General features: G+C 60.4%; 33 protein-coding genes across 38 annotated transcripts; 14 read left to right on the forward strand and 19 right to left on the reverse strand.

The window, feature by feature from the left end:
- Nucleotides 1–73,246: 73,246 nt before the first annotated feature.
- On the forward strand, nucleotides 73,247–74,842 carry ANKRD34C (ankyrin repeat domain 34C; the record flags this gene model as incomplete). Its single annotated transcript, XM_082488687.1, has 1 exon — nucleotides 73,247–74,842. The coding sequence occupies one exon, from the start codon at nucleotides 73,247–73,249 to the stop codon at nucleotides 74,840–74,842; it is 1,596 nt and encodes a 531-aa protein (XP_082344813.1).
- A 2,422-nt stretch (nucleotides 74,843–77,264) lies between these two features.
- Nucleotides 77,265–79,204, forward strand: TMED3 (transmembrane p24 trafficking protein 3). Its single transcript, XM_082488710.1, has 3 exons — nucleotides 77,265–77,477; nucleotides 78,009–78,257; nucleotides 78,851–79,204. The coding sequence occupies exons 1-3, from the start codon at nucleotides 77,283–77,285 to the stop codon at nucleotides 79,085–79,087; spliced, it is 681 nt and encodes a 226-aa protein (XP_082344836.1). The 5' UTR covers nucleotides 77,265–77,282; the 3' UTR covers nucleotides 79,088–79,204.
- A 2,242-nt stretch (nucleotides 79,205–81,446) lies between these two features.
- On the reverse strand, nucleotides 81,447–83,721 carry LOC309676118 (gonadotropin-releasing hormone II receptor-like; the record flags this gene model as incomplete). Its single annotated transcript, XM_082488599.1, has 4 exons — nucleotides 81,447–81,883; nucleotides 82,075–82,279; nucleotides 82,707–83,260; nucleotides 83,679–83,721. The coding sequence occupies 4 exons, from the start codon at nucleotides 83,719–83,721 to the stop codon at nucleotides 81,447–81,449; spliced, it is 1,239 nt and encodes a 412-aa protein (XP_082344725.1).
- Nucleotides 83,722–85,680: 1,959 nt separating this feature from the next.
- Nucleotides 85,681–87,070, reverse strand: LOC309676262 (mesoderm posterior protein 1-like; the record flags this gene model as incomplete). Its single annotated transcript, XM_082488773.1, has 2 exons — nucleotides 85,681–85,743; nucleotides 86,159–87,070. The coding sequence occupies 2 exons, from the start codon at nucleotides 87,068–87,070 to the stop codon at nucleotides 85,681–85,683; spliced, it is 975 nt and encodes a 324-aa protein (XP_082344899.1).
- Nucleotides 87,071–93,492: 6,422 nt separating this feature from the next.
- ANPEP (alanyl aminopeptidase, membrane) lies at nucleotides 93,493–99,467 on the reverse strand. Its single transcript, XM_082488853.1, has 20 exons — nucleotides 98,699–99,467; nucleotides 98,315–98,460; nucleotides 98,092–98,228; nucleotides 97,882–98,008; nucleotides 97,609–97,763; nucleotides 97,416–97,529; nucleotides 97,155–97,298; nucleotides 96,972–97,037; nucleotides 96,763–96,828; nucleotides 96,382–96,554; nucleotides 96,216–96,292; nucleotides 95,931–96,061; nucleotides 95,789–95,844; nucleotides 95,516–95,663; nucleotides 95,269–95,360; nucleotides 94,979–95,089; nucleotides 94,720–94,887; nucleotides 94,498–94,638; nucleotides 94,279–94,360; nucleotides 93,493–94,039 (listed from the first exon to the last, which is right to left on the reverse strand). Exons 1-20 carry the CDS (start codon nucleotides 99,343–99,345, stop codon nucleotides 93,881–93,883), a joined length of 2,940 nt encoding a protein of 979 aa, XP_082344979.1. The 5' UTR covers nucleotides 99,346–99,467; the 3' UTR covers nucleotides 93,493–93,880.
- A 5,138-nt stretch (nucleotides 99,468–104,605) lies between these two features.
- Nucleotides 104,606–112,328, reverse strand: AP3S2 (adaptor related protein complex 3 subunit sigma 2). The gene is made up of 6 exons (XM_082488559.1): nucleotides 112,169–112,328; nucleotides 111,742–111,833; nucleotides 111,509–111,620; nucleotides 109,755–109,826; nucleotides 106,055–106,162; nucleotides 104,606–105,474 (listed from the first exon to the last, which is right to left on the reverse strand). Exons 1-6 carry the CDS (start codon nucleotides 112,235–112,237, stop codon nucleotides 105,346–105,348), a joined length of 582 nt encoding a protein of 193 aa, XP_082344685.1. The 5' UTR covers nucleotides 112,238–112,328; the 3' UTR covers nucleotides 104,606–105,345.
- A 36,628-nt stretch (nucleotides 112,329–148,956) lies between these two features.
- Nucleotides 148,957–153,357, reverse strand: IDH2 (isocitrate dehydrogenase (NADP(+)) 2). The gene is made up of 11 exons (XM_082488560.1): nucleotides 153,215–153,357; nucleotides 151,929–152,020; nucleotides 151,409–151,574; nucleotides 150,805–150,965; nucleotides 150,573–150,716; nucleotides 150,311–150,447; nucleotides 150,034–150,185; nucleotides 149,817–149,929; nucleotides 149,642–149,739; nucleotides 149,408–149,500; nucleotides 148,957–149,160 (listed from the first exon to the last, which is right to left on the reverse strand). Exons 1-11 carry the CDS (start codon nucleotides 153,303–153,305, stop codon nucleotides 149,073–149,075), a joined length of 1,335 nt encoding a protein of 444 aa, XP_082344686.1. The 5' UTR covers nucleotides 153,306–153,357; the 3' UTR covers nucleotides 148,957–149,072.
- Nucleotides 153,358–161,156: 7,799 nt separating this feature from the next.
- Nucleotides 161,157–169,283, forward strand: SEMA4B (semaphorin 4B). The gene is made up of 14 exons (XM_082488854.1): nucleotides 161,157–161,274; nucleotides 164,037–164,197; nucleotides 164,534–164,596; nucleotides 164,706–164,804; nucleotides 164,950–165,061; nucleotides 165,209–165,325; nucleotides 165,442–165,599; nucleotides 166,068–166,249; nucleotides 166,412–166,562; nucleotides 166,704–166,914; nucleotides 167,005–167,120; nucleotides 167,312–167,475; nucleotides 167,550–167,644; nucleotides 167,797–169,283. The coding sequence occupies exons 1-14, from the start codon at nucleotides 161,172–161,174 to the stop codon at nucleotides 168,573–168,575; spliced, it is 2,511 nt and encodes an 836-aa protein (XP_082344980.1). The 5' UTR covers nucleotides 161,157–161,171; the 3' UTR covers nucleotides 168,576–169,283.
- A 1,623-nt stretch (nucleotides 169,284–170,906) lies between these two features.
- CIB1 (calcium and integrin binding 1) lies at nucleotides 170,907–174,123 on the reverse strand. The gene is made up of 7 exons (XM_082488906.1): nucleotides 174,051–174,123; nucleotides 173,867–173,901; nucleotides 173,186–173,288; nucleotides 172,623–172,776; nucleotides 172,213–172,331; nucleotides 172,042–172,130; nucleotides 170,907–171,759 (listed from the first exon to the last, which is right to left on the reverse strand). Exons 1-7 carry the CDS (start codon nucleotides 174,099–174,101, stop codon nucleotides 171,738–171,740), a joined length of 573 nt encoding a protein of 190 aa, XP_082345032.1. The 5' UTR covers nucleotides 174,102–174,123; the 3' UTR covers nucleotides 170,907–171,737.
- A 71-nt stretch (nucleotides 174,124–174,194) lies between these two features.
- Nucleotides 174,195–175,429, forward strand: GDPGP1 (GDP-D-glucose phosphorylase 1; the record flags this gene model as incomplete). Its single annotated transcript, XM_082488996.1, has 1 exon — nucleotides 174,195–175,429. One exon carries the CDS (start codon nucleotides 174,195–174,197, stop codon nucleotides 175,284–175,286), a length of 1,092 nt encoding a protein of 363 aa, XP_082345122.1. The 3' UTR covers nucleotides 175,287–175,429.
- Nucleotides 175,430–175,463: 34 nt separating this feature from the next.
- Nucleotides 175,464–188,999, forward strand: TTLL13 (tubulin tyrosine ligase like 13; the record flags this gene model as incomplete). Its single annotated transcript, XM_082488600.1, has 18 exons — nucleotides 175,464–175,600; nucleotides 176,162–176,263; nucleotides 177,320–177,369; nucleotides 177,470–177,588; nucleotides 178,135–178,265; nucleotides 179,963–180,119; nucleotides 180,413–180,563; nucleotides 181,666–181,753; nucleotides 181,895–182,120; nucleotides 182,666–182,850; nucleotides 183,833–184,021; nucleotides 184,490–184,673; nucleotides 185,000–185,197; nucleotides 186,820–187,189; nucleotides 187,866–188,063; nucleotides 188,226–188,388; nucleotides 188,537–188,647; nucleotides 188,738–188,999. 18 exons carry the CDS (start codon nucleotides 175,464–175,466, stop codon nucleotides 188,997–188,999), a joined length of 3,021 nt encoding a protein of 1,006 aa, XP_082344726.1.
- On the forward strand, nucleotides 188,329–190,658 carry HDDC3 (HD domain containing 3). Its single transcript, XM_082488535.1, has 6 exons — nucleotides 188,329–188,467; nucleotides 188,537–188,647; nucleotides 188,738–189,161; nucleotides 189,582–189,637; nucleotides 189,739–189,979; nucleotides 190,438–190,658. The coding sequence occupies exons 3-6, from the start codon at nucleotides 189,050–189,052 to the stop codon at nucleotides 190,566–190,568; spliced, it is 540 nt and encodes a 179-aa protein (XP_082344661.1). The 5' UTR covers nucleotides 188,329–188,467; nucleotides 188,537–188,647; nucleotides 188,738–189,049; the 3' UTR covers nucleotides 190,569–190,658.
- Nucleotides 190,659–190,716: 58 nt separating this feature from the next.
- On the forward strand, nucleotides 190,717–198,285 carry VPS33B (VPS33B late endosome and lysosome associated). Of its 5 annotated transcripts, none has more exons than XM_082488711.1 (23): nucleotides 190,717–190,865; nucleotides 191,100–191,180; nucleotides 191,252–191,313; nucleotides 191,490–191,539; nucleotides 191,882–191,949; nucleotides 192,181–192,226; nucleotides 192,577–192,671; nucleotides 193,093–193,197; nucleotides 193,535–193,631; nucleotides 193,883–193,960; nucleotides 194,257–194,330; nucleotides 194,752–194,838; nucleotides 194,924–195,014; nucleotides 195,237–195,311; nucleotides 195,673–195,737; nucleotides 195,830–195,884; nucleotides 195,972–196,018; nucleotides 196,310–196,442; nucleotides 196,724–196,797; nucleotides 197,346–197,447; nucleotides 197,598–197,673; nucleotides 197,747–197,863; nucleotides 198,123–198,285. In XM_082488711.1, exons 1-23 carry the CDS (start codon nucleotides 190,770–190,772, stop codon nucleotides 198,200–198,202), a joined length of 1,854 nt encoding a protein of 617 aa, XP_082344837.1. In that variant the 5' UTR covers nucleotides 190,717–190,769; the 3' UTR covers nucleotides 198,203–198,285. The 5 variants fall into 5 exon arrangements, with proteins under 5 accessions (XP_082344837.1, XP_082344838.1, XP_082344839.1 ...); XM_082488712.1 differs by having other exon boundaries at nucleotides 191,255–191,313; XM_082488713.1 differs by lacking the exons at nucleotides 191,882–191,949; nucleotides 192,181–192,226 and having other exon boundaries at nucleotides 191,255–191,313.
- Nucleotides 198,286–198,741: 456 nt separating this feature from the next.
- On the forward strand, nucleotides 198,742–206,032 carry LOC309676263 (protein regulator of cytokinesis 1-like). The gene is made up of 14 exons (XM_082488774.1): nucleotides 198,742–198,787; nucleotides 198,962–199,094; nucleotides 199,453–199,575; nucleotides 199,939–200,172; nucleotides 200,256–200,426; nucleotides 200,696–200,845; nucleotides 201,127–201,274; nucleotides 201,415–201,551; nucleotides 201,843–201,938; nucleotides 202,094–202,240; nucleotides 202,672–202,782; nucleotides 203,114–203,224; nucleotides 203,673–203,858; nucleotides 205,332–206,032. The coding sequence occupies exons 1-14, from the start codon at nucleotides 198,756–198,758 to the stop codon at nucleotides 205,407–205,409; spliced, it is 1,857 nt and encodes a 618-aa protein (XP_082344900.1). The 5' UTR covers nucleotides 198,742–198,755; the 3' UTR covers nucleotides 205,410–206,032.
- A 152-nt stretch (nucleotides 206,033–206,184) lies between these two features.
- Nucleotides 206,185–208,823, reverse strand: LOC309676120 (RCC1 domain-containing protein 1-like; the record flags this gene model as incomplete). The annotated part of the gene is made up of 4 exons (XM_082488601.1): nucleotides 206,185–206,762; nucleotides 207,020–207,049; nucleotides 207,233–207,359; nucleotides 208,740–208,823. The coding sequence occupies 4 exons, from the start codon at nucleotides 208,821–208,823 to the stop codon at nucleotides 206,620–206,622; spliced, it is 384 nt and encodes a 127-aa protein (XP_082344727.1). The 3' UTR covers nucleotides 206,185–206,619.
- A 798-nt stretch (nucleotides 208,824–209,621) lies between these two features.
- Nucleotides 209,622–211,516, forward strand: LOC309676121 (vacuolar protein sorting-associated protein 33B-like; the record flags this gene model as incomplete). Its single annotated transcript, XM_082488602.1, has 6 exons — nucleotides 209,622–209,655; nucleotides 209,957–210,030; nucleotides 210,578–210,679; nucleotides 210,830–210,905; nucleotides 210,979–211,095; nucleotides 211,354–211,516. The coding sequence occupies 6 exons, from the start codon at nucleotides 209,622–209,624 to the stop codon at nucleotides 211,431–211,433; spliced, it is 483 nt and encodes a 160-aa protein (XP_082344728.1). The 3' UTR covers nucleotides 211,434–211,516.
- Nucleotides 211,517–211,988: 472 nt separating this feature from the next.
- On the forward strand, nucleotides 211,989–218,648 carry LOC309676498 (protein regulator of cytokinesis 1-like; the record flags this gene model as incomplete). Its single annotated transcript, XM_082489050.1, has 14 exons — nucleotides 211,989–212,034; nucleotides 212,221–212,353; nucleotides 212,698–212,820; nucleotides 213,184–213,417; nucleotides 213,501–213,671; nucleotides 213,941–214,090; nucleotides 214,378–214,525; nucleotides 214,666–214,802; nucleotides 215,094–215,189; nucleotides 215,345–215,491; nucleotides 215,923–216,033; nucleotides 216,364–216,474; nucleotides 216,923–217,108; nucleotides 218,571–218,648. The coding sequence occupies exons 1-14, from the start codon at nucleotides 212,003–212,005 to the stop codon at nucleotides 218,646–218,648; spliced, it is 1,857 nt and encodes a 618-aa protein (XP_082345176.1). The 5' UTR covers nucleotides 211,989–212,002.
- Nucleotides 218,649–219,890: 1,242 nt separating this feature from the next.
- LOC309676546 (RCC1 domain-containing protein 1-like) lies at nucleotides 219,891–229,617 on the reverse strand (the record flags this gene model as incomplete). The annotated part of the gene is made up of 7 exons (XM_082489108.1): nucleotides 219,891–220,468; nucleotides 220,726–220,755; nucleotides 220,939–221,091; nucleotides 221,189–221,287; nucleotides 221,535–221,656; nucleotides 228,426–228,783; nucleotides 229,461–229,617. 7 exons carry the CDS (start codon nucleotides 229,615–229,617, stop codon nucleotides 220,326–220,328), a joined length of 1,062 nt encoding a protein of 353 aa, XP_082345234.1. The 3' UTR covers nucleotides 219,891–220,325.
- A 106-nt stretch (nucleotides 229,618–229,723) lies between these two features.
- On the reverse strand, nucleotides 229,724–235,704 carry UNC45A (unc-45 myosin chaperone A). Its single transcript, XM_082489021.1, has 17 exons — nucleotides 235,425–235,704; nucleotides 235,223–235,315; nucleotides 234,783–234,950; nucleotides 234,372–234,540; nucleotides 233,938–234,108; nucleotides 233,638–233,809; nucleotides 233,106–233,406; nucleotides 232,818–232,912; nucleotides 232,597–232,738; nucleotides 232,302–232,442; nucleotides 231,980–232,107; nucleotides 231,725–231,791; nucleotides 231,423–231,536; nucleotides 230,992–231,107; nucleotides 230,748–230,865; nucleotides 230,501–230,656; nucleotides 229,724–230,274 (listed from the first exon to the last, which is right to left on the reverse strand). Exons 1-17 carry the CDS (start codon nucleotides 235,575–235,577, stop codon nucleotides 230,014–230,016), a joined length of 2,565 nt encoding a protein of 854 aa, XP_082345147.1. The 5' UTR covers nucleotides 235,578–235,704; the 3' UTR covers nucleotides 229,724–230,013.
- Nucleotides 235,705–237,144: 1,440 nt separating this feature from the next.
- LOC309676122 (protein shisa-like-1) lies at nucleotides 237,145–238,491 on the reverse strand (the record flags this gene model as incomplete). The annotated part of the gene is made up of 3 exons (XM_082488603.1): nucleotides 237,145–237,364; nucleotides 237,533–237,746; nucleotides 238,461–238,491. 3 exons carry the CDS (start codon nucleotides 238,489–238,491, stop codon nucleotides 237,145–237,147), a joined length of 465 nt encoding a protein of 154 aa, XP_082344729.1.
- A 1,699-nt stretch (nucleotides 238,492–240,190) lies between these two features.
- On the reverse strand, nucleotides 240,191–249,756 carry MAN2A2 (mannosidase alpha class 2A member 2). The gene is made up of 23 exons (XM_082488688.1): nucleotides 249,716–249,756; nucleotides 249,273–249,427; nucleotides 248,831–249,085; nucleotides 248,536–248,680; nucleotides 248,246–248,417; nucleotides 247,359–247,486; nucleotides 247,046–247,219; nucleotides 246,502–246,688; nucleotides 246,238–246,415; nucleotides 245,843–246,045; nucleotides 245,287–245,469; nucleotides 244,987–245,101; nucleotides 244,734–244,801; nucleotides 244,389–244,554; nucleotides 243,712–243,948; nucleotides 243,482–243,604; nucleotides 243,268–243,382; nucleotides 243,040–243,173; nucleotides 242,791–242,932; nucleotides 242,404–242,537; nucleotides 241,464–241,658; nucleotides 241,240–241,350; nucleotides 240,191–240,817 (listed from the first exon to the last, which is right to left on the reverse strand). The coding sequence occupies exons 2-23, from the start codon at nucleotides 249,402–249,404 to the stop codon at nucleotides 240,665–240,667; spliced, it is 3,450 nt and encodes a 1,149-aa protein (XP_082344814.1). The 5' UTR covers nucleotides 249,405–249,427; nucleotides 249,716–249,756; the 3' UTR covers nucleotides 240,191–240,664.
- Nucleotides 249,757–250,479: 723 nt separating this feature from the next.
- Nucleotides 250,480–257,158, reverse strand: FES (FES proto-oncogene, tyrosine kinase). Of its 2 annotated transcripts, XM_082488750.1 has the most exons (19): nucleotides 257,114–257,158; nucleotides 256,066–256,317; nucleotides 255,796–255,969; nucleotides 255,626–255,722; nucleotides 255,045–255,228; nucleotides 254,551–254,688; nucleotides 254,328–254,447; nucleotides 254,123–254,245; nucleotides 253,867–254,053; nucleotides 253,692–253,769; nucleotides 253,230–253,439; nucleotides 252,775–252,897; nucleotides 252,454–252,507; nucleotides 252,166–252,284; nucleotides 251,871–251,965; nucleotides 251,632–251,755; nucleotides 251,338–251,495; nucleotides 251,009–251,131; nucleotides 250,480–250,850 (listed from the first exon to the last, which is right to left on the reverse strand). In XM_082488750.1, the coding sequence occupies exons 2-19, from the start codon at nucleotides 256,288–256,290 to the stop codon at nucleotides 250,708–250,710; spliced, it is 2,475 nt and encodes an 824-aa protein (XP_082344876.1). In that variant the 5' UTR covers nucleotides 256,291–256,317; nucleotides 257,114–257,158; the 3' UTR covers nucleotides 250,480–250,707. The 2 variants fall into 2 exon arrangements, 1 of the variants encoding a protein (XP_082344876.1); XR_014269581.1 differs by lacking the exons at nucleotides 250,480–250,850; nucleotides 251,009–251,131 and having other exon boundaries at nucleotides 251,360–251,495; nucleotides 251,871–252,006.
- Nucleotides 257,159–260,166: 3,008 nt separating this feature from the next.
- FURIN (furin, paired basic amino acid cleaving enzyme) lies at nucleotides 260,167–277,074 on the reverse strand. The gene is made up of 16 exons (XM_082488801.1): nucleotides 276,975–277,074; nucleotides 274,279–274,663; nucleotides 268,758–268,856; nucleotides 267,915–268,010; nucleotides 267,206–267,334; nucleotides 266,889–266,965; nucleotides 266,635–266,723; nucleotides 266,220–266,392; nucleotides 265,008–265,220; nucleotides 264,574–264,674; nucleotides 264,337–264,440; nucleotides 264,016–264,133; nucleotides 262,881–263,060; nucleotides 262,663–262,787; nucleotides 262,131–262,247; nucleotides 260,167–262,046 (listed from the first exon to the last, which is right to left on the reverse strand). The coding sequence occupies exons 2-16, from the start codon at nucleotides 274,456–274,458 to the stop codon at nucleotides 261,478–261,480; spliced, it is 2,370 nt and encodes a 789-aa protein (XP_082344927.1). The 5' UTR covers nucleotides 274,459–274,663; nucleotides 276,975–277,074; the 3' UTR covers nucleotides 260,167–261,477.
- Nucleotides 277,075–283,665: 6,591 nt separating this feature from the next.
- MFAP1 (microfibril associated protein 1) lies at nucleotides 283,666–288,229 on the forward strand. The gene is made up of 9 exons (XM_082488907.1): nucleotides 283,666–283,818; nucleotides 283,917–284,136; nucleotides 284,785–284,914; nucleotides 285,224–285,411; nucleotides 285,852–285,960; nucleotides 286,039–286,199; nucleotides 286,441–286,600; nucleotides 287,290–287,379; nucleotides 287,534–288,229. Exons 1-9 carry the CDS (start codon nucleotides 283,740–283,742, stop codon nucleotides 287,714–287,716), a joined length of 1,320 nt encoding a protein of 439 aa, XP_082345033.1. The 5' UTR covers nucleotides 283,666–283,739; the 3' UTR covers nucleotides 287,717–288,229.
- A 422-nt stretch (nucleotides 288,230–288,651) lies between these two features.
- On the reverse strand, nucleotides 288,652–289,669 carry HYPK (huntingtin interacting protein K). The gene is made up of 4 exons (XM_082488997.1): nucleotides 289,469–289,669; nucleotides 289,189–289,244; nucleotides 289,041–289,092; nucleotides 288,652–288,840 (listed from the first exon to the last, which is right to left on the reverse strand). The coding sequence occupies exons 1-4, from the start codon at nucleotides 289,652–289,654 to the stop codon at nucleotides 288,745–288,747; spliced, it is 390 nt and encodes a 129-aa protein (XP_082345123.1). The 5' UTR covers nucleotides 289,655–289,669; the 3' UTR covers nucleotides 288,652–288,744.
- Nucleotides 289,670–292,713: 3,044 nt separating this feature from the next.
- On the forward strand, nucleotides 292,714–297,094 carry SERINC4 (serine incorporator 4; the record flags this gene model as incomplete). Its single annotated transcript, XM_082488604.1, has 12 exons — nucleotides 292,714–292,764; nucleotides 292,891–293,037; nucleotides 294,027–294,205; nucleotides 294,305–294,384; nucleotides 294,483–294,576; nucleotides 294,640–294,851; nucleotides 295,146–295,241; nucleotides 295,317–295,443; nucleotides 295,727–295,799; nucleotides 296,096–296,147; nucleotides 296,271–296,403; nucleotides 296,878–297,094. The coding sequence occupies 12 exons, from the start codon at nucleotides 292,714–292,716 to the stop codon at nucleotides 297,092–297,094; spliced, it is 1,461 nt and encodes a 486-aa protein (XP_082344730.1).
- Nucleotides 297,095–302,460: 5,366 nt separating this feature from the next.
- Nucleotides 302,461–303,172, reverse strand: SERF2 (small EDRK-rich factor 2). The gene is made up of 3 exons (XM_082488874.1): nucleotides 303,128–303,172; nucleotides 302,800–302,908; nucleotides 302,461–302,689 (listed from the first exon to the last, which is right to left on the reverse strand). Exons 1-3 carry the CDS (start codon nucleotides 303,132–303,134, stop codon nucleotides 302,626–302,628), a joined length of 180 nt encoding a protein of 59 aa, XP_082345000.1. The 5' UTR covers nucleotides 303,135–303,172; the 3' UTR covers nucleotides 302,461–302,625.
- A 138-nt stretch (nucleotides 303,173–303,310) lies between these two features.
- Nucleotides 303,311–305,559, reverse strand: LOC309676125 (peptidyl-prolyl cis-trans isomerase FKBP8-like; the record flags this gene model as incomplete). The annotated part of the gene is made up of 8 exons (XM_082488606.1): nucleotides 303,311–303,679; nucleotides 303,765–303,872; nucleotides 304,017–304,094; nucleotides 304,171–304,343; nucleotides 304,417–304,658; nucleotides 304,854–304,942; nucleotides 305,025–305,191; nucleotides 305,325–305,559. The coding sequence occupies 8 exons, from the start codon at nucleotides 305,557–305,559 to the stop codon at nucleotides 303,311–303,313; spliced, it is 1,461 nt and encodes a 486-aa protein (XP_082344732.1).
- A 7,199-nt stretch (nucleotides 305,560–312,758) lies between these two features.
- PDIA3 (protein disulfide isomerase family A member 3) lies at nucleotides 312,759–321,508 on the reverse strand. Its single transcript, XM_082488873.1, has 13 exons — nucleotides 321,325–321,508; nucleotides 321,086–321,164; nucleotides 320,033–320,150; nucleotides 319,485–319,592; nucleotides 318,433–318,562; nucleotides 317,847–317,963; nucleotides 317,233–317,358; nucleotides 316,482–316,664; nucleotides 315,840–315,948; nucleotides 314,850–314,978; nucleotides 314,030–314,109; nucleotides 313,460–313,517; nucleotides 312,759–313,163 (listed from the first exon to the last, which is right to left on the reverse strand). Exons 1-13 carry the CDS (start codon nucleotides 321,480–321,482, stop codon nucleotides 313,044–313,046), a joined length of 1,515 nt encoding a protein of 504 aa, XP_082344999.1. The 5' UTR covers nucleotides 321,483–321,508; the 3' UTR covers nucleotides 312,759–313,043.
- A 12,808-nt stretch (nucleotides 321,509–334,316) lies between these two features.
- STRC (stereocilin) lies at nucleotides 334,317–346,265 on the forward strand (the record flags this gene model as incomplete). Its single annotated transcript, XM_082488607.1, has 26 exons — nucleotides 334,317–334,454; nucleotides 335,625–335,700; nucleotides 336,578–336,602; nucleotides 336,898–338,161; nucleotides 338,507–338,569; nucleotides 338,702–338,882; nucleotides 339,143–339,314; nucleotides 339,576–339,762; nucleotides 340,008–340,123; nucleotides 340,281–340,413; nucleotides 340,707–340,889; nucleotides 341,053–341,091; nucleotides 341,482–341,585; nucleotides 341,913–342,033; nucleotides 342,112–342,203; nucleotides 342,586–342,721; nucleotides 342,799–342,990; nucleotides 343,095–343,151; nucleotides 343,583–343,793; nucleotides 344,110–344,279; nucleotides 344,556–344,735; nucleotides 344,798–344,940; nucleotides 345,068–345,216; nucleotides 345,311–345,408; nucleotides 345,616–345,763; nucleotides 346,192–346,265. The coding sequence occupies 26 exons, from the start codon at nucleotides 334,317–334,319 to the stop codon at nucleotides 346,263–346,265; spliced, it is 4,452 nt and encodes a 1,483-aa protein (XP_082344733.1).
- A 473-nt stretch (nucleotides 346,266–346,738) lies between these two features.
- CKMT1B (creatine kinase, mitochondrial 1B) lies at nucleotides 346,739–356,208 on the reverse strand (the record flags this gene model as incomplete). The annotated part of the gene is made up of 9 exons (XM_082489090.1): nucleotides 346,739–346,855; nucleotides 347,057–347,182; nucleotides 347,530–347,664; nucleotides 347,840–347,963; nucleotides 349,017–349,102; nucleotides 349,624–349,845; nucleotides 349,964–350,059; nucleotides 350,482–350,680; nucleotides 356,060–356,208. 9 exons carry the CDS (start codon nucleotides 356,206–356,208, stop codon nucleotides 346,739–346,741), a joined length of 1,254 nt encoding a protein of 417 aa, XP_082345216.1.
- A 6,185-nt stretch (nucleotides 356,209–362,393) lies between these two features.
- PPIP5K1 (diphosphoinositol pentakisphosphate kinase 1) lies at nucleotides 362,394–408,762 on the forward strand (the record flags this gene model as incomplete). Its single annotated transcript, XM_082488561.1, has 30 exons — nucleotides 362,394–362,540; nucleotides 364,125–364,320; nucleotides 364,407–364,497; nucleotides 365,478–365,563; nucleotides 365,786–365,940; nucleotides 366,918–367,019; nucleotides 367,294–367,455; nucleotides 368,290–368,411; nucleotides 368,739–368,840; nucleotides 370,116–370,202; nucleotides 370,655–370,730; nucleotides 371,254–371,363; nucleotides 372,870–372,955; nucleotides 373,459–373,587; nucleotides 376,818–376,939; nucleotides 377,679–377,861; nucleotides 378,747–378,888; nucleotides 379,520–379,743; nucleotides 380,753–380,880; nucleotides 381,383–381,497; nucleotides 382,883–382,990; nucleotides 384,264–384,380; nucleotides 384,688–384,852; nucleotides 385,918–386,008; nucleotides 391,101–391,223; nucleotides 395,152–395,214; nucleotides 397,732–397,911; nucleotides 405,063–405,200; nucleotides 405,632–405,745; nucleotides 406,978–408,762. The coding sequence occupies 30 exons, from the start codon at nucleotides 362,394–362,396 to the stop codon at nucleotides 407,667–407,669; spliced, it is 4,356 nt and encodes a 1,451-aa protein (XP_082344687.1). The 3' UTR covers nucleotides 407,670–408,762.
- A 7,496-nt stretch (nucleotides 408,763–416,258) lies between these two features.
- MAP1A (microtubule associated protein 1A) lies at nucleotides 416,259–428,579 on the reverse strand (the record flags this gene model as incomplete). Its single annotated transcript, XM_082488775.1, has 3 exons — nucleotides 419,861–428,579; nucleotides 417,345–417,577; nucleotides 416,259–416,414 (listed from the first exon to the last, which is right to left on the reverse strand). The coding sequence occupies exons 1-3, from the start codon at nucleotides 428,562–428,564 to the stop codon at nucleotides 416,259–416,261; spliced, it is 9,093 nt and encodes a 3,030-aa protein (XP_082344901.1). The 5' UTR covers nucleotides 428,565–428,579.
- Nucleotides 428,580–489,852: the final 61,273 nt, after the last annotated feature.

Genomic DNA, 489,852 nt, shown 5'->3' on the forward strand with positions numbered 1-489,852 from the left:
AGATGGGAGCCCTGGGTGAAGTGGGGCCCTGGGATGAAGGGGACCCTCAGTCCAGGAAGGACCTTGGGACAGATGGCACCCCCGGGCAGGGCAAGACTCCGGGGTGAAGCGGGACCCCCAGGCCAAGTGAGGACCCCCACTCTGAGATCAGCCCAGGGCCAGCACGAGCCCCGGTTGCCACGAGCCCCAGACTGAGCAGGACCCCCAGGCCAGGAGGGACCCCCAGGCCAGGAGGGACCCCCAGCCTGCGCTGGCTCTGCGTGGGGTTGTGCTCGGCTGGGCACCCGCCCTCTGCACCCACTCCAGCCTCGGGCGCCAACTCCCCCCCTATCCTGGGGAAGCACCCCCGTGTCCAGCCCCGTGCGTGTCGCGGACCGTGGGACAGCCCCACGGGTGGCATTCCCTTTGGCGAGTCCCACGCACAGCTGACCCGGTCCCTGCAGCGCTGCAATCCCTCACGCTACGGTCCCTCAAGCCGGGTGGTCCCTCCGCGTGCAGCAGTATCGGCACCCCTTCACGCCCTCCTCATCCTCCCACCCTCCACCTCTCATCAGGGCACCCCGCTGAGTGCGCAGCCGCTCGCGGATGTCATGTGTGGGAGAGAAGAGGACCCAGTTTCTCCATGTATTTTGGTTCACCTCACTCTTCAATCCCTCTCCTCCGTCTTGGCCCTGCGTGCTGTGCCCAGCAGGGCAAAACTGGGAAAACTGGGCACTGGCGGCAGCGGGAGCCTGCGCAGGGCAGGGAGGGCTCTGGTGCTCCCCATATCCTGGGGGCTCCCCGCAGCCGGGTGGGTCAGACACGACGGTGATGGGCACGCAGGAGACCGGGTTGGGCTGCGAAGGCGGCGCGTGGATCCTGCTGCTCACGGGCAGCTGCCTGCCCACGCCGGCCCTGGCCCCGGCCCCAAGCGTGACCGAGCCCCTGCAGACAGGGGTGGCATCAGGAAAACCGTGTTAATTAGCTTTGTTTCCGCTGAAAAGGCTGGCAGATCTCCAAGGAATTCAGTGAGGTCACAGGTTGCCATGGCAACAGGAGGGAACGGGCTGGAATTGGGAAGGGTGCTGGCGTTTCCAGGATGGAACTGCTTGGCCTGGGCACTCGCTGGGACGGGGACGTGTGCCCTTCACTGCCCCGGGGGGGCAGCCCGAGCCCCGACCGCGAGAGCGGGGCCGCACACTGCCCTGCGCACCCCGTGCCCGCCCGCCCCTCCGCCTGGCGCATGGGCTGCCATCCTCCCGGTCGGATGCATCTGCTGTTCCCCAAATTGCAAGCGGGTATTTGGCTCTAGGACTCTCCCCGCTGCCATGGCGCTCTCCTCCTCAGCCACCGCTCGCCCCCCTTCCGTTCTTCCAGCCTCATCGGTGCGGTCCCACATCCCGTATCACCACCGCAGCCTCTGCTTGGGGCAAAGGATGGGTGAAAGCACGCAGCTGAAGCTGCTCCCGGTGACTGGCCTGTCCCGCCAGCCGAGCGCTGAGCCACAATAACCCCCGGAGAAGAAGCGGAGACCTTCTCTGTCCCCTCCGTCTCTCCGCGGATTAGCCAGAGCCGAGCAGGCAGCGGCGGGCAGAGCTGGGGGGTGATGGCCGTGGCTGCGGGGCTGAGCCTTCCCACAGCTCCTCGTCACAGGGAGCGAGCTCTGGGCAGCGCTGCCCGCCTGTGCGGCAGGGACCGTCGGGCAGGACCTGCTGCCTGCGAAAGGGTGCAGTTGCTCAAGGGAAAATATCCTTCACAGAAGCCCGCAAAATCTGGGCTCAAATAATAACTTGGAAGCTAGCGCTGCCGGTAATTCCTATACTGGGTGAAAGCGATGGAAAGGAAAAAAGTACCCCGTGAAAATGCACGTGCAGCAGCCTGGCAGCAGGGCAGCGTGCGGAGCTGGGCGTCCACGCCAGCCCTGCCCGGCTCGGGAGGGACCATACCGCACCGCGCGCAGCTGATGCTCTGGGGCCGGCTCCTCTCCCTGTGCAGCCTGCTCCCGCTCTGGAAGATCTGGAGTGCGAAGCGGAGCAGGAGACAAAAAGCCGCCTCATGCCCTGGGAGCAGCTGAACCCCCAACTCGGCCGTGGGGCCGTGCCCAGGGACGCGGTGTGCCCGCTGCCCACGGGGCGAGGGTCCCCGCTGCCCTCCGCTGCCCACGGGGCGAGGGTCCCCGCTGCCCTCCGCTGCCCATGGGGGGGGGGGGGGGTCCCCGCTGCCCTCCGCTGCCCACGGGGCGAGGGTCCCCGCTGCCCTCCGGTGCCTTGCTGGTGAAAGCAGGCTGCCGCCAGGCCAGCAGCACTTGCGGCACTGGGGACGAGCGGCGTTTGCCTGTGGTGGAGTCCGTTCCAGGTGAGGCAGCTGGACTCTGGTCCCCAGATAAGCGTCGGTTTAGCTCGCACTCCCGAGGTGACATGGAGGGTAATGGAAAAAATAGCTGTCAGCTTGCGAGGCTCGAGCAAATATGGAAACTGTGATTTCTAAAACAAAGGGAGGTTTATTTTTTGCATGTGACGTTTGCTTTGATCGATTCTAAGGCATTTGCAGCGTGACCCTTCTGCTCTGGGGAGGCAGAGGTGAAGCCTTCGTCCCTTCTCCCGGGTGCCACCGCACAGGAGGGCCAGACCCGCTGCTGCCGGCTGCCCTCAGACAGGGAGCGTGCCCAGAGCACAGGTTGCCCAGGGGTTCCAAGGGTTTTAATTACAGTGGTTTCGTCTCTCTTCATTTGAATGTTTAATAAACTTCGAAGCAGGTCTGCGGGCATCCCGCGCAAAGCCGAGGCCTGAGCCCGAGCAGAACTGTGCGCAGCAGCAGCAGTTCCTGCAGCAGCACCCTGGGCACGGCGCCCGCTCGCAGGGCAGAGCCGGGGCGCTGGTGGTGCTGCTCGGGGGCAGCGGGCAGGGCAGGACCCCGGGGGACCGCGGGGGGCACACTGGGAGCGAGGGAGCTGCAGGAGTGGGACGGTCACCAGCAGAGAGGTGATGCTCCCACGCGGTGTCGGGGTCCGGGGGAGCAGGGCAGAGCATCCTCTGGGCAAGTGATAAGGCAGGGGAAGGACAGTGACGGCACCCATAGGTGCGATGGCTTGTTAGGGGCTCGGTGGGTGTCTGCGGGCGCAGCGGCAGGCTGAGCCCCGACCCGCCGGTGCGGCACAGGACGGGTCTCACGGCGCAGGAGGGGTCTCCGGCAGAGTGCCTGCTCATTGAGCACCGCGGCACTGGGATTCGCTTGTCCCCACGTCCTGCTCCTGTCACCCAGGCAGGTGCAAAGGCTGCTGCTGTGCACTGACTCCTCGTGAAACCCATCCTGTGATTTCCACGGCAAAACAATCAGCTGTGGAAAACACGGCCCCTGCTGCTCTCAGCCCGTGCCTGAACCTCTTGCCTTAGCGGGGCTCACGTTGACTCTGCTGGCGGCCGGCTCTTGGCACGCCGGCAGCCTCTCACCATGCCGTTCCATACGGTCTCCTCCCTCTTTCCCGCCTGGACGGAAGGCAGTTTGCCACTCTGTACGTCCAGCTCCGTGCGCAGACCGGGTGCCCCACGGCTCGCTGCCCGCGGCTCGCACCCTTGCTCAGACATTCCCCATCTCTGTGCCCAAAGTGGGGCTGGCTCCCGGCGCCCGCCGTACCCAGCTGGCAGGGATGGAACGCCCTTGGGAAGAGCCCCACAGGGCATTTCACCAGGGGCAGGGGGTTCCCCGCTCCCCGCTGCGTTGTGCGGCTCCTGTGATGGTCAGACTTGCTGCCCGTTGCATTCGTGTCTCCTCTTCCGTGGGGTCTGATGCTCGCCGGCCCCTCGGGCTGCCACGTGCGTCTCACTGGCGGACCACAGGCTGAGGACGCTGACACTAAACATGTGCACAGCAAAAAAAAAAAAAAAAACAACAAAAAAAACAACACCAAAAAGCCAACCCACAGCCTTCCCGGCTCCCCACATGCTGCTGGGCAATGTGGGCGCTGGTATTTATCGGCGGCTCCCCCAGCTCCCGCTCGGCCTCTCCGGTAGCGGCCGGGCTCGGCTGCCGCCCACGGGGGGCTGCCGGCAGCGGGGAGAGCCGGCAGGGGAAGGCAGAGCCGCGGCGCTGCTCGAGGAGCTCCCGGCACAGAGACCGACATCGGGAGGCTGCACTGTGGTGACAAACGCGTTTCTTTCACTTGGAGCAAAACGGGCATTTCTGTCCGGTGGGGCTCAGAGGTATCCACCCGGGGCTGAGGCATCGCCGGCGCCGACGTTTGTGTCATTAAAGCGTGTTTTCCCAGGACACGGCGTCGTCGCAGGCTGCGGGCGGCCGGGCACGCGCTTCCTTCCAGTGCTGAGTGTGGGTCCTCATTTCATGCCCCCCGAGAGCTCCTCTGCTCTGGGTGGGCGGTGTACCGCCCGCTCCCCGCTGCTACGGGGGCGCAAAGCGTCTTGGGCTCTGCCCAGACGGGCCTTTCCGAACCGAATCGGCACAACCTGCAGTCAAAATCAAGTCCATGCGCTCGGGCTCCCAGATCGCACCAGCAAGCTTGGAAGTCCCGTCCTTGGTTGAGCAAGTTAAATCTGTGCCCAAGGTGCAGCTGCAGCAGCTGCGTGGCGGCTGTGCCGTCCCTGCGCTCCGGCGCCGCTGGAGGGGGTTCCGGCAGGTCCCGCTCGCCGTGCCCGCGCCCCGGGGTGAGCGGGGACCAGCGGGGTCGGGAGCAGCCCCGTGGGCGCGAGGGCTCGGCTCTGGGGCGGCAGGGAGACAAACCCCAGCAGGCTCCAGCGCAAAAGGCCAAGTTTTTCCCTTCTTAGCAGCCAAGTTTGAAGGAGCGGGAGTAGGAACTTGGCGTTTACTTCCAAGGCTCCCGGCAGAGCGGACGGTGGACCGGATCGTCCGTGGACAGGACAAGGCAACCTGATTCGAAGGGCACCCTCACTCAGGGCGGCTCTCAAGTGCGCCCTTGATCTTTATCCAGTTCCCCAGCAGCGCTCCGGTGCTCCCTCCTTTGCGTCCTCAGAAATACCGCGAGGGCGCTGGCAGGACAGAGGGCAGATTTTCAGAGCGCAAGTAGGTGTCTGTTACCGTCACACCAAATGTCAGTGCTGCAGCCTGGTAAGCAACGCCCTCGCCGGCACACCAGCACCAGGGCACCGGGACTCAGCGCTTTATTGCACAGACCGTTCTCTGCTAATTGGCCCCAAACAGCGTTAGGTTTACAGAGACCAGGTTACGTCTTGAGAGACCGGGTTACATTGACAGAGAGCAGGTTCCCACCACTGCCGTCACACATAACCTCCCCCGACAGCGGAGTCTCCAGGGGACAGAGAAATCCCGGCTCCCGGGGACAATCCGCGAGCGCAAACCTGCAGCCAGCGGCCCCTCCGGCTGCGAGCGGGGGCGGCGCTGCGCCCTCCCCGGCACGTCAGCGCCTCCAGCCTTTGCCCTCTGCCCGGGGCAGCCCGGCTGCACGGCCCGGGGCTGCTCCGGAACCGGCGGTGCCGCCGCGGGTCGGTGCGGTTCCCTCTCCCCCAGACGCCGGCAGCAAAGCTGTGGTGCTGAGGGGCTGCGCCGCGCGGGTCCTCTGCTCTCGCTGCCCCTGCAAACCCGCACGAGAACCTGACCTGAGGCGGAGGGGCGGGAGCCCAGCGCCCACAACCCAAGCGCAGCAGCACCACAGTGTTGCCGGCGATGCGCTGGCCGCCGGGCGGGCTCCTGCCACCGGCTGCCGTCGCGGAGGGAAGGGCAGTACCGCGTCCCTGCGGCGCACGGTGCCTCTGGGTGCCGCTGGGACGGTGGCACGCTGCCGGAGGGGGGTCTCCAGCGCAGTTCCACCCCGTTCGCAGACGTAGAGACGAGCCACCATGGCTTCCTGGTGGCATCGATGTGCGGAGATCGGCGGCCGCCTCGCGAAGGGCTGGTTGGGAATACTTGTGGAAACACCAAACTGGAGCACCATTGTGCCGCAGCTCGTGCAGATGCCCCCCCCCTCCTTGCACACGCGCTTCCCTCCTGCTTTGGCACTGTGGTCGCTGTGTAACCCGCGGCACTGCCACGTTCCTTCAGGCGGTGGCCGCTGCCCAGGCGCCAGGACAGGGCACCGCCGGCACTGCCCCGTGCCGGTCCTCGGTCCGTAACGTGCACTGCGCCTGGGAATAAACAACGGGGGGAACGCAGATTTGCTGAGTGGTTTACGTGGGGAAAGGCATCTCCTCCGACCGTGTTATAAATCCCTCAGTAGTAACTGGTTTCACAGGCAGATGGGTCTGGCCACCTGCCAGGCGCTTCATCTATTTTGAATTTCACTAATTCAATGGCCGGTGAAGCCCGAAAACAAGCCCTGCAGAGAGACCTTCCCCACGAACACGGTGGGGTTCGAAGCAGCCTCCTCCCTCTTTTGCGAGGCAGCTCATAATATTATGTAAAAATGCAAATAACGTCCACGCGAAGCTGCAGAGCCGTAAGTGCCCGGAACAGAGCTCCAGCGAGGAATAACCCGTTGCTCCTGGATGTGTGAATCACAGGCACAAGCAGTTTGGTTTACAAGCGTTTGCGGCGCAATGTGTGCTCAGCGGCCGTAAAGGGCCCTTTACGCCGGGGCTGTGCTGCGCCGCGCTAACGAAGAGCGTGCCAGGAGGGCAATCCAGGCAGACCGCGGTAATTTCCCTCGCCGCTCCTGAGCACTTGGAGAGTTCGCAAAACTTAAACGCCGGTAAGAGCCGCCCATTGACTCCTCGGCTGAAGGAGCCCGGGAGGGATTTGGAAATCGTTACCCTCCTGGAGCGTGAGCGTGTATTAGTGCTTTGTGCGTGCCAGGCAGGAGAGGGACGGGGATGGGGACGGGGACGGGAGGGATGCCAGGGAGGTGGCACGCTCCCACAGCCTGGGGACAGCCCTGGGCAGGGCACGGTGCTGGTGCCGGTGGTGCGTGGGGCTCACCGGGGAGCAGAGACCCCTCTCCCAGACTGAGCCCCACTGGTCCCAGTTGCCCAAGGGAGTGGGGAGATGAGGGAAATGGACTCGGGGGATCTGTGATCCCAAAGCCTTCAGCCGTAACCTCTTCCTCCCTTTCCCAGGTTCCGCCTTCACGTTTCCCTGCCGCGCTCCCTGGCCGAACCCTGCCAGCCTGGAGCCCTCTCGCATCAAAGCGTGGCATATGGTGTCCTGGCACCGGGGCGGCTCCCCTGCCTTGGGGACACCACGCTGTCACCCTGGGAAGGTGCTGGGCACCAGGAGGGACAAGGTGCCCCACGCACCCTGTGGTAGACTGATGGTGGGAGCGGGAGCGTGGCCAGAAGCAGGAACGCCGGCGGCACTGCGGGGCTGGAGCCTGCGGCAGCGGTGGGGGACAGAGCTCTGCCCCAGCCCCACCGCCCCCCCGAGCCCTTCTCCGGCCACCTCCTGGGATGGGGACAGGCTGCCGCACAGGCACTGCCCTTCCCTGGCTACGCGCATGCTTCTCCCACATCACCACACACCGGAGACTTCCCTCCTGCCCACACCGGCGGTGGCTCCCGGTGCCAAGGACCCTCCTGTGGCCGGCGCCTGGGGCGGCATCGTCGTCTTGGAACCCGCTCAGCGACACGCACAGGACACGGGCTTTGTGTGCACGTGGCTCCGAGGGTGAAGGGCTTTCATCAGCCAGAGTCTGAAATAACTTGGGAATTCCAAGATGCTCCAAGAGACACTGTGGCTGGAGGAGCCGCGGCCCCACCGCAAAGCGTCCTCCCATCTCGTGGCTAAAATAAAAATCGTTGGTGCACCCGGGCAGGGTGAGGAGCTCTGGCTGGGGTGACCGGGCTGCATCCTCGCCGGGCAGCGGCCGTGCTGGGCAGGGAGAGTGCCACCGGCCCCACCACCGGCGTGGACGTCCCTTCTCATCTCGCCCCGCTTCCCCACCAGCACCCGGCCACCGGTGCTGGGGCTGAGCAGACGGAGGTGTGACATTTGCGTGAAGTGCTGGGGGGGCGGGGGGGGGAGAGATGTATAAATCAGGGCTCCTCACCAGCACGAAGATGCTGCGAGTTCATTAGGCTAATTTGTCGCTTGGAGCTAAACCCTGTGCGCTGGGTGTCAGGCAGGGGCTGGCTGCCTCCGACCCCCGGCTGCCAGCGAGTCAGCCGCCCCGCAGAAATCATGTATTTGTTGACATTTTTTAAATGGAAAGCTTAAGGACTGTTATTATGCTGCGCAAAATTATTTCAGCCGCCCTTTGAACCGCTAAGCTATTCTCTGGGAATCTCAGCGCCGGGGATGACAACGTGGTAATTTATGCCAGCAGCTCTCGCTCACTCGCGAGCGCACGGGGAGGGCTGCTGGCGCAGCTCCGCGCCCCTCGTCACGCCGTGCTTGGCTGCCAGCTTCTTCACCTGAGGGACGGGGGGGGGAAAGACTCGCCTTCCCACATTTCGTCAAGTCCTGGCTTGCTCGGGTCCTTCCCTTCCTGAAAGGGGTGCGGAGCAGCGCGAGGCGCGGCGGCGTTTTCGGTGTCAGAGACCCGCGTCTGCAAGGAGCGGCTCCGAGGCCACCAAACCCCGGCGGCCGCTCCAGCCCCGCAGCAGGCGAAGCAGCCCGCGAGGGGAACGGCACAGCCTGGGAAAGACATGCCAGCTTTCCGCGGGGGGAGGCTGCCGACTGCCTCGTCTCCCAGCGCAGGAGCTCGTGGATTTGCCTTCTCCACAAATGATTTCGCTGCTCTGGGGAGCTCCGGTCTCTTTCGGGTAACCACGAGCAGCCGGGCATGGTGCCAGCCAAAGCGTGGCGAGGTGATGCAGTGCTCACCGCGCTCGCCGGGGCCACCGTGACGTGGGGATGACCCCCGCCTGCCTGGGGGGATCTGCCGGCAGCCCTGGCCGCGATGGGCAGCTGCTGTTACGGTGGGGACAGCCCTGCTCCCCCCTGGGGACACCAGCCCCGTGGTGCATCCCACTGCTGTGGGTGCCGTGGGTCCCCGCTGGGTCTGCGTATCCCTGCCGGCCTCAGCCATCCCCGGCGCCTCCTTGCTCCGCTAGGACCACGGCAGGGGTCTGCCCAGCCCAGCAAGAGCACTGGGTACCTGGGCACAGCCAAAGTTGTCCCCATCCCACGGTGATGTCAGGCAGAAGGGAGAGGCACCGAGCACCCCGCTGTGCCGCCCCTTGGGCTGGGGGGGAACGTGCAGTGTGGGGCTCCCCGGGTCAGGAAGGAGAGGGAACTGCTGGAGAGGGCCCAGCAAAGGGCTGCGGAGATGAGGAGGGCACTGGAGCGTCTCTCTGCTGAGGAGGGGCTGAGGGCCGTGGGGCTGTTCAGTCTGGAGAGGAGAAGGCTGAGGGGGGTCTCACCAGCGCTTATCAGTCCTCCAAGGGGGGGTGCCGGGGGTGGGAACGGTCTGTTTCCAGCGGTGCCCAGTGACGGGACAGGAGGGAACGGGCACAAAGGTGACCATGGGCAGTCCCATCCCAACCTGAGGAGGGACTTCTCTCCTGTGGGGGCGGCAGAGCACTGGCACAGCTGCCCAGAGAGGGGGGGAGTCTCCCCCTCCGGAGCCATTCCAAACCCGCCTGGAGGTGTCCTGTGCCACTGCTGGAGGTGCCCCTGCTCTGGCGGGGGGTGGCACTGGGGGGGCTCCAGAGGGCCCTGCCGGCCCCCACCAGTCTGGGACGCTGTGCATCGCTGGCAGCCGGGCCCCGTGTTCAGCGCGTGCGATCACATAACGTGATTAATGTCTCCATGGAGAGCTCCCGGGGGAGCGCGCAGCCGCCGCCGCGGGGGCCGTGTCCTGCGTGGGGGCCGGGGCTGCCACACACACACGGCCGCTGCCGGCACCGTGTGCCGGGCGCCCGCGCGCAGGCGGGAGCCGCTGCGGGGACGGGAGCTGTGCCGCTGCTGGCAGTCGGTGTCGAGAGCAGCTCCGCGCTGCGCTCCCCCGGCTGCCGCAGGAAGGCTCACTTATTGCAGATACAGCAGTGATTTGGTAACCGAACGTTATTTTTAGGCATTCCTGAGACAAACTGGAGTGTTTTACAAGCCTCTCTGAACGTATTACAGCTAAAATGTATTTTATATATTTGCGCGATCCCGTACTTCGCAGGCCAGGGGTCCCTGCTGTTACATACAATATTTGCTGCATGACAGACACAACAACGCTGAAACCTCCCCTGAAAATCACAGCTGCAGACTTTTAAAAACATTTCCCATCCCTACGGGTACAAAGTATTCTCAGGTACAAACATCCCCGCTCACCCTGTGCCTGAATTTATTGCTCTGCCTTGGGCTGGCCATTCCCACGCTGCAGCTCACGGCACTGCCCGCCGACCGGCACCCCCAGCCCCACACCGGGGCCCTGGGCATCCCCAGGGAAGCACCCCGCATCCCTGGGGGAGCTGCCCACATCCCTAGGAAAGCGCCCGCCGTCCCTTGGAAAGCACCCCACATCCCAGGGGGAGAGCCCCGCGTCCCCAGGGGAGCACCCCATGTCCCAGGGGAGCACCCCGCATCCCACGGGAGCATCCCAGCACGTGGCAGCCCGGGGCGGCCGGGCAGGGAGCAGCCCTGGCCGTGGCTTCAGGGCCGGGAAGGAGGGACACGGGACCCTCTGGCACTGGGAATGAGCGGTGGGTGGTGGCGGCAGCTCTCGCAGGCAGCCCGTGCACCCAGGGCGCGCATGGCACAGGCTCACGCCGGGGCGGGAGAAGAGCATCGCACCGCCTCGTGCTGGAGCTCTTCTGCGCACTGCCATGGTGAGGAGCGCCGCGGTGCCAGCGGCTCAGCCCCCCCGGGGAAGGACGTGGTGCAGAGCAGGGCAACAAAGCGGGCAAACCTCAGCCCACCCCGGTTACGGCCAGGGAGGGGGATGCCTTGCAGTGACCTCCTCGCCGCTGTCCTCCCTCCCTTCCAGCCCATCCGGGTGCTGTTGGCAGCGCTGAGCCTCTGCTACACCTCCCGCAGGCAGAGGATTAGATATTAGAGAGTTGCATCATTTGCGGGCGTCTACGGGCTCCTTTGCCTATCAGAGCCCGTAAGGACCAGCTGGAGCGGCAGATGGGAGCTGGGAGGAGAACGGGCAGCCCTGAGCCATGGCTGAACCGGGCATCGTCCCAGGGTGGAGAACTGACAGAATAAATGGAAGAACTCAGTAACACTACAGGTTTCCTGGTCAGGGTTCTTTTTTTCCCTTCGCATATGTAGATACCATCAGTATTCGGGAGCAGTGAGGGCACGTTTGCCATCCGTTGTCGCTGCCACCCATGGGGCAGCGGCACCCCGGGCTGTCCCTTGGCCCCTGCAAGGGCTCCCCGGGTGCGCAGCCAAAACCGGGCTCCTCCTGGGCTGCTTTGCTTGTGCCACCAGTAGCGAAACACTCTCGTAGTGCTAAGCCAGGATGGAAAAAACCCCTAATAACCGGCCTGTTTGCCATGTCCCTGGCAGGACACTTGTGCTGGAGCCAAGGTTCCGCGTCCCGGAGGCACGCGGGTATGGGGGCTCAGGACCTGGGTTCTTGGGGACGCGACACCTCCGTGTGCTGGCTGAGCACGTCGGGGTGGGATGAGGGACAGCCTGTCCGGCGGCCCCGCTGTAAGGCTGGGACATGAGAGGTTGATGTTGGTGCTGCGGGCACGGCTCCATCCCAGAGCATCCCCAGCGGGCGGGGAGGGAGGGGGCTCCCGTGGGACCCACAGCCCTGCAGCCCGGGCAGCAGTGTCGGGCAACGCACCGTGTTTATTGGTTAAACCTCAGGGCGCGGAGGCGCTGGCGCAGGAGAGCTGACAAGTCAAACCCCACGTTCGGTCCGGCAGTAACGAACTGACCGCCACTGGCATGAACCACACAGAGTATCTCAAGTTGGAACGGAACCCGTAAGCATCGCCGGCTGCTGCGGGAGCAAATGCAGCCGTGCAGCTTCGCTGCCCCACCTCGTCCTCCGCGGGCAGCACAGAACCAGGGCACACGTGCGGCAGCGCGAGGAGCGGTGGAGCATCTTCCCCGGCTTCCAGTGCCGGCTCTGGGCTCCCCGGCAGCGACAGGACAGTTGCGAGCAGAAATCCCCATTTCTGGTTCTGTGGGATATTCAGAAAATCCGCGGGCAGTGCCGGCACAGCCAGCGAAGCGTTAGTCACTCCTGGGTACGTGCCATGAGCAGAAGGACTAAAATCACACTTTTGTATCTCAATTTTGTCAGCAGTGCGATGGAGCATTCTAGGTGCTCGGGCATTTGCTGCGGGAAAGGACAGCTCTTAGCAAAGCAGCAGACAATGCTCAAGTGATATCAGGCGCCTGCAAAAACCCGGAGCTGGGTCCCCTTCAAGGTGCCTGTGCACCTCCTTTGTGCCTGCCTGGCTGCTGCTGCTCTCGGCAGCGTGGGATCCCAGTGGGATTCCCCGTCTCCCCGTGGGGACACGCATGGCAGCTCTCGCCATCCTGCAGACTGAGGCTGAAGCTGCCCCTTTACCCACCCTGAGCACGTGGCACGGTGACATTTGCAGATGGAGTAGCTCTGCACATTTTCCCTTATTAGGCTTCAGAGTTAACACCACACTTGGTGGAAGGGCTCGTCCTACTCTGAGCTGCTGCCGCAGGGACACAAAATTACTTTCCCTGAGCTGAGATTTAAAGCGCAGCCACTCTCCCTGGTCCCCTGACTGGCAGCCGGGGATCCCCGTCCCGAGCATCTCCCACGCAGCGAGGCCGAGGCAGGAACACCGGGAATAAACCCAGCTTTAAACCCTTCCCCGAGCCCGGCTCTCCGAAGGAGGAGTGTGCTACTTTCTGTTCTCTAATTAAACTAATATTGCATCTTTCTAGTGAAAACCGAGTAAACAAACAATTAAAGACTTGATGAGGTGTTAAATGTGGCATGGGCAGGAACAGGGAAGGAGCCGCGTAAGAGGCAGGCTCTGCCTGTGGGGCAGGCGGTGGGGCAGCCCCGTGCGCTGCGCGTGTAGGAGGGGGGTGAGCGTGTGAACACGTGTACGTGCACACGTGTGGTGTGCGTGTGGAAAGCCCATGGCCTCACCTGACCTACCCTCGGAAAAGGTGGAGCTGCCCCAGGCGGGGAGGGGGTCTGTCACACCTCTGGCAAACAGCACCCTCCCAGTCCCAGCAGGCTCACACACATCCCCAAAATAAGACAGATAGATTTATATAAAAGGGCTTTTTTTCCCGACTCACTGCTTCCACAAAAGGCTGAAGAGGGCTCCAGTCCTTCCACCCGCCCCTCACGAGCACGCCAGACCTTTATTCAGCAGCACTAAAAGCAGATCTGGCAAAGTCTATTTTTGCCATCCCCCTGGACAATTTCAAAAACCCGTCTCTGCCCTCAGACAGAGCCGGGAGGGAAGAAAACGGCCATCTCTGCCTGCAGCCTGCCTGCACACCGGGCAGTCCCGACCCGGAGGACGCGGGCTGCTCCGAGGCGCTGCCGGCTCCGCTCCGCACGGGGATGAGGGGCAAAAGCAGAGCCCGCGCACCCTTCCCTGGGACGTGCCCAGAGGGACGCGCTCGAGCCGGGGCTGGGGGACCACCCTGGGCCGGCTGACAGACGCAGCCCCCGGCGCACGCGGAGGGGCAGCAGCCGGCACCGCGGTCCGGGCTCCTACCGAGCCCCGGGTTTGCAGCCTGAGCTGGGACAGGCAGTGTTTGGAGGCTGCTGTAAAACCTCTGGTGCAACCAATCTGGGGGGCGGCCCGGCACGCTCAGCGTAGCGAAACTGCTCGCGTTCAGACACCTGAAAATTAAGACCAGGGTTTTTCAGCCCCGTCCAAGCCAGGGACAGACAGGCTGCATTAATGCAGCAGATTTTGGCAGCCAGGTACCGGGGAGAAGCTTTGCGGACGGCAGCCGCCGAGCCAGGTCACGGCGAGCGCGGTGTGCGTGCGTGCGCGCTGGCGCAGGAGGTGCCGGGCAGCACGGCTGGATCACCTTGGACAATCCGTCCCGGGGCTGGACACACCGTGCCCGGGCACGTAATCCCCGGGGCCGCCGGGATTAGCCCAGGGAAGCAAGGCCAGCACGCTGCCGCAGGTGCTCCCGCAAACAGCCCGGCCTGGGGGAGCTGCTGGCTAATGTTGTCGCACGCTTCAGCCCGTCTCTAATTAAGAATTTAATAGCCGAGTCTCTGGAAGCAATTAATTACTCCTTGTCACGGAGAAACTGTTTCTCCCTCTCTTTCTCTCTCCCAGCAGATTTGGAAGACGACAAAGCACTCCTGCACCTGCTGAGAGGCGATGGTTTAAAGGGACGCGGGAGCCACAGGACTTGGTTTGAGTGGGTGAAACGAGCCCCGATAGCAGAAAATGCTATAAATACGCCAGACGACGCAGGCGGCTGCGGGCAGGACATGGGTGTCATTCACTAAACCAGTTAGTTCCCCACTTGCTGCGTGGCAAACACCCACCGATCGGCTCTGCGTTAGCTGCTTATGTGGGCGGGGGGGATTATCCGCACCAAGGGCACGGTGGGGATGCCCGCAGCCGCGGCATGCTCCTCCCGCATCCCTCGCAATGCCGCGCTGCAGCCGGGGCTCCGCCGGCAGGAACGACAGCCCGGCGAAGCTGTTTGTCCGCGCACATCTGCTGTTTGTCAGGCAGAGCGCCCCACTTCCACCAGCGCCGTGCCCGAGCAGCCGGCCGCGGTAATTACCCCGCTGCCTGATTAGTGCTGCAAGAGGGCAGGGCTTTCCCGCGGCACCCCGGCGCGCTCGGGGAGGGAAGCTGGGCGAGCTGCCGGCTGCCCAGGCAGGATGGAAAGACAGACCGTCCCCGAGAGCAGGATGCTGGTGCAGGGACACAAACGACCCCCGGATGGAGAAGGTCCAGCGGCCGGGGCTGGATTCCTTCCGGGCGCCTCATGCAGCCCTGGGGGGAGCAGCCGCTCTCCCGGCGCAGAGCAGCCGGTGGCAGGGGGAGATGCTGGGGGGCAGGGATCGCTCCCACCCCTGCGGGAGCTGCAGCTCCAGAGATGGAGGTCCAGGGCAGTGGGGGAAGCATCCCAGGATCAGGCAGCATCACCCCCATCGCCCACAGCACGCGGGAGCCCGGCAGGCTGTGGGAAGTCCCGCTCCCTCGAGCTGCAGGGATGGGGTAATTCGGCTTTCCCATGTGGGGCCATGCCCCTGCCCAGCCGGGATCCCCCGTGGCCGGTGGGGCCAAGCCCAGTGCCGCTCAGCCCCGGGGGCTGGGGGCAGCAGACCCCAGGGTGCCGCCCGTTCATCCCAAGCCCACAGCACCAGCTCCGCTCCCTGCAGCGCTTCCCTGAGCACGCGGTGCGGCAGCCACAGATGGCATGGCAAAAGGTGCCCACGTCCCCGGGCACCCGAGCCCCCCGGCCAGCTCCCCTCCTCCGGCCGGACAGCCCCCCGCGGGCGAGACGAGCCCCGCTGCCCTGCGCTGGCACTCGCCCGAGGCAGCGCGCTGCCGCCGGCCATGCCCATCTCCGCAATGCATGAGCGACACGCGGTGTCTGTTCCTCCGCGCCCAGCGGTGTGTGCAGGGATGGGCCCGTGAGCACAGCAGGCGCTGGCCCTGGCACCCACCGGGTCCCACTGCCCCGGCACAGGCAAGGACCGCTCCTGCTGCGGGGGTGCAGGGATTCACCGCTGCGCTGGGAAGAAGAATGTGAGTGTTTTCAGGAACTCAGCAGATTCCCAATGCAGGAATACATCATCCTCGCTCCAGCCCAGCTCGGGGGAGGGAGGGGACGCCACCTCCCAGCAGGCAGGACCCCCAAGGTCCCACCTCCGAAGGCATTGCGGCAGGGATGTGCATTCCCCCTGAACCGAGTCCTTTCACTGCTCCCGTTTCCCGGAATGGAAACAACCCCGGGAACATCTCCGTCCTCCAGGGGCTGTTACCCACTGGCTGGAGGGCAGAGACCCCCTCCGCACCGTAGTTCACCTTCCCGGGAAGAAAGCGCTGTGTCAGTCCTCCAGCCTCGTTAGCTGCCTGTCATTAGCAGAAGGACTTTGCCCTCACAGCACCCGGCAAAGTCCCACTGTTTCCCCACTCCCATCCCCGGCAATCCCCCCTCCCCCCCCCCAGCAGGCAGCGCCCCCGGGTGCAGGCAGGGCTCCGAGCCCACCCGCAGCAGCACCCCGGCCGCGGGGCCGTCCCGCGGAGACACCACGCACCTCTGTGCCTTCGCACCAGCGCCCACGTCCCCATCACCCCGCCCCGGGCTGCACCACCTTCCTCACACCCAAAGCCACCGCTCCTGGTCCCCCACCCTTGTTTCGGCAGGGGGAAAGTTTCACTTGCTGTTACAGTCCCTCAGCTACTCTGTTGGGGTTTTTTTTTGGCTGCTGGATGGAACTGGTCCACCTGCGGCCATGGGGGAACCCCTCTCATCTGTGCTGTGTTTGTAGGCACACGTAGATGCCCGTCCTCACCTTGCACTGAAGGTGCACAAAGGGCAGAGGGATTTGCCCAAGGTCCTACAGGGAGCCCAGGCAGAGCGAGGAGAGGGCCCTGGTCGCCTCGTCCTCGCCGGACGGTGTTTGCAGCTGTGTCCGTAAAGGGGTATCAATGTCTGCAGAGAACACTGAGCTGCCCCAAAAACGGCAGGAAAGGGACCCAAAACCTTCCCTGGAGCTCAACGAGGAGAAAGCGCCAAAGTTTGGCACAGGCTGCTCAGTTCCACATGACAATGGGATTTGCTGTAACAGATTCCCATCAGTCACAGAAGAGTGACAGATTTATTTTTAATCAGATTAAGCATCTGCTGCTGACAGAGCACATCTCCGCGCAGCCTGGGCAGGCTTGCCAGCCAGCAGTGCCCACGGGGGAAAACTTAACAGGAAAACACCCGGGAAGGCAGCGACCGAGCCCGGCTGGCTCGTAAATATGTTTTAAGAGCATTGTAAGCCAGATGTGAGAGTATCCCGTCAGGGCTCGGCGGACACTGGGCTCCCCCTGGTCCCGGTCCCGCTCGCTGCGGCACGCCGCGGTGCGCTGCAGGCAGGCTGCCGCGGGCTGGCACCGCCGCGGATGCAGATGCCGGGCTCTGTGGGATGTTTTCCTGTTGGTTATAAAAACAAGTAAAACAAAACATTTGCTAATGCAGGGAGATTCTTCTGGATAAGGCAAATTAATCAGATGTGATTCATTCTTGTGCTTCCCGTGCAGGACAGAGGCAGCTCGGGGCGTTAGCGAGCCGGACGGGAGCGCTGCGGCCGTGCGGATCTGAGCCACCCAAAGGCTCTCCCGCCTCAGGTCCGGCAGGAGCCGCCGGGCTGCAGCACTCGGGGCCGCTTCAGGTGTCACTGGCAGCAGAGAATCAGTTACGGGCTTGTTCAGTTGTCCTAATGGATCCAGAATTAACCAGGAAACACTCAGGAATCGGTTTGTTTAATTCCCGTTTCCAGGCACCGGCCCCCGCCTGTCCTCGCCGGCTCCGGCCAAGAGGTGCCCACTCTGAGCAGCTCAACCTGCACTCGCCTGTGGCAGTAAGTAGCTCTGAGCCTCCGCCTTCCGTCAAACCTCTTCTCCAAACTGTCTCTGAGTTTTCGATATCCTTCTCCACACCCAGACCCCAGAAGGAGTCTAACAGGGCGCCCAGTCTCCGTGGCATTGTGTGTTCTCCCGTCACACAGACAAAGGCCACCTCAGCTCTGCAGGACGCGGCAATGCCCTGGGCTCCCTTCTCTGCTGCTGTCCCCGGCGAGCCTCAGCTCCCCTCCGAGGCACCGGGGCCGGACCCAGCCCGGGCACGCTGCTCCGCTCTCTTCTCTGTCGGCAGATGCAGCAGCTGACATTTGCACCACCTGACTGCAAATGGTTTGCTCGAACCTACTTCTCCACTCCCTAAACCTGTGTCACGTCACCTGCAAACGCTCACAGTAACAATTTTCTATCTTCTTTCAGGTCGTTGGCAAAACACGTTTGACAATGTGAGCCCAAAGCCCCGTCCCCAAAGGCCCCACCGCCCCATTCCAGTGGGTTTCTCCGTTCCAGTCACACTTCAGGGCCGACCCACCAGTCACTTTAAGCCATTTAATGTACGCACTGGCGACAGCATCATCCCCGGTACCCAAATCGCCGACAGCCGTACCAGCGCCTACAGCAGCAGCGCTGTCCCCGTACCAGCTCAGGCTCCATCCCCACCACCACCATCGCCAGCCCCACCACATCCGGCTGCCAGAAGGGGAACTCCATTCACCTCAATCACCCTCTTAATTACTGATTAATGGAGTCTGGTAGGAGCTACTGCTGAGCTCTGGGCCAGGCCGGGGGCCCTGGGGGCAGCCCGGCCAGACTTGGCGTTTGCCACCACCGCTGTGCCGTGCACTGGTGCTGAGCGCTCCCCACCGCCGGTGCTGCCACGGCTCGGGGTGCCGCTCCCCAGGGGTCCCCCCATCCCTTTCCACGGGGCCGCCCTCCGGCACAGCCGGGGGTGCGGGGGGTGCTCCCAGCCCCGCTCCCCGCCTCTGCTCCCGCTGTGGCGACCCAAGGGGATGTCCTGCCGGAGGGATAAGCCAGGAAAAAAAAAAAAAACAACCAACCATAAAAAGCCGTTTCCCAGCAGGTCAGTCTGTCCTGCTGGAGTCGGAAGCGATGATGTGAGCCGGCCATCAGCACAGCGAGCGGGACCACATCGCTTCAGCAACCGAAATCCCAGTGAAAGGCACCACACAGGCGCCTCACACAAAATGAATCGCCTGTGTTTTTACATCCTTAAAAAAGGATGTAAAAAAAGGATCCTGCCAGCGCTAACCAGGGCGGCTCCTCACCCATAAAGACAAATGGATTAACGAACCACGCGAGAGCAGTGCCTTTCACTGCTTTTCCCAGCCCGAACAGCCTTGTCCACCCTCTGTCCTTTAAGATTAACGAGGCGTTTACCCCCCACGGGGGGGGGGGGGGGGGGGCTGACGCTGCCCCGCGTCCCCTCCTGCTGCCCCGGAGAGGCAGGGAACCTTTGGGGTTTCAGACAGACGGGTTTTATCTCTGGGCTGGCGCTCTCCGAGCTCACTGCCCAACCCCGCTGCGATGCCCGCCACTTGCCAAAGCCCCGTCTCCAGCGGCGCCGGGTGGCAGCACCACGGGGCACGCCAGGTCCCACGCCAACCTGGCGCCGGCCAGCACCAGCACAGCCCTCGTCTCTCTTAGCAAAGGTGGTGCCTAATTAATTTGAACACTTTTCTCCAATCAGTTATCCGAAGCCTCCACACATTTCATTCTCCCACCTCTTTTAACCCCCGCGGCCACTTTTACTTCTCCACCATAAGCACGTGGCAATATCCCCCTCCCCGGTCCCCGGCACACATCCCCGGCACCCCGCTCCCCGCGCGCCCAGAAACACCCGGGGACAGTGCCCGGCGGCCCCATAGCAACTTCTGAACCTCGCCAAAATTTTAACTCAAATACATACACTTGAAAAGTGCTTTTAGTGACATAATTTCCACCGTCTTGGGCCGAGGACGCTGGAACACCTGCCTGACTCCGATGCGCTTCGATAACCCAACGCTCTGTAAGGAACCGCCTGACACAGCCCGGCCGCGCCGCTGTCCCGGGTCTGTCCCTGCACAGCCGGGTCCCGCAGGGGCGCCGTGGCCCATCGCTGCCCTTGGTGGGGTGAGGACGCGCAGGGCCCAGCACGCACCCTCAGGGCTCACAGCCCCCTCCAACGCGCCCCGCGGCCCCGGACTGGCACACGCGCAGGCTCGGAGAGAAATAGAGCGTTTTCCCCGCGTTACTGCTGTATCCGTAGCTCACTAAAAATAAAGATCGCTTTTTTGCGGCGGGTGAAAACCGATGATAAAAATCCCCATGAATACTTCATCAGGCTGCCTGCTTTGCCATAGATTTTCTGTCGCCGGGAGAGCGTTTCCAGCAGCCGCTGGTGCCTGGAAACCAGGACCGTGGGGGAACCCAAATCAGTTGCATCTGAAAGAGGGAATTTTCTACTAAATCCTACTGCTCCCCGTGGCATCATCCACACGGGAGCTCTGGTGGCAGCTGGAGCGATGTTTTTTCCCAGGCCGCAGAGCGAGGGGGTCGGGGAGCCGGGCTGGTGCACCCCGCTGCGGCTCCCAGGCACCCGCGCCTCCCCGCCAGGTCAGCGCGCACGGGAGACACAGGGTGAGGACGAGCAGCAACGGGGTGAAAATACAGCAAGATAGATCCCGCTCTGACAGTACGGAAGGCAGTACGGACGGCTTTTGGAGCTGCAGGGACACCAGAGGCTTTGCGGACAGAGGGGTCGCTGGCCAAAGGCTTTTGGAGAGGTGACCCTGCCGCAGGGCTGAGGTCCCCTCTGGTCCAGCAGCTTATTCTAGCAGGGTCTTCGAATCACGGAAGGGTTTGGGTTGGGAGGGACCTTGAAGATCGTCGAGTTCCAACCCCCCTGCCTCCTCCGCTGAGCTGCTCAACGGAGCTCCCATCCCCCCCCTCGCCCTGCTGGCCACGCGGCTTCTGATGTGGCCCAGGGTACAGTTGACCTTCTGGGCTGCGATCGCCCGCTGCCGGCTCATGGTGAGCTTCTCATCCATCAGCACCCCCAGGGCCTCCTCTCTCCCCAGGGCCGCTCTCCAGCCATTAACGAAGGGTCCCAGGCCACCTTCTCCTCTCCCCGGCACGCCGAGCCGCCCGGCCCCTGGCAGGCCCAGGCTGGCCCCGGCTCAGGAGGAGCCGCCCGTCGCTGCCCCTCGCCAGCCCCGTGTCCCCCGGGGTTTGCGGGTCACTGCATCGCTCCCACGAGAGGAGAGACCCAGCGCCATGGAAGAGTTTTTCTCCCCAGGATGAGGCCTGAAGACCGGCCTCCTCATTACCTCGTGTCCGCCTGAGCAGACGTTGAATCATGCAGCAAGCTGGCATTTAAAATAGCCGAATTCCTCTTTTTAGCAAAAACATCGCTCAGCCCTAAGAGGAGAGGGCTGAAGGGGACCTGCTCGCTGCCTTCTCTGCGGCACAGGCGGGCACAACAAAGGCTCTTGGCGGAGGCCCGCAGCCGAGGAGGGACAGCGGGCACTGCAGGAGCAATCCCGACGGGCGGGCAGGGAGAAGTGCCGCCGCGGGGCGGTCAGGAGCCGGGCCAGGGACGGGGTGATGGGGGGCCGGGGGAGCTCCGTCCCACCCCGCGGGTGCTCAGGGCTCAGCTGCAGGGTTGAGGGTTTCAACCCGCTCGACCTGCCCTGAGCCTGGAGCTGGGTCTACCCCGGAGCTTCGGGCAGTGGCCGGGGATGGGCCAGCGACGGCTCCACGCTGGGTGACTCCCCCACCCAGGACCGCACCAGATGCCGTTTAACGAGGCGCGATACCGCACCGCCGGCTAGGCAAGAAGCCCAGAAGCCTCTGCTCAGGAGCGCTGCCGCAGTAACCGCTGCGGCATCCCGGACCCAGCCACGGGCTCAGGGCTGTTTGTCACCGTCCCGGCCCCCTGCGACCAAAGGCTCTGCCGGGGGTCCCCGGGGGTCCCCGTGTCGGGGCGAGCAGACGCCCCACCAGCTCTGCTGTGTGTGTGAGGTGAGCGGCTCACGTGGAGCGTTGCCCCCAGCACAGGCAGCCGCCCCCCACCCTCCGGCCCCTCTCTGCCACTGTCCTTTGGGATGGTCTGGCTCACGCGAGTCACCGGTCCCCTGCGCTTGGCACCAGCGGTGTGCCGATGGCTCACCGAGCCCTGCCGCGGGGACAGGTACGGCTCGTCCCGCATGTCCCAGTGGGCACCAACAGCAGCGAGATGTGGCTCTGGGAGACGAGCGAAGTCTGTCTCGCATCCAGCGGAGACGAGGCATCCCTCCCTCCCCGGGACCCGCTGCCAGCCCCACAGGATCCCAGGGTTCATCTCATGGAATCAGGGAATTTCCAGAGTTGGAAGGGACCTCTAGAGACCATCCAGCCCCACTCCCCTGCCAAAGCAGGAGTGCCTGGAGCACATCCCTCAGGACTGCATCCAGGAGGGTCTTGAAAACCTCCAGAGAAGGGGACTCCCCCCCTCCCTGGGCAGCCTGTGCCCGTGCTCTGCCACCCGAACCGTAAAGAAGTGTTTCCGTGTATTTGAACGGAACTTCCCATGTTCCAACTTGTGCCCATCGCCCCTCGTCCTGTCCCTGGGAACCACTGAAAAGAGCCTGGCTCCATCCTCCTTCAGCCCACCCTTTAGATACTTGTAAGCGTTAATAAGGTCTCCCCTCAGCCCTCTCTTCTCCAGGCTAAAGAGTCCCAGCGCTCTCAGCCTTTCCTCATACGGGAGATGCTCCGATCCCTCCATCATCTTAGTTGCCCTTCGCTGGACCCTCTCCAGCAGTTCCCTGTCCCTCTTGAACTGGGGAGCCCCGAACTGGACACAGTATTCCAGTGGTGGCCTCACCAGTGCAGAGCAGAGGGGGAGAACGATCTCCTGCTGCAGGAGGCAGCGGCACCAGTGCCTTCCCAGCCGGAGGGACTGGATCTGCTCCAGCAAACCGCTCCGCCTGCCCAAGCCGGGGGCTGGTTCCCAGTGCTGGGGCGAGATGCTTTCTGCCTTCTTCACGGCGCTGCAGAGCCCCCGGTGCCTGTCCCCAGCGCAGGACACGGGGACACCGCGCAGCTGCTGGCCCTGTGCTGGATCACTCAGGCTGAACCCTGGCTTGGGGCGGGGGGCGATTTCCGTGGGTCTGTCCCAAGCCCCGTCCTGCTCACAGCCACCCTTTCCCAGGCAGGGGCACACACAATCAGACCTGCTCTCCAGTAACAGCCCCAAGACCGACCCTCCCAGCCTTTTCCCCGGTGCCACCCGCTGCGCAGACAGGACTGCATTAGCTCTTATTGACCGCACGACCCAGAGTGACGCCGGCTCTGCCGTTCCCCGCGGCCCCCGGTCCCTGCGGGAGCTGCTTTCCGCACCAGCCCGCGGCGAGGCGGCCCTGCTCCCGGCTGCCCACCTCTGTACCCCTCCAAATCAAAACAGATGTTCAAACAAGCCCGGCTATGGCGCAGCCCGGCTCACCCCACCACCCTTTACATACCCTGCGAACCTCAGCAGCAACCATTTGTTTCCCTCGAAATTGCTCATAAAAAAAAAGAAAAAAAAAAAAAAGAAAAAGCAGTTGAACGTGGCTGCTCCCCGCAGCAGGCGCTGCCTCCGGCCGTCGCTCCCGGCTGGCACCGGCTGCAGCGGGTACCACATTTTAGCCTGCCCTAATGCGTCGCCCCCCCCCCCCCCCAGCACGAGCATCCTCTGCGGGCGCGTGCGGCACTGGGATCACCCGGCTCCGGCGAGGCTGCACCGGGAACAGAGACTGCCCCAGAGAGAAAGGCACTGTTTTACCTGTTCATCCTGCGTACGCAGCCGGAGATGGAGCTGCGGAGAGAGATTCCCACAGGGATCACCAGCCCTTGGCCTGGGTAGTCCCCGCACAGCCCCACACACGACACAGGGCCCCCAAAACCCCACTGGCACAAACTGAGCTGCCTTCCTTTTGTGTGGCTCAATGCACCTGGTAGTTAATTGCTAATGAGGGCTAATTAGCCTTCAGCTCCCACCTTGGCTTCCCGAGGAGCTGTTGGGAGCTGCTCCCCCCAACCCAGGTTTTTTTCCCAGTTTTTCCCGGTTTTACCCAGCCCTGGTTGCTCCCCGCGGGGAGCTGGACCCGCTGCCGGGGCGCCTGCGAGCATCCCTGGGGCTCCGGGCCCTTCCTAAGGATTGGGAGCTCCGTGGAAAGCTGGCTCAGCGCCGCTCCTGCTCCCTGGGCTCTTGGCTCATCACCGGCGCAAACTCATTAACCCGAAACTCTTCCTAGGGACGGGCAGGAGGGCAGGCAGCTGCCTCCCCCGCTGGCTTTGCCGTCGTTTTCAACAGCCCTGGCCGGGGACGGGCATCCCCCCGCTGGTGCACGTGAACGCAACCCGGGCCAAGAGCAGGCGTTCACGCGCCGATACGCGTCGACCCGGGTGGTCCCAGCAGGCAGGAGCCCGCCGGCAGCGCCGGGCAGGATGGCCGGGGGGGGGATCTGCCCCTGCTGGAGGTGCCCCTGCTCTGGCCGGGGGTGGCACTGGGGGAGCTCCAGAGGGCCCTTCTGGCCCCCACCAGTCTGGGACGCCGTGAAAGCAAAGCTCAGTTCCCTCAGGTGGGAGATTTTGGGTAACAGCAGTACACGAGTCCGTGAGCGTTTAAAGCACAGCTCCTTGTCGCGCCGGGGGAAAGGTTTTCCACGCATGCCTATGGCAGCGCTTCAGAGATTATTGTTTGGTACGTGAATTAATTCTAAAACGCCAAACATCAAACAGTCTTTTAAAATTTCGCATTTCGTGTGTTTTAGGTGTTCAGAACAGTGATACAATGACTGCACACACCCCCATCGCTGGTGAGTGCGGGTGAGGAACAAAGCAGGCGTGTGGGTATCCGAGAGCTCCCCCTGAGCCTGGAACCGCATGGACAAGCCAGATTTCTGCTATTTCAAAGCCAATTTTATTATTACGGCAGAGATTTATTTTTTTTTCCCCCCCCGAGCTGGTCTGTTTATAATGGTGTGAAATCAGAAAAAGTAGGAATTCCTGCACTGAGGAACAGCAGGAAAAATACAGTATAAAGGCATAAGGTTTTGCCTGGCAGTGAAATAAGTGAGTTTCAAATGTCAAACCTGCTGAGTTTTGCTGCATTCGAAGGAGCCCTTCCAAGCTGTCTGAGATGTCACAAACGTTGGATTTTGTCTCTCTGTTCCAACTGACTTCAGTAAATGGCAAAAAATGCCACTAAAATACAGCAATTGGCAGCACTGGCTGCACAAATAAATAAGCTTGTCATCATTTTAGGTTTTTTTCCATTTTCTAAGTTAAAAATCTTCTGGATGCCAAATGCCACCCGTTGGACCAATCTCTGTGTGTACACACAATTAGCAGGAACAACAGGACTGGAACAGAACTGGGGGAGGTGTAAATATGACCTCTGCATTTCTGCATCATGGCTAATTAAAATGCATTTGGGGGGGGGCAGGGGGGGGAACAACAAAAACCCACAAAACAACAACAAAAAAAACCCAAATCAAATGATTGGCCAAGAGTTGAGCAAAGAAAATACCTACTGGGAAAGCAGGTTTGGGACAAGGGCCAGCTGAGCAGTCGATTGCATTGCCAGCAAGCACGGGGCGAAAGGACCCCAAAACGTCCTGAATTTGCACGTGCCGTGTGGGGCAGACCCAGCGCCTGTGGGCAGAGGATGCTGCCGGGAGCCATTGGTGCCCCCAGGCTGCTGCGGCGGCGCTTGCGCGGATGCGCCGGGGGGCTGCCCGGCGCCCCTGGTCACCGCAGCGCCTTTGTGCTCCCACACCCCGAGGGAGAGACGCGGGGCTCGAAGGAGCTGCCCCGGGCAGCCAGACCCTGCCTGCCCCACAGCATCCTCGGGCGAGGGCCGTCGGGCCAGGGCGTTCTTCTTGGGGGGCGAGACCCCCTCTCGACACCCACACGGGCAGGACAGGGTCTGACCCGCCGGTGGATCTGCTCCGGGCTCAGCCCCGCTGCGCCGTACCGGGAGCGGGGACTTGGGGGGCTGAGCGGGGCACTGACGCGGCCTCGCCAGGGCACGTAGCACCGGCCCCTCCGAGCCACGGGGAGCTGCGGTCCGCGACACCCAGCCGTGCCGCAGCCGCCCCGGGAGGGAGCGGCGGGAACACGCAGGGACACGGCAACCCCGGGGATCCGGCAACCCCGGGGATCCGGTACGCGGCACGTCGGAGAGCACCGGGGATGGTGCAAACACACGGTGTCGCTTGCAAAGGCAGTAATAATATATTTAGCCTCTCTCCGCCACAAAAAGACTGCCATGGATCCAGCGCGGCGGTTTGGATTGCATTTACATTTGCTAATTTAGCAAAGGGCTGTCAGAGCCGTTTATCGCTGGCGGTTGACTGTTGGCGTGGAAGCTTGTTAGCAAGTTGTCAGAGCAGATATCGCTGGTGAATCTGAATAACAGATCAGGTGTCAATTGCTGCGGAGCTGTTTGTTTTGGGGACGGATTTAGAAATTCAGCTGAAAGAGAAGGAGCCGTGTCTGTAATAGGAATTGTATGATGTCGGCTCTCCGTGAGGTTTTTGTAATTACAGCACATAATTTGACAAAGCTGCTCCTGCTTCAGCAGTTATGCGAAATACCTTCATCATGGCAACGTTGCTCCGAACCGGCAGATTGCTCCTGCATCTCCGCTGGGGGCTCAGTTCGAAAAAAAGTGGAAAATCCGGGGGGGGTGGGGGGGTGGGGGGTGGGTGAAGGCTCTTCCCATCCGCACGGGGCACGGGATGCCGCGGTGCGGGAAGGGGGTGGCAGTGGCAACACGGACCACATCCGGGGACTGCTGCCTGCGGTGGGGCCGGGGGGGCTCTGACCCCCCCCCACAGTGAGCAAAGCTCAGCAAGACACCTCATCACAGCATCCCAGCATCCCAGACTGGTGGGGGCCGGCAGGGCCCTCCGGAGCCCCCCCCCCAGTGCCACCCCCCGCCAGAGCAGGGGCACCTCCAGCAGTGGCACAGGACACCTCCAGGCGGGTTTGGAATGGCTCCAGAGGGGGAGACTCCCCCCCTCTCTGGGCAGCTGTGCCAGTGCTCTGCCGCCCGCACAGGAGAGAAGTCCCTCCTCAGGTTGGGATGGGACTGCCCATGGTCACCTTTGTGCCCGTTCCCTCTTGTCCCGTCACTGGGCACCGCTGGAAACAGACCGTTCCCACCCCCAACACCCCCCCTTGGAGGACTGATAAGCGCTGGTGAGACCCCCCTCAGCCTTCTCCTCTCCAGACTGAACAGCCCCACGGCCCTCAGCCCCTCCTCAGCAGAGAGACGCTCCAGTGCCCTCCTCATCTCCGCAGCCCTTTGCTGGGCCCTCTCCAGCAGTTCCCTCTCCTTCCTGACCCGGGGAGCCCCGAACTGGACACAGCGCTCCAGATGTGGCCTCCCCGGGGCAGAGCAGAGGGGGGGATGACCCCCCTCCACCTGCTGGCCACGCTCTGCTTGATGCCCCCCAGGATGCCATTGGCCTTCTTGGCTACCATTGCTGGCTTGTGGGCGCCCTGTTGTCCCCCAGCACTCCCAGGTCCCTCTCCCCAGAGCTGCTCTCCAGCAGGTCAGCCCCCAGCCCGTACTGATGTGTGGGGTTGTTCCTCCCCAGACCAGGACCCTACGCTCGCCCTCGTTGAATTTCATTAGGCTCCTCTCTGCCCAACTCTCTTATGGTGCTCGGTTTTGGGCAGCGCACAAAGGCAGGGCTGGTTGCACGGAGAAGAAAATTCCCATGTTGCTTCCATGGAAGGCAGAAACCAAACCCCCAGCACAGGCACTGGGACGGGTGAGGACCACGTTACCACGAGGACTGGTGTTCCCCAGGGCAAGCACAGCACCCAGGAGCATCCCTGCTCCTCTCCGGGGCCGTGCAGCCTCCTGCTCTGACCTGCCACGAGCAGAGGCGCAGGGCAGACCCGGGGGGGGGGGGGGCAGGAGCCCCCCAGCCCCATCCCCTGCAGTCCCGACCCCCCACCTCAGACCCACACAGCCCCCCAGGGACCGATCCAGCCCCTGGGACAGATCCAGCCCCAACTCCTCTCTTCCCGAGGCGCAGCCCAGCCGTCGCGGGATTTGGCTCGAAGTCAGCCCGACATGATTCAGTGCGGTAACATTTCCCAGGGCCGCGCCGAGATTGGCAGGTGGGCGGGAGGGAGCTGGCGGCCGCCGGTACCGGGGGAGGAGGGCAGGGAGGTGAAGATGTGCTGACGGAGGAGAAAGGACCAGCCCAGTCCAGGTGGCTCCAGCTGGACCAGAAGCCCATCCCAGTCACTCGCGGTGGGATCTGCTGCCGGCTGGGCTGCGACCCCCCGCACAGCTCGGCACTGCCCGGGGCTACCGGTGCTGCTGGCACGGATCCCCGGCGTGGCCAGCTCGCAGGCTGCTCCCGCTCCTTGGAAGAGGGGACCTAAGATGGAGAAGAGCCCAAACCCAGCCTGTCCCCGAGGACCCAGCCCATCTGCCCGGGCTGGGGGGAGGCCACCGTCCCCTTCCCGCACCCGTGTCACCCCGAGGGAGAGCAGCCTCTGGCCACAGGGCTGGGACGGGTCCCTCCTCCCCTCCATGTGGCCATACGGGCTCTGCTGTGGCCCTCTGCAACCTCCGTAGATTATGTTGATAACAGAAAAATATGTAGCAAAACTGCACCCTCCGCTAGAGACCGACGGGGGGCAGACCCCTCCGGGCACACTCGTACCCCGCACCGCGGGCAGCGGCAAAGGGGGACAGCAGACGGGGCAATGCACAGGCTGGGTTCCCTGTGCCCCCTTGCAGCGCAAGATCATGGAATGGTCTGGGTTGGGAGGGACCTTAAAGCCCCCCCAGTGCCACCCCTGCCCCGGGCAGGGCCCCCTCCCCCCAGCCCAGGCTGCTCCCAGCCCCGTCCAACCCGGCCTTGAACCCCTCCAGGGATGGGGCAGCCACAGCTCCTCGGGGCACCCTGCGCCAGGGGCTCACCGCCCGCACGGGGACACATTTCTTCCTCACATCTCATCTCAATCTGCCCTCTTCCAGTGTAAAACCTTTCCCCCTCATCCCATGGCTCCCCTCCCTGATCCAGAGTTCCCCCCCCCCCCCCCCCCCGGCTCTCCTGGAGCCCCTTTAGGCACTGGAAGGGGCTCTGAGGTCTCCCCGGAGCCTTCTCTTCTCCGGGCTGACCCCCCCACCTCTCCCAGCCCGTCCTCCCAGCAGAGGGGCTCCAGCCCTCCCAGCAGCTCCGGGGCCTCCTCCGGCCCCGCTCCAACAGCTCCATGTCTCCTATGTTGGGGGCTCCAGAGCCGGAGGCGGCACTGCGGGGGGGTCTCCCCAGAGCAGAGCAGAGCGCAGCAGAGGGGCACAATCCCCCCTCGCCCTGCCGGCCACACTGCGGGGGAAGCAGCCCGGGGTGCCGGGGGCTCGCGGGGCTGCCAGCGCACAGTGCCGGCTCCTGGGGGGCTTCTCACCCCCCACCACCCCCAGGGCCTTCTCCGCAGGGCGGCTCTCGAGATCACAGGAGCCCACCCGTGTGCAACAAACCCGGGGGGTGTTACTCATGTCCCAAGCATATAGAAGCAGGAAAATTAAATTAAATTAAATTGCCGAGCTGCCTCGGTGCAGTGACAGCGGACGCAGCACCCGTGCGTGGGGCGGGTCTCCTCGGCAGCGCCGTGCCGAGGACGTGGAGCTGGGAACACCGGGAGCCTCTCCGGTATTCCACAGGCGAAACCCCACTGCCGCCTGGGAGAGACGCGAGCCAAGGAAGAGCACAGAACGTACCAAATCCTCCCTGCAGGCCCCGGGCAGGGGTCTCCTCCGGCAGCGGGGCCTGACCTGCCCAGGGCACCCGCGGCAACGGGGACCCGCAGACCCCGCGGGCCTGTAGCCAACATCCCGCAGCTCCCGGGAACATCTCTCCTCAGGTTAGAGACCCTCCGAGCGGCGGCCGCGGGGCCCTTCTCCGAAACGCCGGGCAGCGGAGGCGAGAGCTCGGCACGGCCCGCCGCGGTGCCATCGCTCCCCGGGCAGCGGCTGCGGTGCCGGGACGGGCAGCCCCGGCCCTGCGGTGCGACTGCTGCCGCCATCGCCACTGCTTTTTGCAGCTTTGTAATAGAAGTGGTGAATGTAAAAGAAAAAAAAAAAGGGAAAAAAATCACGATCTAATTAGCAGCCTTCAGCTACAGCACTGAATTAGCAAAAAAAAAAGTGAAAGTGGGTTTAATTAAAACTGTTGCTGGAAGAGAATTTTGATTAACTGATGTAATGCATTAAAATTGCAAATCCCAAAAGCTTAAGTGACAGATAAAATAGCGCAAATGGTTTACAAATTAATTTACTTTTTTTTGAAAACAAGCGTGCTGCATATTATTAAAAATTAATTAGTCAGCGAGGGAAGATCTCGCACAAAGGTTACAGCAGCACGGGCTGCCGGGATGATGTACGCGCCCGTGTGTGGCCGGTTGTTTACCGGAGCTGCAAACCCCAGACACGCGCTCGTGCGCAGGTGAAGCCGCGGGAGCCGGTGACCGTCCGGGGGAGCCGAGAGGCTGAGCAGCCCCGGGGGGGGCTTCGCTCCGCAGCGCTCCCGGGGGGCACGGAACACCCCGAGCAAGTCTGCAGCCAGCACCCAGCCGTGGGGAGCTGATGATGGGTGATTTGGGAGTGCAGCATCCCTGCCCCACTGAGTCCCCCCGCCCCAGGGCCGCGTCCCCGCGGTGGCGGTGGCAGCACGGGGACCCTTGGAGGGAGGGGGGGGGGCGACATGACACCCGGGAGCTGCATCCCCACCCAGGGGTCAGCACGGAGGACGCGCTGGGGTGTGGGGCAGGACTGACCCGCTGGTGGCCACGGGAACGCCGACACCTCTAAAACCCAAAAGTCTTTACAGTAAGTTTGCTGCCGGCGGAAGAGGCCGGGGCCGGGGGCGGCTCTGGCCCGGGGCCCCCCGGGAGCTGCAGGACAGGAGCCAGGCGCTGAGCGACGTGAGGATGCAGCCGAAGTGTTGTCAAGAGCAGCAACGTTAAACTAAAATGTTTATTGACACCAGACTGTATTTTTATATTTTTTTTAATTCCCCTGGTTTGACACATTTTGATGATGTTTCCGTACCCGGTTGCCACGGTAACACGTTTGCCTCCCAGCCGCTCTGTGAAGCCTTTTCTCCCCGAAGCCGGCGGTGGGTGCCGGTACCCGACGGCCGCAGCAGGGTCCGGCCGGGCACGGGGCCCCCAGCCCCCCGCTGCTGCCCACGCGGCTGCACCGCCCACCCCGGCCCCGGCACAGGGACACGCCACCAAACCTTCCCAGCAGTGACTCGGGTCCACGGGGACAGCCCTGTCACCTTCTCCAGTGCCGCCTTCGTCACTTGAAACCCCCCCGTTGTGCTCCTTCCCTGCCAGCCCCCCCCCGGTCCCAGCGCGGCGCCGGTGCGGACCACGCCGGGACCCCTCACACGATGCCTCCGAGGAACGGGGCTCAGCGGGGACACAGCCCCCTCGCGCCCCCTTCCCCGGGCTGCTTTCCTGCTCCCACCCGGGTGTCCCCCCCTCACCTTCATGGCCCACAAAGGCTCCGTCACACCCCTGCCAGCGACCCCCGGCAGCCCGGCGTGACAGGCGATGGTCTTCACCCTCCGGATGACCCCCCGCCTTTCTGCCCCCCGAGGCGCCGGCGCTCGGGGGAGCTTCCCTGCCCTGCCTGGCCCACCAAGAGCGCGGAGATGATTTGCTCTGGGTGACGTGTCCCCATCGCTCCCGAGCGCGCGCCGCAGCGCAGAGCAGACCCGTCGCTCCGTCGGCGCGGGCAGGAGCGGGCAGGAGCGGGCAGGGGGACGGGCAGGGGGTGGGCAGCCAGCAGCAGGCGGGAGGTGGGTCAGTGGAAACCCGCGAGACCGAGACGCCGCATTGTGCCCGACAGCGGAGCGAGGGTTCGCGTTCGCCATCCAGCCCGGCTCGTCAGGGACAGCGTGTCGCAGCCGGGTGCTCCGCAGCTGGAGGAGCGCTGGACCTTCAAATAATCCTCTTGGATTAAAAATAACTTGCAGCCACCGGGGCCGGCGCCCCTGGCTCACGGCACCAGCAGGCGATGGTGGCGATCCCCGCTCAGGCGCCGTCACTCCCACGCGTTCCGCTCCAACCTCCCCTCTCCCCAACGCCCCCGGGACAGGTACCACACGCCTCATGCAGGAAGGCCAGGTTTTCAGGAAAATGCCTTAAAAAAAACCAAACCACACCAAACCAAACCAAACCAAACCAAACCAAACCAAACCAAACCAAACCAAACCAAACCAAACCAAACCAAACCAAACCAAAAAACCCTCCCCAAAAAAACCAACAACCAACCTCAAATCCATAGTTGCTGCCTAAATCCGGGAGCCGCTTTCCAGCGCAGCCGGAAGCAGAGAGGAGGCTCTGTACTTCCATCGCAGAGCCCAACACGCAGACTTCCAGCCCCCGTTTTTGCAGGTGTGGGGAGCTACGGAGCCCCCTCCCCGTGCACCCCGTGTAACCGAAACGCACCGACAGCCTGGGGGGGACTGAGGCAAGAGCTTCCCCCTCCAGCCGGGGGGGCAGGACCCCACAGACCCCCCAGCACAGCCCCACTCCAGGGTGACACCCCGCGGGGGCGGTCGGGGCTGGGACCGCGTCTCCTAAGCCTGCCCTGGTCTGGCTCTTCCTTCGGCACCCGCTCCCAGCCCCCCGGAGACGGGACCCCCGCCGGGCCAGCCGGGCCAGACCAGCCCCCCCGGCGTGCCCGGGGTCCGCATCCCACCCCCAGAACCGGGGGCTGCGTGGGAGACCTGATGGCTCACACAAACCCACCGCGACGCAAGCCACGGGCTGGGAAACACTTGCTGCCTCGTGCTGAGCAGCACTTGAGGTATATTTTTGCGGCAGCCCCCGCGTGCCGGGGTACGTTATTGTGTTTCCAGCGCACGGTGGCACGGGCAGCGCGGGGGCAGCCTGTCTCAGGTGTACCTCCGGTGCTGTATTTTCCCCGGCTCATGAACGGGTTCAGAGGCGGCCTCGCAGCGTTCGAGCAGGCATTGCTTCTGCTGACAAAATTAGCGCTAACGAGGAGGACGTAAAACAGCATCCGCGGTAAATCTAGTACCTCCCTGTGCTGCAGGAGCCGCAGCTCAGACGGGGATTTAATTGTACCCTTTAGGCGGCAGATAAAGTTTTTAAAAGATACAGCAAAATATAAAGCGATGCAAATTTGCCAAAGCGCTGCATTTCCCACTGAACGCAGTAGGGGACGGGGAGGTAGAAAATGGAATATCCCTAAAGAAACCTGGTAACCCTTTGCGGGCTGCGCCGCTGCCGGTTTCTGCCGGACAGTGGGGTCTGCGCCTCCGGAGAGGAGGAGGAATCGGTCCGGGGGCCGCAGGAGCGGGGCTGGCTGCACCCCCACCCCCAGCCCAGCCCCGGCCACCCCCAGACCCTGCCAGCCCACGGCACCTGCAGTCTCCCCGTGGGGACACAGGCGGAGGCACTGCCGTCACGTGTGACACCTTTCCCTCGGAGAGCTGGCTAAGCCCCCACAGAACACGAAAGCAGGAAAATGCTCTTCAGGGACACAGGATACGGAGCAAACACCACTGAGAACACACCCGGGTCACCCCCCGCTGCCGGACTTCACAGAGACACCCCTCATACCAACATCCCTCCCGCCTCCGTGTTTTGGTTTTCTGCTCAGCCAAAATGGTCCCATCCCTCAAAACCACCCCACAAAACGCACGTGGCTGCAGAGCCGGGCCGTGAGCGGATCAGGGCTCCAGGGCCGCCTCCGTCCCCGACGCGACGGGATCACAGTGCCCAGCGCCGCTCGGGAGCGCTGCCGGACAGCACAGCCCCGCAGGCAGAGCCGGTCCCGCTGCCTGCCCCTCTGCCTGCCCCTCTGCCTGCCCCGCTGCCTCCCCGCTGCCTGCCCCGCTGCCTCCCCGCTGCCTCTCTCTCTGCCTGCCCCGCTGCCTCTCCCTCTGCCTGCCCCGCTGCCTGCCCCGCTGCCTGCCCGTCCCCCAGCAGCCCCGACACCCAGCACAGAAGCCGCCGGAGATGCTCTTGGTGCCGGAGATCGGGACCCCTGACCCAAACCCCCTGGGGGGACCCATCCGCTGCCGGGAGCCGGGCCCCCCGCAGCCAGCGGGGCAGGCAGGGCTCGCCGGGACCCCCCTGGGCTGGTCCCTGCGCAGTGGCCATGGGGGAGCCACGTGCCCAGGAGACCGTGAGACTCGTTTGCGCCGCGTGGGCTCAACCCTTCGCTCCTGGGCACAAACCAGCCCGCTTTCGCGGGTACAAGGGACCCGAAGGGAGGCAGACTCCAGCCCCACACACCACAGCTGCACCACCACGTCGAGATTTCGGAGCATGAAGCAGGGAGCGCTACCGGCCCCTTGCCCTCGGCCGCAGGGAGGGGAGGCACAGCGTCCTGCTCGCAGGTGGGACACCGGCGGCGCCCGACGCGTTCGCAGGGGGAAGCGGGGAGGAGTCGCCCGGCATGAGGAACGCGCTTTGATGCAGTGGCAGCGGAGTGGCAATTCCATCTGGCTGATCTCATTTTATTGCAGATTACAGAGATGTTCCCAGGAAGATGGGCTGTCACATCTAATCTCATTACGCATTCCTGGTGTGCGTTCCGCGCGCCCCGCCGCCGCCGCAGCCCCGGTTGGCCGCGCACACGGGGCGCCGGCACAGCCCGGCCTCAAGCGCTGCCCTGAAAGAGTTAATGCATTCCCAGCGCGGGGGGCACTGTCCCCAAAGGCCACCGCTGCTCACTCAGAGTCCCGGGGCTGGCTCCCTCCGGGGTACCTCCAGCCACCACCAATATATTTTGCCGGGAGACGCGGACATCACGGCCACTTGCAGCATCTCCAGGTGACGCTGAACCGCCGCCTCTGCAGCCAGCGGCCGTAACGCACTCCGCTTGCAGCACACCAGGCGCTTTCCCCCCCCCCAGATGCTTGAGCTGGAATCCCAGTCCCCGGCAGCCGGCACAGGAGAAGCCACGCAACAGCAGGGACCAGATGGTGACAGCCAGCACGGGCACACGGGGAGGTGATGAGGGGTTGGGGGCCGTATCTACCACTTCGAAGCTCAGCGCTCAGCACCATTGTCTGGGGGGAAAACTGGTCTTGGGAAGGAGAGGGGAGGAAATACAGCTCAGATGGTGGGGTGTTGCCTGGGTTGCAGGTACAGCACGTTATCTGCTGTAACAGACACCTCAGCAGACACGAACCGGCCTTTATTATCGCCTATTTTGAAAACGAGAAAGCCAGCCAGGCCAGAGCTGACACCGCTTCTTTAAACAGGCTGACCAGGAGCCGGTCACGCGGAGGCCGGCGGAGCAGGACGGACGGTGCCGAGATCCCACCGTGGCAGCGCCAACACACACCCCGGGAGCAGCTCACGCACTCCTGCGCCCTGCCAGGACACGGCTGCTTTCCAGAGCTCTGCATCAACCCCTGTGACAAGCTGCCTGTCCGCAGAGCGCCCGCAACCCGCTACCTGGAGGCGTTTGCTCTCTGCAACTCAGGCTGTGCTCCGGCTGTGGTGGTGTCTCGTTCCTGCCCACAGGAGTTTAATCCTCGGGCTGCGGTGAGGCTGTTATTCCTGTCACCACGCGGCTGGAAAGGGGCTGCTGGACACCGGTCGGCACCTTCCCCATCACATACCGACACGTTAACAAGTCCCAGTTAGAAAGTCTCCCACTCCCTTTTAAAAAATGCGAGGGTGGCTGCTGCTGGCGTGGCAGTGGGTGTCGTGTTTTGCGGCGTGGCCGATTCCCGCCGGCAGCATCAAGGCTGAACGGGCGCAGTTAGGAAAGGCGCGGGAACACGAGCACAGCCGGAGAGCCGGAGCTCGGACTGGGCTCTCCCCGGGAGCCATCGCAGAAAGCCACCGTACGCCACGGTGCACAAGTGCTCCAGGAGCCCCGAGACAGGGCTGCACATGTCCAGCGCGTCCCAGTTGGCCACTGGAAAAGCCTCTGCGCTTTCCAGGAAAGTGCTAATTAGCCCCTAACCAAAGCGGGCAGGGAGCAGCCAGGCCTGCGGACGCCCGGTCCCTGCCCGGTCCCTGCCCTGCCGCGAGGGTCGGGACCCGCAGTCACACCGGGGGGGAGTCCCCGTTCGCCTCCAGCACAACCCCTCAGTGAGGGCCCACGGAGCCCCCCCCGAGCCGTGGGGCTAAACCCGCCCCCGCTCCCCCTCGCCCGTGCTGAGTCCGGCTCGGACATGGCCCAGTGCTGACCCTGTTCGGGGGGGGAGAGGTGCCCCAGGTGCCTTTGGGGTGTGAGGTGCTGGTACCACAAGCAGCAGCATGTATTTTAATCCCATTAAAATTTTGCTAATTGCCATCAGCTGTTTTTCGGGCAGCACCAATGCCCTTTCACGCCTCCCGGCTCTGTAGGGCACTGCCAAGGATCCGTTCCGATGACACAGCTCCAACAGGCTCCACTCATCCCGGCTCACCTGCAGCTGCATCCGGCTGCCATGGCAACCGGGGCTGGGGACCACTGGCCGAGCACCGTCCCGGCGGGCGCCTCCAGCTCCCAGCGCTGCCGTGCGGGGAGGCACCGGTGCCCGTGGGGGGAGGCTCCGAGAGGAACAGCCTCTGCGGTGCGGCGCTGACGGGAGCTGCTTCGGCCGGCTGGGAACCAGGAGCAGGGTTTGTGGGGAATTGTGTGGGCAGAGCCGCCCCGACCCCATCCCTGCCTCGCTCCAGTGCTTCCTTGGGAGAAGAGCTCACTGGGGTGTAGGGGGGAGCAACACAACTCCTCTACAAACATTTTCTTGCCTAAAAAAACACTTCACTGCAGAGCTGCAAACCGAGAACTGCCTGTGCTGGGGCAACAGCCCCCCAGGTCCGCCCCACAGGGCAGGCGCAGAAGGGACACTGGGCAGTGAGGGAGCAAACCCCCAGACACGCGTTCCCCCAAAAGCAGCAGTCGGCAATACCTGCTGGGCAGCACGCTTCGTTGGCAGCGCCCGCAGACTCACCCGGCACCCAGCGGGGTCCAGGGCTGGCGGGGGTAGGCGGCAGGGGGTCCGGGACAGCCGGAGCGGCGGTGACCCCAATGGACACCTCTCCGCGGGAAAACCAACACGGAGAGCCCAAGCCCAACCACCAACTGCTTGAGAGGCAACACATCCTCAGGGAAGGCACAATTCACCACCCTGGCTGCACCCCAAAAGCCTCATGGCACCTTGTTGATGCCACAAAGAGCAGGGTGCAGCCAACGCCAATGCCGACCCCAACGCCAATGCCAACCCCAACGCCAACCCCAGCCCCAGCCCCAACCCCAGGAGCAGCCACCGCCTGCCCCAGCCCGGCTGCTACAAAGGCGGGGGGTCATTCGGGCTGAGCGGCAGCCCGTGGGGGTCTGCCCCGCTGGCTGTGCTCAGGCTGCGGATGCCCCACGCAGGGATGTGGTCGCTCTTCCCCTCAGCTCCAGGCATTCCTCCGAGGCACGGCCGGGTCTCTGGGCTCCCCCTCCGCCTGCCGCTCCGCTGGTGTTGGACCCCCCACCCTCCATCACCCTGGGGCTCTCGGCGCCCCGCAGATGGGCACAGCCGGCACGGGGAAGAGGGCTCCTTCTCCAACCGGCACCACGCGTCTTTGCGTTGGGAATCAACCCAAAACACTGTGCAGGGGCCAGGCTGCAGGAAGAGGTAGAGCAGGTGAAATGAGGCTGTACCAAAGCGTGTGTAGGGCGGGAAAGTCCCCTGCCGCGCTGCTGGAGCCATCTCCTCCCGTGCACCGGTGCCGGTGCCCTCTCGGCACGGGATGCTGAGCCGCCCCGCGCACAGCAGCGGAACCGGTTGGTGGGTGCTCCAGAAATTGCAGCTGTACAACCGCCTTTGAATCGGGCATTTCTGCCGGTGGGGGCCGGTCCTCTCCAGCTCCCCTGGGGCCGGGGCACCCGGCCGGGGCGGCTGCATGCCGGGCAAAGCCGAGGTGCCGGGGCTGGGGGGGTTGGGGCTCCCAGGGCCGGTGGGACGAGCGCGGTGCACAGCACCCACGGGAGGGAGCACCCGGCCGAGCTCCGCACATCCCCGTGGGTGCCGAAGGGGGGCTGGAGTGGGTGAAAGCTTCTCCGCATCAGGCTGTCTGCGGGCAAAATACTGCACTGAAAATGCGGAGCTGCGGCTCAGAGCACGTGCAGCCCCGACGCTGACTGACCGGGGGTGGCAGGGGGGACGCGGCGGTGCAGAGTCCGGCCGCGGTGGCTCAGAACACCCACACACAGGAACAGCCACCACCACCCCGCACCCCGACCCTCGCCGCGTGCACCCCGGGCTGCGCCGGGATTCGGGTTATGCCATCAGCCCCCGCGGACAGGACCGGGCGGCGTGGCGGTGCGCGCGTGCCCGGGCACAGCCCAGGGGGAGCAGCAGGAGGCGAGCCGCTTGCACGGCCATCCCGTCCTCCTCTCTTCACCCTCAGAGCTTTGCAGCTGCAAACCGAGGACCACCACAGGGGTCTGCGGCATCTTTCCTCCTTCGCCCAGACCAGAAAACACTGTCGTTTTACAAAAACAATTCCCTTGAACCGTCTAGAGTGGCTGAGCCTTCAACTAATAACTTTTGCATCTACCTGTTTGCAGGCTTCCCTGGCCACACGGGGATTCGTGCTACAACCGAAATCGCTGTCTGGTCCGAGCCCTCTCCTCCCCGGCCCTCACTCCGAGGAAACCCCTTCCCCCTCCCCAGCTCTGCGGGAGGGGACCTGTCCTCCCCGCGGAGGAGCCGCCCGTGCAGGCAAAGCAGGGAGACAAATGGATGTTCGACGCGCTGCGCTGCTCCCGCAGCGTTCGCAAAGAGCAATTGTTTCGTGGCCAGTTTCGCTCATGAATAAACACAACCACTAACGGCGCGGTTTACGTTGGCCCCCGGGGAAGCATTTTTGCAATTTCTTGCTAGAAACCCTCTAAATGCACCACTTCCCCGATCCCCCGTGGAGATGTTTCCATAAGCGGAAACCGCTGGGCTGCTGCATGGGAGTATAACCTACTGAATTTTTTAAAAATCCCATCTCGCCCACCTTTTCAAAGGGAGAGCTCAGCCCGTTTCGCCAAGGCGTCAGCTTTGCTGAAGCCTACAAAATCGTTCTGTCTCCCGTCTCTCCGTCCTGGGAGCAGATCTCTGCCTCAGACCGTGAAAGGAGCAGCAACGACAGGAAAAAGATGAGAAGACAAGCGGCATCGTTTCTGTGCTGTCGCTGGCGGGAAGTAAAGCCCAGCTTCTGAGATGCTGCTCCCGCCTCCCGTGGGCAGCACTCCGCTCCCCCGCGGTGGCATCCCTCAGGGCACCAGAAAGCATCGCCCACCTCCCCGGGCCAGCACCCCCAGCCACGCCAACCCCGGGGGCAGCGGGAACCCCCTCCCCACCCCGCTGTCCCCACACCTCGCCCCACCACCGCCGTGATGCGCTGGCTACGCCAGTGCAGACCAAATCCGGGCGGGAGAGCTTTGTCCCCATCCCCTCGGCCGGGACGGGCAGCCCGGCACACACGGCACACGTGGCACACGCGGCACACGTGGCACACGCGGCACATGCCACAGCCGCCCCGGCGTGGGGCTGCGGGGCGGGCTGCTCCCCGTCCCCGGGTGGGATGCGCTCAGGGACCCCCGTGCTTGGAAATCCCACTGCGGCGAGCGAGGGTGGTGCGGAGCCCCCGCGAACCCCCTTTTCTCGGGGCTCGGGGCTCGGGACCGGGGCACGGGGGGGTCGGGCCGGGCAGGCAGCGAGCACCCGCGGCGCCCTTCCCGCTTCCACAGCCGGCGTGTTCTCCTTGCCTTCGCCGCTCAAACCGGCTGCGCGCGAGCTTGGCCGCGGTGCGTTAAACAAGCAGCCTGAATTTGAAAATCACCAATCTGCCAGGCTCGTTCCCGAGCGTTTTTTGGAAAACCCTGCAGGCAGGTGCAGGTGCCACATCAATATGTCAGCGCTCGGATGACGAGTTCATAATATTTTCTGCTTGCGTTCCACTGTCTCCGCGTATTAGCAAACAGGCTGCTCCCAAGCGCTGCTCTCCAGAGCCAGGGGTTGCAGATTTAATAACAAAATCATCGTTGTAAATCATTAGTTGGTGATTCAGCGTGGAAATACCTCATTATCACTTAAGCATGTGCAGTATGCGACTTATGAAAACCTCTGAATTATGACTAATTAAGTGCAGGCCAAAAAACATCCCAGAGCAGAACTCTAGTCAGCCACCGTGGAGAATAAAAGGCGCGAGGCCAACAGCGCTGGCGCACACGGGGAGGTGCATACACCCCTACGAGGTTTGAATTGACCCGTCTGCGGAGAGCAGCAGCGTGCTGCTCGGAAAGCTTCTTCCGTCCCGAAGCATTGGGATACTTAGCAACATGAACCTCTAATTAACAGAATCTTTTTAATCTGCCACATGCTAATTAATTTCTGTATTAATCACGAGAACTTTGAACACCGGCAGGTTCAAAACCTCTTTGAAACAAATCTGTTTGGCGTTGCAACGGCCGACACCGAAGCAGCCGGTAACTCTGCGCCCGCGCGGCTCCTCCGGGTCTGTGGGACCGGAGCCACCAGCGCTGAGAAACCGGGGGTCCCACTGTGCCCCCCCCCGGGACACCGCAGCCCCGCGGCCCCGCGCCCGACGGCTCCCGGTGGGAATCCCAGGCTGGTCCCAGGCTGTCAGCGGGAAGCAGCGGGGACTGAAGCGCCACCGAAGGAGCCTCTCGCGCTAAGAAAGGGTCTAAAAATAAGCTTTTAATACACTCTCGCATCCTGTCAAGGCTTTAAATAGATGTTTGGAGTTCAAATTTTAAAAACTGTTGAGCTCAAATCATTTATGACAACTCGAGAGCCAAAAATAAATGGGAATGAGGGAAGAGGAGGAGCCCGTCCCCACCGTAGCTGCGGAGGAGAAGTGCCCGTGGGCTGAGCCCGCCCGGCAGCGGGTGCCTCTGGGGCCGAGGGGTGAGAGAGGGCTGTCGTCGGGGTCACCCCATGGGGGTCGGCCCCGCGGTCACCCCATCCATCGCCTGCCCGACCCCGTGCCTGTGCCCGGCGCCTCTGCATCGCCCCGTGCCAGCGAAGGCAGGCAGCCCGTGACCACCGGCACGGTGGACCCCCCCGGTGCGGGAGCACTCAGCGCCCTGCCGCGACCGGGCACCGCTCCTCCGGCAGCACATCAGCAGCGGGAGGGCAGCCTGGCTCTGCCGCGGGGATTTATCGGAAGAGATGCTTAACCCCCCCCTCGCCCGACACGCTGCAGTTGTTCACCCCGTGCATCCCATCCATCCCATCCCGGGTGGATTTTCCCCATCCTCCGGCAGCGGGAGGGCAGCCCGAGCTCCCCGCGGGGTGTCCCACACCGGGGGTACCCGCAGCCGGAGCAGCCGGGGGGGAGCAGCACCCTTCGCACACCGCCTGAAACGGCAGAGCCGCGGTTGGAGGGCCGGGCCGTGTTTACCCCGCGGGGCAGAAGGGTGGCGAGGGTGCTTCGGACCGGGAAATTAAGTCAAAATGACATGTGAGCCGAGGAAGAAATCTGTCTCTGAAATGCTGTCACCAGAGCGACCAGCCGACAGCGCCGGGTTCTCATAATTTTGATCCATTGAGAAGATGTTCTTTTACCCTAAAGAGCGTTAGACCACACTTTAAATCACTTTGTAATAAGAAAAGTGGAGGGAGCGCTTCCTCGTCTCCCTCTCCAGCGGGAGAGACCTGCAGAGCAGAATGCACATTTGCCCCGCGTTTTATAAATAGGAGGAGCTCTCGTGAAGGGATGGAAACGAACAGCCCGCTATATCCCAGTTTAAAATAGCAAATTCTCGTCTCACATCCTGAGAAGCCGCTTTGGCCCAGCCGGCTCTTTGGAAAACAGCCGTTCCCCTCCCGCCCCGTCCTCCCCCTCTGCCCCGCGCCGTCGTGGCTGAGCCCGGCTCTCGCAGCACTCCCAGGGCTGTCGTGCTCCGGAGAAGCGGCTCGGTGGGGGAACACCTCGCATCCATCCGTCACCTGGGAGCAGCCTGTTTTGAGCCGCCCTCGGCGAGGGCTGTCCCGAGGGAGCTGCTTCGGCCGCTGTGCGGGGTCTGAGCGCCTTTTCGGTAGCGGCTGCGGGGACACCTGCCACCCCGACCCCACTGCTGCTGCTGCGGCGGCGGCCCGGGAGCAGCTCCCGAGCTGGGGACGTGTCCCCATCTGCCGCGGGTCCCTCCTACGGACACCTCGGCCGGGGCGGGCTCTCACGGGGGTCTCGGGGCCGCTTCCCTACAGCTGTGAAAAACCGCCTCTCCGCCGCACAGCGATACCCAGACCCGTTATCGCATCTCGCTTCCTAAAAGACCATCCGAGGGCGGGGGCTATCCCTGCGGGATGCAGGTCTGCCCCCATAAGCGCCGCCGCCGGTGGGGTCGGGTCGCCCGCCGCCACGTGGGGCAGCCCCACGTCTCCCCTCCTTCTGCCCGTCGCGCTGCACCCAGGCAGCGCCGTCGCCCACGCTGTGCGCCGGGCTGTAAGCAATCGCTGCTCGCGGGCTTTCCAGAAATATTCCGCTCTCTTGTTCACTGAACTTTGATCTTTTATTCAATTTTCATTCTTCTGGAAAGCTAAGAGCCAAAAAGGATGCCCTGATGCTCTCCGTCAGGGAGGCGGCTGCAAGCGATGACGGTGCTGCCTGCCTGTAAAAAATAGCAACAGGGCCGCGCGGGGAGGGGGCTCGAGAGCACAGCGCCAATTCGCCCGTGCTTCCTGGGCTCGGCGGGAGCCGACCCCCCGGCAGCCGCCGCTCCCTGGCCGGGGAGGGAGCCAAGCGTCTCCCCTCAGCCGCCGGCCACGGCCGCGGCGGGCAGGCCGGGCTCACTGCGCGCTGGCGGCAGGGGGAGGAAGCGGCGAGCTGCAGCTCCGCGCTCTCCTCCTAAAACAGCTGAGTAGGAGGTGATGGAAAAAACATGTTTTCCCAAATCCCCGGCACTTTCCGCTGCAGCACTTGGCTCTGGCTCCACCTGCATCTCGCCGCGCAGCTCGGCGCGCTCCCCGCCGCCGGGGCCGGCCCAGCACGGGTTTGCTCTCTCACACGCGCGCGTTCCCGCGGTGGGAATACGGCTGCGGCGCAGGCTTCGTGCCCCGCTCCCTTGCATCACGCGTGGGGTTTTCGATCTTCTCCTCAAAGAGCCTTTGGGGGGGGGTCCCCGCGTGCCGCAGCGGCAGATTTCCCACGCTGCTCTCCGTGCCACTGCCGCTGCCCCCCCACCGCGGCACCGCCGGCCCAGGGCTGCCCGGGACCCGGCTAGCCGAAACCGCCGGCTCACGCTGCGCCACGGAAAATCCCCAGCTGTGTTTAATCAGCATTTTCCTTGGTGGTGTTGGAAACCTCTCAGGAGCGCAGCTTTGTTCCTGCTTATTTATGTTGAACTGTTTTTTGGGGGCTAATTCCCAAACAGATGCCCGCGCAGGTGCCCGCCGGCGGAGCGCGGGCTGTGCGGGCAGGGCTGGGTTTGTGCTCAGGGTACGGATGCGGCTGCTGCCTGCTCGAGGGGTGAGGGACGAGGGACCTGACGCTGGGAGACAGAACTGGCCTGAGCAAGCCAGTCGCTCATGGAAGCCAAGGAGAAGCAACGGTGCGCGCGTCCGCTGCCGGGGTTGCGTTAACTCTGCCCTGTGAGGCCGGTTGGCGTCCGGCTGGGGCGACACGTCCCTGGAGGTGTTCAGGGCCGGGTTGGAGGGGACTGGGAGCAGCCTGGGCTGGGGGGAGGGGGCCCTGCCCGGGGCAGGGGGGTGGAACTGGATAATCTTCAGGGTCCCTTCCAACCCAAACCATTCTATGGTTCTATGATTGCCAGGGCTGACACCCCCTCGGGTACGGGCAGGTCCGGCGGGATCCCTTTGGCAAAGCCCCCCGGCAGGCAAGCCCACCGCTTGCTTGTGTTACCTGCAGCTCACAGACGCAGCGGGACTCTGCAAGAAAGGAGGGATTGCGGTTCACACTGGCAGGAACGGGTCCTGGCAGACGGGGCTGGCAGAGCCGCAGCCCCTGAGGAACCTCCCGGCTACCGCAGGGAGCGAGAGGCAGCCGAGGCGGCTGGTGGCAACCGCAGGGACAACAGGGAAGTCCTTCCAGGCGGTGAGCCGGGACCTGCCCACCTCCCCCCTGGGTCAGGCAGCAGCCCAGCGTGGGGACTGATGTGCCACGCGGCCGAGATGGCTTTCCCGTGCGCCAGCCAGTGAGGGACACGCAGCCCCGGCCCCAGGTCCGGGCATCCAGCGCCCAGCGAGAAGGATGGGGGGGGGTGCAGGAGGGAAGAGTCCTGGGGGCAGGCGGGTGGCTGGGGCACCGGCTGCCGCAGTGGCCTCCCCCGAAAAGCATCAGTTCGTGGTCAGGCAGATGCCCCTGGCAGCGCTCGGCGGTGGGCTGCAGCTCGCCCCGCTGCCGCCCGTCAGTAGCGCCTGGGGAAACAAAGCGCTGATGCAGAACAAGGGCCAAACTTGCACCCTCCGCTTCCACTGCTGACGGGCGGGAGAGCAGACTCAGCGCCTGGAGGATCGGGCCCTTTCGCAGTGAACTGCGCCCTGCCCCCCAGCCTCTGGGTTCGGGTGCTTTACAAAAGCGGTTCGGTGCAGGAGCCACGCTGGAAACAGTTTTGCATGCAGCTCTTTCAATTACCAGTCTCAAATATTAAAAGGATGTATCCCACAACAGCAGAACAATGTGGATGTGAAAATGAAACTTAATAATGAATAATTTGCTCTCTAGGGGGAAAAAAATGCCAAATGGAAGTGTATTGTACTTGCAGTCGTGTCATTACAGATGTAGTAATTTTGTGGTTCTTACCAACCCCTCATGAAAATAGCGCTCCGGAGCAGCCGCCCCACCAGCGCCCGGGAAGGTTTCCCGAGCCCGGGGCAGCGCTCTGGGGACCGCAGCCCCGCTGCCCCAGGGCTGGCAGAGAGGGGTCGGGAATCCCGAACGGGACATCGAATGTAAACGTGTCAACAGGCGCAGAGAGGGAACAATGAGCGGGAGCGGCAGAGAGCAGCCAAGCCTCGGCAAGCCGAGCGTGGAGGTGTCAACGGCAGCGGGGAGGAAGCAGCAGCCTGGGCACGGCGCGGCAGAGCCGGGCTGGGGGGACGGGTAAGAGCTGAGCAAATCCTTAGCTTTTGCTTGCCTGGGTTTTTTCCTTTCCTGTCTTCCCCCCCCCCCATCCCTGCACAATGCTTATTGCAACTCACGGCGCGTCGCGGGGGGGGCACAGGCAGAGCAGGGGGCTCAGCTCTCAGCTCCCGCCCCCGGAGCTGCTCTGGGGGACCCCTGGGCCGGGCTGGCGCTCACGGGGGTCGCGGCGGGGCGGTCGGCGGCACTGGCAGCCCCAGGAGCAGGGGCTGTGCGAGCACGAGGCTGCTGCGGTGCAGGCGGGTGAGCGAGGTGGGTGTTTGCACACTGAAATAAGCACCTGCAGAGCGTAGCGCTGCACAGGGCTGAGCGGGGTCGGGAGCTCACAGACCTGTCTTCACGGAATCAGGGAATGGTTTGGGTTGGAAGGGACCTTGAAGACCACCCAGTCCCCCCCCTGCCCCGGGCAGGGCCCCCTCCCCCAGCCCAGGGTGCTCCCAGCCCCGTCCAACCCGGCCTTGAACCCCTCCAGGGATGGGGCAGCCACAGCTCCTCGGGGCACCCTGCGCCAGGGGCTCACCGCCCGCACGGGGACACATTTCTTCCTCACCTCTCATCTCAATCTGCCCTCTTCCAGTCTGAAGCCATTCCCCCTCATCCCATGGCTCCCCTCCCTGATCCAGAGTCCCTCCCCGGCTCTCCTGGAGCCCCTTTAGGCACTGGAAGGAACCTTCCAGTTCCTTGGACTCTTCTTTTTTAAGAAGAAGTCTTCTTGAGCTCTTCTTTTTTAAGGAGAAATGTTGGAATATTTGCGCCCACCCTCGAGGCCCCAGCACCCGCCTGCTGCTGCAGCCAAACCCAGACCCGTCCTGGCACATCCCCTACACGCCTGCCGGCCGCAGGGAGACAGGGGCCGTGGTGGAGGCTCTGGGCACTTTGTAGCACCACGTGCGGGTCTGGTGGTCTCTGTCCCGTACCACCTTCTCCCACCCTGCCCCTGCGCTCAGCAGTTTGCAGCTCCATCAGCGCGAGGCCCAGAGCCGGCCGGGGGTACAACGCTGGGCTAAGGGCTCAAGACCTGAGAGCGGTCTCCGCGCCCTCCTGCCAGCCCAGCCTGGCTCGCTGTGACTCTGCTCGCTGGGAAGTGGGGCGGAGGCAGAGGGACCCCGCGCTGCTGCGCACTGGAGCTGCTGGCTGGCATGCCCCGAAGAGCGGGTACCTGCTCACATCCCACACAGGGTCCTTCCACCCCCGAAACCACAGCTGAGGGGTGGGCGCAGACGGTGACACCCCCGCAGCAGCACCGCTCAGACCCCAACAGGGCCACTGCAGGGTGACGGGGTGGTGGCTCTGCCTGACGGGTTTGGTCTGTGCGAAGGTGACAGTTGGCATTGGGGTTTCCCGGTGTGGGCACCCCATGTGCTCCAGGGCGCTGGCGGTGCTGGCTGCGGTGAACGCGCTCGCCAGCATGGCCGCGCCGGGGCTCTGCCCAGGACGTTTATTCCCAGAGAAGGGTTTGCCTTCGCCGCGCAGCCCGCGGGCGCTGCAGGGGACGCGTCAGCCCCGGATGGATGCGGGGCAGCGCACGGGTCTGTCTGTGCCACACCAGCACCTGGGGGCGACCAGAGGAGGGGAGTGCTGGGGCCAGCGCTGGCGACACAACCACGGCTCTTTGGGGGTGTCCGGGAGGGCTGCGAGCGAGGACACCCGGGGCGGGCTGTGCTGCTTGTGCCCGTCGGAGCCGAGGGAGCTGCAAGGTGTCAGCCGGTGCCTCGCAGGAAAACGGGAGGGAGAGCCCGGAGCGTGGGAAAGCTGCGGTGCTGGAGGGGGCCGCTGCTCCCGGGACGGAGGGAAGGGGCACCTCTGCATTTGGCACCCACAGGCCGCCCTCGGGGGGCTGAGGTGCAGAGCAGCCGTGCAGAGCGCCCCGGGGCTGCGGTGTCTGGGCGGTGGGAAGTCCCCGCCTGCTGCTGCCGCACAGCGCGGGGCGGCGCGGGCAGCCCGGGGGTCACCGGGGGGAGACCCCACACTCCCGGCACTGCCAGGCAGAGGCGGGGGCTCAGGCAGGGCTGAGCAGGACAAGGCTGCCATCTACAGACCGCCGAGCTGGCGGAGGGGACCCTGGCAGGGACAGGGACGGGGACGGGGATGGGGACAGGGATGCTGGTGGTCCCCGGAGCCCCTGGCCGGCAGCGTGAGCGGCCGTGGCTGGCGGGAACCGGCCGGTGCCAAAATATTTGACTCTGCAGCGAGGGGTCCGGGGGGCAGCCAAAGCCCTGATGCGGCTCCCCGGGGTGCCCTGCAGCCGTCGCCGTCCCTTGCCGGGCTCCCACAGCACCCCGCGCTGCCCGCCGCCGAGCACGCTGCCCGCAGGGAGCACACGGGCAGCCGGGCGAGACAGGGCTCGGTTTATGCCACGTCATTTAAATTGATAAATCATGCTAATGAGATCTGTGTCCACCACAAATGTCTTCATTAGGCTTTGGTCATGCGTTAATGTTTAATAGGGCTCTCTCGCCTGGGGTGAGCTGGGGCAGCCCGTGGGCAGAATGGGGCTGGGGCAGCTCCAGGCAAAGAGCTGAGCAGAGAGATGTGTCACAGCAAAACCAGCCTGGCACATGCCATGGCAGCCATGGTCCCACCCTGGGCAAGGCTCAGCCCTCCCGGGGCCAGGACTGCGTGGGAAGGTGGAGCCCCTCTGCTGGGAGGACAGGCTGGGAGAGTTGGGGGGCGTCAGCCTGGAGAAGAGAAGGCTCCGGGGAGACCTCAGAGCCCCTTCCACTGCCTAAAGGGGCTCCAGGAGAGCCGGGGAGGGACTTTTTCCAAGGGCATGGAGTGATAGGACGAGGGGGAACGGCTTCAGACTGGAAGAGGGCAGATTGAGATGAGATGTGAGGGAGAAATGTGTCCCCGTGCGGGCGGTGAGCCCCTGGCGCAGGGTGCCCCGAGGAGCTGTGGCTGCCCCATCCCTGGAGGGGTTCAAGGCCGGGTTGGACGGGGCTGGGAGCAGCCTGGGCTGGGGGGAGGGGGCCCTGCCTGGGGCAGGGGTGGCACTGGGGGGACTTCAAGGTCCCTTCCAACCCAAACCGTGCTGTGATTCTATGAGGTCCCATGTATCACCCTCACCTCCCCACCTTGGTGGCACGGGGAAAGCTGTGTCCGCCTGCCAGCCCGCGGCTCCTCCAGCCCTGCCCAGAGCAGCCTGAGCGGCTCTGCTCCTCACCCTCGCCATGGCCAGGCCGTGCACGGCCAGCCGGGCAGGGAGCTGCGCCATGTGCCGCAGGCTGCAGGCGAGGGGCTGGCAGGTCCTGCGCTGGCGTGTTTGAATACTGCAGCGATTTTCCCAGTGAATAACCAGCACGCACTGTGCTGGCAGCACACTAGGCATAGGCTCCGGGATCTGGCTCTGCAATCATGTTTGAACATCTTGCCCAGGCTGCCTGTCCCCAGGACCGCCCTGGTGCTGGGACACATCAGGGGTGTCACACCGAGACCCTGGGTGCCCCCCTCCGGGGTACCACAGGACAATGGCTTTGGGCGTCCCAGCCCTGCACGCAGAGGTGTGGATGCGGCACGGGCGGATTTGCCGGCATTGGCTCCTCAGCTGGCACAAAAGCCCTTCTCCATGCCAGGCTGGTGGCGGTGCCGGTGCCCTGTGCCGGGGCAGAGCTGCTGGCAGCCTCCATGGCTCCCGCAGCCCGGGCCGTGCCAGGAGCCGTGCGGTGCCGGTCGCGCACAGTCCATATTGCAGGTGACATCCAGCGGCTGCGGGGAGGCAATGCAGCCCCACGGCCACCCCACACTCCGGCACCCGCACCCGGGCGTGCGGCCACTGGTCCTCAGTGGCTCCGAGCAAGCCTGGATGGCGCTGGGAGGGTCATGCGGACGCCGGACGAGCCGCAGGACTCGCTGGAGGGGAGCTGCCCGTCCCTCTGAGCACGGCGTCTGCCTCCCCGCAGCCTCGCGGTGTGTGGCTGAGCCCCGAGCCCTGCGCCACGCTGGGGCACGACGAGGGTGGGAGAGGGGCTGACCATGCCCCGACTGTGCCCTGCTGCTCCCAGTGAGCTCCCCCCGAGGTGCCGGCACCCCGCGCACCCCTCTCGGCAGGGCCGTACTCATGCTGGGATGCAGTAGCTGCCAGGAGAGCCCTTCCTCCACCGCCCCGCACCGCTTGCCAGACCCAGCAGCGCCTGGCAGAGCCGTGACACGGCTCCTGGGGAGCACGGGGACAAGGGACTCACATGGACCCAGCCCCGGAGGGACACTCTGGGTGCCTGGCCGTGCCTCCCGCTGCTCCTCAGGGACCTGGTGCTTGCGTGGGACACTGGGACCCCGCTGTGCACCAGTGGGTGTCTCTGATCCAGGGAAAGGTGGGATGTCCGTGCCAGGTCAGGATCAGGGAAAACCAGTTGGAAGACAGCTCTAAACTGGAGCTTCAGGACGTTTAGTCTGCTGCTGCTTCTGGCACATCCCCCCGAGGTACCCGCTGGGCGCGAGGCGGCCGCGGGCTGGAGGTGCCAGGGCACCCCCGACCCCAGGCAGCCAGCGGGACCTGCTGCGTGGGAGAAGGGTGCCGCGGGGAAGGGGCGGCATCAGGAGGTATTTGCAATTTCCTCCCACCCCGGAGGGATTTTCTCCCTCCTCTCCGGAGGGCAGCAGGAGAAAGCTCACTTTCCGTCTCCCTCCAAGAGCTACTTTAATAACAGAGGTATGCGGGGGGAGGCCGGTAAGCACAAATAAATCTGCAGACGGGAGCACCAGCGCAGGGAGCTCTGCTTGTACCCAGGGCCCTGCTGGGACCCCGGCCCTAGACCCCCGTGGCTCCCACACCTCGGCCCCACAGCAGCCTGGCCCCACTCCTGGCCAGCGTGTCCTGAGCTCTCCTGCCCCACTGGCAGCAGACATTGGCCAGCATCGAGTGCGACCTGGACGGGATACCCCAATCCTGCAGAGCCGGGACCTGATGGGACACCCCAGCCCTGCAGAGCCAGGATCTGATGGGACACCCCAATCCTGTAGAGCTGAGACCCAATGGGACACCCCCGCCCAGCAGATCTGGGACCCGAAGGGACACCCCAGCCCAGCACAGCTGAGACCCCAATGGGACACCCCAGCCCCACAAGCGGAGCAGCCTTTCGCTTGGCTGCTGGCAGCCGCGGGAACCGGCGTGTCAGCACTGGGCTGTCCGAATTCACCGATGTCTCAGCAAACACTGCCGGAGGCTGTGCTCCCCCAGGCACGTCCAGCTCGGCACGGCCGGGGGACAGCACGTCCCCTGGTGCCACCTCTCTCCCGGCGCTGCTCAGCACTGCAGCCCCGTTTCTGCCCCTCCTTTAAGGGCATCAGCCCCACCGCCATCACGTCGGCGTCCTGAATGAGCAGCTTCTGCAGAGAAACTCGTTCCGGGAGCGAGCCTTGTTTACTCTGAAACGAATGTTCACATCCCTCGGAGCTGCTCAGCTACATAATCATCAAAACCAACACGGGACCCGGGGCGGCTCTTTCTTTTTGTGCTTGTCCACTGGCCGCTCACAAAGATAAAAGCCTTGGCTCCGGCCAGCCGCAGCCAGTCCCGCGGGCTTTGTCTGCCGTGCTTTCCCACCGCGCCGGGGCGGTGGCACCCGGGCACGGCACGGCACGGCAGCGCCGGGACAGGTGGGAACGCCATGAGAGCCGCCGGTGCAGCCAGCGATAGCGATGCTGCAGGACTCTTGCACGGGGCTCAACCTCCTGCTAAGCCCAAACCACGAGGCTCTTCCGGAACAGTCCGACACCTCCCACGGCCGGGGAAATGCTGCGGGTCACACTGTGCCTTGGGCAGGGGGTGCTCGCAGGGCACAGGGCGCTTGCGCCCGTGGGATGCTCTTACAGCTCTGTGGTGTTTATCCTACCCCCTCTTCTTTCCCACCACCCAAAGCAGTGGAGACGTGATTGTCACTGTCACCGGGGAGATGTGGGCGGCTGTGGCGGGGGCACACCCCACGGCAGAGCCAGGTCCCGGCGCCGGGGGGACACGGGGAGCGCACAGCCCACGGCTGGTTCCAGGGGAGGGTTGGCATTGGGACAGCCCCTCACAAGCCCTCGTTTGTCCAGGAAACACCCCGGGGACACTGCGGGGACGGGGTGTCACCCCAGACGTTAGCGCTCACGGGCACAGACCCCCACCCCCCCCCACGGGTGCCTGTGGAGGTTGTGTTGATCCAGTTTAACCTGGTCCAGCCCAACCGGTCCTGCTCTGCGCCCCAACAGCCATCTCCACCTGTGCTGAGCCGCGACTGTCCTGTGGGACCCGGACAGCAGCGGGACACAATCGCCACTTGGACGTGTGCCTGACGAAGCGACGGGGGGGCACGGGCAGAGGGTGCTGCTCCCCGGCGCCCCGGGCAGCGTGCAGTGCCGCCCGCCTTAGTGCCGCGCAGGGGAACATCTGTCTCCTCTCTCTCGCAGATGTTTTAAGTGGGACAGTTTGTGCCTTCCAGCCAAGTCAGAGGCTGAACGCGGCCTCGTCCGACAGCCCGAAGCGCCGGCGCTGTGCGGCTCGGAGCCGGGGAGGCCACGGCACCTCTCGCTGCCGCCTGCCCGAGTCCCCGGGGCGCTGCGTGCTGCGGTGCGCTCCCGGCGCGCTCCCGGCTGGCAGCAAGGGTCTCCCCGTGCGCGTTACCTGCCCCTGGCAGGCTTTTGCTAACTCCCGTCAGCGGAAACGTTCCCCAGCCGTGTTTTCCGTGCAGAGGGAGGCCGGGACGCCGGGACAGGCTCCTGAGTCAGCGGGACGTGTGCGGGTTCCTGAGCGTGCCGGCGCTGGACGCTGAGAGCCTGCGGCAAGCGGCAGACGCAAAAGGGCTTAATGCGGCCCCGGGCGCTTCAGCAGATGCTGTTCCTGCGCCAGGCGAGCCCGAGCTCCCGCACCCTTCCGATGGCACAGCCACCGCTCCCCGAGGGACGGCCACTGCTCCCCGAGGTGACGGGTCCAGCCGAGCCCCCCCCCAAGCGCAGAGGGACGGAGGGGGCAGCAAGGGGCGGCACATCAAGCTTGCCGGTGCTGCCGCCGTCTCTTGCCATTACGGCAGCAAATAAACCCGGGCCGAGAAAAGAACGAGCTGAAAGCACCGCTGCCACGCGCTCAGCGCCATGGGGGAGCGCGGGCGCTGGGGTCCCTGCTGCGGGCGTCTGTGGGAGCTCCTCAGCTCATTGTCCTCCAACAGAGGAACCAGGTGAAAGTTTTAGTCTTGCAAAAAAGGCTGTTTCCATCTGAGAGGTCACCCTGGGGTCCCTCCGTGCTCGTACACGGCCCGGGACAGGGTGACAAGGCCCCCGGGAAAGCAGGAGGTGAGGGGGAAGGGAGAGGCCGTGGGGGTACGACAGTGACCCAAAGGGAGGACACAGGGCACGGCTACCGATGGCTGCTTTCTTGACGCCACCCTTCCCCGCAAACCTCCCTCATCGCTGCTTTCCAACCCAGTCTACGTGAGCCGTGCGGACGGCGAGGCCGGCGGCAGGAGCAGGGGACGTGCCAGCCCCGGGGCACCCCGCGAGGGCTCTGCCACCCACCCCCCGCCGTGGGCCTGGGCAGGGGACAGTGGGGGGGCCGTTAGGGTCAGCCCCTCATCCCCGCCCCAAAGTACCTGTGGTGACTCCCCACGACCCAGCCCAGCGCCGGGCGGCGGAGGGCCGCGGCCACTGCTGTCTGCTCGACCAGATTCACCAGCATACCATCACCGCTGGTACTGGTGATTGCCAGGGCCGGACCCGGCCATGCAGAGGGGTCCCCACCCTGGGGGGCATCACTCGCACCTCGGGGATCCCCAGAGAGGACCCCGACCGCGGGGCGGTTGAGCCAGGAGCACCCACTCGGCATCACCGCGCCGGTGCGGGGCAGTCCTGGGGGTTCGTTAGCCGCTGACTCGTGCCAGGAGAGGATCTCCAGTCTAACCCGCGCATCCCTCGTGCGCCCGGTGCAGGACCGTTCCCCGGGCACTTGCTGATGCCACACCAATGACTCGGCGGCTGGGACAAGCTCGCGCACGCCCGAGCCGGGGAGTGGAGATCCGGATTCCACGGCTCCAGCCTCGGCGGCACTGGAGCTGAAAGCGGGAGGGTTGGGGTGCTCCGGGGCGAAGGCGCCGGCAGGCAGGGCCGGTCACAGCCCCGCAGCCGCCCCGGCAGTGACCCGTGCTCGCCTCCCCCGTGCCTCCCGGTGCAGAGCGGGTGCGTGCCCACGGCCGGCTCACCCCACCGGGGTGGACCACGCTCGGCCGCTCTCCTCGGAGCATCGCCCTCGATCGTGCTGAGGGGGAGGAATCGCTCATGAGAGGAGAAGAGGAGGACAGCGCGGGGACACGGTGACATGGGGAGCTACCGTGGGGCTCGGGATGGGGCGGCACTGCGGGCAGCCAGTGCGGCGGGCAGGGACGGGGGTAGCGGACCTTTCCCAGCCGCCCGCAATGGGGTCTTCTCGCCTGTTGGTTGCGGGGCACCCCCAGCCCCGGTCCCCCCGGCACCGCCGCTGCGGCGGGTTGGGGAGGGCGGTGGCCGTCGGCACCTTTCTGCAGCGTCAGACAAATGCACCCGGCCGAAACCCCGTGATTTATACAGCTTAATCCGGCGGCGGGCAGGTCCCCACCCGCAGCGGCCGGGCCGGGGCGCTGGGCTGAGCCCTGGCGGGCGCGGGGCCGAGGGGGACGGTCCCACCCCGCAGGGAGGGGACTGAGGTTATGAAATTTGTGAATGGGGAGTGTCCGTGGGGCTGGGGCAGAGGGAGCCCGCGGGGCGCGGGGCACTCGCTGCGGGCGGCGCGGGCGGCACGGGGCTGCGGCGCAGGCAGAGGTGACGTGCGCCCCGAGGACCCCGCGCCGCACCTCCCGCCCGCGCCAGCACAAAACCCCCTCGCCTCTCCGCGCCCGACAGATGATGCTGACCGGAGGGAAGAGGCAACCGGTGATGTCCGAAACTTTATTCCACGCATTCCCGGTCTAGCTTGCTTTTTGCGGTTTATGTTCTATAAAGCTTTAAGGGGGAGGCGTCTCCTGAGGCCATTCTCATCTCCTTATCACTTTTCCAGCCCAGCTTCTTCACTGTAACTGTTGGACGGAGAACTGATAAGGGTATGCGAGTGACATGAGCGACTGTCTCGGCACGCCGCCCCCCGACTGTCCCGGGGCCGTCCCCGGCTGCGGCGCAGCGCGCGGGCTTGCTCGGCTGCAGATGTTGGCTCTAAGTAAAAGCGGCTGCAAAGCAAATGCAAGGGAGAAAGAAACGCGTTTGGGGGTTTTTTCACCAAGAGCTGTCAGGTTCTGCCGTTCCTGGCTTTTTCTCTTTCAGCATCTACAACAGGTCTCCCGCAGGAAAATGTGTTTGTTTTTTTTTTCCAAAAAGTCTTGAAATACTGTTTGCACGAGGGGTCCTGAAATGCTATTTTTACCTTTTGCTTGTGTTTCAGTGGAGTTGGCTTGAAATTCTTCGGAATCGGTATAAAGAGCAACTACAAAAGTAAGAAATAAGTGTTGGTAAGTGTAAATCTCCTATGCTTTCTATGGGTCTGGAATTGTTCACATTAAAAGTTATTTATTCCAAATGTTTATGTGATTTTAAAGGTGAGTGTTCGCCATACGGCTCGAACTGCAGCTGATGAAAGGAACTGCGTTGCCAGAAAAGCCGATACCCCCGTGAGTCAGAGGAACAAAGCCGGGATTTAGGGAAGCAAACCAAAGCGTGAGGTAAGGGGGCGTTTGCCCCTGTCCCCACCGAGCCGGTGACACCGGGGGTCCCACAGGGGCTGCCCCCCGTCTCACAACCCGCTGCTCTAAAGCACTGGGGATTTGTTTCACATTTCCAGCCTCTTTTTTTCCACCTTTCCAGCTATGCCGGCCCGTCAGACCTCCCCTCCCTGCCCTGAGAGGCGTTGCGCGCGCGGGGAAGGGCGACGCAGAGCCCGTGCCGGCACGCCGGCGTCCCCGGGCGCTCGCCCCGCGGCCGCAGACACCGGGGTGACACCGGGGGGGGGTTTCTTCTCCGGGGGGAGACAGCCTGGCCTGCCTGAAACCCGTCGGCTACACAGCCCTCGCCCCAGGCCCCCCCTCCCCCCCAGCCACGGACCACTGCGGTCCCACGGAGCTCCCGGAGACGCCGTCATTCCCCCGGGCCCAACCTGTCGGGGAAGGGGCGACGCCGGCACGGCAGCCCCTGTCCGCAACTGCTGCGTGTCCCTCAGCTCCACAGAGGCTCAAGGGGGGGTCTCGGAGCCGCCCAGGGGTGGGTGCCCCAAATCCCCTCCGTTTCCCGGCGCAGGCATCGGGGCAGGGACCGACACGGACGAGGCAGCTCCAAGCCAGGCACCGCAGTCGCCAGCTGGCCTGGGGAGGGGATGAACCCCCCCAAAACCGGGTGCTGCCTGCAGGCACCCTCCTGCCCACACCTTCCCTCTGCCACCCCCGGGCCCGATCCTGATCCTGCCCACCCCGGCCCTGGACAGTGAGTCGGAGGTGCAGCACCAGTGGGGGGGGGTTGGCCTGTGGCCAGGAGGGGCAACAGCCCCCTGCGCCCGCTGCCGCTGGTTGGGGAGCACCGGGCTGCACACCGGGTGCTCTGCCCCGACTGCAGGCAGCGCAACGGCAGCCCCCGCCGCAGCCGGGGGGGACGGGGCATCGCCGCTGGCGCGCACCCTGCCGCAGCCAGCCCTTCCCGTGGAATGCACGTGTCCCTCAGAGCAGAGAGGGCAGTACCAAGATTTGTGCCGGGCTCTGTCACCCCCTGCGTTTGGCTCTGCCCGCCGCAGCCACGCGGTGATAACCCCAGAGTGCGACACCCCCCCTCCACACTGACTCAGGACCTGGGCACAGGGTGGCAGGATCGGGCCCCTCGCCCACCCCGGCAGCACGGCTCTGCAGAGCAGGGGAGGGGTCTGTGGGGATGGCAGCGAGCAGACGTCCCAAGCGCGCTGGCACCATCAGGCACGGAGCACTGGGGGTCCCGGGGCGTCCCCTCAGCCCGCCCACCCGCCGGCCGGCAGGAGGGGGGCACGCTGCCCTACAAAGGGCCCCTCCGGCCTCTCCGTGGGGCAGGGCTGCCCCCGTCGCCCGGGCAGGTGGGGAGGTGGCAGTGAGCCCCAGAAGCGCAGTGGGAGGAGAGGAGGTTCCTGCTCAGCTTCCCCCCATCAGCCGCTCCGGGGGATCAAACGCAGGATGCTCCCGCCAGCCCCGGGCCTTGACTGGGTGGCCGGTGGTGCTGGGGTTTTCCCGGGGAAGCAGCGGTGAGGTGAGAGCCGAGAGGTGCCGGGAGCCACGCAGCAGCCGGGCGCGAGCGTCCGCATTCCCACGGCCACTTCTGCATGAGGGGTTCAGCGGCGGGACGGGACCTCATCTGATCCCTCTGCAAACAGAGCCGCCAGCGAATTGTCAGTGTGCATTTGGATTTCACCCCTGGCAGGTGGTGGGATTAGCCATGAAAAGCAGGCTTAGCGCGGGCTGGAAAACTACTGAGGCAGCTGAATTCCCTACACCGGCCCCAGCCCAGCCCCGGCGATGGGGAGCCGAGCGGGGGGACCCGCAGCCGGGGGGTGTCAGAGCAGAGGGAGAGAGATGGCTGAGCCAGCACCACCACTGCCGCTGTGCAGCCGCTTCCCTCCCAGGGCACGTAGCCCTTATATTAAATCCATAAATAGGAAATTCCACGTCTTCAGGAAAAACAGAGTCCGGATATTTCATAAGTGTCCCAGCGCACATGAAAGCCGAATCAGGAAATTTCACTCAGCAGAGATATTAAAATTGCCATGGACCTTCAGCCAGCCGTGGCAAAGCACCCGTGCCCAGCGCCCAGGGCCCGGCGCAGCGCGAGGGCTGGCTGCCGGGACACGCGTGCCACGGCTCCTTGACCGCGGCGGCTGCATGTTACACCGTCCCTCCCGCCCCTCCTGCCCCGGGCCCCAGCAGCCCACAGCCGCTATTTTCTCTGCAATAGGGGACCCCCGGTTTAGCAGAGCCGGGCTGCGTCCCGCGGGAAAGCTTCGCCTCCCACCCGTGGCATTCCCAGCTGCCAAAGCGAAGCTGCATCTTTTGCAGACACGGCCCCGGCAGAGCCGGTGCTGCCGGGCTGCCTGCACCGCGCCTGCTGTGGGCCGCACGGACCCTCCCCGCACGCCGCCGCCGGCATCGGCCGTGCGCGCTGCACTTCTGCGGCCCCTCTGAGCCCTCATCACGGAGGTAACGGGCTGCGAGGGCAGCGACCACAGTGGCCGAGAGGCTTTTCCCGGCAGAGCCTTGGGGAAGAGGGCAGAAATGCGGTGTGCCGCTGCGGCGCAGGATGATGGGGCAGGCAGAGGTGAGGCAGGGAGGTGCGCATTAGCCTGGACCGGAGAACACGCTGCCGGTCGCAGGTGCCGCTGGCGGGTGCGTGCAGCAGAGCCCCGTGCTGCCGGCGGAGCCCGGCGTGCCACCATGGCCGGGAAGGGAGAGCTCTGCCGCCGGCTGCTCTGCGATGCCCCACACCAGCCCCACATCTTCCCGGCGCTGTGGGACCACGCCGGCGCTGAGACAGGCAGAAGGGTCCTCCCCTGCGTGGCAGGAGCAGGGCCAGCGCTGGCGGTGCGCGGCTGCCCACGCCGTCCCCCGCAAGCCTCCCAGCGCAAAGCCTGCCGCCCCTCCCGTCCCGGGGCTGCGCGGGCAGGGGAGGCGGGTGGGGAGTTGTGACCATCGCTCACACTTTCCCACGTGGCGGCACATCCTCAGGCGGTCGTGGGAGCGGGGGGAGACGTGGCTCGGGAAGGTGGGCGGCTGCCCTGGCACTGCTGAGGCTGCGCTGCGGTGCCCGCGGGCAGTGGCTGTGGGGCCGGTGTTTGCACCCACCCAGAGCACGCGGTGCCGACAGCCCGTGGGACGCTCGGGAGGAGGCAGAGCCTCGTGGAGGTTGGTACCGGGGCTCCCCAGCGCTCCTTGTGCCCGGCACCCAGCCCACCTCCACCCTCCAGGCACAAAATGCCCCTTTGATGGCCAAGAGGCCAAGGACTCCCCCTTGGGAAAACCCCACCGGCTTGGGCAGGGCTGGGCCGGGGCCGTCCTCGAAGGAAGAAGACGTGGCAGCCAGGCAGGCACCAGCCCCGTGGCCGCAGCCGGGGCACGCGGGTGAGGGGCTCGGGGGGACCCTGTGGGCATGAAAAGCAAAAGCAGCAGCCGCCGAGCCTCCCCCTCCGCGACACGTGCCAGGACGGGGTCCCGCGGCTGGCTCTGCCCGGGCCATGGGGGGATGCCGCCCACGGGGACTGGTGAGGGGTCCCACGGGGATGGGGAACAGCGGTCAGACTGCAGCTGCCCGGGGCCGTGGTTGCTCCTCGGCGACCCGCTCCATGCCCGTGCCGGAGCCGTCCTGCCCTGCCGGCCACGCACCCCCCCGGCCCCGGCCCTGCCAACCCCGGCCCTGCCAACCGGCACCTCTGACAGCCCGCCCTGGCGCCCATCGGTGCTGGTGCGTGGCCAGGCTCAGCTGCACGCCGAGCGCGGCGCCCAACGCCGGGCCCCGAGAGCACCGCGCCGAGGGGGGAGGGCGCGCGCTGGCAGCAGCCACGTCCATCCCGGCAGCATGTGCAGCGCAGGAGCGCTCAACCCCTCGCTCTGCCGGGGAAAGAGCCGCCCCCACAGGCACCGCGCAGAGGTAATTGCAGGTTATTACACTGCTCTGTTGTTAAATACGGATCACTTCTCTTCCGACAAGCATTCTGTGTAATGCAAACTCAAATCATCTCCCTCCTCCGCAGAGCACCTCTCCTCACCTGCCAGGAGCCGCGGCAAGTCATGGCGCTGGCAGAGGATGCGATGTGCCTCGTGTCGCAGAGGTGGCAGAGGATGCAATAGCATCATGTCAAAGCCGTGGCAGAGGATGCGATGTGCATTGTGTCACAGCAGTGGCAGAGGAGGCAGAGGATGTGATGTGCATTGTGTTGTCGCGGTGGTGGCAGAGGATGCGATGCGCATCGTGTCACAGCCATGGCAGAGGATGCGATGTGCATCACGTCGCAGCAGTGGCAGAGGATGCGATGTGTGTTGGACACACCACGGACACGGACACCCCAAACCACAAAGTTGTTTTCCAGACCCAGAGTACATTTGTCCGTAGGATCAGCTTCTGGGTGAGCCTCAGGCCGGGGAAAGTTGCGCCTCTCCCACCGCGTACGCTCAGGGGGTAATCCAGCCTGCAGTCTTTACAAGGCTCTCCCTGCCCTATCGCCCCGGCTAAGCGACTAAATTGTCATTTTATTGCCTTCTTGCAGAACCCAGCCGCTCCCCATTTGAAGTTTACCCTGTGAAGTGCAGCGAGAAGGTGCTGCAGCAGCGCCATCCCTTCCCCAGGCGTCCACCCTCCGGTGCTGCTCGTGTCGCTGGCTGTGACGCCTTTCCTTACCGCTGCCCCGATAATTCTTTCATTTACGTGATTTTAAGAAAAAACTGGAAGTTAACCAGGCGCTGTGTTTACCCGCCGTGGCTCGGCCCCTGTTCCACCACAGCCCAGGCCAAAGCGGTTGTCCCTGTAATTACACGCACACACAGCAACGAGGGAAAAAGGTCGGAGTCTGGGAAAGCCGAGGCCAAGGACGAGTCCGTCTGTCCTGTCCCCCTCGCCGGGGGCTCCCCCGGGCCCCCACCCACCTGGCCGGGACGTGGTGCCACGGCTCTCTTTGTCATTTTGAGGCAACAAGAGAAAATTTCATCCCCGATGGCCTCAGCCGTGGCAGAGTCGGGATCCGACTGCCCGAATCCTGGGCTCTGCTGCCAAACCGAGCATGACTTACCGCCTGCAGCAGGTTGAGCTTGGCCGTCGGCTGCTCGCCCACGGGTACCTCCGCCCTCGGGTGGGCTTCAGACCCTCGGGAGGGAGCGACGCGCCATCAGCCCGGTCCCCTTCGGCAGAGCGGCGAGCCCCGTGCCGTCGAGGGCCGGTGCTGTGGCACCGCGTGTCCAGCGCTTGCCCCCGTCTCGGCCGCCGCTGCCCTGCCGGCTGTGGGGGCTGCGCCGCGCGCGACGTTCAGAGACCCCCGGAGCTTTCTGTTCCCAACTCGGCCGCACGTGTTGTCTGGGGAGAGGCGAGCAGCACCGGTGCCATCTGCTTTCAAGAGACAAGGACATGTGCTACAGGGAAGGGAAGTAGGAAGAAGAATCCCTACTAGTGACGCTTGCGTGGCGTGTGGCACACAAGACCCCAAAACCCTCCAAAACCTTTAACTTTGCCCTGTGAGACGCCTGCAGCCCCGGCACAGACGCAGCTGCTCTCGGTGGGCAGTGGATGACGGAGAGGTCCCGATCCGGCGAGCGACAGAGCCAGGGCAGGAGCACGGGACCGCCGGCTGCGCACCGCCCTGCCCCACCGCCCTGCCCATGGATGAAAGCTCTGACCCCCATCCCATCAGCTGCCCTTGTCCAGGAATCATGAGAATTAATGTTTCATCAGGCAGAATTGGTATGAGGGCAAAACAAAATTACTTTCTACATAAACGAGCTTAAATCAAGATGATTTTTAGATGAGAATCCGTTTGCCGTGATGGGTCTCAGCACCACACGCATAAGGCAGGAGTGCCGGCACGGCAGGCCCAGTATTTACCCAACCCACCTGGAGCACAAAAAATGTCTGGAATGGGAATTCGGCAGAGGTCACCGATGAAATGTGGACGGCAGCTCACGCCTCGGCTCCCCGCAGACCAGAAAGCACGAGCACAGCGAATCGGACGTGTGTGCTTCGCGTGGTCCTCGGGGCAGAGCAGCCCCGCCGTGCCGCCGGCTGCCCCTCCGAGAAATAGGAAATTGGTCTGGGGGAGAAAATCCCTCGGTATTTTGCGGTTAGTGTAACAGTAAGTTAAAACAAGCTGGTTTGTCTCCTTAACCCTTTGCTCTGGTGAGATAAGGTTTCTGGGTCAGGAGCGCAGAACCCCATCGCCGCCGGGCAGAGGAGCGCCGGGAGCAGCCGATGCCCGTCTGGCGGGCTCCGTCCCCGGCACGGCTCAGGCACGGCCGCCGCGGCACGCACGGGACCCTGCAATGCCTTACGCAGGCGCCGCTGCAATTCCCCCAGCAGCTCCTCTTCGCGGGGTCTCGAGGGGGCAGACGGGGCCGGGGGGGATGAGCTGCGTAGCGTGTGCTCCCCGTGGCAGGGCAGACAGCGAGCGGGGGTGCCAGGGAAGGGACACCCCCCCTTGGGGGGATGTCCAGAAGCACCCGTTCGTGGGGCCGGGGGGGCACCGACCCTCGGGGGGCCGGTGCGGGTGGGTGCCTGCAGACCCCACGGCAGCGTCTGCCGGCTCGGCTGCCGCCGGTGCTGCCCAGGGAGAGCCGGGCTGGGGGGAGACGCGGTCGGCAGCCAGCCCCGCACAGACCCCTGCACGGCCGCGGGGTCTTCTCATTTCTTGTCAGAGAGCGCTTTCCTGTGCCTCGCAGTAACTCACCTTTCGGTCCGAAGGCAGCGCCGAGGACGGGACGCTGACGTCGTGCTGCTGTCGTTCCCCGCGCTGTGACGTTGGGAGATCCTTACGGGGTTAGAAGTGAACCGCAGCCCAAAGAGCATCGTGGTGACTCCTCAAGAGGTAACGGGTTTCTAAAATCAAACCAGCAAAATGAGCGAATGGAATATTTCTGCACTGATTCCATCGCCACGAACATTTATAAAATGTAGTTTAATAATATTAAATAGAACAAAAAAAGAGCACTGGGCGAGAGCTCAGCCTGCATCTCTCTGTTCCCATCAAACTGCAAAGGACACGTGAGAAAACTCCGTAACGACCGCCACTGCTGAGCCTCAGCGGCTGCGCACACCCTGCAAGGGTCGGCGCCGCAGCACCAGTTCCAGCAGCTCAGAGCAGGGACCCACTGGGTGAGAAACAGGTAAAATCCCCAGAAAGACTCACAAAACCCCGTGGAGTTTATTGCCCGTCGTGACAGCTCGCTCCCCGGAGAGCCCCCGAGTGCCTGGTCAGCCCCGGCGTGGCCGCGCATCGCCGTGCAGGCGGCTCAGGCGGTGACCGGCGGGCTCGTGCCCTGCCTGACGCGGGCAGAGCGGGCAGCGGGAGATGGAGCCCATGGCCTGAGCCCCGGGCACCGCGACAGACGGGCCACGTCTCAGACACGGGGCGCCCGCGCCACCCGCCCCGTCTCTCCCCCTGCTCGCGTTCGCGCTCCCAGCCTCACCTCTGCCTTCTCAACCCCTGTCCTCAGACCGAGCGGCTTTCTTCCCCCGTCTCAGACACTGCCTGCGCTCATCTTAATTGGCAAATAATCGCTACAAATTGAATTGCCACTCAGCTCCTCCCACGCCTGCCTGTTAACTCCCGGAGTTAGCGGGTTCAAAAGCGCCCGTGTGAAACCGCTCTCCATCACAGGCTCCAGCCCGCTTCCACGCTCCAGCCCTGGGCTTGCCCACGTACACACAAACGCTGCTGCAGGGACCTGCCGGCCGCCCCGGCCCCAGGGGACCCCGGGGGAGGATGGCTTTGGGGAGCGGGTGGCATTGCTGTGACAGTCCGTGGCGTCGGATGGACGGAGGACACCGTTCACCGCAGTGAGATGGAGCAGTGCCCCTTCACTCAGCTGCAACGTGACTGTCCTCGTCTTCCACCACCGTCTCTCTGCCCCCGAGGTCCAGGGGGCTCCAGGAGAGCATTTCCCTGCCTGCAACCCAAAGGGCTTCTGTGCAGACCCTCTGGAGTACCGCCGAAGGGAAACCAGCCACAGCGTGGAGGTGCGACAATGTGTAGATGACAAAGGAAAAAGGATGAAAAAGTGCAAGGAGAGGGATGCGTTGCCGAGGCAACCACCAACCGTGGGGGGGAGCGCGGGGGAGGGAGGGGGAACGAGGAGAGGGGGCAGAGGGGAGCGGGGGCACCGGGGGCTGGCGGTGGCCCAGGGGAGCGGGACGAGACGCTGCGCCACGGCCGCGGCTCGCCGGAGGAGACGCAGTTCCCCAGCACACGGCTCCCTACGGACAGGAGCGAGTCCGCAAATGCTGCTCTCAAAATCCATTCCCACCCCACCCGTGGCCCACATGTGAGAGAAGAGGCAAAAGGAAGGTTTTTCCAGAGTGCCCCTCGGCCTCGGGAGCCCAGGGGGCCGGCGATGGAGACGATGGGTCTGGAAAGCCCAGGGGCGAGGACAGGAGGGAGACGGGCTGCCCCCAGCGCCTCTGCCCACCGGGGCAGCTTCCGTCCCCGCGCCGAGGGAGGGAGGAGAGCTCCCGGCGCGGCAGCAGCCCCTGAGCCCACCAGGCTGCGTCCCGCCTGGTCCCCCAGTCCCGCTCCCCACAGCGGTCAGCAGCCTCGGGATGGGAATCGCAGTTAGCGGAGAGCCGGCACATTGAGTTGATTGTGCAAAATGTCAACCGGTAATTAGAAAACGAGAAGCACTCGCTGCTCAGTGACACATAGCAGTGGCATTTCTATTTTCAGACCTTAACACAACTTATTGGAGTCAAAGTCTAATTAATGCACCACACTGCCGAGCAGAGGATGGAGAGTGACCCAGATCTCGCCCATCTCCAAACACTCCCTGCGTACAGGAAGGTTTTAAACCGTGTTCATGCTTCAGACACGGATCAGAAGGAGACAGGCACTGAAGTCCCCAGAGCAGGGCAAAGTGCCGGCGTTGTACAGGGACTCACTCCCAGGATTGTTCTCTCTCTGCACCGGTGCCGGTTTGTGCTTCATTTGCGAGCGGAAAACGAAGTAACGCCAGACTGACCCTGCCGGGAAGGAGCAGGCAGAGCCAGGCCCGGGGAGGCGCTGGCAGAGGGGAACGAGTGGATTTCCACGTGTCTCTGCAGCAGGGAGCGATGCCGTGAAGCTGCTGGCCCCGGCCGGGCTGTCCTCACGGCCACCGATGCCCCCGAGGTCCCCAGGTTTCGGTGCGATCCCTTGCAGAGGACGCCGCACCCCGTTGCCCAGCCCCGGTCCCGGTGAGCGTCGCTCCCGCCGCAGCACGGACGGGGGCCACTGATGGGGCGACCACAACCCCGGCGCACGTGGCAGCGTGCGGCACAGAAGGGAGTGGGTCTGTGCGGTCAGGACAGACCCTGCGCCTGCCACGCGTCCCCACCCCTGGGGGACAGCCCATGGAGGGTCCCCAAAGCGTGGGGTGTCCTGGGAAGAAGCATGGCCCACCCCTGCCTGAGGACAGCCCTGCCTCTGTCACTACACAGCACCGCTGGCACGGCCGCAGAGCCCGGGGCGCCTGTGCCCCCTGCGCACACCACGGGGGGGGAAATGGCCCCCCAAACCCGGGGCGAGCCCGAGCTGGCTTTGGCGCAGCTGAAGGTGCCCATCTCTGACACTCGGAGTCAGCACCTAAACCCCCCTGAGGCCCCTCCGGCTGGCCCCCAAAATCACTGCCCCAGGGGTCTCCCGTGGGATTTCGGCTGCTCCAGTGTTCACCCGGAGCTCCGACAGCCCCTGCAGGGGTGGGCAGCAAAGGCCCCCGCGCAGAGCCCGGAGGGGTCTGAGCCGCAGCAGAGAGCTGGGGCAGGGCTGTCCGCGCTACCGGGGCAGCCCCGGGCACGGGGACGGGGACAGCAGGACACAGCCACCCGCATGGTCCGTGGCGGCCAACGCAACCGCAGAGCTGCCGCTCCGGCGCGGGGAGGGCAGCCTTGAACCGAGCGGAACAACACGGCGGTGACCGTGCGCGCCTGCTCCGGGCACAGCAGATCCTTTTTGATCACCCAGGAGACCCCCGGCGCGCAAACACCCATCACCGTGCCTTCGGCCGGGAGCCGGGACCGGGATGGCGCTGCGGGGCCGAGGGGCCGGGCAGGGGGTGGGTGCAGGAGCAGCCCAAGGCTCCATGCTGCCACGCTCGCGTCCGGGGCCCCGCGTCCGGCTCCCTCCTCCCCTCGGCCGCCCCGGAGCCGCCCTGGCACAGCAGCAGCGCCGCCAGCTCCGCTCGCCCGGTGACCCCCTGCTCCCCCAAACGCCGCATCCCGGGAGCTTCTCCTCCCTGCCAGGCCCTGACAGCTCCGAAAAGCTGCTGCACTATTTTTACCCCGCGGTTGCTATAGAGACGTCAGACCCGCTCGCCGTGATGCAGCCTCTTCGGGAAGCGCTGCATCACCGCCTGCCTCCATCAGCGCGCGGGGCAGGAGGCCGCTGTTTCGGGCAGAGTCCCGCCGCAGCTGGAGATAAGGCAGCCGGGCCGGGGGAGGCTGAAAGGTCCAGCAGAGAGGGGAGATGCGGATGGGGGGAGGAGGACAGCAGCATTTCGGAGCCCCAGGAAGGAGGCTGCCCCCGCAGCCCATCACCCTGCCCTCCCCATCCAGCCCCGCTGCTCTGCATCCCCCGGGCAGGAGAGGCTTAGACCCGGGCTGCTTTTAAAAGCAAGAAGGGAAAACGCTGAGGTTGTCCAGCACAGGTTATGTCAGGAAGGGTTTGGGGCTCGGGAGTTCACAGAGCCGGAGATGCGAGAGCACACGCGCAACATTCATCCCCTCTGCCGGGCTGCGTCCGGCCCTGCAATACCCACAACGTTCAGGAATAAAGGGGCAGCAGCTGTGTGAAGATGCGAGAAAGGCTGTGCTGGAGCAGGAGTGGGCTGCAGGTCCCCCCTGCACACCCCCTCCAACCCCGGAGAGCTTTGTCCGCTGCCCCTGCCCGGCCCAGGGGCGACGCCGCAGGGCACGGGAGCAAACAGCCGCCTGCTCCATCGCTCCCAGTGCCCTCACGTCGAGGGCGAGCTGCTGCCGCCCCCCAGCCTGGCCGAGGCACAGCAGTGCCCGGGCCGTGTCCCTGTGCCGGGGCTGTCCTTCCCGGCACCGCAGCCAGCTCGACCCTCTGGCCAAAGACGGGGACAGGAGGGGACGCTGAGCCGGCTGTACGCAGCACGGGTGCAGCACTGCGTGGCCACACAGGCTGTTGGGGGCAGGGATGTCACTAGCAGGGGCCATCACAGGCATTAGCTAATTAATCTCCGTTACACCGTGGGAGCTGGTACTTACTTGCTTCATTTTCCCAGCAGAGAAATCGGGGTCAAGACTAAAGCAGATGCAAACCTGCCCCAGGCTATGGCCCTGCTCAGGTCCGCGGGGAAAAACTTCACGATGCCGCGGGAACGGCCGGTCCCCCCCCGCCCGGGAAGACCCCCACGAGGGGCATGGCTGGGCCCGGCCATGGCACGGCAGGGACCTGCTGGCCCCAGAGGCTGCACCTCCCCGGGCAGCGCGGGCAGGGCTGAGGGGCTGACCCCGAACTTCATAGACCCGTCACCACTCCTAATTAGCACCGCACACCTGCAGCACCCTCCGGGAGCAGCACCACGTGGGACAAACCCACCGCGGGGCCAAAGCACAGACCGCCACGAGTTACGAGCCCGCTGAAGGGCTGGGGCCCCCGGCTGCCCCGTGCCGGGCACGTGGACCCCCCATGCCCCGCGGGTCAGGCGACACGGGCCGTGCCCCCAGCGGGGCGCCGGGCGGCAGCAGCATTCACAGCAGAGCCGGTGGTCCCCTGCGAACCGCCAGCGCCTCCCCCCATCACCTGCGCTCACCCCCCCGGGGCAGCGTGTTTATAAAAAGAGGCCGTGCGTGGATGAGGTGGCAGAAATAGCTGTGCGCAGCCCTCGCCGCGCCGCGCAAGGGATGATCACCAGCTGTTCTGCAAAACACCCAAAATAGAACCAGCGCCGCGCGGCCCCCGGGGAGACGGTCCCTGTTTAGCTCAGGCAGCCAGAGCGGCGAGGCTGCGCTCGCATCCCACCGCCTCCGCGCCCCCCCCGCTGCTCCCGGGGGGGTCTTTGGGAGAAGCCCCTTCCCCAGCAGGCAGAGCGGGCTCTGGCAAGGCAGGGCTGAGCGGCTGCAGCTCCTCCCAGGGCTTGAGAGGCACAAGGAGCTGCGATTGCCCCTTGTCACCCCGGCCCCGAGCCTCACCCACGGCCTCGGCCCCCGCAGCATCACCGCAGCCCCCGCTCAGATGCCCCTGGGACGGCAGCCGCACCACGCACAGACCAGGCAGACCATCACGGTCCCAGCAAGCAGCCGGAAGCGGCTCCCTCCTCCTCTGGGCTGGGCCAGGCTCTAATTATAACTTCAGAAAGCTGCAATAAAGGGACGGGAGCTGCCCGACGGCTTGTCTGCGGTGAGATACCGCTGGAGTGGCCCAACAAAGCACTCAACATCTCTGCTATTCTCCTTGGTGTCACGGTTGTGCCCCCTCCGCCTCTCTCTGCCCTGCCCTGGAGGAAGGCACCGTGGGGCAGAAGGAGCCCCTCTGCCGGGGTGAGGGTTCTGGGTACCCGTATTCCCCGTGCCGCTGCTCCAGGCACACCAGCGGCCCCTCCGGGCGGGTGCTCAGCCCTCCGCAGCCTGCCGGGGCTGCTTGGGCCAGCGGAGCAGGGCCCGGAGCCGGCACGGGATGGCACCCCAGGCACCAGCAACACCACCTCCGTCCTAGTCTTGTTCCCAGCTGGCTGGGCCTGGACACCATCCCGCAGCCCCCGGGCACTGCTGCAGCACTGAGGATCACACCGAGGGCTCAGAGCCCCCGCACCGGAGCCGCAGCTTCTCCTCCCGCAGCCGTCCCTGCCAGTCCTGTTGCCATGGCATCCTCAGGGATGGCACGGATGCCGGTGAGGAAGATGAGGAGGATGAAGGTAGGTGGACACATTGGCTCTGCACAGCCAGGACGGGGCTGGGGCAGATCCAGAGGCCCTCCTGCAGCAGGCAGGAGCTGTTCCCACTCCCGTTCCCCTCCGCGGAGGGCCCAGCTCTCCGGGATAACTGGCTGCAGTGGTTCCCGGAGAGCCCTCTGCTCGCCGCCCCCCCCAGCAGCAGGAGGGCACGCGAGGTGCTGAGCTGGTCGCGACAGCACAGGCACGGCCCTGCCCTGCGCTCCCCCGCTGCCCTCCCCGTCCCTCGGCACACCGGCTGCGAGAGCTTCCCCGCTCCGCAGCTCTGGGAGGGAATCGGCACCTGCGGACACCTTGCACTGGGTTAGAAACAGCAAATGGGCTGCGGGCGGCTGCCCCCAGGTCCACCCCTCCTCCATCTCCATCACTCTCCTGCCCGATCGTTTGGGACCGGGGTGAGCCGCGCTGACACTGGTCCCGCAGCGGAGGTGACGCAGAGATGCTCAGTCCAGAAGGACAGCGGGGTTAAAGCTGAGACAACCCAGATGACATTTCCCGGGTGTCTCTGCACGTCCCTGGGTTCGGCGAAGCCCTCTTCATGTCCACTGCTCCTTGAGGAGCAGGGGAGGAGCAGGAATACTTATTTAGCCCAAATCTCCTATTTAATCCATCGCCCATTTAACCAAACTCTCCTATTTTAGGCATATCCCACCTCGTTTTCACAGCAACTGAACTTTGTACTCGGCGCCCGGCGAGCCGGCACTGGGCATGCCATGCTGGTACCCGGGCAGGGAGCGGGAACGGTTCCCCCAGATCCCACTGTGAATCGTCGGGGAGTAAACCGCAGCCCAAGGAGCAGCGCAGACATTACTCAGCAAATCGTTATGAATAACTAATAGCTCTGGAAAAAAAAAAAAATGCAACCTCTGATCATGTGCGAATAGGAAGGGGGGGGGGGGCATCTCCATTAATCACTCAGTACGAATTATTCAGCAAAAGATGAAGCAGAAGGCAAACACAGTGGCGATTTGTGTAGAAAGGGGGTGGGTTACCACCTCAGCCCCCTCCACGGCCGCCCCCGGGACGCGGTCCCGACAGCGCAGCCCTGACAGGGCTGTCCCCAGCGGCACACGGCAGCCCGCGCCCAGCCCTGCCGCGGGAGAGCCGCGTCCAGCCCTGCCGCGGGAGAGCCACGTCCAGCCCTGCCGCCGCAGCTCCTCTCCGCGCAGGCAGCCCGTGGGGAGATGGGGCCGGCGTCGCCGTGCTCACCCCTCCCCGCTGGGAGCAGAGCGGCCATCTCCCGCCCCACCGACGCCTGGAAGCCGGTGAGTTCGGGCTGGCGGAGCAGGAAAGCAAACTCGCCGGTCTGAACATCTGGAAGGAAAGGTTATTCCTGCTCTCCAGCCAGGACCAGCACCGCAGCCCCGCGGGCAGCGAGCGGGAGGGCCCGGCGCTGCGGCCAGGAGCCCAAGAAGGAAGCAGCTCCCCTTCACTTGCTGCCGACACTCTCCTAATCGAGAGGAGAGCTACAAGGAGGGGGAATCGGAGCCCAGAGAAGGTTGTGTGGGACTCATGGCGTCCCGGCAGCCCCCTGCGTCCAGCCACGGCGGTCTCTCCCCGTGCGGCAGCCCGTGCTGCAGGCTGGGAACGAGCAACCCCCCCATTCTGAAACAGCCCCGCCAGAGCTTTCGCCGAAGCCGTGGGCAGATCTGCTGCCCTCCGGGCCGTGGCCAGCCCAGGCGCTGCGGGGAGAGCCCACGGGTGGGAGATGGGGCCCCTGCGGCCCCCTGAGCACCCAAGCAAGGGGCTGGTTTCGACCTACCCGGGGTCATTCCCGCCATCTCCACCCGTACCGAGGCTGCAGCCTTTGTCCCCCATGACCCCGCTGCGAGCCCCGAGGCAAAGGCAGCCCGGAGCAGATCGACTGCTTTTTGGTATTTCCTAAGTCAATTATAAATTGCCAAGCATTTACCTAACCCCGCGTGACAAAGGTACATTGGTGAGAAGCCGCGAGCGGTGCGTGAGGCGGGAGCACCAGCTCCTCTCCAGAAGTACCCCCGGGCGGGCGCGAGTGGCCCTGCAGGGACGGCTGTCGGGTCCTGGCACCCACTCCTGACATCCCTCGTGCCGCAGGACCTTCCCTCTCCCCCCTCCCCCCCCACTCCTCCCCCCTTGTGGCTGTCCCTTTCCCGTCCCTCGGCTCCCCGCCTGCGCGAAGTCCCCCCTCGGCCGGGCACGAGGGCTCCCGCTCCACCCTGGGACGCTGCGGTGGCTTTCTCTGGCGCTGGAGAACAAACCCCCACTGCCGGGCGCTCACCCTGCCGAGGCAACTTCTCTGGGTCTAAATTTGGTTTTTTTAAGCAGAGCTTTTCTACAAATAATCTGGTGTACGTGCGTGCATCCGAGAATGAATGGAGAAAGACATTTCTCAGGGCTTCCATGGCCGGGTTAGCAAGCTACCGAGAAGCCTCCACGCTGCTGGAGTTAACAAAGCAGCGGCCATAAGGTTTTCCTAAACGTTTGTTAATGCAATAAGACCTACTTCATTTCTCTGCCAGCTCTGATCGTTACTGTTATTATCATCTCTCACCAAAGGCGGCTGCAATTTTAGATTATATTTTAGTAATCACAGGAGAAATTTCCCCTAATGTTAATCTAATCTACGCGAGTGCTATGATAAATACCGTCACAGGCAGCAGTAGTCCGGTAAATTACAGACCAATGTGTAACTGTGTTCATTGTGCATTTCTGCCCATTTCCCCACCTTCTGCCGGGACTGGTCCTAGAGCGCCAATCTTCTCAACAGCCGTGGAGTGAAATGGGCTGGACACTGCAGAAAAGCGGTTTTCTGCCCGGATGAGAGATTTGGGGGCCAGAGAGGTCTGCGCAGGGACAGCAGAGGAGCGCTGGTCCTTGTAACTTCCCACCGACGTCGAGGGGAGCTTCGTGCCCTGGAGAGCAGCAGGCAGGGACTGCGGCTGCCCCCTCACCGCACAGAGCACTCGGGTAGCCCAGACGCACACTGGGGCCACAGCATCATTGACACTGGAGGGGACCTCAGGGGGTCTCTAGTCCACCCCCCTGCTCCGGGCAGGGTCAGCTGTGGGCTCGTACCAGTTTGCTCACGGCCGGGTCCCACTGTGACTGGAAACCCTCCGCTGGTGGAGGCAGCACAGCCTCTCGGGGAGCCCACACCAGTGCCGGGGGGTCCTCGCACTGACACTGGGCACCGTAACACCCACGGGGCACACAGCTGTGCAGTGCGCACGGGGGCACCGGCAGCACACACGTACCGGCACACGTCCACCCTCAGTGCCTGGGCACACGCAGGCACCGGGAACACGTGTGGCACAGCTCCCCCCACACACACGTGGGCACACAGACCCACAGCGACACGGGCACCCCCCTGCACATGGACACATGCTTGTACGTGGGCAAACACGCAAAAAAAACACGTGCAAAACCATACAGACAGGGACACACACACACAGATGCCGCCCACGGAGGGACACGCACCCACAGCACACCCCCACAGACAGGCGCCCGGCACACCCCCCCGTGTACACACGGAGGCACAGGCACAGCGCTGTGCCCATCACCCACACGCACGGGAACACACTTTGCACACGCAGGTGCCCATCACCCACACGCACAGGGGGACAAACACCCCCCCCCTCACACACGGCATCACCTCGCACACGCGTGGGGACAAACACCCCCCACGCACATCCCCGGCACAGACACAGACACCTCCGACGTGTGCGCACACCCCCCCCCCCCGCCCCCGCACACGCAGACTCACCCCCACGGACCCACACCCCCGCACGGGCACACACCCCTCCCACCCCCGCACACGTGCACATACCCCACGCGCCCGGCCCGGCACGCACACGCCCCCCCGCACGCATGGTGTGTCCCCCCACCCCCCGCCCCCACCCGCGGGTGGGTGGACGCGCCGCCCCCCCCTCCCCGCGCAGCCCCGGTGCGGGCCGGGCAGCGGCGGCGGGTGACGCAGCCGCCCGGAGCGCACATAAGCGACGGTGCGGGCGGAGGGGTAACCCGGCACCGGGCGGTGGTCCGTCCGTCCGTCCGTCCCCCCCCAGCACTGCGGACAGACCCGCCCGGGGGGAGGGATAACTGCCCCGAGGGTCCCCTTCCCCCCCCCCCGTGTCTCCGCAGCGGACCCCCGGCGGCGCCGGGACCCTCCGGCGGCAGCGCGGACCGGGGGATGCGACCGGTGAGGAGGCGGAGGTGAGACCCGGGGGGGCACTGGGACCTGCGGGGTCCCCGAGGGGAAGGGGCCGCGGCAGCTCACTGAGGGGCTCCGGGGGGGCTTGCCACCGCTTGTGCCTTTGGGGGGGCTGTGGTGTGACGCCCCCGGTGTGAGCACCGCACTTACAGCGGGTCCCAGAGCTGCAGCGTCCCCGCGTCCTGCGGGGCACGGGGGGCTGAGGGGGAGACCCGGTGAGCACAGGCTGCCGGGACCCCCGGGGGGAGCCAGGCGGGCTCGGGGGGGTCCCTCGCAGGTGGGGACGCAGCAGGGAAGGGTTAGGAACGGTCTGAGGAGAGGAAGCTGCTGCTCCCAGACAGTCGGACAGCAACGGGCGATGAGAGCGAGGGGAAGCGGGCGGCAGGGCCCCCCCGCCACGCTGCCGGCAGGGCTGTTTCTGTGCCTCTGAGATGTTTCCATGGTGCTGGGCATCTCCTGGTCCCTCCAGCACACCTCTGAGCTGCTACCTCTGCCTTGTGCACGGAGCCCACCGGGTCTCAGAGCTGCAGGGGAGGGGTGGTGTTCCCCAAGGACACGGGCAGGAGGGACACGAGGCACTCGGGTTGCACGTCGTGGCCACGGAGCGCTGCACGGGGGCCTTACCTGGCTGAGGATCCCGTGGGCAGCCCGTGCCAGGCAGCGGCAGGGAAGCACTCGCCGGCAGAGACAATGCCTGTTGATCCTCCCGAGGGGGTCCTGCTCCGGAGACCGCTGTGAGTGGAAGCCACTCTTACAGCGCTCTCCTACACAAGTGGCTCACCCCAGCATTAGGCAGCGTGGGGTTACGGACAGCATGACTGCAGCTGCTTCGCGTTTCCTTCGGCAGTGAGGAAGCCAACATCGTGGCTCCGGACCAAGAATCCACGGGAGATGCTCACGCTGTCTCCAGTGGGCTCTGCCTTACAGCCCGGGAGACCTAGAAGACGTGGTGGAAACCATCTCAGCATGAGGACCATTCCGATTTCTCTGGCGCTTGGGGAAATCAGCCGCATCCAGGCAAATGTCAGCATGGCTCCCGGGGAAGCAGAGCCGGAAAAGAGCAAGGCAAGATGAACCGAGACATTACCAGGGAGCAGCAAGAGCAGAGCTGCTCCGCAAGGGGAGACGAGCCGTAAGCTGAGGGTGACCACCGCGCAGGCTGGGGGCGAGACGCCGTCAGCAGGGCAGGGATGAGCCCGTGACAGGTCCCATCAACAGCGACCATGGGGCCGAGGCGAGGCGGCGAGTCAGGTCCCAGGGCAACGAGGGAAGGCCAAGGGACAAGTCTGGTCTGACGGGGGCAGATGGAGCCTCAGGCACCTTCATGGCTCAAACCAGGACTGGGGGTCTGGGCCAGTGTTTAAATAGGGCCCCCAGCCCAGGGGCAGAGGGAGGAGGGGTAAGTGGGGTCTCAGCTGGGGCTGGTCAGGGCAATTAAGGGTGATTAGTGCACTCAGGGCTCTGGCAGCCAAGTCCTCTGGAATGTCTGGAACAGAGGGAGGGTAGAGGCTCCACAGCCGACAGAGATACAGTACACCCTGAAGATGAGATTATCAAGAGGGGGACAACGCTGTAAGGTGACTGCACGGTCCGGCTGTGGGAAGGCAGGGCTGAGGCGTCTCCCAGCCGGCAAAGATCAGCTCCTTCTCCCCTGGGGATCCCCGAGAAGAGAAAGCCTTTCCTCCCGCTGCCGCCCACCCGCCGGGCACCCCACGGGCAGCAGGAGACCCTGCGTGTGGGGGCCGTGGCGCTGCCCACGGGCAGCAGCGATGGCTTTGGGGGCTCCTAGTGCCCCAGGGTGGGGTGGACAGGGTCAGAGGGGCAGTGGGACGCGGAGCGGGGCCAAGAGCGTGACACCCCCAGGAGGGCAGGGCAGAGGTGGGAGCCCGGGCTGAGGAGCAATCCTCACCTCTCCTTCACGGTTCCTCCCACAGCTGCCGGCTGATGCTGTCTTCGCCCACCAGTAAGCGGTGGCCGGTGCCATGGATGAGGTGACGGAGCTGGAGATGGGGGGGAACTCCCTGCTGAAGGCGGTGTGGCTCGGCCGGCTCCGGCTGACCCGGCTGCTGCTGGAAGGGGGGGCTTACATCAACGAGAGCAACGAGAAAGGGGAGACGGCCCTGATGGTGGCCTGCATCACCAAGCACGTCGACCAGCAGAGCATTAACAAGGCCAAGATGGTGAAGTATCTGCTGGACAACAGAGCCGACCCCAACATCCAGGACAAGTCTGGGAAAACAGCCCTCATGCACGCCTGCATCCGCGGTGCCGGGGGGGACGTGGTGTCCCTGCTGCTGGAGAACGGGGCGGACCCCAGCCTGGAGGACCACTCGGGAGCATCAGCTCTGGTCCACGCCATCAACGCCGACGACAAGGACGTGCTGCAGCACCTCCTGAATGCCTGCAAAGCCAAAGGGAAGGAGGTGATCATTATCACCATGGACAAATCGGCCTCTGGCACCAAGACCGCCAAGCAGTACCTGAACGTTCCCCCCTCGCTGGAGTTCAAGGAGAGGGCCCCCCCCGAGGCGTGCACAGCACCTTCCAGTGCCCACCTGAAAAATCCCACCTCCACACCTTCCCCCGCTGAGAAGGAGAGCGGCATTTTCGGCTCACACCCCTCGCAGCCCGGGGACAGCCCCGCCGCCAGGGCTGCCGACGAGCCCCCCTCCCCGGGCCGGAGAGCCGGCGGGGCCAGGAGAGCCCGCCTGCCCCAGCTGAAGCGGCTGCGGTCAGAGCCGTGGGGTCTGGTGGCACCCTCGGTGCTGGCGGCCTCCGCGCACCAGGACGACACGCGGGTCAGCGCGGACGACGAGGTGATCATGGGCATCGGCGACCTCTCGCTCTCCAAAAAGGTTCCCCTCACCCGGAGCGGCAGCAGCAAGAGCAGGGACCCCTCTCTCTTCCCCCCGGTAGACGAGCAGGCTCTGAGGACACCGCCGGTGGCCGGGCCACTGGCGAGGAAAGCAGGCTACGAGAAGAGCCAGGCTGCCCACCAGCGCCTGCCCCGACGGAGCACGGTCCCCGAAGAGCCCGAGAGCGTTGGCTGCGCCGCCGCCGGCTCAGCCGCGGCCATGGACGCGCTGCACTGGCGGAGGCTGGGTGCCGAGCACTACGACTGCGACCCCCAGCTCTCCGGCACCCCCGGCCCGGCCGAGGCAGGGAAGGTGCCGTCGGAGAGGAGGAAGCTCAGCGGGTCCCACCTGGCCTTGCTGGACGGCTCACGGGAGTCCCTGGACGGCATCGCCGGCACATCGCCCGGGACTGTCCGGCGCCGACCGCCCGGCTTGCTGGAGAGGCGAGGGTCCGGGACCCTGCTGCTGGACCACATCTCCCACACAAGGCCGGGATATCTGCCCCCCCTGAACGTCAACCCCAACCCCCCCATCCCCGACATCGGCTCCAACAGCAAAACCTCCTCTCCTCTTGCCGCTGGCTTGAAGTCCCTGGTACCCATCGCTCCCAGCTCGCCCAGACGGGGCGACTTGAGAGCCAAAAGGAAGCTTCTCCGCAGACACTCCATGCAAGCGGAGCAGATGCGGCAGCTCTCCGATTTCGAGGAAATAGTGGCCCAGTAGCCACGTCACCGTTTGCTTCCCAGGGAGGTTGGCACACCAACACTGTCCCTGCAGAAACGTGACGGTTCCCGCAGGTCACTTGGCCCTGGGGAAGCGCTGGCGGCCGCGGGGGTCAGACCCGTGCCCAGGGAGTGAATCGGGAGGTTCCTGCTCCCACTTGCCGGAGCTGTGAAGAGAGCCCGGGGCATCCAGCCCCAACGGCTGAAGTCTCTCTTGTACTCTTCATTCACTTCTGGACCTTTCCCCAGGAGCGACTACCCGAGAGGTCAATCCCACACCACCCGAGATCGTCAAGCTTCGCACGAAGGCTCCTCCCTGAACTTCACTTATTCGGCACTATTTACAATTCACTTTTCTTCCATCCCGCTCGTTCTGACACAGAATGCCGTCTGGAGCCCTGCGCCAGGGAGCCGTGGGGCTGATGTGTTTGTGAAGTGCCTACCGGGAAGGAAAAGAGCTTAATGCTGCGCGAGGTTGGAAGAACAGAAATCCCCCTCCCTGGCGGGTGAATGCATTGGTACCCTCACTGTGCTGGAGAGGGAGACAATTCTCCACCTCAGAAATTCCCAAGCACTTTGAAACTCCAGAGGCTGAGTTAAACCCATTACTGCTGCAAGCCGGTGCCTTCAGCGGGCCCCGGATCGGGAGCGGGCTTGTCTCAGTCTCTGAAGCGAGGGAGGTTCAGGGGCATTTCCCACCACACCGAGCAACTCCAAGCACTGGATTCCTGAGCGGAGAGCGCTCCCAGCCTGTCTGCGTGGGAAGCTGCTGCCAAGGACGGGGGAGCAAGGATGCCGAGTCGCCAAGGATGGCACGTGGTGAGCGTCAGGGGTTTGTCCCGGCAGAGGAAAGCTGCAGGCGCAGCGCCGCAGCCAGTACACCTCTCTCCTGCTGACCCCGCTGCAACAACAGTGTGTTTTGGGGCTGAAGAAAAGCTGAGCTGCTCGCAGGTGGGGGGGAGGAGGGGGCAGCCGCAGGATGGGGCTGCATGGCGTTGGTGTCTGCACGGCACCGTCACGATGCAGCGCGAGCCCGAGCCAGCAAAGGCGTCTGCGTGGCTGGAGGTGGGGCTGCGACTGCGATTCCCTCCCAGTGCACCGGGACCCGGTGCCCAGTGCCGCAGACGGGGCCGTGCAGCATCCCGCTGCAGGACCGGGACTGGGCCCGCACCAGCAGCACGTGGCAGCTTTGCAGCACCAGGGCAGCAAGACGGTGCACCGCCAGACCCCCCCTCCCACCCCCACAGCCCCAACCAGGCACCGGCGGGCGGTGGGGATCACTCCTCACCCCACGCTGAGTTGGGGCGGTGGGATGGGTGAGTGCCGGGGCTGCCGTCAGCCTCATCCAAACCCACCGCCCAGAGCCGGCTGCGAAGAGAAAACAGCCCACCACGCCGTGCTGCTGACGCGGCAAGTGTTTCGGACATGCAGCCTGCCCCGACGCTGGGCCGCTCGTACGAGGCCGAGCGAGAGCAGCGCCCGCGGGTCCACTCAACAAAGTCTCGCGTGCCCTGGCGCCCGCTGTGCAGGCGGCGCGGCTTCGGCAGGCAAGTGGCAGCAGCGTCACCCCACTGGGGCTGGTGCCGGATACCCTCCCCCCCGCCTCAGTCAGCCCAGCACACGCTTCCTTCCCTCTGTCCGTCCGTCTGTCCCAAACCGCCGGCGATGAGCCGGTTCCTCGCCCGGGGCATTCGCCGCCTTTCTCCAGGCTGTCGCAGAACTTTGCACAGTTCCTGCACAAAGCAGTGTTGCGGTGTGGTTTTAACTGCACAGGAATGTTCTCTGAATGTGCATTTTAGATTTAAATACGCTATTTAGAGCAAAGGTGGGTTTATATTTTTACAACCTTAAAGTTTATACTTTCTGTAGGTCAAGTGTCTTATAGATTGAATTTCGGGCGTTATTTTCCCTGTAGCGGTGACGTGTGTCTGACATTTTAGAGTGTGGAATTTTAAATCCCGCGGTTCACCTCTTCCGTCCGTTTCTAAACATCCCCGTTTTTTCGCGTTTTGTCTTTTTTTTTTTTTTTTTTTTTAAGCACCGTTCGCCGCCAGCGGTGGGTGCCCGCAGAACGGGGGTCGCCCTCTTGGGAGCCGCCGGCGCCGCAGCGGGGGACGCGGCAGCGCTCCTCTGCGCGACTCTCTTAATGGGTTTATTTGGCTGCGCGCGCGCAGGCAGGTGTCGGGGGTGACGTCAGGGACCAGGATGGCGTTTCTCCGTCGGCGCTGCCTCACTGCGGAGCTCAGCGCGGGGCTCGCGCCGCCGCGCGGGGTTCCCCCCGGCTCCCGCCGCCCCGGGGGGGTCCGGCCCCGCCGCCGGGAGGAGGCGCCGCGCCCGGGGCCGCCCCCAGCGGAAGCGCCGCCGGTGCCGGTGCCGGGAGGGCGCCACGTCAGGCGGGGCGGGGCGGGAGCGGGAGCGGGAGCGGCGGGCTGCGGGGCGGGATGCGGAGCGGGATGCGGGGCGGGATGCGGGGCAGGATGCGGAGCGGGCCCGGGCTGCGGGCGCTGGTGCTGGCGGTGGTGCTGTGCGCGCCGCGGTCCGGCGGCACCGAGCTGACCTTCGAGCTGCCCGACAGCGACAAGCAGTGCTTCCACCAGGAGCTGGAGCGCGGCCTCAAGTTCACGCTGGACTACCAGGTACTGCCCTGCCCCCTCCGCTCCCCCTGCTCGTGCCCCTCGCCCCCTGCCCCTACCCCCATCCATGCCCCTGCCCGTCCCCCCCTGGCCCCGTGCCCCTGCCTGCATCCCCCCACCGGTGCCCCTGCCATGCTCCGCAGAGCCCCAGGCAGGACCACGGCCGCACCTCTCCCCTGTGCCCCCCATCTCCCCCCCGTGCTGTACCGGGAGACATTCCCAGCCCTCACCCCGTGCCCGCCTCAGAGACGGTACTGGGATGTGCCCACAGCAGCCGCCCCTGACCCAGCCATCAGGGCTGTCCCCCTCTCCAGGCGCTCCACCTGAGCTCCGGGTGCTCCACCTGAGCTCCGGGCACCGTGGGGCACAGCTTCCCCTGGGGCTCCCCCAGCCCGGGCCCCTGTCCCGTGGCGGGCAGCCATGGGCACGGTGCCCACTCGCTGCGGGCACGGCCGTGCACACAGGCGTGGGGCCGGGCAGAGGCGGGAGGGTGCCACGTAGTTTGGCAGGTGCCACCTGCGTCTCCGTGTGCAGGTCATCACCGGGGGACACTACGACGTGGACTGCTACGTGGAGGACCCCAATGGCAGGACGATCTACAAGGAGACCAAGAAGCAGTATGACAGCTTCCCGCACCGCACCGAAGTCGGGGGCGTCTACACCTTCTGCTTCAGCAACGAGTTCTCCACCTTCTCCCACAAAACCGTCTACTTCGACTTCCAGGTGGGCGACGAGCCCCCGATCCTGCCCGACATGAGCAACCGCGTCACCGCCCTGACACAGGTGGGTCACTGCACGCTGCCGCGGGAGGGAGGAAGGTCCTGCCGCAGCTCCCGCTTGCGGCCAAACGGCCCCACAGGACGGCGGTTGGGGGCTCACCCACCTTCCCCTCTGCCAAATGCAGAAGTGCCAACCGCCAGCCAACCGCCCCGCCGTGCGCAGGCCACCTCCTCTTCCCGGCGGGGCGGGCGGAGAGGGACGGGGGGGCTGCTCTGGGTCTGAACCTCCCTTGGCATGAGCACCCCGTTTCCATCCCACACAAGGGAAGAGCGGCAAAGCTTTTCCATCGCTTGGCGTGTGCCCGCGGGGATGGCTGCGCCCCGGGCTGGGACCCAGACCCTGCCCTTGGCCCCAGCGCCTGAGCTGGGCTCTCGGTTGTGCCCCGGGGCTCACAGCAGGCTCTCCCCACCAGCCGGGCTCCAGCGTTGCCCCTTTGAGCAGAACCGCTCTCGGGTCGGGGTGGCAGAGACGCAGCAGCACAGGGCGCTGCTGTCCTGCTCTCAGGTGCCCCAGCACAGCCCTCGGCACCCTCGGCCGCGAGCAGCGGGCCCGAGCTGTGCTGCGTCAGCAGCGATGGGGCGTGCTTGTCTTCCCAGATGGAGTCGGCCTGCGTCACCATCCACGAGGCTCTGAACACGGTGATTGACTCCCAGACTCACTACCGCCTGCGGGAAGCGCAGGACCGGAGCAGAGCCGAAGACCTCAACGGCCGGGTCTCATACTGGTCGGTCGGGGAAACCCTCATCCTCTTTGTGGTCAGCATTGGGCAAGTGATGCTGCTCAAAAGCTTCTTCACCGAGAAGAGACCCGGCAGCGGCGGGGCCGGCACCTAGAGCCGCAGCCGTCCTGTGCCCGGACTGCGGGGGGAAGGCGGGCGGGCAGCGTCTCCTGGGTCACGCTTTACCTCTGTTTTTGACGAGGCGCTGCCGTGCGGAGGCGGCTGGAGGGGAGCGGGGGATGATGTGGCACTGCTGAGCCAAGTGAAAAATGGTCAACCAAAGCATGGGCGTCCCCCGGCCAATAACCCCAGCGTCGCCTCCCGCGTTGCCTTCTCCTGCCTCGCGGCCCCGGCCCCTCACCCGGCCGGTCCCTCCCCGCTCGCCACCTCCCCCGGGAAGTGGCTCTCTGCGCTGGGGTTTGGCAGCCACGCTCCGGCCCCGTGCCGGATGCCCGGTGTACCTTTGGAGCCTGACGTGACTGCACGGCACAGCCCGGCGCCCAGCGGGGCAGGGAGCTCTGCCTGGGCTGCCGAGGGGAGCGAGGGGACGGGGCAGCGCTGACCCACGCAGCGCCCGCCTCCCCAGCGCCCCGGCACCCAGCCAAACGCTGTTAGCCGGAGGAGAGCCGCCCTGCAGGCTCTGTGCCTGCGGGCAGAGGAGGGGTGGGCACAGCCCCCCTTTTCCCCCCGGGGCCGGCAGGGCGCTCCCCGCGGCAGGGCCAAAGCCGGCAGCAGCGTCCCAGGAGCCACTGGCTCGAAAATGGAGGCAAGGTTTCAGTAAGGGCTTTTTGCTTGGAGATTTCCTTTGCTTTGCAAGGCCCCATCCTCACCGGGAAGCGTTTCCCAGGCGCTTCTCTGCCGCGGGAGCGAGCGGTAGGCCCCGTGCAAGATGGCAGTTCCACGCTGGCACGAGTCCGTGCCTAGGGCATCCCACCGTGCCCAGTGGGAGCGGGCGCAGCTCTGCTCAACCCGTGCTGAGGAAGCCCCGTCCCCACCCCAGCAGCAGCAGGGACCCCCCGCGCCCCTGGGACTGCAGCCCGGAGCCCCCCAAAACAGAGACACCCCTCCGAGAGCCCCAGGGAGAGCACCCCGTACGAGACCCCCAGGGAGGCCAGAGCCCCGGCTGCCGCCGCCAGCCCTCGAGCGGGCGCAGGGTCGCTCCCCCAGAGCCGCAGCAACACCGCCGGCCTTTTACTTTGCCACTTCGCAATAAACCCCTGCGCCCGTGGTTGGCGCTGCCGTCGTCGGGCACCACTCTGGGATGGACCACCCGGTGTGGCCACAGCCGTGGGCTGCTGCATGGGCTGCCCCTGCCTGTCCCTGCCTGCCCCTGCCTGTCCCTGCCTCATCGGGCACTCGGCCCCCAGCGCTCTGCAGACCGGCTCGGTGGGTGACGCCGGTTTCCCCCCCGGCCCTCGGCAGACCCCTGTCGAGAGGAGGTGATTTGGTGCAGCCGGTTACCGCAGCCCTCCCCTGCTGCCTGCCCGCAGCCCTGCCACGCACCGGCTACGCGTGCCGCCAGCACCGGACCCGATGCCAGAGCCAGGGAGACACCAGTGGCAGGAGCAGCTCTCCCGGTGGTCCCCTCGCCAATGTGGCAAGCTCAAGCATGCCACGCTGTCAGTGGGGGTTTTCCCGGGGCTACGGGCAAATCCCTAAGTCTGGGACTGAAGGGGGCGAGGGACCAGCGCCCCACCACAGCAAAGCTCAGGGCTGTCTGGAGTCGGCCCCTTGCTTCAGTCGTGGCTCCAGCAAACCCCAGCACCGCCGGTAACCCTTCCCCGTGGCCGGGGGGCTGCCAGCGCAGTTCCCGTGAGCCGCCCCTCTACTCCTGGCATTGCTCCTGGTGCCGCGGGGAGGGCTCAGACTGGCTGCACTGGGGCGCGGGGTGGGAGCGAGGGGTCCAGGCACCCGCAGCCCCCTCCCCACCTCCCCAGCCTCTCCCGGCACCGCCGATGCGCCAGCTCCCGCGGCAGCGCTGGCCTTGGGGCAGTTGCCACGCAGCCGGGAGCAGCCGTCTCCCCGTGCCTCGCAATGACCTTCGTCGGGAGCTGAGAGCTCCCGTTTCGCGCCGAGCTGCCAGTGGCGGGTGCAAGGCCACTGCCGGCGGCACGGCGCCCTGACACTGCTGCCGGCTCGGCTCCCACCCAGCCTGTCCCCAGCAGCCCTGGCTCCGGGGACCCCAGCCCAGCTCACGGCCGGGGACACAGGCAGGACAGGAGGTGGCTGCGAGACGCTTTATTGCTGTGCTGGGCTCTGCTCCCACGCCTGTGCGGGGGTTGGCAGGCACGGAGAGGGGAGAGGGGACCGGAGGGCACCCACGCCAGCCCCGCAGCAGCACTTTGGGGCATGTGAAGAGTGGCAGTGAGCTGGTCCCCACCAAGCCCGTCCTGCCCCCGGTCCCCTCACGCCCGCAGCCTTGCTGCCCACTGAGCACCCCGGGGCATCCCCCAGGGCACAGGGCTGTGCCCGGCTCACAGGGAGCTGCTCTGGCAGGAGTCGGCCCCGGTGAGCACCCGCTGCCCCCGCGCCCCCGGGACGCCCCGCTTGGGCGGCAGGGAGGAGGCCGAGCAGTGGAAGGAGCCGGTGGCCGGGGAGGGCGGCTGGGGCTCAGCGCCGTGCCCGCAGGGGCAGCCCCAGCCCCTCTGGAGGGGGATGGTGAAGAGCCCGTAGGTGATGGGGTCCAGGCAGGCGTTGAAGAGGCCGAAGATGAAGAGGATGTGGGTGAGGGCCGGTGAGACCCTCTTCTCCATGGCCCGTGGGCAGAACCAGTACCACAGCCCCAGCAGATAGTAAGGGGTCCAGCAGAGGATGAAGGAGGAGACGATGACCAGGCTCATCTTCAACATGCGCAGCCGTGCCCGCGGGATGTTGTTCCTGGAGCACCGCAGCGACACGTCCCGGGAGGAGACTGTGGGGGACACAGTCCATGAACGGGGGATGCTTAGCGGCCTGGCTGGGACAGGGACCCCATGCCCTGCAGGAGGGCTGGGGGGTCCCCGCACAGCCCCAGCCAGGGCCGCCCTCAGCTCCCTCCATCGCAGGGTCCCTGCAAAGCCCCCCGGGCATGGGGACATGGCAGCGCGGTGCCCGGGCACTCACAGAGGCTGGAGCCCATGCGCCGGGAGATCTCCAGCAGGATGCGTGCGTAGCAGCAGACCATGATGAGCAGCGGCAGCAGGAAGAGGCAGGCGAAGCCCAGCATGTTGTAGAGCGTCTCGTGCCAGGGCTGGGGGAAGCTGCCCCGCGTGGTGCACTGGGTGAAGTTGTGCGGGGGGCGGAGGGTGACCGTGCGGAAGAGGAACAGCTGGAGACAGAGCAGAGGTGGGACGGCGGCCCCCTCCCCAGGACCGCGGGGTGATGGGGGGCCCCGCGCCTCCCCAAGGCAGGTCCCGAGCCAGGGACCACCAGACCCACAGGGTCAGATGCTGCCCGCGGGAGTGGGACCCGCAGTCGCCCCTGCGCCAGCTCTGCTCCCCGGGGGTCCGGGGCACACAGCGGGGAGGGGGGCAGAGCGGGGTGGAGGGGGCACGCTGCCACTGCCCCTTCTGTGCTGCCCGGCTTGGTTGCCTCTCCGCCAAGCCCTCTCCATCCCCATCCCACAGGGCTCGTGGCAGCACCAGCCCGGGGAGCAATCCCAGCCGGAGCAGCCGGGCACCCGGGACCTGGCACAGGGGCCGGGTGGGCATCTGCCGTGGGGCACGGGGCTGGAGAGGAGCCCTGGGGACGGGTACCTGCGGCACCGAGAGCCCGGCACTGAGGAGCCAGGCGACGTAGAGCATGATGCGGTTCCTCCTCCGGGCACGGGCGATGGCCAGCGGGTGCAGGATGGCGGCCTGCCGGTCCAGGCTGATGACGACGGTGACGAAGGCAGAGGCGTACATGGCCAGCAGCCGGAGGTACATGAGGAGGCGGCAGGCCAGGTCGCCCGCCCGCCACTGCAGCGTGATGTTCCAGATGGCATCCAGCGGCATCACCGCCACCGTCACCAGCAGGTCGGCAGCGGCCAGGTGCAGCAGCAGCAGACGGATGTGGGAGCGCCGGCCGCCCCGCCGGCCCCCCGCCGCCCGCAGCACCGCCAGGTTGCAGCCGGCGGAGAGGGCGAAGAGGACGAAGGTGATGGCCACGCGGGCCTGGGCGGCGGGGGAGAAGGTGGGCAGCTGCAGGGGCTCCTCGCCGCCCTCAGCCTGGGGGCTCCAGGCGCAGCCCCGCTCGGGGGGGGACGGGCTGCCGGAGGGGTCTGCACTGGCGTTCCCCGCTGCAGGGTCTGGGTCCGGACGGCCCCTTCCTGCCACAACAGGCAGATGGGCCCTGGAGTGGGGGCTCCGGGGGGGACAGGTCACGCTGAGCATAGGAGGTCCCGTTCCCCGGAGCCCCGCTCCCTGCCCCGGGCCTGCACCACGACCCCTTCCCCACCTCGCTGCGTTCCCGTCTCTGCATCCCCGCTGCTCCTCCAGAGCCCCCAGCAGCATGCAGAGCCCCCCCCACCCCCCCCATAGGGCTACTAGGGTCTTTGGCACCAAGCAGGGCAGGAGGGAGGCAGTCCCAGCAGACCCCAACCCACCACCTCCCCCAGGCCATTCCTGCTGCCCGCCCGTGCCCCACCTCGGAGCATCCCTCGAGGTCCCGTGTGGGGACGAAGACCCTCCCAGCCCAGCGCCGGGACCCCCAGGGGACCTGGCACCCTGCTCCCCCTCCTGCCTCACCTCCGGCCAGGGCGTCCTGCCCAGCACTGCCCAGCCGGGCCATGCCAGGGCTGCTGCTCACACGCTGCCGGGTCTCCGTGCCGAGGGCTCCTGCATCCGAGCCGTGCCCAGTGGCAGCGAGCCGGCGGGGGCCAGGGAAAGACGGGGAGCGGGGCAGGTATTGCTGTCGCGCTGGTGCCTGTGGCCACCTCCGTGCCACACGGTGGGATGCCCTTGGTGGCTCGGGTTGCTCCTTGACGTAGCCAGCCCGCGTGGAGCAGCTTGGTCCTTCGCCCCGCGCCACCCCCACACCCCCACACCGACACGTAACATGCGCAGTGCTCACACACACACACGGCGACTGGGATGCACGCTCCCGTTGATGCATGCACAGATACACACGTGCATGTACATGTGCACACACAGCTCTGCCCCGAGACCCTCTGCCCCCCACCCATGGCAGGCAGCTCTGTCCCCCTCTGCCCTCTCCCGTGGCACTGGCTCACCCCAAACCCCATCCCAAGGGTGCGGGGCTGGTGCGGCCCCTGCTCGGGAAACCCACCGGGGTGAGCCCCCACCCGGGGCAGGGCAGGGGGTGCCCAGGGCAGTAGAGCCGGGGAGCTGGGCGAGGGGCTGGGCAGGGGGAGATGCCCCGCAGACGTGGGAGAGACCCCCCCCATGGGAGGGACCCCCCCAGCCTGAGCATGCCCCAGCCGGGGAGAAGGACCTGCCCCAGCCCCCCAGGCCTCCCCAGGGCCGGGGATCGGGGTGCAAGAGGCTCCTCGCTTTGGGGTGCATCATTTGGGGGGGGGCTCCCAGAGACCCCCAGGTCCCTTCTCCCAGCCCTGCCTCTGCCTGCTGCTCCCCCAGAGCGTGGCTGTCCCCACAGCCGGAGCACGTCCCCAGTGGCTGGCGTGTGTCCCCAAGTCCCTTGAGCCCTGGCTGGGGGGAGCTGCAGGCTGGGGGGGAGGGGGTGGGCAAGGGGGCTGCTTTGCATCTCAAAGGCTTCGCCCTCCCCCCGGCAGCGGGAATTAAGGTTATTAGCAAGGCGTTTCACAGGTAGGTGGGGCTCATTAGCCCCGAGCCCCCCTGCCCCAGGGCCCCCGCGGTGGGCAGAGAAGGGCCCCCCCGGCACATTAGCACCGGGCTGTCAGCCCCACCGTGGTCCCCGTAATGGAGTCTGCAGCCCCCGGTGGCCGCGGGCCCCCGCCCCCCGCAGGGAGCCGCCGAGGGGGCTGGGGGCAGCGGGGGCCATCTGCAGCCCCCCCCCGCTCCCAGCCGCCGAGGGGGCTCCAGCCCGATGGGGTCACCCCGGCCCCACACCTTTCCCTTCTGCTGGACCCCAAATACCCACATTTAACCCTGCGCTGTGGGGGGGTCTCACAGCATGGGGGGGGGGGGATGGCAGGCGATGCTCATCTCACACTGAGCCCTGGGGCTGGATCCGGAGGGCGCTGGTGGCCCCCACCCCTCACCGGCCGGGGGACAGGTCCCGGGGCAGGAGGTGTCTCTCCCAATACCTCCCTGCAACTGCTTTCCCAGATGCTGTCCAGCTGTGCCGCAGCTGTGCGCCGCCGTCCCCAGTCCCTGCAGCCCGGCGAGGCAGCGCTGGCCGCGTGCCGCAGCCCCTGCCCACGCCCGGCGGGATGCCCACGGCCTCCCCCGCTGCAGACCCGGCATTGCACCCTCAGCCATCCCCTCCCGGCCCCAAACCCGCTCCCAGAGCCAACGCGGTGGCCCGGGCACACTGCACCCCATCCTGTGCCCAGCTCCTGCCGCGGGAACCGCCACACGGTGACACACGGAGGGGCACAAGGGTTTATTTATGTACAGTCGCAGCCAGCCCAGCACAGCCAGCCCAGCCCAGCGGCGGGCTCACACAGGAGGCAGCTCTCGTCCCCCCCACCTCTCGGATGTCCAAGGGGGGACATGCGTTCCCGGAGCTGGAGGTGTCCGGACGGTGCGTCACGGGGCCGTGTGGCAGCGGGTGCTCCGGCACTGGGCAGCTGGAGGCTCGTCCGGGTCAGTCCTGGGGCTGTGGCGGGAGCAGAGCCTCCAAAAGAGAGAGCAGGTCCATGGAGGGGTCCTGGGGGGGAGCAGAGGGTGGGTGAGACAGTGACCGGCCAGGGCAGGGGGCCGGGGCCGGGCTGGGGGCTCAGGGAGCGCAGGAACGGGGGCTGGCAGCGCCCACCCGCCAGGAGGGCTCTGGCTCAGGGACAAGCAGGACGGTGGCCCAGCTGATGGGACACCGACAAACCCGAGGGAGGATGGCACCGGGGAGGATCGGAGCAGGCTGAGGGATCCACATGCACCCGCCGCAGGGAGGAGGGGGGACACCTCTCTATTCCCAACCCCAGACAAGGCTGTTGTTACCCCAAAACCAGTCCCCGCGCTCCCCCAAGCCCAGGGGGCTCTGAGCACGCCATGGGGCTGAGCCCTGCCCCATGCCCACCCCATGCTGGGGGCCACCGGGGCTCACCCCGACCCCTGCCAGCACGTACCTGGGTGACTGTCCCTGCATCCACGATCCCGGGCAGCGTCAGCCCCACGTCCAGGAGGGGGTCTCCGGGGAGGTCCGGGGGGGCCCCTGCCCCTGCGCAGTGAGGAGGGGACAGCCAGGAGGATGCGTTGGAGGTGACAGTCTCGTGTAGCTCCAGGGGGGTCCCCGCCACAGGGATGTAGGGGGGCGACCCCCAGGCCCCCATCCCCATGTCGGGAACCCCAAGCACCTCTGGGGGGGGCCCTGCAGCAGACCCACAGGGGGGTGACCCCCAGGACCCTGTCCCCATGCCGGGACCCCCGTGCAGCTCCGGGGTCATCCCCGCCGTGGGAGGTGACCCCCAGCCCACAGTGCCGGGGGGCGAAGCACCCCGCGGGGCCGGGGCCGGTGGGTGCAGGCGGGGGTCTGGGCTCTGGCAGCACCCCAGGCCCTGGGGGCAGAGGGGGCAGTGCCGGGGGGCCGCCCCCCGCCGCCGAGCCAGCGCCTCCTCGCTGAGCCCCAGCAGGGCCGAGAGGTGGGCGATGTAGCGGATGGCGAGGCGCAGGGTCTCGATCTTGGTCAGGCTCTGCCCCGTGGGCGCCAGCGCGGGCGGCAGGTAGTGCCGCAGCCGCAGCAGCGCCTGTGCCAGCCGCCGCATCCGCAGCTTCTCCCGCTCGCTGGCACTCTGCCGCGGGCCCCCCGGCCCAGAACCCCGGACCCCCTTCCTGCCCCCAGGGCCGCCCCGCAAGCGAGGGGCGGCGGGACCGCGGCAGGGTCCCCGGGCAGCGGCGGGGGACGAGAGGCCGCAGGAGTCGGGTGAGGCTGCGGGCGAGCTGCTGCTGTAGCCCTCATGGTCCGGGGGTCCGCGGCAGCCCCAGTCCTGCAGCAGGGCCGTGGCGGGGAGCGGGAGGCCGGGGGCTGCCGAGTGGGCCATGGCTGTGGGACCGTGTGCCGGTGTCCCCCAGCCGCCCTGGCTTTATGTGGGGCCAGAGGTGTGAAGTGGCACCTTCGTGGCCGGCATCAGCAGCACTTCAAAGGCCGGGGGGGGCCGAGGGCAGCCGGCTTTGAACAGGCGGGTGACGAATTTTACCCCAGCGGTGTGAGGCTGCTCTGTGCTGCCCACCCCCCGGCACCCCTCACCCCCCGGCACCGTCCTGAGGAGGGGTCTTGGGCCCCACACAGGGGCTGCAGTGGGGGCTGCAGTGAGGTTGGCAGTGGGGTTTGTAGCAGGGCCTTCATCGGGGTCTGCAGCAGGGTCCGCATAGGGGTCTGCTGTGGGGTCCGCTATGGGGTCTGCAGAGGGGTCTGCAGCAGGGTCTGTGTCGGGGTCTTTACTGGGGTCTGCACAGGGGTCTGCACAGGGGTCTGCAGTGGGGTCTGCTGTGGGGTCTGCACTGGGAGTCTGCACTGGGGTCTGCAGCGGGGTGTGAGCCGCAGCAGTGCCCCCTCTGGGTGCCCACGTCCCCCACCACGCAGCGCGGCCCCAGCCCGGCAGCCCCGGTGCCCAGCGTGGCTCTGGGGGGCACCGACCCCCGCGCCCGGTGCGGGGGGCGACACACGCCCCCCCCCCGCGGCAGGTTCCCCGCAGCCCCCGCTAATGGGGTTTCACACGCTGCCCCTAATGAGCGCGGCCGCCCGCTGAGCCCCGGCGCGGAGCCGCGGCCGCAGCCCGGGACCGGCGGGTGCTGCCGAGGGGCGGCCCGGGCGCGGTGACCCCCACGGGGGGGGGGGGGGTCCGGGGGGGTCCGGGGCGGGGGGCGGTGCTGGGAGGGGCCCCCCCGCCGCGTTCCCACGCCCCGCAGGTGTCGGTGCCGGCGGGTGCGAACGTTTCCACGGAAACCCCTCCGCGCCGCGGGAAGGAAAACCCATCAGCGAGCGGGAGGGGGGGCCGGAGCGCCCCCCCCGACACCGACACCGACACCGACACCGCCCCCCCCGGCAGCACGGCCCGTCCCGGCAGCGCGGCCCCGCGGTGCCCTGGGGTACGGGACCCCCTCCCCGGCGCTGCGCACCCCCCCGGGGGTACAGCGGTGGGTACGGGACCCCCACACCGGCCGTGCACGGCCCTGGGGATATGGCAGTGGGTACGGGACCCCCCAACACCAGCTGTGCGCAGACCTGGGGGTACGGTGGTGGGCACAGGACCCCCCACACACACCAGCCATGCACAGACCTGGGGGTACAGCGGTGGGTACGGGACCCCCCCATACTGGCCGTGTTCAGCCCCGGGGGTATGGCGGTGGGCACGGGACCCCCCATATCAGGTGTGCACAGCCCCCCTAATACCGGCTCTGCAGTCTTCCCCAATATGAGGTATCAGGCACAGGGGTGGGCACGGGGCCCAGGGAAGCGCTGGCGACAGGGCGGGTGACCCGGTGCCTCATGGCTCACCGCCTCCTGTTTCCCAGTGGTCACATGAAGCTTGTTCACTTTTCCCCGGTGGCGCCATGACGCAGAGGTGATGAGATAAATCCTGCTTATCGCTCACCACAGGCAAAGCGCTCCTGCCGTGCTCACCGCGCTCGCCAGAGCTGGGCACGCTGCTCCATGGCAGCCCCAGCCTTGCGGGGGGCCTGGGCAGGGGTACCCCCAGTGTTTCAAAGCCGCGTTGTGTGGCTGTTGCAGGGCTCTGGGCATCCAGTGGTGCAGGGGCTGTGGGGACCCGGTGCTCCCTTGCCACGGTCCCTTCCTGCCACCGAGCACGCCGTGGCACCCAGCGCTGTTGCGGCTTAGAGCCATGTGCACCCTGAGGCGTCACCCCTCATCCCGGCCGCGGCCGAGCCCTGCCTCAGGCACGTACACCTTGAGGCTATCAGCAGCGAACCAGCTGTTATCTCCCCGCAGACATTGCAGACACGGCACAAAAATGCCGGAGTTAATTGCTATTGATCCCTTCTGCCCTCTCTGGAGGAAGTGCTGTGCTGCTGCCCCGACCAAGGTCCAAGGGTGCCAGTGCCAACCTGGACCCACAGCACATCTCTGGGTGCACAGACATCTGACGCCGCCCCCGAGCCTGTCTCTGGGGCTGGGGGCTGCGGTGGGGGTCCCTCGGCAGCCCGGCCCCGGGAGCGCAGCGGGGTGCTCTGCGCCCTACAGCACAGCCTGGGGCACAGCCCCCTCCCCGCACGCCCCTCGGCGCTGCCCTGGCCCCGCTGTCCCCCATTCCCAGGCCCCCTCCTGGGTCTCATTAGCCGATGAGCTCCTGGGTAATGAGTTCTGCGGCCCCGCTGAGCGGCCGCTTCCCACCTCCCTCTGTGTTTAGACAAGTGCTGGAGCGCGGCTGGGCTGTGACGGTGCTGGCCGTGGGGTCAGAGCCCCCTCAGGGGAGAGCCCGCAGCCCCTCTCCCCTCGGGGAAGATGGGGTCCCCCCACACCCTTCCAGCCTGTACTGATGGTGTGCGGGCACAGGGCTGCGGGGCAGATGTGGAGAGGGCACTGGGGTGGAGCTGGGCCGCAGAGCCGCAGGGCTCCTGATGGTGCTGTCGGCCAAAGCCCTCCCCAGGCGGTCAGTGCCCGGCTCGGACCTGTGCCCCCAGGAGCGGAGCAGCCAGCCCTCCCACTGAGGGGGGTCCCACCGGGCACTGCTGGGGGCCCTCCCCAGGACACCTAACCGTCTGCCTCGGACCCACCATCCCTCCTCCAGCACCTCCTGGGGGTCAGGCGGCTGCAGGACTCCCAGCCCTGGCTGGGCACTCTTGCACCTCCGGCCGGGATGCGGACGGCTGGCAGGGATGGTGCCCGGAGGCTCTGCCCAGCCCGGGGGAGGGCGCCTCAAAAGCATCCCGGCAAACGGCCCTCTGCAGCCGGGAGCGCTGCCCGCCCCACAGCTGGGCAGGCAGCTACCTCCCCCCGATCCTACTGCGTCCCCCCTGCTCCTGCTGCCACCCCCAGCCCACGCGTGCTGACAGGGTCTCCTGCACTGCAGCATCCTACAGATGGCCTGCAGCATCCATTTCCCAAATCCAAATGGATTTGGGATGCCCTGCAGCATCCATTTCCCCCTCTACTCTGCCCTGGTGAGGCCGCATCTGGAGTACTGCGTCCAGTTCTGGGCTCCCCAGTTCAAGAAAGACAGGGATCTGCTGGAGAGGGTCCAGCAAAGGGCTATGAAGATGATGAGGGGATTAGAACATCTTTCATATGAGGAAAGGCTGAGGAACTTGGGTCTCTTTAGTCTAGAGAAAAGAAGACTGAGGGGGGATCTTATTAATGCTTTCAAATACTTAAAGGGAGGATGCCAGAGGGATGGGAGGAGTCTTTTTTCAGTGGTGCCCATTGATAGGACGAGGGGTAATGGGCACAAGCTTGAACATAGGAAGTTCCATCTTAACATGAGGAGGAACTTCTTCACTTCGAGGGTGGTGGAGCACTGGCACAGGCTGCCCAGAGAGGTTGTGGAGTCTCCCACTCTGGAGACGTTCAAAACCCGCCTGGACGCTGTCCTGTGCGACCTGTTGTAGGTGCCCCTGCTCTGGCAGGGGGGGTGGACTAGATGATCTCCAGAGGTCCCTTCCAACCCTGACTATTCTGTGATTCTGTAAAGGGCTTAGCACCCCAGCACAGTGCTGCCCGCTGCCTTGGGGACCCTGACGCGGGTTCTGGGCTTTGCAGCAGCTGGACAAGCAGCACAGGGAGCCCCAGCCCCACGCCGGGGGGAGCACAGCCCGGTGGGGCCCCACAAACACTCGGGCTGTGCCTCCTCCTTCTCCAGAGCTCGCCAGGGGCTGAGAGCCAGGGCTGCATCCCACAGGGACACGGCCAGGTGAAGGAACATCACCGGGGAAGGGAGCACACGGGTCCCACCACCCGCGCACCAGCCCGGCTGCGGCGTTCCTGCATCCCCCTGCCCCTCAGGGTGGCCGGTGGGAGCTGGGAGCACGCCCAGGACACGCAGCCCTGGGGCTGGGAGCTGCGCAGAGGGCAGGGGCGGTGGGGGGACACCGTTGGGTGTCAGGGCTGGCGGCTCAGGGTCCCAGCGCTGGAAGGTCAAGTCCCCGCTGTCCCCGGCAGCGCAGCCAGCCTGGCACAGCTGCCGCGCGCCCTGGCAGGGCTGGTGAGCGCGTTAGCATCTCTCACGGCCGTGTGAATTGGTCCCTGCACACTTCCCAGCGCCGAGCAGTGCCAATTAAGGGCCGGAGGAGTCAGAACTGACACCTCTGCAAATGGGTCCGGCATTCCCAGGCTCCCGGCCGGCCCCAGCCAGGCTCTGTAGGTTTTGACACCTCCAGGCAGTCACAAAGGTGTCACCTCACAGCCCGGCCCTGCATAAAGCTGGGGGCTGCCTGGGCACCCCCAGACGCAGGCGGCAGAGTGGACCCCAGCCATGGCTGGACCCCCAGCCCCACTCCTGCCCTGTGGCCTCCAGCCCCCAGTGGGCCATGCCCTGCTGCGGGACAAGGCTGGGGGTCTCGCCAACGCCACCTCCCCAACCCCTTCTGCAGAGCCCTCCAGCGCATCCCCGCGTCCCCCACGGGGCCGGCGGCTGGGAGTCTGGGGGCAGCAGGGCGGTGGGGGCGAGCCAGGGTGGCGCGGGGGGCCGGGGGGCCCGCGGCAGAGTGCCAGCGAGCGGGAGAAGCTGCGGATGCGGCGGCTGGCACAGGCGCTGCTGCGGCTGCGGCACTACCTGCCGCCCGCGCTGGCGCCCGCGGGGCAGAGCCTGACCAAGATCGAGACCCTGCGCCTCGCCATCCGCTACATCGCCCACCTCTCGGCCCTGCTGGGGCTCAGCGAGGAGGCGCTGGCCCGGCGGCAGGGGGCGGCCCCCCGGCACTGCCCCCTCTGCCCCCAGGGCCTGGGGTGCTGCCAGAGCCCGGACCCCCGCCTGCACCCACCGGCCCCGGCCCCGCGGGGTGCTTCGCCCCCCGGCACTGTGGGCTGGGGGTCACCTCCCACGGCGGGGACGACCCCGGAGCTGCATGGGGGTCCCGGCATGGGGACAGGGTCCTGGGGGTCACCCCCCTGTGGGTCTGCTGCAGGGCCCCCCCCAGAGGTGCTTGGGGTTCCCGACATGGGGATGGGGGCCTGGGGGTCGCCCCCCTACATCCCTGTGGCGGGGACCCCCCTGGAGCTGTACAGGACCCCTGGCTCCATCTGGGGGTCCTCATCATCACCGCCGTGCAGCCTCCGAGCAGTGACTCCGCTGGAGGCCCCCGAGAGACACGTCACAGCCATGGGCACCGGGACGGCTTCCTCCTGCTGCTTGGAGCCCGCAGCCCCTCCCCAGGCGCCCGGGGCAGGACCGACAGACACGGGGCCCCCTGGGACCCCCGCGCGTGACTCCCAGCTGCCCACGCACGACCAGGTACCCACAGCCCCCCCCCAACCCTGCTCCCGCACCCACCACCCTCGGGTGGTGTCTGCCTGGGCCGGGGGGCACAGCGTGATGCGTGCTGAGCTGGCGCGGGTGGGGGGTGCAGGGTGGGGGGCACAGTACCTCCCCACGGCCGCCCACCCGACACAGCTCTTTCTGTCTGCACAGCTCAGCAGCCCACCGGCCCCGGACAGCCTCATCTCTCCAGCCCCCGTCCTGCCCAGCGGCACCCCAGCACGGCACTGGGGGGGATGGAGCTGATCCTGCACCCCCGGCCATGGAGGCCCCGCGGGGGACGGCAGTGTGACCGTGCCACAGAGCCCCACCGGACGGAGGTCGGGGAAGTGCTCCTCATTAAAGCTGCCGTGCACTGCTGCCCCCCGACTCGTTACTGCGGCACCCCACCGGCTGCGCCCTGGGCACCCCCCTCCCCCTCCAGCCAGGCACTGCTTGGTGCCCCCTCCCAGCCCACCCGGCAGCGCAGAGATGTCCCCAGAGGTGATGGAGGGACACCCCCCACCCCCCCGGGGGGGCTTCCCCACCCCACTGACCGCTGGAGGGGCAGCTCCCCCCCACCCACCGGGTCCCGACCCATCCCTGTGCCCAATCCGTTCCCTTCGGGGACCTGAGTAGCCCATGGGGGACAGTCCCCTGGGACCCCCTCCTGTCGGGGCAGCCCAGGGAAGCCCCGGCTGCCTCCTGCCCCGACCCCACAGCGCCCACCCCGGGGGGGACCCAGGGCCACGGGCACCGGGCACGCCAAGCCCCCCGTGCGGGGCGGGGGGCCGGGGCCCAGCAGGAGAGCTCGCACCCAGCCGTCAGACGAAGGGGCCGGGGGGGCTGGCGTCGGCAAAGCCCCCAGAGCCACTTAGCACCAGGCTCCTAACGGCCCGGGGGGGCTCTGCATCCCCGGCCCCCCGCCCCGTGCCCAGCACAGGCTCCCAGGCGCTTCCTGCCCGGGCTCCGGCGCAGCCCCCCAAGCCGACATGTGCCCCCCGTGCCCCCCAGCATCCAGGGCCCCCCGCGAAAGCCGTCGTGCAAGCCTTTATTTACACCCCTCAGCCTTGCACGAGCCTCCAGAGCCCAGCGCCGCTCCGGGCAGCCGAGGGCAGCGGGACCCCCCACCAGCCCAAAGCCCCCCCATCCCACCCCACTGCCCATCATACAGGCGCCAGGCCCTGCCCGCGGGCATCGGCCCCCACCCCTCACCAGCAGCGAAGGACCCCGCTGGGCTGGGCCGGGGCGGATGCGGGGGGGCCACTGGGAGGGAGCGTGTGGGGCTGGGGGACGGAGGGGATGGAGTGAGCAGAGTGGGGAGTGGGTGAGGGTCCAGCCCGGCGCGGGGCGGTGGGGTCCACGAGCGTCAGTTCAGCCCCACCAGCTGGTCCCGCGGCCGGGTCGGGAGGAGGGGGCATGGCGGCCAGCGCCGCATGGTTAGACAGGGAGACCCTCACTCTGGAACCAGTTCAGCACCGTCTGCTGGTTCTCCTTCACCCAGTTGATGTTGGCGCGGGTCCTCTCCAGCGCCTGCTCCAGCGCCCGCGTGCCCGACCCGAAGCCGACGTCCTGGTTGTCCGCCTTGAACTGCTCCAGCTGCCAGGGAGGAGAGGGGCTGGAGCAGGTGTGGGGCACCCCGACAGCCCCCCCGGCAGCCCCCCGGCACCACCCCGGCTGCCCGGACCCCTGGGCACGTGAGGGGCAGGGGCAGGAGCTGACGGCAAAGGGCGAGTGAGTCGCAGGGCACCGGCAGCACAGAGCTGTGTCCCCACTCCTGCCAGGGCCGGGGGTCCCCGGTGCCCGGCGCCACGGACCCCGCCAGGGTCCGGCCTCACCTGCTTCAACTCAAACTCCGTGGAAAACCGCTGGGTCACCGATAAAATCAGCCGGGAGAAGGAGAAGGAGCCGCCCCCGTACCTGGGAGAGCAGAGGGACGGCTGAGCCAGGGACCCGGGGTTGAGCAGCACCGGGGCTCAAGGCTGCCCTGACCCCTCGGGGACCACCCGCCACCCCCCGCAGGGGCACAGGCAGGTGGGGGATGCTGCGCCGCTCACTGGCTGAAGAGGATCTTCCAGTTGCTGCGGATGAAGTCCCAGGCCAAGGGCTGCCCCACCACGTTGCTGGCGATGCTGTTGATGGTGGCGGTGGCATCCTGCTTCCGGATCTTCTTGGGGTCAAGTGTGTACTGCAGGTACCTGGGGGGGGACACGACACACCGCCAGGTGAGGGGCCGGCTGGGGCAGAGCCACGGCGCCCACCCGGGAACCGGCACCCACCGGTTGAGGATCCAGGGATGGGGGCTGCAGGAGAGGGCCGTGCGGAGCTTGTCAGCCTCGGACACGACAGTGGCCTCCTGGAACCTCTGCCAGATGAAGTCCCAGGCCTCCTCCCCACCCGTGGCCACGATGCTGCAGTAGATGGAGGAGCGCAGGTTCGGGGGGATCCTGCAGGAGAGAAGAGCCGTCTCAGCTGGGAGCCCCTCACTGCGCCCAGCCCGGCCATCTGCCGTGGCGCGGGGGCGCCCTGGGGACTCACGGGTTCCTGCCGATGTTTTTCTTCCACTGGAGGAAGTAATCGGTGGCCAGCTTCTGGCACTCGGCGATGCCGTAGGAGCAGGCTGTGCTGATGGCATTGATCTCGTTGTACCTGGGCAGAGAGGGGCCGCGTGGGGCTGGGGACCAGCACACGGCAGCCGGGCACCGATCTGCCAGCGCCGCACCGCAAGTGCGGCCGTGCCCTCTCCCCAGCACACACAGGGGTGACCGTCCCGGCACAGTTGGGGAGACCCCGGGGGTCCAGCCTGGCCCCGGGGCCGTGGCACTCACTGGTCCATCAGGCCACTGGGGATGTCGACCCAATTGTTGGTGATGTTCTTGTAGTGGTTGAAGAGGGGCGTCACCTGTTTCTGTATGTATTTCTGCGGGCAGGAGGACGGTCAGTGCCCGGTGGCCCCGGCAGCAGCCCCCCACCCAGCTCCGGGTGCAGACCCAGCCCCTCGCCCCCGTTCTCCCGGCACGGGGCTCTGCCAAGCGGCGGAACCGGCTGCGGGGCTGGGCGGGGGGCACTGCTCACCGTCATCACCCCGAAGACCTCGCTGCGGTCAAACATCAGCTGGAAGTAATGGAGGTTGTTGAGCGCCGCCTCCCAGGGCATGTACTCTGTCTCCTGGTGCAGGAACTGCGTGGTGCTCAAGGCCAAGGTCACGTTGACGTACCTGGCCCTGGGAGGGGTGGGCGAGGGCAGCGTCAGCCCTCCGAACCCACAGCCGCTGCCCCTTCCCAGGGCGCCCACCCCGCCGGCGCCCCTCACCCCAAGCGGGCAGGCGGGGCAGCCAGCACGGCTCACCTGGCCAGGTTAAAGGCGTCATCGATGATCTGGGCACGGTTGATGACGGGGATGGCCTGAGAGAGGGCAGAATCGGCATCTCAGGGCAGCCCTGAGTGGGGTGTGTGGGTGCGCGCCCCGGCCCCGGCTGTCCCCCGCGTACCTGGTGGCTGGTGGAGAGCTGTCTGAGGAGTTGGTCCCAGTTCTCCTGGTTGTAGTTGACGCGGAAGTACCCGCTGACGTTCAGGTTCAGCAGGAGCCAAGTGCCGCTCACCTTGAAGGCGTTGTTGGTTGCTGGGAGGGGGAGAGGAGGGTCTGCCGGAGCCGCCCCCTGCCCGCGAGGGAGGCCGGGCTCAGCCGCCCCCACCAGTGCCCCCCCAGCGGACCCCAACCTCCCCCAAGGAGGCGGCACGACGCCCCCTCCCAGCCCGGGCGGGACGCGCCGTACCTGAGGCGGTGGTCAGCCAGTACCTGTCCCCAGTGGTGTCGCGCGTCATCCAGGTGACGGGGACGGTCCAGGTGTAGCTGTGCCGGGGACAGACAGGCGGTGGGATCATCCCTTGCCCCTCCGGCCCCTTCGGCCCCCCGCCACTGTCAGCCCCCGCCCCACTCACTTGAAGATGGAGGGTCTGTCCACCACGGAGTTGGGGTCCAGCAGGAAGTGCTTCTGGTTGATGGTGCCAGTGAGGGTGTCGACGGACACCACGGGGAAGCCCATCTGCAGCGTCCAGGTGTCCATGATGTTGCTGATGGTGGTGGGCAGTGAGACATTGCTCCTCGTGACAGCCTGCGGGGAGGGCGGCGCCGCGGGTCACCGGTGCCGTGGGGTCCAGGCGGGATGCGGGGCTCAGCCGGCACTGCACCCCTCGCCCAGCGCGCAGCGGCGGCATGGCTGCGGCCCCATCCCACCCACCGGCAGCCGCCCAGAGCCCGGGCAGTGGTGGGGAAGGGGCTGGGTCGGGGGGAGCAGCTGGGAGCCGCCATCCCCCTCCTACCTCTTGCAAATGAAGCCAGAGGTCCGTGTAGATGGTGTTTCCATAGGCAAAGGTGTGGAGGTAGGACTGCGGGAGAGCACCAGGAGAGACGGGTGGGCAGGGGCAGGTCCGGGGTGCAGGACACCTGCAGAGCACCCGGGGAGACCCCTGCCACGGGCAGCCCACCCCGCACCGGGGCTCGGTGCCCCCCGGCACCAGCAGAGCCTCACCTGCAGCCCCTCCTTGAACACGTCCTCGGTGAGGAAGTCGGAGAGCATCCGCAGCACCGACGCGCCCTGTGGAGACAGCGAGTGAGAGACCCTGGGGGCACGGGGCACCCCGCAGCCCACCCACCCCCCCGCCCCGGCACCCCTGCGCCCCGTCCCCGTGCGCCCGGGGCTCCGCGCGCCCACCTTGCTGTAGGCGATGCTGTCGAAGACCTCGCTGATCTGCGCTGGGGTGTTGATCTCGTCCTCGCGGAAGGAGAGCGGGTGGGAGGTGCTCAGGGCGTCCGTCGCCATCACCGTGTACACCTCGTTCAGCACCATCAGGTCTTTCTGCAGGGGTGAGTGCCAGCAGCCGCCTCAGCCCTGCGTGCGCCCTCCTGGCAGCGGGGGAAGCCCCCGGGGGGGCGGGGGGTGCTGCACCCCCTGCCCGCTGGCCCCGGCACTCACAATGTTCCAGGAGGGCTCTGCCGAGTCGGCGCCCAGGTACTCCACGTAGGAGGCAAAGCCCTCGTTCAGCCACAGGTCGTTCCACCACCGCAGCGTCACCAGGTTCCCGAACCACTGCCGGGGGAGCACGGCACCCCGTCAGCCCGGCCCGACCCAGCCAGCCGGCGGGGCAGGCGGGGGGGCCGGCAGCTACCTGGTGGGCCAGCTCGTGGGCGATGACGGTCACCACCCGCTCCTTGTTGCCGATGGAGGAGTAGGCGTTGTCGAAGAGCAGCGAGTTCTCCCGGTAGGTCACCAGCCCCCAGTTTTCCATGGCGCCCGCATTGAAGTCAGGGAGGCCGACCTGGTCTAAGGGGACAGAGCGGGGTCCCGTTGGCGTGCTGCTGCCGGGGCGCCGGCATGCTCGTACCCCCCCCCCAACAGCTGGCGGCTCCTCCGGGAGACATGACCACCCCATGGCACCCACCGGACTTGGGCAGCGGGTACGACGTGTTGTAGTGCCTCTCGAAGAAGTTGAGGATGGGGCCAGTCACCTGGAGCGCGTAGTTGCCCTGGCCCTCAGCGATGGCCTTGGGGCGGCCCCAGATGCGGATCTGGAAGGGAGAGAGGTGGGGCTCAGGCGCCGGCCGGGCTCAGACCCCCGGGCAGGCAGCGGTGCCCCCCACCCCCGGCCTACCAGCACGTCCTCCGAGGTCTTGTGAACGTAGGTGAACTGGCTGACGATGAAGGCCAGCAGGTAGGTGGACATTTTGGGGGTGGTCTCAAACGTGGTGACATTCCAGTTCTCCCCGTCGATCACCTCCAGCCGGCTGCCTGCGGGGAGCGGAGGGGTTGGGGGTCACCGCGTGGCCCTGGCGGGCCCCTGGACCCCCCCGGCGGGGTCCCCCCGCCCCACTCACTTGTGGCAGGCATGTTGGAAATGGCACTGTGGTCGGAGGGGTGGATCAGCGTCACCGTGAAGTTGGCTTTCATGGCCGGCTCGTCAAAGCAGGGGAAGGCTTTCCGCGCGTCGGCCGCCTGCATCTGAGTGGTGGCCACCACCTTCCTGCAAGCAAACCCCGTCAGCGCCGGGGGGGCCTCTGCAGGGCCGGCACCCCCCGGGTCCCTCCGCTCGCCCCGCCTGCTCCCCCAGCCCCCTCCTCGCCGGGGCGGCGTGCGGACACAGCGGGCACAGGGGCTTCCCCGTAGCCCATCCCGCCATCCCAGTGGGAGAGACGCCCCAAACTCACCCCATCCCCAGGTCAGCCCCGTGCCCCCCCCCCGGCCCCCTGCCCTCCACCTACGTATTGCCCGACTCATCCACGTATTCGCTGCGGTAGAAACCGGCCAGGTCGTCGGCCAGCTCCCCCGTGAAGATGCTGAAGAGTCGGTAGCGCTGGTTCTCCTTCAGCTGGCTGTGCAGCTGCACCACCAGGTACTGGGTGGGGGTCTCCAGCCAGGTCTTCTTGATGAGAGGGGCGCTGGAGCCGTCCTCTGCCTGCAGGGAGGTGAGGAAGGACCCCTGCATGGTGTATGTCAGCTTGTTGCTGTGGATGAGGATGAGGTCGGTGGCTTGCGTGCAGACGAAGACCACGCTGCTGTTGCCCTTGAAGATGTACTTGTTGTTGGCATCGGGCCTCAGGAAGGGCTGCAGAGTCACTTCGTAGTACTCTGGCTTCAGCGTCGTCGGCAGCCTCCACCGGTTCCAGGGTTCGTTGGGGGCGGCGGTGGTGTTGGGGGCGGCGGTGGTGTTGGAGGCGGCCGTGGTATGGGGGGTGGCCGTGGTATGGGGGGCGGCCGTGGTGGTGGGGACGGTGGTGGCAGGATCTGTCGTCTTGTTCTTCTCCTGGGCATACACCACCGAGAGCGCGATGATGGTGGCCACGGCCCCCACGCCCAGCACGATGGCCACGATGCCCACGCTCTTGCTGATGAAGAAGCCGGCCGCCATGGTGGGGCTGCGGGAGCGGTGCTGGCGCAGGAGGCACTGCCTGGCTGGCACGGCTTTTAGCCTCTCTCTCCCACAAGGTTTATTAGTCCAAGTTAATTGGTGAAGTATTAAACGACCATGAGGCTCCCGGTGGTGACAGCGCCCAGGATGAGCTTTTCCACCCGCCCGCCCCCCGGCCTTGCGGGAGCACTAACACCCAGTGCCACTACAGCGGGAGGCAAACCCAGCAGCTGGGGATGGCACCATCGGGGATGGGCAGCGCAGGAGCGGGCGCGGGCTGCGGGCCAGGACTCCCGGGGTCCATCCCAAGCACCTGCCTGGCCCTGCAAAAGGAGGGACAGAGCGAGTGGTCACAGCCGGCGGCCACGTCCCCGCCTCGCCGCGGGGCAGGGCGGGCAGCCCCGGCACCCGAGCGCAGCCTCTGGTTCAGCGTCGCCCTGCTTGCCCTCGAGTATCGGGGTCTGCGCCGCTGCAGGGGGCTCCCGGCTGCCCCTCTGCCTGCGAGAGACCGCCCGAGGGGACAGCGGGTGGGGGCCATCGCCTGCAGCCGGGCAGGGGTACGCCTCGCCGGGCTGCCCACGCACCGGGAGAGGAGCGGGAGGGCGCACAGTGTGGGTCTGGGGGTCTGGGCGGTGTGGGACGGTGCTGGGGAGCCCACCCTGCCCGCGGCCCTCTCAAAGTCCAGGGTGGCATCGCTGGGCTTTCCCCCCGGGGGTCAAACTCCGGGGCCCGTGAACGCAGCCCAAGCAGGCACGTGCCCGCTTCCACCAGCCACGGGCCACCCAGCAGCCAGCACGTGCCACGGGCGAGCTGGGGGTCCCGACCGGCACAGCATGTGCCTGGGAGATGGGGGGTCCCATGGGCACAGCTTCGCCTGCGCCCCACGGCGCAGAGCCCCCCGTCTGGGGCCTGGACGGAGCCATGCAAATGCACCGGGGCGCGGGCGTGTGGGGTGGGGGCACACGCTCCTCCGTGAGAGCCGTGCCCTGGCCGGGGAGAGCAGCCCGAACCCCCAGGCCGTGCGGCTCAGCCCCGGGAGCTCTGCCAGCGGTTTCCCCGGGCTGGGGTGGCGGACGGGGCACAGCAGAAAGCCACAGCGCAAAGTCCCCGTGAGGGTCAGGGTGGGGAGGGGTGGCACTGCGTCTCGCCCTGGGAATAGAAACTTCCCTTCCCGAGATCTGATCTCTCCAGCGGGGTGACACGGGTACGTCCCGCTGGGACAGGCACCTCTGGGGCAAGGGGGAAGGCTGGGAAAAGGCTGAGCGGTGTCCTTGGGGAGCCGTGCCCTCTCTTCGACAGCACCCAGCTGCACCCGCCAGCGTCACCGTTCCTGGCAGAGCAGCCCCGGGATGCTGCGGCATTCCTGGGCAACCCCTGCCCTGCAGAGCCCCGCCATCCCCACGGCCTGCCCGGCCACCGCTGCGCGCGGGGCTGCAGCACAGGCACGCTCTGCCCCGGCCCCTGCCCTCGCTTGGGCCAAAGGCACAGGGTTTGGGGAACAGCCTGCGCCAAATCACGGCCAGCACAGCTCCCCCAGGACTGGGGGCCACAGCCAGCCGGGAAGGTGCCGGGCGCACCGCACACCCTCCGTCCTGCACCCAGCGCTGGCCCTCCCCACACAGACCCACACTCACCCCGGCTCGCCCCAGCACTGCCCCCCCCACGTCTCCCCCGTTAACCCCAGCTGGCCCCCGCGCCCCTCCGCGAGCCCCCTGCCCAGGCTGCCTGCACCACCCCACGTGCCCCATCTCCCCCAGCCCCAGCGCACGCAGCCCTCTGCTCCCCCCACTGCAAAGCCTCCCGCTCCGCGGAGCCCTTGCGGCCGGCACACGCGCGTGTCCCGTCTCCCACAGACCAACACCCACGGCACGGGCGTTGGGTGCCACCCGCATGGGCACATGAGGCTCTGGCCCCGCACGCCCCGTGCCCTCACATGCACACACATCCCGGGGCCCGCCGTAACCTCATGCGCCCCCATGGGCCGACACCCCAAGTCCCCCCCAATATGTGCTCTATAACCCCCGTGCACACGAACCCCGCAGCCCCGAACGTGCGAGCCCACCGCCCCACCACCTGCCCCACACCCCACAGCCCGGCCCGGCCCCTTCGCGCACCCCCCGCCAGCGATCCCCCAGGGTGGGGGACCCCCAGGACCCCCGGCTCGGGGTCTTCCCCACACACACCCCTCTCCAAAGGCAGCGGCGTCGCCCCCCACTCACCTTCCAGCGCTCAGCCGCGGGGAGCGAGGGGCAGCGGGGGTCCCGCCCGCCCCATCCCCATCGAGACACCCAAGACTGCGCCCTGCCTGCGCCCTGCCTGCTCCCCTGCCTGTGCCCTGCCTGCACCCTGCCTGCGCCCTGCCTGCGCCCGGCTCTCGGACGTCTGGGCTCTACTCGCTCAGCCGCCAGCGGGAGGAAACTTTCCTCCTAAAGCTCCAAGGGAAGTAACGCGAACCTCCTCGCCCCCTTAACCCCTGGGCTGCTGGCCGGCCCCGGGGGCTGGCGGGGCTCTGCCCGGGCCGGGGGGCAGCGGGGGCACAGCCCGGCCCGGGGGATCCCGGCGCCAGCACGGGCTCCCGCAGGCCCAGCGCAGGAACAGGGTGGGGGGGGGGTCTCTGCTGGGGAAGGTGCCCCCAGCCCTGGGCAGAGCCGGACACCCCCCACCCGGGGGATGCGGGACCCCCCGAGGCTGCGGGACCCCCCCAGTGCCCCAGCTGGGAGGTGTTGGTCGGGGATGTGCGCTGGAGGACATCTCCTTGGGGACCGCAGCACATCGCTGCTGGGGACGAACCACCCCGTCCCGCTCAGCCCCTACACCCCAGAGCCCCCCCGGGGTCCTGTGGGGTGTCCCCTCCCTCACAGTGGCCTTGGCCACCATGCTCATCCCCGGGGGTGGCAGGAAAGGGGACAAACCATCACCCAGCAGCAACCAAGCCGGGCTGTGCCACCTCCCCACGGCACCCGGAGCACCCAGGCACACCGGGATTGGTGTCCCTGCATGGGGGGGTGCCCCTCGCTCAACACCCCCAGCCCCACCTGGTACCCCCCGCCCCGGCTGCAGTGGGGTCAGAGATGTCCCGGTCCTTGTGGGCAGCCCGCGGGGCCGCGGTTGCAGCACAGAGGGGTTTGCGGGGTGCAGCGCCCCGAGACAGCCGGGCCCCAGGGTGTCCCCGCTCGGGGAGTGCCCCAGCGCAGCCTGGGCGCGGGGCCGGGGCTCGTCCGGCGCTTGGCAGGGCGAGGGTAAACATTTGTCCGCTGCACGGCAGGCACCTGCGCAGGGGCTGGGCGGGCGCCAGGCTCCATCGCCTGCTCCCCTCCGCCTCGCCGCAGGGGAGGGGGGCCTGGAGCCGGGGGATGCGCTCCGGCAAGCAAAAACTCAGCAAAATCCAGCACCCATCAGTGCCAAAGCACAGCCCGGCTGGGGACGGGCGATGGCAGCGGGAGACAGCCCCAAGACCCAGCGACGTCTCCCATCTACAGACCACGCAAGCAGCTCGGACAGGAGAGCAGTGAGCCCCCCAGGCAGCCCCTGCCCTCCACGTCCCCGCACACGCTGCGTCCCCCCAGCTCGCCTCGGGGTGCAGGAGGGGTGCGGTGACCCGGCCGCAGCCCCTTGGGGCACACAGGGTGATTGCCAGCGCTGAGTGCCTCCAGCCCTGCCCTGGGCAGGAACGCTGCTGACCGCAGCGGGAGCCAAATCTCGCCTTGAGCACCACCTCCTCCCTCCACTCCACCAGGTCACTTGGGGCTCCCCACCCTGGGCAGGCCCCCGGGCGCCCGGGCAGCCGAGGGGCCAGGGATCGCAGGGCCACCTCTGCCCCGGCCATGCCACAACCCCGTGGCCTCTGGGGTCAGGGCTGCAGCCCTCCTCGGGGGGGGAAATGGGGGTCCAGGGGGTTGGCCCCACTCATCCTGGGGTGAACCACCCCATCGCCTCTGCCCTCATCCACACAGGCGACAGGGAGCAGCCGGGAGCAGCAGAGGGACGCACCCTGCCCCAGCGTGGTCCTCGGCCCCCCGCAGCCCCACGGCTCCGGCAGGATGGGGGAAGGGGCAGCGAGGCCCGAGCCGTTACCAGAAGTGGCTGTGCACAAACATCTCCTCCTCGCAGAGGAAGCACGTGTGGCCGGATGCATCCTGCACCGCAGACCGCCGTGCCACAGCGCAGGGCTGGACGCCGGCATGCCCCATCGCAGCCAGGGCCACTTGCCCCATCCTGAGCCCCCCAGCACCCCCGTGTCCCAGGCCTGGAGCAGAGCGGGATGAGGGCACCGCGCCGGGTTCCTCACTGCGGGTCAAGCCGAGTTTTACATTCCAATTGTCCCAGTGCCTGTCGGACCCCGTGTCCCAGCCCCAGGACACAGCCCTGAGCACCGCTCACCTGCTCCCTCCACCATGCTGCTCCAGCAGCCAACAGGAGGAGGAGGAGGGCTGGTGGAGAAGAGGAAGCAGCAGGTTGCCCAGCTCCTTGACCTCCACAAGCCACTGGCGGTGGCTCATGGCCAGCTGGGGAAGGGTTAAGCTGCAGGGAGGGGAGACAAGACGAAGGCAGGAAAATTCCTTCCAGGCAGAGTCACGGTTTCCCTGCCAGGGGAAGTGGAGGCAGAGCCCTCGGGAGCGCAGCTGGACCAGCCGGAGGGGAAGCAGAGGAAGGGGCCCCCGAGCCAGCCCGGAGGCTGGTGGCCAGATGGAGCCGTAGCAGAGCCAGTGGCCCAGGGCACCCAGTCCGAGGAGCCCCGCTGCTCAGGGACCTCGCTGCCTTGCCTGTCCCCCGCAGCCATGCTCAGTCTGACCCCTGGGACCAGCCCCGCTCCCCCCGGGCCTCGGGGGGACGCTAGCCCCAGCCCCACAGCCCCTGCGAAGCTGTACGGGGCTGAGCTGCCCTGAGAGCAGGCGAGGGATGCTCTGCAGCAGAGAGCAGGCAGGAAAGCCGGCAGGAGGGCAGCGGGCACCGGCAGGTCGCAGGCTGCTGATCCTGCCTCCAAAGGCCCAGAGCAGGGGACACTACTGTTGCAGCCCACGCGGGGCCATCGTGCTCCCCCCTGCTTGCTCCAGAGAGCAACACCAGCCCTCCCCAGGTGGGGTCCAGGGTCCCCTTTCCCACCCCCACGCAGCAGCCTGGGCACCAGCCTCCCCACCAGCCGTGACCCCCCCGGGGCTGCAGCCGCCCTGCCAGAGCCGCGCAGAGGCCCCCGGCGCCCACAGCCCCCTCCCGGTGCTCCCCCCGGGGCAGGGCCAGCAGCACTCATGGCAAACACAGGTTCACACGGTGGTTTATTAGGACACAGGGACATGCTCCAGGAGGCCCCAGCCTGGCCTGGCCCCAACCCTGCAAGCCGGCAGCTCGTCTGCCCCGTGGCTCCCAGTGCAGCTTGCCCAGCCCAGGCAGAGGCAGCAGGCACCTCCCTTCCCTCTCCCGGTCCAGCAGGTACCACGCACAGTGGTCCCAGCTCCGGACCTCGCAGCTGGTCCCACCAGCAAACCCGAGCGGGCTGGTACCCATCCCAGCCAGACCCAGCGAGCAGGACCAGGGTGGGCACAGGGATGCCGGACAGGGGACAGCCCAGCCCGGGGAGGACAGAGGAGACAACAACTACGGCTCCCGTGGGAGCCATCAGCTACAGGTGCATTTTTACAACCAGGAATCCCAAGAAGTGCCGGGAGAGGCAGAAATCGGCTCTTCCCCAGCGAGGAGAGAGGCTGCGCGTCCACGGGGAGGGAGGGGAAGAAAGGACACCCTTCTTGTTGGGAAACCAGAGAGCAGAACCGAGCCCAGGCCCGGGGTGACCACCCCGTCCTCGCTGAGCCCCATCACCGCTCCCTCCCCTCTGCCAGCCAGCCCAGGCGCCCCGGCAGCACGCCGGGTCCACTGTGTGCCGCACGGGCAGAGACCCTGATGGGGCGGGGGCAGGGGGAGGCAGCGAAGCCAGCTCCTCTCCCCAGCCAGCCCAGGCCACAGGCCACAGCCCACGCGCGTGGGAGCCCCCCCACCGCGGGACGCTCACATGAACTGCGACAGGTTGGGCACTTTGATGTTGATGTCTCCGATGTTGATGTTGCGAGGGATCTCTGGCAGGTTGATGTTCTTCACAGCTGAGACGGCACGGGAAGGAGCGGCCGAGAGACCCCCCTGCCGACAGAAGGGACAGTAACCACCAGCCCCTTCCCCCCACAGCCCCCCGGCGAGGGGCTCCCAGCTCAGCCCTGCGCTTTGCAGCAGGAGCATCCCCGACCCGAGCCCTGCTCCGTGCTGCCCTGCCTCCCCCGAGCCCCAGGGCCCGGCCGCGTTCCCCCCGCACAGCTCGGCACGGGCGCAGCCCCCACGTCCGCCTCCCACCCTGCTGACGGACCCAGTCCTATTAAGAGCACAGGACTGGGAGCGGCAGGGGCAGGGCGGTGCTTCCCTGTGATGGGAGCAACGCTGCATCTCCACAATGACCGCACAAACAAGGGCAATAAACCTTTCACTACCTCAGATTATTACCCTTGATGGGAACAGCCGTTTCCGTGCTCGGGCTGCTCCCTACGCACGAAGCACAGCTGGGGAGGGATGGCCCCAGTGCTCCTCCCCCCGAGGACTCCGGCAGGCAGAGACTGGGCCTACTGGGGGTACCCCACCCACGTCAGCTCCAGACCCCACGGGCTGTCCCCCCTCGCAGCCTGCAGTACATCAGCCTCCCGCGGGGCAGAGCCGCAGCATCGCCACTCACCTCCGCCTTCTCCAGCTTGCTCTGGGCCTCCACCTGCGCCACGATCTCGTTCATGTTGGTCTCCAGCACCATGCCGCCTATCACCACCTCCTGCAAGATGTGGTGAACCTGCGAGGGAAGGCAGGGAAGGGAAGGCTGCGAGCCCAGCCCAGCGCGCAGGCCAGCCAGGAGCGGCAGCGGCCACAGTGCCTGCAGGCTGGTGTGGAAGCGCGTCGGGCGCTGGCATTTTCCCCGAGAGACGCAAATCCAGCCCCGTCCTCCCCTCAGCCCACACAGCCCCCGTTTACTGCTTGTACCTCTGCTCTGGAGGACACCTACCCAGGGGCCGGAGCAAACGTCGCCCGCTGGACCACCGGGCACAGGGCAGCCCCCGGAGAGCCCAGGTGGGACCCGGCGTGCTGGCTCACCCCGGCTGCCCCACCTCCGACGCCCCAACTGAAGCCTGATGCCTCCCTGGGCCGGGGTGACAAGGGGGAACCCTGCCTAGAAAGCACACTGGAGAGGAGCCCACAGGGCAGCAGCGGTGCCAGGACCTCCCGGAGCCATCGGGCAGGACGCTTCTTCCCAGAACCAGTTTCTTCTACCCAGAAAGCCAGGCCAGAGCCCACGTTCTTTGCTTTCCCTTACGAAAGATGGGACTGTGACACACGCGCAGAAACTGCTAAGAGAGTCTGCTGCCTCCCCCAGCGTCCGCCCGGGTCCAGGGATGAGCCAGAGCAGTCTCCAGGCAGTGAGCTGCTCCCTCCTGCCAGCCCCGGCCGGGGGAAACCGGCGATACCCCGCAGCCACAGCAGGAGAAAATGCTGCAACACACCTTGGCTCCACCGCCCCGCACAGCCCCGCTTTCCCTGCTAAGTCAGCAGCTCCTAACAACCACCCAGCACAGATAATGAATTTATGGGTCTCTGGTTACTTTCACGAAACAGGCTATTACTGGAAGATGGTTAAGTTGTTATATCGTTTTATGGCTTCAAGAGGGCAGGTTGCACCATGTGCTACTACTGCCAGGGCAATGCTGTGAAAAATAAAGCAAGCTAGAGAACCTGCTAGAAGGGGGAAACCCGGCTTTGTGCACGCGGCGAGCCTGATGCCCCGCAGGGCTCCCCACGGGTCCCGTCCTGCTCCGACAGCACCAGGAGCAGCAGGGTGTGCAGGATCAGCACTGCGCAGGGCGAACCACGGGCGACACAGCACCTTCCCAGGACATCCGCAGCACTGGAACCGCTGTCCCACAGCGCAGCCTCAGCTCAGCTCAGCCTGGCCCCGGCAAACACCGCACCGGACGGTGCTAGCGGCTCCCCACAACAGGAGAGCATCTGGGCTGCAGGAAATGTTGTTCCTTCAAGATCTGGCATCAACCCAAATTGGACCAAAACCAACAGGGCAGAAGTCCCAAGCAAGCTTTTGTTTTCCAAACTGAAACACAGCATTTCCTGAACAAACCGTGTCCTCTCCAGGACCTCGCAGTTGCTTAGCAAAACTCACGTTCTCCTCCAAGGTACGAAGCACAACCAGGGGCTGGGCAAGAGCCTGCTTTGCGCCTCCCCACAGCTTCGGGGCTCCAGCCTCCCCTTGCGAAAGAGGGAGCCCTGCGGCTCTGAGGTCACTGGTTCCAAAGCTGACAGCCTAAAAGCACTGGTGTCACTGATGCCCGAGAATCACAGACCCAACCACCCCATCCAGCTGCCCACTGCGAGACCAGGGACCTGAAACCCGCAGCAGCTCTCGTTTCACAGCCCCCGTGCTGCATACAGAGAGTATCTTAAGGCAGTAATAGAAAGTCACAGGACTCGGACAAGGCTGGACCCGAATCCCAGCCAGGACCTGATGGGTTGGGGATGTTCACAGCCGAAGTCTCCGCTCGACAAATCAGCGCTTTCCCGCTGACGCTTCTCCTGTTCCAGTCGGGCACTCAAACTCTGCGATCCATCTGCCAGAGCGGAGGGCAGCAGCGGGCCCTGCACGCCTTGTGACAAACTGAACTCCCGGCGGCAGGGCTCCGTGGGAGCGCTGGGGCAGCGTCGCAGCCGCAGAGAGCCCTGCCGGCCAGCCGAGGGGCAGGACCCGGGGCCGAGCAGGACGCACCGGCGTACTCCCAGCACCCCCGACGCCGCCCGGCTGCAACCAAGCTCTTGGAAAGCACCGGCACTCAACACGAACACATCTGAGAAATAAATAAATGCCAAATATATAAAGAGAGATGAGAGGACAAGCTGATAGCGGCCAAGGACTGAAATCAAGGCTGGGAAGCAGCGGGAGCACAGGATGGGAAGTAAACAAGCCCGACTGGTAGGACAGCCTCGCGGCGAGCGAGCCCGGGGCCTCTCCTATCAGAAACCCTCCCGACTCCTGTCTCCTTCGAACCCTTCGCTTGGCAGCGGAGTTCAGAGGAAGGGCAATCTGTGCTACCGCTGGCAAAACAGACAAACAGGGTAATCTCTTCTGCCTGTGGGCTGCGGATTGAGTGCACAGTTGCCAGGTCTTGGTCACGCCACAAAAATAAGTAACTGAGAGCACATCCTCCCCCAGATGTGGCCAGAGGTGATCTGGGTGGCTGCCATCCCTCCTCCCGCAGGTACGCCTCCTTCCTTCTGACTTCCTCCTTCCTCTCCTTTTGCTCACTTTGATAAGAACGCTTTTGCTGACAAGATAACCAACCTTGTAACATTTCTGAAGTTTACATTCGGGCAAATTATGAAACGAAAGTCTTACTTCCCCAGTTGCTGGTACATTCAGCTGCTCCAGACCGCCTTCTAAGAAGATTTGCTAACTCCAGTCCACTGCCAGAGTTCGTAAGTTGGAATCACCAACAGAAATGGAACATTTTACAGCCTTATTTTTTCCCACTCCCCTTTTTGTTGGCATGTTTTGTCTTCAGCAAAGCAAGAAAACCCTTATCAACAGCAACGCAAGTCCAGCACATGTCAGCTAAGTCTCTCTCTCCAAGTCCTGGCTATCTTCAGCCGCATCTATGAGGCGATCAAAGAGGACAGGTTTCCGCCCAGAAACTCTGTCCAGCTATAGAGGAAGCATTAAAGGCTGTGGCTCAAACCAAAGTTTACCAAACACTTTGTATTCCAAACACTCCCATTGTTCCTTCCCTTTTTTCCTGGGCAGCTCTAGTAAAACGTTAACAAGACTCCCCACGGGGCCCACAGTGCAGGAGAAGAGGCGAACCCTCCCTGCGCCAGGCCAGAGCCTGCCCAGCTCCACCAGCGCCGGCCCGGGCAGAAGGCCGAGAGCGAAGCCTCAGCGCAGATCCCCGTCACTTGACCGCACGGTTACCCACCACCGGTGGCATTCACCAGGACAGCCCCCGCAGCCCACCATGGCCGTGCCACAGCGGAGCGCGCAGCCCTGCAGCCGCAACGCACTGGGGCGAGCGCCGAGAGCCGAAAGCCGCTTACGCCTGGACTCGGAACAGAGCCCAGCAACTCCGATCTCTTGGAGGACGCAACGGGAGCAGCGTAGGAAGATCCCACGCTGACGACTTCCCCAGCCAGGATTTCAATCTCTCCCCAAAAAATGTACCACTGGCCTCTCCTGAAAGGCTCCAGAGCTCAGGGCCGGGGCGGCGCCTGCCCGTGAGAGCACAGGCTCTAGGGAGGACAGGGCTCCGGGGCAGCCAGGTGCTGGTGGCCCAGAGGAGCGGTGGCCCAGCAGTGGTGGCCCAGAGGAGCACACAGAGTCTACAACCCACCTTGTCCATGTGGAAGATGAGGTCTAGCTCACAGACGTTCTCAAAGCACTTGTCCAGCGTCTCCACAAACACCTGGGGCGGCAGAAAGTGAAGGTCAGTACAGAAGAGCACAGCACGGTCCTTCCCGCGCGCAGCCCCGGGGCCTGCAGGCACAACACGCCGCAGCCCCGACCAGAAACTGCGAGAGCACTCGCTGCACCCCAGGCTGGCACCCCGCACGGGGACAAAACCCCCTCAGCAACCCCGTCTCCCTTCGATGGCAGGGAAGTGCCCGTTCCCAGGGCAAGCACAGGCAGGTCCAGCCCGGGGGCTGACCGGGATCCCCCGCAGCGCGGCAGCAGCCGGGGGCAGCACGCGTCAGGGGATTGCCACGCAGGCACTGGTGCCAGTTCTTGCCACAGCACAGAAACCAGACGGAGAAGCGCAGACCTGCTTGAGGACAGAGGTTGTCTTGGGAAGGGGCTGCGGCTGGAGCGAGAGCGTGGCCCTGGCTGTGCCGGCTGCGAAGGGAGGGCATGGCGGGTCCCACCGGGGCAGCGCGGAGGGCTCCTCCTGCAGCCCCGGGGAGGCTCCCTCACAGCAGCGGTGTGTACCCGCTCGCTGCTGCCTTCAGGCACTGCCCGCACACCCGGAACCTCTCGTTGCAGGGATCTGATCAAGCCCCCGCTCAAGGGGCGCAGCACAAGGTCAAGGTCACTGCAACACGGGACTTGGCCGTTCTGGGCGGAATCCCAGGCGCCGACGTCCTAACCTGCCGCAGCGCTGGGACAACGGTTGGTCCCCGTGTCAGGGGCAGTGCTGCAGCCCACCAGAACGGCCTGAAAGGGGCCGAGTTATGGGAACTGCGTGGTCCCAGGGCGGGTGACCCCGGGAGGGCAGACGGCTCCTGCCAACTCCTGTGCCGACACTCTCCCGCCTGCCGCTAGCCGGATTTAGCAAAGGCCCCTTTACAAGTCCACAGCATTTGAACACAATTTTAAAAATGCACTCGTAGTTGTGGGCTCCTCATGACAAGACATTGAGGTGCTGGAGAGTGTCCGGAGAAGGGCAATGGAGCTGGTGAGGGGTCTGGAGCACACGTCTCACAAGGAGCGGCCGAGGGCCCTGGGGGTGTTCAGCCCGGAGAAGAGGAGGCTGAGGGGAGACCTTCTCGCTCTCTACAGCTCCCTGATGGGAGGGGGCAGAGAGGGGGGGTCGGGCTCTGCTCCCAAGGAACAGGCGATGGGACAAGAGGAAACAGCCTCAAGTTGCACCAGGGGAGGGTTAGGGTGGATATTGGGAAAAAAGTCTTCACTGAAAGGGCTGTCAAGCACTGGCACAGGCTGCCCAGGGCAGGGGAGGAGTCGCCATCCCTGGGGGTATTTAAAAGATGTGTAGATGCAGTGCTGAGGGACGTGGGTTAGTGGTGGACTTGGCAGTGCTGGGTTAACAGCTGGACTCGATGATCTTAAGGGTCCTTTCCAACCTAAATGGTTCTGTGATTCTACTTTTTAAAGCCATTCATTCAGATTGACCTCCCGCGCTGCTTCCAGGTGGAGGAGCTGTGTGTCGGCCAACGCGTGTGCAGCAAGCCCTCCCCGCGGCAGCCCCCCGAACCCCTTCTCGGGCGCTTCCAGAAGGCCCAGCGCAGAGGTGCCACAGACAAAGTGCACCTGAAAGGTGTCGTGGCTGGGCTGCCCGGTGGGGACTGCGCTCTGGGGGAAGGTGTCCGCCGGCCGCCCTCGGGCAGCGAACCCGACTGCAGAGAGACCGACCTGGATGAGGTCCAGGATGCCCAACTCGCTCTCCGAGGAGTCCACACAGAAGACGAAGTACAGCGTGGCGTAGTGGCGGTAGATCAGCTTGTAGTCCGAGCCGCCAAACAGGCTGGGGAGACACAAGGAGAGGTGAAGGAGGGCTTTGGGGGGGGACAGGCAGCCCAGGCACTGCCCCGGCCGCGGGGACAGCCCTGCACGGCCCCCCCCGCACAGGACGGGCAGCGGGTTACCTGCCACACTCCAGGAAATTGCAGATGTGGTCGTCCCGCTTCAGCACCAGGTGGAAAGTCTCTCGGATGATCTGCTGCTGGACCTCCTCCGCCTGCAAGGAGGCGAGGGCAAGCACCCATGGGTGCACGGCCTGGAAGACCCACGTCCCCCACTCTCCCCCGCCACCCCAGGGACGCCCTGAGCCGCAGCTCCGGGTGACAGGCAGGTCCCGGCTCCTCGCCGGCCCGGGCACCGCAGGCACAGCCGTGGGGGTGACCCGGCCATGGGGTGACCCGGCCATGGGGCATCACGAAGGACCACCCCCCAGCCATCCCCCCTGCAACCCGGGGCCGTCACAGCGGAGCCCCCCCGACAGCCCCAGCCCCACACCGGGCTCAGGTACCCGCCGCCACCAGCCCGTCCCCGTCCCTGGCCCCGTCCCCGCACCAGGTGCTGGTAGAAGCGGACGAGCCGCGGCTTGCCGTGGTTGTTGAACACCAAGATGGCGTTGATCATCCCGGCGGCTGGACGGGCCGGGCCGGGCCGGGCCGGGAGCGGAACCGGGGCCGCAGCGGCCGCAGTCTCCCCGCAGGAACCCCCCCACGCCCGCCCCGGAAACGGCGGCGGGGCAGCGGGGCGGCGCTCCGGCCCGGCCCCCGGTAGGCTGAGCGCGGGCGGCCCGGCGGGGACCCCGCGGCCCCGCAGCAGCCGGGGCCCGGCCGCGGCCCGACGCGCAGTGCCGGGGCTCGGGGACGGCCCGGGGCTCCGCGAGCGGCCTTAGCGGGGGCGCTCAGAGCCGCCTCTCCGGCGGTGCCCGGGCCGGGGCGCAGCCGCTCTCCCGCTGCCGAGGCCGGCGGCCCCCCGGGACCGGGCTACCGGACAGGGGCCTGCCCCAGCCCTCTCCGGGGCAAGCGACAGCCACCGGGACCACACCGGGGAGGAGGCGGCCGTCCCTCGCGACCTGCAGTGGGGCGGAGCAGGGCCAGGCCTACAGCCGGGCTGCCGCTGCCCGCGCCGCCACCGCGCTGCCGGGGGTCCGCACCGGCTCCGCCGCTGTCACCGCCCGCGCCGCCAGGGGGCGCCCCGGCCCCAGAGCGACGGCAGCCGCGCGGGGCCACGCCGCGGCGGCGCGAGCCGGTGGGGGGCGGAGCTGGAGGACAGGCTACGCCCTCTCTTAAAGGGCCAGCGCCCCCGCCTGCCGGGGGGATCGTGGGCGGGTTCCGGGGTCAGCGGGGTCCCCCTGCCTGCTGCCCCGGCAGCCCCGGCCCTGTCGGGGGGGAGAGACCCCCTCCGAATAACGGCGTGTGCTGCAGGCTGGTTTGGAAGGGGAGCGGGAGAAGGAACCACGTACAGCTGCGGCAGCGCCGGGTGCGCCGTAGGGAGCGGGAAATGCAACAGCGCGGGGCGAAGGGCTGGGGGGTCCCGGGGTAGCGCGAAGGAGTCACACGAGCAGGCAGGGTCCGCTCTGCCAACGCAGCGGGAGCCCGTCCCCTGCCGGGGGAGCGGTAGATGCCGCGTGCCTTCGGACCTGAAAAGTTAAAAGCTTTTGTCCCAAACCAACCAGCTGAGACTCCACAGAGGGAAGGGCGCGGAGCCGCTCTGCGGGAGGACCGGGAGGTGCGAAGGTCAGGTCTCCACCCGCAGCATGGCGGTCCCCGGTCTGCTGAGCACGGGGGGAGCCCCCCGGCAGCCGGTGCCCAGGCTGGGACCCTCCGCTTCATCGGGGACGGGCGCCATGCGGGGGGCACCCAGGAGGGAGCGAGAGTGACAAGAAGCCCAAGAACTTGGCCTGTAATGGAAGGAGAGGGGAAGCACTTCGGGTGTCCACAAAAAGACGTGGCAACGGTCTGCTGCTGCCCATGGGCGTTACTCGTCAGGAAATGGCCTTGGATGGCAGGAAGGAAACCTCCTGTTTTCAGCTGTTCTGGCCTCAGGCCCCAGTCTTCCCGGGGCAGAACCCCTCCGGCTGGAGGCTGCCCTGGACAGAGGGGGCCTCGGGCGGTCCCCTGCCCCGGGCCCTGCTCCACCAGCGTCCCCCCAGCGTCACACCTGCGGGGGGCTGCAGCGACGGAGACCCCCCACCGCTCCGGGCAGCCGCTCCCCGGGCTGGCGCTGTGGGGACATCCCACCCGGACGGCCTCCAGCAGGGCAGGAGGCACCGGCCTCCGCTGGGGGACACTGATTGGCTGGGCCTCTGCTCAGTGACACCGATTGGCTGAGCTTCACCTCTCCCAGTCCTCATTGGCTGAGACCTCCCCAGACACTGCGTGTTCCTCCGCTGCAAGAGGCTGTGGGTGCTCCTGGCCTGGCGTGCTGATTGGCTGAGGCAGCTGCAGCCTCAAGTCTCCTCATCCTGATTGGCTGACGCAGCTGCAGCCTCATGTCTCCTCATCCTGATTGGCTGATGCAGCTGCAGCCTCGCATCTCCCCATCCCGGTTGGCTGCGGCGGCCGCGGTGCAGCTCCCGGAGAGGCGGGTGGGCCGTGGGGCTGCTCCCCGCTCCGCCGCCCCCGCTCCCTCCGGCCGTGGCCGTGGCACCCGCCCAGCCCCATCCCACCGCGGGCGCTCAGGCCGCCCCGTGCCGACGCCTGGCGCTCACCACACGCCCCACTGCGCGTCCCACCACGTGTCCCACCGCTGCGGGCACACACGGCGGCCGGGGCATCCGCGGGAACATAAGGGGGAGAATCTCCTTCATCCACCTCTCTGACCCTTTAATATTTGCAAACATCGGCACGGGGCAGCCCGGTCCTCAGCTCCGCTCCGGGGTGAGGTGGGATCGCAGCGACGAGGGGAGAAGTGTCGGCTGAGGTGGACGTTCCCACCAGCCGGGTCGGGTCTGGCCTGGGCCGGTCAGACAGCGGCAGTAGCGTGACGGGGGGTGCGTGGCCGGCGCCCCGACGCGCGCAGTGGGTGCAGGAGGCCGTAAGCACAGGCACTGACGGTGTAAACGGAGCGGCGAGATCAATTTTTACCCAGGAATACAGAAAACCCACTGAAAACAAGAAGTGTGTCTGCCAGACAAAGGACTGCGTTTTTAGACAAACTCTTTGCGGCGATTAGTCTGTCCAGCTCCACCTGCTTCCATGGAGATGAGACTCTCCATCTCCCGACGCACCAGCTGAACCGCGGCTGCCTTCACGGACACCTTCTTCCCATGAGGAGGACACCCTCATCCTCCTCGCGATGGGGGCGAGAGCTCCTGTCCCCCATCCGCAGCTGTAAGACACTTGGCAGTGGCCAACCGCTCCCCGTACCACCCCGCGTTACGGCCCCCGTCCCTCCCTTTGGGGACCTGCCACCTCCTGCCACCACAGCCCCATCCTGCCACCCTGCCATGGTGGACCTTGGCTTCCACCGCTGCCTGTGGCTGCCCTGGTGGGGGGGTAAACAGCATCCCCACCCCCCCCAAGACCCCCAGATTTCTGGAACATCACAAATTCCACTCATCCCTTTATTTTTTGGGGGGGGAGAAGGGGGAGGCTTACCCTTCAGCCGGTAGGACATCACCCCTACAAGGTTGCTGGGGCGCAGATGATGATCATGGAGGGGAGCGATGCCCAGCTGCCAAACTGGGGTCCCATCCCTATGGCAGAGCGTATAATCCCCCTCCCCCCCCCCCCCGAGCACCCCTCTACAGGGCGATAAACCCCCCAAAATACCAAAGGATGCTCATCCCCAGCACAAAATAACCCTTGGGGTTGGGGGTTCTGGGTGGCCACCGTGGAGGAGATGCCGTGCGGGGCCGGTGCGGGCGCTGGGGTCGGGCTGGCCGCGACCAAAGGTCGCGGCCAGCCCGACCCCAGCGCCCGCACCGGCCCCGCACGGTGTGGAGGGTGGGTGGGGGGTCCCTATCGGACGCCCCCATCCCCGGTACCGTCAGACAAGCCGCGCCCCGCAGCTTTGTTCCCCGCAACCGGTACCCGGCGCGGCCCCGGCCCCGGGGGATGCGTGGGAACGGGAGGCGGGGGGTGGGAAAATCGCGGTTTTCGGGCAACTTGGTGTGTCGGGGAGGGGGGGACACGACAGGCGGGGGCACGGCGGGGGAGATAAAGGGCGGCCGCCGGCGGCCGAGTTAGGAGGAGCTGTTTTGCATCCCTTCACGTCAGCTCTGCCTCATTCCCTCCTTCTTCCTTCCTGCGCACCCAGCGCCGGGCCCGCCGCCGCCCCGCACCCCGCCGAGCCGCACGGTGAGTGTGTGTGTGTGTGTGTGTGTGTGTGTGTGTGTGTGTGTGTGTGTACCCCCCCATAACCCCCCCACACACCCCACCTTCCCCCCGACCATCGCTCCCTCCACCGGTCCGTCGCCGCCTTCTCCTTCGCTTCCACCTTCCCCCCCCGACGGAGACGGGAGCGATGGCGGCGGGAGGCACCGGGGCGGGGGGGGAAGGGGAGGGGGGGGTCTCTCCGCACGTGGGTCCGCCCCCCCCGTCGCTCCCCGCCAAGTTTTCCCCGTGGCCGCTCGCAAACTTTCCCGGCGGTGGCGGGGCCGGGGAAGTTACGGGGGAGGGCGGGCGGGGGCTGCCGCCCCGCGGGGTCGGTGGGTCGGTACCTGTTGAGGGAGGGGGCGGCCCCGGGGGATGCGGCGCCCCCGCACCGAGAGCGGCTTTGCGGGGGTTGGGGGGGGGGGGGGATGTGCCCGCGGAGGTAACGCGCGGGGGGGGGGGGGGGGGAATGCCCGTGGGGGGAGAGGGGGCGGAGGGGGGGGGGGGCGGTCGCCGAGCAGCACCCCGGGGTGCCCCGACCCGGTCCCCCTCCTCGGGGGGCGCCCGGGCCGGTGGGTTCGCAGCGCTGCTGGGGGGCGGGGGCGGGGGGGAGGGGGGACCGCGGGGCCGCGCCCGGAGTTTGGGGACAGTTTGGAGGCGCCGGGGAGCGTCCCGGCGGGGGGTGTCCCGGGGGCGCCCCCCCCCCCCCCCCATCCGCAGCGCCGGAGGGAAAGTGCCACGGGGCGGGAGGGGGCTGAAATGAGGTGGGCGGGTGACTCCGGGGGGGCCACGCCGCCCCGTCCCACACCAGGCAGGTTCCGCTGGCGCTTTCCCTCATGGAGGCACCCCGAGACTTTGTGGTGTCGGGACCCCCCGATGGCACCGCCGGAGGGTCCCGGTGTGGGGGCACCGCTGCTGCCGGGCCGGGGGCTGCTTTGTCTTCTGCTGCCCCACAGGGACAGCGGCTCGGCCCGGACTCCCTGTTTGCGCAGCTCCCTGTTAATCAACAGGATGCGGTGGTTAAATTAGTTATAATTAATTAATTAGTCAATCATTAGTAGTTTCTTTGTAAGCAGCCTGTGTGGGCAGCGGAGGGGGAGCCATGGGAGTGGAAGGCAGCATCCCGCAGCCTGACCTCCTGCCGGGTCCGAACCCGGCAGCACCACCAACTCCACCAGGCGGCCGTGTCCCCGCCGGGAGGGACCCACGCCACGCCGTGCCACACCACGCCGTGCCACGCTCCCGGCGTCATCGGCTTGGTGGCTTCTCACCGCGCTGGTTTAAACCAGCCTGACGAAGCCGTGTGTTCAGCGGTTCCGGCAGCCGCGGTCTCAGTGCGGTTTGTGCACAGCCTCAGCCGTTGTACGCGCGTGTCGCCGGTTGGAGGGACACCCCAGACCGTACCCGCGTGTCTGCAGTTGGAGGGACACCCCAGACCCACGGCTTTCCCAGGGATGCTCTGGAGAAGTCGCGACAGCGGCACTGGTCTCAGCACCCCCTTTGAGCCCCTGGGGTCCCCAGCTCCCGACAGTCGGTTGGGGAGCAGCGGCTTTGGCAGCAAACACCGTTGCAGCAGCAGGATGGCAGGGCTGCGACCGGTGCCCCCACTCCCACCCGAGTGACAGCGTCCCCACCCGTGGGAACCAGGACATCCTCCTCAGCCGGAGCCAGTGCGGGCAGAGCCCGCGTCGCCGCCCGGCCGGGCCGAGCTCCTCTTCAGCGAGCAGGCTTCCATTAGTGCCCTCCTTGAATAGCGATCGCGTTATATCCCTCTGAAATGGCAAATTAGATCGCAGTGACTGGAGCTCTGCTACACAGCGGAGACCATTCCCAGCCCAAACTTGGGAGGTGACTGGGAGGATCAGGTGTGGATACCCGCGGTGGAGGGAGCGGGAGCATCTTCCACAGCGCCCGAGTAGCATGTCTCCTCTGGTTCCTTTTGGCATCGGTGGGGTTTGGTTTGGTCTCTGGGAAAGTGTTTTTAGTTGGTTTTATTGGAGCACAATGCAAGGAAAGTTTTTAATTTATAAACTAGTTTAGGGAACAGAGCGTGGTGAGGGAGGAGCGCAGATGTCGTCCTGCTCTGCCGTGCGGCTGAAAACGTTAAGGAATAGGCAAACCAGCGGTTTCGTACCGCGGAGAACGTGCCAGCGTAAAGTCCTGTGAGTGAGGGTGTTGCCTGCGCTCCTTAACATTTGTGTTACGTCTATCCTTTGTTGAGAAGTCGGCTCCGATTCAGCATCTGCCTGAGCACGGTCACCTTAACGCCAGCTGAGCGGGCCAAGTCCTGGGTGTCCCGCCAGGCGGGGGCCGAGCAGAGGCCGGGGGGGCGAGCACTGAGCAGCAGGAGGTCCTGCCGGTTTTACTGCCGACGTTCCCCTTCCCTCCACTGCCCACCGCGGGTTTTGGTTTCCCTTCACCCGTTACGTCTCCTCCTGAGTCACAGTCCCCACTGAGGTCCCTCAGCCTTCCCGCAGGGCTGGACCTTGGGGACAGAGAACACTGTCCTTGGGGACAGTGATCCCTTGAGGAGGGTTTTCCCTTTGTGCCGTGGTCCCACATGTTCCTCCTCCAGCCCGTGCACGGCTCTCCTCCTCCCTCGCTCCTTCTGACGAGCGGTGGCACGTCGCGGCGGCGTTTGTGTTGGGAGAGGGACGCGGCTCAGCCCACCTGCGTCCAGCCGCGGCTTTCGCTAAAAACCCGGTTTCTGTCAAAAGCCCGGCGCGGTGGGGTGAAGCGCATGAAGTCCCTTAGGAAGGGTGCGTTTGCTGGAGGGAGCTGGGGGGGGTCTGTATTTGAAAATAACCTGGGAGGCGACCACGCTCCTTCGCCCTGGGCGCGACGGAGGAGCGGCGTGCGCTCCCGCTGAGAGAACGAGCGCCTACGCAGGTTCTTTCCCAAACTTTAAATCAAGGGGCAGGGGAATCATGAGCTTAAATTTTCCTGACGGTGGTCTTTACCCTTAACTGTCTGTCTGTCTGTCTGTCTTCTGAGGGACGGTAAAGTATTTCTGGTGGAAATGACCAGAAACAAGGTGGAAGCGCCCTGCGCAAAGAGCTCCGTGTGAGAGCGTGTGGCCTCCACCGTGCCCTTGTGCTGTCGCCGCCCTCCCGCTTCTCGGAACGTTTGTACAACGTTCCCCACAAAGTATCACAGGGTTTTTAGTAAAGGAGAAGTGACCCGGGGAGGGGGGGTGGGCAGAGAAGGCCTCGTGGTGTGTAGGTGCCACGTCTCCTGCATCGCTGTGAGCGTTCTCAAGGGGGAAGAAAAACCTCATCCCCCACCCACCCACCCACCCTTCCTCCCTCCTTCCTCCCTCCTTCCTCCCTCCTTCCTCCCTCCTTCCTCCCTCCTTCCTTCTCGGGCCACGTCTGATTTCACCGCAGGGAAACCGAGAGCGTCAGGCAGTGTCCGGATTGCCCTTTTGTGTAGGACAAGGAAAAACCTGTAGAAAGTTCACGTGAAAATTCGCAAGACTTGCTCCTGGGGTGAAAAGGAGCTCCCTGGGCGATGGGGAGCACCAGAGGCTGCGCGGGGGCAGGATGCTAAATTAGACGGAGGTGCACCCTGCAGCCCCGGGGTCTGTCCAGGGGTCTCGAGGGGCATGGAAGTTGCATAAAGGGAATTGAAAAGCCAAGGCACGCGATTAGTCGTTTGAAGCGGAGAATGCCCTGCATCAAGGCGGGGGGCTGGCAATGTTGCGCCGGGTTTGTGCGGGTGTGTGGGATAGGGGGTCGGGAGCCTGGGGGTCCCGCGCTCGCAGGTGGCGAGTTGGAGGCACCGGTGTATGTCCGGACCCGCTCACCAGTCACCGGGGGGGTCCCGAGCTGGCAGGACCCAGCCGAAACGGAGCGTGGTCCCCATCGCCGCACGGGATCTGCGCGATTTGTTGGCGAGGCGGTGGATGAAGGAGGATCGGGGCATCGTTTGCTCAGGCTGCAGAGGGCTTGGGGAGGTCCTGGTGCGGTGACGGCGAGGAGCCGCTCGGCGGGGGGCGGCCGGCTGCCAGCGCGGCACGGGGCGGCACCGGGGCTCGCCCGGCTCTGCGATACGCAGCTCACACGGCAAGGGATGAGTGGGAAATTAGTGAAATCCTTGTTTATCCCCAAAGGTGGTACTCGCTTTCCAGGAGTGGCGCAGAGGAGGGAAAGGGGCAGCGCACGGTGGCGGTGACGTTTCCTGTGGGTGGCTGAGTAGTAACCTGCAAAGGAGGAAAATTGGTAACTGTTCTTCACCTTAGAAGGTTAAAAGTTAGCTGAATGGACCGAGAATCGGACGTGAGCATTGCTGCCGGCAGCTCAGGCGAAGAGGTTTGGGATGCCGCTACGACTGGAAGTGCTGGCGGAGGGGATGCTGCTCCCTGGGGACAGCGGCGGACGGGCGGGTGGCGGAGCGGGAGCAACGGCCGGAGCGGGTCTGGTCTGCGCTGCCCGGACGGGAGCTCTGCCTCAGGTCGGAGCTGCCGGCGCCGGCACGGGGGTGGGCTTTCGGCACTCGGCAGTGGCGCCGGTGGGTTGAGGACCCCCCCAGCCAAGGCAGGCAGAGGGGCGGGGGGGCTGCGGGTGTCTGCCGGGGGACGGTGGGGGCAGCACCGAAACCCACCCTCAGAGCGGGGGGCTGGAAAGGGCCGGGAAAGGGTTATTGATGCCAAACACGCGGCACAGCTCTGGCCCGAAAATGGCCTAAATTGACACTGCTCAACAGTTCCCACTGCTGCACGCGTGTGCACGTGTGTTTGCACCTCGGAAGCACCCGCCGGACGGGGGTCTCGGTGGTGTGGGCACTGCCGTGGTGCGCGGTGGGTCCGTACCTGGCCGGGCACCGGAGCCGTCAATACTGCAGCGAGAAAAGCAACTTCCCGGGCAAGTGTGTTTTAAATGCATGCTGTGAGGCGGAGTGGTTGAAACGAGTGAATTTAGTTAAAATCAAAACTCCATTCTTCGTCTGCTTCCCCTCGCTCCTCAGCGCGTTCTGCGGGCCCCCGCGCCCTGACAAACAGCGCGCTTCCCTCTGCCACGCAAAACCCCGACTATCTCCAGCGCAGCCCGCGAACGGCAGACACAAAGAGGTTTTGACGAAGAAGGAAACATCAGTCAGTCCTTTAAAGGCTTTATCTCGGCTCGTCAGTTTGGGGAAGAATGTGTTTTAACTCGGAAGCAGCACGTGGACGCGTTCATTGTTTTACTTCCACGTCTTGTGTATGTGAAACCCCGTTTCTGCGTGGGCATCGCACGCCCAGATGCGCTTTGCTGGGCGGCGCGGGAGCTGCCGCAGCTAAAAAGGGGAATTTCGTGGGGATGGCAGGCTGAGCCACAAACGCTCGGGGCAGAAATGAAACCTCCGGGGCTCGCTGCTCTCTGTCCATCTGAAGCCTTTAACATCCTTCCCTGCGCGGCCTGGCGCGGCGCTGGGTTTGTCCCTGGGTATGGCCGGCACCGGCACCGCCGGGCTGGGGGGCGAGCCGGGCTTTGCCCCCGGCAGGCAGAAGCCGCCCCGGGCTGGAGCCCCTGTCCTGCCCTCGGTCAGGAGCGACCCGGCGAGGGAGAGGAGGGGGAGGAAGGACGGGGCAGAGCCGGAGGAAGAGCGCTCGCTGGCCGCCTCTAAATTTATCTTTCCTGTTTCTCGGTAGCGGCGTTGCCTCGTGTCCGTGCTCCGTGGTGCCGGGTCACTTCTCCCCCCTCTGCCCGTTCATCTCATCGCTCGGCCAGACTGTCCAGCTTTCAACAGGTTCTCTCTCCTTTCCCTGCTTTTTCTTTCAAATTTTTAATTCTCTAAGTGCTCCCTGGTTGGTTTTCCCTTCCTTCACCCCCAGTCTGTTCTCACACCCTCCGACCTGCCACCGCTTCGGCACTGTCCCCTTGCTGAGCTCCTCTCTCCCACCACACCTTGCCGTCACGCCGGCACCGCGCCCCCACCCCAGCTCTGCCGCTGCTCCCCTGGTGCCGACCATGGCTCTGGTGTTAATGCTCGGGACAGTCTGAGCGGAGATTTCGGCCGTAACGCGCCCAGCGGAGCGCGGCCGGCAGAGGAGGCAGGCAGGTGCCTGCCCACGGGCAGCTCGGCCGTGCTCCTCCCGGACCTTGCTCGGGAGATGCTGAGCGCGGCCCCATAGATCAGAGGTGTCCAGGACTGGCCCGGCTGGTGGCTGCTTTTGGGAAGCATTAGTTGTTGTTGTTAGTTGTTGTAAGGATGGGTATTCCGGGGAGCTGGCTCCCGTTCCCAGCCAGGACACGCGTCCACGGGGACTGTGGGACTCGCTCTCCTTAGAACAGCACGGTTTGGGTTGGGAGGGACCTTGAAGACCACCCAGTCCCCCCCCTGCCCCGGGCAGGGCCCCCTCCCCCCAGCCCAGGCTGCTCCCAGCCCCGTCCAACCTGGCCTTGAACCCCTCCAGGGATGGGGCAGCCACAGCTCCTCGGGGCACCCTGCGCCAGGGGCTCACCGCCCGCACGGGGACACATTTCTCCCTCACATCTCATCTCAATCTGCCCTCTTCCAGTCTGAAGCCGTTCCCCCTCGTCCCATCACTCCGTGCCCTTGGAAAAAGAAGGCATGCTCTTCCTCACAGAGGACTTTCCAGTCTCGGGTACTGACCCCTCAGCCACCTGAAGCGGTGGCACCATAAGATCTGAACTTTAAGATCTCCCTACTCTGTGCCAATTGCGATCTTTCTTTTTTTTTTTTTTTTTGAGCTGTCTGAGAGTTACCATTTTCCGGCGCTGATTGACCTGCCGTGTTTAACTTTGCTCCGGCGATGTCGGTATATATTTTCCATGGCCGTTTTGCGCTCCCGGTGCCGGAGTCTCACCCTTCAGCCCTCGCTCACGAGTCCCCGCGGCTGCTCTGGGCCGAGCCGCTCGTCGCAGGCGTCTGGCTGCGGACCCGGGTCTGTAGGCGCGGGTGTCCCGTCCCCCCCAGAAACACGACTTTCTAGAAGACAGAACCGTGGGCAGAACTGAAAGAGCCCTTTCCGTCGGTGGTGCCCAGCCTCTCTGCTGAGCTGCTTCTCGTCCTTCCCCGTTTCACGCCCCGGCCGCTCAGCACGCGCCTCTGAAGCCCGTCAGGGTAATTGCAGAACTCGTCTGCAGAGAGCAAGCCGTGATTTATGGGGGCTTGAGTGGTTTGGTTTCATTTTATGATTATCAACAAGGGACACATATAAGCAAATTATTTCGACAGCTGAATATTCTGTATATTTATAGGACTTTCTTGCTGTAAGAAGAAAGAGTGCAGAATACAGCAATTATGCAGATTGCGATGAGAATGGGGAGTGGGGTGGCTCAGGCAGACCCGAGCGTGAGCTTGTGCTGCCAAAGCAAAGGCAGAACTGTAGACAAGCCCAGCCCTGTAGATACGTTATAAAATATTTATTAAGATGAGTAAAAAGTACAAACATCCCCATATATATTTCCCCTGCATTCGAGGATGAGCTCTTTCCGAGGGCGTCACGCCGGGTGGGTGTTGCGTTCCCCCCAGCGCCCCCGGCAGGTCCCTGGGTGCCTCTGCCCGCCGTCGGCCCCGGTTTCGGGGTGAAACGGCCGCGGGGCCGCGGCATGGTGCGGGGCGAGCGCCAGGCGTGCGTGCGGGGCTGCGTCGGGCCGGCCGGCGCCGCACACTCCGGGCAGCGGTGCACAGCTCTGTCCTTCGAACGCCATTTAAAAAAATAAATAAATAAATATGCGGCTCTTGTGTGAAACTTCAGCCCCCGCCGGCAGTTAGGAGTGCTGGGTGAACTGGGTGAACTCTCACCGGGTGGTAACGTACACAAAAACCTGAGTGCAATAAGCGGAAATTCCTTTTTAACTTGGCCGTGTAAACTTTATAGAAGTACGTCGTTAAGGCAGCGTTCCTCCAGACGGGCAAGAGCCTCTGCCTTCCCCCGCGGGAAAAGCAGCCGTGGTCCCCCCTGGCTGCCACAGTGCCTGAAGACCTCTGCCGGGCAGAAAGGCCGGTGCCTTTATGGCTGTCCGCAGCCGCTGGCCGGCGCGTAAACGCAATCGCGCGGGCTGCGCACCCCGTCCTCGGGGAGAAGGTGCGGACAACTGCACCCAGGGACCCGCCGGCTGCACGCGGCTCCGGGAGCGCCGGGGGAGCAGAGACGTCACTGGGGACCGCTCTTCCCTCTGCTGCTCCCATCTGACGCGTTTCAGGACTCAGGTTTCAAAATCTTGAGTTTCCGCTCCCCTGGAGTCACCGGGAACATGAGGGACAGAGGATGGCGCGTCCTTTTATGCCGGGAGTCTTTCCGCAGAGACCACCCCGATGGGTCCTCACTGATGTGCCTGGAGCGGAATAAAAAGTAGCTCAACTTAAAGAAAACCCGAACTTCACTCTTTCATAGACTCTCAAATAGTCTGAACTGCCACACACCGCCTTCATTCGCTGAAGCACCCGTCCCGTGGCTGCCGTGCCTGCGCTGTCCTTCGTTAGGGCAGACGCGGAGCCTCCTGCCTTGAAGAGGCGCTTTCCCCATCAGTCCCTCTGACTCCACTGGTTTGAATTTCACCCGCCCCTGTCTCAGCCGCTTCATCTGTGGTACGGTGGGCTCCGTGCTGGAGGGCTTTGCCTTTTAAATGCCGAAGTTCAGTATTTTGGAACAGACCTTCTGTGTTCCCGCGGTGCTGCTGCTCGGGGCCGGGGGGTTTGGGACGAGGCGTGGGCGCCAGCGCCGGCCCCGGTCCCGGCAGGGCGTGCGGAGGGTGCGTGGGGGGGGGCGGTGTGTGCGCGCCGGTGCTTGGAAACCCGTTTGCTGAGCTCTGGGAAAATGAGAGCGACACGGGGCGTTTGCCGCATTCCCAGCGGAACCCCTGACGCGCGCCGGCGCAGTCAGGGGCAGAAACGGCCTCACCGCCGCCGGGGACGCGGCGGGAGAGCTCGTGCTGCCGGGAACCGGCGGGACGGAGCAGCGCAGCGCCGTCGGCTGCGGTGGCCTGGTTTGCCAGGACGAGGTTTCGGCTACCGAAGCCCTCCGCGCCGCTGGCCGTCAGGCAGCCGCGCTGTTTGCTTGTCACCGTGTGCTCCGTGGCTGCGGGAGAGCGTCGGGACCACGGGAGGAGAGCGGGCACGGCTGGCCTTGAAGCCTCGGGGAGAAAAGAGAAGGTTCTGCTGAGAAAAGGACCTGGAGCGTTTTTCACCGTGTGGATCTGAAAGTAGCGTGGGGTTTGCAGCTGAGCAGTCCGGTTTGGTCCTAAAAGGGTGCGGCGTGTCCAATAACGCTGTCGCCCGAGAAACCAGAAGTGGGACGGACGTTCCCAGGGGTCCCGTGTGCCCGTCCCCTGCCCGCCCGCTGGGGGAAAGCTGCCCTTCTCCCTCCTCCTGCCACCTCTGGGCCTCACAAAAGTGCACTGGATGTGTTTCCACCCCTGCGGCCGGTGTCACCTGTGGGTTCTGCAGGGGACGTTCCCTGTGTTGGAGGTGATCCCCTGAGACGCTGAGCCGGGAGGTCCTGCGTTGCTCCGCGCCTGAAAACCTGAAGTTCACGGAGGAGAGACAGAGCGAAATGCCTCTGTGCCGGCAGCGGGACCCGGCTCCGCTTCCCCCGAACAGAAGCTCTGACGAGTTTTACATGTGAAAGATTATCTGGTCGAGTATTAATTAACGCGCTCAAATTAGAACCCCTTGGCTATGATTACCGTCTTACTCGGCGCAGCGGAGGTGAGGGGGGATGCGGTGAGCACCGCGGTACGCGGCAGCCCCGGCTCCCCGGGTGACGTGGTGCGGCCACTGGCGCTGCTGCCCCGTCCGGCGTCCGGCCCTGTGCCGCGCGGTGGTGCGGCACCGGCGGCAGAGCTCAGCCGATGCCCGGCCGCGGTGGGCGCAGCGTCCCCGCGGGGAGCGGGCAGGGGAGGAGGTGCAGGGCTCCGGGACCCCCTTGTCTCCCACACCGGGAGCGGCTGTTTGAGCAGCGGAGGAGCGTTTTGGGTGACCATACTGGGGGTCGGCGTCGCAGCGCCGTCGGTCGCCCTCTCCCCTTTCCCGACGGGGAGAGGGGAAACGTCTGCCCGGCCGCGGGGGCGCGGGGGGGCGTTCTCCAGCACGTGGCAAGATCGAACTTGTCAGCGAAATCCCGTGCAGTCCGGCATGTTCGCCTCAACTCTCTGCTGGGAAATGTCCGGCTGCTGTGACGGGACCCGGGCAGTCCCTGGGACCCCATTTCCCCGTTCTCGCAGCCCGGCGCAGGAGGGACCCCGGTGCCGGGGGGGGTGGGGGGGGCCCGACGGCCGCCATCCTGTGGGCGGCACTGCCCGTGGGCACACTCTCCCCACAGGGAATACAAAAAATAGGTTAAAACTGTTCCTGAGGATAAGGGCTGCAATGCTCCTGAAAGTGAGACTGACTTCCCTCCGAGGAGGGCTCTTCCCTCGGTCCTCTCGCCCCGAGAGGCTGTTTCACGCCGCACCGGGCAACGCCGGCTCCCTTTGGGGTGGCACACGTCTCGCGCCCACAACATTTTGGTTGTTTTTCCCCTTTTGCATCCAGAGTTACCCACACAAGGGTGCCCGAGCTCCTGCTTGGGTATCGGCCCCTCTGACCTCCAGCCCCTTTTATCGCGCTGCTTTCGGGTCCCCGCAGCGGTTTGAGATTAACCCCGGCGGCGGGGGATAGCGATGCCGAGCGGCTGCTGCACGTCCTCTTCTGCCCACTCCGGACTCTCACCTGCAGCGCTGCGGCTCCCGCTCTGCCTGGCTGCCCGCAGCCCCCCGGGCTGCCCCTCGCCCCTCGCTGGCTTCCCCTCTGCCCCGGGGGGACCCTGCTGTCCCGGGGGGCTCCATCTTTACTGTTTCCTTCTCACGGCATTTTTCCCCTCCCTTTGTCCCGCGTTACAATGCCTCTCTGCATCCTGCGCTTCTCCGTTCGTCTTCACACGTGAGGGTCTGTCGACCCTCCCCCCCCCCGCCCCGCTGAGGGTGCTGAGCAGAGCGGGACGGTGCTGGGCTTTGCAGAGCGGGGTGAAAGCCCCGTCCGGCCTCTCCTGGCAGGGGCGTCTGCCGCCGCTTTCGTCTGCTGGGGGGCTCGGGGGGGCACTGGGCACCCGCCCACCCTTTGACCCCCCCCGGCACCCACAGCCCCTGGCCCAGAATCAGACCCCCCCCCCCCGGGTTTGGGACTGTCACAGCCGTCCCTCATCTTTCTGCGCAAGGTTTGGGGTTTGACCTAAATCTCGGTCGCTTTTCATGGCCGCGCTCGTTTCTGCAGCTCTGTGTCCGCCGGGGGTTCGCGCTGTGGTTTTTCCCGGGGACGGTGCGGTGGCTTTTCCTCCGGGGGACCTTCTGGGTGAGGACGGCCCTTCCCAGAGCCGCTCCCTGCGGGATTTCATTTACTTTTTTTTTTTTTTTTTTAACACTACTGCATGTGCGGTTGCGGGGAGAGGTGTTTTTAAAAGTAGCTCGGCGTCTCTTTCAGGGAGTTCGCAAAGAGCAGATTTATTTTCTGCTATGCTGAGAATTAACTCCCCTTTCTTCCTCTTCCCTCTGCCCCCGCTGGAAAGAGAGAGAATGCAGAAAAGAAGAAAGGATTTACATTGTGGTGGTGATTGGCACAGGCTGTGAATGAGAGGTCATTTCATCTGGCTGTTTCTTTTCAAGCGCTCTTTTTTTCATGCACACTGTATTCAGGCTGGGAGCATTCTTTCTTTTCAAAGCTTCTCTGTCTGTCTCTCTCTTCCCCCTCCTTTATTTTTCATCCCTTTTCTTTACTTTTGCTGTCTTTTCATTCTGTTTTTCTCCACCCCCTTGGGGCTCCGGTTTTTTCTTTCCTTTTTCCTCTATTCAGTTCCTTTTTTCTTCTCGCGTCTTTTTTGAATAGCTCTTCTATTTTCGGAGAGGAAAGGGAGTATGTCGAAGAGAAGTCGTTGCAGCAAGGGGGAACTTGAAAGTCTTTCTCTCCCTGTTTATTTCACTTAAAAGCAAAAATTGTTTTCCAAGGGAGAGCGAGGATTCTGCCCGGAGCCTTTGAAGCGGGGCTGGGACGGCGGCGGGGCTGGCCGGGGTGGGATTTCTGCCCGCGGCTCGCCACACCACCGACACCGTCGGTCCCAAAGTGCTGACAAACCCCCAGAGCCCCGTCAGGCACGGGGGGGCTCCGCGCGCCGGTGCTGTTTCGGTGGGGGTGGGGGTGCTCGTGCTGCGAGAGGGGGGTCTGGGCCGGAGCCACCCCTCACCCTCAGCCCTGGCCAGGCTCGCCCCGCACCTCCAGGCACCAGTTTACCAGTTTATGCTCCTGTGCGGGTGACCGGGAGCGTTTCAAGACACGGTGTGGCACCCAGCTCTGAAAGCAGGACCCCCAGAGCGCTGTGCCGCGGCGTGGGTCCCCGCGCGGCGCCGGGCGGGAGGCGGGTGGATGGGGATGGAGAGGCCACGTCGGCGTCATTTTGAAGGGGGAACGTCGTTCTTGCACAAGCGGCCCGCGGGAAAGCGTGGGCTGTGCCGGAGCGCTGCGCCAGGCAGCGGTGCCGGGTCCCGTCGGCCACGGAGAGCCACTGCACGGGGGTCTGATGGACACGGGGTGTGGGGTGCCGGGTTCCGTGGGATCGGGCCCTTCCACGGCAGAAGAGCGGGAAGGGTCTCATGCACATCCGTAAGACCCCATCGATTCCAGCCGGGTCTAAGGGAAGTGTCCTCGCTCAGCAGGACGAGGCCGGTCCCCGAGCCCCCGGTCCCCGGACGCAGTTGGGTGCCACCAGCGGCAGCCGGTCCTCAGAGCCCTCCTCGCAGCTCCGTCGCCCTGCTCCCAGAAGAGCTGCCCAGGCGGGAGGGCTGATGAATCGGGCTCAGAGTTGGTCAGTTCGGTCTTCTAGAGAAGAGGTGGTGTTGTGCTGAGAGGTGAAGCGACAGCGTCCCTCGAGGAAGGCAGCCGTGGGGGGCGAGGGGAACCCCCTCCCCATTCACCACCAGTGGGGTCTGGTGCGGCTTTGGCTGCCCCAGGAGCGACGGGTTCGCCACCCCTTGGCAGAACCGTTCTGCTTTGGCTCGGTCGGTCTGTGCACAGCGGTTTTCTAAGGAGACGTCCCCGGTGCCAGGAAAGCCGTTGTGGTAACGAACCTGCTCCGAGGGGCTCCGGGCTGTGCCGGGTACCACAAAGCGGGGGTCCCCTGGAAGTGACCCTGTGCTGCCAAGCCAGACCCAGACCTCCCCTGCTCCGTCCTGCCGTCCCCAGGCCCCCGAGGAGCCTGTCCTCCCCGGGCGGCGCTCGTCCTTCCATCGCCCCCATGGCCAAAATGATGCAATTAAGACTCTGATTTTCGGAAAGCATCTTTTCCCCATTCGTTTTAGTCCCCCCCAGTTGCTTTGAAGGAAAGCAGAAGTTGGGGGCTGATGTAAGACACGCGAAGAGGCGTTGGGCTGCGGCCACCGGCTTTCACGGGGGCTGTGGTGGAGAGGGGCTGGAGGACGGGGCTCGGGCCACTGGCGAGCCTTCGCGGGCAGCCACGTCCCGCTGTGGGGAGCGAGGCCAAGAGCGCAGCGTGTGCCCGGGGCTGCCCCTCTCCTGCGGCTCCCGGTGAAGAGCGTGTGCGGGGACACGGCGCCGCAGCCCCGACGGCGAAGCGCAGGCGGTGACCCCACCAGCAGCTCAGGAGGGGGACCGGGTCGCCCCATCCTGAACGTCTTCTGGCGTGAGAGGAGAATTCCGCTCCCGCTTTGCGTGAAGGGCTTTGGAGGGCGGTTGGACACCGCCAAAGCACGGTAACTTCCTCGTCCTCTGGCGGAGGGGCACGGCGGGCGCAGGCGTGGGCAGGGGTCCCGCGCCGCGCGGGTGGGCTGCGGGAGGAGCGGGAGTGGAGCCGGTGGCACGGCGGTTAATGAAGTAGATTATTTTTTTAAAGTGAGATTCAAATAATTGTAACCCTGAGACAGAGAAGACATCGGAGGAGATGAAAAGGGAGAGAGAAAGAAAAGAAGCAAAGGACGGAGGTTTGGAATAGAGAGGGAGATTAGGAGATAGATGAAAGAGAAAGGAGAAAGATAAGAGGGAGAGAGGGGACAGATCTCGGTGCGAGATGGGCGTTGCCAGGGAAACGGGAAGAATGAGGGAGCGATGGAGGGATGGAGGAGCGGAGGATGCTGGGGGCGGGGAGCGACGGAGGGATGGAGGCGCGGAGGGATGGAGGCTCCCTCTCGGGCGGAGGAGGGAAGCGGCTTCTCAGCAGAAAGGGAAGCAGGAGCGGGATGTCCCGGGCTGGCGTGGGTGCCAGTCTGCTGGGAAGGCAAGAGAGCGTTTGGGATGGCAGCTCCGTCCCCCCATGGTGAAGGGCTGCGGCATCCGCTGCGGCTCACAGGCTGACCCCTCTCGCCCTGAGTTTCCATCAGCTGGAACAGTTCTCGCCCGCCGCGGGGAGCCGGACACCACGGTGCCCCTGTGCCTACTCAACACACGGATCTTTTTCAGGAGGGCTGGCGGGAGGTGGGACAGCAGCGACCTGGGATGGGGAGCCCTTGCCTGTGCTTGGCCTCGATATTTATATTCTGCTTCCAGATGCAGCTGCTGCATTTCAAAGATAAAAAAAGGTAGTGTGTGGCGGAGAGGCCGAGAGGGCAGAGCGGCGACCTGCGAGGAGGGCAGGCACGAGGCACCGTGCACGCTGTGCCGGCAGCGAGGGCAGTGCCAGAGCTCAGCCGGTGCCGCCCACACCGGTGCCAGCCTGGCCGCCGCGTGCGCCTGCAGCGGGACGGTGTTCGGCGGGCAGGGGCGGCCGAGCATCCCCCCACCTCGGGGCGGCCGAGCATCCCCCCGCCTCGCCGGCGGCAGGACAGTGTCTTCCCAGCGCTGCCACCCTCCTCACGGCAGCGGAGCGGTGGGCGATTCCTGTCCCGTGGAGCAAAGGTTCCCGGCAGAAGCCGAGTGCCGGGTTGGGATAAATCCCAGGGTAGTTTATTGCAGTCGCAGGCAGCTCCCGAGACATTGTCATACAGCCCCAGAGTTGTCATTTTCCCCAACTTGTTTTTCCCCCTAATCTTACTAAAAAACATTATCTGTATCATGCTGCAAATTGTAGGTTGTGTCCTTTTTTTTTTTTTAAATTAAAGCCCCCAGAGCCGGTAGTTCCTCCACCCAGAACCGCTTCACGTGATACACGTGATATCATATACGTCTCTCCTTGTGAGAAAGCGCATCCGAGGCTGAAGGCGGCAGTTATGCTTTCTGAGCAACTTAAAATAAGTAGTTTTTTTCTTATTTCTAGAGAGGTCACTAACAAAAGTTTTCCTTAAGAAATGGAGTTAGGTCGTATCTAATGTGGAGACACTGATTGAATTCATTTAAAAATTGTTTTGATTTCTTTCAAAACGCGGAGTTGATTTGGTAGCGGCAGCCCGGCGCCGCGTGTCCTCCTTCCCGTTTCTCAGAACTTCGTCTCGTTAAGTCCCGTTTATCCGCGTCGGATCTCCGTTGCGAGGCGAGAAACGGTGTTTTCGGGTCTGCCGCAGGCTGAGGTGGCCGAGCCAGGGCCCGGCACCGATCCGGGGTCCGGCGCACATCCCCGGTGTCCCGCAGCCCTTGGCCTTGACCAGCCCCGGTGATGGGGCTCGTGCGGCAGCAGAGGCATCGGGTCGTGGGTGTAGGCGGTGTTGAGCCCGGCCGCAGCGTGCCCTGCCCGCACACAGCGCCCGGCGCGGGGCAGCGGCACGGGAGACCCCCCGCGTCCTTCCCTCGCTCAGCCCCGGCTCGGCGTGCAGTGAAACCGTGGAGAACTCGTAAATCCTCGGGGCCGGTACGGGACAAACGCTCTGGGTCGGTTGTGTGAATAACTTTAGTTGTTTGTTGGGGTTTTCAGGGAAAACAATTTTTCTGTTTAGAATTTTTGTGGGTGCTTTGAGCAGCTTTATGTGAAAACCACAAAAAAAGATGACAGACTGATTCTACCTTTATTAAGTTTAAATTAATGCTTCTTTTAAGAAAGGAAGAGAAAAAAGGTGTTCTCACAAATATTACAGATCCGTCGATCAGCCACTTTCTGTTCAAAACCGTTGCAAAGTTTTAACACCTCCTCCCCCTACGAGGTGACCCCCACGTGCCCGACTTCCCCCCGTCGTCTTTAGCCCCGATTTACGCTCGTGCTCGACCCCAGCGCCCCGCGAGCTTTGCACGGTGCCTCCGCCGCCGGGTCTGCCCCTCGCACCCGGAGCTGCGGGGCAGCCCGCGCCCCCCCGGGGCACCTACGGCAGGGGGGTCTGCAGAGGGGGTCCTGCACGGGGTCCCACAACGGGGACCCTGCGAAGGGTCCTGCAAAGGTGTCCCGCAATGGGGATCCCGCAATGGGGGTCCCACTCAGGGGGTCCCACAATGGGGGTCCTGCTCGGGGTCCCACAACGGGGACCCTGCGAAGGGTCCAGCAAAGGGGTCTCACAATGGGGCTTCCACCATAGGGGTCCCACAATTGGGAGTCCCACAATTGGGGGTCCCTCAAAGGGGGTCCCGCAAAGGGGGTCCCACAATGGGGGTCCTCCAAAGGGTCCAACAAAGGGTTCTCACAAAGGGGCTTCCACCATAGGGGTCCCACAATGGGGTCCTGCAATGGGGGTCCTGCAATAGGGGTCCCACAATGGGGACCCTGCGAAGGGTCCTGCAAAGGGTCCAACAAAGGGTTCTCACAAAGGGGCTTCCACCATAGGGGTCCCGCAATGGGGGTCCCCCGATGGGGGTCCCGCAATGGGGGTCCAGCAGTGGGGGTCCCGCAGTGGGGGTCCGGCAGCCGCCCAGCCCTGACAGTGCCTTCCATGGGTGGGAGCCCACCAGAGTTAAGGTGCGGGGGGCAGCCCCCTCGATGGCCAGTGTGGGGACAGGGGCCGTGCTCCCGCAGCACCGGGGACCGGCCGCCGCGCAGGTTTGAAGCGGAGCAGCTTTGGGAGAGGAGCCGTGTGCCCACCCAGGACAGCCGGAGTGCCTCGCTCAGGCTGCACCCTCGATTTTCTTTCAGCTGGAAACAGGTCCCGAAGGTCCCCCCGGACTGCCGCGGGGTTTGGGACGCAGCCTGTCAGGAGGAACGCGGGCGCAGAGGTGAGTGAGAGGAGATAAGCTGCTGCTGGTACCGGCTGGGCCCCGGCACTCGCCCAGGTGCCGGCGCTTACCCTGATGGGGCAGAGATAACTCCGGCGGCAGCGAGGAGGAGGGGGGTCACTGCTCCTCAGGAAGGCTGCAAGAAGGTAAATCTCATAAACCCTTTGGGATTTTGGGTGCCCTTCGCTCCCTTTCCTGCAGGAAGGGTGAAGTTTGGTGGCTGTTAACCCTCTCTCCGCTGGGGCTGACGTAGAGCGGCGGAGAGAAGGGCGTTCGGTCGGGAGGTGCAGCCTGAAGGAAAACCCGGGTCCTCGCAGTAATTCGTAGCAGAGCGGAGGCGGTGGGTGAGGTGCGCAGGAGCTGCGGCCCCTCGCAGGGCGCCTTCGGGGGGCTTCAGCCGGGAGGGCGGTTTGTGGCAGCGGGTGGTCCTTCTGCTCCGGTTCCCCTCCTCAGGTCTGGGGTGCTGTAGGCAAACCCCGTTTGTGCGCACCGGAGAGGCTTTTATGAATTGGACGTAATTTTTTGTTAGGCTGTTGAATTTAGGATTACCGAGAGTGTCCCGTGCGGAGCGGCTGCGCCGGCGCTCGCCGCGGCACGGCTGGGACTACGGCGCAGAGCGGCGGGCGAAACCGAGGGAGTTAGAGCAGCGAAGGGAAGGGAAAAGCGTGGGGAGGTGGACGGCTCTTAGTCTGGTGCAGTGGCTGGAAAACCTGGAATCCAGCAAGGAACGTACTGGGGGTGAAGAGGCTGTGGGGCCAAAGAGACCCCAGGTGAGAGGTGTTTGGGTTGAAGATGAAGCAAAAGAGGTAAATAAGAGTAAAATTACATACGGAAGTGAAAGCTATGTAAAAAACCCCAAACTATTTTAAGAGTGTGGAGTCCGGGAGGTGAGTGAGGAGCTGTGGAGGCTCTGAGGCGGCGGCGGGGGGGGCCGGGGCGGGCAGGAGCCGCGGGGATGTGCCGGGACAGAGCCCGACTCTTCCCGGCCGTGTTGAGGCAGACGGGAGGAGAAGAGGGATTGCACCAAGACAAAAACCTCCCAGGAGCGGGAGCAGAAATGCTGAAAGAAACCCAAATTGCACAACCCCTGGAGGAGCAGGGAGAGGAGCCGCCGCCGGCCCCGGCTGCGTCCGTCCCGCGGGCGTCGGAGAAGGGATGGCGGCCGGGGAGGCGCGGGTGGGGGGAGCGGGAGCGCGGCACGCGCGGCTCTCAGCGGGGCTGCCGGCAAGTGCGTTTGTGTAACTCCACGTGTGGGAAAGGTGCGGGCGGGTGAGCGTCTCCATCGGCAAACGAGCCGGGGGCACCCAAACCTGAGCGAGAGGCTTTGATGTGAGCCCAGAGGAGGGTTCGGTTTTGGCTCCCGTACGCGGGCAGCAACGGCTGCGCTTGGTGAGCGGAGACCCGCCAGGTACAGCCGCGGGAAGAATCCGGAGGCTTGAGGTGGGGACGATGAGGAGTTGCTCTTGTGTTGCGACTGAGATCCATATTAAGACACTTTTAATTAATTTTCTGTCTTTCTGACCAGAGAGGTGGGACAGAGGGATGAGCTGAATGTGCAAAAAAAAAAAAAAAAGTTGGAAAAGGGGATTAGGGGAGTTGTCAGCATGGAGAGGTGTGAAGGTGGCGGATGGAGCAGACAGCCGTGGGGGGGCAGACCCCCCCAGCGGTGTGGGACACGGCTCCGCGGAAGGGTCTGTCCCCTCGGGCTGGGGGCGGGAAGCTGCAAAACAGTGAGTATTTAAAAAAAATCGGTACCGGGAGCAGAGCGGGGACCCCAGCCGGCAGCACGACTGTGCACGTGCCTTTTCACAGTACTCCTCGCAACTCTTCCTCAGACGCGGCTCGGGGCATTGTACACGCCGAAATAGATGTGGACTCTGTGCGCGGTGAAGAGGCAGTCGAAGGGAAGGACGGGGAGAGCAGAGGGCACAAAGACGCGAGTGCCTCGCGGGAGCCGCTCCATCGCTGCTGGGTGTCAGCACGGCCCGGGAGCGCCCGACAAATTTGCAGAGATCAGAGTAGTAGCAGATTTTTTGCATGGGATTTTTTTTTTCCTGAAAAGCTGTGAATTTGTTGAAAAACGGGGTGGTGAAATTTGTCATTGCTGGTGCAGTCATTCGTTGGCAACCGAGGAGAGATGGGATGGGAGAGGGCTTAGAAGGCGAGCAGCCCCCGCGCCTGGTGCAGAGCTGAGCCCCTCTGCTCTGGGGAGACCCCACCTGGAGTACTGTGTCCGGCTCTGGAGCCCCCAACATAGGAGAGATGGAGCTGTTGGAGCGGGGCCGGAGGAGGCCCCGGAGCTGCTGGGAGGGCTGGAGCCCCTCTGCTGGGAGGACAGGCTGGGAGAGGTGGGGGGGTCAGCCTGGAGAAGAGAAGGCTCCGGGGAGACCTCCGAGCCCCTTCCAGTGCCTAAAGGGGCTCCAGCAGAGCCGGGGAGGGACTTTTTCCAAGGGCACGGAGTGATGGGATGAGGGGGAATGGCTTCAGACTGGAAGAAGGGAGATTGGGATGAGATGTGAGGAAGAAATGTGTCCCCGTGCGGGCGGTGAGCCCCTGGCGCAGGGTGCCCCGAGGAGCTGTGGCTGCCCCATCCCTGGAGGGGTTCAAGGCCGGGTTGGACGGGGCTGGGAGCAGCCTGGGCTGGGGGGAGGGGGCCCTGCTCGGGGCAGGGGGGGGACTGGGGGGGCTTCAAGGTCCCTCCCAACTCAGACCATTCTGTGAGTCTATGTTTGCAGGACTGGGGTGGGAAGTGGGGGGAGTTCAGTTTGAGGTTCAGCCTGGCCTCGTTTGCTCTTCGTGGGATGGAAGATGGTGGGGAGCGGGCTTTGCCCAGCGCCTCAGCCTGCCAGCGTGCCTCTCGGGCAGCGTGCCCGTAGCCCACCTTCCCCGCTCAGCCCACATGTCCCCCTTGGGCAGAGGAATGGGCACCTCCCGCTCTCTGGGCAGAGTTTACTGTCGTGGACATCTACTTATTTATTAGCGACTCCTTCAAGGCAGCACCGCCCTTGGCGAAACTCGTAACAATCTCCTTTCCCTCAGCAGGATGGAGTTTAATTGTGAAAGCATCCTTACGGCTCCTGGAGACCCAGCCTGGTGCTCCGGCATGGAGCAACGCTGGGACTCTTGCCTGGCTAGGATGGGCTGGCAGAATCCTCTCCTCCTGCCCTTGTCCTGCTGCCCGCAGGTCTTCCCGGGGTGCCCGGCGCTGCAGTGCCGCAGCCCCCGAGCCCCCAGCCTTGGAGGGATGAGTCTTCGTAGCAGCGCAGCTGGTGGTATTTTGTCAGCACCAGGAGGGAGAACGGATTTGTGCTCATTTTCCTTCCCCTGCCCCTTCTCGTGCGGCTGCGGCGGGTCGGGGCTGAGCGGGTGCTGCTGGGGCGAGTTCCCCTCGGCTCCCCCGGCATCCCGGTGGCCGGCGCTGCGGAGGGCTCCTGAATGGGGGTCTCTCTGGGACCCCTCGGGAGGCTGAGATCTCCGGCTGGGCTTTGGCTGCGGGCGCTGCACGAGCCCCTCTGCCGGGTGTCTGGGCGCTCTGCGTGCGGCAGCCCCGGGCTGGCATCGCCTCGCTTCACCCGGGAGCCATTGCTTCACGTGGGACCAGCTGCGGCAGGTCGGTGCTCGGTCGCGGCGCTGGACCTGAGGGCTCCCCCCGGTCACCGCTTTGGCTTCTTGAGCAAGATCGGAAGCGGGTCCCCAGGGAGCAGCGGTGGAGGCGGCGTTCTGCGCCCCGAGGGCTGCCAGGGTGTTTCCTGGGGGAGCTGAAATACGTGACCCAACCTCACTTGCCCAGTGTGTTGGGAAATGGCGTTTCCAGCCCGCTCTGCGAGACCCGAGAGGGCTGAACAGGGAAGTGAGAGCGAGAAGTGAAACAAAAGCATCTGCCCCGTTCCCCACGTCTCTCCCCGCGGTGTTTGTGCAGCTGCGGCTCAGCGAGATGCTGTGGCCTCGCGCTCTCCAACAGCAAAGCTCCGTTTCCCGTGTCCCAGGGCTGGTGCCTTTGGTAGGGAAAAGTGCGGAGTGATTTGTGTAACACCAGGCTTTTATTTTCGTACTGAGGGCCCCGGGGAGCAGAGCTCGTCCCCTTCCTTGGAGTGCCCCAGAGTGGGAATCCACCACTTGCTTTCTTCTAAAAGCCTCTGGGTTAGGGTGGTGGTTCTTAAAACACAGAATCATAGCATTGCTGAGGTTGGAAGGGACCTTTAAGATCATCAAGGATCCGCGTACCAGTGCTGGTCTCCAGGGCGGATTTGAGTGTGTCATTCCTTCAGCTTCCCTGTCTTGCGGTGCTCGCACTGGGGGGACAGAGACCCGGAGCTGTGCTGGGGGGTCCAGCCGACCCCCGCTGTGGTGCCGGAGATGCGGGGAGCGCAGTTGGGTCCCATCTCGTGTCCCTTCTCCCCTCTCCCGTCCCAGAGGTGGCCAGTTGGCCGTGGGGTGGTCCAGGTCGTGCGTTGCCCTTGCGTGGCACTTACTGGCACCGACCATGGGGAGTGGGGTCCCACGGTGCCCTCCCGTCCCCGCTGGGAGCTGGGGTGACAACACACCGCTGCAGGAGGAGGTATGGGGGGTGTTTATCGCCCTATATAAGTGGCTGTGGAGAAGTCCTTGGGAAAAGTGGAATCTTGACTGGAAGAGCCATCCAGTGTATATGGAAATGGAAACTGTGCCCCAAACTGAGGAGGAAAACAAAACACAAGATGAGGTCAGGCGGCCTTCCCTGCTTCCCAGCCTCCTCCGGCCAGGGCAGAGCAGAGGGACCCCCCCTTCCCTGCCTGGGCTGAGACCCCCGGGAGGCGGCTCTTAATTTCGATTTCCTCAACTCCAGCGAGAATTCCATTAGCAGATCCCCGACGGCAGCAGTGCTGCTCGCGCGCTCCTTCGGGGAAACCGCTGCTCGCCTCCGTCCGCCCCAGAGCCCCGCGGGACCCGGCCCGGGATGTGGGGTGGCTGGGCAGGGTGGGCGCTCGGCGGTGCCGGACGGGCACGCGGCCGCTCCGGGGAAGCAGGAACCGCTCCGGTCCTTGGGAGCTGGCAGGGATGGCGGTGGGTGCGCTGCCTCGGGCTGCTTTCCCTGGCGGCGCCGCTGCCCGCAGGGATGCTCCGTGAGGGGGCAGCGAGCCCATCCCGGGTGGGCAGCCCACGGGTGGGGGGCACCATGCGGCTGCCCCCACTCTGGCAGGGACCCCCAGGCGGGAGGAGGATGAGGATGAGATCCCGCCCCTGCGTTGTGGCTGCCCAGGTGGTGGGCGATGGGGTCGGTCAGCACGGACCCTCCCGGGGAGGGAGGACCGACAGCCGCCTCCCCAGCTGCTCCCTCCTCTTCCTCCTCATCTTCCTCTCCATCCTTCCTCCCACTCCTCCTCCTCCTCCTCCCACAGCCGCCCTCCCCCGCTCCTCGCTTTGTTTCACTGCCTCCGCACTTCCCCTCCCCCCCTCGCCCCGCTTCCTCCTCTTCCTCCTCCTTCTCCTCCTGCATCCTCCTCGCCCTCCTCTTCCTCCCCCTCCTCGCCCTGCTTCCTCCTTCTCCTCCCCCCGCTTCTCCCCCTGCATCCTCCTCTTCCTTCCCCTCCTCCTTCTCCCCCTGCATCCTCCTCGCCTTCCTCTTCCTCCCCCTCCTCACCCTGCTTCCTCCTCCTGCTTCTCCCCCTGCTTCTCGCCCCTGCATCCTCCTCTTCCTCCCCCTCCCCCTCCTCCCCCCGCTTCCTCCTCCTCACCATCTCCTCTTTGCCGGGTTCCGCACTGGGGACTGGGGGTGCCACTGCCTGAAGCCGCCCCCCTCATCCCCCCCGCGCCATTCCTGACCCCGTGCTCCAGCCAGGCTGCCCAGTCCCCGCTGCCGGGAACCGGCCTGGCCGGCGGGACGCAGTATGGAGGCTGTGTTGGTGCCCCGGGGAGAAGCGTGGGGACGATGGCCTGGCACAGCGGGGTGTCCCCGCTGGGAGCGGAGAGGGGTGGTTTGGCCCCGGGGTGCCCCCCGCGCCGTGCGGGTGCTCCTGGGACTGCCACCTCGCCGGGGTTGGGGTTTATTCCTCATTTACCTCCCCCGTAGGGTTTCTCTTTGTAGCTGCAGAAATAATCATATTTAGAACATCCTTCACCGCGGGAGGAAGCAGCGGCCTCCTGGCGTTCATTTGGTGGCGGCTCTCCCGGCACCTCCCTGCCCGTCCTCGCCGGCCGCCCCGGGGCTGCTGGGGGGGCTGCTGGGGGGGCTGCTGGGGGGGCTGCTGGGGGGGCTGTGCTGCACCCTGACAATGGGGCTCCTGGGCTGGCGCAGCCCGGGGGCGTTAGGAGCCGCTGCTCGGCGCTCTGCATCCCTCCAGGAGCCTGCCCGGTCCCCTGTGGGGCGGGTACGGGGCCGTCGGGCACCAGTGAGCCCAGTGTCAGCATGTGCTCAAAGTGGTGTTTTAATCCTCACAAAACAAAAGGCATAAACTACCCTCCGGCTGAGGGCAGTGTTTTGGCAGCCGGTGAGTCTTTCCCCAGCCCGCCGGCGGGCAGACCTGCCCGCACCCTTACATCCCTCCCGCTTCTCATCGTGCTCTGGTTTGCTTTGTCCCATGGTCCCCCGTCCCTGTTTCCCAGCCCGGACCACCACCGAACCCGCGGCTGCCAACCGGAGGCATCCGGGGATGGATGGTGCAACAGCGTCCCCAAGACGCGGTGGTGCCGGCCCCGCTCTCCTTGGTGCAGCAGCTCCTCCGTGCTTTGCCATCCCGGATTCCTGCATTGTTTATGGCAGCGATTCCTGGGACTGCTGGCCGGCTGCAGGCTCCGTCCGCCTGGTGAGGGACGCTGGCTCTTCCCTCCCTGCGGCCATTCCCACGCCGGTCACACCGTTTTGGTGAGAACGTGCCTTGAGCTGGGCTCTCCGGGCTGGTGGGTCCCCGGAGACCACCAGAGCACAGGGAGCTCCCGGTCCGGTGTGGGTTTGTCCCAGGCTCAGGAGCGGAGCTGCCATCCCCAGGGTGCCCCGTGCCTGCTGCCACCGCAGACCCGGCACCGGTGGCCCCGCAGTGACAGTGTGTAGGCACAGTGCGAACGTGGGGGTTTCTGCGCATTTGTCTTCTGTTGCTGCTGAGCTGCGGCCCCCAGGAGTGTGCTGTGGCGCCACGTGTACCCACTGGTGATATCACTGGCATTGCCGTGGTCTCGCGGCGTGCTCCCCTGTGCTTGCGTACCGCTCCTCCCTTCCCCACTGAAGGTTGCTTGTCCTTCTAGTCGAAGCTGGCTGGTGTCTATGTGGCCTTCCAGCTCTGCGTTTCCCACCCTGGCCGGCCCCGTGCGCCGCTCCCGTGTGAGCTCCGCCGTCGCCTTTCCCCCGGCCATCACCAGCGTCGGATGCAGCGAACAGCGGCGCTGGAGCGGCTCCGCTTGTGCCGCCTCCCCGGCGGGCTCTGGCGCGCTCCCGCAGGTTGCCCACCTGGGTGCTGGAGGCTCCGCGGCGCTCGCGGGCCCAGGCTGCTGCCTCGCACCCCGCAGCCACGTCTGCGCCCTCGTCCCTCTCCCTGCGGTCTCCCGTCGTTCCTACCAGGATGACTTGCTCAGGGGGTGCTGTGGCGCCCGCGTGCCCGGGCGGGCTGTCCTGCCCGTGAGTCCCATGGCGAAACGCTCCTCCTCGGGCAAGTGAGCGACACTCTGTGTGTCGTCCGTGAGCACCTACCTGACTTTCTTCCTGAAAATCGATGGAAGAGTTAAATAGCACGAGGTCAAGACTGGAGTCCTGCAGGACCCTGTCGTGAGCCCTCCGGGCGGGTGGTGGGGATGTGTCTCTGCGTCCCAAGAGTCTGAGTGGGGATAAACCAGTTGCGGCCCATTTGCCGTGTGCCCCAGGGTGGCATTGGTGTTGGGTTAGTCCTGCTCTTACCCCGCCTGTGTCCTGCACCTCTTCCCTGTGTAACTCCGGCACGCTGACCCAGAGCTGCCGTGGGCACGAACGCTTTGGGGGCGCCTCAGAGGTGGGGGCAATGGGGGAAGAGGGTGGCTCTTAAACCTTCGCCGTCTGGGCTGCTGCTCCTCTGTGTTTGCGCCGGGGCCATGGAGAACCGTGGCTTTCACAGGGATTTCGGCTGACTCTGTAGCCCTCTTCTGACAAGTGCCTGGTGACTCGGTGGGCAGCCTGCGCGGGGCGGTGGTGCCGCAGGGGGAGGGGGGCAGGACAAACGGGAACAGACCACTTTCGAAACGTGAAGAAATACTGCTGGGACCCGGCGTGCTTATTGCTGGGACAAAACGGCGCTGCTGAAAGGCATTAGTAAAAGCAACGGGGAGAGGAGGCGCTTGCTGTGGCGCTGAGAGGGAGGGGGAAGGTGAAGCTGGAGCCCCGCTGTCGGAGGCAGTCGGAGCAGCGAGGGGGCTCACGGGGCACCGGCGCAGTCCGCTCCGCGGCAGCGCACCCGGGCCCAGAGCTGCCCCCGCGCTGCGGCGATGCTCAGGCTCCCACGGGGGAGCGCGCCAAAGGCACCGGCACTGAGCCAAGCGGAGCCTCTGCCGTGCACTTCGCTTGGGCTCGCAAGCCTGGTAGTTTGACCACTTTCTAGATGCTCCCAATGAGGACGGTTTGGGCTTTGGTTCCTCGGGCTCCCCGTGCCCTTCACTGCCGTTCCTCGCTCCTGCGAGGAGCACGGAGCAGAGCGGTGCGTTTGGCTCTCTTGGCTGGTCCCCACGCTGCACGGGCGCCTGTCCCCAGGAGTCGCCGCCGGGGAGCTCTGGGGGCACACGAGGAGCCAGACCTCAGCCTCGGGGCTCGACAGCCCGGCCAGAAAGGCGGACAGTGGCCACCGAGCCCAGCTTCCCCTCCGCAGCCTGGCTCCTGGTCCCCCCCTGCAGCTGAGACCCCTGGGGCCATGCTGCCCGCACATCGTGGGGCACGTGGTGCCCGGGACCCATGTTGGCAACACCCGTGTCAGTCTGGGGTTTGCTGGGGATGGTGATAAGGAAGGGGGTGACGGCTGGAAGGAGCCCCTCGTGGAGCAGTGTCCCTGGCGGCTGTGTGGTGGCCGGGGCACCGGGAGGGCTAACGGCCGTCTCTTTCCCTCCCCAGCCATGACAGCGTAGGCAGGCGGCGAGAGATGGATCGCTTCACCGAGTGCGGGACCCAGACGGACGCGGTGGTGGTGCTGTCCCTGGCGCAGGCTGCGGTTCTGGGCTTGGTGTCCGAGAATGAGCTGCTCGGGGCCACCGTCAGCCCCGCCGGCTTCTTCCCGGAGCTGGGAGGGGAGCTGCCGGACACCGCCGCGGGGGAGCCCAGGGAGCCGGAGGGCGAGTGCCAGCTGGAGGGAGAGGGGCAGACGCCCGGGGACGGGCAGGAGGAGGACGCCCTGGAGGCAGAGTCCTCCCTGGAGAAGCACGCCCGCAGGAGGAAGCGGCCTCCGGTGAGGCTGGTGCCCAAGGTCAAGTGCGAGAAGGCGGAGGCAGAGGATGAGGTGCTGTACGACATGTCCGTCCCCGGGGACGAGGAGGGCGAGCAGCAGCGTGGCCGCCCGCCCCCTGCCCAGGACCCCGGCCAGGAGCAGACGGTGCAGAGCAGCGCCATGAAGATGATCGACCTCGGTGCCTTCAGCAGGAAGCCCCGGCGCCTGCGGCACCTGCGCCGGCACACGCGCCAGGAGCTGGAGGGCACCGAGCGCCGCCTCGGGGATGCGGACCCGGCCGGCGCAGCGGAGGGAGGCACCGCGGGGGCCCTGCGGACCGAGTGCGCCTTCGAGGTGGGCGCCCCGTCCCCTGGCGAGGCGGAGGCCCCCGCACCGGCATCCCCCGAGCAGGTGAAGAGCGAGCAGGGCTTCACCTGGCAGGAGCCAGGGGAGCTGGAGGCGGAGGCGGCGGGTGCCACCAGCGAGCGCAACAAGAAGGCGCAGCTGGACCGGCTGGACATCAACGTGCAGATCGACGACTCCTACCTGGTGGAGGCGGGGGACCGCCAGAAGCGCTGGCAGTGCCGCATGTGCGAGAAGTCCTACACGTCCAAGTACAACCTGGTGACCCACATCCTGGGCCACAACGGCATCAAGCCCCACTCCTGCCCGCACTGCAACAAGCTCTTCAAGCAGCCCAGCCACCTGCAGACCCACCTGCTGACCCACCAGGGCACGCGGCCCCACAAGTGCGAGGTGTGCAGCAAAGCCTTCACCCAGACCAGCCACTTGAAGCGGCACATGCTGCTGCACACCGACATCAAGCCCTACAGCTGCCGCTTCTGCGGCCGGGGCTTCGCCTACCCCAGCGAGCTGAAGGCGCACGAGGTGAAGCACGAGAGCGGCCGCTGCCACGTCTGCGTGGAGTGCGGGCTGGACTTCTCCACGCTCACCCAGCTGAAGCGGCACCTCTCCACGCACCAGGGCCCCACGCTCTACCAGTGCCTGGAGTGCAGCAAGTCCTTCCACTACCGCAGCCAGCTGCAGAACCACATGCTGAAGCACCAGAACGTCCGACCCTTCGTCTGCACCGAGTGCGGGATGGAGTTCAGCCAGATCCACCACCTCAAGCAGCACTCCCTCACGCACAAGGTAGGGGCGGGGGCACCCGAGGGGTGCTGCCCCGGCCGTGCCCGCAGGAGATGTGCCGGCTCTGGCGGCGGGTGCGGGGGGAGAGGGGTGTCCCAGTGCCCCGGCGTCCTGGCCAGCCCTGGGCGGTGCGGCGGGCAGAGCCACCCCTGGTGGGTGTTTGCCGGGGGTCGTTGATTAGCAGCGAAAGGGCATCGTTATGGGCAGGGCCCCGGGGCTGCCCATCCCCCTTCCCTCCTGGGGGGTCAGACCTACTGCAGGTGCTGCAGCAGGGTGATTTGGGGGACCACGCGCTGCCGCAGCCCCTCCCCACGGGCTGTGAGCGAGGGGTTTGCCCTCCTCCGGGCGCCCTTTGAAGGGGGAGCAATTGGGCTGAGCCGGAGCGCAGAGCTGGGTCTGGCAGCTCGCGGAGCCTGTCCAGCCGCGCGCCCCGCAACCCACCTCCCGCACGCGGCCGGGCTCTGCAACGTACCCCGTGCCGGGTCGGCTGCCGCACGGCGGCCGTGCTCCCCAGCCAGCGCCTTCCCACGGGTGCCGCGTTGCGGAGCTGCTCCGGCTCCAGCAGCACCGACCCGACGCCGGGTTTTCCAGTGCTGCAAACGCATTTCCAAGGGGGGGTGAGATGATGGTGTCTGGGGGTGAGGCAGGAGGCAGGATCCTGCCCGCTGCAGCTCCAGGCAGGAGGAATTACCCCCCCGGGGCAGCACGGGGACGGCCCCAGGCTCGTGGTAGTGCCCAGAGCACTCTGTGCCCGCAGAAGGGGCAGGGAGCGGGCAGCAGGCGATGCTGTGGGGAAGGCGCAGGTGAGCTGATGAGGGTAAATCTCCCACCCGGTTCCTGCGGTCCAGCCTGCTGACGGTCCCCAAAGTCCAGCTTGGCGGGAGGAGCCTGTCCCACACCCCTCTGGGAGCACAGGTCCTTGCGCTGCACCGTGGCCGGCACCGCTCCTGTGCCCGCAGCTCCTCGGAGGCCCCCGAGCCGCCGCGGCAGCGCTGCGCGCCGGTCCCCGCTGCGGTGGGCAGAGCCCTCCCCGCTGCTGCTGCGCCCCGGGCCGGGCTGTGCCCCCTGCCCACGGCTCTCCCAACCCCTCGCAGGGCGTGAAGGAGTTCAAGTGCGAGGTGTGCGGGCGGGAGTTCACCCTGCAGGCCAACATGAAGCGGCACATGCTGATCCACACCAGCGTCCGGCCCTACCAGTGCCACATCTGCTTCAAGACGTTCGTGCAGAAGCAGACGCTCAAGACCCACATGATTGTGCACTCACCGGTGAAGCCATTCAAATGCAAGGTACCGTCGGGGGTCCGGGGGGGTCAGCAGAGCCGGGGGGGGGTCAGCGGGGCCCCTGCTGTGCTGTGCGCCCGGAGAAAGCCGACCAGGCTGGGTCGAGTCCTCAGTCACAGGAAGGCAGTTTTGTGATGCCTCCCTCTGTTCGCTCGGGCAAACAGCTCGTCCTGCCGCGTCCGCTCGGAGCTGCGCGGCGAGGGGCTGCTGCCGGCAGGGCATGGGCACCGCTAACGGGGAGGGACGATGAGTTCCTCTCTCTGCCCAGCGCTAGACGTGCTGGAGGTCCCAGCAACACCAGCACAGCATCCTCGAGACCTCCCACCGCGGAGCGGGAGGGGGGAAGCAGCCCTTGTCACTATTGGAAGTTGGTGGGAGCGATGGGGGTCCCCAGGGGTGAGGTCTGCTCCGAAAAGCCCACGTCCCTACGGCAGCACCGGCCGTCATGAGCGCACGCCTGCCGCTGTCCCCCCCTTTGCTGGGGGTGACAGCGGGAGAGCCGGTGCCGACCCCAGGAACGCTGCCCACAGGTCTGCGGGAAGTCCTTCAACCGCATGTACAACCTGCTGGGCCACATGCACCTGCACGCGGGCAGCAAGCCCTTCAAGTGTCCCTACTGCTCCAGCAAGTTCAACCTGAAGGGCAACCTGAGCCGGCACATGAAGGTCAAGCACGGGGTGATGGACATCAGCCTGGACAGCCAAGGTGGGTGCGGGCTGCGGCCGGTCCCTGGCACTGCCTATCGCGGACTGGGCGCTGTGATCCCCCGTGCGGCGGCTGCCCGATTCTCCGCTGTTTGCTTTGGGAGCGGGGTGGTGCCGCGGCGGCTCTGGCAAGTGCCTTTCGGTGAGCTCCGGCCCTGTTGCCCGAGGGCTGTCCTTGACTTGCTCCTGCCAGCACCCAGTGGTGGCACGTGCTGCCTCCCCTCCGTTCTCCAGCACCCGCCCTCCCGCAGGGCCCACGGAAAGGTCCCGAGCAGGAGCTGGTGTGAGCTTCGTAAACTTGGTACAAATACAAATAAACAAACTTTGTTAAAAATAATTTTAAAATAAATGGCTCCTTAAGGAGCCATCGAGGCTTCAGCATCTCTGGGCGGGATGGTGCCCTCTGGTGACGCAGGGGTTGTGGTTTCGGTTTCGGTCCAAGGGTTTTGCAGGGTGGGAGGGGTAAATGCCACAGTTCTTGCCCCATCTGCCCCCGCTGTACCTGCCCACAGGGGGATGGGAGACGCTCCCGCCGCAGGTTTCCACGCAGCATCCACACAGATGCTCCACCAGCTGCCTTGCGGCGGGACCACCCCGGCTTCATACAGACAGAGCTGCAGATGAGCTCCGGCTCTTTCATCCCCTCCATTTCCCCAGCAGCTTGATGCCCTCCTCAAGCGTGTCCTGGGGGGGCCCAGCAGGATTCCTGCCCTTTTCTCCCTCCCCACCTCGGACAACTCCCACCCCGGCCGGTGCCCGGCACCACGGCGCGGGCAGGGGCTGCGAGCGTAGGGGCTGCGCTGGGAGGATGCTTTTCCTGCGCTGCCCTCCTCTTCCTCCTCGCCTCCCCCAGCCCCCGTGGTGGGATGGGTGCCGCAGACCCCTGTGTGTGGCACGGGCTCTGGTGGGGGGTGAGCACGTGCGTGGCTGGGCGTCTGCCGGCAGCCCATCCCGGCTGCGGTGCGTGGCCGGGGGTCCTCTGAGCCAAGAGCCCCCCCCGAGCAGCCTGGCTCAAGCAGAGCTGTAGCTCCAGAGGAGCTTTGGGCTCTAAAGCTGAGCTGCCCGGGGAGGAGAGGTGCTGTTGGCTCTGCACCTTCGTGCATGTCCATCCCCGCGTGTCCCTGTGCTGAACCCTAGATCCCATGATGGACCTGGCCGGGGCCGAGCACGCCGAGCTGGACGGGCAGCAGGAGATGGACGACTTCGAGGAGGAGAACTCTTATGGCTATGGGGGGGTGGGCAACCCTCCGGACGAGCACACCCTGACGGAGCAGGCCATGAAGGAGATGGCGTACTACAACATGTTGTAGCCGAGGCTGGAGGAGGCTGCGTGGACCTTGCGTGGTAAGAGGAGCTGCCGCCGGTGGGCTGCAGCGCCCAGCCAGACCCGCACCACCACCCCTGGAGAGGGGGGGCTCCAGCTGAGCTTGGTGAAGGAGGAAACAGGGATGTCCAAAAACCTTTGCCGGGGTGAAGGCGGGAGCAGAGGCTGGAGGTGGCACAGGGCAGCGGTCACCGGTGGCCATGGGCACGCCACGCTGGTGCAGCGGGGGCTCAGCTCCATGCTGCCGCCGGCCCCTCGCAGGGCCTCGGTGGAGCTCCCGCCATGGCTGGGGTGCGAGACGTGCACCGGCTGCCTCCAGCGCTCCTGCCCGGCGCTGACCCCCCCTTTGCTCCGCTCCTGCCCGCCCCACCACGGTGGCAAGCCAGGACCTCGCCTCTGCCCTCACCCTCGCCTGCACTCCGGCGTCCTTGAAGCTGCAGGCAGGGGAAGGCACGTCCCAGATGATGATGAGCATTACTAATTATTCTACCTCCTGGGTCCCCCCCCATGGCCGTGCTGGGGCTGCAGCCCCCCCGGCCCCCTGCTCCCCCCTCCTCCCAAGCGCCCTGTGGGGCAGAAGCCCCTCTGCCCGCGGGGGGAGGTGGGTTTGCATTTCTTGCGCTTCCCCATCTCCCGAGCGGGCGAGAGCTGTCCCACTTGCTCTGGCAGCGGCTGCCGGCTGGCACGGGCAAAGCTGTGGCAACCTGCGCGAGGCCACGGGGCACATACAAAACAGAATATTTTCTTACAAACTAACGGCGAAGCTCAGAGGAAGCGGCGGCAGCTCTGGGTGCGGAGCAGCTGTAGCGAGCAGCGTATTTAAAGGAAGGCAAACCCTGTTCAACTTGAGCAAATGATGGTATTTTGAAAGTAATTTATTTTTTTCAGATGTGCCGCGTGGTTGGATTTATCTTTTCAATGGGTTCAGTTTCCTTCAACCAATGTGCTTTGTAAACCTGTGTAACGTGTGTGGTCTGTGCACAGGGAGCGGTGGGGCTGCCGTGCTGTTGGGGGGCGCGGGGGGGTGACGATCAGAGTGGGGTCCTGCCCCTCGTGGGGCAGCCGAGCACCGGCCCCCCCTCCTCACCCCACTGAGCTGCTCCGGGGCTCAGGAGAAGGCTTTGGCTCGGGCAGCGCAGCCCCTGGGATGCGGGTTTGCCTCCGATGCTCCCGGGGGCCGTGGAAGGGGGAGACAGGGGCCAGGACCACCCTCCCGCATTCCCACCCTGCCTGCCGCGGGGAAGCACCCAGGGCATCGCTGCCCGCGCACGCCCCGTGGCGCAGGGCCCCGGCAGCACCGGTGCCTCCAGGGCGGCAGCAGCAGGGGCCGAGCCATGGTGCTGGCACAGGGTCCGGGACCCCCAACCTGCCCTGCCCACGCTGCGGGCGGCCGAGCAGGCACAGGCGTGCGTCCCACCGCGCTCCCCGGGGCAGGACACTGTCCGCCCCATCCCCAAAAGCCCCAGGCTGGCACTGGGGGGTGGCACCGCTCAGCCCTCCGTGCTCCCAGCCCCCAGCAAAGCAGGGTGCCCCCCATCCTTGCCATCACCTTCTCTCCCGCACTGTGGGCAGTAACATCCCCCAGACTCGGGGCAGGATGGAGACAGCCGCAGCAGTGGCCAGCCCGGACCCCTCCCCACAGCCCCCTCCCCACGGCCCCCTCTGTGCTCGCAGCCAGCACAGCCCCCCCCACGCTACCTCAGTCCCGTTACCAAAAAGCTGCGATGTGTGTGTGACCCCCCCCCAGTGCTGGATGAGGAGGGGCTGGTGATGCCGAGCCGAGGGGGCTGCGGCACTGCAGGACGCGTTGGGGGTCTCATGCCGGCGGCACAGCCGGCACCAGTGGCCGTGTGGCTCCCTGGCGTCCCCCCACTTGTGCACACAGAGCGTTCAGCCCCCCCCCCCCCCCCCCCCCTTGTGCAAAGCCCTACTGTGTTTTGGTTATTTTTTTACCTCCTCGGTTTGAAGAGTTGTTTAGCAATAATTCTAATAAACGCGTATTCTTTCGCTGCTGGCTGCCTCCTGCGGCTGGCGCCCGCCCCGTGCCCGCCCCGCGAGAGCCGTGCCACCACCACGCGCCGTGGGCCGGTGAGGTGTTTAATGGCTGCTGGCAGCGCGAGGTGGGAGGGTACATGGATCGGTGTGGGACACGCTCCCCGCGGGGCCCCCCCTCCTCCCCCGCGTCCTACACAGCCCTGCTAGAAAGGCTTTGAAAACACTCGTAACAAAACTGCTTATAAAAATTATTCAACTGTTCCTGAGCCGTGGTGGTGAGCTGGAGGCGGCACTGGGTCCACCCGGGTGACGGTGTGATGGTGGGGCCAGATGGCCCCCCAACTCGCCCCCCCTACTTCTTGCCCAGGGTTTTGTCCAGGTTGTTCTTGATGGCGTCCAGAAAGTCGGTGGTGTTCACAAAGTGCTCGTTCAGCTTCACGCTGGGGAGGGTACAGAGAGGGGATGGAGGGGTCCCGCAGCCGGGGGGGCCCCTGCCCGCCCCCACAGCAGCACAGCCCTGGGCCCGGGACGTGGCCGCTGCCTGGCCACAGGCACAGCCCGACCCCGCGAGCTGTAAATAGACGCCCCGTGTCCCCAGGGACCGTCCGGAGGCCAGCGGCCGCCCCGCACAGCCAGCCTGCCTCCGTGGCTGCCCCGCACCGCTCCGCCCCAAGAGCCACAACGTACTTGGCGAGGCCGTGGATGCAGCCGGCGAGGTCCTTCGTCATCGTCCCGCTCTCCACCGTTTCCACACAGACCTTCTCCAGCGTCTGAGCGAACCTGGGGACGGCAGCACCACATGCTCCAGCAAAGCCGGCACCCCTGTGCCGTGAACCCCACCGCGGCTGGCAGCGGGGTGGTTGGCACCGGGGGCGGCTGCCGGCAGCGTCCCCCACCCCGGGGTACCCCCACCCCACTCACTTGATGAGGTCCGGGTTACTGTCCAGCTTGCCCCGGTGCTCCAGGCCACGCGTCCAGGCAAAGATGCTGGCGATGGGGTTTGTGCTGGTGGGTCGCCCCTGTGCGGAGAGAGCGCTCAGCCGCCCGGCGCAGGCAGCCCAGGGCGGGCAGCACGCCGCGGGCAGAGCGCACCCACCTTCTGGTGCTCCCGGTAGTGGCGGGTGACGGTGCCATGGGCCGCCTCGGCCTCGATGGTCTTCCCGTCCGGACACACCAGGACGGAGGTCATGAGCCCCAAGGAGCCGAAGCCTGCGGCGGGACGGGGCTCAGCTCCAAAAGGGCGACTGTGTACAGCCCACCCCACATCACCCCAACCCAACCCACCCCACACCACCCTCTCCCGCCGCCCCCACCTTGGGCCAGGATGTCCGACTGGACGTCCCCATCATAGTTCTTGCACGCCCAGACGAAGCCACCAGAGGACTTCAGCACCTGGGCGACCATGTCGTCGATGAGCCGGTGCTCGTACCAGATCTTCAGCTTGTCAAACTCCGTCTTGTAGTGCCTGGGAGCCCAGGGCAGGCATCAGCCGTGCCCACCCCAAACTGGGTCCCACTGCCACCCCGGGCAACAGCCAGCCCCCCGGGGCAGCTTTGCCCCCCAGCAGCCTGAGCTCCTTCAAGTCCATACTTATCGAAGATCTCCTGGAAGATGTCTTTGAAGCGCCCATCGTAGGCCTTGAGGATGGTGTTCTTGGTGCTCATGTAGAGAGGCCACTTCTTCTGGATGGCATACTGGAAGCAGCTGTGCGCGAAGCCCGAGATGGACTGCAAGGGAAGCGCAGGGACCCCCATGGGATACCCGCCCCGCCAGCCTGGCCGGGTCCACCACAGATGGCCGGGCATGCCACCACACAGGGAGCCCTCCTGCTGCCCCTGGCCCACCCTGTTACCTCGTCCGTGTTGTACATCCCCATGCCCACGCCGCCACCGGGGAAGTTGTACACCTCCCACTCCTTCGTCCCGCTGCCGTCCTTCGGCGTGAAGACCATCTTGAATGTCCCAGACTTGCCCACCACGAAATCGGTGGCTTTGTACTGCGAGGGGCAGGGCAGAGCGTCGGGCAGGGTCTGGCGGGAGCCGCCAGATGCCCCCACGCCGCAGCAGCGGCTGCACGGGGCTCACCTGGTCGCCGTGGGCATGTCTGCCGATGGTGATGGGCTTGGTCCAGCCGGGCACCAGGCGGGGGATGTTCTTGCAGATGATGGGCTCCCGGAAGACCGTCCCCCCCAGGATGTTTCGGATAGTGCCGTTGGGGCTCTTCCACATCTTCTTCAGCTTGAACTCTGGGGCATGCGGAGGTGAGGCCCCCAAGGGTCCCCCCCCACCAGGCACAGCCCCAGCAGTCACCCCAGCCCAGCGCCCGGCCCCTGCCAGCCCCCCCCCAGCTCCTCCGTGCCATGGGCTGCTGCCAGAGCCCCACTGCCAAGCCGGCCAAGGAGAGGGACAGCCGGTGCGGGCTCGTGACTGGCACTGGGCAGAAGCCGGTCCATCCCCAGCCTCACACCCGCAGGGCCCCCACAGCACCCCCGAACACCCCGGGGCCAGGGAGGGGGGGCACAGCGCTGAGCACAGGGCCCCCAGCCCGGGCAGCGGTGCAGCCCCCGACCCACCAGAACCCTGAGCCGGCACGGGGGAGGCGCTGCTGACCCAGGGGGTCTGGGCACACACGGGGGGCTCAGCACCCCACGGGTCTGCCGGTACCACCACCCTCCTCACCCCTGCCCACCTTCCACCCTGGCTTCGTCTGGCGTGATGGTGGCACACTTCACGGCCACGCTGTACTTCTGGGTGGCCAGCGCTGAGTCGATGGTGACCTGGTCATCTGTCTTGTCCCGGTGCGGCAGACCCAGGTCAAAATACTTCAGCTGGACGTCCACGTTGGGCAGGATGAGCTGGAGGTCCCGAAAGAGTGTCAGAGGGGGGGGATGGTGCAGGGTGCCCGGGGAGCAGCACCACGCACCGCGGCACAGCCAGCACCGGCCCCCAGCCCGGCGCCTGGGACAGTCCCCCCTGCCCGGGACGGTCCCCCCTCCCTGGGACCTCCTCACTTCCAGGTCCCAGCGGAAGCTGTGCTGATCTCACCACCTGCTTCCTGCGGACGGACGGACAGGCGGACAGAGGACGGAGGGACAGGGCAGGCGGTGCGCAGGGACTGTCCCCTGTACAACAGCCACCTGTTCCCCTGCACAGCGCCCTCCGGCTCCACGAGTGCGACACCCGCCCGCGGCCCAGGCAGCACCCCGTACCTTCTCCTTGATGAAGGCCCAGATGATCCGCGTCATCTCGTCTCCGTCCATCTCCACCACCGGGTTGGCCACCTTGATCCGCTTGTCGGCATCTGGGGGGTGGCAGCGGGGGGTTAGGGGTACGCGCCCAGCCCCACTGGCACTGGCCCCACAGCTCCGCACTGCAGAGGGACCAGATGTCCCGCGGGGACCGTGAGGCCCCATCCGTCATGGCTCTGGTGCCACCCCCGCTCAGGGCTGGGTGCAGTCAGGGCGCAAACCCCGCTCGGGTGCAGGTGGGGGCACAAACCCCACTGGGGTCTGGGCTGGTTCATGGCACCAACCCTGTGCGGGGCCGGGCGCGGGTGCAGGTCAGGGTGCAAACCCCGCGGTGGGAGCGGGGCTGGGAGCGGGCGCACAGCCCTCTCGGGGCGGGACACGGGTGCAAACCGGGCTGCAACGCCCCACGTGAGACCGGGACCGGGTGCAAACCCCACCGGGGCTGGACCCGGGTACAGTCTGGAGTGCAAAACCCTGCACGGGACCGGCACCGGGAGCGAACCCCTCCGGGCGCTGCACCCGGGTGCAAGCTGGGGTGCAAACCCCTGCGTGGGACCTGGGGGGGGAGGAAAGGTGGCCCGGCCGTGGGTCGCGCTACAAAGCCCCCTGTGGGACTGGGACGGGGACCAGAGGCAAATCCCTGCGGGGCGGGAGCGGGGTGCAGTTGGGCTGCAGAACTCTACGCGGGAGCGGGAGCGGGAGCAAACCCTTCTGGGGGCCGAGCCGGGCTGCGGGGTCGGGGAGCGGGACCGCGTGGAAACCCCTCTCGGGGCGGGACCTGGGTGCAAACTGGGCTGCAAAACCCCGCGGGGGGAGGGGGTGGAGGGGGGGGGGGGCGGCGAACTTGACTGCGGATGGGGCAGCAAAACCCTGCGTGGGACCCGGACCAGGAACAAACTCCTCCAGGGGGCAAAGCGGGTACAAGCTGGGGGGGGGGCAGAACCCCACGTGGAACCGGGACCGGCAGCAAACCCCTCCGGGCCCAGCCCCGGCTGCAAAACCCCGCGTGGGGTCCGTGACCGGTAGCAAACCCCCTCCCCCAGTGCCGGCTGTAAGCTGGGGGGTACTAATCCAGCTGCAACCCCCCCCCCCCAAAAAAAAAATAAAACCACGAGCTCGCCCAGCGTGCAAACCCCACTCAGGGAGGGGGGGGGACACACACAGCAGCCGCCCTCCCCGTCCCCAAGGACACGGGGGCTTCCCCACCCCCCCTTCCCAAGGTCACCCCCCCACCCCCCCCAACTCACAGTGTCGGCGCTGCCCCACGGAGGCGGCGGGGAGAGGGCAGCGGGTCAGGCGGCTGAGCGCCGGGGCGGCGCGGAGGTAGCGGGCGGCCATGGCGGGGCGCGACGGGGCGGACACGACGGGGGCGGTGGCGGCGGAGCGGGGACGCGGTTCGCTCCGCCCCGGGGCGGTACGTGCCCGGGCCCCCCCCGTGGGGCCCCGCGCGGGCCCGGAGGGGCCCGCGCGGGGTCCCACGGGGGGGGCCCGGGCCTTTGCTTCACCCCCCCCTCCATCACGCAGCGCACCCCAAAACCCCCACGATGGTGGTGGTGGTGGTATCCCACGAGGCGAGAGGGTGTCGTCCCCCCCTAGGTGGGCCATGGGGGGTTGGGGGGGGGGGGGGGGGATGCCACTTGCTGGGCGCAAGCGGTGCCAAAGCACAAGGTGACCGGTGAGGCCGGGATCAGCTTTCACCGGGGTCCTTGGGACGAGGTGGCAAGGGCGGGCGAGCGTGCAAGGCGGCCGTCACGCGTGGTGTGTGCAAGCCCACCCCACCCCACCCCCAGTTCTGCTTGGTATAGGGTGTGAGGAGCAGGAGGGTTTGCAGTGGTCCCCATTCCCGGCGAAGGGATGCGTCCCTCTGTGTCCCCCCCCAGCCTGCGGGTATACGGGTCGGGGACGCGCTGCCCCGCTGAGTGCAGGGCTTGGAGCCCGCTCAGGCTTTCCCTACATAGCAGCGGGTGATCCTACACATTGCCAGCGCGTGACTCAGGGCGGCTGGACCCAACGGGACGGGCAGCTGCGGGGAAGGACAGCTGCCGCCATTTCCCCGGGGGGGACCTTCGCCTCACCTGACCCTGACTCCCCCCTCCCCACGGGGGAGGACGGCAGTGATGCACCCCAAGGGGCACCCGTGCGGTACGCCTGCGGTAGCCAGGAGGTGCGCTGGGGTGGCCGGGAGGCTGCTGGGCCCGGGAGGTTTGCTGTCCCTCTGCACGGGCCAAGCCGATGGCTTTTTTTAGCCACAGGGGACGGGCAGATCCCGCTCCGGGAGGAAAAACAGTCCCGCCGGAGCTGCCGGCCCCAGGCAGAGGGACTCGGGGGGGGGAGGCAGGGCCGGGTGCGCTGACGTCTGCCTGGCTTTAACATTAACCAGAGCAGAAGCCTGTGGGGCTGTCAGCCGCGGGGGGGGGGGGGGGGCGCACCCACTGCTCTGGGGCAGTGATGGGGTCTTGGGCATCCCCACTGCCGCTGCCCTCCCCGTGGCACCCCGTCCCGCCGGCAGCCCTGCAGCCGCACGGCTGGCACTGCTGGGGCTGCCCCGCAGCGTGGCAGCAGGCGGTGTTGCCGCCCCCAGCACAGGGTCCGGGGGGGCTGCCCAGCTGCGCCCGGCCGCAGCGCTGCCCCCCCGCTGCCCCCCCGCTGCCCTCGCCCCGGCCCCGCGGTCAGAGCCGCCCAGTGACTGCGGCTCTCGCAGGGAAGAGGTCACGCCAGCGCGGCGGCCGTCCCCCCGCGGAGCACGGGCTCTGCCGGCCCAGAGGAGAGCGGCCATGTGGCACCATCCCAGCAAAGGGCTGCCTTCAAACAAAGGAGTCCATCCCTGGCCGGAGCCCAATCCACACGCCCCGGGCTGCTGCCAAACCAGCCTGCCCCGAGCGCGGCTGGCCCCGGGAGGGTCCCCGGGGGCTGGCAGGGCTGGCTGCCGAGCGCTGGGGCCGAGCTCCAGGGAGCAACGTGTCCTGGGAGGGCTCCGACTCCGGCGGGTCGGGGACACCGAGAGCCCAGACAGAAGACGAGCGAGGACCTGGATGGGGGGGGGTTGTCCACGCATGCACCGCTGCCCACAGGCAGCCCCGTCTCTGCCCATGGGAGGGGGGCACCGGGTGGGAGGCTGAAGGGCACCCCGTGCCCGGCGGGGCAGTGCGTGGTGTTTGCCTGTGTGAGCGGTGCTGCCCCCAAACATGGGCCTCCCTCACCAGCGCCACTCAGAGCTGGGCCTGCAGGCTGGGGGCAGGCGCTGTGCCCCCCGCTTTGGCAGCAGTCTGCCCCCCCAGGGGCTGCCGGGCAGTGGCGTGGGCCGGGGGTGAGAGACAGTGGGGCAGGGGCACAGCCCCCTCCCACAGCACCCCACCGCACCCCTGCGGGCCCCGGGGCGCACAGCGCAGGCAGTGCCGGTGGCAGAGCCTCTGCACGTGCCCGTGGCACAGCCAAGTGCTGCTGTGCTGCCTGCGCTCGGTGGCACGGCTGCCTTGGGGACATGGTGCAATGTCAGGCGGAGCAGTGGGGCTGCCGAGGGGTTCAGTGGCTCATGCGGGCAGATGGCAGCACTCGGGGACAGGAGGAGGGATGGAAACTGCACCGCTGCCCAGCCAGGCTGGAAGGATGCTCCAGGGGGTGCTGGGCCGTGGTGGGCTGGCACTGGGACCCCTGCCCAGGACCCCTGCCCGACCCAGCACCAGCACTTCGGTGCCCACGACACTGGCTCCAGGCGAGCTGGAGCTGCTGGAGCTGGCAGCTGTGCTCCGGGGCTGGGGGTGCTCTCCCTGCTGCCCCCCGCCCCCATTCTGGAGCACGGCTGGGTGTCCTGCCCCACACCCTCACGCCCCCACGGCACAGCCCCCTGCCCGGGCCATCGGCTCCTGCTGCCCGGCTCCTCCTGCACCCCGGGAGAGCAGCGCGCCCGCCCGGGCTCTCTGCACGCTCTGGCAGCGCTGTGCGCCACGGACACCCTGCCAGCGGCCTCCAGCTCCGAGCGTGTCACCGCTGGGACACCTGGAGCTGTGGGCTACCCCAAAACACACGGAGCTGTGCGTCACCGCGAGGTGCCCGGAGCCACGAGCTACCCCAAAACGCCTGGAGCCGGGTGTCACCGGCGAGGACCTCAGGGTGATGCTCAGAGCCACGTGGCCCACGCACTGGGTGTCCCCGCGGTCGCCGTGCAGCGCAGACGCTTCTGCTCCGGGGCTGCCGCCCCCGCTGCCCCGCAGCGCCCCCCTCCCCGCGGGCTCTCACCCACCCGGCGGAGCACACGCCGCTGCCCCCCCCAGCCGCGCTCCCTGCCGCCCCCCCGGCGCCGCTGACCCCCTCGCTGCGCCGAGGCTGGCGGGGCGGCGGGCGGCCACCCTTGCCTGGGGACACCAGCGTCGTCCCGGGGCCGGGCCAGCACCAGCCCGGGGCCGGTAGCCCCCCGGGCAGCCCCGAGTGGGGGACAGCCCGGCTGACCCCTCCACCCCCCGGGACTCTCCCTCCCCTGACGCTGAGGCAGGAACACCCCCACACAACCCCCCGAGACAGGAGCAACCGCCTCCCCCGGGCTGCTGCCCCCCCCCCGGCGGGCGGGACACCCGGAGCGGTGGCGGTGGCGGAGCGGAGCGGGGCGGCGGCGGGGGCGGCGGGCGGCGGGCGGGGCGGCCCTTTGTTGCGAGCGGCGGGCGGAGCAGCCGGAGCCGCCCGGAGCCGCCCCGCGGGTGGGGACCCCGGAGCCGCCCCCGCTGCCGGCGGGGACCGCCGCTCCCGCCGCCGAACCGGTGAGCAGCGGGCGGGCGGGGGGCACCGGGCGCGGCGGGGGGGGAGTGTGCGTGTGCGTGTGTGTGTGTGTGCGTGCGTGTGTGTGTGTAAGGGGAGTGTGTGTGTGTTTGTGTGTAAGGGGAGTGCACGGGCGGCTCCGTGCGAGGGGGGAGCGCGTGCGTGCGTGTGTGGTGTGTGCAGGGGTGTGCAGCGGGTGTGCACGCACAGGGGCCGTGCAAGGGGCTGTGTGTGCACGGGGCCCGCACGTGTGCGTGGGGGGCTGGCAGGGAGCCTGGGGGTGCGGGTGTTGTGAGTGTGCATGTGGGTGTGTACGTGTGCATGTGTGAGTGTGCATGTGTGAGTGTGCGTGTGTGTGTGCGTGTGCACGGGTGCAGGTGCATTCGGGGCGGGTGCATGGACAGCAGCCCACCCCACAGCGTGGGGCGGTTCCCGTGGGGTGTTCCCAGGTGTGTGTGTGCTGTGGGGGTGTGTACAGCCCGTCAGCCTCCCTGCATGTGTTTACATGTGTGTCGGGTGTGTGTTACACATAGCACTGGGCTGAGGGTACAGAAGTGCACACACAGCGCTCGAGACATGTGTTACGGGTTCCTCGTAAGGAGCCATGTGTGCACGCTCAGCATCAGGTATGGGGCACGCGTGTGTGCTGCGTGTGTGGATGTGCCCTGGGCACTTGCAGGCTGCACACGTGCTGCATGTCCCAGGCGTGCGGCCGCTGCGCCTGGTGATGCTGTAGGTGCCAAAGCAGCCCGTGGGCTTGGGGCCATGCGGGCTGTGGGGTCTCCCCAGTGGTCCCGGGCGGCTGCTGCAGCTGGTGTGGTGGCTGCTCTTGGGGTCTGGCACCCCCTCCTCCCCCGGGCAGCACCACACTGTGCCGGGGTGAGCGGGGCTGAGGAGATCAGCGCTGATTTGGGCTCTGTGGAGCCTGGGGTGGCTCAGAAAGGGTCACGCATCCCTGAGCCGGGACCCCCCCAGTTCCTGCACCCCTGGGTGCAGAAGTGCCCAAGTCCATCACGTCCCTGCCCTCCAAGGGGTGTGCTCACTGTCTCCATTTCGCCCAGTGCCAGCAGTGCCCGACTGGCAGCGGGGGCTGCAGCTTCTCGGGCAGGCAGTGAGCGGGTGCAGGCAGCGTACGGGGGGAAGGCAGCGTGCGTGTGCAGGCAGGTGCTGGCACTGAGGGGGCGAGCTGGACCACGGGGCAACCCCGGAGTCCTCAGAGCTGAGCCTGACATCACGCAGGAGCGTGGGGCAGGGGAGCGATGGGAGCAGTGGGATGGTAGCGTTTTGGCGGGCTGGGTCCAGGGGCCCCCACAGCGTGCCATGCCCGGTGCGAAGGGGATGCTGTGGGGCAGCGTGGCGCTGGCTGCATTGCCGCCGTCGGACAGGCACCGGCACCCCACATGAGGGAGCGTGGCGGTCCTGGCAGCGGGGTCAGGGCTGACCAGGGGGCACGGGGGCAGGCGGGATTTGTGTAGCTGCTGGAGGGGCAGAGAGCAGAGCCGTGGCCCCGTGGGAGGACCTTGGCTCGGGCAGGGTGCCCACAGGACAGGGACAGGGAGGATGCCCTGGAGTCCCTGGGCCCTGTGGGGAGCCCTGTGGTGCTCTGCCTGGCTGGCCATGCCCCGCGGGCCCCGCGCCGCAGCCGACACTGGGCTTAGACCTCCTGCGCTGCGGGCTGGAGGCTGCCGCAGCCCCCGCTCCTTCCCCTCGTCCCGAGCGGGGCCTCTCCTCTGGGGCTGCTGGGGTGCAGCGAAGCAGAGCCGGCGTGCCTGCGCCTCGCTCCTCTCTGCCGCGCCGACCGCGGCTGTGCCGTCAGCGGCAGCCCGGCTCCAGCGGGACGTGCAGCCATCTCCGAGCTGCGGGCGCCGAGCAGCTGGGTCCGGGAGCATCTGTGCGTGAATCAGCACGGCCCGGCAGCCCGCGCGGCTGCAGGTGTGCGTGCAAGCGCGCTCACACTCTGCGCGTGTGCGCGGCCGAGAGGAGGCCGCGGGTGGGAAGGGGGCTCCGGGGGGAGGGGGGAAACTGCCTGGTGTTGTCTGGCAGCCTCCGGGAGAGCGCCGATGCGGGGGCGTGCGTGTGAGCCCCAGGAGATGTGGGTCGGAAGGAAGAGCCTGGGCGCGTAGGCTGTGTGCGAGCCGGCTGCAGGTCTCTGATCAGGGGACGTGCTTGCGCTGCTGCCTGCGCCGCTGCCTGCGCCCGGGCAGGCTGCAGGAGCAAGGCGTGAGCACACAGGCGGCGGCAGCAGCAGCAGCAGCAGCAGCGGGGCGCACGCAGCCCCGGCCCTGCTCCTCACAGGCAGCAGCACCCGGCGCCGCAGCCGACTTCCCAGGCACCCGCCGCCCGCGGGAGCAGGGTGCAGGGCGCTGGCGTGGGAATTTGGTACAGAAACCACTGCCCCACCTGCCTGGTGACCCCAGGCCACAGGTTTTGGTGCTGCCCGGGCCCAGTGCCCCAGGCAGTTTCCCCATCGCCGATTGCTGTTGCGGGCAGAGAGGGTGGGCTGGGACGGCGGTGCGACTGCCGCGCTTGTGCGTGCAGGTACCTGCAGAGCCGCGCAGGGCACGCAGGCACGCACATGCCGGCCCGGCCGGGCGCTGCGCCTGCGCGGGTGCGCGAGCAGGGCAGGGTGCTGCAGGGTGCCCCTGGCGCTGCCCCGCGCTGGCAGCCTGCGTGGGCAGGCAGAGGAGATAAATGGGAGTTTGTCGTAAACAGGCCCGGCTGCCAGCAGCGGTCGGGAGCGCCTCGCAGCCCGCGCTTAAAGGCGCAGGCTCTGGCCTCGCTCCGCTGCCTGCGGGCTGCCCAGCCAGGGCAGCCTGCCCTCCCTGCCTGCCCTCCCTCCCTGCCTGCCCTCCCTGCCAGCCCCGAGAGCGGCTGGACTCCCCGCGGGGGGTTCCCGTCCCTGCGTGCCATCACACCGGGGTGTTGGCACAGCGCTCCCACGGCCACGCGCAAGCGATGGCCCAGTCCCCAGAGCCCCCCCGGGGACCCTCTGGGATGCCGTGGGACTGGGGGGGGCCGTGGCTGCGGGGGTGAGCGTCTGCTCCCACCCCCACGCAGGGTGACATGCTCCATGACGTAGAGAACCCTGTCCGTCTGTGGCACTTCCTGTGCAAAGGGTGCTGATAAGGCAGGTGGAGTGGAGTTGTCGGGGCTGTCCCCGACCCAGGAAGGGACGTCGGCCGCCGGCAAGCGCAGCGGGAGCAGGAAGGAGCCGAGGGAGGCAGGGGCACTGCCAGCAGCCCCAGCCCCTGGGTGCCAGGTATGGCCCGGGCAGCAGGCACCGTGCGGCAGTGCCGAGCCGGCAGAGCGTGGGAGTGTGGGCAGAGACACCACAGGACTGTGGGGGGGGGGCGCTTCTCCTGGGCAGGGGGCTCACTGTGGGTCCCGCCGGTGGGATGACGATGGCCTGGGGTACCGGGGCCGGGGCTGGCTGAGCAGGGTGGCATGGAGCTCTGCCCCACATGGGGTGGGGGGCAGCGGCAAGGCAGCCCCAGCCCCAGGATTGCTGCCCGCTGGGAGGAGAGACCCTTTCCCCCCGTTGCCATGGCAAAATAAGCAGCTGTCATTAATAAAGTGTTGCCATGGAGACCGCTGGACGAGCTGGCGGTTCTCTGGGGTCTGCATGTGCTTCTGCTGGGGGGGCTGCGAGCTCCCCCCGCGCCCTGGCTGGGGTGCAGAGCCCACCGTGGGCCCAGGCAGCGGGTCCTGCCCAGCACTGCCCGCTGGACGGGGTGCCCACCCCATGCCCACGCCATGCTGTGCCCATGCCACCCTGCCCGCACTGCAGCCCTGCCGCCACCGTGCTCATCCCGGACCTGCGGGGACAGGCCACCAGGGCTGGCAGGGACCGTGTCCCGCGTCCCGTGTCCCTGGGTGCTGCCCTGCGCGGGTGTCCGTGGGGCTCTGCCCCTGGGCTGGGCCGGCACAGGGTCCCTGCTGCCCCTTCGTGCCCTGCCCGCTGGGACCCCGCCGCCCCCCGAGGGAGGGCAGGGCTGCCCCGGGCAGGGCGCTGCGGGGAAGCTCGCGGCACCGGGTACCCCACGGGGCCGCGGTGCTCCGGGAGCGGGTCCCGGCGGGGCGGGGCGGGGCGGGGGCGGGGAACCGACCGCCTCCTCTTCCGAGCTGCCCGCCCCGCCCGGTGGCACCGGCACGGCTCGGTGCAGCCCGCGTCGGTACCGGGCGGCCGGCTGAGCTCGGTGCAGGCAGGCGGGGCTCGGTACGGCTTGGAACGGGGCTCCGCGCCTCGCCCCGCCGCCCCGCCCCGCCCCGTCCCGCCCCGCTGCCCCGGGGCCGGGGCGGGCGGGGGCGGCGCCGGTCGGTCGGTCGGTCGGTCGGTCGGCGGGGCCGAGCCGCCCCGCCCCGCCCCGCTGAGCCCCTCTCTCCCCGCAGGTCTGCAGCGCCCGGGCGGCTTCGCGGGAGGCGGCGGAGGGGCGGCCCGGTGCGGCCCGGCCCGGGATGGCGGCGCGGCCGGTGCTGCCCGTCGTGGCGCACTCGGTGCTGGCGGCGCTGCTGCTCTCGGCGGCGCAGGAGCCCGTCCCGCGGGTCAGCCTGTCCTACGGTGAGTGTCCGCCGGCCCCACGGGGGGTGCCGGCTCCGCGGGGTCACCCCCCCCCCCCCGAGGCGGCTGAGCATCCCGCCCACCCCCCCGGGCTTCCCCCCCTCACCCCCGGGCTTCCCCCCCCCGCCCCCCCGCTCCCCACGCCGCCCCGCGTGGAAACGCCTTGTGACAGCCGGCGGTGCTGAGGCTGCACGACACCCTCCCAGCCAGCCCGGCAAGCCGGGGCTCGTGTCCCGCCGTGGGGCTGGGGCGGCTGTGCTCCCCGGGGACACGGGGGGGACGTGGGGCAGCGGGGTCCCCCGGGCAGGGGGGCGCAGCAGCGTGGGCTGGGGGCCGTGGTGCTGGGAGAAGGCAGAGCCCCGGCGCTGCGCGTGCGGTTTGAGGGGCAAAGAGGGGTGCTTCCCTCTGCCAGGACCCGCAGCGAAGGTGTGAGCGGGTCTGGGGCACCCGGGGGTGCTCGCGTCCCTGCGTGCAGGGCAGCAGTGGCAGCCGCAGCCTGTGCAAGCGTGGGATGTGGTGAGCCGGCCATGGGGGCTCTGCCTGCCCGCCGGCCCTGCCGTGCGGTTTCATCTTTGTTTGGGGTGCCTGCGGGCCCCCTCCCCTCTCAGCTGTGTCCCGCGGGCTCTGCGCAGCCCCTTGCTGTGCTGTGCCTCACCCCAGGCTGCTCCGGGACCCACCGCCGCCCCATCAGCAGCACGGCCCCAGCAGGGTTCGGGGCTGCAGTGGGGCAGGGGCTGGGGAAGGACGGCCAGGAGGCTTCTAGGCCAGGCAATGCCCCTCGCAAGTCGGGGGCCTGTCCTGCAGACCCCTCTCGCCCTGCGGAGAGCTCCCCAGCAGCTGGTGTGGGGTGGGTGAGCAGCGGGACACGTTCCACGGGCAACTCAGGCTCGGCACCGGCAGCTGCTGGGCCCAGCTCCATTGTCCGGCACTGGGGCTGTGGCATGGTGGGGGCCGCCCACGTGTGTCTGGGCTGGCTGTGCTGCCAGGAGAAGGTGGCTAAATCCAGCTGCCGCCGGCCAGCGGAGCCCATCCCGTGCTGGCGGCCGGCTGGGCAGCTGGGGAGGGTGCAGTGGTTTGGGCCGGGCCGGCTCTGGCAGCGAGGCACGGGCGGCTGCGAGCACCGCCTGGCTCAGCGTGCTGCGGTTCGTTGGCGTGGACGTGGCCCCACCACGTGCTCCCGTGACCGCCGGTCACGGTGGTTGTGGTGGCACCAGCAAGGTCTGGGACCCACCGAGCGGGAGCCAGCAGGACAGCCCAGCTCGGCATCGTGCCATGCAGTGCCACACCGCGTCGAGCCACGCTGCCCGGCCCTGCCTGCACAGACCGGTTCTGGCCAAGCTCTGCCCACCTGCAGACGCTGCTTTGGCTGCAGGGGCCGCAGCTCACGGGCACTACCTGGGGGTCCCGACCTGGACCCCCAGGGCTGCTACGGGGAGCCAGCTGGGGGGCGCAGGATGGCCACTCTCCCGGTGGCAGTGCGTGCCCGGCGGTGGCTCCTGGGGAGCAGGGCCGCTTGGGGCTTGCGGTTGGTGGGAGGGAGGAGCTGGTGAGCTGCTCCCCTGGAAGCGCTGGATGTGCCTCCAGCAGGTTTGTCTGGAAGAAGCAGGTCTTGTCCTAACAGGTCCCCTGGCAGCCGGCACGGGCTCCCGCAGCTTCCCAGGCCAGGTCGGCCCTGCAGGGCGCAGGGGCCCCCACTGCCCCTCCGCTGCCTGCGCTGGGCTGTGCCCGCCACGGGCAGTGTCACCCTGGTGCTGGGGTGCAGGACCCCTCACGGGGGGATGCCCTGGGGGGGCGTCGGCATCCTTCCCTCTGCGCTGCTGCGGGAGAGCCGGGGCCGGTGCTGGGCCAGCTGAGCCCCCGGTGAGGGAGGAGATGCCGCCATGTCCAGCGGCAGACGGGGCTCATGGAGTGACAGGCGAGGGACAGAGGAGCAGGATCCAGCCCCGCAGCGCTGCCGGCACTGCAGCACCTTGAGCCCTCACGCTGGCTCGCACCGAGCGGGGGCTCGTGGGAGCCCCAGGGCCATCCTGGCAGGGATCTGGGAACGGGCAGGGGCTCGGGGAAGGTCGGGGCGTCCCCGGGGCACTGGGGGTCAGGGGTGAGGCTCTTGGCAGCGTGAGTCAGCCCGACGTGTCCCGCTGATGCAGCCAGGCCCATCTGATTCAGAGCGGCTGCAGGAGAGGAAGGGCTTCCGGGGCCAGGCCACCCACGCGGGACGGGACACGGGTGTTCCCTGACTCAGCCGGCAGCCTCCGCACCGGTGTCCGGCACTGGCAGCCACTGGGGCTGCCCCATGGGCCAGGGTGGGCAGCCGGTCCCGGCACCCGCCCCTCCCTGTCGCAAGCCTGGGGTCCCCGCGGGGCCGAGCCGGGCTGAGCCCCGGGGGCTGCATGTGTCCGGGCGAGCGCAGACCTGGCTGCATTGCCCAGGGCCGGGCAGGGCTGCTGTGGCGAGCCCCGGGCTGTCCCCGAGGGCTGGGACAAGGCAGTGGCTCGTGGTGCTCGCAGCAGCACGGGTGCTGCCCTCGGGCGCTATTGCAGCCGTGCACGGTTCACTGTGGTGCCGCATGTGTCTGACCACGTGGGGAGAGTCGGGTCCGTCCCTGGCGGCTCCGTGCGGGCGGCATGGCTGAGGCGCGAGGTCAGGGCAGCGGTGCCGAGCAGAGGGGCCAGGAGTGAGCCGTGGCGTGGGGACCCTGGGGGGGTCAGGTGCTGCCCCGCACGGGCTGCGTGAGGCTGATGCCCATCGCTCTCCCTCCCCAGACTCGGCGGAGCGGGTCGTGCAGCGGTTCGAGGTGCCCGGTGTGTCCAACTACACAGCCCTGCTGCTGAGCCCGGATGGCGGCACCCTCTACCTGGGGGCACGCGAGCTGCTCATTGCCCTCAACACCAGCCACTTCCAGCCCGGGGCACCGGCTCGCAGGGTGAGCCCGTGGACAGGGGCCGAGCCCCGCATGGGACTGCGGGAAGGGGAAGGGGGGCACCAAGCCAGCTCTGGTGCAGGGGTTCCCTCCCCAGGGCTCCCCCGCAGCACTCGGGATCTGTGCAAGCTGCTGCACGTTCGGGAGCTGGTTGGGATAGCGCGGAGGCAGCTGCCCTGGGTGTCCTGGGCACGGGGTGCTTGGGACAGCCAGTGGCTACCTCGACAGCCCAGCTGGGATGGGGAGGACATTGATGCTGGGGGGGGGGTGAGCTCCGCCAGTGGTGTGTGGGGACTAGCCAGTGACGGGGGGCTCCCAGTGACTGTCCCCTCTCCGCAGCTGCCCTGGAGCGCAGATGAGGAGAAGAAGAGACAGTGTGTGTTCAAGGGCAAGGACCCCCAGGTGAGCCCTGCTGCTGGTGGGCGTCTGGGGGGTGTGGGGGAGCGGGCAGTGCCCCGTGGCGGGGTGCGTGCAGGCAGGAGGGCTGAGCCGGGTCCTCTCGCCCCTGCAGAGAGACTGCCACAACTACATCAAGATGCTGCTGCAGCTGAACAGCACCCACCTCTACACCTGCGGGACCTGCGCCTTCAGCCCGGCCTGCGCCTACATCGTGAGCACGGGGAGCGGGGCGGGGGGCCACAGGTCCCGCTGGGGGTGTGGGCTCCCCCTCCGCCATCAGGGCCCTGCAGCGGGGGTCCCGGGCGCTGGGGTGGGCTCTGGCAGTGCCGCTGGCTCACAGCCTGGTCTTGTCGCAGAACGTGCAGCACTTCAGGCTGGAGCGGGACACATCGGGGAAGGTGCTGCTGGAGGATGGGAAGGGACGCTGCCCCTTCGACCCCGAGTACCGGTCCACGGCCGTCATGGTCGGTAAGGCACGCTGCCCCGGGACCCTCGCCCTCTCTGCAGCACTCGGCTGCTCGGCCGGGCCGAACCGGGGCCAGGCCGGCACAGACGCTGGCGGGGGAGCAGAGCTGTGCCGGGTGGCGGGTCCCAGCGGGAACGTCTCTTTGGCAGACGGCGAGCTCTATGCCGGGACCGTCAGCAACTTCCAGGGCAATGAGCCGACCATCTACCGCAGCCAGGAGAGCCGCATCGCCCTCAAGACAGAGAACTCCCTCAACTGGCTGCAGGGTGAGAGCCGGGGCTGGCACGACGGGTCGGGGTCTCCGTCCCTCAGGGTGGAGGAGGCATGGGGACGAGGGCTGGCCCCGGCGGCGGGGCAATGCTGAGCGTGCCTGTGTCCCCAGACCCAGTCTTCGTGGGCTCAGCCTACCTGCGGGAGAGCCTGCCCACCGGCAACCCCGAGGGCGATGACGACAAAGTCTACTTCTTCTTCAGTGAGACTGGCAAGGAGTTTGACTATTTCGAGAACACCATCGTCTCCCGCATCGCACGTGTGTGCAAGGTGGGCACGGGGCAGCAGGGGTGTGCACGGGGGGCCATGCCCAGGCTGTCACTCATCGCTGGGGTTGGAGGAGGTGTGGGACCACCCCGCACATCTCCATCCCATGGTTCCTGGACACCAGGAGGTGACCAGCACCCACAGGAGATCCCTCTGGGTCAGTTATGGCTCCCAAGTGCCCAGCCCAAGGCTGTGGCTTGAGCCCACTGCTCCCGTTGGTGGCAGCCACCCTTCCCCATCTCCTCTGCTCCCTCACCAGAGGAGACACCGGCCCCCTACACCTCTTGGGTCATGTTTCCCTTCCCCTGGGCATGCTGCTTCGCTTGTGGCTCCCCAACACCGGGGCTGTTCCCCCGGGGCCTCGGCACCGCTGCATGGATGGACAGACCCCTGTTCCGCTCCCCCAGCCCCGTGGGGCTCCCCGCTGCCGGGTGGCCGTGGCATCGTGCGCTGACCCGCTGTGCCGTGCAGGGGGACCAGGGCGGGGAGCGCGTGCTGCAGCGGCGGTGGACGACCTTCCTGAAGGCGCAGCTGCTCTGTTCGCACCCCGAGGACGGCTTCCCCTTCAACGTGCTGCAGGATGTCTTCGTGCTCACCCCGGGGGAGCTGCACTGGAGGGAGACGCTCTTCTACGGGGTCTTCACCTCGCAGTGGTGAGCAGCGGGCAGGGGTCGGTGGGGGATCCGGGAGCACCCAGGGCAGTCGGGGGGGTGCGGGTTGGCTCTGGCCACACATCAGGTTCCCGGGACAGTGCAGGGGGCTCGGGGGAGCCAGAGTGCCTGACCTTGCCGTGGGCTTTGCCTCTGCCCTGCCAGGAACAAGGGCGGCCTGGGCAGCTCGGCCGTGTGCGCCTTCCCCATGCGCAGCGTGCGGCAGGCCTTCGGCGGGCTCTACAAGGAGGTGAACCGCGAGACACAGCAGTGGTACACAGACACCGGCCCCGTGCCGGAGCCCCGGCCGGGCACGGTAGGTGCCTCCTCAGTGCCTGCCTGGGTGCAGGACACAGGGCAGCCCCTCGCGCTCTCCTGGTCCTGGCGGCTGCCGTGGTACGGCCGCCCACCTGCCTGCTGTCCCGTGCCCCAGTCGAGCCCCTTCCTCTCTCCCCAGTGCATCACCAGCCACACACGGCACCTGAAGATCAACTCATCCCTCCAGATGCCAGACCGGGTGCTGAACTTCATCAAGGACCACTTCCTGATGGACAGCCCCGTGCGCAGCCAGCCGCTGCTGCTGCAGAGCCGCCTGCGCTACCAGCAGATCGGTGTCCACCGCGCACAGGGCCTCCACGGCACCTACGACGTCCTCTTCTTGGGCACGGGTGGGTGCAGCCGGGGGCTGGCGGGTGCAGGGCGGGTGCCGGTGCGCTGTGTGTCCCCGGCCTCGCTCAGCGCAGCCCTTGTGTTTGCAGACGACGGCCGGTTGCACAAGGCTGTGCGTGTGAACCATGGGGTGCACATCATCGAGGAGATCCGCCTCTTCCCCGCCGGCCAGCCCGTTCTCCAGCTGCTGCTGGACCAGGACCAGGCAGGAGCCGGGCACGGGCACACCGGGGCTGGGGTTGGTGGGGGGTAATGCTGTGGGCTTAGCCTGTGTGGCACAGGTCCTGTCCGTGGGCTGGGCGCCAGGGAGCGCGGCAGGGCAGGGATGGGCAGGGGCTGACCCTGCTGTGTGGTGCCGGGGCCACCCCCTCACCCCGCCATGCCCCCCTCCTGCAGGGCCTGGTCTACGCAGCCAGCTACACAGCAGTGGCTCAGGTGCCCTTTGCCAACTGCAGCCTGTACCGCAGCTGCGGGGAGTGCGTGCTGGCACGGGACCCCTTCTGTGCCTGGAGCCGGGGCGCCTGCCGCAGAGTCACCCTGCACCCGCCGGCGCACCCCCAGTAAGTGCTGCACCCTCTCTCCGTACCCGGGCACCCTGCGGCACCCCGCCGCCCTGACCCCTCTCTGTCCCCAGGCTCTGGGCGCAGGACATCGAGGCTGCTGATACGGAGCGGCTCTGCCAACTGCTCAACACCTCCCAGCCCCGTCCCCGCATCCTCCTGCCCCCAGGTGAGCTCCTGCGGCTTCTGCCCATGGCGCTGGGTCTGCTGACGGCTCCCACGTGCCCCATGCTCCTGCTTGGCAACCCCCATCACCCTCGTGGCCACCGCTGGGGTCCCCACGGCCTCGTTGATGTCCCCATGGGTTTTTTTTCCCCACAGCCTCAGGCTCCCCGTGCCAGCGGATCCAGATGCCACCCAACGCGGTGCGGCCGCTGCCGTGCCGGCTGCTCTCCAACCTGGCCTCGCGGCGCTGGCTGCACGACGGGGCGCCCGTCAATGCCTCCTACCTGGTGCTGCCCGACGGGGCCCTCATCCTGGTGGGCAGCCCCGAGCGGGCAGGCACCTACGAGTGCTGGTCGCTGGAGGAGGGCTTCCGCAAGCTGATGGCCAGCTACTGCGTGGGCGTGCAGGAGCCGGTCCGTGGGCCACCAGACCCCGGCAGGAAGGTGGCCACTGGCCGGGATGCCCTGGAGACCGTCAGCACATCCCGGAGCACCTCTGCGGTGGGCAGCGCTGCGGCCCGGCTGGACGGCAAGACCTATTGGACTGAGTTCCTGGTGATGTGCGTGCTCTTTGCCACTGCCGTCCTGGTGCTGGCCCTCTTCCTTCTGCACCGGCACCGTGACGGCATGAAAGCCTTGCTGGAGCCCGGCGATCCTGGCCGGCACCAGAAGCCGCCCCGCAAGCCGGTGGAGAGCCTGCCCCTGAATGGCAGCAGCCTGCCCAGCACGGTGCCCGAGCACAAGGGCTACCAGGCCCTGCAGGACAACTACATCGTCAGCACCCCAGTGCACGAGCCTCCAGGGGTTCCCCCACGCGCCTTCTCCGAATCGGAGAAGAGGCCCCTCCACGTCCGGGACAGCTTCGTGGAGGTGTCTCCCGCCTGCCAAAGACCCCGGGTGCGCCTGGGCTCCGAGATCCAGGACTCGGTGGTGTGACAGGGACGAGAGCCGAGCCCTCACCCACGACCGCCTCTGCTCTGCTGAGCCTCGCCGGACCGCGGCGCTGCGGCTGGGGTCTGTGTTGTCTGTGTGTGCATGTCCGCAGCCTGTGCCCCGCTGCGGCACCCACCCAGCCGGCAGGGCCGGCACCACCTCGTCACCCTCGGGGCTCGGCTGCCCTGGCAGCTCCCCAGGCATCGCCTTGGCTGCTCCAGCCCCGCTCCTCGGGACGGTGCTAGAGGCTCCGGATGCGAGGGGTGCTGCGTGCCTTCCAGGGATGTACAGGACTTTTCCCCCAGCCCGGCATCCCCACCGCAGGGATGGACACGGCGCCTGGCTCAGGCTGCTGGTGCGGCCCTGGCTCTGCTGGCTCCGCGGGGCCCCGGCCCCCTCTATGCAGAGGGCAGGAGGGGGTGGCCGCAGCCCCCTCGCGCCCTGACTCACTGTGACGTCCCGCCGTGGGACCTGGAGCCACGCGTGTGGCCGGGCAGTGCCGGCGCAGCGACCCGGCGGCATGTGCTGTGTGTCTGTGCTTGGTTCGTTTTTAATATGTCAAAAATGTGAATCGTGTCCTGGGAAGGGAGCGGGGAGTGGTGCTCGCCCTGCACCGCCTGGGCAGCAACTCGCCACCACCTCCCCATGTGCGTGTGCAGAAACGTCTGTGGTTTTTATATAAAGTCCAGGTGTCTCCTTTGTACGCGTGTGTGCTGCTGCGCCCGCACAGCTGGCGGGGCTGGGCACCTTCCTGGGGCCAGGGGAGCACGCCGGCCACTCCAGGGAGAGAAACTGTGTCCAGCTCGCACTGCAGTCTTGGGAAAACCTGCCCGTGGCCGGCTGCTCCTTGCTGGGCAGGGATGGACAGACGGGATGGGGCAGGAGGGTTGCACTGGTGATCAGCTCCGTGAAGTCGCTGTGTGCTTGGCTGAGCGTTGGGAGGTCCCTGCGAGCCCTTGCAGTGATGCTGCTCAGGGCTGGTGCTGGAGGGTCCCTGTGACCCCGCTGTCAGGGTGTCGTGCAGCCATGGCAGTGAGCTCAGGCAGCACTCGGCTGTTTTGGGGCCGTGCATGGAGACACATGCTGCGGCAGGCAGTCTGGTGGGAGCAGAGTGGAGTGACCCCTGTGGTGCAGGGAGCTGCAGAGTGATGGGGTGATGCTGTCCTGGCACCCCAAGAAACAGAGGAAAGCAGAGGTGACCAGGAGGAAGAAAAGTGGGTGCCCAGGAGAGGGGCTGTGGAAGCCCCCTTCCCCAGGACCATGGTGTTGTGCTGCACGTGGGACCCCACTGCCAGCCCAGGGGCCAGGCAGGTCCCTATCCCCATCCCACAGAGCTGCAGGCAGACCCCAGCTGCTTTGCCAGCAGGACCCAAGTCCGTGATGGCCAACGACCGGGACCTGCGATGTGGTGCTGCTCGTGATCCCTCCTGCCTGGGAAGCGCCAGCAGCGTGAGCACGAGGCTGGGGGAAGCGGTGAGCTCCACACCAAGCTGGCGTGTTGGGACAGGTCATCCCCCAGGGATGGGCACTGCCTCGCTCCCGGCTGGACCAACGCACTGAACTTCCTGCCCAGCCTGTTCTGGGACATCAAAAAAGCCACCGGAGGCGTTGGCTGGTGCCGTGCCAGCAGACATGGCCCCCGGGGCCGCAGGGGCACAGGCCGCGGCAGGCAGATACCATCAGCACCGCAGGGCACCGAGCTGGAAGGGCCAGCACTGCCGGGAGTGAGGAGCTGGTACGTGAGAAACGGCTGCGCTGGCGCCCTGAGACAGCCGTCAGCCACTCCACCCCAGCACGGGTGCTCCTGCGGGGTGAGCAGGACCCCCGGGCACTGCACCAGCCCCAGCATGTGGTACCGCAGCCCGGACATTGCCTTGCCGAGCGGCTCCAGCGAGGAGGCTTGCTGGCGCGGTGGGAGCACTGCTGGGGGGGGACTGGGGGCTCGCTGCAAAGCGCAGGCACGGCCGTTGCCCGCGGCTGGCAGCAAGCCAGGGCGAAGCCTGATGGATGAACATACACAAAAGGCTCCGGCGCTGCCCGCAGCAAAGGTAGCTGCTCGCCTGCCCTGGATTTCCCTTTGTGCCTCTCGCCAGAGAGCTGAGCCCTTTGTGCCACTGAGAACAGTCCCGGGTTTTAGAGGAGGGATGTGGCCCGCGGAAAGGGCTGTCACCGAGCAGGACGTGGGACCCGTCCCCTGGAGCTGCGGCTGGCACGCAGGCAGAGGGGCCTGGCAGGAGGCTGTGTCCCCAGCACCCCTCGTGGCACCGGTCCCGCAGCAGTGCAGGAGCAGCCCCCTCCGCCGTCCCCGCAGCCAGACAAAGGCAGCACAGAGCAGAGGGTGAAACCAGAGCCCTTTATTTGTGTCCCCGCAGGAGCAGAGGGAGGAAGAGGCCAGGGCAGGCAGAGCAGCTGCTGAGCTTGAGCCAGAGGAGGGGGCAGAGAGGAAAAGAGGAGGAAAAGGAGAGCGGGCCCCGAGCATGGTCACTGCCAAGGCAGCACAGGGTGAGCCCGGCTGTGCTGCCTCGCCAGGTGGTGGAGGAAGGTGTCCTGTGCAGCTGTGGTGGGGACAGCTCTGCTGCCGGGATGGCACAGCTGCAGTGCCATTTGGGTTATTGCTTTGAGAAATGGATCCACGTCTGGGTTATTGCTTAGAGAAACGGATCCACGTTGCAGCAGGGAGACACCCGGGAAGACGGGAGAGCCGGGCAGGGGCTTGGTGGGGGGAGGCAGCTCCCTGCCTGCTAGTGGAAGGCACAAATTGGTACTGAGGGCAGAGAGGGGCTGTGCTCGGTGCAGCGTGGCTTCTGGCCAGGAGCACTTCTGTGTGCCTCCCTCTGCCCCCAGAGCTGCCCTTGGTTTGCATAAGGAGTTAAAACCCGGTCCTGGGAGAGCAGAGCTCCTGCCTGCTCTGGTAGATGGGCTGGGGCTGCAGGCAAGGCAGCTTCCCGGGGCCCCACCTCCGCAGGCTGCAGAGACACCCGCCATCTCGCCTGCCGGGAGGGAAAGGGGAGCAGGAGGATGTCCTGCCTAAGGCACTGTGCGGCGCTGCCGGGCTGGTGAGGAACAGGGACCACTGCCGCTCCGCTCACGAAAAGAGGAAATGTCTGAGACCACGAAGAGCTGCAACAGCTGGAGGAGCAGTTCTGCTGGAGAGACGCAGGGCTCTCACAGGACAATCTTGAAGGAGCTGAAAGAGACGTGACATGTTCTGTACCTTTTTGCTGGATCACGCACAAATGGTTTGCAAGTGCCCAGTGCTACGGGGAGGCAGCGTTACCCTGTGCAGGAGAGGCTCTCTGCAGAGCTAGCACAGGATGCAGTTCCTGCTGCTGTTACGGGAGACCTCGTATGGGGTAGCCTTGCCTCACTACCACCGAGAGCTCTGCCTCAATGCTAGCACAGCGATCGGGCCAGGCGAACACCCCAGAGGCCCCCCCAGGACAAGCTGTGCTACTGGAGACCACCGTACCTGGTGAAGTCTGGGGAGCGGGAGATGACATGCTGGAACTCAGAGAGGTTGATGGTGCCATCCTTGTCAATGTCGGACTCCTCCAGGATCTGTAGGGGAGGGAAAGGCGAGTGGTGAGCTCTGCGAGGCTGGGAACATGCAGTGGCCTGTGCCCCACCTGATGGTCCTCACATTTCGGATGAGCTGCTCCATCTCCGCATTGCTCAGCCGGGACTCCTCAACGTGCCCCGTCAGACAGTTCACCAGTTTCTCCAGGTCCTTTCTGTCCAGCACCCCATCATCATCAAAGTCTTTGGGGAGAGAAAAGGTTGGTTTTGGCAGGGCCGCAGTGACCCCAGAGAGTCACAAGCACCCACGCTTGGTGAGGAGAGGGCCTGGGTGACCTGAGGACACAGCAGGCTCCACACCGCACCTCTCAGTGCACGTCATCATGCTGAACCAGCAATTTCCACAGGGAGTTCCTAAAGCCACCAATCCCTGTGGGTGCTACAATGGCACAGCTAGCACTCCTGAACAACGATTCATACTGCTCCCCCCAAGATGTGGGAACCCCAGGACAAGGTATCAACCCCTAGTCTTACCAAAGATGCGGAAGGCGTAGTGGGATTTGATGTCTGGGGTAGCAGAGTCGCTGAAGGCGCTCAGCATATCGAGGAAGTCTTCAAAGGATATGCTGTCGTCCCCATCGTCCGAGGTGGAGAACACCCGGCAGATCCGGTGCTGGAAGGGGTTTGCCTGCCGAGACAGGAACAGCTCAGGGCAGGGCTGGGCAGTGCTGGGCCGGCTCCCTTGCGGTAGACACTGACCGCAGGCTGGGGCTGACCCCATGCACAAGCAGGTACCCCACTCTGCCACCGGTCTGTCGTGCACAGTGCAACCGTGCCTGTCTTGTGCCTCCCCAGAACAGCAGCCCCGCACAGTGGGGATCTCTGGGATCCTCCATGGCACAGTCAGGACGAGGAAGCTGTTTGTTGGCACAGCTGATGTGTGGTAAGGGAACGGCTTCCCCAGGTGACTGTTGGAGCAGCACGTCGAGGGCAGAGCAGCGGCACCCCAAAGGCCACAGTGGGTAAACAGGGCCCTGCCCAAACACACCCAGACCCAGGGAGCAGCAGCGAGTCCCACTGTCTGCCAGGCACCGTACCCGCAGCTCAGGCAACGTCAGGATCTGGCTCTTGGGAACCCGTGCGGAGCAGGCATTCTCCCTCTCCTCCTTTGGCAGCAGTTCACTGAACCTCTTGTAGGCACTTGAAGAGGCAAGAACAAGAGACGCTCTGTGGCGTGAGCGGAGCAGGAGGCAGCCCTCTGGGCACAGGCAGCGCAGGCAGCTCTTCCCAGCGCTGCACAGAGGCAGACGGCCCGTTTCCCACAGCTCCCTGCCAGCTGCGCGCAGAGCCAGCCCGGGGCAGGAGCGTGCTGGCCTGGGTGGTCCCGCAAAGGCAGCGCCTCCACAACTGCTCCGGGGACCCCAGTGGGGGAGAGGAGCCAGCCATGCTGCCTGTCTCCCCCAGACGGCTGGGACTGCAGAGGGGGAACGAGCCGACTCGGGCCAACCCCGCAGCCAGCGCCCCGCTCTGCAGGGCACCACCGGCCAGGCCTATGCCCTTTTACCCCCGAGGCCCGGCCTGGGATCGGCACCTCCCGCCTTCTGCTAAGCAGAAGAGAAGCCCCGCAGCAGGGCCGGGACCCTCCGCACCCCCACGGCAGAGGAAAACCCCCTCCTGGGGACAGAGGGGAGCGGGCTGGCCCCAGAGGTACTCGGGGCCCAGGGCCAGCAGCCCGACCCCGGCAGGGCCGGGTGCCCCCACCCCGCGGCGGTACTTACAGCAGGATCTCCTGCTTGCTCAGGAACGTCAGCTCCTGCGGGGAGAGCGCGGGTCAGCACCGCGGCCTGGCCCGGGGCACCCCAGCGCCGGGGGCCCCTGGCCTCGGGGCAGCTCCGTCCCCGTGTCCCGACCCGCCACGGCCGAGCCCCCTCCGCCCCGGTCCCGGCCCCGGTCCCCCCGCACCTGGTACTCGCCCAGCGCCTCCCGCGGCAGCAGGCTGGCCGAGCCCCCCATGGCGGCCCGCGCCGCTTCCGCCTTCGCCCGTCACTCTGCCGCTCCCATGGCAACGCCCCGCCCCGGCCACCCGCGGCCCCGCCCCAGCTCGGCATGGCGGCGGCGCGCGAGGAGGCGGGCGACCCGGGCCCGGAGGAGTTCGTCTACGGGGAGGAGGACTTCGTCCTGCAGGGAGCCGGCTGGGGGGGCGAGCCGGGCTCCGCGCCCTCCCGCTTCGACCGGGCGCTGCTGGAGGGCTGGAACGACAGGATGGAGCGGGGCTTGTTCCGGTACCGGCTGGGGCCGCTGCCCACCCGCGTCCTGCCCGGCCCCATGCGCCTGGTGGCGCAGCTCAACGCGCAGCGCGGCACCGAGCGCCGCCCGCCGCAGGCCGTCCGCAGCCTCCGCCAGCCCTTCGACCCGGGGGCCTTCAACTTCACCCGCCTCCGCCCCGGCGAGGTGCTGCTCCGCCTGCGCAGGGCCGGGGGGGGGCCCGGCGGCCCGGCCGCCCCCGACCCGCTGCTGGTGGCCATCAACGCCAGCCCGCTGGAGCGGGGCCACGTCCTGCTGCTGCCGGAGCCGGCGCGGGGGCTGCCGCAGGCCCTCACCGCCCCGCTGCTGCGCGGCGGGCTGGAGGCGGCGCTGCTGAGCGCCCACCCGGGGCTGCGCCTGGGCTTCAACGGCCTGGGGGGGTGCGCCTCCGTCAACCACCTCCACCTGCACGCCTTCTACCTGGACCGGCCGCTGCTGGTGGAGTCGGCGCCCGCCCGGCCCCTCTGCCCGCCGCTCCGCCTCGGCTTCCTCGCGGGCGTCCCGGCCCCCGCCTTCCTCTTCTACGCCGCCGGCCCCGCCGACCTGGAGGCGGTGGCCCGGGACGTGTGCCGGGCGGCGGAGCACCTGACGGACGCCGGCCTGGCCTACAACGTCTTCATCACGCGGGGCGACCCGCCGGGGGGCGCCGGGGCGGGCGGCGAGCGGGGGCTGCGGGTGCTGCTGTGGGCGCGCAGGCCCAGCTTCGGCGCCAAGGCGAGCGCCGCCTTCAACGTGGCGCTGTGCGAGCTGGCCGGTTACCTGCCGCTACCGGCGGCGCGGCTCTTCCAGGAGATCACGGAGGACGAGGCCCTGCGCGCCATCCGCGAGCACCTCCCGCCGGAGCCGCAGCTGCTGCGCCTCGGCGAGGACCTGGCGCGGCTCCTGGCGGGCTGACCGGGGACGGGCCCCTCCGCACCGGCACCCGCGCCGCCCGCCAGGGGGCGCTGCGCGACGGCGGCGTGCCGGACCACGTGACCACCTGGGGGCGCCGTGGCACCGCCCCGTCGCCATGGCAACGCGGCAGTGCCCGCCTCCCCCCCCCCCCCCCCCTTCCTCCCCGGAGCCGGCGCGATGGAGGTGGGCGGCGGTGGCGGGGGGCGGCCGACGCCGGGCCCCCCCCCGGGCGGGGAGGCGGTCCCCCAGAGCCGCTCCGCTGCCCCCGGCGGCCCCCCCGGCCCCGAGCCGCGGAGGAGGCGGAGGAAGCGCAGGCGAGTGCGGCAGGCGGGCGGGAGGCAGCCCAGTAGGCCGCAGCTCCCCCGCCCCCATCCCGGGCCGTTGTGCCCGTGTTCCGCCGGGCCCTGGGGGAGTCTGTCCGTCCGCCTGCGTGTCTGTCCATCGTTAGCCCACGGGCCGGGCTTCACCTGCCCTGCCATACACCCCGCCTGCCCTGTGTCCCTTCCCGGGGCTGCGGGGTGAGGGCCCAGCCCTGCTCCTCACCAGGGCAATGCCCAGCCAGGGCCCTCCCAGCTTCAGCCCCAGAGAGGCTTTCCAGGGCCTCTGAATCAGAAAATAAACACTCTTTCCCTTAAATTGTCCCAATAATTCCAAGCATGATGCACCCAAGGATGGACCCAGGTTCAGCACCCCACTGCCATGTTGCCTCACGGCGTGCTGACCCCATGTTGGCTCCAAGTCAGATCTGCCCGTTAGCTCTGTGGAGCTTAGGGGTGTGCGCAGGAGCATAGTTGTCTCCCTCCCTCCCACCAGTGCCCAGGATGGGGCCCTGGTTCCTCGCTGAGCGGCTGTTCTGTCATCTCTTTCAATTCCAGTGTGCCCTCCATCAATCTGACCAGCTGCAAGTACGAGAGCGGTAAGTCTGAGACGCTGCAGGGTGTCCCTTCGGATCAGCCCACCGACGGCAAGCTCTTTGGGTGTCCGCTCAGCCAGGGAGGAGCGCTGGTACCAAATTGTCACTGCACAGTTACTTTTGTTTTTTGTTATTTATTGGTTGCAAGTGACTTGAGCCCCTGTGAAAAGTATGGCATTTTTCACCCTTTGGAGTGAGGTGCCCTCTGGTTTAGAGACACAAAATGTGCAACAGCAGTGCAAGCCCCTCCCCCCCCCCCCCCCCCCCCCCCCCCCCCCCCCCCGCATCTGCTACAATTGGTGAGAAGGGTCTAGTTAGGGGCACTTACAATGCAAGAGCAGTACCTGTGCGTGGGGAAATGGTGTGAGAGCTCTCAACTCTTTAGTGTAAAGTGGGTGATGGATCGATACTTGGAACCTCTCCCTTTGCCATCCGTCTCCAGTGATGTGCTCCAGGGACCTGGTCCCCGCTCCTGTCTTGCTCTTCTTTGCTGCCACAAGCTGTATCTTAAAAGAACAGACTCCTAGCTTTTGATGGATGTTATTAGCCAATTTGCTAACAACTATTCTAGCAGTGCAACCACGTGCATTGTTGAAGGTCACAGCCCGGTCGGCTGTGCAAGGAGCACAGTTTTTATACAGAGGGACAGGCGCTGCACGTTTTGCCTGGGGCCGTGCTTGGGCAGTTTGGTGAACCACAGCAGGAGGCGGTGTGGCAGCATGGGTGCCACAGGAACCAGAACTGCTTCACAACGGTTCCTAGCATGCATTGACCTTCATCACCTCGCCAGCCCCGTGAGAGGCCAAATTCAGAACTGGCACCAACACAAACCATCCCAGCAGCGACCTTCTGCTCCAGAGCTTGTGTGTTCTGCTGCCAAAGAGTTTTTGATTTTGAAGATGAAACTAATACCTTCAGAAGACTTGTATCTGCCTGCGTGGTGTCAGACCCACAGCAGATTCAAGCCTGCTGTAGTTTAGGAGGTGCTCTGGGACCCCAAGGCACAGGGACTTTGCAGGCTGATAGCTCCCAGTATACCTGAAGCCAGAGGCTGGGGTGAGTTTAGCTGGGTAAAGCTTGTGTTTCTGACTCCTTGAAGTGTCCCGCCAACACCTTGAAGGGTCCTGCTGATACCTTGCATCTCTGAGAGTGGAATTGCAGCCTGGAGAGGTTTGTTTCACGCTCCATCCCAGGTTACTTTGGGGATTTGACGGTCCCTGGTACTTGTGTCCTCTGCCTGGCCCCCTGTCATGTGCTTGCTTTGGTACAGTGCGGCGGGCAGCACGGTACTGTGGGCTGAAAGAAGCGGAAGAAAATGAGGAGTGGACAGTGTATTGGACGGACTACTCAGTCTCTCTGGAGCGTGTCATGAAAATGAAGCGGTTTCAGGTAAATACCCCCTATGCAAAGGCTGCCCAGCAGGAGGAGCTCAGGAAGGAGGGTGAGACGAGGGATGTTAGTGGAACAATGTGCTGCAGAATGAAACAGAAGTGTCCAAACTAGTACCCGTGCCCCCTTCTCTGCATTGATTCCAGAGGGCACGGGTTCACAAGCCCTTACTTCTGTTCTGTCGCTGGTACGGTGCCATCAGCAACACTTTGGCAGTTAGTAGTGTGAATTGGAGAGCTGCCAACCCCTTTAATGTAGCATGAAATAAATGGTTCTTGATGACAAACGGCTCCCTTCCTGAAGCTGTGATATTCCAGGGAGGGAGAGCCTCAGGGCTGAGATGGAACGAGCAGATAAATCACACTGGTGAAGTTCAGATAAAGCAGTTGTAGCGTAACCTTGTCCCTCAGCAGCTGTTCAAGGCAACCGCAGGCCCAGCTCCCTGTTCTGCGTGCTGGTTTCTCAACACGTGGGCTTTCCTCTGGTCTCAAGGAGGATCCCTGCTGTTCCTTTGCTGATTCTGTTTTTTGTCTGCACCTCTTTCAGAAAATCAACCATTTTCCAGGCATGATAGAGATCTGCCGTAAGGACTTATTGGCTCGCAACCTTAACCGCATGCTCAGGCTCTTCCCCAAGGAGTACAATATATTTCCCCGCACTTGGTGCCTGCCAGCTGAGTGAGTGATACGCATTAATGCAGCTGAGAACAGGGGTATGAAATCAGAAAGTGGGAACCACTATGCTTGACAGCCGGGGGGTGGGGGGGGGCTCTGTGAGATCTCACATCTTGGTCTGGGCCTTCGTAACCTTCCCTGGTACCGACTGGGGGGTTGAGACGCGTTTCTAGTTTCACACATATTTAATTCCTATTAGACTGAACTAGCCCATGGAACAGTGTCCTTTGCGATGTGTGCCTTGCTGCTGGGCAGACTGTGTGCCGCAGGGCTAAATCGGGGGAGAGGGACCCACCCAGAAAGCCAAACGGCAGTGGGCAAGTGGGAAGCATAGATCCGTGTTTCGGTGGAAGGTTTCTCTGCAGCTCAGGGTGAATGGTAGAGACAACTGCAGGGCGGCGTGGCAGGATCCTTCCCCCCACCAACTGGGTCGGTGGGGGAAAGGGGAAGAGCACGGGACTGGGGTACAAGGCAGTTCCACCCCACCAGCTGCGACAGCTGCCTTCACAGCCCCCTGCACCTCTGCTGTCTGCTGCAGCAGAGCACGCTGATGGCGGAGGGTAGTGGGAGACCACAGGTCACTGTGCTCATATGTGTACAGTTAGATGTAAACCATCACCAAATTACTCAAGCTTTGGGGCAGAAGGCCTGGCTTCTCTGATCACATACAGTCAAGCAATGATAGAAATGTGGCTGAAAGACACCAGAGAGCACTTAAAGTTTCAGTGGTTGTAAGGAGACAAAATACCCATTCTTAGACAGATTTTATCCTTACTGTTTCCTGAAAACCTCAAAGTAGGGCTCCCGTCACCTATTCTGGAGCTGAACTCACAATTAGAATGATTTTCTTACTACACGACCTAAAGCATCTTTGCTGAAATATCAGCGCTTTAGTACTGCTCTTGTTTGCACTGGCCTTAGAGAACAGCAGTTTGCTGTGTTTTGCTAATAGTGTGTCATGTCCAGGAAGGCTATCACTGTGTGCCTGCTCAGTCTTCCCATTTCGGGAGAAGACAGACCTAGTTCTCTCATCTTTCTTTCCAGGCTGCATTTCCTGGCTTCTGATTGCTCTTGGCACTGTTTTCTGGAATTTGTCCTGCTTGCCTCTCTGTTTCCCTAAATGTGGTGCCCACTAGAGAGATGATGCTTCTCCATCTGCAGCAAAATAAATAATTGGCATATGGGCTTGACTCTTCAAAGCACCATACTCCTGCTGGAGTTGCTCTTGCAGATCAGCCACGTAATGTGATACGGGAGCTCAGCTTGCGAGCCTCTGCGCCCTGCGTAGAATGCTGTGCTTGTGGCCTCCTGCCTGCTTGCTGATGAGCCGGCATAAAAGGAGATGTAAAGACTTGTGACTTCCTCCTCCTTTGTAGCCAGGGCTTGTTTATTTTCTCCTGCTCTCTCTATGGCAGCAGAGCCAAAATCTTACTGGCTCCTGTATGCACAGTGGTGAGTGCTTCCTACGAACCTCCTGGTAGAGGTGGAGATGTGTGTATCTGGCGGAACCAGGAGAGCATTCAGGTCTTGCAAGGACCAGTTTGTATCTGATGTAGTTCAGGAATAGCTGTACTGTTCCTCTGCTGCAGAAGTTTGTTCTGTACTGGCCTGCAGCACCATAGCTGGAGTACCTAACTGTTACAAGAGAATTCAGGGGCTGGTTTTTTGCAGCTTTTAACAGTCACCCCTTCCTTGCACAGCTATGGAGATTTCCAGGCCTACAGGCACACGAAGAAACGCAGAACATTCATCTGCAAGCCAGACAGTGGCTGCCAAGGGAGAGGTATCTTCATAACACGCAATCCAGAGGAGATCAAACATGGAGAGCATATGATCTGTCAGCAGTATATTGCTAAGGTAATGGGGACAGTCTTGAAACACAGATGGAGGATTGCAACCTCCTAGCTCTTCCAGCCTCCCACATCCTCCTTGTGTCCTTTGCCCTGCGTCTTCCTGGACCTGCCAGGGGCACCGGGGGTGGCTGCAGTGCAGCAGAGGCATGGCAAAAGCTTGCCTTTCTCCTCGCTGCTGAGCTGCTGAGGAGTGGCACAAGCAGTGCAGATAGAGCAGCCAACCTCCAGGAGTCGGCAGCATGCCCAGTAATGTGTCTTTATCTCATGCTTGCTCCTTTTTTTTTTTTTTTCTCACAGCCTTTCCTGATTGATGGCTTTAAATTTGACATGCGTATCTATGTGCTGGTCACATCTTGTGACCCGCTGAGGATTTTTGTCTACAAGGAGGGTCTGGCCCGGTTTGCCACCATGAGGTACATCGATCCCAGCAGCAGAAACCTGGTAAAAAAGGGAAGTTTCCAAAAATGCTCGTGTAGTACCTCTAGGTTTTAGTCCCCAGTTTGTCCTAGCAGCATTCCAGACCCTGAAAAGGCAGGGGCTGGTGAGTTTCACAGGACCCAGCTTTCTTGTTTCCTGTTCTCCCCTCCTTCTGTACCTCCTCTTCATAGGAGGTATTTCAGGAGTGCCTGCAGTAGATCTACTCCCAGGCCCCACATTTGGGCTATTTACTGGTATTATCACAGAATCATGGAGTTGTGTTGCTTGGAAAGAACCTTGGAAGGTCTCGAGTCCAAGCTTCTGCTCAAAACTGGGTCAACAATAAATTCAGATCTGGTTTCTTGGGGCCTCACCCAGTCAGGTGACTGAAAACCAAGGACAGAGACCCCACAGCATTTCTGGGCAGCACTCCTACAGCTTCTTGCCTTTATGAGCGTTCTCAAGTCTGCACCATTCTTTGTCTGCCCATGCTTCAGATGGAAAAGAGGGACCTGGGGATTGTCTGGTGGTACTGGAACAGCCTAGGAGAGGCAGGGAGGGGAACTGGGAAAGCAAGGTGCAGAGTACCGCCATGCCCATCTCCAGGCAGGGGTCTGTAACCTGTAAAATCCCAACAGAAGATGGACTGTAGCATTGGATTGCTGTGCTATGATCACGGGCTGCCCTGAGATGCCCCGGGCTTCGGCTATCTGCCCGCTTGTCACAGAGCTCCATATGTGTACGTCCTCCCTCACTCAGATACATGCATGTCTTGGAGAGAGGTCTTCTGCTTTGGGTGAATAAAGGAAGAGGAAGGATCTGCAGAAATTTGCTGCAGCTTCTGTCCTGAGTAGTCCCTTGTTTATTGGTGAGGCCACAGCTGGAATGGCATTTGTGGAGCTGACTCCTGTGCTCTCCCCCAGAGATAAGGACAGAAGTGCGGAGAGGGTAGAGCTCTGTTAGCTCTAACTTCTGGCTAGAGAGGGAATCACCGGCATGATTAACTGCTTGCTGCAAGTCACTGCCACAGAGAAGAGGCAGAAGTGGGCGAAGTTGGTGGGTAGATTAGCACTAATAGGGCTGTTTCTGTTTGTGGTTAAGAGTAAATGAAAGTCTCTTGTGGTTCCTCTCTCAGGGTGATATCTGCATGCATTTGACTAACTATGCTATCAACAAACGTAATGAAAACTTCGTCCAGGATGACACGATGGGCAGTAAGAGGTATTGTCCTGTCGAGGTACCGCAATGCCCTGTGCACATCCTGCAGGAAAGCTGCATTTGGGACATGGGTTTACTTAAATCTTTCTTGGGGCAAATGTGGCATCACAGGTCAGCTCATATCATCTCCTGTCCTCCACACAGGAAACTGTCCACCCTGAATGCCTGGATGATGGATAACAGCTACAACACAACAAAACTCTGGGAAGATATTGAAGATATTATTATAAAGACTCTTATTTCAGCTCACCCTGTTGTGAAGCACAATTACCAAAGCTGCTTTCCAAACCACACCACTGGCTGTGCCTGCTTCGAGATACTGGGTTTTGATATATTGCTAGACAGAAAGTTGAAGCCGTGGCTGCTGGAGGTGAGGAAGGAGACTGTGTTGAAGCAACTCTGGAAGCAGCAGATAGCCGAGAGCTGGCTTGTCTGGGGGAGGCTCCAGAACAAGGGGCGGTGGGATGAACAGAACTTGTTTGATTAAAAAGAGCCACCTCTTTGGCAAAATTAAACAGGCTATGAAGACAAGTAGCCAAACAACCTGCTGTAGGCTAGGCAGCCTCAGCTCATGGGATCTAAGAGCCCGTTCCCTGTATACCCCTCTCTAACAGCCCGGAGTTCCCTGAACCTTAGGTCTCCTTGACCTATAACAGCATCCTGAATTTCTGATAGCTGCCGCACGCCTGTAGTCCTGTGGGGTGCAGGATCTGAGTGACCTGCAGTGCAGATGGGCATTAGGCTGCAGGACAGAACCAGCCGCTGTGTGCAGCTGCCTGCTTTCTGTCACTGTTACAGGGAAGAATACCCATGGAAGGCATGTGGTGGGGCAAACTGGGGCCAGCGAGCTGGCTGCTGGCGGTGCTTTCTGGGAGCTGGGAGGTGCTGGGTTAGATTAGCTGCTTGTTTTGGCAGGTGAACCACTCTCCCAGCTTCACCACGGACTCTCGCCTAGACTGTGAGGTGAAGGATGCTCTTCTTTGTGATACCATCAACCTGATAAATGTGCATGCCTGTAACAAAAGGAAGGTGCTGGAGGAAGACAAACAGTGGGCAAAGGAACGGCTCCTCCAGGGCCATCAGGCTTTCCGTGCATCCAGGTATTGCTCTTTCCCATAGTGCTACAGGTCCTTAGTGAGAAAAGATGGGGCACAGTGGAGCAGGGTAAAACCAAGGCTGTCTGTCTCCAAATTAAAGCTCCCAGAGGCTGTGGCACTATATAGCCTCTGAGAAGAGATCGCCTGAGTCATCTGTATCCTGCAAGGAAGAGCCAGGGCTCGTCGCTGGGCACTAGGAGATCTGAGATGCCTGGTGCTCTGGGCCCTGTACAGAGTCATCCCCATCAAGCTGTGCCTTCTTGTCACGTCCTTCAGTGCCAATGGGCTGTTCTGGCATCCCTGGGCTCACAATGACGCTCGATGGACTGCAGCACTGCTTCAGGGACCAAGAGCACCCGGGGGCACAGGGCCCTTCTCCAGAGCAGGGTTCCGTTCCCAGGGTTGAGGGGTTTTCCCCCTTCTCTGTCTGCATGTCCTTTCATGACTAATTAATCCACGTGGCCTCTTCAGGCCATGATGAGCCTGCTGCCCAGGCTTTTCTTGCCATGAAGGGCGAGGCAGAAACTCCCTCCAGCTCCCATTTCAATTAGGAGACCTGAAATAACTCGGGACTGGAGACACTGAGCGTGTTAGCCCTGTGCTCTGCATGCCCCTGCAGCCTTGGCTCCTCCGAGCTCCCCGCTAGCAAGGAAGGCTCCCAGCAGCATGCAGGGTGGTAAATATTCCTGGAATAGGGACTTTTAAACTGAACTTCTATTGGAACTGGGTTAGTTGGGTGCAAAGGCTGAGGGACAGGGTGTGAGCCTGGGTGGTAAGGAAGAGACCTGAAAATGCTTCACCAGCACTCTACAGGTAGAGGATGAAGAAGTGCAGGTTGCTTTGGTTCCCTGCAGCGCACCCATGTGAAACAGGCTCCCAAACGGGGAAAGACGGAGGGAAAGTGCTAGCTAGGCCCTTGTCCCTCAGCCAGGACGGCACCTGGAGCCTATTGCAGCTCCCTCCCTGTGATTTCTCCTGGTTGCAGACGCGAGGAGTTAGAGAGCAACCAGGCTGCCTGGCTGTCTCAGGCAGAGAAGTATGAGGACTCGCACCTGGGCGGATACCGGCGCATTTATCCGGCACGTGGAACAGAGAAGTATGAGCCATTTTTCAAGCAGAGCAGCTCCCTCTTCCAGGAAACGGTGTCATCCAAAGCACGAGAGGAGTGTGCGAGGTACACTGCTCCTGCAGAAAACACACTCCTCACAGGGGTGGTGTAGAGACCTCTTGCTTCTCATCCCTTCTTGGGGATGACTCCACTATTTAATAGATGTAAGCAAGCCGGTGAGAGCTGGAAGGGAAGTTGCGTGTGCTATGTCACCATAGCAAAGCAACTTCCTTTCGCATGTACCCTTGAGAGGCAAATACAATATTGCATTGACTTTTGGACTCTGGTGGCACCATGTTGCAAGTGTTCTCCACCCTTTTGGGTGGCACAGCCTAATTCAAGGGCATTTCTAACAGCAGTGAGAGTCTCTCTTAAGAGTACTCCTGGCCCATTTCTTGGCATGCTTCTGTTATGGTGTATTCACTACAGAACGTCTGACTACAGTAAAATGTCCTCAAATTGAAGGCTTCATAATAACCTTTTGCTACTATGGCTCTTACTGAACCAGTGACCAAGACTGTTGTTCCACGTCAGGCAGCAACTGGAGGAAATTCGTCTGAAAAAAGAAAAGTTGGAAGCTGTTACCAAGAAGAAGAAAACAGAGAGGAAAGAGGACCTGCATGGAGAGTCAGCTGGGGACAAATCCCAGATCCATAATAAAACCACAGCTGCCACAACCCGCCTCACCTATAGAAGCACCAGGATGTGGGATAGAAAGGTACCTTGCTCTTGTCGGTGGTTGCCCATGGGGCTCTCAAAGGCAGTAATGTGGCTCTGGGAACAGTGCTGGGCTGTGGGTGTCTCCCAAGAAGCACAACTGTGAAGCTGGAGTTCCCTTCATGAAGCCCAGAGAGCTGACAGCTTGTGCTGGGAGGTACTCGCAAGCACCAGTGTTATCCCTTCCCTGTTGTGGTTCCCACTGGGATCTTTGTCCCACTGCACCCTGAAGCCTGTAATTCTCTTTAGGGCATGGAGTGGTCTGCAACTTGGTCTCTCTTGTGCGTTACTAGGACTTTGCTGTAACTCAGGTCTGTTTTTCCTAAGATACAGCACGTGCAGTACGACTCTATGCAACCCCAGGATATTGTGGAAAATGAGGAGAAGAAAAGAGTAAATGCTCTTCTGCAGCGTGAGAACCTTATCCGAGGCCTGGGCATCATAGATCAGCTCTCCCAGCTGCTCCCCACAACTGATAGACCAGCTGACACCCAGCGATTCTGCACTGTTATCTCCAAGAGCCAGGTAACTGAAGATTGCTCAGATCCAACCTGCAAGGCCGACAGAGGAGACAGCCATTTGCAGGAGGATCATGAGGAATGAATCACGGGCGTTGAGCAGCTCTGGTGTGGCTCAGTTAAATGAGATCCAATGTAGCATCTGGGTCTGTGGGTTTTCATACAGTTACTGACTTTGCCCCTTTCCAAATGGGCATGCTGGGGGTGTGCCAATCAGCTGCATAGAGCCCCTGAGCACCCTTCCCCAGAAGAGCCCTCTCCCCAGTATTCCAAAGAGCAGACCAGGATATTGCCTTTCAGACACTGCTGTGCCCAGCACACAGCTTAGCGTGAGCTGCTGCTTCAGGGCAGCAGTAGGATTCTCCTAGCTGGATGAAATTAATTCCTGGGTAGGCCAGGAGCACGGTAAAGGAGCACACACAGGAAAGAGGGACTGAAGGGAAGCAAAGGGATGTCTAAAAAGAAAAAAAAAGTCTTTAGGCAAATTCTGCACTGCAAACAATGCCTCTCTGTAGACATCTTGCCTTCTACATTATACCATTCCCTGCCCAGGGAAGGTGATGAGTCAGTGCATGTGCCTAAAACCCTGCAGGGCTCAGTCCTCTGACTGCGGCTCCCCCTCCAGAGTCATCCTTGCTCTGCACGAGCACGCTATGGTGTAAAACCTCAGCGGTGCTGCTGCCGCATCCCGGACTGTCTCGGGGTGCACAGCTGAAGAAAGCTGGGCTTGGCAGAGGACTGCACCAGGGGAACCGGGGTTTGGACCTAGACTTAAAGGAGATCTGCGTGGTTGTCTCAAATTGAGTCTTGGCTGCCATGCCAATTCCCAAACCGGGCTACCGGTCTAAAACCCTCAGGCTTCCTGTTGGAAGGTGCGTCCTGGAGCCTGTAGGCTCCATTAGGCTACAAGGGCTGTTCTGGAGCACTGACAGTGGCTGCCACCTGCTGTGTTGGGGAAGGAATAGTTCTGGACCTGAAATTAATGAAAAACTTTGCAAGGTCCATTGCCTCTTCCAGCGGCACCATCTGTTTCCAGAAAGGTCTCCTACTCCTGGCTGGAAGGGTGACACACCTCATAGGATGCTGACAAACTCAAGGCACCAGGGAACCAGAGTTGCAGGAATTATTCAGGACCTAGGAGTTCCTCACAAGAAACTGGAAACAGTCCATTTAATTTAACAAAAGAAGTCTTAGAAGGGATTTGGTCTGTAGGAAATGATGGTAGCTGCCTTTTCCTTTCCTAGACATAGCAGAATGGAACCCGAAACCCAAATTCTGCCTAAAATCTGGATAATTTTTTCAGCAGCAAAGAACTATCTGGGGGTGGGTCAGATCCTTCATTGCTGAGTCTTCCCAGCCCACTCTGGCATTTTTTTCCACAAATCCTGCTCCAGCTCAGCCCGGTGTTATAGGCAGATGACAGGAGCGTCAGCACTGCTGCGTGCAGGTCAGGCAGGCAGCTGCTGTGACCCCTTAGGTGATCTGAATCCAGGATGGTATGGTGTGCCCAGGGAGAAAGCGCAGGGTGATGCATTAGTGAGCGCCTGTAGAGGACTAGGGAAGACTTTTCCTCACCGTCTCTTGCCAAGGCCTCCGGAGCTAAGCCGCAGCCGCTTTCTTTCCTTCCAGCCGCAGTTTCTCTGGGATGTGCTCAGAGGCCAGGACACCCACCGCTTAGTGACACTCATCCCTCTCTCTCTCCTGGGAGGTCCAGTCCGGCCTTCGGGACAGCCGTTCGTACACAAGCCCAGAGCCAATGCCGAGCTGCCAGCCAGCCCGGGCTCAGACCCTGCCACCGCGGGCACCCTCTTGGTTCGAGGCCAGAGCATCCTTTACCATAAGCAGCACAAGGTGCAGCAGAGCCTCTGGGCGCAGGACACGTGCTGGCTGCGCAGCCAGGCAGCGGGGGTGGCAGCGGTTCCCCAGCCCTCCACCAAACCCGAGGGGCTGCAGGTGAGAGGCCAGCGGCTCCCTGGCACCGGAAACAAGGCTGAAGGCTGTGAGTACACATTTACCTTCCTTTGGCTCTGAGCATCCACATTGTGGAGGCTCAAGTCAGTGAACCAGAGCTGTGGGCAGACACTTGGGAGCTGTGGATGTTCCTGGGCGTGCTGGAATGGGAGGAGTGAGTGGGCTGGATGGAGCTCCGAGTCCTTGGGGGAGGCTCAGACCCTGCAGAGGGGATGCTGCACTTTTCTCTAGGAACTGGTGACTACTGGAAGTCTCTGCCTGAGGCCAGTAGCATCCCATTTGCAGGGGCAAGGAAGAAAGTGGGTGGTTTCCCAGGACCAAGGGTTGATGTGCTGGGATGGGGGACCGTGAGAAGCCCCAAAGTCCTTGAGAGTAGGGTCAGAAGTGCAGCAGATGGGACAGCCAAAGGGGTGCATTAGCTGTGGGAAGTACAGAGGAGACACTCGGCAATGCAGCATGGCCCCCAGCCCCTTCTCAGGCCTTGCTGCCGCCACACTGCTCCCAGGTCCCACCACCCGCACCTTCACCCAGCCCTGCCCGCCCTCCCCAGCTCCCCCACCATCAGCTCCAGCCGGTCGCAGCCTGAGGGGCAGGGGCAGAGGGGGTCTGCTGGGGTGTCACAGGGCTGAGCACCATCATGGAGGGCAGCGCAGTGGCAGGCTGCTGACCCACAGAGCTGCCGGTGTCTGCCTGTGCTCTTCCAGGTGAAGCTAGCAGGCCGTCCTGCTGCCCAGGCAGCGGTCACCCGGCGTCCCCAGCCAGTGTGGGCAAGGCCACAGGTGATGGCATCTTCAGCCCTGCCGCAGTCCAGGCGCTCCCCATCGCCTCTGACGACCACGTGCAGCACGCATGTGCCTCGCACCGCACCAGCGCCTCGCACCCCTGCAGCCTGAAAAGCACAGGTAATGCAGCAGAGGGGACACCCGCCCTATGTCTCCGTGGGTGCTCGCCGAAGAACCACGGCTGCTGCACGGGGAGGGTCGCCCTGGGGCCGGTGGTCTGTGCCCCCTGACCGGTGTCCGGGCCCCACTGCCGGGCACCCCCGGACTCTCGGCCGCGAGCAGCTCTATCCCCGCCTGCGCCCCCCCCCCCCCGGCAGGCTGCTCCCTCCGAGGCCCTCATTCCCCGGCGCCGAGGCCCCGCCGGGCCGCCCCGCCCCCGGTTCCCGGTTCCCGGCAATGGCGGCGCTGCTGCGGCGCGGGCTGCGGGCGGCCGCGCTTCTCGCCGGCACCCCACGGCGGGCGGCGGCGGCGTCGTGGACCGAGGACTCGGAGCCGCCGGACTCGGCGCTGGAGGAGGCCGAGAGGTGCGGGGCGGACGGGCCGGGGACCGGGCCCCGGACCGGGCCCGGGCCACTCACGTCTCTCCCCCACAGGGCCCGGCGGCGGCGGGCGGCGGTGCGGCTGCAGCGGCTGCGGCGGGAGCTGGGCGGGGGGCGCGGCGCCCCCGAGCGCACCCTGACCTGGCAGGCGATGGAGCAGATGCGGTGAGCGGCGGGGCCGGGGCGGGCCGGGGCGAGCGGGGGCGGGCCGGGGCGGGAAGGGCCGTGCCCCGGTGACCGTAACCGTGCCCGCAGGTTCTTGCGGCGGGAGCTGCCCGAGGAGTGGCCGCTGGAGCGCCTGGCCCAGGGCTTCGGAGTCAGCCCCGACGTGGTGCGGCGGGTGCTGCGGAGCGGGGGCTGCCCCCCGCCACGCCGCCGCTTGCGGCAGGACGAGAGAGCGTTGAGCGCCGCACCGGGACCGGCATCGGCTGCCGGCCGGGAGGTGCGCGCCCCCGACGGCACGCTGCTGTACCGGCTACCGCGGGGCCAGGGCGGGCCGGGGCCCGGAGAGCAATAAACGGCTGGACGAGACCCGCCTCCCCCCGCGCTGCTTCCGCCGCGCCGGCCATGGGCTCCGAGGCGGCGGCGCTGCTGGAGGCGGCGGACTTCGCGGCCAGGAAGCACAAGGGGCAGCGGCGGAAGGACCCCGAGGGCACCCCCTTCATCAACCACCCCATCGGTGCGGAGACCCGCCGGCACCCGCGCGACCGGCCTGGGAGAGCCCCCGCACCCGCGTCCCGCTCCCGGGGCACTGTGTGCCACCGGGGGATCCCGGCGACCCTCCACCTGCCCCGGAGCGCCGCCCGCCCCCGGGAGACCCCCACCCCGGCCCCTGGAGAGAGCCAGGCCCCCTCTCCTGTGCCACATCCCTGTCGCCCAACGGGGGTGCGACCCCCCTCCCCCGGGCGCAGCCCACTCCCGGGAGACAGCTACCCCCCCGGGTCCCTCCCTCCCCTGCCCCACTGCCGCGTTCGGCCGCAGGGGCTCTCTTCACGCTGTTGCGCTGCCCGGGACTGTTCCCACGGGAGCAGCTGCCCTGGCCCGGAGCTTCCTGCCCCCCCCGCGAGCCCCCTTCCCACCTCTCTGCTCTGCGTCGCAGGCGTAGCCAGGATTTTGGCCCACGAGGCGGGCGTGACGGACATTGTGGTGCTGCAGGTAACGACCGGTCTGACCCCCCCACCCCCCTCGTTCCCCGCCGCGGCAGCGGCCCGGGACAACCCCCCCCCCCCCCCCCGACTGTCCCCTGCTGGTCCCAGGCCGCCCTCCTGCACGACACGGTGGAGGACACGGACACCACCTTCTCGGAGATCGAGGAGCGGTTCGGGGAGGCGGTGAGGCGCGTGGTGGAGGAGGTGACGGATGACAAGGAGCTGCCCAAGATGGAGCGAAAGCGGCTGCAGGTGGAGCGCGCCCCCGGCAGCAGCCCCCGGGCCAAGCTGGTCAAGCTGGCCGACAAGCTGTACAACCTGCGGGACCTCAACCGCTGCACCCCGGCAGGTACCACCCGCGCCGGGACCGGAGCCCTGTGCGCTCCTGGGGGGGCTGACAAGCCGCTCCGCCCCCCCCCCCCCCCCCCCCGCCACGGCGGGGGTTGCCCGCGACCGCTCTGCTGCTCCCCGCTGCCTCCGCGGCGCCGAGGGACGGACGAGCCCTCGGTCCCGACCGAAGTCGCTCCGAGCCCGGCCCGGCTGCAGGCGGCGGCTGGGAAGGGAAAGGGTGGGGGAAAGCACCGTGTCGGGGGGGGGGGGGGCGCGCTTGTGCCGGAGGAACGGGGACCGGGCCTCCGGCGGGGCTCGGGGAGCGGCGTCCAGCCGGCGGGGGCCACCGGCGGGGCCGCGGCGCCCGGAGACGGCCCGTGTCCGGGCCCGGGAGGGTCTCGGGGTGGCGGAGACTCCCCCGGGCCCCTCCCGCCGGTGCGCTTCCGACCGGACGTGACGCAGGCCTGTCCTCCGCAGGTTGGTCGTCGCAGCGCGTGCAGGAGTACTTCCGGTGGGCGGCGCAGGTGGTGGCCGGTCTGCGCGGGACGAGCCCGCCGCTGGAGGCGGCGCTGCAGCGGCTCTTCGAGGAGCGCGGCCTGGACCTGTGACCGGCACCGCTGGGGCCCGGCACCGGCACCGGCGGGCGGGGGTGGGGAATGGCGCGGCGCGGCGGCCAATAAACGTTTGCAGAGCTGAGAGTTCCGCCTCCCCGTGTTGCCATGGCACCGGCACTTCCGGCGCGGGGTTCCGGAGTGGGGTTCCGCCGGGGCCGCGGCCGCGTTCGGGCGTTCCGGGGTCGCTCCCCCGCCATGGCCTTCGCCGGCCGCCGCGATGTGCCCGAACCGCCCGACTTCGGTATCCTGAAGCGGCTGGCGCGGGACCAGCTCATCTACCTGCTGGAGCAGGTCCGGGCCGGGGCCGGGCCGGGGTCGGCCCGGGAGGGCGGTGGCGGGGGGGGGGGAGGCCAGGCCCGGGCCCCGGAGGGATCCCGCGGGGGGGAGGGGGGCACGGCCCGTGAGGGACCCGGTACCGGCAGGGGAGGGGGCTCGGCCGGCCCCGGGACCTGCTCTTAGCTCAGTCGGGATCAGAGTTGAGGGGCAGCCGGTGGGGCACCGGCCCCATGCCCCACTTGCCTTCAGCTCCCCGGGAAGAAGGACCTGTTCATCGAGGCCGACCTGATGAGCCCCCTGGACCGCATTGCCAACGTCTCCATCCTGAAGGTACCGGGGGGCCGGGGCGGGGGCTGCCTGCTGCCCACACTGCCCACTCACGCCCTGGCCTCTCCCTGCAGCAGCACGAGGTGGACAAGCTCTACAAGGTGGAGAGCCGTCCGGCCCTCAGCACCAGCGACCAGTGAGTCCCACAGCACCGGGGCTGCCCGCCCAGCCTGCAGCCGGCCCTGCGGCCAGGCCAGGCCAGGCCAGAGGGAAGGTGGGCAGGTGGGGGGGGGCAGGTGCCTGTTCAAGTTGTCAGCTCTGGATTTGGCTCCGCTGAGCACAAGGAATCTCTCACTCCCCCTCTGACCACAGGCTCTGCTTCCTCGTCCGGCCACGGATCAAGACGATGAGATACATCGCTGGTGAGTGTGAGCAGCTGAGGGGCACTTGTCTGTCACCCGCTGTCGGTGGGTGTCATCTCAGCCCCCTGCTGAGGCTCGGGGTGCAGCTGCCTCTTGGGGAACATCCCACGCTGCATGGGCTGAGGGTCAGTGGTCTGGGCTACCGGCACTGAGTGGGCTTGAGAAGGGCTTTTGGCAAGGCCGCAGCCCTGGCAGACAGGCCCTGTAGCCGGGGTTTTGCTTTCCTTTAGCCTGAGGTATTTTGGGTCCTGTGAGAGGTGGGACCCTCATCAGACAATAGGGGTTGTGCCGTTTCAGGGGGTTGGGCAGCCTTTTTAGGGTCTGCACAATTTTTGTCGGCAGATATTGTCAATGCTGACAAGATGTCAGGGAGGAGCAGGAAGTACAAGATTATCTTCAGCCCCCAAAAGGTCAGTCTGACTGTGCTCTGCTGCCAGTTACCCCATTGCTCTGTGTCTGCCTGGCCTTCGTGCCTTCCACCCCTTCTACAGACACCAAAAGTTCTTCATTTCTATCCCAGAAATGTTTAATTAAAATCAAACATTGTCATGCCTGGGAATGAGCTCCCCCCTGCCCCGTCAGATCTTTGCCTGCGTGCTCGGGGCCTGGCTGGGCCCTGAGGGTGTCTCCTTCTCTTCCAGTTTTATGCTTGCGAGATGGTGCTGGAGGAAGAGGGAGTCTTTGGTGGTGAGTGAGGCTGTGGTGTCTGCCATTCCCCTCCCCAAGGTCTGGCTCCTGGTAGCTCTGATGCTGCAGAATCCCAGTACTGGGATCCCTGTGGTAGCAGGGATTGGGACTGTGGGCAGGAAGCGGAGGTTCCCTTGAGCCTGGCTCCTGCCTGCAGGCAGGCATGTGCACACCACAGCATCGGCACCTCTCCTCTGTCTTCTGGGAGGAGAGTTGGTCCTGCCACTAATCCCTGGGGAAAGGCCCTATCACTCTGCTCCCTAAACCCCTGTTTGTAGGGCTGTTGCAATTCTTGGGGCTGTTTGTGCTGAGGGCTGGGTAACTGTCGCCTTTCCCCATCCCAAACTCAGATGTCACCTGTGATGAATGGTCCTTCTACCTGCTCCCTTTGGACGAAGACATCATCAGTATGGAGCTGCCCGAGTTCTTCCGCGACTACTTCTTGGTCAGTGGGACGATGCTGCAGGGACACTGCCCTGCAGGGTGGCAGCCCTTCCCTTTATCATCTGTTGGGCTTGGGACAGAAGAGCTTTGTTCAGAGAGCTGATGTGTGATGTCCTGCTCAGTCCCCTCAGCCCTCGCTGTGGGCCTTTGCTGTCCTGGGGTGGCTTTTGCCAGAGGCAGCTGCTCTGACAGGCTGTGATGCCTCCCCTCCTCCACACACAGCCCCCCTGTGCTGGCCCCTCTCTTCTCTCACGAGCACCTTCAGGGCATCTCAGCACATTGCTGTGCATGTTTCTCCTGGAATTGCCAAGCCCAGGGCCTGCTCCATCCCCAGTTCCTCTCTAGCCAAGTCCCCCAGTGTGGCAGTCCTTTCGTAGCCAGCCTGTCCAGACTCGCTCCCTGACGTCTCGTGGTCCCTGCAGGAGGGAGATCACCGCTGGATCAACTCCATTGCTCGAGCCCTGCAGTTACTGAACTCCCTGTATGGACCTTTCGGCAAGGCCTATGGGATTGGCAGGTGTGCCAAGGTACGGCCCACGCTGCCGGGCTCGGCCAGTGCCCAGGGAAGCCTCTCTGGTCCCCTAAAGGGGTACAGCTCCCAGGGGATCAAACACCATCAGCCATGTGGCATCGCGTTGCAGCATCTGCTGCTCATTGGGGTGTTGCGGAGCACCGCGTGCCCTGGAGGGCAAAGCATTTGTGCTCAGCCTCAGGCCCACTGCAGCTGGTTGTCCCCATGGGTGGCTTTGTCCCTCACCCTGGCTGGCACACCACAGCAGCACGTGAGGGGCTGAGGCAGGCTGTGGGCTTTGGTGGGAGTCTGGGGCTGCTCCCCCAGACCCTGTCATGCTCTGCCCATCACAGATGAGCTACGAGCTGTGGCGGGACCTGGAGGAAGAGAGCGAGGGGGACAGCCAGGGCAGGAAGCCGGAGATTGGCAACATCTTCCTCATGGACAGAGGTAGGCTGGAGCAAAGGGGGCAGCGGGCGAGGGCTGGCCAAGGAGGAGCAGTCTGGGCTGGCAGCTTGCCCAGAGAAGGGTCTCCTGGTGAGTGGGGCAGGGAGAGCCTGTGCTGGCTGCAGGGAGCAGCAGGAGGTGTGGGGCGGCTGGCTGCGGGGGTCAAGGCCCATCAGGGCCATGGCGGGCAGCATGGGTGGGCAGGGGAGGCGCAAGGAGCGGGAGGGCAGTCTGGGCATCGGCTCTTGTTGCAGACACAGACTACGTGACAGTACTGTGCTCCCAGGTGGTGTACGAGGGGCTGGTGGATGACACCTTCCGCATCAAGTGTGGTAGGTCACTAGGGAAAGTGATGGGGCAGCGCGGGGCTCCGCACCCATGTAGGGAGAATCTCTGGGGTTTGTGCCTGGCATCAGCAGACCTAGGGCCTGTGTGCTGAGCCAAAGCGGTTCCCCACGGGGACAGTCCCAGTGTGGGGTGCTGCTGGAGGCTGTCCATGAGGACAGCCCTTGGTCTGACCAAGTGGCTGGGCAGGCGTCGCCAGTCTCTGTGGCCTTGTGCAGCAGGGACGGCATTTGCCAGGTTGTCGCCAGTGCTGGGGCAAAGCAGCTCTTCATCCTTCTTGTAGGGAGCGTGGATTTTGGGCCAGACGTCACTTCTTCTGACAAGAGTATTAAGGTGCTGCTCAATGCCCAGGACAAAGTGAGTCCTGCTCACATGCTTCGGGGGAAGTGGGTCCCCAATGCTCAGGTGGCACCGGGAGGATGCTGAGCGGGGCATTTCCTCCTGTAAGCCTGAGCATGTAGTGGCCGGGTGCTGCTGGGCCTCGGAGCACAGGTTGGGATGAATCGGGACAAAGAGAGTGGAGAAACGTCATCTGTAGGCACAGGTCGGCTCCTGTAATTGGCAGAGTCCTTGCGTGCAGGGGTGTGTTGTGACAGCCAGTTGGAATTTTGGGGCACTGACCTCCCTGGTGGGGATACCACCTTGTCTCACTGCTGTTCAGGCTGCTGGCAAGTGTCAGCTCTGGGTGCTGCGGTGCTGGAGGCTGTGGCTGGCCGGGCCCCGTGCTGGCACAAGGGAGTGTGAGGCCCAGCGCCCACTGCTGTGGTGCTCTCTGCAGGTCTTCAGCCAGATTCGGAACGAGCACTTCTCTAGTGTGTTTGGCTTCCTGAGCCAGAAGTCGCGTAACCTGCAGGCACAGTATGACGTGAGTGTCACCCCAGTGTGTGGGATGCCCACGGTGCTGTCCCTTCACAGCCGGGTCACCTCCCTGGATGCTCTGTCTTCTGCAGCGGCGCCGCGGCATGGACATCAAGCAGATGAAGAACTTTGTGTCCCAGGAACTGAAAGGACTAAAGCAAGAGCATCGCCTGCTGAGCCTGCGTAGGAACCGGGGCTGGGATGGCAGGAAGGCAGAGGCCCTTGGCCACTGCAGCGGCTGTCTGGGTTCCCAGGGGTTAAGGGGCCTTGCTGGTCCCCTGCTGGTCCCGAGGAGGGGCAGATGATCCCAGCGGTGGGCAGGGCAGCAGAGGCTGTTTGTTCATAGTGGTGCTGGGGGACAAGCCTGTTACTCCTCCAAAGTGGCCATCTCTCTTTGCTCTGCAGATATTGGTGCCTGCGAGTCCATCATGAAAAAGAAAACCAAGCAGGACTTCCAGGAGATGATCAAGGCTGAACACTGTGAGTGCTTTTCCCTGTCCCACATCTGTTGCTACCCCCATCCTAATCCTCACTCCCTCACCCTCTGCTCCGACCCACGGCCTCACTTGTCCCAGGCCTGGGCAGCCCCACACCTGGGTGCCCCCGACGTGACCACAGTCCTTCCAGACCGACCATTTGCACTGGGGTGGGTCTTGAGGTCCCAAATAGGGTCAAGTTTCATTCTGAGTGGGCTGGTGCGTGGTGGGGTGGGAGGCCCAGCATCGCAAGCCTACCCTCTTCGCTGGGGCTCGTGGAGTGAGGCCAAGCCCGGACTCCAGTTTGGTTGCTGGTGAGAGCCCTGGGAGTGGGCGAAGTGACGCAGTCTCTTCCTCCCCCATAGCTCTGCTGGAGGGCTTCGACATCCGTGAGAGCACCAGCTTCATAGAGGAGCACATTGACCGGCAGGTGAGACCTCGCCGAGCCGGAGGCACGGGCCGCTCCGACCACCCTGTCCCGCTGTGGGGGCTGCAGGTGTCTCACTGCCTGCTCCCACACAGGTGTCCCCCATCGAGAGCCTGCGCCTGATGTGCCTCCTGTCCATCACGGAGAACGGTGAGGTGTCTGGCTGCGCTGGGCAGGGAGGGGCGGCACGGGGGCCCTCCAGCCTTGACGCAGAGCTCACCCTGGTGCTCCCCACAGGTCTCATCCCCAAAGACTACCGCTCCCTGAAGACCCAGTACCTGCAGGTGAGTGGCTGGGGGCTCACAGCAGAGAAAACACCGCATCAGACAGGGCTTCCCCTCCCTGCCTGCTGCTCCCCACGAGACACCAGGCAGCAGCGCTCCCCAGGGATGCTCGGACTGTCTCTGCAGGACAGCCACTGCTTCCATGGGCTCCGCACAAGCCCTGAGCTCTGCCTGCCCCTGCCCTTTGCCTGCAGGGTCGCTCTATGCAGCCTCCCCGCAGAGGTGGCACCCTGCCGCCTTCTTGTGCTCACAGATGGGCTTCTGTGCTGATCCGACTGTCCCCTTCCCTAGAGCTATGGGCCCGAGCACTTACTGACCTTCCACAACCTCAAGCGCATCGGGCTGCTGACCGAGCAGTCGGCTGGAGAGACCCTGACTGCTGTGGAGAGCAAAGTCAGCAAGCTCGTGACAGACCGTGCTGCAGGTGAGAGCCAGCCTCTGCCCCACGGGTCCCCTGGGAGCCCGGGCTGTGGGGAGCCCTGGGGCAGAGACCTGCCCTGTCCGGGAGCTGTTGCTTCTGAGCTGGCTGGAAGCACATGGCAACCGTGGGCGCTGCAGGCACAGAGCCTGTCCCCAGAGATGGTGCTGCAAACGGGGCAGCAGGACTGGCAGGCACCGCTGGCGTTTCTCTTCTAGAGCCAGCAGCTCTGCGCATCCCTCTTAATCCAGAGGCTCTGAGCTGTTTCTCCTTGGCTTGTTTTCCAGGAAAGATCACAGATGCGTTTAATTCTTTGGCCAGGAGGAGCAATTTTCGAGCCATAAGCAAGAAACTGGGGTTGGTATGTCCTTATGGGGCTGCTGGCCTGCTGCTCTGCCCGTGTCCCCGCTGGTGCCAGAAGAGCTCTGGTCAGTCTGTGCCCGTGCCCGGCTCTCCAGGCTGGGCACCCCTAGAGACACACGCTGCATGGGGCCAGAGCTGCTGCCGCCGCTCCAGGTGGTGGAGGGGCTTCTCCCAAGGACAGGGGGACACTACGGGCTTCCCGGTCAGCCCCGGCGCTTCGGCCATGCGGGGGCTGGGGCTCACCTCACCCCCTGCGAACGCTGCAGCCCCGCTCCAGGACTGGTGCTGGCTGCGTGCAGCTGCCTGCGCACTGGGGGACGCAGCTCCATGGCCTTAGTCCAGGGGAGAGGTGACATGTCCATCCCTGGCCCTCCGACGCACAGCCTGCACGGGCTGTGTATTTGGGCATGGGGCGGCAGGGCAGGAGGTGGGGGCAGAGGCTTGCTCTGAGTGTCTGTCCCTCCCTATCCGCCCACACCTCTGGGGGGGGTCGGTGAAGCCCGGAGCACGCTGGTCCCGTACCCGGAGTATCGCATGTCTCCGCAGATCCCCCGGGTGGACGGAGAGTACGACCTGAAGATGCCTCGGGACATGGCTTATGTGTTCAGCGGCGCCTACGTCCCCCTGAGCTGCAAGATCATTAAGCAGGTGAGGCCACCTGTCGCTGGGGAGCACAGAGTGTGTCCCCCCGAGCCCCAGCCCCCTTTCGGGGGGTTCGGTGGGGGTCCCTCCACCTGGGGCGGGGGCTGGCAGTGCCCCAACAGGGCCTGAGCCTGACCCCCTTGCCCCGTCCCTCAGGTACTGGAGCGCCAGGGCTGGCTGGGGCTGGAGGAAGTCGTGCGGCTGCTCAACGGCAATGAGTTTTCCATCTCGGGTAGGGCCAGAGCTGGGCTGGGGGGCAGGCGGGCCTGGGGCTGGTGGGTTCGACAGCGTTCTGCCCCATCCAGACAGCACCGTGGAAGACAACCCTGCCTGGGAGTCCCAGCGCGTCATCCTCGCCGTCTTCCTGGGGGGCTGCACCTTCTCTGAAATCGCTGCTCTTCGGTTTTTGGGGAAGGAGAGAGGTAAGGGCTGCGGGGGGGGACATGGACTGCTGCCCGCCGAGGGGCAGTGAGTGGGCAGGAGCTCTGGGGATTCCCATGGTCACGGTGTAAAGCCGAGTGGTGGCCACATGCGGTGTCGGTGGTGGCTGACCCCTGGGAAGGGGGTGCCGAGATCCTGGTCCCCCCCAGGGAACAGCCCAGCCCTCGGCCAGGAGCACCGTCTCTGCCCCACGGCGCGGCCGGGGCTGGCGGGGGACACTGGCAGGGCCTCTCCCCGCAGGGTGCAAGTTCATCTTCCTGACCACGGCCATCACCAACAGCGCCCGGATGATGGAGGCCATGATCGAGGCCAAGGCCTGAGGCCCGGAGGGGGCTGGGGGGGGCTCTGACGCCCTCCAACCCCCACCCACCCCCCCATCCCCTTCGTGCCAATAAACATCTCTCCCGGGACGGATCCGGCTCGGCTCGGGGGCGGGCGGGGGTCCCGCGGGGGCAGGAGGGGGTCCGGGCCGGGGGAGGGGCCCAGGGCCGTGCGGGACAGGTCGCCCCTGGCCCCGGCGGCGGCCCCGCACATGCGCAGTGGCGCTCAGGCACCGCCCAGGGTTGTTGGAGGGGGCCACCCGCGCGAGGTCACGTGGTCGCCGTCAAATACCGAGCGCGCGCCCAGCGCCTGGCGTAGTGCCGTTACGCGTAACCACACGGCGCTGCCGGTCTCGCTTGTGATTGGTTAGAAACCCCGAAGGCTTCTCGCTGCCATTGGCTAGCGGCCGGCTTGGGGCGGGGCAGAAAAAACTTAACTGAGAGGGCGCGGCCCGAGCGGCGGTTGTGGGCGGGGCCCGTGGTGACGCGGACGCTAGCGGCAGCCAATAGGGGCCTCCGGTAGCGCGTTCTGAATTGGCGGAGCGAGCCGTAGATGCACAGCGGGGCGGTCGACATGAGGAAGAGGTGCGGGGACCGGAGGACGGCGGGAGAGCCGGGGCGGGGGACGGGGGACGGGGGACGGGGGGGAGGCGGACGGGGAGCCGGGAGGGCGGCGGACGGACGGGCGGGCGGGCGGCGGCGCGGGCTCCCGGCCCCGTCCGGCGGCTGCTGATGGCCGTCGGGCCCCGGTGCCCTCAGTGAGGTGTTGGCGGCCGAGGCCGTGTCGTGCCTGAACCGAGCCATGGCGGCGCTGCGGGACATCTGGGAGGAGATCGGCATCCCCGAGGAGCTGCGCCTGGAGCGCACCGAGACCGTCAAGAAGCACATCAAGGTGAGGGGGGGGCCCGGCCCGGCCCGCCCCGCCCCGCCCCGCCGTCGCTCGCCGCCGGGCCTGTAGCGAGCCACCCCACCCGGCCGGAGCAGCTCGCCCACCAGCACCCTCTCGGTGCCCCCGGGCCCGGCGGCGAGTGCGGGGCTAGCCCGGTCTAGCGGGACCGCCCGGGGGTGTCTGCTTGGGTCCCCTCCCGGCCTGGTGCTGCTGGGCGCCCGCGCTGCCTGCCCCTTCCTCTGGCGCCTTCTGCGCTCGGCCCCAGCGGTGGTGCTGCAGCTGCGGTCCCGCTGGCCTGCCCGGTCTCCCTTCTCCCTCTCCATCCCCGCGGCCTGCGCCTCTAACCGCTCCTGTGCCGCAGAGTCTCCTGGACATGATGGTCTTGGAGGAGCAGAGCCTGAAGGAGCGTCTGTTGAAGAGCATTGCCATGTGTCGGAAGGAGCTTGACACCCTCTGCAGGGAGCTCCAGCTGGACCCCGTTGAGGTGAGGCGTTGCTTTTTACTCCTAGGATCTGGCTGGCAACGGTCTTCTGCCGCCTGGCCTCTGCCCGGGTGCCTCGGTAAGGCTGGAGCGCACAAGGCCTGTTCAAAGCCACTTTTCCTGAGGCTTGGTAGAGCCGAAGGCTTTGTGGCTCCTTGCAGGTTGGGCGCAGGCAGGTGTTTGTGAGGAGGCCGGGTGTCTTGCAGCATCTCGTTTTGTGTAGGGCTGCTGCGTTTGCAACTTCCTGGGGGACATCTTGTCTGGAACTGGGGATTACATCCCAGATCGTTGTTTAAGAAGTCTTAGACGCGGGAGTCAGGCCTGCGAGAGCGGTGGAGAAGAGAGCTGATTTCTGGGTTTTTCTAGGCAGAGGAACAAAGTACCATTCTGCAGATGGAGAAGGATTTGCGTGCCCGCATGGAAGTGATGTTAAAGCAGAAAAGGGACAGGAAGCAGGAGCTGAAAACCCTGCAAGAGCGAGATCAAGACTTGTGCGACATCCTCTGCACAACCCCATTCTGTATTGACAGCAATGCCGTGCCCAGCCTGGAGGACCTGGATCGTTACAGGCGCCACTTGGCCCTCCTGACCGCTGAGAAGGTATGTAGAGAGGGAGCGCAGATCTTGCCAAGGGTGGCACACGGGGTGCTCGCTGGTTTCTAATGCTGCTTTGTCACCTCCAGGAGCAAAGGCGAGAACAGTTTGTCAACAGCAAGCAGCAAATCATCCTCCTCATGGAGGAGCTGGACCACACTCCAGACACAAGATTTGAGCAGGACGTGGTGTGTGAGGACGAGGAAGCCTTCTGTCTGTCTGAGGACAACATTGCTGCCCTCCAGAATCTGCTGCAGCAGGTACGTTGGCACACTGAGGCAGCATTGCTGTGACTGCTGGGGCTGCGGAGGCGGTCGATGGGTCCTGGCAGAAGCTGGCAGTGCGATGTAAAGAGCCACTGCTTGGTGTCCAGCAAGCCTGTGTGTTAGAACATCCTTGCGGGAGCTTTTGCAAGGAGATCTTGGAAGACGAGCGAGTGGCTGTGCTAGGTCCAGCAGAGCAAATGGCCTACAGGTGCCCTTCAGGGCCAGGCTGGGCCGGCGCTGACCTTCTGCTCTCCCTCCTGTAGCTGGAAGCCCGGCGATCCCTGAATGAAGCTGTGTGCACAGAGCTGCGCTCCAGAATCGTTATGCTTTGGGAAAGGCTGCAAGTTCCCGTGGAGGAGAGAGAGTCTTCTGCAGTGCACATGACTGGGTCGAGAGCCAAAACCAGGAAAGCTGTAAGGACCCTCCTGTGCCCTTGGAAGGGTGGGGGTGGGGGTGGGGAGCAGCAGCTCTGGGTTTCTCACTGCTGTTTGCTCAGCCAGAGTGGAGGAGCTGCTTCCCGCAGTCAGGTGCGAGGTGAGTAGGCCAAATCCTGCCCTCCCGGGTGGAGGAGATGAGAGTTGGTGCTGGCGGCTGCCTCATCTTAGAAAGGGACTTATGCAGGGGATAAATCCTGTTGTGCTTCTTTTCTTCTCGCACTGCCTTCTCTGAGTCTGTGCTCTGATCTTGTTGGCAGCTGCAGTTGGAAGTGGACCATCTGGAGAAGCTGAAGCTGCAGAACGTGAAATCTGTGGTTCAGGCAATCCGGGCAGAGCTGGCTGACTACTGGGACAAGTGCTTCTACAGTCAGGAGCAGAAGGAAGGCTTCAGCCCCTATTACGATGGTGGGTGCCGGCCCTTCCCGCTCACTGACCCCCCTGTGGGAGCTGCAGGCTGCCTGCTGGCAGACCAGCTGCTGAGCAGGGCTGCCCTCAGCTCGCAGAGGCGTGGAGGCCGCCTGAACGTGCTGTTGTATCCTCTCCAGAGGACTATACGGAGACCTTGCTTGAGCTCCACGATGCTGAGGTGAGGAAGATGAAGAGCTACTATGAGACACACAAAGATGTGTTTGAGGCTGTCCAGAAATGGGAGGAGAACTGGAAGCTGTTCCTGGAGCTGGAGGTATTGTCTGGGCGGGAACGTGCTCTGCATGGCACAGTGTTAGGTCACTGGGCGGTGTGCACCTCCGCTCCCATGTGCAAAGTGCTGTTGGGAAAGACCGGGGAGGCACTAGGAAACCACAGTGGGTCAGTGAGGGGATGGGGTGCTCTATGTAGAGTGCTGGTGTGGTTTGGGATGGGGGGCGGCGCAGCGGGGATGGCTTCCTCCGGGGACTGTATCCCGTGGGGTGTGTGTTGGGCTGTGAGACTGGGTGGTGTGTTTGGTTCTTTCCTGACCTCCCCTCTGTCCCAGAGGAAAGCCACTGACCCCAGTCGCTACACAAACCGTGGGGGGAATCTGCTGAAAGAAGAGAAGCAGCGAGCGAAGCTGCAGAAGACTCTTTCCAAGGTAGGTTCAGCCCTGGAGAAGAAGCAGTGGTCCTGCATCAGCCTACATATGGCTGACCGAGGAGAAGCGCAGCACTTGGAGCCAGCAAGGGCTGTCTCTGGGCGTGAAGATGCCCACGCAGCCTCTCTACACTGCTCTTGTGTCCTCCTCATCAGCTGCAGGAGGAGCTGGAGAGCAGGGTCCATGCCTGGGAGCAGGAGCACGAGGGGGCTTTCCTGGTGAAGGGGCAGCAGATCATGGAGTACATGAGGGAGCAGTGGCAGCTGTACCACCTGGAGAAAGAGAAGAAGAAACAGGAGCGGGTGAGTGTGAGGCTGAGCGTGCTGCCTCCTGGCCTGGAGGAGCCTCTGCTGCATTGAACACCAGCCTGGTGGTGACCCTGCCCTGTACGGGTGGGGGAACTGCCCCAGCTGCCGCCTGGGGCTCTCTGTCTTCTCACTCTCTGCCTGGAAGTGGCTCTGCATGCGGTCACCCTCCTTTGGCAGCGGGACCGGCGCCCATTGCTATCAGTGTCTGTGTGTGTTTGATCCCCTTTCTGGGTCTCTGCTTGACTCTGGATACTTGTAACTGTTGAAATACCTGCTGCTTGGCCGTGCCATAGACTGTCCGTAGGGCATTGCCCGCTGGCGGAAGCCTGCCCTTCCACTGGCAGCGAGTGGCGAGCAGGCTCTCTGCATAGCCGGCTCTGCGCTGCTCCTCTGCTTGGGTTTGTAAGTGCAGATCTCTCGCACAGCACCTGAAGAAAAGCCACCAGATTAAGGCAGAGATGATGTACGGAAGCACTCCGCGGACACCCGTCAAGCGCCAGGTGCTCGGCCCCCACACGCCTGGCAAAGTAAGGAAGGTAAACTGTTTGTGAAGCAGCGTAGATGTGCTGGGACCCTGCTAGGAGCTGAGCACTGTCGTTAGGTTAGAGACCTGCCTTGTTTTAGGCTGGCCTTGGTCACACGCAGAGACGCAGGGAGGGCTTGGGGTGCTGCGTCAGCCTAGTGGAAGCAGGGAAGGGCTCAGGCCACGGGCACCTCTGCACTCCCTGGGGACAACCAGCCTGTTTGCACTGTGGTGCTCTGGAGGCAGAAGGCTCTGTGCAGCGGGGACTTTCCGCCTTGGTTTCTCTGGCGCGGTGCAGCTGCTGCGTCCTCCCCGTGTGACGTGTGTTCTACTTTTCCCCTCAGCTCAACAGCACTTCCATCTCCAGCACTACACCGAACAGTACCGTTCGTTCAGTTTTTAGGGGAACCATCTACCACTCGCCAATGTCTCGGTTGCCACCTTCTGGAAGGAAGGTAGGAGCTTTCCAGCAGGGTGGGCTGGGGAAGAGATGGGTGAGCTGGGGTGGCACAGCTCAGACTGCTCTCTGTGCTTTGCTGCCTCCCCTGCCAAGCTCCTGGGGTGAGAAGCCCCTGTTAGTCCGTAGCCTGCTGTGTTGAGCTGCCGCGATCCTGGCAGGATACTGCTGGGACCTGAGGAAGGAGGAGGGTAGTAGCAGCACTCAGGAAATCTTCCTCCCACCCAGATTTCTAGCGCAACTCTTCCTCTGTGCTGAGCCTGCTGCCTGGGGGACCTTGAAGACGGGGGCGCGGGGCTGTATACTTCCAGGATCGGAATTTTGCCCCTGAACCCTGCAGGGCTCCTGGAGCTTGAAATTACTCTGGCACCGCAGAGCGACAGGCAGCAGCGCTAGCACAGCTCTCCTAGCTCTACTTGCGTCTTAACTGTCACTTCTTCCCATAGGTTGGCCAGGCTCGGACTCCCAACCACGTGGCTGCGAAGCTCCCCCGTCCCGGACACAGGGAGCAGAACAAGGAGAACGTGCCCCTGCTGAATGGAACCCCCCTGAGCGGTGGGTGCACCCCTACAGCCCCTGCCCAGCGTACACACAGCATTAGTTCTGTTGCCAGCACCTATTCTGAGTTTGCGGTAATTCACCTCTTCTAAACCCCACTCCCCTCGCTGGGCAGCACAGGGGCTGGGCTCCCCCCTCCCAGAGCACCCCACGGGGCGCAGCTCTGCACAGCCTTCCTGCTGTCCCTGCGCAGAGTGGCTGTTCCTGCCAGTGCCCACGGCAGCAGATGTGTTGCTGGCTTTACAGCAAGAACTTAAAAGTGAGGTTTGGTGGCTGAGGCCAAGCGCTGCTCACGTCACGCAGAGGCCCTGAGCAACGCAGTGGGGAACAGACACAAGCACGAGAGAAACCCTGATGTCGGGGACACCTCCCAGCCCCACGCAGGGGCAGAGCTGTACGCGGCCCGTGCCCCCTGGCGCAGCCCCGCTGCGGCGATGCAGCCGCTCTCCCGAGGCGGAACTGTTTCCAGCTGCTCGAGCAAAGTCTCCCACCCGCCCCTGAGGTCAAAGTCACTTGATGCAGTGTGTCCTGGGGATGGAGATGCTCCTCAGCCTTTCCAGGGGCTGCAGTGAGGTGGCCTGGGCAGCTGGCAGCAGCAGTGCTCTGTCGCTGTCCTAACCCCACTCAGGGGGAGGGGAGGGGAGCGGAGGGGAGGGGAGGGGAGGGGAGGGTCTCCTGACCCCCCCCCAGGCAGGGGAAGCCTTTTCCTGCTGCTTGCATGGACTCCTCAGGCACAGGCTCACATGGGACGCTGCTGCTTGTCCCTCCCTGAGCTGAGCCTGCAAAGGGACCTCCGTATCTGTCCAACCTTTTCCGCTGCTCTCTCTACAGCATGCTGGGTGAGCCGAGGCTGGAGAGCTGCTCTCAGCTGATGGGCGGCGCTTTGCTGTCGCTGGCTGGCTGGAGCTCCCTTAGTGGCCTCTGCCCTTCCATCAGCATGGGCTGAGCCCAAGCTCTAACACCTTCTGACAGTAGAAAGCCACGAGCATCCCTTCCTTGTGGCAGCTAAGCCCCTGTGTGGAGTGCCCTGTGTGCCCTGGCTTTCTGGCAGCTGGGCGGTGAGCCCAGGCTTGCGCACAGCCTTGGGGCAGGGAGGCTGCCGCTGTGTGATGGAGGCAGGTTCCTGCTCGGTGTTCCTTTCCTCCGGCAGCCGGGCACAGCTGTCCCTGTCCTGCTTCCCTTCCCTTCACTCAGCGGCAGCCTGTTTGCTTTCTGCTGATCTGGCAGAGTGCTTCCCAGGACAAACAGCCTGCTGCCGAGGGAGGGATGCGGTTCCCAGCCTGGGGCTGTTTGGGCAACAGGTACTCCTGTTTCTGGGAAGCCAAAGGGTTCGGAGCTCTTTCTCAGCTGCTTAATGCTAACTCTTTCCTGCTTGCTTCTGAAGCAAGAGGGGGGTGGGGGCCCAAACAAACAAGCAGGAGCAGCCTGGCTTGCCCTCCTCACTGGCCTGGAGCCATTCCTGCTTTCCCACAGCCATGGAGCAACAGCTCTGTCCTTGCTGCCCCCTCTGTCACCTCATCCCCGTCTCCCGCTTCTTGTTTCCACAGCGTGAACTTTCAAAGGCTTCCAGGTCTGACAGCAGCTCCCACGTCCTGAACTCCACCACCACCACGGCCTTCTGCTGAGGTCCTGCCTGCCGGGCTCGGGCTGCTTGTAGTCGTCGTGAGTTACTGCTCAGGCAGGGCATTACGCAGCTCCCCCCGCGCCAAAGCGTCCCATGCTGTAAGGCTGACTTTTACCTGGGTCCCAGGTGTTACTCTGGCCAGCCTGGCTCTCTGTGGGGCGGGGGGTTCCTGCCTGCCAGGATAGGGTAGGAAAGGGACGTCTTTAAAAACTTGCTTTTATTTGGGGAATTCTTAAAAAGGTTTGTGATTAAAGATTTGAGTATATGGTTGTGTTAGGGTAGCGCGGTGGTGGGGGCTGGCTTCTGCTGCAGCCCGGGTGGCTGGGGTGAGCGTTGGTGCGTGGTTGCAGGGGCTCTGCCTCGCTGAGCATGCTCTGGGACAGACAGGACTTATTCTGGAGGGCTGCCCTCGGTGCCTTTTGTCACGGGCTTTTTTCCTCTCTGTATTTTTGTAGCTATTGCCCATCGGCATCTTCCTTTCTCAACATCTGGTTATGACTAATTTGCACCTTGTTATCACTACAGCCCCCACGTGCTGTTATTTATTCTCCCAGTTCTGCCCCCTTGTTTTATAACTCTGTATATATTGTTCATGAGAATAATAAATACATATATGTGTATATAGCCACTGCTCTCTGTGCGTCTGCGGGGTGACCCGGTGGGGCCTCACAGGGGGGGAGGGTCCGAGGGTCAGGCACGGCTCCAGAGGGGCCCTGTACGCAATGCAAAGCACCACCACAGCCCTTCTGGAAAAGCGGATGTAATACAGTTGTCAGCACTAAGAGTTGCTCTTTATTTGCAGTGGGTAAGGAAAGGGCAGGTTTAGGTTAACCATTGGGAAGCACTTTTTCCCTGTGAGGGGGGTGAGGCACTGGCACAGGTTGCCCAGAGGCTGTCGAGGCCCCATCCCTGGAGGTGTTGAAGGCCGGGCTGGACGTGGCCTTGGGCAACCTGGGCTGGTGGGAGGTGTCCCTGCCTATGGCGGGGGCTTGGAACTCGATGGTCTTCGAGGTCCTTTCCAGCCTAAACCATTCCATGAACTCTTCCCTCGGTGTCGGGTACCAGCCCAGCTCCAGCGTGTGAGTTCAGCGCGCTGTGGGCTAAACCCGGCCCTGTCCTGCCATGGGGGGCTGCCTGCCCCCTCTCTGAGCACAGGGTGGTTGTGTCTTCCTCACCGCAGGCGGCCGTGGTGGTGGGAGGCTTTGGGCCCCTCATGACTCCAGCACGCAGACGTAGGTGGTCCAGGGTCCGCACACCACTTCCTCCACCTGCAGCCCCTCCGCCACCAGGTACTCCACGCGGCGCGGCTGGTCGGAGCTGGCATTGTCCCCGTGTCCCAGCTGCCCGTATTTACCTGCGGACACCACAGTCATGCCACCATGTGGCCCTGGGGCCTCGGCCCTCGCAGGGCGATGCCTCCCAGGCGTTTGGGGGACTGGGAGGAAACACGAGAGCATCCCCATGCCAGGGACCCACGGCAGCGCTCTGCTATGAAACCACAGTGATAAAATAACTCATTACACAGGTAATAGCAGCTGAGGGTAATGAAGCAGAGAAAGAAAAGAGGTCCTGGGGGGTGTTGTACCGTCCCCGAGCAAAGGCATCACTTACCCCAGCCCCAGGTGTAGAGCTCCCCGCCTCCTGCAAACGGGACAGCACCCATCAGCCAGTGCCGGGGGCTGCCAGCCTCCGCTGGCCTCTGGCCTCTGCCCCACCGCGTCCCAGGGAGCCCCGGCCCCCGTCAGCCACCCCCGCCCTGCTCCCGGGCAGCACCGAAAGCGGGGGTGCCACCCGCCGCCCCGCCGGCGAGAGCCGGGCACTCACGTGTGACGACGGCCGTGTGCCGGGACCCGCAGCTGACCTTGCTGACCTCCAGGTCCTGCGGCAGATCCAGCAACGCCGGGAACGCCTGGATGGAAATGAAGGCGGCGTCCTCGGCGGCCGACGGCTCCTGGCGGGGCGTCACAGTATCACAGTATCACAGTATCACAGTATGCTAGGGATTGGAAGGGACCTCAAAAGATCATCTAGTCCAATCCCCCTGTCGGAGCAGGAACACCTAGATGAGGTTGCACAGGAAGGCGTCCAGGCGAGTTTTGAATGTCTCCAGAGAAGGAGACTCCACAACCTCCCTGGGCAGCCTGTTCCAGTGCTCTGTCACCCTCACTGAGAAGAAGTTTCTTCTCAAATTTAAGTGGAACCTCTTGTGTTCCAGCTTGAATCCATTACCCCTTGTCCTATCACTGGTCGCCACTGAGAAGAGCCTGGCTCCATCCTCATGACATTCCCCCTTTATATATTTATAAACGCTAATAAGATCACCCCTCAGTCTCCTCTTCTCCAAACTAAAGAGACCCAGCTCCCTCAGTCTTTCCTCATAAGGGAGATGCTCCACTCCCTTAATCATCTTAGTTGCCCTACGCTGGACTCTCTCCAGCAGCTCTCTGTCCTTCTTGAACTGAGGGGCCCAGAACTGGACACAATATTCCAGATGCGGTCTCACCAGGGCAGAGTAGAGGGGAAGGAGGACCTCTCTCGATCTGCTAACCACCCCCCTTCTAATACAGCCCAGGATGCCATTGGCCTTCTTGGCCACAAGGGCACAGTGCTGGCTCATGGTCATCCTGCTGTCCACCAGGACCCCCAGGTCCCTTTCCTCTACACTGCTCTCTAACAGGTAGCTCCCCATCCTATACTGGAACCTGGGGTTGTTTCTGCCCAGATGTAGGACCCTACACTTTCCCTTGTTGTATTTCATTAAGTTATTCCCTGCCCAAATCTCCAGCCTGTCCAAGTCTCTCTGGATGGCAGCACAGCCCTCTGGCGTGTCAGCCACTCCTCCTAGCTTAGTGTCATCAGCAAACTTGCTGATAGTACACTCAATTCCCTCATCTAAATCATTAATGAATATATTGAATAATATGGGCCCCAGTACCGACCCTTGAGGCACTCCGCTGGTTACCGGCCTCCAACTGGACTCTGCCCCATTGACTACGACTCTCTGGCTTCTCTCCTTCAGCCAGTTCGCAGTCCACCTAATTATCCGGTCATCCAGTCCACACTTCCTCAGTTTAGCCATGAGGATGCTGTGGGAGACCGTGTCAAATGCTTTACTGAAGTCAAGGTAGACCACATCCACCGCTCTGCCATCATCCATCCACCTCGTTATTTCCTCATAAAAGGCTATGAGGTTGGTCAAGCATGACTTCCCCTTGGAAAAGCCATGCTGACTGCCCCTAATAACCCTCTTATCCTTGATATGCCTTGAGAGGGCACCAAGTCAGCTCAGCGTCCCCTGGGGAAGAGCTGACCCTCAGCCCCTGCGAGTGACCTGGTCCCACCAGGCTTGAACCACACCAGTCCCGCACCGTGCCGCCGGGTCCCCGGCCCGACCAGCAGACAGACAGACAGACATCTCTACTAGATGGCCAGAAGGTTGAAGGAGGTCATTCTCCCCCTCTGCTCTGCACTGGTGAGGCCACAACTGGAATACTGTGTCCAGTTCGGGGCTCCCCAGTTCAAGAGGGACAGGGAACTGCTGGAGAGGGTCCAGCGAAGGGCAACTAAGATGATGGAGGGATCGGAGCATCTCCCGTATGAGGAAAGGGGACTCTTTAGCCTGGAGAAGAGAGGGCTGAGGGGAGACCTTATTAATGCTTACAAGTATCTAAAGGGTGGGCTGAAGGAGGATGGAGCCAGGCTCTTTTCAGTGGTTCCCAGGGACAGGACGGGGGGCGATGGGCACAAGCTGGAACATAGGAAGTTCCGTTCAAATACACGGAAACACTTCTTTACGGTTCGGGTGGCAGAGCACCGGCACAGTCTGCCCAGGGAGGGGGGAGTCCCCTTCTCTGGAGGTTTTCAAGACCCTCCTGGATGCAGTCCTGAGGGATGTGCTCCGGGCACTCCTGCTTTGGCAGGGGAGTGGGGCTGGATGGTCTCTAGAGGTCCCTTCCAGCTCTGAAACTCCGTGATCTCCCACACCCCACTGCCCTCCAGCCCTCGCCCCTCCTGCCTGCTGCTGCCCGTGCTGCTGCTGCCACTACCACCCCATCACCCCGCACCGGGGCCGTGTCCCAAATGCGGGGGGTGCAGTGGGGGCGCAGGGCCCAGGCTCGGCGGGGGGGAGGATGGTGCCCCTGCGCCCTGGTGCCAGGCCGCGGGGTGTCTCGGTTGCCCCGGTGCGCAGCGGGCCGGGCGGGCAGGTTGCGGCATGCAAGGCTGCAATTCGGTAGCAGCTGCACAACGTGTGAGATGGGAGTCTGTGCTGTCACGGGGAGAGACACAACGCCGAATTAATAACTGTGGTCCCAAATAGGGTCAAGTTTCATTCTGAGCGGGCTTGTGCGAGCTGTTGCTTCTGAGCTGGCTGGAAGCACATGGCAACCGTGGGCGCTGCAGGCACCGAGCCTGTCCCCAGAGATGGTGCTGCAAACGGGGCAGCAGGACTGGCAGGCACCGCTGGCGTTTCTCTTCTAGAGCCAGCAGCTCTGCACATCCCTCTTAATCCAGAGGCTCTGAGCTGTTTCTCCTTGGCTTGTTTTCCAGGAAAGATCACAGATGCGTTTAATTCTTTGGCCAGGAGGAGCAATTTTCGAGCCATAAGCAAGAAACTGGGGTTGGTATGTCCTTATGGGGCTGCTGGCCTGCTGCTCTGCCCGTGTCCCCGCTGGTGCCAGAAGAGCTCTGGTCAGTCTGTGCCCGTGCCCGGCTCTCCAGGCTGGGCACCCCTAGAGACACACGCTGCATGGGGCCAGAGCTGCTGCCGCCGCTCCAGGCGGTGGAGGGGCTTCTCCCAAGGACAGGGGGACACTACGGGCTTCCCGGTCAGCCCCGGCGCTTCGGCCATGCGGGGGCTGGGGCTCACCTCACCCCCTGCGAACGCTGCAGCCCCGCTCCAGGACTGGTGCTGGCTGCGTGCAGCTGCCTGGGCACTGGGGGACGCAGCTCCATGGCCTTAGTCCAGGGGAGAGGTGACATGTCCATCCCTGGCCCTCCGACGCACAGCCTGCACGGGCTGTGTATTTGGGCATGGGGCGGCAGGGCAGGAGGTGGGGGCAGAGGCTTGCTCTGAGTGTCTGTCCCTCCCTATCCGCCCACACCTCTGGGGGGGTCGGTGAAGCCCGGAGCACGCTGGTCCTGTACCCGGAGTATCGCATGTCTCTGCAGATCCCCCGGGTGGACGGAGAGTACGACCTGAAGATGCCTCGGGACATGGCTTATGTGTTCAGCGGCGCCTACGTCCCCCTGAGCTGCAAGATCATTAAGCAGGTGAGGCCACCTGTCGCTGGGGAGCACAGAGTGTGTCCCCCCGAGCCCCAGCCCCCTTTCGGGGGGTTCGGTGGGGGTCCCTCCACCTGGGGCGGGGGCTGGCAGTGCCCCCACAGGGCCTGAGCCTGACCCCCTTGCCCCGTCCCTCAGGTACTGGAGCGCCAGGGCTGGCTGGGGCTGGAGGAAGTCGTGCGGCTGCTCAACGGCAATGAGTTTTCCATCTCGGGTAGGGCCAGAGCTGGGCTGGGGGGCAGGCGGGCCTGGGGCTGGTGGGTTCGACAGCGTTCTGCCCCATCCAGACAGCACCGTGGAAGACAACCCTGCCTGGGAGTCCCAGCGCGTCATCCTCGCCGTCTTCCTGGGGGGCTGCACCTTCTCTGAAATCGCTGCTCTTCGGTTTTTGGGGAAGGAGAGAGGTAAGGGCTGCGGGAGGGGACATGGACTGCTGCCCGCCGAGGGGCAGTGAGTGGGCAGGAGCTCTGGGGATTCCCATGGTCACGGTGTAAAGCCGAGTGGTGGCCACATGCGGTGTCGGTGGTGGCTGACCCCTGGGAAGGGGGTGCCGAGATCCCGGCCCCCCCTGGGAACAGCCCAGCCCTCGGCCAGGAGCACCGTCTCTGCCCCACGGCGCGGCCGGGGCTGGCGGGGGACACTGGCAGGGCCTCTCCCCGCAGGGTGCAAGTTCATCTTCCTGACCACGGCCATCACCAACAGCGCCCGGATGATGGAGGCCATGATCGAGGCCAAGGCCTGAGGCCCGGAGGGGGCTGGGGGGGGCTCTGACGCCCTCCAACCCCCACCCACCCCCCCATCCCCTTCGTGCCAATAAACATCTCTCCCGGGACGGATCCGGCTGCGGCTCGGCTCGGCTCGGCTCGGGGGCGGGCGGGGGTCCCGCGGGGGCAGGAGGGGGTCCGGGCCGGGGGAGGGGCCCAGGGCCGTGCGGGACGGGTCGCCCCTGGCCCCGGCGGCGGCCCCGCACATGCGCAGTGGCGCTCAGGCACCGCCCAGGGTTGTTGGGGGGGGCCACCCGCGCGAGGTCACGTGGTCGCCGTCAAATACCGAGCGCGCGCCCAGCGCCTGGCGTAGTGCCGTTACGCGTAACCACACGGCGCTGCCGGTCTCGCTTGTGATTGGTTAGAAACCCCGAAGGCTTCTCGCTGCCATTGGCTAGCGGCCGGCTTGGGGCGGGGCAGAAAAAACTTAACTGAGAGGGCGCGGCCCGAGCGGCGGTTGTGGGCGGGGCCCGTGGTGACGCGGACGCTAGCGGCAGCCAATAGGGGCTTCCGGTAGCGCGTTCTGAATTGGCGGAGCGAGCCGTAGATGCACAGCGGGGCGGTCGACATGAGGAAGAGGTGCGGGGACCGGAGGACGGCGGGAGGGCCGGGACGGGGGACGGGGGACGGGAGGGAGGGGGACGGGGAGCCGGGAGGGCGGCGGACGGGGAGCCGGGAGGGCGGCGGACGGGCGGGCGGGCGGCGGCGCGGGCTCCCGGCCCCGTCCGGCGGCTGCTGATGGCCGGCGGGCCCCGGTGCCCTCAGTGAGGTGTTGGCGGCCGAGGCCGTGTCGTGCCTGAACCGAGCCATGGCGGCGCTGCGGGACATCTGGGAGGAGATCGGCATCCCCGAGGAGCTGCGCCTGGAGCGCACCGAGACCGTCAAGAAGCACATCAAGGTGAGGGGGGGGGCCCGGCCCGCCCCGCCGTCGCTCGCCGCCGGGCCTGTAGCGAGCCACCCCACCCGGCCGGAGCAGCTCGCCCACAAGCACCCTCTCGGTGCCCCCGGGCCCGGCGGCGAGTGCGGGGCTAGCCCGGTCTAGCGGGACCGCCCGGGGGTGTCTGCTTGGGTCCCCTCCCGGCCTGGTGCTGCTGGGCGCCCGCGCTGCCTGCCCCTTCCTCTGGCGCCTTCTGCGCTCGGCCCCAGCGGTGGTGCTGCAGCTGCGGTCCCGCTGGCCTGCCCGGTCTCCCTTCTCCCTCTCCATCCCCGCGGCCTGCGCCTCTAACCGCTCCTGTGCCGCAGAGTCTCCTGGACATGATGGTCTTGGAGGAGCAGAGCCTGAAGGAGCGTCTGTTGAAGAGCATTGCCATGTGTCGGAAGGAGCTTGACACCCTCTGCAGGGAGCTCCAGCTGGACCCCGTTGAGGTGAGGCGTTGCTTTTTACTCCTAGGATCTGGCTGGCAACGGTCTTCTGCCGCCTGGCCTCTGCCCGGGTGCCTCGGTGAGGCTGGAGCGCACAAGGCCTGTTCAAAGCCACTTTTCCTGAGGCTTGGTAGAGCCGAAGGCTTTGTGGCTCCTTGCAGGTTGGGCGCAGGCAGGTGTTTGTGAGGAGGCCGGGTGTCTTGCAGCATCTCGTTTTGTGTAGGGCTGCTGCGTTTGCAACTTCCTGGGGGACATCTTGTTTGGAACTGGGGATTACATCCCAGGTCTTTGTTTAAGAAGCCTTAGACGCGGGAGTCAGGCCTGCGAGAGCGGTGGAGAAGAGAGCTGATTTCTGGGTTTTTCTAGGCAGAGGAACAAAGTACCATTCTGCAGATGGAGAAGGACTTGCGTGCCCGCATGGAGGTGATGTTAAAGCAGAAAAGGGACAGGAAGCAGGAGCTGAAAACCCTGCAAGAGCGAGATCAAGACTTGTGCGACATCCTCTGCACAACCCCGTTCTGTATTGACAGCAATGCCGTGCCCAGCCTGGAGGACCTGGATCGTTACAGGCGCCACTTGGCCCTCCTGACCGCTGAGAAGGTATGCAGAGAGGGAGCGCAGATCTTGCCAAGGGTGGCACACGGGGTGCTCGCTGGTTTCTAATGCTGCTTTGTCACCTCCAGGAGCAAAGGCGAGAACAGTTTGTCAACAGCAAGCAGCAAATCATCCTCCTCATGGAGGAGCTGGACCACACTCCAGACACAAGATTTGAGCAGGACGTGGTGTGTGAGGACGAGGAAGCCTTCTGTCTGTCTGAGGACAACATTGCTGCCCTCCAGAATCTGCTGCAGCAGGTACGTTGGCACACTGAGGCAGCATTGCTGTGACTGCTGGGGCTGCGGAGGCGGTCGATGGGTCCTGGCAGAAGCTGGCAGTGCGATGTAAAGAGCCACTGCTTGGTGTCCAGCAAGCCTGTGTGTTAGAACATCCTTGCGGGAGCTTTTGCAAGGAGATCTTGGAAGACGAGCGAGTGGCTGTGCTAGGTCCAGCAGAGCAAATGGCCTACAGGTGCCCTTCAGGGCCAGGCTGGGCCGGCGCTGACCTTCTGCTCTCCCTCCTGTAGCTGGAAGCCCGGCGATCCCTGAATGAAGCTGTGTGCACAGAGCTGCGCTCCAGAATCGTTATGCTTTGGGAAAGGCTGCAAGTTCCCGTGGAGGAGAGAGAGTCTTCTGCAGTGCACATGACTGGGTCGAGAGCCAAAACCAGGAAAGCTGTAAGGACCCGCCTGTGCCCTTGGAAGGGCAAGGGTGGGCGTGGGGGTGGGGAGCAGCAGCTCTGGGTTTCTCACTGCTGTTTGCTCAGCCAGAGTGGAGGAGCTGCTTCCCGCAGTCAGGTGCGAGGTGAGCAGGCCAAATCCTGCCCTCCCGGGTGGAGGAGATGAGAGTTGGTGCTGGCGGCTGCCTCATCTTAGAAAGGGACTTATGCAGGGGATAAATCCTGTTGTGCTTCTTTTCTTCTCGCACTGCCTTCTCTGAGTCTGTGCTCTGATCTTGTTGGCAGCTGCAGTTGGAAGTGGACCATCTGGAGAAGCTGAAGCTGCAGAACGTGAAATCTGTGGTTCAGGCAATCCGGGCAGAGCTGGCTGACTACTGGGACAAGTGCTTCTACAGTCAGGAGCAGAAGGAAGGCTTCAGCCCCTATTACGATGGTGGGTGCCGGCCCTTCCCGCTCACTGACCCCCCTGTGGGAGCTGCAGGCTGCCTGCTGGCAGACCAGCTGCTGAGCAGGGCTGCCCTCAGCTCGCAGAGGCGTGGAGGCCGCCTGAACGTGCTGTTGTATCCTCTCCAGAGGACTATACGGAGACCTTGCTTGAGCTCCACGATGCTGAGGTGAGGAAGATGAAGAGCTACTATGAGACACACAAAGATGTGTTTGAGGCTGTCCAGAAATGGGAGGAGAACTGGAAGCTGTTCCTGGAGCTGGAGGTATTGTCTGGGCGGGAACGTGCTCTGCATGGCACAGTGTTAGGTCACTGGGCGGTGTGCACCTCCGCTCCCATGTGCAAAGTGCTGTTGGGAAAGACCGGGGAGGCACTAGGAAACCACAGTGGGTCAGTGAGGGGATGGGGTGCTGTATGTAGAGTGCTGGTGTGGTTTGGGATGGGGGGCTGCGCAGCGGGGATGGCTTCCTCCGGGGGCTGTATCCCGTGGGGTGTGTGTTGGGCTGTGAGACTGGGTGGTGTGTTTGGTTCTTTCCTGACCTCCCCTCTGTCCCAGAGGAAAGCCACTGACCCCAGTCGCTACACAAACCGTGGGGGGAATCTGCTGAAAGAAGAGAAGCAGCGAGCGAAGCTGCAGAAGACTCTTTCCAAGGTAAGTTCAGCCCTGGAGAAGAAGCAGTGGTCCTGCATCAGCCTACATATGGCTGACCGAGGAGAAGCGCAGCACTTGGAGCCAGCAAGGGCTGTCTCTGGGCGTGAAGATGCCCACGCAGCCTCTCTACACTGCTCTTGTGTCCTCCTCATCAGCTGCAGGAGGAGCTGGAGAGCAGGGTCCATGCCTGGGAGCAGGAGCACGAGGGGGCTTTCCTGGTGAAGGGGCAGCAGATCATGGAGTACGTGAGGGAGCAGTGGCAGCTGTACCACCTGGAGAAAGAGAAGAAGAAACAGGAGCGGGTGAGTGTGAGGCTGAGCGTGCTGCCTCCTGGCCTGGAGGAGCCTCTGCTGCGTTGAACACCAGCCTGGTGGTGACCCTGCCCTGTACGGGTGGGGGAACTGCCCCAGCTGCCGCCTGGGGCTCTCTGTCTTCTCACTCTCTGCCTGGAAGTGGCTCTGCATGCGGTCACCTTCCTTTGGCAGCGGGACCGGCGCCCATTGCTATCAGTGTCTGTGTGTGTTTGATCCCCTTTCTGGGTCTCTGCTTGACTCTGGATACTTGTAACTGTTGAAATACCTGCTGCTTGGCCGTGCCATAGACTGTCCGTAGGGCATTGCCTGCTGGCGGAAGCCTGCCCTTCCACTGGCAGCGAGTGGCGAGCAGGCGCTCTGCATAGCCGGCTCTGCACTGCTCCTCTGCTTGGGTTTGTAAGTGCAGATCTCTCGCACAGCACCTGAAGAAAAGCCACCAGATTAAGGCAGAGATGATGTACGGAAGCACTCCGCGGACACCCGTCAAGCGCCAGGTGCTCGGCCCCCACACGCCTGGCAAAGTAAGGAAGGTAAACTGTTTGTGAAGCAGCGTAGATGTGCTGGGACCCTGCTAGGACTGAGCACTGTCGTTAGGTTAGAGACCTGCCTTGTTTTAGGCTGGCCTTGGTCGCACGCAGAGACGCAGGGAGGGCTTGGGGTGCTGCGTCAGCCTAGTGGAAGCAGGGAAGGGCTCAGGCCACGGGCACCTCTGCACTCCCTGGGGACAACCAGCCTGTTTGCACTGTGGTGCTCTGGAGGCAGAAGGCTCTGTGCAGCAGGGACTTTCCGCCTTGGTTTATCTGGCGCGGTGCAGCTGCTGCGTCCTCCCCGTGTGACGTGTGTTCTACTTTTCCCCTCAGCTCAACAGCACTTCCATCTCCAGCACTACACCGAACAGTACCGTTCGTTCAGTTTTTAGGGGAACCATCTACCACTCGCCAATGTCTCGGTTGCCACCTTCTGGAAGGAAGGTAGGAGCTTTCCAGCAGGGTGGGCTGGGGAAGAGATGGGTGAGCTGGGGTGGCACAGCTCAGACTGCTCTCTGTGCTTTGCTGCCTCCCCTGCCAAGCTCCTGGGGTGAGAAGCCCCTGTTAGTCCGTAGCCTGCTGTGTTGAGCTGCCGTGATCCTGGCAGGATACTGCTGGGACCTGAGGAAGGAGGAGGGTAGTAGCAGCACTCAGGAAATCTTCCTCCCACCCAGATTTCTAGCGCAACTCTTCCTCTGTGCTGAGCCTGCTGCCTGGGGGACCTTGAAGACGGGGGCGCGGGGCTGTATACTTCCAGGATCGGAATTTTGCCCCTGAACCCTGCAGGGCTCCTGGAGCTTGAAATTACTCTGGCACCGCAGAGCGACAGGCAGCAGCGCTAGCACAGCTCTCCTAGCTCTACTTGCGTCTTAACTGTCACTTCTTCCCATAGGTTGGCCACGCTCGGACTCCCAACCACGTGGCTGCGAAGCTCCCCCGTCCCGGACACAGGGAGCAGAACAAGGAGAACGTGCCCCTGCTGAATGGAACCCCCCTGAGCGGTGGGTGCACCCCTACAGCCCCTGCCCAGCGTACACACAGCATTAGTTCTGTTGCCAGCACCTATTCTGAGTTTGCGGTAATTCACCTCTTCTAAACCCCACTCCCCTCGCTGGGCAGCACAGGGGCTGGGCTCCCCCCTCCCAGAGCACCCCACGGGGCGCAGCTCTGCACAGCCTTCCTGCTGTCCCTGCGCAGAGTGGCTGTTCCTGCCAGTGCCCACGGCAGCAGATGTGTTGCTGGCTTTACAGCAAGAACTTAAAAGTGAGGTTTGGTGGCTGAGGCCAAGCGCTGCTCACGTCACGCAGAGGCCCTGAGCAACACAGTGGGGAACAGACACAAGCACGAGAGAAACCCTGATGTCGGGGACACCTCCCAGCCCCACGCAGGGGCAGAGCTGTACGCGGCCCGTGCCCCCTGGCGCAGCCCCGCTGCGGCGATGCAGCCGCTCTCCCGAGGCGGAACTGTCTCCAGCTGCTCGAGCAAAGTCTCCCACCCGCCCCTGAGGTCAAAGTCACTTGATGCAGTGTGTCCTGGGGGTGGTGATGCTCCTCAGCCTTTCCAGGGGCTGCAGTGAGGTGGCCTGGGCAGCTGGCAGCAGCAGTGCTCTGTCGCTGTCCTAACCCCACTCAGGGGGAGGGGAGGGGAATAGGGGAGGGGAGGGTCTCCTGACCCCCCCCCCAGGCAGGGGAAGCCTTTTCCTGCTGCTTGCATGGACTCCTCAGGCACAGGCTCACATGGGACGCTGCTGCTTGTCCCTCCCTGAGCTGAGCCTGCAAAGGGACCTCCGTATCTGTCCAACCTTTTCCGTTGCTCTCTCTACAGCATGCTGGGTGAGCCGAGGCTGGAGAGCTGCTCTCAGCTGATGGGCGGCGCTTTGCTGTTGCTGGCTGGCTGGAGCTCCCTTAGTGGCCTCTGCCCTTCCATCAGCATGGGCTGAGCCCAAGCTCTAACACCTTCTGACAGTAGAAAGCCACGAGCATCCCTTCCTTGTGGCAGCTAAGCCCCTGTGTGGAGTGCCCTGTGTGCCCTGGCTTTCTGGCAGCTGGGCGGTGAGCCCAGGCTTGCGCACAGCCTTGGGGCAGGGAGGCTGCCGCTGTGTGATGGAGGCAGGTTCCTGCTCGGTGTTCCTTTCCTCCGGCAGCCGGGCACAGCTGTCCCTGTCCTGCTTCCCTTCCCTTCACTCAGCGGCAGCCTGTTTGCTTTCTGCTGATCTGGCAGAGTGCTTCCCAGGACAAACAGCCTGCTGCCGAGGGAGGGATGCGGTTCCCAGCCTGGGGCTGTTTGGGCAACAGGTACTCCTGTTTCTGGGAAGCCAAAGGGTTCGGAGCTCTTTCTCAGCTGCTTAATGCTAACTCTTTCCTGCTTGCTTCTGAAGCAAGAGGGGGGTGGGGGCCCAAACAAACAAGCAGGAGCAGCCTGGCTTGCCCTCCTCACTGGCCTGGAGCCATTCCTGCTTTCCCACAGCCATGGAGCAACAGCTCTGTCCTTGCTGCCCCCTCTGTCACCTCATCCCCGTCTCCCGCTTCTTGTTTCCACAGCGTGAACTTTCAAAGGCTTCCAGGTCTGACAGCAGCTCCCACGTCCTGAACTCCACCACCACCACGGCCTTCTGCTGAGGTCCTGCCTGCCGGGCTCAGGCTGCTTGTAGTCGTCGTGAGTTACTGCTCAGGCAGGGCATTACGCAGCTCCCCCCGCGCCAAAGCGTCCCATGCTGTAAGGCTGACTTTTACCTGGGTCCCAGGTGTTACTCTGGCCAGCCTGGCTCTCTGTGGGGCGGGGGGTTCCTGCCTGCCAGGATAGGGTAGGAAAGGGACGTCTTTAAAAACTTGCTTTTATTTGGGGAATTCTTAAAAAGGTTTGTGATTAAAGATTTGAGTATATGGTTGTGTTAGGGTAGCGCAGCGGTGGGGGCTGGCTTCTGCTGCAGCCCGGGTGGCTGGGGTGAGCGTTGGTGCGTGGTTGCAGGGGCTCTGCCTCGCTGAGCATGCTCTGGGACAGACAGGACTTATTCTGGAGGGCTGCCCTCGGTGCCTTTTGTCACGGGCTTTTTTCCTCTCCGTATTTTTGTAGCTATTGCCCATCGGCATCTTCCTTTCTCAACATCACAGCAGGTTTACTTCAGTGGGGGCTTGCTTTAGCTGCGGTTCCCTTACCAGGCTTTGCTTCACCCCAGAGCGCTGAACTCGGCCCTGCTGCAGGCTGGGTGCAGCGCAGGGGGGCTCTCGGGGGGGAGCTGCGGGGCTGGCGTCCTTGGGAGGGACCCGTAGGGCAGTTCACAGGCAGCAGCCTCACTGGGCGTCCTCCTGGAGCCCTGCTGGCAGGGAGTGCCTGAGCACACCTTATGTGCAAGGAGGTGAGGTACGGTCAGCCAAAACCCCCTTCCCTGCCATCGAGGAAGGGGCTGGCTTGTCCTACCCCCAGGGCCTGCTCCGTGCCGTCCGGCGCTGTGCTGCTCTGCTCCAGTGGAGGACAGCGAGCCGACAGCTTCAGCTGTAGGAGCAGCCCAGGGCACGGCTCGGGGGTCCTGTTCGCAGCTCTGTTAACGAAGCTCTGTATTTATGTGTCTGTCTCTGGTTATGACTAATTTGCACCTTGTTATCACTACAGCCCCCACGTGCTGTTATTTATTCTCCAGGTTCTGCCCCCTTGTTTTATAACTCTGTATATATTGTTCATGAGAATAATAAATACATATATGTGTATATAGTCACTGCTCCCTGTGTGTCTGCGGGGTGACCCGGTGGGGCCTCACAGGGGGGGAGGGTCCGAGGGTCAGGCACGGCTCCAGAGGGGCCCTGTACGCAATGCAAAGCACCACCACAGCCCTTCTGGAAAAGCGGATGTAATACAGTTGTCAGCACTAAGAGTTGCTCTTTATTTGCAGTGGGTAAGGAAAGGGCAGGTTTAGGTTAACCATTGGGAAGCACTTTTTCCCTGTGAGGGGGGTGAGGCACTGGCACAGGTTGCCCAGAGGCTGTCGAGGCCCCATCCCTGGAGGTGTTGAAGGCCGGGCTGGATGTGGCCTTGGGCAACCTGGGCTGGTGGGAGGTGTCCCTGCCTATGGCGGGGGCTTGGAACTCGATGGTCTTCGAGGTCCTTTCCAACCTAAACCATTCCATGAACTCTTCCCTCGGGGTCGGGTACCAGCCCAGCTCCAGCGTGTGAGTTCAGCGCGCTGTGGGCTAAACCCGGCCCTGTCCTGCCATGGGGGGCTGCCTGCCCCCTCTCTGAGCACAGGGTGGTTGTGTCTTCCTCACCGCAGGCGGCCGTGGTGGTGGGAGGCTTTGGGCCCCTCATGACTCCAGCACGCAGACGTAGGTGGTCCAGGGTCCGCACACCACTTCCTCCACCTGCAGCCCCTCCGCCACCAGGTACTCCACGCGGCGCGGCTGGTCGGAGCTGGCATTGTCCCCGTGTCCCAGCTGCCCGTATTTACCTGCGGACACCACAGTCATGCCACCATGTGGCCCTGGGGCCTCGGCCCTCGCAGGGCGATGCCTCCCAGGCGTTTGGGGGACTGGGAGGAAACACGAGAGCATCCCCATGCCAGGGACCCACGGCAGCGCTCTGCTATGAAACCACAGTGATAAAATAACTCATTACACAGGTAATAGCAGCTGAGGGTAATGAAGCAGAGAAAGAAAAGAGGTCCTGGGGGGTGTTGTACCGTCCCCGAGCAAAGGCATCACTTACCCCAGCCCCAGGTGTAGAGCTCCCCGCCTCCTGCAAACGGGACAGCACCCATCAGCCAGTGCCGGGGGCTGCCAGCCTCCGCTGGCCTCTGGCCTCTGCCCCACCGCGTCCCAGGGAGCCCCGGCCCCCGTCAGCCACCCCCACCCTGCTCCCGGGCAGCACCGAAAGCGGGGGTGCCACCCGCCGCCCCGCCGGCGAGAGCCGGGCACTCACGTGTGACGACGGCCGTGTGCCGGGACCCGCAGCTGACCTTGCTGACCTCCAGGTCCTGCGGCAGATCCAGCAACGCCGGGAACGCCTGGATGGAAATGAAGGCGGCATCCTCGGCGGCCGACGGCTCCTGGTGGGGCGTCAGCTCAGCGTCCCCTGGGGAAGATCCGACCCTCAGCCCCTGCGAGTGACCTGGTCCCACCAGTCCCGCACCGTGCCGCCGGGTCCCCGGCCTGACCAGCAGCACCCTCACCTGTACCCGTGTCCTGTGCCCGCTCTTCCGTCAGCGCTTTGGAGGGCAGCGCCAGCTGGCCGGACTCGTTCCAGCCCCACACGTAGAGGTCTCCTGACTCTGCAGGGAGGGGGGAGCGCATCAGGGGTGTCCCTGGAGCAGAGCTCAGCGCTGAACCCCCAGTGGCGGCAGTGGCTGCATGCTGTGGCAGCACCAGCACCGACCGTGTGCGGCACAGCACCGTGCACCGGGCGCCCCCGGGACCAGGGACATGACATGGGACAACTGCAGCACGGGGATGGGTCCTGCCGGGGCTGTATGCCGCCGCTGGCCCCCCTGACCACCCACACCCAGCACAGCCCCTCACCGCTCACGCTGGCCGAATGCCACCCGCCGGCCGCCACCTCCTGCATAGGCACGCCAGCCAACGCCTCCACTAGCCGCGGCTGAAGCTCCGACTCCAGGGTCCCGTGGCCAAGCTGCCCATGCCTGCAGGGAGATGCACACGGACAGACAGACAGACATCTCTACTAGATGGCCAGAAGGTTGAAGGAGGTCATTCTCCCCCTCTGCTCTGCACTGGTGAGGCCACAACTGGAATACTGTGTCCAGTTTTGGACTCCCCAGTTCAAGAGGGACAGCGAACTGCTGGAGAGGGTCCAGCGAAGGGCAACTAAGATGATGGAGGGATCGGAGCATCTCCTGTATGAGGAAAGGCTGAGAGCGCTGGGACTCTTTAGCCTGGAGAAGAGAGGGCTGAGGGGAGACCTTACTATGGCGTACAAGTATCTAAAGGGTGGGCTGAAGGAGGATGGAGCCAGGCTCTTTTCAGTGGTTCCCAGGGACAGGACGGGGGGGAACGGGCACAAGTTGGAACACGGGAAGTTCCGTTCAAATACACGGAAACACTTCTTTACGGTTCGGGTGGCAGAGCACGGGCACAGGCTGCCCAGGGAGGGGGGGAGTCCCCTTCTCTGGAGGTTTTCAAGACCCGCCTGGATGCAGTCCTGAGGGATGTGCTCCGGGCACTCCTGCTTTGGCGGGGGAGTGGGGCTGGATGGTCTCTAGAGGTCCCTTCCAGCTCTGAAACTCCGTGATCTCCCACACCCCACACCCCACTGCCCTCCAGCCCTCGCCCCTCCTGCCTGATGCTGCCCGTGCTGCTGCTGCCACTACCACCCCATCACCCCGCACCGGGGCCGTGTCCCAAATGCGGGGGGTGCAGTGGGGGCGCAGGGCCCAGGCTCGGCGGGGGGGAGGATGGTGCCCCTGCGCCCTGGTGCCAGGCCGCGGGGGGTCTCGGTGGCCCCGGTGCGCAGCGGGCCAGGCGGGCAGGTTGCGGCATGCAAGGCTGCAATTCGGTAGCAGCTGCACAACGTGTGAGATGGGAGTCTGTGCTGTCACGCAATCACGGGGAGTGACACAACGCCAAATTAATAACCCTGTTGACGGGTTAATCCATTGATCAGCTAATTGATTGCTGAGCTTACGTGGGGCCAGCAATCAGCAGCGTGGTGTCAGCAATCAGTTTGGCCCCTAGCCCGAAAGCCAAAGGAGGGGATTGCACGAGGGGACAAGTTGGGGCTCATTGGGGGGTGGCACCATCCGACACACCGAGTGTTTCCCTTGGCGGGCACGCACAGGAGGGTAAGGCCCATGGGACCCTGATATGGGAAGTAACATCCAGTCAGAGATTGCAACATGGCGAAGAGTTTAGCAAGACACCGAAACCCTGTCACAAGTGAGAACTGTATAGATAAGAGGCTCCTGAATGATGACACTGCACTGGTCATTATGACCTTATTATGGCGTACAAGTATCTAAAGGGTGGGCTGAAGGAGGATGGAGCCAGGCTCTTTTCAACGATTCCAAGTGACAGGACGAGGGGCAATGGGCACAAGTTAGAACACAGGAAGTTCCATTCAAATACACGGAAACACTTCTTTACGGTTCAGTTCGGGTGACAGAGCACTGGCACAGGCTGCCCAGGGAGGGTGTGGAGTCCCCTTCCCTGGAGATTTTCAAGACCCACCTGGATGCAGTCCTGAGGGATGTGCTCTAGGCAATCCTGCTCTAGCAGGGGAGTTGGACTAGATGATCTCTAGAGCTCCCTTCCAACTCTGATAATTCTGTGATTCTGTGACACTGGGGCAGCCCGACCTTAGAAGCAGCAGAGGAGCCATCCAGAGCCATCAAGATAACGGGACGGCTTTCCAAGGCCTTATTGCCTGAGAGCAGTAACCATCTGGTGAGAACCAGTCTCGCGGCTCAGAGCTCAGCCAGATCAGCAAAGGTTAAAAGTACACTGTGAGGAAGACTGTGAGCCTTCCTCCAGAAGACCCCGGCCCACGACCACCAGATGGCAATGCGCATGTGGCAAAAGGAGAGTTAGGATAACTAGTTTCCGGAGATAATTACCATAGTGGTGCCTATTCCCAGCCTACACTAATGAACACGTACATACGCCTTTGCATCAGGACTGAACGTTTGCTTCACGATACCATGAGCAAGTGGGGAGGAGCGATCCCCCTTGCCCCCAGCGCTGCAATAAACATACTGCTTTGTAACTCTCCCTGAGTTGGGGAGTTTGTTTCTGTGTGTCAACCCGGACACACACGCCGAGGTGCGCAAAATCCTCCCTGCGTGGGTGAGCTGTGCCGCTGCAGGTGCTGCAGCAGCGCCCAGAGCATCACCGGTCCCGGGGGGGTGGAGGGGCAGCCACGGCCCAGGAGACGGCGAAGGCTGGAGGGGGTAACACGCAGCTCCTGGCGCCATTCCGGCCAGCCGAGCCCGAGCTGAAGGAAAAACCCCACAGAGCTGTGGGGAAGAGCTGACCCCAGACAGAGGGAAAAGCTGAGCACGGGTGGGAGGGCGATGCCCCGCGCAGGGCAGTCGGCACGCAGCACTGGAACCCTGTCTGCCCAGTTACAGACTGGGGGTTGGTGGTGGGTGCATGGAACATAACACACCAGTCCTTTAATTGTCAAAGCTGTTGCAAAAGCAGAAGGAGTTGAAAGGGGCTGTAAAGGTAAAACAAACAGCTCAGCCGCACATAGCAGATGAGTCCTGGAGATCATCAAAGTGTCGGAGCAGGACGCCAAGAACTGCACTAATGCAACAACACTGGAGAGACTTTGCGCTTTCCTTCATGGAGACGACCACGGCGAGGAGATGCACCCAGTGGGGCCAGTTCCGGCTGGGAGCCGACGGGCAGGGAAGGGTTTGCAGCAGCGGGGAACCCACAGGCTGTGGCAAGACAGGAGCTAGGAAGGCTGGAGCAGGGCCAGTGCTGTGAGAGATGGAACTCGGGGATTGTTTTGCTGCAGCCATTTTGTGTGTCGACGACACGAGCAGGGCTACGAACAGCCATTTTGTGTGTCGACAGCACAAGCAGAGCTGTGTAACTTAGAAAAACAACTCCTTAGAATTCATAGAATCATAGAATTGCTGAGGTTGGAAGGGACCTTTAAGATCATCAAGTCCCACCATTACCCTACCCTGACAAAAACCACTTCTAAACCATGTCCCCAGGTACCACATCTACCCTTTTTTTAAACGCCTCCGGGGATGGTGAATCCACCCCCTCCCTGGACAGCCTATTCCAATGTTTAATAACTCTTTCAGTGAAAAAGTGTTCCCTAATATTCAATCTAACCCTCCCCTGACATAACTTAAACCCATTTCCTCTCGTCCTATCACTTGGCACCAGGGAGAAGAGGTCACCCCCACCTCTCTACCCCCTCCTTTCAGGTAGTTGTAGAGAGTGATAAGGTCTCCCCTCAGCCTCCTCTTCTCCAGGCTGAACACCCCCAGGTCCCTCAGTCGTTCCTCATAAGATTTGTCCTCCAGACCCCTCACCAGTTTTGTAGCCCTTCTCTGGACACACTCCACCACCTCAATGTCCTTCTTGTACTGAGGGACCCAAAACTGAACGCAGTACTCATTATAAAAGTGGTGCAAAGGAGAAAACGATGAATCGAGTTTGTGATAGGCTAACCGGTCGTGAAAGAATGTGCGCCCCAAAGTACCAAACCAATGGGAAAAGGGGACAGGACATAAATACCCAAAGTTTTGTAATTAGGTGTGCTCTTTTTGAGATGCCCCCGACTCAGCTGACTCGTTCATTGTGATCCTGAATAAACTTTTATCTTTGATTCAGAGACTTTGTCTTCTCTATATTTTTATCCGTGAGCGAGTGTTTCTCACAGTACTTAAGAACCAGCCACTATGCAGAAGAGGGACATGGCATTGGGATGTGTTAGAGGATTCTCAGCCTTCTCAAATAACCAAAGCTTAATATTAGTTTTCTTCCAAAAAGTTAATCCTAAAATACATGCTCACAACTGTAGAAACCTTTCCTCTGAAGGAACTGCAAGAAGGACAAGCTAGTGGCAGTGTCTGCACGTGTAACAATTGCTGATGTAAACTTAGTTTTATGTTTGCTATTGGGACCAGCTGGCTGAGCCCCCGGCCAGCAGTGAACAGGGAATGGGGACCAGAACGCTCCTGAGCCCGTCAGAAACGCCGAGGGAGGGCGATGGGCCAGTTCCCACGGCTCCGCTGACTACGGCCGACAGCCTTCGGTGCTTTTGTCTTCTGTAAGTGGCAAAGAGGCCCAGGTAACCCCTTCCACCCTACGGATACTAACAACTAATAGTTACTGTGGTCAGGACTGATTGCGCACCGACAGCCCGACCCAGTGCCCGTCTGCGGCGCTGGGGATGAGCGGCCACAGCCCCATGGCTTTACCCAGCATGGGGGGATCACAGTGCGACAAGACCCAGCGGCGCCTCAGCTGCGCCCAGGACCGAGCCCTGCAGTAATGGGGCTTTAGAGGCCCACAGCCTCCAGCGCATCGTTGCAGCTGCGGGAGCAAGAGGTCGTATCGCCTCGTGCAGTGGCCCCGGGGAGGGGTTAGCCGATGGCTCTGGACAGGACAGGAACCCGGAGCAGCCACAGCTGCGGAAGCAGCAACACTGCGTATGAGCGACACAGACGGCAGCACCAGTAGGAACCGGCAAAGCCGTAACCACACCTCGGCCTCGGAGCCACAGGAGAAGCAGGAATCCTTTGGCAGACAGCAGAACTCAGATGACCCAGAGGAGGGACAACCCAGAGCTGCGCCCTCAGCCCTCTTCTGGGAAAGCGTTACGGACGTGGGGCAGCACGCGCAAAAGCAATTGCCAAACAGAAAGCACTTTTAAGAGATTAAACTGAACGACGCCTCCGGCTGTTTATTGCACCCAAGTGCAACTGCTGGCAAGTGCAACAGGGGTTGGACGCTTTTCCCAAGGGGTTTACGCCTCCTGCGGGGCTGCAGCAGAGGGATCTCGCACTGAAGCATTAACAGAGGGATGGTACCGCCCTCCATCTCCAAAACACAGAGATCTTTGATGGCAGGTGGGTGCTTTTGTGACACATTACCGAGGAGCAGGAACAGAGGGAGCTGAACCTTGCACTGACTTGAAGCAGCCGGGTGAAGAACGAGGCAGGGCGCGGATGTGGCACCCGGCCATTACTCGCCCATGGGAACCTAAGCCGGGGACCGGCCGGCCTGAGAGGGTGAAACATCTCGACATCACCCAGAGCGAACCCAAGAGACCGGAGGGCTGACAGGCCCAGCGAGTGTGTTAGAGAATAAAAACCTTTAACTGTGGGCTTGGGGTGGATCAGCAATTGTACATCACTGGTGTGACGGGTGTATGGGACAGTCCCCAAAACCTACAGCTGTGTTACACCTGATACCGCATCTTGCGGTTGTGTCAACAGTGCTGTAACAACAGCCCTTCATCATCCTGTACGTATAGTGCCGGGTTCCATAGGAGCAGCACTGCACGACCAGGAGGGTTACATGCCTGGGCGTCCTAAAAACTGCATCGGGCTCAGCCAGAAGGGACTGCAGGGACGTCAGTGGTCACACAGAGAGACCCGAGTGTCCTTGGAGGTCACCCTGACGGGGCCACAAGCCAGAGGCCCGCAGGACCTGCAGCCCCAGCACCCACGGAGGAGACAGGGCTGCCTGAGGGCCTGCAGGCCAGTGAGGGGGGGACCCAGCAGGAACATGGGGGCATGGCGGGGCCAGCACACCCCAGAAGCCGTGACCCACACTGCCTGCACCGGGGGGCCATGCCGGTGCTCAGTGGGACCTGTCTTGGGTGAGCGACAGAACCCATCTGCACAGGGGTGAACATCGTGCAGTGGGGCACTGCAGGCACTCGGGGGGGCTGGGAGCGCCCTCCGAGGACAGCGCACCAGGTACATCAGCAGTGACGTAGGAGACTGAGATTGCTTAGTGATAGCATGAGAAATGCCAAATTTGGGTACGAGTGGCAGAACTGGGACCAACAGGGAACAGCATGGGGGACGACCCGCTGGCCCCTCCATCGCAGCGTGGGCACGGGAGAACCGAGCTGAGCCAGACTGGCATCCTAACACCAAGTGATGCCAGAAGGAAGGAGGGATGGACTTGCACCCCAACATCTCTGTGCCTGCTGCACCCCCTTCCCCTTCCCTGAGCCCCCACAGCCCCCCGTGCACCCCCGTGCCTAGCGCCAAGCAGTGTGGCAAGGTGAGGAGGGACTGACTCGCTCCCACACGCCGGGCAGCGCAGGACACGGAGAAAGGGCTGCAACTTGACAGCCGTTGTATGTAACCAAGATTACTTAAGAGTTATTAACTGTAGGTCAATAATTATGCGCAACAGCATATAAGAACAACAGGATCATGAAGTAACGAGTGGTGTGCTTACTGGTCAGTTTACTGGTCATGTTATCACTTTATTATTTTACTGTGTTGACCAATCATCACTACAGAGACTTGAACCAGTTTGCCTTAAGCCTGCAAACTAGCAGGGGGGGCTCAGACCTTGAGGTGACCCCCCACCCCGACTTCCTCTCATTTGCATTCCCTGCAGTCCCTCCTGTATCCCCCCCATCCTCCCCACCATCCTTTTTGCACGCCCTATCGTTCTTTCTTCATCCCCCTCCACCCCCGGCATCACCGGTCCCCACATCACCTCCCGCCCCCTCGTGTCCTTAATCCCACACCCACCTGCCGCAGCCCCCCCTTCCCCTGCACCCCCATATCCCCCCCCATCCCCTTCAGTCATACACCCCCTATTGCCTCCCCGCACCCCTCCTGCACACCCCACCCTGTCCCGTTCACCCTTTCCGCGGGGCGGGTACCCCGTGTCCGCACCCTCCTGCCCCCCCCGGCCCCGTTACCCCCCCCTCCCACGCCGCCCCCCCCCCGGGCTCACCTGCCGCCGCCCCACGCGTGGACCTCCCCGGCGGCGCCCAGCGCCAGGACGTGTTCGTGGCCCAGGACGAGCCGTCGGGCGCGCACCCCCGCGGGCAGCGCGGCGAAGAAGGGGGGCCGCGGGACGGCGAAGCCGCCGCCGGGCAGCAGCGGCAGCGGCGGGGGGCGGCGGGGCGCCGGCGGCAGGTCCCGGTTCCAGACGGGAGCGCCCCGCAGCTCCCCCCGCAGCGCCGCCGCCCGCGGCCAGGCCCGCACCCCCCCCGGGCCCCGCAGCACCAGGTGCGTCTCCGACGGCAGCGCCTCGGCCCAGCCCGGCAGCCGCCGCCGCAGCGCCCCGCTCCGCACCTCCAGCCCCGCGCCTGCCGCAGCGCCGCCGTCAGCGCCCGGCGGGGGGGACCGGGGGGACGGACGGGGACATCCCGGGGGGACCGCACCACTTGGGGGGAAAAGCATCCCCGGGGATGGGGACATCCCGGGGGGAGGGGCGGGACGACATCCCGGGAGGACCAGCACTGGGGAGGTGGGGGGGACCGGAACAAGGAAGGGGGACGGGGACAGCCCGGGGGGACCGGCGCCGCTGGGGGGAAGAGCATCCCCGGGGATTGGGACATCCCGGGGGGACCGCACCTCTGGGGGGGAAAGAGCATCCCCGGGGATGGGGACAGCCCGGGGGGAGCGGCACTGGGGAGGTGGGGGGGACCGGGACGGGGAAGGGGGACAGGGACAGCCCGGGGGGACCGGCGCCGCTGGGGGGGGGAGAACGGGGACGGACGGATGGGACGGGGACACCCGGGGGACCGGCTTCGCAGGAACACACACACACAGGTCCCGTGGGGAGCGCGGGGGGGGCTCCGTCCTGAGGATGCGGCATCGGGGGAACCGGCACCGCGGGAAGGGGGAGGACATCTCGGGGGAAGCGGCGCTGTCGGGGCGGGGGGGGGGTGTCCATCCCGGGGGTCCGGGGCAGAGGCGGAGTGCGGGGCGATGGGGGCCCGGGAGGGCGCGGGGGGGACAGCGGGCACCGACCGGCGCTCACCTGTCTCCACCACCACGTAGCTCCAGGCGGGCCAGAGGCGGCGGATCCCCGCGGGGCCCGGCTCCAGCCGCCGCGGCCCCGGGCCCGGCCCCGGCTCCCCCGCCGCCTCCTCGGTGCTGAAGCCGAAGAGGATCCAGGCGCGGCGCGGAGCCGCCATGGCGGCGGGCGGGCGGGAGGGGCGGCCCCGGCGGGAGGGGCCTACACCGGGCGGGAGGGAGGGGGCGGACCGACGGACAGACAGACAGACAGACACCGGGTCGTGGTCCAAGAGCAGCTTTAGTGCGGTGACACCGGGCGGGCCCGCCGCCGTACCGGGCCCTGGGCCGGCCCTCCCGGTTAAGGCAGACAGTGGCAGAGGCAGCGGCGAGCCCCGTCCTCCCCCTGGCCCCGGGGCACCGGGCAGGTGCCGCCGAGCCCAGACGTAGCCCCTGGGGCCGCAGCGTGTCTGTTAGCCCCTGCGGGCAGCCGTGGCCCCGTCCAGGGACGGCCATGGCAGAGCAGCGAGTGTGTGCCAGCACGGCGCAGCATGTGCGCGCAGCCCCCAGCCGCGTCCTCACTCCTGGCCGGGGCTGGGCTTGATGAGGCCGTAAGCCACCGCCTGCGCCAGGCTCTCCTTGGCGGCCTGGGCCACGCGTGGCTTGTCCTTGTCCTTGGCGAGCACTGAGAGGATCTCCAGCATCTCGCTGGCGATGAGCTGCTCGGCCACCTCCCGCTCAGCTGCCATCATGTTCATCACCACCACGGCCCCGCGGTGCTGCAGCTCCACACTGGGGCTCAGCAGCAGCGCCTGCAGGATCTCCAGCCAGTGCACCGTCTGCAGGGGGAGCAGGGGCGCCCTTAGCACTGCCCCCCATGTGAGGGGGGCCAGATCCCCCAGCCCTGATGGCCCCTGACACCCCCAACCCTGGCTCAGAGTCAGGCTGAGGTCAGGACAGGTTGATCCATCACTCAAGGCCAGCACCAGGACGCAGCACCAGAACACCACAGATGCTGTCCCAGGGGGTCCCGTGTGCCCCTCCATCCCACGGCTGGGCACTCACCACCTGGGGGATCCGCTTGCAGATGGGGGGGTGCAGGGCAGTCAGCATGGCCAGGGTCCCTGAGGCTGCCCGCCGCAGCTTCTCATCCTCCTCCCCGCTGTACAGGACCATCAGCTTCAGCCGGTCACTGCCCTCGGCCAGGAACAGCTCCTGCACCTGCAGAGGAGGAGGCGATCAGGTTGGGGGGGCGGGTTGGGGGGCTGGGAGCCCAGCGCAGACACACAGCCTGCCCTGGCTCAGCCCTCACCTCCTTGCTCATGGCCATGTTGCACATGCATTCCGTTGCAGCCAGCCGGATCAGCTCGTGCTCCTCAAACATGTACCCCTCGATCATGGGCACAGCCTTCTCCTTCAGGATCTTCTGCCTGCGGCAGGGTGTGTGTCAGCACTCCCTGCCCAGGGCAGCACACCTCCAGGCCAGACAGGGACAGGACAGGCCCCCTCTCTCCCCCCTGCCCAGTCCAGCTCCACGCTGGCCCCACCGCCCTTACCGCAGCCTCTCGCTGATGCCAGCCAGGTTAGTTAACGCCATCAGCCCCTCAAAGTTCTCCAGGCCTGTGCGCTGAAGGTGCAGAAGGCTTACCAGGGGCCGGACCACCTCGTAGATCTGTGCAGACAGCGGGGCAGGGCTCAAACCCTGAGCGTGGGGCAGGGACCCTGCACCTTGTGGAGCAGGGGGTGCAGGGAGCCCTGAGCCCAGCCTAAAGGCAGAGCTGCTCCCATGGTCAGGCCTCGGCCATCAGGCCCTTGTGGGGAACACCAGGGGTCTTGCCACCTCCCGCTCCCCATGGAAGGGCAAAGTCATGTGGCGGGGGGGGACACATGGGACGACAAGTCTGTGCCCACTGTTGCTCCTGCACAGCCCAAACCGCTCACGCACGGCCCCAGACCCTTCCCCCCAGCCCACAGCACCGACACTCACCCTCTCCCCAGGGAACGCCATCTCCGGGTTGGAGGTGATGGTGATCTTTGCCAGGGCCTGAGCTGCCTTGGTCTGCCCCACCTCGGTGCCCTCCAGGGACAGCGGGATGAGAGCCTGCAGGCAGAGACACAGCAGCCAGTCCTGCCGCCAGGTCACAGCAGCGCCAGCGTCCCCAAGCCTCGTGTACGAGAGAGCCGGTGTGGTCCCCTGCCAAACCGCAGCCACCCCCCGCAGAGCCCCAGCCCTCCCCACAGCCCCACCACGTGGCACAAGCACAGGCACAGCGGGGCCTGTCCCCTCACCTTGCCTCCTCCCTGTGCAACCACGGCGCCCCGGTCCTCTGCCTCCTCCACCAGCGCCAGGAACACTCTAGGGACAAAGTGGGAGCAGCTGGAGCACCCAGACACCCACAGAGGGCCTAAGCTGCACCAGACTCCCAGACATCCCCTTCCTTCTCCTAGGCGTCTGCATTCACCGCAGGCACATAAGTTCACCGGGAGGACAGTGGCAGCCTCAGAACCCAGGTCCCTCCCTGCCACCCCCCGGCACGACCGCACCTGGAGATCAGCTCCCGGCAGGAGTTGGTGAGCGCCGGGTTCTCGCTCTTCACCATGCAGGCCAGAGCCGACACCACACCAGCCGTCAGCAGCTTCCGCACCCGGCGCTTCACGAAGTCTGGCTTGTCCTGTCCCAGAGGCAGGGTCACCGCTCGGCTTGGTGGCACCAGTCTGCCACCTGCTGCAAGGTCTCCCACCTCACCCCTGAAGGTCCCAAGGACACCCTGTCCCCACTTAGTACCCCAGGCTCTATCCCACCCACGCGTCCTCCTCCATGGCCAGGGCTCCCAGCAGGTCCTGAGAACAGCCGTGCCCTGCTCACCTTGGGGTGCTGTTCCGGAATGTGCTGCTTGGCATACTTGGCCAGCTCCAGCATCTGGGGGTCTGGCTCCTCGTGGTCGTAACTGTTTGTGCAGTTCACCAGTGTGGAGGCAACGGCGTAGAGTACACTCCTGTCCTCCGACTGCAGCAATAACAGGGCACCCATCATACCCACGATGGAGAGAAGAGGCTGGGACTCCAGCCCACCCAGCACCACTGGGCCCTTCCACACACCCCAGTGCTGCAGCGTGAGCCCCACAACCCCCTCCGGCATGCTTCCCCGCCCCAGCACGCACCTTGGCCAGGTGGAACATGGCCTGCATGGCTGCCTTGTCCTCCACAAACTCCTCCTTGACATCTGCGTCGAAGGTGAGGTAGGCCAGGCCCTCCACCGCCCAACGCCGCGTGCCCGCATCGATCGTCTCATTGCAGAGCCACCTGGGAGAGGGGCCCTGTGAGCCCAGACCGTGGGGCACCCTGCCCAGCTCCCCCCTGCCGCACACCCTGCAGCACTCACTTGCGGCACTGCTTGGCCAATTTCATGGTGGAGCCCTCCGCAAACTGCTTCATGCTGAAGTCGGTGCCGCCAGCAGATCCCAGCTTGCAGAGCCCCTGCAGCAGGGAGCAGAGCATCAGAGCAGGAATGGCCACGGTCACCCCGACGCGCCTCTGAGAGCCCCCCAGCAGGGAGGGGACAGCGCTGGGGCCCTGCAGCCACAGCCCACCCAGCACCAGCCCACCCAGCACCAGCCAAGGGCTCGGCCCAGCCACTCCTCCAGCCCCACCACGCTGCCGGCACGCTCACCACCAGCGCCCGGATGCGGATGCTGTCCCTCTCGCTGTGCTTGTAGATCTCCTTGAGCAGGCTGACGCCATTGGCGGTGATGAAGGAGGCGCGTTTGGCCTTGTCGGCGGCATGGATCAACGCCTCCACTGCTACCAGCTGGTGGGCCTCAGAGACAGAGGCGCAGAGCGACAGCACGCTGTCCATGATCCCCTCCAGCTCCAGCACCCTGTTCCCAGCATCTGAGGGGCCCTGCAGCAGGCACGACACTGTCTGGATGGCCCGCAGCTTCCCAGCCAGCTCGTGCCCCTCGAACCAGCTCCTGCAGGGGAAGACCACCAGGACAGATAAGGTTGATCCCACCCACCGCCTTCAGCCACACACAGCCCCATGTGCTGAGCCCCAGCACAGCAGGTCTCTGGCAGGTCTGCAGCCTGCTTCTATCACCAAGAACAAAAGGTCTGGGGACAGGGCGGCTGCTTCTTCTGAAGAAGGCTGCTACCTGTACGAGACTGAATCCCCTGCCTCTGCCCCCAGGGACGCCCGGGCTCACCTGACATAGTCCTCACACAAATGGTGGAAGTTCTCCCTCTCAGCATCACATTTCAGGTCATCATAAAGCTTGCTCAGCAGAACTGAGGCGCTCATCCGGCTGTTCTCTGTCACAGGCAGGCTGCCTAGGGTGCCACACACTGTACTTCCCACCTCCAGGATCTTCTTCAGGCCTAGGAGGATATGGAGGTCAAACACCCGTTGAAGAACAAAAGGAGTGCACGGTGGAACTAAGGTGCACAGCACTCCAAGGCAGAGGGGCATGATGCCCCTATGGGATGCTACAGGCTGTTCTGCTCACCCTGGTCAATCACCCAGAGGCTCATGCTGTTGTTGGTCTCCTTCGGCGACTTCCTGGGCACCACCTTGATGAGCAGGTTGAGAGCGTTGTCACGGCCATGCGCAGAGGCCCCTTCCAGAGCTAACAGCTCCAGGAGGTGCTTGATCAGCAGCTTCAGGTCCTTGGAGGAATCTTCCAGGAGAGACAGTGCCCAGCAGTCAGCGCCCTGAGCATAGGCCTCACCCCCACTGTGGTGAGGCTGGCAGGAGATGCTGCCATGACCAGGGGCTCCTGCCTCCCAGCTCAACCCCATGTTAACCCTGGACCAGAGCCCCAGCTCTGTGGCAGGGCACAGTGACAAGGCGGACAGCGGGAGAAGAACCCTCTGCAGCTCAGCACTTCCCCAGGGCGCTCTCCCCACCCCATGTCAGCCAGCTGGGGCCAAGGGCTCTCACCCAGCACCACCGCATCCTCCTTGCCACGGAAGTCCTTCTGCAGCCCCTCCTTCAGTGAATCAAACATCACGTGCAGAAGATTGCAGGCGGCCAGGGAAACCTGCTCGTGTTCCACACCCAGCACCGCCGAGAGTCGCGGGGCCCCCAGCTCCGCCAGGATGGCCATGGTCTGCAGGTACAAGCACAGCTACCTTGGCATTTCCCAGTGCATTATCAGGACACACTTGTCACAAGGATCTCACAAACTCAGGCCTGGCAGGTCAGAGCTCCTCTGCTCAGCAGGGCTGCAGCCAGCCACAGGCAGAGGTCAGCGACCCTCCCCTGCCTGACACCCTTCGCAGCCTCCCTGACATCGATTTCCCGTGGGCCGGGTGCTATCTCGCAGGACAGCCGGGCTACGGTGGGACCTACCCGGGAGCGGTGTCCAGAGCACAGCCCCACCAGGGTGCGCAGGGCCGCCAGCATCAGGTCAGCCTTGGCTGTGTCGAGCAGCTGCATCAGCAGCCTCACTCCATCGCTTTGGAAGATTTTCTCTGCTCCAGCCTCCTCTCGTGCCAGCACAATCAGGTTCTGCGCAGCCTGGGAAAGGAGAGTAGTGTTGGGATCACCTTGCCCACCAGAATGCAGCCCACCGTGCGCAGGGAACCTTCCCAGCAGGAGCCGGCTGGGCAGCCAGGGCAGCCGCTGGCACCTGCCTTCCGCCCAGTCTCTGGGGAGCACGTTCTGCTGGTGGGAAGCCTGGCCGCCCCAGGCAGCACCATTCAGCCAGCAGTGCTGGTCTGGGAGTACCATTCCCCCCCTCCTTGCCTCCCAGCCAAGCCACGTTGCCCTCTGCTCCCCAGAGCTCAGACCTTTTGCTTCTTGTCCGTATCCTTTTCTTCAGGATCCAGCAAGATCTGGAACATCTGCTCCACCTTTGAGTCCGTGCAGGACATGGTCTTCATCTGAGGCAGAGCAGAAAAAGCACCTCAGCCCTCACCGCCTCCCTCAGCCCACCACACCCATGGGGGGGGCCACAGCAGCAGCAGCCCTATGCACTGCCTCCCTGCTCACCTTCTCGTGCATGCTGCTCCCCAGGGCACGCAGGGCCTCCTGGAAGGCCTTGTTCTTGGGCTCCAGGCTCACGCACCGCTGCAGGTCACTGACAGCCTGGTCCAGGCGGCCCAACTTCTGCAGCGCCTGGCTCCGGCGGAACAGCGCCTTCATGTCCCGGCCATCAGCTTCAATGGCTGCGGATGAGCAGGAGGATCTATTGCCAGAGGCCCCGGACTGCTCCAGTCCGCCCAGATCGGCAGCACACAGAGGCCGGTCCCCTGCCAGCCACCACTGACAGTACCTTTAGATGCATCAGCCTCTGCCTTGGCGTAATCTTCCTGCAGAGAGAGACAGTCAGCGAGAGGGGAACAGCTGATGCGCTGCCCATGCAGGCCTCGCTCAGCCCAGCCCGCTGTGCGCAGAGGCGGCACTCGCCGCTCTCAGAAAGAGGAGCAGGGGAAGGATGTGGGGTTTGAGGATGGGAACAGTGTCTCTGAAGACAGTGAGCCAGCCCAGCAGGACATCTCGTCCTTCCCAGAACGCAACCCTCACAGGTCCCTGAGGAGCCCTAGGCCCCCCTTATACTTTTTGAGTGCTCCTGGTCCACCCCAGCCCCTGGAGCTCCTTGTATTCCCCCTTGCCTCAGAGATAGCTCCACGGCAGGAGATCGAAGACGCTTGTGACTGCCTGGGGAACAGCCCCAGAGCATACACACAGCAAAAAGAGACACAGACGGAAGCGTCCTGCCCAGGCCCTGACAGCCCACCAGGGACACGGGGCAGCACAGGACAGTGGGCAAGGCCAGGAGAAAAGGTGAGTGGAGGAAACACCTGACAGCGCCCTGCCCGGGGACAACGCAGGGCCTCCCAGCGCAGGCGCGCAGCTGGAGAAGGCGGCTGGGCCGGGGTGGCCACCAGCCGCGCAGCCCCAGCAGGCCGGGGCGGCCGGGCAGGTTCCCGCAGGCCCCGCGGTGACGCGGCCTCCCGGCTCTCACCAGCTTCAGGTAGCATGCGGCCCGGTTGCGGTGCAGCACGGCTCGCTCCGGCTCGGCGTCGCAGAGGCTCAGCGCCCGGGTGTATGCGGCGAGGGCCGCGGCGTGGTCCCCCGCCTGGAAGAGCGCGTTGCCCCGCTCCCGCAGCTGCCCCGCCGTCACCTGCCGACGGGCACCGGCTGAGACGGGCGCGCCGGGGGTGGTTCGGGCCCGTCCCTGACCCCCGCACGGGCGGCTGCCCCGGGGATGGGCCCGACCGGGGGCCCTGGGACGGCACTGCGGCTGCCCCGCCACGGGCGCTGCGCACCGGCACGGCACGGCACGGCACGGCACGGCACGGCACGGCACGGCACGGCACCGGCACCGGCACCGGCACCGGCACCGGCACCGGCCGCCAACGCTCCCGGCCCGGACCCGGCAGCCGCCCCCCCCAGCCCGGCCGCGGCCGCTCGCTCGCTCACCGCCTCCTCCATCGCGCCTCTCTCGCCGCGCCCGTGACGTCACCGCCCATCGCCCCGGGAACCCCGACGCCACCGCCCGTGTCACGTGAGGGGGGCGGGGCGGAAGGGGCCCTGCAGCGCCGCCACGCGCCCCGGCGGGGCCGGTACCGGCCACTTGCGACCTCGTGTGCGCGCGTCCCCGTGTGTCGTCCCCGTGTGACACCCCCCACCCCCCCGTGCCCCGCTGCACCCCCACGCAGGGACAACCCCCCGCCCCCCCGCCCCCCCCCCCGCCCGCTGCCCCCCCTCAGCACACCCGGCCGGGGGGCGTCGGGCCGGGGGCACCGGGGGGCAGCCGGGAGCGGGGCCGGGGCCCCGCCGGGTGGCGGCAGGGCGGGCACCAGGCGCGGGGCAGGAGGCGGCTGAGACGGCAGCGCCGGGTCCGGTAGAAGTGGATGAGGTCAACGGCCATGAGGAGGATGATGAAGAGCCCATAGAGCCCCACGAAGGGCAGCGCCAGCGGGTTCCTGCGGAGGGGGGGCACCTCAGGAGGGGGCAGCCATGGCCCCCACCGTACCCCCTGTGCTTTGGGCCCCAGGGGTGACACCACGCCAGGCCCCAGGGCCGTGCCCGGAGCCCCTGCCGCCCCCTCCCACCTCCCCCCAGCACCATGGCCACGCTGCAGCACAGCTCACCGGAGGAGACCCGGGCTGGCCAGGCTGGAGAGATTCACCCCGGTGAGGGCCTCCACCGCCAGCTGGGAGCAGCAGGACTTGAGGGCGAGCGGGCTGGGGCGGCAGCAGTAGCGGTGGCTGGCAGAGTCAGTCAGCCGTGGGCAGTAGAAGCCGGGGTGGTAGCGGCCATCAGGGCCGGTGTAGCCCTCGCAGAGATGCAGGTTCTGCACCGAGACTGCGGTGAGGAGTGGGCACTTGGTGAGCGCTGGGGCTCAGCCCCCGCTGCCGCAAAGCCCGTGAATGGGGCACACGCTCCTGCGTCAAGGGGAGTCGGGGTGCCGGCAGCTGGCGCAGTGCCAGTGGGATGGGCTGCCAGCTCCAGCGAGGTGGCCCTCGCAGGGACACTGCAGAGCGCAGCCTTCCCCAGCCCCAGCAGGGCTGGGCTGGGCTGGAAGCACCATGGCCCTGTGGGGCATCGCTGCCATGGCACAAAAGCCCCCAGCTCGTCCCTCGGGGTGGCTCAGGTTGCAGCTGGGCTCCAGCCCCACCGGCAGCACTGGCTGAGCACAGTCCCCACCCGGTGCTGCCTGCTGGTGGCCCAGGCCCCATGTGTGCCATGACCTCCAGCACTCACCATGGCCACAGCAAGGGCAAACACAGGCGAGGAGCGTGATGGCGGCAGAGGGGAGGGGAAAACCCCGATCTCCCTCCTCCCGTTCCCCATCACCCCACAGGCACAGCACTCCTCACCCCACAGATGTACTGCAGTGGGACCAGCCCCTGCACCACCATGCCTGCGCCACCATCCCCGATGCAGACGACTGCCACCCGGCCCAGACCCCCCAGCCTCCATCACAGGCCATCAGGGAGCAGCCCTCAAGGGACAAGGCCCCATCAAGGATGGGAAGGACGGGCTCAGGGAGCAGCAGGGGCAAGAGAAGTGCTGTACCTGTTCCGAGGAGGCCGGGGCACAGAGCCATAGCGAGGAGCAGCCGGAGCAGGAGCCCACCCAGCATCTTCCCTGGGCAGAGGCAGCTCTGGCTCTGGCGGAGGCAGAAACCACAGCCCCTCCTGCTCCCGCCTCCATTGCGGCCCATCAAGAGCCGCTTGGAGCCATTAGAGCCTCCTGCACTCGCTGCCCGCTCCACAGGGACCAGGGCGGGAGGCGGGAGCATCGCTAATGAGCTTCTCGGGGGCCAAGTGCCCCGAGAAGGACGGGAGGCACCTTCCCCACCCTGCAGTGGGCACCGGCCGCAGGGTCTGTGGGCCCTGGTTGGGCACCTGAGCCCACCTGGGGATCCCGGTGTCATGGGCGAGGGCCGCAGGCCAGGCTGGGGTGCAGGGCGAGCGCCTGGCCCTGGGGCTGTGGTGGGCAGGCTGTGCTGCAGCCCCTCAGCAGCCCAACCCCGGTGGCAGTGCACCCTGTGCCAGGAGCCTGGCCCCCCGCCAGCCACGCCATTAGCCAGGCTCCGGCGGAGCTGCCGGTGGCACGCTGTGCCAGCTCAGGTTCCCCGCTCCCCAGCACAGCCCCGCAGCGTGCTTGCAGCCCAGGCCTGAGGTCCTGCCCTGCCCTGTGCCAGGGCAGTGCGAGGGTCTGCGCCGCCAGGGCTGTTCCGTGCTGGCTCCACACACTCTGCCCATTCTCGGGGCTGTGGCAGGAAACCGAGACAGAGCTCAGCCAGCACCATATCCTCGCTGGCCCTCCCTGCGGCCCTCTCTGACAGCACCCCTTCCCAGTAATTAGCCCCAGTGGGGCCAAGGGAGCGCGGCAGCCCCTGTGATCCCCACAGCAACCAGAAGGATGCTCCTGGCGACACGGCTTCCCGCAGTCCCTGGGGCACTGCGGACCAGCCAGCCATGCTCCTCCTCGTGTGCTAGAGCATCGCCACCGGCTGAGGGCTTCACACCACTCCGTCTCAGCCTGCTCTGGACAGCTGGGCATGGCCGGCAGCGCCCCATGGCAGTACCCCACAGCAGTGCCCCATGACCGGGTGCACAGCAGCAGGGTCCAGCTCCCTCGGCAGCTGCAGGCGTTTCAGCACTGACAGCAGCCGGCACCCCCGGGCCCAGGAGGCTGCTGCGCCGGGCGCTCGCCCCAGCAGCACAGGGGTGCATGTGAGGGTGCTGCAGCAGGCTACAGCCCCCCATCCCCTCCCCGCTCGCCCCCTTCCTGCGGCGCATGTGGGTCCCCAGTGACTGTCAGCACCTGCCCCTCCACCACCAGCAGCCCCATCAGATCAAGCTGCCAGGCTCACACCAAAAAGGTGGCTGAAAACACTGAATTTGGGAAGGGCCATTCCCACGCTTAACCCACGTTTGCCACCTGCACAGGGAGCTGCCTAAGTTTGGTCTGCGCCCTGTCCCCTGTGCTCCTGCTGGCACCAGGCGCTGCCTGCCCCCAGGCATGGTTGGGTCTAGTCATGCCACTGGCCTCTCACATGTGCCCGGAGCCCCATGCCAGGCTCAGCCCCAGGAGCATCAGCAGCGCAGGGACCCCATGAAGCAGAGCGTGGCACAGCCCCGGCAGCCCACAGCCCGCCTGCCACTACCAGACTGGCCCTGGCCACTGCTGCCAGCCTGCCCGCCTGCTGCCTCAGGGTGCTGCCCTGTGGAGCACCATTCCAACTCCCCCACGCGACCAGTGGGAGAACCACAAACCAGACACAGACCGAGGCCCTTTGAAACAGCCTCTTGTTTCCTACAAGCTCCAGGCGAGCTCAGTCTCCAGTCCACATCATCTCCCCAGCCAGCTGCCCCAACCCCACCAGGCTCCTGGCAGGCCCCTGCCCCCAAAACACCAGGGTGGGCACCCTCCCGGGGCAACTGAGCGAATGCAGCAGGGCAGCTGTGCCCATCCTGCCGGCAGCGGCCCCTGCCAGCTGTGCTCTGCTCAGAGCAGTGCCCGGCCCGTGCCCTCTACACCCAGGCAGCGTCCGGCAGCCTCTGCAGTTCGCTTCTGAAATCTCTCTGAGAACACAGGACTAATAAATTAGAAGGCAGCAGCCTTTGCAAGTCTGGCACCTCCTGCCCAGCGCCCGCCTGCCTGCCACGGGCTCCTGGCCCAGCCTCTCCCAGGCTGTGCTGCTGCTGCTGGGCTCAGCGACTGCTCCCACGCTGCCCAGCCAGTCTGCTCCTCTCCTGCTCCGGGAGACGCTACCCCAGGCGGATGCGGAAAGTGGCGATTTCCATGGGATCCAGGCGGATGTTGGTGCTGTTGGAGGCCGTGCCCAGCGGGTACATCAAGGTCAGCGAGGTGGGCTGCAGGGAGCCCAGCTCCAGCCCCTGGAACAGGCTGCCCAGGGCCAGCTAGGGAGAGAGAAGGACGAGTGGCCTGGATGAGCGGGACATGGTGCGTGGCAGAGCAGCACCGTGCATGGGCCAGCAGCCAGTTCCCAGGCTCTCCGCAGCACCCAGAGCACCATGCTGACCCAACCCCTCCTCGTTGGGGGATGTGGGGCTCGTGGAAAGCTCCAGACCCCCTTCCTCACAAACCATCATCCTCCAGCTTTGCCTGGGCAAGGGGCAGAGCAGGGCTGTGCACTGCACTGTGCCACTCTTGACCAGCCACCAGTTCTGGGACACTGGTGCTGGGGGACCTGGGGGCCCCCTCCAGCCTCCATCCTGGCTTGGCATGAGCACAGGAGGAAAGCCTGGTGCCAGATGTGCCGGGGGCCACAGCCTGTCTCTGACCCGGTGGCAGGTGGAGGTGGCAGCACTGTCGGTCTTACCTTGCCCTGGCTGGTGGTGCAATTAAAGCCCAGGTTCTTGGCCTCCAGGCTGCAGTCAAAGCCTTTGCGGTGCAGAATCAGGGCCGCCTCAGCCGAGGGAAGGGAGTCATCCTGCCAGGGAGCCAGGGTGTGACATGCAACACTGGGGACAGCGGGTGCCAGACCCCCCATGACAGCCCTGCTTCCCCAGGCCGTGCCCGCCCTGCTCACAGCCCACAGCTCACCTCTGCCTGCAGCATCCGCAGGTTAAGGATGTGAAAGTCGCAGGGGAGGGTGGTGGAAAGGGGCACGAAGGAGCGCAGGACTGGCGGGGCTGGCTTCTCCTGGGCCACGGGCATGACCAGGGCCTCGGCATTCAGGTGCATGGAGGTGATGTGGCTCAGCAGGGAGGGGAAGCTGATGGGGCGGCCATCCTGCACCTGCCAAAGAGCACAGGGGTCAGTGCAGGCCAGGGCAGCGGCAGGGCCAGGCAGAGCCCAGACAGGGCCATGGGGCCTCCCGCTCCTTGCAGCCCCTCCAGCAGCGCTCAGAGAACAGGCGCCCGCCAGCACAGGGCACCCAGAGCGACTCCCGCCGAGGCTGACCCCCCTCCCCAGTGCCCGGACAGGGAGGGCAGCCGCCGGGCGGGCAGCATGCACGGACCTGGCTGGCCGATGGTCAGACTACGGGTCTGCTACAGGGCCTGGCTAGGCTAGTCGCTAGCAGCTAGTGCACGAGACAGGGAGACAGTGCGGCCAGGCCGGCCATTACCTCTGGGCTGCCAGTCCTGGCGCCAGGGAAGCCCAAGGCTTTAAACATGGAGGCCAGTTTGGAAAAGAAGCTGGAGCTCTGAATGGGTGACATGGCACATGCATAGAGAGCAGTGAGGCGACGGGACGAAAACACCGTGATTACGAGGGTGGCATGGCTCCGCAGGACAGACCCCACTCCATGGTCCCACCCTCCCCACACACCCCCTGCTCCAGGCCCGTCCCGGTGCACTGTGCAGTGCCAGCAGGATGGCCAGGGGGACCACGGGGCAGCAGGGGAGGACACCCTGCATCCAGTCGCACACATGGCTTCCTGCAGACGCCTCCACCCTGCTCTGTCCCAAGGCAGGGCTGGGCTCTCCGGGCAAGCAGCACCCTGCCCAGACCCCATCCTGCAGCCTCACAGCCCACGAACCTTGTTGGCAGTGGCGCGGTGCTCCAGGAGGAGCCGGAACCGATTGCAGGTCCGCTTGTTGTCCTTCAGCCCTTGGCCCAGGCCCCGGTTGTCATCCTGCATGAGGCGCCGGTCCAGGATGACCTCCAGCTGGCCTGCAGAGAGGAGGTCCCAGCATCCCGGGCTTTAACAGCAGCCAGCCGCCCCACATGGCCCCTCTGCTGCCACGCGTGGAAACACTCCCACAGGACTGGGGGCAACCAGGGAGCCCTCGGAGACAGCAGGACCGGGGCACCCTGTGCCCAGCCTGCAGCACCCTCCTCCCCAGCGTCCCCCGCCGTGGGCAGCCCCAGCTTTGCGGCAGGCTCCCTGAGGCACAGCCCCACGGTCCCAGCAGGACTGGCTCACCACTGCCGAGGCTGGAGACCCCCAGGGCCTGGGCTGTGTGCAGCGTCAGGCGGCTCTGCGTGTCCTGGATGTAGGCCATGGCAGGCATGGGGTAGAAGTTGGCCTGCAGCGGCAGCTTCCGCTGGTACCTGCGGGTCTGGATCTGCCAAGGGACAGAGGTCAGTGGCTGCAGGTGGCTCCAGTGGTACCCGGTGGCAGGACACTGTCCCCCCAAGGGTGGCTGCTGTCCCTCCCCAGGCTGATGGATACCTGGTAACCGTTGAGGTCTGTGAAAAAGGTGTCATCGCTCTCGATATCAGTGCTGAAGCGCAGGGCCAGCTCCTTGTTGATGTGGTCACGGATGTCCACCAGGCAAGACACATCCAGGGACAGGCCCTCCACCCCTGCAGGCAGGCAGTGAGGGCTGGGTCCCCCAGGCAACATCGCTCAGCACCCCCGGGACTGTGACCTTCCCGGGACAGCCTCACACTGTCTCACCTGGCACATTGTAAAGCCGCACTATGGTCTGGACATGCTGGTAGTAGCTGGCGACCTCTGAGAAGAGGGGTCCTTCCGTCACCTGCACTACTGGGGGGTCCTTGGGGGTGTAGGGCTGTGGGCAAAGGAGGGCTGTGCTGAGGCTGCTGCCTGCAGGAGTGTCATGTGGCCACAAGTATAGCTGCCACCTGGCTCTCGGAGGCTGTCCCTGTACCTTGGCCTCGCCATCAGGCAGAAAGAGATAGGCTCCGCTTTTGTCCTTGGAGGTCCTGGTGCCGTAGACGAGGAACTCGCTGCTCACCCTCTGCTCCCGCTCCTCCCCAGCTCGGCGGATGCTCTGCACAGCGCCAGCCGGCACAGCCGTGAGCACACCTTGCACGAGGCAGTGATGTGTCCCCCTCCCCTTCTTCACCCCCACGCCACCCGTCAGACCCCTGCGCTTGCCTGCAGCAGGCCTGAGCGTCCCGAGAAGCAGGCCTGCAGGTGCTGGTTCTCCAGGCAGAAGTCATCGGCGGTGGCCGGGAAGACGTGCACAGGTATGGCCTCCTGCTTGTGCACAGGCAAATCCCGGCCGTGCAGGTACAGGCGCACGGAGGACTTCACAGTGGCGTGGTCGTTGAAGGACTTGTGCAGCTGCAGCACACGCAGCCCCAGCGCAGGCAGGCGAGCCAGGACAGACACCTGCAGGCAGCATGGAGATCAGAGCCAGCCCCTCCACAGAAGGGCAGTCAGCACGTGGGGACCCGCTGGCTGTCACAGAATCACAGAATGGTTTAGGCTGGAAGGGACCTTAAAGGTCATCCAGTTCCAACCCCCGTGCCATGGGCAAGGGACACCTCCCACCAGACCAGGCTGCTCAAAGCCCTGTCCAACCTGGCCCTGTCGTCAGGGCAAAGACCCCGGCTTGGCACTTCTGGGCCTCTGCTGAGGGAGGACGCCCATGGGGGTCTGGGGATTCACAAGCAGTGGAAGCTTGTGTTGTAGTGTGGGGACACTTGTCACAGAGGAGGGCTCATGGGGTCTCCCAGCCATGGGAGCAGTGTGTGAGAACGGGAGGCTGGGACGCATGGGCTGTGCAGGCTGAGGATGGGGGTGGGCAGTGGCACCGGGGCACCCTGTACCTGGTAGACGTCGGGCACCATGTCAGTGGCAGAGCCCCAGTGTGCACTGAGCTGGGAAGGCAGGGGCTGCCCCTCCTCGGAGAGCACACGCACGTGTGGGGAGTCCACCAACACCTGCACGATGCTCAGGCGCTCCTGCTCCAGTGGGTTGAACACCACCAGGAACCTGTGGGGTGGGGTCACACAGGGATGGCCACCCCAGCCCCACGGCGTCATGGGTGCCCCATGTCCCACAACACCCATGGGTCCCGTGCACCCACCCACTGCTTCACAGAGCCCCAGGTACCCCCCTCACCGCCCCACCATGGCCCCACAAGCCCCAAGAGCAAGGCAGCCATCCCTTACCGGGGTGAGGTGTCCAGTTTGACCACTGTTCTCTCTGGGAGGGAGTCCTGGTTGGGGCGCGTGTCATCCTGGGGAGAGAGAGGAGCAGTCAGAGCCGGGGTGTGCCCACCACTGCTGCCGGCCGGGGCCAGGGACACCGGCACAGGCTGGGGCTCTGTCCCCGAGCCCCCACCCAGCACTGAGCCAGCAGACAGGGCTGTTCTCCCTGGAGGCATGGGGCATCTGGGGAGCCACAGAGCGAGGTGCTGCTCACCGTGCTGAGGAAGGGTGCAGCAGGGTCGTGGTGATAGGCGTCCCTGTCCCCCAGCACAAGGTAATGCGCAGCATTGATGATGACGCGCTTGAGGTTCGTGAGGGAGTGCAGCAGCCTGGGGCACAGGCAGAGTGGGGCACCCGGGATTATCCCCCCATCCTGTCCCAGCATTCCCCCAGCATTGCCCCAGGAGAGGGGCCCCATGGGACCCCCACACCCAACCACGCTCCCAGCCCCATTCCCACCAACTCTGATCTGAGACAGGCTCCCCAGGGCTGCACCCCAGCCCCTTGCACACACCGGACTCCATAGTCAACTGCCACAGCCTCCTTGGCGGTGCCGGTGATGGCGTCGTGGTGCTGGAAGAGGCCCAGGTTGCGGCGGGCGTTGCTCAGCAGGGAGTAGTCGGAGAGCGGGTACTTGCCATCAGCGCCAGCGTGGCGGGCGTGGGCGAGCGCCAGGCTGTACAGGATCTCTGCCCCCCTGTGCAGGGACAGAGTCACCGAGGGTCCCTGCTCCGGTGCCCCAACACTCCGGGATGAGCAGTGCCGGGGCAGAGGGCAGAGGAGGAGCAGCCAGCCCAGCCTGCCCTCGCACCAACAGCGCCCAGCCAGCGCGCTCCATGCACAGGGGCCTGGCATCAGGGGCACCTGATCAGGGTGGGGGGCACACGCTGCCCTGGGGCTGGGCGAGGGCTTGGCACTGCCTGGGCTGTGCATGGGCCACCCCCAGGGCACTGGTGGCCGGGCACAGGCCGGGGGACTGCCGGGGGGGCTCCCGGGTGCTGCCCAGCCAACCCTTGCCCATGTCCCCTGCACACAACCCCTGCCCCGGGGCCCAGCCCGCTTCCCCTCACCGGAGGTGGGCCTCCAGCACCCGGTCCAGGCTCTTGTAGAAAGGCCGGGAGGTGTAGTAGCCTGTCCAGTAGTGATCCTCCCGGTCCGCATAGGAGAAGAAATCCCCAGTCAGCACTGGGAACCCAGGCGGCTTCATCCCCGGCACAATGCCCATCTTCTTGTATAGGGCATCAAAGTAGTCAGAGAGCGTCCCAAACTGCGCCTGCAGGGATGGCATGGGCAGCACTGAGTGCAATGGGGAGCTGCTGTGGCTCCTGCGGCCGGAGGCCCCCCTCACCCCTCCCAGCACTGTCCACCCTCCAGCTGGGCACTGCAGGTGGCCTTCCCGCAACCTCTGCCTGTGGGGTCCTGCTCCCCTGAGCCCGCTGCACGGCCCGGACCTCCCTGTGCGTACCTGGACGTGCAGGTTGGGCTGGGAGTTGAGGAAGTCGAAGATGCGCTGGTAGTTGAGGAACTGGGCATCCCACTCCTGTGGCTTGTCGTAGCGGAAATCGTCTCCCAGGGGCACCAGCAGCACCTTGCTGCGGTACAGCTTGGACTTCTTGCGGTACTGGTCCAGCAGCAGCTGGGCTCTGCCGGGGGGGGCAGGGCATGAGGCTGACACCCAGACAGGGCCGTGGGGCTCAGAGCCACTTGCCCCTGCCCCGGCAGCACTCACCGCTCTGCCACATTGGCATCGGTGATGGCTCGAGGAGGCACCTTCCACGGGCAGTTGATCCGGCCACCCGGCAGGCGCTTGAAGTCAAACTGGCAGCAGATCTTGGGGTCTGGCCCACAGGTGTGGGGCACATCGTAGCTGTAGAAGGGCATCATGTGGCAGAAGATGTCAGTGCTGGCATCTGGATCTGTGGGACCAAGGACAGATGAGCACCAGCAATGGCTCTCCCTTGCTTATCCCCGAGCAGGGGCACCCATGGGCACATGGGCACAGGGATGGCTGCTGGGGCAGAGCAGACCTGGCACACAGGCTCGGACACGCTTGGACCCTGGAGAGCACAGCACTCTCCCCCAGAGTGCCGGGCATGGAGGCAGTTGGGGAGTCACCCTGGGACTGTCCCACAGGGCAACACTGCTGCAGGGCAGAGACATCACCTCCCGCTGCTCAGCTCACCATCCGCACAGCAAAGTGGTCGGTAGCCATTCCCTGTTGCCCCCCGCCCTGGCAAGGCCCCCTCTGCGGTCACCTCCCAGCAGCCCCTCACCCCATGTCTGTCTCCACATGAACTCCAGGTTCTGGGTAGCAGCAAAGTGCTTCTTGATGGCGTAGTGCACGCGCTGGATGAGCATGCCCGTCAGGTTGGAGCGCTTCAGCAGGTAGGGCATGGTGGAGCTGTGTCCAAAGGGGTCGACAGCCCAGCCCGACCGGGGCGTCACACCTGGGGGCACAGAGACCCGTCAGCCCTGCTCTGGGCCCGGCAGTGTCTCCCGTGAGCAGGCTCCTGCCAGGGATGGGGATGCCCGATGGCGCAGGCCCTCACTCTGTCCCTCCTGCCCGGCATCCCGCCCAGCTCTCACCAATGTTCTTCTCCAGCCACTGGTGCCCCTCGATCAGCTGGTCGATCATGGCAAAGTAGTGGGAATTGGCCTCATCAGGCATCACCCAGCCACCAGTTACCATCTCCAGCTGCCCATTGCCAACCAGCCTGCAAGGGGGACACGCGAGATGTGACCAGGTCCAGGCAGAGCCCTGTGTTGAGCCCTGTGTCCATGGCAGAGCCTCCCCCATCTTGGAGCCACCTGGGTCCCACCCACAGCCTCCACAACCCCTGGCTGCCGTGCCCCACTGCCTGCACTGTCCCCACGCGGACAGACATCCCTCCACAGCAGGCTGGCTGAGACCCCAACCAGAGCCCACCCACACACAGGCCAACGCCTTCCACTGTGCCCTGCAGCCCATGTTCCTTCTGCCCTCCACCCCCAGCCCGGGTCGGGGGGGCTGACAAGGGGCCCCTTTCCCACCCCACAGTGCTGCTCTCCAGGTTTCCCACCCCCCTGAGGGTGCCCTGGACCTTGTGAGGCACTGGCACCACTCAGGCTCTGCGGCACCGCTCACGGTTACAGTGATGAGAAGGAGTTTCCCAGCCCCGTGAGCACAGGGAGCGGTGCAGGGCGAGACCTGCCTCCCCCAGCCCCTCAGGCCCCCGCTGTGGAGGCCCCAGTGCTGGCAGCACCCTGGCTCTCACTCCACACTGCTGTGGTTTTGATATCTTGTGGCACTGAGAGGATGCTGGCAGTGCCAGGGCACCCCACGGTGAGCAGTGTGGAGCCCTACAGCCAGGGCAGCCTTCGTCTCCCCAGGGCCCTTCCCTCATGCACCCCGTGCTCCCAGCTGGAGCTTCCTGCAGCCCCCTGCCTCCGGGCAGGGATGGGGCCGGGCAGCAGGGCCAGGCAGGCAGCCCTACCTCCGCACCGCAGCCCGCTTCTGGGCACTGATGTTGTCCCACCACTTGGAAAAGAAGGAGATCTCAGACCAGATGAAGCGCCGGCGCGGGTCCTCCTGCATCTTCAGCACCATGCTGTTGAGGATGTGCTGCGTCTGGTCATAGTAGTACTTGTCAAAGGTCTTGATCCAGCCTGCCAGCACACGTGGGGGGTCACTGCATGGGGCCCAGCCCTTCCCCGCCAGCAGTGTGGGGCGGCAGAGACTGATCTAGCCCTTCCCCTCTCCTGCCTGCCTTCACCCGCTGCTCACCGGGGTCATTGTGGGAGTGCGGCACCACAAACACCTGCAGGGGCTCAGTGTCCCACTCATTGGGCTCATAGGTGATATCAAAGCCCTGCTTCCACACGCCGCCATCCTGATTGTCAAAGGGCAGCAGGGAGTACACAGCCAGCATCTGCCGGGTGGGAGACAGAGCTCAGGACAGACACCAGACTGAGAGACCCCCAACACAGTAGGACCAGGACCCCACAGACGCCCTGGTACAGACCCCCCCACGCTAGCAGAGATAGGCCCTGAGCTACTGGCTGAGACGCCGGCCCCTCACCTGCAGGTCTGGGCTCTGGCCCTTGCCCCCCAGGGCGAACTGGCAGTCCTGTGGGGAGACGGAGAGGAAGCTCGGGCGACTCTCAGGGGGCAGCACCCAGGAGCCATTGGGCGTGTGGTGGGGCAGTGCTGGCTGCCCCTCCGCGTGGGCCGTCAGCTCCAGCACCGAGTCCTTGATGTGGCTGATGATCTCGTGGTTCTCCTCCAGCAGCTGCTCCAGCTGCTCGATGCGGTTCTGCAGCACCGAGATTTGGCTCTGGGGACAGAGACGCTGCGGTGAGAGCCTCTGGTGCCCTTTGGCAGGTGGGTCCCGGCCCCCGCATGCACTGACAGCAGCAGGGAACAAGCCCCAGGCAACCGAACGGCCTCAGGCTGTGCCAGCTGGCTCCCGCTAGCCCTGGCCCGCTTGCCCGCTCTCCCATCCCCACAGCCCTGCCGCTCACCCTGGGGAAGTTGCCCCCGCTCTGGTGGCGCGTGGGGTCATGCTGCACCCTGTCCAGCATCAAGTAGAGGGAGAAGACGGCCACGCAGAAGATGGCAGCTCCACACACTGTCACCTGCTTCTTCAGCTTCATCCCGGAGGGCCGCAGGGACAGACCTGCGCCGGGGCAGAGCAGTGCTGGTGCCGGTGCCAGCGCAGCCGCGGGGCCGGGACGGAGGACGGGCCCGGGGGCAGGACGGGAGGCCCGGAGGACACGGGACCGGAATGGGACAGGCCGGGACGGCGCCTCCTGCCCTCGCCCGGGGCTGAGCCCTGCCGGGGGCCCTGTGGCCGGGCAGCCCGGCCCGCTGCTCCCGTCCCCTTGCCTACCTGCCCGGCCTGCCCCCCGCCGCCACCCCCCACCCCCCTCCTCCTCCTCCTCGGGCCCCCCTCCCCGCGTCCTACTTCGCTTAATCCGGCGCCGGGTATTTATAGCCCGGGCTGGAGCGGCGCCGGCGGGCGGCAGGGGCCCAGGGCCGCTTCGGGCCCGGCCGGTGCGGGGACGGGACGGGCCGGGCCGGGACGGGCCGGGACGGGACGGGGCGGGCCGGGACGGGACGGGCCGGGCCCCGGCGGCCCCACCGAGCCCGGCAGCCCGGGGCCTCTGCGCCGCGGCCCGGCGCGGGGAGGGGAGCGGGCCGTGCCGGGGAGGGCCGTGCCGGAGGCGGGGAGGGCCGGGGCCGCCCACCGGGGGACGGCTCCGGGGGCGCGGCCGCTCCGCTCTTACCCTGGGCGGCTCCGCGGCCCGTCCCCGGCTCCTCACATCGCCCGCCCCGGGCCCGCCGGCTGCCGCGGCCGGGATGGGCCAGGCCCCGCCCGCCGCCCGCCGCCCCGCCCCGCCCGGCCCCGGGACCGGCCCCGGCTCCGCCGTCCGCCCGCCCCCCTCCGCCGGGCAGCGGGGGGGCGGCACCGACCCGACCGGCGCCCCCGAGCGTCCGGAGCCCGGACGGCCCCACCGTAGCGCCGGGGACTGGACACCCACAGCCCCGGGGCAGGCCGGGCCATCCTCCCCCGTAGCAGACCCCCGGTACACCCCCGGACAGACCCCCGGTACCCTCGGAAGGACCATCTCGGTGCGCCCTGTCACCGGTGCAGCGCAGGCGCATGGCCCCGCTGGCTGCCACGGGGTCTGCGCCCCCCTGTACCCCCCACGGACACGGTGCTGCAGAGCTCGTTCGTTTATTAGGCAGGATCTGCGGGTGCCGTGTCCCCAGGGTGCGCAGGAGCCCCCTGCCCTGGGCTGGGGAGGGGGCACAGCCACGTCCGGCTGCCCCGCAGCACCCACTTCCTTGGCAGGTCCTGCCCGAGGGACGCACGCTGCCGGCAGGATGGATCCGGGGCACAAGGTGCTGTCCTGAGTGGGGCCGTTGGGGCTCTGCCCTCAGCCCGGTGCTACCTCACCGGTGCCTCTTGCGGATGGCGATGAGGTCCTGGTGGATGGTGCTGAAGCTGGGACGCTTGCGGGGGTCGTACTCCCAGCACCGCTGCATCAGCCGGTACACCTCCTCGGGGCACTGCTCAGGGGGGTCCAGGCGCATGCCTGGGGGGCGGCATGGATGGGGACATGGCAGCCCGGGCCACCTGCCCCTCACCCCCCCAAGTCCCGTCCCGTGGGCACAGCTCCACAGTGGACCCGCAGCGCTGGCCCCACGACCTCACAGTGGCCCTCAAGAGCCAGACCCCAGCCACGTCCCTTACCCTGCTCCACCGCCTCTCGCATCTGCTGGTTGCTGAGGTTGGCATAGGGGACGGCACCCAGGCTGAAGGCCTCCCACAGCAGGATCCCGAAGCTCCAGACATCACTCTCAGAGCTGTATCGGCCTGGGGACATGGGGCGGGATGGGTGCTGGTGGCTGGGGACACCCATGGCACCACTGCCCTGGCTGTGCCCATGCTGACTGGGGTGCCCCGTCTCTCTCTGCTTCCCCCCCAGGACCAGGCGTGTGGGAGCAGGATGGTGTGCCCCAAACTCCTAGCTCCCAGCTGTGCCATGGGGCTACTAGGCCATGCCCGCCTCCATCCCGTACCATAATTGAGTGCTTCAGGGGCGGTCCACTTGACAGGGATCTGCTTCATCCCCCCAGTGGAGGCGTAGATGCCATCCTCCTCCTCCCGTGACATCCCGAAGTCGCTGATCTTCAGGACGTTCTTCTCCGTCACCAAGCAGTTGCGAGCAGCTAGGTCCCTGGGACGGCACAGAGCCATCAGCCGCATGCCTGGCTGTCCCCAGGGGCCTCTGCCTGGCACAGGACGGGGCTCAGCGAGAGCTCCAGGGTTCCCCCAGCCCTGCCCAGCACCCACCCGCAGCTGCTGGAGCCCACCTGTGGATGCAGTGCTTGCTCTCCAGGTACTCCATGCCAGCAGCAGCATTCTCCGTCATCTTGATCAGGTCCTTCACCCGCAGGTGGGGCCCCTCGCTGCGCAGGAAGCTCAGGAAGTCCCCCCCTGCACCCAGGATTGCTGAGCTGGTGGGCAGCTGCCCTGGCACACTGTGGCAAGCTTGCACACGTGTGCACCGGCTGCCCCGGCAGAGTGGGGGCTGCAGGACGGGGCTGCTCACCCTGCACAAGCTCCATGACAATGTAAATGGGCTGCTTCTGGGTGCAGACACCGATGAGCCGGACGATGTTTGGGTGGTTGTACTGCTTGAGGATCCTGTGGGGACAAGGATGGGCACGGTGCCTGCGGGGGCCCAGCTGCCCCACGCACAGGCCATGTCCATGCCACACCCGGGACTGGGCTGGGGACACAGCCCTCAGCACACGGATGCTGCAGTCCCAATAGGGTTTGAACAGCCCCAAGTCCTGAGGACAGACAGACAGACGGGCTGGGACAAGGGTGACGGCCGTACAGACCTGGCTTCCTGCAGGAACTTGGCCTTGAGCTCGGGTGGGAGGGTTTCCCGGCAGGATTTCACAGCCACAGGGGTGTTGTCAGCACGCAGGCGGCCGCTGAACACCTCCCCAAAGTTACCCTGCCGAGAGACATGGGTGCAGTGGCACAACTTGCCACAGTGTGGCCCGAGGCAACCCCTGCCCTCCCACAGAGCCTGTGGGACATCCCTGCTCTCCCACAGACCCTGTGGGACAGCTCTGTCCTCCCACAGACCCCACACAGAGAGGCACCAGAGTACCCTGACTCACCCGGCCGATGCGCTCCCCCAGCAGCACGTCCTCGTGGTTGAGCACCCATTTGTCCTGCAGCAAGTGGACACTGAAGGCGGTGAGCCATCCCCCAGCCCACCCCAGGCCCACATCCCCCCCCGCCCCTGCAGATCCCTCTCACAGAGCCCTGGAGAGGGGTCACCAGCCCCCTGGTCCCGTCCCTCCCCAGGGGCTGAGTCACCACGTCTGGCTGGAGAAGCGTGCTTGGGGCTCCCAGCCCAGCCGTGGGCAGGAGGAGGTGTTGGGCAGGGCTGCCCCACGTGCAGGGGACTTGTCCTCCTCCCCACTGCTTGCCGTCACCTTGGGCATGGCCCTGGCCAGGACGATCCCGCTCTTCCGTGTGATGGGCTGCTGGCTCTGCAGGAGGTGCTCGATGAGCAGCGGGATGGTGGGGAAGCCTTCCCCCTCCAGCCGGTACATGTTCTGTGGGGAGGTGAGGCTGAGGGCTTTTCCTGCACGTGTGCGTGGGTGTGCTCACAGGGGCTGGGGTGCAAGGCTGTGCACGCGTGGATGAGCGTGCGTGCATGCGCATGGTGCAGGACATCCATGCACACCGGGCATGGCAAGCACGCACAAGTGGGCATCTACACGCATGATGCAGGGCTCACACCCTTGGCCCATGCAAGGACGAGTGCTCACACCTCATACTGCACATCCCTCTGTGCACTCACACCGGGGGCTGTGCCCAGGCAGGGACCCCTGCCTGCCCGTGCAGGGCCACCCCTGGCCATCTCTCCCCGCCTGTGGTCACTCACGTCGGCAGCCTGGATGATGAAGTGCCGGGGCTGCCCGTCCCACAGCACGCTGAGCACGTACTCCTGCTTGCCCTGGCTCTCCCGAACCAGGAAGTCCCCGCTGCAGCTCAGCAGCTCCTGCACTTCTGAGCGTGGGATAGCCCCGTGGTACCAGACCTGCTGGCACAGTGGCTTCTGCACCTCCGGGATCAGGGGCACGGGGGGCGGCAGCTGGATGGAGACGGAGGTGAGCCCAGCCGTGCCCCCGGGTGGTGCCGGAGTTGGGGGCAGCAGCGGTGCCTGGAAGTGGTGCCCAGGGCAGGGTGCAGCAGGCAGGGGAAGCAGGGGCTGGAGGGGCTGGAGCATGGAGAGGAGGGGGCTGTGGGACCGGAGAGGAGAGGGCAGGAGGTGCTGAGGGGCTGGGAGGCTTGGCAAGGCGGCTGGGTGGGAGGGGAAGGTGGCCAAAGGTGCCCAGGGACTCACCAAGTACTTGGGGCTGAAGATGCCCGAGATGTGGTTCTTGAGGGTCTCCAGCGCAGTGGCCCCACTCCGCTCCTGCTCCTGGGCGAAAGCGTGAGCTGTACGCTGGGCAGGGGGCGATCCCAGCCTGGCATGCTCCAGCCCTGCGGCTCCCAGGGCACGGCGGAGCAGGACTCACCACGGAGGAGACGGACTGGCGGTCCTCCTGCAGAGGCAGGGCGGGCAGGGGCTCCCCGGCACCCAGCTCCGCCAGCTTCCCAGCCAGCAGGTCCCGCTGCGCCTGCAGCTTGGCCTGGGTGCAGAGGCACCCCTCCAGCTGCTGCTGCGCCTCCTGCAGACCCTGCCGCTTGCCCAGCAAGTGCACCCTGGGGACGGGACGGGGCGGTCAGCCCCCGCTGCCCCCGGCCCCTCACCCCCTGCCCACTACACCTCACCGCTCCCCAGGGCTCCGGCTCTGCTCCTCGCCCCGGATCTCTGCCTGCAGCTCCCGCACCCGCTGCTCCTTGCTGCTCACGGCCTCCGTGGCGGCTGCCAGCTCCTCCTCGACCGCCGTCAGGCTGCAAGAGACACAGGTGCCAGATGGCGCTGAGCCACGCTGATGGCGGTGGTGGCCCCTGTCCACAGCCCGGCCCCACTCACGAGTGCTGGACGCTCTCGACGGTCAGTTCGTTCAGCTGCAGCTCCCCTGGCACCAGGTTCTCTGTCTCCTCCAGCAAGCTCTCATCAAAGGACACGGCCGGCGGCACCTCAGAGCCATACCTGTGGGCACCCAGCGTGGCTCTGCCTCGTGCCGGCAGCCGCTGGCACCCGCGGCTGGCAGGGCTGTGCCTGGCAGAGCAGCTGCAGCCACGCAGGGCCGTACCTGTGGCTCTGGACGAAGCTGCTGTACTCGGTGTCGGGGTCGATGGCCTGGATGGCACCAGCGATTTCCTGGTGCACGGCCAGCACGTCCTCCTGCACCAGGCTGCTGATGCTGTAGTACTCCCCAAGGATTTCCTTCCTGCAGGGACACGGGCACTGGGGGCTGCTGGGCTCCTGTGCCCCCCAGCCCAGAGCCCCTGTGGCCGGGTGCCACCACTCCTGTCCCAGCCCTGCCTCCCGGGCTGGCCAGTCCCTGTGTCCCACTGGCTCGCACCCTCAGCCCCCACATCTCCTGTGGTGCTGCGGAACATCACAGTGAGGGCTGTGGCAGGAGGGGCACGGGGTATGCGGGGCAGGCGGTGGGGCAGGGAAGGTGCGGTGGCTGGCAGGGCTACGGCAGGAGGAGGGAACACCGCTGGTTCTCGGAGCGCATGGGGGTGCCCAGGGACGGGGTGTGGGGCAGGCAGTGGGGCACGGGGCAGGGAGGGCTCTTACAGAACGAGGACCATCTCCTGCTGCAGGCTGTAGAGGGACTGGTGGAGGCTGGGCAGTGCCCGCTGGTAGTGGTGGTGGTGGTGGAGCGTGGCCGCCTGCACGGCCAGCACGTACTGGTTGTGCAGGGCGTAGAGCTTCCAGAGGCTGCGCACATACTTCTCCTTCGCCTTGTCCCGCTCCTTGTCTGGGGCCAGAGGCCGTGGAAAACACCCACTGCTGCTGCCATGTCACCAGTGATGCATCCTCGCAAGCAGCCAGCGAGGGGCACAGGCACCCGGCGGGGCTGGGATGGGTGGCGGGGGGGCGATGGGGCTGGGAGGGTGGTCCCAGGGCAGGCAGGGGGGCCGGGGCAGTCACACACCTCCCCATGCACAGGGATGCTCCGGAGCCGCAGCGTCCCAGGGCTGTAACCCCCAGTTTTGCCCGGCTCCCCAGGGCCCAGGCTGGGCTCTCCCCCTGCCACCCACCCCTGGACCCCCCCCCCCGGTCCAGGCTCCGGCGATCCCTGACCCATGAGGGGAGCCGGGAGGGGACAGAGCGGGATGGGGACAGGGGAGGCGGGGGGCTGAGCTGGCAGGCACCTTTGCTGGCCTCCTGGTACTTGCGCTTGGCCTGGGCGCTGTCACGCACCAGGCTGCGGTACTGCGCCTTCAGCTTCTCCATCTCCTGCTGCGTGGTCTGGGGAGGGAGACGCCGTCAGGGGAGCGGGGCTGGGTCGGGCCCCCCAGGCCCCCCCCCGGGACCTGCATACCCGGGCGTACTCCTGGCTGAGCTGCTGCCACTGCTCGCTGAAGGCCTTGCGGAGCTGCTGCTTGTCACGGATGAGCAGGCTCAGCTTAGCCAGCGGCCCCGCCGCCAGCTCTTCCGCGTGCCGCCGCAGAATCTGGCTCAGCGTCTCCGTCCGGCTCGCCAGCACCCACCAGGACTGTGGGGACAGGGTGTCAGGGACGGCCACCCTCCAGCACCGCACCACGCTGCACTGGGCTCTGCGGGGTGAGCTCCTGCACTGGGGCATCCCTACCTCCCCAATCTGGCCACCGTGGTCACCGGTGCGGAGCTGCCCAGGGCCCTCCTGCTTCTCCAGCTGGGAGAACATGTGGTGCAGCATCCCCGCGTACTCCCGGTCGCTCTTGGCACGCTGTGACATCCACTTCTTCATCAGTTCCAGAAGGCGCAGCTCACTGTCCTGCAGCCGCAGCAGTGCGCTGTGCCCTTGTGGGCACCACAGCTCCGGCCCAAAGCCCATGGCACCGCCGTCCCGGGCAGGAGGAGGCTGCAGAGCCATGGGAGACCCTGAGCCGCCGCTTCCGCGCCGTGCCCTGCACCACCCTTGCTGGTGGCTGGGGCCCTTTGCATTCACACACTCCCACCCCATTGCCCAATCACTGGGACGCGGTGGCCGGGCCGGCCAGCGGTGGGGGGCAGTCCTCCCTGCCCCACACCATCTGCCTTGCAAAGCACATTCAAAGCAGGCGGGAGGGCTGAGCGCGCCCCAAGCCCCGCGGCAGCTGGGGCCCGTGGGTACAGTGCCGGAGAGGAGGAAGTATGGGGTCAAAAACAGCAGCGTCACCTCTGCTGTGTGTGCGGGTCTGCTCCCCGAGGCCAGCACAGCCACGGTCCCTGCCCTGCCTGGGCCACCGGCCCCATGCGATCCGGCAGCTCGGGCCCCATTTTGGCCTATGGTCACCCCTGTGCCCGCGGCAGGGGCAGCCGGGCACACCGGGACCAGGGAGCTCCCGGGAACCAGGACACGGGTGGGAAGATGGCAGGAGGGGGATAGGGCGCTGAGCCCCAGAGGAAGGTGCCGAGCCTGGACGTGTCCCAGCATCCACGACTCCAGGGTGGCTGTTGGAAGCCGAACTGGTCCCAGCCACGGTCGCGGGGTGCCCTGCCCCACGGCAAGGGCACAGCAGGAGCAGGAGGGTGCTGGGGCACGTCTCTGTGTGGGGCAGGATGTCCCCTGGCACAGCCCTCAACCCCGCAGAGCGCCAGGGCCGAGAACCCCCCCAGCCGCCAGCAAAGGGGTCCCCTGTCCCCGCCAGCGCCCCGTGGGGCACAGCCCCGCCAACCTGAGTGTGCCGCAAGGTCCCCGCCGTGGGGATGGCGCTGGCGTCCTCCCGGGGCCGGCGCAGTCTGGACCTAGTGCAGCTCCGGCTCCTGGGGAGGAACAGGAAACCCGGTGCTGACCATACAGCCATTGCGAGATTTCCTGCCCTTCCTCCCCTCCCTGCCAGTCCCTGTGCTCGGGGCCGAGGCCGGCACATGGCTCCACCATAGCGGGGCAGCCCCCAGCCCCGTCGCCCCTCCCGGCCACCTCGCACCAAGGCCTGGCGCCGGCAGGACCCGGCCCTGCAGGACCCCAGGGTTCTTCCTCGCCCTGGCTGTGGTCCACCGGTGCTGCGGAGCCTGAACTCAGCCCCGTCCCCGCAGGGGTTTCACCCAGCAAAGCCCCTTCAGCCGTGCTGGGTCCTGCCTGCCCCCCAGCCCCTCTCCATGCCCCTGCTTCCCCAAGAGGCTGCAGGGACTGGGGCCGGGGGGGACCCCGGGGGGTCCCCATGGCTCTGAGCAGCCCCACTGAAGGGGGCCCATCCCATCGCCCCCCCGAGCTTGGCCCTCGTGACTGTTAAAGGCCACAGGGCAGAGCAGCCACTGCACGGGCACCCACGGAGCCACGTCCCAGCCCTCGGCACCAGCCTGTGCCCACACGGCCGGGACCCCTCTCCCTGCAGCAGCCCCAGGCGCTTCCCCTCTCAAAGCGCTTCCCTGGTGCCACTGTGGGACCACTCAGCTCTGGCAGCTGTCTCGCAGGGACAGCCGTCACCGCCACCACCTCTGCCCAGTGCTGCTGCTCGTGTCCCCGGTGCTGGCATGGCACGGCATGGGTAAGCTCGGCTCAGCCCGGCTGCCTCCCGGGTGGTTTGTGCTGAGCCCCCTGTCCTGTGCCTGGCAGAGAGCCCCCAGCTCCAGAGGAGCGTCACAGTCACCTGCAGGACACAGCCGAGCTGATTCCTTTTAGAGGAAGTTGTGGGAAAAACTGTGTCAGATGGGAGTTTTGCTGACTCGCCTTCCCACGGCTGGGTGATGCCCCGGTGGTCATGACAAGCAGCAGCATGATGGCACAGCACGGCCAGGGGATGCCATGGTGCCCTGGCACAGACCCCAGGCAGCACTCCAGCAAGTGCCAGAGATTCATTCCTGTGCTGAGCAAGACGAATCCCCACCCAGAGTCACCGCGGCCCCCTGCCAGGCGAGAGGAGCCCAGTTAATGCCTGCCCAGCTGAGCAGATCAAGAGCTGCCACGTGCTGCCAGGGTCCCCAGTTACCCAACCAGCTGGTCACCCTACAGCTGGCCCTGGTCCCCATGGGGTCCTGCCTGCTGGGGGTGCTTCACTTTCCCTGTGCCCCATTCAGCTGCCTGGAGCACTCGGTGTCACCGATGCTCCCTGGGCACGACCATGGCTCAGCTCCCTGGAGAGTTTGAGGGTCAGAGCGGCTCTGTGAGCACCAGCGCTGCAGCTGCCCTGACCTGCAGCAGATGCCAACCTGCCCCCAGCCCCCTCTGCCCCAGCTACAGACCCTGCCCGGGAATATTTTTATTTTCTGCCTGAGCTGCGGGTCCCACCGGCAGCGTCCACACACCCCGCTGGCTCCAGGAACACTCGCAGCTTTATCATGGGCTTAGGAACTGTTTCACAAGCCAGGCTGGGGGGCTGCTTCTCCCCACCCCAGCATCCCTCCATCATCCCCTGGCAGCGCAGGAGCCCTCCCTGCCTCCACCAGGCTGCACCAGGGACACCGGGCACCTCTGGTAGGAGACATCTGAGCCGGGGGGCTGGCCCCCCTGTGGTGCCAGGGCCGTCAGGACTGTGCTTCGAGGCTCCGGGTGTGACAGTCAGTGCAGAAGCTCTCCTTCCCTGGAAGCCCCGATGGCTGCCTGCAGCAGGAAGGTTGCTGTGGGCCACACCACAGCTCGCCCAGTTTCACATCCTCTGCCTGCCCTCCCGCATCCTGCAGGGCCCTGTGGGGCTCCAGCCTCCGCCTGCTCCCCGGCGGGAGCCATCACTGCAGCACCCAACAGCCACGGGCAGCCTGCGGTGCCCAGCTGCCCCGACCCACGCACTGCCAGCTTAGGGGCATGCAGCCCCCAGCCGGGGGGCGGCAGGGACCTGGCCCTGGCCCAGCCTCGCGTGAAAGGGAGGAGCAGGCTGAGCAGCGCCTGCACGCTGCGGTGAACTCGCTCCTGACCACAGGAAGCCACCGCAGGTGTGGGCGCAGCAAGGCCGAGGGGCTCTGCAGAGAGGAGCTGCCTCGGCAAGCGAGCGCAGCCCCCACAGACCCTCCTGGGGGGACGGGATCTCGTGGGGGGCTCGATGGGGCCAGGGCGCGCTCTGCCTGGGGCTCGGCCAGGGCACGAGCGGGTCCCAGGTCCAGCCCCAGGGCTGCCCTGAGGGCATCGCATTCTGGCTGCAGGGGGGTGCTGGACACCGGGGCTGCAGCACGTGAGCTCAGCTGGTCTGGGGCTGCGGTGGAGGGGCTCAGCTCACACGCTGTGGGAAAGCGGTGCAAGTTCCTCCAGGCTTTTGTCCCCACCACCCACCCACCCACCCACTGCAGCCGGTTCCCAAATAGCTCCCCTCTCTGCAGGTTCCCGATAAGCAGCTGCTTCCCATCGCTCAGGTGGAGAGGGACAGTCCCTGCCTGGGTGCCGAGTCCCCCACTGCGCCCCCAAATAGCAGCCCCTGCCCAGCAACCGCTCCTGCCCGGAGCCTGGGAAGGGCATCCCCTGGCTCTGGGGGACTTCTGTGTCCTGGCCGGGGGCTGCAGGGGTACCCAGCGCCGCAGGATCCTGCAGCTGCAGTATGGCGCGCAGTGCAGCAGCCGGGGCTCCCTGCACGCACAGCAGGCACACAGCCCAGCAAGGTGCCCCGGCCCCGGCTGCAGGCAGTGCTGCAGGCAGGGCCCCGGGCCCCCTCCTGCAGCTACCAAGCAGATGAAGGGGACCCGCGGGCCCGGCAGTGGCATGGGATGACCCCGTGCCCTACTGCCACCGCAGCCAGGCTGCCGCCCCGGCCAGGGCCACCCGCTGCTGCGGCACACAGAGCACAGGCACCTGAGCTGGTTTGCATAGTTCTGAACATTTAATAACTCAGTCTCTCTAGCGTTATATCCACATCCATTAAATTAAAAACAGGCTCAGGAGGCAGCTCCCGGCTGATTAAATTACAAGAAAAAATTACTGTGCACCAAAAAGTTATTATAGAAAAATAGTCCTGTGGCCCCCGGCCGACAGCTCCGTCCGCAGCAGGCCGGGGCTGGCGCTGGCACGGGGTGGGTGGGAGCCTGCGCCACGGCCCCGGTGTGCAGCGGCGGACGGTGAAGGGGCTCACGGCACCGGCCCCCAGCCCGGGGGAAGGGGCAGCGGGGGCAGGCGGTGCCGGGAGGGGCCTCCGGCGGGGAGCGGAACGGATTGTCACCAAGTGGGGGCAAGGCACGTCGGGGGGCAGGGGCGCGCTGGGGGCTGCGGCTGCAGGGACGCCGGGCTCTGCCCAACACGGGCAGGGTACAGACAGAGCCGGGGCAGCGCACCGGGGCTGCCCAACGGCCCCGGCCAGCAGCGTGCACAGCCCTGCCCGGGGACAAAACATGAGGGGGCCCAGGGCAGACCCGCAGAGCAGGGTCTGTGCGAGGGGGGGTCCCTGCCTGTGCTGGGGGGGGGCTGAACCTCGGGCACGAGGAAAGGTGCTGCCCTGCCCCATGCTATCCGGTGCAGGGGGGCTCCTGTCCACGCTGCAGGCAGCCACAGCCGTGGTGGGATGGGCAGGCAGCAGGCAATCAGGCAGCAGAGGCTGAGGCCTGGCCATTATTGCTGTTGAAGGGCATGGGTGGAGGTGGACAGGCCCTCGGGAGGTGGCGGGGAGCTGGGACGCAGCGGGCTGAGCTGGGGCTGCAGGCAGAGGCCCGGCGGGTGCGGAGGGTGGCAGGGGCAGGGGGACACCGGTGGGTCAGAGCTGCCCCTGCCCTGGCCAGCCCAGCCTGAGCTGTGACAACGCAGAGACCCCACATGCTGCCCACTGCGGGGGACTCGTGTGACCCCCAGCAGCAGCCACCCACCGCGGGCAGGGGCCACGGCTGCCAGCACAGGGCCAGTGAGCGCCAGGGGCCCCGCTGCCATCAAACACCCCAGCATGGGGTACAGGACAGAGACGGGGCCAAGAGAGATGGTGTACGAGTGGGACGGTGCCGAGCTGAGGACGGTGCCGGCAGGGCCGTGCCCAGCAGCCCAGGCCAGGGCCAAGGGCCGGTGCCGGTGGGGGGGAAGCCCTGGGCTGCTGTGGTGCGGGAGGGAGATGGGGGCAGAGTCCGGGGCCCCTCGGCCTCACCTGCCCCGGCCCCGCGGTGCTGGGCAGGGAGGAGGGAGGGGCGGGAGGGCTCATCAAAGGGCACTTTGGTCTCTGATGAAGGCAGTCCTCTCGCTGTGGGGCTCGTAATCCTCACCGTCCGACTCGGAGGGGCCCTCCTCTTGCCAGATGTCAGAGGGGAGACCCTTGTAGGAGATGATCCCGCTGTCCAGGGCATAGACCTTCACGCCACGCAGGCTGAAGCCTGAGCGCGCCTGCAGCACCAGGAAGATGGTGACAAATATGACGACGATGAGGACGCAGCTGAGACTGGCGATGAGGACGGGCAGGTTGGCAGGAGGGGGGGCCTCCGCCAGCCCCTCGCCGTCTGCCAGGGCAGGGGACGCACGGCTGCTCTGCGTCTGGTGGGAGCAGGAGAGGTCCAGGCTGCTGAAGTGGGAGTGCGCGGGGCAGGTCAGGCACTGGTTGGGGCCGGGCCCCACGCAGGTGGCGCAGGAGGGGTGGCAGGGCAGGCAGAGGTGGGGCGCGATGGGCTCCACGCTGTTCTCTAGGTTGTAGTGCGTGCTCTGGACACCGGGCGCGAAGCCGGGAGGGCAGCGCTTCAGGCAGCTCTTCTGGTGCAGGTAGTACCCCTCCTCACAAACTGCGGGAAAGGCAGGGTCAGCACAGGCAGTGGGGCTGCCTGCGCCCGATGTCCCTGTCCCCTCCCCACCGGCCCCACACTCACCAACACAGGTCTGGCTGGGGGTCAGGGTCTTGCAGCCGCTGCTCTCCAGCTGGTTTGAGAGGCTGGGGGAGTCGGTGGCCGTCCCGTACAGCACAAGCGTGAACTTGGTCAGAGTGCCTGCAACAAGCCGGGGTGAGGATGTCCAGTGTGCCCACACGTGCTCAGGACAGGCACAGGGAGGGGGCTTGTACTGGTCAGGGCTGTCAGTGGACAGTGGGGCTGTGCCCACTGCCTGGCAGAGCCCCCACCATGCGACCATGCCCCTGCACAGGGCTGCCCACGGCACAGGGGGAACAGGCCAGCTGGTTCTGGGGGTTCCTACTGCAGACCCCTGCCGCCCTAGAGGAGCCCCATCCCCTCCCCGTGTGCCCAACTCCAGCTCCTGCCCAGCCAGGTCACTGCAAAGCATCCGAGGTGCCACCAGCCCCTCTGCTCATGGGTGGTGGGGGGACACTGGGCACCCATGCTGCTCCCGCTCCTGCCCTGGGCTCAGAGGGAGGCAGTGGTGGGGGTGAGGCCAGCCCAGCCCTACCATAGTTGTTGGCATCACTGGTGTTCTCGATCTCCAGCACCCATTCCCCAGAGGGATCCTCATCCCACGAGTGTGTCGTCATGAAGGCCCAGTCGTTGAAGCCGTCGGCCGAGAAGTCATGGGGCCTGGGTGAGGTAGGGCGAGAGGTGGGTGACAGCGTCCCCCAAACCTGCTTGTGCCAGCCCGGTCCTGGGGCTGCCCTGCAGCCCAACACCTACCTGGCAGCCAGGAGGGTGGAGCGGGTGCCCATGGGACTGACAAGATGGATGGCCAAGTCCCCCCGCCGGTTGTAGGACAGCGTCAGCCTGGCCTGTGCGTGCTCCAGCCGGCTGATGTAGTTGGCTTTTCCCAGGCAGGCGTCCACCTTCCGCCGCACCTCCAGGCGCTTCCCGATGTCCCTGCCAAGGACAGGCAGGAGTGAGCCCAGTCCTATGTGACAGAGTGCCCTGGCCACCGCTCCCCACTGTGAGGCTTTGCGGCTGTCCTGGTAGTCAATCCCGCAGCAGCCGCCGGCGCCTCCTCTCCATTCCCATCCCTGGACGGGCGGAGGCAGCAGACGGGCCAGCCCCAGCTCCCGGGCACGGTGGGGTTTGCTCTGCCGAGCACACGCTGCCTGATGCCGCCTGCCCGGCCACCACTCCGTGCCAGCCCTGAATGGGCCCTTTCTTCGCCCGCCGCGGGGCCGGCTCCACCCTGCATGGTGGGGCCAGGGACGGGACAGGCACGGCCGTCCCCATCCTACTGCTCGTCTGCAGCCGTCCCCTCTGCAGCTGCCTGCGGCGCCAGCCCTGGTGCCAGTGCAGGATGCCGGTCACAAGGAGTGCCTGCTCTGGATGGGCAGGGCTGGGTCCCAGGGGACCAGGGCAGGGCAGCAGGCAGAGGCAAGACCCATCCTCAGCTCCCTCCATGCTCAGAGATGCCCCACCCCGAGAGCCCCCGGGGAGCTCCCCAGCCGCACACGAGACTCAGCACACGCTGCGCTGTGGTGGCGGCGGCCAAGCTGGAGTAAAAGGAGCTTCTGTCTGACCCTGAAAAGCCCCTCTGTCTGGGAATGACTCGTGCTGGCTGCTCCCAAACCGCAGCGTCCTGGCCTGCCCGCACCCCCACCGCGCTCGCCTGGCCCCAACAGGAGCAGACAGGCTCCACAGTCAGTGTCGGTGCTGGATGGCTGAGGGCGGCTTTCCCAGCTCTCCCCAAGCTCTCACAGGAGGAGGGTCCAGGGTCTCAGGGGCAGCTCAGCCCCGGAGATCCTCCCCACTCCTCACCCTGGGCTCAGAGGCACCTGGGCTCTGGCTAAGAGCTATGCATGGGATGGACACTGGGTGATGCCCTCCTGGGCTCACCAGCCCTTACTTTGGCTCCGTGAGGACATCGATGACGCACTTCCTCTGAGGTCCCACCGTGGTCCAGTTCTTGGCCAGGCTCACCATGGCCCCGGCATCCAGCAGGCCGTAGCCGTAGGAGTGGCTGACTGTGGACAGAGACAGGGTCAGTGCCACTTCCAGGGCCAGGGATCGCCAGCAGGGGATGTGCGCCTGGCCATGCTGTATGGCTCACCGGGGCCTCCCGCCTCCTCCACATCCCAGGGCTGCTGGGGTGCTCTGCCCCAGCACCCCTGGGCTAGCAGTGCTCATGGGAACAGCAGCCCCATGTCCATCCCCAGCACCCCGATACCTTTGCGGCCAACACCGTTGGTGACCCAATCATTGGCATTGAGGTGGGCCGGCTTCGACGTCTGCACCACCAGGTGCTGCATGTCCCGCCAGGTCAGGTTCTTGCTGTGGGGAGACATGGGGCTCAGGCACCGGAACCTGGCTCCTCCTGCCCCAGGTGGGTCCATGCCCAGGTTCTGCCACCCCACAGGGCTTGCATGGCTGCCCCAGCCCAGCCCCACTCCGTGCCTGCCCTTACTTGGCTTCCAGGGCAAGAGCAATGATGCCAGCAGCCAGGGGTGCTGAGGCTGACGTCCCTGTGTGGGATTCGGTGCATTTCTGTCTGAGGTCAGTTGTCACCTGCAAGGAGGAGTGCTGGGATAAGAGGTGCTGTGGGCACTGGCCAGGTCCAGAAGGCAGCTCGGGGACTCGTGTCCCCATGAGGGCTGTGAGAGGTGAGGTAGAGCCACTACTCCTGGGGCAGCTCACAAGCTTCCCCCCAGAATTCCTCAACTCACGAGACCAAGCCCCGGGAGCAACCTGGCAGGCAGCAGCACGGCACAGCGGGGCCAGCCCTGCGTCCAGCACTCTGTCCCGCTTGGCTCCCAGAGGGATACCTACAGCACCTGCAGCTCACGGCACATCCCACCCCCACAAGCCCCCAGCCCGCAGACACCAACAGCCCCAACTCACAATTTGCTTCTCGTTCTGGTTGCCGCTGCTGTAGGTGGTGGCGAGGGTGGAGGAGCAGGCCTCGCTGTACCAGGGCACGTTACCATACTGCGTGGTGCTGCTGATGGACAGTGTGTAGATGCTGTTGGTGTAACCGTCACAGTTGCAGCTGTCGTGCTCACGGCCCCCGTTCCCGGACGCCCAGACGAAGATGGAGCCCAGCCCCCCTCGGCCCTAGTAACAAAGACAGGGTGAGGGCCAGCACCAGCATCACCCATGCTGCTGCAGGGCAAGAAACCCCGGGCTGGAGCTGGGGACGAGGGGACAGTGCTGGCCCCAGGGCTCTTGCAGCCTGAGCGGGAAAGACTGAGCAGATCCAGCTGGGACACTGGGGGACAGCAGGACATCACCGGTCAGCATGCTGGCCTGGGCGCCCGGCACCCCTATCCCTCACCACTGCCATGCCTACGGAGATGCTGAGGCAGCTCTGCAGAGGCTGCCCCAACAGGCAAGGCACTGGGCAGCAGGAGGCCCCACCAGAGTGGGGCTTCCATGAACCGATGTCTTTTTCTGCTCGGAAATCACCCACGTTGACTGCCTGTGTGGGATTTGCAGCTGCCTGGCAGCACTGCGGGAGCTTGGCAGAGCAGTCCCGACCGGCTGCTCCGCACCCAGAAGCCACAGCTCCACTCACAGCATGTGTGAGAGAGACGGTGTGCACAGCAGGGCGGGTTTGCCAGCATGCCTCGCACAGCACACGCATCTCTCTGTGCAGGCAATCCCAGGCGGAACACAGGGCACAGCTGAACCATTCAGGCTGCACCACGGTCACACCAAGGCACGGGCTGCACTGACAGCACACGGGGGCAGTGGGGCGAGGATGGTTGGAGGAAGCGAGGGCGAGAGGCTGGCATGAAATGAGGCAGGAGCCAGCGCAGGGCTTCGGAGAGTGGGGAGAGACCGTCCCAGCATGGGGCTGCGTGGAAGCCCTCTGAGCAAGGAGGAGAGGGCTGCTCAGAAAGGCGAGATAAGTGCCCTGCATGGGAGGAGCCCTGACTCAGAGCCATTGCGCAGGAAGAACAGGAAAAACCAACAGAGCCTGATCTGGGAGATGGGCTGGAAGACAGCGCATCATGAGAGGGCCAGGACCACAACCAGGACGGGCAGAGCAAGGGAGACCTGGGGGAAGGGGCAGGACTCAGCCGGCGCTCCCCAGCAAACTCTCCTGCTCACCTGGCTGACCCCTCGGAAGAAAGCCTCCTCTGCCAGCCGGGCCGGGCCATCCACAGTCTTGCCATCGTCCTCAGGGCCCCAGCTGGCACTGTAGATGTGGATGTGGTTGGGATTGAGGCCCAGGGAATGGGCCTCCACAGCATCAGTCACCTCCCCATCCAGCATGCGCACGCCTAGGGCCAGAGAGCAGACGTCACGGGCGACCGGACGGGGCACAGTGGCCATGCACCGCAGGGCAGAGGTGCCACAGGCGAGAGCCCTCCATCTGCTGCTGCCACCCTGTGCCATGTGCCATTACAGGGCTACCCTGGCCAGCAGCACCGAGATCCCCAGCACAGCCTGCTCCTCTGGCTGCGAGGCACCTGCGGAGCCCAGCGCAGGCTTTGCTCTAGGTGCAGGGCAGGGGGTCACCCACCTCCGATCCTGGCGTTGTAAGCCACGCCGACACCGCAGATCCCGTTGTTTGCCACGGCAGCAACTTCCCCAGCGCAGCGCGTGCCGTGTCTACAATCGAAACAGGACCAAGTGTGCTCAGATGGGGCGAAAGGAGCACAAGGCAGAAGCATGCCACCACCCCTGCACCCTCCCGCAGTCCATGAGGGATGGCACCACCACTGAGTCCCTGCCACGGCCGGGCTCTGCTGCCCTCGCCTCTGCCTCCAGCCTCACCTGTTGTCGTTCATCTGCGTGTAGCGGGGCTGCGGGTCTGGGTCCTGGTCATTGACATCAAAGCTTGCCCCTGGATCCTGGAAGACAGACCTGGCAGTTAAGAGACCGTCTACTTTGCCCACCAAGTCCCACCGCCCTGGGGCTGGGCCGAGCTGGGGGGGAGGCTCCAGCCCCACCTCCATCGCTTTTCTCCATGTCCCACCACGGCAGGCACAACAAACCCTGTGCCACACAGCTGCAGGGCTGCACCAAACAGACGCAGCCGCCCAGGACAGGCTCCTGTGTCACACCGCCCTATGGCATCGCCCCACACTTACGTAGTTGCCTTCCAGGTCAGGGTGGTTCTTCTCAATGCCATCATCCAGGATGGAAACCACGATGCCCTTGCCCGTGTAGCCCTGCTCCCAGGCCTGACGCACATTCAGGTCCCGCTGGTTCGTGTTGTACTGCCGAGAGAAGCCCTGGCATAGGAGCTGTGCCCAGCTGTTGGCACTGCAGTGGGGGTGTGTGCGGACCCCTCCCAGGTACAGCTGTAAGGGTAAGCAAGCGGCAGCCTTCCCCCTGCTCTGCTGTGGCATGGAATGAGGAAATCCCAGGGGACCTGGGCACAGAGCTCTGGGCAAGGCCACCCAAGGAAGTCCACTCCAAAAGGAGACCGAGCCCCAGCCTGTGCTTGGGCCCCATAAACACAGCTCCCTTCACAGAGATCAGGCTTGCTCCCGAGCTTGACGATGCAGACTTGGGTACAGACCCCATTCCTGGGCCAGGCAAAGGGCTGCTCCCTCCTAGTCCAGCCCCAGGCTCTCCCCCACAGGGAGCCACAGCTCCATGAGTGTGGCCTCTTCCCTCGGGTGTCCCAGAACCACAGCCACCGGGCGGCTGCCTCAGGCCTTCCTCCTCCCTGCCAGCCTGTCTGGCAGCAGCTGCCATCCCTCGGGTGCCATGTCCACTGCCCCAAAACTTGCTGCTGTGACTGCACGGCTCCTCTCCTCACCCGGCAGCACGCAGCCCCCACCTGGCACTCACCAGGTACCACTGCTGCGGGAACTTGGGGTCCGTGGGCTCCATGAAAATGTCTCGCTTGGTCCTGCGCTTTGCCACCTGCTGCTCCAGCCACTGCACCTGCGGGCAGAGAGGGCATGAGGCTCCCCTGCTGCCCGTGGCCACCCCTTGGCAGCTTGTGTCTGTGCCAGCAGCTCCCTGGACCCCGTGCCCCCCGTGCCCCCCAGCCAGCAGCTTGCCCGGAGGGGCTCTGAGCTCACAGCCAGCCCCGGGCTGGTAGAGCATCCGAACCGGCCAGAACTACTGCAGCATCCAGACCGTCCCTCCTGGCCTCTTCTGCACAGCCGTGCTGGGGTGGCAGTGCCAGGTGTCCCATGACAGGCTCCGCTCCAGCAGAGCGGGCAGGTCAGAGCGCAGAGCTCTGCCGAGCAGCAAGCTGCCGAGAGCCTGCCAGCTGCTGCAACGCGCTGCACGCCCTGCTGCGCTGCCAGAGTGCCAGGGCCCTGGGCTGGAGCCAGGGGATGGAGATCACGGCAGCCCCACCACACCGCCGCGCTGAGATCTGGCACTGCTGGCACTACCCTGCACACCTTGTCCCACATATGAGGACAGAGAGCCCTCCAGGGAGCAGGGGCTGCCCCACGCCCTGGGATCACAGCAGTCCACAGGCCAGTGACAGCGGCTCTGCTGACCCCCTGCCTGTGCCGGGCTCCCACCTGGCTCTGCCACGGGCCTTGATGCCAGGGGACGGTTCAAGGCAGCTCAGCCCCGTCCCATGCCCAGTGCTGGCTCACACGCCAGTGTGAAGTGCCCAGGACCAAAGCCAGCCCCCCGCAGAAGGCAGGCAGGGCTCCCCACTGGACGTACCTGTGGTTCCCTGGCCAAACGGCTGTGCCAGGGCTGGTGGGGCGAGAGGGAACGCTTCACCACGCCGCTGTGCCGAAAGTGGTAATAGTCACCGAAGATCTGTAACAGAGAAAGGAGCAGGATGGACAAGAGAGCCCAGTGTCCCCAATTCCCTGTCCCCCCACCTGCGATCCCAAGCCCTGGTGCTGCCACAAGCAGGCTGGGCCACCCGCTCCAGAGCAGCTGCTGGTACATGGTGCAGGACTGCGAGAACAGACTGCGAGCACAGCCTGCAAGACGCTGTGGCAGCTGGTGACACAGCAGCTAGGGAGACCCTGGGGCCACAATGACGTGGCCTCTGCCCACCTCAGCCTCTCGAAGGCCCCCCCCAGCAGTAAATCCCTAATTGTCCAACAAAGCTGCTGCCCTGGCAGGGAGGCCCCAGGCGAGCAGCAGCAGAGAGGGACAGGCTTTTCGGAACCAGCCTGGAAGAGGTTCCCACCTCAGGAGACAAAACTGCCGCTCCTCTCCCTGAGCCAACCAGCACCCCTGCTACTGGTGATGGGGGGAGACGGGGGGGGTCCAGACCTCAGATGGTCCCAGGCAGGGCAGGGAGGGTCTGAGCCAGCCTCTGCTCCTCCGGACAGGCCACTCACAGAGCCCTTCTCCCCACACACCCCAGGGCAGCGTCCCACCAGAGCACCCACCCAGTGCTGGTCTCTACCTCGGGGCACCGCCAGCACCAGAGGACCAAAGCGAGGGAGGCACGCAGGAGCCACGCTGCGCTGGCCCCGGCTCAGCTCCCACGCATGCGAGGACAGCCCAGCCGGGGCAGGACAGGACTCCAGCACAGCACAGCTGGGCCAGGAGGCCACGCAGCCGCCCAGCTGGTTATTTTTAAACCCCAAACCCTCTCCAGTGCTGTCATTTCCTTATCCCCTCCTGCACGTCCCGGAGGCTGGCCTGGCGGCGGTGGCCCCACCCCTGCTGCCCAGGGCCTCCCTGGACCGGGGAGAAGGGGGCCAAGCGTCCACCCTGCCCTGCTGGAAGCCATGCAGCCTGGGCAGCAGCCGCAGGCGGGATCTGGCTGCCCAGGCTGCACCATCACCTGCAGGGCTGCGCTGCAAAGGCTGCAGGAACATGCGGGAGAGGACATCTTGCCCCCTGCCGCCCCAGGCTGCTGCAAAACAGCTTGGTTGCAGCTAACAACCTCCCCCAACCTTATCAGAGCTCTGCAGATGTGCCGCCACCCTGGCCAGCCACGCAGCTGGCCGGATTCAAGCAGGGTAGTAAAGGTGCAGCCGGCTGACCGGCACCCTCGGCCCCGGGGCAGCAAATCCGGGCTGCAGCTCTCCAAGTCATGCACTTCACCTTGAAGACCCTCTGTGCTCCGTGGGGTGAGGGAAATGCACCCCAGCACCTGGAGCCGCACCTGCACCACCTCTGCTTGGGGGGGAACCGCCAAGCCCCCACCTGCCGAAATGGAATCACTGCACTCCGGAGGGCTTCCTCCATGGCGCAGCCCCCCGTGCACCAGCTGCTCTGTGGGCAGCAAAGGGAATGGGCTCGACTCGTGGCATCCCAGCACCAGCAGCACAGGTTGGCAGAAGCTAAACACCAGGGTGAGGACTTGCATCCACGGCTCCATCACTAGGGGAGTCTGGTGCTTGCAGCTCACCAGCACACATCAGCCCCCAGGGAAGAGGCAGGCCAAGCCCACAACCGCCAGCTCAGGACTGCTCCCCTCTGTGTGGGGACCCTCTGTGCTGCCCCCAGAGCTGGGGCCGTGGTGAGGAGCAAGCTTGGGGCAGGGGACAATGCAGCAGATCAACTCCACGCTGCACCAGCTGGTGCTATCCAAGGAAGATGCAAAACACGCTGTCTCCCCGAGATGTGGTGCTCATGATGTGGGGTTGCGCTCCCCAGTGCCGGTGGCAGCTGAGCACTGCTCCTGCCCTGGGCTGGTGGAGGAAAGGCCAGGACTCAGCCTGCAGCTCTGCACCCCTTCCCTGCGGGGGCACAGCCGGCTGCAGAGCTGCAGCCCTGCGCGTTAGGGAAGCATCGCACCTCCAGCACTGCCAGAGTCACTGGCGGCAGACCCAAGCCCGTTCCCCGCAGCACACCACGTCCTCCCAGTACAGCCCGAGACTCCTGGCAGCTCAGAGCCTTTGGGAAGGTACTGAGGTGAAAAGCCTCTGCACCAGGCTGGCAGAGGGGAAAGCGAGCTGCAGGCTCGCTGCCCTCCCCCCAGCACCCCCTCACCCCCTCCAGGGGTAAGGACAGAGCCCTGATTGTTCCTGCAAGCAGATTGCGGCTCTGCCTGGTCATCCGACTGGATTAGGTCTGCACAGACACTGCGGTGGTAGCCAGGAGCCAGCCAGCCCACATGCTTCCACCCTAATCCCCACAGTCCCTGTCCTCAGCAAGGGCAGAGCCACCCCTCAGCACCGTGTGTCCCCGGGGCGGGCAGCGCTGATCCCACAGAGAGCGGTGCCAGCTCACTGCTCCTGCCTCGACCTCCCGCCATGGCTCACCACCACCTCAGCCAGCCTCAGGGCCAGCGGGCTGCCGCACTCCCACCCACGTCCCTGGGAGCAGGGCGATGTGCAGGGGTCTAGTGGGGACCTGCAGCCCAGCGGTAAGAGCACTCCTATCTGGGCTGGGGTTGCTAGGGCTGCTCGGCCCCGGTGTCCTGCCAGTGCAGCCCGAGGCTGGCACCAGCAGCCGGACCCTTCCCTGGCGCTCCCCATCCCCAGCTGGGGCAGGCAGCACTTGCAGCCCCTCCTCTGCACCAGCCCCAGTGGGGAGAACCACCACACTCCTGCCTCACTGCCTCATCCATCCCTCTCCTCTGACACCACTGCCCCCACCCCGCACTGTCCTTTGGGTCACTTTCGAGGCCACTGGCACCAGACATGGGTCCTGGCACCTCTCCTGGAGGCACCGCTGGCCCAGCAGACTGCCCGCCTGCCCGGGTTCTGCAGGCAGCGGAGGAACAGGGAGTACGCCAGGACAGCACGCCTCGAGGACAGTGTCCAGACCCCGCGCTGAGGCCAGGATCCGCGCAGATAAGGACCCTGGGGGCCTCTCACTGGGGCACTGCCAGAAGCGCCCAGTTCCCCCCCCTTCCAGGCTGGTTGTCGCATCCTGTCCCTGAGGCACACCCCCCCAGGAACGGCAGCCCAGAAACCTCCCAGGAGGGAGAGCCTGGCTCTTTCCAGCCCTGCTCTTCCCACCAGGACACCACAGCCCCTCTGTGGGAGCGGGCAGCCCAGGCCAGCCAAGCCTCGTCCCGCAGCACAGACACCAGGACAGGCTCCAGAATGGGCGAAAACATGCCCAGACCAGCAGCCTGAGCTGCCGCAGCCCGCGGGGCTCTGCCTGCCGGCGCTGCCTCGCTGCTGCTCCGCTGGCAGCTCAATGGGCTGGGGGAGCCGGGGGAGAGGTGCCAGCCTCCAGCACAGACCGAATGGTGCAGGGAGAAGGTGAGCGCCGCCGGGCAGAGCTGGTGCAGAGCCTCCGTGGCGCACAGGGATGGACCCCAACCAGGCCTGGGCTCCCTGCCGAGCCACAGGGCCCTGTGCGGCTCTGCACGGCAGGTCAGGGCTGACAGGCACCCCTGGGCCAGTGGAGACACAGCCACAGAGCCTGGTGCTCCTCGGCCCTGGCAGCTGGACCTGTGACCCGGCACCACAGCGTGACAGGGAACGCTGCTGGGAGCAGGCTGATGGCACCTCAGCCCATCACCGCTCCAGGGATACCCACAGAGACCTGGAGCAGTGGGATGTGTCCTGGGCCGCTCTCCCGGTCCCCTCTGCACGGCAGCAGCCCTGGCCCGACACGTCCTTTGCCCTGACGTTGGCTCTAAGACACTTCCATGCAGACAGCACCTGCATGAGGCCGCTTCATTGCCCACTCAGTGCAGACACCTTTAGTGGGGCCTGGCCCCAACCGCCACAGAGTTCCCTCCTCCAGCACAAGCCCCAGAGGACTCAGGGCTCCCTGTCCTCAGAGCCCTGTGTATCTACCGCCCCACACAGTGCTCCTTTCGGGCAGCAGAACAAGGCACTCACTGGCTCCAGCCACAGCCACCTTCCCCACCCGCCACAGCTCCGGCAGCTGCTCACAGCGAGGTCCTGACACCGCAGCCACAAGTTGTGCAATTTCCTCTGGGATTTCGCCCCTCGCTTCCTTCCTGGAGAACCAGCCCAGTCCAGTGGCAGCACCCCGCTCTCGGGGTAACAGACCCCCGGGGATGCAGGCAGCCCAGCGAGGGCTGCCTGAGCCATGTGAGCTCTGCTCCACCAGCACCAGCCTCACCTTGCTCCAGCAGCGCCAGTCCAGCTCCCAGTGCGGGGTCTGGGGGGGCATCCCTCTGGGCCAGCCCTGCTGCACCCGCTCCTGTGGGATCCCCTTGGCCCCAGCAGCCGTGCTGGCACCAGCTCCATTGGCAAAGTCCCTATGGACTGCCAGACTGGAGGCCAGTGTCCTGCCCGTGGCGCAGGGCTGAGAGAAGCCCCACATATCAGCCTGTGCAGACAGCATGGGGCAGCCAGTATCATGCTACAACAGTGGCACCAAGAAGCACTGGACTGCAAGAAGCATCCTGCCAACAGAGACGTGTCCTGTCCACACCACCATGCTGGCAAGCAGGACCCTGGCCACTGGCCCACCCAGCCCCACCGCTCTTGGCCTGGCTTCCATGCCAACACCTCAGAAGCCAGATCTGTGAGCCCCCTTGCTACCGAGAGCACAGCCTGCAGCCGGGCAGGGAAAGCAGAGCTGGCTGCCTGGGGCCTGGAGCACAGGGGAGCTAGGCACTGTCAAGACTGCCAGGAGGAGAGCACCGTGCGCTGGGGACAAGGCCAGGCACAGCTAGGACTGCAGGCAACACAAAGGGCCCCGGTTCCTTCACGGTCACCCTGTTGTCCCCACCCCACTGCCAGGAGGGTGATGGTGGCGACAACCCCAGCACAGCCATGTGTACTGCCCCATCCCTCCACTGACTGAGGGCAGAGAAAGCCAAGAGCAGTGGGGACCTGCTGACACACCTTCTGTGAAGGGCAGTTTAGGGCCAAGGACGTGCGGCTGCTGTCAGACTGCCTACTCTGTGGACACCCAGGGGGTGCTGCTGCCGCCCCGGCTGAGCCGAGGCTGTGCTGTGCTGGGGCAGCTCGTTGCGGGGAGCACTGTCGGTAACAGGGAGCCCTCTCCTTCTCCACCAATGCAGAGCACTCCCAAGTTTTTCATGCTGGGATGGGCTTTTCCTCCTTCCCCCTTCAGCAGGCAGTGTGCCGTGTCATGTCGTGCCATGCCACCAGACTATCCCGCTGGTGGGGGGAGGCCCCAGCTCCATCCAGCTAATCACCACCCTCGAGTCAACGCAGTGGGTGCTGGAAGGCTGCAGTGAACGAGCGCAAACGCAGTGGCCCTGCTGCCAGAAAGAGCAGCCCCTGAGCTGGCTCTGGGGCTGAGCCCAGCGGCCACCCAAAGCGCAGTAGAGGACACTGCTTCCACAGGAAGAGGGAAGCGGGGGACTTACCGGGCCCAGGTTGAGGAATCCATGTTTCCTGGCCAGCCTGTCAGCCTCCTGGGGCCCCGCGGGGACGAGCACAGCCCAGGTGTTGGTGTAAATACGCTGGGCCAGCACCTCCTGGGCCAGGAGAGCGAGGGCAACCACCAGAGTCCAGAGCAGGAGCAGCGAGCAGGGCCTCAGATCCATCAGAGTATCGGGGTTCCTCTAGCTGGGGAGCAGGAGGGTCCCAGGAGCAACGGATCCAGCGGCCTCCCTGCGTCAGCACCCTGAGGCGCGCCGGCCTCTCTGCCCCGCTGGTCCCTGCTCAGCCCAAGAGAGCATGGGGACAAGCCCGTGAAAGCCGGGCCGGAGGGCGGCAGCAGGCGTAGACCGTCTGGGACAGCAGCACAATCTGCAAAGAGATGGAAGAGCAGTCAGGCCCCAGCGCGCCTCTCCTCAAACCCTGGTATGCCAGGCTCCGACGGACCAAGCCACAGCTCCGGCACTGGGCAAGGGGCCCTCAGCACACAGCACCTGCTGTCCACCATGGTTCATGGACAGCCGCATGGGATGTGGGGCCCTGAGGAGTCGAGGTGGCAGCCGGCTCGGCAGGGTGTCCTGGCACGCCTGCCCCGGCGTAGAGCTGCTGTTTACCTTGCCTATTGCCCAATATGTACTTACGCTCTATGCTTACAAACAAGGGAGACGAACTGGGAGGGGAGAAGGGCACGGAAGGAGAAGAGAGGCGAGGCAAGGGAAGCCGTGCCTCCCGCCGCCATGGTCTGCAGAAGACAGGAGCCCCTTCTCCAGCTGGGACAGGTCTATCTGGTCACAGGGCTGGGAGCAACCGGGATGGGAAGCCTGCCTCTCCAGTTGCAACCGGACTGGAGGAGATGACCCCTGACACCATGCAAAGAACCCCAGCTAAATGAGAGACTGGAAGGGGGAAGCCAGGGCGAGCCACTGCTCCCTGGTTAGCAGAGCCCCAGGCCCCAGCGCCGCCACAGTCAGTGACCCACCAGGCAGAGCCTGGCAGCAGCGCTGAGCGCGGTGCTGCCTGTCACCATCAGCAGCTCAGCTCTGCCCTTCCTCCGGAGCACAACATGGTGACACCGGTGTGACTCATCTTCACAACAGAGAGGAAACTGGCACAGGGACCATGAAAAGGGGCACGCTGTCACCTCCAGCACACACCCAGGGATACCTGGGGACAGCTCGCACCGTGTTGGAGAGCAAACACAAGAAGCTGAGAAGGCATGCCCGGAGCAGAGCAGGGAGTGACCCACCCAGCACAAAGGACCCCATGACACGACAGCATTGGTGTGAGCTCCATGCACAGAGCTCCACGGGGACACTGAAATAGCTGGTCGTGTTTCAGAGACAGCGGGAAAGGTGAGAGCCAGCAGTGCCCAAAGGAGCCCCATCCCCCCTCCAGCAAGCAGCGGCCCCGGCGAGCAGGGAGCCTGCAGCGCTGCCAGGGGAGGAGAGCAGCTCCTGGCAGCCGCCTGAGACCCCGCCGCAGGCTGCAGCGCAGACAGTGCTGCGATTCAGGCACGCTGAGGCTCCCCCTCAGCGACCAGACCTCGGCCGGCTGTGGGCTCAGCCACCCTGCCAAGGCACCCAGAGCCACGAGCACCCGCTGGAGGCTGGACGGGAGCCCCGGGTCCCGCATTGTGCCAGGGCCCAAATCACAGTTTCCTGTGGGAAAGGCTCCCCGAGCCCCCAGGGAAGGGGAAAAGCTACCGTGTGAGTGGAGAGAGCAGCAAGCACAGCACAAGGGGACACTGTCTGCCATGACCAGTCTCCGTGCCAGCACCTCACCCCCTCCGCAGGTCCCAGAGCCGGGCAGGCTCCTCCACCTTGCTGGTCCCAGCAGCCACCCCGCTCCCCGGCGATGACTGCACCACGTGGGGACAACGCTGCAGCAGGTCCCTGCCACAGGGTGCGGAGCCGGGCCCTCCGCAGCCCCAGCACTGCCCGCCCGCTGCCCCAGCCCAGCAGGACGGGCTGGCTCCCTCCCCGCTGGACCGCGGCGGCTCTGCCCCGTGCCCCGGTCCTGCCTGCAAACCTCCGGCCCGGCGCCCCGGGAGCGGCGGGAGGGAGGGGAGGCGCAGGGGCGGCCCCGGGCTGCTGCAGGCCGTCCTGCGCGACGGGGCGCGAGCGGGGACGCAACTCCCCGCCGGCTCACGGGCCGCGCTCTCTGCTCCGCACCCGCCGCCCCACGAGCGGCACCGCTGCCCGCGGCACCGGCAGGCGTGGGGCAGCAGCCGCCCGGGATCCCGCCCGGCTGCTGGACGCCAGCGCTTCCCCGCGGGCCGAGGCGGGCTGCCGCACGGAGCGCCGAGGCCGGAGCCGCCACCCGTTCCCACACCGGCAGGGCGGCTCCAGCGGCGGGGCCGGGGCTGGCCCCGGGGTGCGAGGCCTGCCTCCCTGCTCGCCCTCGGCCTCCCGCAGCGGCCGCTACGGCCGTCCCCGGGCGCCGCCGGGGCAGACAGACAGACAGACAGAGTTTGCCCCGCGGGGGGCGGCCCGGGCAGAGCCCGCCCAGGGGTCGCCGCCGGCAGCGCCCCGAGCCCGGGGCTGCCCAACGGCCGCGGCGCCCTCGCCCGCCCCCGCCGCCGCCGCCGCCGCCCGGCCGGGGCCGCCCCAGCTGTCAAACCGCCGGCGCCGGCGGGTCCAGCCCGTCCCCGGCCGCGTCCCCGCCGCCGTCCCCGCGCCCTTACCGCGCAGACCTTCCCGCTCCCGTCCCGCCGGCGGCCGGGCCCGTCTAGTCGGCGGCGCCGCGTCACGCCGCGGGGCGCCCGCAGCGCCCGCCCCGGAGCCGGGCCCGGCCCAGGCAGGGGCGGCGGGGCGGCCGGCGGGGCCGCTTGTTTACGCCGAGCAGCTGTCAGCGCCGCCCCGCCCCGCCCCGCGCCGACCGACCGACCGACCGACCGGCCCCGCACGGCCCCGCACGGCTCGGCCCGGCACGGCGCGGCGCGGCGCGGCACGGCCGCCGCTCCGCCGGGCGCCGCCGGATGCCGTCACCGCCGCCCGCCCCGCCCGCGCCCCCCCGCCGCCGCCGCACCGGCGCCGCCGAGCGATCCGCACCCCGCCGCAGCGCGCCCGGCCCCGGCACGGACACCGCCCCCCCCGCCCCATGCTGGGCCCGGCTCCCCTGGGCAGCCCCCCTTCCCCCGGGGCCGCTCCCCCTCGGTCCGGCCCGGGGAGACCCACTCTCCGCGGACACCGGGCAGAGCCCGGGGCTCAGCGCAGCCTCTCCCCCGTTCCGGCGTGGGGCTGCTCGTGCGTGCCGAGGGCTGCCCGTGCCCACCGGGGACTGACCATGCCGACCAGGGACCGACTGTGCCTGCCGGAGGCTGCCCATGTCCACCCGGGACTGACCATGCCCACTGGGAACTGACTGTGCCCACGCGGGGCTGCCCGTGCCCACCCAAGTGGGAGACCTGGATCTGCCCCACGAGAGCCCAGACCCCCCCATCGGCCCCAGGCACCGATCAGGGGTGTGAGGGCACCCGCAGGGAAGGGTACCCTGAAGACACCTCGCCTCGCGTCCCCAGGCACCCACGGCGGGACACAAGCCTACCCAGACCAGCCCTTGCCAGCCCCAGCCAGGAGGTCCCTCAACCTGGCCGACAGGAGCAGCACCGGCCTTCCCTCCAAGTCGGTGTTGCGGGGGCTGCTGCCCCGGGCTAGTGTGCAGCAGCCTGACGAAAAACTGGAAAGCAGCAACACAAGGAAAATCCATCAGCCCAGTTTCAGGTTTCAGGAGAGAGACTTCCACCAAGGAGAAAAGGTGAGAAGTGGATTGCGGTTCATCTCAGCTTCGGTCGTTCGTAAAAAACAATACACTCTTGTCGCTGGTGTGCATAGGACCGTGCCAAGAGCAACGCAAAAGCCGGGTCAACAGCAAAGAGCAAAAGCAGCAGAACCCAACTGACCTGGATCCTCCGCACCTCAGAAGGGGTCTGGGCAGCCCCGGGTAGGAACGGGTCCTACAGCTCTTTACAGAGAAAAGGAAGTCCCTCGGATATCATGATTGAGATCACGAAGCATTAGCAATCGCACAGGAAACAGTCACCTTGGTAACTGAGATGCTGAGAACAGCCCAGAAAATCTGGCACAGGGCAGGTCTCTCTGTTAAACTGGGTTAGTTTTGCAGGGCAGATGCCTGGCTGCAGCATCGCCCAGGGGCAGTGACTCCAGCAGACCCAACCGCAGCCTCTGGCCCCAGGAGCTGCCACCGGGGACCACTGGCCACGGGGCTGTGGTACCCCAGGTCCACCCTCTGCGGCCACTGTCCCACCAAGCAGCCCAGGGGGACCCCGGCACCCCACGGATGTGCGGCACTCACCCCTGCCCCGCTGCAGCCTGGTCGGGAGTCGTCCCTGGTGGCCAGCAAGTCCAGACCGGCCCCACAGCCCCTGGATGTGCAGCTGAGCCGGGAGTACCCCGCAGAGATATATGGGGGATATGTGCGCTGGGGGCACGTCCTGAGGCAGACCCTGTCTGGGTGGTGGTGGGGAGGGAGGGCTGTGGGCGGGCTGCCTCCCTCTGCCCCCGCCCGCACACCTTATCTTCAGATCTCTCATTTCGGGCGCTGGCAGCAGGTGACAAGCTGTTGCACCTGGCCCCTGTGACATGTCACGTTGGGGAGAGGAGCTGACAAAGGGCCCTTGTCACCACAGGGCTTATCTCCGTGCCGCAGGGCAGGCAGGCAGGAAGCACCTCTCTCTTACATAAAATACTGGCTTTGGACCCACATGCTGACCCCGTGGCCTTGCCAAAGACAACGCCTGTAAGCGGGGAGCACCTGGCTGCGGGACAAAGCCACGAGCATGAAGGGGACTGGGGGATGGCTGCAGATGGGGCAGAGAGCAGGGCCGCCAGGCTGGATGGCTGCTGTTGCCCCCACACCTTATGGTGTGCATCCCACCTTATGCTCAGCATCCCTCTCCTCGGCTGCTGCTGATGGGGTGGCAAGGGAGTGAAGCAGCTACCGCAGCCACGTCTGCCAGGACCACAAACCCTCCTCTTGGATATTGAAGGGACCTGGGGGCCATCGCTTGGAGGCATATGGCACACTCCAGGAGATGGCCAGGAGCAGGCTGCGACTCCCAGCACACTGTCGCACCAGCAGCACACTACCGTGAGGCAGCCAGCAGCTCCCTGCGAGGTCTGCCTGGCCAGGCGATAGCCCACCGCATCCCCTGGAGCCTGCGCTGTGGGCACGGGGGCCAAACCTCTCACTGTGCCAGGGAGAGACCCCCCCCGCATGCTCTTCCACACCAAGCGCACTATGTGGCATGGCCTGGCAGCGCACAACAATCAATAGAAACCTACTTGCATGGAAAAATCAGGTCAATTTTTGGCTTTTGGGTTGCAGAGATTGCACAAGCTCCAACAGTGATGCAACTGCCCATCTGCCCGAGCTTCCTGGGAGGCAGAGCAGCGACGGGGCTGCCCCCTGCCCACAGGCACCCCCAGCGCGGGGGGAGCTCGGGGACACAGCGGGACCATGGGCAGCAGTGCCGCTCCCCAGAGCCACCACTCTGCGGGTGAAAGCAGAACAGTGAGTGGGGAACCAGTAGAGGAAGGGCAGAGGGCCCTCACAAACAGCAGAGAAACCCAAATAATGGGTAACAACAGCAGGCAGAGGACATTCCAAGGGACCAAATCAATAATGAAATGTTTACCTGGAGCACAGCAACCCGCTCTGCCTCCCATGCCCGTGCTGGCGCAGGGTGAGCCCGCAGCCCCTTTGCTGCGCTGCAGACACGTTTCCCCAGTCCCCCCTCCTGCGCCCTCTCCCGAAGCTCAGGCCTCAGTCCCCGTTCCCTGGAGTTCCTCCGACCCCTCTCCTCCCCTCACCTGCTACTGGCAGGCTCCTGGAAGGCCCCAGCGCCCCTGGAGCTGGGACTGCCGTGGCCCAGCGGGGAGCTGCGCTGCGCTGCGCAGGGTCCCACTGGCTCGGGAGGCTCTATTCATAGCCAAGCTTCCAGACACAACATCTCACTGTGGTCGCACGCAGGGGACTCAAGGCCCAGCCCGAACACTCTGACCTTGCCCTGCGGTGCAGCTGCAGACACAAACAGCAGTGGCTCAGGGTGGTTCTGTAACTTTATCTGCCTCTGACTGTGTCAGCAGCAGCCGTAATGCTGCCAAGGTATCGACCCACAGCCTGCCACAGCACTGCCCCTGCCCTGGGCTGTGGTGCGTCGCACCCCGCCATCGCCTGTCCCCCTACAACTGCAGCTCTGCAGGTGCAGGAACATCCTTGCCCGGCCCGAGCACCGTAAGGTGGCTGTAGCACTCAGGGACTCCACGCAAGTGACACACACAGGAACACAAGTACATGCATGCAGAAAACACCAGGGAGGGGAGCTCACCTGTGGCCTTTCAGCAAGAGCCCTGCTCGCCCATGGGCTTGGGGAAGGGGGACACGCACACAAATCTAGCCCGAAACCCGAAACGGGTGCAGGTTTTCACCAGCAAGCTGGCAAAGCACTGAGGAGCAAGACTGGCCTGTGCCGGGTGCTGGCTGTGCTCTGGGCTCACTCCTGCCAGTGGCCGCCAGCCTCATACGGCCTCACACCACCCCAGGAAGAGGGGGCTCAGCCCCGCAAGGCACCCCCTGTCCCTGCTGCCAACTGCCAAGCCACTGCAGGGCCGACACGTCAGCAGCCGCTGCGCTGGGGAGAGGGGGCTGGGGCTGCCCTCAGCTGCACCAGCTCTTGGCAGCCTGTCTGCCATGTCCCCAGGGGATCTGGCAAGGGAAGGTACAGAGCCACGACACCCCCGTGCACCCCATGCTGTGATGGGCGCCACAGGGCCCTGCCCAGGGAGACCTCTTGCGCCTTTTCCTGCAGGAACGGGACCCCCCGTGGCTCCCAACACACCAGCTCGGGCAATGGTGGCATTTGGTTTCTCCAGCTCGGCTGTGCCTCTCGAGGGGACACAGGGCAGAGAAGACACGTCACAGGCCAAGGGCTGCTTCTTGCCACAGCCTCCAATGCCTGTGGTCACAGAACCGAGCCAGGCTGTGAAAGCATTTCCCTGTTTGCTGAGGTCTTTAGTTTTGCTTCACCTGAACAGGACATTATGTGCTTTGTGTGCAACTCCCAAGCTTCACTTAAACTGGTGTGTCTAATTGTTTCATCGAGTAGTATGTTGAAGCTCACTCCTTGAGATGGTGGCATAGGTCTCATTAGGTGGGAACACACTGTGATAACCCACAAGTTTAATATCTCATCAGATGATCAAATGTAGAGCGGGAGTTGTAATTGTCGTCTGGGTGTAAAGACCAGAAACACCCAAATGAGCTCTTGCTAATTCCTGGGCATGGCCAGGGCAGACCATCAGTTGCTGTTGGATTATAAAGTTACAAATGCCTCAGTTGCTAAGGCAAACCACAAGGTACAGGGCACCACGGGAGCCCTACAGCACCAGGGTGCCACCGTGCACCCATCCCTCCTCCCTGCCCAGCTCTAGCAGGGCTGTCCCTGCTCCTCCAACTGCTGCAAGGACACGCTGAAGCTCACCACGGAGAGAGCCCACAGCTCTGTCTGATGCAAAACCGGGGTTGTCTGAAACAGTTCCTGTAAGCTGCAGGGAAAGCCTTCACCCAGCGCCACAGCAAGGGCTGAGCCCAGGACGGCCACACGCAGCCAGCCAGTGCTGCTACGGGCTGGGTCCCAGCTGCCCCCCCATGCCTGGGACCGCCACTCCCCGCCTGCAGCCCAGCAGGATTGCAATGATCCTGGATCCCAGCACAGAGAGGTGCCGAGGGCCAGAGGAGAGTCCCCCATCAGAGACCCTGCCTTTCTGCCAGCCTCAGGACCAATGCAGACACCGCTGGGACCCTCCATGATGGCAGAGGTGGGCCTAGGTCAGAGGCGGTACTACAGCCAAGAACTGGGTCTGCACTGCACAAGACCAGCTGAATGAGATCCTCCCAGCCAGGAAACAAGGACAGCGAAAGGAAAAGAATTCCCTGCGCTTCCCTTGGGATCATGCTCCAGTGCTGACACACCAACTGGAAAAGCATGCTTGCTTTGGGGGTTCCTGGCTGCCACTTCTAGTGCTGGCCTTGCCTCACATGGCCTCCACTGCACAGCCACAAGGGCAGCTGCTCCAGTGCGGGCAGGGCTGGCACCCGGCAGCATAGGGTTAAAACGCAGCTCTGGCCCCTCTGCTTCCCAAATTCCCCTGCTGCAGGGTGCTGGCAGGTAGCCTTCCTGGAAGAGACAACCTCTTCCTTTATTTTGAGAAGGCGGCACAGGATGGTAGACGTGGCTGCAGTGGTTTGTGACAGTTTTGCCCAACTTCAAGAGAAGTCTTATTTTCTGTGGCTGGATGCCAAAGCAGGGGCAACTCATGCAAACCAATCACTCCCAGCTCTGCCCTCAACTCTCTTCTGAGAAACCTCGCACCCCTTGGAGGCTGACGTGTGCTGATGCAGGCAGCACCCACTTGCTTACGGAAAACCCCTGGCACCTGCCACAAAGCAGCCATGGCCCCAGCCCTTTCTGACACATATGCCACTGCCACCACCTCACCAGTGCCACCAGGAAGCCCAGGGGCTGCCCCAGCCCCACACCACAGCACAGTGGGAAAGTCCTGCAGGACTAGAAGCAGCCCTGCCTCCCAGTGCCAGCCGTCCCAAGGGCTGTGGTGGGACACATGGCTGTGCAGGGGCTGCTTGTCCTCGCTGCCCAGGAGATGGGGACCTGGGTGGCAGCACTGGGACTTGCCAGGGCCAGCTGTCTGTGGGCAGAGCAGGAGGGCCGGGGCTTGGTTCCTGCCCGTGACCAGCCAGCTCCAGCTCCACCCCAGGAGCAGCTGTGCGGGTGGCAGGCACAGCACAGACCCTCCGGCAGCTCTGCCACCGGGCACCGCTGCACACTGAGGGAGCAGCGTTTTCCCACGCTGTGCCGGGGGAAAACGGCAACCCCGCCAGGCGCAGGATGGGTCCCGCCGCCCAGCAAGGCAACGGGTGACACCGAACACTCGGTGTCCAGGTGGCCGTACCAGCCTCTGTGGTTCAACACTTCCACACCAGCCCCGCACGAAACACCTCCGTACACAAGAGGGTGGCAACAGGCGACAGCCGGGGATCCAGAGCCAGCGCCCCCGGCCCCCACGGCACCGGGTGGACGCGGCCAGAGGCCCCCGGCGGGTGGCACCCCAGGCGGGAGGCCGGGTCCGGGGCCAGACTCCTCCGGCCGGATGCGGGAACCCTGCCCGGTGCCGGCCGGGCCCGGCCCTACCCCCGGAGAACGGCCTTTCCCCCCGGCCGCGGCACTGCCTTAAGGCCCCGGCGGAAGTTACCACCACCCTTAACGTCACTTCCGGTTACTATCGCAGGCCGACGGCACGTTCCGCTTCCGGCGGAAGTGGGGGCGAGATTCCGGTTCCGGAGAGCTGTTGTCAGCGGCCGCTGCTCGAACCCCGGCCCGGCCTGTCCCGGCCCCAGCCCCGCCGCCACCATGTCGGTCCCCAGCGCCCTTATGAAGCAGCCGCCGATCCAGTCCACGGCGGGCGCCGTGCCCGTCCGCAATGAGAAGGGTGAGTGGGGGGGCCACGACCGGGGCCGGCCCAGCTGTGGCGGCGGGGGGACGCGGGCCCGGGAGCGGGGCCCCTGGTGATGGCCTGGGTGCCCGCAGGCGAGCTGTCCATGGAGAAGGTGAAGGTGAAGCGATATGTGTCGGGGAAGCGGCCCGACTATGCACCCATGGAGTCCTCGGAGGAGGAGGATGAGGAGTTCCAGTTCATCAAGAAGGCGAAAGAGCAGGAGGTGGAGCCCGAGGAGCAGGAGGAGGAGCTCGCCAACGACCCCCGGCTCCGGCGTCTCCAGAACCGCATCGCTGAAGATGTGGAGGAGCGGTGAGTGCTGGGGTCAGCGAAGAGCTGTGCCCCTGCCCTTGTAGGGAGCTGGGGAGTCCAATCCCCCCTCTGCCACACGGTAGTAAGGAATTGCAGGAATGCCAGGCAGAAGCTGAGATCATTGTTCTGGCAGTGCAGGAGAGTCTGACTCTTCTCATGTCTGTGCTGCCCTGTGCCTCAGACTCTGGCCCTGCCACGAGCAGCCCTTCCAACCAGGAGTCACCATTTCCCAGGGCACAGCCTCATGTCTGGGTGCGGTTTGGTGGGTGCAGGCAAAAACAGGCTCCAAAATAAAAAGTAACAGTGTGCTAAGGCTCAGGGTATTGGGGAGGGATGGTGTCACGTGGAGTGTGCTCCAGGCAGGGAGTAACCGAGTGCTGTTTGCCTCCTCCTGTGGAACTGCTGCTGCTTTTGGTTCCAGTAACAGGGAGGCTTCCTGCTGGGAGCTCCATTGCTACTCAGAGCAGGGACAGGGAGAAGCTGCCAGTGCCCAGCCGCTTCATCTCCTGGGAAAGAATGCGTGGGGTCTGCGCACACTTGGCAGTTCCAGCATTTACCACGGCCTCATTAGGAACAATTAATGAATAGTCAACTTCTTGCAGCCTCTTTGCATTCAAAGTGCCATTCTTTAATTTGGGTCTGTTGCAGGCTGGCAAGACACCGTAAAATTGTGGAGCCTGAAGTGGTTGGAGAAAGTGATTCAGAGGTGGAGGGGGAAGCTTGGCGCCTGGAGCGGGAGGACACCAGCGAAGAGGAAGAGGAAGAGATCGATGATGAGGTGCACTTGCAGAGCTGAATAATGAGTCTAAGGAAGCCCCTAGACGGCAGAGGCTGGAACTGCCTTTTGCATGGGCATGTCGGCTGTCTGGTGCAGCTCAACAAGTGTCACGGTTGGCTGTGACTTAACTTGTGGGTTACTGTCTTCTTGCATGGGACGGGACACTGGGAGACATGATCCTGCATCCAGAGGGATGGGCATATTGTCTCGTAGCCAACACTCCAGACACTGCACTTCTTGTACAGGAAAGTGAGAGGGGAGCAGTAGCAGGGCTGGTCATCTGACTCCTCTGTGTTTGTCTCCATATAGGAGATTGAACGTCGGCGTGGGATGATGCGTCAACGAGCACAGGAGAGGAAAACCGAGGAGATGGAAGTGATGGAGTTGGAAGATGAGGGTCGATCCGGAGAAGAGTCTGAGTCAGAGTCCGAGTATGAGGAGTACACAGACAGCGAGGATGAAATGGAACCGCGTCTCAAACCTGTCTTCATACGCAAGTGGGTGGATGCCACGGTCTCTTCCTTGCTGTGGGGTGGCAGTTCATCTCCCTGGGGGAAAAGCAAGGGGCGATCCCTGCACTGACAGCCCCTCATCAGCTGCATCAGTTGGTGCAGGATCAGGCTGGGGGTCGAAGTTGTAATAAGGTCTGACCAGAGCCTTTGGGCAATTGCCATACAGTGGCAAAAGGAAGCTGTGCACCACAGCCAGAGGCTTTGTCTCCTGTTGCTCGTGTGTGTGCCTGCAGCTGTAGGAGAATGGTGTGGTAGCTCCAGCATGGGCGATGCTGGAAAGGGGAGAGTCCTGGGTCTCAGCCTGTCCTTGGAGAGAGCAAAGGCTGAAAGTGGCTGTGGTGCAGGATCGGGGGAGGTCTGTGAGGAGCCAAGCAGCTGTGCTGGCTCACAGAAGGGCTGAAGGCTGTTGTGGTCCCTGCCTGCAGGAAGGACCGGATCACAGTTCAGGAGAGAGAAGCAGAAGCCTTGAAGCAGAAGGAGCTGGAGCAGGAGGCAAAGAGGCTGGCGGAGGAGAGGCGCAAGTACACGCTCAAGGTGCCGAAGGGGTGGGTTGGGGGTCACACAGGGAAGGGGGCAGTCGCCACAGCAAGCTTAGCTTGTTCCTTGCTGCAGATTGTAGAAGAAGAAGCAAAGAAGGAGCTGGAGGAGAACAAGCGCTCGCTGGCAGCACTGGATGCGCTTGATACAGATGATGAGAATGATGAGGAGGAGTACGAGGCCTGGAAAGTACGTGAGCTGAAGCGTATCAAACGGGACCGTGAAGAACGAGAAGCGTAAGTATTGTCTGCATAAATATGAGGCTGAGAACCTGCAGCCTCAGGTCCCACAGGCCAGTGGGCAGTTAACATTTCTTCCTCAGGCTTCCCTTTGGCAGCTCAGCTGCCCTGCCTTGGGGTGCCTTTACTCCCCTACAGTCAGTAAATGTATAATCCCTTGGACGGTGGCTGGTGACAGCAGCTCTCCTGGGAGGGTGCTGTGGGGATGTGGGGTCTCAGGGGTTTCTCTCCTACCCAGCATGGAAAAGGAGAAGGCGGAGATCGAGCGCATGCGGAACCTGACAGAGGAGGAGCGCCGCGCCGAGCTTCGGGCCAATGGCAAGGTCATCACCAACAAGGCAGTGAAGGGCAAATACAAGTTCCTGCAGAAGTACTACCACCGCGGCGCCTTCTTCATGGTGAGTGGTGCTGGGAGGGCCAGTGCATGGCAGGGGCTGGGCCTGCACACTGCCGGAGCTGTGCGACACCATGGGGCTGACTTCTCCCTGCGGGGAGCACCCCCATGGTGCGCTGGGGGTGCCCTGGGACAAGAGCTGGCCCTTGGAGGTGGCACAGGGCTGAAGTGACCAAGGTGATCTGAACTCAGCCAGCTCTTGTGGCAGAGGGTGAGCAGTGACACCGATGCAGTCAAGACAGGGTAAGCAGCGATGCCACAGCAGCCTGCCAGGCACTGGCTTGGAGCGTGAGCAGGGCAGGTGCGGTTCCATCTAGAGCCGGCCCACACTGCCTCACCTCAGCACGTTGGGTTGAGGGTTTCCAATTGAGACAAAGCCAAAGCAGCAGAGCTGTCCCCCCCCATGGGCTGCTGTTTGGGCCCATGGACCCTGCCAGAACCAAGGCAGCTCCGTGTGGGCTACAGCCCAGGCTCTGGAAAAGTAGCCTGAGGGAATACAAGGGTGGCTGCTGGGGCAGGCCTAGGGGACAACACTCGTGTCCCCCAGCTTCAGCAGTAGGTTAACAGGACTGCAAGTGCCATGGCAGCCCCTGGCAGAGCAGAAGTGCGGGTTTCTGGTGGCTCTCCCCTACTTCCACCCACTGCTGACACTGGCCAGAAACTTGTGGGTTGAGCAGGTGTGTCCTTCTGCAGGATGAGGACGAGGAGGTGTACAAGAGGGACTTCAGCGCTCCGACCCTCGAGGACCACTTCAACAAGACCATCCTGCCCAAAGTCATGCAGGTGGGTGTGCTGTCCGGAGGGCACCCGGCCTGTGTGCCGTGCCGAGGGATTGTAGTTCCTCAGCAGGGGCAGGAGCTGGCGTGCTGGGCGAGGTAGAACTGCAGTCCCCCACGTCCTCCCTGAGCGGCTGCTCACAAGCTCTTCTGCTCTCCAGGTCAAGAACTTTGGGCGCTCGGGGCGGACAAAGTACACACACTTGGTGGACCAGGACACCACCTCCTTCGACTCTGCCTGGGGCCAGGAGAGTGCGCAGAACACCAAGTTCTTCAAGCAGAAAGCAGCGGGCGTACGGGACGTCTTTGAGAGACCCTCTGCCAAGAAGCGAAAAACCACCTAAGGGAGCAAGCGGGTGGGCACTTCTCTGCCAGCTGCCAGGAGCCTGGGCAGGGACAGAAGGGACACAGCGCTGTGCCAGGACTCGTGTAGTGACAAGCCCTTCCTTTGTGCCCTGTGCCACGCCTGCCCTGTCAACACAGTGTCCCACTGTGGAGACCCGGTGGGCTCCCTGCCTGTGGAGGGTGGCCTGACTGTGCTGGCCAGGCCCGTGGCCACACCACTGTCGCACCAGCAACCACCCCGAGAGCCTCAGCAGCATCCCAAGGTCTGTGTGGGAGCACAGCTGTGCCCCTGGCTCCAGCACATCCACTTCTGGAGGAATTAATGAACTTTTATACCCATCTGGTCCACAGCATCTCCCTATCACTTGTACTTTCCCTAGTGTCAGTTTGGGCCCTTTTTTGGTGTGGACCAGCGGTGACCCCATCTCCTCACCCTCTTTCTGCAGGGCTTGGCTTTTCTACCTGTGCGTAGGAGGGGGGATTATTTTGATTAAAGCAGTCATTTTCTTACACATGCTGGCTGTGTTGTCTGGGGAACGCGTCCGTCCCGTTCTGCACTTTCCTGTGAGACAGGACAGGCTGGTGCAGCCGCACTGACCAAGGCGGGAAGGGCCAGCCTGGCATTCCTCTGCCAGACCTTGGGTGCACCCACCGGCACGTGAGCCGGGACAGCAGAGTGACAGGAGCCACTGCCCCAGGAGAACTGCTGTGGGCGGAATGAGGGTCCAGCCAGTGGCCACCTGTGTGGAGGTTAAAAGCGGAAAAGCGGCACGTCTCGGCACTCGAACAGGTTGCCTTGTCCTGCTCTGGTTGCGGGTGTGCCTGGGCGCTGCCAGCACGATGCCACACGCCTTCCTGCAGGCCGGGCCCTGTTGACAGCACTGCTGGGAAGGGGCAGGCGCCCGGCAGCGCGCAGACCACAGTGACAGCCCACTCCCACCAGTGCCTTTATTAGCTAAGGTAACACACCGCGTCTCCAGCCACCCCTGCCTCCGGCAAGGGAGCGCCCGTCCGGCGGGCCCAGCGCTCAGTTGGTGAGGGTGATGAGCGCCTCCACCACGTTCCCCATGTGCTCCCGCAGGCTGCGCTCCGCGGCTGCCCGCGAGATCTCCATCTCCGTCATCTGCAGGGAAACAGCCGCAGCCCCCTACAGCGGCCGCAGAAGGGGGTGCCGGGCCGGGCTGGCCGGCAGCGGGGGCCGCCCGGCGCCGCGGGCGGGGGCGCACCGGCGTCCTCCTTGGGTGCGGTTCCGGTGACCAGCCGCCGGCTGCAGCCCAGGTTTGGGACACGCCACCGCCCGCCCGGCGTCCCACCCCTACTCACAATCAGCTCCAGGTCCTCCTTCTTGATGGTCACTTTTGCCAGTTCTTTCTCCCTGCGGAAACAGACACAAACCGCCGGTGACCGGCAGCTCCCCCCCCCCCCCCCCCCGCCGTCGGGCCCCAGCGCCCCAGCGAGCGCGGGTGGTTACCTCTCCTGCTTCGCTTTCTGCTCCCGGGACCTCCGGTCTCCGATCACCGACATGGCCTGCCAGGAGGAGCGCAATCACCGCGCTGCACAGCACCGGGGGGGTCCGCGCCGCGCCCGGCGGGACCGGCACCGGGACGGTCACCGCAGCGACCGTGCGGGTGCGGTGCTCAGGGCCCGGCTCGGCCCCGCCGCAGGCAGCGCGCGGCCCCCCTCCCCGCCCCGGTCCCGGTGCCGGTCCCGGTCGCGGTCCCGGTCGCAGCCCGCCCGCCCGCCCGCCGCACCGTCTCCAGGTTGGAGCTCTGGATCTCCTTCTCCTCCGCGTAGTCCGTGACGCGCTCCAGGTCCGCCGCGCCGCTGTCGTGTTTCCGCGGCTTCTCGGCCGCGCGCCCGCCCGCCCCATCGCCGCCGCCGCCGGAGCCGTTGGGCTCCGTCTCCAGCTCCAGCTCCACGTCCCCCTCCGCCGCCATCCCGCCGCCGCCGCGCCTCCGCTTCCGATCACGTGCCGCCGCCGCGGCCCCCGTTTCCCGTCACGTGCCGCCACCGGAAATCAGCGAGCGGAGGCGCCCGGCGAGCCAGAGCGGGGGCGGGGACGGCACCGGCCCGGCCCCGGTCTCGGGGAGCGGCTGGCCCGGACACGGCAGTGCCTCCCGCCCGCCTCGGCCCTCCCCCCCCTCCCCTCCCCGCGGGACCCCGCTCCCGGCCCTCCCCCGGCGGTTCCTCCGCCGTCGCTCCCCAGGCAGCGGCCCCGTCCCGCCGCCGGCGGGCGCTGCGGAGCCCGGCAGGCCGAGCGGCGGGGGCGGCTCCCGGGTCTCGGTGCTGGCTCTCCCCCGGGCACTGCCGCTGCCGAGCCGCGGGCCCGCGGCGGTGCTCGGCCGGGGGAGGGCGCAGCCCTGTCCGCCGCCCCCGGGCTGCCGGCGGCCGGGCGGGCGCTAAGCCGGGTAAGAGGGTTAGGGATCCCGATTTGGCTCCCGCTGCCGTCGCACGCAAGGGAAGGACGGGACTGGCCCTGTGCCGCTGCCCGCAGCAGCCGTGGCCGAGGTGGCTTCCCCGGGCGACGCCTGGAAGCACGAGGTGGCCGTGCCCGCTGGCCGGCGAGCCCTGGGGCCGGGCTGGTGGAGGCCATACCTGCAGCTCGGCCCCAGGAGCCCGTGGGGCACAGGCCGGGGAGAGCAGGGTCTGCCACGCTGCTTCCCTCCCACACCGTGTGTCCCCTGCTGTGCCCCGACGGGGATACTGCCTCCCCTCTGGGGACAGACGGCACCCCCGTGTGGGGCTGTCGTGGTTCAGCCCCAGCCAGCAACTAGGAGCACAGGGCCGCTCGTCCACACCCCCCAGGGTGTGATGGGGGAGAGAGTGGGAAGAGTAAAAGTGAGGAAAAATTCGTTTAATAAGTAAAGCAAAAGCCACACACACAAGCAAAGCAAACCAAGGAATTCATTCCCCGCCCCCCGCGGCAGGCAGGTGCTCAGCCCCGCTCCCCAGCACAGCCGGGCGCCATCATGCGGAACGGTGACTTGGGAAGACAAACGCCCTTGCTCCAAACATCCACCCTTCTTCTTTCCCGGCTTTATGTACCGAGCATGACGTCACATGCCATGGAACATCCCTTTGATGGGTTGGGGTCGGCTGTCCCAGCTGTGTCTCCTCCCGACTTTCTGTGCCCCCCAGCCCTCGCTGGCAGAGTGCTGTGAGGGGCAGAACAGCCGTTGATTGCTTAGCAACAGACAAAACCATCAGTGTGCTATCGCACTATTTCTCATCCTGAATCCAAAGCACAGCCGCTAGCAAGCAGCTCAGCCCCATCCCAGCCAAACCCATGACGGGGCAGCAGCTGGCTCGGGGTGCTGTGGGGCAGGGAGCCCTTCCCACGTTGGCCCCTGCGCTGCTCAGAGCAGCTGCCTCAGCTCCTGGGCAGTAGCCAAGGGGTTGCCACCTGAAGCCAAAAGTGTGGGCAGATCCCAGCACGTGGCAGTGGGATGTGCCCCTGCCCAGGGTGGTTGTGGCGCAGTGAGTGCTCAGCCATGCACAGCCACACAGGTCTGCCAGTGCCAGGAATGCCTCCTCCCTGCAAGGCCACCTCCGCAGCCAGCCAGCCCTGGTGCCATCTGGATACTGCCACGGGCTCGTGGCACTGGGGGTCAAACCATGGTGCCAGCTCTGACTGCTCAGCAGGGCCTTGTGCTGGCCCCGTGGCACCTCGTGCTCTGTCCGCACAGCGCCTGGGGCTGTGTCCGGCCATGCCATGCCAGCCCGGTGAACCTGCCAGGGAGTCAAACAGAAACCCGCCCTGAGAGCGGCCTCCTGTACCGGACTTGGGCTTGTGTCTGTTGGTCCCATGCCAGCTCCGTCTGCTGCGCCCGCTGCACCACGCGTTGCACCGCGTGCTGCACCCACTCTGACAGCCTCTGGGCCCCTTTCCCCCCCTGCACCCAGCCTCCCGCTGCTCCCAGTGCAGGGATATGAGCGTGGGGACGAGCCTGCCCAAGGTGTCCCATGGGATTCCAGGGGGATGCAGTGGGCTGCCTCCGGCCAGCAGCTGAGCACCCACACAGCTGCTTGCTCCCCACAGCAGGATGGGGAGAGAAGAGTAAGAGCAAAAGTAAAAAACCCCTCATGAGTCGAGATAAAGACACTTTAACCTGTGAAGGAAAGGGGAAAAATAAAACAACTCCCAGTGCTGTAAAGGCAGTCGCTCATCACCTCCCACCGGCAGCCGGGTACCCAGGCAGTCTCCAAGCAACAGCCATGCTGGGAGCCAAAACCCTTCAGTTTCCTCTGCCTCCCATCTCACTGCCAGGATGCTGTGTCATGGAGTGTCCCTTTGGCCGTTGGGGTCAGCTCTCCCGGCTCTGTCCCCTCCCACCTCCTGCCCAGCCTGCCCCCCTCGCTGTGGGGGAGAGTGGGAAAGGGAGAGCCTTGACGCTGGGCGAGCCCCGCGCAGCCGCAGCCCAAACGCCTGTGCCTCGTCAAGGCTGCGGAGGAGCTGAAGGAGGTGATGCCATCCCAGCCAGACCCAGCACTGGGGCAGCAACAGGCCCCCTGCACCCCCTGTCTTGTCCCCAGCTCCTGCCCACTCTGGGGACATCCTGCTCCTGGCTGGATGTGCTTGTTGCCTTCCTCCTGCCCCTCGGGGTACCCGTGTCCCTTGGCTGCCTCTGTGCCTGCGGGTGCCTCTGTATCCCTCCAGACCATTGGGACCCCCACGCCCTCCAGTCACACCACACAGCACCATGGCACCAGCCATCACCGCGCAGGTCACAGCACCCCACGGATCCCACGTGCCCCCCGTGCCAGCCCATGCCCAAGCTGGCTGCTGCAGCCTCATCCTGCCCAGTGAGGGGCCAGGGTCCCAGGCAGGGGTGCCTGTGGCCAGGGGGTCACTGCTGGACCCTGGACAGGCTCCCTGCAGATCGCCCCGATGGTGGCTGCTGGGAGGTGGCGGTGAGCAGATGGCGGGGCGGGCCAAGCTGACAATCCCCCCTAATCCTGTCAGGGCAGTGGGGGCCAAGCGGAGCCGAGCCGGGCCATGGCGGGCACACGGGCGCACGGCCGCCTCCTGCACTCGCTGCTCTGCCAGGTGGGACTGCGGGGACTGGCGGGGCTGGCGGGAGGAGGGGGGACCTGGACGGGCGTGGGGGGTGTCAGGGCAGGCTGGAGGGCAGCTCTGGCCTGATGGGGTCCCTGCTGACCATGCTCCCCCCAGCTGTGCGGCAGTTGTGGCTGCAGCTCCTGCCGCGGGCTCCGCGTATCCACAGGCACCCGCATCCTGTACACGCTCCTGCATGTCTTGGCCTCTGCCGTGTGCTGCCTCATGCTGTCCCGCACTGTGGCCCAGGCCGTCAGGGAGAAGGTGATGGCGGGAGCTGGGACACCCAGGGTGGTGGGGTGCCGGGGGTCCCAGGGGCACTGGGGGTGATGGGGGTCTGTCGTGGTTTAACCCCTGCTGGCAGCTAGGAGCACACAGCCACTCACTCACTCCCCTGAGTTGCAATGGGGAAGAGAATCAGAAGAGTACAAGTAAGGAAAAACTCATGGGCTGAGATACAGACAGTTTAACAGGCAGAGCAAAAGCCGCGCGTGCAGGCAGAGCAGAACAAGGAATTCACTCCCCGCTCCCCACAGCTCAGCCGTCCCCAGCACAGCCGGGCTCCATCACGCTTAACTGTTTCTTGGGAAGACAAATGCCATCACTCTGAACATCCCCCCCTTCCTCCTTCTTCCCCCGGCTTTATATACTGAGCATGACGTCACACGGCACGGAATATTCCTTTGGTCAGTTGGGGTCAGCTGTCCTGGCTGTGTCACCTCCCGACTCCTTGTGCCCTCCCAGTCTGCTCACTGGTGGGGCGGTTTGAGGAGCAGAAAAGGCCTTGATTGCTTAGCAACAACCAAAACCAGCAGTGCGCTGTCGTGCTATTCCTCATCCAAAACACAGCTGCTAGCAAGAAAGTCAACTCCATCCCAGCTGAAACCATAGTACCAGGGGTACCATGAGTGCCGGGGGGGGGCAGGCATCCCAGTGGCACTTAGGGGTCCCGAGAGCAATGGGGGTGCCAGAACTGACAAGGGAGCTGGGAATATTGGGATTCTGGGGGTCCTGGGAGTAAGAGAGCTGCAGGGAATGCCCAGGTTGCTGGAGGAGCCAAGGGGGAAGGGATCCCAGGGGTTCCAAAGATGCAGGACTTGCCCAGTGCAATGGGGGGTGCTGGGTGTCCTGGGGATGAAGAAGGTATTGGGGAATGGCAGGCGTGTCAGGAGTCCGGGGGTGCTGGGTGCCGTGGGTGCCGAGGGGTGCTGGGCACACCAGCAGCCCCGTCCCGTCGCTCACCATACCTGCAGGTGCCCTTCTCTGCGGTGCTGTGCGAACATCTGCCCGGGGGCACGGACTGCGAGCGGCTGGTGGGCTCCTCAGCCGTGTACCGTGTCTGCTTCGGCACCGCCTGCTTCCACCTGGCGCAGGCTGCCCTGCTCCTCAACGTGCGCTCCAGCGCCGACTGCCGCGCGCAGCTCCACAACGGGTACGGGCATGGGCCGGGGGGCCGGGCCGGGCTGCCGAGGGATGGGGGCTGCCAGGGGCTGCCGGGGGCCCTGTCTCCCTGACGTTGGCTGCCCCACAGGTTCTGGCTCCTGAAGCTGCTCGTGCTGGTGGGGCTCTGGGCTGCCAGCTTCTTCATCCCCGAGGATGGCTTCATCCAAGGTGCGTCCCCCACCCTGCCTGAGCTGGCACCCTGGGGACCCTGCCCATGGCCGCGGCAGGCCCCCTGTGCTAGCCCCCACGCTGCCCTCTCCCCCCAGCCTGGCACTACACTGGCGTCTGCGGGGGCTTCGCCTTTATCCTCATCCAGCTGGTGCTGATCACCGCCTTCGCGCACACCTGGAACAAGAACTGGTGAGTGCCGGGGTGCCGGGCGGGCACCTGCCTGCTACCGGCTCTCACCCCCTCTCCCGGCAGGCTGACGGGCGCCGCGCAGGACAAGCGCTGGTACCTGGCTGTGCTGCTGGCCACAGCCGCCTTCTACACCCTCGCCTCCGCTGCCTTCTCCTTCCTCTACAAGTACTACACCCACCCGGCCGCCTGCCACCTCAACAAGGCACTGCTCACCGTGAACGGCAGTCTCTGCGGCGTCATGTCCTTCATCTCCATCACGCCCTGTGTGCGGCTCAGTGAGTATAGCATGGCACGGCATGGCACAGCATGGCACGGCACGGCACGGGCTGCCGTGTTGCAGGGCTGGCTGGGTCCTGGGGCTTGGGGGGGTGGCTACAGGCTCCCAGCTCAGGGCAAGCACATGGGCAACTGGGGAGGACACAGCTCCCCAGGGCTTCTGCTGGTCCCTCCTGTGCCTCAGCACAGGGTGTCGGGCAGGAGGGTGGTGGGAGGGGGCTGCCTGGGACCCACGTGGAGCCCATCCGCCAGCTCTGGGGGCTCCAGTGACACCTCTGACCCCATCCTTGCAGAGCAGCCGCGGTCGGGGCTGCTGCAGTCCTCAATCATCAGCTGCTACGTGATGTACCTCACCTTCTCTGCACTGTCCAGCCGGCCCCCGGAGAGAGGTGGGTGCTCCCGCCTGCCGCTGGCAGCTCCCCCCACCGGGGCGCACACCCGTCTCACCTCTGCCCCTCCCACAGTGCTCTACAAGGGGCAGAACCTCACCGTCTGCTTCCCGGGCATCCGGCAGGATGAGCTGCAAACAGAGGACACCACCGTTGCGGTCCTGGGGGCCACCATCATGTACGCCTGCGTGCTCTTCGCATGGTGCGTGTGCCCACAGCGCGGGGTGGGCAAGGGCTCTGCAGCACCCTCCCTTCCAGGCATGGCCACCCCACCAGGGACCCCGTGCTCAGCCTGTGGCACGGCCCGTGGCGCTGAGTTGGGTGATGTCCCGAGGGATGGCAGGGCCAGAGTCAGCCGGGTGTCTGTGAGTGGACACAGCATGGCATGTCTCCTGTGGCAGTGCCGGACCCATGGGGCGGGCTGGGGGCCTGACACAGGGTGGTGGGTGTCTGTGTTACGCTTTCTGCCTCTCTCTTGGGCACAGTAATGAAGCCTCCTACCTCGCCGAGATCTTCGGGCCCCTCTGGATGGTCAAAGTCTACAGCTTCGAGTTTAAAGTGAGTACGGATACTACCCTCCCGCAGCTGTGCCCCGTGTCCTCCTGCCATGGGCACCCCAGACCCGCCGCCTCAAGCCCTCCTGAGCCCCAGCCCCAAAGGTTTGTCCAGCCAAGCACAAGGGGCTTCCCATGGCGCACCCCGACCAGCACCGGCTCCTCGGAGCCAGGCAGCCCCCATGTCAGACAGGGACGGATCCCACGGCAGGGCTCGATCCTGCGGCAGGGCTCAGCTCAGCGGCATGGCGGGGCTGCTCTGCCCCTGCAGCAGTCGCCAGCACGCTGCTCTCTCTGCAGAAACCCTCCTGTTGCTTCTGCTGCCCTGAGAAGATGGAGGAGGAGCTGAGAGGTGGGTGCAGAAACACGCGCCCTTGGGTGCCTTTGTCCCAGCCCTGGGGTGCCGGAGAGGAGGGGGTGCAGGAGCCACTGTGCCCCTGTGCTCTCCCAGGTGCCGAGCAGACCTGTGAACAAGCGGAGGAGACCAATGGGGGACAATGCATCGTCCAGGACGAGCGAGACCGGGTGGTCTACAGCTACTCAGCCTTCCACTTCGTCTTCTTCCTCGCCTCACTCTATGTCATGATGACCCTCACCAACTGGTTCAGGTAGGACCCCATGCTGCTGCCCAGCCCTCCCTGCTCTCGCTCCCCTTCCCGGCTGCTAGCGCAGCCGCCCAGCTGGGACTGCAGCCCCGCCAGCGTCGTCACCCCCTCTGCATTGTCACCCCGCCAGCTCCGACCTGCTCCCCGCGTGGGCTCAGGCTGCAGCGCTGCACTCCTCACCGGCGCTCTGCTCTGGGCCGTGCTGGCGTCACCGAGCTGGTGTCTGCTGGGGGAGCGCACAGCTCTGCACCTGCAGACCCTCACAGCTTCGACCGACTGCCCCAGCCGACGGCAGCCAGTGGCTGTGTGCTGCAGAGACAGGCTGGGGTCTGCAGGGCTGGGGGGCTCCATGGTGGGTGGGACGTGTCCAGGGACATGTGGCTGCTGGGACATGGGGTGACCGGGTGGGTGCAACTGGCCCAGGGATCCCCTGTGTCAGCATCCCTCAGGCGCCCAATGCCTGTCCTCTCCCACCAGCTACGAGAACGCGGTGCTGGAGACCACCTTCACACATGGCAGCTGGTCGACCTTCTGGGTGAAGGTGTCCTCATGCTGGGCCTGCGTCCTGCTCTACCTGTGGCTGCTGCTGAGCCCCCTCTGCCTCCGCGGCTCCCCCCAGCACCGGCGCAGCAGCCCGGCCCTGCGTGTCCTGCGGCGACGACGCGCCCCGCAGCGCATCAGCGTCTCCACATAGTCCCTGCTGGGACAGACTGTGCCTGGCACCGTGCGTGGCAGCAGCTGGGGCTGGTCCCTGCCATGCCCTGTGCCTGTGCCCTGGCCCTGCTGGCTCCCACTGGCCTCCCCCGATCCCCCATCCCAGGAGACGGTGGCAGCTGAGAGCCTGAGGGCGACCCAGGAGGTGGGCGCTCCCAAGGACACTGGTCCTGTGCTGAGCTCCGGAGCCAGCCGAGGGGTGGCTGGAGGCAGCCGGGTGGTGGGTGCTCAGCCCTGGCTGCTGCCGGGCCCCCTCCGGGCAGGGAGGCAGCTCCTGCCATGTGCCGGCTGCCAGCCCCATGGCTGCCCTGGCCCGGAGCCTTCTGTGGGAGCAGGGCTCTGCCCCAGCCACCTCCGCGTCTCAGCTCACCCACAAGTGGTGTGCTCATTGTAAATAGCTTCTTGAATACAGTTTTTTATATAAAACTCTGAGCTGAGCCTGTGCCATCCACTGCCACACAGGCCGCAGCCGTGGGGCTGCACATGGAGGTGCCAGCAGTGCCCCAGCACCGGCCGGTCCGTGCCTCAGTCACGGCCAAGGGCACCTGCAGGGCGACTCTGATGGAGAGGGGGGACGAGTTGGGGGGTTGCAGAGCACCAGCCTGGGGTCTGGTGCTCCAGGGAGGCGTTCAGCCCATGGCTGGTGCCCGCAGCACCCTCCCAGCTGAGCCCCTGGAGGAGCCACCCCCCACCCCAGGACACGGGGAGGGCTCCAGCACAACGCGCCACCCGAGAGGTGCCTGTGCGCCGTCAGAGCACCAAGTCCCAGACAAGCACCTGCCTGGGCAGCAGGGACTGTCCCAAGCCTCTTGGCCAAGGACCTGCCCCAGGACGCCAGGGACAATGCCAGGCCATGGGGGCCCCATGGGCACCATGCCCAGCCCTGGCTCCAGCTGCCAGTCCCATCCCACCCCACCACAGCAGATGCCTTCTCCCTGGGGACCATGGCCATGGCACCCCCAGAATGCCCTCCACACTGCCCCCGTCCCTGGGCAGGATGGATGGACAGATGTATGGACTCCCTGGCACCTGCCCATGCCCGGTGCCTCAGTGGGCCTGGTGGGAGGGGAGACCAGTGGTGCCAGAGGCGCTGGGTACCGGAGCCAGCCGCGGCACCGAGGGGCCCAGCACAGCCGCCTGGGAGGGTGCGGTACCGGTGCTGCCGCAGGATGACGTCCCGGGCCCCCGCCCCACCCGCAGAGCAAACACGGCAGCGCAGCACCACGGGGCCACAGCACCGTCTGCGCCTGACGGGCCACACACGGTGGCGGTGGCAGCTGGTGCCGGACGGGGACTGACACCTGTGGTCACGGCTCCCACCAGAGCCTGCGCCCACCAGCCCCCCGCAGCCAGCAGGACACGGTCCCGCAGGAGGTGAGGGCGGCACCACGGGGTGGGCAACACGGGGGTCTCGCCCAGTCGCCGTGCGCAGTGCAGGTGCTGCAGGGTCCCCGACTGGAGCAGTGGGGGTTTGCAGTGCCCGGTGTGGGGCTGCCCTGGGGGCTGCAGCTCGCACCTCTCCTTCCCCAGGAGATGGAGGGACCCACGTGGGGCTCCGGGACGGGCATCGGGCAGCTGCGGCGCCAGCTCGGGGACATCACCGAGGTAGGTCCCTGCAGCCCCGGGCACCCCAGAGGCCCCAGTGCACCGGGCTGCGCCCCAGCAAGGACTTGTCTCGCTCTGCCCAGGAGAATGACCGGCTGCGTCGCACCCTGTGCAAGGCCGAGCGCGGCGTCTCCCAGCTGCAGGCGGAGCTGGAGCAGCTGCAGGAGGACTTCTCCGAGCAGGACCAGCAGCACAAGAGGTGGCGTTTTGGGGGAAGGGGATGGCAGGGCTGTCCCCAGCTCCGCAGGGACCCTGCCCACAGGTGGCCCAGCGCCCGCCCTGTGTGCTGCACCAGCAGCCGAGTGGGCAGCACTGCCGGCGGGTGCCCCACCGAGCCTGGCCATGGGTATGGGGGCTCTACTGGATCCTGTCCATGGCTGCCAGCCCTGCTGCCGCGGGGAGGGCTGGGGCTGGGCACCCATCGGGGAAACGCTGCCCTGCTCAGCCCAGGCACGAGCACTGGCAGCCGGGACGCCTGCCCAGAGCTGCTGGCACGTCCCTCCAGGCCTGTTGCTGGCAAGCCCTGTGACGCTGGGTGTCCTTGGGGCTCCCTGGCTGTCCCAGCACCTCTGCTGCCCCAGGCGCGGGGTGCAGCCCCTGTGCCAGCCCAGGGCACTGGTCCCGCCATGGGCCCTGCTGTGAGGACGCCGTGTCCCTGCAGGGAGCAGCTGGCCCTGTGGCAGATGGCAGAGGAGAACCTGGCGTTCGCCAGCTACGTCAGGATGCTGCAGTATGTCCGAGCCTGGCCAGGCAGGCGGGGACGTGGTCCTGCCTGGGGTGTGGGGGTGCCATTGCTGTGCATATGGCCCTCCCCAGGGTTGGTCCCCTGCTGCCCACAGGCCTCAGGCTGCTTCCTCCTGCCAGGACGATGAACAGGACCCTCTGTGAGAGCAACGTCAGCCTGCGCTCAGCCCTGCTGCTCAGCTTGCATGCGGACCTGCGAGTGGTGAGCCCTGCAGTGGCTGCGGAGCGCAGGGCTGGCACCAGTGCAGGAGGGGAGGGCCATGTCCAGCACCCACCCCAGCAGGGGAGGGAAGGGACGCTGGGTGCTGGCCACCCCCGCGGGGCGCAGGGACAGGCTGGCTCCGCTGCCCTCACCCGCCCTGCCTGCACCCCTGCCTCAGCGGGACACAGCACACGGGCGGCCGCCAGCGCTCTGGGACCCACACGAGCCCCTGGAGCTGGAGGCCACAGAGCCCCCCTGCCACGGGTACTCCCTCACCTCCTCACACAGCGCCTCCACGCTGAATGCATTCTCCCCTGCAGCCATCCCCCGCTATGCAGCCACGTACCCCCCTCACCGCCTGCCCAGAGGGCACCTGCAGCGGGTGAGTGATGGAGGGCAGAGGGGCAGCACTGGCTGCGGACCCCTCTCCCTGAGCACTGCCCTCTGGCACAGGAGTGGGGGGCACAACTCCCTGCACCACACGCTCTCCTGGGCAGATGGAGACCTGGGCCACAGCAGTGCCGGCCTCAGGCAGCAATGGAGCTCAGCATCCAGCACAGACACAACCTCCTCGCTCAGCAGCGCAGGCAGCCATAGCTCGGAGGACAGTTTACCCCCCAGCCCCGGCCGGGCCACCAAGGTGAGGGATCTGCGCCCAGCACAGCGCCCTGGAGAGAGACACAGCTCCACTTGCCCACAGCTTTGGGGCTCAGGCCCCTCACCGTGGTGTGTCACCCAGCAGACCCCCAGCCCCCCAACAGGCGAGGCAGAGGGACCCCCCTGCTCTGCCAGGTGCTTCAGCAAGAGGAAGCTTCCTGCCTTTGCGCCAGAGGTAACTGGCAACTCCCCATCCAGTGTAAACGGCCGGGCTGGGGTGAGCTGGGGCACCCCCACACCCCATGCCGGCCCCTCACTGACACTTGTCTCACCAGGGGCAGGAAAGGAGAGAGAAACCTGTGCCCCCCTGCCCCATGTACCGGCTGGTGCTGGCAGGGGATGGGGGCACGGGGAAGTCCAGCTTCCTGCTGCGCCTCTGCACGAACGAGTTCCGAGGAGACATCTCCAGCACCCTCGGTACGCCCACCACCTCCCCAAGCACCGTCGGTGCCCTGGCGGCAGCCGAGGCACAGGAGCAGCACCTGACTGTCCCTCCTGGCAGGGGTGGACTTCCAGATAAAGCAGCTACTGGTGGATGGGGAGCAAACCACATTACAGATCTGGGACACAGCCGGGCAGGAGAAGTGAGCGCACAGGGGCTGCTGCTGCTGCCATGCCAGGCCAGGTCCTGCTCTGGCAGCAGCCCTGCTGGCTGGCAGTCACTGCATCGGCAGTGGGGCAGCCGTGGCCCGACCCCGCAGCAGTGATACCCCCATCCCCAGGTACAGGAGCATCACCCAGTCCTACTTCCACAAAGCCCACGGTGTGCTGCTCCTCTACGACATCAGCTCCCCGAGCAGTTTCCTCAGTGTCCGCCAGTGGATTGAGGACATCAAGGTAGCAGGAAGGGTCTGACAGGCACGCAGCCCCTATGGAGAGAGGCAGGAGCCTTGGGGCTTCTTCAGGTGTCGGGTCTGGAACCGCACTCTGCTCCCGGGCACAGCGCAGGCGTGACGGGAGGCAGCCGGCGTGCAGCAGAGCTCTGCGGCTGCCGGAGGAGGCGGGCCACAGCAGCGGCTGCAGCTGGAGCCTGCTGTCCCTACGGAGCACTGAGCCGCCCTCCCCTCCCACAGGCCACCGACCGGCCGCTGCCGCTCATGCTGGTGGGGAACAAGATGGACCTGCGTCCCGGCCTGCCAGAGGCAGCCGGGGTCTGCACAGCCCAGGGGCAGCAGCTGGCCATGGTGAGCAGGCACACCTCGGGGTCCCCCAGGGCAGCAGGGACCCCACTGACATCCGCTGCTCCCCCCAGGCCCACAGGTCCTTATTCTGCGAGGCCAGCGCTAAAGATGGCACCAATGTGGTGGAGGCTGTGCTGCACCTTGCCCGGTGAGGAGCCCTGCCTGCCGCAGAACCCAGTTCAGGGCTGTGCAGGGACCACGGCAGCTGCCGGGCTCCATCCTGCCACAGCAGTAGGACCGGCTGATGCCGCTGCTCCTGGTCTTGCAGGGAAGTGAAGAGGACGGTGGGCCAGGGAGAAGGCCACAGCGCTGGACTGGACCTCAGCATCCCCCCGAGGGCAGCTCTGCGCTGCTGCTGGACCTAGCACAGAGGGCAGGCCAGCTGCCAGCTTCACGTGCTCCCCACAGACAATCCCCCACTTTGACTGCGTCCACAGAGGTACTGCGGAACAGGCACCTCGCCCCACTTCAGTCCTGCACCCACTTGTCCCACTGGCCGCAGAATCCCATGCTCAGGCACAGGCACCATCTCCCCGGCCCCCACAGCCCTCCCTCCCGTCCTCGCTACATCCCATCCTTCTCCAACGTAATCCTTTCCTGGTTTCATTCTTCTTGGCTTCCAGCAATCCCGTCCTCCCCGCGGCCTTCACCCCTCACCTCCCTCTGCCCACACCTCGCCTCCGAGGCTCCCCACGTACCCGCGGCTGCGCTCGGGGTCCCACTGGCTGCTCTGACCCCCCAAGTGATGCCCACAGACACCTCCCAGGCCAGGCCTCATCTTTGTTCCTCACCGTAAAGACGCAGCTGCTCCACACGGCAACAGCCACGCTTGGTCCATCCCTCCTCTTCACCGGCACAAAACGCGGCCACGAACGCTCCCTCCCGGCCGCGAGCTCTCCGGCTCCCCGGGCAGCCCCAGCCCCCCCGCCCGGGCGCACAGAGGAAGGAGACAGAGCCTGCAGGGCTCCACAAGCTACTTTAATAGGAGACGGACCCGAGGCGGGCGCAGAGCGCTGCCGGGGTCCCCATCGGGGCGGCCCCGCCCCGCCCCGGGGCTGCGCTGGGCATCCTGCCGGCGGGCGGCCCGGCCCCGGGGCAGCGGCGGCCCGACCCGGCCGCGGGCTACTTGGCGCCCTCCTTCTTCTCGTCGGCCTTCTTCTGCTTCTGCTGCATGATCTCCGAGTCCCTGCGGGAGAGCGCGTCGCTGGGCTGGCAGCGGTACCGGCACCACCGCCGGGACGGGACCGGGAATGGGGGCGGGGGTAGGAGGGTCGGCGGGGCCGGCCCAGCGCTCACCTCTGCTTGCGGGCGGCGGCCGAGAGCCCGTCGTCCCGCCGCTTGCCCTTGCCCGAGTCGCTCTGCTTCTTCAGGTTCTTCTGCCGCGCCAGTTCGCGCTGGTTCCCGCCTGCGACGGCGCGGCCGCCTCAGAACGGCCCGGCCCGGGGCCCGGCCCCGCGGCCCAGCCCCGGCCCCACAGCCCAGCCCGCGCCCCGGCCCCGCGCTCACGGGTCACGGCGTCCACCCCCCACCCCGGCCCCGGCCCAGGCCCGCAGGGCGGGTCACGGCGCCGCGAGCTGCTTCCCCCGGCCCGGCCCGGCCCGGCCCGGCCGCGGCCCGCACTCACGGGTCATGGCGCCGCTCCCTCCCGCCCTCCGCTCCGCCGCCACGTCCCGCACTGCCCCCCCCCACGCCCCGCCCCGCCCCGCTCTTTAAGAGCGCGACACGGCCAATCGCCGCGCCGAGCCCGCCTCCGGTGCCTTTCTATTGGCTCGCCGCTCCGGCTCGGCCCCGCCTGATAGGCCGCAGGCTACGGCTGCCATTCTGCCGGCGGGGGCGAAAAAGCCGGAAGCTGGGGCGCAGGCGCCAGAGCCGCACCCACGCGCGGGGGAGCGGAGCACGGCAGGGGACACGCCCTTCCATGACGCAAAGGGGGCGTGAACGCAGGAGCCTTGCGGGAGGGGCGGGGCAAGACGCGAGGAGAGGCGGGGCGGGGGCGAGGCGGGGCGGGGGCGGGCGCTCTCCCGCTCTTCGGTCCGCGCCCGCAGCCGTTGCGGTCCCCGGTCCGGGCCACCGGCGGCCCCGCAGCCACTCCTCCGTCCCCGGCGCGGTGGCTCCTCCGGGCGGGCTGTGGGACGCCGCTCAGGCCGCTCCTTCCGCCGCGGGCGATGCTGGGGCTCTGTGGGGAGGGACCGCCGTGAGCGCCACCGGGGGCCCCGTAACCCGCCCCGACCGCCCGTCCCCGCTTAGCCCGGTCCGCCTACGTACCCGGAGCTCGGTGGCGGCTGCGGCCCGTGGAGGGGCTCCTGGGGGGCGGCACGGGCCGCGGCGCTCCGGCGCTTCGCCAGCCGCGACAGCTCAGCGTGGATCACCTGCGGGCGACGGGGCGGCTGCGGCGGGCAGGGCTCCGGCGGGACCCCCGACGGTCCCGGTGCCGGGCTCCTCGGGGAGCCACGCCCGCCCCAGCGCTCCCGGTACCCGGCTCCTGCGGACCCCCAGCCCCCCTCCAGCCGAACCTTGCTGGCCGGGTCCAGCTCCAGGGCTCTCTTCAGGACGAGCGTGGCCTCCGCGTCCCGGCCCTGCTGCGCCAGCAGCTGCGGGGAGAGGAGCGAGCGGTAACGGCCGGGCCGGACTGGGCCGGGGGGCGCTGCGGGGCGCTGCGGAGCTCACCTGCCCCCGCCGGAGCAGCGCCCGGCCGTTGTCCGGGCTGATGCGCAGCGCCGCCTCGCAGGCCGCCAGCGCCTCCTCCGCCCGCTGCAGCTTCAGCTCGGCGGCCGCGCAGTTGTTGAGGCACTTGACGCGCTGTTCCCGCAGCTCCTCTTCCTCCTGCGGCCCGGGGGGGGCTGCGTGGCGAGCGTGGCCTCAGCGACCCGGACCCAGAGCCCGGCCCCCCGCACCCTTCCCGCCCGGTCTCACCGGCGGCGGGGCCGTCGAGGGCGCTCAGGGCCAGGCGGTAGGAGCGCAGCGCCGCCGGGAAGTCGCCCCGGGCGAAGTGGAAGTTGCCCCGCTCCCTCCGCTGTGCGCCCAGGCGCAGGCGGGCGGCGGGCGGCAGCGGCTGCGAGTCGGGACCGTCCCGCACCTCCAGCAGTGTCACCTCGAACAGCAGCGGCGCCTCGGGCGGCACGTCGGGCTCCCTGCGGGCACAGCGCCGGCTGCCCCTGCCCGCCCCGGCCCCCCTGCCCCTACCGGCCCCTGCCTTCCCCGGCCGCTGCCCTCCCGGCCCCCCGGCTCCTGCCCGCCCCCGGCCTCCCCCTCTCCCCTGCCCGCCCCCGGCCTGCCCACCCCGGTGCCCCTGCTCTCTTGGCCCCTGCCCGCCCTAGTCTCCCTGCCCAACCCATGCCCGCCCGGCCTACCTGCCCGGGCGACCGTAGCCGTAGGAGAAGGCGGCGAGGAAGAAGGAGACCTCCCCGGGCTGCATGGTGGGGACGCCCAGCTCCAGCGCCTGCGGACGCGGGCACGGCGGGGCTGGCCGGGGGCGGCAGCGGGCAACGCTCAGCCCGCACCGCGCCCCGACCGGGGCTAACCTGCACGACGTCGCCGTGGCCCGGCACGAAGGTGAGCCGCGGGTCCCGCTCCACCAGCGCGCCGTCCTCCAGGGCGCCCAGCACCTTCACCGACACCTCCTGGCCCGGCCGCGGCCGCGGCCCGCCCTGCCCGTCCCGCACCACTCGCTTCCGCAGCAGCCGGTCCTCTGCGGGCGGGGGCGGCCCTGAGAGCCCCCCCGGGACCCCCGGGGCTCGGGACCCCCGGGGCTAGGGACTCCCGGCCCGACTCTCCCCGGGACCCCCGGCGTGGCTATTCCCGGGGCCGCCCGCGGCTCTCACCCGTCAGGTCGCTCCAGCCGTCGGCCGCGAAGAGCGGCCCGAAGCCGCCGGGTCCCGGGGCCACCAGCGCCTCCAGCCGCCGGTAGAAGAGCCGCTCCTCCTCGCGCACCGACGGCAGCGGGATGGCGGTGTGGGGCAGGCGGAACCGCACCCGCCTGCCCCGGCCGGGCCCCCGCCGCCGCCCTCCGGCCCCCGCCTCCCTCTCCGGGGAGCCGCCGGGCGAGGGTCCCGGCATGCCCGCCCCCGGCCCGCCTCGCTTCCCGTTGCTACCAGCCGGCCTCGGTCCGGGCCCCCCCGGGGCTGGGCGGCGGGCGCCCGCGGCCCCCAGTCCGCACCGGGCGCGTCGCCGCCGGGCCCGCCGCGCCGCGACTGCCCGGGGCCGCCCGGGCCGGGGCCGCCGCCGAGCGCATCCCGCCGTGCCGTTACCTAACGCCGGGAAGCGGCTCAGCGGATTAGCCCGGCCCGGCGGCAAAAATAGCCGGCTCAGGCCGAGCCCCGCCGCGGGGCTCCCGCCGCCGCCCCGCCCCGCCCCACCGCCCCCCCCCCCGGGACCGGCCCGGCACCGCCCGCCCCGCCGCTGCTCCCCGGCACCGCCCGCCGCGGTCCCGCACACCGGGCCATGCCGCGGCCGCGGGCGGAGCTGCGCGGGCGGCTCCGGTACCGGTACCGGGGCTGCGGGACGGGCCCCCGGCTCAGCCTCCTGCACGTGCGGCTCTCGGCGGCGGCGGCGGCGGCGCTGCGCGGCTGCGGGCGGCGGCAGGTGGCACCGGGCCGGGCCGGGGGAAGCGGGGCACCCGGGGGACCGGGGAGCAGGCAAACTCATCGGGGCCCGTTGTTGTTGCAGGGAGCGCCGGGACCCGCGATCGCCTTCCAGGGCAGCCACGGGGTGAGCGGGGGGACCGGCGGGGACCGGGGAGCCCGGGGCGGCCAGGGAGTGGGAGGACCGGGGGATGACCGGGGGACCCAGGGCTTCCACGGCGTGGCGGGATCGGGAGGGGCCGGGGGGGGGACCGGGGCACCCGGGGAAAGCGAGGAGGCGGGAGGATGGAGGGGGACCGGGGAACCCAGGGCGGTCGCGGTGTGGGGGAACCGGCGCGGGTGAGTGGATCGGGGAACCGGGGAGATCGGAGGAGAGGGGACGGGTCCCCGCGGGCCGGGCCGGTGGCGCCGGTGCTGCCGCCGGTGGGAGCAGCGGGCGGCGGGCGGCGCCGCGGGGTGGATTCGCCGCTCCTCGGGGGACGGGGGGGTTTGGGGGGGCGCCGCTCTGACGACCCGTCTCGCCGGCAGTGCCTGACGGTGCCGGGAGGCCCCGGGACCCCCCCGCGGCTCTTCGCCTTCTCCCTCTCCCGCTGCAGCCGGGACGAGCCGCGGGGCAGCTTCGAGTGTGCGCGGCTGGCCGTGCCCCGGTGAGCCTGCACGACCCCCGCCCGCCCGGGGCTGCGGGCCGCTCCTCCCGGGCCGGGAGCGGCCCCTCGCCGCCCTCCGGTCCCCTCTGCGCTCGGGGCTGTGCCTGGGGGCCGCCCCTCGGGCACCGACGGGTGGGAGCGCTGCCGCGGGGTGCCAGTGCCCACCGCTGCTCGGAGCCCAGGAGGGTCCGCTCCTGCTCTCCTCAGGGTCCCCGATGGCCCTGGCCGAGCAGCACCGCGGTGCTTCGGGGTCTAAAAGTCCCCGAGGTCCACTCTGAGCTCATGGCATCCTGAGTCCCTGGTCCCAGTAGGGGAATCCACGGTGCCGGGGCAGCAGCAGCCATGGAGATGGAGCCTTTGGAGACAGTCTGGGGACAGAGTCCCTCCTGCCTTGCTCGCTCTGGGTGCCCACCTTGCAGGGCCTTCTCTGGGCATTGCGTGGGGCCCGGGGGAGTGGGCTGGGCTGGGCTGGGCTGGCGAGAGGTGTTGTCTTCTCCCAGGCTGGGTCAGAGCCGGCTGGACAGCCTGGGCAGCATCCAGGAGAAAATCACAGTCTGTGCCTGGGAGAGCACCTGCCCACCGCCGCGGGAGCGTGTGTCCCCAGCGAAGGAGAGCTGCGGCAGAGCGGTTGTTGAGCCCGATCCAGCTGTCCTTGGCTATGGTTAGTGGGGTGCTACAGGTGGCACTGGCCCGAGTGACAGCAAGTGCTGAGCCTCTGCTCCCTGCCACACTGGGGTTTGATGGCTGTGGGGGACCTGCTGTCCGCCTGGGACAACAGTGCTGCCTCCTCTGGGACCAGCTGGCCCTGGGATGTGGCGGCTGCTACTCACCATGGCCAGGCAGCAGCTCCGCACGTCTGGGGGTCTCTGGCCACACCAGTGATCAGGAGGCACCAGTGGCACTGGGGGGGCTGTACAGTGTCCCTGTTCCATCAGCTGGGGGAGGGGTGGCTGTGGCAGGCTGGAGGCACAGGGGCTTGGGGACCTGTGTGCCGGGACTGATGGGGAGGAAAGCAGAACCCAGTGTGACGCTCCCTGGGGGCTGATGCTGTTCTGTCCCGACGGATCTGCAGGCAAAGGCATCGCGGCTCCCGAGAAGGTTGGTGTGACCGGCTTGCTGGGGAAGGGGTCTGTCTGCCATGCCCGTGTCCCTACAACAGCCACCCCCAGGGCCTCTCTTCAAAGCCTGTCTCAGCCCCAGGACCTGCAGCCCCATCACAAGCACAAGCTCCTGCAGCAGCTGGAGGGGACGCCGGTGGGCAGGCCTGGCGCGGCACGGCTGCTGGCAGCACCGGAGGAGGTGCGGGTACCGGCTGTGATGTCTTCTCAGGTGTGGGAGTGCTGCGGTGTGCCCACCCTGCTGCACTCCCCCCAGGTCACGGAGCCGGATCCCGCTGCCTGCTGCTACCGCAGGAAGGGGACCCTGGTGGGCCAGGCGCAGGAGGACTGGCCAGGGAACGCAGCCCAGGAGCGGCGGCAGGCTGCCCTGCTGTGGCGCAGGTAGAGCGGGGGCCCTGGGGCAGGCAGCAGTGAGAGGAGCGGGGTCTGGGGGCGCTTGGTCGCTGCTGGAGTCCGGCCATGGGCATGGCGCATTCACTCCCGGGTACTCGGCACCCTTTGGGCAAGACTGGGCCCACCCCTCTACTGCCGCCGGGGTACTTGGCATTTGGAGACACTTTCCGCAGCCTCGGTCTCTGGTCTCCACTGTCTTTCGTGTCCCAGGAGCCAGGACGGCACACCTGCAGCCCCGTCCTTCCTGGTGCCTCTGCAGCAGCCCCCAGAGCATGGCTCCCCTCAGGCCCCCGGCAGAAACCTTCTGGGGGTGGTAAGTGCTCGCGGGCTCCAGCAGCAGAAGGTCCCCGGGGTGTGCAGGGAGAGCCCGGTTCAGTTCAGCTGCTTCCAGAAGGCATCAGGCTTCCTCCTCTCTGCGCCTCCTTCCCAGCAAAGCCCCCCTCGCCCCCAGCCCAACTGCTCCGGGGCTCTGGGCTCTGCCCCTGCCTTGTGTCCCCTCCACCCGTGTGCAGTGGAGCAGTGGGGGGGTCTGGCTCTGCTGTGAGCCCCCAGGACAGCCCAAAGGACAGGGCACACCAAGCGCTGACACAAAGCACAGAAGGTGATTCTTCCCCTCTGCTCTGCTCTGGGGAGACCCCACCTGGAGTACTGCGTCCAGGTCTGGAGCCCCCAACAGCAGAAGGACATGGACCTGTTGGAGCGGGGCCAGAGGAGGCCCCAGAGATGCTGGGAGGGCTGGAGCCCCTCTGCGGGGAGGACAGGCTGGGAGAGTTGGGGGGGTTCAGCCTGGAGAAGAGAAGGCTCCGGGGAGACCTTATTGTGGCCTCCCAGTGCCTAAAGGGGCTCCAGGAGAGCCGGGGAGGGACTTTTTCCAAGGGCATGGAGTGATAGGACGAGGGGGAATGGCTTCAAACTGGAAGAGGGGAGAATTAGATTAGGTGTTAGGAAGAAATGTTTCCCCGTGAGGGTGGTGAGCCCCTGGCGCAGGGTGCCCCGAGGAGCTGTGGCTGCCCCATCCCTGGAGGTGTTCAAGGCCGGGTTGGACGGGGCTGGGAGCACCCTGGGCTGGGGGGAGGTGTCCCTGTCCAGGGCAGGGGGGGGGACTGGATGGTCTTCAAGGTCCCTTCCAACCTAAAACCCTTCTGTGATTCTACATGGTGGCCCTGGGCTGCGCGGGCTGAAGCTGGTGGGGGACCCTGCAGCACCAAGTCCCAGTGCGGGGGCCCAGGATGGGCCAGCGACGGCAAGTTTGTCTTTCAGAAGCGCCTGGCACTGCTGGATTTCTCCCATCCAAAAGCCACCAAGAAGCACCAGCGCTGCCCGCAGACGCTCAGCACGCAGCACCCGGGAGCAAGGGGCCAGCAGCAAGCTGGGCCTCTGTCCCCCGTCAGCCATGCTGGGGAGCTGGAGAGCCCCGAGAGCGAGGAGGAGACAGGCCATGGCTGGGAGGAGAGTGCCCCACACCTGGAGCAGCCCCTCTCTGTGCCCAGAGCAGAGGGGCTGCCTGGGGAGGGGGGGCAGGGACACGGCCCCGGGGTGCACGGCCCCACTGGCTCACGCGGCAGGAGCTGGACCAGACCCCGGGGTGCCCTGGGAGGAGGTGGGTGGCCCAAAACAGGAGTCCCGGCAAGCAGAGAGGCTTTGGCCTGGATGCCAAGGCAAGCATGGGGAAGGTGTAAGCCTGGTTGAGCTGCGCAGCCGCACAGCCTGCGGACATCCCTCCGACCACTTCACCCCGAGCAGGGCGCCCCGTGCACCCCATGTCCCCTGGGGCTCTATGCCCACCAGCACCCTGCGGGCTCAGCTGTAGGGAAGAGCCCTTCCAGCAAGCCCAGGGACGGGACGGGTTCTGGTGGAGGTGGGGGAGAGGTGCTGCAGAAGAGCGCTAACCTTGGTGATCTTCTGCCCCTTGCCAGATGCCAGCTCCCAGCCTAGCAGCTCCGCCGTAGCAGCGATCCCAGATTACTTGCGGTAAGAGAGTTTGGCGCTTGCTGCCACGGGGTTCCCCTGTTGCTTGGTGTAATTTGTCCTGGCCCCGGGGCACTGGACGGGCTGAGCCACACTCCTTGCCTCACCGCCGACGGCAGCAGTGAAGGGCTGCAGGCCGGTCTCCGGGCACAGCAGGGTCACCATTGTCCCCCACGCCGGGGCCCTCGGCAAGGTGACAGCGCACGGCCAGCCCTGGCCCCACCGGGAGTGAGGGCTCTGCTCTGCTGCAGAGTTCTTGCAGGCCCAGGGGGAACAAACTTATCCCGGTCGCTGCAGGAAATTCCATACCATCCGCTCAGTGGAACAGCGTCGAGCTTACGAGGCCGCATTTAGTGCCGACTACGTGGAGTACCGCGATCTGCATGCTCGCATTGGTAACGTGAGCCGGAAATTCATTCAACTGGGAGCCAAAATGAAGATGTTGAAACAAGGAACGAAGGAACGCAAGGCAAGTGGGAGACCTGGGGCATGATGGCACGATACAGCTGTGCTCTGGTTCTGCTCAGTCACTTCTTTTGGGTTTCAGGCGCTTGAAGCCACAATTTTGCAGGAGTACAGCCACTTCAAGCAGGTGAGGCTGGATGCAGGGCAGGGACTGGGCTCCCTCACAGAGCTTATCCATATATATGTATATTTTTTTCCCTGCAGACTTACCCTAGCTACCAGCAGGAGAAGAATCGCTGTGAATACCTCCACCAGAAGCTGTCTCACATCAAAAACCTGATCCTACAGTTTGAAGGAAGCGGGAGCTCCTAGGTAAACCACTGCTGCGATTCTTTTTGCCGTGCTTATCAGGACCTGTTCCTGAAGCGGTGGAGGAAGCAGATCCCCGAGTGTGTGTTAGATTAAGGACGAGGTTCAGGAGTGCCCTGCTGCACTCAGTGCCTACCCCAATGCCCCACTGCCCGGTGGGGCTGAGTTTGCTGAGTTCACCTATAACTCCTTCCTCAGATGTGTGTTTCTCCTCAACCGAAGCCTCATTAGCTTCAGTTTAATTGCAGCACACAGTACAGGATACCTGGGCATCCACCAGCACTCCCCGGCCCAACGCCCTTTCTCACATCCTTTGTCCTTCTTCCCAAAAAGCTTCACTGAGCCTCTGCATCCTTCACCCCTGCTGGTTCAGGCACCAGTGCTAAGAGAGGGCTTTGGGCCAAACCCAGTGAGGAACCTGACTCGTGCTTAGTGCCCAGCTGCCACCAGGTCTGGAGTCACAGACCAGGAGGCAAAGAGAGGATCAGAAAAGCTTCCCCTGGCTCTGCCTTGTCCGACACAGGGCAGGACGCTGCCCATCAGGGGAGCGGTGCTCCAGTGGGGTTTTACAGAGGGTCAGCAGCAGCAGAGACCTTTGTGTCCCCCCATTCCTTCCACTGGCATCTGAAGTCTGCAGCCAGCTGCATATATACAGTCTCATATATACTCCCCCTCCGGCATTTCTGTTTGTTCTGGGAAACAGCAGAGTAGAGAAGGTAGATGTGGTTACGATACTGATGTAGCTGGGGAAGAAATTTCAGAACTGATACAGCATAGCTGTTGTAGACAGAGAACCATGTGCTAAGCATTGTATGGTCTACTGTACCTAGAGAATTCCAGCAGCAATAAATAATTGGTACACATCCTTTGGAGTTGTGGGGGAGGAATCCACAGAGAAAGCAAGCACTGGCTCTTGCCATGGTAACTGCTGCAACACAGCAGTGCCTCACAAGGCTGCTGATCCTCACTTCAACTCACGTGCAGCCTCTGAAACTGGGAGATCCAGGGCAACAGCCCACCTCTGCTCACCCACCGCCTCACTCCTGAGCTTCCCCGTCAGCACATTCTGGGCCGAGGGTAGGACCGCCTGTACCCCGAGACGGTCGGACACAGCCCACACCGTCCACCTGGAGCACAGGATCCTGTTTCTCTCCCTCCTGAAGCAAAAGCCACAGCTACCAGCCTGCTTTCTACAAAGAGAAGTAATAATCTTACAATTAACTGGTCTTAACTGTCCTAACCACCCACAGGCCACACACAAGCCTACTGGCCCCCAGGACCACCCTCAGCACTGGCCCCCCCTGCGTTTGGGTAGACTATGGAGTCAGCAGTACTCCTCCCCTACACTTGACTGCTTTTGCACCAGCTTCAAAGCCAATTTATTGCTGCTGCTTGTATGCTGCGGAGCAAGCCCTGTGCCAGGCGGCTCTGTACGCCTGCACTTGTCCAGATCCAACAGTCACATCAAGTACTACGTACCTCTAAACTCGCTGTGGCAGCATGCACACAGCAAAAACATTTGTCCCTAAGCCCAAAATCTGCATAAATGCAGCACCTGAAGGAGAGCACGTTGGGACAGCTGCTGCTATTACATTCTGGAAGGGCTCTCATTAGACGAGGAAGTTGGAGAACAGGCTAAAGACTGAGCTTAGGATCTCAAAACAGACTTCTACAGGCTCGCTGAAGGAAACGACTCACAGTAGGAAGCTGCTGCCTACAAAGAGCAGGATCTTGGTGTTAGGTTTGACAGGTCTCCATAGGACAGTGACACTTGGTCTTAAGGGGGTCGTTTTATTGTTTCACTTCTCCAAATGTACAAAAAAAATTAGAAAATAACCCTACCCCCCACCCCCTCCCAAACCACAAAACAAACCAGTCTGGGGAGCCCCACAACAGTGCAGCTAAGAGACGGCAGGAAATTAAACAGAACTAGATACAGCAGCAGGGTCCCCTCAGCCCACATGGTCACTGGTTCTCCACAACCCAGAACTGGCCCCAGTCTGCCCAGTGCTTCCCCAATTCACACAGAGCTCATCCTGACAAGATGGCGAGCGGGTACTTTACAAATCCTCCTTCACCTTCTTCTTGGATTTCTTGGTTTTATCTTCCTCCTGCAGTACAGGAGTGTTGGTCGCCTCCCGCTTCAAGTAGCTAATGAAGTCACTCACTTCTCTGCCACCCTGCAGAAAGCACAAGACAATAAGGCAGTGCCTGGACTCCCCGTGGGCTCCCCCTTCGCTAAAGGCAGAGTACAGGTGCCAGGCAGGAGACCAAAGCGACCACGAGCAGAGCAGAGCTCTCCCCCGTGGGTCTGCAGCACACAGCAGAACACTCCCGGCAGGTACCACTGGGTGCGTTCCCCGGGCAACTAACAGGACAGAGCGCCACCCACAACTCCCGAGAGGCTCGGCATTATCTGAACACCTGGGTGCTACTTCACTTCTTCACCATGCAGCAAGAGCAGCAAAAGACTCACCTCGTACTTCTTTGGACTCTGCTTCTTGCCAGCTGGAGCAAAATAGATGGTGGGGAAGCTGGGGAGAGAGAAGACACACCTGAGCTCCTAACGTGCTCCACTTTCTTTCAGACCAGCCCTCACCAAACGGACTCGCCTCTGCCTTCCTCTGGTTTAACGTGGTAACTTCAACAGCTCTTAAGCCAGCAGGTGTGGCCTCCAAAAGCCTGGCCACGTCCACAGAGCTGGCTGAGCTCAACTACGTAGCTAAATTGTTTTCAGAAAAGCAAGCCCAGCATTCTTTTTATACTGCCAAGAACAGGGTCATGGCAGATTTAAAACCAGAGGAAGGGGTTCAGCAAGACAGGCCTCCGGGCACAGCCAGGACACCAGAATCCCAGAGAAGCAAGGCAGGTGACTGTCCTTTGCTTTCACTCTTGATTTTTTCACACTAAGCAAATGCCTAGCGATGGCATGCCTATCGCCCCAGCCCCTTCTCCCCATGAGACTCTTTCAGCTTGTGGTTGCTGGTCAGAGGCAGCAGCCCGAACCCTTCCACTGACAGGGCGGTGTTACAACAGTACGACTCACCCTCTGACTTCATATGGAGAAGGCACATCATTGGCTGTAGCATCCATTTTGGCAATGACGATATTGGGGTCCTTACTGAGCTGTTGGTAGAAAGAGTTACTTATTAGTAACCAATCCATAGTAGTTAACACCAGGAACTCACCGATCAACATCATCTAAGATAGTGATGTCCGAAGGACATTGCACACGGTATGCTAAAACGTGAACAAGTTTCTTCTGAGCAGTTTACTTCTGCCTCAATGGAGGCACAGGGAACAGAGTCCCTCCTCATCCAGCTGCATGCAGCACACATCTCCCCATGGTACCCACTGAACTGGTCTGGTATAATTTCTGGAGAATGCTTACCCCAGAGCAACTGCTTGCCTTCAGCCCTAGGTGAGCTGTGAGGATGCGCAGTGCTCAGGAAGGAGTGGTGCCTGGTGGCCAAATAGTGAAAGGCTGCTCAGGTCTGGGAGACCAGATTTATCCACTCCACTTGTGGAAGTGCGCAGGGCTGGGTTATCATTCAGCAGATGGGAGACTATAATCATCCAGAGGGAAAAGGCCCAAAAAAAGAACATTGCCAGCTGAGGCCAGTCACTGAATCAGGGTATATTTACATGCCACACCAAAGGCAGCAGGCTAAACCCACTAGCGTGGCTGCTACCGTGCTCCAGATCCTGTGAAGGCACTTCTGCACTCACAGGAAAGGTCAAAACTCGTAGTCCTCAGGAAGGCACAATTACGCCCTGTTATCATAAAGGCTAAACAGACACAACCTGCAGGATTGTTTAGTGCTGCAAAATTCTGGTTTGCATTTGCAACAGAGTCCCAGACCTACCTTCTCCCCCAGTTCTTTGTATTTGGGCTCCAGATTCTTGCAATGTCCACACCAGGGTGCATAAAACTCTATCAGGACATCTTTGTCTTCTGCATTAACAATTTCATCAAAGTTCTCAGCAACCACCACCTGATAATGTTTGATCATACAAGTCAGGGTTTTTTTTAAGTCAAGAGTGAGGCTGTAACATGACATGCTCCATACGCTCTGCCCAAGAAAGCCTGGCCCTCCCGCAGTAAGCAGTAAGCCTCACGCTGCACCTACACACCAAGCAGCAAAATAAGCAAACACATAACTCTTCACCAAGCTAGAACATCCTCAACTTGCAGGTAAAAACCTGTCAGTGCAGGTACCAGCACTACCTGCGAGGTTGGCATCTGATATCCTCACAGGAGGAAGACAAAATCATATCTTTCTAATCCCAGCAAGTTCCAGGCTGAGGAATCAGTTTAACAAGCCTGGCTGAGGGGATCCCCATGCACACATAAAGAAGGGAGGGGAAGTCACTGCTTGTAAGGCCCTCATCATAAAACCAGGCCAAGGAATGCTTTCACTCAGGGCAGAATTTACTGTGAGGAATGAAAGGCAGGAGTTACACCACTCCCCCAGCAATGAGATGAACATGTAACTCTTTAGAAATAGCGCAGTCATGACCAGAATGAAAGCCATGCCATGAGGGAGCATCAGCCAAGACAGCAGGCCTTCGCGTGATCCTGCACTCGTACAGCACAGCACATCGCTACTGTGCTCAAGCAGAAGTTGCTATGCTGAGAGAACAAAATGGAATCAAAACCGCAAGCTGCAATTTCTCCCTTGGCTCAGAAAACTGCAATACAACGAGGGAGTGAATTCTTCTGCCATCTATCGCAGCAGAGGCTTCTCAAGATGCCACAACGCAGCATGGGACACTGGCATGACTAGAAGCTGCTGCTGAACAGCGTCTCTTCATCCACTGGTAGGAGCTGCTGCTACGCTTGATACAGCACTCACCTTCACAGGGCCATCATTGCTTTCAGGGACAGGCTCAGATTTCAGATACTTTTTCAAGTTTCCATCGAAGTAATCTTGCAGGAATCTCTCCAGAGCCTTTCCATCACGGCTGAAAGTGAAGTGATGTTTTACAGCCATCATCACACATACAGGATGAGAGGAGAAAACTTTCAAGGCTGATTTAAGCTCCTTCCACCCACAGACCAGATGCCACCCGCATCTCCAAGAGCGCCAGTCTGGGGCTGGCTTAGAAGACCCCAGAACAAGTGCAAAGATGCCCTTAACAGTTTTGGCTGGATGCACATCCCATTCTAAGTTTTAGGCCTTCCAGCATCCTTAAGTTTTCTTTCAAGAACAAAGGTACAACTATTTCCCCTGCCCTTTAATGCATCTTAGTTCCTAACTAGATACCTTAATATCTTGAATTTCATTATCTACCTTTGAATAATAGGAGGGGCTGCAAGCTCTCTAAAAGGCAGGAAAACACACCAGTAGGAGCCATTTTGACCCAACAATCATTTCTTCCAGCTGGAACATCCAGCTTTCCTGTTTCCTCCAAGCTAACAAAGTATGATCTGGTCAGAGACCTCCAGACCAAAGTCCATCAAGTGAGAGGCAACACTGCTAAGTTCAAAAACTTACGAGAATTCTTCCTGCATGACGTATTTATCTCCTTTAGCAGTTCGGATGGCAACAACTGGAGCCTCACCCACGCTGCTGTCTAGACCAAACTCTGAAAGCTCATGGCCAAAGGTTTTCCGACTAGCAACGGCAAAAGACAGTTTGTGGCCAGCATCTAAGAACTTCTTTGCAATCATCATAACTCTGAGGGGAGGAAAAAAAAAAAAAAAAACAAAACAGACAAAGCATTATTCCTTGGAACATTTTCGTCTACGTGACGTAACACCCTTCACGTTGAAGTGCACACTGGACAAGGAATTCAATGGTGTGATGTGTTCTGCACAGGCAAGTCCTACAGAAATGGTGTTAAGAAGCAGAGGAGTAAGCCTGTGTCTGTCGTGAATGAGGCCTGTGCAAACATTGTGTGCTTTCACCCTCCACCCCTGTCCGCATGAGCACCAGGATCTCAGGCGCTGGGGAATACAAAGGACAGAATCCCACACACCACCAGTAAGGCAGCTTGTGCTTAAGGTCCAAGGACTAGGGATGCAGAAGCAAGCAGGTGGAGTTTCAAAGGACATACATATTGCATGCTTTGGGCTCTGCAGGCAGCAGCCACCCCAATAGTTCTGATTAGAAACTCAGCTGGAAGCTTTTTGGGAGCGAAGAATTCACAGGTGAATAATAGGAGAAACTTCATCAACTGAGCTACGGAGCAGCACCAATGCAGGGAACAAGCGAGAGAGCCCATTAACCCCCCACCGCTGCATACCTGTTGCGCCAGTAATTGGAGCCCTTTGCGTTCTTCTCATAGTCCACATCATAGTACGCCACCAACAAGTCCTTGCCCTGGATCAAGTCTTTGTTGTCTTCAGTCATGTGTGGACAGATGCCAAAGCTATCAATGAGACAGGTGTTAGCAGCTTTGGTTTCGCTGCCCACAACTCATCACCTCCCAGGAATGGGCTTGATGCCGCACACTCTCATTTCCCACCCAAGAGCGTTAAATGCCAGTCATCAGTAAGACCTCAGTGAGAAACACTTTGCCTATTCATGTACCACATTATTCTAAGTCAATTCTCCATCTCCAGCCACAACGTCAGTGGCTACATCTGACCTAAATAAGCCCAAAGCTGGCCTACTTCTCAGGAAGTTCACAGTTTTTAAACCGAAGTGTGGTTATTAGAATATGGACAGTAAATGCCAACAGCCACATCAGGCTTTCCAGAAGGAAGATGGTTCCCCAAAGGAGACGGAGTGGGCAAGACAACTCTTTTGGACACTAAGCAGGAAATGGCAGCGGTGCCAGTGAGAGAAAACAAGTTCTGACAGGGCCGCATCCAACTGGGGCAAGCCTACCACGTTCTCTGGTGAGGAATCACTCACATGTTCTCCTGGATGAATTTCTTGATCTTTCCACTGGTGATTTTGTCTTCTGTGTACTTGATGGAGCTGTCCTCAAACTTGTTTGTCAGGCGTGGAGGACGGAATAAGACTATACCCCTGAGGGGAAGCAGGTATCGTGAATTAGTTTTAAGTATCCCTGGGTTTCCAAGGATGGCAACTAGATGAGGCAGTGACTACCCACATTCACTGTTCATAGCTTCAACAAGACTGTCTAGTTTCTTGGTGGCATTGCTGCATTGGATCTACCTGTCAGATGCTTCTCCGCTATTCAGACAGGCCACAATAAGAAACAAAAAAAAAACCCCACCATAACAAGCAACAGGGAAGCACAACAGCTCTTTTGAGATTCTTCCCACCTGGAGGCAGACACTAACTCTCCAGAGCCTGCAACTATTTGTACCTTTTATCTCAGTTCTGAAGAGATAAAAAAAGATATGCCACTGGCAGCAGGGGAAGAAACAAGATCTTATGCTGTGTTCAGAAAGTGAATCCAGTTAACGACTGGAATCCACTAATTTGTTCCAGATGTCTTGGAAACAAGAAATCCTTGTGTTAGACAACTTACTCTCCATCATCTTCATACTTCTGCACCAATTGGTTCTCACTGGTGTGTGCAAAACGGTAGTTATCTCTTAGGTTGTTGGCTGCTTTCATGAATTCTGAATAAGCATCACCAGATGCATCTCCGAAGAAGCCTGCAGCAGAAAGACAGATGGTGACCCCAAACCAACTCAGCAGCAGTCGCTGTGCAAGCCCTCATCATTTATTTCTACAATGCACTGAAAGATCACTTCTGGATCAAGTCCTCCAATGCATGTTCAAGCCTTCATCTTTAACAGCTTCTCCCCCATTTTTATTGGAACCTTTCTGTATTCCCTCCCTTCCCCCAGCAGAAAGTTACTCACGAGTCTGCCCAGCTTAGCCCCTCAGCCAAAAGGCAGTTGTCCCCTGAGCACCAAGATATCCATTTGTAACCAGGTGAGACTACTAGTGATAACAACTGCCAATGGCACTTAATAAGTTTGGGATTGATAATCGATACTCATCCAGTTGCACTTGTAAGATGGCACCTGATCCGCACAAAGGAAAACTGCTATTGCCACTTGTAAACTGTGGTCAAATCATACGACGCCGACAGCCCACCAACGTCACGAGATAGCACCCAAATGTACTTTCTAGCAATCCAAAGCTACCTGTTGTCAGACAGCCAAAAGAGCAACAAGCTTTAAAAAAGATACACTATGGTGCCAGGAGGTCTGAAAGACAGTCAAAGAATCACAGGAAAAAACCAAACAGGTTGCAAGGAATCCCCAGAGGTCACTGAGTCCAACCTCCTGCTCAAAGCAGGACCAGCTTCAAAGTCGGATCAGGTTGCTCAGCACTTTGTCCAACTGAGTTTTGAAAGTCTCCCAAGCCTGAAAGTTTCGAAATCCCTCTGGGCACACACTCCAGTGCTTTATCATTCTCATCATGAAAAACTTCTTTGCTCATGTCCAGCTTGCAATTTCTCTCGCTACAGCTTGTGATACTGCTTCTTATCCTTTCATGGTATATTCCCCAAGACACCTCCCAGAGTCAAGCGTCCACTCATTTCAGTGCTGCACCAAATCTACTCACCCACTACAGATGCATCTTTATCACTGATGAATTTCTCAAAATCAGCCACAGAATTGAGAGCCACTGAAGCAGGTCCCGCCTGTTTCTTGAGATGACTGACAATTCCATCTTAAAAGAGTTTAATAATTAAAGGGATCAATACAAAGTTCCACAAGACATTTTTCAAGCTTCCTAAAAAAAAAAAAATTGCTTCTGCAGAATCCATACACCTCTCCTATACAATAAATATGACGCGAAACGAAGGAGCTCTATCACCAACTTCACAGAGGAACTTTCTAGCATTTTCCAATACCACACATCAAGGGCACTGGGAGTTAAAAATAATGTGGAAACCTTCACCTTTAAAAGAGAGCTTTAAGGTATACTAAACATCCAGGGCTCTGCCAGCACAAAGAGTTCTGGAAAGGGCAAGGGAAGATTGTGTGTGTAGGCGGCAACCTTCTTTGTATCCCTCAACACGTGTAACATCCCTCACACAAGTCTATTATACGTGGGTCTGCCTTCCAGCACCATTTTGGCAAGCCAGACACTTGCCAATGAGCTCTTACCTGCTGTCCTGGGCCCATCATAGGTTCCTGCCTCTTCTCCATCTCGAAAAATCTTTAAGGTGGGATATCCACTTACTCCATACTTATTACAGGTGTTTGAGTTCGCTGTACAGTCAACCTAAAGGACGAGGAACATTCCTACTCAGTGACCTAGCCACCCACATGCACAAAACAAAGCGGCTTTGCCATTGCCCACGTTATCACATATAAAGTCTAGAGGGTCTGAAAGCTCTTGGATGTCTTTAACCAAGGCTGGATTCCTTCCACAGAAAGTGTAAGGATCCACAAAGCATCTACGAGACCTAAAGCTGGAGAGTCAAGACTAGGGAAGGAGGTAGCACGGCTGTAATGACAAGCCCAGAAAAACATTCAAGGGAATACTGGAAAGATTAAGTAGTTGCAAGTTTGGCCAGACTACACACAGAAAAATATCAGAATGGGTAGATCCTTGTAATCAGTGACAGGCTTAACAGGAATCAACTGTTCTCAGTGCCTCATCAGTCCTAAAGTTCCTGCAATGCCTGAAGAAAACAGGCCAACCTCAACTGACAAGGAGGCCATGGTGTCAAGAGTCCATGCCACTTCCCAGAAAGGAAGAGGAAGACCCTGATTTGAGAAAATCGTACAAGTTTTCTGGCAGAAAAGAAAGCTCTTGGACAGCAACCCTTACTTTCTAAGTCAAGGGACGATACCATGAAGTACAGTACTACGCTAGTTCTCAGGCTAGATTACACAGCTCAAAGAAGGCTTCTTCCTCCCTGTTCGGGCGAGCCCTCTTTTACGCACTCGTACACACCCATTTTACGCTCTGCACACCATCTGAGTGGCAGCAGCCCTCGCAGGGTTCAGCTTCCAGATCGTTCCCTGGCGTTTAAATCTTCATAGAGACGAAGCCCGTCAGAGCTCTAAGAGCCTCGAAAAGGCCCGATGCGCACACCGGCAGGCGTTGTGAGCGGACTGCAACAGCAAAGCTTTTATTTGACCAAAGTCTATCCGTAAGCCACCCCCGGGACAGTACCGCCCCCGGGATGAGCTGCTGCAGCAAATCCTCACCTTCACGAGCGGCACGATCCCCTTCAGCCTGGTCGCTGCCGACTCGTACTCCGGCGCCAGCCGCTTGCAGTGCCCGCACCTGGGAGGACGGGGGGGGTTAGGCCGGCCTGGAGCGCCCCGACCCACCCCTGCCCCTGCCCTTGCCCGGTCGGGCCGGGCCGGGCCCTGCTCCCCCCACTCCTCCCCGCCCGCCCGGCGCCCTGCTCCGCCGCTCCCACCCGCCCCGGGCGGCCCCTCACCAGGGCGCGAAGAACTCCACCAGCACCAGCCCCGGGCGCTCGGCCAGGCCGCTCTCGAAGTCGGCATCGCTGAGCTCCACCACGTCGGAGGCGCGGGCGGCGAGGGCGAGCAGCGGGAGCAGCAGCAGCGCGGCGGGCAGCGGCCGAGGCGCGGACATGGCGGGCGGGGCGGCGGGACTCCCTCCTCGGCGGCGGCGGCGGCGGCGGCTGAACAGGCAGCGGGGGCCGCAGGCCGGAAGTCCCGCCTCCCCAGCCGGACCTGCCGTGTGGCAGCTCTCCGTTGGGCGCTGTGCAGCGCGTCACGCCAGCCCCGGCCAATGGGCTGCCGACGGGAGTGGGCGGGGCCAGCTGCGGCGACCACGCCTCTCCCTTTCCCGGTCACCGGGTCTCGGCGCCGCTCGGGCGGCCGCGGAGGTGGGGGGCCGTACCGGCGGAAACCGGGACTGGGACAGCGGCCCGGACCTGAGGCACGGCGTAGCCATGGGTCCCTCCCTCCCTCCCGCCGGCCGGGCCGGTCTGGTCTGGTCTGGTCTGGTCTGGTCTCGCCCGCGGGGCCGCTCGCCACACTGCGGCCCCGAGCCCGCGCTGCCACGTGCCTTCTCCAGAAGCCCCGGGGGAGTCACGGTTCCCCAGACATCCCCGGGAACGGGAGAAGGCTCTGCAGATGGCGCTTCAGACTGCGGGGCTGAAAAAAAACGATCGTCCCTGTTAGAGAAACAAAATAGTCACCTGGGGGCTTGTGGGTTTTCGCCTTACAGAAATTGCTATTAAAGGATCCAAAACCAGACCAGGACAGCAAAAGTTTAGGAAGGTGAAGAAAAGAAGAATCAAGGAGGAACTATTTGATGAACTGGCAGTGGCCTGAGAAACACAGAGGGTGACTGAGAAACAAAGGCCAGGAACCCTTTCGGTGGTGCCCAGCACAGGGACGCGCAGCGGTGACGCCGGAGCTGACGGGGCACCGGCAGCGGTGGGAAAGGACCTGCAGCATAACCCAACCTGTGACAGAGACAGAGAGATGGAGGAGCAGCTCCCGCAGGCAACCAACCAGCACAGGCTATGGAGGGCAGACTGCTCCTTCATAACTGCTCCCGCTGCCCTCCTCCCCCTCGCAGGAGCATCGCTGCGCTCCCACACCCGTGCCCTGGTGGTGCCGCCCCTTGGAGATGCCCACCGGAGCCGTGCCACTGTGTTTCCAGCGGGGCTGCACAGTGGGGGCCGGGGGGCCTGCGTTGCCGGCGTGGAGGGGCAGAGCTGCCCGATGGCAGTCTGTCAGATCTGCACAGGATGGGGCTCGCAGCGCTGTCAGCACCACCGCACAAAGCCTGTGCACCCCGATTTGCCTGTTAGTGGTTTGAGAATGGCCTAGTTACTGCCAGAGGAATCAGGAATTCCTGAATTTGAATTCGGCAATGTATCATCAAGAATACTGGGACTGTGCACTGTCCTTCTATTTGTGTTTTTTTAATGGGTTTAAAACTGTGTGCTGGTAATAGCCAAAAAATCTGTGTTTGACCATGCTATTAGCCTGTGGTAAGTTGAAGAAGGTGCTTCTAGACAGCTCTCAGGCCTCCACTGTGGAGTAAGAGCCATTCAGCAATGCAAAAACTGATGGTAGAGTAAAATCTCCCTTCAGTACTTTTCAATGAGTTCTTGCTTTGCGTTCCCTTAGGGAGAAGAAGCACAGCTGACCAGAAGCGGCCCACAGCTTCAGAGAAGCATCAGCCCTTCTAACAGCAGTTTCACAACAACCATCTTTGCCCAAACTATGTTCCTCTGTGGCATTAGCATTAAAACCTAACTGGACATAAATACAGATACTGCTTCTACCATCCTTAGTCCATTTTACACACACAAACTCACGGACACTGTTCTAGAAATCACAGAAAAGTTTAGGTTGGAAGGAACGCTGCTCGTCCAGCTTGCTGATCAAAGCAGGTCTAATTTTAAAGTTACCATAACATAGCTTTGTTTTATAATAAAGTTACCAGAGACCTTAAGGCAACTAAAGCATGTGCTTACACCCACGCTTTTCATTTCTTGTGCAAACCCCTGAGGTGAGATGTTTCCATTGGTAGTAATTCCTGTGGAAGTTTCTAAGGTAACCTCAGGGGTGGGGAGAGGGTGTATATCCTTCTCCCTTCCTTCCCCATCCAAAACATCCCCCGAGGAGAGCTGTGGGTTCTGACTCGAAGCCATCTCAGGCTCCAGTCAATACGAAGAGTTGAAATTACGCTCCTGGATGCACCATTGGCTTGGGGTGGTTTAGCCGCAGTTATGCCAGATGATTCTTGGTTGGAAGTGCTAGAAACCAGTCCAGCTGACAGAGGGCACCAAAGTCTTGATTTCACTTTCACCCTTTGCCTCCTGGCAAAATGTTCCAGAGAAGGAAATTTAATAGAGTAGAAAATTGCTAAAAGGTCTTCAAGTAGTTTCTTTGAAACTGGTTGGAAACGAGAACCTTACAAACGAAATGATACTCGCTTTCAGGAATACCGTGATCAAGACAGAACCAATCCCAGATATTATTTAGAAAAGGAGCAGTTTATGACAGACATCCGAGGGAATGCCCTCTCAAGGAAGAGCCTTAAAGAGTATATTCTTTGGGAGGGGAAGTACAGCTATAAGCTTTCCCTATCCTGATAATAAATGCAGCATTAAAACATCAACAGTTTTCTCAAAACTACATTTAGAATGTACTTAGTGGGTAAAGCTTAATTGACCAGACTTATTTCTCTGCAACATAACGATACCGAGAAGAAAAGAAAACCGGAACGGCTGTAAAACACTTACCAGGCGACTGTAAAGGTCAAACCAGTACATTTCGCTGTCAGTTTCCATGGGTGTTCTGTAACTCATCCGAAATTCTACCCTCAAAGCAAAAAGACTACAAGGGTGTTGTATAAAGTGTTCCTCCTCCTCCTCTCTGACGGTTTCTAAAAGAGCAAAGGAGAAATCAGACTTGCACGGAATTAATTCTGACTCACTAAATGAAGCTTTTTAAGAGCCGATGAAACAGCGTTCACCGATTACAGCTCATCTTCTCACAAAACTGCAACATCCCGGGTATGGCCGCTGTGCTGCTCCTCAGAAACCTCCCTCCGCACCCACAGGGACCGTCACTGCCAACCCCATCTCACACCTCTTATAAGCCTTCGTTCAAAGCCAAGCAGTAGTATTTGATGGCAATCTGTTTCCTACCGTCCACCTTACCTCGGTAACGTGAATTTACCTTTCTGAATGACAGACATTGAACTTCTCATTAGTCAAATAACCTACCTCACTTACAATTATCAAGCAAAAATGAATTGTCAGCTAGTTCCGTACCACAGATGTGCTTGGGAAGAGGAAGCAGACGCACTAATTCTCTCCAGGACCACAGGACACTGCCATGCTGGGTGCACCTCGTGCCCCCAGACCAGCCGCGGTGCCATTCCCCCACGGGCAGTTGGTTCGCTGCAGCTAACCACGAAGGAGTACAATTTAGACAAAAGCCCTTTTCAACACTATTCCAGTCCGAAATCGATCCTAATAATGAATTTCTTGGGGCAATTTTCAGTATTTTTATATTTTTAGGCACAACGTCCTAGTGAGATATTCAAACTGTGGCCGGACGAACATTCCCTGCAGCAGACCCACCTTTGTCCTGTGCAGACTGCTGAAAACTACAGATCCAATTCAGGCGAGCATTAGGTCTTAACACACTGCGATTTCTTTCTTACTATGGTGAAGATTCAAATAGAAAAGAAACCTCATTAATCCACACGTGTATATGCCATGCAATAAACCTACTGTTAAACCAAAGGTAGTAATTTTGTTAGAGTTGTACAGAAGCAAAAGTCCGGCTGAAAAAGAAATAGTTTGGCTATATACCCATGTGACTCAGTGATCTTAAAAATTTAATATAGGGCAGGAACACCGACTCAGAACATATTTAGCCTTTTCCACATCATCAGCAAGGTTGGCCATCTCCCGGTCTTTAAACTGGAGAGGCACAGAGCAAATCATAAAGCTGCTTCACCAAAGTGAGGTCTCAGTTTTAAAGCAGATTATTAGACCCATATATATGATCATTAGAAAGACAGAACTCTGCAATCTTCATACTGCTTTTTGCTGAGATTTTCCAGGAACGTGCTGTGAGGCACCTCACAAAAATGGAATGTTCCAGCCCAAAGTGTGTCAAAGTCATGAGGAAATGGGGAGTTGTTTTACCACGCTCCAGCCCTCGCAGTGTCTCCGTGGCCACCTCTGGCCCCGCTCCAACAGGTCCGTGTCTCTCCTGTGTGGGGGGCTCCAGAGCCGGACGGAGTACTCCAGGTGGGGTCTCAGGAGAGACTCATCTGCCTTCCCTATTTCCTCTACTCCAATTGTATTCTTTCTTTCAGCATTAACTGGACTAAGGTTTAGCCACCTGAAGTAGGCCATAAGAACATTAGCTCTTGTTAGTTTATTTTACCACATTAATCCACTGTTTTCCAGCATGTCTGATTTTTTTTTTTTCTCTGCCCCCAAGAGTTTGGGTCGTTCTCTGGTTTATTTTAAATTTACTCTTCTGTAAATCTAGATAAGAGTTAAAAAGTAAAGGAAATAATACAGATTACTCTGAGTCTCCACTCAATCATTTCTGTCAGTGATGTGCCTGCAACCCCTTAGCAGATCTGTTATTCGAGGTTGAAATACGTTTCCCACCAGTTTTTTAAGCTGCTGGTACCTTGCACAGGACAGTCCAAAGAAGGCGTTACCCCGCAACAAGAAAATGTTTAGGAAGAAAATTATTTGTATGCAGACAAGTGGATGGGGCCCATCACGTCATCCCGCCCGTGCGCTCTCAGTACCGCACACAAACAGCTCTGAAGTCAAAAGCAGTCGTTCGGCAGCCAACAGCACCGCAGCTGGGGAAAGGCGGGACAGGTATTTAAGAGAGCGAGAGGGGACCTCACCGGGGCAGGAGCTGGTTTTGTCCCGGACGTGCCGCGCTCGCCGGGGGCAGCCAGCGGAGCTCTGAGGAGGGGTCGGCCGCACCGGAGACACGGACCTGCACGGAGCGGGAGCAGGAGGAGCGGGAAGGTGCTCGGCCAGCCCGGGCTGCCTCAGGCACCGCTGCGCCTTCGCCGGGGAGTCCCCCATCCTCGGGAAGGGTGGTTCTGCTGAGAACGCTGCGAGGGAACCTCTTACCAGCAACTGAGAAACCAAAGAGCCACTGGTGCTGGAGAGAACTGTTTTGAAAGGTCGATGGCCCGTGACTGGTTTGCGATGAAGGATCACGGTCGCTGCATTGTGTAGGGCCTAAAGGCTACAGCCAGTGTCGGCACGAGCTGACTGCGGGTCCCAGCAGGTGCTAAGTGTGCCACGTTTGTGTCCCCAGTACCCTTCCCAGACAAAAATGAAGGAGAGAAAGATTGACTCGTAATGGCAAGTAACGAATATATAAGTAGGTTGCAATTAATTAAGCAGATATGTTGCTTTTTTAAACTTCCCCTCTGTATCACAGTCTTCCTTTTTATCTCATTTTGCTCAGTCCAACTCTTCTGACAGCTATTGACAGCAACAGCCAAAAATCCCACAGGCTTTCCTGCAGAAAACCCCACCGATACTGCTAAATCCAGTGGTGCGTGTCAATTTGACAACTCGTATCTCTCATTTCATTTGAATGTCCTCCTCCTGCGTGTTGGGGACCTGAAGTTTCCCAGTTTGGCTGCAGGCGGCCGCTCTGCCGTCTCTCCTCCACCTGAGACGGTGGGACGGGCAGGAGAAGCCCCAGCGGCGGTGGCAGCTTGCCGTTTCTCCAGAGCTCAAGCAGAAGGAGCAGAGATGCCTGCCTGGCCTGGCGCCGCTCTGCTTGCCGCGAGTCGTAGGGTCTGGGAGGGAAATGTCCTCCCTCCTCTCCTGCTTCCGCCCCTGCAAAGTCTGCGGAAATCAGAGGAACAGCCACATTCCCGTTTTATGCTGCGCATTAAACAGAACCAAACCGGACATTCAAACCGAAGACCTGAGTGCTTGATGTCGTGGTTTTTCACTTTCCTGCTCAAACCCAATGACTACACTTGCATGTGGCCATGATTAAGGCCACTCTGTTGTTCATGTTATTTAAGGTAACTGTACCAGTTTGGGTTTTCATTAGCCGTTTAAAGGTCTGACCAGTTTACCTGGTCATGTGTTTTGGTAGAGACTGGAACTCAACTTGGACAGATAAAAGATATTTCTATTATTATTATTATTATTTCCATTAAACATCTGCAGCTGCCTCTGACTTAGATTGGGTTTGGATACTTAAACACAGCCGTATGACCCCCCGTGTGCAGGCAAGACTCCAAAACAGCTAGTCTTCTTTAAAAAAAAAAAACAACCTTTTTTCCTTAAAAAAAAAAAACTTCTTTCAGGACCAGCAGTGCTAAATCAACTGCTCTGCACAGTTACAGTTTAAAGAGATGGCGGGATTTAAAAATTTACTCTCGTGCTGGTTGATACTCTGAGATTTGTGGAGTTACAGCCACAAATGTGCGCGGCTGCAGTGGTAACGGAACCCACATCTCTGCTCGTTCACCCAAAGAAAGGCGAGAGGGGAAACCCAGTGCATCGTATCCACACGTATGGTGTGTGTGTGCCAAGCGCCAACCAAAGCCCGGTGCTCTGCGCACTTGGACGCTTGTGACTGTCACACAGTTCCTACTCCGAGCCCCTCACTCACTCGGTGACCGGTGTCACACAGCCACCGGCAGTAACCAGGTCCCCCATCAACTGGAGAGGGGAGAGCGGCCTTTCTTCACAGAAAACCGGGGGGTTGGTTTTGCAAAAGATTGTTTACAATATAATTAGCTTCTGGCAGTCAAATTAATTCCAGCTTTGTTTTTTACTGTGTTGCAATGAAAACCAGCTTAAACTCTGAAAATGTCAGGTAACTGTCAAGCTTTATTTAACGACCACGTTTCCCTTGTGAGGAAACAGCGTTTGAATAAACAGATGGTGTTGCTATGGGGTTGCCATCATCAGTAGAAGCTGTAGAAGCACGCATTTGACTCTGAAAATGGCAGATATAAAGGACAAGAAAACTATATGCAATATTGGGCATTTCCGGATGCAAAGCCATGGTTAACCGAACCCTTGGGTTGTTTCGTTCCTCCACTCAGTAACGTAGTTTTACTGTCAGGGCTGCTCGAATTCCTGAGAGCTAAATAAGAACCGAATCTTGCTAACGGATTCTCAGTTAATTTCAGGAGTATTTGCACTCCTAGCTCCTTCACTCCCTCCTCTGAAATCCCTGGGAAAGTGAATGTACAATTTTGGTTACTACCTCAAATCACTTATGTAGCTGGGAGGCTACTGAAAATAGATCGTCATGCTGTTTCAGGAACGCGAGCGCCACTAGCCAGCTAACGTCTGTAGTCAGTGTTACTGAAATGCTATTTAAACAGCTAGTATGGAATAAAAAAAAAGAAACTAAAAGCTATGAAAATGAAGTAGATAGAGTACTCCAGCTCATCCAAAGACGGACAAATAGAAGGACTGTAAAGATGTTTATGGCACATGTCATTTCTTGTGTTGAGTTGAACTACACCGAAATGGACATCACGCCAGGAGAGAGGCACTGTCTTATTTCCCAGAATTGCTTTAAAATTGCAACAGCTAGAAAATTTCCAAACTACAACAGAATTTTCATCTGCTTAGGCACTCAAACAAATAACATTTCAAATTCCAGGTTAGTACCAAGAGGGAACGAAAGGCTAATCATGGACAAAATTTCCTCGGCTGCTTACATAAATTACTCTTAATTCAAGAACACTGATAATTTTGACACTATACTTGTGGATTACTTTGAGATTTAAAAAGTGATCGATTCAATTTCATTTTCACCTTGCTTGTGCCTCACCCGCGTACACGCAGAAAAATAGCAACCGTAACCAATCAGTTCAGCAACACTTAAGAGAGCGTTTCCACAACGCTAATTCTGATATGCAGAAAGGACTGTGAGCATTACTTACTCCAGAAAGCCTCAGTGCGCTAACAGAAGGACGGACTGCAGGAAAGGGCCGAACTGCCTTGCAAAGCTTCCAAAGCTTGCAAAGCTTGCATAGCTGCGCTATGAGGTCTGGCAAAGTCGGAGCAGTTGCTAGGAAAGATTAAAATGTGGCAAAGAGGAAAATCCCATTACTTACAGAATGGCCTCATCACAGTTCATCTTCCGAGTGTAATACAGTAAAATAAGAATGTAAAAGGTCAAGTATTGCACTGGACGGAGCTAAATATGCTTTCTTTGTTAATGACAAATGTATATGGTAAGGAAACTTACCGACTTTGCTATAGAGGTCACTCTTCAAACACTTACATTCTGAGATTTTTTCACTGTGGCGACAAGCCTGGATTTGATCTGGAGCAGACGTTTCTATGCGTTACAGTCCCCGGGTGGAACGAATCCCCAAGCCAAGTTGACGGCCAAAGCTGCTTCCAGATCTTCTTTCACGCTGTTTTGTAGGATTCTGAGCACCCCCATGCCCTCCTTCCCTCACAGTGAGGTATAACTGTGTTTTATTTGCATTACACCTAGCACTGATGATAAAACTTTTATACTTCAATGGTAATAAAACCGGTACAAGCACAGATAGCTGCATGCAACTAGAACCTCCTGGCCCAACACAAAGCCAGTATCGGTGCAGGAGTACTATTAAAGCACTTTTTTAAGCCATAGGTATTACAACGGAGACCAAGTAGCACAATCATTAATTTCCATGACATCACTGTGCCCAGCGTGCCGATATCTTTCCAACACGCTCCAGATCATTACCACTAACCAGAGATTAGCACCTGTGACGTTCTATCCAAAAAATTAAGCACAGAAACAGGTCCAGCCTACCTGCAAAAACAAAGCCATCCAGGAAATTATAAATAATCTGAATTACGTGTTAGATCTGTAATAATGAATGACAAATAGCAAGTTATTGTAATGGTTATAAACTACCTCGGAGCATTCAGCCAGGAGGTGGTTTGTGAACAGCTTTTGTAACTCTTTCAGCAATGAAAGAAGCAGCACCCTAGAAAGAGAAGCTTAACTCCAGAAGCCAAGTTGACGAACGCATACAAATCGAGATTCCTCCCCACTCCTCTCAGAGGCAACGCTTCCCGCTGTTGCAATTTTATTGTGACTATCACTATTTTTGGTGCTTTTCTAAGAGTCTCTGCTGCTGGAATTGCGCCTGAGAGTCTCAGCCCTAATTTTAAAAGAAAAGATTTCCACTCCCCTGCGTCCTGAGAAAAGCTTGAAAGTGTGAAACCAGTGCAGCCTATGGGCTGAAAAACTAGAAAGAATGCAAAAGATTCAGGGTGGGTTTTGCTTCAGGAAAACCTCAGGGGTTCTAAGCCGATTCCTCAGCACGGCAGGAGCCGGATAACGCATCGCCCCCCGCAGCCGGCTGCCCACTGGGTCTCCCCGGAGCAGAGGTAAGGCACGGCGGCAGGTTTGCATGGGGAAAATACGCAATGCTGCTTCCACTGCAATGGATATTCTTACCCTTCAGAATGCTAATCCAACTTCTCCTAAAAGTCATACTTTAAAAGAGAACACTTGCCCTTTTGAACTAAGAATTAATATTTTTTCGTGCACGGGCTATTTTTGGTTTACAACAAGATAATTTTATTTTTCTTCTCTGCGAAGCTAACTCTTCTGCGAACAAGAGCATCTTGCGCGAGAAGATAAACCCAAGAGTGACGTTACCGGCGAGAGAGGTGTAACGGCACCGTGAGAAGGACGGTGATGGCCTCGGGCTCCCGCCGGGGAGGCGACGCTTTCACTCCCGCGTTGGCGCGGCTGCTCGCGCCCCGTTACAGGCGGGGGTTGAAAGAGAAAGTTCAGTCATTATCTGCTTTCACCTTAGTGAATGATCGAGCGGCTTTTTTGAGCGCCGCCACTAGATGGTGCGGCAGGGCAAGCGCGTCGCCGACCTCACCCCGCTCCCGCGGGAGACACCGGCACCGGGAGCCCCGCACCGGCACCGGGAGCCCCGCACCGGCACCGGGAGCCCCGCACCCCCGGCGCCGGCTGTGGCGAGCGATCCGGAGCGGCCGGTTGCCCCCGGCACAACGAGTCACCCCCCGGCTCCTCCTCCGCAGCCGAAGCGGCCCCCGCTGCCCCCCGCTCCTCGCCCGGGGGCGATCCCGGAGCCGCCGGTGCGCCCCGGCGCCCGCCCGGAGCAGCCCCGCGGCAGAGCCGGCCGCGCTGACACGCGTGGGGGACCCGCACCGCAGCTTGGCCCCCCCTTTCCCTTGGCCACTCTCGAACGGTATTAGGGAGATATCTCCCCGTGCGGGCGGTGAGCCCCCGGCGCAGGGTGCCCCGAGGAGCTGTGGCTGCCCCATCCCTGGAGGGGTTCAAGGCCGGGTTGGACGGGGCTGGGAGCAGCCTGGGCTGGGGGGAGGGGGCCCTGCCCGGGGCAGGGGGGGGAGCTAGATGGTCTTCAAGGTCCCTTCCAACCTAAACGATTCTATGATTCTATGATTTATCAAGAGTGCCAGGAACCACTTACTGCAAATTAAATTAAACCAATAAATAAAACAAAATGTCCTCTCCAGTTCTAGACATGCAGTATAAGAAGTTCTGAGCTTACTTTGTTCACAGCCAGCAGAACTAGAAGCCTAAAGTGTATGTTATTCCAAAACACATTTTCTAATGATCGTCAGAAAACAGATTATAACCAAAGTTATGAGTAAAGTGTGCTTAAGCCTATAGGAAAAAGGAAAGTATTGGGTAGGTAGCATTAGAAGCAAGTCATGTAGGCAAGGTAAATTTTCTGTCAGACAATTAAATCTGACGTCAGACAGACTAGTTAGTTAATCAGGTGTGTGAGATAACACACAAAGCACACACCTTCAATTCACAGGGGAGAAACCTCCACCCAGCCATAGCTACCCTCCACACGAACAGTAGAAAAAGTAAATAAAAATGGTGAGTAACACCTGGACCTATGAAACAGTCCAGGAACTGCCACAGGAACGGGGAGAAACTTCTTTGGTGAAGAGTTTAGCCAGTGAGGTGTATTTTTAATTCAAATGAACACAACCACAAACACCACATCTACTGATCCAGTTCTCTGCTACATGCTAAATGTTCACACCAGTAAGTACAAATACGCTGCTCAGTCTCAGCAGTCAAACCACGAGAGCACTGCTAGTCAGACTGACGGTTTCAGTCACACTAACACCCTGACGAGAAACAATATAAAGGTGCATTTAAAAAAACAAAACAAAACAAAACAAACAACAAGCCCCCAAACCCTCGACTACAGACACCCTCCTTTCCTCCTGGCGTTAGCCTCGGCAGTAAGGGCTGCGCTGCGGTCAGCAGCAGCCGGACGATGGCATCAGCCCGTACCTGTACATCCCTGATGGGTCTCACTGCTTTAAACGCAGAGACAGAGCACTGCCACCCTTTTCCCTCTGCTATTTTCAAGCAGTTTACAGAAGATCACGAACCATAAACCTTCCTGAAACAAAGGAACATTAGTTCTCTCAAAGAACACACTGTTTCAGTACATAATCTATTATTGGCTAAAATCTACCCTTGTGAAGTGTGTGGGGGGTTTTCTTGTTGTTTCTTGTAAGTCTAACTTGGGGGACACACACACACGACAGTTCAGACCTACCACTTTGGTTGAACCCAGCCCGTATTGCCCAAGAATTGCTCTATAATTAGTCAAACACATTTCCCAAACATTCTCATCTTTTATGTGCTTACATACGGCAAAATCTTTCTCGCCTAAACTTTTTAATGTATATACCTCAGGAATCTTGACGATTCCAGCAGCTCTTCCCTGAAATGACCTGTAAAATTTCATCTCAGTTGGGATTGTGACCTATAAACTTGCTCAGTTAACTCATGTGAATCGATTTTTAACTGAAAATGTATTTTATAGTACCATCTCACTCTTCTGCAAACTGCCTAATAACTAGAGACACAAATACCAATTAGAATATGCATTTTTATTCCATAACCTTAAAGACTTTGGCTCTACGACTTAGAGTTGCCATGACACAGTCCAGAGATAAAGTGATTAATTCCTACTCATGACAACAGCGCAATTGTTTTCCATAGGTGGGTGAAATGACCTGGAAATGCTGTTCAATGCCAGCATTAGACAATACTAAACTCATCTAAAAACCACCAGAAATGGCTAATCACTGGAATTCTCTCTCATTCAGGTATATGGACTATTCCAACAAGAGGAGTTAAGACACTGCACATTTTTCAGCTAACTAATGTCTGAGCAAGCCAGAACTAAGAGGTTCCAGAATAAACTACTGAAATTATCCCAGTCTGAAGTAAAACGCAAATCAGCTTCTCTGTTCTTCCTCTCCCCTCTCTGTCCGCCTTCAGTGAAAAAGAATTCTGAGGTTCGTGTACCTCAGTGCACATTTAGTGTTGTTGCTTTATATATCAGTCTAACATCATCACTGCTGAATGCAGACGAAGCAAAAAAGGCTTCATTCAAGTCTAGAACTGAAAATAACATGAAGACGGGGGCATGCCAGTGTCGTCTCTTTTAAAGAATGAGCTGCTACTCTGCTTCCCACCCTTGAATTTGCAATTTTGGTGCTCCTGCGAGCTGACTGTTGGCCTAAATCAAGTGCCAAAATCATACAGAAGGGCATTTTCTTCCAAGCAGAAAATAAAAGTTAGGATGTTAGAAGCTGTTGGTTTTTTGTTGTGTTTTGTTTTTAAACAAGCTTACTCAGTGAAAATGCATATGCTATTCTTCGATTTATGAGTCGGGTAATACTGATATCTAGCACTACCATAAACTAATTTGTTCAGATAAAGATACGCTCAGTCATGCTCACCTGCGAGCACCGACAAACACAGCCTTCAGCCAGCAGCGTTCCAGGCGTTCAGCCATAAGTGCTCCTCTTTGTCCCGGCCTCTCCGCGTGTGGCCGAAGGACGGGAGCACGCAACGGCCATGGGTGACAGAGCCGTTCGATTCTTGCAGCAGCTTTACTGACACTGCGATGACTGTCTTCATCTATGATTTGCTTCACCACGGACCAGGGGCTTCACCTGCTTCAGGAAACTTGGAAGGTCCCCGGTTTGAGCGAGTTCATCACCTTTGGGTGCTGATCGCACCCTTTCTCTTCACGAACATCGTTGTGAGTGAGGGCTGAGCCGGGGCCAGCCACCAGCCTCCCTCCGCAGACCCCCAGAAGGCTCACAGGGTGCTCTCTCGCCCAAACGCCAAAGGCAGGGGCTGTCCCGGCTCCCTCGCAGGGCAATGCCTGGCTGCGAGGGGGTGGCTGCTGCCCTCTGCCACAGCGGCACTGCGGGTTCCAGCGGGACACGAGCTCAACAGAAAGCAAGAGCACTGAGAGGGGAGCAGAGGCTGCGCCCCGGGCTCTTGCTCACTTTGAGCCGGGATCGCTTGCAAATGGGGGCCCGGAGGCCACTGACCAGCTGTGGCTTCTCTCCCCGCGTCCGGAGCCACCTCGGCCGCCCGTGTTGTCTGTGGCACAGGGCAGCGCTGCAGGACGGCGCCGTCCAAAAGGGCACAGGCAGAGCACGTCTGACGGTGCTCCGCCCCCTCCCACCTGAGCAACAAAGCGGATCCGTTAGGCCGGGCTTGGCTACCTCAGAGGCGAGTGCAGCAGCCGGGAGCTGGGGGACACGGCTCCAGGTCCGCCGGAGCGGTGGGCGTCCCTCCGCCGGGGGTCACCGACCCCGAGGGGCAGCGGGGCAGAGAAGCCCCCCCTCCCCGCCAGAGGCGCTCCAGCCGCCATCAACGCACGCCGGTGCCGATTGCTGGCCCAGGCCGGCACGTCTCACGGGCCGCGGGACTCGGTAACGGGGCAGCGGGGATCGCCCTGCCCCGCACCGGCACCACCGCCCGGGTAGAGCCGCCGCCGCGGGGGAAGGGGGGTGTTCCCCCTCCGGTCAGTCCCGCGGGACCCGCGCCTTGCCGCCGGGGGCACCCAGCGCGGGGGCTGCCCCCGCACCGGGCAGACCCCCCGGGCGGCCGCCCCCGCCGGGCTGCCGGCATCAATAATGCATGAGCTCGGCGCCGTCTGCGGCGGCGGCCTCGGGTTACAGCCCCGAAACGGGGCCTGCGGGGGGGAGTCCGCCCCGACGGCCGGAGCGACGTGAGCCGGGAGGGGATGGGGCAGGGGAGGGGGTGCGTAGGGGATGGGGAGAGGAAGGGCTGAGGCTGGGGCTGGGCTGGGGAGGGCGTGGGCAGGGGCTGGGGCAATGCTGCGTGGGCAGCCCGGCAGGCCGCGTGGGGTCTCGTCCATCTCTCCCTCCCTCCCTCTCCCTCCTGCCGCCCGCAGGACGGAGAAATGGCCGCTTCGCTTCCCAGCTTCGGGCTGCTGCTGCTGCTGCTGCTGGTGCGGGACCCCAGCTCCGGTGAGTGGGCAGACCCCGCTGCGATGGAGCGGTGCCCCGCGGTCCGTCCCGCTCGGCCCCTGTCCCCTCCGGGGCGCGGCTGCCCTGCGGGAGGGCCGCGCTGCCCCCCCCCGGGCCGGCCCGGGGAGCCGTGTCCGCCAGCCCCGGGAATGCGGGAGGTGGTCCGGGGCGGTGGGACGCTGCGGGGCTGTGCGGAGAGCTGGGGGGGTCCCGGGGCCGGTGCTGCCGGCAGCCCCGTGCGGGGGGCGACGCCGGGGCCCGGCGGGCGGGGTGTCCGCGGGGACCGAGCCGTGCGGCCACCGGGCCATGCCCCGCAGGAGCCGCCTCGGGAGGGAGCGGCGCCGCGCCCCGACACCTCGGCCCCGTCCGCCCCGCCCGGCCCGGCCCGCCACCCAGCGCCGCGCTCCCCGCCGCCCCCGGGCAGAGCCCGCCGGAGGCCGCGGGGGTCCCGCCGGCGAGCGGGGCTGCCTCGGCCCCGCGGGGCGCCGGGGGGGCGGCGGGCGAGCTCCCCGGGCGAGCTCCCGGCCCGGGGCCGGCGCGGCAGCCGCTCCCGCCGCGGGGCAGCCGGCGCCGGGCCGCGCTCCTCCGCCTCCCCCGCGGGCCGCGGGGCCGCGCCGGCGGGGGGCCGCCCCCCGCGCCCCGGGAGCTGCCGGCGGGCCGGGCCGGGGCGGAGGAGCGGGGCGCGGGCCCCGGGCCGTGCGGGCCCCTCCGGAGCAGCGTGCCGGGGCTGCGGGACGCTCTGCTGCGGGCGGCGGCGGCGGCGCTGGGGGCTCCGCGCCCCGACGGTCACGGGCGCTGCGCAGGTGAGCGGCGCCGCCCGCCCCCGGTGCCCGGTGCCCGGTGCCCGCCGCTGCATGACGGCCGCGCTCGCCCGCAGGGACGCTGCCGCAGCTGCTGCTCTGGTGAGTGGCGGGGCGCCCGGGGGTGGGCTGCGGCCGGTGCTGGAGGGGCCGCGGCAGGGCGGGGCGCGGGGCTGCGGGGGGGCTGGGCCGGGGGGGCTGCGGGGCCGCGTCCCGGCAGCACGGCGGGGGTGGGGCCGGCCGTGAGCCGTGCTGGCCGTGGGGCCGGACGGGACGGGCAGCGGGGCGGGCAGGGGGTTCCTCCGGGGCAGGCAGGGCCGCGGTGTCAGCTGCGCAGAAGAGCGGTGCTGGGGCTGAGCCTGACGGAGGAATGGCTGATCTGGTCTCTGCCCTCCAGGGGCTTCCACCACAACCTCAGCTGGGACGCCCGCGGCCTGGGCTTCGCGGCCAGGGTGCTCCCCGCTCCGCCGCCCCTTCCAGGCTGCCTCCACCCCGTCCCCCGCGGGGCACCCGCTCTGCTCCAGGGACAGCCCTCGCTCCTGCCCCCTGTCCTGGAGGCTGTGTGCAATGACAGCGTCCCCGGGCTACCGGGTGTCTCCAACTTCACAGTCTACCTCTACTGCCACCTCTTCAACAGCTCCTGGGGCTCCGGCCAGCGCCCGGGTGACCTGGGGTCTGCCTGCTCCATCGCCGCCTGGTACCTCTCTGTGGGCCAGGGGGGCTCAGTGTTGGCCCAGGCCTGCCAGGAGCACTACCCTGCCCAGTTCAACACCACCATCTGCAGCAACACCTCCTTGAGGGACACCCCTGGGCCCCAGCAGGCCCTGCTGGAGCAGCTCTGTGCTGACCTGGCCCAGGGGCCGGCGGGGGCCCGGCCCCCTAGCCGCAGCACCTGCCCACTGGGTGCGCGCTGGGAGGACGCTTGGAGCTGCTTCCTGGGAAGCCGCATGCTCTGGGACGCACGGCTCTGCGGTGGCGGGAGCCAAGAGTTGCTGCTCACCCACTTCCAGGCCTGGCTGTCCCAGCGGTGCGGTGGTCCCCAGCCCCGGGCACAGACACCCAGCGCCTCAGAGCTGGGGGGCGCAGACCCCTGCTCCTTCCGGGACTGGAGTCTGTGGGCGCGGGGGAACGCCGGCCTCTTGGAGCTGTGCAGGACTGCGAGTCCCAGCTGCTTGCAGGAGCTGGTGTGCCCCATCGCCTCCCTCCTGCAGCGGCTGGGGCACCCCCAGCCCGCGGTCAGGGTGCATTGCCAGGGCAACCTGCCTGGGGGACGCTGCCTGCTGCAGCAGCTCCTGGTGCTCCTGCCCCTGATCCCCAAGCTGGACACGGCGGAGCTCTGCCCGGACCCCGCCGCCTACCTGCTGGGGCTGGCCTTGCAGCTCCCCCGGTGCCAGGAGGAGGCTCCGGGCTGGGCACCCCACGTGAGCTACCTCCTGCGCCTGCTTGACCGCAGCCTGGCTCTTTCCAGACAAGAGGATGCTGGGCAGGTGGCCAGGGAGCAGCTGAGTGAGGCCATCCTCCTCTCCAGCCTCCTGGACAACACCTCCTTCTGGGGCTTGCTGGGGGTGAACGCGTCCGCAGGCATCCTGCGAGCCGTGGGCCGATACCTGCAGCGGGAGCAGAGGGCCTCAGCCAAGAGGGAGCTGCTGAGCTGCTTTAGTGTGAGTTGGGCAGTGCCAGGGCGAGCGAGGGCCTCCCTGGCTGCAGGGCACTGGTCAGGCTGCCGGGCCCGGGGAGCCGTCCTGCCGGCTGCAGGGTCTGGCCATGGTGCGGGCCCTGGTCCTGGGGTCCCTGTCCAGTGCCAGCTGTGGTGGGAGCAGGACTGGCACACATGCTCTGCTCAGCCACCAGCGTCTGGGAATGGTCGGTCCTGAAGTGGGGTGTCAGGGCTGCGGCTCGTGGCAAAGCCACCCCGCTTGCCCACCCCTGGGTTGGCTTCCTCGCAGCAGGGCTGCCCCGGACCCACGGGGGCACTGGGGGAACGTCAGTCCTGCTCTCTCCTGCAGGCTGTGCTCTGGGACCTGCTCCAGGACAGCGAGGATGCTCCCGCCTTGGAGATCCTGGTGCAGGTGCTCCCAACCCCTGCCGGGCTGGCTCCCAGTGCACCCGGGATCCTGCAGGGCAGAGGGGCTGCGTGTCCCCAGCGCTCTCAGGGCTGGCGTCCCTGCCGCCGGCTGCGCTGAACTGCGGCCTTCCCGCAGGAGTATCTGCAGATGCCGGAGGGGACCTTCCAGGGGCTGCTGCTGGCGGCGGGGCCCGAGGCTGCGCAGCGACTCCTGGCTCTGCTGCACCGCTCGTGGCAGCGGCTGCGCAGGGAGGTGGTCAGCGGGGCTGGGACGGGGCAGGGTGTGCAGAGCCCGTGTGCGGTGGGGCAGAGCCCGTGTGAGGGGGGGAAGAGCCCATATGTGTGGGGTACAGCCTACGCGGGGGGGGGGGGAAGCACAGTGCGGGTGCAGTGTGCTCACTGGGGTTCAGAGCTGCTGCGTGTGAGGGGTTGCGGAGCCTGTGCATGGGGTGCGTGTGTGTGTGTGCAGAGCCCAGGCATGGGGTACACATCCCATGCATGGGGTGCTCTCTGGGGGCACGGCAGGGCTGTGCTGGTTGCTGGGGGCTGTGTCCTGCTGGAGCCGGGGCTCATGCAGCCGTGCAGGTGCCATCCGGGGATGAGGCACTGCAGTCGCTGGCCGTGCTGCTGCTTCGCAGGCTGCCTCGTCTCACCCCCCAGCTGTTCGTCAGCCTGTCGCAGTTCATCCCCTTCATGGCCGTGTCTGACATCGCAAGGCTGCCACTGGCCCTCCTGGCCAACGAGAGCGTGTAAGCGGCGCTGGATTCTCGGGTGTCCTGCAGGCGTGCTGTGTCCAGCTGCAGCCTGCGCCTTGCATTGCCCTGTCACCCACAGAGACCCCAGCACACGCAGGCCATGCGATAGCTATGGCCTCCCTGTGCCCCCGGGTCCTGGGCTCTGCCGGGCACGTGCCTGGTGATGGTCTCTGGGGTGCCCTTTGAGGGGGTGCAGACTTGGCCTGGGCCTGGGGCATCCCTCCGCAGCTGTGCCCCGGTGCTCTGTCCCCACAGCCTCGCTGCCCTGCGGACTCACAGCGCCCGCCTGACGCAGGGGCAGAAGGCCGCCTTCGCCCGGCGCCTGCTGCAGGCCCCCTTCCTCGGGGCCGTGCCCACGTGGCCCCTCGCCTTCCTCCGCGCCGTCCTGCCGCTGCTGCCCCAGCTGCCGCTGCCCTGCTTCCTGCAGCTCACGCCCCAGCAGGTGGGATGCGAGCCCCAGGCCCCCGTGCAGGCTGCTCGTCATGGCTAGCGTGTCCTCACCCCACGGCAGGCGGGGGTCCCATCCCTGCCCCAGTGCGCTGGGACCCCGTGGCAGGCAGGGAGCCCTGCAGCCCCGAGCGGGGACTCCCCCCCTGCCCAACCCTGCACCCCTGATCCTGCACCCCCTGGCTGGGAGCCCTGGCTCCAGTCAGGAGGCCAGAGCCGAGTCCGCTTTTTCCTGCCCAGATCTGGGGTCTGGGGGACGGCTGGCAGCCGCTGGGGCTGGGGCTGGTGCAGGGCCGCCACGTCGCAGGCAGCCTGGTGAACGGGAGCCGTGCGGCTGGCGCTGAGCCAGGGCGCAGGTGAGCATGGCAGGGGCTGCCACTGCTGGCACAGCCGTGCCCTGAGTTGGTGCGGAGCCTTGGTCCCGCCGCAAAGGCCACGGCCTTGCTGCAGAGCGGGGCCAGGGTGGGTGCTGGCAGGGCTGCCCGCGCCCACTAACAGGGCGTTTCTGTGCAGGCTGGGGGCCCTCGCCTGCTTCCTGAGCCCCGAGGAGCTGCAGGACCTGGCATGGCTGCAGGACCCCCGGGGGGCGGTGGAGCAGAGCCTGCTGGCGTGCGCAGCCGCAGGGACCCTACAGCAGCACGGGCGGGTGAGCCGGTGCCCCAGGAGGGATGTGTTGGCTGTGCCAGGCCACCCCCGGGGCACCTCGTGGATGGGCACCATGCGGAGCTCAGCTCCCGTCCCCTTGCTCCCTGGGGGAGCCCGGCCACACCGTGCCGGCACAAGTAGGGGTGCCAGGGCAGCAGCTGCTGGTCAGGCGGCACATCAGGCCAGGCACCAGCACCAACTCCGTGTTCACCGTGCGGCTCCTCCTGGAGCAGGGTGTGGGGCAAGCTGCCCACCAGCCCCGGGCTCACAGCCGCTCCTGCTCGGCACCGGCAGGTCATGCTTGCCCTGGCAGACTTGCTGCGCTCCACCAGCCTGGCCATGGTGAGCCTCGGGGAGCTGCCAGCATGGAGGGGTGTCCTCCCTGAGATGGGAGTGGGCTTCCTGGAGCGCCTGTCAGCTGCCCAGATGGATGCCCTCCTGCCCCAGCTGCGGCCGACACAGCTGACGCGTGCCCAGGTGAGCCCAGCCTGGCTGCAGATGCTCTGGGTCGGGGGTCCCTGGTCCCTCGGCCCTGTCGGAGACTCCTGCGCAGTGCAGCCGTGCATCCTCCGAGCCTCACCGCCTGCCCTGGCCAGGGCTGTGCTGGCCCCGCTGACCATTCACCTTGTCCTGCCCCTAGGCATCCTTCCTGCTCGCACGGGCTGTCCAGAGGGGCAATGTGAGTGTCTGAGGTGCCTCCACAGGACAAGGACGGGCTGTGGGTGCAGTGGTGCCTGAGTGCAGTCCCAATCTCGCACCCCCGTGCTTACCTGGGCTGCCGCAGTGTCCCCGTGCGAGGAACAGCCCTGCTGCAGCACAGCTGCCCGAGCGGTGCCGGTGCATTTCTCTGCAGGTGACGGCGGGGGAAGCAGCCAGGCTGTGTCCCCTGCTGCCAGGCCTGGGACCCACATCGCTGGCATCTCTCCTGGCCCCTCTCCGGCTCCAAGGCTGTGCATGCCTGGGGCCAGCCCTACCCCTGCTCTCGGCAGCACAGACGGCGTCCCTGCTGCAGGCTCTGCAACCCCCGGACGGCTGGCCCCATTGCCTGCTGCCCCTGCTGCCCCTCCAGCTCCTGCGTCCCAGTGCCCAGGCGCTGCAGGGGGCTCCACGGGACCTGGACCTGCCCTGGTCCCCGCAGCAGGTCAGAGGCCGGTTGCAGGGCTCGGGGGGAAGGTGCTGCACCTCCATGCCTCCCACCAATACCCCCCCAACAGGCACAGCTCCTCTGGAGGGAGGTGGGAGCCAGCGCTAACCACAGCCACCGCACTGCCGGGTGAGAGCACCCCACCCGGGTTGGCCAATGGGCACCAGATGGGGCACGGGGATGGGGGCATCTGGGAGCAGCCTCTGGGGTACCACAGAGGGAAGGGAGCTGGGAGAGGGCTGGGTGCCCTGGGCAGGAGGCAAGAGCCTTGGCGGGACCCTGGGAAGAGTTGAGGGGGTCTCCATGGGGCTGGGGGCGGTGAAGCCCCGACAGGGTCTAACACCATCATCCTGCAGTGCCCTGGGCTCGCTGGTGGTGGGCATGAGCTGCGCCGCGCTGCAGGAGCTGGGCCGGGAGGATTTCCTGGGGGCTCTGCGGACCCTCTACATGCAGCCCCGCTCCCTGCCGGCCAGCCTGGTAAGGAGGAGGCTCCACCACCCCTGAGGCTCCCAGGCAGCCTGTCCCTGTCCTGTGCTCACAGAATGGTGTCCCCAGAGGCGCTGCGTGCAGGAGGAGGTGCTCAGGCGTCCTGCACTCTCCAAGGACAAGCTGGCATGGTTGGGACCTCGATTCCTCATGGAGTTGCCGTAGGTGTCGGGAGCAGACGCCCATGGGATGCAGGGACATGGGCTGCCCCTTCTCCGACTGCCCCCTTTCCCCAGGGGCAGAAAGCAGTGCCCGCTGGCCTACAGCCCCCTCCTTGGGCCCATCACCCTCCTCGTGTCGCCAAGGGGCCAGCGTGCCTCTGCCCTGCTGCCCCAAGTGTGGAGTGGGGACTGGCAGCGGGAGCCTCAGCAGGCACCCCCAGTCCTGGCCAGCCCTGGGCCAGCCCTGGCGCCAGCCACTGCCCGGTGCCTGGGCACCCCTGCTGTGGGAGGGGGTCTGCAGGATGGGGCTCGGTGCCCCATTCATTCCTGGGCAGAACAAGCCCTCGTCCTGTGGTGCCCAGCCGTGCTCTGGCTCCCGCAGGGCAAAGCTGGTGGAGATGCTCCCTGATGCCGTGATACAGGTGGTTCTGGACCACGTGACCCGCCAGCCTCGCAGCTTGCTGGCCCTGCCGGCTGCCCGCCGGGCGGCCCTGGCCCGCGGCGCCCTGCGCTCCCTGGTAAGGGCAGGGAGCCCAGCATGGGGCGCAGGGGGACACGGCCGCCCCCCCTCACTCCTCTGCTCTCCCCCCTGCAGCGACTCCCGACAGGGACAGAGCTGGCTGGGGAGGACCTGGACCGTCTGGGCCCGCTGGTGGGGTTCCTGGGCCGGGAGAGCGTGGCTCGCATCCAGCCCGAGAGCCTGCTGCCGCGGCTGGGGGACCTGCAGGACACCTGCCTGGCTGCGGAGGCGGCCGCTGAGCTGGGGCGGCTGCTGCTGTCGGAGCAGGCTCTGGGGTAGGTGGCGGGCAGGGGGGTGCAGGGCCCTGCCAGTGCCACATTGACGTCTGCTCCCACAGCCCCCCCCCCGGCTGGCGCCTGCCTGCCCTGCAGCAGCTGGGGCGCCTGGTCTTCCTGCTGCCCGTGGAGAGCCTGCGCACCGTCCCCCGGGTGAGCACTGCATTCCGTCCCACTGCCACTGTGCTGCCCCATGGATGGCCATGCTGTGGTCCCCCCTGCCTGGTCCTGGAGCTGTGCTGTCCGTGCTAGTGCCCTGTCCTTGTGGCTGTGCCATCCTGGCCAGTGCCCTGTCCCTGTGGCTGTGCCATCCCCACCAGTGCCGCATCCCTGTGGCTGTGCTGTTCCCACCAGTACTGCATCCTTGTGGCTGTGCCATCCGCAACCGTGTCCTGTCCTCATGGCTGTGCTGTCCCTGCTGGTGCCCTGTGCTTATGGCTGTGCTGTCCCCACTGGTGCCCCATCCTTGTGGCTGTGCCATCCTGGCCAGTGCCCTGTCCCTGTGGCTATGCCATTCCATCAGCACTCCCATCCCTGCAGCCATGCTGTCCTTGCTGCTCCCTTGGCCCTTTCCGCGGGTGTAGTCTGTCATGGCCCCTCTCCACATCTGCCCGGTGCTGCCCCAGGACCTGCTGAGCCGAGATGTAGTGGAGCAGCTGCTGCAGAGCCAGCGGGACTGGGAGCAGAGCGAGCTGGGACGCCTCTGCCACCCCTCTGGCACCCCGAGTGAGGGCCCCAGCCTGCAGGAGGTGCTGGTGGCCCCGCTGGTGGCAGCTGCTGTGCCAGGGGACCAAGGTGACGCTGCGCACTCACCTCCCCGTCCCTGTCCCTGATTGTGCTCCTTGTGTCTCTGGTGCCCTCCCATGCCATGCCCACGCACTTTGTGCCCCTGCTGCCCTGTGTCCCCATGCTGTTCCCTCCCTGGGCTGGCCCTGTGCCCCTGCTGCCCCATGTCCCCGTGCTGTCCTTTCCCTGGGCTGGCCCTGTGTCCCCAGTGCCCGGTGTCCCCATACTGTCTCCTCCCCGGCTGGTGTGTCCCCCTCATGTACCCCACAGCAGGCACTGTGGGGGACGTGGGGCTGGGGCCAGCCCGCTCAGGCCATCTCTGCAGCCCCCGTGCCCAGCTGTGCCGACGTGCGTGCCACCTTCCCTGCGGCGTGGAGCGCGGCCCAGCTGGCCGCCATGGCCCCCCAGCAGCTGGAGAGATGCCTGGGGCTGCTCAGCCGGGACCCGGCGTTGCGCCCCGACCAGCTGCGGGCTGCTCTGGGCCAGGCCAGGCTGGTGAGGGGGGACATGGGGGGGCCATGCTGGTGGGGGTGGTGGGGCTCAGGGGGGCTGGGCGGGCTCTGCTGGCCCTGGGGGGAGATGCTGCATGTGAGATGTGCTGGCCTGGGGGTGAATGTCTTTGGGGGGGGCTTTGATGGCCTTGGGGGTGCCAAGGGGGTGCTGGTCTTGGGGGGCTGCCTGTGGGAGGGCCGTGCTGGCCTTGGGGGGGTTGTCCTTGGGGGGCTGCTCTGGCCCTGGGGGGCTGCCTGTGGGGGTCTGTGCTGCTGGCAGCTGGCGATGCTGCTGGTGCCGCAGCTGTGGGGCAGCACCCGGGCACTGGAGCCAGTGCAGACCCTGCGCCTGGGCCGGCTGGCCACCCAGCTGGGCGAGCCGGAGCTGCGGGAGCTGCTGCTTCCGGACTGGGGGGCGCTCTCTGCCCTGGGGGAACTGGATGGCTGGTCGCCCGAGCAGGTGAGGCTCTGGGGGCCGGAGGGGCGGGGGGTAGGTGGCCCCCGTGACAGGCTCTCCCCCAGATGCGGGCCGTGGTGTCTGCCTTCCTGCAGCAGCGCGGAGTGAGTGCCCGGGACCTGCGGTTGCCCGAGCTGGTGGCCCTGGGGCACCTGATCTGCGGGCTGCCAGTGGCCGAGCTGCGGGTCCTGGACAGCCGGGAGCTGAGGTGGGTGAGCGCCCGCGGGGAGCACCAGCGGAGCCCCCGGTCAGGGGCAGGCACCGCCTGCTGCCTCGGGATAGCAGGGGTGCTGCGCCCCAGCGCATGGCTGCCCGACGCTGCCCGCTCCCCACAGCAAAGCTGCCCCTTTCCTGGGCTCACTGAGCCTGCGCTGCACCGAGCAGCAGGCAGAGGTGCTGGCCGCCCACCTGACCTCCAGCGCTGCCTTCGGCCCGGCTGCTGCCTGGGGACCCGAAATCTTCACGGAGGTTGGGACTCTGGCAGGTGAGGGCTGGGATGGTGCCATGCCCCGTGGTCGCTGCTGCCTGCCCTGCCTGTGCCTGGGGACGGTGTCCTGAGCCTGTGCTCTGTGCCCCAGCTGGGCTCCCCGACATTGTCCTCTCTGCGCTGGTCCCTGAGCAGATCTGGGCGCTCACGCCACGCGCTGTCGCTGCTGTCCCGGCACCCAAGTTCGCAGTGAGTCCCTGGCATCCCCCCTGGCACATCCCTCCCCTGGCACACTCGGCCGGTGTGTGTGTGGCAGGGGAGGGGGCATCACCAGCTGGGCCAGCATGGTGGGAGCCCCCCCGTACCGGACGCTGAGGGACGGAGGAGGGACGTGTCCTGGTTGCACTGGGGAGCGTGCGCAGGGCCTCGCTGTGGCTGGCTGCCCTCTCCCCGCAGGTGGTGTTTGGCCCAGCTCAGCTGCGCACCCTCTCCAGCGCCCAGGCCGCGGCCGTCACCCTGGGGCAGCGCCGGTGGCTCGGCAGCGCCCAGCGCCAGGCCCTGGCCAGTGCCCAGTGCGAGGGAGAGGCTGCCCAGGATGGCCAAGGTGAGAGCAGCCGGGTGGCTTCTGTCCCCACGCAGTGCCCAGCCTGCCCGCCGCAGGCAGCTCCTCTGCCCGCTCGCCCCCTGTCTCTGCTCTGCTCCTCTGGGCTCAGCACGGGCACCCCGGGGTGCCGGGAGGGCTCAGGTCACACGGGTTTGGCCCCACTGGGAGGCTGGTCCTGCTGCCTGCCCGGCTCATGTCCCATCACACCTCTGCCCAGACGAGACCTCCCTGATGCCACCCTGTGCCCTAAACCCAGGTCCTGAACAGCCGCTTTGGGGGCAGCAGCAAACTGTGCTGTCCATGCCTGGAGCGGTGCATGCGTGTGCACGTGTGTGTGCCAGCACTGTGAGGGCTGCCAGGGACACGAGTCCCTCCACAGCGCGCCAGGGCTGGCACACTCAGCTCTGACGGTGCTTTCTCTCCCGCAGGCAGGAGCGGAGCCAGGCCCCGGTCTGGCTTCACTTTGGCTCTCCTCCTCTGCCTGCCCCGCTGCTTTCTGTGAGCATCCCGGTAATAAACCTGTGGTGGGCCCCCAGCTCTGCTCCCTGCCTGCCTGCAGCACCCTTCCCTGCCCGGCCCCGACGGTCCCCGCACCTCCTGGTCCCCTGCAGCGAGCAGCCCCCAGCCCCGGCTCCCTGCTCACACACAGTCCCTCGTGGCCCCCCAGACCAGGGCAGCCCCAGTGTCCCCCCCAGGGCCGTTCCCCAGGGCAGCAGCGGCTCAGGGAGTTCCCAGGGAGGGCTGCGCAGGGCAGGCGTGGGAAACCCAGACCCTGGTGGGTGCCTCTGCGGGGGCACGGGGCGCTGGGGAGGGCTGGGGTAAGGAGGAGACCGAGCCATGGCTACAGCAGCGCACGTTTATGGGGTCTGGCCTGGCGCGTTGCGGGTAACAGGACGCAGCGACATGCTGGGCGCAGAGATGGCATAAGCTACGGGGAGAGCTGGGTCCCACAGGGCTGGCACTACCTGGTCCAACTCAGTGCCGGAACTGCGGCACCGGGGAGGGGACACGGATGTCCTGCCCCTTCTCCAGCCGCCGCTCACAGTCAATCAGGTAGTTCACACCATCTATCACCAGCTGCACCAGCTCCACCTGCACCAGGAGGACACAACCTGTCTCAGGGGCTGTCCTGGGAGCCATGCCAGCAGGGCACCCGGCCGGCCCCGCTGCACCCCCCGTCCCCACGTGCTGCCCCCTCCCCCTCAGCTCTGGAGCTGTTTGGGTGCCACAGACCCATCATGCACTCGCGCTCCAGAACTTCCCACCCCAAAAGCAGCTCTGCCCAGCACCCACCTCTGACTTCCCCAGCCGGTCCAGGTTGGAGATGTCGAAAACGCTGCCAGTAGCTGCAGTGTCCACACCGCCTGTCCCACGCTTCTGTAGCCGGAGGTTCTCCAGGATCTTAGGGAAGCGGCTGTCCTGGTGCCCAGAGAAGGTGTTGGTGCTCAGCGGGACCATCGGCAAGGGAGTCGGGACTCTGCAGCCCGCTGCTCCCTGGGGCAGCCCTCCCACCGCTCGCAGGACCCCGTCAGCAGGCCATAATCCCTGCAGGGAGCCCTGCCCTGAGCAGACCCATGTTCACGCCTGGGTTCCCGGCCCCTCCGGCCACGGATGTGGGTGTGGGCTGGACCATACGCTCCTTGGGGGAACCTGAGCGAGGTCCCGTGTGGCCCTGCACCTCCCACGTGGCTGGGCTCCCTGTGCCCCGCAGCTGGGGCTCCCCTCAGCCCAGGTCTGGCCCCCCACAGAACCGGCCATGGTAATACCTTGCTGAGCAGTGGCAGCTTGATGTGGACGCCGGCGCGCAGCCCGGTGCCCAGGTTGGAAGGGCAGGTCAGGATGTACCCCAGCCTCTCGTTCCACATGAACTCCCAGCCTCGCTCCTGGATTAGCCGCTCCACCTGGGTTAGAGGCACGAGCAGCCCTTCAGCCCCCGGCCGTGGGGTCGGCACAGCATGCCCGCTCCTCGGGCGCTGCCAGCCCCAGCCGAGTGCAGGGGGCAGCGCTGCAGCAGCCCTGCGTGCCCCTGTCTGCCTGTCCACCGGGCTGCTGCAGCGGAGGATGGCGGGTGCTCACCTCCTTCAGGCCCCGACAGAACCGCTCGAAGACACGCTTCATGTTGCCACCCTTCTCCATGGAGATGACGCGCGTGTGGTCCTCCTCGTTGATCCAGATCAGGAAGGTCTTCTCGTTGTTGTGCCTAGGGACAGGGCAGTTTGGCTGCGCTGGCAGCCAGCAGAGCCCCCGTGCCCACCCAGGCCTCTGTGCCCGCCCTGGCCATGCCCCTTCTGCCCCCCCGACCGTGCCGCCAATGCTGCTCCGCAGTCCCGGTGCTCTGCCTGTGCCTGCGGCTGGGAGCGCATTGCCAGAGCACAGCCCGGCAGCAAGGCAGGCAGCGCGGGGATGCTCCTGGAGACGGGCCAGTGTTCAGCCACACGCAGTGCTGTGGGCGACGGGTGCTGGCTCCAGTGCCGTGGGTGCAGGCAAGCGCTGCTGGGGAGGAGCAGCACGGTGCCAGCATGGTGACAACCCTGCCTGGGCTGGGGACGGGACCACGGCTCCCGCACCGCGCAGGCTGTGAGGTGTGGGCTGCACGTCGGGGTTAGGGGGCAGCTGGAGCTGGGGACCATGTGTGCTGTGGAGGTGTTTTCCATGAGGCTGCTATAAAGGCGCTGTGCCAGCGAGGGCGGTGTGGGCGCGTGCGTGTGCTGGCTGTCACTCTGCGGGTGCGTGAGATGCTGCGTGGGATGTTGCATGGCTGTGCGGAGATGCTGGGAGGGAGCAGTAAGATGCAAACGTGGGAGGATAAGCTTGGGGGCAGGCAGAGCGTGGAGAGAGCCGGGAGGAGCGCTGGGGATTGCCTGGGGAGCAGAAGGCAGTGACAGGTTTTTGGCAGCCTAGAGTGCAGGGTGCTGCGGGACGGTGAGAGCAGGCAGGACCGACAGCAGGGGCTGGCTCCAACGTCCCACTTCTTAGGAGGACACTGTGGTTTGCGTACGGAGTGGCTGGCTGCTGACTGCAGCGCACAAGGGGCTCCCAGGTCAGGTGAGAACAGGGAGACCTCAGCTCTGTGTGGGCGCAGAGCCTGGGGTGAGCACGGCCCAGGGGTGCTGGTGTCGCACGTGCTGGGGTCTGTGGTGCCGTGAGCACCACAGTGCCATGAGCGGGTGCCGGGGCTGGGGCGGCCAGACAGAGCAGCGGCATCCCCTGCCTTTCTGCCCTGCTGACTCCCCAGTGCTGGGCAGATCCTCACCAGATCCCTCGGGCGTCGGGCCAGTCCCGGGCCATTCCTGCTGCCGTCAGGAGCGGGGACACAGGCTTGTCGAAGAGGAAGTGGTCCTGGAGGGAGGCAGAGTGCGTGGGCTTGCCAGGGCTGCACGGCTGGTGCCAGGGCACCCTGCCTTGCTGGTCCCAGCCTGCCACGCACCGCACTGTGCCAGGCAGGGCAAGCTCGCTGCTGTCCCCACGTATGGCCAGGAGTCACTGCCTTCCTGGCCAGGGAGACAGAAGGCTGCTGGTGCACAGCCCACCCCGTACCAGGGGCTGGCAGGGCACTGGCCTTGTGCCACAACCCCACCTCCCCCTGGGCACGGGCAGGGACACAGGGCGAGAGCCAGCGGGGGCCGTGAGCTGCTGGGGCTGTGTTCAGCCAGCTCCGTCCTCCCCCGGCTCGGGAGGGCTGAGCGGCACCGTGAGCACCCTCTGCACTGCCGGGCGGCCTCACTGGGGAAGCGGGTCCTGGTCCCACAGGGCAGCAGGGCTGGGAAAGGAGGATACGGCCTCCCAGAGAGGCAATGCCAGGGAAGGGGTCCTACTCCGTGGGCACCCGGAGTGACTGGCCGGCAGCTTCACCAACTCACGTCAATGAGCTGCTGTTGCTCCTTCTCTGTCATCTCGCTGAGCCGGTAGTACCGTCCCGCCAGGTCTCCGGTGAGGCCGTTCAGCGCCTCCACGGTCACCTTCTCCACCTCTCGCCGCTCAGCGCGGGTGCAGGCTGGCGGCAGGCTCAGCCCACGGATGCTGCGCCCGGTCCGGACCCGGGACGAGAGCACGTAGCGCTCATCGAAGTTGCCAAACTTTATCTGGAACAGACATGAGCCGTGGGGTGCTTACGGGGCGGCACTGGTGCTGGCAGGGGCTCTGTCCCCTGAGGCCTGGGGAAGGGCCCCCGTGCGCCACACCGCTGCCCGGCTCGCGCACCTTGGTGGCATCCAGGTCTGTGACATGCTTCATGGTGCGGGGATTGTACCCGTTGTGCCGCTCCTGGATCACGGGGTCAAACAGATCAGCAAACACCTGGAAGCAAATGGGACGATGTGCAGCACTGCAGACCCAGTGCCCCACGAAGCCCCCACCACGAGCTCAGCACTGTCCTGCGTGGCAGCAGGGGGGGGCGCAGAAGGTGGCTGGGGGCCACGGTGCATCCTACAATGCAGTGGCAATCCATGGGGCGGACGCTGTGCGGGCAAGCGGGGCTCACGGGCAAGGAGGAGGAGGTTGCAGGGCTCTAGGAACAGCGGCTCTGAAGGAGCCCAGTGTCCCACAGGGACATGCTGGGGCTGGCCAAGGGGCCCCTCCAGCTGCCCGCGCTGGGCAGGAGGCGGCGGGCAGTAACCTCCCGGGCAGCTGGAGGTACCGCAGGCATCGGGACTCCTCTGGCTGCTGCTGCGGGCACCCCAGAGAGCCAGGAGCGTGGCAGGGCTCCGGCCACCACTCACCTCATAGGTCTCTTCGTCACCAGCTACCATGCCCACAGTCTTGATGAAGGGGTGGCCAGGGTTGTCGACACCCGTCTGGATGCACTGGTCCAAGGTCCAGCCGTTTGGGGTTGCTTTGTCACACAGCCTGGCGTAGATGGCGGGCGTCAGGTTGCTGGCCATGCAGTTGTTGTGTTTCCGCAGGTCGGGGTACTCGGCGCTGCGGAGGGAGAGACTGATGAGTCCTTTGGGGCCAGGGGACCCCAGCACTCGTGCCCTTGTCCCACAGAGACCCTCGGGCAGGAGTGGGCAGGGGAGCTCTGGGGAGGGACGTCGAGCTGCTCTGCTCGCCCCCACCAGCGAAGGCCAGGGGGAGCAGGAAGGCAGTGCCGGCATCGCACAGCGAGGGCAGAGAGCAGCCCGAGCTGAGGGCTGACATTGCCACAAGGACAAGAGTCCATGAGCAAATCTGGACCGGTTGTTAGGGTGCGGCTCCTTATCAGGGCCGCAGGGTTGGGAGAGCTTGCCAGGTGAGTGGCAGTGGCCACGTCAGCCGCAGCCCCGTGCTGGGGCACAGGCAGCCGTTGGGAGCCCATGCACGGGCCGCAGGGGGGGGTGTCGCTCCCCCTCTCCTCCCTGGGGCTGCCCCGACACCAGCCCGAAGGGAGGGTGGCTGCTCCCGCTGCCCCTTCTGCCCGGCCCCAGGGTCTGCCTGTGCAGCCAGCGGGGGAGGCAGGACGCACAGCCCCCGGGGGCCCTGGCATGTCTGGCCCCTGTCCCCCTGTCCCTCCGCCCCCTGGATGCCGTGGGGCAGGAGATGGGTTGACCCCGATCTGCAGCCGGTGGGAACCGCACTGCTCTGGCGCAGTTTATTGTATTAGGGGGATGCTTTCCTCTAATCAGCTTAGCGGGAGGCTGTCTCCTGACCTCATTCCCACTTTAGCCGGGCTTTGTGCTTGTTCTGCGCTCACACGGGGGGATTGGCAGGGCAGGACCCCCACAGCGCTCCCCGTCGCCAAATCCCTCCTGCTGGGAGGTGCTGCCTCCACTAGCCTCGGCGGGACAGGACTGGCCATTGTCAGCCCAGGCGAGCTGGCTGGTAGCCGGAGGGGTCTCGCAGCCCAGGGGATCCCTGTCTCCTCTCCCCGGAGGGCGGCTGCCTTGTGATGGGGGTCCGTGTGGGAGAAGAGGAGCTGGGGCTAGCGCAGGTCTGGGTCGGTGGGAGCACCATCCCCAGCAGCGGGTCCTGGCGGTGTCCCAGCACACAGGGCTGAGCGTCCGCACGGGGCGCGGGGTCCGGCTGCCAGCGCCCGGCCCCCATGCTGCAATGCAGAGCGCTGTCGCTGCCGCCTCCTCCCCTGCATCTGCAGGCCAAGGAATGTGCGTTGGCCCTTCGCCTACGGCTTGGCTACCGCTTGTGGCTTCCTGCGCTTTGCAGACAGAAAGGGAGTTAGGGCTGACATTGTCTGCTCTGCGTAGAGGAGCACTCAGCTCCAGCCTGGACCAGCGCAAGGAGGCGTTTGCTCCAGGCCGGACCTCGTCACAGGCCGTGTGGGCGGAGAGCTGCCCCCCACCCACACGCATATCTGTGCCGTGCTGAGACGCTCCGGTTCAGAGCCGGACTCAGTGTCCCCACCGGTCCTGCCCCTGCCGTCAGCAGGCTGCTGACCTGAGTCTCCCCAGGGAGATATGCCCTGGTAAAAAGCATTTGCTGACCAGAATGGGACACTTGGACAAGTTTCTCCCCAGCCCCCAGCATGGCTAGTGCCACCTGGCATGCCTGGACCACAGCCTGCCTCTGTGCTTGCCACCCTGGGGGCAGTGGACTACTCCCAGAAAGCCAGCAAAGGCTGCTACGGGAAGCAAGTTTACTCCAGTAAGCAGAAGACTGCTGTAGGTTTAGGTGTGCTGCCTGCTACGGTCACTCCATGGGTGTTCAGAGAGTCCAAAACCCCGAGAGTGGCCCCTGGCTGCAGGGTCTGTGCCCGCTGCAGTGCTAGTTTAGCCCCTGGCCCAAAGGCACCCTCCTGAGAACAGCCCCGAGTCACAGCCAGCAAACCCGGGGACTCCTTCAGCCTTTCTACAGCACCCCAGCTAAGCGTGGCGGTACCAGGATCAGCAGGGCAATGTGGGGATGAAGGTGCTGGACACCCCATGCTGTGCTCACAAGCAGTGCCCCGCGGAGCTGCAGGGGAGACTGCCCGTCCCTGCGTCCCGGGCTGCGTCCAGGGGCTGGCACGGAGGGCTCGGCAGCGGGCACCACGCTCCCACCACGCTCTGCTGGGTGTCCGGGTGTCTGCCGCTGTAAGCATGAAGGTGACACTGCACTTGGCCTCACTGGGGCTGTTTTGGCCCCTTGTTTTTTGTCCTCAAAGCTGTTTTTTAAATGATGACCCTTCCAGCACCCTCTTTTGTACCCGGTGCCACGTGGCCGAGCAAGAGGGTGGCCCCCCCCCAGTTGCCAGCCACAAAGGCTGGCAGCATCTTCAGCGGAAGGTGGAGTGCGACTCGGCGTGGGCGCTTCGCTGCCACTCGCACCACTGTCCTGCCTGCGATCCCAGGGTGCAGCTGCCTGCAGCAACTCCCCTCCCTGCCCTGGCGCACGGAGGTGCTTCACCCGGCAGGACACCCGCGGTATCAGTCCATCTGCTGACTGGGCAGCCGCTCCAGGAGCAGCCCCTGCATCTCCCCGCAGCTCTTCACTGCTAACCCAGAGGCCTCCAGCGCCCTTCCCGGCGTCACCAGCTCTGTGGGTGCCCTGCTGACGGCAGCCCCTGCTGCAGGCAGCCTCGGGAGAGGCGTGGGGCATGTGGGGTGCATGGCGCGGACGCCGCGGCGGGAAGAGCCGGGTGCTGGCAGGGTGCTGCAGGCAGCGGAGCATGCGGCTTGTTTACGCAGGGGGGAGGGGGCTCGGGCTTTGTGCGGAGAAGCTCTTGCAGGGAGCCCCAGCGCAACCGTCCAAACGTGGCACCGTGCCTGCCGTGGGACCCCCCCTGGCAGCGCACACATTGTGCTCACGGCTCCCCTGGGGGGGGTCCAACACCCCCCACCCCCCCTGCACAGCCGTTCGCACTGTGGCGCCTCTGATCAGCCGCTCAGATCTCTCAAGGCTGTTGCCAAAGTCTCTCATTATTTAACTTAAAGACCAGAGGAGCAAAATCCCCAGGCGGGTTGACTCGCCCCACACAGAGCAGGATGCTGCGGGTCACCCGTGAGGCTCTGTCCCGGCTCTTTCCAAGTGTCAGCACCAACACAAAACCATTCCCGGTCAAACCAACCCTCCCAGGAAGCTCATTTTAGAGCTTCCCAGCCACATCCCCTACCTCGATTTCACCCCCTCCTCCAGACTCAGCGCAGCCCCCTCCTTCCCACCGATGGTGCCTGTCCGTTCCCCCAGCCCCGTCCTTGTTTTCAACACTCTGACACGCTGTTTTTCCCCAGCCCACCGATCCTGCTGCCGCGGCGCCTTTGCAGCACGGCCAGCTTGGCTGCTGCCCCTAGCCACAACAAGGATGCAGCCGGTGTTCCATGTGCGCGAGGGGACACTCGTGTGTCCAGGTTAAGCAGGGACAGGCCAGCTCTCCCCAGGCCCTGGTGCCCTTGCCCGCAGCAGCAGGACAAGGGCAGAGTGTCCGCTCCTCTCACGGCAGCCCGCAGGTCTCACAGGTCCCCCTGTTTTCCCCTCACCATCCTCACTCGATGAAGACCTGATGTTTGTGGCCCTGCAACTTGAAAACACAGCCCTCTTGGGAGGTGAACAAACAGTAACATCCACCCTTCATCATTCTTCAGACTTGCTCCATTCCCACCCCCTCGTTTCTCTGGCCCGACCCAGCACAGCTGAGCCCCGGCCCCAGCTCTCGGCACACGGCTTTCTGCAGGAGCCGGGCGCTCAGCCTGCAATGCAGCGCAGTGCCGCTCTCTAACTGCACGGTGTTTGGTGCAGGGACCACAGCAGCCGCATGTTTGGAGCAGAAACGTGCTGCCTCCTTCCCTGCTCTGCTCCTCCACGGCGCGCAGTGGGGAGGAAAACCCGCTCCTCGCCTTCCTGACCTGCCTCTGAGCCGTGCCAGGCTGAGCAGCTGGTGCCGGTGGAAGGACTGGCCGGTGGCCACCACGTCCCCCCACCCTCCCAGCCATGTCCCTGCCCCTCATGGTCCTCGCGAGGCACAGGCAGCTCCTGCCGCCGGCCCCTGCCTTGTGCCTTGGCCCTCGGGGCCAGGCAGCGTGGGCGCCGGCGGGAGCTGCCTCTGCCTCTCCCGGCCTCAACACCCCGCTTCCCCGTTGCAACGGCAAGCGGCGGCGAGTGGAGCGGCTGTAACGCCTCCGCCCACGGCAGCGAAGCCTCCAACCCTCCCGGGGACCCGCCAGGCTCCCCCGGGCCGCCCTCGGCAAAGAGCCATTGGAAGTGGGAGCGACATGAGACCTTCTGAGCTGGAGCTTGAACCTTAGCACTGCTCTGCACACTTATCTGGCTTAAGGGATCAGCCACAGCTTGTGTAAATAGGGCCAGCGGCTCTTGCAGAGCCAGCATTACCCCAAAGCACCCCTAAGCCAGACCACGGCCGTGCATGCACCCCCTGGCCTGGCCTGGCCCCGTGCCCACCCCCCAGGACTACTGACCACACATCTCAGGCCTCGTCTTCACCCCAAACTTGCCCGCCGGCTGGGGGCTGCCCGCTCAGCACCTGCGGGCCCCTCCAGTTCTCCTTTTCAAAGCGGTCCCTGAGATGGGAGAGCGAGGACCTGCCAGGAAACCTTTTCTGTGACACAGAGAAGTCCCTGTGCGGCGGGCAGGCGCGTGGGGAGGCTGGTACAGCCAGATGGGGTCTGGCCAGGAGCTGCCGCCAGCCCCGGGGGCTGCCGAGGAGCCTCCGCCTGCTCTGACACCGGCTCTGCCGCCGCAGCTCCCGGGTGTTTCGCCAGGGGAAGACAAAACGAACCCTTTTGCTCCGTCCTGTTCCCACCAGGACACTGCCAAGTGTCCCCTGGCCCCTGCGACTACTGGGCCGCGCCGGGGGCCCACCTCCCCGACAGCCCCGGAAAGTCCCCCCGGCCCCCGGCCCCGCTGGCAACCCCCCTCCCGCTCCCCCCTGCCCCGCGCTGGCGGCGCCGCGGCTGCTCCCGGTGCTCCGCGACCACCGGTGGTCCCGGGGAGCCCGGCCGCTGGAGGGTCGCCGCCGCCGGGAGCCGGGGGACGTGCCCGGGGAGCCCCCGCGGCCCGCCCGGCCCCGCGCCCCAACGGGTCCGCACCCGGCGCGGCGGTTGGGGCCGGCGGGCCCGCGGGGAGACCGGGCAGGGCGGGGAGGCCCCGCCGCGGCGGCGCCGGTGCCTTTGGGCGCGGGGCCGGCGGCGGCCGGTGGCCCGAGGCGGGGGTGGCTCCGTCCGACAGCGGCCGAGCTCCCGCCGCCCGGTCCCCGCCGCCGCCCGGGACCCCGGGGCGGGCTCGGTTCCCGGGCGTCCTGGTTACGGGCGGCGTCCGCCCCGCCGCCCCCATGAGGCGCCCCGGCGGCTGGAGCTCGGGAGCAGCCCCGCGCCCTCCCCGGTGCCGGCGGGACCGGCCCCCGCCCGCCGCCCCCCGCACGTGCGCGCCCGGTACCTGGGCGGGTAGCGCCGCCGCTGCCGGTCGCCCGCGCTGACCGTGTCCCGGGCGAGCAGGAAGCCGGCGGCGAGGGAGCCGGCGCCCACCATGGCCAGGAGGCCGGCGGAGCGGCGGCCGGAGAGGGCGCGGGCGAAGGTGCCGGCCATCGCGGAGCGGCGGAGCGAGCGCGGCGGGGCCCGGAGGCGGACGTGATGGGAATGGGAACGGTGATGGGAATGGGAACAACGGCGGCGGCGGCGGGAGGGTGCGCGAGGGGCGGGGAGCCGGCCGGGCACGGGGGGGCCGCAACGGCACCGCCACCTGCTGCCCCGCCCCGCCCCGCCCCGTCCCGCCCGCCGCCGCACCGGGGGCCGCCGCCGCCGCCTTCAGCACCGCGCGCCGGACAGCGCCGGAGGGGCGGCCGCCGCGGGCCGGGCCGGGCCCGCACCGGGCCCCGCACCGGGCACACCCCCGCGGTCTGGCCGCAGGCGGACACGGCGCGGCGAGGGTGCGGCCGGGGCAAAGTCCGCGCACTTGGAGCCGGGAGCGGCGGACGCGGCTCCCCGACGGCCCGGGCCCGCGCACAGGGCGCGGCCCGCCATGGGCGGCGGGGCGGGCGGCCCGGCCTGGCGCGGGCGGCTGTCACCGGCCCTCCCGCCGCGCTCCGCGCCGCCGCCGGGAGCCCCCTCCGCCTCCCCCGCACGCCGGGACAGGGCGGCGGGGCCGCGCGCGCCCCGCGGCACCGGCGGGGCAGGGAACGCACCGCCCCGCCTTTCGCCGCCGCAGACCCCGGGGGACGGGAGCGCCGGCGGGCGCGGCCCGGGCCGCGCTGCCGCCCGCTACCTCCGGCGCACCTGGCAGTGCCTCCCGCCCGGGGACCCGCGGCGCGGTTGCCGTGGAAACGCGGGACCCGGCGGCGCTGCCGGTTCCCGTTGCGGGGCCCGCGCCCCACGTGCACGCGGCACGCCCGCCCGCGCAGCGCCCGCCGCCACCGCCAGGAGTCGCCACGCCACGCCCGCCGGCGGCTCGGCCGGCCCGCCCCCTTCCCCGCCGATTGGCTGGCCGCTGCCGTCAGCAGGTCGTGATTGGCCGACGGCGGCGCCGGCAGCGCAGGGTGCGCTCGGAGGCCGCAGGTGAGCGGAGGGAAATGGCGGCGCCCGGCGGGGCGCCCTCTGCTGCTGCCGGCGGGACGCCGGGGCGTCCCCGGGGAGCTGGGCCCGGGTCCGAGCCGGGGTCTGGGGCGGGGTCCGGCGGCGCCGGGCCCGGGACGGGAGGGGAAGGAAAGGGAAGCGAAGGGAACGTGGCGGCGGAGGGGAGGGGGGGGTGGCGGCCGCGCCGCTGCAGGGCCCGGCTCGGCGGCGGCTATGGGGAGCGCCGGGCGGGTGGCAGCGGCGGTCCCCGGCGAGGCGCCACGCGGCCCGGGCCCCCCGCTCCCCGCCGCCCGCCCGGGCCTCCCCCGGCGCGGCCTGCCCGCGGCTCCCGGCGCGGCTCGGCGGGGCGGGCCCTGCCCCGGCCCTGGCACGGCGAGCGGGGCCCGGCAGCACCCTCCGCCCGGGCCTGGCCGTGTCCGTGCCGGTGTCGGTGCCGCCCGGTCCCTGCCCCCGGGTGCTTGGCCGCCTGTCTCCGGCGGAGGAGCCGCCGTCCCGCCGCGCCGGGCCCGTGTCGGCGTCGCCGGCGGGTGTGCGGGGGGGCAGCGGCCGCGGCGGCGGCAGCCAGGGCTAAGGAGCCCGCGGGCGGCCTGCCGGTGAGCACTGACCAACATCAGGAGTTACCGTTTTAAAATCCAGGGCATCTTTAAACTTGCTGGTAATCCTGTTTTAAAAACAGTGGAAAGTATTATTCTATACTTCTGTTCATTAATAAATCTTCATTAACAGTTACAGTCTCAGAGAAATTCTGATGCTGTGAAGTTTCACACTTAACAATCTCATAAATCTCATTAAAAACAATCTCATTAAAAACAGCCTCCTAAGACAAGAATCTACCGTACTGCTGCAGTTGCTGTGTGGGCGATATGACACTTGCTCAGATGTTAAAGTGACAAGCCAAGATTTTTTCTTTTTTTGTGCTAAACTTGCAAAGGGCTTTGTGTCTAGCAGAAGGAGCTGCTGGGCAGGAGACATGGACTGTGTCACCGTTGCCGGACTCTGTCTGGGTGGAAGGTGTTGGTAGGTCTGGAGTTGGCCGTGCTGCTCGAGCAGGCAGGACTGTACGTGCAGGAGTGTGACTTCTGCTTCCTGCTTGTGAACTCACTGAACTTCTGTGTTAGTGGAGCATGGAAAGCCTTCTTTGATACACCAAGTCCAAATAGCTTTTAATTATTAACTCTGGAATAGTTGTTCCTTTTCTTCCGAAGCAATTAAGTGTCTATGATAAGAGTACAGCTTTCACCTTTTGTATGTAAGTGTAATTAACCTTAATACAAATCGCCCTTGTGACAATGGGGGTAACTCTTTGGGCAAAGGTACCTCACTGGTCATGTGTGCAAAGGTACTTCGCTGGTCCAGGCCTAAACTTCCAAGGGTTTTGTTTGTTTGTTTGTTTGTTTTTAGTGCCCACAGCAGTTTCAGGTGGTTCAACAAGACATTGCCAGCATTAGTATTTTAAACTGCCAGCTATGTGTATTCATAAAGGTTACAGTGCTGCAGATACTTGACCTGGCTCAGGTCAGGCTGTGGCTCTGTAGCTCAGTCGCCGCCGCAGGCTGTGTGCAGTGGTGCCCTCTGCTCCCTGGGCCCCCCCAGGCTCCCCGGGCGGCACAGACCTGGTCTCCGCTCCTTGAGCCGCCTCTGCTACCACCTGCGGCTGCTGCCAGCAGCGATGGGATGAGCCGTGTTTGGTTGCTGCAGGCCCTGTCCTTCAGCCCTCCGCTGCAGGGACTGCGCTGTCCAGTTGCGCATCTGCGCCTCTAACAGGCTTTGTTTAAAAAACACAATGAAACGAAAAGAACAACACCCAAACCCACTCTTTCAGTGGTTAATGCCACTCTGACTGCAAAGTTAACGCAAGGCCTCATCATACTTTCTTCCCTCTTAACTTTCTGGTGCCTCACAAGTGGGGCACAGAGAATAAGTGTCTTTACCCTGTGAACCTCCTTATCGGAGCAGCGCCAGAATGATCTGCTGGGGAACCGGAAAATGACTTACTATCTCATTTCTTATCACTAATACAGGGTAGTCTGGGAAGCTGAATTAGTCCCAGGACACTTAGAGGCAAGGTCTACGTCTCAGTTCCAGGTTGTGTGTCAGCAGCTTCTGATTGCCGTTAGGTGATTATGGGAACCTTTGGTACAATTGTGTAGCAGATCGTAGCTGCTCTTCTTGGAAGAGAGTGTGGGAACGTCTTTAGCTGTAGCGGTTGGTGTGTACTTCCTCGTGTGTCTGTGATGGGACTGGCAAGCCTGAATATTCCGTACTCGAAGCCGGAACCATCTTTACCTTTTTTGTGTGTGTGCCAGAGCCCTGTTAATGCTTTTGTCGCTCTTGGACAGTACAACCAGCAGCATTAACTCAACACTCAATTTTCTTGCTGTGATTAGTGAAAGATGAGACCCGTAGCACTCTCAGCAAGTGGGGACTGGTCTGAACGAGTGACCTCTAGGACCAGTTGGCTCAGGAAGCAATGAGAATGATGCAGAAACATCAGCATCACATACTGTCAGTGCTTCTCACAGCTCTAGGTTTGAAGAGAAGTGACGGTGAGGTGGTGGTGTGGGCTGAGCGCTGTACAGGAACTTTGCTGGTACCGTGTCTGTAAGGGGAGTTGCCACCCTCCTGGCATACAGACCCTCAGATAGCCCAGCGCTAGAGCTGATTCAGGCGTGGTGGTGAAACCTCATGATATTAGCCTTTGAGACCAGAATAGAGCTCCATTTGCCTGTTTCCCTTTGAGAGCAAGAGTCTGTCTCGGTTTTAGATGCCTTAGTTATGCCTCTAGCAGAAAGTTCTGTTTCATCACAAGTCTGTAGTCTCTCTTGGTGTAAATCTAGTCAGATGGGGAATCTACTTTAAAAAGAAACTTGAAAAAGGTTTTGGTTATACGGTCTCCCTTTTCCCACACCAGAAATGACCTGAGATCATGAGGCTTTCCCTGTAACACCGAGGGGATGCTGGATGCATCAGCGGCTGTCGGCTTCAGTGAGGCTCTAGGTTTTTACCTGGTTCGAGTATGGCGTGTCATGACCTCCAGAAATAGCTACAGAGCAAGGCAGAGGCTTATTTTTCTGGAATAGGAGCAGGAATGTAGAGAACCCATTGCTTTCTTTGTTCTTAGGGCAAAGGTTTTCCTGCTGCTTGATCTGTTTTTTCCAGGAGGGAGGGGAGAATAAGGGATTGGAGAAAACAACCTCCTCCTCTTCTTGCATGGCTTACTTCATTAAATCATCAGCCATCAAGCTGATAGTGTACTTGCTGAGGTCTCATTCTGCACTGGCGTGCTGAGGCAGCAGGGCGCAGGAATGAAAATGGTTCCTGAGCATGTTGGGAATCCCACTCTTGTCCTCATGTAGAAATAGCAGGGCTATACGGGGCACGCAGTAAAATGCCTGTACAGCCTGGTCTGCCAGCGCTGTTGCTCCCACCAGCAGAGAGCACTGATGGTGAATTACAGCTTTAACTCCTGCTGACCGGGACGTGTTTCTGTGCGGGGAGCGCGCTGTGCCTCAAGGTCTGTGGGAGCTGGCACCATGGCGCTCAGTGCCCAGGCGGGGACCGGTGTGACTGGGAGTCAGGCGGAGGAGATCGTCCTTGGCACGGTAGGTGCAAAGTCTGCGCTTGCTCTGTCACCTCTCTGGTTTCTGTTGTGTTGCTGCCGGCTCCCCCAGTAGATCCGGCGTGATAACCGATGGGCTTGCTGTCGAACCAGTGCCTGGCAGCATGGCTCCGGGACATTGTCCCCTGTTTCTGCTCCAGCACTTTCTCTGGGCGCTTACCTGTTACACCTCCTGTCCTTCCTGGGGGCGCAGAGAGCCTTTCTGCCTGGAGGCATGCTTTATTTTTACCCTTATTTCCGAGGGGATTTCACAAGCAGCTGGATTGCTCTGTGTGTTTGTTTCTTGTGCCTGTTCCCACCGCGCACGAATGGATAAAGGCGACCTCCCCGCTTGGTTCCTGGCGAGGGGGTTCTCACCTACCCTGAAACTGTGCTGGCAGCGGGCCAGCGGCCCTGGGTTTGCCGCCTCTGCTCCGTGCGGAAGAGCTGCCGGAGAGGACTGGGAACTGACGGTGGCATGTGGCAGTGTAGTCTCTGGCGGTGTACTGGCTGCGAGGGAAAGCATGCTCAAAAGAGGAGGAAATACAGTCGCTCTCAGTCTGGGAGTGCTGGAAATCATGTGAGAGCATGAGAAGCAGCGGTAGAGTGTCTCGTGTCCATTTTTAGGAAGTACTTAATAACAGGAGGTGTTCACAACATCCTTTTCTCAAGGTTGCGCTTACTTACGTGGGAGGACTGCTTTTCGCCGTTTTGTAGTTGGGGAAAACACAGTAAAGGGCAACCGCTTGACATTTATCTGTGTGCAGCTATGGTCAGAGGTGAACAGCTGTGTCCTTGGCGCGTACAGGTCATGCGTGTCATGTATTCAAACCCTGTCACTTCTGCGGCAGACAGTGCTGCTGCTGTAGGTGACAGCGCAAGGCACGCTCCTTCCCTGGCGTCTATAAAGCATAACGTGTATCCCAGTAATCAGCCTCCATGGTCACAGAGTAAATCAGAGCCAGCTTGCAAACCCAGAAGCCCTACCTCCTGCAGCCCCCACTGTTGCTGATGCTGTGTCCCCTTCCCCTGCCAACGAGTTGTCACTTTTTCCTTTTCCCTCCTCCCCGCAAACTCATGCTCCTCTCAAACTGGTCTCTCTGTTACTCTAGGTCTTCTTGAGCTGAAAGGATGAAAATTGGCAATTGGAAGGTCACTGTCACTGTCCTAAGCTTCGTCCTAACTTCTGGAGTCCCAGCTGATGTATTTGGGTGTATGAGCCTGCGAGAGTGTCCACCGTCCCCTTCCATGATTTAGACAGCGGCTTGGAGCATGCATCATTGTAAGGTTTACATTATTCAGCACTAGCGGTGGCACTGCCCCTTTCCCACTCGGTGCGAAGGGGCGAATGGCACAGTGGAGCCGCCTGTCTAAAACAGTCCTGAATCCTGGATCCCCTCCCAGCCCGGGGGTCTCATCCTGCTCCCTCCTTTTGTGCTGGGCAGCAGTCCCTGGGCTCACTCGTGCCAGATCAGTCCCTGCCCGCCCCATCGTCACCTGCACCTAGCGTCAGCCAGCCCCTGGCTCGCCCCGCGTCTGACTTTCTCTATCCCTTTTTGCACGCTGTGGTTCCAGAGCGGGATGGTCGGCCACCAAAGCTGCAATGTCGTCCCTGACGACCTCCAGTGAGGGAGAGAACTCTGCTCCCAGATTTGTTGTCGGTTCCAGGGATGATGAGACAGACTTTCTGGGATCAAACATGAAGACAGACGAAACCGATTTCTTTGAAGATGACGAAGAGGAGGAGTCGGTAAGGAGGTCCCGGCGTTCTGGGTTGGAGCATCTGTGCAGAACTCCTGGGTCTCAGCCAGGGTCTGCGCGGTGGCTGCTGAGGCCGCAGGCGGTCGGGACCTCAGGGGACGTGGTACGTGTGGCACAGCCGTGGGGAAGGGCAGAGTGGATTCTGACAGGACGTGTTGCATTGTGGTGCTGCCACACTCGGTGCCTCGTGCTCGGTAAATTCTAACCTCTTCGCTTGCAGGTCTTTTTCAGGTACAGTAGCAGATTTCTTTGCCCTAGCAACTTAGCCCTGACATTCCTGTAAACCTTTCTGTTTCACTGGGGAAGTTTTTGAGCAAAACTCTGGGAACTGTGAAAAGGGCAAAGGTGTATCTGCAGAGAGGAAGCATTTACTCTTTTCTGTAACCTCCAGGAACGGGATGCAGAAAGGAGAATGATCTCCAGCTTCTGACTGCTTTTGGCCCTATTCAATGTTGTATTAATTGGTGCATTTACTGTTCTGCACATGGGACGTGGATGCTGCGGGAACATTGCTGCTGGCTGTGCGAACTGCTGGGACCGTACGCCAGTGCAGTGGTCGTTTCTGTTGCCGCTGCACCCTGAGTCTCCTTTGCAAGTGGGTTGTTGACCTAGGAGCCCACCTGGGCTCCCTTCAAACCCACGCAGTGTTGTCTACCTTGATGCTCAGTGAAGAGCTATTTATTAGGTGTGGTGAAGGATTTGGAAGCCCTTTCACTTCCCAGATGTTGTTTTTGCTGTGGAACCATGGCTTTGCAAGTCAGTGCAGTAACTTGCTTTACAAGTTACTCAGCTTGCAGTTTGAAGCCACACTTGTTTGTGCTGGGTAACCCGCAGTTCCGTGTTGGTCACTTCAGATGATCTCGCTGCAGTTGCTCTTGCTTGGGCCAGAATTAATCTGTCGGGAAAACATCCAGTCTGGGGTTTCTAGACGGTGATGGAAAGTCCACCACAGGCCTTAGTCTGTTCCTGCGTAAGGGTTACCAACGCTGTTTGAATACACACCTTCTCTCTTGACTTACTCAACTTCATCCCACTGGATCTCAGTGTACCTTTGTCAGGTGTATGGAAGAGCACTTGGTGGTGTTTCTCTTCTACTCGTAGCTACTTACTGTTGTTATCTCCCCTTCATTTTCTCTCAGAAAAGACAAACAGACTGAGCTCCTGGACTTTTCTGCTATAAAATATTTGTGGCTCTTCTCTGAGCCTGCCTAAGTCCACCAGCTGTCTTGGTGAGTTATGGGCCAGAGACCACGATGTGGAATTCCAGTCCCTGCTGCTTGTTCAGGTGCCAGGTATTTGTTTCTGACCTTAGCATTAGCGCCCAGTAAAAGGAGGAGGTACATGCTACCTGGCAAAGAAGCAGTTGTTTTGGGCTGCTCCTTAATGATGTCTCCTGGTGGACTCCAGTGAGAGGTGGAAGCGTGTATGGGTTTGAGTCTAGCAAGAGCTGTGAGTGCATAAGGTTGGAAGGAAAACCCTTCTTTGTTCTGACTTGCTGCATTTCTATACTGTTACAGTTTAAATTCAGTAAAGTGATTGACCCTGTACTTAACTGGTCTCTGTCTTCCCTTAGCCACCTGAACGGCAGATTGTGGTTGGAATCTGTGCCATGACCAAAAAGTCCAAGTCAAAGCCCATGACACAGATTCTGGAGCGTCTGTGCAAGTTTGAGTATATCACAGTGGTGATTATGGGGGAAGATGTTATTCTGAATGAACCGGTGGAGAACTGGCCCTCCTGTGACTGCCTAATATCGTTCCACTCCAAAGGTAAAAAGTGTGTGGCACACCTCAGCCGATTTCAGATCTGGGCAGGGAAGCTTCCGCTCATTCTTCCCCCCATCCCTGTATTTCAGGATTCCCCCTGGATAAAGCAGTTGCTTATGCCAAGCTGTGCAAGCCATTTCTGATTAATGACCTTGATATGCAGTATTATATCCAGGACAGGTAGGTGTCTCTGATCCACTAAAGCCCCCTTCCCCTTGCTTTGTCTGGTCTGTCTTCTCAGCGTGCTGTGCAGACTTTGTCTTTCTGGCCACAAGCAAATGGGTGAGATGGGAGGAAGGGGACCTCAGCAGTGGCTTTTAAGGGTTGTTTCTCCAAAACATGGACGGGAATAGATTTGGGGGTAAAACCATTGAGACTTGGCACGTTTCATGTTTTCTGGTGCAGATGTCTTGTGCTGGCTAGATGGAGCAGAAAATGGAAGAGGTCTCGCAGAATGAGACTGCCCCGACTAAGACAAAAAGACTAGTGTCTGAGTAGGAGAGCCAAGTAGTGGGATGGTGCTCTGGGGCAGAAACTGGGAGCAAGGCCAGCTCAGATCCTGAGGAGGGTATGTTGGTCAGATACCTCAAGAGGCTCCTCAGCCAACTCTTGGTAAAGGCAACCAGTCACGTACTTCAGTGCGTACAGCCAGGCTGCTTTGGCTGTGTATGGGATGGGCTCATACCAGACCCCGAACCTTCTGCCATGTCTTTGGGTTGTGAGCAGTGCTCCTGTGTAACACTAGTGAAAGAATTGTAGTTTTTCCACTGACATCAGATGAGAAGAGGCTCTGCTGCGTCAGCCTGGCCTGGGCCTTGGGCAGCTTAGCATGACAGGGCACCCTTTGAGAGGTAGTTGTGGGTAGGCGGCGTGTGTTGGGTGTGTTGCTGTGGATTTGGCATGTGCTAGTACGTGAGTATCCATGTTTAGGCCAGGCAGGGATTTACTCTGGGACATCTCCGTCCAGAGGAGGGACTGAGGCATGCCCTATAGCCTGTAGGTCTTCTCTAGAGAGCGTGTGCTGCGAGGTATTTGTACTCTGTCTTGAGGCTTTTTTGTGTTCATTTGATTTTGTTCTTCATCAGTGGGAGTGATGCCTTTCCCTTGGCACGTTCTGAGGACCTTCTAGACTGTTCTGACACTGCTTCTGTCCTCTACAGGCGTGAAGTGTATCGGATCCTTCAAGAAGAGGGAATAGACTTGCCCCGCTATGCTGTGCTCAATCGAGACCCCGATAGACCAGAAGGTCAGTGTCCAGGCTCTCCTGAAAGCCATTTTCATGTGCTGTACTATTTGAGATATTGTGCAGAGAACGGGTATGACAATCAGCTTGAAGAGGCCTGTTGGTTTTTGCAGACAAAGGTCCCAACAGCAAAACTGGCTGAGTGGCCAGGACTGAAGGGCTTTGGCTCTGCACGAGAGCTGTCTCACCCTTTCCTAACATGCTGCTGCTGTGCTTTGTCTTCAGAGTGCAACTTGGTGGAAGGAGAGGACCACGTGGAGGTAAATGGAGCTGTTTTCCCAAAGCCGTTTGTAGAGAAGCCAGTCAGTGCTGAAGACCATAATGTGTATATTTACTACCCGACGTCAGCAGGTGGGGGCAGCCAACGGCTTTTTCGGAAGGTGAGGAGGGGGATTCCAGTTTTAGTGTTGGAACGAACAGACCTGTGGCTCTGAGAGCCATGTGGCTTCAGGAGGGAGTGAAGGGGAAAGGAAGGTTTTGTGTTGGGGAAATCTCAACCCTCTTAGAACTTATAGTTCAACCCCATCTACCTGGGAATTGCAGAAGGACATATTTTAGTGGTAGTGCTGGCTTCACCTTCCCCATCCTCTCTTTGACCTGCGTTCTGTCTGGTAGTCATGGAGAGCTGTGCCCCTTATTGAATCGCATGCTGTTTTTTCCAGATTGCTTCCTCAGTTTATCAAGATGATTTGTTTTTTTAAACTTATGTTCCTGTCCTCTAACATAATTGGTGCCCTTCTCAGCTTAGTGTAGCTTGCAGATGCAGTGTTTATTCCTAGACTCCACAGGGAATCTTACTCACTTTCTCTACTTTGCCAGCAAACACTTAATAGCTGTGATATATCTTTTTTCCAATCAGTTACACATCTGCTATTAATAATCACAGAATGATTGCTTTCTTAGCTAACATACAGGCATGCCACTTGAGGTTGTATCCAAAGGCTGAACTGAAAACAACATCATCCTCTCTCCATAAGATCAGTCAACTGTCCTAGAAGGAATTTGAATTGGTCTGATTATCACCTGTCATCATTTATTTTCATTTGCCTATTAGCCAGGCTCCTTACTTTCTAGGTCTTTATCCACTGTTGTTTGTTCCATATCCTCATAGTGATCAGAGTCAACCTAATGGGCTATAATAATTTTTCTCCTCTTAAAGCCTGGAAGAGGACATACCTACTGTCTGCGTTTTGGAGTCTCTTTCGTCCTCCATAAATAAGTGTGCTGTAATAGCTGAGGGTTCTGAGAGGCGTTCCGCTAATTCACTCCATGTGGGATGAAACTTATGCTTTTTGTTCTTCCATCTCAGAAGAGAAGCCCCGTGCTCTTCCCTGAGGTGTTTATTCTGTGCTTTCAGATTGGCAGCCGGAGTAGTGTGTACTCCCCAGAGAGCAGTGTGAGGAAGACAGGCTCGTACATCTATGAGGAGTTCATGCCTACAGATGGCACTGATGTAAAGGTAAGGAAGAGCCTGGAATAGCTCCTTCTTCTCCAGGCCTGGGATAGCTGAAGGTTGGGCAGTCCTACTTAGTCCTACTAGATTATGGAGCGTTTGTTTAAGCTGTGAGGTGCTGACAGTGCAGCGTGGATCCCAAAGGGGGGAGCAGATGTTCTGTAGGTCATAACAGGAGGAATGTGTGAGTCCATCTGATCTTCTTCTCTCTGTGTCTGCAGTGGAAATACCTTCTGGAAGCTGCAGTGGTTATGTCAGGTGTAACTATTTCTCTTCCCAGGTGTACACTGTTGGGCCGGACTATGCCCATGCAGAGGCTCGCAAATCCCCCGCTTTGGATGGGAAGGTTGAACGGGACAGCGAAGGGAAAGAAATCCGTTACCCAGTCATGCTGACGGCCATGGAGAAGCTAGTTGCCCGGAAAGTCTGTGTAGCCTTTAAGGTCTGTGTTTTCTCTCCTATGCAAGCAGGATACTCCACTAATGTCCGATTTGAGTCTTGGTCAGTGTTAAAGCTTGAGCTCTGTTACCCTGGTGTGTCTCTGGTGTGGAAGATGCCGGTTTTGCCATGTCTGCTGGCTGGGTGCAGCTGGTCCTGCTGGCCATGAAGCTTGGTCTTCTTTTCTTTTTTCTTTTTTCTTTTGTTTTTGTTTGTTTGTTTTGTTGTTGTTCTATTTTTAATCTGGCTTTGGTGCACATTTATGTTCTATTTTTACGGGTTGGTAGAGTGGGCGTGTGAGTCTAGGTGTGGTTACATGACATGTTCAGCAATGTCAGCAGAAGAAGCACTTGGCTACTTGTTCCTGCCCCCGCTGCAGTCTGCAACCCATGCAGCTGTGCTGATGCAGCTGTGCTGATGCAGCTGTGGGTTTGTTCTGCCTTGTAGCCTTTTCTGCATAGTGATGGATGTCTTTGCCTGCACTACTTATTGACTGTATTTGCCAGTATGGTCCGAAACGGTTGGGTTTAGAGGCAAGAGCAGGAGAGCCAGGAGCTGCTCAGTCTTAAGCCTTTAGAGCTCTGGGAGGTGGTGGGGCGGCTCTGAAGGCTTAATCCGGGGGCCCGTGGGTTGGGCCTTTGATAGAGTGGTGAGGGTGTAAAGGTTCCTCTAAAGGGCCTGGTACTGCTGGCTAATGGCCGTATTTTCACACTTCTTCGAGGCTCATGAAGTAGGCACAGAGTGGAGCTGAACAGGCGGTGTACGCAGCGTATGCCCTCCCCTCGCTGCTCTCCCTCGCAGCGTGCCTGAGTCCTGTGTCCTCTGCTTCCTCCTGCAGCAAACGGTGTGCGGGTTCGACCTCCTGCGGGCAAACGGCCACTCTTTTGTTTGCGATGTGAATGGCTTCAGTTTTGTGAAGAACTCTATGAAGTATTACGATGACTGTGCCAAAATCCTCGGGTATGTAAAATTCAAGTTTTGACAGCAGGTAGGGGAACTCGTAGCAAAGAAGAATGAACGTGGAGTCCTGATCAGCATGTCGGAGAAGTCTGCAGGTGGTTCATATGGGGACATTTGTTCAGCAGGTGAAAGTTTGGCTCTGGGAGGAATGGGTTAACCGTTTTGAGCCCCTGAAGTTCCTGCCTGCATTGGCATTAGCTGCCTTTGTCTACTGCCAGATGTGTCTTACCAGCCTTTTCACTGGATGCTAAGCCCAGCTGCAGCATTGGTGATGTGAGGGAAATTGGTGTCCCTTTGGGGTGAGTTTTGTGTTCTAATTTCTTCCAGAAATATAATCATGCGGGAATTGGCTCCCCAGTTTCATATTCCCTGGTCCATCCCAACAGAGGCAGAAGACATTCCCATCGTCCCCACAACCTCAGGCACCATGTGAGTACCTGACATCTTCTCAAAAGAATGCCGGTGGTGGCTCCATGAGGGAGAAAATGCAAACCCTGTCCGACATCTCCCAGCAGCGTGGCGTTCTCCAGCTGCTGTGTTGGCTGCAACTCTGAAATGCCTGTGGAAGGGCTTAGCCATGCACATGAAAGGGGCGATAGATGGTAAATTAGTCGTAGGTTTGATGAATGCAGACGAGCCGTCATTGAAGGAATTACAAACTACTCACCTGGCTTTCAGAAGGCCCAAATTCTTGAACAGCATGGGAAACAGATCCGGGCACCGCTGTAGCTGGCTCCCTGTTCAGTCGGGTGCTGCTCGGGGAAAATGTGTGTTGAGCTGCCAGTCAAATGGGTGGAAAACAATTAGCTGAAGTTTTCACGTTAGCTGTACGCTTGGCAGACCCTCATTTGATACTGCTGGCCTGACTGGTTTTCCACCACGTAAGGCTAAAAGACCAAAGGCAAAAGTTTCTTTGTGATCCTCAGCACGCTTGTACACATGTATGCAGTGAGCAAAGTAGGTGCTACAGCGAGGGTAGATTGAGAGTATGTATTCTTCCTTCCTCTACCGCGTGATCATTTGGAAAAAGTTGGCAAACAAAAACACTGCATGGCTTGGGGGGCCGCTGGCTGCAACGACACCTTGTGACAACGAGACTGATAGAATCGATCCCTGTTTCTTTGGGATCCTATAAGAAATAGGTGGATATTGTAGTATCTGAAAAAGCAAACTCATGGAGCCCTTCTGAAATTAGCCAGCCTAAGTACTGGTTCCTGCAGGTGGCTGATTGCTATGGGGTCTTTCTACATACAGCTCTTACTGGTTGCTCAAAGACGGGACCCCCGCTGTATAACTATTCTTCTGAACCAAGTTGTTTTTTCCTGGGTCTTTCTAAGTGGTGCTATGAGCATTACACAAGTTGGGCATGAAAACAAGCTTGGCACAATTCAAAATGCTGTTTCTGTAGATTCTGTAATGTCCAGCCTGGTCCCTTCTGCTGCATACGAGGTTCTACCTGTCGTATTGTGGTATTGTGGTGCTTTTCTCTGATAGGAAACCAGATGACCTTGTAGTGTCTGCAGTGCTTTGACTGCTTGTACAGCCTTGGCACTTGTGCCTGGTTTAGTCTGGGGGAAGTTCTGCCACTGGTGAGGAAAGCAGCTGTCAAAAGGATGGAACTGAAAGAACAATGGGAAAGTACTTTCTGGTGGCAATTCTGGAGCGTAGGGGCACATTTGTCAGGCGTATCTTGTGTTTCCTCAGGATGGAGCTTCGTTGCGTTATTGCAGTCATCCGGCATGGAGATCGCACCCCAAAGCAGAAGATGAAGATGGAAGTTAAGCATCCCCGGTAAGAGTCAAGGCAAGAAGATGCTGTGCTGCTGGGAAGCGAGGAGGGCCGGTTTTCTGAACCAAGAGGTGGAGCAGAAGGGCTGAGTGCCTGAGAGACAGTGCTTTTTCCTGGCTTCATTCGAGCAAATGCTCTCTGCCCAGTTGAGGGAGCCCCCTTTCCCCGTAAGGTTCCTGGCACCTTCTGTGTGAACACTGGAAGAAAGCATGAAGGTCCATGCAGCTAGATGCTGCAAGGGAAGTGCCCCACTGAATGGGAAGCTAGTGGCTGCTTCCTTTTCATACCTGCGGCCCGAAACACTTGTTTTTTTCAGAATTTTTGAAGCGCAGGCAGGAGCCAGTGGGCCTGCTTGTTCTCCCTGAAGGACAGAGCGGGAATGCGTGCGTAGGGATTACAGGCCTTGTAGCACTGAAACAGCAGAAAATGAATCAGGGTTCTTTTTGTCTGGTCAGGTTCTTTGAATTATTTGAGAAATATGATGGCTACAAGACAGGAAAGTTGAAGCTGAAGAAACCAGAGCAGCTACAGGTGAGGGGGTTACTTTGGGGACATCCAGGTAATATGGATCCCAGCGCGAAGCAATTCTTCGGGAGGGTGAAAACCCTCCAAAGGGCAGCACTCTGTCGCACCGATGCTCCCTGTCTCATTCCCCACACTGTGCACACTCAGCTGGGTGATGGTATGAGAGCAGAATGGAAACTGTTCCTGGCTGATGCGAAGACTGTAGGATGGGGGTGACCTGACGCAGCTTGCCCGTCTGTTGTGGCTGCCTCTGGTGAAAGATGGGTCTGGGCTGGGGAGCGGGGCCGTGGGAGGCACCCGCTTGGGTCTGAACGGAGCTGGAGCACAGGGTGGGGATGAAGCAAACCGCAGTGTGAAAGTTTGTCCTGCCTGAGCTGTGTCTTATGAAACGACACGTTTCTGATGAGTGTCTCTGTGAACTTGGTGCTGAACTTGGTGCTGGGTGAAGCCATGTGGAGGCCTTGCAAGAGTGCAGTGGTGAGTCTGAGGCAGAATTGCTGCATGCTTGAGACCATCTGCTCTCCAACAGGAAGTGCTGGACATTGCACGGCAGCTTGTGGTGGACCTGGGAACCCACAGCGACTGTGAGATTGAGGAGAGGAAATCCAAACTGGAACAGCTGAAGAGCGTCTTGGAGATGTAAGGGTTCATATCTCGGGATACTGTGGGTTTGTCTCGCAGTCGCGGGTCAGCATGCGATGTAGGAACAAGCTGTGCTGCTGCTGTCCTGGCCAGCTGGCTCCCCAGAGGTCAGAGTCTAGAGTCTCCTCCATCCCCTGTCAGCAGCTGTACGCAAGCGGTGCCGTGATCTTAATGTTTTCTCCTTGGCATCAAAACCACTGCCGATCCTTGTGCCAAGTTGCCGTGGTTTAACCCCAGCCAGCAGCGAGGACTACACAGCCCCTCGCTCACCCCTCTTCCCCCAGAAGGGTGGGGAGAAGAGGGAGAAGAGGAAGGGAAAGGGAAAGGAAAAAAATACTCATGGGTTGAGATAAAGACGGTTTGATAGAAGAATAACAGAAGAGGAAAATAAAAGAACAACAACAACAATAATAGTAATAATAATGACACAAGTCACTCTCACCACTGGGTGAATTGGCACCCTCCCGAGCAGCAATTGTGAGTACCTGTTCCCAGCCAACCCCCCTTTATACACTGAGCAGGATGTCTGTGCTATGGAACATCCCACTGGCCATCCCGTCGCTCTGTCTAGGCTCCTTCTCAGCTTCTATGCAAAGCTGAAAAAAGTCCTTGAAAAATATAAACAATACCTGGCAGCTACTAAACCAATATGCGTTATCGACGTTCCTTTCATACCAAATCTGAAACACAGCAACCCCTAGAATGAAAATTAACTCTGTCCCAGCTGAAACCAGGACACAAGTGTGTCTGGTTTTTGGCTAAACAACTTGAGACAAAACGGAGCTTCTCTTGCTGCGGGAGAGGAACTGGAGTCCTGTAGGGACCATGTTGACATGAAGCACTTAGATAAATTTGGAAAAATCTTGTTTTAAATAAGGTTGTCCTGGTGACAAACATTTAACAAAAAGGAGCTTGGAAAACATGAAAAGATGTTTGTGTCCTCTTAGGTTTTGTACAGCCGAAATAAAAGACAATATGGTGGTGTTGGCATCTTAGAAACAAAAGAAAGGTCTTTCTGAGAACTGTAGCTCATACGCAGGCAGTGTCTGTGGTCAGGCCATGTCTGTGGAGCACAGAGGATGAATTTTTGCTACGTTTCCTTCCCTTGCTCTTTCTGCTTATTAGAGATGTGGTTATCCTCAGAGCGGCTGGCAGATTGGTTTTCTGTGGTCTCATTAATTCACTTGTTAAAGAAGTAGATAGAAATTAACTAAGGTTGATTAAAGCCTCAATGGAGTATGAGAGCACAGAGTGCTGTCAGCTGAAAAGCAGGCAAATAAATGGATATTTGAATTTCATTTGAGGGAGTTGTTCCGCTTTTTTTGGGGGTGCGTACCGGGTCACAGGTAGATGGCAAGACGTTCGTGTTCCCTGGCAGTTGGTGTTGCAGCCCGGAGTCTGTTGCCTGCGCTGTATTTTTGCCGTGTGCTGTCTAGGGACCTCTGGGCAAAGGGTGAGTGGAGTTGATTTGTTTAATTCTTTTTTTCCTCCTCTTTGTGATAGGTATGGACATTTTTCTGGCATTAACCGTAAAGTTCAGTTGACCTATCTGCCTCATGGACATCCAAAAGCTGCAAGTGAAGATGAAGGTAAAGGAACCTGATGTTGCTGCCATGATCTTCAAGCCTGGTGTTGAGGAGTGGTGCAGCTGTCCTACCTGTGTAGACCTCTGGACGTGCAAGCAAAATTAGTGATCCATATCTTATCTTTGCTCACATCATATGAAGGGTTGGAGTGATTCATAATGTAGAGTACCAATATACCCCAGATGCTGCCACAGGGCTTACGCTTCCAATTTCGTGAATGTCAGCCTATACCTTCAAAAAGTAGTGACTTGATTTTGTACCTGCTGATTTGGTTCCTGGGGATTTTGGGTCAGGCTTGTGTTGATGCTCTGCAAGGTGCTGAACAACCTCCTCTTCCTTCCCTCCTCTCCCCCCGCAAGCTCAGCTTCGAGATCAGGGAGGTGTCCCTGCCTATGGCAGGGGGTTGGAACTCGATGATCTTCAAGGTCCTTTATAACCCAAACCATTCTATGATTCTATGATATGATTCTATGATCTGAGGTAGTGAGTACCTGTTTGTCTCCTAGAAGCTCGCCGAGAATCTTCCCCATCCCTTCTCCTGGTGCTGAAGTGGGGTGGAGAGCTGACACCAGCAGGAAGGGTCCAGGCAGAAGAGCTGGGGCGAGCCTTTCGCTGTATGTACCCTGGTGGCCAAGGTAAGCTTTGTCCGTGTATCTCCGGTCCTGTCCTGTGACTGTGCCAGGCTGCCCAGCCCCGGTGACTCATCACCAGCATGAGGGATGCTCAGACGCCTGTGGGCGGTATGCAGCCTCTGTGACTCTGATCATCACTGGGTTTGTTCTTTTGAGTTGACCTCATAAGGATAAATAATTCAAGTGGGTTTTATGCCCAAAGATCCCTAAGCTGGCTGGAGATGTCTGCTGCAGTGGTTAAGCTTTAGTATGTCTTGGAGCACAATAGCATTCTTTCAGCTGATGTGCCAGTATTCAAAGTAGAGAAGCCATTCTAATAAGATACATTCTGATGCAGCAAATACGATTCAAAATTTACGTATGATTAATAAGGAATTTAGGTCAGATGTAGAGAAAAGAGGAAATCTGTCTTGGAACACAGATAATTCTACCTTGAGACAGGAGAATAGGAAGGGAACTTCTCCATATTTTGTCTGACTCTGAAAAGCACTCGGTGCACACAGATCAACAAGAGCCCGAAGGGCAGAATAAAGGCTGAGTGCCTTTTTCATCCAAGTGAAGAGTCAGAAGTAATACACTGCTACTGTATTGATCTGGGGAGAGCAGTATTGGATATTGCATGTCTTTGACTTGTATGCTTAATTAATTCAATTTAATTAATTAAATTTCAAATTAATTAAGCTAATTTAAATTGAATTTGAGAAGATTTCCTTTTGGAATAAGTAGGAGTCACCCTTGGTGGAAGAGGATCGGGTCAGGGAATACTTAAGCAAATTGGACATACATAAGTTCACGGGCCCTCAGGGGACGGATGCAGCCACGAGTGCTGAGGGAGCTGGCAGATGTCACTGCGAGGCCACTCTAGATTGTCTTTGAAAGACTGTGGGGACTGGGGGAAGTGCCTGAGGACTGGAGGAGAGGAAATGTCACTCCTAGCTTCAAAACGACAAGCAGGAGGAGGACCCAGCGAACAGCAGGCTGGTCAACCTCACCACAGTCCACGGGGAAGGTGATGGAGCAGCTAATCTGGAAACCATTTCTGGGCACATGAAGGGTAGGGAGGTGATTGGGAGTAGTCAGCATGGATTCACAAAGGGAAGTCTTGCTTAACCAACCTGATAACCTTCTGCAGTGAAGTGACTGGCTTGCTTAGGTGAGGGGAGAAGAGTGGCTATGGCCTACTTTGACTTCTGTGAGGCTTCTGACACTGTCCTGGTAACATCTTCATAGCTGATGAAGTATGGGCTGGATGAGCAGTGGGGTGGACTGAAAGCTAGCTGAATGTCTGGGCTCAGACAGTCGTGATCGGTGGCACAAGGTCTAGTTGGAGGCCAGGAACTAACGGTGTAGCCCAGGGGTGAAAACTGGATCTGATCCTCTTTAATATCTCCATTAATGATCTGGATGACGGGGTAGAGCGTACCCTCAGCAAGCTTGTAGGTGACACAGAACTGGGAGGAGTGGCTGATACACCAGAGGGTCATGCTGCCGTCCAGAGGGACCTCGATAGGCTGGAGAAAGGGGCTGGCAGGAGCCTCATGGTGTTCAACAAGGGGAATTACAAAGTCCTGCTTCTGGGGAGGAGCAACCCCCTGCACCAGTGTAAGCTGGGGGCCAACCAGCTGGAAAGCACCTTTGCAGAAAAGGACCTGGGGGTCCTGGTGGACACCACGTTGAACATGAGCCAACAATGTGCCCTTGCCCCAAAGAAGGTGAACAGTGTCCTGGGCTGTATTAGGAGGAGTGTTGCCAGCAGGTCGAGGGAGGTGAGCTGTGAGGTCAGATGCTTGTGATCTCAAGAGCACATTTTTAGCAAACATGTGAGGGTAAACTTTCCAAAAGATGAGAAATCTAGGTGCACGTGGTGGTGTTTACTGCAAGGTGCCAACAAGTAGAGCAGACGGTCAGTGAACACAGGCTCCTTTAGGAGGAGGAGGAGGAGCAGTAGTGGACAGAGGATCTTCGTGACAAGGCCTGTGTGCTATTCCTGAAGATGGGAATGGTGAATTAGAAGGGCTGGGGACTTCTGGTATGGTTGTGGATCTCTGAAGCCTGGAGCTGAGAAGGTCAGCCACTGACATGGAGAAGAGACTGGGGAGACCAGAAGACAAAGTGCAGGAGATACAATTCCAGTGGAAGTACAGGGAGTAGATTGCAGCCAAAATGAGCCAAAATGTGAGGGAAGAGATGTGTCTGCAGAGCTCTGGTCAAGTGGAGTGCAGTTACCAGCAAGCGGGGCTGGGCCCTAGGGCATGGTCTGTCCAGTTCTGAGCTGACTGCTCCATATCTGGGGAGCACCAAGTGGTTGCCTTCTTGCTTACAGTAGAGCTCAGTACAAGGTGACTTCCACCATTCTGAATCGTGGCTTTGGAGACTTCTGCTTCACATGGTCATTCCTGGAGAGGGAGAGGTCTTATTTTGCAGTGAGGTGGGGTGTTGCTGGGTAGCAGCTGGCACATGGCAGCTTTGTCCAGATACACGGCTGACTTCTGGCTGGTGTCTGTCCTCGTCTAGCAGGGTGTTCCTCTGAGTTGTGAGCTTGGAGCTGCGAGCAGTTTTCCCATCTTCTCACGCAATGTGACTGGGTACTGTGCGAAATCATCATGGGATTCCAGGCAGCAGCAAATTAGTCACCACTGCACTGTCTTTGAAGGGTCAGACTCAAGAGCTGCATGAGCTGCTTTCTCCGTTACTGATCTGACTCCTGTGGCTGACTCAGCCATCGTAAATAACCCGGCATCTGTGCCACAGGATAATTGTAGCTCTACAGGATACGCTCTGGAAGGCAGGCGCCTCCCTGCTCAGTAGCTCTGCCGGCAGTTCTGGTGGCAGCAGTACAGTACCTGCTCTCGTGAACGAGTAGAAGGAGGCTTTTTTTTTTTTTTTTTCCCACGTCTCTATTCTGCACAGGGGTCTTCAGGCCAGCAGGACAACAACGGACTGTTCAGAAAGGGTTGCTGCAGAATTTGGGCAGCATCAGACTTGACTGGTGAATGCTCACTTTTTTCCTCAAAATTAAGTTTTCCAAGCTAAGCAAAGCCTGAATCAGATTTCTAGTCATCATGTATGGCTAGAACTGTCTGTTTTGGAGCAGCCTAAATGCTGGCTATGAAAGTGATTAATTCTCTACATAACTTTGTTACCACAATAGTGTTTTTTGTCTAAAGCAGTATATTCAGCTGATAGTTTTGCAGGTGTCAGAGCATTAATTTTGAGTTTGCTCTCTGTTCCAGGTGATTATGCTGGTTTCCCTGGATGCGGCTTGCTCAGGCTGCACAGCACCTACCGTCACGATCTCAAGATCTACGCCTCAGATGAGGGTCGGGTTCAGATGACAGCAGCAGCTTTTGCAAAGGTCCTTCCTCTCTTTTGGGCATCACTTAGTTATGCTACATTAGTCTTAAAATATGCCAGTTCTAACGGAAAACCTCTAGTGATGAGGAAGGAGCTGTCCTAGGAGCTTCTCCCTCTCTGTTGGGGGGACGGTGGTGCACTGTGCTAATAGCAAGTGTATGGGGCGGTACTGGAAATCCAGTGTAGCACATGTGTGTTACCTTTAGTATCCTGTCCAGGATAGGACTCTGACTGGAGAAGGAGATATTTATGCAGTATTGCTGGTGCTTGATGTTACAGCGTGTCAAACCTATTGCCGAGTATTAATTGCCTACAGAATGAGAGTTTCTTGGATGACTGCCGGGCCAGAGGGGGTTTTCCCTGACTGCTGGATTTAGACGGCGAATAAAATGTCTTTGGTGCAGTGTGGGGTGAGGGCTGGGGAGAAGACAGGTTCATCTGCAGTTAAAGCTTGAGCCAAGGGGAACCCTGTGGTGGCTTTAGCTGTTCGTCAGAGCCTCTGCTGTATCAGCATTTTCCAGCAAACCGAGCTGGCTGCTCAACAATTGCCTAGACAAACCTGGGGCTGCTGCAGGCAGAGCGGGCCTTTTGCCTCAAATAGCTGTAGAACGTGCCAGAGTCACTGGTGACTGTAGGCGCTGTTGCTGTAAAACATTGAGATTTCACTCAAGTCGGCTGAAGGCTGGCCATGGAACTGGGTGGGTTGCACATAACTGAAATCTTGTCCTGTGTCGCTTTAGGGTCTGCTGGCCCTGGAAGGAGAGCTGACCCCCATCCTGGTGCAAATGGTGAAAAGTGCCAATATGAACGGTCTCCTGGACAGTGACAGTGACTCCCTTAGCAGCTGTCAACACAGAGTGAAGGCACGACTGCATGAAATCATGCAGAAGGATGCTGAGTTCTGTGAAGAGGATTATGAAAAGGTAAAGCACCTGTATGGCTTTATTGCTTCCTGTATCTGGAGGGAGAATAGTGCTGCTCCAGTGGTTTGACGTGAAGCCTGCTGCTGTGTGAACAGTCCTTTGGTTAGTCTGAGATCAGTTCTGGCCAAAATTGCAGGATATGAACAGAACTTAGGAAGGGAAAGGGAGGGTTTCTGCGGGGTAGTAGCCCCTGCCCTTCTCCAAGTGAAAATCCTCAGTGTTGCTCCACTGTTCCCTTCGAGAATCATCGTGGTACCCTTTAGAAGTCCCAGGGCATTTTATTCTCATGGGTATGCTAAAAGAAGAGTTCTCGTGGTTTACTGTGTGCTGCCCAGTTGCTGTGGCCAGGGAGTACGCCTCGCCATATTCTAGATCCGTGCTCTGTGCCTGTGTGAACAGACCTTTTGGATATAAACCCTTTTGTGGTCCTATCAGTGTCTGATAACTGCAGAGCAGACAGCGTGGGCTACATCCAGCACAGCAACCAGAAAAAGCACTATAACTGCTTCTCCAAGTCCCCAAACCACTATTTTTCCCAGACTCTGAGATCTGATTACCAGACTGAAATCACCTCGAAGAACAACTTAAAACTTCTGTGAAGCCCTTGTGCTCAAGCACAGAAGCAAAGTGAGACAAGAGTGAATATTGTAGGTGGAGGGAGGCCTGATCTGATAGGAGCAGTTGTTTGCTCCCTCTGAGTTTGGTCCTGAGGCAGTTTTTAAAACACGGCGACTACCCCTAGGAATAGGCCAGCTTACTCCGCTTAGCCGGGAGCACTACTTCTGTACCTAATCAGAAAGCGGTACAACTGCAAAAGGCAGATGTTTTGTGTTCCCGGTTTGTAAAGACACTGACTGGTATCTCCTCTCTGGTATCTCCTCTCAGCTAGCACCTACAGGCAGCGCTTCTCTGCTCAACTCCATGACATTTATCCAGAACCCAGTAGAGGTCTGTAACCAGGTGTTCACCCTGATTGAGAATCTCACCTCCCAGATACAAAAACGTCTGGAAGACCCAAAATCTGCAGGTGAGCATCAGAACTGGAAAGGGTCTGGAGCAGATTCATTTGTTGTTACATCTGCAGAGCTCCCAAACACCCCTGTGGTTTATGTTTGTCTGTGGCAAAGAGATTCTAAAGTGAAATTCTGTATGTGCTATTGATGTAGAAGGCTCCTATTCCACTTTCAACTGCTGTTAAAAAGAGAGCTGTAACGTAAAGGAAATTATGTGTGCATCTTGGGTTCTGAGTGAACGTAAATAGCAGCAGGACAGCCTGGATTTTCCAAGCGTTTCCTGGACAGGAGCTCAAGACTGTTAACAGCAAGTTTTTCAGCCTCAATTTGCTTATCTCCAAGAACTTTCCTAACGACAGCGCAGAGGTTTTAAAAAGGCATCTGTGGGACATTTCACACAATTTATGGCAGACATAAGCCAACAGGCAAGCAGTTTCACTTTTCTCGAGTATTTTGGGAGTAGCTTATTGCAGCAGGTCCAGACTCTGTGCAACAGGTCCAGTGGCTTTGCCAGTCTGGGATTCCTGTGGGCGACATAATAATCAGAGCCCTTCCGTGCTGGGAGAAGTCAGTCATAGCTGTCACTTGAAATCTGCGCAGGAGTAGTCAGGATGTGAACGTGGTTTGGTGTTCTCTGCTGTTTAGACCTGCAGCTGTACCACAGTGAGACTTTAGAACTGATGCTGCAACGCTGGACTAAGCTGGAGCGAGATTTCCGCATGAAGAATGGGCGTTACGACATCAGCAAGATCCCCGATATCTATGACTGCATCAAGTATGATGTACAGCACAACTGTGCGCTGAAACTGGAAGGCACAGCTGAACTCTTCAAGCTCTCCAAAGCCCTGGCAGATGTGATCATACCCCAGGTATAGCCTGTCCTGCCTGTGTGACGATGTCTAAGGCGTCAGTTTCTGACCCCTTCCCTGTCTGTTTTTTCTCGATTCTCCTGCACATTAACTCTCGAGGCAGATTATCACAGGTATCTCTCAGATATATCTCTCAGTGTTAGTATAAGCCCCAAACCATTTATGACTGAAGATGTGGCAGGGCTTGCTTCCTGGATGAGCATTCTGACGCATCAGAATAACGAACAGCCGGCGCAGCAGCTTTTCCGTGTTCATCGTCGTGCGTTATAGTACAGCATGGAGCTGAGTGTGTGCGCTGTATCAACACCCCGTTCTCCGCGTACAAGACTGTACAGGGGAAGAGAGGTCTCTGTGTTAAAGTGAAAGGTTCTTCTGGCAAGTTTGTTATTCTTGTCAAACTAGAACTTGCTCAGTTTGCAGAGCTGGCTTGCTTCTCACAAAGTTTATGCCCATGAGCACGGGAGGGGGAAGGAGGGCCACGTGCAGTGCATCTCTGTAGTCACCAGTGTTGTCCCACTTCTGGCACAAATGCTTCATTTATATGGGATGAGCTTCTGCCAGCAAGGTCCAGCACATGTGCCCGGGTAGAGCAGAAGTGGTCTTCTAAGCTTTCTCACAGTGTTCCTGATGAGATGCAGTTTGGCTATTTCCAGCACAGCTCTTCAAGTCTTATCTTTGCAAATAGCAGTTGTTGCATGAATGCTCATGCCAGGTCAGGGTATAAGTTTGTATGTCATAAGAGGAGGTTCCTTGATGGTACTTGTGCCTCTCGGCTGTTGGAAGGTTACTGACAGTCATGTCTAGACAGACTGGCATTCTTTGGGGGGGTCTCTGTCTCTGTCCTCTGTTACCCTCTGCAATATGTGGAAAAAAAAAAAAGAGAAAAGCACTGAGTAACATTTCCCTTTCTGTCCTTGCCTAACTGTAGTGCTTGAAGTCCAGTCTCGGTTTATGTGAGGGTGTGGCAAAGAACCAGGGCTCAAGGATATCTATTGTTTAATTCCTGCAGGAATATGGGATTAATAAGGAGGAGAAACTGGAGATTGCTATTGGCTTTTGTCTTCCTCTCATTAAAAAGATCCAGTTGGACCTACAGAGAACCCATGAAGATGAGTCTGTCAACAAACTACATCCCTTGTAAGGATTGTGCTGCATGCTGCTGCTGGGGGGGGGGTGGTTTGGAGCAGCGTGTGGGAACCATGCTAGAAGAGTAGAAGAGTGCTCTGGTGTGGAAGGGGGCTCTGAACAAACACTGAAGGACACAACAAGAGTGAGGCATGTTGGTGCTCCTGGAACTGGAAGGGAAATGGAAGGGCACGTTGAGACTGCAGAGCGGGAGAATGGTGCCACAGAGGCTTACAGCCATTGTAGTTGGATGGTGGTGCCTTCATCCCCGTCTGCAAGGGGCAAGCGCTGGTATGATGAGGCCACCTCTGCCCCGCCATGTGTCTCCATGAGGGTACCACAAAACTCGCTGCTTCTGTGCCCGGAGCTCTCGCGGTTTGTTCTGTACCTGCTGCTCTTTGACGGTTTCCGGTGTGGGGTCATCTTACTCCGTTAAGCATGCAGAAATGCTGCTGTATGATAGATGGCACTTCACCGGCAGGCTGTGAGTAACACGGGGCTGATTTTGGTTTAGGTACTCAAGAGGAGTTCTGTCACCAGGTCGCCACGTTCGGACACGGCTCTACTTCACCAGTGAGAGCCACGTGCACTCTCTGCTCAGTATCTTCCGCTATGGGGGGCTCCTGGATGTAAGTGTCCCAGCAATGCTCACAGAGTAAGCCTCCCTGCTTTTTTCAGTGGCCCTTTCCAAGGTGGACAGTGTATGTTTGTAGGTTGCCCCTCTAGCCAGCTCCCCCGGTAATGATGTGCCGGCTCCATCTCTGCTGTGTTTGCATGCTGCAGCTTCCCGCCTTTCTGGCATGCAGGAGGATTGTTCTTCCTCCGTCCTGACACCGCCTGCCTTGCCTGTGCAGAGGCATGTTTTCTCCCAGAGCTGTCCTGCTGATTCCAGAAGAGTCGACCACTTCCCTGTGCAGGAGGAGAGCAGTCTGAGGCAACGGGGATGAGGGAATTCCTCTCTTCCTGCTTCCTTCAACCCTTTATTTTGAGAGTTTGGCCCTGTTATTTAGTGACTTTCTGTCAATTCTAGGTCAGTAAAATCAGTTCGCTTACGGAGGAGTGGCTCAAGGTTGCAAACACGTAGGGGGTGCTCTCTACCAGAGGGACGAATGACACATTTGGAGGGGACTAACCCATCCAGTCCAACCTTCCCTTGCTCTCATAACCTGCTTCCTGAAGGAACTGGCAAGCAGTCCCTGTGTAAAGCTCTGCTTTAGACTCCCCGATGGACTCTGATTTATCTTCCCATTTTTAAGCGTGGTGTTCTTCTGATGCTTAGCAGGCGTCATTTCTGATGTCTGTGGAAGCTCGCTGTGTCCGTAGGCAGCGATCACGCAAGTACCTCCGAGTTGCTCGCTAAGATGCTACTTTATTCCCTGACATGAGCGTCAGAGGACGCTGTGTTGCCAGCGCAGGGATGTTAGGCTGCACCGGGATTCGTTTGTACCAGTGGGGTTCGTTTCGTGTCCACCAAGGTGGTGAGACGCTCCACAGCCACATGAGTGGCACTTCGGGTACGTTCCCCGGCAGCGCTGGGAGTGGGGAGGGCTGCCCTGCCCCGCCGTGGGGAGCCCCGGGCTCCGGTGTGGAGACTTTGCGTTCAGCATTGTGTAAAAGCAGCTTCACTCGGTCCCTTATTTAGCACAAGTTCACCCCTTGCGCTTTTTTTGAGGTTTCTCTAAAATGCTTCATTCCTAGGCCGCTATTTGAGAACGACCGTGTTCGGGCACCTGCCGTGGGTTACGCTTTTCCCCAGCCAGCATGGCACAGGGGGCTTGCAGCGTCTGCACGTGGACTGTACGGGTAGCTGTAGTGTCCCTCCATGCAGTTGCTCCTTCCCGTAAGCGCCCTCATTGCAAGGTCATCTCTCTTCGTGCCAGTTAAGCAAGGTGTTTTTTGTCCTGACAGTGTTGTTATCTTGTGGAGAGACAAACTCTCTCAGACCCATTTCACTGAATGCTGCAAGGTGTCTGCTGTTGCTTATTCCATGCGACTGTTTATGTGTATATATCAGGAAAACAAAGACCAGCAGTGGAAGAGAGCCATGGACTATTTGAGTGCTATCTCAGAGCTGAACTACATGACCCAGATTGTTATCATGCTCTACGAGGACAACAACAAGGTGAGGGATATAGCTGTAGGACAAAACCTTTCCTGCCGTGGTGCAAGGCGCAGTCCCCGAGAGATGAGTTCAGCTGGGAAGTCCGTAACCTGAGCTCTCTCCGCTTGGGAATAAAGACGGACGGATCATTAACACAACCGCTAGTTCTTACGTTGAGGTGGGAGGCAGTGACCCAGTTAATGCTTGTTACGTGTGAGCGGAGTGCCACCCCGGGCAGTAATACCAAACTTAAGTAATCAATACTATCTATTTTAAAGCATTTCCTAATGCAAATGCAGAATAATTTGCTGTTTCTTAATATTAACTATGAAATAACAGTAGGAAAAAAAAAAAAGCATATTATATTTGGCAGTTTTTTCCAAATATTTCTGGAAGATATCAAGAAATTCCACATTCAGAAACTTTCCTATTTTAAAAATCTACGGATATAGTTAGGGAAGTATATACTGATACGTTCAGGAAGTAAAGAGAATCATTTGAAAACCAGCTGGGATGCGGAAGCTGATGGTGATGACCGTAAGCAGGTTTGGCACTGAACTGCACGTTCTGAGTCCCAGGTGCCGTACCGCAGGGGGCGGTGGGCGAGGGGAGCGGTCCCTGTCCTCCGTACGCTGTAGGGTCAGAATCCGCTATTCACAGAGCTGATGTGGGGCTCTAATGGCAGAAGTGAAATATTTCCTAGTGCTGTTTGTCAAAAAAAACCCAACAAAAAAAGTCTGAATCGAGCTCTTAGGAGGGGTGCAGATCTGTCAGTAAGTAGAGGTGGTGAAACTTTTGGGCTTATGTCATTAGTGCCAGATACTGTAAAAGTTCTGGCTTCCTTTTAAAAAAAATACAAAAATTTGATATTAAAGGCAGTTACTTAAGTCTTGGAATGACTGACTAAAGGTCCAGGAGGGAGCCGATCTCTCCCTGCCGCAGCGTGTGCTGGTTTTGCCGCAGGACTGGACGGGAGGGGGCTGTGTTTTAGGTTTGTGTATATATATAAACATATGGCCCATTCTGTTTTGGTCCTCTGGTGGCTGTTGTCACAAAATAACAACAATCTGAATGCCTCAGCTTTGTGCTAATAAGGGCTGTCCTTTTGGATGAAACAGACCTAGAGCCGTTATGTTCGTGGTTTCTTGTTGCTTCCGCTTTCCTTCCAAAAGGATGCGCTTGGGATGCGTGCTGCACGGGCATGGCAGGGTGGCCCGGGTCCAGACCAGCGCCTGTGCTGGCAGCGGGGCTGACTTTTATTTATTCACTTTTTCCCTGTGCCTCATGTTCACAGGACCCGTCCTCAGAAGAGCGTTTCCACGTGGAGCTGCATTTCAGCCCTGGTGTGAAAGGCTGTGAGGAGGACAGGAACGTGCCCACGGGGTTTGGCTTTCGACCTGCCTCCGCGGAGGTGAGCGTGCTGCCCTGCCCGCGGGGCACGTGGCCATCGCCGGCCCCTCGGGCACTGCCGCGCTCCGCCGGGCTCTGCTGCCGGCCCTCCTCCAGCAGCAAATTTGCCTCTGGCCTTTCCCTCGTGCCTGCGGGCTGTGGGCGGGTTACCTTCCCTGCCTAACTGCGAGGGCTTGTCGGGGCAGGCGTTGGGAGCGCTGGCGTCCTCCTGAGCTCCGCAGAGCCGGGAGGCCCAAGGCTGGAGTGGGTGCCTGGGCAGTGCTCGCGAAGGCCACGTGTCTGCAGGTGTCGATGTTTCCTTACTGCAGAATGAGGACAAGAAAGCAGACCAAGGCAGCCTGGAGGACCTCTCCAAGGAGAAGGGCGTTGATGAGCCAGACCGCGCACAGCAAAGGTCTCCGCAGCCTTCCGAGCCCGTCAGCCTTCAGCGGAGATCACCGCTGATCAGGAACAGGAAGACGGGGTCCATGGAGGTAACAATGTGACGGGCTTGGTTGTTCTAGTGAAGGTCTTTTGCTTGGTTTTGGTTTCCTGGCATTTGTTTTAACGTGCCAGTGTTTGAGCTGATTCTGGGAAAGGATCTGCAGAAGTTAGAGGGGCTTGTTGTAAGGCAGACCTCCCGAACTCCTCCTCCCTGAGGAAGGACAGGGGGAACACAGGCCAGAGGAACTGATGAGTAAGAGCAAATAAGGAAACCCTTGAGAAACACAAGAAGTATTTGGATTACGTGCTCTGCAGAGACATCAGTGTAACGAGCTACATCTTCAGCTGTGCATGCAACATCTTCACCTAGCCACGGAGACATCTTTGCCTTCCCTTAGACTCCAGCCTTTGCCTCTCACAGTTCAGTTCCACATTTTTTGTTCCTGTCTCCCATTTAAGATCTCAGGCAAATTGGGGGTCCCTGCTAACCGGTGGGTTTATGACAGAGTGTTTGAACTGTCGGGGTTTAGAACTCTCCCACTCATCTGCTAAAGAAACAAAGATCGATTTTACTGTTCTTCTGTCCTTCAGGGCGGTCAGCTTCACAGCCAGCAGGCGGCCGGCACCTTCGAAGTGCTCCAGAATTGCCCTTCCTTTTGGAGGGTTTTCACAGGCATTTTTGCTGTCTGTTTTCTGAACCAGGGAAAACAGAGTTAGGGCTTGAGGTATTTGTTAGCTGGCTTACATCTCTGTTACTCACGATGTAATCTGCGCATGCAGCACTCCGGGGCTCTTTGTAAGAGGCACATACTAAGTTAAAGGGGATTTACCTTCTTCTGGCTGCTAAAGGAGGAAGTCTGTGTCCCAGTGGTCCCAGCAAGTGTCTTGGGAGACAAGGAGCTCAGTACGAGTCCCTTCATCTCCACTGTTCCACAACCCAACACGAAATTAAAACCGAGCGTCACAATCTTAGCATATGAGTATCTTAGGCTTCTTGAAAATTGTGATTTTAAGGAAGAGACCTATTTTTCTTTACCTTCAATTGATGTTTAAAGGCTTTTGAGACCAGTGGGTAACTTAGAGCATGACACTGATTATACTGTCTGTCTTTGCAGGTGCTATCTGAATCTTCTTCCAAATCAGGAGGTTATCGCCTCTTCAGCACTTATTCCAGGCAGTCTTCTGAGATGAAGCAAAGTGGCTTAGGTACTGTACTTGACCTGTAACCAGCCTGCTCGCCTGTACCTCTGTGTTTCTGTGGGCATCTGTCTGTCTCTCCACATACGCATCTGGCCTGAGTTCCTTGTCCGTCTCTCTGTGTGTATTATGTCTTCTTTTAGTGTTATTGTTTAGACCGCTGTAGAGACTATCTTACTGTATTTCCTTTTGTGTATGATCTTCTCCTTCAGCTTCTAGCAGCAGAAGATGCACTTTTCATCCTTTATGGTATGGGAGCAACAGAGCAAGCTGCATACTTGCAGGTTGGCCTTCTAGTTCCGTGTTGCTATCATTTGTTATACCATTTCTGAACTTAGTAGGAAGAGATGATTTTACGTGAGAAATAGCCTGCTTTCTGTTCTGCAAAACAGTAGTTTACATGCAAAGCTGCTCTTCGTGTAAGACTGTTATATTTCTACCTTTGCTTCATAAAGATCTCTTGTATGGAACAGATCTGTCATCTGCAATGGTGTTTGACAGCACTCTAATTGAGCTGGAATCCCTGGTTAGACATTCTTTGCATGGCAGCCAGCGGAAGAGAACATTTTGGGGCAGTTGGGGTTCTCTGCCTGTCCTTGAGAGTACCATTCCTGCCACCCTAACCTAAACTATGTCTTAATAGTTGAAATTCTTCCTGAAATATTTTTGCTAAAGCAAGATCTATTTGGAAACTGAAAAGCTGTCTTTGCTGTCATGAGGTTCAAAGATAGCCGTGAGACCTAGATCTTGCAGATGCCTAATAAGCACCAGGAGGTGGAAATACCCAAGTTATGCCCACTTTCTTTTTCTTTAAAACCATTTTTGCATTATGGCATGGCCTTAGACTTGCCGCAGTTCTGACTCATCAGTTCCTTACTCTGTTATGTGGACATCCTGCAGCCAAGAAATTTCTGAAAGGCCTGACCGTTTCTTTGTCGCTTTTGAACGAGCTGCTTCTTTGAAAGCTAATTCTTACTAAGTAAAGGGAATTTTCTTCAGAGTGGTTAGGAAGTATCCCTGGAATCTGCCAGCTCTGCTCCCAGCCAGTTGGAAAAATCTAAGAAGGAATGGCTGATGCGTATAATTTTCATAGAGGCACAATAGCCTTGGCCATAGTGGGTTTTGAATGTGCTATTTCATGTGGTGCATCTACTTTTAACGGACCACCTGCAGGATTAAATAAGCTGTAATAGACTGCCTTGCTTAGGCTTGAAGAAACCTGTGGTTATTCTGTGAATCCACGTGAATCAATATGAGAATTTCTGAGACGGCACACAGTCAAGGAAGTGCATCTGCTTGGAAAATTACTGAGTGCATCAAATGCTACGTGCAAACTGTCTTTGCTGTTGGGATGTCTGAGTACCAGAAGGCATGTGCTCTGGAAAGCAGATATTAACGGCCTATTTACGACAGCCTTTTCCAGTTTTCTGAGGAATGCCTGTTTTGGCAATAGAGAAGACCACTACTCTTCTGGACCCTTGTACCGTACTACTTTTCCTTGACAACAAAATGTGAAATGTGATCCCAGCAGGTTTAATTTCAGGTTCTTGCCTGACTTGCCGTGCTGGGAAGCCTGTGCTGGTCACTCTCCCAACTGTGGAGCTCCACAGAGACAAAAACTTTGAGTGGGAATTGATAGACCTGATCTGTGACAGTAGTCCTCTAGCTGCATACTCAGTCCAGCCATCGTCCCTCTCCATAGAGTCTTGCAGCTGCTGACCAAGGGAAGGGCTGAGCAGGAGAGACCAACAAATTGTGCAACACCGGCTTGCACAGTCCCTGGTTATTGGGATGTCTGTGTTTCTGTGAATTTCTCTTAATCTGAGAACCATTGAGAAGAATGGTGCCCCTTTACCTGCAAAAGTCAAGCTCTTCAAGGAATCTTCCTGATTCCTTTCCTGCTTGTTTTGTAGGAATCTAATTCCTTCCCCCTTTAGGATCTGAAATGTGCTCTCTCTGCGAGATACAATATAGAACTCGCAGGAGTTTGAACTTTGGCTTTAACACTTGTCTCAGCAGCTGTGCTATGAGGGGGTTCATTCAGCTACTGCCTGCTGTTTCTGAGCTTTTCTGAAGCTGAGCCTATCTCCTGTTGCCTGACCTTGTCAGTGGCTGGCTGCCGTTATCTCTGGGAGAATGGCTCCTCAGGTGTAACCTCAAATGTTTGGGCGTGCAGGAATGGGGGGCAGGACAGGGCTGCTCTAGTGACCCTGCTGCCATACCTCCAGAATTGTGTCTTTACTGTAAATTAAAAAATGCCTTGAAATGCCTGTTTGGAAAGGGGGTCGGCTGCAGCTTGCTTTGTCCATGCGAAGTGGTGCTTTGGAGTATGCCACGTTTTTCTGGGCAGGAGCAAGTGCATTATTGTGGATTGTCTGCAATAGTGGGCATGCTTCTGGCTTGAGAAGCCCGAGAAGTGCAGTGCCTTTCTTTGCTTGCAAGAACACTTCAAAATGGGGAAAAATCACTCCTCACTGAGCAACGGAGGCGGTGTACTGCCGGTGAGGATGAAGCTTTGTGCTGAGACTCACATAGGGAAATAAGGGATGTCCATTTTTTAAACATCTGAAACACTGAATGTACCTCTGAAAATTAAATACACAAAAAAGATCCAGCACATACAGTAATTTCTGGCAAATGTTGCTCCATCTTAAATCCAGATTGCTGGTGTAGCTTTATGTTCTTTAGGATGCGTGCGTGCTACAGTGGTCTCCTGGAGTTCACTGTAGACAATTGCTGTCATCCATAGAGGCATCTTTATAAATTCTCTTCTGGCTTAAGGGTGCGAACAAAATGCCTCTGTCTACTGTAGGACAGCAGAAACACTGGGGTATCCTTAGCTTAATGATGAGTGACACGAGGTTGCTCAAGATAGAAGGTCATAAAAATCTTCTGTTCTATTTTTGTCTGACAGCAAATGAGTCTGTTGGGGTTTTTTTGTTGTTGGGTTTTTTTTAAGCCATGGAAGGACGATTAGGAGCATCAATTGGCAAAATTATGTTTGCATTCTGGCAGATTGTAGTTCATTCAAAGTCAGCTCTGAGCTTCAATTTAAGGCATTAGGAGGAATTTTTCTAAGACTTGTATATCAGTCACCCTTCAGGCAGGAGTTCTTTGCCTGTTTGTCCAAGGACACGTATGTGCTAGTCTGTCCTGGGGAAAGCTACCAGCAGTGTCACAGTGGTGGAACAGCTTAAGTTCAGTGCATGAGAACCTTTTCAGTCATCCCCCACCGTTCCCAGGAGCAGATATCATCAGCTTACACTGAGCTTACATGTGAATAGCTCAAAACTCAGGATCTGTGTGTTTTCTCCAAAGAAGCTCTGGCTAAAAAGGAGCTTTGCAGAGAAAGCGCTGAGGTTCTGAAGAGCAACGGGTGGAGACGAGGCAGCAGTGTGTCCTTACACCAAAAAAGGCCAACAGCATGCTTTGCTGGATTATCAGGAGCACAGCCGTCAGGCTGAGGGGTTTGGTTCTTCCCCTCTCTTCACCTCTTGCGAGGCTGACTCCTGTCCTGGGCTCCCTGGTGCAAGAGGGCTGTGGATGCGGCGGGTGGAAGCCCATGACGGGGCAGTGGAGGTGGATGGGGGCTGCAGTGCGTGACTTTGGAGGAGAAGCTGAGCGAGCGGGGCTTGTTCAGACCAGAAGCTCTGGGGAGTGGAGACCTTAATGCTGTTCAGCCACGTAAATGGGAGGTTCCAGAGGAGGTGGAGACAGGCTGTCCTCCAAGGCACCTGGTGATAGGACGGGAACCAACAGACACAAGTTGTAGCGTGGGAAATTCCAGTTAACTAGGAGGAACAAATTTTTCATCATGAGCGTGCCAAGTATTGGAACAGGGGCCCAGAGAGGCTGTGACATCTCCTTTCTTGGAGGTATTCAAAACTTGACTGGACAAACCCTAGCAAGCTTGATGCAGGTTGGCCCTGCTGGGGCTTTGGGAAAGAAGCCTCCAGAGGTTCCTTCCAACCTAAATCGTGCTGTGATGCTGTATTTTAGAATCAAGAGCTGCTTGCATATAGTTAACAGTAGTAACAGTTGCGCTTTTCCAGTTAGATACTGATGGGCAGTATGTCAGGGCCTTTTCCTTGCCAGACAAGGTGGAACAAGATAACCTGCTTGTTTCTGGAAGCCTTTTGTATGTGGGAGTAGTGTTGTTTTTAGCCGTTGGTATTCTCAGTACAGAATACACCATCAAGATGGTTTAGCAGAGAATTTATAGCCCATCAGTGGCTTTGTCTGTCCCACAGTAAGGTTTTGTCTCGCTCACAATTGCTTTCCTCAGTCGAAAGAATCCCGTTTCAAATGCCCAACGTTCCTTAAATATCACATTAAGTCAAGTCACTCTACAGAACACTGTGCCTTGGAGAAGCAAAACCCAGCAGCTGCCAAAGCCACCGGTATTAGGTTGCCCTCCTGTGCGTGAGACTGTCTTGCACACCATATTCCTCGCCATAGGGTAAGCCAAGTTCCTCGCTGTGTGCGCATCTGGTGCTTTGCAAAGGTGGTTCACGGAGCAATCGGACCTACTCTGGAGTAGCAGGACATGACCAAGTGGATGTGAAATACCGTCTGGGCAGCAGCTTGTGAAAGCAAGCTCTCTGGTCACATGGCTTTCCTTTCTGTGTGACAGAGGGATTAATCCACATTTGCTGATCAACACATCAGGCAGTCCTTTCTTCTACCCGGTGTCCCACAGGAAAAGGAGCTTTCCAAAGAGAAAGGGCAGAAGAGAAGCGCAGCCCAGAGACATGAACATCAGTGATTTGGCATCCTGGCTCTTTTGCCATGAGTACGTAGATTTGCTGACTGGAGGGTGTCGAGGTGTTTCTCCTAGGCCAGGGCGAGGAAGCCAAATGGAAATAAACCCCTGGATGGAGTTAGGAACTTCCCTGGTGCTGAGTTTTGGGCTACCTGTTGTGCATTGGGCACTACTGAGTTTAGAAAGGGGAATAGTGCCTCCCCATGCTCCCTGGCATCATGTTGTTCCCTGAGATTGCCCGTGAAGTGGGCAGTTCATTCCTCATTCTCTGACTAACCCTGCTTTTCTGTAGTTGCATGCAGTGGAGATGTAATACTAACACCTTCCATGCCTTTCCAGGGTCACAATGCACCGGCCTGTTTAGCACCACTGTGCTGGGAGGCTCCTCCAGTGCCCCCAACCTCCAGGACTACGCACGCAGCCATGGCAAAAAGTTTGCCAGCAGCCTGACATACAAAGACGGTATGTGTGTTCCCTGTGCAGCAGGTCGTTAATTTGTGGACTTTGGTGTCTCAGGATGCGATTGAGACAGACTTAGACTGTGAAGAAGAATGACAGTTGAATGTTGTACATTCGTCACATCTGCAGTAATGCATTTTATCATATCCCAAGAAATCGTGATCCTTGCTAGGACAAGGCAGGAGCTGACATTGTGCGAGCGGTTTTATACTGATACATGGTATTGCTGGGGTCTGATTTTGCTCTGACATTTTAATACTGCTTGCTGTTGTGGAGGATTTATGGGTCTAGATACTAAATAGGTTTGTCTTGGTGTGGAAATCCAGTGCATCACATCATCTTGCTTACCTTGGTGATCTTGCTGATGCTAAAGGAAGCTTTTGTGGAGACAGTAATCCTCACCCTACGGAAAGCGGAGCCGTGGCAAAGGCAGAACAATGTGGTTGGGGTGGGTAAGATGGGTACTAGAGTAAGGCTGGGCACACAGAAGGGTCCGAGGTAGCTGTCCGAAAGCAGATGTAATGTGCCTGAAATGCTTGAGGTAGGCGGAATACTTGGGTGAAATACTGCAAAAGGGCCAGAGGGTTTAGTTATTGTGCAGTTCTGCAGAAGCTGCATTAAAGTTCAGCAAGACAGTCTGGTAAATGTATTTGGGTCATTAGTATAAATGTTCCCCAGTGCACACGGTGAAGGGAGTTGCCGGCTGCGGACTGATCTGCCGTTAGTACTGGTGCATTGTGCACTGAGAAGCAGAGAGAGTGTTGCTACTTTCAAGGAAATTGGAGCACGGGGAAGGACTGAGGTATCCTGGAGGGGTTGTAGGGCTGTAATGCACAAGTGCGAGTGTCCGTTGTGACCCTGATAAGAAAGGCACTCAGCTCTGCAAGTGCTGACTGACGGACCATTGAGTTGAGCAGCATTGAACAAACCTCTGCATGGATGGGATCGGCACAGCGTGCTGTGTCCCGGTTGGAAATCCACTTAATGTTGCACAGCTCGGCTCCCCGGCATCTGAATGGATGTGAGATTATCTGTCTCTCTTTTCCCTTTTTGCATTAGTTCCCAAAAATAGTATTTTGCTCAATACTTTACAGTCCGAGTGCCTTTCTTACCAGGATCATAACAAACACTAGCGCTGGTGGGTTACAAGGCGGGGAGATGATTAAGGCAGTAATTTGGGGCCTTTGGGGAAAACAGGAGGTTGGTTTGTTGGGATTTTTGTCCAGTTTTGAGGCAAGGAAAATGGCCTGGCAAATCAGGGTGGAAAGATGCTATCCAATTCTCAGACCTATTGGGACCTCGTGAATGCCGTTGTACCGAGACCATGATGTGTACGGGCTTTCTGTGCTGCTTTTCGCTGTGCGAGGGAGCACTGCGTTGCTTCTCACCTCCTCGGGGAGCGCCCCAGCATGCAGCGGGCTGTGGGCGACAGAGACAGGGAGGGTGAACTGGGAGGACTTTGAACCCTGCTGTACCCGTCTGAGCTGCTCGAGGCAGCAAGTGCTGGCTACGGATGGGTCCCAGAATAAGCTGATGGTGTCTGGCACGGGATGGAGGTGTGAATACCAGGAGAGCGCTGAAAAAGCCCGTGAGGGCTCTGGCTGCTTTTCTTCCATAGCTCTGCAAGCAGCGGAGATCCACGGCAGCGCTGATTTCAGGGAAAAGCATCAAAGACTGCCTGCTCTGTGCCCAGCTGGGACCAGAAGAAGTTCTGCTCAGTCCTGGTGCTGTGCTGACGTTCTCTGGCACTGCGTTAGTAGGAGTGTGCCCGCAACTGGCTACCTGCGTTCAAGGTCCAGAGCAGAGGCCCGCTGCGTTAGCCTGAATTCAGAGACAAGGTCTCTGCGTGCTGGGACACACTTGTACCCTCAAGTACTTAAAAGGCAGACTTATTTAACTAGTGTGTGTCTAACACAGCCCAGAATTATTCATCTTGACGTTACACCTATCTTCCACGTTTCTTAGTGTGCTATGGCACCCTGTGCTACCAGCACCTTGCTGCAATAAGAGCAATGGTGAGGAAGAGGCGGGGGGGGCTTGGAAAAACGAGTAGGAGGCAGAGGGGCGTTCAGCTTCTGGGAAAGGTAGTTTGGAATGTGAAATAAGCCCTTGAGCTGCATGTTCCCGCTTAAATTAGTAGCAATGAAATGCTGAACAATGGCATTTAGACCAAACATCACTAGAGCTGAATACAGTGACGCAGCAGCTACAGCAGACTCTTGGAGTAAGTTCGTATCAAGGCCCTTTTCACAGGCATCAAGCTAATCATGTTTTAAAACCTTCAAATTTGGGAGCACATCTTTGCATGAACTCTTTGATATTTTTTCACGGCTGTGATGCTTCAAGGCGTGGTGCATGGCTTATAGCACTTCCTCAAAGACTTGCTCAAGTGAAGTTAAAGTGGCCCTTATTTCTGAAGTCTTTTTTGCTTGGGGCTGGAGGAGGAGCGCTTCAGTGGGGAGTTGTGTCCCAACCTCAGGTTGAGGGAAGGTCCGCTGATGGTTGTGATTTGAGGTTGCCTTGCCTGAAGCCATGGGTCCCGTAAGCTGTGTTGCAGTACCATTTAAATTGACGTGCTGTAAGGACAAGGGGCAGACGTGGGGTGGAACGGAGATGGTTACCAGCTGGCTGACTGCAGCTCCAGGACTTGGATGCTTCTAAGGGACTGCATGTGTAGGGAAGCTTGTCATGCTCTATTTGTTGAGTTTAAAGAAAGAAGAACAATTTGTAGGGCTATTATGCCGGTGAAGAAAATTGCAGCAAGTTTGAGAGCTGGTTTAAATATATTATTTGGCCAAGTCAGTGGATGTAGCTAGAGAAGCGCAATGGGGGTGTGGAGCATAAATTGATCCGCGTATCTCCTAACCTTGGTGTAGAGGGGTAGGTGTCAGACCCTACTGACTAGGTAGGACAGACGCATGAAACATGAAAGAGAAATAAAACCGTTTTCTAATATTTCCTGAAAGTTCCTAAATAGCAGCAAAAAGTATGATTGGCTGGGGTCTCACGTCAAATCCTACATACAGATGGTCTGATGTAGGCCATTCTTTCCCATGACAGCTGAGGAATTTCAAGAATGGGAATAAACTGAAGTTTTTAGCCTTTTTTTTTGTGTACATGGAGACTAATCCATGTCTTTTAAAGCTCATCTCTCTGCAGCCCATTATATGCCTACAGTCTGTCCCTGCACTGTCTCTCCAATGTGTGGTTTCTGTGGGAGAGCTTGGCCTGGCCTGGGACATGGCCAGGAGGAGCCTGAGGACCAGTCTGACGGGTGTATCCCAAGACCTCTTCTGTAGTGACATGCTTTGAGCAACAGAGCTGTAGAGGCAGGTCTTCACGGGTCTTCTGTTTGTTCCCTGACTCATTAGTTGATTTCGCTTTAAACTCATAAATAGCTCTGTTCAGCTTGCATTAAGAGGATGTCCTGAGCTGCACTTACCCATGCCAGGGCTCCTCAGTTCCTCTGCAGAACGGTTGTCGTTTCCTTGGGCAGAGGTGAATGCTGAGAACTGTCCTCCTGCGGTGCCGCTGCTTGCTTGGCCACGTGCTCCCGTGGCTGCGAGCATGGCCTGACTGCATCGGGCACTGGACCGAGCCCGGGTCGCTCTCGGGATGGCTGGCAGTGTGGTGGGGAGGTACGGGATGCTGCCTGTGACCGAGAGAGCGTGGCTGAGGTCTCGTAGTGTCAGGGGAGACCCCGGCGGGGCAGCGCCAGGGAAGCGGGGAGCTGGCAGAGCGCGAGGAAGCCGAGAGGCTCGGCCAGACCCGCAGGCAGAGCGTGCCCAGGGTGCTGCCGTAGTGCCCGCGGGGTGTGCGCTATGGGGGTCAGGAAGAAGGTGGACCTGAAAGGGTAGTTGCAAGCATGTGAAGGTCGGGGGATCCTTAGGAGCAGGCTGTTAACTGAGATGATCTGTTTTTATTTCCTCAGAGCTCTTGTCTATGCCAGCCGTAAAACGATTTTCTGTGTCGTTTGCAAAGCATCCGACTAATGGTACGTTTGCTTCCTTGATTTGACGTTCCCTCACACTTCTAACCCCATGCTCACATTCAGTTCTCTCTGCACATATTCTCCTCTCAGCCTTCTTGTGGTTTTTTTTGTGTCTGTGTATCTGGTGTCCAAACATGCTTCACCTTCCCCCATTGTCTCGTTGTGACTAACTTGTTCATTCACCCTCTGTTACTGCTCAGTGGTTGCTCTGCTGTTCCCCACGGCGTTTGTGTCCCAGGTGACAAAGCAAGAGCAGTGGCTCTGTGAACGGACTCCTCAGCAGCTTGTAATCCCACTGCTAACATTGAGGCCTTCTTTCACGCTCCCTTTTCGGGGTGTGGGGGTCGGGGGGAGAATACCATCGAAGCTGGGGCAGGGGGTGTCCACTCCATGTTCTAAGAGCATCAGCAGCGTAGGCCCTCAGTTTCTACAATGCAGATTTGCAGGAGGAGACAAGCATAGCCTGAGGCTACCCATGTGTCACCTGGAGGAGCGCAGTCTACGGTGGGAGAGAAGGAGGTGCTAACAGCATTCTCTCTGCACATGGTATTCCTCAGCACAGTCGTCTTGGGAGTACTGGTAACCTCGTGGCCTCCTATTTGCAAACTTGTCTGTAGGGTGGTCCCTTGGTTACTCCGGGCATGGTGGTGGTGGTGGGAGTAGGCTCACCTTTCCTGCAGACATTACCCTGGGAATGGTGTCTCTCCAGAACTTTGACTCATCTGCTGCTGGTGGACAATGCTGCCTTCCTGAGGTAGGAGGGGTTCGGCCCCATGCCGCCCAGGGTGATGTAACCTGCCTCGCTCCTGTCACGCCAGTAGCTGTCACCAGCCTTGGTAAAGGAGGACATCTGACATTGCTTGTGTTTACTCGCTATCTCTGCTTCACACTGCCACTAACCTGACAGCTGAACTGTGAGTCTTTTGAGGTTACAGACCACTAGCTCTGTTGTAGCAGATGCCTTCAACTAGTGTTTATTATTCCAAGTCTTGCACAGAAACTTTTGGAAAGGTTTGTTTCGCAGCACCACTCCTACCTCATGGCTCCTGCTGTTGAGACAAGTTAGAACCAAAGCACATCACTGAAAGATGTCAGGTTAAATATTTCTGTCTTATGTGATCAAGGCTGCTTCTGCAATCTTGTTGCTCAGTAAATATGAAAATATTCTGCTCTGCGTGATCTGGAAGATGAAAAAAGTTCAGAAGACTGTCATGAAGACCAAAGTTTTGGGAAAGATGAAAGCGGAAGGGGCAGCTAAAAGTGGCTTTATTGTTTCACTTATCTGAAGGGAACCTGTTTTCTGTGCTTGCTCGGTTTTGTTTTTCCCAGAGTGGCCAACTGCTCAGTTTGTTTGTATGTCTGGATGCCATCTGAGCTCACGTGGTGTATGTCAGCAGGATGTGTTGTTCTATCTTGCCAGCAAAACTTGTACCCAGCACCAGTCTCTCCTAAGCCACACTGTAAAGCAGCTGCCCCCGCCCCAAGTACAATAAAGTGAAACGGGGCATCAGGTTTTCCCCAGGAACCCCATGAATATTTCTAGTGGCAAAGTGCTCCTTAATCAAGAAAGAAAAGACAGAGGTCCAGCAGGTGTGAGGTATTTGGTCCAGGCTTGGCCCTGGTTGTAGCAGAAGGACATTTAGCCACCTCAACCACTCGCCTGAGGACGCAAAAGCTTATTCACAGCTCTGAATCTGGATTTTGTTTCTGAAGACCTGCCCCTGTGTGGCGAAAGGGGATGGGAGAACCAGAGCAGTGGCCAAGCACAGCGTCAGGCCAGATGCTTTGTGTCCTGATCTGTGAGTCTTGGGAGTGTGTCGTGAGTCCTGAGGCTGTGTACGTGGAGGAGAAGACATGCCTGCATGCTAGTATCTCGTCCGCCATGCAAGGCTACCACAGGAGACTGCACAGGGCTGTCCTGAGAGTGTAGAGAGGGTTGGTCAGCACTTCTGTGCCCGCTCTGTCCCTCCCCGCTCTGAGCACTGTGCTCTCGGTCCAACCCTGCCGTCCCCAGCGTCCCTTCCACAGCCTCCGTCCGTCTGGCGCGGGGCCGTTGCTCCCTCCCATGCGCTGAGGCGGCCCTCTGTGTGTGGGTGTGGGACTCCAGCGCTCTGTTGGCAGTCGGGATTTCTTGTCTCAGCTGGGGGAGGGCGAGTGTGGGCCGACCTTCTTCTCTAGCCAAACCTGAGCTGTGCTGGACTTGGAACGTGTCCTAAAATTTATTGGCTTGTCAGACTTTGGCTGACAAAGATGAAGCCTGCTCAGGGGGTGCCCCTGCGCTGCAGCTGCCTTTGGCCGAGGCTGGGCCGGGGGGAGGCCGGCCCGCTGCTGAGACCTCTGCGGATCTGGGGACGTTCCTCACCCGCTCGCCGCGGGAGGGATGGGGCCTCGGTGTGTGGTGCGGGTCTTGCCCGCCCGGCGGCCCTGGTGCTGGCAGCTCCATCCCCACATCTCCACAGCATCTCTGTCCCCGGCTGCACCTGCCCCGCTCCTCTCACTCTCTGGCCCCCTTTCCTCCAGATGCGTTTGAGCACCACCACGTTGCCCAGTTGCTGCGCCGGTTTTCCTCTGACTATGCCACGAACCGGAACATCTCCCTGGATGCCGCTCTAGCCCATCACCTGCAGCAGTGCTCCTACCACCTGCGCCTCTTCAGGAGCTGGCTGATCTCAGGGCAGGATGACTTGGAGTGTCTTTACGGTACTGCACGCTGCAGCTGCCTTGGTCCCGTGCTCTTGTAGCTGAGCGGGGACCACTGTCTGCTTGAGAATGCAAAGTATGCTTTGCTTCTAAAAAAGGAAAGCATTTCCCTCACCGCATCACTCAAATCTCTGGGCTGCTGCTGCAGCGAGCTGTGTGGGCTGTTGCACCCGGCAGTTTTGGAGCCTTAGGCAGTAGCGGTCCCACACGGAGCCAGAGCTCTTCGTGTGGCTATAACGGTGCTCTCTCCATCCTTGGCAATTGTTGGTTGCCTCCTTCCTTTAGCCAGGGTAAGCCCTTCAGCTTCCTTCAGGCGAGGCGTAATGCCCTGCCGACGCGACACCCCTGTGCAGGTCTCAGTGGGGCGCTGCAAGGGGTCCCGCTGCTAACGGAGGGACCGAAGCGTAAGAGTATGGGAAGAAAGAAGATTAAGGAGGCGCTGCAGCTGGTCACGTGCAGAGTGAACTTGCTGTGGAAATTTTGGGGAAGTGAGTGCTTGTGGGACTGCGTTGTTTCTAGAGAGACCAAGTTAAGATAGGGTAGAAACTGAGCTGCTGTGTGGCTGCATTGCATGGCGTCTGTTTTGCGGGTTAGGATCTTCGCAGGGTTTCTCGTCTCTGGTGGGAAGAGGTAGGCGATTTCAGTATTGAATCTAGATGTTAGAAATCAAAGCTTGCTACTGGTTCTCTGATGTTTTTCAGCCTCTGGCACAGATGGGAAGTCTGCTGCATCGAGGTCCCAGTGCTTCTAAGACAAGCAGAAGGATTCCTCTCGGAGAGGGGCAGCTAGCTGGGGCCGGCTGCTCGTGTTTCCCTTGCACCATAAAACCTGCCTGGTGCATGCGGCTTGCTGAGCTGTGTGGTGTGATGCATGGACCTCCTTTCTCACTCAGACCCATAGGTGGAAGGGTCAGGGACAGTATAGCTTTTTGTGTAGGGAAGCAAGAGGATCAAGCATTTTCAGAGCCTGGAAAAGAAAATTTTTCTTACACAGTCTGTTTTTTCTTGATACGGCCCTTTCTGTCAAGTAGGCAATTTGGAGATGGCAGTTGCTTTTCATATATAATTAGGACCATCCTCGGTCTCCTAGCAACAAATACTAAAAAAGAGCAAAACTGCTTCAAGGGAAGAGATGCTGGAACACAGCAGACTGCTCCAAAGCCAAGGCTGAGCTTCCCCTGCTGCAGATCTCAGCCATCTCCTGTGCACGCTGGTGGGGAGAGAAGATGAACTCAGTGCTTTGGGCAGCGATACGCCAATATTGCAGCACGGTGCTGGGTTGTGCAGCTTGCCCTAACGCGGCCAAGCGTACGGGTTATGTACCACAGCGTAGCAGCCTTTCCTGCGTGGAAATCACATCTCTGCAATCAGTGAGTTCGTTCCTGCTGTTTTCTCAGTCTGTTGTCAAGCCCCCAGTTAATTAGCGTGTTTAGGATTCCTGCTGGGGTTCTCCTCAGAGCAGACGTGTCTCCAGTCTCTGTAGCTGACAGCTCAGCTTCCCCCTCTTGTGAAAACTACATACTCCTATCCTCTCCTTCTTGGCTTGCAACCATACTTCTATCCACACAAAGAAAAGATGAAGTAAAAGATAGAACCAGGGAGTTAAAAGTATGCATTTGGCATCCATAGTTGGAAAGGTCCACGGTGACCCCTGAAGCAATCTGGGAACCTGTGCTTATCTGCGTGGTCACGGCTGGGAAAGAGAAGAGTGTGAAGTAAGTTCACGTTGGTAATGAATTGCAGTGGTACTGAAGCCAAGGTCAGCTGTGAAGGAACAGAGAAGGAGCCTGTGATAATGAGCGGGCAGTGAACCAGCAGGGGATGTTCAGTGTAACTGAATTTAAATGACGAGGGGAAACAGCCTCAAATTCTTATCTGAAATGGTGGGCTCTGACCTGACCATCACCACTTGGGACGATGTGGAAAAGGTAGAAATTTGCAGTCTGGGAAAGATGTTTGTGACAGTGGTTGGAGTGGGCTGGGGAGGGGTGGTGGGGATCCGCAGTTCAGTGTCTGTTCCAGCACAGGAGCTGAGGGGTTTCTAATGGAGTGAGTTAGAGGCAGCTTCAGACGGAAGTGATTTTTTTCCACGCAGAGTGAAACTGCTCACCATGGTACATGGGGGTGTTCGGGGCTTAACTGAGCTCAAGGGGAGACTGGAGAATATGGATGAGACTCATCAGGTTCGGAGCAGCTCTGAGCTGCAGGTCACTGGAGTTTGGGGGACTACCTGGGGGAAGAGGCCCGACGTGCTGTCTAGTCTCATACCCCTTCGTTCGTAGCCACTCCTGGCACTGTGGGCAGAGGGGTGCTGAACTAGGATTGACCTTCAGGCTGACTGGACAGGCTTAAATTTAGAAAGGCTGGTTAGCAAAAGTCCCAGTTCATGTACATATCGTGTATGCATATATAAACACATACAAATACACGTGTGGCATACTGGAGTTCTCCCAACAGAAGAAGGCTGGGCTGACCAAGCATGTTGGAGAGGAACTTGCTGAGTGTGCTTTCTCCCGCGCCCTTCAGAATCCGTGCTGAGACTGGGCAAGTGCTTCTTTATTCCAGAAGAGCTGACGTAGAGACCTTCGGCGTACAGACCTTTTGGGCATGTGCCAGATCTGCCTGTTGCCTGTGAGATCTCCGTTAGAAAGGACCAGGCTCCCCCTCCACTCCAATGGAGAGTTCACAATTGGAGAGCTGGGTAGGAACTCGGCAACTTCTGCTAATCACATCATGTGTAGTAATGTTCAGAACCCCCAGGCAAAAATGTAATACGCAAAAAGGTTTGCTTTGGACCAGAAAGACTTCTCACCTGAGTCTTCCTTGAGATCTGTCTTTGTCTGTTGGCTGACAGCAGCTTGGCTGCTTTCTACTCGCCAGCCTGCTGCAGCAGCACGTACGCTCTTTCTTTTCACGAGCCCACTCTGCCAGTAGAGAAGCTTGCCGTATTTGGGACCTCAGCTCAATCCTAGTAAAGCTGAGGAACATGCCATTTGGACTACTTGAAGACTGCTCTGCTGGCTCCTAGCTGATCTGCTGAATTACCAGTTCTGAGGGACAACCACACCAACACTGATTTCATTCCGGGGGGCGCATGTGTTCCATATGAACTCCACTTTCCAAACTCATATTACACAGTGTGCTTTCTTCTTGTCTCTCTGGGGCGTACACAGAATTTAGGAAACACTGTGTTACCTTGATTCAAATTAGATGCTTCCTCTTAATGAACTGGTATTGATCTCCTCTCAAGGGTTTAGACTGGAATATCTCCTGCAGTAATCAAGAAGGTGCAAATAAATTTAAATCTTGTTTTCTCCCTTGTTCTTCCCTTTCACCAGTATAAAAATCTGCTGCTTTTACTTCTGCTGCTAATGCCTTTGGTTGAATTTTCTTTCAGAGCTCAGGGTGGCTGAAGGAAATATAACTGAATGGATGAAAGTACCTGTTACATCTGCAGTGGCAGAGCTGTAGGGTAACACAGCATATAGGGTTCACTCAGAGATCTGCAACATATTTGCTCGGCGTTCAAGCCGTGTAATCATAAAGTAGGTGTTGGCTATTCAGAATTCGTCATTGTGTAGTCCAGGTAAAAAGGTGGCGCTTCTTGACTCTTTCTTTGAGGTCATCTGATGAGAGAGAGCTGTTCACGGGAATTGTATCTGTGTGTTCCTACTGCCTGCTGGAGCCTCCTAGAAATCTGGGATTCTCTGCTTTAGACGGAAGATGTGAGACAGGTGCGGGTCTACATTTGCTTTATACGATACAGCGTGCTAGGTGATCCCTGCAAAAGGGTCCTTATACCCAAATCACCTTCTTAATACTCTTAGGAAGTGTTGTGTGTCGGTACCAGGCAGCTCTGAAACAGTCTTACTCCAAGGGGATGGTCACTGCCTGCTTGAACATCTCAAACACTTCTTCATAAACCATGATTACGCTGAGTAGACTCTGACAGTGTGCAGTAAAGTGTGCACGTGCCACAACGTGAATCTCTAGAGAGGAGAGCTCAAACTGGAACACCGTTAACTCAGCTGTAATGGCCATTCTCTGTGCTGCTGTGTCAGGATGCTGCTGTGTTATTGATTCAGAGTGGAGATTCACCCATAGCTGCTCCCCCACATCACGCGCGGTCCCCTCGGGCGTCCACAGTGTTACATACTCAGCAGTATCTGCCTTGTGTATCTTAAGGTTTTTTCCCATAACCGAGTCTTGTTTTCTTGACTCTAACAGATGGTTTCTTCCTATTTTAAGGAACAAAATTTTGGGGACGTAACCACACTGTACTCCTTGCCCGGAGAAGATTACAGTTCACTTTGGGGTTCATTTTTAGGTACTCTGGTCTGCAGACCCCAGCCGGGTGCCTCTCCCTGCAGGGCAGCGCTCACTCTGGAGGAAGCAGGTTGCCCTCTGCGCCCCTAATGCAGCCAGTGTAGAATAGAATCACAGAATTGTCTAGGTTGGAAGAGACCCTTGGGATCATCGAGTCCAACCATCTACCCTACTCTACAAAGTTCTCCCCTACACCATATCCCCCAACACCACATCTAAACGTCTCTTAAACACATCCAGGGATGGCGACTCAACCACCTCCCTGGGCAGTCTGTGCCAATGCCCGACCACTCTTTCTGTGAAAAATTCTTCCTAATGTTCAGTCTAAACCTACCCTGGTGGAGCCTGAAGCCATTCCCTCTTGTTCTGAGGGAGAACAGACTTGTAGCCAGACTTGAACGAAATGAAAAATGAAACTGGTTCCTCTGTGGGCTGCTGTTTGACTTTGGTACAAAATGAACGGAATTCTGTCTAATTTCCTGCGGTATTGCCCGCATCGCAGGCTTCTGCCCTGCAGGCCCCAGGACAAAGTTCTGGGCCGCAGCGGCAGTAGCCCCGTGGCCCGCACTGGGTGACTGCCCGGCGGGAAAGGTTCCTGCCGTTCGCACTCACGCTTCATTTTTGCTGCCCCTTCCCAAAGATGTTGGTTCTTGGCTAAATGTGTGTGGGCAGCAGTGGTCAGAGCCTTCGCTGGGGACTGTGGCTGCTGCTGCGGTGCAGGTGAGGATGAGGGTCTGCAGCAGTAACTTCTGCTTCGGCTCTGCTGTGGTGTGAGACCGCCGCTGTCGGCCTCTCCCCGGCGGCTGAGCAGATCGGGGGAGGTGTGCAGGGAAGAGGGCTGCTGTGTACAAATGAGAGGGATTCCCTGAAAATAGTAGTGCTTTACCTTGAGGAGGTAAACTTTTCCTTTTTCTGTACTTGCCTGAGACCAGTTAAGTGATGTAGCGCTGAGCGGAGCTGTGCAAGCGGGCATTTGGCACTTTGGGGATAGTGTGTATCACATCAGCAGCGTTGTCGGTGTTCCGTGGTTCCTTTAATGCTGGATCTCTCATTTCCTCTTTTTAGCGGAGGAGCGCCCAAGCACTCAGATCCCCATCAGTGCCTCCAGTCTATCTTGTAACTGCATCGCTTTGCCCTATGTTATATTCAAACTTCTTCCCTTTTTCTTTGGAGACCCCAATAGCTGAGTCAACTTTGGCCCCTCTTATTCTGTTGTGAAGTGACCTTAGCCTCATACTATGCTCCTCCACAACGGTCTCCACGTGGCTGTTGAAGTCTTGCCCTCACCCTTTTCCTTTCGCTCTGTCTCTCAGCATGCCTAGTAGAAAATAATGAAGGGATACTCTTCCTTATTCAGCACTTCCACTCTAAGGACTTCTCAGCGAGTGACAGCAGAGTGTGGGATTTTTCCTGTGTCTTACATTCCTTCGACCTAGCCGAGGATTTGTTATCCTTCACGTCTTGAACGGGTGTTTGTAGCCCCTTTGGCGCATGGGTAACCTCTCTGGATTGTCTGGAGGGTTCTTTGTCTCCAGTAGCTGTTACAGCAGTGGACATCTCTGCAGCATTGCACACTGGTGATGGTCCGGTCTGCAGCCTCCTCACACTGCATATGGATTCACTCTAAATTCACGGCTGGCTCATGCTCCTTGCCTCTTGCAGAACTGGGTTAGGTGGGCGGATTGGAGCAGAGACTGTCCTGGAGGTGACTGGAGCAATGACGACACTTAGCAGATAATCCAGGTGCTCTAGGTCTTCTCCTTAGGTGCTGCCGAGCTGCAGGGATCAGTTTTGCCCCGCCGGTGTGCGGGGCAGCAATGCTGACTCAGCAGTGCGTCAGGAGCTGTTGTACTTTTTGCATTTCAGAGTCATTTTCCTTCTCCATAGGAACAGAGCCAATTCCTTCCCAGACTCTTTCTGAGCTCCTCGGAGGGAGCTGGGGGTCACGGAATGGGAAGCCTAAGCGTAGGAGGTTTAGAGGCCTTTAAACTCAAGAGGCGCAGAGCGGAGGAGACCTCATTCCCATGTGCCCGGAGACTCATTTGGTTCTTCCTTGCTGCTCTGGCAGTTCCAGGTTGGCGTGGGGCCGGAAAGCATTGCCGCGAGGCTGGGATGAAGAGGAAGATGCTTTGCCGTAATACTCCACTGGCTTGAGCAGCAAAGGATTTATTGTGAATGGTTGTGGTGCAGCTTAGCTCTGAGCAAGTGTCTCAAATGTTGAGATGCCCATTTCTACTAACCCCGGGTTTGCTGGCAGTGAAGTCTCGTTAAGGGGACGAATAATTCGAACTGTTGCCCAGCCCTTCCTTGGGAGTCTGTCGGGCAGTCGCAGGGGGTCTGCTGCGAGGGGGAGGTTCTGCCGCTCCCTGCCGTCGTAGCGGAGTGCGCTGCCTCGCGGACGGGGAGAGGGTGGGCTGTGTCCCAGGCTGGGGTGTCGCCAGTGGTGGGAGTCCTTCCACAGAAATTCTGTTGACTTCACTCAAATTCTGTTTAGCTTCTGTGAAGTGTGAGGCACTGTGCCAAGTTCTCCATCATAACCATATATTTTAGTAAAAGGGTCACAGGCTTTGCAGCAAACACGACTGCAAAAACACACGTTTCCTCCTCTTCCCCCTCCTTCTGCGTGTGCCTGGACGCTTGCTTTCAGGTCTGTTATTGCATGCGGTTGCCTAATGGCGATTTTCTTGGCCTGGAAGAGGTGACCTTAGGCCTGAGCGTGCCTGTTGTTTGATTCCCAGACTGCCCAGCTCCTTCAGCCTTGAGTGGTCCTGCATGGGTTTAGGTTGCCGTTTGCTCTATTCACTTTCTGATTGGGTTTCTTTCCAGGTTTTGAAGGCTGTTCCATGGTTCCCACCATTTATCCCCTGGAGACCCTGCACAACTCCCTCTCTTTGCGACAGGTCAACGAGTTCCTGACAGCTGTGTGCAGGAGTTGCAGCGAATCGCATGTCCAGTCTACCGCAGGTACTGGTGAGGTGGGCTTGTCTCTGGGTAAGCCAGAACAGAGTGGAGGCAAGGAGGCCTTTTGGTCCTTTACATTACCGGGACAGATCAGCCTGACGGGACTGGAAATAAGCGTGGCCTCTGAAACTTGTTCCAGGGTGTTCTGTCCCAGGAGCGAGCTCTGGCATCCAGCTCAGATCCATCCTGGCCACTTACTTGAGAGACAAGTAACCGGCCAGGTCTGTCTGTGGTTGATACGTACGGTGATGTGGATACAAACTCCGGCTTGGGAAGTCTTAGCCTCGTGTTCCCAGGATGAGGGATAGGCATGGCTCTGAATTTGCGCTGTTCTTGAGCTCTTCCCAGAGTGCCTGCTTGTGGCTGCTGGGCTACGAGCCATTCCTTTATGTCTGTCTGAATATTGCTGATCTGTGTATTTTTTTTTCTTGAAGCTTTGTTTGATTCAATGATCGGCAGCCAGATATCAGGAGACCCCTTTATGTCCCAGCGAATCCTGTCATCATCCTCTTTGCCATTGCGCCAGCGTTCGGATAAGCCCCCTTGGTGTGAGTGCGCTCCCTTCTTGACCAGGGCTGATCGCGGGGGTGAGGGAGGGAAGCAAAGGCTGCCCAGTGGGGGCACTGGTATTGGTGCACGGGGTTTCTGTGCTCTGCCTTGAAGCAACAGAAACAGAAAGGGGAAACAGGTAAAAGGAAAAGCAGTCGTGTGCCCTGTGAAAAAAGCTTCCAAAGAAAGACGCAAACAGGGACTCTCTGTAGTATTGTATGTCACGGGGACATCTATTGCTGGGTGGATGCTGTCTCTCCAGACATCCTCTTTGCTCTAGGACACGGAGGGCCTGAATGCACTTCATTTTCACCTCAGGTTTTGTGATTCTCCGTGGCACGCGGCCAACTCAGTGCTGGCGCGTGGAAATGCCTTCCTTTCCTAACCAGCCATGGACATGCTGCACCCAGAGCTCCGTATAGGACAGGCTGTCGTGTAGTTCTTCACGTACAGGCTCGTCTGCAGCTCCTGGGCCTCACTTGTCACAGTCTCTGCAGAGCTGTGTCTGTCGTTAGTCCCCTTTGCAGGTCTGACTGGAACTCGAAGGGGAAGGGGTTAGCCAGCAGCTGCACAGCGAGTGCCTCGGTGGCACAAGTCAAGGTTGCCACTGCAAGAGCAGTCCTGCTCGTCTCCTGGCTGTGCACTGCTTGTGCCAGCAGTAGCGTGTGTCTGTGTAGGCAGCAAGGTCAGGGAACTCATCCGACTGAAAACAGTTCGTTAATCCTCCCTCCTTTATTGGATTAGATATAATCTAGATCTGTTGTCTAGTTTTGCTCATTGTACAATATAGGGCAAGAATAAGTGTTAGTGGAGAAGTAATATTTCTTCTTCCACTGGTGACTCTAGCTCAGCATTCAGGGATTGTGTGTGTCAGGAGCCAAGAGGAGCAAAGTTGAAGCTGAAAGTGTTCCGTAATAATGAGGAAATGAAAGAAACCGCTTTTCAGCTCAAAGCCCAGCATCCCATTTCACATTTTGCTCTATAAGACAACAGAATCCGCTCTTGGCTGCATGACAAGATGTAAGCGTGGTGTTTGTGCTTGGGTTTTCATCAGCTGAGCTGCCAGAAACACACCTAAGAGCAGCGGCAAGCCCTGCCCGGTTGCATGGCACGTAGACGACCCTCACCCATTGCTGGTAGAACCGTGGGACTGCAACAGCTTAGGTCTGCCCAGGCTTTGGGCTGGGGAAATATCAACTAAATATTTTAAGATTTTTCTTCCTCTTTGCAGACAGCAGTGGCCCCTCCAGTACCGTCTCCAGTGCGGGACCATCCTCCCCAACCTCTGTGGACAACTGCGCTCGTTTCAGCTTCACTGAGAAACTTTCCATCAGTCCCCCCAGAAGTGAGGAGCAGCTGAGCGGCCGGTCCCCTGAGCAAGGAGAGAGGCAGCCTCCAGGCAGGGGGCTTGACCTGGAGGTGGGGATGTCTGGGTTGTCGGTGGTGGAGCCAAGTGCCCCAGAGACCCTGACCTGGGATAAGTGTCCGGAGCCGGGCAGGGTCCTGGAGCTTTGCAAGGAGCTGGCGGAGGAGGACTCTAACCCAGAGGAGAAGAGCACGGAGGGGCTGGATGAAGAAGAATCGGCTGGGGCAATGTTAGAGCCGAGTAACACGGGGAGCCCAAAGTGTGGTGCAGGGTCTGATACAACGCTGGCTGGGGAGAGGGTGAAGCCAGGTGAGGGGTACGCAGCGGGGATGACTGGCCTGGATCAGTCGGGGCTGTCCAAGGAGACCCTGCTGCCCTATGAAGCGGAGCTGCTGGGAGAGGTGCTGGACCCAGAGCGTATGGGCAAGGAGCTGCTGGGGGACAGTGCTCTGTCAGGTCAGCTTCTGTCTGGTCACCCGTGCCAGGAGCAGCCACTGCCTCCTGAGGAAAGTGTGGAGGAGCTGCAGCTGCTGTGTCGGGAGGATCAGCAGAATTAGCGGCTCACTGGACAGCACAATGCAAGCGCATCCAGCCTGGAGGCAGCCCAGCTTCTTGCACAGCACCTCATGCAACTGGCTGTCCCCAGCCCAGAACAAGCCATGTCCCAGGGCCACAGGGCTCGGGGGTGTGGAAGATTCTGCTCTGCTCCTCCACAAGCCAGCTTGTTGCCATTTGGCAAGCGACAGTGCCCCATCTGCCTTGTTAAATGAACAACAAATGCAGTCTTGGTACTGGCACGGCACCTCCATGGAGTGGGGACGCGGGGCTGCGTCGGTGTCCCAGGGGCTGTATGGTCGCCGGGACAGCAGAGTTAGAGGATTGGTACAGCCAAGGCTTTTGGGGTGGCAGGCCCAAAAGGGACAGATGCCGCCTTGAGATTTTTGTGGCCCATAGCCTTTAGGTAAAGGCACGCTGGGCCCAAAGTAAGCGGATCCATCACAACCACCAACCTCCTCTCTGTCCTTCCTTCTTCCTCTCTCAATTCCCACCACTGGCCACCAAGAACAGGTCCAGTGAGTCCATGGCAGGAGGACTAGGAGAAGCAGAAAGCATTTTGGATGAGTGTGGGAAGGAGAGTGATGAGGGGATCCGGTTTGAGACTGCCACTTGCAAGAAAACGTCTCTTTGGCGTGGACGTGAATGCTCTCCTGCTGGGTGGAGGCAGGCAGGGGCCTCGGGACCCAGCCTGGGAGAGGTGGGCAGGGAGGACACACACGGGTTTTTTTCTAGTCCCCAAGGGTCAGGCAGGGTACAGCTCTGAAGTCTTGGTGACAGAAATTAAAAGAAACTGCTATTTGAACAAATCAGGATTATTAGAAATGAATAAGGAAAAATCTTTATTATATATAAAATGAAAAGTATTTAATACATATTTATGTAAATGACTTGTGAGCACAAACCTGAGGGCGCGATCGACACGAATGTCCCTGCCGCATCCCGAGTGCAGGCCAGGGCCGTGCCTCCTGCGCCTCCTCTATTTATGGACAAGTCTGCGTGTTTGTCTGTAGCTAGGTTCCGTGTTTTTGTGAAGCTGTGCCCAAAGATCTCCGCGCTGTGTTGTGACGATGTGTGTTCACAGTAAACCTATGCTGTGGGTCTGGCGTCTCTCTGTCTCTGATGCCGACTGGCGCAGCAGTGTATGTGCCGGAGCTGGCGGGCGCCCGGGACAGCAAGCCCTGCTCGTTCTCTGCCGTCCTGGAAGAGGAACCGTGGCGGAAACCACAGCTGGAGTGAGTGCACAGGCACGGGGCTTTGCTCAAGAAGGCCAGATAACCCTTTTTTCCTCCACAGGAGGACCGGTCATACTGGGGAAGAGGTCCTGGCTTCCCGGGTGCCAGGCTGGTTTGTGGTAGAACGAAGACGTTGGGGCAGTGTGTTTGGGTCCTTGACCCACACTTTCTCTTCAGTTCCAAGCATGTCCTGGGTACTGTGGCCTCTTCCTTGTGCCTGATAATCCCTCCCTGCCAGGTTGGGTATTTAAGAAAGGTCACGTTTACCTGCAGTCGTAGAGCTGCCTCGAGTGCGGGGAAGCCCGGCTGCCTCTCCTGCGCCAGCCTGCTCGTGTGGGGACGTGCCGGGCTCAGGGAGACGGCCCTGCCTGCTGCCGGCTGTGGGGAAGCCCTCCGCCTTTCACGGCAGCACTGCGTTAAAGACCTGGAGTAACGCATACCTGGTGCCTGTCGGGCGCCTGTTGGGCCGAGGCCGCGGGGCTGCAGTGTGCCCTGCCCCGAGAGCTGGCCGCGGGGCGGCGGGGGGCAGAGCAGCACCCAGCCCACTTGCCCCCCTTCGGCAGCGCCCCGGTCCCGCCATCCTGCCCGCAGCCTCGCCGGGTCAGTAGTGCGTGGCACGCGCCGCCACCAGCACTGCCACCAGCAGCAGGGTCCCTCCTGCCATACTGCCATGCAGCGCAGGAGACAGACTGGACTGTGAGTCTTTGAGGGTGCTTTGTGGTCAGGAGCCCTTTCCCCCAGAGAAAGCGGCTACTGGCCACAGTGTCCTCGTGGTCCCGCAGCTCGTGGCGGGGGCAACACAAGCGCTGTGGAAGAACTGCGCAGGAGCTGCTGCTGTGGGACGTGCCACATCAGCCGAGTACAAAAGAGGCCTTTCTTGCAGGGCTCTGAATTCCTGGGTAGACTGCTGCCGCTCACAAGAACCACTGTTATTTATAATATTCCCCAATCTTCAGCCCATTTCTTCACCTGCAAATGAAAAGGGAATGACGTGCCGGAAGCAGCTCGCAGCTCCGTGAGAGATCGGGCCCAGGAGAGAGGCCAGAAGGGGTTTTGTTGTGATGAAAAATACAAACTTCCGTATCCCTAAATTGAGAATATTTCTGCAATTTCTAATTAGTGTCTAACTTTGGCTCCTGAATATATCTTTTGGTTGCTGGAATCCTCTAGCCAGAAGTTATCTGGCTGCATTGGTGCTTTGGGTACCGGTAATTCTGTGAAGTTTTGTTCTGCAGATAGCTTGTAGGATCAGAGAGGGCTTCCTGGTGCCGGGAGGAGTAACAGGGAGACAGCCTGGCTACAGCAGTGCTTACGCTGGGGAAGCAAATACCCTGAACTCGAAGGCAGGTATCGTCCCACAGGCAGCCAGGAAGAAAGCTGTGCTGCCTGCGGCGGTGCAGGAACTGCACCCTGGTCGTGCCTGCTCTCTTCCATAGGTATGCCAAGAAGGGACAGTGCCCTCTATTTTAAAAGCTGCTTAATAGCTGCCTCTGTGAAGTTTGTGGTCTTTCATGATGCTCTAACACTTCCAAATGAACACCTGCAGAGTGTGTTGTGACACCTGAGCACTGACCATCTGCTCTTACACAGTGTTTGACCGTGTTTTTCTTGGCTTAGCAGCAGCAGCGATTAATGACAAAGCCCTTTCCGAACAGAAGGGTGGTGTAAGGGAGTGCTGTGAGTCACAAAGGAGGGAGAGAAGAAAAGGGCAATTGTGCAATTTCTGGATACAATGGCAGGAGCCAATTTTGTTTGGCTTAATCCTGCCAAAGCCGGTTCTGGCTCCTCAAATCTATGCTGAGGCATAAGCTGCACTTTCAAATGCTGCCTAAGTAGCAATATGCGCAAACGGCTGCTGCGTGGTCCCCCGTCTCTGGGTGGGTGTAGCTACAAACTTTGCCTGCGGTAGCTGGGATGGTTTGGATCAAGCTTGTCAAACCCCTGGCAGATGCAGCTAAGCAAAACTCCTTTCCTGAATTGTTGTTGTGTGGCAGAACGTGCAGGACACTAGAGTGTGGCGATGTCCCATGTAGGCTGTGGAAAGGGACATGTCCTCTGTCAGCCAGCGTGTACGAGCCACGTCCCTGGACCCGGGGGGTCGGTCAGGTCGTACGGCATACGCAGGCTCTGGGCTTTGCCCTGGCGAGGTCCGGGCGGCCCTGGTTGGTGAAACAAGACCAAACTCAGTGTTGCTGCTGCTGCTGCCTTGGACACTCCTCTGGCTCATCGGTTTGCAAATACTGATGGGGCTGATGAGGGGAGGGCCATGTCATTGCCTTACTGGGGCCTGTCTTTTGCTTATCTGTTCTTCTGGTTTCTCAGAGCTGTGCCACTTCCCCACAAATTACTCACCTTTATCTCTCCAAGTCCTAGGCAGCGATGGACACAGCCAACCGGCAGAAGAGAGTGGGTTTCTGTCCTTGCTGTGAAAGTCCCGTTTCCCCTCTCCTCCTGTGGTCCAGGACCATTGGCCCCAGTGCTGCCCGGCTGATGTCTGCTCTGCTTGTTGGCCACAGTGTAACAACAGGCCCAGGAGTTTGAAGGATTGCTGATTGCCTCTCCTTGTTTGAGTTGAGTGAAATCCAGTTGCTCACTGAGCTGTAGTGCCCGCAAAGCCAAGTCCTGCTTTGGCAGCCCGGGCTGATCCAGTTCCTCCTTGCGGACACCTGCCCGTGCATCAATACTGATGCTTCTACCCAGGTCTCACGGGCACTTGAAAGCTCTGCAGCCTCAGTGTATTCCTGGTTGTTGCTGGAGGAGCATTGTTTCCTCAGGACACGCTTACATGGCTTACACCGCTTCCCTGCATGCCGCCGCTTGTGTTTTCTGCTACGGTAACCTGACTTGTGCCTCCCTTCCCCGCGGAACAGTCTGCGGTAGGTGTGCTCACCAGGGCCGGCCGGGGAGCTCTGCTCCACAGGATGGTGGCTGAGCCGGTCCTCGTGCTCTGGGCACTGTGCACCTTTGGGAAATGCACGTGCGGTCACAGCCTCTCAGTTAACAGGGGCACAGCCATATCCGTATGCTTGTTTCGCTGGAAGGCATCTGTGGAAATAGTTCGGGTTTGTGGTCCCTCCCCTGTCTGTAACAGCTCTGGCAGCAGCCCTGACCTCTCCATCACGCGCTGCACAAGCTCTGGTGTGCCCCTCCATGGCCTCTCTCCTGAGGGTCGCAGCCCAGTACCTGCTTTCCTTCTCCCCTTGTGTTTCCATGGTGTTCCCTCCGGCGGACAGCCGGGCGGGAGCGGGGCTGGATGGGCTCCAGTCACAGCTGATGCTGACGACCATCCGCACAGGCCGGGGGGGGCCGCTGCCCCAGGCGTCTGCTGAAGGAGCCAAAATGAAGTGACTTCCCCCTCAGAGCCGGGTTTGGGGTTCCGCCGGGGGGGCGAAGGCCCGCTGTCACCACCGGGGTGGGCAGCGTGTGGTGCCGGGCTGGCCACAGGCCCCGCGCCCCGGACGCCGGCCTCCAGCGCACCAGAAGTGCCGCCAGCTGGAGGAGCGCCCGGGCAGAGCTGCCATTCCCGAGACGCGCAGGGACAGGCAGAGGGCCGCGGTGGAGAGTGGGATTTGGGAACTGTGAGGAGCTGCAGCACCGGCAGGACGGGCCGTGCCGAGCCCCACGCTGGAGCATGGGGGGCTGCGTCCCCCTGGCCCCGGGCCAGCTCTGCGAGGGCCCAAACCCCCCCCGGAGCGGCAGTAGCCAGAGCTGGAAATCACCGTGGCGGGGCGGGTGTCCCGGGTGGGCTCTGCGCCCCCGCGGGGCCTGTCCCTCCCCTGCCCACACAGGCGGTTTTAGCAGCTGTGGGTGGTGGTGTGGGTGTGGGTGTTGCTGTGTGTGGGTACAGGTGTGGGTGTTGGTGTGAGTGTCAGTGTGGGTGTGGGCGGTGGTGCGGTGTGGTGTGGTGTGACAGCCGGGGTTCGCCTGCGCTCACAGGAGGGAAGGAAGGAACGGCAGCAGTGTCTGCGTGTCCCCCACCTGCAGGACGGACTCACCCGAAGAACAGTTTGAAACAGTTGGCAATGTTCTTGTTCGCAATTAATGTGGCTTTATTATTAATGTGTTGGGCTCCTCTCTTGACAGCGGTTAGTTACAGAGTGTTTCACATGGAAATGGGCAAAAGGACAGAACTCAAGGAACTAAATTCAAATAGAAAAGTGATGCTGAAGAAAAGAATCAGGGCTCTGTTCTTAAAACATTTAGCATAGGAGAAGCTAGGAGCACAAGTTGCCATTTCAATACAGTTAAGACGTTCACTTTTTTAATTATAGGTTTAAAATAGTATTTTGTACCTATTACATACAGGAAGATTACGCGTTGTTGCCCACATGCAGAAACAAGCAAAAGCAGAGTTTAACTGTTTCTTTCTATAGTGTTGTATTACCTCTGGCTCTGGATGGGTTCTGCTGGCTCCTGCAGGCTGAGCAGGGTCAGACGCTTTACAAATTGGCATTTTTACAAGTCTTTTTTCCCATAGTTCTATAAGGCGAGGGGGGAGGGGAGGGGAGGAAGACAGAGGGTGGGAGAGAAGCTGAAGGCAGAACAGACTGCCACAGACAGAAGACTAAAAAAAAGTGTGGAGCCTTGAGGAGAGGGACGCGAACCGGTGTAGGATAAAGCTGTCCAAGCAGCACAGCTGCGGAGTGCAGCACGCGGCGGGACGGTGTTTGTACGGGAACACACGCCAGTGACCGCACTGCTGCCCGGAGGACGCAGGCACCTCGCAAAGCCTCACTACTACTGCTGCTTAGTCAGAATTGCTTCAAGTTTAAAATTGAGAAAACATTCATGTGTGGGTCTATCTAAAGTTAGTGCATTAGCTTTTACACGGAGCCACGCGTCGGGATCCCGGGGAGCCAGTCAGCGAGGGTCCCTTTCCTCCCCTTGCCTGGCGTCCTGTGCCCGCACTGGCCGGTCCCACGGGCAGGCGAGCCAGGACCTCCCCACGCAGCGAGGCAAACAGTGTCGGGGCGGCAGAAGCACCTGCGTTACTGCCTGCAGTTGCTTGCCACAACCAACATTCATGGACGCTGACCCCGTCGGGTTAGAGAATGACATTTATTCTTCTGGCAGACACACCGTGATGCCATGGTTAAAATGAATACAGCACAGGGCAGGGATTTGCTAAATCCCTGAGTAAGCTCACACGCTCCTAACAAGGACCGTGTCAAAAGGGCCGGCTGCTCCTCGGGAGCGGCTGCTGGCATCGGGCTTTGTCCTGCAGCTGCTGGGTTTTAGACACAGCCCTGCAGGCTGCAAGCGCAGACTCCTTTTGCTGCCAGCAAGTTCTCTATGGTCTTTTTATGTCGTTTTTGTTGCTTAAATTGCAGCATCTAAGTATTCGTACTGAGAAACCCCTAAACTGACACTAAGAGCACATGGTGTCATGTTAACATGTATAAATTAAAATATTAAATCCACACAAAATGCAGCTTAACGTCAAAAAATAAATATATAAATTAAATGCAAAATAAACCATTTCCCTCGAAGCTCCATTTTAGTCCCAGGAGCAGGTTCCTAAGCAGCATTTTCTTTATGTCAGCTGCCAGAAAACTAGCACCGAGACAGAAGCGTCCCAGGCAAGCGCCACGCAGGGTCCCAGGACGCTCGTTAGGGAGGCAGACCTTGGCTCAGGGCCCAGCACAGTGGGTGACACAGCAGATGGAAATACCTTTGAGTCCTGTGTCAAGCCTTGCAGCATGGCTTTCTCTCTCATCTCGCCTTCCCCAGAGCACACCCCACTGCCACTCTGTCTTACGGAAAGATAAAAGCCATCTTTGTGCCGAGACCCTCGTGCAGCGCTCTCAGGTGTGGCACAGGCTCAGCGGCGCCGCAGGCTGAGGGCACCTGAGCACCGACGCTCCTGGAGCTGCTCTCCCTGCAGGGTCCGGGCCGCACGGCTGCCGTGGGTTTGCCTGCCATGGGGGCTCTGGGTGACCGCTCAGCAGCGATGATGTACACGGCACACAACCACGCTTGGGCCGGGGAGCGAGGACACACGCCACAGTAGCTGTGGTAGCGCTGGGCTGCCCGGTGCGCACAGCACCTCGTCTGCGCTGGCAACAAGGGTCTGCACAGCGCTGCCGCAGGTGCGGAGGAACTAAGAGCAACTACACTTCCTAAACTACTTTCCCCAAGTGTTTTTGGAAGGGGGTTCTCTTTCCTCACACCACAGGTTCTATTCCCCACATCCTGGACACTTCAGGGGACAACAAAAAGCTCGAATGCAGCGAAGAGGCGCGGACCGCCGGCACACAGGCAGCGATGGAACTGCTGCTGTGAGCGCACAGCAGCTGCACCGCCCGCCCGCCCCTCTCGGTACGGCATGCGGGTTCCTCAGCGGCCTCACCACAATCCTCAAGAAAGCCTTTGGTTTACAAGGACAGGGAGGTTTCTCGTACATCTTAGGCCAAGAGCGGCCAGGGTTGTTTCAGCCCTTCTGCTCTAAGGGGGCTGTAGTTGTGCGTTTGGACACTCTTTTTGTGTGACTGTTGAGGCAACAGCCCCTCTGTGCCTCCCACTGTCACACTGCTGATGTGCAGGAGTAAGTTGGCCACTGTGTGTGCCACGCTCAAGTTAGCAGGTTCGGAATGTGCTCTTTGCAGCAAAGAACACCAAACAGGCTGAGCCCTCCCCTCCCCTCCCACCGCCACCCCCAAACAAGCGTGTCCTTCACCCCAGGTCCTTGAGCACAGTGGGCAGGTACTGCAGGATGCCACAACCAAACGCTTGGGACGGAGACCTGCAGAGCTGGGAAACGGCGGTCCTGCCTAGTTGAAGTACGGGTCCCCTTGCTCACAACACCACCTCTATGTTCAGGATGGGAGATGGAAGAAAGACCTTCGCTGTCGCGTACAGTTGGAGGGTTTCACCTTCTCTCATCTCCTAGGTGCATTTTCTTTGCAAATTAATTTTCTTCTCTGCCCCCCCGCCCCCCCATGCACTGTCTACATGCAGCAGCAGCACTTCAGCCCTCACCAGAAAGACGAGGTTCATGGTGCTACAAGTTAAATGGCAAGGCAGCCAGGAAGAGCGTAGAACAAGCTCTCACAGCAGCAAGGCAGCCAAGATAGTCTACAGAAACTGTACAGGCAGCAGGATAAAGCAGGGAAAGTGAAAGTGCCCCTGGCCTGCAACTGCTCTTGCACAAACTCTTAGCTCAGTCCAGAATATTACAGAGCCCTGCACTTCTTTCTCACGGCATCCAGTGCTGAGCTAGATGGATACCCGATTGCCTGACAAATGGGAACCATGTAGAGGACTAAACCAGAGAAGAACTGGACTGTGATAAGATGGTGTCTCTGATGTTGCATCGGTGATTGGAGAGTCAATGGATGAACGCAAAGTGTGGGAGACTTAGAATTCGATCTTACAGGCCGGAAAAGATTCATCCTGCATCACAACAGTGCTGCTGCTTGCCAGTACCATGATGTTTAGCTCCTGCTGTTTCTCATGGGTCTGTTGGTACCATTCTCGTGTCACCTCAGTATCATGTGTTGGGATCAATGTCACCTGGGAAAAGAAAGCAGCAGGGATGATTGTCTGAGAACAACTGCAGTGACAAACAATGCCCATAGGAGACGAGGCTAAAATTTCCCATTAATTTTGGAACACGGTGCCCTTGGTACTGCTTGTTCTATTTAATGCCTTTCAGATGTCAGGTTCCGTAAGGCAGAGCTGGTGCTTTATTTTATGCAGTACCAGCACAACGGCGCTCAGAGCCGGCTGCAAACTGGCAGTACGAACACCAGGGGAGGGGAGAGCATCCCTCTGTGGAGCTCCGGAAACAGCCTTAGAAAGATCCCTCAGTGTGAAAAGGAACAATGAGTGTCACTGTTAATGGCCTGATATTAGACTTTATGTGCCTGTTGACCCCATGTGCAACTCGGGGACCTTGAAATCTGAGGCTGCTTCATCTGAAAGATCATACACGCTTTCTTGCACCTGTCTTCAGAAAGAGTGCCCACCCAGGATGTTCTGCAAACCCGACTAGGCAAGAACTCTGTGTAAGAACCCTCTGGTTCAAAAGCACTAATAAAAAGTTGCTGTCAGAAAGATCTTCAGCAAGTAAGGCTAGCGACAAATGCCCCTGGGTGCGGGACACTGCGATGAACATTCAGACTGTGACGGTGGTTGTTTTTGCCTGAGGATAGGCTCGTCCTGCAGCAGGTAAGGAGGAGCGTATGATCTCTAAAAGCTTCCTCCCGTCAGAATGACATGGAAAGGAGGGCATATGTGCTTCCACTCACACAATTTTGCAGGTGTCCTCCTCCTCATAGGTACAAACAGTTACTCTTCTGAGTCTGCAGAGCAGGACATGCCCAGTACCATTTGCTTCCTCTTAGCGTACCCGCTCTGGGTATGTTTCTGACACACACCTTCTCCCCAGCACTTGTGACACAAGCAGCATCACACACACTCCTCAGCATTTCCATGACCTACCTGCAGGTTCTCCCCCCACTGAGACTTCCCTTCCAGGAGCGCATCCAACACTGCACGGCTTGGTTCTCCATTGGCTGCATCATTCCCACTCACAACATAATATGATGCTCGAACTCGCTTGAAGAACTCTGGGTCTGTGTTCTTTCCACTGCAGTGGTTGGGGATGTATGCCAAGTCCACATAGACAGGTGGACCCATGGGCACGGGCAAGCTGCTCTTAGGACTATTGGAAGCTTTGGAAAAAAGAAAACAAAGGCCATCAAAACCCTTTTGGAAAGGACAAACAATCAAATTAGTACTGGAGGACTTGAATGCCAGAAAGGTTTTTCCCTGCAGCCACAACAAGAACCGAAGATTTACCCAGGCGCTGCTGCTCAGAGGCCACCTGGGTGAACTTCTGGGCCAGTGCTGTCACAGCTCTTGGAAGGGAAAGGGGGTTCTGCTGTTCTTTGGGGAGGGGCTGGAAGGCTTTAGGCTCAGAAACCATTCCTGGGGAAGGGAATCAAAAAATCTCCATTATTAGATTTTGCGACGTTGTCATCCCAATCAATATTTAGTCCTAATTTCTGTTGTTTAATAACCTCCATTTGCTAAAGAAACCTGTTCTGATGGCCTCTATAAGCTATCCTCGGGTATTACAGTAGTCTTTCTGGAAGCGCCATCCTGGCTTTCTGCCATCCCTGTGAATTGCTGCTATTCCGAGGACTCTCTTGCTCTTTCCTATCAACCTTTTGTACCTCTTTTCTTCATTTGTTGCTGCTTACATTTGTGCGATGAGAGACGGTCAAACAAGAGCTGTTATATTCAGCAATATAAATGCATATATATAAAATACACACACAGCCCATGGAAGGACTCCCCCTTCTCTCTCTCTCCTGCTCTCTGTGGAATCACAGAGGCCTCTGTCCTCTTTTTCCTTACAGATACTATCTCTGGGAAGTCTCTTCTGTGAGCAAAAAGCCACCAACTACTAGCACGGAGCACTCGTGCTGCCCAGCTGCTACACAAACAGAACACCCCTGTCTAGCCCTCATCCCAAGTTTGACTTGGGCGACTCACAGCACTGCTCCACGCACAACCTCTGCTTCCCGCACCGTTGTCTCAACCTCCCTTCAGACGGGCACGTCCAGGCATCACGCCTCGCCAGTCCCTTCTGTGCAGCGCCTCTAAGAGGTGACCGTTCTGTGCTGACACCCTGTGCGGGCTCTCTGCTGGCCGTACCCGAGTTGTTTGTCAGCTGCTCACGCACAGCAGCTGCCTCGGCCCCTCTTCAGCCCACATTCCTTTGCAGAGCCCTCCCTGGCCCGGCACCATCACCACCTCACTGCTCCGTCTGCTGCTCTCCCCCTCCCCCCACGACTCCGAGCAGACCCTTCAGCAGCCGCTTGCCCGTCCCTCGCCCCCGCTGTCAGTGACAGCACCACGGGGGGACACCGGTTTGCCTCACCCGAGTAGTATTTGCAGCACACGCACACAGGGGCTGTTTTCAGGTCTTCCCCTGCAGCCGCGCTCTCCTCTGCACCTTCCCCCACTTCTCCTACTACACCCTCTGCCACCCGCCCGCTGAGACCACAGCACATTGGCGCTGGTCCGGTTTTCTCCCTTCTCTCCGGCACTACCCACCTGCTGGCCCTTGCCTCACACTCGGCATCAGCGACGCGCAGCAAAGCACTGATGTTTGCGCCGTGTCTGTAAAGCGCCTGGCGCCAGGGGCTCAGCACCGACACGGCACTGATGCAATACTGATACCATCTGGGGGGACACCAGCAGAGCACTGGTCTGTGTGTGAACACATAGCAAGAGGCCATGGGCTGCACACACACTCGAGGCCAAGTCACAGAATCATAGAATGGTTTAGGTTGGAAAGGACCCTGAAGATCATAGAGTTCCAACCCGCCTGCCACAGGCCCTCGTTCACACCTTTTTTTAGGAAAAAGAGAAGACCGTAGTTTCCCGCAGTCAGACTGCCTGTTCAGTGCCCTGTGTGTGGTACTCGGATGCAGGAGCTGTTCCCATTCCACTTCTGCTTAACATTTCAGAGGAAAGGACCTATCTGCCCACAGCGACGTCCTGTTAGTCCAGACGACAGCTTTAGCTTAGTCCTTGCAATGCACTCACCCTGCTCACAGCTGAGAGGTCGCCACCTCTTTTTAAAACACACATGTATTTCGTCCTGCAATCGCTGGCACTTCTTTGACAGCACCCACCTCTAAATACCTCCTGCCCCTCCACAGAAGTAGCCCCTGGGTGGCACCGAATCTTGGTCTATAAAGGTCTGAATGGGGTCTCCCAGGTCTTTCTCTCTTCAGAGGTGGTGGCATTTGGCTCTACAGAGGTTCCTCAAGGCTTTGATCTTTTAAAGTGATTTGTGTGACAACCTCTCTACCTTATCACTCCTTATAACTTTTCATACCTCGCTGGGAAGCCCTATTCTCTGTTCTGCTACATTTAACCCAGTGCTTCTTCTCCGCGTTGGACCTAAAGAGAAAATGCATACTTAAGGAAGAGTTTCTTACCAGGGTTTGTTTTGATGCCATTAACAAGGCTCTTGCCAGGGTTGCTGTGACTACTCCGGGATAACTCATCCTCTGTGTGAGGCGGCTGCACCAGCGCACTACGCGGTTTGGGCTTCTCTCCTCCATCTCTTTCTTTTTTGGCCGTGACAGATTTTGGAGATTTGTCTGATGGCTGTTTCACAGGAGTGGGTGATCGTTTCCCTTTCACATCTAATTTCCGGGCAGGTGAGGAAGATTTGGGTTTGCTCAAAGGCTTCCTCACACCTTTGTTCTTTTCTTTTATGTCTTTCTTGGAAATTTTATCAGTTCTGCTCATGCTTTGCTCATTTACCAACATATCAGGGTCTACCATGCAGACATCAGGGTGAGGAGGGTGGGGATGGGGATCTACCATTGGAACAGGCTGAGGATCATGGCTGGACCTAGAACTGGCATGATGAGCATTCCCAACAGCTTTGTCCACTGGGAGGAAATCGGCATCTTCATCTGAGTCCATGTTGGCATCTGCTGTGATGGACGGACATTCTTCTGTCTCAGGTGGGACATCCGAGTCTGACTGGGAGGTTCCAGAATCACTCACCGATGTCGGAGGGGTTTCCTCCACTGTGGCACTTTGCATGGGGCTACTACCAGTGTGGGGTGGTCTTCCTTGCACTGAAGGATGACCGTCCTCCTGTGAGAGGTCACTATCTTCAGAGAGCTCATGAGGGCTCGGGTTGATGAATGAGGGAGAGAGCTCTCCCTTCCTGTGCTTGTATTCACATGAGGAAGATTTCTGTCCACAATCAAAACTGCCTCCTAAATGTGGCTCCATATCATGGGAAGCGTCTCCATGGTCCTCCGTTTTTCCACGCCTCTGCACATCTGGGAAAAAGGGCTGGAAACTGCGTTCAGGGGACATCAGAGAGGAAGGACGACTCTGCCTCTCTGTGTCCTTTTTGCCTGCGCATGGAGAAAAACTGCTGTCAGAATCAGGACACGTTTTTTCATCTTTTGCCTCTGCTGCATGGTATGTACTTTGGAAAGCTTGCAGACTGGTGCTCACCTCTGTTGGACCATTGGCTGTGGTTTCATCTTCATGCTGATGATGAGGAAATGATGCCAACACATCAGGGAGAGAGGTCACTGTCATCAGCTGTTCTGCAAATGGTGCCTTCTGCTCTGGACTGCTTACACAGGGTTGCTGCTGTTTCTCTGCAGAGAATGGTGTGGGCTGTGAACTCTGGCACTCCTTTCTGCATGGCAAAACGCTGTCACCCATGCCACTTACGAACAGAGAACCATGTTCTTCAGCAAACACAAAGTCTTTGGTTTCGGCTGTATGTGTTTTCACAGCATTATCTGGAATCTGTGGAGACGCATCCCAAAGACTCCTGCTACCTGGTTCTGCTCCTTCACCCGTGTATGTGGAAAGCATATGGGAGTAGAAACTTTCTGCTGTAGTCTGTATGACAGGAGTGGTAGCTTCAGATGAAGGGTCTTCTGACAGGCTGGAAGAGTCGTCTTTCAGCTGCTGTTGGGGCACAGACTCTCTTTCTACAGCTTTGGAGAACAACTTATCTTCTTCATACGGACTCAGCAGTGAGAATTTAGTAAAAGATGAGTCAAGGCTGCTGATTTTCTCAGAAACCTCCAAATACTCATCTTTCTTCCCCTGGTCTGAGGGCAAAGCACAAGGAACCTTTAAAGGAAGAGAGATATTCCCTAAATGGCTTGCTGAGGTTTGCTCATGTGTGAACATACTGGATGTTTCACTCTTTCCTAGCAGGGAGTGTTCAAATCCAGAAGAGCTATCCATCCCTCCGCCCTCTACTGCTGGGCTCTCTTTGTACACCTCTTTCTGTTTTCCAGAAGCAGATTTCAAGAATATGGCTTCGTCTTGGCACTCTGAGACCACCGCTGCACTGGGATAATCTGCTACACCGAAATGTGATTCCTTTGTGGATTCTTCTGCAACCTCTCTCTTTTGTGAAGAATCGTGTCTTAAATGGCACATTTCTGAAGCTTGCTCGTCTCTGTCTGGCAGGTCACCGTAACCAGCAACGTATGTCCCCACAACAGTGGCTGATGCAGTTTTCCCACTTCCGTATTCCTCTTTCCACCCCAGATCAGAAGGTGAAGAAGCAGTAGAACTGGGTGAAATGGACTCCTGACGTTTGCTTTGCAGAAGGGGTTCTGATACGTGAAACTTGTCCATTGCTGAGATGTGTGCGTAGACTGTGCCTGCAGCTTCAACAGGGCTGTGCAGTTTAGACTCCTTTTCAGATTTCTCCTTAGCGCCTTTTTCCAACTCCGAGTCACTCATGCTTTCTTCCCCTCGACCTGCTTTCTCATAGTATGTATCTTTGGGACTTGGGCTTTCAGATTTCAGGGACAGTGATACTTGCTCCTGGCTAGTCAAAATAACGTTCTCATCTGGACGAGTAGCATCAATATAGACAGCTGATTTTTCATGATAAAATGTGTCGGTCATGTCTGTGGGAGAGGCAAATGCTGTGCTTGCGGATGATGGGTGCAGTTCAGAGTCCAGTTCTTCTGGCAAAGCAGAAGACACCTTCAGTTCTCCCTGTCCTGCAGATGCCCTATGCTTCCCTGTTTCAGACAAGGGTAAGTATCTTTCATGGATGTCTGTATAGTCAAAGGCTGAATCTGCTTTGTCTTTAGGGGATGCCGGAGATGACAACTCCTTCTCAGCAGAGGTATAAAGGCAGGACTCTTCTTCCTTTGCAGAGACATGAAAACTTTGATCTTTTTGAGAGATCAGTGCTGTTGCTGGCACCTTGTCCGTGTGACTCGGGATGTCCACACCCTTGGGTGTGAAGGGGGAGGGTCCAGCTCCGGACACAATTATCCTCTCGTAGATGTCAGCATACTTGAAACTTCTTTCATCAGGGTAGGGAGTTGGTTCTCTTTCTTCTTGCTCTGGTCTCGTAGAACTGTCATCATCTCTGGGTCTGCAGACCCCTTCCTCGTAGGAGTAAGGCTCGGGGCAGCTCCTGGAATAGGTCTCTGGAGGATATGCCGCTCGGCTGGCAGAACCCACGGCCTCAGCATGGCCCATGGCAGCACTGCTTTTTTGACAAGGGCCTGGTCCTAGAGGGGAGTGTGCACGCTGCCCCGACACTGCAGCACTTTCTTCTGGGGACGCTGCTATATATTCTGCTGGTTTTGTAGACTGCAACGGAGTAGATGCTGCTGCCATCGGCTCCTTCCTTCCTGTAGAGTCATAAAGACCCTCACTGGATTTGCAGTCCTCCTCTTGCTTTCTGTCTGACTTGTATTTGCTGTCGATTTCCTGATACAAACCACTGATGTCTGATTTCTTCTCTGTGTCCTTCGATGGGACATCTTCCCACAAAGGTGGCTTGCACTGATCTAACTTGTAAGGCCGTTCTGTTTCTGGTGTTGTGTCAATCTCCTTTTCCAGAGTGGTAGCCGTTACGGCCAGGGGAGATGCCGTCAGTGCTTGGTCTAGTGACTTTGCATAGATATCTAGGACAGCTTTCTCCTCATCATCTAAGTAGGAGTAACCTTGTTTAGATGTCGACAGCAATTCTTGCCTTTCTTTGTTTCCAGTTAATGCTTTGGCCTGATTTTCCTCACCAGAGACATATTGAGAAGACAGAGGAGAACTTTCCATTTGTGTTCTTTCTGGGAGAGTGACATCAGCAGGAACTATTTCCACTTGCTTTGTTTCTGATGTAGGTTTGGCACTCTTCTGTGTATCTTCTTTGTAATCACATGATTCCATCTTTAAACATCCTGCTCCCACTTGCAGTAGCACAGGTTTGTCTTCAGCACGATGGGGAACCTCATCCTCCTCACTGGGTAACTGCCCTCCTCTTCCAGTCTCTCTTCCTTCCTGAAGATACCCATACACAGAGCCCCATGCTTCACTTTCTGTTCTTCTCCAGCTGTGACTGCCAGGAACTGCAGGAGACAGGATCTCCTCCTCTCCCACTTGAGGAAGGGGTTTTGTTTCATATTCTGGTACCTCATCCAAGAATGTGCTCTCTCTCTCTTTATCATATCTCTGCCGCCTTCCCTGAACAGGGATCTCCTCCACCTCTTCTGGAAACCACACTTTCTTCTCATAACTTAAATCTTTCATGTAAAAGTCTTCCATTTCTGGAGATTTTTCTTCCTCAGCTTCCTTGAACCTGCAAGATTTTACACTTTCAGGAGAAATGTGTGAAGATGTTTTATCCTCAGGTGGGCTAGACTCAGTGAAGTGTAAGCCCTTCGCATCGGGTGATAGTTCCCGAGAGTCCAAGCCTGCAGTTCTTTCCCTAAATGGGCCTTTCTCTGCTGCAGAAAATAAACTGCTGTCATCTGGAGACATTTCTTCTGTTGAAGTATCTCTGGGTGACGTGTCTTTAACTGGGCTACCTTCTGGGCAAGGAAAAGATTTTGACACTTCTTTTGTGAGTTCTTTGGGAGAAATTTTCAGTGATTTTTCATATGCAGCTGGGCTCTGCTCTGTGAAATCCATGGACTTCACAGCTTCTGAAGTGAATTTGTCAGTAAAGTCAGAAATAGTTTTTTCTTTTGCAGATATCTCTTCTGTGAAACTAAGAGATTTGATGTCTTCTGGAGAAATTCCTCTAACAAAGAGGTCTGAAGATACTTCCTTGCTGGGACTCTCAGTGAGAGAAATGGATTTGGTCTCTTCTGGAGAAATGTCTTTAATGGAAACGTGAGAAGATTTTTCTTCTTCTGAGGTGTCTCCTGTGAAATACGGCAGTTTTCCTTCTTCAGTAGTCACTCCCTTAACAGAAATATCTGAAGATTTTTCTTTACTGATACTTCCTTCTGTAAATGAAAGTGATTTGGTGTCATCTGGTGAACATTGTGAAGATTTGTCGCTTTCAGATTTGCTTTGGCTTGTGAACTGTGGAGAATCCACATTTCCTAGAGATGCTTCTATGGTAGAGGATGGCTCAAAGGACAAGTGTTTTGAAAATCCCATTAAACTTTCTGTCATTGTTTTAGTTCCTTGCTCTTTTTCTGGCTCCAGAAACACATCTGTGGTGGGATGGGGCAGCACGGGACGCTCCTCCTCCTCCCCGATCACCACTGTGTCCTGCTTGTGGTAGGAAAGCCAGGGCAGCTCCTCCTTGCTCACCAGTGCTTCCTGCATCTCCTCCCCAGGAGGCACTGGAATGCCACTGCCCACATCCAGCTTGTGCTGTACAGGTCCAGGCGCTTCTTTTTCATGTCTGTATTTAGCTGCAGATACCTCATCTTCTCTGAGAGGTTCACTCTTCACCACAACAGAAGTTTGGCCTTCCAATTTCCCGGCAGCAGCATCTGTTTGTTTTTCAAACAGATCTGAATCTACTGTTTCTAGTTTTTCCTCCACTGGAGACTGGTGGAAAGGTGTGTGTCCTGCGCTAGTGGGGCCCGACGGGGTGGGAGAGGCCATTTTGACTGTACTATCGTCAGGACTCATGCATCGTTCTTCAGCCTCTGCAGAGTCAACCTGGGAAAATGGTGTTTCTTCAGTGGATAATGGCAGACCAGAAGTTTGCATCGCTTCCGTGGGAACGCTGATTAACACGTTATCAGGACATCCTTGATGAGAAAACATGGGGGCATCATAATGCCCTCTGAGTTTCCCAGGCATTTCAATATTTGGAGTCCCATCTTCTTCTTCCTCTTCATCTTCTGCCTCTTCATGAAGATCCTTTTTTTGAGCTTCCAGTTTTCTCTCTCCTTCTGCTAACGCATGGAAATCTTCAGGGGGTGGTGATTTAAAACATTTGTCTTCCTCCAAGGATGATGTGGGAGAGATTGTGCCAGCAGAAGGAACATAGTCGAGACCTTGGGTTGCTTCAGTCCGAGAGGAGGGCATGCTGTTTATTGTGTCTAGAAGTAAAGAGCTTTTCCCAGTCTCTTCTGTTTGTGGTGCTGTTATAGATGCAACAGACTGATCTTCTGCTACTGAAGTTGCAAAAGATGAAAGCTTATCACATTCTGTAATGGAGGTAGCGGAGGATATGTGTTCCTCCTCAGCTAGAGGTGCTGCCACAATGTTTGTGGGATACGCCAGGATTTCAGACTCCTGGCCAGCATAGCCCTTGGCTGAAAGGTCAGCTGCAGGCATGGCCTGTATTCCATGTATTGCTTCAAAAGAGCCTGGGCGGTCAGGAACAGAAATGTCATAGGCATTGACATCATACTTCAAGTGTGGGATCCTCTCTTCCTGTTCATCATGGATTTCTTCATCAGAAATGGTCTGCTCTGTTTCTGAATAGCCTGGGATAGTTTCATCTTGGATATATGAAACATGTTCTGCTGTTGCTCCTGGTGGGACTGGCAGACTGCTCAGATATGACTCTTCCTTTGTTACGTCCCTTCCAAGTAATTTGCTTTTCTCATCCATGTCACTAAATTCTTTTTCCTTTTCTGTCGTGGCAAATATTTTGTCCTCCTTCTCATCCTGATTCAGCTCATAAAAGTCTCTAATTTTTTCCACCTCCTCCTCTGCCTTCACGTGCTGTTCTTCCTTTTCTTCCAGTTCTGCCTTTTCTATCACATCCTCTCTCTTTTCCTTCTCACCCTCTTCCTGTGTCTCTGTCCCCTCAATATATTTTTCACCAGTCTTTGTTTCTGCTTCCCTCTGTTTTCTGTCCAAAAAGATTTTCTCTTCTTCCTCCTTTTCATCCTCTCTGAACGCTGATGACCGAACACCTTTTGCTAAGAGGTCTGTCTGTGATGGTACCTGTTCCTTGTCTGGAAACAGCTGAACTTCCTTGTCCTGCTCAGCTTTTCCCTCCCAGTATCTCATGTCACAGTTTTCATCTACCGTTGTTCTTTCATCCTCTATTTTTTCAGCATCACCTGCTCTCAGTTCTAGATGATGAACTGCCTTTTCCTCTGCTGGTGATTCTTTTTCCACATCAGCAGTAGCTATTCCCTGATCAGGAATGTTTGTTTTCAAAAGCAGATCCACTTCAGTGCAACTTTGAGCAATTGCGTCAGCAGAGTCTTTGATCTCTGTTTCAGGTACTCTCATAATCTTATCACTAACCTCAATATCAGATATTTCTTGAGTCACCTGCAAGGCCCCTTTCTCCTCGTGCTTCAGTTCCTCGAAGTCCTTTGTAAGATCTTCTGGTGAAGACAGGACTAGCCTCTGCTCAGCTATGGAAGTCTCTCCTGGCTCCACCTGTGCCAGTGCCTTCTCCATTGGTGACGTCTTCAAGTCAGCAGGCACTTCCTTTTCAGGTTTGACTTTGATCTTCTCACTTTTGAGTCTGCCTGGAACTTTTGCCTTGTATAATGTTTTTCTTACTTCTGGAGTAAATGGTTTTAAGTCTGGTTTAGAAATTTTCTTGGGCTCTGGTTTGGTTTCTTTCTTTTTATCCTCTTTCTTTGAATCTTTTTTTTCCTCTTTCTTTCCATCATCTTTTTTTAAGTCCTTTTTCTCCTTCTTAATCTCTTTCTTTTCTTTGTCTTTCTTCTCCTCCAGTTTGGATACTTTCTCTTTGAGATGCTTTTTTCCAACCTTGTCTTTTGCTAATTTTCTTTTCTCAGCTTTGAGAGCATCACTTGTTTCTGTCTTTATCTTTTCATGTTTAACAGGTTTCTCAGGTATTTTCTCCGTGTGTTCTTTAATCTTTTTCTCTGTTTTAGCATCCTTTATGACTTCTGGTTTTACCTCCTTAATCCCCTCCTCAACTGCCTCTTCTTTCTTAGCTTGCTTTGTCACAGATGGCTTGGGGGAAGACTTAAGACTCTCTTTACTGTCAGTTCTTTGTTTAATTTTGGTCTGCTTCAGCACAGGTGGAGGTATTCCAGAAGTTATATCTTTCTGAGTAGCCACTGGGTACCTCAGAAAATCCAGGTGCTTGAGTTTCTCAAGACCTTCCAGTATCTTATTTTGAGGAGCATTTCCAGGAAACAAAACCCTTACAATCTTCTCTGTTGGGCTAGCTGGAAGCCACACCACTAGGGCTGTGATGGATGTGAGATAGGGAACAGAAATTTCACCTTCCTTCCCACTTGCGAGAATTATGCCAGTCTTTGCTTTACTATTACCAGCCCATTTCTGCATCAGAAACTGCATTTCTTTACTGTCCTTGACAGGATTCAGTATATACATGTCCAGCTTACCCACTCCCATTTTGTGGAAAAGCGTGATAGGTTCAATGGTATTGCTCACCACCCTGTAGAGAGGCTCTGCTTTAATGCCCAGTCTGTTGAGATACTGCAGTGTCAGACACGCTTCCTCGATGCTCCTCTTCACTTTCATGGATGATTCAGGCATCTTCAGTTTTTCAGGAACATTAAAAAAAACCACTCCGAGCTCAGGAGAAATTAGGTTCTTCATCCAGTCACTGTAGTTGGTAGAACCCTGGGACTGTTCCTCCTCTTGCTCAGCAACTTTCCTCTGCAGCAGCCCATTGATGCCAGGTAGGTTGTCTGCACCAATGTGGGTGAGCAGGATTGAGTCAATCCTGTCCAGGTGCCTTACCAGCTTCCAGAAGCAAGATTTTCTGTCAGAGCCACCATCCACAAGGATGTTAAACCCATTGACAGCAAAGAGAGCAGAATCACCCCTTCCCCCAGGGAATATGTAGCAGCAGGGTTTAGAAAGCTTCAAAAAGCCCCCTGAGGTGGGTGGCTCCAGGAGATCAAATGGAGACGGCACGTCAACTGTCTCAGAGACATATTCTGCAAACTCAGACACCCCATCCATTTCTGGCAGAACTGGATCAGGATTCAGTTTCAGATTAATAATCTCCTGAAATCGAGGATGCCCGAGGTTGCTCCAGTCTCCTTCTCCCAAGCACGACACAGTAAGGGAGGCCTTGATATCTGAATCAGTGTCGCTAAGAATCTGGGTGACCTAATGAGACAAGCACAGACAAATAAAGGTCAAATAGGGCTCCGAGACTGATTCGGCACTTGAAAAAAAAAACAGCCAGTTAATGCAGAAATACTGAAGACACCACGCGCGCTTTACTGACAGTAACACTGGTAATGGATTAAATGGTCCAAAAGCCCGTTGCAAATAGATGCATGGGGCCATGTTCTGTTCTCTTCTGGAATCCTTGATGTTGAAGAGCTGACTGTTGGGAGTGCACGGTGACCAGACCTCAAGAAAGAAAACCAAAGCAGGAATCACCTTGTCCTCTTTCCTTACTTCTTCCATTTAATCTGGGATATTAGCCCCCGCCTTGGGCTCAAAAGTAGCAGTTTCTTTTTGATTTGTGAATTCTAACCCTAAGCATCGTTGTCTGGACTTATCCTCACTCATTGGCTACTGAACAATCACACAGCACTTTGTGCGGTTTTAGTGCCATAGGACTTTCTTTTTTACTCAGATTCATTTTCTTTCCTGGGCCCTATTTTGAAAGTCGTGACTCCATCTCTGATATACATACAGGGCTGGGGACATGCTACATGATTAATAAGTAGAACGAAGGTCGATATAATTTCCAAGGCTCCTTAGAGCTCTGCTGAACATATCCCAAGCATTAAACCTCAGGCTTCCTAAGTACCTGGAATGAGATTAGTACACTTCTTTACACCGTGTTCTCTTGCTTAGACAGCCCTTAATCGACTAGTTAGTGTCCAAATAAATGGGTACCAGAAATAAATGAGAATAATCAACTTAAAATGAATGAAGGTGGGCAGACTCGCTGATGTAATTACAGCAACAACGATAACAATTGTCAAAATATCACCCAGCCGTTCCTGCAGCAGCTGTACGTTCAATCAGAGACACTCTAAACATCTGGCACACAATGATTAGTGGAAGTACGGCTTATCAAAAACTGAAGCAGCGTATCTATATTGGCAATAAGCACCAATAGAAAGAGAGTTTAAAGCCTATGAGGACAGCTATAGTACACCCAGCTAAAATAATCAGCATCAGAGCGGAGGTTCAGAGGCCCTATAGGGTTTTCAAGATCCCACTGGACAAAGCCCTGAGCAATCTTGTCTAAATTCAGCGCTGACCGTGCTCTATCCAGGAGGTCGGGCTACAGACCTCTCAAGTGCCCTTCCAACCTGAATGATCCTGCAATTCTACCACTAAATAACAGCATTTGTAGTTATTTAGTCATCATGTAGTTACTTAATCAACATTTAGTCATCGCCTTGTAATCTTTACACACCCGTAATGAACACTTTGAATCTTGTGAACAGCTTATACTTGCTGGACTGACTCTGAAATGAAGAAAAGTTCCCACATTTACCAGGGTGACGATGGCCTCTGTTGGCTGTTCTTTGGAAGCTGCCCACAAATATTTTAAGACCTGCTTTAAGAAATTTTGAGTCTGTGCCCACTGCAGAGCCAGTCTGGAAGGTTATTTGAAGCTGAGCACTTGAAGGTGGAATCACCCACGTCTGTCACCTTGGAAAACTGAAGCCAGGGAGTTAAAGCAAGATGCACAAGACTACAGCAGGGATTATTTATGGCGTGCAATTGTTTTGCTGGATTTGAAGCCCATTCCTCTGCAGATATGCAACCTGAGGGAGCAGCGCAGGCTGCACTGCTCTATCATGCACTCTGAACAGGAGGGGACATGCTGGCTCGCTGCTCACACTCACCTCTGGGTCTGAAAGTATCTCAGCAAACTTCTGGTAAGTGAAGGTCCCTGTCTGCAGGATCAAGTCTCCTTCCTGGTCTGAGCTCTGACCACAGAAGATCAGTAGTTTGTGGGCTGATGAATCACACACAAGCGAGCGGACCTGTTACCATGAGACAGAGCACTGCAGTCAAAAAGCTATCTGCGTTCCTCACCAGCACCCAGAAACCCAATCACATGGACAGGCAATACTTACGTGCTACTCACAAATAGCCAAAACATAAGTTTTCTACATCAAAGAAAGTAGGTCACGAAGAGGGAAGACAATGCTACTGCCTGCCCAACAGCTCCACGGCAAATCATAATTCACATTGAGAAAGTAGACTGACGCTTAGAGAAAATGTTTGGCATTGCACTGCCACATAAAAGGTCAGCACATTTAGACTCTCATCAAACTAGAATGCTCAAGGTTCAGAAGCCCTCCACCTTGTTTGCTAGGAAACTCGACAAGCTCCTGAGAAATCCTTAAAATCGGGCAATTCTAAGGCACTAACTCTTCTGGGAAGCAGCTCATTCCTAAAGGGCTGCCACACAAGAAACCATACGCTCTCCTGCGTTTCTTTGTCTAGCAGTAAATTCTGCCACCGAGCACTGGTCACTGCATATATCTTTCTGGTGAGACCAGAACACCCGGCCACCTCACCACACCTTGCAGCAGACTGGCAGCACGTTCCAGCTCTCCAGAAGGTGCAAAGTGGGATGACCGTGACCTCGATGCCAAGCAAGGGCAGGAGAGCTGATGCAGAGAAAACCCGAGGCATCTATCTGGTCCTTACCTCAGACACGATGCTGTCCACATTGGGGTTTACCAGGATCACTGTCTCCAGGGTATCGCTCCGGTGATGAAGGGTTCTTTGGCCTGGGGAGAGGCAAGGGATTAGACAGGACGGGAGAAGCTGATGGGACAGTATCTGTCTACCAATGTTTTAGCCTCAAAAATTCCACTTCAGCATGGGTTTGATCGCAAGGCTTCAACTTGCGTTCTAGACCCAGTTTATACCCAGCTCTCATATGCCAAAGCAAACTCTTTTCAGTAACAAGGAAAAAAATCTTAGTTCTGGACCAGCACAATCTGCAACTCAACTCCCGAGTTCCGAAGTCCACAGCATAAGAAGCTGTCCGCTTGTGCCGGCCCGCTGTGCCCCAGGAACGCTGGCACAGACCAGTTATTCCCTCCGGGCAGACGCATCTTCCCTCACTGCAGCTCCACTGCAGCACGGAGAGGTACCTCTGGATGTTGCCCAAGACTCAGTCACCGCAGGGCTTTGTGAGCCAGCTGGAGCGCGCCAGCGGTGTGGCACTAATAACAAATCTCTCGTCATTCTTAATAAGTTTTTTCTCTTACAAAGTGTTTTTCTTTAATCCAGACCTGCAGTCCTAGAGGCAAACCGCTGCTACGGGAACTTCCTAGACGATAAGGACACTTGTTCTCCTGTACCCTCCCCGTGAGAGTCACAGACAGGCACCCAGAGCGGATTCTGCTCTCTCTATATATTTAGGCAGAAAGGGAAGAGCCAAAGAAGAGCAAGCAAGAGCCTGACAGTGCAAAAAAGCAGATTGTGTGCTCTCCTTGGCACGGGCATTACATAGATATTTGGCAAAATATTGACATAATGCCTGGGCCCTATTAATTTATGAGAAAGAACAGCGGTGAGTGCCTGCCATCCTGAACGGCAGGGCTAGAGCCACCCTTGTGCACCCACATCGAGCAGCTCTGGGAAGCGGGACGACGAGCAGGACCTTCCTGCAGCACTTCCCTCGACACTGCAGGCAGCACAAAATTTTTTGATTCTAGTCTTTGCAAATACCTACCTCTGGATGCTACATCCACCCTGCAAGCCAGGCACTTAGAACTTAACTGTTGGAATGTACAGTTTATAGGGCTGAAATCTTTCATAGGCTTTAACCCCTTATATAGACCGGAGAAGCATAGATCTTCACTGCAAATTGACATCTATTTCTATTTTGTCCTCTTCCAGGCAACTGCTGCTCTCTCACAATGCTGCTCGCTCTCTCCACCCTCTCTATTCCACAGTCTCCCACCAGCGCTTTCTAGGCAGATCTCAATCCTAAAACAGCTTGATCAAACTGGTATTTCAAAGAAAGGCACCAAAAGGACACAAAAAGAAAGAAGTCAGAGAAAGGCCAGTAGTCAGTATAGTTTTAATCAAACCCAGTTTACTGGGATGTTTTACTCGGGCTGCCAGCAATTATGTATGAACCAGACAGATATGCCCAGAAGGCATCTTTCAGCCCACAATGAAAGCGGCTCCTAGCTCTCAGCAGAACTATTTATACCCGCCATCTCTAGCTGCTTTCTGAACTTGTGTTCTTTCAGTCTGTCTAAAAACGGTCCCTCCAGACTGAAACAAACCCATCCCTGTGCAAAGGGAGCACTCGGGCTGAGTTCAGTGGCATTTCTGCGCTGGCTGTGGGACGCGGCGTCTGGGCCACGGGGGAGGCTGGGACCCCAGCCCCCGCGCGAGGGGGGACGCCGCGAGCGAGCCGGCCGGGAGCGGGGAGGGAGGGTGGCAGGCGGCGCAGACGCAGGGGGACAGGGAGTGTTCTGGGGCAAGACCGCAGGCAAAAGAACCAAAACCCCGCTCGTCCTCGAGGTAACGGTACTCGTAAAGGCACTGCCGACACGGCGGCACTGCTCAGCGAGCACAGGGTGCACCTCGTTTCCCCACTGACTGCACCGTGTGGCTTTCACGCAGCGCACCCCACAGCAGGACCCCGCTCCCGCTGCTCAGCGCGCCCCACGCAGGAGCCGTCAGCTGCCGTCTTTCAGCAGTAGGTCTGGGACAAAGCGAGAGCCAAACCACGCCATCCCCAGGCTTCGGCTCCTGCGCCTTGCTGCCTGCACTCCCAGGCAGGCGCTTTTGGCAGCTGCTACCCGCGCCGCCCAGAGAACGCAGTGTGGTGCGCGGGGCCAACACCAGCGGTCTCTCCTCACGCCTCGCGAACAGAGGGCTCTCGGGCACGCGCAGCCGCTGGCGCCCGGCCTGCGAGCGTCCTTCCCGGCACCCGCGAGGCAGCGCCAGCCCCCGGGCTGCGGCCGGGCAGCGCTCCGCAGGCCACGGCGCCTGGACGGGGACAGAACCCCTCTGCGGGGCCAACAGGCGTGAGGACACCGCTGCTCTTCGCCATTTCTGGGGTTCGAGCCCAAGCAGCCGAGCTGTCGCTGCTGAGACGGGTAAACAAAGGGTGTCTGGTTGGCATTCGCTCACCGCCCCCCCGCGGGCTGTCCCCTTCCCATGGAAAGAAAGAGGAGGGTGAAGGTTGGAGTGGTGGGGCAGCAGCTGCTGGCAGATGGAGCGTAAGAATGGTGAAGTACTGTCTCGTAAAGTGCTGTGAGGATTAAGGGATTGAAGCACTTTCACATGAGGTGAGGCTGAGCGCGATAAGACTGCTCAGGATGGAAGAGAGAAGGTTTGGGGTGGGGGAGGGACCCCACCAATATGTATAAATACCCGATGGGAGGGAATGAAGAGAAGGACGTCAGACTCCCTTCTCAGTGGCGCCAGGTGACAGGACAAGGGGTGACAGGCACAAATTAAGACAAATGTAATTCCCTCTGGACACGAAAAACCCCTTTTTTTACTGTGAGGGTAGTCAAAAACTGGAATAGGTTATACAAAGAGTTTGTGGAATATCTGTCTTCGGAGATACCCAAAACCCAACTGGACGCAGTCTGGGGAAATGTGCTCCATCTGACCCCACTGGAGCAGGTGGGATTGGACTGGACGATCTCAAGATCCTCCCAACATACAACTCGGTGACTCTGAAGTAGCACAGCCCTCCAGAGCTTTGCTCCTCACCCACTGCTGGGCACGTTCCCTTCCTTCAGCCGCAGCAGTTGGTCCTCAGGAGGACATGGGAGCACAGCCACACACACAGACCACTTCCAGAAACGCCGAATCACCGCACACACATACGCACGCCAAGACCCCCAAACGTTCTTCCACTTAATTCAGAGATAAAGCAGAACAGCACACAGACTCTAGGCTAAACTGCGAACCATCAGCGAGAACACGGTGGCCTAACCCAGCCTGAGAACTGACCCGGGCTGCCGGCAGCACCCCACGCGACAGCGCAAACGCCGGCTGTGCCCATTGTCCCAAAGCCTCTCTGCACCCAAGCGCTCATCAGCCTGAGGAGCCCTTCGCTGGCGGCTGCCTCCGCACAGCCCTGCCGAAGCAGCTGCACAGCAAAGGGTTTAAACGCAGACTGGGGCATCTGCCTTCTCACTAACAAAAATTACTTGCAACAGAAATGAGCAGCGGTGCGACTGACACTGCAGACACGGCGATGGAAAACACGCTGCTATCACAGTGAAACGTGTGCCTGGAAATACCACTGCAAATGGCAAAATCCCTCAATTACATTTACCAGTATGAGGAAGACCGCCGTCTTCAGTCTGCCTGGAACAAACACGGAACGCAGCTCTTTGGCCACAGCTCTCCAGGCGCCCTCTGAACGCAGGTCCCAGCCCTCCCGAACAACGCCCACAAGCTGCTCCAGTAAATGAAACCTCCTCTCCCCCAGTAACTGTGGGAGTAAACTTCATTAGCATTGAATTTCTCATTCTGTACAAATATTCACTCTGTGCAGTCAGGTACATTCTGACTACTGCAGCCATCACAACGCCTGTGCGCTTCAGAGAACCCCTCTATCCATCGTGCCCCCACCAAGGCAGAAAGCCCCCAGTCCCTCATAGCCACTGCCATCCGGCCCTGAAACTCTTCTCATTCTGCCACAGTCATTAGGAGGAGTAAGAGCAGAAGTACAGCAATGAGAAGGAACACAGAAGATTCACAATGTGGAATTATTGTATTTTCTGTATTATTGCCCATTTTTTTTAATGCATCACAACATAACCTGAGACTAGCTCTGCACCAAATAAAGATCTTCAGTTAGGGGTGCACAGTCATCCAAAATTCACCCTGCCGTCACACTATTAACTGAGCCCTTATAAGGAGTCTGGAAAGTTTAATTTTTCCAGCATGCTTGATTTTGCATTTTTTGACGATGAATTTAATGGGACATCATGATGACTGTTCAATTTAGTTGCAGAAGTTCCTCACAGTTTTTTCTAGATATAAGTAACTAAGTCATCTCCAAACTTAGCCACCTCCATGTTCATTCCAACCGCTTTCCTCATCATTATGGTATTGATCAACTTTATATTTAGTAGGAAATCATGAAGCCCCTGTATTTTACCTCTGGGTGCTGCACAGACTTGACCATTTATTTGTTTCCTAATTTGTTTTCTGTCTCGGTAGTTTTTGACTCACAGCATTAGTCGCCTTTTACCCACACAAAGTGCTTGCTGCACAACATATGTAAAAGGTTAATACACAAACGCACCTCACTCAGGACCTCACGGAAATTTCAGAAAACAGAGAGGGGCATTCTCCTGCTCCACAGAGATCGCATTACCCACCACTGCACAGAACTAATATCACCTTCATCCTGAAGGACCACAGAGGGCACACATAACGCTCCCGGATGGAAGGAACGTGGACACATTACACAAAAATGTCCCAGAGGTGATGAACAACAGCTTCTCGAGGCAACAGTGGAAGAACTTCCATGGCCAATACTAAGGGGGCATTTCAGGGTGTGCAGACTGCACTCGTGGATCATTAATGCAGAGGGAGGAAAAGTCTGATTGTTTTTCTGTTTGTTTTTTGAAGAGTGCGTATAGCTTACACACTAGAAAGGCTGAGGGGTGCCCTCACGGCAGTCTGCACCTTCCTCGAGGTGGGCAGCGGAGGGAGAGGTGCTGATCTCTCTCTGGTGACCAGTGACAGGACACGAGGGAATGGAACGAAGCTGCATCAGGCGAAGTTCAGGTTGGACATGAGGAAAAGGTTCTTCACTGAGCGAGTGGTCAGTCCCTGGAACAGGCTCCCCAGGGAAGGGGTCACAGCACCAACCCTGTCAGAGCTCAAGGAGCGTCTGGATGATGACCTTAGTGAAATGGTTTAGTTTTAGGTAGTCCTGCGAAGAGCAGAGAGTTGGACTCAATGTCCCTTCCAACTCGAGATATTCTGTGATTACGTGGCCCACTGAGTGTAGAATTAATTTGACTATGGTAGAAGATAGCAAGCGATGAGCAAAGCCACATAGACTTTGCAGTCAGTGTGAATTAACCATCCAGGGCTGTCCACATGCGCAAAGAGATAGAGGGCGAGAGAACAAAGGACCAGACACTGTGGTTTTGGTGATCAGCAGTCAAGCAAAGAGGACTACGCGGAGAGGTCAGTCTAGGCTACAGCAAAGGACGGTGCTCCAGGGAACCCCAAGAAAGAGATGATCCCAGAAGCAGGCAGGTGGCCGTGGAGGCAGAAAAGGAGGTCATGCTGCCGATACAGATCCTTGTATGCAATGAGCTTTGCCACTCTAATTGAAAGCACCTAAAAACCCTGTAGCTGAATAATAAATTCTGGGCTGGTGCAAAGGGCTGGCAAGGACAGCTGCAAGAGCTGCTGCTCATCGCTTGCTTTAATCTTTCAGACCATCAGACCTCAGAGGTCTTATTATTCTGTTGATCAGAACTGCAAGAACCACGGTTACAACTCACCATGCTGAAACCAGAGACCAATTGTCAGGGCAGCAGGACCCAGGTCCTCATCTTTGTGAAACATGACCAACTAGGCCTGAGCACGAGAGAGTCATCTTTTGAAGGAGACTGTGCTAAAGTCAGTCATGATGCTCTGACTGGTACACCAAATCGTAATGAACATACGGGCCACAAAGACGATTGAAGGACTGGCACATCTCTGATGAGAGGAGGGCTGAGAGGTGGGACTGTCAGCCTGGAAAAGAGAAAGCTCAGTTCTTACGACGTTTGTACGTATCTGATGGAGTGTGGAGGGTGGGCTGCGGAGCAATCAGGACCTTGCCATACAGAGGAGGGAGACTGCTCATCCGACCACGAAGAAACCAACCCTCTCCCCACCCAGGGAGCATTCTTTGCTCCTCGTTACCTCCCTTGTCCTTCCCACGCCCTTTTGCCTCCTTTGTCCCCAAGACTATTTGGGCTTACCAGGCCAGGTTCTACCTGTAAAGCAAACACCAATAGTACATTGATAAAAAATACCGAAGTTTCACCGTCTGCACATGTTATCAAGGCACACAAGCCACAGTGATTAAAAAATGACTCTTCCTAACTTTCTGATCTCTTACCTGACGTTACGAACATCTCTCTTCTGGGTGGCACTTCTGAAAAGATCTTCTTACAAGAAGATCCTAGATAACCCTATGGTTCAGTACCTTTTGCTACACTTCAGCAAAGAGCTGAGAGTTGTCTCACCTGGTCTTCCCGACGCTCTGTTGGAAAAAGTCCACCTCTGAAGACAGTCAAAGTGATCATGACGGTTCTCAGAATGCACATATTTGCATAATTAACACGAGCTAGTGCAAGCTGAAAGACTGCCATTTCCTTCATTCTGAAATGACGTCATAACACTGAGATAGTAACTGATTCTTTCATTCTGAGGCTGTGAAGTCTCCAACTGCAGCTTCTTCAGTGCCAATGGGAGAAAAAGGATCCAGCCCCAAGTGGTGTCCATTCACAGAAAATGAAACAATGCGCTTATTCACCAGCACTCCAGGACTGTACCGAGTACAGCAAGCAACAGCTCCCTGGGAGAGAGATTATAAAGACCAGAGGAACGGGAGGAAAGGTCCCACGCAGACTCTGGGCAGGGTCCTGCCCCTTATCCCCTCTGTGCAAATATGCCTTCCCACCTCCTGCTGCAGCATGGAACGACCCCTCCGCAAGACCAAGGAAGCCCTGTGCTGTTCAGCAGTGAGGGAGGGGAGCAAACGCACTCCTGCTGGAAGCAATGTCCTACAGCCAGCACCTGAAGGGCACGCAGCTGCTGAAGCTCCTTCCTCCAGCACGCAAATCCAACAGCATACAGCTGGTAGGACCAGCTCTGGCTGGTGGAGATCTGGAAGCTCTGCCAGCTAGTCAGATGAGCTCAGGAATTGAAAAATAAACACAAAGACCGCTTTGGCAGCCAGTACACAAGCCAGCAACTGCGAATTCACCATTCAGCTCCTCCTGACCTACAGAACGCGCATCTCAGAAACATCTCTAAGCTCCCCTGTACCTGGACATCCCTGCTGTGCCGCAGGCGTTACAACGGGTCAGGGGGATGTAGCCACCCCTGCGACATGCGCAGGCAAATTCATGGCTGTGGGCAACCTGTGGGCAACCACAGCACCAGCGGCATGAACTGGACCGTGCTGCGGAGCAGCATGAGGGAAGTTCGCACACAGCCTTGGCGCTGTCTGTGCGCCCAAACCACTCCCCAGGAGAGCCCTCAGAAAATTTAAAGATGTCCTTCCACAGAGGGGTGGGCTGAAGAGATTCTAAACAGTCTGTGGGCATTTGTGGTGGGTTCTAGAAAGGGAAGATTCAATTCAAATTCAATTTTAAAGAAAACTGTCATTTCTTTCTCTTGGCAGAGAGAGGCGGCTGCCTCTGGCAGAGCACCCGTGCAAGCCGCAGCCGCTGCCACAGACGCAGCACAGAAAGCAAACAGCGACGTCCCACTCTGGCTCGACCTTTAGAGGATAAAGGGAGTCAAGGAGGTGCCAGCACCAGCCCCTGACCCGGCCGAGGGAAACGGGCTGTCCCCGCTGCTGGGAGCCGGGCCGCGCAGGAGACGGCCACCGTCACGCCCCGCGTTACAGCCCGCTTCCACTCTCGGCCGCCGGGCACACGGAGAGGAGCTCGGCCAGTTCCCCAGGCTCCAGAGAGGGCTGGAGGGTGATCCACAGTCCCAACTGGTTTCCACAGGCTGTAAATTAGATTCCAAAGCTGACACAGTGCTTATGTTGGCTGCAACGGTAAATTATTTTACTAACGAACTTTTTTATTTCAAAGCAAAATATTAAGGCTTTTAGATTACAACAGAACATCTTTGCTGAGTGAAATAACGACTAAAATTAGTGAGAAAAGCAACGAAAGATTTTTTCTTAAACTTGCAGTAACCCATCAGTTATTTTACTTCTCTTTCTTTTCCCTACAAACTTTGAGAAAATTCTTTCCCGGGCTCCCAGTTCTTATTTTTTTTCAGACAACAATGGCTGTATTGGGTTCAGCACATGTTTTGATTGAGAAGATGCGATAAGGTCACTGCAATTCCTCAGGTTAAATCTCTTTGCTCTTTCTTGCCACGACCACTTCGCTCTTGAGGCACCTGGGATGTTTTTTTCATTTGTCTTGACTGTTCAAAACACCTTCCAATTTGCTATCTTCCACACCTGTGATCAACATGCTGGTGACGGCCCAATCCTGGTCTGCCTCGAAGGAGCATTAAGGAAACTGGAGGAGCGTTCCTCGGAGCAGCTCTCCCGGGTCGTGGGAGGATCGGCTGCCTCTGCTCCCGTGGCCCCGGGAAATCTAAATCTAAAGATTCATCTCCTAAGGGATTTTTTTAGTGTTTTTCTCTTAGCTAAGGAAAGAAAATCACTGTGTGCTAGCAAAGTGAAAATATATTTTTAGTGGGAATATGAAAATCGGGTGAAAATTGAGAGGCAAGAAGCTGTAGGAAAGCGCTGAGTCCCTGTCAGGGAAGGCTAAGGCAGAGCTACGTGCTGTCCTGTGGAGCAACGGAAGGCAGCGTACAAGCGATCGCCAAACAGGTCACAGATGAAACCACAGAGGACATAAAATGAGGGATTTTAAACTGCACCTAGAAAATATGGGGAAGCCAATGGTGTTTGAGCAGGAAAGTATTATTGCATGTATAAGCTTTTCTTTTTTACAGAAGTTTCAAAATAGTGTGTGATGATTTTTCATGTTGGGATACTGAGTCAGTTAAAATCACAGCACCACTGAAATAAAGCTCTGTGAATGTGCAATAGGAGATGGGCCTTATCTGTAAGAGCTGAATTGACAATTACAAAGGACAGGAAAACACAAAGCGGTGTGCAGAGATAGTGAAGATAATTCAAACATCTCTACGGAGCAAAGCACCCCCTGGGGACCACAGACCTGAAAGCACACCCCCATTGAGTTCAGCCTGTTAACAGGGGGAAGTCTCCAGGTATCGGTTTTAGCTTTAGTTACCATCCCAGCCACAGACTGATGGGAATTTTGGGTACACACGGCATATTTACCACTACTGCCCATACTGCAGTTAGACTGAAGCTGGATAGAGGAGCACCCACTCAGGAATACACCGACACACGCTCTAAAACCCCTCAGAGTTGAGGGGTCTCCTGGTGTGTGGCTCTGTGCGTGGAGAGAAGGGTGACGGGCATCGCACCAGCCCTGGCGGGGCGCGCGGCAGTACCGCACACAGAGGACAGAGGGGAGGACGCGGCACGTGCATTAGGTGAGCCAGAGCAGAGCCAGTGACGCGTTCTGTGCTCCTCTGAGGGCTCCAGACAGAACGTTTCCAACCAGAGCATCTACCCGGTTGTCTTCAGGAGGACAAAGAGGACAACTGGTCACAGATACGCTTTCAGGAAACACCGTTACAACCAAAATCTCTCAGTGTAAAAGGAGCCGTGAAGTGCTAAGATCAGGAAAGAAGAGAGCAGCTGACTTGGAACAGAATTGGCACTAACTTTAGAACACCTCAGAGGCAGAGAAAAAGCCTTAAAAGCTGTAGAAATCTGCAAGCAGACAACTTGGTGTAAAAAGGTACAGAAAGAAAACAGGATTAGCAAGACAACTCCAAGAAGGAGAAAATTTGCTCAACAGGAACAGAGGCAAAGTGTGAAATTTGAGAACCACACTAGGCAGGACAGAAAGGGAAAACACCACAGTGACCACCCACCGGGGTCAAAAGAAGACCATCTCTGGGAGGACCAGACAGCAACAGATTTTAAAGAATATGGGAAAGCACAACAGATTAAATTAATTACTGTCAAAACCAGTAGCGTGTGGTGTGGAGACCTATACAAAGCAGGAGGGGCACAGAAAGGTCTGGGGTGAAGAAGGACAAAGTCTGGTTTCCAGAACCATTGCTGAGTCTGTCAGGATGGAGAGGTTGAGGTGTCTGAAGGCATGTTCAGGTTTGCTTTTGTGAATCAAGCTGGAAATATCTAATAACTTACCTTACCATACTGTTACTGCATGTCAGGAGAGCGGGTCATGCTTTAAGGTAAGAACAGGCTCTGCAAAATGAAAGACCATCTCCTGGGGAATTTCTACAAAGGTGAACCAGCAGCAGGGCAAGAGAAGGTGGTGAAATATTCTCTAAGGTGTGGGAGGTTGTGGGCACTTGCCACATCCCAGGAGATAATCCTCCTAACCATTTGCCCGTGTCCTCCTCTCTTCCCTCCTCTCTGTGATATTTTCATGCCATCTACAGCTCCTCTCCCAGGCAGCTTCTATTTCTATACCGTGCCAACCATAGCAACCAGCTCATTGCCTCCTAATTGCACATACCGTCTCACTTTTATGCTAAAGAGCAATTTGATAGCTCAGCCATTTTAGAACCACTAATTGAAGACACAGATGTTCACTTTGGAAACAGCTGTATCTACGTCCAGAAGTTACTGGGCATTAAACGCCCCTCAACTGGAAGTTACACCACCACTGAGCTACATTAAGAGATAAGAAGAGCACTTCTATGTAGTTTGCCAGGTGCAGAATCAGTCCTGAGAGATTCTGTTCCCTTTGGCAGCTTTGCTGACTCAAGCTTGCCTCGCATCCTTTTGCTGTGAAACAGTGTATGGCATTCACCTGAATCAGGAACACAGCTCTGCACAGGGACATTATCTCCAGCTGTGAGGAGCTCATGCTGGAACTTCTGAAATGTCTCCAGCAAAACCCACAAAAGAAAACCTAAACACACCTTAAAATACTCTTTTATCTGGTGCCCTGGCTCTACCAACCCCTGGCAGACTGATGGATGTTCCCTTTGGAAGCCAAATTGATGTTTCGTGTTCTCCTTGTCAGTGTGACTTCAGCTGTGATTTGCTGCCAGTACCTGAACAGGGGCTCCCACAAACCTGTTCCTGCTGGCACTGAGGCAGATGTCCTGTTCCAGATTCCAGGGATGAAGACTCCTCTAAGTCACAGAGCTGGACGGCTTCTGATTTCTTGATTTTAATAAGAATTAGCATCACAGGGCACATGTTCTTACAACCAGAACATAGCACAGATTCAAGAAAACTGCATGTTTCTCCTAGTTTTGAAGTATCTGGGTAATGCTGATTCTGACTGACTTGGAGGTACAGCTCATTATCTGTCCTATTTCTCTCCCCAATTTTTCTTTTTTTTTTTTTTTGACAACTGATCAATATGAAACATGTCAGCAAGCTGCCTGAGGCAGACAGAATTTAGTTGTATCAAGGAGGAGATGGCTGTCACAAATAAGGAAATAAATCTGAGATGTCCTCCTGTTTGCCTATTGAGATGCCAAATTTCTGGCAAGATGCTCCTGCCTCTGATTTCCAGCATCTATTGAGACTCCCCAAACCTCCTTCCTATTCCCCACTGTTAACAGTCTCATTCTATGTAGCTTTTTGCCCCTCTCACCTGCTTGTTTTTGAAGATGACCTGCTGACTGCCATCTCCATTTGAGACAGACACTAACCCAGCTGCGGGCTCTGGCTGGTGAAGCACAGACGGACTGTACTCTGCCACCCTCGAGAAAAAGCAGCCGTCCTCTGCCGACACCTTTCTCTGCTGCGTTTTGACTTGGCACTCTTGGATCTAGTTGCCACTTGATAGATTCTCCGCACAGTCTGGATTTCTGGGATTTGATTTATAGCATGGAGTTGGTGACGATGAATGGGATACAAAAAGTTATTTCAAAGTGCAGAGCTTCAAGGGCTCCTGTCCCTTCTGCCAGCGAATGCAGGGCTTGTCTGTTCAGCATGGGAGAGGGGCATTTGGGAAAAGCCAAGGAGGTTTCCAGCAGAGCAGGGACATCTTCCCCTCTCAATACTGGTGACAGGTCAACTCGGCCACTGCCTCTCACCAGCCCGCCTTGCACCAAGCTCACTGAAGTCCCACCTCATAACCGGACCCGCTGCTTCTTAACACTACCCAGCCTAGCCAGGTCTCTTCCAGCCCACAGATTACACAGTGGAACTGGGGACTGAACTCACTGGCTTGGGAGAACAAAAAGAACTAGAAGATGCCTCCACCGCGACGAACATGACTGTCTCGGGGCCTCCCGCTTGTTCTGCTCCCTCAGAGCCACACGGGTACAGAGCCCGTCCCCACTCCCATGCCTCCCTCTTCCTTGACGATTGTCTTTGCCTTTGAGCATGGACCATCAGCAAGAAAGAAACCCTGTAATGATTAAAACTCCCACGCAAATCTAGCAACCAGGAACTGGGCAAAACCACATCTTGTGCTCATACCGACCAGCCTGCAAGCTGGTTCATCAGAAAGATGCCACACAGATCAAAGCCACAGAGAACCACCTCATCCAATGTTCTCCTACCATGGAAAGGCATCGTATTTGTTTGAAGCCATTTACTTCTTATACGGCCTGGGCGACTTTCCAGAACATAAATCTAGTCACCCAGAAGGTAAATCGCTGGCTTCTTGCCCACTTCTCCTCTAAGATAGCTACGAGCACCTTGAGTGCCTGATGGCAGACTGACATTCCTCAGGCAACATTCAAAACAGATACTAACGGCCTTTTCCTTCCAGTTTTCTCCTTAATTATTTAAGAATTTGGCACTGGAGCTCAACAGAGAGTGGCCCAGGCAAGATGGCTGGATCCCAGTGAAATAAAGGTGAGCTGCAGCAAGCACAAAACCAACTGACTTAATCTCTTAACTTGAAAGTTAATAGAGGGAACAAACGATCCAGACCTGCCAGTTATGCCGCCATGCTTTTTTAGCACAATCTATTTGTAGCTACAGCGTGTTGTGAAAAACAGCACTAAGCTTTTACAGCCTTCATCTTTTCACTGAAAACGACCAAAAGGACTTTTTTCAAGACTACCAAAAGGCATGAAAAGCCGAGCTAGCAAACGCCAGCCCACCCGTGCAGTGGTACCATGCAGCTTCTGGACAAGTCTCCAGGTGAGAGCTGAGGCTACACCTCATGCTGCTTATGTCCTGCCAGCTGGTATTTCTATTTTCTTACCATGGCCAGTATCCCAGAGGCAGGAATGGACTATCCTTTCCAACCTTAAAACAGCTACAAGGGTTTCAGGTCGGGTATTCTATGAACATATTCAATAACAACTGTTTATTAAGCCGTTGCTGCCCGAGGCATTTAGTTGACCCCCAGGGGAGTCAGAAGAGGCTCAGCCTTTTGCAGATGAGGGGTCTGAAACTGTCTTGCTGTGCCTGAGCTCTGCGATTTGTTTCCACCTTTGCTTCACACTAAAGACGACGAGATCGATTTCCACGTGCCTGACGGTGACTATAGATGAGTTCTCCTCCTGTTGCACCTTCTTGTTCAGGATCTCAAAAGTCTGTTCAAATTTAGAAAGGATTTCTTGTTTTGCAGAATGCTAGAGACACAAAGAACCTTACGTACCCTGCTGAACCCAGGGCCCTCAGGTAGGTTCTAGTAAATTGCCAGAGACTTTGGTGCTTCCCAAGAAAGCTCATGAAAGACACATTAAATCCTACCCCCTCTATGACTTACATGCCTCCTTCCATTTGAGATTCTCAACCTTTGTCCTCTTAGAGGAAATACCCAAGCCTTTACTTTCAAAAGCAAAGCAAGGCCTCACTTATTTCTTTCAAAACACAGAAACTGGGATGATGATGCTTTTCAGAAAGGTAGAAGTGATTCAAAATTGCATTCCCCATTAAAAAAAAAAATAATCCAATCCAGTATTATTCTATACATCTGAGAGATCGGCCCAGCAAGACTTAAAGGCCAGTCTCAGGAGAACTAAGAACCTGCTGGCCAAGGACACCAACGCTCAAGTTCATCTGTGAATAACGCCTCGGAAGGACAGAGATTTCCTGAAAAGCTGGATACCCAACTAGTTGTTCCATTACTACTAACTTTTGAGACACTGGAGAGGAAGGCGCAAGAGAAGAAGAACTGATCTATGGTCACCAGTCGGCACACGTAGGAATTTATCTCCATTTCTTTAGTGTGAAACAAAGGTAAAAACACGCCACAGAGCTTAGGCACAGCTAGGCATGGAATTAACACAGACTGCTTTTTGTCTGTCCGCCCTGCACTGTCCCACTCCCTTCACGTTCCCCGCAGTCCACTGCGATATCCTCAGCTCCTCGCCTGAGTCATAACCACCAACTGGTCAAGTGGCAGCACGCGCAGAGACAGAAGTGCACTGTCCAAGGCTGGTGCCCAAGTGGTGGCTGCCCAGCTGGCGGGACAAACAGAACGTGTCCTGTCCCAGTGAAGGCACCGATTCGCATCACTCTTGTCCACTGCCCCACCAATTTTCATAAAACTGGTAGAAACTTGTTACTTTTAATGCTTTAGCAGAAGGGAAAGCGTTTCCTCCAGACAAACACAAAGCGTGTGTATTTGTAAGAGGAATTCATACTACTCAGCCAAGCACCTCTAAGGGGATGGAAAAAAACCTAATACAAACTGAGAAGCTAGAACTCCACAGTAGCTTACTACTTTCTCTAGCTGCAGGGCTTGTGCTGGAGTCCAGAAAGACATGGTCCTGTAGTTCATTGAGGGGAAAGAAAAATAAATCCTCTTTTTCTATCTCAGTAAATTCTCCCCAGAATAATTTCTAAGTGTTCATTTACACATAACTCACTCTCTTTCCTCCCATACACATGACTATCCACCAGCCCAGTAACAATCACCTCCCTTTCTTCCCCAGGTACTTTTGCCTAACGAACCCTTCACAGGCTAGCAGGTACACCCTTCCTTTTGCACTGGCTGCTACTGTCAGGTCCCTGTATGCCAACCAGACAATCCTGTCTTCTTTGGCCTCCCATGGCATCTCCTTTCAAGGGCATGGAGGTCTCTCTCTTCTACCCATCAATTAGCAGTGGAAAGCTGCAATGATCCACATAGCACACCTGGCTGTGCTAGACCAGTGGCCAGAAGTAGCACCACTAGGACCCCTATACTCAGACACCTCTCACAAAGTTATATTGATGGATCCTAATTTGGGCCTCAGTTTCTTCTCCTTTTGTGAGATGCCGCCACCCCAGGAGTTACCCAGGACGGTCTGCATATGAACACGTGCAAAGAGCACACGACCATGTCCCACAGAAGCTGATGCTGAGGAACCCCTCTTCCACCCTCACTCTGGTGTCCAGCCATGCTCCTTTGAATGAGACACACCGCACCTCTTGCTCATGTACACATGGCTCCCTCGCTCTCACTAACGAGAGCCCGCGCTGGCGACTGCTCACCATACTCCTGCGCTCCGGTCCATCATCCATTTACCTCCATATCTGCTGAGGACGTGACTAAGGTATGCTGACAACACAGCCGTAAGGAAGAGTGGCAAAAAGGCATGAGAGGACATGGATTATTTTGTCAGGAAAGAAACTACTGCAAAGCTACACGTATCTCTGTCTGCAAAGCGTGAGCAGCGTAGGGAATCTGATCGCTTGGCCTTGGCAGATCACTGGAAAGAAAAAAGGAAAGAAAAAGGTTCCTGGCCTGTATGGGATAGCTATTTGCTGGAGAAAGTGTAAGGACAGACATGCAGTCTGGATGCAGCCAACCAGTATGGAGCTATCAGGGAGACAGGAAGGTACTGACCTTACACAGCAAAAGGTCCCCTGCCCCACCAGAAGGAGGACTCCCTGTCGTTCTGGAAGAGCGCCCAGCCCGCAGGGCTTCCACGGTGGGACTGGAGCTACTTGGAATAGAAACAGCCTCGTCTCTGAGATCAGAGAGTTTAAACCGGAGCTTGTTTTTTCTGCAGTCATAAGCCAGCAGGCACCAGCTGCAGAATTTGCCGCAGTGTGTGTGTGTGTGCGTGTGTGTTTCTGCGTGTGCGAGTGTGCAGCAGCCACGCTCCTCCCCTCCAAGCTCACTGTGTGATAAATGTGCCCAGATCCCTCCTTCTTCTCCTCCCTACATCACTGACAGTCCCAGGCTAATCGCTCTCAGCCCCCTCTCCTCTCTATTAAGAAAGCTTTTGTTGGCATCACTACTGACTTCTTTTAATTGCTCCCTCCCTGGTCAATGAGGTTTGTCTCTCCTCCTTCTCCCTCTTTCCCAAAACAGCAGTGTCTGACAGATATTCATGGTCACGTACCCTGATCTGTGCAACATGCCAAACCCTGCTCCGGCTCCTCTAGCTCTGGACCCTGGAGATAAACCGCCCTATTCTGAAATACTTCAACGCGTTTTAACATTAGCATACAGATGGTTTAACACTTTTAACAAGATGTTTGCTGGTGGCAACACTAAAGGATGCCAAAGATACCTTATGAAAATAGAACTCCATGTGTCTGCGGACTGCAACGGGGTCATCGCCACGCTGTACACTGGTGATGCAGGGGAGCTGATGATAAAGGGAGAAGCTGGCCCCATAGACCTCTGCCACATGGGGAACATAGCAGGGGAAGGGATGACAAAGGACCACTGCTAGGAAGAAGAAAGCGCTTTGCTATTCTCATTTCTAAAGCACAAAATCCCTCCCTGCAGCCTACGAGGATGAAAATCCGCTCCAAGCCCGGCCTCATCTCATCTCCTCTCCTCTGCTGCCATAGAAAGGCCGCATCACTCACATTTTACAAGAACCTTCCCTTTTTCCTCCCCCACTAACTGGACACATTTGGATGCTTTTTGGCTTCCTGGAGTGGAAGAATGTAGTGCTGAGCAGCTCCAAGCCAGACTTCAGCTACTTCAAGACTACTCATGTGTGGGTGCGCAGCACCAGAGGAAAGAGAAATTGCGAAAGGGGCCCTGTATCGCTCTTCTGCCTAATCATCGTCATGACAGTCCACCTTAACAACCCTCCCCCCCGGCTGGCATTAGCCTCATTCCACCATCAGCACTGAGCTGCACAGTGATACAGACATTAATACTGGCTTTCACCGAGCCTTGCCCAACGGCAGCGCCTCTGCCACCTCCTCCCTTCCCCAGCAGCACAGCATCTTCGGGAACGGCCATCCTGGATCAATCCTACTGCTGCAGCACCCCTTAACTCCCTGACGGGCAGAATATCTTCTCCAGACCCATCTTCATACATCCTTCTCCGTGTCTGAGCTAATGGCACAAGTGCAGCAAACAGCTGAGCAGCCGGAGAATTTGGGCTCCGTTCCTACGCTCGAGACATGAGCAGCTGAGACGGGGCGAGGTCCTCACGCGCATCGTAGCGCAAACGGGCTCCGTCCGCAGCCACCTCTCCCTCCTCTCACTCGTCCTTTCCCCCTCTACCACCCGTCGGTCACCCCCCTGCTCCGACAGGACCAAATTCCAAGGGAAGGCACCGCACCTGCCCTGGGCTGCGCCGAACGCCCCCCCCGCCCGCCCCCGCCCGGCCCCGCGGACCCGCCGACTCGCCCCGAGCCAAGGCGGGGGGCGGCCGGGGCTGCTCGGGGCTCGGTCCGTCCCCCGGGTACCTCCACGTACAGCCGCCCCCCGGACGACCCCCCCCCCCCGCCCGACCACCCTTCTCCAAAGCCACCAACGGCACCGGCGCAGGGACAAAGGCAGCGCCGGCCGCCCCCGCCCCGCCGGCACCGGGGGCTTCTCACCCGCGCCCCCCGCCGCCCACCCGCGGACCCGGAGGGTCGGCCGGGACACACGTACCATCCTGTCCTGGGGCGAGCGGCCCACGGAGCAGCGGCGGGGACGGGGCGGGCGGCGAGCCGCGGGCGCGCAGGCGGAGCCCGGGCTGCGGAGCGCCGCTGCTGTGTCAGGGCGAGCGGAGGGAGGAGCCGCCGCCCCCCCGGCACCCCCCACCCTGCGCAGGGCTGACTTAACCCTCTGCGGGCTGCAGCCCCTGCGGCGTCCCGGAGACTCGGCCCGACAGCATCCATCCATCCATCCATCCATCCATCCATCCATCATCCATCCGTCCCTCCACCCATCCATCCTCTATCCATCATCCATCCATCCTCCATCCATCCATCCCTCCCTCCCCCCGGCGCCCGCCCCGCCAAGTACCGCCACCAGCGGGGCCTGGCCTTGACGCAGAGTCTGGGCAACCGGCAGCGTCAGCGCTCCGAAACAGGTGAAACTGGACAAACTCCTGCACACAGATGGGCTCCCGTGCTATCAGAACGGGTTTTTCCCACGCCCCACAGTCAGGCTGCTCCTCACAGATGGGCACTCCCCATCCCATCTGAGTGGGGCTTTGGTTTCAGTTACTCTTAAACCAGCACCTCGTGCCGGGCTCCAACTGCAGAGCAGCTCCTCCAGTTAAAGAAAAGCCACATGAAATACCAGGCACAGCATCAGCAGCCTGGCTGGGGACAGTGCCTGGCATCACAGCCCCGGCGTCTGGCTGCTAGTGAACAGGGACATGTCAATGACAGTCTCCGATCCCATGGAACAGACAACAGAACTTGAATCAGCAATGCAAGAACAGCAGCAACCTGACCTCTGGAGACCTATTTCCAGCGCCGTTTTCAGATAAACATTTACATCATTTTCTAAGAACATTCCAACTCATTTCATCACCAGTATCAGCACCAACCTCCAAGACACCCGAGAGAGAAGCAGGCTTCCTTGCTCCTGCTCTGCTGGGCTCAGGCCTATCAGTCCAATGTTGGAATATACAGATTACTCCCTGGCACGCTGGTTGCCACTAGTGACCTTTTTTCACAGCAAGCACTGGAACCACTACCAGTGTCCTGCTTGCCTTACACGAGATACCGGCTTACTTTTAGACTCCAGAATTAACTGTGAAAGTTGGAGATGTCCTGCCTGCCCTACATCAAGTCTCCCACTCAATGATCTGCCAAAGGTTGTCAGAGACAATGGAATTCTCAGGAATAAGAACATTATAGAATTGGGATGAGTTTAACAAAAAATAAAATAGAACCTTCTCTTCTGTAGCTTTCACGTGATGCCAATCAGGGCAAATATCTGTGAACCTCAGGAAAAATTAACACACTGAATCAAACATCTTTGATTTCTGTATGTTTTGAACAGCTAACACATCCTCCTCTTAACACCCTATTTAAAAACACCAAAGATTAAAAATTCTCAAGGGACAAACTATTGAAAAGAATAGTTCCATGCTATGGGAGCTGCGGAACTACTCCATTACATCTGTCACGTCCCAGCCTTCTGCTTGACAGTTCCAACACACGGGCAGCAACACCAGCTCCTTGATGATGCCAGTTAGTCTACTGCGGTGGCGGGGAACCACTCCCAGAGGGCTGCAGCCTCTGTGGTGAGCACGGGGAGAGCACAGAGCCTTCGGGATTCTGCTTTCACCTCCAACACAAAAGTCACTGCAGGGAGCGGTTCTGTAGATCTGCGCCCAACCGCTCACTTGACAGTCAGACAACTAACAGACGGTAAGGGACACAGTTCTCTTCCAGTCACCAGAATCCCAGCGCAGCACAACCTCCCAGCGACAGCAATACAGCAACAACTGCAATGAAGTGATCAAGCACTTCTTTTTAATATACGCCTTTGGGTTGTTAAATCCTGGGACAAAGAGTTGGAATGTTCTCTGGAAGATCTGCAGCGAGGCATACGGGCCTTCCAGGGACGCAGAGGGGAGCTGGTTCTGGTCACTGATATAAACAGACACAGGCAACAGTCAACACTTTCAAGACGATTCTCAACTGAGATACTTAAAAGGGCTTTATCTTTGGAAAGAAAACGAGGGTTCAGTCTGAAGCCAGCTTTTCGGGGAGAAAAAGCCTGGGTTCTGAAAAGGAGTACAAGTTCCTGCTGTCTTCTTTGAAAGAGAGCTGATATTAACTGAGTCGAGCTGACCCTTTTTCTGTTTTGGTGGAAACTGAAAGGGTTTTTTTTGAAATGTGTGCTACATAATATGGAATGAGAATCTATGGATTTACATTTGTTTAATTCAGGAACTAACGGATTGAGTCTACTGGAAACTACAAAGACTGCCTCAAGGTAAAAGCTCCTTTGGATTTATGCCAGCGCTGGGATTACAGTGAAGAACAGTTCTATACATGCTGAAGAAGGGGCCATGGTCGAACGGCTACAGCCACCCGTGGACACTAGGGTCTTAATGATCAGTTCAGTATCTATCGAGCACTACACACTATCTCAGCAGAGTCTCGTCATCAGGGAATTCATGGATTCTGACAGTCGCCAAGACTGTGAGACAAATGGTCATAGAGACGTGGAGAAGTAAATCACTGCACAGATGGGACTGGGAGCGTCCCGTCTTTGGCTGCAGAAAGGCTCAGCTCCCCACCCTGCAGTCAATCACGTAGAACAGAATTCCAGGTTTCACTTCTATGAAACTTTTGCCTCAAAGAGCCGAAGCGAGGCTGCCTGCTGGCCCTCGGCTCTCTCATCCTGCTGCTGCTTGGTGCGGTTATAACTAGCTCTGCTAGTTGTAAGGTAGTGATCAATCATTGCAGCCAATCTGGTTTGACAGTTTTAATTAAAACTGTTAGGACAGCAGTCAGAACACAGCCCACCACACCTCCATGTATTCTTTATTCCTGCCCATAAAGAGCAGAGAAGATGCAGAAAAGCCCATTCCACAGCGTACCTCTTCATCCCTACTCCCTCATCTGACAGAGTCTGGCCTCAAAAACCTTCTCATGACCCTTAATCCTTAATAACTTTAGAATGGGAACACTGGTTGGGCCTTGAGCCCGAGTGTCCACAGCCACCAGTGGACAGCTAGGGAAAGAACATAAAATACATGACAGACTGATACACCTCCAATTATACCTCTCAGCTCCTGGCAGATGTCCTCACCCACCAACCAAGGTCGTTTCTGCATCTTTATGTAGAAATTGCACAAGCTTCTCTATTGCTTTCTGAAGCTATGTATACTTTTGGACTCCAGCAATTTAGTGATGCATCGTGTAAAGATTACTTCCTCTTTTAGAATCATAGAATCATAGAATCAGTGAGGTTGGAAGGGACCTTTAAAATCATCAAGTCCAACCATTAACCTACCCTGATAAAAACACCACCACTCCTAAACCATGTCCCTAAGCACCTCATCTACCCTTTTCTTAAACACCTCCAGGGATGGTGAATCCACCACCTCTCTGGGCAGCTTATTCCAATGTTTAATAACCCTTTCAGTGAAAAAATGCTTCCTAATATCCAATCTAAACCTGCCCTGACATAACTTGAACCCATTTCCTCTTGTCCTATCACTTGTCGCCAGGGAGAAGAGGTCAGCTCCCATCTCTCTAAAACCTCCTTTCAGGTAGTTGTAGAGGGTGATAAGGTCTCCCCTCAGCCTCCTCTTCTCCAGGCTAAACAACCCCAGATCCCTCAGTCGTTCCTCATAAGGTTTGTCCTCCAGACCCTTCACCAGCTTTGTAGCCCTTCTCTGGACACGAGAAGGTTTACATGTGGTTTGTAATTTCTGCTTAGTGATTTCATTTTATATTCCCTAATTCTTAGGTTATGAGGGGAAAATAAGAGCAATTTCCCATTAACTTTCACTAGAGCATTTGTATTCTCGTATCTGTCACTTTGCTCTTCCACTCCCTTTTCTATAAGGTGAGACCTGCTAGGTTTGTCTTTTTCTGTTTGGTTGGTCGGTTGGTTGCAGTCTCCTCTGGCAGTAAAGCCTTTTTGATCATCCCTGTCACTCTTCTGATCTTAGAATATTCTTTCTGAGATGGGGGAAGAGGGAGACAGACCAGACCTGCACAACACATTCAAGAATCGAGAGCACTGTACACCAACATAAGGGCATAACGATGCTTTCTATGGTGTTTCCTACTGTTTTAATACCTCACATTCCTTTGCTTTTTTGACTGTAGCTAAGCATTGAGATTGCTGCTACTCTTTAGAGCCAGCCCTTGATGTAGTGACTATCAATAATTCCAAATCAGCAGCCAGCTCCGTTATTTCAGCATTGACACTATACCCCAAATCATTTATGAACACATTGAACAGCACTGGCCCCGCACAGATCCAGAGCACGTGGCTTGTGACAGTGATGCTGGTAAGAACCTCCCTCACCATGGTACAGATCAAGGTGATCTTTATCAGGATAACGTCAGCCAGTATCTGTCTGTTCACTGAGAACACAAGTATAACAGTAATCTTAGTGGTCCCAGGTCCTTCAAAGTCCTTTTTTAAGTGCCCCATGTTCCAGGATTTTTTCTTTGATATCCTGAAGACATTTATGTTGATCCTTAATATGACAACTGTAGAATAGCATATTCAATTAGCTTTAGAAAACATTTTAGCCACCAGTTAGCAAAAGCTTCCTGATTTCCATGAAATCACAGAAGAGGAAATCCCTGTACACTACTACCCCTGCACAAGAAAAAAGTGGGCTGGCTCCACCCTGATGGCTTTTTTTTTTTTTTTTTTGCATATGTATACAGGCTGTATTTGCGCCCCCTCCTATCCCCCAAACACAAATATATCACCTTTGTTGTCTGTGCTCCCAGCCCCCGCCGCTCATCATCACTTCAGCACTTTCTCATCCCCAGTGCACCACAACAGACATTCTCAGAAACAGAGGAGATGATGATAACCACCTATTGTGCTTGTCATCCCGCTATAACCAGTCTAGCACACGCTAGAGAGGGCCGCGCAGTCAAAGCGAACAGGAGTCAGACGTAAAGAGCAAAGCAAACAGGTGGGGATGCAGAATGACTGCAAAACAAACATGCAGTCCTTTTTTCAGCTTAAAGATGTGCAAGGTGAGCAAAGGACGTCTCTTAAAACGTGCTGCTTTGCGGCAGTGCTGAGGACAAAGCAAGAGGATGTATTTGCGGCTACTGCTACATATAAACCAGGCTGCTTAATATTTGAGTTACCATCACCCACTTAAGTGTAAGAACTGCCCGCGCGGCAGCCTAGAGGCTGGACCTGGCCCACAGGGCAGTTCCATCCAGCCTACAGTTTTTCAGGTCTTTCCTCGTAAACTGACAACAGAGGCACACGTCTGTGTCACTCCGGGGAGCAGTGCGGCGGGAGCAGGGAGGAAGGGAGGGGGTCAGACAGCCTTGGTCTCGAACTGGTCTGTGTTGGAAATCACGCTGCCATCAGTAGATTTTTCAGAGCACTTCAGGAACACAGCTCCACGCACCGCGTACGGGAAGGGCGTACACAGCAGGACGTTCCATACAGTGACACACAACTCTGCAGCCTTTTCCTTCTCTATGCCCATTACAAAGGTGACCAAATTTAGCCCCCCTAGCAAGATCTCCTTCTGTATCGACTTTTTATATTGATTTAGCACATTCTATTTCAAGCAGCAAACAAGATTTGATATAACTGCCTAATCGGGACGTTTACTGATATTAGTAATTGTTCCAAAATCCCTCCCTGTTAACAGTCATGCAAGTACACTTTTAAGCATGAACTAGTCTGATGTCCTTAACTGTATTAAAACTTTTTGAATATATAAAGTAAACAGGCCAACTTGTTATCTTCCGTCCCTGATCTTGTTTTCTAAGGAAATTATATGGCTTCAACAGTATCATATCATGCTCTTATCTCTCTTTTGCCTCAAAATCTCTGTGTATTTCTTAAAAATTCAGTGTCTTCCAGTAACTATTTCTGATGTAAATTCTCAATAGCAGTCGCCATGAAATTCATGGCTGAAGGTTGACACATCTGTTGTCTCCAATTTGCCTCTCACTTTCCACTTCTGGTTACATGGTCAGGCCACAGCAGCCAGGAATGTGTCTTTTTGTACTTTGCAAGTGTTTTTTACAATCAAAAGTTACTTATGAGGTATGGTGGTGTTCACAAAGCACAGTTCTTTGGCATATATGTACTGTTTGACCAGCACGATACTCACTCAAAGCTGAAGAGGTTCTTAACACAGCTGCTGCCTTTACCATGCACCAGTTATTTAACTGGCCTAAAAAGCCTCCTGCACAGCAGTTCTTTGAGACAGCCCCCCTGCCTTCATGGGATCAGACAAGAGTTGCAGACAACCTCTTCTTTTTAGCTTTTAAAGAAAACAACAAAGGAACATTTAGCAAAAAGCCTAAAAATAGCTGTCAAAAGCAGAAGAAAAGGGGCACTAATAAGGAAAGCACTTACTGAGGTTCAAGTCTCTTCCCATTCCTAAAAAGAGGGCACTGAACTTCTAGTTTCCACTTCCTACTACTTTCCTAGGTCCAGGAAGACCTACAGAGCCACGATCAAGAAATTTCCGTTTCTTCAGTCCTTCAGGAAACCAGGAGATTTGCCTGACATTTATGGGACATCACAGACCAGGCGCCAGGACCACAGAACAGGAGTATACAGAGGTTCAGGATTCAAAAAAAAGGGGGGGGGGGGGAAGAAACAAATGGCAAAACCACCAACAAATCAATCCCCCCATCTCTGCAAACCAACAAAACACCCACACCACAACAAAACCAAAAATCTTCAAGAGAAAAACAGTGCTCTTACCAGTATTAAGGTAAGACTCATTGATGTTTAATTCCAAGGACCGCTCAAACATTGATATTTAAAGACACTATTATCCTCTGATGCAAGGACATATTATATCAACTATTGAATTAGAGAAGAGAGATGGAGTTTCTCCCACTTAAGCTAACAAAAGCAACTCTTCTCCAATTAGTCAAACAGACAACAGTCACTATGGTTTGAAACAAAGATCCTGTCTTTTGGCTGAGGAATTCTGTTCCCTGTCCACAGAGCTTTGAAAAGGCCTCAGAGCTTCCTGGGATGTTAGGTGTAGTCCTCTTCTGACTAGGATATGGAATTAAACTGTTAACCATGTGAATGGTTATTTCATCACTGCGCACCTGAGTCAGTATCATACCACAGGAATCTTCTGGACCATAAATATTAAGAAGCCACGGACTGGCTATTCCCCCAGCCCTGCATATACAACAAAAGTGACTTCTTAAAATGTTTTTCTGTTATTTTCAAATTTTAGGGTGCAGCCAGGGTTACGTCTCCATGCTTTTCTCTACCATGATATATAAAAATGTTGTAAACAAGTGAAGGCTGCGTGTCTTTATGAAACGCGAGACCTCCAAGAACTCCAGCTAAAGCCTAACACTGAACAGGGCTTACAACTCTGTTGGGTCTAGAGAGGTCGTGCTTCGCCGAACAACCGCTCTGAGCTGCCCATCATCTTATGCTCAAATAGACTTGGTTTTCTTCACAACTATAGGCCAAAGGCTTTAATGAGAACAGAGACTCCAATGAACAGTATACTAGCTTCTTAAAAGTGTTGGGACAAAGAATAACCACGGTCTGACCCAGCAATAGCCCTGACAGTGGAGCTATATGCTTTTATTAGGAAGGACGGGTATTTATTTCTCCGCACCTCTGCGTAAAAAGCACACAGTTCCCAATGCACAGAGCTCTAACCTCCCTGTTAGTCTGCATCCCAGGCTTGTGCGATCTCATTACACAAGACCGCCACAGTAATTACAAGAGAAGAGGCAGCAGGCTGTCACCGCAACACAGAAGACTGCAGAGAAGCGCAAGGATTTGTTTGCATCCCTCCTCTAGGAAGACTTTTTTTTTATTTGACTATCCAGCTGCTGACTTTCACAGGCGATCTGTTTTCAATAAACCCAAAGAATCGATTACTTTTTCAAGTCTTTGGTAAATCACTTCTAAAATCCTCTTGGCTATCCTCATTTCTGTCTAGGTACAGCAACCTTCACTCCTTTTACAGGCTTCACTAGGATGTTTTTAAAGGATACCTGGTTTTGCTGAATACTTTTGCATCCTTCTGTGCAACTATTTAATGAGTCTTCCCTCCCTATCTCCTTTCTTTTTTACAGATATTTGTACCTTTTTATTTTGTATGGTTGCTTAAATTCTGAAAACAGATTTGTTTCCCACTTTTGTCAAGTTTCCTTATTTTTTAAATAACCATTTCTGAAGTGAAGTGACACATCGGTAGTTGTTTGTATACTTCGATCTCAAGGAACCTTTGATCCCTTAAGTATTTTATTCTTTCAGCTGCTTTGCAGGTCCAATACAGTTACATATTAGGCTTCTCTTCCTTAATTTGAGAATAATATTTTCATCTTTCTGATAGTTCAGGGCCTAAGGAGTGGTTATCTGAGCTATTGAGAATTAGGTTCTCTGAACTTGCTGTGCTATTTGGCAAGTTTATAGGTGGATAGCCCAAGTCATTCTTTACCATTTTCTTCCCCGAGTAAGGTTTTACTTTTGTGCTGATAGCATCCCTGATGCAGGTCCAGAGAGACTGTCAGCATCCGATACCAGTCTCTTCCAATTCCTGCTTTAAACAAATTCGCGAACCCTGTGAGTTTTCTGTGGCCACACTCTGGTCTCTCTTGTCCCAGAAAATAAGGTTTTAAAAATGGCGATCCTAATTTAACTCAGCAACTCAAAAGCTTTAGGGAAAACGACAGAAGATGACCTGTCTAGAACTCTCGGCGGAAAGGATAAAGAGGTTTATAAATCAAGGCTGCGAAACTGGAGCAAACGGGAGCAGTACTAACAGACCAAAAGGAACATGAAAAGAGGGATTGAGGCAAATACTGGGGCACAGTAGGAAGAGCAGTGCGTCCCCTGCCCGAGCGCAGCGCGGCTCCTCAGCACCCAAACGGGGGGCTTAACGCGGCACAGAGGAAGGAGGTACTGGGATCAAACCCTCATGATTTGTCAGTGACAGCGGGATCAAACCCTAGTGTTTTCCTAATACAACTAACACTGAGTTCACGGACAGACTTCTCCAAAAGTCTTTCCAATAAGCAGCGTACATCTACCTGAAGAAAAACCCGTGACTTCTACACCGTGTTCAGGTTGGCTGTACTTCCTCGGCAGCCTTTGCCAGCATTAGCACCCGATTAGCACCCACAGCGGCACAGCAAAGCTTTCCACGTGTCCCAACAGACGTACAGAACGAAGGAGAAGGTACAAGCCAGGTCTGGCACCGACAGCAAGAAAGAAATGCATCCGAGGCAACGTGAGAGAAGGCACAAGACCCAAAATACGGTGCAAGATGCCTCTTCCTGCAGAGGGTATCTTTTCTTCCAGACATGTTTAACTGCCTCAGATCTCATTCTTTCTCTGAACCAGACAGTAATCTCTTGTAAAAGGCACCAGCTGCCCTGAGAAGGGTCAGGTTCCTGGGAACGCGCTGTTTTAACTCTGTCTCCAAGGCCTGAGCAGAGGCAAAAAGGCTGCGAGCATCCTTATGAAGAAGAGTGCCAGCCCGGGGGCACCGAGTCCCCAGCTGCCCCGGTAAGAGGTGCCACACTGCTTTATGGAGGGACACCTCGAGGACAGCTCTGGCAAGGTCACAGCGGGACCCTCGCAGGCAGGCAACAGGCATTGGTGGCAACGGTGAAGATGATGCCGATGGATGGCGGGGAGCTGAGCCTGGCAGACAAACCCAAAGGAAGGCTGGAAGAGGGTAGGGTAGGATTTAGAGTTGGCAGTGGTACGGGTTAAGGTTTCAAGACAAAATACATTCGGGAAAGTTGACAATACTCTGAGTATACTGCCATGTTTACGTGACACTGTCAAAGACTGTGGAGGACTTGCTTAAAAAAGGTACAGTGTTTTTTATCCCATACCAGTCATTTTTCTGCTTCATTTTTCTCCTCAGTATGATCTTTAGAATTGGAAACCGAGATGTTGAAATGCAGGCCTTTTTCTGTAAGGAATGCAAACCAGCTCTGCCGTATTCCTGGAGCTGCGGGACCCATAACCTGTCAGGTTAACGCAGATTTAACTGGCATTGTATGGAGGTTTCTCTCACAATGAATCTAAGACTGAAGACATGCAAAAAATTCTAAGAAAAACTAACAGCCGCAGGACCTAGTTGCTACTACATGCAAAGATACCACAAGAAATAACCATATGCTATGATTACAGAACAGGAACTGTTCTTCCAGGCGTATTTTAAATTTAAAGAGACAAAATGTTAGTCCCTCCAAAGTAGTGGTGGTAAATTGTGCGTATGTGTGGGATATTACAGTTACCAGACATTTGCTGCTTACAAGGCCTACTCGTCAAAAAACAGAAAAGAGATGCGAAATAAGCAAGCATTCCTTAAACATCGATCAAATAGGACATCCATTTTAGGCACTATTCCCTCCTGGGTTTATGCTCTTCTGTAGGATGAGATCAGCACTGCAGCACATGTTTTCTTGCAAGGATGAAACCTGAGATGAAAAACAAATGGTGGGGAGGAAAAAAAAATTAAAAAAAAAAAAAAATCAATAACCACTTTGAATTATTCATCTCCACAAAGTAGGAATAAAAACGCAAGCAAATTCCATCTTTAGAACAGTGATCCCCAGTGAAATTTCTTTATAGGAGTCAAACTGTCTACCGCAGATTTTCCTGCAGAATCATTAGTACTCAATAAAATTTTTAGAGGCAAAGAGGCAGGATTAGGTCAAACCCAGACCATTCACCTGCCTGAAGGCAAAGTAACATAGTGAATAGTCATAATCAATTTCCACAATAGCTACTGTCAAAGCGAAGGCAGACAAAATCCAGAACAGGCCTCAGTTTACAAAAATATGAATAAAACTACTGAGAACAGGTCATCTGAAAGAAAAATATGGCCTCATCCTATTGTGTTGTTTAGGGATTTTTTCCTGTCTTTTTTTTTTAACCATGAGAAATTTAACTCTTATCCAGCTTGTCCGTCCTAGAAAGTTCTACAGATAAAGACCAATATCACTGTGGAAAAAAACACTGTTTCAAATGGATTCAAAATGCATTCCACCAAATCCGTTTAACAGAGGACCGAGAAATCAAAGTCATTGAGTTATTCACAAGCTACGACCTCAAGGACAGATGAGTGTAGATAGACTTAGTATATCTTTTTTTTTTTGGGGGGTGGGGGGGGGAAACAAGCAAAAAAACCCCACCCCAAACAAACAAGAAGATACCTACATCTACCAGGACACAAAGTACTAAAGAAAAAAAAAAACAAAACCAAAAACAAAAAACACAGAGAACACCCCAAAACCCCCCAAAATACGCTTCTTTTACTCTGTGTCCTGAAAAAAGATCCAACCCTTCCCCAACAATCTCATCATTATTTTCCTTTTCTATCAAATTAAAGGGCTAATCTTCTCCCAAGGTCCATTCAACCAGATCCTGACACCTGGAACCTTTATCTGTGGAAGATGGTACAGCAGAACCGGTTCGGCACAATGCACTGTCTCCACTTTCCCTGAAGGACTCAGACTGTTCCAGGACAAACCCACTTACTCTTTACTCTTTGCCTCTCTATACGCTTCAAGAATTTGAATTCCATGAACTGCCAACAACATTTAACCAGAATGTCTGGTTTTAGAAGCAAGAGTAATAATTTAGTAGGGCAAGTTCTAACTTTAGAAAAGCTACCAGTGCATTCATGACTGCGGTGATTTCAAGTCTAGGAGCTTTGATGTAAGAAAATCACAAAATTGGGAAGTCAGTTATCTGTGTAAACAAAATGCAGAAAACAAAGGAAAAAACACACCATTTTTGTCTGTGTTTGTATGAGGATTAATTTTGTGTAGAAAATAACTATATCAGTTTATTTCTAACTAAATAATCAACACAGTCTGGTTTGTGAAGACTCATTCTCGAGTAAGCACGCCTGCTTCGGGAATTCCATTGCTCGCCCTGTACCGAGAGTTTTGCCCGTAGGTTTTGCATACACACCAGTCCTAAGTGACGGCTACAGAAAGCGGAGGGGTGGCGCACAATAGTCCTCTGTATGGGCTCAGTTTTCTATCATGGCAGCGTCTCACGGCCTCTCCGCAGCACGGCAGCCCCACACACCACCTATGGCAGAGAGCTCATTCTCCACCCTTTCCCCCCAAATTGGCAGGAATCTCTGGTGGTGCTGAACTTTTTCCTTTAACAAACATGTACCCCTGCAGCACTCCATTTAGGGCAGCAGGTCAAAGAATCACACGTAGATACAAAACAACAAATGAGCTTGTGATGACCACTGGACCACGTAGGAACTCTTTAAATAATTAAATTACCAAATTTAGCCTCCAAGAAACCACATCTGCACGTGCCATCTGCATGCATGCAGCACAGTCCCTGCTCCCCAGGAAGTTTTTTGTTACAAGCTACACCCGGCAATTTTAGGAGCCATCCTATCCCTGAGCTCTGGCCGTCGGCCATGCCGAAGCGAGAGTCACAATCTGGACCGCGACTCGCAGTTTATGGGGAGGCCTCTTCTGGCAGCCAAGGACAGGTCTGCCGCATTTGCACTGTCAGGCAAGGAAAGAAAACAGCTCCGCATTCTAGAAGACTCTTAGCTTATTATACTGGGAAGGTTAAAATCAGTTTTAAATGATGGACAGCTGGTGAGCAGGTATTTGTTCAAGATATTTCTAGGGGAATCTCCTAACTGTTGTTATCAAGGAATCGATTCCCTGCAAAAAATACACTAATTGTTAACTGAAACTCATGATCAGCACCAAAATCGTTGATCTGCCTACTCGACTAGATATGTTACAGACAAGAGCAAGAAACGTACACCATACTTGTGCAATGTTGGTTATATTTTAGAAAACAGTAACTTCACAGCTGAGAAGAGGGCGCGTGAGCCCAGCTCAGCGCAGAGAGCCGGCTGTGGATGTGTCGCAGGCTATTAATTTAGAGTGATCAATAATGTGGTCATTACAGAGACCACTCGAGGGGGTTTTTGGTCTACGGTTTTCATTTTTGAAAGGCAGATTCTAATACTGAAGAGATCCTAACACAGTTACACCCATTGTTTGAGGTCAAAACACCCAAAAGCAGTCTGATTTACACAATGAACGCATTATGAGGTGAGAAGACAGCTGCAGGTAGTAAGATTTCTTTCAGAAGAGAACTCAGACCTAGTAGACACAGGCAGAATGCAATATAGCGGCTGGAAACCACAACAAACAAATTCAACCTAGAAGTGAGGCCCAGTTTTAACCACAAGTAATTAACCACTGAAACTAATTACCCATTGTTAATAGCAGACTGCTTGCATCCTGATGCATTCAAACAAAAAAACCCAATGCCTCAACTTATAAAGTCTGTATAACACAAAAGTCATATCACTCCCCCCAAAAAACAGACACAAATGATAGTTATAACAATCGTTTGGTTTAAAATAAAAATAGGAGACTCCTTTCAGGCAGTGGATTTCTTGTCTTTGCAGTGCTGTGAGTTTTCCAAAGCTTGAACTCTGGCATTGACTCATTTGTTCTGTTACTGCTTCATACAGGCCAGCGGGATAAAGCAAAAAGTAAAAAAATTACAGATTGAATAGGGATCTGGTGTGGATCCTCTGCAGTAGCAAATTTGCCCTAGCAAGGAATCGGGAAAAGCTGATTGCTTTTGCACATAATCCCTGAAAGTTTCCAAATCAAGCAGCAAGGCACTCCAACACACAGAATAGAGCGCAAACAAACCGGTGCTTCAAAAGAAAGACACCTCCAGACACAAGCCCTTAGTGATCCCCACTAACTCCACTTCGGAATTCATGATTTTCTAGCACAAAGACTATTGCAATTTCTCGGTATCAAATAGAAGGCATGTCATCTCAGATTCCCCAAGAAGCAGCGACACCAGATCAGGAAAGGAAAACAGTGCCTCCAGTCTGCGATTTTAAGTTCTTACGGAGGGAGGGAAGAGGCGCATGTTGTAGCAAAGCCACAGTTAATAGGGCAAGGCAAAATCCTGGAACAGAGCCAGTCAGACTGAGGGACATCTGTTTGCTAAGGAGGTAGGAATTATGGCATTAAAATTACAATAGCACATGACAACAATTAATCTCATGGCAAAACAGGATTAACAGCCTCCTTCCACGGTGGTTTTCACTGTTCTGAATCTGCACCTAGTGGGAGAATTTATTTCCCGAAATAACAGCTAAGATCCCAGACAAGAGGGGTTCAGGGGTTCGGTTCCTCCGCCCAGGCCGGAGGCAGCCGGGCACCCGCAGCAGCGTTGTCCTCCGCACGCGGAGAGCCGACCACCAGGTCAGCGGCGCGTCTGCGCCTCCTGCGCCATCACGGCAAGCTGGGGACGTACCCGCGAGTGCCACCAGCTGCTCTGCTCCACACCGCTGCAGAGAGATCGCACACGTTGCTGGCTGTAAGCAAAGAGGGTCCATGAGGCTGCCCTGGGAAGCACTTCGGAACCCACGGCCAACCCTTTCTAGGGCGCCCATGAGCCCTCGCACGGCCGCGGCTCAGCCCCGGCGCCGCAGCCCCAGACAGTGGCCGACACTGGAACACCCAAAGCCACTTACCTCCAGCTCCTTCAGTGCGATGCGCGGGCAAACTGGAATTGAGGGCAGCTGGCCCCAAGCCCACACCAATACTAAGGATTCGTTAAAAGCAAAGGAAGAGAGTCGGGGAACGGCATTCATAGCAGGGTAGAGGGAAACAGACCAAGAAATCCGTCAGAAAATTATACACAGCTGTTGAAACCGTCACATGTTAAAGATTATTTTCCTACTTAATCCTCCTTCCCCTTTGCTCATCTTGTTTGTCTTAGCAAGGTCCACTTGACAAGGACTGGAAAAGCCTACTCTAAGCCACTGAAGCCTGGGACACTAGAGGAGAACAGTGTCCAGAGCCACGGTGAAATAATGACACACCGGTAATACATTAACAAGGCTTTCGTTACCAGTCCCTAGGTAAGCCTGGTGCTAGAATCCCAGCAACATTCGTAAGGAAAAGTCACCCAAAGCTTGTATTAGCTTGTAATAAGTATCTCCAGTTTCAGCATCTCTGCTAAATGCGAGACAACATGAAGACTCCAGAAGAAGTGTGCATTAGAACTTGTCTTATTTAGGAGGTCACTCTGTGGCTGCAGCTGCTGTGCTTACAATGCACACGACCACCAAGAGAAGGCTGCCTTTGTCAAGTTAAAGACATGTCACTGCCATACACAAAAAAAACCCCAAACCAATACACCACAGCAACCACCACACCCCACAAACACACACCAACCCTCACCCACCCAAAGTTACTCCATGTACGAATACTGTGATGGACAACATGAAATAGTTATCAGAGCACTTTATAAAGAACCATTCTACATCACACAGATCCTCCAAAAGCTGTTATCCAGGGACTGCAAACTGCTGGTTTTGTAAAATTGAGAAAATGGTGTCTTCAACAGCCTTTGTTGTTTTTTCTGCTGGCATTAAGTGGAAGCACATGCCCCTTCTGTCTTTTTTTTTGTTCTTAACTGGCTCACTCAGAGCTATCGAACACTTGCTTTTAAAAAAAAAGATAAACAGCTTATCAAAAAAGTAGAGACAAGAGAATAAGGCCAGATAGTCAATGAAAGAAAAGAAAATGCTATTCTAGGCAAAAGATAGAAAGTATTAAAATGGGTTACACACTAAAAGATGGCAGGTGTCTGCTGAGAAAAAAAATAATCTTACATAAGGTGCTAAAAACAGTGCCTGCAACCCTTGAAATGCCTGAGCTGTCGGAACAATGGAACTGGGTGTTCACCAAGGTCAGAAAAGGCACCGCTCTGTGTTCGCAAGTGCTGAGCCCCAGCAGCCACTCCAGCCCCATGGCGGGAGGCCACAGGCTCCGGATCCCGACCAGCAGCGCCCACCTCAGCCAAGCACTACGGGAGCCAGTCAGATTCCAGAGGATGCTGAATGCTGGAGCACAGGTAGGAAGGTTTACTTTGTGGTGATGGCGCTCATGAACAGCAGCGGAGAATGAGAATTGAAAATCTTATAGTTATTTTCAAGTACTACAAGAAGTCATATAAGCACCGTACCATAAATAGGATCCCCAACTACAGACAGGCAGTAACACTGAGTAGTCATTAAAATAGGGAATCCAGTATTTTGCTGAGGTTCTTATGTGATGGGCCTTGCTTGGGGGGATATGTTTTTTCCATTCTTTAGAAGTACAGCTTCATGAACTCTCTGTTTTGCTTTGTGAGGGTAAAAGATGATCTAGCATAGCACTGCATGCTGTTGCTGCTTATGAGGATAACACAGTGTTGTGTCTATCGATTCAGCTTTAGCTTAGACAATCAAATTGATTAAGAGGTTTGAGCAGTGGCATTATCATAAAAGTCTTACAAGTCCAGAACTCTTCAATTTAGCAAGGAGCTTATTTAAAAAATAAAAATAAAAATCAAAGTGAGGGACCTGCGAGGAGGAAAAAGTGCAATCAAAAGCAGTCAGGCTCAGGTGCTTCCCTGAATTGCACCTCTTGTTGCTACTCCTGCAGACAGAATATTGGGCTAGAGAGACCACTGATCTGATTCGCTAAGGCATTTCCTTTGATCTTATGTGGTTTTGGAAAGCTGAACAGAATTTTCACCTTACTATTCAGTAGAGGAGCTTAACAGAACCAGAGCATCTATGAAAAATTGTTTCTTTCATAGGAATGATGCTTCACGTGAGTAGATCTGGTATGATTTTACTGAGGCCTCGGCAGTTTCAGATGTGTGACGCACAGAAATGTCAGTTGCAGAGGGTCGGTTTAATGCTTACATGAGTTTTGGAGTGAGAGAAGCCCCATTTGACATTTGGACAGAACAGCACGAAAGCGAGACACTGATGTTAATTTAATGTCTGCTTAGCTGAGGTGCAAGATAGCTTATTGGAGCTCTGGTTTCTTATCCTCACCATGAAGCTTTTCGGGTATCACAGTGAGAACCATCAAGTGTACCTCATGAACAAAGGAACATTTTGAAATACACAAGAGGAAAACAAAGATTAATCCTGATAACTTCCTAGTCTGGCCTACCAAAGACAGTTCAGTGCGCTGGCCTGAAATGCGTGAGATGCAGCCCAATATTATCATCAAAGAGAACTCTGAAGATGCGTAGTTTCCAGAGGAGCTCTCTTAGCATTAAAAACACCTGTTAAAGATGGTAAAAGCAGCATTTTTAAATAAAGTGTTATATATGATCTCACAAGTTTTTGCTTTTGTGCTATCTCTTGTTTTAAAACAGCTGTGCAGGTCAAATAGAGCCAGAAATATTCAGCAAATATTTCTATTCTGTATTTGGAGAAATGAAGACCATATTTTAGAGACAATGAAATTATTTGTGTTTTAACAGCAATGGTGGTAGGACATTTCAGCCATCAGACTAAGTCTATACAAACGGACAATTTCTGTACAAGATCTAAGAGACTGACTAAGAAGCTCTCGGCTTCCAATCTGAGCTCCAGTGCTCTGGCATTTAAGTCCTGCAAGACTGGAAAATCCATCAGCAGTAAAGACTCAAATAGAATACAAGATGAATGCCAATCAGCATGGCATTACAGAAAACATGACCTTACTTCTTAATAAAAACCAAATAAGCTTGTCAAAATCTCAAAGATTGTATTGATATAGTGTAATTATTATTTCATAAGGCATGTCATACAAGCCTACACCAGGACTCGTGCTGTTCACCCTATTCATAAACACCCTGAAAAGGAGGAAAGCAGACTGGTGGCAAAGCTGATGGATAATATCAAGGTATTAGCGTGGCTGAGGATGAACTACTGAGGGAGACTTCACAATGCTGAGTTTCGCTTGCCGTTTATTTATCAGTGTAAAATCACACTTGAGATGACACTAACTATTGCTAACTAGAGCTAACAATTACCACTAGGGAGAGATGTTGAGGTTGTGACAGCCTTAGTTCTATTCAGGAGTCAGGTCAATGCTCAGCAGCAGTCAGCAAGCAAATAGATATATTAGAAATCAGGAAAAGAAGAAAAAAATCTTGTGATACATAGCCCTACCCCACTTTGAGCACTACGCACTTCTGATCCCAGCATCTCAAGAGGTAGATCTGGAAGACATTAATTAAACATGAAAGAGGAAAGGTATAGAAAAGCTTCCCCATAAGGAACCATTAGGTAAGCCAGGCCTCTTCAATCTGAAGAAATAATGAGAAGGCAAATATGCCAAACCTGCAACAAAATTAGATTGGACAGGAATTGTCCAGAGTAGGAAAGTACATCAAAATGAGACCAGACAGGAATGAGAATCCAAGGAAATAACAGATCACAGGTTTCTTCCTGCAACATGTCACTGAACTGTCCTACTCCTTGCCAGTTTGGTTTTTTTACTTCTAGTAGGGAAAGGTTGAAAAACTTTGTGAAAGTTGAAAAGTGCTGAGTGTTACTAAACACACAGAAAATATACCTCTCCATGAGATGGAAAGAGATATGAACTTGGATAGTACAAGGAGGAAGTACTTTATGCGCTCATCTTACACTATCCATCGTTTGTAACTGTGCTGGGTGCACCTTTTGCTTGAACCAGTACAACCACCTACCCTGACATACAGCTGCCTTACAGAATACATATTCTTACAGAACACACAAGTAACTGATTAAAGTATGTCCAACTGGTAGATCCTGGTGGTGCCTGCAAGTCCCACAGAGCTAGTTGTTACCAGTTATCTGGGAGAAAAATCTAAACTCTTTGTGACAGAAGTCAGCTGGGAAGAGCAATGCTTGGGATTGCTGCCGCCACATGTAGCAACAAGAAACATGGGCTGCACTTACAGCATGGGAAACTATTTTGGGAGGCTGCAGTTCACGGGATCTTTGAGGTCATGCTCAGTGTTGTCACTATGAGAGCAAAACCAGCCCTCAAGCACATAAGGAAGAGGCACAGAAGGTGACAAGTGCTTGCTTTTATATGTCTGTTGTCAGAATTACATTGGCAGACATGGTGCAGGAAAGTTAATTGCTTAAGGACTAGAAATCACATCTAAAAGCTCAAAGAATCATTATTGCACCTGTGAAAAAAAGGAATGTTAACCACTGACATTTTTACTACCTAAACATGCAAACTTAGGACGTAGTAGTCCTTTTACTAACAGCCAAGAGCTGAACAAAATCCATCACTGGATGATCTGTGTTACAAGAGGCCACAGCTGTGGGGAACATACATTTTCACTGTAATATAATTTTCACGAGCAATTGGTCTTTTGCCTCTTGTCAAGCTTTTGCTTGAACACACAAACTTGTCATCTGCACTATCTGGGAGCTATAATTTGAATAAACAAGGCAGCTTTTTTTACTGCCATGCACTTGAGATTGATAACTGAAAACTAACTAAGCAGTGTAGTGGGAAAAAGTATACAGCGCGAGCTGACACTCAAAGCCATTCCGAGTTCCGCGAAGGTGAGTCACTTGTCTAAGTAAAAACATTAACCTATGACATATTTGTTACTGTAAGAGGAGGATCAAATGCAGACTTTGAGACTGAGATGTGCATAGTGGACTCATGCATTTGCCTTTGCTTCTTACCAGGTTTGTAACTTAAGACAGCCTGATTTGTGCCACTAGTAAAACTCCTTTAACTGTTGCAAAGTTGAATTCATAGAAGCACAGAACAGCCCAGGTCGGAAGGGACCTCAAAAGATCACCTGGTCCATCTTTTCATGGGAAAAGAAACATAGATGATATTATCTAGCATCCTGTCTAATCGCATCTTGAAAACCTCCAGTGATGGGGACTCTACCTAATGTCCTTGGGGAGGTTGTTCCTGCGACTGATTGTTCTCACAGTGGAAAAATGTCTTTCTTACCGTGAGTTGAAACCTCTCCCAGTGCAACTTGCAGTCATTGAGCCTTGTGAACAGAAAGCCTCCATCACTTTGTAGCTGCCCATAAGTTCTAAAGATGCAGTAAAAACAGATTCTTCTTCCCCTAGCTTGAGTTAATAGCATTCCAGCAGGACTCATCCAAAAAAAGACAGCTGCCTTCAGGAACTATAATGCAACTTTGCTCCATCCTCAGTGGGCTGTGGCAGATACATCTGTATCCTCAATTGGCATCAAATGTAAAACAAAGGCATCAGTAGGATGTGGAGCACGTGTATTAGGCAGAATACGAAAGGCATCAGAACCTGAAGGCCATCTGTCTGCGAGGCAGCTAGTTATTACTGTTACACAAACCCTGCTGGCTTTCAGCATAAAACATTAAATTTGCAAAGAAACATGCAAGCTAATACATGAAAGTGTTTAATATTTCTGATAATCTTTTTACAGAGGCAAGAAAAGTATCTCATCAATGTTTCATTATTTCAAGCATTTATTCCATCAAATTCAACCTGAATGTTGTTCTTAATTGCTTGATTTTCAATTATGTCATTAGTTATTTATAAAAAGTTTTCTGAAGACTACTACAAAGTATGATTTGAGAGGAAGGATCACTGGGATGGTTGTCGGGCTATTTAAAATCCCCCAGTTGGACTGAAAGCAGCTGCTAATGTTCATGTAGAGAGAACTGTTTTCAGAAAAAGCATCTGTTTGAACACCAAAACCAACAGATATCAGGAAGCATACTTCCCTTGTGCTGAGAAGTAATTATTTTGAGCATTTCACCTTGCACCATGACAATTTTTATTGGAAAGAGACAGTCCCTCTCGACTGTAATGAACTACTGACATCCAGCACAAGGAGACACTGTACATGATCTTAAACTACTATGGCAGCCAGTGGCAACTGACAACTGTGCAGAAGCGCACCCGGGGCTACCCTCGCCAGACAAGAGCACACAAACCTTCAGTATTTCACCTGGAATTGGTTTGACACTTCCATTCATTTTTCTCATCACATCACCCTGTCCCTCCTTCAGACCATTTAATAGCTTCCAGATTCTCTGCAACGCATACAAAGTTTGTCATGCGAGGTCCTCCATAATTGTTCCGACCTTTTCCTGTTCTGCTGCCGCCACTCAGGACTACCCCTTTTCCCTTCAGGCAGGTCATCGTCACATCCATGCTTGATTCCTTGCTGTCCCTACCATCCAAACCCTGTAAACTATGCTGTGAGCTTTCCCCTACAGCAGAGTCGTGTTGTTTGTGATACTCAGAAAAGAGACAGCAAGTTAGTGTAGAAAAAAAGAAACCCCAACAACAAATCAACTTTCACGAGGTGCATTAGGTGTCACCTGTATAACCACTATACCATTACCAGCTCTGTCCTCAGCTTTTCTCCTCTTGTTTGTATCACATTTGAGACTCATTTGTTCTCCATCATCTCTAAACGGACTAAAAATTTGTCAGAAGGATAACTGTGCCCTCTCTGTTCCCACAGAATACTGCAGTTACATTTTGATTTCAGCTTCAAACACTAAGTATTAACATAACACAAATAGAGTTTGGAAATAACTACTGTAACCCAGTGAGAAATTGCAAATATGAAAGTCTTGGGATGTTCTGCTAGGTAGACCGCTTTACTTAGTCATATTGTATTCCCAGCCTACACCTTTTGTTTCTTGCCAGTGGTGTCAAACTTGTACTGGTTGTCACAAGTCTGTAGAGTGAGAAGCCTTTTGCATTAAATAGAAGGTCAAAGAACTACTTTGGCTTTAAAGTAACTGCTGAGCTCCAGCTGACTTTTCCCTAAACACGGAACTCAAACATTAACCAGTAAGAAAAACATATTCTGAGATTAATGCACATACTTCTGAAAAGAATATTTTTATCCTCCAGAGACATTGCTAAGCATACCAGTATGGAGGTACATGTCCCTCACACAAGCTAGACTGGGATCTTTCATAAAAGCATTAACTGGAAGGGATTTCGGGAGATCTCTTGTACAGCCTTCTGCTCAGAGAAGCGAACACCAAGCTATGAATACTATGAGGAAAACCAGTTGCAGCCACTCTTCTCTATGCCCACAGCAGGAACAAGAGGGTATGTATGGGGTAGAGTTGAACAACTCCCACCGTTAAAAAAGTTTCCAGTTTTATTTATGCCCATCTGGAACAGAATGGCAATGAACACACATCTTCATAGGGCTGTTACAGGATATGCAAGTTGCATATAAAGTTAAAGTTAAAAAATGAAGTTAAAGCATTCATCTCTAGGCTACACTAGCTCCTGCTGCAATCTTCAGCTGTATGGACTGTCATCATTTTCTATAGCTCTAGACAGCTGCTTAATACATTTTAAATTGTGGCCATTATTCCCACGCTTATTCCTTTTGCCTCAGCATTCTTCAGTCCACGGACAGACCCCTTCTGAGGGATCATCTTGCTGCATTTCAAGGTCCATGCTTACTGAATCAGTCAACAGGAACATGCAAGCATCTAGTTTGAGGCAAGCCTGCCCTCTGAACCTTCGTCATCCCAAAGCCCGTCTCTGCCTGGCTGTTCTTGCCTTAAGTGCTGCCAGGGGACTCTATTGGAGAATTACCTACGGCAGCTGTGTACAGTCGCGATAAACCAAGTAGCTACCTACAGAAACTGATCTGCTCCAAAGACCAGACCATGTTCCCTCGATCACCAGGCCAAAATATCTCACGTCTATACTGCTGACCACACCAGAAGCAGGAACAGCTGAGAGCCAGCCATGCTTTTCCTTTCCCAAAGAGGTACTAGAGCAAAGAGATGCTGTGCAGAGTCAGCAGGAATGTGTAGTCCCACAGGAAATTCTGCAGATGTGTAATGATGGGGAGGGGCTCCAAGGAAGAGTGGCAGCATATGTCGTACCACATTAAGCTGCAAGCCTCAAATTGAGTATCAAACCTCTACAGACAATGTCAGCTCCCTTCATGAAATCAACAAGCTAAGATGAGATGAGTCTGCCCTACAAAGGGCGTCATCCCAAACTGTTTAATATGATTAAGATCCTTCGGGATACCACAATATCAAAAAAGCAGCATGGGAAGGGATTTTCACAGTGTTAGCCACTGCTAGCAGAGAGACTGCAGTAGCGCTAAGTCATACTGCCTTTTCCTAAGGAAAGAATCTGACCACCACCCGCTTCTCTCCCTGACTCTTCTCAAACAGGCGGTTTCCAAAGCTGTTGAACTCCTGAAGACATTACATCTGTAACACAAACTACCTCTATCGTCTTCCAGAAAACAAGCACATCTGGAAAGAGACTTGTCCAAATAGCCACATCAAACCATCCTGAAGCATAGGACACCTTTACTCAACAGACCCACAGGACAAACTCAAGGACAAAGGCAAGACCGGCTAAGGGGCTTAGAGGCTTGTCTGGGGGATCTCTGTGCAAATAAAAGGTGTAAGTTAGGACAGAAAACCCAACCTTTTTAGACACTATGTCAGTCAAAACTTGCCTGTGCGGCTCCAACTGATCAACACCGTTAACACTTCCTGTAGCAGTTGCCAAAATTGTAACTAACTCATCGCAGCTACAATAGTGCTGTTCATGCTAAATGGGGTTAGGAATCCATGCCAGGAGTTACTTTTACAGCGTACAGGAGAAGAGCAGCCTCCCTCAGATTAGATTACCGAATTTGATAGAAAATAGCTTATCCGGTGTATTGCTTTTGAAGAGATAACAGTATCTGGGAAATGTCTGACACTGCAAGAGCTACACCTGCATAAACAAAACCTAATCTTGAATTGCAGCACCTCAAGAAGCCATATATAGAGATTATTCTTCAATATATTCTGCATCCGTATTTGCTATAGGATGAACTACAATTGCACTTGATCCCAGGTAACAAACACTTTGTTCAACAGACACAGGGACAGACTGATCAGGGACAGCATGCAGGCAAGTTCCTCCAGGAGAAGCTGGGGATTGTCCTGGAATACAGAGCGCATCCCGTCGCTGTCTAAACTCTGCCACTGTTTCTCCACAGTGTTACAGAAGTACAGCACCACCAGAGTCTTAAGGAACAATTTGAGCCAAAGCCAGAGCTTTCTCCATCGCACACGGGTTAATACACAGCAACGTGGGAAATCCCTACGTCAAGGAAGAGCACGAACATACGTGTTTCTTCAGCTCTACCAGACCCTGCAGATAGCTATGGCTGCTTAAAGTCTGCACTGTGGCACTAGAACCGTTACTGCAGAAAGGAAAATAGGTATCAATTTCTCTCACTTTGCACTGTCAGAATACAGAAAACGGACTTACAGAACACAAACTCTTCTACTAAAGTGACAGGCCATTGTTCTGCTGCTCAGTTGAGCGACCAATACTGTCAAATTAAAGCATAATTATAACAACGTGTATTTCTAAATAGATGAGGAAATTACTGCTAGTGATCAGCAAGTTTGGCAGTGAAGCATGCAAACAGGCTATAGAATTGCTCATGTTACTGGAATCCTACCCATCCCTATGCATGCCTTAGCTCTTCCCTGAGCAAATGTTGAACGCTTCCTGTCACGTGCCTGTCTAATGTAAGCACCACTGGGAAAACAGGTCAGGATCTTTAGACCCTCGTGTGATAAAGCAAGGATTTTTCAGGTCCAGTGATACCACAGCACTTTTAAGCATATTAACGTTAGCCTAGCCGTTATCTTACAAATACAATGTTAGCAATAAGAACCCATGTCCTTAGCATCACAATGGATGAATAGCAAGAACCTACAATCCTTTAAGGCCACACAACTAATATCTCACATTTTCCAGATAATTAGACCTGAGTGAGGAAGCCCACAGAAGGTTTCATGGAACCTTACAGGACTCCTACAGAAATCATTTCTGGGGAGAAGATAGGTAGCATTTTCAAATGTTTAATACATTAAATATTTGCAGTTCTAGGGGAAAGCCTTCAGACAAGAGGTGCAGCCATACTTTACAGGTGGGCAGAATCTATTTAATTCAGTTTCTTACTTTACAGCCTGAATCAAGATAAATCTTCAGGCTCCAGTTGCATTGCTCTAGAGTTAGAGCCCTCCTGCCATACACAAATGGAGACATGGTTGTAAGATGATGGAGGGATCAGAGCATCTCCCGTATGAGGAAAGGCTGAGAGCGCTGGGACTCTTTAGCCTGGAGAAGAGAGGGCTGAGGGGAGACCTTATTAACGCTTACAAGTATCTAAAGGGTGGGCTGAAGGAGGATGGAGCCAGGCTCTTTTCAGTGGTTCTCAGGGACAGGATGGGGGGCAACGAGCACAAGCTGGAACATAGGAAGTTCTGTTCAAATACACGGAAACACTTCTTTACGGTTCGGGTGGCAGAGCAGTGGCACAGGCTGCCCAGGGAGGGGGGGGAGTCCCCTTCTCTGGAGGTTTTCAAGACCCGCCTGGATGCAGTCCTGAGGGATGTGCTCCGGGCAATCCTGCTTTGGCAGGGGAGTGGGGCTGGATGGTCTTTAGAGGTCCCTTCCAGCTCTGAAAATTCCATGATTGTGTGATTCTGTGATTAAGTCAACTTTTATGTCTTGTTCACCTACGGAACCACAAGGTCACAGCCATCACACAGGCTTTTACAGAGCAGCTCTTTGCTGAAAGCAAAGCACAAATAAAAAATTTTATACTTTCAGTTATCAGTGGGTTTTGATTGTCCAAAGTTAGGGTTATGCCAGTCAAGAAAGGCTTCAACAGAAAGAGAGGCTATCAGCTCAGTTCATGGGTTTCTTAACTAGCAATAATTACTGTTTGCTCTTTCTAAAAAAAAAAAATTAAAAAGAAAAGCCAGCCACAAGCCATCCAACTGTCGCTCTAGCGGTCTCTTCCATATAGATATAGGAGCTTCCACATCCACATTATAACTAACAGAAACACAGCCCTTCAACAGGAGCTAGTGATCAGGTTCAGTTAGATGTTTTCCTCTCCAGTTAATTCCTTTCATATTTTAGATCATTATTTTTTTGTTATGCAAAATAGATCAGATGATGCTTGGATGTTGGATTGCTCTTTCAACTACCCCTTGCATCAGTATTCAGCTACAGTGACAGCTACGAGATGGAAAACTTTTCATTGCTTGCTACAGTAGTATAAAGTAAGAGCCTGTATCGGACAGTTAGAGGCTGTAGAGTTTAAATCCTCAGAATGCCTGTAGAAAACTGGGTGTCTAACAGGTCGCTGCTTAACTAGTTGCAATAGTAGGAGACAACTTGAGTGAGATATGATTGCCTCAGATGTTCTTCTATCTTTTCCCAGCCCACTAGACAAGTCAACTAAGTTCTTCCGCAAGGCACTTCTGTTTCTCAGAACAGAAGCGGCTGTAAATGGCTGGTAAAAGTGAAAGTGTGGCCAACAGGTCAAAGGAGGTGATTCTGCCCCTCTACCCCACCTGGAGTACTGCATCCAGCTCTGGAGTCCCCATCAGAAGGAGGACATGGACCTGCTGGAACGTGTCCAGAGGAGGGCCACAAGGATGATCTGAGGGCTGGAGCTCCTCTCCTATGAGGAGAGGCTGAAAGAGTTGGGGCTGTTCAGCCTGGAGAAGAGAAGGCTCCGGGGAGATCTTATTGTGGCCTTCCAGTCCCTAAAGGGGGCCTACAGGAGAGACGGGGAAGGACTTTTTACTAGGGCACGTAGCGACAGGACGAGGGGGAATGGCTTTAAACTGGAAGAGGGAGGGTTTAGATTAAACATTAGGAAGAAATTTTTCACTTTGCGGGTGGTAAGGCACTGGCACAGGTTGCCCAGAGAGGCTGTTGAGGCCCCATCCCTGGAGGTGTTCAAGGCCAGGCCAGACATGGTCTTGGGCAACCTGGTCTAGTGGGAGGTGTCCCTGTCTATGGCAGGGGGGTTGGAACTTTATGATCTTCGACGTCCTTTCCAACCTAAACCATTCTATGGTTCTAAAAATAACATTCCTGTCTGATGTTCTTCTAGAGGTGAGGTCAAGTCTCTGTCAGACCCAGATCATAAGTCTGTGTCAGACATGCAGCAAGATGCCAGCTGACCTGTTATTACCTACAGACATTAACTAATCAGAACTAAATTTATGTAACTGCACACTGGAATCCACCAATATCTAAGGAGTATCTGTGGGTGCACAGGTGAACAGAAACCTTTCATTCATGCTGTTTGCTTCTGTACTTAATTTCTTCTGTTTTGCCTCATTCAGGATTTAATGGTTTGAAATATGTATTGAGTGTTCTGTAATAGACAGACTTAAGTAACGTTAGATGGGACAATAAAGTGCCTCTGTTTTGGCTCATCCATTTTGTAACCCACCCGAAGGATCCCTTTCAAATATGTATCCAATTTCCCTTCTGAACCACACAAGCTTCTTGCCAAAGGATGTTGTGGAAATAAATTCTATGGCTCCACTGTCTGTTGAATGTGCAACTGTATCACCATATTTTCTTTTGAGTGTGACTTCCACCAGTTTCATTTAATACCCTCTAGTTCTTGTTCATCTCTTTAGTCAATTCTTTTCCAAACTGAAGCATCGCAGCTTACTTGATCATTTCTTGAAAGAAAGCTACTCCAGACCTCTGACCAGCCTCATTACCCCTCTGAGCTCTACTTCAGTTCCACTACATTTGAGATAAGGGGACCCAAACTGCAGAGTATTCGAGATCTGGGATCTAATATACAGTGCCATGATGATCCTTGCTTTGGTCTCTGTTCTTACCCAGAAATTCCTAACACTTTACCTGCTTTGTTTGCTGCCAAGTGCTGAATTCTTGCTTCCATGAAAATTCTGAACTGTATCGTAATGACAGGATTTCATTCCTCCACGGTAAAGGTCAGTTCAGAACCTGCCTTTTTTTTTTTTTTTTTTTCTCCTTCAAATTTGAAGCTACATTTGGGGGTTGTTTTGCATATGGTCATTTACACAGCTTAAATTCTTCAGTCGGGACTCAGCATTACTGAGCCCTGAATGACTCTGCATTATCAAACTTGCCTCACTGCTCACCCTTTAACGTTCAGTTAGCTATGTTAAGCAGCATGTACTTTGCTGAACTCAACTGGCAATCCACCTCCATTGGCAGAGCTGGCTATTTACATCAGGACTTCTGTTTACCCATCCTTCTCTCAGTAACTTCTGCATAACAAAGCCTTGCCCCTAATTCTGTGGCCCACAGGCTTCCTTAAACAGACTCCATGGACTTAGATGCCCAAAACGTTTTTAGCTGGTAGACAAAAATCACTCATCTATGCTTGCTGATCTCTTCAAAGAATTTCAGGACATCTGAAAAGCAGGACTTCCCCGGCAGAACCAATGGTGACTCTTCCCAGGTAGACACTAATTCTGCCTTTTATTATAGGTACTACTGATTTGCCCAGTAGACCTGAGAGTTGGTTAACAGATCTGCAATTCCCCAGATCCCTCATGGAATCTTCTTTATGGACTGGCATTATGCTCATCACCCTTTGCTCCAGGAACCAAGTAAGGGATGCAAGGGGGATACATGTTGCTAATATTAATCCAGATATTTTAATTCTGAGCTGTAAGAATTCTCAGGTAAATGTTATACTCACGGTGACTTGGTAGCACTTAGTCTATTTGTACCACAGACTCTGTTATAGTTGCTTCAAATTTAGACAGATCTCCTGCATGTTTCAACTGGTATGTTTCATACACGGTGTTTTAAGTGTGTGTGTGTATGCACACTGCTTTGCAAGGAGGGAGACTTTCTATCCCCATGTTAAAGAGTCACTGGAAAGTTAAGAGACCTCTCAAGTCAGAGGCACATTTGAGAAGAGTCCAGGTACCTTTTCTCACAGCTATCCACCAGGAGAAAAGCTTCCCCAACTGGAAAATACACTCAGAAGCTTTGACAAGAGTATAAAACACACAGTGAGCTATAAGACAGTCTTATTTAAAAACTATTTTGCAACAGTGTCATCTGTGCTTACTATAGTAACTTCACCATACATTACATAAAAGTGTTATAAGCAGCTTAAACAGAGTTCAAGCTTTTCACAAGCTAAGCAAGCACGCTTTCTAACTGTTAGCGTAATTTTTATAACGCTCTTATTCATTGCTCTTCTCAGGAAAGCGAGATAGGCCTTCAAAAAAGGGATTCAGAAAGTCACTTGACTATTCTTACACGCTATTTGCAACACATTTTGTGCATACAAAAGTACATTCTAAAACCCAGAAGGAAGAGAGATAATAAATAGCTCACAAAGTAAAACTATATTGTGCCACCTATTGTGCCAAGGTACAGAAGACAGACAAATTCTAACTTACTAACTTAACAGGCTTTTAAACAGCACATGTTTCTATTCGCTGTATTCTCAGTAGTAAGGTATGTAATTTTAAGTTAAATTCCTTGCATCCAACAGATCCTTAAGATGGTTTTTCTTCATTAGTATTAATGTCTGCAGAAGCCTGGGCAAACAACTCACGAATTTAATTTGACATTCTAAATCAGCTTTATTCTGTATTTTTTTTTTTCAAACCCAAAAGAAAAGTTACAAGTTAATGCTGATAAACCAAAAAGCTGACCTTTGACTTCTGAAGAAAACTGAGCCAGGTGTCTGGTTACAAAGAGTCGCAGTTGCTGATTCAGGTCACAGGACAGAATGTTAATGTTCCAGGAACGAATTCCTGCCAAATAACAAAGGAAAAAAAAAAAAAAAGAATAGTGAGCTGTTATTACATTTACTCCAGAAACAGAAGTGGAGATAGAGAAGTTCACAGGACACACAAGAACCAGTGATGCTCTTCCAAAAGAGCATACTCAGGATGGAAAAAGTCTTCAGAAGCAGAGGGCCAGAAGATGCTTACCTTCCACCAAACACCCACCCATGAAGTACATGCAGTGAGCAAGTCTTCATTCAACCTGGGCTTCGCGCAAGTGAAACAAGCTACAAGGGACTGAGGATGAATAAATTACACTACTGCCTAACCAAGCAACGTATGTTATGTTATGCACCACATTACGTGTGTTCCACATCTTCTGCATTACTCAGCATTGGTCACTAGTAGAGACAGTCTGCTGGAAGGTTAAACTACTAAACAGCCCCGAGACACCAGCTTCTCTGCTCTTACAGCCTCTGCATCCTCCAAGGCACAAAAGCACCACCCTACCCCACCCCCCCAACTTCCACTCGCTCTGTCTAATCACTCCTTCAAAGCCTCTGATCCCACTGAGACCCTTTGAGTTCGTTCTTTAATCTATATAATCTTTGTAAGCTAATCGCCTTCATATCACAGCAGGAAGCAGCATCTGCTCCCAGAGCAAGTGGCACCACACCATGCTGGGGAAGTCACCTGCAGACCTCAGTGTGAGCAGTTGTACATTCTGGATGACACCAAGCACTACAGATCACAGATCATCACATCCCAGTAAGGAGCAGCCTCTCCTAGGTGGTGTGATACTACGTGTTGGCACCGTGAACAAAACCAGGAGATCAGCGTGAATCACTACTCCAGCCTCTTGTGCCGCTGCCTGCTGAAGCACAGACGTGGAAGGCCAATGCCACAGACTTGTAAGAGTTAACTGAAACAAGAATTTCAGCCCCAGTGTTTATTGATGGGGCTGAGAACTGAGAGTTCTTCCACCATCTTCTGGAGACATGTCCTCTCTTGCATAAAATATAAAGTTTTATCATGTCTGATATCCACCTTCTTTCAAGTGAAGCACGTTGATTTTTCATGGAGGTATCATTCCCAGCTACTGCAGTTCTAGTTCTTCAGCACAATAACTCCATGTTGTGCAGCAGCTTCTGCTGGTCCCTGGATACAAGCTCTTCTAGAACACAAGCTCCAGCTTTCTACACGCAACCAAGGCAGAGTTAGTAATCATTGCATCACACAGGTCAGTAGTCTCAGGGCCTGCAGAATCTACAGCAGCTCAAGAAAACTTTGTTCTTAGTTTCTTTTTCTGGTGACAGCTGACACAGTAGAGTAATATAACTTATTACCTGACAGTCTGCACTGCAGAGTGCACAAAAAACCCCTCAGTAAACAATCTGAACATCGGGGGGACACACACAAACAAAAACTCCACAACTTACCACCACATTCAGTGTCACAGAACATCTATTCCTTTCAGTTTGGGCATGGGACAGGAACGAGTGAAACGTAATAAAAGACAGGGAGCGAGAAGGTGAACAAAATATTTTCCTATCCTATACTCTTGGAACCCAGGATTGTTTAAACAAAGGTCTAATAGCAGTGCATCTTAATGCAGTACTGCTGAGCATTCTGACCTGGACAGGAACGAGGTAGCACTCTGCAGGGCAAATCCTGCTGACTCGAGCTGCTGTGTCACTATCGTGGTGTCCTACTGCAGCAATAAATGCTATTTGAGGTACTGCTACATCCTCTAGGATGCAGAAAGAAGAGATCCTCTTTCAGAGCAAGGAAAGGGAAGAGTGAAATTATTATCTCACTCATCATCCTACTTGCAACAATTTATTCACCATTTTTCCCCTCCAGGTAGTCTGAAGTTACTCCTAATCAATTTATCTCATGGCACAGGAGCCAGAACATTGTCCTTGCTGATTAGGATCCTCTCTAGCTCCCAACACAAGAGCACAGACTACACTATAATAAGGTTTCTAAATATTCATGCTCTTTGCACATGCACAGCTTGGGTAAGGTACCATGGACTCATCGGTTTTCCATCTCTTTCCTTATGCCCTTGTGAACTGTTTTATATCCTGCTGAGGAAATCGGCTTATAAGATCTGTCATTTCCCCTTAATACCAGACCTAGTCTTCCAGATATTGTTTCAAAAGGGGACAAAAATCACACAGGAACAGAAAAATAAGACCAGTATTTGTTAGCATTTTAGAGTAAGTGTTATTCAAGCATCCCACAGACTGGGGATGCCTAAGAAGCAGACCCTGCCTAAGGAGCACTTCACATGGAAATAAGCAGGTTCCCATGATGTCCTGTATTCACTATTCCATTCTCCTGAATCAAGGTATAGGAAGAATTCTGGGAAAGCACACTGTTTGGATCAGGAAGAGCAAGAGATTTATTCACTGCAAAATCTTTGTGGTGGGTTTTGGTGTTTTTTTGTTGTTGTTGTTTTTCTCTCATAGACAGGGTGCCACAGCCAACAGAACAAAGCCAAAACAAAACTCGGCTTTTTCATCCTTTAGCAAACCCTATCTAGATGTAGAATATGTAACACTTAGGACCAACTTTGCTTGCCATCTCCATTTGCCAGTTTTATTACTCTGACTGTTAGCAGAGCTATAAGCCCCATACCACACTTACAAAGTTGCAGAAAAATGCTTCTCTGAAGGGCAGAAGCATTTTGTTATTTACACTGCTTTGTTTCCCAAGGAAATAAAATCGTCTGCTCAGCAGCCTCTTCTACTCTCACACAAACCTTGCATGAACCCTCTCCAGCAAGCAATCACTTAAGAAATAGGAGTCATGATGTATGTACCATTTCCACATTTCTTGAACTCTCTGAATCAAGAGTATAGTTGTCTCCAACATTAGAATATGCTGTCTGTTGACAGACCTCAAGACCCTGCTGTCATTTTAACTATTCTTATTTTTTTTATATCCATCTTCCAATTTACAGATCTTGGTCTATTTCCAGATGAGGTCATTCTCCCATTTTCACAGTGGGGAAAACTATGACTCGCTGGAGGACCTACTCCAAGTCAGTGAAAGAAGAAAGTCCAAAATCCAGATTCCTCGCTCCCTCAACAGTTCAATTCTACTGTTAGTAACTTACCAGTACTGCTCATATGGCTCCATGCAAAGAAGTGTCTGCACTTGGCAGAATTTCAGTAGGTTTCCAATCAGACAAAACTAACTGTCAAACTTACTTCTGGTGTGACAATTGCAATTTATGTCAAAAAACTGGTATTTATTTTTTCTTTCCAATGGGAATTCCCAGGTTATTGGCATACAACCACAGAATCAAAGAGCAAATTAATTAGTTTGCAGTCTGATCTGTCGCTATTTCAAAGATTGAAAGAATGGATAAGGATGCAGGTTGGCACACCAGTTCAGCAAAGTGCTAAGCACAGATGATCCTCACGTTGTGCAGAAAGCAGGAGCAGCCCCTTCGGAGAGGGGCTTTCAGAGGCCAAGTGGTGATAACGCCTATGAACAAAGCCATTCCTTGGAGAAGAGAAAGGAACATTCAAAGTAGCTGGTAAGTGGCCTGCCAGCAGAGATGGATGGAAGAGATGCTGAAGTGGAAAAACTGGACAAGGTTTGACATTTTTACACCCACCCCCTCTCAAATTGCACTGTCCATCTGTTCCTCAGTACTGTTGATGCTTGAGAGGAACCATTGGCCAAACTGCATTATTCAGAGATAGTTACCACTGTTATCACTGGCATATTTTAAACCAATGTGTCTTAGAAATAGGAGGTAAGGGGGGAAGAAGCGCAGGCAGAGTCAGAAGGCTGTTACTTCATTCCTTGGGGAGTACTAAACTGCTTATCAGAACAGGGATCCCCTTCAGGTCCTGATATAGCTCACAGCCTCTCCTTTCGCTTTTTCTTAGGGACCATCAGAAACTGCCACAAAGCAAGAACTGCCATCTCGCCACCTCATTCCCCCTGGGTTTATACGGCACTGCATCTAATACACAAAGACCAATTCACTGCCAAGGCCCCTGGGCGCCACCACCCAACAGATAACAAAGGAGCAAAGTGTTGGGGCAGCCCCGTCTCGCCCTGTGCCACTCCTGAAGCAGTTCAGCCGTCGTTGTGGCTTATCCCCCCTCAGCCTCGCTGGTCCCCGCAGTTGCCCCTTGGGCAGGAGGAGGCCATAGCACGACAGGCCCCAGTTTGCGCTTCCCCTGACACTGCGGTGACCCATCCAGCGAGACTAATCCTCTAGTTCATATGACAGGAGCTCGGGGTAAGATGGAAATAAGATGTTATCCACTGATGCGCTAATAAAATAGAAACCTGGGGAAATTAGAGCCATAAAATGCCTTCAAGCTTCAAGACAGTCAAAACCAAGGTTAACTGCGTTTCACCAATGCAAACAGAGGAACGCTCGGGGGGAGAAAGCCGATAAAGCCATTGACAGCCCGATGGCCGCGCACACGCCCGCCCGGCTCCCGCCGGCGCCATCTGCCACCGCGCCCGTCCCCGCTGCAGCCGCCGCCCCGGTCACCGCGCTACCGGCCCACCAGCCGCGCCCGAGCCCGCCGGGGCTGCTCCCGCGGACCCTCCAACCGCCCCCGCCGCCCCCGCCCGCACCGCTGCCCCTTCGGAAGCCTGCGGCGGGGCGGCGGTGCCGCAGGGCGGGGCGGGCACCGGCAGCTCCGCCTCGGGCCGGGCGGCGGCGGCGGCGGGGACAAGGCGGCGGGCGGGCCCGCAGCCCCGCGGCGCTCGGGGCCCGGCCGCGGCCCCGCTCCTCACCGCGCTCCAGGGCGGCGCGCAGGGCCCCGCGCTCCGGCTCCGTTCCGATCTCCCCGATCACGGCCAGCAGCGCGTGCCTCCGCGGCTCCCGCCGGCACCGCCCGCCCGGCGCCCAGGGCGCTGCCGTCTCCATAGCGACCGGCCCGGCCGCGGTCTCCATGGCAACCCCGGCGGCTGCCGCTGCAGCGCGCGGTGACTGGCGCACGGCTCTTAAAGCGCCCGGAGGCCCTCCCCGATTGGCCGGGCTGGCACGTGCTCCTGAGCTACTGCGGGGGGGCGTGGCCTCCGGGCCCCGCCCCGCCCCGTCGCTCGCGTGCAGCGGGCAGTGAGGGCCGCCCGCCAGCGGCCGTGGGGGAGCGCCCTGCTGTCCCTGCGCGGGGCAGAGCCGCGGCGCCGCCGGGCTGAGGGCTCAGCGGCTGTGAGGGGAGCTCGGAGAGGGGCCCCGTCTGCCCTCGCGGTTGGGGCGCGAGGGAGCGGCACAGAGCTCCGGGCGGGCGGTTAAACCCGAGCATCGAGCCGCGGTGGTGTCCCCGGTGGAACCACGGGCGCCAGCGGTGCCGAGGGGCGCCTGGGCCCGTCGTCAGTGGGCGGTGAGCAGAACACTCAGGGCTTCCTCTCTCCCTGGTGGTCCTTCCTGTCCAATTAGAGACAAGGGTAATGGTCTCCAGCCGAAAGCAATGGGATTCCCTACGTTCCAGAAACGTGAGATACAAGAAAAGTCTCCCTGCGCTTTGCTAGCTGCCCGCGTAAAGCAGCTGTGAGCTGCCAGCTGCTGTGTCCACAGGAGCCCCTAACGCCCAGGGTGGCCAGAGAGGGCCTTAAATCGGGGCACAAGTCCCTGGCACTAGCCGTCAGCTCTAGCTAGCCACATCTTCAAAGCAGGTCAATGCAGTGTGTGGAAAAGCTGAGCAAACGCAAAAGTACGAGACTTCTGCATGCTGAACAAGGGAGAGCCACCACAAAGTAGTTTCAGAGAGAAAAATCCATGTCTTTTCTGACAAAGAAAGGGAGATCCATCCTGTGCTGGTGCAGCTGGGTGGAGGAAAAGCAACCCAGCTATTGGGAAATGAGTCGAGTCAGCAATAATCTGCAGCGTCTCCTAAAACCCTGTCAGGTTCTGCTCCCTGCAGTCTGCAAGGTTTCCATAGGGGTGAGCTGCGGTTTAGGTTTGATGGGGAGAAAAACCAGAGCCCTGCCCTGGTGTGGTCGCGGGTACCCCCCAGGCCCGCAGTGAGGACACAGCCAGGACCTCGGAAGGTTCGGACAGTCGGCGTTTTGGCAAGTATATGTGAGCCTCTAGTGTCATAAGACTCTGACAGAAGATAATCAGGAAAAAAGCCAACCACAGAAAGTGGGAAAAATCCAGAATAATTACCTCTGCAGGCTACAACTGGCGTTACTAGCTTACAGAGTTTTCTTAAATTGAGATCTGTGATCAAAAGGTGCTCTAGCTCTTATCAGACAACTTAGGGGATGATGCAATAGGTCTTTTTCACATTAAATCGTGGTGACACCACTGGCTACAAACTTTATGAAATACATTTCATAAACAGAATTAATGCATCAAAAGGGTCCAGTTTGTTTCTGTGTATTGTAACTTGCAGCATTAATTTAGTTTGTCTCAAGGGATTGCACTGAAGCAGGTAAATAAGTGAACAAAGCAATAAACCTGCAAATTAGCACCAGCGTACAATAAATTCTGTCATGAAGGCAGGATTGTAGATCACGGAGGGAAAACATGAAAAAAGACTTTCAGAGATTTTCATACCAGCTGGTAGAAGTGCCTTCTGTTTTCAGGTGATTCAGTCTTAGTCCTTGCTGCTTTTTTTTGACATGGTCTCTTTCCAGAGCTGCGGCGTTTCACTGCAGTGCAGCGACGCTCCTCCAGCTGGCTTTCTGCCAAGGAGAAAAGAAACAGGAGACACAGAAACTGGAGTGAAAGCTTAAAGAGAATACCCAAGCATGGTTCTGTGCCACAGAGACTAGCAGCTCTAGGGAAGACTGCTTACCATTAAGAGATGGGGTTTTATGATGTGACCCATTTGCATTCTTCTGTACCACCAAATGACAGAATAATGATATTTCTGTCGCTTTCTGATGTGAATCGGAGCCGACTGCGGTCACAGTAGAATTGGGGTGGCTGGAGTCCTAGTGTATGTGCACTGCATAAGGCAGTGAAATGAGGCATTTCCAGCTTACTACGTTCCTACTTTTCCCTGTAAATTCGCACTCCGGCTCCATACAATAGATCTGTATAGCAATTACGGTGTAAGTTTCTTCTCTCATGCACTGCAGCAGTAGCTGACACCCCCACGAGCTATCAAAAGCTGACTAGGCTGATTACGGATATTACAGGTCCTGTCAAACATCACAGAATGAGAGGTGGCAAAAGCAGACGGAAGGATTACCTCTGAACAGCGAAGGGTGATGAATCACAGGTAAATGACCATTATAAAAATGGATTTAGAAAGTAGGCTCAAAATAACATAAAAAGCATCTTCGTAATATCACGGGAAGAACAACCTACACAATTTCAGTTTCTGTCCTTTAGCCTGGAATGGTGACTCCCTGACCTCCCCAGCTAAAAACGTCCGTATGAATAAAAATAATTCTGGGAACCAGAGATCTGCGGCAGTGTCTGAATGAGGAGAAAACCTTTAACTGAGGTAAAATACAATGTGGTTTTGGCTGTGACATTTCTGAGAAGCAGGGGAAAATAGGTGACTGCCTAAAGGGACTTTGCTCAGGCCCTGGTTTCTCCTGCGGTGAACACAGCTATCCTTACGTGGAGCAGAAGAGTACCCAACTTTTATCAAAGTTTATCAGACTTTTATCTCTACATGCTTCCATGTGGAGATGGAGCCGCGTGGCCATTTATAGTGTCACTTCCAGGATGTGTTGTAAGATAGAGAAAGAGAAGCAGAGGGCTAAGCCCTTCAGTTTGACCAAACCTCATACATTTTTGCTTTTATTTAACCCCATGGGTGATTTATCAGAGTACTACTCCCATTCCTCCCACTGTTGTCTTACAGAAGGTGTTGCGAGATACTGAATGTCTCCTGTGCAATTTGGAACAACTGCAGATCTGATCAAGACTGGGATCTAAGTGCCTATGAAATTATGTATATTCATTTGTCATTTCCAGTGATCCAGAGCTTTGGAATTAAAGTATATGTTTATCAGACCAAGAAAGCTACTAATTCGTACTGATGCAGCAATCCGTCTTTGAAGCCAAGACTGACAGGCCTGGAATTACCAGGGTCTTCTTCCTTGCCCTTCTTGGAATAGCATTTGCTAGCTTCTGTTTGACTGGGATGTCTCCATATTCCCAAGACCACTGATAAATGACTGAGAAAGGTTTCTCAATAACATGGGCAAACTCTTTCAATACCCAGGGATGAATCACATCAGGCCCCATAGACTTACGTGCCTTCAGTTGCAGCAGCACATCCTGTACAAGTCCCAAGTCAAGTGGGAGATTATCACTGCCCCGGTGACAATTCTCCAGCTCAGGGCTGCGGGTGGCCCAGGGCCCATCGCTGGTGTTAAAAACAGAGGTGAAGAGGGCATTAAATGTCTGTGCTTTACCTTTATCCCCATTTGTGAGGCGAGTAACCTCATCAAGTAACAGACCAATGTTTTCTTTGCTGTCCTTTTGCTGTTAGCACACTTTAAAAAGCCTTTTTTTGTTATCCACCACATAACAGACCAGCTTCAATGGCAATTAAGCTTTGGCCATATAAATTTTCACCCTGCAGCCAGCGAGCAGCATCTCTGCACTCCTCCTGGGTAGCCTGACCTTGCTTCCAAAGTCTTTATTTTTCTTCGTAAGTTATGAAGAGCTTTTTAGCCACTAGACCAGTCAAGTTCTGGAGGACTCTCTCTGGTGGCCAGGCACATACTGAGTCTGAAGGCAGAATTCAACATATTTATGAGGTTTATGTGGTAAGGATGCCGGTGACATTAAAAGCCTGGGCCTCCTGGAAGAGGAGATTCCTTTTAGTATTGTGTCCTAAACTTCTGTGTAACACTATTGCTTTCTTCTACAGCTACATAAAGTCCACAACATCTCCCTCTTGGTTGTTTTCATCTGTGAGAGAGAAGCTATGATGTTCCTGACATGTCAGACTGGGGGGAAAAGAAAATAATTTTGAGGGTTAATCCCTATCCTTTGCGTCCCTTATGCCTATCTAATGAAACTGTGCTGGGGGGTGGCCTTCTCTGCCACCATCGTCTGCTGCTCTTTCAGTGAATAACCCAACAGGTAGTACTGTCTCTGCAATCAAACGTCTTTAGGAAAGGATGCCAGTAACTTACAGGTTACATGGCCAAATTCAGTTAACCTAAAGAAACGAGACTTCTGAAGACACACCTGAATTAGCAAAGTGCTTGAGTAAGCGTTTATGGTGAAAAGCTCTAAAATGTTTTAGCCGGTTTGGGTTTACATTAGCCGTTTTCTAGAGCTGCCCGCTGGAACAGCAGTTCTCCATCGAGGAAGCGGCTGTTTAGTTAGAACCAGAGGGCTGCGACGGTACCGACACCTCACGGTGTCGCACTCCCGTCACCGACCGCGCCGCCGGTAAAAGCCCCGGTGGCTGCTGGGCTGGGGGCGGGGCAGAGGGATGAGCAGGGGGCGGGGCGGCTCCGGTGCCCCCGGCCCTGCTCGCCGGCCCAGACCCGGGACAGCCGCCCGCAGCCGCCCCGCCCGGGAAGCGGCTCCCCCGGGGACGGGCAGGTCCTGTCCGGGAGCCGCCTCGGGGGGCGCCGCACCGGCGGGGCCGGGCCCGGGCCCGGGGCGGGGGCAGCGCTCCCCGGTCGGCTCTGGGCGCTCCCCCCGCCCCGGAGCCGGTGATGTGGTGCTTTCACGTGAACGCTCCCCCGTTGTGAGGACGCGCCCGGGGCTGCGCCGGGACACGGAGAAACGGATCGGCGGTGGGAGAATCGAGAAGGAGAACGAGGAGCGCTCTCGGTTTGCCACCGTGATCGGTGGACTGCACTGGAGAGCAGTATTCAGAACAAAATAAACTGTAGCTTCAACCGTCCGTTGCAAATTCTGTAAGACACAAGAAACTGAAAAAATACTCCAAGTAGGATAAACCAGACGGCTTTCAGACCTCTGTTCATTGAAAGTCTGGTGCTGGATGTGTTTTGCTTGAAGGGAAAGGAAGCACAGGTTAATTGTGCTCTCTTATGCTCTTTCTTGGATGAAGATGGCCACACCCTATTCGTAATTTATAAGACTCAGAAAAAAGGCAGTCTGCAAACCGAGGGGGGATATTTAGATCAAAGGTTTGTATCTTATATAAACACAAGCATTTTGTCTTTTCCTTCCCCCAGTTAGTAGCTAACAGCGTCTATTGTAGAAACACCTTCAGAAGAAAATCTAGAGTTTGAAGAAGGACTTGGCTTAGGTAGGCATTTCAAATACACTAACGAATGTATTCTCTAGGAGAAGCTAATAAAGAAGAGGTGCTGGCAGGACAGAAGTGTAAAAGAAGATGATGTGAGGAAGGATATAGTTGTTTAATGTTCTGTCGATGAGAAAAGGGGCTTATTCTTACATGCTTAAGGGGAAGGCAGTAGTGAGCTTGGAAACCCACTAGTAAGTCCAGCAAGGGTCAGCAGCGGAATACCATAAACTGGCTTAAAAAAATGAGGGCTCATGCTTGTGCTTAGAGTATGGCTTTACTTTCTATTTTGTAAAAAAAAAAAAAAAAAAAAAAAAAAAAGAGGAATTTTATATTTTATTTGATTTTGAGATTAAGCGTAAAGGAAGACTATTTGGAATGTTTTCATTCTGATGGGAGAGGACTTCTGCTTGAAGGGAATTGAACTAACTTGCTCTAAAACTTCCAAGACACTTGAGGATCACAGGCTGCCGACTGCCCCATCACGATCCCCATCTCCTTTTCAGTTCCCTGGGAAAGAATATTTCGTGAACATGAAATCTGGCTTCTGCAGAGGGCTAGCAAAAGCCTCTGAACACCTTCATCTTTCACAAGAAGGATTTAGTGATCATAGGCCTCGTGGGGCAAATCGGGGCCAGTTTCAGTCAACACCTGAAGTTGTATGTATTTTTGAAACTAGTATACCAGCAAAACTTTTCAGTAATACAGCTTAAAATGTGCTAAAGGAGCATCTTCTGGGAGCTGAACAATCAGCCGCTGAAGCATTCTTCCTGTGTAGGAACTGTAAATATTTATAGCCTGTTCAGTGCTCTTAACATGCACGTGCAAACTTGGATTTCACGTTACACACAAAAATTGTCGACACAAACTCGTATTTAGTACAACCCCGTGTCTGTAGCTCTGCATAATAAGTGCCTCCCAGGCCAGGTATCTCTTTCTCAGTCTTCTGCATTTTTGGTTCTAAAACGTGTTTTTACATAAAAAGTACAGAATTCTTGTCTATAAAATACGGTGAGGTGCAAAAAGAGAACTTGCAAAAGCAGATTTGAATTAGTCTATCCAAGCTAACGCGTTTTTAGGCAAAAAGTTAATGCTGAAAGGCAACAATACCGTCGC

Source organism: Vanellus vanellus, assembly GCF_965231255.1.
Source record: "Vanellus vanellus genome assembly, chromosome: 11".
NCBI lineage: Eukaryota > Metazoa > Chordata > Aves > Charadriiformes > Charadriidae > Vanellus > Vanellus vanellus.

Bases quoted from the DNA above. Each gene is read 5' to 3' on its own strand.
- PDIA3 (XM_082488873.1), bottom strand. From the start codon at position 321,482: ATGTCCGCGCCTCGGCCGCTGCCCGCCGCGCTGCTGCTGCTCCCGCTG. The intron at 319,593-320,032 runs GTAAGAGCTCAT...AACTCTTTTAAG, and splicing joins TGATGGGCCCAGGACAGCAG to ATGGAATTGTCAGTCATCTC. The intron at 315,949-316,481 runs GTAAGTTTTTGA...CTTCACTTTCAG, and splicing joins GTCATGCAGGAAGAATTCTC to CCGTGATGGAAAGGCTCTGG.
- FES (XM_082488750.1), bottom strand. From the start codon at position 256,290: ATGGGCTTTGGGCCGGAGCTGTGGTGCCCACAAGGGCACAGCGCACTG. The intron at 254,689-255,044 runs GTAAGAGCCCTC...GTGTCCCTGCAG, and splicing joins CAGGAGATGGTCCTCGTTCT to GAAGGAAATCCTTGGGGAGT. The intron at 254,448-254,550 runs GTACGGCCCTGC...GGGTGCCCACAG, and splicing joins AGCTTCGTCCAGAGCCACAG to GTATGGCTCTGAGGTGCCGC.
- HYPK (XM_082488997.1), bottom strand. From the start codon at position 289,654: ATGGCGGCGGAGGGGGACGTGGAGCTGGAGCTGGAGACGGAGCCCAAC. The intron at 289,245-289,468 runs GTGCGGCGGGCG...TCCTCCTGGCAG, and splicing joins AGAGCTCCAACCTGGAGACG to GCCATGTCGGTGATCGGAGA. The intron at 288,841-289,040 runs GTGAGTAGGGGT...GTTTCCCTGCAG, and splicing joins AGGAGGACCTGGAGCTGATT to ATGACGGAGATGGAGATCTC.
- HDDC3 (XM_082488535.1), top strand. From the start codon at position 189,050: ATGGGCTCCGAGGCGGCGGCGCTGCTGGAGGCGGCGGACTTCGCGGCC. The intron at 189,162-189,581 runs GTGCGGAGACCC...TCTGCGTCGCAG, and splicing joins CTTCATCAACCACCCCATCG to GCGTAGCCAGGATTTTGGCC. The intron at 189,980-190,437 runs GTACCACCCGCG...TGTCCTCCGCAG, and splicing joins CAACCGCTGCACCCCGGCAG to GTTGGTCGTCGCAGCGCGTG.
- VPS33B (XM_082488711.1), top strand. From the start codon at position 190,770: ATGGCCTTCGCCGGCCGCCGCGATGTGCCCGAACCGCCCGACTTCGGT. The intron at 191,314-191,489 runs GTGAGTCCCACA...CTCTGACCACAG, and splicing joins GCCCTCAGCACCAGCGACCA to GCTCTGCTTCCTCGTCCGGC. The intron at 191,540-191,881 runs GTGAGTGTGAGC...TTTTGTCGGCAG, and splicing joins GACGATGAGATACATCGCTG to ATATTGTCAATGCTGACAAG.
- LOC309676263 (XM_082488774.1), top strand. From the start codon at position 198,756: ATGCACAGCGGGGCGGTCGACATGAGGAAGAG. The intron at 201,275-201,414 runs GTGGGTGCCGGC...TATCCTCTCCAG, and splicing joins CTTCAGCCCCTATTACGATG to AGGACTATACGGAGACCTTG. The intron at 201,552-201,842 runs GTATTGTCTGGG...CCTCTGTCCCAG, and splicing joins AGCTGTTCCTGGAGCTGGAG to AGGAAAGCCACTGACCCCAG.
- FURIN (XM_082488801.1), bottom strand. From the start codon at position 274,458: ATGGATCTGAGGCCCTGCTCGCTGCTCCTGCTCTGGACTCTGGTGGTT. The intron at 268,011-268,757 runs GTACGTCCAGTG...CTCTGCCCGCAG, and splicing joins GTTTGGCCAGGGAACCACAG to GTGCAGTGGCTGGAGCAGCA. The intron at 264,441-264,573 runs GTAAGGGCAGGC...GTCTCCCCACAG, and splicing joins GCTCTTGCCCTGGAAGCCAA to CAAGAACCTGACCTGGCGGG.
- CIB1 (XM_082488906.1), bottom strand. From the start codon at position 174,101: ATGGGGGGCTCGGCCAGCCTGCTGCCGCGGGAGGCGCTGGGCGAGTAC. The intron at 173,902-174,050 runs GTGCGGGGGGAC...CTCTCCCCGCAG, and splicing joins AGGCGCTGGGCGAGTACCAG to GAGCTGACGTTCCTGAGCAA. The intron at 172,777-173,185 runs GTACGGTGCCTG...CTGTCTCGGCAG, and splicing joins TGACGTTGCCTGAGCTGCGG to GCAAACCCCTTCCAGCACCG.
- UNC45A (XM_082489021.1), bottom strand. From the start codon at position 235,577: ATGAAGGCGCTGTTCCGCCGGAGCCAGGCGCTGCAGAAGTTGGGCCGC. The intron at 232,108-232,301 runs GTGAGCAGGGCA...CCTCTGGGACAG, and splicing joins TTCCGGAACAGCACCCCAAG to GACAAGCCAGACTTCGTGAA. The intron at 231,537-231,724 runs GTGAGGGGACAG...CTCTGCCTGCAG, and splicing joins TTGCACAGGGAGGAGGCAAG to GCTCTCATCCCGCTGTCCCT.
- AP3S2 (XM_082488559.1), bottom strand. From the start codon at position 112,237: ATGATCAACGCCATCTTGGTGTTCAACAACCACGGCAAGCCGCGGCTC. The intron at 111,621-111,741 runs GTAACCCGCTGC...GTGTCTCCCCAG, and splicing joins AATTTCCTGGAGTGTGGCAG to CCTGTTTGGCGGCTCGGACT. The intron at 105,475-106,054 runs GTGAGTGGCGAT...TTCTGTCGGCAG, and splicing joins GCAAGCTGGAGAAGGCGGAG to GGGGGTCTCTCGGCCGCTCC.
- SEMA4B (XM_082488854.1), top strand. From the start codon at position 161,172: ATGGCGGCGCGGCCGGTGCTGCCCGTCGTGGCGCACTCGGTGCTGGCG. The intron at 164,805-164,949 runs GTGAGCACGGGG...GTCTTGTCGCAG, and splicing joins GCCCGGCCTGCGCCTACATC to AACGTGCAGCACTTCAGGCT. The intron at 167,645-167,796 runs GTGAGCTCCTGC...TTTTCCCCACAG, and splicing joins CCGCATCCTCCTGCCCCCAG to CCTCAGGCTCCCCGTGCCAG.
- IDH2 (XM_082488560.1), bottom strand. From the start codon at position 153,305: ATGGCCGCCCGCTACCTCCGCGCCGCCCCGGCGCTCAGCCGCCTGACC. The intron at 149,501-149,641 runs GTGAGTGGGGTG...TGCCGTCCCCAG, and splicing joins AGTAACCCGGACCTCATCAA to GTTCGCTCAGACGCTGGAGA. The intron at 149,161-149,407 runs GTACGTTGTGGC...TACCCTCCCCAG, and splicing joins TGCATCCACGGCCTCGCCAA to CGTGAAGCTGAACGAGCACT.
- ANPEP (XM_082488853.1), bottom strand. From the start codon at position 99,345: ATGGCGGCCGGCTTCTTCATCAGCAAGAGCGTGGGCATCGTGGCCATC. The intron at 98,229-98,314 runs GTGAGTGGGGCG...CGCTCCCCGCAG, and splicing joins TTCCAACATGCCTGCCACAA to GCAGCCGGCTGGAGGTGATC. The intron at 97,530-97,608 runs GTAGCTGCCGGC...CTCCCCCGGCAG, and splicing joins CCCACGAGCTGGCCCACCAG to TGGTTCGGGAACCTGGTGAC.
- MFAP1 (XM_082488907.1), top strand. From the start codon at position 283,740: ATGTCGGTCCCCAGCGCCCTTATGAAGCAGCCGCCGATCCAGTCCACG. The intron at 284,915-285,223 runs GTGCACTTGCAG...GTCTCCATATAG, and splicing joins AGGAAGAGATCGATGATGAG to GAGATTGAACGTCGGCGTGG. The intron at 286,601-287,289 runs GTGAGTGGTGCT...GTCCTTCTGCAG, and splicing joins ACCGCGGCGCCTTCTTCATG to GATGAGGACGAGGAGGTGTA.
- MAN2A2 (XM_082488688.1), bottom strand. From the start codon at position 249,404: ATGAAGCTGAAGAAGCAGGTGACAGTGTGTGGAGCTGCCATCTTCTGC. The intron at 247,220-247,358 runs GTGAGAGCTGGG...CTGTGCCCCCAG, and splicing joins GTGGCTGGAGAAGAACATTG to GTGTGACGCCCCGGTCGGGC. The intron at 242,538-242,790 runs GTGAGCCAGTCC...TCCTCTCTGCAG, and splicing joins GGTCTCCAGCCTCGGCAGTG to GCCAGCTGGAGGTCATCCTG.
- TMED3 (XM_082488710.1), top strand. From the start codon at position 77,283: ATGCGGAGCGGGATGCGGGGCGGGATGCGGGGCAGGATGCGGAGCGGG. The intron at 77,478-78,008 runs GTACTGCCCTGC...CTCCGTGTGCAG, and splicing joins AGTTCACGCTGGACTACCAG to GTCATCACCGGGGGACACTA. The intron at 78,258-78,850 runs GTGGGTCACTGC...TTGTCTTCCCAG, and splicing joins GCGTCACCGCCCTGACACAG to ATGGAGTCGGCCTGCGTCAC.
- SERF2 (XM_082488874.1), bottom strand. The intron at 302,690-302,799 runs GTGAGCGCTGGG...GCTCTCCCGCAG, and splicing joins GCCGCCGCCCGCAAGCAGAG to GGACTCGGAGATCATGCAGC.